Source organism: Schistocerca serialis, chromosome 7 (assembly GCF_023864345.2).
Source record: "Schistocerca serialis cubense isolate TAMUIC-IGC-003099 chromosome 7, iqSchSeri2.2, whole genome shotgun sequence".
Lineage (NCBI taxonomy): Eukaryota > Metazoa > Arthropoda > Insecta > Orthoptera > Acrididae > Schistocerca > Schistocerca serialis.
The window spans coordinates 375,817,991-376,394,706 of NC_064644.1; the positions used below are offsets into that span (position 1 = coordinate 375,817,991).

Below are 576,716 nucleotides of genomic sequence, written 5' to 3' on the forward strand. Positions count from 1 at the left end.
CGACCGGAAAATATAAAGTTAGTAACCTCTCAGTATCTCCACATTAGTTATAACCTCCCTACATAAGTATCAAGCATTTAACGTGATTTGTTTGCTTAGTACCCAGAGACAGCATTATAGCATTATTTGGCACTTAACAATATTTTGTTCTTGATGTTATGCTACCACATGAGATACTTAACGTCCCCATAATATTAAGTTAAGGTAAACTGTCATATTTTTCAGTGTTTCAGTATACAGTGGTGATGATAGTGATGGAAGCAACCAGTTGGCGTTCTGTCAAACACAGGCTGTTCCAAACACTGAGGATCCCAAACCAAGTGTTTTGAGATATGGAAGTGTTTTGAGATACGGAACCAATGGTAATATTTCAAGCAAAGTGAGAGCTTGAATGAATAATGCACGTGATTTACACGGTTCTGCACAGATGTTGCGATTTGTGTATTGTGTTTGCAGTCATGTTTTGCGTCACTGGATGCATGAACTTGCTTTTGAATGAAACTCTAGCATAAACTGAAGATTAAGTGATGTGTTCCAGTGTTGCAATTGTTGAGAGACGGGCGTTACTGTGCGCACTAGCAATGGACTTACGTTATTACAAGAGGTATGTTTTTAAATCAATAATGTAAAAATGCCATACACCATTAGTTCCTTATAACTATGAACTATGAACTATAACAATACATATGATATTCACGAGGTATATTTCTGTAACCCCCAGGAAGTCACGTAAAGTATAAATCATAAGATAATTGTATATCGATAAGAATGTTACTGCTGTAATGAATGTAAATTTCCGTCTCATTTTATGTGTGAAAGTCTTTGTGTTTTTAACGCCAACCTTGGCGAGAGACTATACAAAAGTACCAAGATTACTGAAATGATTCAAATCAATGCAAGCTATAGTAAAAATAAGCGAAAAAACTTACTTCAGTCATTCTCGCTATAATAAGGTGCTGTTACGTCGTCTAGTTGTTTAGCGTAAAAATATATCAGGTTACCTTCTATTTGGAATGCGGTTGCACTCAGTGACTGTTACATTGACTTTTGAATTATAGATTGCAGCAATCAGTCGTCCTTTTTATATTTTATTATGCAGATCTAGATTTCGACTAGAAGCTAGCCATTCTCAATGCTAAGAATACAAGAAATACATAATCAGATTATGTCATAAAATGTTACCACTATTATTTTCGCTCAAAGCATGTAAGCCCCTGTTCATCGTACTTCACCCTCAGTTCATTGAATATTACTGTTTGCGAAAGGCAGGCTGTATGGGAATACATCGGTTGGTTACATGTTGCCACCTACATGAACTACGTATATAAACTTCAAGGGAAGTAAACCACCTCAAATTTGCATGTTGTTGTTGTTGTGGTCTTCAGTCGAGAGACTGGTTTGATGCAGGTCTCCATGCTGATCTATCCTGTGCTAGCTTCTTCATCTCCCAGTACCTACTGCAACCTACTTCCATCTGAATCTGCTTAGTGTATTTATCTCTTGCTCTCCCTCTAAGATTTTTACCTCCATGCTGCCCTCCAATACTAAATTGGTGATCTCTTGATTCCTCAGAACATGTCCTACCAACCGATCCCTTCTTCTAGTCAAGTTGTGCCACAAACTTCTCTTCTCCCCAATTCTATTCAATACCTCCTCATTAGCTATGTGGTCTACCCACCTAATTTTCAGCGTTGTTCTGTAGCACCACATTTCGAAAGCTTCTATTCTCTTCTTGCCTAAACTATTTATCGTCCATGTTTCACTTCCATACATGGCTACGCTCCACACAAATAATTTCAGAAACGACTTCCTGATATTTAAATCTATACTCGATGTTAACTAATTCCTGTTCTTCAGAAATGCTTTCCTTGCCAGTCTACTTTTATATCCTCTCTTCTTCGACCATCATTAGTTATTTAGCTCCCCAAGTAGCAAAATTCATTTACTACTTTAAGTGTCTCATTTCCTAATCTAATTCCCACAGCATCGCCTCATTTAATTCGACTACATTCCATTATCCTCGTTCTGATTTTGTTGATGTTCATTTTATATCCTCCTTTTAAGATACTGTCCATTCCGTTCAACTGCTCTTCCAGGTCCTTTGCTGTCTCTGACTGAATTACAATGTCATCGGCAAACCTCAAAGTTTTTATTTCTTCTCCATGGATTTAATTCCTACTCCGAATTTTTCTTTTTTTCCTTTACTGCTCGCTCAATATACAGATTAAATAACATTGAGGATAGGCTACAACCCTGTCTCACTCCCTTCCCAACCACTGCTTCCCTTTCATGCCTCTCGAGTCTTATAACTGCCATCTGGTTTGTGTACAAATTGTAAATAGCCTTTCGCTCCATGTATTTTACCCCTACCACCTTCAGAATTGGAAAGAGAGTATTCCAGTCAACACTGTCAAAAGCTTTCTATAAGTCTACAAATGCTAGAAACGTAGGTTTGCCTATCCTTAATCTATTTTCCAGGATAAGTCGTAGGGTCAGTATTACCTCGCGTGTGCCAACATTTCTACGGAATCCAAACTGATCTCCCCGAGGTCGGCTTCTACCAGTTTTTCTATTGGTCTATAAAGAATTCGTGTCCGTATTTTAAACTGATAGTTCGGTAATTTTCACATCAGTCAACACCTTCTTTCTTTGGGATTGGAATTATCATATTCTTCTTGAAGTCTGAGGGTATTTCGCCTGTCTTACATATCTTGTTCACCCATTGGTAGAGTTTTATCAGGGCTGGCTCTCCCTAGGATATCAGTAGTTCTAATGGAATGTTGTCTACTCCCAGAACCTTGTTTCGACGTAGATCTTTCAGTGCTATGTCAAACTCCTCACGCAGTATCGTATCTCCCATTTCATCTTCATCTACATGCTCCTCCATTTCCATAACATTGTCCTCAAATACATGGCCCTTGTATAGACTCTCTATGTACTCCGTCCACCTTTCCACTTTCTCTTCTTTGCTTATAACTGGGTTTCCATCTGAGCTCTTGATATTCATACAGGTGGTTATTTTTTCTCCAAAAGTCTCTTTAATTTTCCTGTAGGCACTATCTACCTTACACCTAGTGATATTTGCTTATATATCCTTACATTTGTCCTCTAGCCATCGCTGCTTAGCCATTTTACACTTCCTATCGATCTCATTCTTGAGACGTTCGTATTCCTTTTTGCCTGCTTCATTTACTGCATTTTTATATTTTCCTTTTCATCAATTAAATTTCTTTATTTATTGAGTTACTCAAGGATTTCTACTAGCCCTCGTCTTTTTACCTACTTGATCCTCTACTGCCTTCACTATTTCATGTCTCAAAGCTACCCATTGTTCATCTTCTGTATTTCTTTCCCCCATTCTTGTCAATCGTTCCCTAATGCTTTTACCGAAGCTCTCTACAACCTCTGGTTCTTTCTGATTAGCCGGCCGCGGTGGTCTAGCGGTTCTAGGCGCTCAGTCCGCAACCGCGGGACTGCGGTTCGAATCCTGCCTCGGGCATGGATGTGTGTGATGTCCTTAGGTTAGTTAAGTTTAAGTAGTTCTAAGTTCTAGGGACTGATGCCCACAGATGTTAAGTCCCATAGTGCTCAGAGCCATTTGAACCATTTTTTTTCTTTCTGATTATTCAGGTCCCATCTCCTTGGTCAGAGTCCACATCCGCCCCTAGAAATGTCTTATAATTTAAAACCTGGTTCCTAAATCTCTGTTCTAAGATTATACAATCTATCTGAAACCTTCCAGTTTCTCCAGGCCTCTTCCTCGTATAAAACCTTCTTTCGTGATTCTTGAACCAAATGTTAGCTATGATTAGGTTATGCTCCAAGCAAAACTCTACCAGGCGGCTTCCTCTTTCATTCCTTCCCTCATTCCATATTCACCAACTACGTTTCCTTCACCTCCTTCTCCTACTATCGAATTCCTGTCACCAATGACTATTAAATTTTCGTCTCCCTTCAGTATCCGAATAATTTCTTTTGTCTCATCATACATTTCATCAATTTCTTCGTCGTCGGCAGAGCCAGTTGGCATATAAACTTGTACTACTGTGGTAGCCGTGGGCTTCGTGTCTATCTTGGCCACAACAATGCGTTCACTATGCTTACCCGCACTCCTATTTTTTTATTCATTATTAAAGCTACTCCTCCATTACCCCTATTTGATTTTGTATTTATAACCCTGTAGTCACCTGACCGGGAGTCTCGGTCCTCCTGCCTCCAATCTTCACTAATCCCCACTATTTCTAACTTTAATCTATGCATTCCTCTTTTTAAATTTTCTAACCTGCCTGCCCGATTAAGGGATCTGACATTCCACGCTCCGATTCGTAGAACGCCAGTTTTCTTTCTACTGATAACGACGTCGTCCTGAGTAGTACCCGCCCGGAGATCCGAAAGGGGGACTCTATTACCTCCAGAATATTTTCCCCAAGAGGACGCCATCATCATGTAACCATACAGTAGAGCTGCATGCCCTCGGAAAAAATTACACCTGTAGTTTCACCTTGCTTTCATCCGTTCGCAGTGCCAGCACGGCAAGGACGTGTTGATTAGTATTCCAAGGCCAGATCAGTCAGTCATCCAGAGTTGCCCCTGCAACTACTGAAAAGAGTGCTGCCCCTCTTCAGGGACCACACGTTTGTCTGGCTTCTCAACAGATACCCCTCCATTGTGGTTGCATGTACGGTACGGCTGTCTTCATCGCTGAGGCACGCAAGCCTCTCCGCCAACGGCAAGGTCCGTGGTTCATGGGGGGGAAGAAAATTGCACGTAAGTAAAATTCTTTACATTGTAGACCGGCTTATTACAGTTTTACCGGTAAATAATGAAATTTACACGCTAACTCCATGTGAGTTCGTTATTATTATTAAAACATGTAAACTACGTCAGATCGGTAAAACTTTTTAAATTTTTGAAAATTTATGAAACCCAAGGAGACACGTGCCTATTAGTTGAAACGGCTGAATTATTCTTACATGTATATTATATCTCCCTTCATTAAAACATAATAAGTATATTGTTCATCATATTTAATAAATAGTTCATAGATGGCGCTAAATGTCAATAGGATGCATGGTTGGAGCAGTTTGGCTATTCCGCTATAGATATAGAGTGTAGTAACCTCATATCCCTTAAAACAGATTTTCCTTGTAAATGCAAAACGACCAATATACAGAATTGCTGTTAATAATACTGTGTATGCATCTGCGCTAATGTATCATGGAAAAAGTTCTGTTGGTTCAGAATTATAATCATCATACTCGTACAGCATTTTGCAAATGGTTGCTGCATATTGGCAAACACGGCAGGTGTTATCTCGTTCCCCCTGACATTTTGCGCCATCTATGATTTAGTAAATATGATGAACAATATACTTATTATGTTTGAATAAAGGGAGATATAGTATAAAGATAAACATATTTAAGCCATATAAACTAATAAGAGTATACAGCATTTGTCTTCTTGTGTCTTATAAAATTTTAAAGAATTTAAAAAGTTTACCCATCTGACGTAATTCAGATGTTTTAACAATAATAACTAACTCACAAGTAGTGAACATGGAAATTGTATTATCTGCCGGAAAATATGAAATAAGTGAGACTATAATGTAAAGAATTTTACTTATGTTTCATTTTATGTAATTCTCATGCAAATTTGAAGTGGTTTACTTCCCTTGAATTTTGTATGAGTAGTTCATGTAGATGGCACCATGCAGCCAACCGATGTGTTTCCATATAGCCTGCATTCCGCAAACAGTAGTATTCAATGAACTGTGGGTGAAGCCCGATCAATAGGGACTTAACATGCTTTGAGCGAATTAATAGTGGTATGTAACATACAAATCATATGAGTTAAGCCATTATTTGTAACACTTTATGACAACACGTGACTATGTATTTCTTGTATTCTTACCACTGAGAATGGCTAGCTTCTAGCTGAAATCCAGATCTACATAATAAAATTTAAAAAGGACGACTGATTGCTGGAATCTATAATTTACAAGTTAACATATATGTTTCATGTACTCTCCTTTTTGTGTAAATAGAGAGTATTGTTGCTACCGTACATATTTAATTTCTTCAGTAATATTGAACCTGGTAAGCTCTATGTTAATAATCGCAGTTTGGTCTGTTTTCTAAGATTTTTCTAAGATTTCTTTACAGGGGCTCTAATGAAAATTTTGGTGACGAATTGTTCGAAGGTATAACGAAAAAAAGCTTCTAGTGTTCTTTCGTTATTCATGTCGTGACGCTAAGCAGAACCTCTCTGAGGTCGAGTTGCTGTTTATCTCTCTCGGCTCCTTACGTGAGAATTTTTTTCAATTTGATTGGCCAATTATCTTAGAACATTGGTGTAGGCAATTGCTTTACTGGCTTGATGTATCGTGCCTCATCAGAATCAACAGATGGCAATCTGAAATGCTATGTGAATGCGTAACTGTCATCTTTTAATAGCGATCATTAGTGACATTTATCTAGAATCTTTGGATCAGGTTCGCCGTCTTTGGACGTTTCTCTCAGTAGTCGCTGAATTACATTACAATCAGTACTTTAATAATCATATTATATTCTTTGCGTGACCTGCTGGGAAAATTTTCGTTTAAAAATACCTCAGGCTTTTTGTTGTATTGTATTTAAGATGTAAGTGAGTGTCTTACTGGATTTTGAGTGTGTTGGTGGGGTGGAAAGTTTTATTACACTTGATATCATTGCATACCGTACTTTCAGTGTTGGTGAAGCTTTTAGTAAGGACACTGTTATGCCTTATTATTATTCGACGATGCCTTTTGTAGCGAGTATCCGTGGACATCGTAAGGCTGATCAAGAAGGGCGCTGTTTATGCTTGGTGTAAAGGATCTGGTGTACGTGAAAATGTAAAACTCACTGGTGATTTGACTGCATATTATCATAAATACAGAATCCTGACTCCTCCCCTCCTCCCCCTCCCCTTCCACCAAAAAACAAAGGAAACTACCTGTTAGGGGCACACTGGGATGCTCTCTGTGTGAAGCACCCCTGTGTCTCTCTCTGAGTCGCAGCTCGATTGCATAGTGCAAATACAGAGCTGTATGTCTCCTGTAGTGTGGGACACAGAATTTATTCCAAAGGTTTACTGGCCGCTGAGAACAACAAAAGAAAGGCTTCCACATCCAGAGTTCATGCTCTACTATTTGACTATCAAATGTTTAAGTCCTTGCTCTCCTTGAGCGGAGCACATTGGAACAGATTAACACTATAATTACGGTCTTTACTAATTTACAGTTTCTACAGTCTTTCCAACTGAGTATGACAAAATATCAACAGGCCATCGAGCTGGTTCCGAGATCCCCTGGCGGCGACGGCGGTGTGCGGTCGGCGGTGCTGGATCCGGAGCAGACTTCCTGTCTTAGCTGGCTGCGTTGTGACTGCCGTGATCATTTTTTTTTTCTTTATTGTATTTAAATTCCCCATCGGGGCTGGCTGGCAGCAGCATAGGCGCTGCTCTTCAGCCGAAAGACATAGAACAAAACAATAGACGACATTTAAAAAACAGCAAAGGAGCCGTGATCATCGCGGACATGGTCCTAAATACCCACACAGCGGAGGTACACTTCTTCCTGATTCGCTGCAGTTGACATTGGCAGATGCAGAAAACGGTTCGTATTACGAGCGACCTCTCTTGCTGATTTACACGCCCTCTGTACTGTGATCCGGCGTACGCGTAGGCCATCTACAGGTCGCGATGCAAATGACGGGCACATCGGGTAGTCACAGGGGTTCAGTTGGCAACCAACGCGACGGTGGTGTGTTGCCGTGTGGCGTCGGCACTTGGCGGCTTTTGTGACACGACATTCCTCTTCCCCCTCCCAGCATCACAGCGACGAGGCGAAGACAGGTGTTGAAGTCCTTGACGAGATCACTTGTGACATCATGGGTTGGTGGGGGAGGTGCAGGCACAGTAGGATTGACTTCCATCAGGGTGTCAGGCTGTAACATTGGTTGCCTCCATCTCACTGAAGAGAAGCATCGAGGTCGGCATGTCCAGGGAATCTGTCGTCATGCTGAGTGTTTGGAACAGAACTTTGAGATGAGTTTTCAGGCAATGGAAGGGAGCTACACCATGGTCGGATCTGACTGATGTGTATGCAACCACAGGAATCATCTTGGAGTGTAACATGCACTGCATGGCCAATGATGCTGGACACTTTAGCAGGGAGCCAGCAGGGTTGACCGCAAGCAAAGTGCTTGATCCACACTGGGTTCTGCAAGGAGGAGTAGTGCTCTCTGGGTAGCTCTGCTGTTCTTGGTTGTGAAGGACGGAAAGAGAGGAGCAATATGTTCGACCATGTAAGTGTTTGACTGGGGAGGTCCTCTCCTGCAGAGCGCCCTACATGATACCAAAAACTGAACGATTGCATCATTGAAGGAGTGGTGAAGACATGGTTTTGCCTTTTGGATCTTAAATGTGCGGGTAAACCATTCAGTTATGCCACTGAATGCTGGATGGAATGGAGCCATAAGAGTGGAGAAATGTTATTCATGGCAGAAAATGAAGAGAACTCTGTGGAGGTATACTGTGACCCATCGTCTATGACAATGATTTCAGGGAGAAATTCTAAGGCAAAAGTGGGTGTGAGAACTTCGATTGTCTCTGTGGCAGAGGTGGAGGTCATCTTAATTAGAAAGGGAAACCGTGTGCCAGTATCAACGATGGCGAGCCAGGATGCTCCGAGGAAGGGACTCGCATAATCGAGATGGCTGTAGGACCAGGGTGTGATCGTAGTGGGCTAGGAGTAGTATCAAAGCTGGAGCAGCTTGCATGCTCTGGCATGTGTGGCAGGCAGCGACCGTGTTGATGACTGCAGCATCCTTGCCCCTCCAATAGATGTGGTGCTGCTGCGCCCCCCCCCCCCCCCACCCAGTGGCCTTCGTGGAGAAGGAAGATGGTTAAGGACGCACATGTGTAGCCATGGAAGAGAATGACACCTTGCACTGCAGACAGAACGCCTGGAAGTCCGGATGTGGCAGCATCTTATGGTCTGAATGCCAGAGCAGGTTGATGTAGTGGAGAACTTCTCAGAGGATTGGAACTCCGGCTGTTTCTTGTCTGACAAGTCTGACACCCAGTGGACGTTGAGTGACTGCCACCTCTGCAGCCACATCAATGTGGAAATGTGGAAACACACCTCTAGATCCATTCAAACGTTGGGTCTTATCCAATGGGAAACCTGGAGAGTAAGTCTGCATTAGCGTCATGTGCCATTGAGTGGAACCTATCTCATAAGTGTACCTCGATAGAAAGAGGGTCCTGCATTGTACGTATCATTAGGTTAGGTTAGGGAAGGATGGGGAAGGAAATCGGCCGTGCCCTATCAAAGGAACCATCCCAGCATTTGCCTGAAACGATTTAGGGAAATCACGGAAAACCTAAATCAGGATGGCTGGAGACGGAATTGAACAGTCGTCCTCCCGAATGCGAGTCCAGTGTGCTAACCACTGCACCCCCTCGCTCGGTGTGTACGTATCATGATGTCTTGTTTGGGACTTGGGCACTGGATTGGAGCAGTGGAATTAGTGGCTTATAGTCAGTGAGAAGCGTGACCTGTCGACTATCAATGTAGATCTGAAACTTCTTAGTTCCAAAGATAATCGCTACAGCCTCCTTTTCGATCTGGCTGTAGTTGCACTGCACAGAATTCAAGCTCTCCAAAACAAAAACAGTAGATCGGTCCATGGTATGAAAGGACTGCCCCCACAACACAATCCGATGCATCATTCACCAAGATGAGAGGTTGGGCTGGGTTGTATGGGGTCAGGCAGGTGGTGGGTTGCAGGAGTGCATGCTGTGGTGTGCAAAACGCTCTGTCACACGGTGGTGACCAGATCTACAGTACGTTTCCGTGGAGCAGCTGATGTAGGGGATCGGCAAGTGCTGCAGCATGTGGTATAAACCGCCTGTAGTAACTGAGTTTTCCTAGCAGTGACTTATATTGAGATTTATGTGTGGGCAACCATTGAATATCCTCTATGTACTGAGGAGTAGGGCGAATTTCAGAAGCACTAAGCTGATATCCCAAATATTCCACTTGTCGAACAAGGAAGATACATTTGTTCTCATTACACTGCAACTGAACTTTATCAAAGAGGGAAGAAAATCATCCACGTTGGATGCCAGATCGTCAACAGATGTGCTAGAGACCAGGATGTCATCCAGGTAATTGGTAGTACCTCTCACATCATGGATTAGCTGTTCAAGGTAGGTTTGAAAAATGGTGGGTGCGCTCATGATGCCAAATGGCAGCTGATTATACTGAAACAACCGCAAAGGCATGTTGAGTACAAGCACTTCCTAAGAAGCTGTGTCCAGTGGAGGCTGTAGGTAGGCCTCCTGTAGATCAGTCTTGGGAAACACGTTACCACCACCAAGTATAGGATGTCATCCAATATACGGTATGAGTCTATCATTGATTGGGAATTGACTGTAGCACTAAAATCACCATAGACCTGGAGAGAACCACTCAGCTTCTCCACAACCACTATGTGTGTAGCTTATCTGCTGTTGGAAACCAGTGTAAGTATTTCCTCGCCCTGAAGCCATTGCAATTCCTGGCGGAGCCTGTCTCACAGAGCAAATGGTATGGAACAGGTCTTGTAGAACTTTGGAACCGCCGAGGGCAAAAGGGTGACGTGTGCTTCAAAACTGTTTACCCTAGAGAAAGGTTCTCAGAAAACCCTTTGCACATAATCCACAACACTAATGGAGGAGTCTGGGTTGCAGATATGTAAGTCCGAGGCGTGAAAGAGGTCCAACCCCAGGAGGAGTGCCAAAATTTTGGCAACGGGGCTGCTCCCAGGTTTCTGTATATACGCCAGTCCATAACTGTTGTGGAGGAACTGGCGTCTATATGCAGGTCCACCTGTACTTCAATAATAAACACAGAAATAGACCTCAGCTTTTTGGTAGGTGTAATACTGGACAGTACCAAAGAGACCGCAATGGGCGCGGCAGCATCGTCTGTCCATCACTAATTGTGGGTGACTCAACCTGCATTCAGTCCATGTGCATCATCCTTGAAGACGGGCAAACTTCCGCTTTGTGGCCCGACTTTCCACAGGTGGCGCATTTCCCTCGGTAGAGACACTGTTGGCACTGGTGGCTGACAAGGTACTGGCTGCAGCAATCTGTCTAGATCGATGCGGCCCCGACGGCATCGTGTCTGACTTCCAGGAGAGGTGAGAAGTAGACGGTGTACCACCAGATAGGCGGGAGGCAAATACCAATGGCGGATCTTGCAAGGTCGCGGCGTCAGTATGACTCAGTTTATGACGACCAAAAGTTTGTGGCATGCTGCCGGTGCGTCGGTACGTGTACCTGGGAATCGAAGTAGTCAAGGGGACTGGAACGTAACGGGGCGTAAGAGGAGGGGAGGGGAGTATGGGGCTCTACCTCAGGGTGAAGCTGCTGTATCAGTTGATAAATTGATGGAATGGAGTTGGGCGGGAGGAAAGCACGTTGTTGTGTCTCCCCGGTGATGCTATTCATCACAAAATTCTGTCCCACCCGTGCAGTGTAGGGCGACCAAGGTTCTACCATACGATCGAATTCCCAGAAAGGCGATGACAGCGGCGAGTCTTTGTTGATGGAGGCGTTAAGTTGCGCTGACTGTCCAGAAACCTCAGGTATCAACTGGACGAGAACAACGAGTTAGTACTCCAGTAGTTCGTTGGTGTGTTGCATATTTTGCAACAGAATGATACTGGGTGGATCATGTCCACAGGTCCCGCGCCAGTTGCCATGGCGAAAGTGTACGGACACAGGCAATACCTGCAACTGTTACATAGAAAGTTCGTTTAAATCCTCGTCTACAGCTGAAGTATCCCGACTTTGAAAACTTCTACAAGAGACACGAGAGCATATAGTTCATTTTCTATATTTAGAAACACAATGAATTCAACAAAAATGGTCTTAGTTGACCGTCAAAGGAAACTAGGAACCAACTTTTTAACTACATCCTAACAGGGAAATAAATTCACAACTAAACGCAAGTACTTGAACGATAAAAGGAAGAATATCACAGTTAGAATTCGTGCTCTACTATTTGACTACTAAATGTTTAAAGCCCTCGCTCTCCTTGAGCGAAACATATTGGAACAGATTAACACGATAGTTATGGACTGTCTGAGTTCACAGTTTCTACACTCTTTCCAACTGAGTTTGGCAGAATATACAGGCCCTCGAGCTGTTTCCGAGGTCCATTGGCAGCAACGGAGGTGTGAAGTCGGTGGCGCTGGATCCGGAGCAGACTTTCTGTCTTGGCTGGCTGCGTCGTAACTGCCGTTATCGTCACAGACGCGGTCCTAAGGACCCGCACGGCAGAGGTACACTACTTCCTGATTGGCTGCCCGTGACATTGGCTCATACAGCCAAGGTTCGTGGTATGAGCGACCTCTCTTGCTGATTTACACGCCCTCGGTGCTGTGGTCCGGTAAACGCGGATGCCCTCTGCAGGTCGCGCTGCAAGTGACGGAGTCAGAGCGTTATGTAGTTGCAGGGGCTGAGCTGACAGGCAGCCCGACAGTGGTGTGTTGCCATGTGGCGTCGGCGTTTGACTGTTTTCGCGACATGCCAGCAATCTTGAAATCTCATGAAGTATGCTTCTAAATCTTCGCATTTATCCTCCAGCCATTCCTGTTTTGCCACCTTGCACCTCCTGTCAGTGTCACTTTCTCCATTTACTGCATTTTTATACTTTCTCCATTCATCAGTTAAATTCAATATCTCCTCTGTTATACAAGGTTATCTACTACGTCTTGTCTGCTCACCTATTTGATCCTCAGCTACCTTTACTACACTACTGGACATTAAAATTGCTACACCACGAAGAAGACGTGCTGCAGACGCGAAATTTAACCGACACGAAGAAGATGCTGTGATATGCAAATGATTAGCTTTTCAGAGCATTCACACAAGGTTGGCACCGGTGGCGACACCTACAATGTGATGACATCAGGAAAGTTTCCAACCGATTTCTCATACACAAACAGTAGTTGACCGGCGTTGCCTGGTGAAACGATGTTGTGATGCCTCGTGTAAGGAGGAGAAATGCCTACCATCACGTTCCCGACTTTGATAAAGGTCGGATTGTAGCCTATCCCGATTACGGTTTGTGGTATCGCGACATTGCTGCTCGCGTTGGTCGAGATCCAATGACTGTTAGCAGAAGAATATGGAATCCGTGGGTTCAGGAGGGTAATACGGAACGCCTTGCTGGATCCCAACGGCTCCGTATCACTACCAGTCGAGATGACAGACATCTTTTCCGCACGGCTGTAACGGATCGTGCAGCCACGTCTCGATCCCTGAGTCAACAGATGGGGACGTTTACAACACAACAACTATCTGCACGAACAGTTCGACGACGTTTGCAGCTCGGAGACCATGGCTGCGGTTACCCTTGACGCTGCATCACAGACAGGAGCGGTTGCGATGGTGTACGAATCGAAAACGTCATTTTTTCGGATGAATCCAGGTTCTGTTTACAGCATCATGATGGTCGCATCCGTGTTTGGCGACATCGCGGTGAGCGCACATTGGAAACGTCTAATCGTCATCGCCATACTGGCGTATCACCCGACGTAATGGCATGGGATGCCATTGGTTACACGTCTCGGTCACCTCTTGTTCGCATTGACGGCACTTTGAACAATGGACGTTACATTTCAGATGTGTTACGACCCGTGACTCTACCCTTCATTCGATCCCTGCGAAACCCTAGAATTCAGCAGGATAATGCACGACCGCATGTTGCAGGTCCTGTACGGGCCTTTCTGGATGAAGAATTTGTTCGACTGCTGCCCTGGCCAGCACATTCTCCAGATCTCTCACCAATTGAAAATGTCTGGTCAATGTTGGCCGAGCAACTGCCTCGTCACAATACGCCCGTCACTACTCTTAATGATGTGTGGTATCGTGTTGAAGCTGCATGGCATCGAAGCTCTGTTTGACTCAATGCCCAGGAGTATCAAGGCCGTTATTACGGACAGAGGTGGTTGTTCTGGGTACTGACTTCTCAGGGCCATGCACCCAAATTGCGTGAAAATGTAATCACATGTCAGTTCTAGTCTCCTAACGCTGCCTCTGAAACCCTCAAGAACCTCTCGTTCTTCCACCTCAACTGGTTCCCTTCTCCTTAATTTCCTATCTTTCTGCGATGTCTTTAGTTGTAATCTACAGTTCACAACCAATAAATTGCGGTCAGGATACACAACTGCTCCTGGATAAGTCTTACAATTAAAAAATGTAGTTCCTAAATCTATGTCTCACCATTGTACAATGAATCTGAAACGTTTCGGTGTCGACAGGTCTGTTCAGTTATGTACAATATTCTTATACGATTCTTAAACCAAATGTCAGAGACGATTACATTAGGCTCTGTGCAAATTTCTCCCAGGCAGCTTTGTCCTCCATTCCTTTCCCCCAGTGTGTAGTCATCTACAATTTTTCCTGCTCTTCCAGTTGGTACTTTAGAATTCCAGTCCCCACGCACAATAAAATTCTTGTCTCCCTTAACCATCTGAATAAAATTATTTTATCTCATCATAAATTTCATCACTCTATTCATCAGCGTCGGAGATAGTTGGCATATAATCTTGTACTGTTGTGATGGGTACTGGTGTAGTGTGTATATGGCTATGTTGTTCACTGTAGCTTATCTGCATTGCTACTTTCTTATTCACTATTAAACCTCCTCTTCCATTATCTCGATTTGATTTTGTATTTGTAATGTTGTATTCAAATGACAAATATCCAGTTCCTCTGACTGTCGAGCTCAACTAATTCCCACAATATCCAACATGATCCTATCTATTTCACTTTTTACATTATCTGTCCGATGAAGAGATCCCACATTACATGCTCTGATCTGTAGAATGACAGTTTTGTTTCTCCTGGTGTCGACATCGTCCTAAGCAGTCCCCAACCGGAAATGTGAATGGGGGACTATTTTATCTCTGGAATGTACACGAAAACGCCAGAGAAACTGGTATAGGTATTCTTGTTCAAATACGGAGATGTGCATATGGGCAGAATACGGCGCTGCGGTAGGCAATGCCTGTATAACAAGTGTCTGACGCAGTTGTTAGATCGGCTGCTGCTGCCACAATGGCAGTTTATCAAGATTTAAGTGAGTTTGAACGTGGTGTTACAGTCGGCGCACGTGCGATGGGACACAACATCTCCAAGGTAGCGATGAAGTGGGGATTTTTCCCGTACGACCATTTCATGAGTGTAGAATGAATATCAGGACTCCGGTAAAACACCAAATCTCCAACATCGCAGCGCCCGGAAAATGATTCTACAAGAACGGGACCAATGACAATTCAAGAGAATCGTTCAACATGACAGAAGTAAAACCCTTCAGAACCCTGCAGATTTCGATGATTAGCCATCAACAAGTGTCTACGTGCGAACCATTCGAGGACACATCATCGATATGGGCTTTCGTAGCCGAAGGCCGACTCATGTACCCTTAATGACTGCACGACACAAATCATTATGCTTCGCCTGGGACCATCACTCTGATATTTGACTCTTGATGACTGGAAACATGTTGCCTGGTAGGACGAGTCTTGTTTAAAATTGTCGCGAGCGGATGGGCTTGTATGCGTATGGAAACAACGTAATGAATCCATGGACCCTGCATGTGAGCAGCGGGCTGTTCAAGCTGGCGGAGGCTCTGTAATGGTGTGGGGCGTATGCAGCTCGAGACATATGAGACCTCTGGTACGTCTAGATACAACACTGATAAGTGACACGTACATAAGCATCCGGTCTGATCAGCTTGAATCCATTCATGTCCATTGTGCATTCCGACGGACTTGGGCAATTCTAGCAGCACAATGCGATATCCCACACGTCCAGGATTGGTACAGAGTGGCTAGAGGAACACTCTTCTGGGTTTAAACACTTCCGCTGCCCACTAAAATCCTCATACATGAACATTACTGTGCATATTTGGGGTGCCTTATAACATGCTGTTCAGGAGAGATCTCCACCCCCTCGTACTCATTCGGATTTATGGACAGCCCTAAAGGACTCATGGTGTCAGTTCCCTCTTGCACTACTTCAGTTATTAGTCGAGTCCGTGCCACGTCGTGTTGCGGAACTTCTGCGTCTTCTTGGAGGGCCTACACGATATTAGGCAGATGTACCAGTTTCTCTGGCTCTTCAGCGTATTACCCAAGAGGATGCAATCATTATTTATCCCTGCTGTAGGGCAGCATGCACTCTGGCAAAGCTGCAACTGCAATTTTGTCCTTGATTTCAAGGTTTTTCCCTTGTCCTTGTGACCATTACATTGTGTGATTTCACTATTTATGTATGCCTCTGACTGTTTTGTCCTCTGTGGTTACCTTGTTATCACTGATGATATTTCTATTCTGATAACCTGCCTGATTCCCATTGCTATTAAGTATCTGGTTTGCTCTGCATTTAAATTGCCTGTATCTTTCCTTTCTTCATGTTCTATTATATATTCACTTTCTGTAACGATTTTTTAATGTTCTTTGGGAGACATGTATATGTGGATTGAGTTCCGGTCCCATCTGGAGTAAATCCTTGTCCTCACATTAAGAAGTTTATTTAGTTGAATTAGCAACTCTTTCACAGACTGTATGTTTTGTGTGCAATGTTTGTTGTTTCTATTATGTGGGCTCGTGTTAAAAACTTTGTTTAGTTCCTCACCTGACTTCTCAAGCTTCCTTTCTATTTTCGTTTGTATGTGATATGTCACCAGATCGATAATGTCATTAAGTACTGCAGACTGTTTAATGTGATTAGCTAGTTGTAAGTGTATTTTATATAGTTTGATGGTGAGCAGTCGCTTCTTCGAATTCAGTTCTTGTATTTCCTTTGTGTTTCTTTTTGCATATTGTGAAGCAAATTATATGTTTTTTGTATTAACATTGGCATGTTTAGGAATAACGTTGTTAGATAAGCCTATTTTGTTAAACCGTTTTTGTGATGTGCTTTCGTTTTTTGCTGTTTTGCTGTTTGCGTGCAAACTTCGAATCTGTTTCATTAGTTTTACTTCTGTGTTTGTGTGTATGTTTGTATGTGTGTGTGTGTGTGTGTGTGTGTGTGTGTGTGTGTGTGTGTGTGTGTGTGTGTGCGTGTGTGTGTTTGGGTGTGTGTGTTTGTTTGCTTGTTTTCTATCGCTACACACAAGATAAATATAATCAGACAGACTGCTGCAGAAAATGGTTACAAAATAAGCATTGTTGACCATAAAAACACAAGTGACACATAACACACAGAACAGTATCACAACATAACACACCAGCAACAGCCACAACAGAGAACACACAAGACACAGAAGGCAAAGAAACCATAAACAACAAAACGTGGTGCACCCTGACATTTGACAACAAAATAACTCATAAAATAGAAAATACTATGAGAAAACTATGTATACATATCGCATATAAAACAAACAACACTGCAGGGGAGATTCAAAACACTCTAGACTGCTCTAGATAAATTCAACGGAACAGGTATAAACGAGATAACCTGCCAAGATTATGGCTCAATAAGCATCAGACAGACATGTAACAGTTTCAAGACAGGATATCCAGAACATTTAAGAACACTGAAAAGTGGCAGTGCACATAGCACATTTGCAGACCACCTCATCGAAAACAACCACCCTACTGTTCCATAAACCACAACCACCCTACTAATAGCATAAAAAAAGACCTTCAAATCCTAAAACATAGTAACCAACTGAACCAGTTTTTATCAATAGAAGAAAATTACCACATCCAAAATACACATAGGGCAAAGTAGCTATCAACGACCAGACATAACCGCAGAGATGCCTGGTGTGCTTGAAATCGGGAGTTATCTGCGTCAGTAGGACTGCTTAGTTACGTCAATACCTACATCGCTTTGTGATTTACCTGGTCATTGTGCAGCATAGACCACCACACGCGGAAAGAATCCGTTTGTGCGTTGTAACTGTGAAGTGATCATAACTAGGTGCTGGCAATCTCCGTTGTCGATTTCTTTTTGTATCGTTCGCGAGAAGGCTAGCAGTGAACTACAATATAATATAAAGAATGACCACTCTCTAACTGGTTGTGGACAACAGGATCTACGTAATAAGTGTATCAGAATAACATCTCCACGGTTTTAGCGTAGCAGTCTATTTGCTAATCTATAAACTACTGCCATTCTGCGAAACTGTCCATAAATCAACATAAAATGTTGTCTATCTTCCTGCTACATATGCAAGACAGTCGGCTGCGTAGGCGGGCGTGGTATCTTCAGAAACCTTGCAACTTGAATTGAAGTGTGATGATTTGAAATGTTTCTACCGAAAAAGATTTAACGTTATTATTTCTTTCTCTTCTTAACAATAAAACTGTTTGACAGAATGGGAGTTCTACTTAAATATTTTCATTTCCAAGTTGGATATTCCGTTGTCAACTTACAATGGAGTTTGATGAGAAGGCCATTACAGTTCGAAATTTATTTCGGGGTCAAAGTATTTAACGACTGACTTTGCGTGATATGTCTACAATACGTGAACTTTGCTCTATTTCTCCCAATTTTACTGTATTTTTTACACATAGTGAAGAACGGTCAACACGTGCCGATAACTCTTGATACAAAAAACACCTGTCGCCGTTATAGACGAGACTGAGAACTGACCAGAAAGTGGTTTAGTCTAGTTGGGCTTTCTGTTCGAACTTAGTGAACGGAAAAAATGTGTGTCACATATGGCTACCTGGAACGGGAGAGAACTTTCCCGCTGACGGGACCATATATTATTGTCTTGGGTAGAATTTCCTTTCCACAGCTGAGTATGGTAGTGTGCACAACAGAGATGATCTTTCGATTGAATAGCAACATGAAGCTCTGTGGCCTCCGAGATACTAAGTCAGACGACGAGGCTTCGTGCTGGGACCATTTTTTTAACCCCCGCACATCTCCCATGGCCTTCATGTTTTCACAAACACTTCGTTACACATTCACATTCTCGTCAAAATTATCTGAAACAGTAACTGACTATATAAGATAAGTAATCAGCCAATAGTACCATCCAAGCCTTATTGTTGCCTAGCTAATTTCCATGTGCGAACGTTTTCTTTTATTCAGAAATTATGGATACACTGGGTTGGTTTTCTGTCTTAACACCTGTGTGATGTAATGGAAAAATTAGCATGTTGTCTGCCTGTGTCAGAAATATACTAAAAAGAAAAACAATGTTATTTGTTCGTTAGTTTCTTATTGGCGCCGCTCCGAGAACCCTCCGTATTATTTTTAGGTGTTTGTAAATGCAATATTATCACATCTCAATTACCAAAGACTGAATTCCGTTGGCGATTAGTTCGTTGATAAGGTAGTCGATATGAGTTTGGTTGATAATGTCCAGGTCTCCTGTAGGCAAGGTACGTGGCCAGGAAATCGAAAGTCGATACGCATCCACCTGTTTAATCACAATGTATTAACAGATGTGACGAAAAGATTGTGGATTTATGGCTGATATTTGATAGTTAATGTATTATGTTAATGCTGAACTCGAATAAGACAGATTTAAAATTGTAACAAACTGATTATCAGCTCAGTGCAAGATAGCTGATGAAGTATTACTCATGTAAAGACAACGAACGAAAATAGCCCCAACTTTGTGAATATTCTTTGAGTATGATAAATAATTTATTTTTTCTCTGTTTCCATAAATGTGTAAAATGATATGAAACTTCTTGTAAGCGAAAGATTTAACTGTGTGTTAACGATTCATCTTTGAAAAGCAATGATGTGTAACTAATTTTTGCACTCTACGGAACAAAAGGTCTGAGTCCTTTTACCATAAGTGAAAAGTGAATGTTATTCACTGTCTCTTTCTAACCGTCGTAGCAGTTTTATCTCATGTATCTCGTTAAGTGTCACTCATTTCCTTGTATTTTAAATTATAATTACGGTGGTATTATGCTGAGTAGCCCTGTCACACTTTCGAAGCCGCTTCCTAGTCCATTCTTCTAAAACTGGATTCTTGTCATGTATTTCTTAAACTAATGTTTCAGGCCTCATTGGAGAGACGTTACGGGAACATTTCTTGATGGCCATGGACGAACAATACTGATAGACTTCATTGATAGCTTACTCCATCATTTCAAACCCACACGTACCTGAGATAATTTTTTGGATCTTTTATTTTCGCTATCCTGGCTATGTTTACACGTGAATGGCGTAATGCTTCAGATTGGACTTAGCCACCTAACAACGAAGCCGTGGAACAAAGTTCGTTGGTGTGATGCAATGATACAGCTGGACTGTAGAAACCGTCAAAATTAAATAAGGCAGCAAGACAATCACGAAAATTTACCTTTTTCATCTTCAGTATTTTAAACATAGCTGCGCAACAGCAACGGTTCCACGTAATAAGATTAAAAACAGCCGACCAGTTGCAAAGGATAAAGTAATCTTTACCTAGGTTTCGATAGATTTAAATCTATCTTCTTCTGAAGGCGGTCTGAGAACAATGAACATCGTAATTTATATTAAAAGGTATGAAACATAAGTCAAGAATAGAGTTTAACATACATTAGGAGAATCTTGTATTACAAAATATGAGAAGGATTCCTGGTACTTACAGTATTACATTAACATGGAGTGATATGTCATTGTCGTTTTTACAAACATCTGCAAAACTCCATTAGTCCAAATAAAATATAGCCCTGAGAATAGGGTTTGTCAGACAAATAAAAATAAGTACATGGAAGTTGGAGAGCGCATAAGCGACTGAGTAAAATCGACCAGCGTAGTAGCACTGCAGCCAGGGCAGCTGGCGCTCAGGTCGCGAACTATGTGCCGATTGGCGTACTGAAGCAACATGTAAAATATCAATATTAATTGCGTCCTTAGATAGAGTGACAATAAATAAATGGAAAGCATTTAACACTCCCGTTATGTCATTGTGGGAGTCTTAGGAACAATAACGTAGATACATACATCAAAAAGGCAGGTGGCGCTTACGCCGTAAGTTTCCTGCAGTGGCATATGCAGCCAGAATATGAAAGTTATATTACCATATTAGTGAAGCACATAGAACGTATATAAATCAAAACTTTAAGAATAATCAGTAATGGCTCTTAAGACATAAATTACGAAACCTGGTCAACAATCCAGTTAATATACATTCTCATGGAGCCAAGGTTTTAGAATAAGAGAAAATTACATGAGGGCCGATGTAGTGGCAGCCATACATCGTGAGAAAACCACATTACATAAAAGGTAGTGAGCTTAAAGATTTGGAAGTGCATTATAGCTTCCTGAGGAAACAGACTACTGAGGTTACCAACATTAAGGTTATATATTAAACAGTATGGGTTTAAAGCCTTCAAAAAATTGTCTACAGGCAAGGTTCAACTGATCGTTCAGTATATTACCGTCTTTGAGCTCTAGATGTTTAAAAATAAATAACTCTTCCCACAGATCTAGTCTCCGTCCTTTGACTTGTCTGTGTAGGATAACCGTCTCTTCTAACTGTTTGGGCGTATGGCCGGCTATCAAGAGGTGTTCAGCAAAAGTAGAGTTGTGAATATTCGCTCGTTTTTTACCTAATAGATGTTCTTTATATCGTGTTTTCACAGATCTGCATGTTTGACCAATATAGTATGAGGGGCAGTTATTACAGGTTAGTTTGTAAATACCTGAATTAGAAAACCAATCGCTGGCAATCTCTACTGACTGTACAAGATTTCTTTTTAAACTGTTATCTGTAGAGAAGGAGACGTTACAGTTATATTTTTTATTTAGAAAGACGTTTAATCCTGTATGATATGTTACCCAAGAAAGGGATGGAAATAATTTTTTTAGTTTCTGTGGTATCTGTGGGGAGGTTATTGTTCAAAGTCAAACAATTTTGGGAAATTTTCTTATTGAGCAGGTAATCGATCATATTCTGGTTGTACCCATTATTAACAGCGATTGCTTTGATGACATTCAATTCCTTTTGTTGATCAGCAGGCGATAAAGGAGTGGTTACCATTCGGTGAATGGCGGAATGAAAAACGCCAGTTTATGAGATTTTGGATGAGTTGAGTCAGCAGGAATGACATTATCTGAATATGTTTCTTTGCGGAAGATATTGAAATGGAAGGTATTATCTTGTGTAGCAATTGTTAAATCGAGAAAATTAAGTTCACGTTTATCATTTTGAAGTTCTTTTGTGAAGGAAATTTTTTCATGTAAACCGTTGAAAGTATTGAAGAGCTGCTCTAACTCATGATCAGTGCCATCAAAACAATGAAAATGTCGTCAACATAACGTGCAGAATAGCGGATTTTGTGGCGTAATTCTGAACTGGAATTGAAGAATGTTGTTTCCAGGGCGTTGACGAAAACCTCTGCTAGAACACCGGCGAGGGGACTACCCATTGCTAGACCATCTGGCTGTACATACATCTTCCCGTTAAATGTGAAATAATTGTATTTTAAAATGACCTTAAGCAAACCAATGAGTTCCGCAATCTGAGTTTCACTTAGTTTTTTATGCTTAAGAAGATTCTCTTCTACAAGGTCTATGGTTTCATCAACAGGGACATTTGTATAATGGCTGACGATGTCGAAGGACACCAGTCTAGTGTCAGGTGTACAACTTACAGATTGAATATTGTTAATTAATTCCTTACTGTTTTTTACAGAAAAGTTATTTTCAAATGTGAAAGCATCTTTAATTTTAAAATGGAGGCGCCTAGCAGAAGTAGAGCCTCCAGCGAAGCATTACATTAAGTTAGGACGTTTCTTGTTCAACCACTTCTAGTTCATACTAGTATTTTCAAAATATAATACAATTTCCATTAAATCAGTAAAAAGAACACTATATTTGGCGCCCAACGTGGAGCACGCACAAAATTTGCTTGTTTGTAGCTAATGTTTGTATTTTTCTGTTTCATGAATCGACATCATTACTGCAGTGGAAATGCAAACTGATGCTTGCCACCACTAAACGAAACGCCAGCTGTAACAAAATAATTGCTGCATCGGGAGATGCAAGAGAAAGCTGACACACAACAAAGCGTAGCTTCGCTGATTCATGGAATTTAGTTTTACCTGTTTTACAAAGTTGTAGCAATATGGCGGCCTTTGTGCTATGGTCACACAAGACGACACATAGTGCTTGTGTGCTGTTTTGAAATTGAGCGCCCATCTTGTCGTCATCCTGCAATAGTTTTACTCTATTTAAATTATGTAGGTCATTTATTATATACTGCAGAATTAAGTCATTTCAAAGGTATTTCCTTTGGGTATCATGACAAAGGAAAATAGGAAAATACGGATTCAGAGACTAATGATAGTGCTGAGACAAATGTCGTTGACGCCAGCAACGCCGATCCGACAGTGGCGAATGTTCGCACACCCATTTCGCTAAAGGATTCCAATGTGCAATTACAATTTGATGAGAGCGCTTATCAGATCCCTCAGGCAGTAGATCCTTTTGCTTATCTGTAAAATAAAATTTCTGCTTTGATGGGCGCGCAGTGTCAGCAATTAACTGATCGGCTTAATGAGCGTGATAAAGAGGTTGTCGCTCAAGTAAATAATATTCTTGTTCAGAGGGACGAGTAATTACCCAATAGGATAAACAATAGTTTGTCTACAATGGCCACAGAAATTTCTAGTCTGAGAGAGGCGTAGAACGGCATTTCGGAAGCTGTTCCCCATTATCCAAAGTTGTGCAATCCCTGCAGACAGCAAAGAAACTACTGAGGCCACGGCGTTGCAGTTAACCCAAAGAGTCGAAAATTTAACCATAGAACCCGAAAGAGTTTTGCAAGAGCGATTAGACAAACACGGAAAGGGAATAGCTAACAAATTTACAAAATGGCTGATAACGAATTTTAATGACAAAATAAATTCCGACTGGAAGGGCGTGGTACAACCCGCAGGAGGAGGAAGAGTTCCGGAACTCGGCACTGCAGGGTAAACCATCCGTGCAGGAATAGATGGCATAAAAGGTGTTTTAGAAAACGAACTATCAGAATGGCGCTATGCGGTTACGATATAGGTCAAAGAAGTGCGTTGCACTGTCGAAACAATTCAGCAGCCACAGAGCGACGCCCCGTCACTGGTTACCCGCAAGCACGATGTATAACAAAGAGTTGCGCCCTGTCCCGGACCATATTACAGTGAGTTTAACCATGGCAGCCCCGCAGTAAAGCATCCGAATGAATCGCTGGGGGCACCTCCAATCTCAAACGGAATTTTGTTGGATGAGAGTACGTTAAAATACCACCAGTTTCAGGCATTCACTCCGAAGAAAAAGCACGTCCACCCGGCAGTGTTTATCCATTTAGAAATGCGTTGCTACGATCGTGGAACAAGGTACACAGCTTTCAGTTTGTGGGAAGACACATTGAGGAAACGGTGGCCCATGGATGACCGACGTAGTGGAAAATTGCACGACCTACAACCAAGTGGAAAGAGCATTCCTGGTCAAATATTGGTCCGTAGGAATACAACAGCGCTTGCACAAACAAGTATTCAGCTTCGAGATGTACAATCCTGAACACGGTGGATTACGCAAGTACTTTGAAAAGTACGTTAGCATATTCGCTTCTGGGAGGAGCCCGTAGCACACAAAGACGTGCGTCGCAAACTGAAGGCAAAGTTGCCTGTGAACAGGAGAGAAAAATTAATTACCATAGCCGACAATGATTTAGAGGATTTCCTGTAGGTACTGGATACGACCCACCTGATATATAAAGATGCGAAAAGTACTGCCGACAATGCTGCACCGCCTTCCATAAACCAAACCGGACACGGCAACAAGACAAGCCACAACGGCGGTTCACGAGGCAACAGTGACGCGGCAAGCCGGACAAGCACAACAGATCTATAATGGAAGTCCACAAAACGGAAAACCATTTTATCAGAGACCACATCGCAATAACAACCGGTATGATCCAGAATATCAAGCTAACCGGAACGGGAATTCGAACGGGCACTGACAACAGAGCCATAGGCACCATTCTCTACAGGACTACAACAGTAAGCGATCGCAGAATGCACACTGTCAGTCACCACCGATCCACAAACAATGACGCACCTCCACCGAACTGGACACGAAACGCTGTTTTCTGTTCATCATAAGAATAAACCTGATATGAAAATTACGCCTTGTATTCTTCTGCGTTTGCTTGAATCTCATTGGATTTAGTTTCACATGGAGCGGAAGCCCAGCAGTGACGAGTAAAATCCAGTACGATCATAAGGATACGTTTTATTCTGTGTAACACGCACATAGAGTGCAAAGAAATAATATTCGGAGAAATTCCAGCAATACCGAGCTTCTTAGGTGACCAGACGGAAAGCATAACATGCACTCGTTCACACCTGAAATAGTATTCTAACTACAAACAAGAGTGACGAAAATTTCTACCTTAAACATATGGTAATTTTTCTGAGTGAGCTGTGTGTAATGAAAAAGCATACTGCAGCGATTTCACCGTACTGTTGAATACTGATGCCACTGAAGGTATTAATTACAGTGAGTCGTCTGGTAATCCCTCCTTCCCCGAATCCGTGAAATCCATTTCAGTTCTGGAAGTGTCACCTGCTACGTTGATAACGAGCCTATCAACAACAGAATCCACGAAGCCAACCAGGCGCCGCATTTTCTCTTCTTTTAAATGACGAGCCGTTCTAAACATCGCCAGCGTTCGGCAGCGACATGTGAAAAAGCTGCGTCCTTTAGTTTCAGTATGTCTGGCAGCTTCAGTCTTCTTATCTCTCGGGCCCAATCCCGCAACTCGGTTCCAGTCAACTCTATTGGGTTCATATTGTAATGGGAAATGGAAGTGAGCGTTTGGCGTCATTGGCCGGGAGGCCCCTTGCGGGGCAGGACCGGCCGCCTTGGTGCAGGTCTTATTGCATTCAACGCAACATTGTGCGACCTGCGCGCCGGATGGGGATGAAATGATGATGAAGACAGCACAACACCCAGTCCCTGAGCGGAGAAAATCCCCGACTCAGCCGGGAATCGAACCCGGGCCCGTGGGACGGCAGTCCTTCACGCTGACCACTCAGCTATGCCGGCACGGTAGCTCAGCGTGTTCGGTCAGAGGGTTTAGCTACCCTCTGTAATAAAAAAAACTGAGTGAACGGATCAACGAACAACCTGAACGGGTCTCATCGGACGTCCGCCACGAACATATTCAACGAACAATGTAGAACAAAATGAGATTAAAAAAAAAAAAAAGTATCGGGCGGACGTAATGGGAGGTAATGGAAGGTTTCATTCATTTCAGAGTATGCTGACACAATTGCTATATACTTGGAAACCATCTCCAGCCACTCTTTCGACAAAAGATCCATGCCTAAAGACTGGGAAGTTGCTCAGGTCACACCAATACTCAAAAAAGAGAAATGGCAGTTATCCGCCGAATTACGAACCTATATCAATGACTTCTATTTTCGGTTGGTTTTTGGAACATATACTGTGCTTGAACATTATGAATTACCTTGAAGGAGATAATCTATCGATAAATATCATGAACTCAGAAATTATCGTTATTATGTAGCACAATTAGGTCTTCACCCACATGAAATAATGAGTGTTATCGACAGTGGATCTCAAACTGATTCCGTATTTCTGGATTTCCTAAAAGACTTTGTGATATAGCAGACTATTCGAGCTATAATTCTTTGCAGTAAAGTGAAATAAATCCTAGAGCCAGCAGCATGCAGTGGCGAGTTGTGAGGAGGTTGGAAGCCAAGTGCAATTGGCAGCAGTGGAATGCGCGATGACCTGTAAACTGTAACAACACTTTGAGAACTGTGAGAGCTAGGCGGCCGGATTCGCAGTATCATCTCTCCGTGCTGTCGCTGGAAAGAAGGAGCTGAGTAGTGTTTTGTTTCGCAGGGTATGTGAGTGTGTAAAGAAATGTAAACATGGAGGGAAACAGTAATTCTGTAATATCTGAAGAGAATGTGGGGGTAGATATGGAAGAGACAATACTTGTAAATGATAGTATGGGCGATGAATTTAAGTCTGATTTGTCATAATCAAATAATATTTGCTGTCTAAATTCGAAGTCGTCTAGTAATGGATCGGTAAATGAACAAGACATAGTGGAAGCTGATGTGTTTGTATTATTGCTTATGAAGTAAATAAAAGGGGAGCTGGTATGTGAAGTTGATGATAAATTTACACAATTTCAAGTTAGATAGATAAAGAGGGAGCCAAAGTTCGAAGTTGATGTTAAGTTTACATGAAATACTCTTCCAGAGATAAAAAGAGAGGCAATATTTGAGAATGTTGAAAAATTTGTATCCTCTATTGTGACAGAAACAAAAAATGAGTCAGTTTGAGAGTTTCATGGCCACAAAGATGGTATTTCAATAATATTTGTGAGTGTTATTAAGTACATTTGAGACATTAATCGTAAAATGAATAGATTGGGTTCTGATATTAATGGCACAATGATTGGACTGAGTTCTGATATTGATAGAAAAATGAATGTAATGGTTTTGATATTAGTATTAAAATGAATGGATGGTTTCTGAATTTAACCAAGTGTTTAATAAATTATGTGCATAATTTGAGGCTAAGTTAAAGATTTAAAGTTAAATTACTGCAGGAAGTGAAAAATAGCTTCTAGCTTAAGGGAATCATTGAAGAATGTTATGTTATTTCTTAATGATAGCTTGAAAGGACAAGTTTTTCAAATAAAGTGAATGAAGTGATGCAGCTGTAATAGTGAAAAGTTTCTTAACAGATCGTATGCAGCAAGTTGATGAAGAGAAAGAAAAGTATTTTTGTATAGTTAAGTGCTTACTAAAGCACAGAAACGAGTAAATAACTTTGAAAAACCATGTGAGAATGTGTATAATATTTTGGATTGTGAAATTAAGGTGTTGGAGGATAAGTGTGAACAGACTGGTTTACAAGTGTCTGCCAGAATCAAGAACTTGGAAACTGACATAATACAGTGTAGTACAAATGTATCCAAGAACCTGCACGAAGATGATTATAGACTAAAAATACTAAAGCAAAATTTAACTAATGGTAATGCGCATGTGATACATCGAGGTGTTGCAGGATATCTGACAGTGAATTTTTAATGTATAGACAACTTTTAAGATTTGAAACCAGTCAAAGTTGGCACCCAAAGCAATTATGAGTGATTTCCGAGAATATATTGCCCAAATCATGGAACAACAAACAGAAAACTCGTTTTCTAGCGTAATACTTCATGGCACACACTTGCATATCAAAAAATTTAACAACAGATAAATATGATTATATAAGAAGTTTAAAACAGGCTTTCTGTGAGGAGCATTAGAGAAGAAGAAGAAGTGGACGAGCTGAATAATTTTTGTTCAGGTGCAAAATGACACACAGAAGAGGATTCTATAAAGAGGTTTACGCAAAACTGTGTAACAACTTTGGTCCTAATTGAGAAACAAAATAGATACTTACCAGATTGTTATGGAAATGGGATATAGGTTGTCTTTGTATTGTTGAAACCAAATAATTTCTATACCCAAGTATGATATCAGTACGTTCATTCTTCATCTGGAGAGAGAAGAGAATTAAGGAATACCGATTACCGACAACAGTAATCAGTTGAATGGAAGAACAATCTTCTAGACAGCGTGTAGAACAAATCATCAGTGTTAATGACATGGTAGAAGATGAAAAAATTATTATCGATCTGTACGTCAGTTAGCATTTGCATCCTGCACACATACAGGTTAAGTCCAGTATCAAAATCATTTGTGAATGGACAACGAACAAACAATCATAATCTGGCATTGTAATAAGAAATATAAAAGAAGAGAAGGATTAGATCAGGGTATGTACTTTCACAGAAACGTCGTATAATTTAGTGAGAGGAAAAATAATAACAGTAATTTTAGGAACCAAGATGAGAACGAACAGAAGTTATATAATGAAGTTTTAGAGCAAGTTTATAGTTTAAATTAACAGTGCAGTGCTAATGAGAATCCTGTATGGAATTGCGGAGAAAGCACTGTTAATGGGGAAGAGTAAGATAGACAGGCAGAGGAGGCTTTACATAAAATGAAAAAAATGTTTTTCAACAGTAGCAAAGCAGTCATGGAAGTCGAACAAGCTGGAAGTTATTTTGAAAATTTTGTCAACTTAGAAGAAACAGTTGCTGAATCTAATAGCATTAGAGAGAGAGAACATGTTTGGAGCGATGTTTCGACTTGTCACTAACAGATGATTAACTAATGCTGGCAGTGAAGAAGGAAGAATATACCATTAATATGTGTGCTACTTCCCAGAAATGGGTTGGATTCGACGGGCTTTAAATAGTGGAAGACTTGCTAGAATGATTTGATCCTGAAACTAGAGAAGATATAGGAGGACAGCCTACAAGCGTAGCTACGATTTTTGATGAAAAAGTTTGCATTATATATGGTGTTGCAAATTTTCTTGATTGCTATTCCTTGTTGTTGTTGTTGTTGTGGTCTTCAGTCCTGAGACTGGTTTGATGCAGCTCTCCATGCTACTCTATCCTGTGCAAGCTTCTTCATCTCCCAGTACGTACTGCAGCCTACATCCTTATGAATCTGCATAATATATTCATCTCTTGCTGTCCCTCTACGATGTTTACCCTCCACGCTGCCCTCCAGTACTAAATTGGTGATCCCTTGATGCCTCAGAACATGTCCTACTAACCGATCCCTTCTTCTAGTCAAGTTGTGCCACAAGCTCCTCTTCTCCCCAATCCTATTCAATACCTCCTCATTAGTTATGTGATCTACCCATCTAATCTTCAGCATTCTTCTGTAGCACCACATTTCGAAAGCTTCTATTCTCTTCTTGTCCAAACTGTTTATCGTCCATGTTACACTTCCATACATGGCTACTCTCCATACGAATACTTTCAGAACGACTTCCTGACACTTAAATCTATACTCGGTGCTACCAAATTTCTCTTCTTCAGAAACGCTTTCTCAGAAACTACTTCCTGACACTTAAATCTATACTCGGTGTTACCAAATTTCTCTTCTTCAGAAACGCTTTCCTTGCCATTGCCAGTCTACATTTTATATCCTCTCTACTTCGACCATCATCAGTTATTTTGCTCCCCAAATAGCAAAGTTTTTTACTACTTTAAGTGTCTCATTTCCTAATCAAATTCCGTTAGCATCACCCGACTTAATTTGACTACATTCCATTATCCTCGTTTTGCTTTTGTTGATGTTCATCCTATATCCTCCCTTCATGACATTGTCCATTCCGTTCAGCTGCTCTTCCAAGTCCTTTGCTGTCTCTGACAGAATTACAATGTCATCGGCAAACCTCAAGGTTTTTATTTCTTCTCCATAAATTTTAATACCTACTCCGAACTTTTCTTATGTTTCCTTTACTGCTTGCTCAATATACAGATTGAATAGCATCGGGGAGAGGCTAAAACCCTGTCTCACTCCCTTCCCAACCACTGCTTCCCTTTCATGTCGCTCGACTCTTATCACTGCCATGTGGTTTCTGAACAAATTGTAAATAGCCATTCGCTCCCTGTATTTTAACCCTGCCAGCTTTATAATTTGAAAGAGAGTATTCCAGTCAACATTGTCAAAAGCTTTCTCCAAGTCTACAAATGCTAGAAACGTAGGTTTGCCTTTTCTTAGTCTAGCTTCTAAGTTAAGTCGTAGGGTCAGTATTCCCTCACGTATTCCCATATTTCTACGGAATCCAAACTGATCTTCACCGAGGTCGGCTTCTACCAGTTTTTCCATTCGTCTGTAAAGAATTCGCGTTAGTATTTTGCAGCCGTGACTTATTAAACTGATAGTTCGGTAATTTTCACATCTGTCAACGCCTGCTTCCTTTGTGATTGGAATTATTATATTCTTCTTGAATTCTGAGGGTATTTCGCCTGTCTCATACATTTTGCTCACCAGATGGTAGAGTTTTGTTAGGACTGGCTCTCCCAAGGCCGTCAGTAGTTCTAATGGAATGTTGTCTACTCCTGGGGCCTTGTTTCGACTCAGGTCTTTCAGTGCTCTGTCAAACTCTTCACACAGAATCGTATTTCCCATTTCATCTTCATCTACATTCTCATCCCTTTCAATAACATTGCCCTCAAGTACATCGCCTTTGTATAGTCCCCCTATATGATATTCATACAAGTGGTTCTCTTTTCCCCATGGTCTCTTTAAGTTTCCTGGAGGCAGTGTCTATCTTACCCCTAGTGAGATAAGTCTCTACATCTTTACATTTGTCCTCTAGCCATGCCTGCTTAGCCATTTTGCACTTCCTGTCGATCTCATTTTTGAGACGTTTGTATTCCTTTTTGCCTGCTTCATTTACTATATTTTTGTATTTTCTCCTTTCATCAATTAAATTCAATATTTCTTCTGTTACCCAAGGGTTTCTACTCGTCCTCGTCATTTTACCGATTTGATCCTCCGCTGCCTTCGCTATTTCATCCCTCAAAGCTACTCATTCTTCTTCTACTGTATTTCCTTCCCCCATTCCTGTTAGTTGTTCCCTTATGCTCTCCCTGAAACCCTGTACAACCTCTGGTTTAGTTAGTCTATCCAGGTCCCATCTCCTTAAATTCGCACCTTTTTGCAGTTTCTTCAGTTTTAATCTAGTGCTATTCCTTATAGAAAAAAATGGTTACCATGCCAGTTCCTCGAATAAACATCACTGTAACCAGAGTAGAAAGTAAGAAAGCAGCAGTGCAAGAAGTTACGTTACCTCTGAAGATTCAGGATGCACAGCTGTCCGAGATTTTGCTTATAATGCCAGGTTTGAGTACGGAAATATCAGTAGGAGCGAAATTTTTTGCAAAAACGCAAAGGAAATGACTTTGGACTTAATGAGACTGTCATTGTAGTGGAATACAATTTTATAAGATTTTCTTTTCCAGGTTGAAATCGTTATACTTAAGAGGAGCAATGAGACAACCCTATATGCTACTGCAGAAAGAAAGCGAATGTAGTGGCGTGTAGTGAATATGGATATATTAGGAACTAACACACCTCAGGACTGACACTCTTCACATCATCCGGTGTTTGACAGGCATCAGGCCCCTTAATTGTTATTCGGTCTTGGTTTCATATTGTCGACCTATTTCTTCATTCAGAACTTTCCACTGTTGTCTTTCGTTCTTGCCTTTGTTGTGTAGCTAATGTAGATAATGTTTAAAATATATAATAGTTAATGGAAACTGTTCCCAATAAAATGTAAATCACAGATAGGACACATAAGGAGAGTAATATTTTGTGGAGTTAAGTACATATGTGTTTAATTAACTATTGTAGTGTATCGACTGTATTTGGTCAGAACGTATACCAAAATGGGAGTGGGTTCCAACAAGGCCAGCTGTAGACAGCTGTGAGGGTTATGCATTGCAAAACTAAGCATGGTCGACAGGCATTTCAAAGCAGATCCAGCTGAGTGCAGTACAGCAACCGCCGATGCTGATATATGTCACCAAAAGCATGGAAACTTTGCCCACTTACCACCACATAAGTGTCAGCATATGTGCCTTAAACCCTAAATAAATATAGTGTGGAGCAAATAAGTACTCAGCGATTTGTGTACTAAAATATTTTCTTCTCAGTATTGTAGCCTACACCACAGGCCTTTGACACTAGGAGCGACATCACAGAGTGCGATAACTGAGCCATTGTTGAACCAAGGGTTTTAGCAGCCTGCCTTGAGGGCAGCAGCTGCTGGAGCAGAGAGTCGCCCACTCACTGCAGGGTGGTCCCGCCTCCACAGTATCTTCAGCTGCACTGCCATGCTTTCATTACAATCCGAGATGGAGACATTACTGACAGCAGCATTCGAGTGATTCTATGGTTGGCCTTGCTCTTCTCACTGTCAGAAATGTCAGACGTCTGTTGCTTTGCATGAGAGGCAACTGGACACCTCCACCGAGCTGTTCCTGATTTTCTGTGTACGAAGGCCAGAATAAAGAAGTCAGCTGAACAAACCTACTGTCGTTTTGGCGTCTCATTTCACTCTGCTATGGTGGCAATCCATGGGTCATTCAACAATGGTGGCAGATCACAGACATTGCTTTCTTTGAGATGTGTCTGAACCTACAGCGTTGGTATTGTGAGTACAAAAATTTTTAACGGTGTTTTAGTCATGGAGAAAATGTTTGACAGTCAAGCATTCTGTAAAGTAGATTTTATTGTTAGTAGAGAACCAGTGGATATGTCTAATGTTAGAGGTAATGGAAGTCACGATTAGTTAGTACCCGTTAGATGTGCACCGTGTAACCTTGAGAGGCACTCAGCACCATTTACAGAATAAGTTACAGTAAAATGTTATTACATGTAACTGATATTGATGTACGGCTAGGTAATGTCGGGAGTCGAGATGACTCATGATCAGACTAATAATTAATTAAGTTAACGTATTTTTTTGTGTCTTGTGAATATTAGCTGCGAAAATGAGTGTTGTCAAGGACAAAGCTACGACAGAACCAGAAACAGAAGGTGTGTTACAGTTGAAAGCAGTATGCAAATTGTTAGAAAAGGTAGCACAATTAACAGCAGATAAAACTGCGTGGGTTGGTGGAATCGTAATCGTTACAACAGGGTGGAGATTTAACAGTCGCAAGTCAAATTGCTCCTTTTGCTTCATATAACGTGCATTCATTCACAATTAATGTAACAATATTGAAATATTTAAGATAGCTTCTTTAGTTTTCAGTAAAAACAAAATACCAAATTTTTTAGCTTCTTCTGTTTACCATTTCTTTACACATTGTGAATTGACAATTCATGTTTCTCAGAACATCATTGCATCTGCTCTCAGAAGTTAGAACTGAATATACAGCAGCATATTATACTACATTCTCTTTGCCACTGATATATTCTGGAACACCCCTCACATTTACATATCTGTCTCTCAAGATTCATCCATGTGTTTGTGGCCTCAAATGACCCATGGATTGTCACCCAAGGAGAGTGAAATGAGATGCCAAGATGACAGAAAGTTTGTTTAATTAATTTCTTTATTCCAGCCCTTGGCCGTAATACATCGGTAACAGCTTGGTGGAAGCGTGCAGTGACCTCTCATGTAAAAAATAGGCATCCAGAATTGCTGACAGTGCAAAGAGTGTGGCCAGGCATGGTGTCACTCGAATGCCACTATCAGCAAAGTGTGTGGCTGTGGCTGTGACGACATCACAGCTGACGATACTGCAGATGTATAACATTAAAACTGAATCAAACATCTGTCGTGTAACGTCATTACTGGATATAAAATACTTGCTAATTAAATTGTTTTCTGCATAGTAATTGAATAGTAATAACTAACCATCGAATTGTCTTTGTAGCCAGTACTCATTATGAAGAATATAAGTACCCACCATTAGTACCTTTAAGTAAAATAGTGAAGTAATTGGTACATGTCAGTACAGTGGGATGCTTGTAGTAGGATAAAGTTTTTAAGAATTTAAAGGCAATCTGTTTGTTAAAAATAGTTTCGTTTTTGAGAAGAACAAATGGGAATTTTATAGAAAAAATGATTTTGGTAAGAAGTTGTAAAATGATTACGATCTATTGCCATGAATTAAAGATATTAGAATTTTGATATTGTAGTGTAACAGAGTTTAATATTTTGTTATTATTTCGATTATCGACAAACTTTTTGGTCTAGCATACGTATAGCAGACGCTGTGCACTTGAGCACCGAACCAGCATCTCATACGGTCCAAACGTATGTGTATCCTTCCAGTCAATGTAAAGGAAATATTTTTATTTTTATCCAATTTATTTCACACCTCTTGTACAGTCTGGTGTTGCTATAAAAACTGTAAATTAAAATGGCAGACTATTATATACAGTACTTAAGGAGATATAAAAGTTTCCTAAAAATTACAGTAACTTCTCATTGTTGGAGGACATACGTGATGTCTGAATGTTTTACTTTATTAAAAACAGTATAGAAGTATGTGTGGGTAAGTATTGTGCAACCGTGAGGCATGTGACACACGTCCAGTGTGCATTTGTATAAAAGCAGTCACAATGAAGATTTGGAGTTTAAGGAATTAATGTTTAATTTCTAGTAATAGTTCGGATCTCGTTTGGCTTTTGTTGATATAACGTTTCGTAAATTTAGAAGCTCTTTCATGTTTACTTTCGTAATCCTATTGTATATGTTAGGGATTACCGCCGATATTTGAGATCAGAATGTTTTCTGATTGGTCGTTCATATCATCAGCTAATAAGAATTAAGCATTTTCAGCAAATAGTGAGAGGATATGAGCTGCATTTGAGTCGAGGAGCAGCTCAATAGACTTCTTACTGAGGAGAACATGTGGAACACTGCCAAACAAATTCCAGTTCCTTTACCGTGATTCTGAAGCGACTGCAGTATTAAAACACCCAGGGAAGTTTCTCAGTGAATTAGTTGGGAAGTTAAATAATTTGCACGTGAAATTTCTGTTTGGTTCAAATGGCTCTGAGCACTATGCGACTTAACTTCTGAGGTCATCAGTCGCCTAGAACTCAGAACTAATGAAACCTAACCAACCTCAGGATATCACACACATCCATTCTCGAGGCAGGATTCAAACCTGCGACCGTAGCGGTCACTCGGTTGCAGACTGCAGCGCCTAGAACCGCACGGCCACTCCGGCCGGCGAAATTTCTGTTTGATTAACAACTCCATGTGGTGTATTTGTGAACTTTAGGGAGTATCACGGCGAGTACTTCTTTTAAAGAAGACCACTGAACGACGTGACGCAGTAACTAGCAAATAGCTGAGAGGCAGTGAGTCTTTAGAATCAGGAGTTTACGACCAGTGGCTTGTGGGCCGTATGCGGCTTGAAGCAAGTACTAATGCGGCTCAAAAAGTGAGCATCTTTCAGGAAAAAAGTTCCATAAAAATCTGCTTCTGTAAAATCATGATAAACCGAAACACAATACTAAAGACGGAATGGCATACGCAGCCATACTTCTCGATCTGTTGCAAGTATTTCAAAATAAATTTAAGGATTTTCGAAAAAAATTGAAACTTTTGTTTTCATGTGAAAACTTTTACAAATCCCTAGCAGAGACACCATCATCATTGAAACTAACGATCCTCATTTCGATTCATACCTCTTCATAATTATATCCTGTTTCTGAGGAAATAATACCATTAAGACTATTAGAAATCATCCGCCTACATAACACCAGTCTACCATGCAACCACAACGTTCACAGCAGTGATCCAGATGGTTAACTTACACAAACTAAGAGATCGAAGATGAACTAAACTCCTAAATCAGAAATCCATGTGCGCGACGCTAGCGCATTCAATGTGATAATGGTCCTCACTTCTTGTAGCAGCATCTCTATCCCCTACATAAACGTGGAAACATCAGCGATGCCGCCAGTACACTGACACCTGACGCAAAATTCCAGGAAGCCAGACACTTTACTTACTGCTTGTAAAATCACCTCTACAGACAACGCCTAAACGTACTCCCCACCCACCTGCACCACCTGCGACCTACCTCACCCCGTCTGTTCCCACAAATGCAAATCCAGATCCTCCGCCCTAAAGACTGAACCCACTGTTCCCATATGCACAGTTGATGCACCAATCCACACGAACAATTTCCTCCATCCTTCACCCACCGTTGAGGGTGTAATCCGTTTCGTAACATTAATTCTGCGAAGCATGCAGAATTTTGAAAGACATGATATCCTACAACACCCACATACACCATCTCCTATCTCAATATATACGCTACATATTCGAAAAATCGAGCCTATTTCATTTTTTATTGTCTCGAAGCGCTAGTCTAAACCTACTCTTCAAGCACCTCCTTGTTTTTCTAAAAATGACACAACAGATGTACAACATCCTATAACAAAATATCCATCCGCTGCACTACACTAAATATCCAACTACACTAAGTCCATGTCCCCCTCTTCAACGCTGCTTTTCTCCAAGCTCACCGTTCCATATGCATATCTCTTTACTGCCTACATTGCGCTGATAACCACAGTCCTATTGTCCATGATCGAGCAGCCATCTCTCATCTCTGAAATATTACTTCTACCCCCCACCCACTAGTAAATGATCCAACTGAGCACCCCATCCTTATCATCTTTCTCCCAAAACTCACATTAACCCTTGCTGCCATCTACATCCTGTACAATTTACTAAACCATGTAGACCAAACTTTTACCAAGTACATAATCACAGACTACCTTAATTTCACTCTCGCACACCGGCCGAAAAACATCCTCAATGGCCACAAAAACCATATCCCTGTCCACAGCCATCCTGACGCAGATGCCACTATTATTTCTTCTAACCTCTTGAGAAGTACCACAGTAGAAGTCCTACATACAACTGGGTGTGATCACCCAGCTGTCCTCCAGATCTCATACCATGTACCAAACCCGCCCCACATCTAGTAATTGACCCCAACATATCCAGGATTACTACTGTACACTCTGGAACGCATTTGTGGCCCAGTTCATACCATGAACGGAAACCGTGACTTCAAAATCTTGATGTCATACAACGTGAGGCTAACTTCCGACAACACACAATCTTGGATGCAAATTCCAATCATATTTCACTCTAAACTATCTACCAGGACCGGTCTGCTCTCCCTCCACATTCTCTTGTCATGCTCTAAAATCCTGTTGTTTAAAAAGAGAAATCCTTCGTAATAATGACTGGGACACACTCACAAGCCACCAACACCTCCAACGACGTGTCTGGAGCTACAAACAATTCCACTCCCATCTGTCCATCCTACATCCATATCCAGACAAACCTCACGAAAGTTTACCATTTTGCATCCTACCTGGAAGACATATTCACCACCCCACATGATGCCAGCTTTGATTATTTGACGGACCCCTATGTGTATGAACGTATCAACACAACTACCCCACCTCTCTCAGTCAGTGAACAGAACTAAGTACGCCATTAACAGCTGACGACGTTGTATAAACGATCGCAACAAAGCGAAACACTACACCCAGGCATGATACAATATTACCCACCCTGCCTCAAGGAACGTTCTAGAGCATATCAAAAAACTAATGCCATTCTTTGAGTACTATCCTGTACACATGTTATCACCCAGCGTGAGCGAAAAACGTCCAAAGACCTCCTCTTCCTGAAACCTGATAAAACATCCTCACAGATTCCATCATATCATTAACCTCCTGACAGTTTTCAGCAAAATCTTTGAAAGTATTCGTACTTGAATAACACATCAGCACCTGCAACCCACGCACCAATCCTCAATACCAAGTGCGATTTTCGTCACAACTATTCTTTCGACGAACAGCAACTTCATCCTACCCACATAATCTCTCCTTAACTTAATAAATGGAAATCCACTATAGTTGTCTCTCTTGATAGCTAAATAGACTGACCAGGTATTGCATTCTGGATTGCTCTTCAAGCTACAAATCTAAGCACTACCGTCAACTTTATCTGCTTTATAGCATCTTCCTTCAGCACTGTGCTGTACATGTCACAATCAACCACCCCTGGTCCCATATCATCACCCCACAGCAGGTGTGCCTCAAGTCTCTGTTCTTTCGCCCCCCCCCCCCTTCCCCTTTACATCCTGGAGATAGTAGACATTCCCAAACCGCACTCCGAACATACCTCCTTCAATATGCTGATGATACTCCCTATTTACCCACTGAAGACATCCTTCAACTCTTTCAAGCCTTCCTTCAACGCCACATGAATCTCCTGGTGGAGTTTTGTAATACATAGAAACTTCAAATAATCCACAGGAAAGCCAACCCGCGTCTTTGGTCTCACCTCTCAGCATTTCCGTCGTCCAGATTTCCATCTGTCTATCTACAATCAACCAGTCCCTCTGATTAACACAGTAAAATATTCATGACTATCTCTCGATTGGAAACTAATAAGGAATGCACATCACGAAGACCAAAACTCAGTAAAACTACTAAAGCTACCGACAAGCCACACCAGGAGTCTACATGTTTCTACCATTATCCTCACCTATAACTCCATCATCTGCCACCTCCTAACCTAATTTCTGTATGTCCCATGGTATCTTGAAAAGACATGCACAGGGCCTCGCCTTCCATATCCGCTAAACTTCCCCAATTCCTATCCACTTTTCACACCTTATTTTCTTCCTAGAGCACCCTCGACTCCGATACTTTAATCGCAGAACCCAGTCCCAGCACCCAGTTTTGCACCCACTAATAAGCAATCCAAGGACCTTGTTGCGCCAGCTATATCCATATTCCAGTTTCCACGCACCTTCATGCCTTAAGCATCCTCTCCTGTCAGATTTTTAACCTAAAAACAATGCCCCACCTCATACCATCCTTCAATTCTTTCCCTTCCCCTTCATTCATCCTGTTGGCTTCTAGTAGCTAAATGTAGTTCTGCAGGGAGACACAGTCACAATCATTACAGTTCTTTCCATGTATCAATTAGCATCACCATTTACCATTGCATCATTCATGTTCACCAGTGATTATAATTTAACTATGATATAAAGTCGTCAAACGAGTTTTGACAACAATCAATATTTTCCATCTATGTGTATTTTACGAAAACCTCGTTTATTGACACTTGTTTTTATGTAAAAATTCTGAATATTGTCTGCCAATGCGTTTTTACAAAATCATCTGTTATTGTCGCCTTTCTATGTATTTTAACCAACTTTTACATAGGGTTTATTTAACATTTAGCTGAAGAGCGTTTTTATCCACTGTCAACGCGATCCCTTTTGGAGGAATTGAAATAACAATAGAGAGGCAATTGGCCAGCCCCTGCAGTAAGTCGCTTTTACGCCTGACGAATATAGCGGAGGTAGGCATCGAATACGTGAGAATTTTATTCGAACTGACACAGCTCGAAAACCGAGGAGATTTTATTCAGACATGTCACTACGGAAGACTACAAGTAGATGTGCTCTGAACACAGAATATGCTACTTACATTTCGCTATGCCTGTCAGTATACATTCGGTTCCATACTGATTAATAATTATTTGCCTCTTTTGTCAGTCAAAATTTCTTTTTTTTCTTACGTTTATCAGTTTTGGTAAAGAATGTTATTGTTTCCTCTTGCCAATAACTGTGAGGCACTTGCCGCAAGATATTATTCTTCCATTATTCAGTTGTAAACTTTCTTGAAGGCATGGTAATGCGATAACTCCATGTTGCATACTTTTGCTAGCTGTGCGGGTGTTTTATAGATCTTACAACACCACAACACCTTGCCTCACCATTATTACGTTATATATTCAGCCATCTTGACATTATTTCTGAAAATATTATTATTTTCTTAGTAATCATTCGCAACTGAAGAATTGTAATGGGTATTTGTGATGAACTATTTAGAAAGAAAACTTCAAAATACTCTAATATACTGAAGTGTGTGTGCATTGTAATCTTACGTGAACTGTATTCAACATCTTGTTACATGAAAGAAAGTGGATATATTACGTTATTTGTCTAACCCCAGTTTCGTTTATTTAGTTATTTTTTAATTTTTGGAATGGAGAATTACATATTTTCTGTGGGGACATACAATAATGTCTGTAGTATGATGTATCATGCAGCGTAACTTGCTGTGACAGTGCGAGAGAGAGACAAAGATATTGTTTATTACTCTGTGGCGGACAGCGCTCACATAATTATTCTTAGGATATAGTTTTGGTTTGTTGTTGTTAAGAGTAATTTTAGTAGAGGAGAGCCATTCTTGTGATGTAAAAAATCGACGCCATTGCGAGTTTTTGATTCACATTGTAAAATATAAGTGCATATGGAAGGAAATCAGTTAATAGAATAATAAAATATTGTTCATTTCAAGAAGGTACGTCTTATTATACACCCAGCGATGTACTGCTATTGTGATTTACTAATAAACACCAGTTGAGAACAGTTCCGACGGGAGCGTTCAGTTCTAGTGAAATAGTTCGATGTTTTCTTCGGAAAAGAAGTCACTTAATGGATCATTCAAATCCACAATAGTAACTGGACATTTCTCAGAACTGAAAGCAATCTGATTGCTATGCAACAGACCCCCGAAGAATATTTCTCCGTATTTTGGTTACCACTTTCAGCTCAACACGGTATCTGCAGCATCTGGAGCAGATTTCTACAACAGCAGAAGCGTGTAATCGCCATCAGTTTCACACACCGCCCTGTGTACGCTGTATGTATTTACCCACAACAGTGAACATACAGTTACTCACACAAATAGAAAGACAATACTAGGTGGTGTGGGGAAACATTTCAGTATAATGGCCCTGTAGAGCTAAACAGTAATTAGCCTAGTAAGAAAAGGAGTCGTTATAAATGTCTACCGTTAGACAGGACACGATCCTGATACAACACTCATAGTGAGCCTGCAATACAAATATGTTAGTAATTTAGTAAGTAATGTTTCATTGTGTGTATATATGTCTAGTCTTATAGAGTAACTACATTATGGTCCTTTGTATGTTTCATGCTAACGCTAACGTGCAGGAGTATCTTGTGAAGAGAACGAGTGCGCCATCCCAGCAGCCGAGCAGAAACTTCAAAAAGGCCAGAACATTTGAATTACTAGCTTTCTTGAGCATTTATGCATTGTAGTGACCCCTCATGTAGAAATTTTCTAAGTATAAATAGAGTTGCTATATTACTTTTACTAGAATTCCAGTATTTCAGTAGATATAGTAAGACAACATTTTATGTGTTATCTATGCATTGTTTTTGTGTCACATTGTTAAGTGTACATTAACAGCATTAGGACTTATTTAGAGGAGAAACTGTCAATTGCTCATTTACATGGTGATAACTAGATCTATGTTCAAAGCCAATAAGCAAGCACGCATCACAACGCCACAAATGAATTTAATAGTGTGAATGCATCGTCAACTAGTGCCACAGAATTTAATACCGCCATAGTTAGCGATATGTCGATTACGGATGAGCAACCAGCAATAATTAATGCACTCATGCCGTCGACACAAACGGTTGCTAGTTCCGACATTCATATGTCGAAAGTAGTCCAGAGAAATATGCAGCAACCAACAAACAACATGAATTTCATCTCTGACACAGACGCGTGCGAAAACGAAATGACTGTACCGAAAATTGTGTCGGTACAATCCTCATTAAGCCCAGTGCAATCGCCAATTGCTGAGAATACCGATTTGTTATCCCAGCTGATGTCAAGTTTGACTGTCATAACACAAGGGATTAAAGCATTGGAAACCACGCAATCTAATCTTGCAACGGCACAATCCACGTTTGCAAACGACATGAATCGTAGATTCCAGGCATTGGAGAGTGCGCAATTTAATTTGGCTCAGGAGCAATCTAATAAACTAAAAGAAATAAATGATAAGATTACTAAAAAATTCCAGAGTTTGGAAACAAGTACGCTGTATGTATTTACCCACAACAGTGAACATACAGTTACTCACACAAATAGAAAGACAATACTAGGTGGTGTGGGGAAACATTTCAGTATAATGGCCCTGTAGAGCTAAACAGTAATTAGCCTAGTAAGAAAAGGAGTCGTTATAGTAGGAATCTACAGTACATTTGTGAGCACTTGGTTGTACTTTGAGATTTCAATGAAGTGCTAATTCTTATCAATAGTTTGCACTTGCCAAGTACACTCTTTTGGGGAAAGTTATAAACTGGTCAGGTGAGTCATTCCATGCTATTCGTTATATGCATTCTACTGTTTCTGTTGTTGGCTACGTTTGCAGTAACACTTAGTGGTGGTGGATAAATGCAATATACTTCGTATACATTTACTGGAAAATGTCAGGGTGATCTGTGTTAGTAAAAAGAATGTTCTGCTAATGTAAGTGGCTTTAAATCTCGCTTTAGGGATTGCTCAAAATGTTTCGGCTTATCAGTGTGGATTGACATGTGGATTAATGGTTTATATTAGTACAGTGAAATTTCTATGTGTATCATACACCTCCATATTTCTACTATTTGATGACAAAATGGAGGTACTGACCGGACAAGGAACACTTACATTCCGTAGTGTTCTAAGTAGTCAAGCGCTCACTAGAAAATGAGTTGGAATGAAAGGCCAACTACGTACAGCAATGTATCGCGTGCGTTGCCACTCGAAACGTTGGTTTTATACAGAGAGAGATAACGCTGTGGGTCTCTAGGCAGCGACACTTCACGCAAGATTTGGGAGTGTTCTCCTCGTACGTAATTTGGCTGCGATAAAAAGTTCTGAAATATCCGTCTGGTAAATATCGTACAGATAGATGGAACGAGGGCAAGGTTCGATCATATGAAGCACTGATGCAACACCGAACGATAACCACGGCCACAGCAGTACATCTACCTCAATTGTCTTAACTTCTGCACCAACAAAAGCCAAGGTGTGTAACGAACGTTAGTGCCATGGCGATCGACCTGGATGAAGGCCTTGGGAACACTTCTAGAAGAACACAGATCAATTATCAGTATCTAGCGGATGGAGTGGTGACACAAAATAAAACAATCAAAATGATAGCACACGGCAAAATCAACAGATACCGGTGCACTCAAGATACAGCACGTACAGGGGTGGACGAAAACATGGAAACATAAACAATATAACACATTAAATTGCCCCATAACGTGTAGGAACACAGTTGACACCCAGAACCATTTCCAGTCGTCTCAGAATGGATAAATGCAGGTCTTTCGTGTTTCTCAAGAGAAACCTATGCCATTCTTCCTGTAAAACTGTGGCAGTATCAGGTAATAGTGATGGAGGTAGATAGCGATCAGGAACTTTTCTCTCCCAAGCGGACCATAATAGTCTAATAATATTCAGATCTGGGTACTGCGGTGGCCAGGGGATATGCGACAATTCATAATCACTCCAAAATGCGTCCTGGATTGTGCGAGTTGTGTGAACAGGGGCCTAGTCGTTTTGGAACAGGTCATCACTTTTGATGAATAAACATTGTATGATACATGGGCCTGATCAGACAAACTGGCTACATAACCTTTAGTAGTAGTGTGACCTTGTAGAGTAACCATGGAGACCATTGAATACCACTATATGGCTGCCCAAATCGTCACCGAAGCCTCGTCATGCTTGTTATTGGAACGTAAACTCGACCACAAGTTGGAAACCGTGTGAAACAGGACTCATCGCACCAAATGGCATTTTTCCATTGCTCCATAGTCCAGGTTTTGTGACTTTGGACCTACGATTTCCTGTTTGAGCCATCTGCATCACTGATGAGCGGCTTTAGAAATTCCAGCTCGCCCTGCTTAAAATGTTACATCTTAATTTATGAGACATATTATATGCAATTTCTTACAGATATGAAGATGAACATAGTCTGCTGAAACCGGTTGTCTTAAAGTATAGTAAAAAATATTTTCTGCGGCCTTGGCTGCTGAATTGTTTTCAACGACAGATGGGCCTTCAGTTCTCTCAAAACAAGAAAATTCGATCCCATAGTTTCATTGCCTTTTTTGATTTACAGTTGTAATAACCTCATCTGAAAATATCACATGGAGTAATAGTTTTTAATGCCTTGCTCCGTTACAGTCCTTTGTATTGACTTCTTTCACAATGTTGAATGCAGATTAATATCTTCTTTTTAACGTCTGTAACTCTAAATTCGATATACCACATCAAAGTATATATTTATTTTGATGTTAAGAGGAAGGACACCATGTTATTTCTATATTCTTGTTGCTGTAGTGTTCGGATAGAGCAAAGAACATTTGTAATTTTTTAGGTATTCATACTTTGTATGGGTTTCAACTTCACCTCTTTGACAGTCACATGGTATTTGTACCTTTAACACACATAATGCATCAATGAGTGGACTTACCGCCAAATGTGCACATATGTAATTGTGACGAGGCACAGAGTGTCCATATAGACTGTGTTAAGACAAAGTATTATGATAATTGATATGTAACTGTCAACATGTATAAATTTGTACCGTCATATAGGACGGAAATGTGTGGCTGTTCGTTTGAGGCACAATGTGTAGGTATTTTGGTTAAAAATGACCTTTCAATTCCTCCATTTGCAATGATACTGGTGTATATTCTATAGATATTTTTTGTAGTTATGGTTTTCTCCTTCAAGATAAATATACAAATAGATGGAACAAATACGCTTTTTCTAAACATTTTATTATTGTAGGGTTATTGTCAGTTTTTTTTTGCTGTTGTTTCTAATTTCTACTTGTCGTTAGTTACTCGTTTCGAAAGGAGGGAGGAATGATGGACGATTCCTTTTCTCAGATAGCGATTTCGGAGGACATCCTGGGTAGGCCACAGTCCATCGTGCGTGAAGCACAACTCTTAACTGTCTTTCAACTGTTGGAATCAGGTGGGTTGCTCTCTAGGAAATCGGATGTCTTGTGTACGAGACATCAGTGGACACTAGAATCAACAATAATGAGCTAAGAAATTATGAGTGAATTTCGGAGATGGATGTTTTTTCGGAACTGTATAAAGAGGCAGAGGGAAGTAACGCTTTTAGACATGCGCAAGAGGAGTACCAAGAAATGCAGCTTACCTATGGTAAATTAAGTGCGCAATTATCACTACTTGTGGCTTGTACCACGAACGGTAGTTCGGAGGAAAAGTGATTGGTTAATGTGAGAGGTAAATTCCTAACAACGGTGTTTGGGACAGTGAATGAGGAGCATGTTTGGAAATTAAATTATATACTTGGTCAGATCCAGCAAATGGCAAGTTCTACAAAAGTTGCCATAGAAAGACATTCAGCCCGACTGTTTAGTTACAAGTCGGCTGTGTCAAACAGTACGAGGTTAGTGCGGGAGCTAACTATGGATTTACCTTGCTATACCAGTGATACAAAAATATGTGTTGAATAATGATGTGTGGAAGATAGAGGTGCAGTTAAGTTTCTTGGATAACAAGTTGACCATTGTCAGGTTACTCCATGCATTGGCAGATCGCCTGGGACTGATGCAGGGAGTGAGGTGACCAATATAGCATACGATAAACTTAAGGCTCAGTCCGGTGTTGATCCCAACACGAAACTTTACGTTGTGATTATAACTGGCAGAGAAGCAGTTCCTAGCAGAATTAAGGCACATAGTTAAATTACCAAGACGAAATTTAGCATTATTTCTTTTTCGTATTGCTAGGGTAAGTGTAAGAACGGATGGAGCAAGGGCATACGAGTATATAACGCTTCACTTACCTGCAGCAGAGTTTGGTTCGAATTTACAGTGTTACACTATTAACCCACATGCAGTGAAATGAGGGGAGGGGGGGAGGTAATGAGCAAATGGATACGAATAAGGATGTAGGGGATATTGTTGATTTTGGTAGTAAGGAAGCTCATGTAGTTATGTCGTTAGTGGCTTTCGAGAAGTGAACTCAAGTGGATATTGCTCTCTTTTCAGTCAGACTAGTAAATATTGATATACAAACATTGAGGCAAGTATGTTTTTAGGGAAAAAATGGCATGAGTTGTGGAAGGGGAATCTTGCCCACGCAATCTTACTTCCAGAGGGTGTACTAGGACTTCTCGCCAGAAATTGTGTTGGCAAATTCTTATGAAAAAAACGAAACTTGAGGAGCTGAGAAAATAGAGTTGCAGGAGAGTGATATTATCATTAGTAGTACAGCTTGTGAGACAGTCTGGAAGAACTTCTGCCAACAGGGTACAGTCGTTGGTACAACTGTCATGACATTGAAGCGGAACACGTTTTGTTAGCCCAAAGGGTCACTATGGGTATTCCACATGCCACCCACAACGCTGACCTCATTCGTCCATTAGACAAATTTCTTGAGTCACGGCATGGAAAAATTTCAATGGAGCAGATGTTACGACGTGTTCAAAATTCTAAAGATAGTCGTCAGCACTAGATTATATCGATAAGCCTTTTAGCTATCAGTTGTGGCGTGTTCCTATTGGGAATTTTTATATTTTATTTGTGTAATGAACCCAGACGTGCACAACCTTTAGATCCAGCGATTCATCAGTTTCTAATCGAGTGGTTAGCCGACATAGAATGAGGGAACAGTTGATGACATTAAAACCTCTGTATTAAGTAGTACAAGCGTAAGTAGTATACGCATGGGACTTTATTGTAATATGTCCCTGGAGACCACACTTTGAGATTAAGTTCATGTTAGAAGTGGATAAGGGAGAACTCGGTATGGGACAGGTCATGGTTGGGGCTGGGTGTTGCCATCGGCATGGTATGGCGTTTATTTCTGTGTTTAGAGTAATCTAGAAGTTTCGACACGAATCCCTCGAATGGGTGAGGCGTCCTACACCCCTGAATAGTTTTTGCAAGAATTGCGAATTTTTAAAATTTTGTTGCTACCATGACCAGGTAGTAGAAGCCAGCCCCACTGCTGTGCTAGTTGAGTAAGCTGTAGGATGGTATTATTGACATTACACCAAAAGACTTGGAGGAGACAGGAATTTCAGACACCAGTCAATGGTCGAGCTCATGGATCAGCTAACCAGCTAACACGATGTGACCAGGGGTGAATTAATATTTTGTAGCTAGGGGCAATTGCATGCTACTGAGAAACTCACACTTTGCAAATTTAAATGGACTTAGCTATCCGAGCGCGGGGCAGAGCGAGCTGGGACAAGCAGACAAGGCAAGTAATAGGATCAAGATTACTCATTCTCCTGCATTAGAACTATGTCAGAACGATAGAAGGCTATAAATAACCCAATTTTGCGGATCAAAGAGTTCAGTCGTGCCGCCATTCTGTCTGCGTCCTGAAGTGGACAGAATGATAGGCTTTCTATGTTTAAGAGAAATCACTGCCGACACTTGGTGATGAAGATTCACTCTCACAGTTCCGGCAAGGCGTGCCTACCTGTGGGGTAGCACCAGCAGGACTTGGGAGACTTCACTGATGCAGGGAGCCAGGCCAGCGCGTGCATCCGTCCTCTGAGGGACATCGACTAACTGTAAGCTATCTACGATCCGGCTGGGGTAGGTGCACCCACGCGGACTCCTAGTCACCTAGACGTCATCAGCCATCGTCTTGTTGCCTGTTCGATCCATGGGGGAGGAGACTGGAGCAATGCCGTACGGCAACGGATTTCTGATGTGAGCTACTGTATTGAAGCGCACGACAGTGCGAGTAAGAATGACGATGTGTTGCCAGCAGGTCTCTGGAAGACCTTGACGAGCCGCGTTCGTTTTTCACCGTTGAAGGCACGCTGGGCGTCACCTGCTATCTGATCTACTCGCGGTAAGTGCCACCCATCACCCAGCACAATGGACGTCATAGGCGGATTAGAGTGCCAGCACATCCTGTGATCGGCTGCTCTTACAAGCGTACAATGCGGCCGTGAGGACGGCTGCAATATTGTAAAAGGCTGCTTGAATAGATACCTGCCAATATTATCAAGGTCTGACAGTATGCCCCTCGTAAATCTGCCTCTCCCACACCATTTCTGTCATTGATACTGAAAAGTAGTGGCCCAGAAGGGGCCATGTCGTTAAAAGAGAAAGATGAACATGTTACATACACTTATTCATAAATTATTCATAAGTAACTAGGATAAACGAGTAACTAGTTGCTATACATATTACAATATAAATACACTTGTTACAGTGAGATAAGAAATGTGTAACGACCACTGTAATATCAGGTTACGTCTATGGAGCAGAAATGGTGGCGATTGCCACGGTCCAATAGATAGTTAAACGTAGTTTGATAAGGACAATGGAACCTAGGAACGAACCAATGAATCAGTCTTCCATCAGCTATAAAAATTAAATGATAAGTTAACATGTGTATAGAACTTTTCTGAAATGTTTATACGATGAAACAAAATCTGTCGTGTTTACAGCCTACAGACCTGGATTGATAAGTAATGTTGTGGAAAATACTCATGAAAGTAGAAGCTTAACTGTGCTGAATATTGAGATAAGTATGTGTGGTTTAGCCTGAAGGTTTTAAGATAAGCTGTAATGTGAAAGTATTCTTCTTATACAATGTAAGCGAACGTAATCTTCCCACAACTAGTGTCACGGTGGGGAATGGTCGTAGTGTTTTGTCTCATCAGTGTATATTTAAAAAGTGATATTTTGCTCCTCGTTGGAGTATATGAAAACATCTGTACACACTGTCTTAACAAACTAGATCCTGCCTATAATGTGACCTCATCTGGATGGGTGTGGTACGCGTTGCTGAAAACCATTAAAGAAAAACTACAGCTTATTATTCATATTGAGCAACTTCATTACGTTTCACGCGTGGTCTGAGGGTAGCGTCTTTGATTCATTATGGAAACATTTTCGGTTCCAGGTTCGAATCCCGGCGCTGCTTAAATTCTGATTAACAATCAGAATTGGTGGCCGAAGCCTTCCGGCATAAGAAGCCACCCTCATTCAGCCAATGGCGTTGTCAAAGAGGGCGAAAGAGCGGACAGAGGTCCTGGGCACTCTCTTGTCCTAGGGGTGGGAAACTGCCCCTAAAGGTGGAAGAATCAGCAATGATCAACTGTATGAGGATGCAGAAGTCAATGGAAACCACTTCATTAAAGACATGTAACTTGTATTCACAGGACATGTGGCCTGTAATAGAAGTGTCATGATGATCTCTCCATTGGCAAAAGGTTAAGGAACAGTGGAATAGTCCCCCATTCGGATCTCCAGGAGGGGACTGCCAAGAGGGAAGTTAAAACAAGAAAAATATTGAATAATCAACGAAAGGATAACGGTCTACGAGTCGTGGCGTCGAATGTTAGAAGCTTGAACGTGGTAGGGAAACTAGAAAATCTGGAAATGGAAATGCAAAGGCTCCATCTAGGTACAGTAGGCGTCAGTGAAGTGAAATGGAACGAATACAAGGCTTTCTCGTCAGATGAGTATAGGGTAATATCAACAGCAAAAAAAAAAAAAAAAAAAAAAAAAAAAAAAAAAAATGGTATAACGTTAGTAGGACTCGTTATGAATAGGAAGGTAGGGCAAGGAGTGTGTTACTGTGAACAATTCAGTGACTATGTTGTTCTTACCTGAATAGTCAGCAAACCAGCACCGACGACGATAGTTCAGGCATACAAGCCGACGTCGCAATATGAAGATGAAGACGAAGAGAGAGAGAAAGTGTATAAGGATTTTGAAAGGGTAATACAGTATGTAAAGGGGACGAAAATCTAATGGTAATGGGGGATTGGAATGCAGTTGTAGGGGAAGGAGTAGAAGAAAAGGTAACAGGAGAATATGGGCTTGAAAACAGAAATGAGAGAGGAGAAAGACCAATTGAGTGCTGTAACAAGCTTCAGTTAGTACTAGCGAATACTCTGTCCAAGAATCACAAGAGGAGGAGGTATACTTCTAAAAGGCCAGGTGATACAAGGAGATTTCAGGTATATTACACCATTGTCAGACAAAGATGCTGAAATCAGATACTGGATTGTAAGACGTACCTAGGACCAAATGTAGACTGAGATCACAATATAGTAGATATGAAGAGTAGGGTGAAGCTTAAGACATTAGTGAGGAAGAATCGATACGTGAAGAAGCGTATACGCAATTACTAAGGAATGACGAGATAAGATTGAAGTTTTCTAAGGCTATAGATACAGCAGTACGGAAGAGCTCAGTAGGCAGTAAAAAATGGTTCAAATGGCTCTGAGCACTATGGGACTTAACATCTGAGGTCAGCAGTCCTCTAGACCATAGTACTACTTAAACCTAACTAACCATCCATGCTCGAAGCAGGATTCCAACCTGGGACCGTAGCAGTCGTGCGGTTCCGGACTGAAGCGCCTAGAACCGCTCGGCCACAGCGGCCGGCAGTAGGCAGTACAGTTTATTACTAGTTTCACATTTGTGCATTCATAGGCGGATAGTTAACGTTGAAATTTAACAATCTCTTGGTTCTTTCAAATAACTTAAATGTATAATGAAGTGTGTTTTATCAATGATAATTAAACGTCGGCTTGGCAATATTTAACCATTTTCTGCTAATAGAGACAGTCTTGTGTTCATAGCTAACGCCGGGAAAGAATTCAGTAAATATTAAAAAAAAAAAACACTGCATTTAGAAAATGTGTGCCAAGGCCGAATTATGTAAAATATATAATTCTCAACTAAATATTCTTAATCAGTTAATATGAATTTATCAGCATGAGAGGGTTGACTAAGTTCACGTTATTTTAAATGTACTTAATTGTGTCTAAATGGATTTTTATTACCACACGTAAATAAGAGGTTCTACAACAAAGTACGTACTGAAAGAAAAATAACTAATAACAAAAAAAATTAAAAAAGTAACTATTTATTTTTTAATTTAATTTAATTTCATTAAATTGGAGCCCAACGTGGGGCTCGAATATGCAGTGGCCACAAAATACCCATGAGATAACTAAGAAATTATTGTAGTCGAACTTTGTTGGAGAACAATTAATAATTTTTTTCATGTATTGTATGTATTGCCTAACCAATATTGTGTGGTAATACCTGTATATGATTTTTTGCATGAGAACACTATATACCCAGAGGCAAGCTGAAGAAGAGAGCTCCTTAAATCGAAAAATTAATTACCTACCTCAGTACCAGGGGGCAGCTGCACCCAAGATAGATCACCAAAAGGTAAAGCTACAGTGTAGTTGTCCTGTGGGTAGTAAAGTAGCCTCAGTGCAGTGTTCTCGGATCATTAGTGGTGTGCTTGTTGTTAGTGGTTTTTTTTTTTAAATAACAGGACATTTGAGTAGTTAGTCATCGTAGTATGTAATATGTGTGTTTCAACAAATGACCATTTCTTGTGTGATTATGTCAGCGAAACCTGAGTGTTAGGATATTTAGTTCAGATTTTGTTTCTTTTGTTGACTATGGTTAGATTGCGTAGTCAGAAAGATATAAACATGGATAATGAACAACAGTTAGCAAGCAGTGATACCGAGCTAGAAAGTGGGGCACAAAGTAATGTTAGTGGCGTAGTTCATGAAGTACAATGTGAGAATCTGGGGGCAGAAGGGCATGAAATGTTGCCACTGCCAGCCAGTGGTTCAGTTGATAGTAGAAATACTGTACCACCCACAAACACTAGACACGGACCAGAGAGTGGTGAGGTGTCAGAAGTGCAGTCATTAAGGGTTATGTTCGAGCGCATGCTCAATTTCCAAGGTGAATTTGCACGTATGCAAGCAGAACGTGATAGAGAACGTGATGCTAAACAAGCAGAGCGTGATCGACTCCAGCATGAGAGAGATTTGCAGTTAATGCAATCTTTGGAAGCTATGCAAAGTGAGATTGTTTGAGACAAAACTATGAAACCATACCAAAAGCGGTGCAAGAACTGATCAAAAGAGTAGATAATATTCAAGTGGCTAACGCCAGTATCGTGAGTGAAATCAGTGTAGTGGCTAACAGGATGGAACAATTAGAAATTGACACAAGTCAAGTAATTGAGCAAAAAATGTTCGAATAAGTGCACAAAATTGAAAACCTCTTTATAAAAAAAATAGACGAGATGGTGAACGCCGCGATTGAGGCCAAAGACTTTGGCTCCAACGCGGAAATGGAGGACCTAAGAAAGGCGGTGCACACTGACATTCCGCTGAGGCAGTGGAATGTCAACAGTCGTCTTGCGGAGCTGGAAAACAGCTGGCTGCATGGCGACGCACAGGCGTGGGTCACACCAGCCAGGGCCAACAATGATAGGCATATAAGTACAGCAGTAAAAAATTGCGACTGCGAGACAGAACAGGCATCCAATGTTAGCGAAACAAACAAATGTCACTCCAAAATAGTGATTGAAGGAAGCCTGATTAAAAACCGACAGTTTCAGACCATTACAACGGAGAAGAAATCTGTTCACCCTGTAGTATTTATCAAGGGATTTAGAAACATTTTGCCTAGCGTTTCGAGTCATACACAGAAAATACAGTTCGTTATGTCTTACATACAAGGAGATGCTGCATTATGGGCAACCGAAGCAGCTGACAGTTGCGACACATATGAGCAATTTGAAAAGGCATTCTTGGCCAAATATTGCCGGCCGAAGTGGCCGTGCGGTTAAAGGCGCTACAGTCTGGAACCGCAAGACCGCTACGGTCGCAGGTTCGAATCCTGCCTCGGGCATGGATGTTTGTGATGTCCTTAGGTTAGTTAGGTTTAACTAGTTCTAAGTTCTAGGGGACTAATGACCTCAGCAGTTGAGTCCCATAGTGCTCAGAGCCATTTGAACCATTTTGGCCAAATACTGGTCAACAAGTATTCAGGAGAGATTACGGAAAGAGGTATATAACCCAGAGCCGTATTCTCCACGATTAGGCAATTTGCGAAAATATTTTGAGAAATACATTAATAAGACCCGTTACTGGGACGAGCAGATTTCATCCCGGGATTTGATCAGACTTTTGAAATCACACTTGCCGATACACGTAAAGGAAAAACTTATACACGTACCGGAGAACGACATGGAACATTTCTTGTCTGTTCTGGACTCAATTAACCTGATTCAGGAGGATGTTAAGGCACCCTCTGAACAGGTTAGAAGTAACGGAAACGGTTACAGAAATGGTCGAAAATACACGCCTCCACCAAATAATGGAAACGGTGGAGGTAGCAATAGGAGACAAGATTATGTACAAAACGGGAAAAGAGGTAGAGACCGGAACGGCAATAGTCCGCCGGTGAATAATGACCTGAAAAGGAGGTCTGATGACAGATTTGAAACAGGCCCACCAAGCAATAGTAGATGGAAAAATGCCAGGGGGCCGTGGAACGCTAATACCTATAACGATGCAAACTGAACTTGGCCACAGAACCAGAGGCCCGGTCCGGACCGGCAAAACAGTGAAAGATATGACAATAACCGACCGCCACCACAAAATGCGCCAATTGCGCAACCGTGGCGGCCGACGCAACACAACTTACACATAGTGGAGGTCAGCGACACAGAGCAGCCACACTCATCCACCAGTAATAATACAACAAACTAGATTCAGCCGAGGTATGCTCTCCATCGTCGGCTGAGGTTTGGAGTGAGAGCAGCCCGACACAGAACAAAACATCGAGAATCTGTATCCTCAGGTATAATGACGGGGTACAGATGGGACATGAATTACAAGCGATAATAGAGATCAAAATTAACAATATTGATGTGCAAGCAATCGTAGATACAGGTGCTACTGTCAGTGTCATGAGTATGGACTTATTCAGAGTACTGGGGAAAGAAAAGCGTATGGTTAGGTTAGGTTAGGTTAGTGTTTAACGTCCCGTCGACAATGAGGTCATTAGAGACGGAGCGCAAGCTCGGGTTAGGGAAGGATTGGGAAGGAAATCGGCCGTGCCCTTTCAAAGGCACCATCCCGGCATTTGCCTGAAATGATTTAGGGAAATCACGGAAAACCTAAATCAGGATGGCTGGAGACAGGATTGAACCGTCGTCCTCCCGAATGCGAGTCCAGTGTGCTACCAATGCGCCACCTCGCTCGGTGTATGCTGACTTTTCCTGTGAACAATTGCAAAGTCACTGGAGCCATCAGTGCACAGCGAAAAATAATTAAACTCCAAGTGCGGGTAGAGATGTATATAGGGGGAGAAGCCATAGCGTGCTCATTCCTGGTAGTAAAGGGTTTAAAGGTAGCCTGCATTTTGGGGGTAGATTTTTTGAGAGAAGGGGACGCAGTAATCGACCTTTCTCGGGGAAAATTAAGTTTGATGAACGCGGGTAGGAGGATGGAATTGTCCATGCTCAGATCTGAAGAGGTACCTGTGCCTAATTGTAATGCTATTAACATAAAATGTAGGAATCAGTGGATACTACATTTAGACAATCATTCTCTAGGACAAAATCTCTATTATCCAGATGTACAAAGTGGTCAATTAAAAGCAAATGTGGACGCACTTGTGAACAAAGTATCACAGTCCGAAAATCTGAACTCAATGCAACAGCAGGATTTGGTACAGTTATTATCTAACTATGCAGATGTATTTTCAGAATTGTTAAGGGATATCAATACAATATCGAGGTGAAGCCTCACAAAACCTACTGTCGAGCCTCATACTCCATTCCTTAGTCCAAGAAGGAAATAGTAGCTATCTCTTAGCAGATCCCCACGCAGGAAGAGTACGGGGACTGTATCCGTGTAACGATGTGAAAATATTCCTACAGTAAATGACTAATAATCCTATGTGTTATGTGTAAAAAAGGGTACACCATTATTTTGAAAATGAATGAACATTAATGGTGTGTGATCTGTAGAGATAATGTACTAGTGTGGAAGTATTTAGTTATAAGAATATGAATGACTTTCTCTTTTGTTTATGAATATTTGTGTTATGTCTATTTTTAATTAGTGTTAGCTTAAACATGCTCTAAATGTCTGCACAAATAACTTGTTTAGTGCAATTATTTATAGTGTAAATTGTGACAGAGATCAGTCAGGAGGAACATTTTAGTAGTGATTAGTTTGTGTACTGCATAATATTCTATATGTGTGTCACACTTGAAATATTTCTTGGTACAATCTTTTCTATTATATATATATATATATATATATATATATATATATATATATATATGTGTGTGTGTGTGTGTGTGTGTGTGTGTGTGTGTGTGTGTGTGTAGCTGTCAGATTGACAGATTTGAACCCAGAATAATATCAATAATATGAGACCCTGAGAACACTATTTTCAAACCAGTGTTATCAAAGAGAATAATGCACCCAGTAGTGACACGAGGGCACCACGGGAGGCAAACTTATTGCAAATTTAAGTAACGCAAAGTTAATGCACAAAGAAGCTTCAATTGAAGCATGTGCAGATCCAATCAGTAAAAAAGAGCTAGCCCGATACAGTCCAAGTCAATTTTAGCCTACAGAGACTACACTGTAATTATGTAGGACCTTGCAAAGAAAGTGAGACATAAATTCAAAGGAGTTATTGAACAATATGCCTGAATCCGGCTGGAATGCACAAATAAAATCTACTCGAACATAAATACGGATGATTTTTGGGCAAACTAATACGAAATTTTAATATTTGTTACCATGTACGCAATTATCAGACACCTTGGTAAAGAGCGAACAAAGAAATTACGAATGTGCTGTTACAAAAAATTGTACAACGGACATTGTAACTGAAAAAAACTTAAACAAAAGTGTAGTATTGTGTGGCAGAGACAGACAGTGACTGTTAAACCTGCAGCAATACGTCACGAGGTTGTTTTGAACAAGCAATAAGAAACTGTATCATCGCCGTGTGTGCAAGTGGACAAGAAACTAGCACGACACGAACAGTGAGCCGATAACAGACGGTGGACCAAGTTAGTGTCAAACTATAACTCTTTGTGTGTCAAGGGACGCCAGAAAAGCGCACTGACTACAGAGATACATTTTGTCCTAAGTCATGACATGGTGAAAAAATATTGTGTGCCCATCAAACGTGTTACTCTGACAACGAAACATTGTGAAAACCAGACTAGTGAAGGCCTACTGAATAATAACTACCAATAACTGTGTGCGTTCTTTCTTACAGCAGGAAAAATGACCATAAGGATAGTACAATGTTTGTGAACTTGTTGCATGTTTGCTGGAGCATGGCAAGAAGATGTCTCACGGGCGAGCTGATATACAACGCGCATCCAGCTACCTCAGCCATGCAGCAGCCGTAGCAAGCCGTAGCAGACCAGACAGCCACACGCCTCTCCGCGCCGTAGCTGTCAACACCGGTGGCGGTGACCTACGCGGAGACGAAGCGCCGCGCCGAGCGCCGCTCAACAATCACTCCACACCGCTCACCAACCACAGCATTATTGACATATTCCAAAATATTTACACAAACTGCATAACATGTCAATGAACTCGATTTTTGATAAACAGTGAACATTTGTTATGTAAACCCGTAAATTGACAAGGGAAAATGAACACTAACGAGAGTTGTAACACATAGGTAGTGGGAACATTATGAAAAGTGATGTTGTGCTAAATGATTTCAAAAAACTAAGTGACATATTCTAGGAGAAGTGACCTTGCAGTATATCGCAAAAATAATAATTACAAGTTGTAAATCACACACAACAAACTTTCTTGAGCTGTATGTGACTGTGATATTATGTCACCGTTGATGACAAACTGCTAAATCAATTCATAAGAATGACTGTTAAAGAGACAAGATTAATCATGAACCACCTGGGATGGCTGGGCTCCGGCACAGTTTTGCCCAAGTTTCCTGTCTGCCTTCACCCAAATGGGGGAGCCATGAACATATATAACCCTGGGACTAATTAAAAGAGCCATTCCATAAAAAATACTGAATTGTAAAGAACGTTACTGGCACCATTGTGTCAAAGTGTAGAAACTCTTTGCCAAATGCTGCCAGGGGGCAATGTAACGTTCCCTGGCCGCACACACACTATTAATAAACTAAAATTTAATTGTACTATATACGCCGCTATGAAGCAATTTGTATATACTGTAATTATTTAACAAAAAATATTATTTAATTTTGTATAAAGGATATTCGTTATTATTGTAATATTTTCTGTAATAATATTATCGATATATTTATGATTGTAATATTTCTATACTCATAATGTAATTACAAAATGTGTCAATATCTGCGATAAGAAAAATGTAAAATACAGCTGCAGATTGCAAAGAGACAATAACGGTTGATAGTCGTATAAATAGGAATACATGGTGTGCATTCTTTGTCGTTTTCCTCGAGAGCTGAGAGAGAGAGGAACCTGTGACGTAGCATTTTATGAATGGGTAGACTTCATCTGTCTGTATCTAGAGTTAGCCGCCATTAGAGGAGAAATCACAAACTAATGTAAGTTGAATTATTGTTGTGGTCTAAATACATTATAATTTATCAAAAGTGTGTATTACTAATGTAAATTAGCTTGCCCATGTCATCTATAATATTTCTTTAAAGAATTTTCAGCATTTTTAGCAATTATCGCTATCGCTGGTGTTGCTGGGCTATGCCGCGACCGAACGATTTGCAGCGGCGGCACATTTAAAAAATTGTTCCGCTAAGAAGAATTAACCAAACCCGTAAATCGGGAGCAGATAAAAATTAGCAGTGAATTAAGAAAATGTTTTTCTTTTACAGCGATCCTGAGACTGACGGAATTTATTACTAGTTTCACATTTGTGCATTCATAGGCGGATAGTTAACGTTGAAATTTAACAATCTCTTGGTTCTTTCAAATAACTTAAATGTATAGTGAAGTGTGTTTTATCAATGATAATTAAACGTCGGCTTGGCAATATTTAACCATTTTCTGCTAATAGAGACAGTCTTGTGTTCATAGCTAATGCTGGGAAAGAATTCAGTAAATATTTAAAAAAAACACTGCATTTAGAAAATGTGTGCCAAGGCCGAATTATGTAAAAGATGTAATTCTCAACTAAATATTCTTAATCAGTCAATATGAATTTATCAGCATGACAGGGTTGACTAAGTTCACGTTATTTTAAATGTACTTAATTGTGTCTAAATGGATTTTTATTACCACACGTAAATAAGAGGTTCTACAACAAAGTTCGTACGTACAGAAAGAAAGAAAGGAAAATTAACTAAAAACAAATTTAAAAAAGGTAACTATTTATTTTTTTGTATTTATTTAACTTCACTAAAAGTTGAAGAGGAATGCACTTCTCTAAAAAGGGCCATCACAAAAATTGGAAAGGAACACATAGGTACAATGAAGGTAACTGCAAAGAAACCAGGGGTAGGAGAAGAAATACTTCAACTGATCGGTAGAAAGAGGAAATACAAAATAGTTCCAGGAAACTAAGGAATACAGAATACGAGTCCAAGTCCCTGAGGAATGTAATAAATAGGAAGTGCTGGGAAGGTAAGACGAAATGGCAGCAGGAAAATTGTGAAGACATCGAAAAAGAAATGACTGTTGGAAGGACAGACTCAGCATACAGGAAAGTGAAAACAACCTACAGTGACATTAAAAACAAGAGTGGTAACATTAAGAGTGGAACGGGAAATCCACTGTTAATTGCAGAGGATAGAGTGGATAGGTGGAAAGAATATATTGAAAGTCTCTATCTAATGGAGAAGTTTTGTGTGATGTGATTTAGAAGAGATCCAGTAATAGAATGGGAATTTAAAAGAGCATTGGAGGACTTAAGATCAAATAAGGCAGAAGGGATAGATGATATTCCATCAGAATTTCTAAAATCATTTAGGGAAAGGAAGTGGCAACAAAATGACTATTCACATCGGTGTGTAAAATGTATTACTCTGGCTATGTGCCATCTGACTTTTAGAAAAGCATTATCCACGTAAGAGGATGGCAAGGGCTGGCCAGTGGGAGAAGTATTGCACAATCAGCGTAACAGATCACGCTTCCAAGTTGCTTACAAGAGTAAAATACAGAAGAATGCAAAACTGAGGATGCGCTAGATGATGGTCAGTTTGGCTTTGGGAAAGGTAAAGGCACATGGCAACCAATTCTGACATTGTGGTTAATAATGGAAGCAATCTTGAGTGAAAGTGAAAAAGTATTACATAATCTGCTGAATGGAATGAACAACCTAAAAAGTACAGAGTATGGATTGAAAGTAAATCGAAGACAGGTGAAGGTAATGAGAAGTAGTAGAAATAATAACACTGAGAAACTTAACATCAGGATTGTTGGTCATGAAGTAGATGAAGTTAAGGAATTCTGTTACCTGGCAGAAAACAAAATGATGGACATAGCAAGGACATCAAACGCAGACTAGATATGGCCAAGAAAGGCATTCTTGGCCAAGAGTTGTCTACTGAACTATATAAATTGCGGAATAAATTTCTGAGAATATACATCTGAAGTAGAAGAAATATATTGAATATAAGTTTCATTTAATTGATGAAAGGACAAAATACAAAAATGCAGTAAATGATGCTGGCAAAATGGAATACAAACGTCTCAAAAATGATGTCGACAGGATGTGCAAAATGGCTAAGCTGGGATGGCTAGAGGACAAATGTTAGGATGTAGAGGCGCATATCACTAGGCCTACGATACTGCCGACAGGAAAATTAAACAGACCTATGGAGAAAAGAGAACGACATGCAGGAATATCAAGAGCTCAGATGCAAACCCAGTACACATTAAAGAAGGGAAAGCAGAAAGGTGGAAGGAATATATAGAGGGTTTATAGAAGGGCGTTGTTCTTGAGAACAATATTATAGAAATAGAAGAGAATGTAGATGATGATGAAATAGGAGATATGATGCTGCGTGAACAGTTTGACAAGGCACTGAAAGACCTAAGTCGAAACAAGGCCCCGGTAGTAGACAACATCCCATTAGAACTAATGACAGCCTAATAAAACTCTACCATGTAGTGAGCAAGATGTATGTGACAGACTTCAAGAAAAATATAATAATTCCAATCCCAAAGAAAACAGGTGTTGACAGAAGTGAAAATTAGCGAACTATTATTTTAACAAGCCATGGCTGCCAAATACTAACACGAATTCTTTACAGACGAATGGAAAAACTGGTAGAAGCTGACCTCGGGGAAGATCAGTTTGGATTCCATAGAAATATTGGGAAACGTGAGGCAATACTGACCCTACGACTTATCTTAGGAAATAGATTAAGGGTAGAAAAACCTACGTTTCCAGCATTTGTAGACTTAGAGAAAGCTTTTGACAATGTTGACTGGAATATTCTCTTTCAAATTCTGAAGGTGGGAGGGGTAAAATACATGGAGCAGAAGCTGTTTACAATTTGTACAGAATCCAGATGGCAGTTATAAGAGTCGAGAGGCATGAAAGGGAAGCAGTGGTTGGGAAGGGAGTGAGACAGGGTTGTAGCCTATCCCCAATGTTATTAAATCTGTATATTGAGCAACCAGTAAAGGAAATAAAAGAAAAATTCATATTAGGAATTAAAATCCATGGAGAAGAAATAAAAACTTTGAGGTTTGCCGACGACATTGTAATTCTGTCAGAGACAGCAAAGGACCTGGAAGAACAGCTGAAAGGAAAGGATAGTGTCTTGAAAGGAGGATATAAGATGTACATCAACAAAAACAAAACGAGGAGAAAGGAATGTAGTCGAATAAAATCGGGTGATGCTGCCGGAATTAGGAAATGCGACACTTAAAGTAGTAAAGGAGTTTTGCTATTTGGGGAGCAAATTAACTGATGATGGTCGAAGTAGAGAGGATATAAAATGTAAACTGGCAATGGCAAGGAAAGCGTTTCTGAAGAAGAGAAATTTGTTAACATCAATTATAGATTTAAGTGTCAGGAAGTCGTTTCTGAAAGTATTTGTATGGAGTGTAGCGATGTATGGAAGTGAAACGCGGACGATAAATAGTTTAGACAAGAAGAGAATAGAAGCTTTCGAAATGTGGTGCTACAGAACAATGCTGAAGATTAGATGGATAGATCACATAACTAATGAGGAGGTATTGAATAGAATTGGAGAGAAGAGAAATTTGTGGCACAACTTGACTGGAAGAAGTGATCGGCTGATGGGGCATATTCTGAGGCATCAAGGGTTCACCAATTTAGTATTGGAGTGCAGTGTGGAGGGTAAAAATCGTAGAGGGAGACCAAGAGATGAATACACTAAACAGATTCAGAAGGATGTAGGTTGCAGTAGGTACTGGGAGATGAAGATGCTTGCACAGGATAGAGTAGCATGGAGAGCTGCATCAAACCAGTCTCTGGACTGAAGACCACAATAACAACAGCGTCTGAAGTACAACATTATATGGTAGTGAAACATGGACTGTGGGAATACCAGAACAGAAGAAAATCGAAGCATTTGAGATGTGGTGCTACAGACGCATTTTGAAAATTAGATGGACTGATAAGGAATGAAGAGGTTCTTTGCAGAATCGGAGAGGAAAGGAATATGTGGAAAACACTGAAAAGGAAATGGGATAAGATGATAGGACATCTGTTACGACATCAGGAAATGACTTCCATGCTACTAGAGGATGCTGTAGAGGGTGAAAACTGTAGAGGAAGACAGAGATCGAAATACATCCACAAAATAAGTGAAGACATAGGTTGCAAGTGCTTCTCTGAGATGAAGAGGTTAGCATAGAAGAGAAATTCGTGGCGGGCCACATCAAACCAGTCATATGACTGATGACCAAAAAAACATGTTGAGCACGGCATCAGAGGTGACATTGTTATTTGTCCCACAGACATGCAATTGCAAAGAATAGGTACATTTATTTTTATATTTACAGTCCATGGAATAACAGGCTTAGTATTAGCAAATTCGTCAAAAATGTTTCAAATGGCTCTGAGCACTCTGGGACTTAACATCTGTGGTCATCAGTCCCCTAGAACTTAGAACTACTTAAACCTAAGTAACCTAAGGACATCATAGACATCCATGCCCGAGGCACGATTCAAACCTGCGGCCGTAGTGGTCACACAGTTCCAGAATGAAGCGCCTAGAACCACGTGGCCACGCCGGCCGGCAGCAAATTCATCCCTTGAGATTGTACTACATATTACATAATAGCCCTCTTCCACTATGTATTATCTATAGGAGCAGTATTTGCAATCATAGCGGGTGTTACCCTCTTTTTACAGAGCTAACCATGAACAATATACGATGAAAAATTCAGTTAACAATTATGTTTATGGAGTAAACCTGACCTTCTTCCCTGAACACTTCCTAGGATTAACAGGAATACCACGATGACATTCTGACCACCCAGACGAATACACATCATGAAATGTAGTGTAAAAAATTGGATAAATAATTTCTACTGTAGTAATCGTTGTATTTATTGTAATTATATGAGAAAGATTGGTTACAAATCGAGCAGTCATATTTAGAGCTAATATAAGTAGATCAACAGAATGGTTACAAAATAATCCACCTGCAGAACATATTTGCTCAGAATTACCATTAATTTCTAGAATTTAATGTGGCAGATTAGTGCAGTAGATTTAAGCTTTACAAATAAAGGTTTTACCTTTTATTAAAAATTTTCCATGGTGACATAGTCCGATTTATCACTTTAAGATTGATATTCACCATTACTGGAGCTATTATCATTCTTCAATGATCTTACTATAGTTGTACTATTACTAATTACAGTAATTGTAGGCTACACCCTAAGATATACACTATTTATTGCTTATATAAACCGAAATATACTTCATGGACACTTTATTGTTGCTTTCCTCACCACAACTATTATATTTTCGTGACGACTTAGTAGACCCTATAATCACAATTAAAACAATAGGATGACAATGATACTGATGATATGAGTACTTAGGCTTTATAGATGTAGAATTTGACACATACATAACACCAGAAAAAGATCTAGAAAACGATAGATTTCGACTACTAGATGTAGATAATCGGACAGTTCTATCTAAAAATACAGATGTGCAAGTATTAACAGGATCTTCAGATGTTTTACACTCATGAGAGCACCTACTCTAAGAGTTAAATTGATGCCATCCTGGATCGCCTGTTTCAAGGAACATTTACAGTAAATCTACCTGCACTATGTTTCGATCAATGCTCAGAAATTTGTGGAGCAAATGACAGATTTATACTAATTGCAATTGAAATAACTTCAGTAAATTTATTTATCAAGTGATTATCTAGGATAAATTAAGGAGTTAGTTAAAATATATAACATTAGAGTGTCAATCTAAAATAATTAAATAATTAGTTCACCTTGAAACACCAGATGACTGAAAGTAAGTAATAGTCTCTTAAACCAAATAACAATAAATTAACGCCTACTTATGCATGCATGCCCTCAAATATTTCTGCTCATACGATTCTCTCTATTTGTTATATATTCAACCACTTTAATTCTATTTAATGAAAAAAATTTTCTCCTTTAAGTCTAATCTTATTCAAAGAGCAGAAAAAAGAACAATTGAGATTAAAATCTAACCTGAAAATGATAACAAACCTATTCTCAACATTTGATCATTCTACTAAAATCTTTAATTTAATATTAAATTGAACTAGATCATTTCTAGGGTTATTATTAATCCCATCAATATTTTGGCTTACACATTTATAAATTAATATTATTTGAAATAAGCTACATTTAACCTTACATAACGAATTTAAAATATTATTAGGATCAAAATCCTTCATTGGGACAACATTAATCTTTATTTCAATTTTCATTATAATATTATTCAATAATTTCATAGGATTATTGCCTTATATTTTTTAAGAACAAGACATTTAGCATCAACATTCACAATCACTTTACCTGTATGATTAAGATTTCTACTCTATGGATGACTTAATCACACTAATCATATAATAAGACTCCTTCAAGGTACCCCATATGCACTAATATTATTTATAGTACTAATTGAAACAATTGTAAATGTTATCTGACCAGGTACATTAGCAGTACAACTAGCAGAATTTATGGTTGCTGGACACTTATTATTAACCTTATTAGGAAATACAGGGCCATCCTTAGCAATAAATTTAATTTTATCATTAACTATTGGACAAATACTATAATTAATCCTAGAATCAGCAGTAGCTATATAGCAGGCTTACGTTTTCTTAATTTCAAGGACATTATTTTCTAGAGAAGTGTACTAAACTTAAATCAGAAACACAAATCACACATTCCACTTAGTAGATTATAGACCTAGGCCATTACCAGAACCAACTGGAGCAGTAGTTCTAGTATCAGGATTAGCAAAATGATTCCATCTATTTAATATCAGCCTATTCATAATTGGATTTGGAATTACTTTATTAACAGTAATTCAATGATGATGAGATGTAGTTTGAGAAGGAACATATCAAGGATTGCATACAGGATTTGTATCCTTTGGATTATGATAGGGAATAGTTTTATTCATTGCATCACAAGTTTTGTTCTTTGTATCATTCTTCTAAGCTATTTTAAGCAGTAGACTAGTGCCAACCATTTAATTTACGAATACTATGACCCCCAATAGCAATTCAACCTTTCAATTGAATACAAATTCCATTACTTAATATAGTTATTCATTTAGCCTCTTTGGCAACAGTAACATGTGCCCACCACAGTGAAATAGAATCTAATGATACACAAGCACTAAAAGGTTTATTCTTCACAGCACTATTAGGATTATATTATAGAATAATTAAAGCATGTGTATATTGAGGGGCCCCTTTTACCATTGGAGATGCAGTAAATGGATCAACATTCTTTCTTGCAATAGGATTCCACATACTTCATGTAATTATTAGAACAACCTTTTTAACAACATTCTTACTTCGACATTCGATGGGTCAATTCCCACCAAGATATCACTTTGGATTTGAAGCAGCAGCATGGTATTGACACTTCATAGATATACTATGATTATGCCTATATATAGCAGTTATATATGAGGTAGATAATAGTTTTTCTAGTATAAATAGTATATTTGTCTTCCAAACAAAAATAATGATATAAAACAAGAAAACAATCCTATTCCTACCTACAAGAAATTTTATTAGATTTATTATTTCGATAATCATAATAATCCTCACAAGAGCACTACGTAGAAAAAAGATCACCATTTGAATGTTGATTCGATCGGAAAAGATCAGCATGAATACCATTCTCCCTCCAACTCCTCTTAATTGCTGTAATTTTCCTAATCTTTGATGTAGAAATTACAGTAATTCTGCCAATTGTAATTATTTTAAAAACAACAGACATTATAATCTGAATAGTATCAACAATAATCTTCATTTTACTCCTATTAGGAGGCCTATATCACGAATGAAATAAAGGAGCTCTACAGTAAGCAGAATAAAGGGTTGTAGATAACTGTATAATTTAGGTTGCATTGAAAATGTTTTGATATAATCAATCAACCTCAAAAAGAACAAGCATCGAAATATTGCAGTCAGTTTCGACTTGAAAGGTTGGCAAATAATGTACCCTTCTTGTTCTTTAATTGAAACCTAAAAGAGGCATAGTACTGTTAATAACATAATTAACTATAAAGTTTCTATTAAGGAAATGTAAAGACAATGTGAAAGCTGCTAATTTTTTATATTATTGGTTAAACTCCATTAACAGTTCTAACATTTATATAGTTTAAATAAAAGATTATATTTTCACTGTAAAAATAGTATAAATTATATTCATAAATACCTAAAAATTAAAATATTTCCTTGACCTCTTCTTTGTCATGCTCTAATTATATGGTATTTAGTTACAAGAAATAGATTACCACTAAAATAAATATTTAAAACATAATACGAAATAAATTGTAAAATTTGAGTCATATCAAATTGTATATAATTACTTAAATAAAAAAGTACTCTACACTATTAATTCACCCAGCCATAATCAAAAGACTTTGGTGAATAATAATCCAACTATCAGGGTGTATATCTAACAAACTTAGTTGGAAGAAAAGTATAAATTATATAGAGCCGGCAAATCTAACAAAAGTCAGAATTTTCAACGAAAACGATTACAAAAAAAAATCAAACTTAGAAATAAAGTAAACCAAATAATCACATAAAAACAACATTAATTGTTCAAAATTGCAATTAATGAGGTAAAGCAATCATATGCAGAATAAGAAAAATTAATCAAGACAAAAGGCTTTCTCCAAAAACAGCTTCAAATAATAAACTAAGTATATCAAATGAAACATAATAATCCTTATCATCAAACGAAAACATCGAGCAAAAATTATTATCCCCAGATATTGAATAATAAAATAAACGAAAATTATGAGAAGCAGTTAAACTCACAGACAAAATTAAAGAATTAATTCATCCTAAACAAATCATCTCAAGAATTAAATTCTTTGAATAAAACTCAACCAAAAAAGCTATACCACATAAAGATAAACTACAAACCTTAAAACAACGAGAAGTTAAATGTATAATATTAACAATAGAACATACAAAACGAATATCCTGAGAATCCTTGCAAGTATGAGTTATGGAACTTCCACACATACATAATAACACTTTAAAGCATGAGGCAACAAATGAAATAATGCAAGCTTTGGATAACCTATAACCTAAGTTTTCATTAATATACCAAGTTGCCTCAATGTAGAAAGAGCTACAATCTTCTTTAAATCAAACTCAAAAATTTGCTCCCAATCAGACCATAAACATAGTTACACAAAACATTTAAAGTAAAAATCAAACACAGTTTAAGTCTCTAATATTAGTCTAAAACGAATTAATAAATAAACCCAAGCAGTAACAAGAGAAGACAAATGGACTAACGCAGAAACAGGAGTAGGTGCTCCTACGGCAGCAGAAAGTCAAGAAAAGAAAGGAATCTGAGTTCTCTTAGTGTACCAGCTAAAACAATTAATATAGTAATAAGCCTTATTTCAAAGTAACTCAAAATAAAGTAATAATAATAGATATAGTTCCAACCACCGAAATATGACATTCAAGAAGCAGAAATTAAAATAGCAGCATCACCAATCCGATTGGACAAAGCAGTTAATACAGCAGTATTACAAGACTTTACATTTTGATAATAAATAACTAAAAAAAAGAAACCACCCCAAACCATATCAACCCAGAAAAATTCTAATCAAATTAGGACCAATCATCAAAAATCCTATTGAAAGGATAATTATTAAAACAATAACAATAAAACGATTTATGTTTTTCTCACCTGATATATAATCCTCTCTGTAATTAGTTACCAAAGAAGCAATATAAATCACAAAAGACATAAAAATAAGAGATATTCAAACCAAAACTGAAGTTGTCACAACCATAGAACCATTTAAATTAAAAAGTTCTCACTCAACAAAAATTCTATAATTAATTAGTAAATAATAAATACCCAAAATAAAAATTAGAGTTCAAAAAAATTAAAAAACTTACAGAACAAATTGAAGATAAATACACATTGAAAAACTTCATATCATTGATCCCACAAAACAATATTTTTAATTAAAATACTTAAGCTTTTTAAACAAAGAAATGTGCACCCCTGAAACAAAAAATATTTAAAGGGAATCAATGTAAAAGGCAAAGATGAATCTCCCAAAACTAACGATTAGTATAAACCCCAGAATAATAAATACCATACTGAGAATAAGAATATATTCTTTCATTAAAAAATAGAATCAAAAACCTAAAATAGGATCAAGACATAATTCTACTTCATAATCTCAATTAAGATACCAAATTTAACGAAAGAGGAGTAGTCATAATTGATGATTGTAAAAGAAATGACCACAAAGCCACCCTAGGTGTTAAATTAATTATACCCTTGTTAATTAATAATCTCTATCTACCTAAGCACTCATAAATAGTACAAAAGAAACCAGAAGAACATAAACCTTGGCCAATCATTAAAGAATGTGAACCTATACGACCTCATCAATTTATAGTTAATAATCCATCAATAAGCATTCTTATATGAGCAACAGAAGAAACAGCAATTAAGGACTTTAAATCAACTTGCCAAAACAGATAAATCTAATAATATCTCCACCAGATTAGCCTAAGGATAATTAGAAATAATTAAAGTGACTACCCCAAATAAGAAATAACCTTCATCACATGGAAAATACCTAACTTCAACAAAACACAAGCAAGAATCGTTGTACGACAAATAGAGGCGTTTGCATGGGCCTTACGTAGCCAACGGTGAACCAAAAACATAGGCATCTTAAGTAAAAAAGCATAAATTATGGAAAAACGTAAAGTAATAAGAACCAAAATCAATCAACAAAGGAAAATATATATTATTTTCAAAATCCTAAACCTTAAATGAAGCTAACAGTAAAGGTAATCTAACAACTAAAGTATAAAAAATTAAATAAACACCAGCCTGTAAGTGCTCAGGTCGATAACCTCAACCTAAAATTAAAAGTTATGTAATAACCAATATAGCCTCATAAAATATACAAAGAATGAAGGCTTAATCTGGCAAATGAACAGTAAAGCATAATTATTAAAATTAAAACATTAAAAACTAAAATAATAGAATTATATGAAGTTAAATAAACTGAACTCGTAGCAGTAATTATTAATGAACGTATTCAACAACTCAACAAAATCAAACTAAAAGAAAAATGATCAATACCAAAATAATATCTTATCTTATTTAAGTGAGTATAAGAATACACACAAATTATAAAAAACAAAACTTGACAGGAGCATTAAAGAATGGACCAACCATCAACAATTATTTAGTAAACAAAGAAGGATCAAAAAAAGTCATAAATAAATATTTTTACATAAAGACATTTCAAAAGAATTTAAAAAATCATTACCATGAGATCGAATTATTGGAACCTGGGTAGAAAGTCATAAAGCTCCCTCACAAATAGAAAAAAAACTAAAAAACAGGAAAAAAATAGTCATAAACAAATTAATTAAGCAAAATATTAATTAGTACAAATAAAGAAAGAACAATATATTTCAATCTCAAATGCGCCATTAATAAGTCTTTACATTTAGAAGAAAAAACATAACCACCAGTAAGATAAAACAAAAAAGTAGTAAAAGCAATGACTTTAAAGATTATTTTTAATAGATTGTAAACCAGAAATAAGTCTAGATCCCGATTTTAAAACTTTTCATCATCGGTCCCCAAAACCGATATTTTATTGAAGTATCACCTGAAATGATAAAAATAATAATTACACCACTATCAAATGTAATAAATATTAAATTTATTAAATTATTACACCCAATATCAATAATACTCTTCAATATCCTTCAAAACTTTTCTTGTTGGAATACTAACAGGAACAATAATGGAAAGTTATTGATTGTCGTATACTCTATTTCTCATATTTCTTGGTGGAATGTTAGTCCTACTTATTTTTACCACAATAATTGCATCAAATGAAATATTTCAGCTTAAATCTATTACTATAACTCTTACTTTAATAATATGAATCTTCATTATGTCAACATTAATTATTTTAGGCATAATAATCTTTATAAACTTCTTCAAATATACCAAAGCTATAAATCATAATAATTCGATCAATTATCAAGAAGCAGCAATAGCTTTAGAAAAATTATATAATAGACCAAGATTTATTATTGCAGTAATAATTATTATTTATTCATTTTTTCCATTATTAGCAGTAGTTAAAGTCTCTAATATTAACCAAGGACCTATTCATAAAATAAGATAATTTTACTAATGAATAAACCTATACAATTAAGACATCCTTTCATTCAAATTTTAAATAATTCCCTCATTCATCTACCTACACCAACAAATACTTCATTTTGATTTAATTTTTCGCATTTATAAGGATTATGTTTATTAACTCAAATCGTGACTGGACTGTTTTTAGCTATATATTATACATCAAACATTGAAATAGCATTCAGTAGTGTTGTCCTCATCTGTGAGGACTTAAATAAGGGTTGAATCAATCGAACTTTACATGCAAATGTAGCATCTATATTTTTCTTTTGCACATATTTTAACCATTTGGTCCTTTCGCACTAATATGGATAAAGAATCTTAGGATATAAATCGACCTGGTTCACGTCGGTCTGAATTCAGATCATGTAAGAATTTGAAGGTTGAACAGGAAATAAGGATGAATATAAGGATGAGTCTTAAATATCTTGCTTATAAAAGGCTGTTTACCTGGACCAAGATAAAGCACCTACCATAATCTATCACAGATGCCTGTTAAGAATTTAGATGTATGAGCTTACCCAGTTATTCAAACGTGAGCTATATCCTAGTAGTAGTATATAGTTGCCTGAATATATACATGGTCTCCCCTATGTTTTGCCTTTATGTGTGGAGAAAACTGTGCAACCAACTACCATGAACATATCAGGCATTCAAAAGAAATTCAGTCCAACCTAGTACAATGAGAAAGATTACGTGATTCATTATAGAAACTTAAAGCAGTGTCTAAAGAATAACATTATTCTCCGCTAAATTCACCATACATTATCATTTTGTGGGTTAGGCTGAGTTGGGTATTAATATTAATGTTGAGAAGCATATGAGTTCAAATGTGTAATTCGGAAAAATAGTTTTTGATGAACAACAGCTTTTTCAGCAAAACTATTTGGCATATATGAAAAATGAGCGACTTGAAAATGGTAGCGTGTTGGAAGGGAGATATGCTGCTCTTGCTCTACTCGTAAGATGTTAATTCTAGTGCAACATTGTACTTAACGAAAATGTAGTTGATACTGAAATGAGCAGATTCAGCGATATTTTCGACAAGTATCTGGCCATGGAAATGGGCAGTCTAGATGTTTCCGAAACGCTGCTGTATATTTTCGTTTTTACTAAAAAGTGAAAAAAATTGACCAAAAAAAATTAGTATATGGTTTAGGGGTGCCGATAGCCTGAAATGTAATGTAAACATATCGTATATTTGTGATATAATTAAAACAATGTGCTCAAATGATGCGATATGTTGGCAAACCCTGAGAACAACATTTATAGCATCCCCCTCAGTAAACAAAAAAGAAAGTTGGTCTAATGACAGGTGAATTGTCAGGAGAGAAATTCCTGACTTCTTGCGACTGAGAGCAAAAATCCACACTGTGGAAGCTGACACCCAATGCGTAATGCATAGAACAAGAGATGTGAAACATCCATTGGTAGAAGAACTTACTGATTGCTTGACTGTTACAGTGGTTTTTAGGTAATGACAATGAAAAATTGACTGTGCTGTACATAATTCAATCCCAAAAGCACCTTGTGTTTGATACTTGGTAACTCTGTCAGTGCCCATGACAAGGTCACTACCCTATGTCAAATAATGATTGTAAATAAAAAATAATCTGCAAAACCATAAATAGACGTAATTTCTTATTTTAGATGAGATCACCTTTCTCTGATTGAAAACTTAATCATCTGCAGTAATTTGGTTTCATTGCAAATAATGGACACTGTAGGATGTAACCTTTTTCTGATTGAAAAATTCAGTGACCCATCTTTATTTGACTTTATTATAAATAAGGTACACTATAGATTGTAACTAGAGATATGTTCCACATTATCTGATTGAAAAATTTAGCTATCCGTCTTAATTAGATTTTATTTTTAAGAACGTAAATATTTGTGAAATGGAAAGAATATAACGTGTTTACTGTAAATACCTTACGAAAAAAATTTTGGATAGCAGCTCTCTCTCTGCCTCGCAACAGCAGGTGATAATCTGAGGCAATGCTCTATGGTGTGTGTAATGACTAACGAAAAAGCTTAAATGCTCAGAATATTTCTGTTTCTCGAAAAGAAGTTATGATTTGTTTATTTGATAACGAGATATAGGTTGAATGATGTGCACAAACAGATGTGTATTTCCGAAAGCGCAGGTTGCGTAAGTTTTTTAATGCACATCAGGCACTGTTTTTAAGCCTGATTGATTGGGAAGAAGAGGAGGAGGTAATATGTAGTATACAATTGGTCTGAACATAAATAATGTAACTTGACACCACTTTTGTGTTGGAATTAATGAATATTTTTCACTTTCAAGGAAATAAAGAGACTTGAGTTATATAACCTTCACTATATACCTAACTCTGTTTTCTAATACAACCATCTGATTGATTGGAAAAAGAGGAAACGAAAGGGGTACAAAGCGCAAAATTAGTCTTTTTCCACAAGAGGAAAGGAAAGCATTAAATTTTCTACTGGCACAATTGCGGCACGTTTGCCTTCTTGGACCTTTTGCACTATGATTGGCTACACATAAGTAGTACTACTCCTGATTGGTTTGAGATAGAGGGGGAAGTGGAGGGAGTTTTTTAATTTTCCATTAATGTAATTGAATTACTGGAATTTTAATATTGCACTGTGACTCGCTGGAGATCCGAGGGGTGGGGAGCGTGGCTTCCCACTGGTAAAGATAACAATGTCAATGATTACAGCATGAAATCAAGGTAATTTATGGTGTCACTTGATGTCGCTGATGAGGATGGTGATATCATTGAGAAGGATGAAGACATCACAGATAAAGGTGATGGCATCACCGATAAGGATGATGACATCACTGGTACGGATGATGATATTGCTGATGACATCACAACATTCTGTCAGGCGCTAGTAGAATGGATCTGTTGCAGAATGCTCACAGCAAACCTACTCATATGTTTCATTATTGTGGCCACTGTCACTATACAGTATTCTCATCTTACTAGTAAAATACTTTAAAGAAGGTAGGACCTTGTCTTCTGTAAGTTTTATTCTCTGAGGAGTGTTGGGCAAGTTACACGAGCTCCCAGTGCTTGCACTTTCAGATAAGACACACTGAAAATTCTCAGAAATTACCACTCTAAAGGTTATAATATTGGTGTGGATAAGTTCTATGAGCAGCAAAAATACATAACGTTCAATCTAGTGACTGGCTAGCAATCGCTACGTAGTGAACCCTCATTCAGAGAATCGTATGGCAGTGCTGCGTAGAGTGACTCATTAATAATTCAAATTAGCTTTTAGGAGAGAGAAATTGTAGCTAACGATAGAGAGAAGAAAAAAAAAGAATTTAATACAAGATAGTATTAAAAAGCTGTGGCGAATTCAGACGGTGCTTGACATGTGATTAGCTGGCGTTTCTCATGAAGAGATGACTTATCAGAATGCGATATCTCCTCGGAATTCTCTCACACTTCTCAGGGAGATGAGATAAATTTCATAACTGGCGGAGTCTTGGTGGATCGGACTTTTCATGAAGGCTTGGTGGAGTGCAGATGATATAGTGCTTTACTACCTTGGGAATTGGTGCACTGAAACTAGTCGTGCCAGGCACACTTCACATTTATGCTTCTGTTGCAGCTGTGAACTTACTGGATAGATTTAGTCATGTTGAAAGCAACAGTGGATTAGACACATTTGCATTTGCAATGAAATGCTAATTCTTCTCTAGAAGCGTTGGTAATCTACATGTAATAAAGTCCAGTGTAGATGATAAGTTGTTTTATTAGAATACAGCACATTCAAAATAAGGGCTTTATTGTAACAGTTATTTCTCATCAGTTTTCTCTCGTTATTCGCTGTAAGTGGATGCACTTTGGAGTTTCTCATACAGGCCACTGCATAAACTTCTATTGTAAGATTATTAAATTTTATGTCTCTACATTTTCTGTATATTTGCTTTAGTCGGTATGGGGAGAAATGGATCTAAATTTCCCTATATATATATTTCGATTTTCAAAAAAAACCTGAAAAAAATATGTGCAGGCTAAAACGTATGTGAAGATTCTTTTATATGCAATCTTTCCTATGATTTGTATTACACTATCACAGTTATGACGCTGTAGATATCACAAAGGATGAAGATACAGTATTATCATAACATATACATTCTAGATATAAAAACTATCTGTTCTGTAAAAAGTGAGAGCAAAAATGTCCAGCACAAAATGCTCTTAAGCGAAATTTACAACAGAACACAGTTTGTAAACATTGCATGCAAATTAAGATTGTAATTTTAAATATGTTATATCATGATTTTGTTCTTTACTACAACAGTTGTACATCTCACAACTGATGTTGTTAATGCTTATGATGGTGATCATGATCTTGCAGAATACATTTAAAACTCTACTGAACATTACAGCGAATGTTTATAAAAATTATATAAGTATGATTTCCGATTTACCGTATGATAAACAAAGAATGCAATGTCAAAATTTTGTAATGTTCATGCAGTAGAATTTACATCTGGAGTATTTTTGTTTGATTGGTCGTTTTTTACCTTCTTCTCTGTAATATACTATGGAAAAAAAATTTACTGTTTATTCCTTATTGTGACGAAATTCCACTCTCGTTGCTGAATTCCTAGCAATCACCATGCAGGTTGAAATAGCTGATGAAAGGCGTTAACCTGCACTCAAAACTTGTCTTACGTGCATAGTTTAAAGAAAGGAATGTACGATATTCATGAAGCCAATTTAGCTGATATGATTATATATTCAAAAGTAATTCAGGTTATAAATATTTCTTAAAAGTATTTTATAAGGGCTCCAAGTATCCAAGGGATGGTCTAAAGTCTACAAAGAACTGAGATGACAGAAGCATTCACAAAAATATATTCATGTGAGAAGCTAATGTAAAGATGGAAGATTAATCACTATGCATCGTTACTTACATTCGAAGTCTCAGTTGGGGAGTATTTGAATAAAATAATATGTTTGACGTTCCACAGAGCAAGGTTCTTCCAAATGGATTAATTGATATGGTGCAAGATCTAGCAAGTGAGTACAAGCACACATAATGTAAACCATTTAATGTGTCACTGGTTGATGTCAGATAATACACTTTTGTCTGAAGTGTGTAGTAAGATCAAGACTATAGATCCACAAATGACTAAATTCATATGCAGCTATTTTGATAGAATTAGCAAACACAATTTTCAAGAAATGCCTCACCAGAAACTGATATACCGAGACATTCAAAATTCGAGCAGTTCTGGACATACATCCAAGAATCTATCTGCTGAAAGAATTCATATTATGACTTGCAGCAAGAGTTTTCTTCAGCACAGGACTACGAGAGAATGAACACCCATCCACATATGACGGGATCAGAAGCAAAGGGATGCATATGAAATATCCCACAAAAATGAGATATGTGCATGTAACGCTTGGTAGGACGTGTACGATTGTTGTGGCAAATGGATGCAAATGAAATTCCACTTTGTACTGCTCCATGGTAAACAAATAAAAAACTAGTTACAGGAAGTTAGGGAACAGTTTCATTCTTGGAGAGTTATTCTGACTTTTTACGTTGTACATTACCTACGTAAACTATTTATGATGCATGTCATGTCATAGATGTCTTATGCTAATACAAAAGAGACGATTGCGTTGCGACGATCCAGAATCACATTAAAATACATGCACAATAGTTTAACAGTACTTTTGGTCTCTGTGAAAATTATGTTAAGACCTTGACACAGAAAAGGAAGGGACGTCATTAACCGAAACTTCCCTCAGTCTCAACCAAAGCCGAAATTCGCTCTTTCCGGATATACTTAAGTTTTTATTCACGACACAAGTCAACATAGTTGTTTTTATGACCAGTTTGAAACATCTTAAAACTTAAGAAACTGCAAAGCGTTGGGAATTTAAGGATATGGGACATGGATGAACTGACTAAACCACAGGTCTTACAGAGTTTCAGGGAGAGCATAAGGGAACAATTGACAGGAATGGGGGAAAGAAATACAGTAGAAGAAGAATGCGTAGCTCTGAGGGATGAAGTAGTGAAGGCAGTAGAGGATCAAGTAGGTAAAGAGACGAGGGCTAGTAGAAATCCTTGGGTAACAGATGAAATATTGAATTTAAATGATGGAAGGAGAATATATAAAAATGCAGTAAACGAAGCTGGCAAAAAAGAATACAAACGTCTCGAGAATGAGATCGACACGAAGTGCAGAATGGCTAAGCAGGGATGGCTGGAGGACAAATGTATGTATGTAGAAGCTTACTAGGGGTAAGATAGATACTGCCTACAGAAAAATTAAAGAGGCCTTTGGAGAAAAGAGAACTACTTGTATGAATATCAAAAGCGCAGATGGAAACCCAGTTCTAAGCAAAGAAGGGAAAACAGAAAGGTGGAAGGAGTATGTAGAGGGTCTGTACAAGGGCGATGTTCTTGAGGACAATATTATGGAAATGGAAGAGGATGTAGATGAAGATGAAATGGGAGATATGATACTGCGTGAAGAGTTTGACAGAGCGCTGAAAGACCTGAGTCGAAACAAGGCCCTGGGAGTAGACAACATCCCATTAGAACTACTGACGGCCTTGGAAGAGCCATTGCTGACAAAGATGTATGAGACAGGCGAAATATCCTCAGACTTCAAGAAGAATATAATAATTCCAATCCCAAAGAAAGCAGGTGTTGACAGATGTGAAACTTACCGAACTATCAGTTTCATAATCACAGCTGCAAAATACTAACACGAATTCTGTACAGACGAATGGAAAAACTGGCAGAAGCCAACCTCGAGGAAAATCAGTTTCGATTCTGTAGAAATATTGGAACACGCGAGGCAATACTGACCCTACGACTTATCTTACAAGATAGATTAAGGAAAGGCAAACCTACGTTGCTAGCATTTCTAGACTTAGAGAAAGCTTTTGACAATGTTGACTGGAATACTCTCTTTCAAATTCTAAAGGTGTCACAAGTAAAATACAGGGAGAAAAATGCTATTTACAATTTGTTTAGGAACCAGACGGCAGTTATAAGAGTTGAGGGACATGATAAGGAAGCAGTGGTTGGGAAGGGAGTGAGACAGGTTTTTAGCCTCTCCCCAGTGTTATTCATTTTGTATATTGAGCAAGCAGTAAAGGAAACAAAAGAAAAATTCGGAGTAGGAATAAAAATCCATGGAGAAGAAATAAAAAGTTTGAGGTTCACCGATGACATTGTAATTTCGTCAGATATAGCAAAGGACTTGGAATTGCAGTTGAACAGAATGGACAGTGTCTTGAAAGGAGTTTATAAGATGAACATCAACTAAACAAAACGAGGAGAATGGAATGTAGTCGAATTAAGTCGGGTGATGCTGAGGGAATCAGATTAGGAAATGAGACACTTAAAGTACTAAAGATGTTTTGCTATTTGGGGAACAAAATAACTGATGATGATCGAAGTAGAGAGGATATAAAATGTAGACTGGCAATGGCAAGGAAAGCGTTTCTGAAGAAGAGAAATTTGTTAACATCGAGTATAGATTTAAGTGTGAGGAAGTCGTTTCTGAAAGTATTTGTATGGAGTGTAGCCATGTATGGAAGTGAAACATGGACGATAAATAGTTTGGACAAGAAGAGAATAGAAGCTTTCTAAATGTGGTGCTACAAAGAATGCTGAAGGTTAGATGGGTGGATCACATAACTAATGAAGAGGTATTGAATAGAATTGGGGTGAAGTGGAGTTTGTGGCGCAACTTGACAAGATGAAGGGACCGACTGGTAGGACATGTTCTGAGGCATCAAGGGGTCACAAATTTGGCATTGGAGGGCAGCGTGGAGGGTAAAAATCGTAGAGGGAGACCAAGAGATGAATACACTAAGCAGATTCAGAAGGATATAGGTTGCAGTAAGTACTGGGAGATGAAGAAGTTTACACGGGATAGAGTAGCTTGGAGAGCTCATTCAAACCAGTCTCGGGACTGAAGACCAAAACAACAACAACATGATGCATGAGAAGAGGAAAGTGACACAGGTGGCGCAAAGTATTTTCATTAATGGGGTAATGCATTAACAGTATTCTTTCTTATTTAGTTTCACCATTGTAGTCCAAAAAGGCATGGGATTTAGCATTACATGAATGTGTTTTTATAGCTCTAAAAATGTAGTAATAAAGTTTTATACTGAAAACATAAATCACATTCCTCTTGATTGCGCAAGTTCTGTAAAAAATGGGATAGAAGTAATACAGACATTTGCGAATTCTGTTTCAAACCTGATCATTTGTATTAACTTTTATTCCAAAGTCCAATCACAAAACGATAGAAGTTATTTTTATGGCTAATATAGAGAAAAAATCGGAAATTTCATTTTACAATTTCTAGATAATTCTGTGTCCTTGTGAACCTTGACTTCAGCTTTCTCAGAACTAGGAGAAGTATAATTATACCCCTTCGTTTCTAACCCCCGTCCATCTAACTGAAATAATTGTGTGAAGAAAATGAAAAAGGTCATTGTAAAAGGCTAGGTTTTCATAAAGCATACAATTAATGAATTAATTTGGTAAAATATTGGATGTGTAAGGTTTTGGCTGATAGATGTGTTACATTTTGTGATCAAGGTAAGATCAATATAAAATCTTAATATTCAAAAGAGCACTACTACACCTACAGACGTGTATACTGTAGTTATGATTGTGCCTATTGCACTGATACAGTGCTCGCATCTAGCTGTTAAGGTACATTAAAAAAGTGAGGAAACTGGTTTGTGTGAGTGTTGCGTTCTCAAGCTGGGCTGGCGATGACTCCAATGCCACATGCAGATCAGTGATACCATAAAATCTCGGAAATCGTCATCGTAAAGGCCATAATTTGGATGCAGGTATGTTTCTGTGTGCAACAAGGACATCTAACAGACCTTCCAGTAGTTGGGTAGCAATTATTACGTACGAAATACCGTCTCCTCAAATCAGATGACATACCTAATCAGCCTAATACACTAATAATTAAAATCAAGAATTAGAAGAGAGAAATAGGAGCTAACTATAGTGATGAGCCTGGATCAACAGAGAAACCACAAGTTAATGGAAGCATATATTTAAAAGTAGTCATAGAAGTAGAGTGAGTGGGGGAATGCACATGTGACTGGTTGGCACTTCTTAACTTCTGCCTAGCAGAAAGTACTGTCTGTCGAGGATTGTTTCTCAATTCTCTGATAAACATGGAAAACTTCACAGCTAGTTTAGAGTTGGTGGCCTTTACTTTTCATGTAGGCGGGTTGAGCTGAAGATGGCGAATTGGGGTGCATTGTTGCTAGTCGGTCTGTTGAAACTCGTTTCTGCCCAATAAACGTAAGACATACATATGTTCGTCACAGCTGTGAGACTTTTGTGGATAGGGGTATTATGAGTGTTAAAATAAAGAACTTATGAGATGCGGTGAGGTTTGCAACAATATACTAAGTCTTTCCTTAAAACTTTGGTAATCTTTGATGTATTTAACCCCATGTTTTATTGGCATGTGTTCCAGTCATAAAACGAATTAATTTATAATGGTCATATTTTCAACCAGATTCCTCTCATTACCAGACGCGAGTCAACCTACACCTAATGGAAATATCAAAAACAAAACACATTACTATGGTCAATACGGTCTCGAAATGGATGGAAATAGATACTGTATGGTTTTCAAGGGTACTTTGTACCATTCTTCCTGCAAATTATTGACCAGATCAGGTAACGATGATGGGAGCGGATAACTATCACAACTTTCTAACTTCAGTAGAGCCATGGGCTCAATATTACTGAGAGCTTTTGCCATGTAACCTCGGTCAGATGTAGGAGACAGAATGAGGCAAGACTCATCAGACCAAATGAATTTTTTCTTTTGCTACATAGCCCACGTTTTATAGCTTTGGGGCCACGTTTTCCTGTTACGGGAATTTATCAAAGTATAAGTCAACGGGGAAGTAATACAGCCCACCTACTGCAAATAATTTTTAAAACGTTGACCTAGATTTCTAAACCTCTAAGGATGCCTTCATGGAGATAAAAATTTAAACAACCGTAATGCTTCATTTCAAGCAGGCAACACTCAAAATTACATGCTCAAGTCAGGAATTAAAAGTTAAAAATTTTCCAGCTTTTGGTACCGTACGTATTCTTTGTAATGGACAACGTTAGACCGGTAGGCTGTGTTACTTCTCCGTTGAAACTTACGTACGGTTGGTGAGAGACAGACATGTTCAAAACAGCAAAGTACAATTGCTCATTTTCAGAAATTTATTTACATAGACAGTGGTTGAAAAATATCTACATTCAGTAGTTGCAGACAATACAATTATTCCTTCGTCTAACTCTACTGTATTCGGCAAGAGATCATATTAAACACTGTGTTGACATCCTCATGTATGTCTTCTGTGGTGAACACGGAACATCTTACTCGTTGTACTGGCTGGGCAACTGCTTGCTGCTAAAGACTTCTGCCATGAAGGAGGCCGATGCCTTCGGCGTCCTCGTTCTGTTTGGACTGCTGAAATCCACCTCGTACAGCCCAGACTTAAGTCTGCATAGTAAACATGAGAGTGTTTATTTAAAAAGTCACGATCCACATATGCACGTCTGATATGCACTATCACTAATATTGGATGAGAGTATGAGAACATTTACAGAAATGAGCAGATATTAAAACTAGGTACTTTGTACTAAACTGGAAAGTATCTAGGAATATTATAGGGTTCAATATCTACCCCGGGTTTCAGTTTACGTATTTCACACATTGAAACACTACAGAGGAGTAACAAATAATGAGTGTCCTGAGTTCAGCTTGGTAACGTGTTAGGTTAGAAATTTCTTACTTTGTTATTGTGGGTAGCTTGTTACAGAGATGTGTACGAGCGTATATAGTTTCACACTGAATCGCACATTGTCATACAAATTGGAAATTTAAATTTTTCTGAATTTAATATCTAGGTTGCGAGCATCAGAGTTTAAGTGGCCACATTTATTACTAGAAGTACCGTTATACGATTTTGTAATCATGCCGAAGTCCTTGAAGCGTTTAGTATCAAATTCATTGCAAACTTACAGTAGAAGTCGGTAGGGATACTACCTTATTCCAAGAGACTGAACCATTAGATAAGCAGTAAATCTGCGAAGAATACGTTAGGAAAGAAGACTGGTTAAGTTTAGGGTCGAGTCTGAAACGACTAGTTAATTGTAGATTGACCAGAAGGGGAGACTGTACAAGAATGGGAGATGAATCCGTCAGGGACTTATTTATGGCTGGATTGCAACATTAACGTCGACCAATTAAGGGACACTCCGAAATTAAACTGGGATCCTCCACCCCCTCCACGCCCACCCCCTCCCAAAATGCCACGAAGTGTCTGTCGACGACAATGCTTCAGAGGTGGAGTAATGTGCTGGAGACATGACAATACTAATCATCAAGGTTAGTATAATACGTAGAAAACAAGCTGAAACACAAAATTTGCTCCTCTGGTTTACATTAAACTCATTTTCTCATTATTGTAAATGAAGATGCCGTGCTATTCAGGAGAAATTTATTCAGATTCCGAACATTTCGTATTAATTGAAATTATCGATAAAAGAAAGCGATAACCTACAAGAGAATGTTTTGTGATATTGCATGCTTTTGTTTTGCTTGTATTCCAACACAATAATATCAATACAGTGAGACAGAACAGTTTCTGAAGTTACATAGTTTATACTGTTGTATAATATACAGCGCCCCCTAGATGTATAAACGGGATTGCCTGTTACCGGCTGTTGGTGCATTCTAAAACACAACGGGTAATGTTAATCCTTAGTAAATTGAGCCCTAATACTATCTTCTGCCGATCCCTTTAATTACACAATGTATAATTTTAATTAATTTTTTCCGTTTCTTCAGTAGATTAAGGTATTCTCTTCCGGGTAAGTTGACTCTTTCCAATTTCTTTTTTCTGCCTAATAAGTCAGAGTTCACGTCTTTGATACGTTTGCTTGTGTGATAAGGAGACACTTCGGAAAAAATATAAATAGTGTTGATAATTTATTTAGGAGTCAGCCTCGTTTGAGATCGCTGTAGCTTAGTTTTGGTTTGTACTTGTGGTGACTTATTTTAGTAAGGTGTTACGTTTCCTGTCATGGAGGTAAGGCTCGTCTCGTGAATACACTACACATTTAACAGCGTGACACTATGACTCTTATGGTGACTGTTTTCGGAACGCCCTTCTTATGGACCGTCTGCAGTTAATCTAGTACCAAAACGCAACACAAGTAGCCATTTCTCAATCATCTGGTCTAGGTGTACTGGGTTATAACTGCTTTAATTTTGAATAAAATCGCCAGCAATGACAGCAGAAGACTCCCGGCATAAGCAGATATCCACAGGACATGGGGCATGTAGCTCAAAAATTGTCATGATGATTTCTCCTATGGCAAAAGATTTCGGATTAGTTCCACATTCGTATTTCCGAGAGATGACTGAGCAGGGGAAGGCAAACATGATAAAGTTATTCATTAACCAAAGAATGGATAACCTTCCACGTGTCGGAACGTGGAAATTCAGAAGGATAGCTAGGACATCTGAAAAAGCAAATGCAAAGGCTCTATTTAGATAAGGCGGGGGTTAATAAAGAGATAAGAGTATAAGGATTTCCGGTACGACGAATATAGGGTAACATCAAAAGCAGCGGAGATATCAAGCTGAAATTTATATTAAATACTGAAGTCTACGGTTCGTTAGAGATGTAAATAATTTAAGATTACGGCCACAGAAGCCAAATTTTTACATCTACAAACTTATTTTTAAAACCTGCAAATGAACGTTTTATATGCATGCTAATCCTGGTGATCCAATAGTAAAGCATGAGACAGGAAAACAAGAGATGGCGGGATTGAGTCTTGGTCAGACTACACATTTTTCTGTCTCTTTCAATCTTCGTTCTAACTCAGCCTTCACTTCTCAACGATGTGACGAGTCACGAAAAACAACCCGTGTTTCTAATTCCACGTTAAACTGCAAGTCCCATTCCCTGGATGGATAACTAGCGTAGGTTAGGAACACCCAAGTCGTCAGAGCGGAGTCCAGTAGAAACACCCGCACCAGGCCACCGAACCACATGAAGCTGTTATAATTATTCATAACTGAGTTTGTATGGCACTTTCAGGGCATGATTCCTATTCACATATACCCAGTTTTTTGATCGTAACCTCTAGTAGAATAAAAGAAAATGCAATAAAGAGCAATATTAGCTAATCAAAACAATCGATTATAAATTTCAAAGGTAGAACTTGATGCATTTTCTTCTTCCTCCCTAAATTCATGCTTGGTGAAGTGACGCAGGTGTTCGTAGTCTGATCTTTCTACCATGGCTAACACAGCCTCAAGTTGCCTGCGATCAAAATGCCGATATTGAACACGTCGTCAAAAGTGCTATATTTTTCTATGGCATGTTTTGCTAAATTGTCGGAAAACATGATGTTGGTGTACTGAATACCTGTGGGATATAACTGCATGATTAAATATCAAGAACTTATTAAGAAGAGAACATTAGTTATATTTATATAGTGTAGAACATGATCCATTATCTTCTTGTCCCTGAAATGGTGCTTATTCAGATACTCTTATTCAGGCCGAGGATGAAGTTACCTGATTACTTAGCATGCTACGTTTGTAGAGTTATAGATCAGCTAAGATGTGGAGTTGGCATTGTGCAAAATTAATTTGAGAGTTTACAGTCATGGCATAAGTTAAAAATTAATTTCATTCTATCAGGAGCTGGCAGTAATTCGGATTGTCTGATTGTTTGTGTCAGCTATCACTGCTTATCTGTTTATTTTAATATTTTTACCAATGTGCGATGTGTACAATTATAGGCTTTATAACAATTTAGAAGTGGAAACAGCATTGGGCACTTAATCTAAGAGTCCATAGTCATGTTTCAGGTATCAGATTTGACAGTTACGAGTATGTGTGTGTGTGGAGAAATAACATTGTGATACTTGATAAGGGTAAGATGCTTTATACAGTAGTCGAGATGTGGAAATATTTAATTTGAACGTCCATTGTGCCTTAAATCAAGAGTGGTACTGACACTGGACTACATACGTTAACAAGAGGTGCTTAACTTGCAAGAGAGAGAGAGAGAGAGTGAGAAAGACGGGTTCTGAAAAGAGGGAAGGAGGGATGGTGGGCGGGAGAGAGGGGGAGAGATGGAAAGAGAGAGGGGGGAATGAACTGCATCAATTTTATCAAGTCAGTTAAAGCGTACGTAATTCGTAAATGGTACAATATAGGCAAGTTCGATATTTGTTTAACATGGTGTCATTTACCATAATTCAGGTGCAGGTTACATATCTCGTTTTATAAAAAAGTGGTACTATTTATTCAGAGTGACCATGGTGGGTACATACTGAGTGGCTGTTTCATCCACATTTGTATCAAAAGTTTCCATCTTCTGCATGATCTCATAGAAAGAATGGTGTAGCTTATGACACTGGTCAAATCGCACTGTTCAAAACTGCTTTTAAGTCAAAGTGGCTAGTTTATTGGTGGCTAATTTATTGGACTGTGTTGTCAATCGTGCTGCAAAGTTCAGTTCCATGTTTAAGTGCTATGTAGCAGAAATTTCATTGATAAATTTAAAATCCGAGTACCTCTTGGTGGTATTATGATACATTTGGTACATCTTCGATTAATATTGGTTTTCAACGTTTCAGTTATTTTGAAAGTATCTCTTAGATACCTGTGTTAACAACATCAATAACTTTTCCTCGAATATTTCTTCGAGATTGATTGTCAATTTACACAAATGTTAATTACCGGCACTATGTGTGTTTCAAAATTAAGTGTAGACATTGTCCTTCAGTTACAAGCTGCAGCTGAGAAAGGCCACGGGCCCAACAGGTTGCCATTCTGTCGGGAAGCGGGGATAAGTGGAAAGATGGAAAACAAGCAGTTCTAAAATTGGAGGGGAAGAAACCGAAAACAAACTTAAATCGGTTGCTAATGTAAATTAACTACCTGGTGAAGACTCGAAGATGGGGACCACCTACATGGAAATTTGGAAAAATGTTCAGAAATAATTACCATCTCACCGAACTTAATCATGGACAAGAAAATTTAGATAGATCAAGGAGAAGATGACAAAATCATAGACAGATGACAGCTCTCACATGTTTCCTTGAAGGACTTCCAAATTTATCGTTTTGTATCTTCATGGGTGTTGTAATGGTTGTCACTGAGCAGTGACTTGCACGCCTTAAATTTCCAGTGTTTCTACATATGGCTAGGTAATTATCAACGACAATCCCACTAAAATCAATACATTTATCGAACACACTGTACATAGAGTTTGACTCGCATAAAGAGCTCGAATGTGACTTGCAGAATTTCCCAAATTGTCTCATTGATGCAAAGTCCAAATGACACAGTTAAGCGAGATCTTTGGATACAACTCAAAATTAGGAGTGTTAAATGATGGTTTAACTGCAAAGTCCCAATTAAGAGGGGCAAATAATTACTTAGATACAAAGTCCAAATTAAGTAACATAAATGAATACTTGGATGGCCAGTCCACAACAACTACTTCAGACAGATTTGGATGTCATATAAACGGCTCCCTAATTAACGTAGCTTGGTGGCTTATAGAACTAGAAAGTAACTCGAAGTAGTAGAGGGAAACCGAAACTACCTGGCTCTGAGGTGTGTGGCACCATAAATACCGGATGTGCGGTAGGTTAGAGGTCTCGCTTGCTCACAGACACGTGATCGGCGTAGGAAAGTATTGCGTCGTCGGTGCTTTCCTGAAGCCAGCCGGTAAACACGTTGTTCTTTTTCTAATGTCAACGTCTGCCACGGTAGGCAATCGTCAGCCCTGGCCTGCGATAGAGCCTGAAGCCTAGGGTACATTAATGGTACTTCTTCGGCGATTGATTACTTAATGTGCTAGTAACGTATATAGCCTCAAGGTGTGATCTGATATCATGAAGCTAGTCGTACTCCTGTAAACAAAAAACTTTATTTGCGGTTTATGTCTGGAACATGGATTATTTAAATAGTCATTTCCCTCAACAGAAAACTATTTGTAACTTCTTTTTACATGCTGCACCATCTTCTTCCCCACTGGGCATTGTCAGTGGATGCACAATATTTCATACAATCGTGTTTAGTCTAGTCGGGGTGTGTGCACCGTTGACGACGTTTATAATCTGTATCTACTCTGTGTTGTTTACCTCTCGATTATGTGAACAGGCCAGTAAGTAATCGGAACACAATTTGAGGGTAAATTCATCTGAGGCAGTTCAAATAAGACGGTGACCAAAGTTAAGATAGTGTGAGGTAAATGCTTGTGGGGTGCACTCAGCCTAGTGATGCCAATTGAGGAGCTACTCGACCGAATAGTAGCGGCTTCGGTCAAAAATACCATCATTACGATCGGGAGAGCGGTGTGCTGACCCCACGCCCCTCCTATCCGCACCGGCCGGAGTAGCCGAGTGGTTCTAGGCGCTGCAGTCTGGAACCGCGTAACCACTACGGTCGCAGGTTCGAATCCTGCTTCGGGCATGGATGTGTGTGGTGTCCTTAGGTTAGTTAGGTTTAAGTAGTTCTAAGTTCTAGGGGACTGATGACCTCAGAAGTTAAGTCCCATACTGTTCAGCGCCATTTGAACCTCCTATCCGCATCCTCCACTGAGGATGACATGGCAGTCGGATGATCCCGGTAGGCTACTCGTGGCCTAACGACGGAGTGAGTAAATGTTGGTAAATGAGTCATAGTAATATCACAATACACGTTATGTCTATGGAGTCAACATATTGAGATCAAATTAGTTTTATACTATTCCACTGTCATTAAAACTAATCTAAGTTCAAACTGTCGTTTTGATGGGTTAAGCAGCAATCAGGTGGTTTTCTTTTCTTTTGTATACCCTGTTGATCAGGTATGTTGTCTACACAGTGAATGATCGTCGCGAGAAATTCATTTATAACTACGTACTGTCATGGAGGGAGCGGAGCAGATGGGCCTGTCTCAAGGCTGGGATGTTGTCAGGGCTGGTGACAGACGAAAGAAGGTTGAGTAACACGCCAGATATCATCGATTTCATAATACGTAATTAATCGAACATGACACACTGAACACTTGATCTCTTAGAGTTGGCTGTCTCTGGGCTTTCAAGTGCCACAGTGTCAAGGGTAAACCGTGAAGAGCTCGATAAGAGGAGAAAACACCGCCACCAGATTGGACTGTAGTAGGTAACGACGTATTTATAGCCTGACTGGTCGCCGACTACTGCACACTACAACAGAGAAGAGACGGGACTTCTACTCATCACATGTAAAGCCACGCCTTCAATGTTGTGTGCAGCTAATATTGCCCTCACACATGACAAGACACAGATATCATCAGGAACGCATCAATCTATTTACAGAACGCACGAAGAATGGAAAGTAATCACTTACACTAGTGTAATAGTGCCGTTATACAGCACACATAAGGGGTCTAGTGAACAACAGCAGAAGATCCTAGACGTGGTTTGCTGACGAAGCTGTTGTCTTTAGAAGGGTTGCAATACCAGAAAACGACAGTGAAATGCAAGAAGACCTCCAAAGGATTAATGGTTGAAGCAGCTACACTAGTTCACTTCAATTCAAATATATTTAACATACTACGCACAAATGCACAAATAGGCATAGACATCCATTACAGTTAGGTTACGCTACTGAAGATAAATTACTGAGAACAGCAAGAACCGTTACATTCCAAGAGTAACCATTTGTCGCGATACAAAATGGAACACACATTAAAACTAGTTGTTGGAAAAGTACAGGCCTGGCTGGAATCAATTGGACGCATCGCAAGGAAATGTATTACTCCAGGAAAGAAGCCGCTTGCACGACAGTTGTTCCATCGGTTGTAGAGTATCGTTCGAGCGTCAATCCTCACCAAGTTGGATTAGAAGGTTACATTCAAGAGGTGCAAAACAAAGAGCAAGTCTTTGCGTCACGTGAGCGTCTTAGTAAACCATAGTGTGAGATCCTTCAAATGGTTCAAATGGCTCTGAGCACTATGGGACTTAACGTCTGAGGTCATCAGTCCCCTAGAACCTAGAACTACTTAAGCCGAACTAACCTAACGACACCACACCCATCCATTCCCGAGACAGGATTCGAACCTGCGACCGTAACGGTCGCGCGGTTCCGGACTGAAGCGCCTAGAACCGCTGGGCCACACCGGCCGGCTGGGAGATGCTATGAGAGAGGTGGTGTTCATCACGGGGAGCTATACTTCTGAAATTCCAATAGCGTACGATTGTAGAAGAATCGTGCAAGAGATTAACTCCTCCCAAACGCATTGTGCGTAACGATCATTACAAGAAAATCATAGAAATTAGAACTCATATGACAGTTTATCATCGGTAGTAATTTCGACATATCATTCATGAAGGGAACGAATTCGATTCTGAGTGTGTGAAAGAACTTACCCTCTTCTATCGGCAGTGTACAGTAGTTCTTTGTGGGGACGAAGTGGTTCTAATGGTTGGAATAAACCACAGGTCATTCCCATTCCCAAAAAGGCTCGTCGAACAGACACACAAAACTGTAGGTCCATATTTCTGACTTGAATCAATTGCACAGTTTTGCAACATGTTTGATGTTCACATACTGTGACATATCTGGAGGCTGAAAATCTCTTCTGTAGGAACCACCATGGCTTCTGATAACAACTGTCGCGTAAAACCCAGCTCACTGTGTTTGTCCACGAGACCCAGAAAGCACTAGGTACAGGCATCCAGGTAGACGCCGTGTCCCGTAATTTCCGGAATCCTTTCCATACCGTTACATACTGCCGCCTAACGAACAAACTACTAGCGTACGGAATATCAGATCAACTGCGTGAATGGACTGATGAGTTACCAGCAAAGAGAACACAGAATGTCTTTCCGAACAGAAGTAATAGTAAATTTGAGCATGCGTCACTGGAGTGGTATAGGACTGTTACTTTTCACAGCATGTATTAATGACTTAGTAGATAACGTCGAAAGTTCCATGAGGCTTTTCACGGATGATGCTGTTGCATGTAAAGAAATCGTGACTAGGAAATTGTAGCGAAATTCAGAGGATCGATGCTTGGTGCAGGAGGTGGCAACTGTCAACACAACCAAATACAACGCATTGCGAACACATAGACAGAAGGACCCTTTATTACACAATTGCCGAACAATCACTGGAAGCAGTTACTTCCATAAAACGTCTATGAGTCTGCGTACCGAGTGATCTGAAGCACAGCGCCAACAAAAAATTAATCGCGAGTAAGCCAGATACCAAACTAAGATTCATTGGAATAGTCCTCCGGAAACGTCACCCATCAACAAAGAAAGTAGCTTACAAAACACTCCTGCCACCAATACCTAAACATTGCCTGTCTGTCTGGGATCCATGCCATGCCCGCACTGATAGAGAAAATAGAGCAGATCCACATAAGAGCAGCACGTTTCGTTAGCAGCACGTTTCGTTACAGGTTCATATATTAAGCACGAAGGAGTCACAGAGATGAGCAACCAACTCCAGTGGCATACTCTGCAAGAGAGACGTCCAGCATCACGATGTCGTTTATTGTTAAAGTTCCAGGGGTGTACTTTCCTAGAAGCGTCAACGAATACAATACTTCCTCCTGCGTATATCTTGAGAAAAGGCCATGAAGATACAATAAGAGAGATGCGAACCCACCAGAGTTCTTACACACAATCGTTCTTCTCCGGAACAATTAGCGACTGGAACAAGAAGTGACAGAAGCACATAAAGTACCCTCCGTCATACAACGCAAAGTGGCTTGCAGAATGTAGGTTTCTTCAGAGCATAGCTGTAGAGTTTCGGTGCACGTTGGTATATACCGTTGGAGCACATCGGGAGTTGGACGAGGCGATACATCCCGCATGTCAACTAGGCTCGTTTCAGGTAGGTGACGGAGGTACTGCTACATAAAAACATTTGAGTACAAGCAGTTAAATGTACTGCCTGATAGACCTGCCGTGTTCTCTCGCTGGAGAATCATACTGGATTTGTACCACAGTCCATTGTCGTGTTTGTATTTCCAATGATACCGGTTTAGTTCATGGTCTCAGCATTTTCAGATTTTTAAAACAAATAAAAGAAATCAGAAGTGGGATCCTGCCTAACTAATCTCAAACACGCTTACCATAAACGTAATAGTTACTGCGATACCACCTGTAGCAGCAGAGTAGCGAGCAAAATGTTTGTTCTGTGCAGAGTCCCGAATTTATATACATTATGGAAATAAGATCACTATCACCAAGGGATAAAACAGCCAACGCCCACTCTGAAGGAAGGGTATTTCGTATAATGGCCCATAAATGAAAATAAACTTCCTCAGTGACATAGCAACAAGAAAAGGATAATTTTACACTAATTCATTGATTACAATAAGAAATTAAAACAATAATAAAGAATAAAAAAGCAATTCTTATGAAAAATTTGTTTTATAAAATTAACAACGAACAATGTTAAAACGCACTAACGCATACACACACACACACACACACACACACGCACACGCACACACACACACACACAAACACACACACACACACACACACACACACACACACACAGGGAATGCCTCTGTCCCAACCGCAATACACCACTCCACTCTCACCCTCTACAGCAGACATGGCGAAATAGCGCTCCGCGGTCGCTAATGCTCCGGCCACGCCCCTGCCTAGCGCTCATAGCGTAGTGGTCAGTGGTGCTGAGGGGAGAGGAGGAAGGTGAAATGGAAGACAGCTACCGGAAGCCACTCGAGCAAGAGAGTCGCCTTGCCACACGCCAAGCAGTGTGATAACAATACTACTATTGTTAAGTTAGAATACTATGACCTGTGCGCATATGTAGAAAAATAGAAAACGTGGAGAACTGCTTTACTTTTCTATAGTTCTATGGCCATGCAAAGTGCTTAATAAACCGTCACACTGTTACGAGCTACAGAAATGATCATTTGAACGACATTATTAGATGAGCTACAAAGACGATACGAATGTAGCCACAACTAAAGGCGACCATTTGGGGAAAATCTGAGTTGAGCGTAAGTAGCGTAGTGACAAAATCTTTTATAGTTTACATCACTAATTATTTAAAGTCTTAAATGTCTTAATGCAAACAGACTATCATTTGATATTAGATGTTATAAAACAAAAATTAACGCTATGGAACGATCAGCTTCAACTTAGTACCCGGGAATATTTTTAAGAACCCAAGGCGGTCATTTGTTGGCCAGACATGAATGATTATGTTTCTGTAGTTGAAACATTTCTTCATGACTTCTTAAAGAGATTCCAAGACATTACTCGGCTGAAGACTGTTTTCCTTTGTCAGATTCAACGATGTGAGAATGGGAGTAGAGTCATTACAAGTAGCAAAATTTCCATGGCGTAGACAGATAACTGAGTTCGGTGTTATTACCTCCACAAAAGTTCTTGATATGGGTGAATCTAGCGGGGAGTGAATTTCCTGCGGAACTATGTCTCCGAAAAGAACTTGGCGATATTTTACCATACAGGAAATGTGGAACTGGGTAAGGACAGATCAAAGTTGAACGTAATGGTCCAAAGACCCCAAGGACCAGTGGCAGAAATTCTCCCCTATCCAGTAAGATGTGGTATAATGAGTAAAGGGGTATACTTAAAGACGTCACAGCTGTTAATAGTTTCTCAGCATGAGAAGCTTATGCTCATATGCCACTCGGGTACCTACAGGAGTGTCCAAAAGAAAACAATCATTTGTAAAGCCGAGAAGTGTAGACTGACGTACAGACACGCGAAGCGTAACTACTTCCAGGGAAATCAGAAGCAACGGAATGCCAGAAGAAAGTAGTGGCTATACAATCTCGTTCTCAGAAAGTGTGAGCACATTGGATCTACTCAATTTTTACACCGAGACCATCATCGAAACCATCATCGTAAATTACTATCAGGAGGGGGAAACCCAAAGGTAAATTTCGAATTATGTGATAATGTACAGACTGAAGATATATCACATGTACATATAAAGAAAAAATGGAAGATAAATATTTAAGACACATAGGAATTCACGACATTAGCTGCCAATAGGCACTGACGAAATCAAATGAGAAAGCTGAAAACTTGGGCCGGACCGGGGTTTCCTGCTTACTAGGCAGGCACATGCGCTTGTCTGTGCGCCATCCGAACACAGTGGTAAGGACAACTACACGGACCTCTTGCACGCCTTCCGTCATACCGAAATTCTCAACTTCTCTACACATTACTAATGCAGTGCCCCTTGCTCATTATCCCCAGTACTCGCTGCATTTCGCCGGTCCCACTAAGAGTTCGAGAATGTTGTGCAACCACAATGAAGCGATCATTGATCGTGTTCGCCTTAATTATGTGTGTGTTGTCCGTTCTTTCGGGCATGTCCGAAAGAAGACACCATTTTGAACATACAGCCACCATGAATCAAGACTCAAAGGAATTAAGAACAGTAACTCCCTGGCGCCATTGATGAAATCGTTGATGACGAGGTTGTTGCAAACGGAGAAGAAGTTCCGACTGTGCAAGGATGGGAGGGAAACTGGGTGGCCTTCTGAAAGAAACCACCCCGGCAATCGATTCGAGAAGACTCGTGGAAGCTACTCGAAACCTATATTTCTATAACTGGACGGAGGAATGCTCACCTTAAGAATGCAAATCAGGGGTCGTAACAGCTGCACCAATTCGCTTGTTAATAGGTCTATGGAAAACTGCAACCCAAAGGAGCAATACTTACGTTTTACATGACACAGGATTGAAGTAATTAATTTGGTAGAGTATGTAGGTGAGGATAGAAAAAAAGATTGTCGAGACCGGATCACGCACTCCTGAGGCAAATGAAGACCACTGACTACGACGAGTATAAAAACGGAACACAAACGAATCGGGAGGTGTTCTAGAGACGATGCGGGTCACAGATGTGGAAATCCACTGACTTAAGTGACTTCTATGAAGGGCATATACACTCCTGGAAATTGAAATAAGAACACCGTGAATTCATTGTCCCAGGAAGGGGAAACTTTATTGACACATTCCTGGGGTCAGATACATCACATGATCACATTGACAGAACCACAGGCACATAGACACAGGCAACAGAGCATGCACAGTGTCGGCACTAGTACAGTGTATACCACCTTTCGCAGCAATGCAGGCTGCTATTCTCCCATGGAGACGATCGTAGAGATGCTGGATGTAGTCCTGTGGAACGACTTGCCATGCCATTTCCACCTGGCGCCTCAGTTAGACCAGCGTTCGTGCTGGACGTGCAGACCGCGTGAGACGACGCTTCATCCAGTCCCAAACATGCTCAATGGGGGACAGATCCGGAGATCTTGCTGGCCAGGGTAGTTGACTTACACCTTCTAGAGCACGTTGGGTGGCACGGGATACATGCGGACGTGCATTGTCCTGTTGGAACAGCAAGTTCCCTTGCCGGTCTAGGAATGGTAGAACGATGGGTTCGATGACGGTTTGGATGTACCGTGCACTATTCAGTGTCCCCTCGACGATCACCAGTGGTGTACGGCCAGTGTAGGAGATCGCACCCCACACCATGATGCCGGGTGTTGGCCCTGTGTGCCTCGGTCGTATGCAGTCCTGATTGTGGCGTTCACCTGCACGGCGCCAAACACGCATACGACCATCATTGGCACCAAGGCAGAAGCGACTCTCATCGCTGAAGACGACACGTCTCCATTCGTCCCTCCATTCACGCCTGTCGCGACACCACTGGAGGCGGGCTGCACGACGTTGGGGCGTGAGCGGAAGACGGCCTAACGGTGTGCGGGACCGTAGCCCAGCTTCATGGAGACGGTTGCGAATGGTCCTCGCCGATACCCCAGGAGCAACAGTGTCCCTAATTTGCTGGGAAGTGGCGGTGCGGTCCCCTACGGCACTGCGTAGGATCCTACGGTCTTGGCGTGCATCCGTGCGTCGCTGCGGTCCGGTCCCAGGTCGACGGGCACGTGCACCTTCCGCCGACCACTGGCGACAACATCGATGTACTGTGGAGACCTCACGCCCCACGTGTTGAGCAATTCGGCGGTACGTCCACCCGGCCTCCCGCATGCCCACTATACGCCCTCGCTCAAAGTCCGTCAACTGCACATACGGTTCACGTCCACGCTGTCGCGGCATGCTACCAGTGTTAAAGACTGCGATGGAGCTCCGTATGCCACGGCAAACCGGCTGACACTGACGGCGGCGGTGCACAAATGCTGAGCAGCTAGCGCCATTCGACGGCCAACACCGCGGTTCCTGGTGTGTCCGCTGTGCCGTGCGTGTGATCATTGCTTGTACAGCCCTCTCGCAGTGTCCGGAGCAAGTATGGTGGGTCTGACACACCGGTGTCAATGTGTTCTTTTTTCCATTTCCAGGAGTGTAGTTACGGCCCAGCGGCTGAAAACAAGCGGTTGGTCGACTGTTCGCATGCTACTGTCTTGATAATCTATGGAAAGTGGTTGAAGGACAGTAAAACCACCAGTACGGGACTTTTTTTCGACTATGCGTCACCGCAGAACGAAGAGGTAGGAGGAATTCACGCTCTGTAGAGGAGGAAAGGTGGCGTGGCAAATCTGACGCCACAGATCTCACGCCACAGGACAGTTCTGGTATTTTTGAGCGTATAGTTTGGTGCAAACTGTTGAACTTGGGGTTCTGCAACAGACTATCCCCGTGTTTTCCCATGTAGGCCCAGCAGCATCGTCATATTACGATTGTAGTGGATACGGAATCATCGAGATTGGAGTGCTGATCAGGAGTAATGTGTCGCCTGCTACACCAGATCGATGGTGGTGCCTGGGTACGCCGTCAACAAGGCAAACGACTGCTCCAAACACGCACCACACCGCGAAGTAAGCTGGTGAATGCAGTATTGTGCCACGGGAGACATCCACCTAGTCTGCCATGTGACCTGTGATAGTAATCGAAGACAACAATATAGCCGTCGACTAGCTGTATATTACTGAAGGCCATCTGCCTCCCTTGATGTTCAGGAAAATAACCGTTCCATAGGGCCAGAACCGTGCTACATCTGAGAGTCATTACAGTGAACATAAACCGATGCCTTGGCCACCAAATTAGCCTCATCTGTACCCGACGGAACAGATACGGTGCGCAATTTCGTGCCAACTCGGCCCCTACAATTCACTGGCGCGTAATTTAGGGGATTTGTGTTAACTGTGCGTAGACGCCTTGTGCCACCTACGAATGCCTTGTCGAAATCATACCACGCACAGTCGCTCCTCAGTTGTTTTCCAAAGATGAACCGGCTTGCTGGGAAGTGGGTGATACTAGTGCTTTGGCTCGTCAATGTATAAATCAGATTCTTGTAAGATGGTGATTAGACGATATGAAAAATGTTACAGAACAGAAGTAAATAAACACTGACATCCGAAATTTGTTAGAAAAGAAGAAAGAAGGTCTAATACAATGTTCTAAACGATCAGGTGTTTCATACGGGTTGATTCCTTGCAGATGTTACAAACTTTCTTGGAAGATGGAGAAGGGTAAATGAACCAGTGTGAGGCAGGGACCCTATTCTGGAAAAGACCGAGCAGAAAGGTATAAGCGAAAGTTGATTCATGTTCCCTTTGCAAATCCGCGCAGTGCTCAAACTGAGTGTCCCGGCTAACGAATCCTGATGATGAGATACAGAATTCCCGATCAGTTGGACTTGTAACAGCGCACGTCACTTGATGTTGGAGAGACCGATAATCATTCACCGGTACAAATTTTGCAAGCTGCTACATTTACAACAGATGCTCAAAATAGTGTGCTGCCGCATCAGTGCAAGCATGGTATCGTCGCAGAAAGTGTTCTTGTACCAGTTCTAATATTTCCGATGTAGTGTGACTAGTGTCTCAGACGGCGATAATTCTTGACAAGAGATCTATTTTAGTCACTTTAGGCCTCTCGTACCCGATACTTTTTACATGGATCCACAACAAAAAATCCTTTTCAGTAAAATCAGTTTAAAGTTTTGGCCACGAAATATGACTTCCACTGCCTACCCACTTTTCAGGGAATGTCGGATAAAGGTGTTCTTCAGTCCGAAGTGAAGTGGAGCTCCATCACATTTGGGACCATATACTTTGACAAATAGCAAGTGGGATATGTTCCAGGAACTTCGATAGCATGATACTGATGAACACTTTGTTCAATTGAGCATTAAAGGTGGGAGGACGGAGAAACGGGTCTAGTATATAATCATTGACAGTCTCTGCTCAAACGTTGACTGATGATCTGTGTTTATGGTGGACGAGGAAGAGGAGATTAGTTTCCAACATCTTGTAGACAACGTGGTTATTAGAGGCGGAAGACAAGGTCGGATTAGGGAGAGATGGAGAAGTAAAACTGCGTGCCCTTTAGAAACCCTCCTACCATTTGTCTTAAGCGATTTCGGGAAATCACAGAAAACCTGAATCAGGATGGTCGGACGTGGGTTTGAACTGTCGTCCTCCTGAATGCGAGTCCAGTGTGGTAACCACTGCGCTACGCCGCTCGGCCTGTTGGTTGCTCTTCACGATTGTCGCGAGGGGATTCTCATCGACTACATGACTATTGTATTTAGCATTCCACCTCTGATAAAACAGGTTCGGAACGTGATCACGGTATCACCCTGTTTATCACAGATGCTCCCAATATCGACTTTGACTCTGTAATCAGATACACTTACACGAGTGTTGTCACTTCGAATAAAACCCTTTTGGCTGTTCTGCCGAACAATTTTCAAAAATTAAGACCGTTATACAACGAAGGTTTCGACCAGTTTGGTAGCCGTCCTCGTTTGGGAGAAAGAAAAACTGCTCGAACAGAGAAGGTTCACTGCTTGTAAGGTCGAATAGTCGGTTTTTATAGTTTTTTTAATGTTGTATATTACGCGTCCTAACACCCAAATAACCTTCGTCTGACATAGAGAAGATATTTTTCGCTTTGTATAGACGTAAACGTTATGATATTGGATGGTAAATTAGTAAATGTACCAACACATGGCAATACAAGCAGTCATGTTGAGCAAACGTTGCTCCTGTCTGTGTTTACATTCCTCTATTATGTAACACTATGGAAGTGGCTTGTTTTATGAGATATGGTGAAATAGTCGACCTTACACTACGTTGTACTAAGCTCATAGGAAGCCGCAGGGTTTTATCGATAGGTAAATGTGTTTGTGTTTTTTCTGTATTATTTGTTTTAACACATAAAAATATCATAATTACTCACGTGAATCCCGAGTTAAATTCCAGGTTGTCCATGAGACCATAAGCCGTGTATCCGATAATCGGAACACCGTCGATGCTTATCGCCTCCAGCACAGCTCCGAGGTATCCCTAGTTACAATACAGCATACTGCAGGTAGAGAAATGAATTTGGGAAGATGAAAATAGCTGCTACATTACTGTAGAAATTTCTACTTACATTAAAGTATTCGATGCGGTCTGTGTCGTTTCGTCCTCCGGAATTGTAGAGACCGTTCTCTGTTATAATTATTGGATATCCTGGGTATTCGTTGGCGATCCAGTTCAGCTGACTCCGAAACCCCCAAGGAAGGTGCTGAAAGGTAAGATATGTATTACAGACATTATTTCTGTCCCCACCTGCTTCTTCAAAATGGACGCGCAGGTATAAAATGAAGTTTGTTGGCAGTTTTATCTCTTCATTAGTTACAACCCGGGATTACCCAGTTACATACAATTATTCATATCTTCTATTCGAAATTACAAGATCCAGTCACATTAATGTGACAACTAGATATGTTCGACGTCAACGTGCAGGAGACAGCATTAGGGTCTATAAACGGTGGGGTCTATAAAGCGTGTCGGGCAACGCGGAAAACAGTGCAGTCCTTGCCATAATGCGGAAATAGAGTCATTGTTATCCGCATTCGAAACGGGCGTGATAAATGCCCTACGGGTCGAGGTAGCAAGCGTTTCCGGAACGGATAAGTTTATAAACTGTTCCTGTGCCGCTGTGGTTAAGGTATATCGCGTTTGGTAAAAGGGCGTGGAAATATATATGGAAGAACAGGCATGATACTGTTGAGCAACGGGTGAATTACGGAGCACTAACAGTGTCTCCTGAACGAACGTTCAGTGAAACTTGCGGCGTATGTGTCTCTGCAGCAGGCGCCAGTTTCATGCACCGGTGTTGATTACTCTTCATTGGGGACGAAGGCAACCGAACGACCACTGATTGCCGACAGGTGTCCTTTTCAGATGAATCACCTTTTAGGGTCCATTGGATATATGACCGTAGGTGTGTACATCCCTGCAAAACTCGTCTGGATCGGAGAGGGAGTGTTATTGTCTGAGAAATGTTTTCGTGGCATTCTCTGGGTGATCTCGTCATTTTGGACGACACAATGGATCTACACAAGTAAACGTTTATCCTTTGGGACATAACCAGCTTCACATGCGACTTTTTATTTTCCTCGTAACAATGACATTTACCAGCAGGACAATACAACGTGCCACACAGTCCGCAGTGAGCGTGTGTGGGTTGAAGAGCACCAGGATGAGTTTACCATATTCCCTTGGTCACAAAACTACCTGGTCTAAACCCAACAGAGAGTCTATGGACCACCTTGATCGAGCTATTTGCACCATAGATCCTCAGCCGACAAAGCTAACGCATCCGGTCATGGCACTGGAGTCAGCAAGACTCCACATCTCTGTCGGTACCTTCCAGAACTTCACTGACTCCTTTTCTGCCGCCTTGCAGCTGTCCACTCTGCAAAAGGTGGTTATTCAGGCTTTTGAGAGGTGGTGACGTTAATTTGACTAGACCGTGTGAAAGGACCAAAATCTGTCTACAGTGTAAAACCTAGATAAATCATGATTAGCATGTCCTTATAGGTATTAACACAGTGTACTAATTACAACACCTTTCCTTCGCCAATGCCCCTCCCTCCCCCTTCCACCGATGAATATGTCTACGGTGAATTCTTAGAACAACAATTCAAAATTATTCATTTACTAAGGAAAAAGGCTTTGGAACAGATCCGAGAATCCCACCATATTCTCTCCGACCACAAGACTCTAGGGAGTGAACTGGAATATAACCCATTACATTGTCGCAATGTCTGCTGATCAGAAACTTAACGCCACCATATGTAACAAACAAACCGTTTTCAGATTATATGGACCTTTATTTACAGGAACTCGACTGGCCTCACGGTATCGGATCACATTCTCAGATGTACATTTGAACAAAATAAAAAAGTGATGACCCAACACTTGATGCCTATAGTCATTATATAAGCCATATAATAGAAAATACACATCAGTAAAACATGAAACTCTCAATATGAGGAAGAGAGGGACATAGGCTTCCCAAAATAAAATGCAGTTACATCCAATAAGAACGGTGTTACAGTTCTCTTCCTCTTGGTAGCCTAATATTGGCCGTCAGTAATTCTTGACTCGCGAAGACTCTAATAAGAACACCACAGCATATACCTATGTTATCACTCTCAAATACTGACTTAGTTTCTCAGAATATAATGTTTCATAAGTTCTAAAGATTCTGATAGATTCTATTTCTTTTTCACATTCCTCTAGACGGCTTTGCATTCTACTTGTTCTATCTGACTGAACCTGGAAATTATTAAACTTGCAAATTGTGAGCATCTGGGTCGCAAATGTGCCCATCAACTCTGAAAACTTTCAATTCGATACTGTTATCCATCGTTTTGAATTATTTTTGTATATTCCCCTTTTTCTCACCATCCTTATTGCAGCACGTAAAAAATTGTGTAAGATAGTGGTGTGTGAAAATTTGGACGTAAATGTTTTTTTTTTTCTTTTTAACGAAACACATCTAGCCATCTTTTGTGCCACACCAATAACACGACTGACTTCTTTTCTTTTCTTGTTAAATTTTTCTTATCTTTTTATGTTTATAATCTACATGATAGTACGTAAGACACTAATATTCCTAGATTCTGCGTTCAAATTATTGCTGGATCTGTTGTTATGTACCTTCCGTATGTACACAAATAACTTGTACAACTGTTATACAGTTCATTGGTTACAGTTACTAGTATCTTAATACTACATTCACATGGTACTGACTGTATTGTGTCTCCCTCGTTACTCTCTGTTTTCGCTGTGAATTGGTTCTTCCAGGTACTTAATACACGCTGCTCTCAACCTTTGACTGTTGTTCTTCTTTGTTTCACTGTGCGAATATTTGTTGATGAAAACAGCCATTTAGTGTAATCTGTAAACTGATGCTGCTGTCAAATTTCATGTTAATAACATTACTAGAATCAGATAATTCTCTTACATACTTCACTTTGTATAGTGGGTTTTATAATGTTATCACAAATTCATGTTGCATACTTGCTTGTTTTCGAGTTCCTAATTTACAGTATATTATTGTTTCTTTTAGATTTATCAGGCATTAAAAGTCAGCACAAATGATTGACATTCCATGGCAAGTTCTCAGGCTTTCCTTACCAGTAACTTATATTACCTATTTAAAACTTGCCTACAGAAGTGTTCCGGTTTTGTAAATTACTTCTTCTAGTAATTGACCAGTAATTCCTTTTTGTAAAAATTATACTGATTTATAAACAGTTCTTTAAGTGACTGCAGGTACACAATGTGGTACTCATAGTAGTGAAGTGTATTTGAATAATTTATTAAGGGTGAACCAGTCACAGAAAGGGAAATGGTTTATTTACGAATATATCTGAGATATTACTAGTGCCAAAATATAAATCTCTTAAAGTAAATTTCATATACATAATAGAAGTAGCGAAAAATTTCTTACACTCTTCAGTAGTACCATTAGTGAAATTTTTGAATTTCCTATTCTATGTTATTAATCCCCATTATATGTGCAGCAGTATTTATTTTATATTGCATAATCGTTGAATGTGAAATGACGTTTGATCACTCATTCTTGTGGCAAAATCAGAAGGTACACTGATGCTCAAAGCATTTTCTGTAATGGGGAATATTACCATTCACAAATATGAGATTAGATAATAGGTAAATTCAATTTTACAGCACCAAAGGCACACAAATCGTTGTCCATTGACAATGTATGGTCAAATATTACAATATAAAAAGATGAAAAGATTGACTTAGTGGTCAGTGGGCCAAAACATAACTTTACATTATCCAGTTGATGGATGAATTTATTTTTAATTTAACTAATTTATTAAGTATATTTATTGAAAGAGGATCACAAACACAAATTAAATATGTTGTAAATTGTCTTTCAGATGATAATAATAACAGTACGAACAGTTACGTTTGACCCCACCAGATTTGTAACTGCAAGCTGGGTTTCACTTTCTTACCTCCCACAGTGAATTCGCAAAATAGAAAAAATTTAGTATAAATAATTGAAAGTTAATTCTGTGGAACACATTTTATTTGCATATATAGTGACAAGACTACTTGCCTTTTATGTTTTCTATATCTTTGAAAATGCATATAGCTTTCATGAATCGGGGGGAGATCTGTACCTGTCACCAGTCTTGAATGACTTGATGGCATGTAGCACACTCATTTGCGATCGCGCGTGTCAGTGATAAAGACAGAATGAAATCTCTACAACATTTCTCATATTCCACAAACGATTTGAGATCCCAAAATCAGGTTTTGGTAGATGATAACATGCAAAGAAGAGAGTATTTTGCCATAGGCTTACATAAAATTTCATCATTTACAGTGTTATTCTATTGACTATAGACTTTTTCGACGGCAGAATGTAATTTTTAAGGCCATCGATTGCTGGTGAAACGAGAAATGCTGTAGGTTTTGGAACAATGTAATTGAAGACTTTACACGTTTATTTTTATACTGAGGACGTGCTTTTTCATAGGCTATTCACCTTACTCTGCCTCAGTTCCTCAGTTAATAAAATTAATAAACCACTGCACATTTTAGTGGGGTGACACTGTGTAAACTCCGCTATGTTTTGACAAAAGAAGCAAATTTTACCATGGAAAAAAGGCAAATGCAGGATTTACTCGAAATTCGCCATTCATAATGTTGCTCTGTAAGTTACAAATGGTTATCAAGCCATGCAAAAATAAAACTGTGCTTTTGTTGCATTTTCATTGTAGTTCTTCCTAGGTGCTAATCAAAGCAGAGGTAACAGTAGATCTTTTTGAATGGTCACCATGCAATTGGAGGGATCTACTTAATATATTTTTAGAAAAAATGCGCTATGTAATTTTCAGTTTAGAACGGACCCATAACCGCTCGTCATTTTCCCTATAGCACCTGCCGACAAGCTCCAAAACTACTGCCCTCCACAGGCGTGTCCTTCCGACTGTGCATCTACCGGCCACCAAGAGGGCGAAAAACGTGGAGTACCTTGGATAATGGATCTCGGATGACCTCAGTAAAACGGTATATCTCGATCAAAGGAAAAGTCAAACTAGGTAGGGCACATTGTAATATCAGGAATACCGCAAAACGTCAACCAGTGAATATCAAACTAAGACAGAACAACAGAGTAGCCAGACCCGCCACGTCTCTAGACAGTAGAGTGCTGTTCTTACTCATGAAGACACCAGTAACACTCCTAGAACTATGAGAAAGAAAATTCCTTCCAAAGATAGTACGACCACGGATCCTACCAGATGGGAGATCTAATTGTGAACTCTGTAATCAGTAAGAAAACAGCGTCGGTGCCATCAGAAGAAGACGAATAGCTTTCTAAGATAACCTGTACAGAATGGACCACCATATACTGTACTACGAGGTTTTCAAAGTAGCCAACAAGGAAAAGCCACCGGATACTTGTGGTTCAAAACAACACAGAAAGCTGAGAGAATGCAGAGTCTCGCGGCAGTAATAATAAATGGTTCTCGGGTTTCCAGCAGCGCCAAGTGACTAAAATTACACAAGATTTCGGCCACGCACTCCTTGGCCATTGTAAAGTGGTATGACTGCCAGTTTGCTGCTGGTGCGCCCTTACATTCTCCAGATTCCGGCTATGACGTCACTGGTGCTCGCAGCATCCTCATATAGAGGCATACGCTGACTCGGCGTGTGATGTGCCCGTTTTGCCATAGCTATAGCTGGATCCTACACCGCGCTGATCTGCAGACCACGGTCTCTGTTTGGGGTGTTATCGGTAATTTTTATTTCGATGGCTTCTTTAATTACACAGTCCGAGAAGTTGCTAATGCGAGCCGCGATGGAAGATTCGTCAAATTTTATCATCACCCAGTATAGAAGCGCACTGTGTGGTGCATCATGTAATAATGGCAGACGCTAATAAGTGGCCCCATGAGCTGGGCAACCTACGCAAGGTTTTCAGCAACAACCCCTGTAACGTTCATCAAGTAAACGAAGTTATTTCAAGCAAAAATCAGAATGAGCAGCCTAAGATACTTACTATCTGGCCTTCCTCTGACTTCATATCAGGTAAGACAAGGCAGCTGTTGAAAAGACACAAGATCAACTGTATCTTCAGTCCTCGGACAAAAGTCCGTCAATTTCTGAGACAGTTTAAAGACACAGCAACTCTTAGAACACGTGGGGTCTACAAGATACCTTGCGAGTGTGGCCAATCTTACATCGGACAAACTGTACGCACTGTGGAACAACAAAGGAAGGAGGATGAGAGTTTCTGTCGCCTGTGTTACGTCGAGCCTTTTTAGTTGAGCATGACTTAAAAACGGCCACCGGGTAAAATTTGACGAAACCTCTCTCTCGGCTTACACTAACGGGTTCTGGGACACTGAGATTGAAGAAACCATCGAATAAAAATAACAGAAAACATCGTAAATGGAGAAGGTGTCCAGCAGATGAGTGCGGCGTGGGGTCCAGCGATAGCGCCGCCAAAACGGGCACATCGAACGCCGAGTCAAAGTCAGGGCACCATTGTCGTTACAGCCGGTAGTTAGTATACGTAAGGGCGTACCAGTCGCTCAATAGCAGTCATAACACTTGACGATGGCCAAAGCGAGCTTCGCCTAAAGCTCCTGTAATTTTAATTACTTGATGCGGCTGGAAACCTGAGAACTTTTTATGCAATAGGGAGAGGTGTTGCAGAATTTTTTAATGTGCAAGACATAATAAACAACAGGCGCGACTACCATTTAACTGTAGAAACCAAAGCATTCCTAATACCTCGTACTAGCCACAGAAATATCAAGAAGTTCTCCGAAGAACGCAAGATAGAGCTGAGCAGGAAAGTAAAGGGATACCGGGCTAACAGAAAAGTTTAAGGTAATAAAAAGAAAATAGCTACTTAGCTTCACCACGAAGACCAGAAGTCTCAGACGACAACAGAAAAGCTAAAACACAAGCATCATGGACAGATGGCAGGAACGTGTTGAAATAACTAATGCTACTTTTTAATTTGGTACTCTGTTGGTGACTGAGGCTGTTTACTATTATGTAGCTTTGAATAAAATCCCATTATGAAAGGATTCTGCCAACCGTAGCTCTCGGGGAAAGAAACATATAGTGTAGTTATGAATTTTTCTGTAATGAAAAAGATAAGTCGGTATTACGCAGGTTAGAGAATCGGAACAGGAATTTTTATCGCTGCTAAGAAGTCGCCATTCGCCTTCGAAAATGTTAAAAGTACTCCATATCCCCAGGTCTCTTCTCCTCCAACCCTAGAAAATGTCGTATGGGAGCCGTTGAAAGAGGTTACCTAACTGCAACAATAATACACTCCTGGAAATTGAAATAAGAACACCGTGAATTCATTGTCCCAGGAAGGGGAAACTTTATTGACACATTCCTGGGGTCAGATACATCACATGATCACACTGACAGAACCACAGGCACATAGACACAGGCAACAGAGCATGCACAATGTCGGCACTAGTACAGTGTATATCCACCTTTCGCAGCAATGCAGGCTGCTATTCTCCCATGGAGACGATCGTAGAGATGCTGGATGTAGTCCTGTGGAACGGCTTGCCATGCCATTTCCACCTGGCGCCTCAGTTGGACCAGCGTTCGTGCTGGACGTGCAGACCGCGTGAGACGACGCTTAATCCAGTCCCAAACATGCTCAATGGGGGACAGATCCGGAGATCTTGCTGGCCAGGGTAGTTGACTTACACCTTCTAGAGCACGTTGGGTGGCACGGGATACATGCGGACGTGCATTGTCCTGTTGGAACAGCAAGTTCCCTTGCCGGTCTAGGAATGGTAGAACGATGGGTTCGATGACGGTTTGGATGTACCGTGCACTATTCAGTGTCCCCTCGACGATCACCAGTGGTGTACGGCCAGTGTAGGAGATCGCTCCCCACACCATGATGCCGGGTGTTGGCCCTGTGTGCCTCGGTCGTATGCAGTCCTGATTGTGGCGCTCACCTGCACGGCGCCAAACACGCATACGACCATCATTGGCACCAAGGCAGAAGCGACTCTCATCGCTGAAGACGACACGTCTCCATTCGTCCCTCCATTCACGCCTGTCACGACACCACTGGAGGCGGGCTGCACGATGTTGGGGCGTGAGCGGAAGACGGCCTAACGGTGTGCGGGACCGTAGCCCAGCTTCATGGAGACGGTTGCGAATGGTCCTCGCCGATACTCCAGGAGCAACAGTGTCCCTAATTTGCTGGGAAGTGGCGGTGCGGTCCCCTACGGCACTGCGTAGGATCCTACGGTCTTGGCGTGCATCCGTGCGTCGCTGCGGTCCGGTCCCAGGTCGACGGGCACGTGCACCTTCCGCCGACCACTGGCGACAACATCGATGTACTGTGGAGACCTCACGCCCCACGTGTTGAACAATTCGGCGGTACGTCCACCAGGCCTCCCGCATGCCCACTATACGCCCTCGCTCAAAGTCCGTCAACTGCACATACGGTTCACGTCCACGCTGTCGCAGCATGCTACCAGTATTAAAGACTGCGATGGAGCTCCGTATGCCACGGCAAACTGGCTGACACTGACGGCGCCGGTGCACAAATGCTGCGCAGCTAGCGCCATTCGACGGCCAACACCGCGGTTCCTGGTGTGTCCGCTGTGCCGTGCGTGTGATCATTGCTTGTACAGCCCTCTCGCAGTGTCCGGAGCAAGTATGGTGGGTCAGACACACCGGTTCCATTTCCAGGAGTGTAGTTGAAGGGATGGAGGCTGTATTTGATTATCTGAGGCCAAAACGGAAGAACAGAATTAGTTCACACTTTTAGTGGGCGTGATAAAACATGCTCCGTTTATGGTCAAGGGAAAGTGAAGTTTCGCAACATTATGGAGAAAATAATACCTAAACCCAACACATGGCACGTTCAGGAAACAAGACGCTACCAGCGAAGAATTGATAACATCTGGAGAACAATTTACTATCCCATTTTACAGTGAAGGTGCCAGTAGTTCCCAGATGACGATTTGCAGTGACAGCTACTAGCTAAATCTGAATGTTGCAAGGTTACAACCAGAAGAAGATGATGAGAAACAGCATTATCTACGTTGTTACCACCAAATCAAAAGCTGGATTGGAACCTGGGAACTTCCTGAGAAGTGGGGCTCATGGGAGGCACGGTCCGAGGCTTGTTGTAGGGAGGCAAGATCCAGCACCTGACTCAGTCCTTCACGATGTTTCGTGCTCATGTGAGCTGAGATGTGGCGAAGCGTGGTCCTGAAGGAAAGCAGATTTGAAATATTCTTCCACTGGCAGTAGCTACAGGGTAGTCAACTGTTACAACTGTTACAGAATTTTTATATGACGAAAGTGAAGGAGACTTATATTTTACGGAAATTATTGAGGAAACAGACGGCGAAATTAACAAAATGGAAGAGGCTGTCTCAGTGTTCCTAGGATTCATCTCACTGCAGATGAAGTAATTGTTATCAGAAACTGATATGTTCATTTCCAGTTTGAAATATGATGCTAATACGTTTGTACTTTATAAGCAGAAACAGCAGTTGTAGTACTCAGAAACAACGTATCTCTCCATTTTGCACAAAATTTGAAAAACTGATATTCTTTGACGAACTGCAAGGCCATTGGTGTTGAGTGCCGAAACAAGTTGTAGTAGTGGAATTTGTAGAGAACCTTGTGCTCGCTTAAAAAGGGCGTAGACGTCAAAACGCTCGGAGCACGAGAAACTGAGATTTTTAGAAAAAAGCTGAAAGAAGTCCGATATGTTTCTTGCCATGATAAAGTTTAGGCAATATAAATTTTATTGGAAAATCTTGGACTTTAGTTTTACCAACAACATGCCTCAGTTAAAGAAAAAACTGTCACCCCCAACTTTTGGAAGATGTATGTGCTATTTGACATCAGGAAGTGCAAGAACTTCAGTACCCTATCCATGAGTGAAAAATGGCGTTCGGTGAAAGCTCGCTTTGTTAATTCAGAATTTCAGTAAGGTGTGCTTCTAGTAGTTATGGATCTTAAGTTCCTCCAGAGGGTTCGGTAGGCGGCCCTTTGCCGCAGTATGTACAAGACTGATATTGTTATCCATGTAGGTTACAGTATACTTATGTTCAGTAACGTGCAGTCCAGACGCATTTCTGTCCTGCGAATGTGCCTGTTCCCTAACTCCAACATTAAACTATCTAACCGTCTTTCCAATACAAAACTATATTTGTCACCTATCTTGTGTCTAAGCCGAATTTTCATTGTATCATTTATGTGAAGAGCGTATTTGACACTTGTGTTTTGAAGCGGTTTCTCTAGCTGTTAAGACTCTCTTCCATAGTATGTCATCCGGGCAAAATTTTTCTTACTTTGCATGCCTCTTGTGCTCTTAAATGAATGTGTACCCGTTTTCCACGTCTATTTCTTTTAGATTTTATTGGCCATCTAATGGCAAGCAAGTAAGTCGATGTGGCATTGCAGTAAAAAATTCTCCGTTATGGAGCTGTGAGTGATAGGATTTGACATGAATAATATTGTATGTACCCTTTCGTCCAAGTTCTGAACTTACCTGTATTGTTTGTTTTAGTGATCGTCAGATGCAAATAGTTAATCGAGTTATTTCCCTTTATTTTGGTGGTAAGATAAATTTTTGTTGTTTATACGACACAGCCGACGTGCGAAAACAGCGATATCGTTTGCGCCACCTTTTGGCATAACCATGATATTGTATACATAACGTTTATAGTGAATGACGTGATGTTTGCGGTTTGAGAATTAACCTAAAAAAATTGTTGGCAAGACATTAATAAATATATCAGCCTATGTTCCATCTAAGCTGTCTCCCTTGGAAGGCCTTGTTTTTGACAACATATTGTGTTATTAAAAGTAGTTGTAGGAGAGAAAGAGTTCAAGCTCGACTATTTCTGCTTTGATAATTTTCCAGTGACACATCAGATTATCAAACATTCGATCGTGTTTACCGTCAAGGTGATCATGTCACTCCTCATCAATTTATGAACATTTGCCTGCCTCAAATGTTTTTCCACTAAACTTACCTCGCCAGAAGTTGTAATTACAGCCATGTCACGTTTTTTGGAAGGTGAATCGCCTGTGATTCCCGGCGTCACGAAAGTCGTTGAGTAGTGGTTTATTGAAAAGAAGTCTGCTGACCCTGTAACAAGGTATAATCCCTCTATTTCAGTCACCTGGTAAATCGAATCGACAGCGTTAACATTAAGAACAAAGTTCTGCTGCTTTGTTCGCATTTCTCTCATGTAATGTATTGTTCCACCGTGCAGAAACGACGCTGCGGAAACCGAATACGAGTAATGATTCACATGCATGTTTGTTATAAAGACAGATACACTGGGAAGGGACCAATGACGTGTTAAAGATTTTAGTCGGAGCTTGAGGTCAACTCGGAGAGCGTGACTGGTACTTCACTACGTGCTAATAAAATGGGGATAAAATAACACTGTGTCTTAATGCTTTATACTAGTGACACAGCTGTGTTACAAGAAACGCTTGCTGAAGGACATATATAGAGTGCTAAGGAACACTACTATTGCAAATGTCGATAGTTTCGTGTTACAACATGGTTTAAAAATTTGGTGTGCAGGGTGGATTTCCAATGGTTCAGTTCAACCAGGACTTTTTTCCCCTTGGAATCGCATTACTTCAGTTTCTGGACAGCCATTGCTTTTGGTTCTAAAGATAGGAGTCATGTTTCAAGTAGCGTGTGTTTCTACAATGCTACTATTACAATGTTTAACATCGGAGATGGTCTTCCATTTCGTTGCAAAGCACTGTTTGTATAGTTTGTTTCCGTTTTTCACGGTGAAAGGTGGAAAGTTATTTTGTTGTTTTGAACCAACAGATGTGCAGCGGAAACGATGCAACACTTTACATCGAAGGAGTCTTGGGCGAGGTTTTGAGAAATCCTGTCTACGTAACTTGCTTGGTCCTGTAGGACTAATGATTGAACGGGCTTTGCTTTGTGTGCAGAGTATTGTCAACGTTGTATAAAATGTGTTCGATTTCTACCTGTTGCTACTTGTGACAAACAAGCACCTTCCAAATTGTTACCTTATACGTTAGTGTTTAAGTTTCCTTTGACAATAACTCGTGGTCAGAGGAAATACAACACTGTCGCCACTTACATCTGATGTAAGTGAAACATCAAGTACCGGCTCAAAACAGTTTTGTATTCCTCCCAAGAGCATGTGCTTCACGTTTCCCTTAGGGCGTTATCCGCTTTGCCCCCACTGTTGTCATTGCTACTACTGCTAAACTGCTTGTTAAACGGAGAAGAAAAGAGGCAAACGAAACACCTCTGCTAGGCTGCGCGGTTGAGTGTTTGCAGTTTTGTACACAAAAAATTTTTCCTAAAATTAGATCTTAGATGTTGATCCTTTCTTCTATTCCTGTGTCAGTTGCTACAGCAGAAAGATCTTTCTCGACACTCAAACTCATTAATTGGTTGAGAAACTGTTATAGGCAATGCCGCTTAAGAAGGCTTGCTTTGTTGTGTGTCCATAGATGAATCATTATTACCAAAGAAAAACTATAGACTTTGTATATTGAGAAGGGCGGAAAGAATAGAAAACTATGTTCTCTTAAGTACAGATAACATTTAACATAGTGACAGTTGTTCTTCTGTGATGTAAAACGATAGAGTAATTAGCAATCACACAAATTACAGTTTTGTATAAAACTTGAAAAAAGTGTGAATCAGATGCTAATAGGCATAAAGCATTTCAAATATACACTGTATGTATAGAGCAGTAGGACGAAAAATATAAGCATGATTATAGTTTGTAAAATGATCTTCTTTGCCAGATTTGAATTATTCAGTGTATCAAAGAAACTCAATATTACATTCAAAACTATGGCATTATGTACCTGCAAGTAAGGTTTGAGCTACTGTAACGTTGTAATATCATTGGCAGTATTCACATTGTATTTCTTTGGAGGTATTAGTCTTAAATACATAGTTTTGATGATATAGTAAACGTGAATTTTGCATTTTTATTCCCACTATGTTTGTTTAAAAACGAGTATCATTGTGAATTGTACTTATTGTATTGAAAATAATAATTAGAGAAAAATATTTCAGTATCTATTGAAGACCTCGCAATTTATATTTGGCAAAAATATAACCATGAAGAAATTAATCATTTCAGTTTCAAAAGTATTTCATTGTAATTTTAGTTTATTTGTTCTTAATTTACTTATCAACTCTATCCCAACAAAAGAATTATGAGCTAGTTACGTTGTGTTAACAGTCATATAAAAGACGTTACCTAGAAAAAGTTTGTGAATGCTACACATTTCAAGAAATTAAAAACATTTTTGTCGAAAATAAAACACATTTTTGATACTGTTTGGTATTTTAAGTATCAAAACAGTTTAAAACAGTTTTTGAAGGTTTCCTTCTTAACTTTCAAGAGGAAGATTCCTGGGTCTTCTTTCTCATCTAAGCAACCTCCCTCAACTACAAAACTTCATTAATCCACTCCTGATTCCTGCTTTCACAGGGATGTGAAAATAAATTATAGTGATAGTAGTTTTATTAACCCGTAGATCTCATTTTCTGGGACATTTTACGTGTCTTGGTATTAAAATTTAAGAGCATCAAAATATTACATAAAGCATCTCTACGGGCATTTACATACTTACAGTCTGGTGTGACAAGGATCGGACAGGTAGTCGGTCGTTCCCTTCTAGCAGATACCACCCTGGCATTTGTCTGAAGTAATTTCGGCAAACCACGGAAAACCTAAATCAGGGTGACCGGATAAAGACTGGAGCCTCCAACTTCCCGAATGCAAGGACAGGCTGTTTAAAACAGTAAACAGTGCTACCTCCTTCTGTTTGTCCTTTGTACAGAATACCGTATTACAAAGGAGTTATTTAATAATGTAAAAGGCTCTTACTACACTAGTCATTCATTTCTCACTCTCAGCCACTGCTCTCACACGTTGTTTCATAATGTAGCACTACACACACTACCAGCTGGTGTCATTACCATAGCGACTATGTTTGGTTTCACATTTTGAACACAGCAGCTGCCCATTCCCTAGTCTGCAAAACTCACTCAGAATCCCCCTATTTCGGCTGAGATATTGAGTTCAGAAAGAGGATAAGATGTTAGTATTCTACATGGCATAGCTTTGGGAGTAATTTTTTTTTCAGGAAAAGAGCAGAAAGAAACATAATGTGAAAGTATTGTCGGAAAAGACGTACAGGATGTTCCGAAACTATTCGATCCAAATGACACAGGGGTATAGAATATCAAAACAAATATATTTAGTTGTGGCACATATGGTCCCCGACGATAATTGCTGATGGCAGGGACGCTTTACACAGAAGGTAATTTAGCATGATAAATGCTGCACTGGTATTCACGGGAACTGCTCCAGTGGGGAGACCATTGGCCTGTACGCATGCAGGACATCGTTGGACCATTGGTGGTCGTGACCATTCGAAGATTCCAGGCATGTCTGTAATGGCACCAACAGCGACGGCAATTCTAGCGACGAGGTCCTCTGATTCCACAACGTTTTCATACGTCAGCTGCTTCCAAAACCCCAAGAGATGTGTGAGAGCACGCCTCATAGATTTGTGAGGTAAGGAGAGAAGTCTTGACTGTCAGTATACATTCCCAGTCAACGACACCGACACAGCAGATTACATCAGTACCACTAACAAAATATTTTCTGCCATTAGAAGTTGACTTCAGCGACCACATGTCGCTTATCGAAATCTTATTTATTTAATCGTGTCAGAAGCACCGTATCTCAAGACATTATGTCGCTCTACTGTGATGCTTCTGGTGTGAGAGAATCTGCAGGCTTAGAGCCGTTGCCCAAGGGACGCCAGAAAGTTTTATTAATGACACATCCTTCGCGGAGGCTTCTCTTGTGTCCCCCTTATCGAAATGTGTTTTGATGTAGTCTATCTCAGGTACTAATTTAAACGAATTGTTTAGGGGCATTTTGTATGGCCGGCCGGTGGACCGAGCGGTTCTAGGTGCTTCAATCCGGAACCGCGTGACTGCTACGGTCGCAGGTTAGAATCCTGCCTCTGGCATGGATGTGTGTGATGTCCTATGACACTTTTTAGTACCCGCTGTTATAAATTTATTTGTGTGAGATGTCGATAATGACAGGAAATGATATTGAGAATTTAGAGAATTTTGGATTTGCATCGGTTTCTCTATACACTTAATCCCTTTCTTGATTACCTGGTTCTCTTGAAAATCTTGTCTTTCGATTATTGAAAAATGCCTTTTGTATTCCTACAATTTAGGGAATTCTTACAAAACCATTTTTATTGTTTTTCAGAAATGGTCTGATAGCCCAAGATATTTTACAGCTACCTCACAACGTTTTCCTGTCCATATCTGTCGCCACATGGTTGATGCAGTTATTGGTAATCCTTGTTGATCAACGAGGGCAATCATAATGATAATTGTGACTATGCCACTAGTTTCAAGTATGTTGTATATGTTTATATGTGAACATGCAGTTTAGTTGGCTTTTGTAATTGAGACTTTATCTGGAATTTCTGTTAGTTTATTGAAAATAGTTTCCATTCCGGTTCCGGGTGATTGATACAAACACTAAATAATTAATTTCTTGCTTCCATGTGGAACGCCACATTAATCTGTCTCAGAGCACATAAACTGGTGGCCGATCACGACGCCTGAACATGTCGATGAGCCATATGGATGCTGTCGTGATGACGACACGTAATTTCAAGGATGGGGGACAAGGGCATATGGCAAGACATTGAAATGGAATGTTAACAAGGACCAAGGGAGAGTGTCTCGCAGAAATACTGTCTACGAATGTGCAGTTAATCGGAGGGAAGTCTAATGCTAACTTATTAACCTAGGCTACGACCACTCACAAGTTCACTTATAACCTGCTGTAGTTTGGGGATTCTCATCGGCATATACCTACCTACTGCGACTATTGAGCATACAGCATCCGGTGAAACAGCCTTCATCCGAGATAAGAACAAAAACAGGGAAGTGAAAGTGCACCGCATTGTCTTGTAGGACCCATCGGCTCTACACGACGAGATGTTCGATCGCTGTACATAAATGTGGTATTTTTCTGAGGTTGATAGAATTTTGCTGTCATTCACGCATTACTTGTCTCGCAGTGCTGAGGGCAATTTCCATTTTTTGTGCAACTTATAGTGTTGATTCGCTTCCTCAACCACATGAACGATTTTTTTTTCTTTCGAATCCATAATCCTTACATTTCCTCATCATCTGACACTATGGCTGCACAGTCAGATTAAGACGGAACAGATGAAAAGGTGTGGCATAATATTTTTTATCGCGTATTCGGGTTCGAATAAAGTTTTAATTATCATGTTAAACTATAGAAGTGTCAAATTAATTTTGAACTTGAACGTAATCCTTCTTGCTCAGTGTCACTTTAACATAAATCTCGTTCGTGGGTAAGATAACATCAGGACCACTCTCAGTGAACGAAAAGAGGCCCTCACGGCTTCTGTAATAATTCTAATAGATGTACGTGCCCTTATCAACAAACGACATGCGTTTTTTCTACCCTTTTCTGGAGCCCGAGGAGATTGTTTAACTTACAAAATCAACATATGGTAAATGCTTAGCCGTCGTTGCAAATTTTTTCACCTTTTCCTAGAAGAGATGAAGCTGATAGGTCCAAAGCGTTCTCTGTGAAGCCGATCACAGAACGGCAAGATGTTATATTAAGCTCCAACACACGAAGACGTTCGAACTTAGACCAGTGCCGGGCAGTTGCAGAAGGAAATTCCTAGTCAGACTGCGACCAAGAAGCAAAGACCAGATAAGTATTGCATTGCCAGATTGTATAACCCCCCTGAGAATTAGTGCTATCCATAACTTTGGAACAACATTATGATGTCAACACAGTAACATAAACGAAAGAACACTTTGCAATATGAGTCTACGACAGCCAAGTCTTCTGCAAGTAACAATACATTTCCTCCTTGTAGAAGTTTCTTCCGGCATGTCAAACGTTCGAACAACTTACTGCAATGCTCCCGGGTGTCATCTTTGAAAAGCGCCGACATTTCTTCGGGTGCACAGACTGTCATTTTCAAGGCACAAATGTAACATGAGAAAAAGCAAGTTTTTATCTTCAGTATGATAGTTGTCACCATCCAACTCAGCGTGAAGTGCTACTTCATTTCCTGGTTATATGGTCAACATTGTTATCAGATGCTGAAAGTTTGTCTGCTGAATTACCTCAACTCGGAGTAGCCTTTCGCCAGAACCGTCGTAGATCACTCAACTGTCAATCGAATGGGTGACGAAATGAACGAAGTGGCAGCAAAGGCTATGACCATTTTGTCCTACGTTGGTACTATTACTCACAAGATTGGACATATACGGCAAAAACATTTTGCTTTTTGACCAGCATCTAAGATTAGAGCCTTTTAAAATCTCTAAAGGATGAGCTTGGCTTGTGTAATGCGGGTGTCTACCGTACCTCTTGCCGGTGTGGTACGTCCTATATTGGTCAGACCATTAGGATATCGGAGGATTCTTGTGCTGAGCATATGTGTCACATATGCTTCCAATAGCCGAAAAAAGGTGCTGTAGATGGAGATTGCCTTGATACCGGTATTCCTATGGAATACAACATTACGGAGATTCTGCCATGCAATTCCAGCTATTGGAATAGAGTTATTAAGGAAACAGTTGAGACTGAATTATCAAGATTTTTTTTTGAGTCAGTGATCTTCTGACTGGATTGATGCCGCCCGCCATAATTCCTTTCCTGTGCCAGCTTCTTCACTTCTTCATCTCTGAGTAGCACTTGTAATCTACGTCCTTAGTTAATTGCTGGGTGTATTCTAATCTCTGTCTTCCTGTATGCTTTTGACCCTCCACATCTTCCTCTAGTACCATTTCAATCATTCTCTTACGTCTTAACAGATGTCCTATCGCCCTGTCCCTTCTTCTTGTCAGTGTTTTCCACATATTGCTTCCCTCTTCGATTCTGCGAAGAATCACCTTATTCCTTACCTTATCAGTCAACCTAATTTTAAACATTCGTCTGTAACATCTCATCTCAAACGTTTCTTTCCTCTTCTGGCTTTCCCACAGTCCATGTTTCCCCTCCATATAAGGCTGTGCTTCGAAGGTACGTTCTCAGAAATTTCTTCCTCAAATTGAGGACTATTATCTGATACCAGCAGACTTCTCTTGACCAGGAATACCCTATCTGCCAGCGCTAGTCAGTGTTCTATGTCCTCCTTGCTCCGTCCACTATGGTACATCTTGCTGCCTATTACCAGAATTACTTCATGTCGTCTATTTTGTGAATCCCACCTCCAATGTTAATTTTCTCGCCGTTCTCATTTCTGCTATCATTAGCTTCGTCTTTCTTCGATTTTCTCTCAGCGCATTTTCTGTACCTATTAGACGCTTCATTCCATGCAATACATCCTATAATTCGTTTCACTTTCACTCAGGACATCAGTCTTATCAGCAAATTCTTCTACTGATATACTTTCACCTTAAATTTTAACCCACTCCTGAAACTTTCTTTTATTTCTCTCAGTGCTTCTTCGACGTACAGATAGAACAGTAAGGCCGAAAGACTACATGTACCATTTTTTAAAGACATTAAAATACACAGACAAACGTCCTTGTTGGTACTTCACATTTGATGTTTGTTCTGTGCGCCGGTAAGGTTTCGAATCGTTCTGGCAGATGGTCGATCCGTAGCCCATCGTCAAAATGACTTCTACATACGACTTAGATTACAAGCAGCGGGCTGTTATTGAATTCTTGTGTGCCGAATAAGAAACCGTGGTGGACATCCATAGACGTTTGCGTGCCGTGTATGGCGATGATGCCAGTTGATAGGAGTACAGTTGAGCGGTGGTTAAAGGAAGTTACAGCATCAGGAAATGCAGAAACAGAGCTCAATGATCGGCCACGCTCTGGACGACCTGTCATAGCTACTGCTTCAGACATGCTCAATCGTGCGGATGCCATTATTCGTGTCGACCGGCGCATCACAACTCGATAATTGGTTTTATAGTTGCCGTTCAGCATTTGAAGTGCGTCTGCAATGATCGAGACTATGTTGTTGTTGTTGTTGTGGTCTTCAGTCCTGAGACTGGTTTGATGCAGCTCTCCATGCTACTCTATCCTGTGCAAGCTTTTTCATCTCCCAGTACCTACTGCAACCTACATCCTTCTGAATCTGTTTAGTGTATTCATCTCTTGGTCTTCCTCTACGATTTTTACCCTCCACGCTGCCCTCCAATACTAAATTGGTGATCCCTTGATGCCTCAGAACATGTCCTACCAACCGATCCCTTCTTCTGGTCAAGTTGTGCCACAAACTTCTCTTCTCCCCAATCCTATTCAATACTTCCTCATTAGTTATGTGATGTACCCATCTAATCTTCAGCATTCTTCTGTAGCACCACATTTCGAAAGCTTCTATTCTCTTCTTGTCCAAACTATTTATCGTCCATGTTTCACTTCCATACATGGCTACACTCCATACGAATACTTTCAGAAATGACTTCCTGACACTTAAATCAATACTGGATGTTAACAAATTTCTCTTCTTCAGAAACGCTTTCCTTGCCATTGCCAGCCTACATTTTATATCCTCTCTACTTCGACCATCATCAGTTATTTTGCTCCCCAAATAGCAAAACTCCTTTACTACTTTAAGTGCCTCATTTCCTAATCTAATTCCCTCAGCATCACCTGACTTAATTAGACTACATTCCATTATCCTTGTTTTGCTTTTGTTGATGTTCATCTTATATCCTCCTTTCAAGACACTGTCCATTCCATTCAACTGCTCTTCCAAGTCCTTTGCTGACTCTGACAGAATTACAATGTCATCGGCGAACCTCAAAGTTTTTATTTCTTCTCCATGAATTTTAATACCTACTCCGAATTTTTCTTTTGTTTCCTTTACTGCTTGCTCAATATACAGATTGAACAACATCGGGGAGAGGCTACAACCCTGTCTTACTCCCTTCCCAACCACTGCTTCCCTTTCATGTCCCTCGACTCTTATAACTGCCATCCGGTTTCTGTACAAATTGTAAATAGCCTTTCGCTCCCTGTATTTTACCCCTGCCACCTTTAGAATTTGAAAGAGAGTATTCCAGTCAACATTGTCAAAAGCTTTCTCTAAGTCTACAAATGCTAGAAACGTAGGTTTGCCTTTCCTTAATCGTTCTTCTAAGATAAGTCGTAAGGTCAGTATTCCCTCACGTGTTCCAGTGTTTCTACGGAATCCAAACTGATCTTCCCCGAGGTTGGCTTCTACTAGTTTTTCCATTCGTCTGTAAAGAATTCGTGTTAGTATTTTGCAGCTATGTCTTATTAAGCTGATAGTTCGGTAATTTTCACATCTGTCAACACCTGCTTTCTTTGGGATTGGAATTATTATATTCTTCTTGAAGTCTGAGGGTATTTCGCCTGTTTCATACATCTTGCTCACCAGATGGTAGAGTTTTGTCAGGACTGGCTCTCCCACGGTCGTCAGTAGTTCCAATGGAATATTGTCTACTCCGGGGGCCTTGTTTCGACTCAGGTCTTTCAGTGCTCTGTCAAACTCTTCACGCAGTATCATATCTCCCATTTCATCTTCATCTACATCCTCTTCCATTTCCATAATATTGTCCTCAAGTACATCGCCCTTGTATAGACCCTCTATATACTCCTTCCACCTTTCTGCTTTCCCTTCTTTGCTTAGAACTGGGTTTCCATTTGAGCTCTTGATATTCATACAAGTCGTTCTCTTATCTCCAAAGGTCTCTTTAATTTTCCTGTAGGCGGTATCTATCTTACCCCTAGTGAGATAGGCCTCTACATCCTTACATTTGTCCTCTAGCCATCCCTGCTTAGCCATTTTGCACTTCCTGTCGATCTCATTTTTGAGACGTTTGTATTCCTTTTTGCCTGTTTCACTTACTGCATTTTTATATTTTCTCCTTTCATCAATTAAATTCAATATTTCCTCTGTTACCCAAGGATTTCTACTAGCCCTCGTCTTTTTACCTACTTGATCCTCTGCTGCCTTCACTACTTCATCCCTCAAAGCTACCCATTCTTCTTCTACTGTATTTATTTCCCCCATTCCTGTCAATTGCTCCCTTATGCTCTCCCTGAATCTCTGTACAACCTCTGGTTCTTTTAGTTTATCCAGGTCCCATCTCCTTAAATTCCCACCTTTTAGCAGTTTCTTCAGTTTTAATCTACAGGTCATAACCAATAGATTGTGGTCAGAGTCCACATCTGCCCCTGGAAATGTCTTACAATTTAAAACCTGGTTCCTAAATCTCTGTCTTACCATTATATAATCTATCTGATACCTTTTAGTATCTCCAGGGTTCTTCCATGTACACAACCTTCTTTCATGATTCTTAAACCAAGTGTTAGTTATGATTATGTTGTGCTCTGTGCAAAATTCGACCAGGCGGCTTCCTCTTTCATTTCTGTCCCCCAATCCATATTCACCTACTATGTTTCCTTCTTTCCCTTTTCCTACACTCGAATTCCAGTCACCCATGACTATTAAATTTTCGTCTCCCTTCACAATCTGAATAATTTCTTTTATTTCATCATACATTTCTTCAATTTCTTCGTCATCTGCAGAGCTAGTTGGCATATAAACTTGTACTACTGTAGTAGGCGTGGGCTTCGTATCTATCTTGGCCACAATAATGCGTTCACTATGCTGTTTGTAGTAGCTTACCCGCATTCCTATTTTCCTATTCATTATTAAACCTACTCCTGCATTACCCCTATTTGATTTTGTGTTTATAACCCTGTAGTCACCTGACCAGAAGTCTTGTTCCTCCTGCCACCGAACTTCACTAATTCCCACTATATCTAACTTTAACCTATCCATTTCCCTTTTTAAATTTTCTAACCTACCTGCCCGATTAAGGGATCTGACATTCCACGCTCCGATCCGTAGAACGCCAGTTTTCTTTCTCCTGATAACGACATCCTCCTGAGTAGTCCCCGCCCGGAGATCCGAATGGGGGACTATTTTACCTCCGGAATATTTTACCCAAGAGGACGCCATCATCATGTAATCATACAGTAAAGCTGCATGCCCTCGGGAAAAATTACGGCTGTAGTTTCCCCTTGCTTTCAGCCGTTCGCAGTACCAGCACAGCAAGGTCGTTTTGGTTATTGTTACAAGGCCAGATCAGTCAATCATCCAGACTGTTGCCCTTGCAACTACTGAAAAGGCTGCTGCCCCTCTTCAGGAACCACACGTTTGTCTGGCCTCTCAACAGATACCCCTCCGTTGTGGTTGCACCTACGGTACGGCTATCTGTATCGCTGAGGCACGCAAGCCTCCCCACCAGCGGCAAGGTCCATGGTTCATGGGGGGGGGGGGGGGGGGGGAGACTATAGGATATCCAAAAAGGTGCTCCTGATATGTTCCACGACTGCTCACAGCGGACCGCAAGATTCAAAGAACTTGTAAGTAGGCTGTTTATGTTTTCTTATTGGCAACGTTACGTAGCGCTCTGTATGAAAATCACTGGCTGTGCTGTGTGCAGTCTGTGGCTAGTTTGCTTTGTTGTCTGCCATTGAAATGTTGGGCAGCGGCAGCTGGATGTGAACAGCGCGTAGCTTTGTGCAGTTGGAGGTGAGCCGCCAGCAGTGGTGGATGTGGGGAGAGAAATGGCGGAGTTTTGAAATTTGTAAGACTGGATGTCATGAACTGCTATAGATATATTATGACTATTAAGGTAAATACATTGTTTGTTCTCTATTAAAATCTTTCATTTGCTAACTATGCCTATCATTAGTTAGTGCCTTCCATAGTTTGAATCTTTTATTTAGCTGGCAGTAGTGGCGCTCGCTGTTTTGCAGTAGTTCGAGTAACGAAGATTTTTGTGAGGTAAGTGATTTGTGAAACATATATGTTAATGTTAGTCAGGGCCATTCTTTTGTAGGTATTACTGAAAGTGAGATTGCGTTGAGCCAAAAATATTGTGTGTCAGTTTAAGCACAGTCTTGTACAATTTTTCTAAGGGGACGTTTCAAACTCCCATTTCTTTTGAATTATTGGAGCGTTTTCAGACCGACGGAGAGGCCTTTCTATCATGGATCGTTACAGGGAACGGAAGCTGGGTTCACCACTTTGGACGGGAAACAAAAAGGCAGTCATGAAGTGGCATCATCCTCATTGACCACAAAAGAAAAAATTCAAGACCACCCTCGTCTGCCGGAAAAGTCATGCTGATAGTCTTCTGGGATCGTGATGGCTTCATTCTCGAGGATGTGATGCCAAGAAAGTTAACCATCAATTGAGAGGCATACGTGAAGACTGAATAAACTTCTCAAGCGTTTCCGACGTGTTCAAATGGACGAAAATCCAGCAGTAATCTTGCTCCAACACGATAAAGCACGTCCACACACGAGTCTGAGAACCCGGGAACACATCGCCAAATTGGGTTGGACATCATTGCCTCATCCACCATACAGTCCAGGCCTGGCAACCTCCGACTTGCAACTCGTTGGGCGGCTTAAATATTTTCTACGGGTGATCATACTTTGAGGAAGACGAAAGTGTCAGCCATGCAGTGAAAACTTGGTTCCGCCTACAGAAGAAGAGCTTTTACCAGCAGGGAATACACGCTCTTCCACAACGTTGGCGTACGGCCACCGTAGAAAAATAGGACATGGACAAGACATGTTGATGTATATTGTCACCAAAGTCTGACTCTTAACAATAAATATGTTCTGAGAAAAAAATGTTGGGCGTCACTTATTGAACGACCCTCGTACATTTCCTGTAGCTTATCCATATTCTTCCCAGAATTTCGAACATCTTGATCCATTTCACACTGTCGAACGCCTTTCCCAGATCGACAAATCCCATGAAAGGTTTTGATTTTCCGTCAGTCTTGCTTCCATTACAGCTGTAACCTCCGAACTGCCTTTGACGTGCCTTCGCCATTCCTGAAGTCAAACTGATCGTCATGTGCTACATCCTGAATTGCCTTTTCCGCTCTTCTGTATACTATTCATCTCAGTAACATGTATACATGAGCTGTTAAGCTGACTGAGACATAATTCTCGCATTTTTCGTCTTTTGCTGTCTTCGGAATTGTGTGGATGACGTTTTTCCGAAGGTCTTGTGGTATATCGCCAGTCTCATACAGTCTACACATGAACGTGAACAGTCGTTTTGTTGCCACTTGCCCAAATGATGTTAGGAACTGAGATGGAATATATATATCCTTTATTATTTATCAGACTTAAGTCGTCAAAAGTTCTTTTACACGCCGATTATAATAATGTATCTCCAATCCCATCCCTATCGAGTACTGTTTCTTCTTCTATCACCCCATAAGTCCCCACCCTCATAGAGGTTTCACTGTAGTCTTTCCAACTATCTGCTCTGTCCTTTGCATTTAAATGGTATTGCCATTACACTCTTGATGTTGCCACACTTGCTTTTAATTTCACCAAACATTGTTTTGACTTTTCTACATGCCAATCAGTCCTTCTGGCAAACAATTATTTTTCTTCACATTTTTCCGGCAGCCATTTCTCCTTAACGTCTATGAACTTCCTATTTATCTCTTTCCTAAGTGACTTGTATTTCCATATTCCTGGATTTCCTGTACATTTCCGTAATTCCATCTTTCGTCGAACTGCTGTAACATTTATTTTGTTTTTCATGGTACTTAGCAGTTGCCTTCCTTAAACCTGATTCTTTCCAACTTCGGTGATTGGCCTTTTTAGAAATTTCCATTCCTCTTCACGTGAACTGCCTGCTGAATTACGCTGTAATTCTTCCTGACTGATCTCTTAAACTTCAGTCTAATGTTCATCATTACTAAATTGAAATCTGATTCATTATCTGCTCATAAACATCTTACAATCCAATATCTGTTTTAATAATCAGTGCCTGAAAATGACGTAATCTAACTGAAATCTTCCCTTCTCTCCCGGCCTTTTCCAAGTGTACCTCCTTCACTTTTGATTCTTGAACTGAGTATCGCTATTACTAACTGATTTTATTGCAGATGTCAATTAGTATTTTATAATATTAAAAACCAATATCACTAGATCTGAAAGAGCTCGTTTCATGACCCGTTTCGATAATAACTAGTTGTCATCCTTAGACGTACAGTTTACGGAGAAAATAACGTAAATCTAGTAATATGCGTGATCGTACAACAATTATACACTAGGAGTCATATTATCTGAATACCAAAAATTACACACCTCCAAGGAATATAATTACACACCAGTTTCGTCGACATACTGATAACTTGTTCCAATCATAAGAATACAGCACCACACTGGTTTGTAAAATACATATAAAACTTGCTAAATAAAAAATCTGTAGCACAAACAAGGAGAAAATACAAGTATATCAGTTAAGAAGAAGCGTCGACGACAACTCAGGATGGCTGAGCTGATGCGCTTCAACGCCCATGTTAGGCGATTTCAAGCTCGGTCGCCAGACGGGCCACCGCACTAAGGCAACGTTGTGTACGAGATTACTTCGAAGGTTGTATTACATACTAACCAACTAGTTACATAAAAAATTAACCGATGTTACGCAACAAAACTTTAGATAGGAACGTAGTTCCAACTGGGCAATAAACACTACCACGGCATACAGCAAAAAGCAAGTGTAGAACCAGGCGTAGAAATGAAGTGAAATGATCGTGTGGCATTATTGGCCAGGAAGCCACATCCGCGTAAGTTCAGCCGCCGTGTTGCAAGTCGTATTTCAGGTGCCGCCACACTGGTCGATTTCCCGGTCGGTGATGATGAGGATAACATAACACGCACTTCACGATTGGAGAAAATCCCCTACCCGGGCGCGAATCGAAACCGGGCTCACTGAAGTGTATGCAAGCACGTCACCACTGTACTAAGCAGGCGGGCACCAGATATACAATCGAGCAGATAGAATGTAATACACGTTGGGCGATTTCGCTAGCACTCTGGTCGGAATCCTGTTACATGCTCACCCGTTGTTAAATAATATTCAACATCGGTAACTTCAGAGGTTGTTCACCTTTTGTTGTGTAGTGGTGCTCGTGTTTACCGCCCTCGTGTGTTGTCTTTCTGCATGTGCCCTGCATACCGATGTTTTGAACTTCCCTGCTAAGCGTTCTCTCGTTGTATTTGTGCCTTGAGAATCATTGGGTGTTCAACTGTCAAAATATCCGCAGTTATTGAAGGCATCGAACGGTTACCTTCCCGAACGTTATTTGGAGACATTTTAATAGTTCATCTCTTGAATCTTACTTGACACTTAATATTTAATTGGGAATATATTCTTACCGTACAGCTTCACGCTATGAAACAGATTAATTAAACTGATAATTGTTCGAAAGTTTTACTGAGTAATCCGTATATCGGTATCAAAGTTGCCGATGACTTCTGAGAAGTTCCAGAGTCTCGGAAAGCAGCAGCTGTTACCGTACATTTTCGGATGTGACATTATTCACTCAGAAAATGTCGCTGGTATTAATGATCTAAGATGAAGAACATGTGAGAACAATTTATTTCAGAATCATTTCCGGACAGTGCTGGATAACGTTAATCAATCTCGATTGTCTTCAACTGCTATGTATTTCGATACTCACCCCTGATGTACTCTACCTCTTCCTGTGTGAAGGTTGGCAGCCTTGATCGGGGTCGTCCTTCAGCCTCACTGTTGCCATCCACTTGCTGTCGCACCACTGCCGGATAATCACCACTCTGAGTGTAGATAGGGTGTCCGTAGAGACCCAGCTGCAGAGCAAATTACACATTAACTTTCCTAACAGACATCACTTTTATATTTATAGGCCATATAAGTGAAGTGATTAGTATCTTTTGCACTGTCTAAGAGACTAGCAACAGACTGAAAAGTTGCAGGAGCTCCAAATGCTAGACAGCAGAGGTGCAGTACCCACCTGAAACTGTCGTGCTCTTTCACTAGCCTCTATGTCCTCTGTCGCGTTCGTCATTGGCTCAAGCCCATTCATATTAAGTGTAATTCCCACACTACCTGTAAAACACATCGAAACAGTAACATACATAATACAGGTACTCTATCAACTATAACTTTAATGTATTCGGAGTTCTCGAATAAGACGCCAGATTTTGCTCTACATTTCCAACGTGGGAATAACTTAGTCTGGTGTGTTTCTTGACATAAATAGGAAAAAATTAATGTTGTTCTGTGAAAGTATTATGTGGTAAGACAAAAAAGTACCATAATAAATAATATACTCAGAATTTTTATTCTTCACCTGTAAGCTCACGAGAGATTATTTACTTGCTTGCTATCGGTTCATACTTTAGAACAAGAGATTACTCTACCATTGCCATTTATGCGCATCACTACATAATTCAAGATGTACTGGAAAAAATTTAGATTGTAGAATGAAAGGAACTTAAAATGTTCTGTTTACTTAAAATGTCAAGTACATAATAATATTTCACTTCTTCTTGAATTCCTTGACTAAAACTCGATGCAGCATGTTCTATTCCAGATAAGCAACAACTTATTCTTGGTAATCTACTGAGGGTTCGTTAAAGTATTTGCAGCACGATTCTCATTTGGGAATGAGACTTGTTTCATGTGCAAATATAATTAAAAGATATAATTACGACCCCACGACATCCTGATTTTTGCAACATTCCGCTCAAGTTGTGAGTTCTTCCATAGTTATCGAGGACTGCCTTATGCTTCTAGATTGCTGGAAGTTTGATGAACCAATGCGGAACTTTTTCCCTAGTTCTAAAACACCCAACATACGCAAAATATAAGATGAAAATTTTTCAATCAAATAAGATATCTACTGCCCTCTGCTCAGTAAGTAGATCAAACAGCAAAGAAAATTCAGTATTGTCTGAGGATGATTACTTTAAGAATAGAGCCAGCAAATCCGACCCAAAATATAAACTTTATGATTACCAAGGCAAACTCTTAAATAACACTGGTTCAGTAAAAATTGTCATGTAGTTGTCTCTTCAATTGGTGATTTTAAGAACTATTATTTTGTGTACAAGTGCTCGAGTATACTAGAATATGATGCGAAGGTGTTCCCAAGTCAGTCACTTGATATTTCATTACATCTTTGAGGATGAGACCATACTCGATATTAGAAAGAAAGTTTGAAGTACACCAAGATAACTAGGCATATAAAAAGTACTAAGCCGATGCTTGCTGTTTTCTGTGGAGTACACGACTGTCTTTCTAACTTCGTTCACGGAGAAATAATCATCCTCGCCATTTTTTCTTCATGTATAGATTTCAGTTTCTTACCCTACGTTCATCTATTTGGAAAAATCCTGCCCTTTTGCGTTAATTGTAAAAGTTCTTGCTGTTCTTTTGATATTTTGATTTGCCAGCAGCTACGTTCCAAACAACAAAACTCAAACACTCACAAAAAATGAGATAGAGATACCTTATCTTTTGGAGAAAGATCTCTCCTTTGCCACGACAGTTGGAATACGTTAGCATGACTGCGACATCGTGAAATTTTGTACAGGCCTATAGCGGATTAGCAGAGCGCAATGTGCAACATTCAGGCTTCATTGCCGTTTACCATCACTATGTTGTGGTTGTCCGATTTTCAGATTGGGAGAGTACTTTGTTTTTCACGTCTTACTTTGTGTAGCACCTTAATTCGATGCAAATTACCATCAGATGTTCATTTCTGTGGGCACCAAGTTGTTGATGACATGGGTCGTCATAGTTTCTACCAAACTGACAGACCATATAGTAGGCCTAAAGTACTGCAATGCTGCAACCCACTCGCAGATTCAGTGATGGACGCCTCAGTTGGTGGGTAGCCACACCATCCCAACATACTTCCTGTCTGATGGATGCTTCACAGCAAAGGCGAAGAAATGCCACTGGTGTTTATATTGTTCAAATGTTCAATTGTGTGTGAATCTTATGCGACTTAACTGCTAATGTCATCAGTCCCTAAGCTTACGCACTACTTAACATAAATTATCCTAAGGACAAACACACACACTCATGGCCGAGGGAGGACTCGAACCTTCGCCGGGACCAGCCGCACAGCCCATGACTGCAGCGCCTGAGACCGCTCGGCTAATCCCGCGCGGCGGTGTTTATATTCTAAGTCAAATATGACAGTAGTGATGAGTTGCACTACACCTTTGCTACAGGATAACGACATGACATGGATTCGTTTAGACAAGTTAGGGCAATAAATGCCAAACTCTGAGGCACGGTATTCGCCTGATACGAATGTCAACATACCTTAAATATTGGCCCAGATACTTAAGATAACAGGAACTGAGCAAAAGATCGTTTACGTTTCAGAGAACACTTCTCATCGAGTCAAGTGAATGCTCCATCCCATCACACCAGATTTTGGTTATAATTGTGTGAGGAACGCTACACACACTAGGCTGCTATTGTAGGACTAAAATTGCCTGTTAATTGACTCTTCACATGTGAGAAGTTGGTTCCTCCAATCACTGATCACAATAGAGTGACGGTTCACTCTCTGTCTTCTAGTAGAGCAGAGGCTATTACAGAGTCGCAATCGAGAAAGATGTCTGTGCCACTGACCATCCCCCGACAATTCTTCTTGGCGTAAGGGGAAAGAACGAGCAATAATGGAACAGTGTTGCTCCCCATCACTTAGCATATTCTCGAGGAGGCCATGTGCCACGATGCCACCGTTGTCAGTACGAGAAACATCTGTGTAAACGACTCTTATTCTAATGGCGATAGGTGCACTTAGGTGTTCTTTGAGAACTGTCATGGAGTGTAAAATATGGCTTCCTACCATATTTTACATGGACCTAATGATGCAATACATTAAAGCCTCCTGCTTAACAGCGTGTTTATTAAACTTTGGAACGCAACACAACATCGATTCTGCATCGATTCGGCAAATCCTTGGAAGGTTTCTCGAGGAATTTATCACTAGAGGTCTACGCACACGTCACTAAGTTTCTCTATGTTATCGGTTGGTAGTTTGTGGCAGCTAAGCTGTCACCTGATAGAATCCCACATGTTTTCCATCAGATTAAGATCAGACAAATTCAGCGACCAACACACCAATGTGAGTTCGCTATCATGTCCCTCAAACCTCTGTAGCACAACTATGGCTCCATTTAATGAACACTTGTCCTATGGAAGATACCAACGCCATCAGGGAAAACATTAATAATGAATAGTCGCAGGCGATCGTCAAGAATGTTCACGTAGTCGAATGCTGTCACTTGCATTAGTTTACTACCTCATGTCCCATGGAAAGCCAGATGAATCCCCCGCCGTCAATGGCAGAATGCTATGCCCAGCAGGCTGCATCAATGGCGTGTCGATGATGGCTTACCTGGACAGTCCATCGACCTGGTGTGACAAGACATGTGATTCATTCTACCAGCTGAATAGTTTCAATTGAACCATGGCTCATTCTCGATTATCCCGTACCAACTGCGATCGTAACTGACGAAGTCGTGGGTAAGTATGAGAACTCATATGAGTCGTCTGCCTAAGAGACCGATTTACAACGATGTGCACCGTTCTTCAGTATTCTCCAAAAGACTTATCCCTATCCAGTATTGTATTCTGTAAGGAACCTGTTAGAGATGGCACCTTCTACTACTTTTTATTCTCACGATACCAGATGCAAACAGCTGACCACCTTCACTGTTCCAAGATGATTGTTGCTAGGTGCTCAGCCATAACAATCTTCAATTCGTCACAGTTACTAATGTCAATGTATGTTCCCATCTGCGGTTTTTATCGTCGCTAGAATAGTTTCTCGATTGTCCCTACTTCGCTTATATACTACCGTTGTTGCATCATTTCCGCAACCTAACCACGAACATTCAATTTCACAACGAGCAGTGGTCACAAAGTTTTGATTATTGGTGTATCGTAACTGAAGATGTCTTGGTTAAGCATGGGAATCTACAAATTTTTGTAATCAGTGCTAAGTGGCGTTGGAGGTGTATAGAGACTTACGCCACTAGACTCTCGATGATCGAAAACTAGTGATTTTCAGTAATAAATCGCTGTAAGCAGCGGCAGTCCAATGCAGGGGTTTGGGTTTGGTGAATACTTGAAGAACGTTAGATGTAAATGTGTGAAGTGGTAGAAGTGAGCTTTGAAGGGACTAGCGTCACAGTACGCTTATACAGGGTGAGTCACCTCACATTACCGCTGGATATATTTCGTAAACCACATCAAATACTGACGAATCGATTACACAGACCGAACGTGAGTAGAGGGGCTAGTGTAATTGGTTAATGCAAACCATAAAAAAATGCGCGGAAGAATGTTTTTTAACACAAACCTATGTTTTTTTAAATGGAACCCCGTTAGTTTTGTTAGCACATCTGAACATATAAACAAATACGTAATCAGTGCCGTTTGTTGCACTGTAAAATGTTGATTACATCCGGAGATATTGTAACCTAAAGTTGACGCTTGAGTACCACTCCTCCGCTGTTCGATTGTGTGTATCGGAGAGCACCGAATCACGTAGGGATCCAAAGGGAACGGTGATGGACCTTAGGTACAGAAGAGACTGGAACAGCACATTACGTCCACATGCTAACACCTTTTTATTGGTCTTTTTCACTGACGCTCATGTACATTACCGTGAGGGGTGAGGTACACGTACACTTGTGGTTTCCGTTTTCAATTACGGAGTGGAATAGAGTGTGTCCCGACATGTCAGGCCAATAGATGTTCAATGTGGTGGCCATCATTTGCTGCACACAATTGCAATCTCTGGCGTAATGAATGTCGTACTCGCCGCAGTACATCTGGTGTAATGTCGCCGCAGGCTGCCACAATACGTTGTTTCATATCCTCTGGGGTTGTAGGCACATCACGGTACACATTCCCCTTTAACGTACCCCACAGAAAGAAGTCCAGAGGTGTAAGATCAGGAGAAAGGGCTGGACAATTTATGCGTCCTCCATGTCCTATGAAACGCCCGTCGAACATCCTGTCAAGGGTCAGTTTAGTGTTAATTGCGGAATGTGCAGGTGCACCATCATGCTGATACCACATACGTCGACGCGTTTCCAGTGGGACATATTCGAGCAACGTTGGCAGATCATTCTGTAGAAACGCGATGTATGTGGCAGCTGTTTGGGCCCCTGCAATGAAGTGAGGGCCAATGAGGTGGTCGCCAATGATTCCGCACCATACATTTACAGTCCACGGTCGCTGTCGCTCTACCAGTCTGCGCCAGAGAGGATTGTCTACGGACCAGCAATGCATGTTCCGTAGATTCACTGCCCCGTTGTTTGTGAAACCCGCTTCATCGGTAAAAAGGCAGAGCTGCAACGCATTCTCTGTTAATGCCCATTGACAGAATTGCACTCGATGATTAAAGTCATCACCGTGTAATTGCGACACATGAAACGGGTGAAAGCGGTGACGGTGCAGTATGCGCATGACTCTACTTTGACTCAGTCCACCGGCTCTCGCAATGTCCCGTGTACTCATGTGTGGGTTCATGGCAACAGCAGCTAACACACCAACTGCACCCGCTTCTCCTGTGACGGGCCTGTTACGGACCCGTTTGCGTGCTACGACCATACCTGTTGCATACAGTTGGCGGTAGATGTTTTGCAATGTGCGGCACGTTGGATGCTTTCTGTCCGGGTACCGTTCTGCATACACCCTGCAGGCTTCAGCTGCATTTCGTCGACACTCGCCGTAGATGAGTATCATCTCCGCCTTTTCAGAGTTCGAATACACCATGGTCACAGTTCCTACAACACTACACTATCACAGACGTCTGGTAACACGGTGCACTACAGTTGGTCTGCGTGCGGAGACGAATGCAGAATAATAATAGCAGCAAGCGCTACATGCGGACACTGCGACAGCTAGACCAAACCACAACAGTGCACTACAGACACACTCATAAACACGGCCGTCATCGTAAACATGTCCCTGCAGATGCTACTCGCCGACCGTAGCTCGTGTTTGTTACAACACTCAACTGAACGTCGGAGGTTTCAAGCGTCAACTTTAGGTTACAATATCTCCGGATGTAATTTAACATTTTACAATGCAACAAACGGCTCTGATTACGTATTTGTTTATATGTTCAGATTTGCTAACAAAACTAACATGGTTCCGTTTAAAAGAACGTAGGTTTGTGTTAAAAAACATACTTCCGTGCATTTTTGTATGGTTTGTATTAAACAATTACACTAGCCCCTCTCCTCACGTTCGGTTTGTGGAATCGGTTCGTCAGTATTTGTTGTGGTTTACGAAATATATCCAGCGGTAACGTTAGGTGGCTCACCCTGTATTTTTCGTGGTTATGGCGCAGTCCCCTTAATACCACTTAATAAATCGTCGTATCTGACAAGAACACCGTCGCAATACACTGTAGTATCGTCTTTCTATTTCTGAATGGGCACGAACCAAATGCAAATAAATTGAAAAAAAAAGAAATGAAATCAGCGGATGAAATCGTTCATGAGCTCTAAACTGCTACCAGCAGTCAACCTAGCGCTTTGGTTGTGTCTATGGAGGTTAAAGAATGGCCTACGATGCTCAAGTAACTCCTCATAAGCCATAAATTTTTGTAATAAGTGCTAAGTGGCGATGGAGGTGTGTAAAGACCTACGCCACTTGACTCTCGATGATCGAAAACTAGTGATTTGCAGTAATGAATCGCTGTAAGGAGCGGCAATCCAATGCAAGGGTTTGGATTTGGTGAATAATTGAAGAACGTTAACTGTAGATGTGTGAGGTGAGAAAGGTGAGCTTCGATGGGACTAGTGTTAGGGTACAGGGATATTTTTGGTGGTTATGGTCCAGTCCCCTTAATATCGCTTAGTAAAACGCCGAGTGGGACGAGATACACTATGTGATCAAAAGTATCCGGATACCTGGCTGAAAATGACTTACTAGTTTGTGGTACCCTCTATCGGTAAGGCTGGAATTCATTATAGTGTTGGCCCACTCTTATCCTTAATGACAGTTTCCACTCTGGCAGACATACGATCAGTCACGTGCTGGAAGGTTCTTGGGGTATGACAGCCCATTCTCACAGAGTACTGCATTGTGGAGCCTGTGCAGACCAGTCCATTACAGCGATGTTATTGTCGTGCAACCACTTCGCCTCAGGCCGTGCATTATGAACAGGTACTCGATCGTGTTGAAAGATGTAATCGCCATCCCCGAATTGCTCTTCAACAGCCAGCCGGCTTGGCTGAGAGGTTCTAGACGCTTCAGTCTGAAACTGCGCTACCGCTACGGTCAAAGGTTCGAATCCTGCCTCGGGTATGGATGTGTGTGATGTCCTTAGGTTAGTTAGGTTTAAGTAGTTCTAAGTTCTAGGGGACTGATGACCTCAGATGTTAAGTCCCATAGTGCTCAGAGCCATTTTTTTGCTCTTTAATAGTGGGAAGCTGTGACAGTGCTACACACAACAACAAGGGGTGCAAGCCCCCTCCATGAAAACCACGACCACACCATAACACCACAGCCTCCGAATTTTACTGTTGGCACTACATACGCTGACAGATGAAGTTCACCGGGCATTCGCCATACCCACACCATGCCATCGGATCGCCACATTGTATACAGTGGTTCTTCGCTGCACACAACATTTTTCACCTGTTCAATCGTTCAGTGTTTACGCTCCTTACACCAAGCGAGGTGTCGTTTGACATTTACCGGCGTGATGTGTGGCTTACGAGTAGCCGCTCGACCATGAAATCCAAGTTTTCTCACCTCCCGCTTAATTGTCGTAGTACTTTCAGTGGATCCTGATGCAGTTTGGAATTCCTGTCTCATGGTGTGGATAGATGTCTGCCTATTAAACATTACGACTCTCATCAACTGTCGGAGGTCGCTGTCAGTCAACAGACGAGGTTGGGCCGTATGCTTTTGTACTGTACGTGTCCCTTCACATCGAAAAACAGTGGAGCTAGGGATGTTTAGGAGTGTGTAAATCTCACGAACAGACTTATGACACAAGTGGCACCCAATCACCTGACCACGTTCGAAGTCCGTGAGTTCCGCGGAGCGCCCCATTCTGCTCTCTCACGTTGTCTAATGATTACTGAGGTCGCCGATATGGAGTACCTGGCAGTATGTGGCAGCACACGGCACCATTATTGAATACGTATGTTTTTGGAGGTGTCAGGATATTTTGATCACATAGTGTATGAAGCCAGTTTACTGCATTGCGTATTGCATACAGTACAGAAATAGTTCAGAAACGATGACTGTAGCAGCGTGACAGGTCTCCCTGTTATAAATCAGCATCTGTATGGTGATGGTTTGTGGCCGATAACATTCATGGAATGGCCTGGCCTTCGCAGTTTTGTCCTGAATCCTTTTGAATAATTCAGAATGTCGGCTTCAGTCCATAGTCTAGTGTCCACCATCACTATCGTATCTGGTTTCGACTTTTGGGGATGGGCTATCAAGCCACCAGAGACATTCACAGATCTCATTAAACGTGTCGACAGGAGAGTTCAGTCATGACAAAGGCAAAGAGTAGGCCCGCTTATATTTATGTCTACTTTTGATCAGATAATGTAATGGTTATATGTATCAGGTGACATCACATTTACCTTGAGGCACTAACCATTTTGAGAGGCTCTGAACTGCTCATCGTAGAGGTGCCAGACGCGCGCGTGGGCTTTGATGATGGTATGTGCCGCCAGGTAGTCGCCGATGCCTTTGGCGGGTTGAGAGGGGGCCATCCTCACATCTGTGTTGCCATGCACGAAGGTAGCTGGCTCGTTGAATGTAACCCACCATTTCACCTGTGAAACCATACAGTACCATCAAGCTCCTAGACGAAGTGAACGTGTTGTTAGCCTATAAACACTCTGAAATTCTTACTTACCCTATCTCCGAAGTTTTCAAACAGTACCCTGGCGTATTCAACGAAGTAGTCTGCCAGCAACTCGTTGGGCCAGCCTCCGATATACTGCAGTGCTTGGGGCAGGTCCCAGTGGTACATAGTCACCTGTAGACGACATACTAGAGCGTGAAACGTATGATGTAGCGTTAATAAAATTCACAATTTTTTTGTCAAGTAATGAGAAACCTGCCCACTAACCACAGACATTGCCGAGATGGGTTGGCTTCCATGCCTCAGCGATACATATAGCTGTACCATAGGATCGACCACAATGAAGGGGTATCTGTGGAGAGGGCAGAAAAGCATGTGATTCCTGAAGAGGGACAGCAGTCATTTCAGTAGCTGCAGGGACATCAGATGAATGAGTGATCTGAACTTGTAACATCATCCAACACGGCCTTGCTGCACAGGTACTGCAAATGGCTGAAGGCAGGTACAAACTTCAGACGCTACCTTTCCCGAGAACATGTTCCTTTAATGTGTGGTTAAATGATGATGGAATTCTGTTGGGTAAAATATTTCGAACGTAAAACAGTATCCCATTCAGACCTTCGGTTGGTGTCTACTCAGGAGAATGACGTCATCAGGAAGAAGAATGATGAAGACTGGATGAGGAGGTCGCGGAAATTACTGGGAGACCGAGTGTTGAACTGGGGAGGAAAGAAATTTGGGGCATAACTTGACTCACAGAAGGGATCGGTTGATAGGGCACATTCTCAGACACCAAGGATTCGTCATTTTAGTATTGGAGGGAAGTGTGGATGATTAAAAATGCCGAGGGACACCAAGAAATGGCCAAAGTAAGCAGGCCCAAATAGATGTGGCTTGAAGTAATTATTCGGAAATGAAGATGATTGCTAGAATTCATCAAACCAGTTTTCGAGATGAAGACCGCAACAACGACAACAGCAACAAAGATAATCACATAAGTATGCCTGAAGTGTTGCGGGATTCTGCAACAGTAACTCAGGCTGGTAGTTTGTTATTGGTTTTTGTATCCTTTTTTTCTTAACTTGTGTTTCAGAGATTTGTGATAAATCTTAACGTATATTATAATAAAAAAGAGAGTAATGACTTCGACGAGAAACGGGTGTATAATCATTTAAACCTTGAGGTTAGTAATGTTAGTGAAGGGCCGTTGCAAAATGTAATCTTGTTTGCAGAGATGAGGGTTAGCAGGAACAGTCAATGGATGCTAACAGTGCAGTAAATGGTGGACAAATATTGTGCGGACACATTTCATTGCGTAGCTTTTACCATCTATTATGTATGTTGTGCAAAGGCAAAAGAGAATTCCAAATACCAAACTGATGGACATCTAAACAGTGGGAATGACACCAAACAGAATGGAAGAAAGACAGTCCGAGAGCGGGACTCTTGGTCATTCGGAGAAAGGATAGGGACTGAAATCGGTCGTGGTCTTATCAAAGAAAATCTTGCAGCATTCGCAGCTGATTCATGTAATTATAGGAGTGCGCACAGGAGTTTGGTGCACTGATTCCCAGTTGTGCTTCAAACAACTAGTTGTGGTTCTAATAACTTGAACTGCTTGAAAAGATGTCAAACATACACGAGTTCGGAAAATTACTTTGCTATTTACCTCAGTGGGTTTCCTGGTCTCCCCTACTTTCGGATTTGTCTGGTGAGTACATAGCACAGATCACTGCACGTAGGTATGAATTTGTTGACCGTGGCACCTGTGTGCTGACGCTAAATGGGTGTCGACGACATCAGCGGCTGATATTTTCTTGTGTTGTTCGCTCGAAGGCTGGCAATGCATTGGAAAACAATATATAAAATGACCATTGGTTTTGGACAAATAGATCTACGAAATAGTTACGTCTGGATGACATTTACATGATTTCATTGAATATAGCTGGTTCAGCACTTCTCGATGTGAAAGAAATGTCTGTTCATCTATAAACTGCAAACAGACTGCGTAAATGTGCATAAATCAACATAAAATCTTGTGATCTTTCTGCAACACACCCAGATAGTCTGTTACGCCTACAGTGATGGCTGTGGTACCATTAACAAGTTTCACAATTTGAGCTCAAGCCATTGCCAGTCTGAAAACTTCCTACCAGAAAACGATTTAATCATAGCATGTATATTTGTCTTCTCAATACTAAAATCTTGTGCTAGACTGGGAATGTACTTACATCTTTACATTTCCCAGATGGTTTTCCCTTTATGATCTAGAATATTGTTTGACAAGTGTGGCGCCATATGAAGAGCGGGGCCCCACAGCAAGGTTAACAACCAAGGAAAAGTTTAATCGCTGCATGCTGCAAATGATAAATGAGAAACAACGTCGTAGCCACATCTGTTAGGGCTTCGCTACGCCGACATATCCGATGGTCTACTTATGGTTCGGCCAAGTTCGCAGTCAACGATCAACACGGCAGCATCGTCTTGGACAGGCCATCTGTATATTAAACGTCTTAGGAAGAATTTTATATGAACATTAGCTCGGTCTTTCTTCCACTGGAGACTGTGAAACTCAGTGTATCAAGTGACGTTTTCTGTTCAGAGATAATTGTAAATACTCATAACATTGCTGTAGAAGTGGAACATACGAAGTTAAGTAAATCTTCACATCTATATTGTAATTAAGTGAGCTAACACTTTGTACGCTACAGCTCCACTTCATCTCCTTCTGGAGCAAATGAAAGCAACAACCATTGTGCCAGAGAGTGTACTTTCGATACGACATAACAACAAGAATGTCATTTCAGTGCATAATATATTTCAAGGTCAGTGGTTAATATTGCGGGGTATATCCGAAATGCGTAACCTTTGCTCACTTTCTCCTACTTTTAGCACACTTTTTGTACATGTTCCGTTAATGTGAAGAGGATTAACAAGTGCTGAGAATTCCTGGTACGGAAATAGGCTGTCGCCTCCATAACAGAGACAGAGAGCGAACTAGTGTGCCGTATAGTCGAACTGCAATATCTGTTCGAATTCAGCCGGTGAAGGAAACTAGTACCACCTACAGTTCGCCTGAACAGTAGAAGAACTGTTGGTGTAGAGTTCCTGTTGACTAGATTATGTGTTAATGTTTTTGGTTCAACCTCCTTTCCACAATGGGGTACATATACGGTGCACAGCTTACATGATCTGTTGATTGGAAAGCGATGGTTATATGCAGGACGCTTTGTGTTGGAGTTATATTTAGCACTCTGTTCTCTAATTGCCTTATGCAACACAAAGTCTTCGTTAAACAAACACGTTTTCGTCAAAACAGCATCATCTGAACTTGTGACTGACGAAACATGACATGAAAGTACCATACGCGAGTTCATTTCCTTATGCTGCTACATTCAGTCATTCTGTGGTTGTCGAAACACTAGGTTCGTAAATTACGCAAAACTAAAAAGGCTATCACAGTTACTGAGAATATGAAATATTGAGCTACTTATTTATACTTATACCACTGCCCCATTTTCTATCCGTATAAGATTATACAATGAAGAGCCAAAGAACTGATACATCTGCCTAATATCGTGTGGGGGCCACACTAGCATGCAAAAGCGCCGCAACATGATATGTCATGGACTCGACTAATGCCTGAAGTGGTGCTGGAGGGAACTGGCACCATGAATCCTGCAGGATTGTCCATAAATTCGTAAGGGTACTAGGGGGTGGAGTCCTCTTCTGAGCAGCACGTTGCAAGGTATCCGAGGTATGCTCAATAATGCTTCATGTCTGGGGAGTTTGATGATCATTGGAAGTATTTAAACTCGGAAGAATGTTCCTGTAGCCACTCTGTACCAGTTCTGGGCGTGTGGGGTGTCGCATTGGCCTCCTGGAATTGCGAAATTCCGTTGGAATGCACAATTGACATGAATGTATGCATGTGATCAGACACAATGCCTACGTACGTGTCACCTGTCAGAGTCGTATCTAGAGATATCAGGGGTCCCAAATCACTCCAACTGCAAACGCCTCACATCACTACAGAGCATCCACCAGCTTGGACAGTCCCTCGCTGACATGCAGAGTCCTTGGATACATGAGGCTGTCTCCATACCCGTACATATCCAATTTGAAACGGGACTCGTCCGCCCAGGCATTATATTTCCAGTCATTAATAGTCCAATGTCGGTGTTGAAGGGCCCAGGCGAGGTGTAAAGCTTTGTGGCGTGTAGTAATAATGGTTCGCACACTGACACTTGTTGATGGCCCAGCACTGTAATCTACAGCAATTTGCGGAAGAGTTGCCCTTCTGTTACGTTAAACAATTATCTTCAATCGTTCTTGGTTCCGTTATTGCAGGATATTTTTCGAGCTGCCGCGATATCGGAAATTTGATGTTTTACCGGATTCTTCATATTCATGGTACACTCATGAAATGGTCGTTCGGGAAAATCCCCGCTGCGTTGCTACCTTAGAGATACTATGTCCCATCGCTCGTGCGTCGGCTATAACACCACTTTCAAACTCACTTGAATCTTGATAACCTGCCATTCTAGCAGTAGTAAGCGATCTAACAACTGCTCCAGACACTTGATGTCTTATATAGGCGTTGCCGACCGCAGCGCCGTGTTCTACCTGTTTACGTATCTCTGTATATCTATTGCAGTTTCTTTGGCACTTCGGTGTATAAGAGTACATAATCCCTTCATTTTCCGCCCATTAATTTTTACTGCTGATACAGAGCGACTATTGACCTCTCATCCAACTATCTATTAATATTTCTTGTACTATAAACAATACCATGATACTCACCGTGAGTGAAGGATCATTGCTTATGATATTGGATTCAGGTTTAGAAGACAGAGGATCTACACTCTGTCTCGTAATCCAATTAAGTTTTCCGTAAATCGACTGCGGCGATTGTTTCCACTATTCCCAACCCTTCCTCATTTCATTTGGGTGTCATATCTGTACGCATCTCGTCGACGGCAATTCTTAATCTATTACTTTCCTTCAGTTTTACTTCGTCTCATTTGTTTGCTAATTGTGATAACCGTTTGCTAGTGGAAATAATGTGTACGCATTTTCATTCTTGTTTTCTTATCCTGTGGAGTAGTGCTGAGTCTAATAATCCAGTCAGCAACTATGTTTACTTGGATTCCTTTGGCATCATACTGCAAGTCAGTGTCGTTCCTCTGTACCCTAAGAAATATCAGCTGTCACATTTCTGATACCACTCTCACTAACACAGTGGACTAGCTAGTTACCGTTTTGTTCGATGATTGCCAAGTTCGTGTGCTTTCTGTTCATCTTCGTATACTGTTGACTTACAGAGAAGGTAACACAATCGCATGGTGTGAAACTACTGTGATTTTCCTGGTCTCTCTGTACACTAACGCCTGCCATACTGTTAAAGATGCCCAGAATTAACTTGTTTGTCAGAGTATTTTCGGGAACATTCAGCCCTAATTCCATCCATGACCCAGTAAACGCTTGTGGGATGTGCTGTGCAGGAGGTATAGTCCGAAGTGCCTAAAGCGTCACAATCAAATGTGTAGTATGTCAGTTGTTTTATTTAAAAGAAATGAGTTGCTTATGAGCCATGCCCAGTTGGACAGTGAATTACATAACCCGACAGCATGAGGGATTTCAGTGTTGTTACGTTTGTGAGGTAAGGGAAAATTTCAGATATCGGGAGTGGTCTATAGAATTTGTCACAGCTGTTCAAAAGCTGTGTCATTTTTATTCATATTTTCATTACGGTACTACAGTAACTGCAGGTGTTGCAATAGGCAAGAGAGGTTTATTGTACTACATTAAGTTTGTGGATAATATTACTTCTTACTTACCATCGGCTGAATTCCGTTGGCGAGAAGCTCGTTGATGAGGTTGTTGTAATAGTCGATGCCAGGCTGGTTGATAACATCAACGTCCCCAGTAGGCAACACTCGTGCCCAAGAGATCGAAAATCGGTATACGTTCGCCTGTTCAAGCACAATGTATTAATATCTTCGAAAAATGATTGTCAATTAATAGCTGATATTTGATTGTAAGTTCATATATTAATGCTGAACTTCGGACTAAGGCTTTAAGTACCTGCTTAACCAATAATGGAGAAGATAGCTTGATTGTACAGGAAACTATAGATCACCGAGCTTAGTCAAGAGTGAAAAATATATTTACATTTTATCTAACAGATATTTAAAAACAAAATATTTAAGATAATAACAACTTTTATGTGTTGTATATATGGTAATATGAGATGAAATTACCCTGCAAAACTGTTTACCACTCTGAAAAGCTGTGTGTACTATGAACAGTGATTTAGAAATACGCGGTGATAGAAACGAAAAAAGTTACAGGTAAAGTTCTGTAATACACAACAAGGGCACCCTGTAATGATCAAATAGATGATTGGATACGACAGTGAATATTACAAACTTAAGAACCAAACACGCATCTTACGTGTCACTGGGTGCGTAATAACATTTCAGTCGGTACAAACTGACAAGGAATTTCAGTAGAGAACTACCTACCATTTTGACTAACAAGATCCATGGCTATTAGCGGACAAGAACTGAGTAAGACGAAAGGCTATTATGCAATTGAGCAAAGTAATGACTATGCCTCTCGTGCTGTATGGAAGTCAGATTTTGGCTCTAAGTAATGGAAAAGGAAGGAGTGATAGGCTGAAGACATATTCCAAGGATTATTTTGCACGTTAAATCGTAATGATGTGGAATGAGTTATTTTACATTCGCATTGCAAATTAATTTGTAAATGTGGCTACCGAATGAAGATTTATAAGGTTTCTTTTTTCATTTTTAAATATACATACGTGGATTAGGAATTTCTACCACACCATGTTTTACTTGTTATAGCAATAAAAATTCTACTACGGAACTGAAGAAGTTGTCAAGGAGAGACTTAATGACTTTGATTTCAAATTTTACTTTACTCCCTGTGAGGCATTTCGTGTCACTGGGTAAGTGATCAAAAATTTAGTTGCATCATTGGGCAGCACTTTTTATGGTAAGACAACCTTAATGCCGACTAATGAATGTCATTGTACCCTCTGGTGTTGTAATTATGTACATCATTGTTGCTTTAGACCTGTAGGGGATTATTTGCAACAAACTTCATGAGGGAATAAATACACTGTTAAACAGTAGCCAGAATGCCCAACTCCTTAAGCTGATGTTTACAAATTGGTTGTGGTTGAGTACCACACATTATTCTTACAGGACGTTTATGAACAATGAAGACTTTCTTTCTTAAAGATGAGCTACCCCAAACATTATTCTACATGACGTTATTGAATAAAAACATGCAAAGTATCGCAACTTAATGATTTGTCTCTCTCCTCGATTTGCAATGATTCTAAGTGAAACCGTTGCTGATCTAGGTTGTTTTACGAGCTCAAAAATGTAATTTTCTCAGTTTAAATGCTTATCAGCACGGATACCTAAGAAGTTCGAAGCTTCGACCCTATTTATTATTTTCTTGCCATTGTCATAGTGAAGTATCGCTAGTTATGCAGAACTGAATATGTTTTGTCCTTTTAATACTGAGGATGGGATCATTCGTAGAAAACTAGTCAATGATACTTTTAAGTACATTGTTTACCATTCATTCTGTTTCTGTTCCTGTTTTTTTGCTTGGTATGATGACAATATTAGTGTCATCTGCAATGGGAACGAATTCTAATTACTGTATATTAGACATACATGAGGAACAACAGTGAACCTATGGGTTCATAAGTGAGTTCTTCGGAGTCAGAACTACGTCCCCGGACTAAATTGGTTCAAATACAATCACAAAAATAATAATACACATATAGAACCACGGAAGAAAATCAAGAGATTATTTATGTCAGGAACATCACCCTCGTGATCTGAAAAAGAAATATACCTGTATTTCAAGGGAATGAAGGCTAATAGAACGGGCAAAGTTAAAAGGAACTGCGACACAATATGAGTGTCAAATTGTGTGGAGCTACAAAAAATAATTTGTAAGAAGAAAACGCAGAAAAGAAAAGGGGGGAAAACCTTATTTGGTAGGTATTAGATGTAAGTTGCACTTCCAGTTTGAAGACCTTCTAAATAGACATGAAAATAATAGTGAATAACACTAACTATAATTCCATTGTCTTTTCATCTGATTACTAGACTTATTAGAATATAGAGACTGCGATGACAGCTTGAAATTAATAGTAAATTTATTAATTTAAGAATCAACTGAATCACAGAAAATTATATATGCAGTTTGAATTTTCGCTGCTGTCACCCCCAGTTCGGCACTTAGCTTTTTATGTATGTTATTCCAGATAAATAATAGACATCAGTTTTTCAGTCCCATTCAGCAGCTAATGTGTGACTGGACCTACAAGTTTCTCTTCACGACAACGATTCACTTTGTTATTTTAAACATTATTTCTCTCTCCCCAACTTCTCCATCGAAATTAGGTGCTCGAACACTTTCCCAATATGAATGGTTCACTGTAATTCGTTTCGAGTGGAACCATTACTTTTAACTTTTCGAGTATCTGTCGTTTGAACCCTCACGGCCGACGATAATCTCACGGAGACGTTAAACCTCCTAGTCTCTGTCGACAATATGGAGTAGGAGGAGTCTGTGTGATAGCATTGCGTTCCCTCGACTGTCATTTCTTCATTTTCATAATCGACCGTAGTACACCATAAAACACTCATAATACACTCAACAAGCCCTCATCACTAACACGGCCCAAGCACACACGAGACCCGGTCTAAGGCGCTGCAGTCATGGACTGTGCGGCTGGTCCCGGCGGAGGTTCGAGTGCTCCCTCGGGCATGGGTGTGTGTGTGTTTGTCCTTAGGATAATTTAGGTTAAGTAGTATGTAAGCTTAGGGACTGATGACCTTAGCAGTTAAGTCCCATAAGATTTCGCTACCTTTGAACATTTGAACACACGAGACCTACTGAGGAATGGGGAAGGACAGTACTTCCGTATTTCTGGACTTTACGTAACCATCAATATTGGAACACGTGAGGCAATACTGACCTTACGACTTATCTTAGAAGGAAGATTAAGGAAAGGCAAACCTACGTTTCTAGCATTTGTAGACGTAGAGAAAGCTTTTGACAATGTTGACTGGAATACTCTCTTCAAAATTCTAAAGGTGGCAGGGATAAAATACAGGGAGCGAAAGGCTATTTACAATTTGAACAGAAACCAGATGGCAGTTATAAGAGTCGAGGGACATGAAAGGGAAGCAGTGGTTTGGAAGGGAGTGAGACAGGGTTGTAGCCTCTCCCCAATCTTATTCAATCTGTATATTGAGCAAGCAGTAATGGAAACAAAAGAAAAATTCGGAGTACGTATTAAAATCCATGGAGAGGAAATAAAAACTTTGAGGTTGACATTGTAATTGTCAGAGATAGCAAAGGTCTTGGAAGAGCAGTTGAATGGAATGGATAGCGTCTTGAAAGGAGGATATAAGATGAACCTCAACAAAAGCAAAACGAGGATAATGGAATGTAGTCGAAATAAGTCGGGTGTTGCTGAGGGAATTAGATTAGGAAAAGAGACACTTAAAGTAGTAAAGGAGTTTCGCTATTTGGGGAGCAAAATAACTGATGATGGTCGAAGTAGAGAAGATATAAAATGTAGACTGGCAATGGCAACGAAAGCGTTTCAGAAGAAGAGAAATTTGTTATCATCGAGTATAGATTTAAGTGTCAGGAAGTCGTTTCTGAAAGTATTTGTATGGAGTGTAGCCATGTATGGAAGTGAAACATGGACGATAAATAGTTTGGACAGGAAGAGAATAGAAGCTTTCGAAATGTGGGGCTACAGAAGAATGCTGAAGGTTAGATGGGTAGATCACATAACTAATGAGGAGGTATTGAATAGAATTGGGGAGAAGAGGAGTTTGTGGCACAACTTGACGAGAAGAAGGGACCGGTTGGTAGGACATGTTCTCAGGCATCAAGGGATCACAAATTTAGCACTGGAGGGCAGCGTGGAGGGTAAAAATCGTAGAGGGAGACCAAGAGATGAATACACTAAGCAGATTCAGAAGGATGTAGGTTGCAGTAGGTACTGGGAGATGAAGAAACTTGCACAGGATATAGTAGCATGGAGAGCTGCATCAAACCAGTCTCAGGACTGAAGACCACAACAACAACAACGTAACCATCTATGAAAATGGGTCCGAAGTTCCGAAAGAAAGGGATTGTGGCACACTGGTTAAAGCACTGACTCGAATATATGAGTAGCGGGGTTCAGATACCCTTTTCAGAACGACTATGTTTTCAGAGTTTCGCCAAATCTATCAACTCGAATTTTGGAATGGTTTCTTTAGAAAGAACACAGCAGGTTTGCTTCAACATTCTTAACCATTTCTGGACTTAATTCCAAATATAGTAATCTCCCTATATTGTACCGTAAACATACGATCCTTTGGTTTCTGTATTACCGAGTTTCTTTTACTTTGTTCTTCATTGTCTGTTGCAGTATAAAATTGGGAACTGCTGCTGAAATGTTGCTTGTACTTTATTTGCTTCATCTAACTCCTGGAGAATACGGAGGCATTATTTCCCCTGTAGCTCGAGAGAATGCTACATCAGTCCGAAACTGTGGTGCCTCTTGATATTAGACTTTCTGAGATTCAACTAGTTTCCGCATAATTGAAGTTCACCATTTAGTTCGCCCCTAGATGTTTACTCAAAGGAGCTTATATCTGAAAATGAAACAGCATTCGTTTTCGAGAAAAACTGCCCTTTTATACAGCTATAGAACTGTTTCTGCGACACATAAGGAGAATAAACATATCACCAACTTTTTGCAGTGAAGAATGAATTGATGACAAATGAAGAGAGACGGGTTGCGATCGGGAAATGCAGAAGATGGTCGTCTTCGCTTTGAAAGTGTACTCACATTGAGGGCCTTGAGCATCTGCACGTCCTCCTTGTACTTATGGTAAGAATCGCAGGCAACGTCCCCTGTATCTCCTGCAGTATATTCAGGATGGTTGTGGAAGAGGTAGTCCTGAATGTTTTCTCCCTTCCCTGTACAGATATGCCAGAACAGTTCAGTAAGTAATATTTCACAATAAATACTTTCATGAAAATTTAGTATTGACCAATTGCCTTTGCCTAGAAACAACTTGGAACATATTGACCCCACACGTTATTGTAAACATAATTAAACATTTATATGGTAGAACCATTTTAAGCATTCAACGTAGGCTGCCAAAGTCTTTATACAAGGTGACCTTTATTGCATCATGTACTAAATTACATTTGCTGGGCAGTTCCGGTGTGTGGAAACGTTCAAATTCAGTTGCGTCGATGATACTCGTATATGTGTCAAATTTCAAAACTATTTTACCTACGTGAGAAAAGAAACTTGTTCCTCCTCTTCCTTCATACACACACACACACACACACACACACACACACACACACACAGACCCGTACTGGCTTCATACTAGACAATCTTTAAATATGCAGCTGCATTAAAAAAAAAATGTACGGGCCGAAACTGCCTGATAATGTAACATGAAACATCATACAATGAATTTAATATTGCATAAGGAATTTTTGCAGCCTAAGGCGGATGCTTAAAATTGTTTTAACACTTAAAAGTTGCGTCGAGGCTGTGAATCCACATGCGCGGAAATTAATGATGGAATGTTTTCTTACACAAAGTTTCTTTCGTTCTCGTTACATTGCTGCTGAATACATTAGTCGTTCTGAACTCACCATCTTCATTCCAGGCTCCTTCGATCTGATACGCTGCTGTTGCAGCTCCGAACATGAAGTCATCTGGGAATCTGTCAGCTGCTGTCTGTGCCGCAGCAACGGCCAACGCAGCCGCAAAGGCGATCAGGAACTTCATGATTGGCAATGTCCAATGCCTCTATGTGACCTTCTCCAGGTCTCTATATATACTGTAGCTACGCTGCAGTTTCGTAAGATGTTTACAAAAACTCAATAAATTAAATTAGATAATTGTTTGTTATCATCAGTTAATCAATACGTATCGTTAGAGATAGCCTCTGCTGTAACATACAAGTGCTTCTCAGCGATATTATCGGAGGTGTGCGGAGGGAACGTCATGAGTAGGTGAGTGTTATACAATGGTTTCAGTACAGACTTTCTTATCAATTACGCTTCAGGGACTGATCTACAAATTACTGCAAGTTCTACCAAGACGAGAAACTATGTATCTAATATCCAGCATCTTTAGTGAAAGGCAATTTGAAGTGTTTCTACGCAGCTTTAAAAGCCACAAACGGAAAACAAATAATGGACTACTACAGGGACATGTTTTATCCCCATCATTATTCAATTTATACATTAATGATTTACCAACCACAACATCAACTAAATTCATCTATGCTGATGACATCGCACTGGTAGCATAGAGCAGTAATTTAGAAGATGGTGAACGAATTCTTACGGAGGATCTGGAGAAGATGTTAACTTCCTTTAAAGTCCTGAGATTGATCCCAAGCACATGAAAATCTGAAGTCTCTTGTTTCCATCTAGCGAATCATGCTGCGAAATACAAACCAAGAGTTCTGCTCAATAGACAAACGTTGAAGGTACAATCCTTTCCCAAAATATCTCGGAGTCACTCTAGATAGAACCCTGAGCTACAAAGAGCACATCATCAAGCGTTCTCATAAACTTGCTGCGAGGAACAACGTACTATATAAGCTCAGTGGTACCACCTGAGGAACCTCTGCTGAGTGTCTGCGTTTAACTGGCATCAGTCTTGTGTACTCTGCTACCGAATACTGTGGTTGGAAAATATACATGTGAAGAAGGTAAACACAAAGCTGAACGACTCAATGCGCTGCATTACCGGTTCCATCAAATGAACCCCATGCCACTCGTTACCTGTATTGAGTTACATCCCTCCACCTCATTTAAGGCGGAAACAAGCTCTACTGAGGGAAGCCAAGAAAATCTATGCGTCACCCTCTCTACCACTGCTCCAGGAATTCTGTCATCCGCCACAGTAACGATTGCGATCAAGAAGATAGCAAGTGTTACTGCAGGTCAACTCATCGCACATGATTTTAATCTAAATGAAAGCTGGAAGCATGAATGGTCGAAAAAAAACAACATTGGGAACTAGAGACCATCACCTTGATCCCACAAAGAAGCGAAAAGGCTTTGACCTACCGATGAACCTCTGGTGCCGCCTCAACAGGTTAAGGATTGGACATGGTTGTTGTAGTTACTTCAGGTACAAATGGGGCTGGATCAGTTCACTAATGAGTGAATGTAATGAAGAAGAGCGGGCAATTGAATATCTAGTCCAACGCTGTCCACTTCATTCGTACCCTGGAATTGCCAACGACTTGTTCACTCTCACACCCAGCTTAATTAATTGCTTGAAAAACACAGACTTTAAGGTTTAATCTTGTCTTATATCATATGTATATTGTATAAAATCACTTGTCTTATATCAACTGTATATTGTATAAAGTCACCATACGATTAAATAAATTGGATAGAAGTATTTTAATAGCAATTTACTCGTTCAACGAATGTTTAGTGTTACAATACATACAGCGAGAATAACAAAATTGTTGAAGTAACGCATTTCCTCCACCCAGTCACAAGCGAATATGATGCAGTGTCTGCATAATTCGTAGGTAGTGCATGACATTCTCATGGTACCAGCATTTTGTATAATTGTCTTAAGCCTTTTTGCAGCTTTTAGACATGAAATACTGCAGTTGCTAAGAAATTGCTACACACAGTCGCAATAGAAATTCTATTCGTATGAATGATTCAGCATATTACGGTATGTGCCGTGTCTCAAGCTGTTTCAAAATGATGTACAAAAAACTCGGGTTATTAACTGTGCATAAAAACAGAGGAGCCAAATCAGCAGTTTTCATTCAAGAACGTCACAGAGCATTGTAAATACGGTAAAGACCACGTTAGTTGCCTGTCCTAAATTTTGACACCATAGTACAAATACTGAATAATTCGATCTTCTGCACTTTTGAGGTAGCTATATGACTCTCACTCTTTCAGTGATACAACTGAATATGCATCAGAATTTACTATTGGGGCACAAGTATTATTATATGAAACCGTGATGTCCATTCTTTCGGACATGTCTCTGGTTCAAGTCCCGGGCCAGCAAACATTTTCTCTCGTTGTCGCTGATTCTCATCAATTCCCGATGCAGCTGACATCATTTGTTCCTTTCCTTCTCTTTCAATTCTCCCCCCCTCCCCCTCCCCTCCCCCCGCCAACCCACATCCACCTTCAATTTACATAGTAAGTATCGTAACTGAGGATTTCACGTGGTATCCGTTCACACAGATATTTCCGATAGAACAGACAATACACATTCATGTAACTGATTTATCTCGATGGCCAATTACAGCACAACCTTCAGTGTAGATGCACATTTACGTTCGACCTACAGCGGAAATCTAAAATTAGCGAGCAAGCAGAACATCGAAGGTAAATGAAGATTAATGGAGCTACGTGGGAATGTGATGTGGTCAGGGAGCGAGCCGAGATAGTCCGCTCATTTGTGATAAACACTGTGTCCGGGTGGTGCAGTGGTTAATGCAAATTCCCAGTAAGCAGGAGCTCCCACGTTCGAGTCCCGTTCACGCACAAACTTTCACTCGTCGCCGCTTATTCCGCATGAAGTCCCTATGCAGCTGATTCAATTTCTTCCCTTTCCTTTCTCCACCACTCCACCCTCAATCTACCTAATAGTAAGTACTAGCTTAGCGCCCACTGTTTCGATCTCGTAGACTGTAAGGTCTGCATAGATATTTTTGTTGAATGGGATTTCATGTTGTTACAGTCGTTGCTAAAGTGTAAATTTCAGCGCTATAAAAGGGTTAGCTTACGCTTTACATCGCTGTCACTCGTTCCACTGTTGAATTTCTCCAGTGGGTTCAATATAATTTCATATAGCGTGTTAAGAGACAAAGTGGAAAAGCCGTTCTATAGTTGCTACAGCCACACTTACAACCGGCGATGATTTTTCTCGTCTCAAACGGATGGAGAGACGTCTACAAACGTTAAAGTAACCTCTGGCGTGCCACAGGAGTGTTTTATGGGACCAGTGCTTTTTACAATATATATAAATGACCTAGTAGATAGTGTCGGAAGTTCCGTGCGGCTTTTCGCGGATGATGCTGTAGTACACAGAGAAGTTGCACCATTAGAAAATTGCAGCGAAATGCAGGAAGATCTGCTGCGGATAGGCACTTGGTGCAGGGAGTGGAAACTGACCATTAACATAGAAAAATGTAATGTATTGCGAATACGTAGAAAGAAGGATCCTTTATTGAATGATTATGTGATAGCGGAACAACCACTGGTAGCATTTACTTCTGTAAAATATCTGGGAGTATGCGTACGGAACGATTTGAAGTGGAATTATCATATAAAATTAATTGTTGGTAAGGCGGGTGCCAGGTTGAGATTCATTGGGAGAGTCCTTAGAAAATGTAGTCCGACAACAAAAGAGGTGGCTTACAAAACACTCGTTCGACCTATACTTAAGTATTGCTCATCAGTGTGCGATGCGTACCAGGTCAGGTTGACAGAGGAGATAGAGAAGATCCAAAGAAGAGTGGCGCGTTTCGTCACAGGATTATTTGGTAACCGTGATAGCGTTGCGGAGATGGTTAGCAGACTCAAGTGTCAGACTCTGCAAGAAAGGTGCTCTGCATCGCGGTGTAGCTTGCTGTCCAGGTTTCGAGAGGTTGCGTTTCTGGATGAGGTATCGAATATATTGCTTCCCCCTACTTATACCTCCCGAGGAGATCACGAATGTAAAATTAGAGAGATTCGAGCGAGCACGGAGGCTTTCCGGCAGTCGTTCTTCCCGCGAACCATACGCGACTGGAACAGGAAAGGTGGCACGTAAAGTGCCCTCCGCCACACACCGTTGGATGGCTTGCGGCGTATAAATGTAGATGTAGATGTAGATATTGCTGTACAGGTAATCATATATAATCATTGGATCCATTTTGTGATCGGTAAAGATCAGTTTGCATGACAGTTACAAGAAAAATAATTTTATATACATATATTACGCCCAGTGAAAATTAATATATTTAATAACAATTTCTTTTCCTATAGAGTTCTGACAGACATGACCTGTTGTGATGATTGTTAAATAGCTAATTGTGCCTTCGCTCACAGATTGTAAACATCTAACTTTTCACGCGAATGAAGGCAATAAAAGCATGGTCTTTTCCGAATATAATTTGACCAAAAAAGGATTCTGTTTTCATGGTGAAGCATTTTAATAATTTCATAAAATATATTTTAAATAAAACACATATAAATGTAATAAATTTTATCACCTTAGATGTTGAGTTTCCAAAAACATGGAACAAGTATTTTATTTTTCATTTTTAAGGAAGATACCAAATACTGCGTCAATTTTCATAGATGTAGCTTTAAAAACGCTTCAGTACTCTTTATTAATGATTTATTTCCGAAAAAATCTGTCATCCACTATTTGACTCCCGTAGGGGTTGAATTTCCAAAACTTCTGCAGCACATTTTCTTTTTCTGACCAAGAAACTAAATAGTAATTTTCCTAGCTCTAGTTTCAAAATTGCCTGCCGAGCAACATTTCTTAAAAAAAACTTTCCATCCACTTTTCACCCCCTTAGGTGTGGAATTTCGAAAAATACCTTTTTAAACTATGCCTAAAATGTTAGATCTAACTTGTCCAAATTCACGTACGTGTCCTAAGTGGTTTTGGCTGGGCAATGATGCGTCATTCAGTGAGTTCTTTTACACTGTACACATACATTAAACGGGGGGATATTTTTGTGCTGCACATACTAGTGCGTGCTGAAACACAATGCCGCCGAATTTTTTATGTGAAAACTCACAAATGCCTTTTAAAAAATCGTTATTAACTTTCTAGATTGATGTTCTTCATGCCTACATATTTATTCCTGAATATAGTCAACCTGGGGGCGAACACGTTTCTCCCAACGAGAGACTAGTTTGTTGATACCGTCCCTGTAGACCGTTTGACTTTGTTGTCGAGTAACAATCTCAACTCTGCTTGCATCGCTTTATCACTATCAAATAGAAGTTCACGAAGGTATTCTGTAAGTGTTGAAAACAGATGAAAATCAGATGGGGCCAAGTCAGCACTTGGATGACTGATGACAGTGGACTCAAATCGCCGGATTATTGCAGATACAGCAGCGTTCGTGTGTTGTCAGACATTGTCATGTTGATGGATCTACTGTATCCCCTGGGGTGGTCATAAATTTGAAATTTATAAATGACATGTAGTGATAATTATTGTATGAATATCTGGCGATGTACACCAAAGAGTAAATAATTGCATTGTGTTGCAATACAATCCACGGACATTCGAGATTCTGTAACTAGCTTTCTTTTTTTTTTGGTCTTCTGTTCTTGGTTCAAAATGGTTCAAATGGCTCTGAGCACTACGGGACTTAACATCTGAGGTCATCAGTCCCCTATAACTTAGAACTACTTAAACCTAACTTACCTAAGGACATCACATACATCCATGCCCGAGGCAGGATTCGAACATGCGATCACGCAGACGCGCGGTTCCGTACTGAAGCGCCTAGAACCGCTCGGCCACCGGGGCCTGCTCTGTTCTTGGACTCGAAGAGGAAAGAACGATTGTCTGAGGTTCACCTTGCTATAACAGTCTATGTAAGTTGTAAACGAATCTAAAATATAGGTTATCATGACTTAAAATTTGTGTACGGTGCATAATTATTTGTATTTCTAAACCTTACTTGTCCTGAGTAGACGTGGCCTTAGCGGGACGTTGACCATTGTTAGGCGCCATACTAGAAAATAAATATTAATTTTCTTTCAGCTCATCTTCGAGAAGTGTCGCGAGTTAGGACACGAAATTTTCTTTCAGATTCCACGAGCTATGCGGCCGCTACGAATAATTTAATGTATTTCACATTCAGATTTTCTCAAGGTTGCGAGATAACATCGCAGGCAGAAAGGCCTGGTCACAGGATCCTGGTTCAAGTATAAGATTTCATCTGCAAAGGATTATGCTATAATTGTATCGAGATGAGACCACGATCTGGAGTTAAGGGATTTATTACTTCACATTGAACAGCCATACGAAATATTATCTGGTGCTATAAGCACATGATTTTTAACTAAACTTTTTATACATATTGAAGAATATCTGTGATGATTCAAGAGACAGACAATTAATTATTTATAATCTCGTAATAATGCTGAGTAGTGAGCTAGTTTGCTGATTGCTGATCCACGTCGGTGTAAATTAAATTACTTTACACTGTTCGTAGTATTATCAGAGTTATTTCTGTTTTGTTTTGACGTCACTTTATTAAATCCTATCAAAGCATATATCAATTAAATTAAATTACTTTACACTTGGACCTAACGTGGGGCCGAAAACGAAACTATAATCCGTTGCCGGAACTGCACTTCGCCCACGTCGACTTTAACCGTTCATCATAAGAATAAACAGGATGAAAACAAACACAAACGCGATGATAGGACACAAGGCGTATCGCACGTGCCCCGGTGTTGTTACGGTCTTGGAAGTAAGTCCTACTTACGTATTAGTTATCTTATTTGTAAGTGACGTTAAATGAAACTTTAAGATATTCAAATTTATTAACAGCCATCAACGTTTTTCTTATTGACGCTTTAGGTACAGAGTTTTTATTTCAAAAATCGTGTGCAGTCACAGTCTCTGCAGTATTGTGCTCTGATTGTCGCGCTGTTAATGCGGAGTATAAAAATGACTGAAGCTGCTTTTTGTTCTGTAGTGAAACACACGCGTAGAACACGGTTAAAAAGTGCCGAAAAAGGGCTGTTCTTAATGTTTTTCATAAATTTACAGAGATAATCGGCTTTGAAGTTTCCCCAGTGTTGTATGTAATACAGTCGATAAACGAACTCCTCATTAACGTGTAGCACAGTTGGTAGCGTAATTGAAACTGAGTAAATTGTGTTCATTCGTACTTTGCTTCATATCTCCCCATTATCATTTTTTCCTCGTTCAATTTGAAATACGTACATTTCGGAATTATAAAACTCATCATAATTCTTTATGAATAATGCACATCTTCTTCTTTCTAATTACATATTGGACGCGAAATTCCTGTTTCCATTTCACATATAAATTCCTAATCATCGATGTTTTATGAAAGACTATTCAAAAAAGTGGTTTAAATTAAGGAAACATAACAATTTATCTTTTTGAGCCAAAAATGCTAATCCTCTTTATTTGGACTATGTCCATCATTTTATACCACAGAGGGAGATAAGTACGTACAAACATGAAAAACATTAATTTTCAGCCCATCGGGCACATATACGAATGTTGCATTTTTACATTTGCTACTGTACCATTACAATATCAACCCGACAGAGCTGATCTTGAGTCAAGCTGCGGGATTTGGTCCGAGAACCAACAAGACTGTTAAGGTGCCGGTCATATTGTAACTAAGGCATGAAGCTTTTTCACGTAACTGCCGAATGCTGGCCGCATATAGAACGGCTCGTCATAAAAGAAGATGGGAAAATTCGGCGCCTGATTGGCTTCGTGGATTCTGTTGTTGATAGGCTCGTTATCAACGTAGCAGCTGACACTTCCAGAACTGAATTGTATTTCTCCGATTCGGATAAGGAAGGAGGTAAGAGATTACCAGACTACAGACTGTTAGTAATTCTTTCAGTGGCTTCAGTATTTAACTATATGGTGAAATTCTTTAATACTCTCTTATGTTACACACAGCTTATGCAAGAAAATTACCCCGTGATTAAGTCAGGAATTTTCATAATTCTTGTTTGTAATTACAATAGTACGTTAGCTAAAAACGGTAATGTGTTGCGGTTTTCATCTAATCGTCTAAGGAGTGTATTGTGGGAGATTTGCTATGTATTACACCATTCATATTCGCCACTAAATATGAACCATAATCAACTGAAGAGTCACGAAGAAGGGCGAGAGTTCTATTTTCAAGTATTTAAAGCCAGCTAATGCTAGAGAAGTAGAACAGCAGCCAATGAAAAGGGCACCTGAAGATGACATTACAGATGCCTCAGCCCTCTAAACTAGAATTCAGAATTCGTAGAAGAAACACATTCAAGAAAAAGCAGCACTAGAACAAAATTAAAATGTTCAGACCAATGGGCAGCAAATATTTCCAAAATCAAACAGCAGTCCGGTACATCCTACCTTTCGTCCAAGGAAGTGCATGTACCAGGAGTATGCAAGAGAGAGCCATGTCGAAAGAACTGAAGATTGGAGTGTTAAAGAATTTAGAAATTGAGAAAGGCTGAATCATTTTGAAAGATTTATACATTACTTAAAGCGGAAAAGGAGACTTTTCCACTGAAACACAGAAAAGATATGTGTAAAGACTAGCGCAAGAGTGGATTCAAAAAGAAACTTCTCAATTATCTTCTAGTTGTCAGAAAGGAGAGCACAAATGTAACTTAGTAAGAACACGATTTTGAATCCACTTGGAATCCATAAAAGTATAGTGGATATAGCGATGAAGGAAACAACTGCCGAAAACACAAGTGTAGTAGAGGATAGTCTGAGGAAAAATGGTTCAAATGGCTCTGAGCACTATGGGACTCAACTGCTGACGTCATTAGTCCCCTAGAACTTAGAACTAGTTAAACCTAACTAACCTAAGGACATCACAAACATCCATGCCCGAAGCAGGATTCGAACCTGCGACCGTAGCGGTCTTGCGGTTCCAGACTGCAGCGCCTTTAACCGCACGGCCACTTCGGCCGGCGGGATAGTCTGAGGAATCAGACGCAAGTTTATGGTTGTTGAATCTCATTTCTGTCACTCTGCGACAAGAAGAAAATTCATAAGCCCTTCACATAATACCACATTCATTACTTCCTGTAATAACATCGAATCTTTGTACATGTCAGTCCTGTCTATAAGAAAGGAAACGCAATAAAAGTCACTTCAAGTCAGTGTTCCTGCACTAGGATTGAAATATCGGCTATTCTGAGAACACTTTCCATATCAAGGAGATCCAGAAGGATGTTTATTATCTTCTGCAGATTTGGTGAGTGAGTTCTAAATATGAGAATTGTTTTTCACATTTTTTGTTTTGTTTCAAGGTGTAACAGTGAATGAATAACTTTATTTTCTGAGCATTCGACATCAAATGTGTGATTAAAACACTTGCAACATATTTCAACATTACTGCATATTTCTTAAAAAATCAATACGCCTATGATTAGCAGTTGCTTTATTTTGAAAATCACATGTAGTTAACTAGGCATCTGAACTAGTGAAACAAGTGGATAACTCCTTTTTCAGTAAAAAGAATTCAGTTTTGAAATGAAAATAGGAACTGACCTAAAAGCTTTTCTTAAGTTACCTTGATGTTACACTAAATTGACGATTTGATAACCTTCTTTCTCTCTGGACGTCATGAAAGTGCGTTTGACAACTTATTGTACAGGAAACATGCGGTACTGTTTGTTGTTTATATTGTAGCAGACATATTGAAACGAATGCAGCAACCGATTGTACTGTGCGTTATCTGTAAATTGGGAGATTTTAGGGAGTGATGGAAGCAGGCCCAGAAACCACATGGACCATCATGAGATGAGGAAGGCTCAACCTGCCTCCTGCAGCCGTGCTTCATCATTCCTTTACGTCATAAATCACAAACGGAGGTTCAAATCGCTTAAATGGTGTTCATAATCGAACCTGAAATTGTATTATGCATTGAAATGTTGAATGAAGATCATAACTGCCAAAATTACGTACACTTGTCAAAAGGATAGGCACCTGAAAGTAGTAGAGATAAGAACAAAACAGTATCACAGCAGACATCAATGAGTACCTCACACAGTACTGTCAGCGCATTGGCTGAAAATTGAAGCAAACGACTACTGGCCATAGACGTTCGACTTGGTGAAACATCCACAAATTCAGATCTAGCCGTTTTGCTGCTGTTAAGGTGTACATGCGGCCTGCTGAACCGTTGCCCAGGTGCTGTGGAAGTGTATAACGAGCAGATCTACAGACATCCATATGCGTCTTGAGCCACCAATCTCCCACTGCTGCAGGCGAGTTACTTCCTGGTCTCGGCACGAAAGTTTCGAGAGGCACGGCAGGTAAACTAAAAAATACGAGAATGGAAATGCTAAGGTTCAGTCTGGATATAGTGGGGGGGTCAGTGAAGTGAAATGGACAGGATACAAGGATATCTGATCAGATAAGTATAGGCTAACATCAATAGCAGCAGAAAATGTTATAATGGGATTATGATTCGTTTTGAATAGGAAGGTAGGATTAAGAGTGAGTTACGGCAACAGTTCAGTGATACGGTTGTCCTCAGAATCGACAGCAGAACAACACAGACAACAATAGCTCAGGTATACACGCTGTCATCGGAAGCCGATGATGAAGAAACAGAGAAAGTACATGAGGATACCGAACGGGTATTTCAGTACGTAAAGGGAGATGAGAACCTAAGAGTCATGGGGGACTGAAGTGTGGTTGTAGGGGAAGGAATAGAAAAAAGAGTTAGAGGAGAATATGGGCTTGGTAGTGGGTATGTTAGAGGAAAAACACTGAGCTCTGTAATAAATTTCAGCTAGTAATAGCGAATACTCTGTTCAAGAATCACAAGAGGAGGTATACTTGGAAACGCTAGGGCGATAAAAGTGTATTTTGGTTAGATTACGTCAAACTCAGGCAGAGATTTTGGATCAGGTAGCAGATTGTAAGGCGTACACAGAAGCAGATACAGACTCAGCACAATTTAGAAGTGATGAAGCGTAGACTGAAGTTTAAGAGACTGGTCAGGAAGAATCAATACGCAAAGAACTGGGGTACGGAAGTGTTAAGGAATAAAGAGGTATACTTATAGTTCTCTGAAGCTGTAGATACTCCAATAAGGAGTAGCTCAGAAGACAATTAAGTTGAAGCTGAATGGAAAACTCTAAAAAGGGAAATCACAAGATTTGGAAAGATAAACATGGGTACAGAGAACGTAACTGTGAAGAAACCATGAGTTAGAGAGGAAATACTGCAGGTGATGATGAAAGAAAGAAGTACAAAAATGTTAAGAGAAATTCAGAAATACAAAGATACTAGTTGCTGAGAAATCAAAGAAGAAGTAGCTGCATAAGAAATGTGAGGAAACCGAAAAAGAAATGGTTGACGGAAGAAATGAGTCAGCATATAGGAAAGTCGAAACAACTTTTTGTGAAATTCAAAGCAAGGGTGTTAAGAGCCCAATGGAGATTCCACTGTTATATGCAGAGTAAAGAGCGGATAGGTGGAACGAATACACTGAAGGCCTCTATGAGAGGGAATACTTGGCTGACGACGTGATAAGAGAAGAGAGATGAGTCGATATAGAAGAGATGGAGGACCCAACAATAGAATCAGATTTTAAAAGAGCTTTGGGAGATTAACGACCGAATAACGCGGGATAGATAACATTCCAGCGGAATTTCTGAAAGCACTGAGGGAAGTGGCAACAAAACGACAATTCACGTTGGTGTGCTGAATGTATGACACTGGCAATACACCATTTCACTTTTGGAGAAACATCATGCATATAATTCTGGAGAGTGCAAGAGCCGACAAGTGCGAGAATTATCGCACAATCAGCGTATCAGCTCATGCATCCAAGTTGTTGACAAGAATAATATGAAGAAGACCGGAAAAGATGACGACGTCTTCAGGAAAAATAAAGATACCGGATAAGCAATTATGAAGTTGAGGTTTATGATGGTAGCAAGACTGAAAAAAATCAAGATACATTCGAGTTTCGACCTGGAGAAAGCATTCGACATGTTAAAATGGTGCAACTTGTTCTAAGCACTGGGAAAAGTAGGGGAAACCATAGGGAAAGAGGAGCTGTACACAATACGTCCAAGAACCAAGAGGGAACAATAAAAGCGGGAGAGGAAGAACGAATTGTTTCGATTAAAATGGTGTAATACAGGGATGTAGTCGTTCACCCCTACTGTTGAATCTATACATGGAAGAAGCAATTACGGAAATATAAGAAGCTTCAACAATGGAAGTAAAATTCAAGAGGAAAGGATATCAGTAGTAAGATTCGCTGAAGGTCAAGAAAATTTACCGGATCCGCTGAATGGAACGAACATTCTAATGAGTACAGAGTCTGGATTGAAAGTAAATCGAAGAAAAATGAAAGCAGTGAGAAGTAGCAAAAATGAAAACAGCGAGAAACTTAACTTCCTAACAGTAGATGACGTTAGAGAATTCTTCTGCTTAGGCTGCAAAATAACTCATGATGGTGGAAGCTAGGATGACATAGAAAACAGACTAGCAATAGGAAAATGGCATTCCTGTTCAAGAGAAGCCTACTGGTATCAATTACAGGCCTTAATTTGAGGAAGTAATTCTGAGATGTGCATTTGGAGCATGACATTATATGACAGTGAAACATGGCCTGTGGGGAACCTGGAACAGACGAGAACAAATGCATTTGAGATCTGGTGCTACAGAATAATGTTGAAAATTGGATGGACGGGTAATATGAGGAGTGAGGAAGTGATCAGGAGAATCAGCGAGGAAAGCAATATATATGGTAAACGCTGCCAAGAAGAAGAGACAGGATGGTAGGACTTCTGTTAGAACATCTTGGAATAACTCACAAGGTACTGTAAAGAGCTGTAGACGGTACAAATCGTATAAGAAAACATAGATTAGAATACTGCTAGCAAATAACTGAGAACGTAGGTTACAAGTGCTATTCTGATAAGAAGACGTTCGCACAGGAGAGGAATTCGTTGCGCTCGCTTCACATCAGTCACAAGACTGATAACTAAAAAATAAAAAATAAAAAATCATGCAATGTATGTTTCTCACTGCCTAGTATCGGTGGCGATAAACCTCTTTTCGATATCTTGAATCGTTTATGAAACAAGACGGTTGTTATGACCACATGACCGCATGGGGCACAGACAAGGAGTCTCGCGAAGTTCTTCTGAACATGTTTCCCAAAGTCTGTCTTGAGCAGCTAATTCGACTGCCACGACAGTGTCAGTATAGAGACAGCGATTAGTGAGCATGATGTCATCATAACGAGTTTGGTTACTAAACTTAATAAACCACTCAAGAACTCAGGGAGCAGCTAGAAAGAGCAGACAAAGAGTTGTTAGCATCCCACTTAGACAATGAACTAATGTTATTTAGTTCCAGTACTATCGACGCAGAGGAATTACTGGCAAATTTTAAAAGGATAGTGAATCATACTGTGTTGCAGTATGTTGCCGAGTAACTGTATTAAGGACAGAAAAGACCAACCAGGGATTAAAAACGAAATTCGAAAAATGCTGAAGAAGCAAAGGCTATTGCATCTCGGTTCAAAAGAGAGACTGCAAATGACGACAGGCAGAAGTTAATAGAAATTCGTGCGTCTCTAAAAATTTCTATACGTGAGGCTTACAACTACCACCGCCATATCGTAGCAATAGGTCCTCCCAAGAACCCGAAAAAAATTCTGGCCCCATGTAAACGCGCTAAGTGGATCTAAAGCTTCTGTCCGGTCACTCATTGACTAGTCTGGAGTGGCAGTAGAAGTTATGAAAAGTAAAGGCGAATTTTTAAACTTCCCAGTTAATAAGTTGTTTGCGCAAGAGATTCGCACAAGCATACTGTCTTTTAACAATAGCACGAACTCTACGGCACTCTGCGCCACTGGCCTCTTGCGTAGCTTACCTTTATCTCTAATCTCTCGTCCAGCGCAAAGTCCCAAGCGACTAGAAAGAAGCGCAGGTCCGTCCTGCATATAAGAAGGATAAAAAACGGACCAACAAAGTTATAGACCAACATTTTTAACATCAGTGTGCAGCAAAACTCATTCTCAGTCCGAAAATAGTAAACTGTCTTGAAAGGAGACGATTCTGTGCACAAATCAGCACTGTTTTGGAGGCATCGCTATTGCGAAACCTCTCCAGGGGGTAGCCGCGTGGTCTCGGGCGTCTTGTCACGGTTCGCGTGGCTCCCACCATCGAAGGTTCGAGTCCTCCCTCGGGCATGCGTGTGTGTGTCTTCCTTAGCGTAAGTTAGATTGAATAGTGTGTAAGCTTAAGGACCGATGACATTAGCAGTTTGGTCCCATAAGACCTTACCACAAATTTCCAAATTTTTTCTTGGGAAACTGAACTTGCCCTCTTGTCACAGGAGATTCTATGAACCGTGATAAAGGTAACAGGTTGATTCCTAGATTTCCGTGAAGCTGTTGACACATTGCCACACTACTGACTGTTAACGAAGGCACTGAAAGTTTGCTTTAACAAATATTTTCGTTTGATTTTGCATTCGTACTGGCACTCTTAGTTGGTTGTAACTTTACTGTTGTTTAGCTTTGGGCGACTTTGTGCATTTGAAACTGCGAGAGAAACCAATTATATCTGCCTGCGAGAATACAACATGAATTTGGCCAAGTCAAGCTGCGTGAGAAACACGTTGTTTGGCAATATCTTTTAATACAGAAGACACAAAGTCCCCAAACGCATCTTGCTGAACGTAAAGAAGTCTGAAGTTTCACTGACAAAACTGTGTGGAAGAAGTCGTTTGAGAATTAGTAAGAGATATTGATAAAGTGTCAGCGACTACATTTTGGGTGCCTGGAACATGGATGACTGTGAAATTGAATTCTTGTAGACGAAGTTTCCATCGTCGCAGACACTTATACGAAAACTTAGCGAATATGAGAAACTGAACTGCGCGGTGATTCGTACAGACTTTTGTATGTTTACTATATAAGAAATAGCAAAATTTTGCAAAAGTCCAGACGATTAATAACGTTTCAAGTTCTGTAATGGAATAATTTCTTTCTACTGGGGAAAGTACAAGACTGGCAAAGGCAATAATCTTCTACACGATGACGCCATTGTCTTCTATTTCCTAGAACAGATGAACACCAAGAGCCGTTTTGAAATTGTCTGTTGCATTACTAAAATCTTTTGAAAGGTTCTAGTGCGATCATAAAGGGGCGTTCAGTAAAGAATGCTTGAAATTAAGAAATTCAGTTAACGCCTGATCATTCGAGAACCAATTTCAGTTTTTACCACTTAGCTAACAAAGTCTTGGTATATCTAAATCTGTATTCTGAATGAAACACCTAAAAATTGATGAGGTCAAGAAAACATCATAGTTCTTTTTCATTTGTGGGAACATTGATGTCTCGGATAGCTTGAAATTTACCTGAGTCAGGACTAATTCCGACAACAGTGATGATGTGGCCTAAAATGTCAATAGATGTTTTTCCAATCTATGGTTTCCGTAGACTGTCTCTAATACCCTGACGTGAGAGTGCATCCAGTGGTACTACTGCGTTTATGCCAAGGTGCTTTCGCAAAAAATATGTCACCGACATACGATGTGATCCTTTCTTTTATATCAGATGGAAGAATAGTATTCATACCTCGAATGAAAGTTTCTGATGATATGCTAAGGCCAAAAGGTAATTTGCAGAACTGATATCAATTACCGAAGCATATGAAGGCGACGTATTAACTACAATTAGGGTGAAGTTATGTTTGCTAAAATCCAGGCTGTAAATCTAACGTCGAAAATACTGTCACTCCATGAAACTATTGTGGCAATTCATCAAGTGTCTGTGGTCTGTCTGTATCTGCAGCTACACTGTCATTAACCTGTCGTGAATCTAACACAAGCCTCAACGATCCGTCTTTTTTGGGAACTATGTGTAATGGGCCGATATACGGACTTGCCAACAGTTCAATAATTCCTTGTGTGGGTATAGGTTCTAATTCTTGTTTCACTTTGTCTCTACAAATAAAAGGTACTGAGTTATGCTTTCAAGCAAAAGTCTTACAATGTTTCACTTGGAGTTCATACACAAATCCTCGCATATTCTTTTCACAATATATATAAATGACCTAGTAGATAGTGTCGGAAGTTCCATGCGGCTTTTGGCGGATGATGCTGTAGTATACAGAGAAGTTGCAGCATTAGAAAATTGTAGCGAAAATGCAGGAAGATCTGCAGCGGATAGGCACTTGGTGCAGGGAGTGGCAACTGACCCTTAACATAGACAAATGTAATGTATTGCGAATACATAGAAAGAAGGATCCTTTATTGTATGATTATATGATAGCGGAACAAACACTGGTAGCAGTTACTTCTGTAAAATATCTGGGAGTATGCCTGCGGAACGATTTGAAGTGGAATGATCATATAAAATTAATTGTTGGTAAGGCGGGTACCAGGTTGAGATTCATTGGGAGAGTCCTTAGAAAATGTAGTCCATCAACAAAGGAGGTGGCTTACAAAACACTCGTTCGACCTATACTTGAGTATTGCTCATCAGTGTGGGATCCGTACCAGATCGGGTTGACGGAGGAGATAGAGAAGATCCAAAGAAGAGCGGCGCGTTTCGTCGCAGGGTTATTTGGTAACAATGATAGATGTTTAACAAACTCAAGTGGCAGACTCTGCAAGAGAGGCGCTATGCATCGCGGTGTAGCTTGCTGTCCAGGATTCGAGAGGGTGCGTTTCTGGATGAGGTATCGAATATATTGCTTGCCCCTACTTATACCTCGCGGGGAGACCACGAATGTAAAATTAGAGAGATTAGAGCGCGCACGGAGGCTTTCAGACAGTCGTTCTTCCCGCGAACCATACGCGACTGGAACAGGAAAGGGAGGTAATGACAGTGGCACGTAAAGTGCTCTCCGCCACACACCGCTGGGTGGCTTGCGGAGTATAAATGTAGATGTAGATGTAGATAGTACATTACGAATTGTCAAAAACATGCGAATGTGATTGCAAAAGTTCTTGTAAATATTGTCTGTCTTAGTCTGTTACTGCTTCACAATTGTCTACGTTGGCTTGATTGACTGAAAAACGTCGAAATTAGAGTGTTTATCTGCATTGTCGGTGTCAGTGAAAAATCTATATCATTGTTTACTCTTTCTGTATGAAAAAGGCTCTTTTCTGTTAATGTCCTGTTCCAAAATTGAAATGCTCTGCTGAAACTATAACCCAACTTGCTAGTTACTGTTACGTAGGACATTACACACATCCATGCCCGAGGCAGGATTCGAACCTGCAACCGTAGCAGCCGCATGGTTCCGGACTGAAGCGCTTGGAACCGCTCGGCAATAACTGCCAGCCAGGAACGGATCTGCTCCATCGGCTTATGATAAGGGGAATTTCATGGCCAAGGCATTAGCCTGAGTTCACTACCGCCCTTCTCAAACTGTTGTAGAGAGTGTCTGGCCTTGTGATACGAGCAGTTCTCCTTCCGTCAGATGCTGTCATCGTGGGGGAAGGCATGCAATATAACGGAATACGGGTAGTCCGGACATTGCTCACTAGTTCACAGAAGCCTAGGCGAATGTGCCACATAGCATAACACGAACCTTGCTGGCGTGCACCCGTAGCACGGCACATGTTTCAGACATCCGTTCAACCGGATGACGGCGTGCCTGAACACGACCATCAACCTGGCGTAGCAAGAAACTTTATTAATCTGACGAGGCGACACGACTCGATTGATTCAGAATCCAATCTCAATGATGCCACGCTCACTGCAATCAAAATTGACGAAGTCGTTCGATCAGTACAGGAAATGACGTTAAGTCGTCTGTTGTGGAGTCACATATTCAACAATGTGCACGGAACGGCACACTGTCAAACACTTCTGCACGCAACAGCACTGTCTTCTATTGTCAGATCTGCCACAGATCGTACCCTGTCCTTCTCTGCATAACGGAAAAGCCTCCGCCCTTTAACGTTTTTTAACGGTGTGAGGACGTGCAACATGTTGTAGCCTCCTAGTGGTGTCACCGTACTTCAGCCACTTTATACAGAGCACAGCTACTGCTGCCCAACTTCGCTGTTTCCTATGCTCTCGTTCCCAGGTGGCACGCCATAACAATCTGCCCTACGTCCAAAACGCTTGTTTAAGTGAATATCGCCATTTTCGGCACGCATCGTCGCTAGAATGATTCCCCACTCGTCTCCGCTCCGGTTACACTACTGGACATTAATACCGCTACACCACAAAGATGACGTGCTACAGACGCGAAGTTTAACAGACAGGAAGAAGATGCTGTGATATGCACATGACTAGCTTTTCAGAGCATTCACACAAGGTTGGTGCCGGTGGCGACACCTACAACATGCTAACATGAGGAAAGTTTCCAACCCATTTCGCAAACACAAACAGCAGTCGACCGGCGCTGCCTGGTGAAACGTTGTTGTGATGCCTCGTGTAAGGAGGAGAAATGCGTACCATCACGTTTACAAGTTTGATAAAGGTCGGATTGTAGCCTATCGCGATTTCGGTTAATCATATCGCACATTGCTGCTCGCATTGGTCAAGATCCAGTGACTGTTAGCAGAATATGGAATCGGTGGGTTCAAGAGGGTAATAGGAACGCCGTGCTGGATCCCAACGGCCTCGTATCACTAGCAGTAGAGATGACTGGCATCTTATCCGCATGATTGTAACGGATCGTGCAGCCACGTATCGATTCCTGAGTCAAGAGATGGGGGCTTTTGCAAGACAACAACCATCTGCACGAACAGTTCGACGACGTTTGCAGCAGCATGGACTATCAGCTCGGAGACCATGGCTGCGGTTACCCTTGACGCTGCATCACAGACAGGAGCGCCTGCGATGGTGTACTCAACGACGAACCTGAGTGCACGAATGGCAAAACGTCATTTTTTCGGATGAATCCAGGTTCTGTTTACGGCATCATGATGGTTGCATCCGTATTTGGCGTCATCGCGGTGAACGCACATTGTAAGCGTGTATTCGTCATTACCATACTGGCGTATCAAACGGGGTGATGGTATGGGGTGTAATTGGTTACACCTCTCGGTCACCTCTTGTTCGCATTGACGGCACTTTGAACAGTGGACGTTATATTTCAGATGTGTTACGGCCCGTGGCTCTGCCCTTCATTCGATCCCTGCGAAACCCTACATTTCAGCAGGATAATGCACGACCACATGTTGCAGGTCCTGTACGCGCCTTTCTGGATACAGAAAATGTACGACTGCTGCCCTGGCCAGCACATTCTCCAGATCTCTTACCAATTGAACATGTCTGGTCAATGGTGGCCGAGCAACTGGCTCGTCACAATGCGGCAGTCACTACTCTTGATGAATTGTGGTATTGTGTTGAAGCTGAATGGGCAGCTGAACCTGTACACGCCATCCAAGCTCTGTTTGACTCAATGCCCAGGCGTATCAAGGCCGTTATTACGGTCAGAGGTGGTTGTTCTGGGTACTGATTTCTCAGGATCTATGCACCGAAACTGCGTGAAAATATAATCACATGTCAGTTCTAGTATAATATATTTGTCCATTGAATACCCGTTTATCATCTGCATTTCCTCTTGGTGTAGCAATTTTAATGGCCAGTAGTGTATATACACGGTGTTACAATTAAACTTTCGCTACTCGTGCCGCTGTAGACGGAAAGCTATTTACAGTTTGGGCATCGTACTTTATAGGAATGATGTTCAGACCGTACGCTGCAGGATTTGCGTTGGTAGTAGTGTTAGTGTCATGAGTCGCCGTTAGGAGCTGGTAACGATACGTCAACGTAGATCTGAAACACCAGCTCTTCGCGAGTATCGACGCATTAAAGCAATACAGAGAGGTCCTCTTTCCGCATGTGGATTGAAAAACATTACTTGGAAGTAGGAATTAATTGTCGACACAAATTGTTGAAGAAGTTCCTCTTGTCATGGATGAGAATGTTGGACGCAATGTGCGATCTTCAAGATGTGTTCGAGGTGTGTTACGACAGCTGAGCATTCCGTAGTCCACTCTTCGGGAAGCACAGCGAAGGGTGGTGAAATGGTGTCCGTACAAACTTTACATTACCCACATGCTGTGGCAATGTGACGCAGACATTCGAGTAGACGTTCCTCTCGTGTTTGTTGCAAGGCTGGAGTGAACGACATCGTATGTTACAAGTGTTGACGTCGACGACATTTGGCTCTGAAACATTTTGTTGAGTCATAAAGCACACTTTCCGCTCACTGAAGCAGTGAACACTCAGAGTTGTCGCATTTTGGTATCGTCACTGCCAAAGAACTTTCATGAAATTCCCTTGGTTCTCTGTGTGATGTTGCGTCACGGCAGGCCCAGTTCATGACTGGTCCATTATTCCTTGAGGAACTCGGACCCCAAGGACCATAGACATGCAGTATGGACGGCATACGTTACTGTGATCTGCTTCACCAACATGTCATCCCTGTTCTGTGAAAGAGAGGTGCTTTGTACTCAGTTGTTTTAAACCACAATGAAGCTCCATATCACATTGCTCGTGAGGCCAGACAACTACTCTGGACACTCTTTCCAAATCGCGTGGCCATTAAGATCACCAGATGTGAACCAGTGTGATTTCTGGTTGTGCGGTTACCTGACGGACAGGGTTTATCAAAGGGACATTAACACACGTTGGAGGGTGAGGTCGAGCGTAGCGAGGGAGGCAACCCACATCCCAGCAGAGATGTTTCGGGTAGCGGTAGAGCAGTCTCTAGTGCGGTTCCAGGCTGTCGTGGATGCAGACGGTCGTTCCAATTAGCGTTTGTACTTCGAACGTATACATGATACACAATTAGCAAATTTTATCCTCTGATGTGGAAACTGAATTGTTTTCTTTCTATTTCTTATTCGTTGTTTCTCTTCCGTATGTCCTTACAAACGTTTTATAAAGTTTCATTGTACAATGATCACTTTTGTTCACAGGGTCCTCTGGGTACCGAAAGTTTAGCTACCGCTACCCTGTACTGCACTTGTCGCTTCATTTTCCGCAATACGACCAGGTGGCTTTGAGAATCGCAATGAACAGTGGTCATAATGTTCTGGTTTATCAGTGTGTAAAGACATTGTTAATATCGATACGGTAGAATAAGGTGTATGCGCTGTTGTCCGTAACTCTACGACTTGAACGCAAAACGAATGCACTGACTGCAGAAACGGAACTAACGGTCTAAAGCTAGGGAACTAAGATGTCAGGAAAAAATGCCTTCATTACACGGCGTAATGTAGGGTTGAGATTGAAATAGTGGCCGGCCCAGTACTATTATTTCCCTTGTCTGTTGGCACCCGATACGCTAACTTTACACAAAGGTTAATAACGCTGTAGGTACTCAAGAGAGTTACTGCCCCACCAGACTTCAAGTGTTCTCCTTGCATAGATAATCGAAAGCGATAAAGTTCATTGAAGACGCATCATGGATATCTCTGAGAGTTGCAGTTTCAGTGGCGAAGAAAAATTCGTTAGCGTAGTTCATTCATGAACATGCAAACTTGATTGTTCTTAACGGAGAGAATTTCTCAGAGGTCATGACACGACTATTACATTTCACAATGGACCTAAAGCACCATGTGGGTTGTTGTGGGCTGGCAGGAGAGCCAACCCGTATAAATAGAGGAAGCCGAAAGGCACGCGTTTAAGCTCACGCAGGCTGGCGTGACGTCTGGAACAGGACAAGGATATTAGAACTTAGAAAAACGGACGCAAATGGTGGAATACGTAACTTTAATCCATTAATGTTGAACGTAGCTCTTGTCTGTACATTATTTACAATATCAATAGCAACTGATAATGGCGCCTAGCTAGGTCGTAGCAAATGACGTAGCTGAAGGCTATGCTAACTATCGTCTCGGCAAATGAGAACGTATTTTGTCAGTGAACCATCGCTAGCAAAGTCGGTTGTACAACTGGGGCGAGTGCTAGGAAATCTCTCTAGACCTGCCGTGTGGCGGCGCTCGGTCTGCAATCACTGATAGTGGCGACACGCGGGTCCGACGTATACTAACGGACCGCGGCCGGTTTAAAGGCTACCACCTAGCAAGTGTGGTGTCTGGCAGTGACACGACATGGGTAACTACGGAAGCTCTGTGAGGCTGGCCGCGGTTGGTGTTGTATGCAGAGGAGTCGCTATGATAGAAAATTATAGTGAAATACGGGAATAGTTGCAGAGGAACGAAGCTTGGCGCATGGATTGGCAGTTGACAAATGTAACGTAATGAGTACGAACAGGGAGAAGGACACACCATTGTGTGGTTACATGATTACAGAACAATCACTGAAAGCAGTCACATCCATTAAATTCCTAAGAGCGAAGATCGACTTAAAGTGGAAAATGTGCCTAAAACATCACAGTTACGGTAGATGTCAGACTGAGATTCATTGATGAATTCCCAGGAAGTGAAGTCCACCAACGAGGGAGGTACCTGACGAAACTCTATTTCGACCAGTAATTCAATATTATTCGTTAGCCTGGGATCTGCTACAAACGGGAATGATAGGGGAAATAGAGAAGACCCGTCGAAGAGCAGCACGTTTCATCAGAAGTTCGTTCAGCAAGCGCAAAAGCGTCACGGAGTTCTCATCGAACTCTAGTGGCAGAGACTGCAAGACAGAGGTTCTCACTCTGTAATTTACTGTTGTAATTCCGGAAACGTACTTACCTAGAAGAGTCAGTCAGTATATTGCTTCTTCCCAAGTACCTCTCACAAAAAGAACAGGTGGGAAAAATTCGAGATTCGAGCTAACACGGAGACTTGCCATCAATCGCGGTTCACACGAACTATTCTCGACTGGAACAGGAGAGCCTCCACTACACACTTTCGGATGGCTTGAGGAGAGACGGCGTAGAGATATCTTAACAGGCCGGAGGAGAGGAATAGCAAACCAACTGCAGTAAGACACTGCCCCATATAGCTTCGGCTGCAGTGATCGCTAACAGACTTTGATTTCGGTCGGTGAATCGTATGCACAAACTGTATGTAGTCTCAAAAATTCCAATTTATGTTCGTGTTCACGAGATAGATTGAAGTAGACGAAACATAAGCATTTTATTTGAAGCCATTGGGAATAGGCAACTGTCAAGCAAAATCACATATCTCTTCAACTTTTGACTTGAAAGTAGCACATGTCCGAACTGCGAATATCTTTGTAACAAATGAAAGAAATTGAAAGAAATTGATTACATACTCAGGCGAAACACGAAACACGGGAGAAACTGCGATCGGTACACTCCTCAGAGGCACTAAATTAAACTGACAAAAAATGATCATCTGCGCTAAATGTAGGTAGTACCGCACACATAGACTACTTGCCAGCAAACTAAAATCCAAGAAATGTACTCCACATTTCTATACTTGCAATATTGTTGCCCACATTGTTTTGAACAGTAAATCAAGGTTGCACACTTAGAACAGAGATGGAATTTTTAGAATTTCCTGCAATTTTTCTGTCAAATTATGCACATTTCTGTTAGAAAAGACTATAATTACAAGACTGAATGAACTAGAAATGAGTAGGAGACCAGGAACAAAATATACCAGATTTTATCAAGATGCTGTGAAGGAATGGCATTCTTATGATGTCAAGTGCGATGTTCTCCAAATGGCAATTACAAGCAGTAAAATAACATTACCCGAAATTCTGGCTACCAACTATCCTGAATTAATCCTTAATGATAAAATACAGTTCTATTACTCATCATTGTTACAGTAGCAGCAAGTAGTTAACGTTTTCTCCATCGTAAGATAACGGTAATATGCCTGTTGTGAACAGCATAACTGTACACCACTCTCATCCCATTGACTCCTTCCTCATCCTTCCTCTCCCAACTTTTTACCCCAACTGTACGCAGTGCACAATGTTGTAAAATGCGTTCATATCCTTCCGCACCTACCATTATCTGAAGCACGATAAGGGGATCACACCCTGGCAACTAAAAAACACCCCCAAACCCTAATTTTCACATAACCTCCAGCGTCGCTTAACATTGCGTATAGAAATGCATGGGGTATGAGCCGGCTGGGGTGGCCGAGCCTTTCTAGACGCTACAGTTTGGAACCGCGCGTCCGCTACGGTCGCAGGTTCGAATCCTGCCTCGGGCATGGATGTGTGCGATGTCCTTAGGTTAGTTAGGTTTAAGTAGTTCGAAGTTCTAGGGGACTGATGACCTCAGAACTTAAGTCCCATAGTGCTCAGAGCCATTTTCTTTTTATGGGATATGAGGAATTGCTCGAACATTGTACCTCATTGTTTTTAATTCCCTACATAAAGACATTGTGTTACCTGGACCACTGGTAGCAATTTAGAACTCATGAGTGATTTCTTCCGCTGACTTCATGCGACTGTTTGCAACAACTCTCCGCAATGCTCGACGCTCAGTGTTCGCCAGTGGATGATGTGCTCTTGCTTTAACTGTGGTTGTTCGTTCGCCCTTACACTTCATAATCACATCAGAAACAGTCCACCTGTGCAGTTTTACGATTGATCGATTTGTTTTACACAGGCACTCAAGTGACATCCAGTGAAGTCACTGTACTCTGCTAATGCGGTTCTTACCGCTTTCGTACTGACAATGCGATACTCTCCGCCTTCTTCTTTCGGTCTGTTCTACCTCACAAGACATCTAGCGCTCAATTTCACATTACGTTCGGGTGTCCAGATACTTTTGATTCGTTACTGTATTAGTATACCGGTTTGTATCTTCTTTCTGTATTTGTGTTTTTCGTGTTTATATATACTCATAGAAGGTTACGTGCCTTTGGAAAAACAATCTTTGTACTTCATACAATGTAAGCTTTCACGGCCGGTATTGTCTTCACTTAAAACTTCCGGGCTGATAGTCCTTACAGAACAACATTTTGGGAGGTTCAGTTGAGGACAATTCTCGAACTGTTATTAACCTGTCTGATAAAGATTTGTCAAAAGTTGAAATTTCTGTACTAGAGAAAGGAGGCAATTTTGCTGTAACGCCCCAAAACGTACCCACAGAGGATATTGTAGCAAATATTGAGGCCGGTATCCGTCAGCTTCCACAGCTGTCCGCTGACGTAATTAGAATGGAAACGGCTAGGATTTTACGTACATGTAAGCCACCTAAAAGTAATTTGTCTGAGTCTCAAAGGAAGACGCTGAGGAATATAAATGCAGATAGAAACATTATTGTTCTTAATGCAGATAAGGCTAATGCCACCGTCATTCTGAACAGTAAGGACTATCATGGAAAAATCAATGATATTTTGGTTCCCTCCAATTACAAAAAACTCCAGAAAGATCCGACTGTGAAGATTTTAAGAACGAGAAATTGACTGGTGAAAGCGTCGTCATTTGGCACCGACGATAAGAAGCTGCTTTGTAAAACAGAAGCATATCCACCTAGACTTTATGGCTTACCCAAAGTTCATAAACCTGGGATTCCGTTGAGGCCAATTGTCAGCGCTATAGGTGGACCAACACAAGAGTTAACTTGACATCTTGCCTCAGTGCTGCAGCCTTATGTTGGTAGAACGGACAGTCATATTAAAAATTCAGCTCATTTCATTGACAAGTTAAAAGAAATGAGCGTGGGCCCGGATGATATCCTCTTCAGTTTTGACGTTGTGTCGTTATTTACCATGACTCCGGTAAACGAAGCTATCTTATGTATAGCGGATATTTTTCCTACCGATATTGTGGCATTATTCCGACACTGCCTCACCACAACCTACTTTCAATACAATAATGACTTTTATGAGCAGATTGACGGGGTGGCTATGAGCAGTCCTCTCAGTCGTGCTGTGGCTAATTTATTGATGGAGACTTTTGAACGACAGGCGTTGCAGACTGCCAGTAAGAGACCAGCCAGATGGTATCGCTATGTCGATGACACGTTCGTAGTATGGACACATGGAGCAGAGGAGTTGGATGCCTTCCTGACACATTTAAACAGCATTAATCCGAATATCCAATTCACTATGGAGACGGAAAGGAATGGGCAATTGAATTTCCTGGATGTGTCTGTGATTAAACGACGGGATGGAACGTTGGGCCATAAGGTCTATAGAAAGCCCACACATACTGATCGTTATCTACATAAAGATTCAAACCACCACCATAGACAAAAAAGAGGTGTAATGAAAACTTTGGTAGACAGGGCGTACAAACTTTGTGAACCTGTTTATTTAAAAGATGAGATTGAACATCTACGGTCAACTTTCGTGAAGAATGGCTGTTCTAGCAAGGATATAGATCGACCACTTCGCTCCAGGCAGAGAATCAGGAGCAACGACGAACAACAGTCGCCCAAGGGTAAAGTTTTTCTTCTGTTCATTAGTAAGGTCACAGATCGCATTGGGATAGTTTTAGGCAAGTTTAGGGTGGAAACTACTTTCAGACCCACTAGGAAAATAAAAGAATTTTTAAGGTCGGCAAAATATGCACGACACCCTTTGGCTGCACCGGGGTATATAAAATTCCTTGTAGTTGTGGACAGGTTTACATCGGTACCACAAAGAGAAGTGTGAACACCCGTCTTGTTGAACATAAGAGGAATTGCCGCCTGGATCACACGGATAAACCGGCCGTAGCGGAACATGTTTACCAGGAAGGTGATCACGAAATAAAATTCAGCGAGACAAGCGTCATATCAAAAACCTCGCATTATTATGCACGCTTGTATAGAGAGGCAATCGAGATTGATAAACATCGTAATAATTTTAACAGGAAAGACGAAGGTGTTAAACTGGATAAAATTTGGATGTCAGCATTGCACCGCAAGCGTGACGATCGAGTACTTTCAATCGAGAATGTTGGCATTACCAGAGACAGTCTCACAGCCGACGCCACGTGATCGACTGTGGCGCCCTCTGTACTGCTTATATAATCAGCGCTTCCTCGAGTTCTCTTCGCAGTTCGCCGCTTTACCTCCGAGGATGTCTCCCGCAGTCGGAGACGAAACGTCAGGAGAGAGTTTTATACTTCGACCACGGCCTATCAGCCCGGAAGTTTTAAGTGAAGAATCTTTGTACTGCTGTAAAATCTCCTTGATGTTGTGTGGACTATCTTTTTAATAATACGTTGTCTGAGGTTGACTAGGAAGCCGAAAGTCGGTTCTAAGCTCTAGAGTAAATATCAGTGTTGAACATCACAATATGTCCAATTTTAATAGGATTTTCCATTATGATTACACTGGTCCTTGTTCAAATCGAATAAGCTCGTCCAGTGAAATCGAAACTTATTTGAATTTTTTTCCCAACTGTGCAGCTGCAAGAGTTTTTTGGAGCTATAGTCAAGATTACGGTAGGTAACGTACGAGAAACTATCGAATGAGAAGAAACAGTAAGAAATCGACCAAGTACCTCATTGGACCATTGGTTAGTGTAACTACAATACGCTTTACTTAATTAACACACTAACATTGAAACTCTACGAACACCTTACGTGACGAGACGTCTTCGACGATGCTACACAGTATTTATTCTTCTGTTCCTGATTTCCTTTCTTGAATCTGTCACTATGTTTTTCCACTAGCTACTTGCGTTTCAGTTACTGAAATATTATGGTGCAATACTCAGGACAATAAGAAAGGTTGGTACGCGTGTGTGGGCTGAAAGGCGTAGACTACTCTCGTAGGTAGTGACAGATAAGCCCCGATACTTTGAAGATACTCAGAATGTTTCCTGCCTCCCCATTTGTGTATGCACAAATATACGTACCACCTGGCAGAACAAACTATATCACGCGACCTGACTCGAGAAATTAATAGAAAATAGTCATTCAACAGACACTTTCGTAAAAAATAAATGAAATTGGGCCGTGCAAGCAGCACAAAATGAGTAGGTTTACATTGCAATACTTTAAACATATTTTAGCTCTCGACTTGCAGCGGCCAGCTCTGAAATGGTGCTGTCTCCCCTTTTGAGTATGCAAGAATTCCAAAAGCAGTGAATAGTTAATTATCAGAGCGCTCATTTGAAATTTGAATTCCCTACGCACATCCCACTGCCCTATCTGAGTGAGGTGATGCAGCGCAAAGCCTCGTAGCAGCAGTGAGCAGTTCCACACAAGATGACCTATGTTTATCAGCATCTGGAAGCTAATTACCATTTGTCATTCTCAGTGCCAGCTTTGTAATCGATTGCCCATTCGTCAGAGTGGCTGCGACTCGTGTAGTTAATTTAACAACAAGGCGAGCAGCCAGCGTAGCGCTGCCAACGATACAAAGCAATATGCGACACAACAAGCAGCTGCCAAACCGCCAGTGACAGCAAGCTTTGCCCTACTAGCCTGCTCGGAAACACGCGGTGGGATACTTACGTACGGAGTAACACAACCAAGCGTTCCCAAACTAACTTCGGGATTAGAAACCAACGTTCATCAAATTAAATAGATTGATTTGGTGTCCCCCGATTCCTTACGCATTACAATGTCTGATCGACAGTGTGGACCTCCACGAGACGAAAAGCAGCTTCTTCACAAACAACAGAACACAGCAGGAAGCGTCTATTCGACTTTACCATACAAAGTCTGAACAGCTGACCAAGTATGAACAACATTCAGTCACATGCCTCACAATCACCAAGAAATTGGTCAAGAGCAAACTAACTCGCCAAGACATTAGTTTGTCACAGCGATCAAGAAAGGAGGCTGCTAAATAATTTGTATCGTTGTACTGAAACTGGCTGTGGCTGAACAAGAGTTGTATCATTTAAGAGATACAGAGGCGAGTGAATGTGCCGGGACCATAGACTTACTAAATAAAAACTAGACCGCGCATTGGCACTAGCGTCGCGTCCCCACATTGAACGTGATAGAAGCCGCCATTTGCAGGCCAACAGTGCGTAAACATAGTTCGTTCGTGTGCTGCTTTTAATTGTAACAGTATAATGGAAACAATGACGAAGACGGAAACAATGTTACATTTCACAGGTCAGTCATTTCTGGTTGTTTGTTACTTTCTATTACTTGTATATAGTATTTTCATTGAGAAATAACACATCATGAGCGTTTGATTTGTTTATGTTTCCCCTTACAAATGATTTTCTAAATCGAAAATGAATAGTTGCTACTCGGAGAGAGAACTTCCAACCGACAGCATATTATTTGCTGTGCTCTCTTCATTTTGAAGAGAATTGTTACATGGAAAATTATGTAAATAGATGTCAACTGAAGGACGATGCTATACCGACAGTATTTGGATTTCCAACTCATTTGAAAAAGTTATAGTGTCCTGGAAACCGTGCAATATAGTGAAACGTCCCCTTTGAAAAATTGTACAAGACTGTGCTTAACCTGACACACAATATTTCTTAGCGCAACGCAATCTGACTTTCAGAAATCCCTACAAAAGAATGGCCCTGACTAACATTAACCTATACGTTTCCATTTCACTGCACACGTTTCTGTTGGTCATAGTATATGGACAATACGTGAGAAGTAGGGACTGTTAGTGTTTGCACGTGTGTTAATAATTCAGCAAGGGACTGGATAACAGCATTGCTGATTCTAAGGACAATTCCAAAAACTTTGTGAGTGCACAAGTGGTGGTTATGGACTTGCTACATTATCCGCAAGACTCTTCAATGGTGATTGTGTACCTGCACAGTTGCAACAGATGGCTGCTGGCCGTCTCTACAAGGACTGCAGTGGGTCTGCATCTTTGATGACCCACCAGTACCATTATCTCTACAAGGACTGCAGTGGGTCTGCACCTCTGGTAGCCCAGCAATACCATAATCTCTACCAGGACTACAGTGGGTCTGCTCTGTGATGACCTACCCACCAATACTCTTCAAAACTTCGACTGACTCCGCTGTGGGTTTACTCTGTTGTGGCCCATGACCTGTCTGCATGTCGAGAGTCAGCACTGTCTTTCCATTGGAAGGACAACACTACTTCTTCAAGACTGCATGAAAATCCACTACTTCCGTGTGCATTGTCTTTTACTGCTAAGACTTTGAGAAAAGAAACGGTAGTTTTACTGTGATGAACGATTAGGACTGTCTTTATGGACTGTCAGAAAGTTCAGCTTTTGACCAACATTGTATCAATAAGTGTGTGCATTTGATATCTTTGTTATTGTAATTATGAAAAATTTTATCAAATCATTATTGGCCACTGCCCAAAACAATTTGTTAAATTTTTTGTGGGGAGCATGGGGGCTATGTAAGTAGGCTGTTTAGGTTTTTTTATTGGTAACGCCACCTCTGTATGAAAATCACTGGCTGTGCTGTGTGCAGTCTGTGGCTGCTTTGCATTGTTGTAATACTCGCCATTGTAGTGTTAGGCAGCTGGATGTGAACAGCGCGTAGCGTTTCGCAGTTGGAGGTGAGCCGCCAGCAGTGGTCGATGTGGGGAGAGAGATGGCGGAGTTTTGTAATTTGTCATGAACTGCTGTATATATTATGACTATTAAGGTAAATACAGTGTTTGTTCTCTATTAAAATCTTTCATTTGCTAACTATGCCTATTAGTAGTTAGTGCCTTCAGTAGTTTGAATCTTTTATTTAGCTGGCAGTAGTGGCGCTCGCTGTATTGCAGTAGCTTGAGTAGCGAAGATTTTTGTGAGGTAAGTGATTTGTGAAACGTATAGGTTAATGTTAGTCAGGGCCATTCTTTTGTAGGGATTTCTGAAAGTCAGATTGCGTTGCGCTAAAAAATATTGTGTGTCAGGTTAAGCACAGTCTTGTACAATTTTTCAAAGGGGACGTTTCAATAGGCATAGGTTAAATAGTGTGGAAATACTGCCTGTGTGTATAATTTTGAACGTTCGTTTTCCAGGTTGCCAAGGCAATCAAATATATATTAAGTCTGAATCAGAGGTAGGTCGAATAACTGCGTTTAGATACTTAACATGTGTTCTCAGGTGGTGATTATACTTCGTCAATGGTCAAATGTTGCAAACTCAACCACTTTCAGAGATGCTATCAGTGTTAAAAACTAATGTGCGAATGAAATTCCTACGGTCTTTAAAGTGATATGGGTTATTACAATTAATCATGCCAAAATTCGACTGTAGACAATACTGAGCTAAACAAAAGTAAGCGTGCAAAATGTGCACAGTAATCGGTAAAAAGCAAACAGGACCCGACAGGAAAATTACGTGAATTAAATTATAATCGTACTGTCTGCTAATTTCAAAGTTTCATGTAATTATCAAATGCAAATAACTCGATGCAAACTCGCTCTACCTTGTCAGGAAAGGGCCTTACATTCTTCAATTTCGCGTCTCTATGCAGACGTATTTCGGAAATTAGGAAACTTCATTCTATTAAGTATACTTTTAAAATACACTCGAATACTCAGTACTTTTTTAAACAAACATGTGTTTAATTTGTGCTTCAATTTGCTCTTGTTGCGTCTCATGTACATCAAATCACAACTCCATTACTAAGGATTCATCCCTGCAAATGGCGGCGATCAGCTGCGTCAATTGTGGGACAGTTGCCTCGCTTACCCCAGTTCGCCGCGCGGGATTAGCCAAGCGGTCAGGGGCGCTGCAGACATGGACTGTGCGGCTGGTCCCGGCGGAGGTTCGAGTCCTTCCTCGGGCATGGGTGTGTGTGTTTGTCCTTAGGATAATTTAGGTTAAGTAGTGTGTAAGCTTAGGGACTGATGACTTTAGCAGTTAAGTCCCATAAGATTTCACACTTTTTTTTTTACCCCAGTTCAATACTAGCGCCACGTCATCATAACGCGTCTGTGTGTAGCATACAAGTATTGCACCATAATTTAAGAATGAAATTAAAAATTAAACAAGCTTTCCGAACTTTGTCACCATATGCTACAGTATATCAATGTTTAAATTGTCAAATCTCTGAGTGATCAGATGATTATCTTTTCCTAAATGCATCGTTTTAAGAAAAAATAAGTGGAATTAAATAATAAAGCTAGGATGCCAAAAATTGGCCGGAATGTGCAAATGCATGTCAAAATCAACTGCTACAACTCTCAACTTGGCTGGAATTGTATTTTGGTCAACACCGGCGTTCTAACGTAAGACTAAGGACGCTAAACATGAGACACAGAGATAGGAAAATTCGTATGAAGCATCTTTTCAATATAAAAACATTAAATACGGGACTGCATTAAGCTACCTCTAATAGTTTTCGAGCAATTTAGTAAGAACTAAATGTGGAACAAAAACACCCTTATTTGTAATAGACTAAGTATCGTTTATACTAACGATAGAAAGTTTTGATTAAAGCACGTGATGAAACCCATTACATAATAGAGCTATTTCAAGACTTTGACGCAAATACCAATCAATACAAATACTCTTAAAGATGTAGTTCAGAGGTCACGTTCTACAGTCAGCTGAGATATAAAAATTATAGAGGGCAAAGTTTAAATGCAGTCGAACTGAAACTTTTTCTGAGATTAAAGTCAACGTTACTCCATTCAAATAAAAATTACGAAGATTTTAAATTGAATTATGACAGGATTATAAAATAATATGTGTCCGAGAAAGCGGGCATTTAGAAGTGGCTACCTGGGCATACAACCGATGAGGGCAGGTGTTCCCTTCGGTCGTCCGATGCGCCGTATATAAATACGGCAGGAGAGGCAGTGGCGACACTTCGCACCCAGCTATCAATCGGTCCGCTTCAGTCGAAAGCCGGCTTACGCGCTGCCTCGGATGACGTCACAGCCAGGCTGCAACTATACGCATTACTATGGCACAAATACGAGTTAAATTCGCGAGGACTGTACACCATCCTAGATCGCTTAGATTTCGCGGAAGTAGCAGTTTGTGTGCCGCCCGTAATGTTAACGAAACCGCGTGGCAAGTGGTGACATTTTTTTCCGCTTTTGTGGTCAGCAATTAACTTTATTAGAAGTCAGGGCAAAAATTCGTTGAAAGGGAACTTACCGTAGAGGAGCCTCTGGACTGCTCATAGTGCTGTTTATGATAGAGACACCATTTTTTATTACTATCAGAAATATTACTACGTTGTTCGTGTGAAATTCTCTTGGATGTAACTGAATCAGTAAGAACTCATATCCATTTCTTTCAGTGAATCAAAGAAGAATGTCGATTTGCAGACTGAAAACTATTGTCAACGTGTTCTCCATCGCTTTCTGGCTGACCACAAGACATTTTCAGGCTATCGTAGGAACACGGCGCTGTCGCCTCAAGTGGTGAGAACAAGATCTCATAGATTATACAAGTGTAAGAACCGCGATACACATAAAGTCAAAGCATAACATGAGGAAGTGAAATTGGTGAGGAACAGGAAACTTTGAAGTTGTTGCAAGCGAGTATTGACGGTTAACTTAAAAAAAGTTTCATTATGGATCCAAAGATCCATCAAGTAACAGGCCGATGTAGGATTGTCTTGTTGTCATTCATAGGCGAAAACAAGAATGAATTTATCTGCATCAGTGTGATTTAACCAGAAATTGTATTACAGAATCCTATAGCATGTATTGATCTGCGACTGGCACATGATTTTCCTTTGACAAATAAGGAGTCTTATAACTCATAGATTGTGGTGATTAATGCACTACAGAATGAATGCAGGTTTTTGACTTGTTTTTGGTAACTGTGCTGTGCGAGCATAACTGTCAATTGGGCCCAGCTGGATATCGATACTTCGCGCCCATACTCTTCGATTTGGCTGGGCCGGGTCTACGACTGTGGCAGCCGATGAGAAGCGGTTTTTGAGGCTATCTGAGCACACTTCCCGTCCAACTCAAATGCTCACCTTGTTGCACACTACACATGTAGTTCCCACGGTCCATTAGACTCATTGCTTGTAAATTCACCTGATTTCCGCAAGGGTGCATACATAACGTGCGTCCGCACTGAAGATATTATTTGCCGTCAGGAACTTGCATCATTCCATGTTTACTGTCTCTTATTTCGCACATGTGTGTAAGAACAAACACCAATCTTGTTCATAGGCCACGTATATACATGATGTAAGAAAAACTCAGATTTGAGCAGCAATCGAGCATTGAAATCAATGGCGACAAACGAAAATTTTTATCCAGACCGGTACTCGAATCCGGATTTTCCGCTTCACACTAGTAGTTGTCTTACCAACTTCGGCTACCCAAACAGTCTTCCCATTCTTTCCAAGTTCTCAACTTGTCGCATGTTACATATTGCTCGCAGCTTCACCTGATTCCTGCAGGAGTTCAGATGCAATGTGCATCCGTACACATCAGGAACATCGCCATCAGGAGCATGTACTATTATATTTATGGTATCTCAATCAAAGATGGTGTCTGTTCTTTCGGACATGTCTGAAAGAACAGGCAAAACACATAGAAGATAATTTTTTCCTCCGTGTACGAACTCTAGGGATTGATCGATGAGAGGATACCCAACAAAAAAGGTCTAATGAACATATGTTCGGAAATATATGGTTTCCGTGCTAGAGATTATTTATCCAATCATACATTGTTACAGAGACTGCGGTCTAATACGCGCTGTACCATGCAGCCACCGTTACATTATGCATGTTTTCCTCCTAGAGGGTGGTACTGTTCCTCATACGTCATGCCCTAGCGCTTCTCTTGCTGTAGTAATTGTCTGGTTCACTTCTCTTGCTGACTCACCTCGTAGTGGATGTGATACAACGCTGTACACAATGGTTCCATATTCGAATCGAGAGCTTGCCCAGATGGTGTTTACTTATTGAAAGGCAAATGGCAACGGGCGGCAGTCAGCAAATTTGTACCAGGAGACCCCGCCTGCAACAACCGCAGAATTCAACATTAGCAACAGTGTTTCGACGTTTGTCTGAGACATGGCCGTTTCAGGAAGCAGGACATCAACTACGATGTATCCGAAATTTTCAGACACCAGACGTGGAGGAAAATGTGATTAATACTGTGGAAGGCGACTGCCGTGTCAATACCAGGCAGTTGCCACGCCAGTACAGGGTTAGCCCGACGACCATGTGGAACATTCTCCATGAAATTGTTACTACTCTTACCTCTTACATCGTGTGCAGAGCATACTAGCCACAGATGTTCCACTTAGGGAGCAGTTTTGTCACTGGTTTCTTCACCACGCAACCCCAATTCCGGGATATGTGTCCTCTATTCCACACACAGATTAGGCCACCTTTATGCGGAGTGGTACCTTCAACTTTCATAAAAGTCATCTGTGCAATAGTATGAAGAACCCCATGGTATGATGACAGCGAATCATCAGCAACGGTGCATCCGGAATGTGTGGGCAGGGATAATTGGCGATCGTATGTTGGGACCAGTCTTCCTTCCACGTCACGGAACAGGCCCGAAACATCGGCGTTTGTTGCAGGTGAATTTTCCACCCCTGCTGGTAGAAGTGCCATTGATGATTCGAAGGGTTATGTGGCTGCTACATGATGGTGCTCCAGCGCATTTAGCCGTCAACGTGCGGAGGCATCTCAATTGAGTCTTTCCTGGTCGATGGATTGGGCGAGGGAGATGCACGGCTTGCTCGTTCACCGAATCTCAACCTGTGCGATTACTGGTTGTGGGGCCATCGCAAAAGTATCGTGTATGCAGAGCCCATTCCAGATGTGGAGACGCTGGAACAGCGTATTCATGCTGCCTTTGAGACTGTTCGGATGCAGCCTGGCCGATGGGAACGGTGAGACAGAACATGCTACGGCGTGTACAGGCATGCGTTGAGGCACATGGAAACCATTTTCAACACATACTTCAACTGATGTTGCATGGTATAGCGCGTATTAGACCACAATCTCTGTAACAATGTATGATTGAATAAGTGCTCCCTAATATGGGAACCATGCATTTCCGGACGTCATTAGACCTTTTTGTTCGGTATCCTGTTATCGATCAGTCCCTAGAGTTTGTACAAAGAGTTTGTGGAGAAAATCACCCTGTGCAATAATACTTCAAATAACTCGATTTAGCTTCCCCGTGTTTCAAGACAACGATGTATTTGGCAGAATACATTTGAGACCACTACATCGTTGGCTAAGTGGTGAGGATGGTGAGTAATATGGCTACCAATTATGTGGCGCACTGTGATCTTCATTTGACTTTCAGGGTCATCAAGTGCCTATTATATGATCATGAATGTCTTATATGTGCCCATCAGATGCGCGGATAATGTCATTATCTTGAGTACGTGATGATATCAAGGTGGCATATATTGGGGGGAAGTTTACAAAACTGCAAATGGTGCTGACAGGAACTTTGAAAAATGCGAGATAGCAATGGAGGGAAAATTTAAAGATGCAAAATGATAGTGGCAGGAAATTACGAATAAAAGGTAGGTGGCAGGAAACCTGAAGAAAAAATGCAAGATTGAGATGGCAAGAATTTAAAAATAAATGCAATATGGTGATGGTGGGAAAACTTAAAAATGCATATGCCGCTGGGGGAGATTAAGAAAATTACATTCGTTCAAAAGAAACCGCCATTAATAGCACAAAACTGTTTTTAACTAAAACGGAACAGACTGACCACTATATACAGCCCTCTAAGTTCAGAGATGACCAGGTATACAACAGTATTTCAAGGAAGTTATGTAAGCCTTACCTGAATTGTTACCAAGTTGAAAAATTTCCGATTTTTACATCAGGCACGCCATCATGTCTCTGATATGTATATTTCTGTAAATACTATAGTACCTAGTCATGAAATTTCATGTCAGATGTATGTACACAACATCAAGAAATTGTATAAAGTATTACCATACCTGTCTCTTCACCATACCTCCAATTTTCACACCAAAACAGATTTCCTGCCTGTCTCTGTTTACACCTTTTCCTAATCATTAAATTTTAGTTCACATGTGTGCACTCAGTATTAAAGGATTTGTGTACAATATTTCCATGTGAGCCTCATTATCATCAACATCATCTCCCTGATTTACATCAGATTATATATCGTAACATTCTTTCCACTCTGCCTCATCGTTAAATTCGATCTTATATGAATGCGAGACAACCAAAAAATTGCGTACAATATTACTTCATCATCAACATCATCATCAACGTTCTTTTCTCCGTAATGCTTACTTTGAGGCAATAACTTTATAACACAGGTGGGGTGAGAGGAAGCGCACAAAACAATAAATACTATTTACATAAATATTATTATAATTTTTTTACATTTATGCAATAATTCAAAATGAACTTAGCCTTATAGTCCCAATCGTTTTACACCTTGTGCAATCATAAACACTGAAATATGAGTATTCAAGCCCTTTACCTTAAAAAATTTCCTTCATCATCATCATAATCATCACTGTCTTCTGTTGCGAGATCTCTAACTGTTAAAGTAATGAACAAAAATAGAAGTTAATTTCCTGAAAAATCACGATCTTACTTCGGAAGTAAATATAAAATCTGAGATATTTTTAATTTCAAGAAAGATTTACTTACTCTCATCGCTTCACCTCGCTTTCTCATTACACTTTTGTGTCGGCACTGTTTCGTGATCGTCATCATCACCATCATCAGTTTCCTCTGTTGTGAGGTCTATAATTGTTAAAGATCAAAAATCATGAGATAATCTATTAACAATTAGATCTTAACTGAACTACAATGATAAGGAAATGTTGAATCTTAAATTTCACTAAAGATACTATTATGCTCAGTATTTCTCCCAGCAGCAGGTGAAATCACGATCGTTGCTGCTCAACACTTTAGGATTCTTGTCAACAGACGGGCAGATTAAAAGAAATATAGGAGGTATTTACTTGAAAGTATGTCGATTTTTTATACCACAGCTTTCCCTCCACGAATCGATGTTAAAGAATCCACTTTGCAGAAACTTCATTGAATAAATGGGCACTAAAGAGAATAAAAATTGATGACAATAACATTTAAAAAGGCATCTTGTGTGTATGTAGCTATCTACACCTGCATAGTTGAGCCAAAAATTCTGTTCTGAATACTCTTTACTGCGTCGCAGATGGTATGCCATAGACAGCATATCATTTGATATAGTGGTGATACACATGTAGTCTGTAAGAGCAGTACTGATATGTCATGCAAGCTGGATCTTGCGTGCACTGCGACAGCTAACGCGTTGTCTTCCGTGCAGTCTCTGCTTGCCTGTAGATGCAGTCAGATCTACATAGATACATAACAGACCCTTAAGTATGGTGTTTCCACAAGTAATTGCAAAAATTGTTGACAAATTAATCACACTGTGAGAAAAGATGGTCAGTGTCTACCTGCAAAAATGTTTACTGTTGCCTGAAGAACAATGACCATACCTATACGTGCACCTCTTGATCTACAGCAAATAGACGTCCGCGAATATCCATTTTTACGGATCCAAAGATATGAAAATCGTCCCAAGGATGTGTAAGGGCTTCCGTGCGAAACTTTTGCAGTATAGTCGAAACATGTGGAAATATTTATCCTGAAACGCAGTGAGGCCATTCATCAACATTCCTTAGCGTTTAGATTCAGTTTTCGAAAGGTGTCCATGTACCCCTATTCGTTAACTGTAACACCGTATCCCAGAAAGTCAGTGAGCAGCTGGTCCTTCGGCAGTAAAAAAACGTGATAGTCAACCTAAATAATAGAAGAAAAAAGATCAACTACCCCAAGTGCATGCCTCAGCACCAACTCTTTGATCCAACAAGTTAAATGTATATCCTGGAAAGACTGGACTCCTGTGGAACAACAACGAATTTCCAGAGAATGTTCTAGATGATTTTTTCGAAGTCGGCTGCTTGGAAAACAGGATGCCTTCCGCCTAAAGCGACCACAGACCATAGAGCAGCCTCACACCACTGTGCCTTCAGTACAATGCATCCCCACAGGCATGAGTCTGGGCAGTCAGCGTTATCGACGCCAACAAAAGCTACACATACAATAGAGCGCGACGCTGGCGTCCCTCAGAACAAAACCATGATAGATGAAGGCTATCAAGTCTCTGGTTGCTTGACTAAAGGATAGACATGACCTGTTATGGAACTCAGTCACCACGCCGCTAGTAGCCTAGCCAGTAAGTGCTCTTACAACGAAATAAGGCGCAGTCCATCTTCTTTTTGTTTTATGAGCAAAATAGATATAGTTTTTAATTTTAACTGCAGGATAAAATTCGCATCTCATTATTTTGCGACGTCGAACGGAGTACGCTGCAGCCCATTACAGAGGATCATCAGAGAAATGTACACCCTGTGTAAAATGCGGAAAGTAACTTCCACTATTTCGTTGCGAGAATTACCGATCACTGTAGAATGTCCTCATTATTTCGAAATCATCATTGGAGTAAAGAAGAAGTGAGAATTTAAACTCCAAAGGAAATACATCTATGTTAAGCAATTTCTTTCAGCTTGATTGACAAATTATAAGACCTGAGAGTGTCTCTCACATTCAAATCAATCTCTGTAAATAAACAGCCATGCAAATGTGTATTACAAACGTTTCAGGCTCATATGTAATTTTAGAGAATATAATCTTTCACCCAATTGGCTCACATGTTGGAAAAATCACAATAATTTTACACGAGACAACAACAAGCTATAATTCAAGAGGACTAGCTGTTTTGTACACTATGGCAGGTCCCGTTTTAGCAATGCGATGCTATATCACATTAGCATTTACGAAACAAATCGTGAAAGCCTCTCTCGCCCTGTGTAGGTGGGAGATTTAAATTTCGTTAAAAGATATGGGCGCAACGAAAAGAAAAGGAACGCCTGTCAAGAATCATTCCATGGTGCCGTAGCCATCTCTTGTACCTACCACATAGCACGTCATTGATATCAAATTAATAGGATAATTAATTCAGTTGATCATGAGAGTCACTTTGCATGGTGAGTAATATTTTTTTAATATTCGGATTACACTCACCAGGTAAGTCAAATGGGAATCCATGGAGGGAAGATGATGTTCTTTTCGAGGGACACTGTTGAGAACTGACATTTGAAGCTGACCACAGATGGATTCTGCCACCCACAACATACATTTCACGTAAGGACTGTTCAATAATTCTTAAATTTGAAGAACCTCTCTCACACCGGCCTGATTTAGCTTCACTGATCAGGATAGTAAAAACATGCGTATATTAAGGGAATTTTCATTGACATAGCAGACTTATCGCATTCACACAGTTCAATACTGTTCTGTCCTGATTAAATTAAGCTTAACTTAAATTCCATAAGGCAGTGAAGCAATTTCGAAGTCTCGGTGCGACGAAAATTGTCAGTCGATCTCCTGGAAACATTTGTAATAATTATTAACTTTCGGTGATCACATGGGGAAGACCGGAGATCTGCTGGTAAGACCGTGTTAGCCTATTTCTTTGAAGTAACTGGATATCTTGAGCATTCAAAACGGCAGGTTCGTCCAGTGTAAATCATATGAATGCAATATAACAATAAACAAATCCAACTGGAAAATGACACATTATTATAAATTCAATGAAGACCTTTCTTATTAACTCTAATTTTATAAACACACACTAAGCTGGTTAATTAAATTGTCTTGAATAGAATTTAGCTTGCGCCAAAAAAAAAAAAAAAAAAAAAAAAAAAAAAAAAAAAAAAAAAAAGCAGCGAGTCTTTATATCTGTGGGCAGTAGCAATCGATTCTAATTTCTAATTTCCTAACGCGGTTCATTTGTTCTCCTGTGAACTGTCAGTTTACAAACACTAACTGCACACGCAAGCACCGTATTCGATCATATAGTTTCAGTAAACTTATTCTCACTGGAGATTAACACTCCCTGAATGTATATTATTTCACATGCACAAGCTTCTTTGGTGATCATCGTGTAGACAGATAAACCGTAAGTCTTCACAGCAGCAATAGCTACAGTTCCACTTACTTTTCTTAATATTCCTATACTGTCACAGAAGCAATCGCTTACTGTTCATTGAACTATCACAGATGCTTGGCATGCTGTCATTTAACCTATCACAGTAGCTGAGGCATACTGTCCTTCGCACTTCATTTTTAACACCCAAATACTTCATACAGACTTTTCATTTAATTTGGAACACTTTCCTTAAAAGTACCTCTTTAGGTCTACATGGGGATATAATCCTTTTATTCTTCCAGAATCCGGATATGCTAATAAATACGCACCAGGATTCGGTATATCAACTATTATATATGGACCTGTATAAATTAAATTCCATTTTCTGATGGTCTTCTTCAACCTTGATGACTTGATGTGTCTTCTTAAAAGAATTTTTTTGTCCGATATTGAAAGTCTGAATCCGTTTGATGTTTCTGTCATGGATTTCCTTTCGCTGTCTTGCTTTCTCCGTAATATTAATGAGAGCATTGCGAATTTTTTCTTCCCATGACAGTTTGGTGTCCTCGAGTTTAGGCAAGTTATCTACCCAAAAGTTTCTTTCGTTATCCCTGAACATCAGTTCATCTGGGGTAAAGTTTGTAGAACTATGAGGTAAATTATTATAAATCTGCTCAAACTCGGTCAAATAGTTTATCCAGGTAGTTTGTTTATCATGACAGTATGTTCTCATGAATCTGTTTAGTTCTCGAAAAACCCTTTCAATTATATTCCCTTGTGGATGATAGCAAGATGTAAATATCTGTTTTATTCCTAGTTGTGATACTAATTTTCTCCATAAATATCCAGTAAATATCTTCGCATTGTCGGAGATTATAGATTTTGGAATCCTTGCATGAGGAATGTAGTCATTTACAAACTTTACTGCGGCAGCTCTTGCAGTTGCTGATTTTATAGGATATAGTTTAACATATTTTGTAAACACATCACAGAATCCAATAATGTACTTAACACCACCTCTGGCTCTAGGAAGTGGTCCACAAATATCACATGATATAAGTGATCTTGGTGCTTCAGGTATTATTGAGTGAAGCGCAATTTTATTTCCCTTGTTGTCCGGCTTAGCCTTTTGACAGAGAATACATTTCTGGATGACTTTGTGCACTTTTCGCCTTATATTTGGGAAGTAACAATAATATCTAATCTTGTTAGCACACTTAACAACACCAACATGACCCCAGGTCAAATGTGTGAACCAAATTAATCGTTCTTCATATTCTTCGGGTATGCAGATACACCACTTTGGATTCTCAGCCTTCCCAGATTTAAAAAATAAAATATTATTCACCAGCCGGTAGTATTCGAAATTGACCATAGGATTTTGTTGATTGAATTGTCGTATTATAGCATTCCATCGTCGATTCTCCTTCTGAAGCTGAGCCATTGTCTTACATAAATGAATATAATATAACTTGTAATTATTTTCTTGAAGAAGAAGCACTGGAAATTGTGCCTTATTATTTACATCCAGTTCAGGTGTTATTCCTTCTGGAGATCCTGACAACACGTCAGCTATAATATTTTCTTTTCCGGCTACATGAATAATTTGAAACTGATATTCTTGCACCGCCAGCGTCCACCTTGACAAGTGAGGATGCAGCAACTTACAAGTTTGTAAAAAGGTTAATGATTGGTGGTCACAATAAACGGCTATCCTTGAGCCATATACATAATAATTAAACCTTTTCAAAGACCAAATAACTGCTAAAGCTTCTAATTCCGTAGTGGTATATGCTCTTTCACAGGTGGATAAAACTCTGCTAGCAAATGCAATTGGACAAAAGGTTTTTACACCATCGATGTACCTAATTTGAAATAAACAAGATCCTAATCCGACATCTGATGAATCAGTGGATAAACAGAATCCGACATTCATATCAGGGTGGTATAATAACGGAGCATTTATCAGTTGATCCTTAATTTCACAAAAAGCCTTTTCACAATCATTAGACCATTGCCATGGTACATCTTCCCTCAGGAGCCGGTTTAGTGCTTCAGAGTTCATTGCTTGAGTTTTAATAAATCGACGAAAAAATGAAGCCAAACCTATAAAGCCTTTCAGTTGTCTTCTGTTTCTTGGAGTTGGAAAATTTTTTATCGCACTAATCTTCATTTCTGTTGGAAGAATGCCTTTTGCATTAATCATATGTCCTAAGAATTTAATTCTCTGTAAAGAAAATTGGGATTTTTTTAGATTTGCAGTTATACCAGTTTGTTTGAACACAGCAAAAATCCTCCTAATGAGTTGTACATGTTCCTCCCAAGATTTAGAGGCAATTTATAGATCGTCCACAAAAACCGTTATTCGACTACGTAGTTCTGGTCCTAGGGCATAGTCCAACGCAGAAATAAAAACTCCAGAGCTGATATTTAGACCAAACGGAACGACCTTGCACTGATAGCTTCTCCCTCCATATATAAAAGCAGTATACTTTCTTGAGTCCTTGTCTAACTGGACTTGCCAGAACGAACTTCTCAAATCAATACTGGTTAAATAGGATACATCTTGAAATTTCTGTATTAACTCATCGATGTTCTCCGGATGTGTGCGCACAGGTACTATAATTTTGTTAATTTCCCTTGCATCTAATACCAATCGAACTTTTCCTCCTGGCTTTGGTACAACAAGCAACGGAGAACAATATGGGCTGTTCGACGGTTCAATAAGATTCCAGTTTAACATTTTCTGTATCTCTTCCTGAACTGGTTGTTTTAATCGACAGGGAATGGGATAGTGTGTGCGGCAAAATGTCTTATGGGGGTTAATCTGTAATGTACAAACATATCCTCTAATAATTCCGGGCCTTTCATCGAAAACTGACTCATATTCTGTTAATATATTGAATAATTGTTCCCTCCGACTATCCGTTAGGCAATCTGACTCAGCAATCTTCTGTTCGACTGTTTGTCTGAAATCCTCTTCTTGAATTGACTTGATCGGTAGTCGGCACATATTATTACTTTCAGCACAAATCAACTGCACAGCAGCACCACGGAAATATCGCTCATACACTGCCTCCTTTCTCAGTAAGATCAGTGTAACAAATTGATGTTTGATTTTAAAATGCACCTTCCCTTCTACCAAGTCCAACTTACAATTGCAGGCTTGCAAAGTTCCAATGCCAAGAATACAATTTACTAACAACTTCTCCACTACAAGGAATGTGCATTGTTTAGCTACATTTCCCAATTTTATCTCTATAAGCGTTTGTATCTTGACGTTCCTGGATTTTGCTCCCACTGCACCTACAACTCGGCAATTTTGTACTGGTAGGACAGGGATTTTCTTAATTTTACTAATTCTGCGAAACAAAGTTCCGGATACTACGTCTGTAGATGAAGCTGTGTCCAATACAACATTGGTTAAAATTCCTCCCACTTCTGTGATGATCTCAGACACAGGAACCCTTTTATCTTCGACTACACAGGCCTCTAAGTCTCTTGTCAATTCATCTGTCATTAATTCGCCTTCATTGTATCTCAACATTGCCACGGAATTAATTTCGTTTCAAACAGGTTTGCCCCTTTTGTATTCCCCGGCCGACTTTACGGAGCATAAAGCGGCCCTCTTCAGTTTAAATGTCGATTATTATTTCCTCTTGAATCATCCACTACTTCTGTTATGACTGGTTGTTGTTGATGACTGGTTGTGTTATTTGCTTCAAATCGAGTGTCAGAATTTCTGTACGCATTATTATTATTATTTGAAAACTGCTGGTTCTGATAATCTCTTGCATTTCCAAACATTGGGTTGTATCTGCGACCTGTTCGATTGTCTCTGAATCTGCCCCTCGCAGCACTGTTATTGAAATTTCCATTTCCGTTGCAATTGTTTCCGTTGAATCTCTGACTATTCCTAGTATAATAATTATTAAATCCGTTTCCATTCCGGTTTGCATTTGGCGCCTCAATCGCTCTCCTCTGCATAATCGGTTGTCTTAGCCGATGTTCATCTTCCTCGATCATATCTATAGTGTCAAGCGTAGTCATGAAAGAGTCAAGGTCATGCTCATTAATATACAGCATTCTATTTCTGATGCTGGCCGGAAGTCGAGATTTTAATATGCCAATCACGTCTTGTAGAGGCATAGGCTTATCCCAATACTGCGATTTGTTTATATATTTCTCAAAGTATTTCTTTAAAGACCCACGTGAAAAAGAAAAAGGTTCCGGGTATAATACCTCCTGCCTTAAACGTTCTTGTACTCCTTCGGACCAGTATTTGGATAAAAATGCTCGTTCAAAATCTTCATATGTGTCCCAAGTTGATATCATATCAGGTGCCCATATAGCTCCTGACCCCTGATATAACCGGTCACGAAACTAACCTTTTGCCACTCACTCCAAATTTTTGGCAATACTCCCCTAAAACTTCTTATAAACACTACGGGATGAACATTTTTCTTGTCTGGGTTGTAGATCTTGAATTGACGTTGTTTCAGCATTTTCTCCTCAGTATTGCTTTTACAATTACAGGCATTATGACTACCCTCATAGTGTTGTGATTGATGTTGATTGAAAAAACGAACGTGTGCATTAATGTCTCTCAGTGTTTTCTTTCCATTGTTCAAGTTCAAGTTCTTCGCCTAGTTGTCCTCTGGCTTCTCGAAAACCTTTATTAAATGAATTTTCTTCAGAACCCTGGGTCATAGATGAGCGTGTGCATTAATGTCTCTCAATGTTTTCTTCCCATTGTTCAAGTTCTTTGCCTAGTTGTTCTTTGGCTTCTCGAAAACCTTTATTAAATGAATTTTCTTCAGAACCCTGGGTCATAGATTGTATAGCTGCTCTGACCGTATGTTCAATATTGTCTGAAGAAATGCTTTTCCTTTCTAAACTTAACTGCGAGAATTTTCCCGCGAGAATGTTTACCTTATGATCAACCTCGTCTTGTCTCTCCTTTATGTTATTTATGGATTTATCCAAATTTTGGATGTCCTTCGGGATGTTGTCTTGTGATTGTCTCAAATCCTGCATATCTGCTGACATCTCGTTTACTGGTTGCTTTAACTCATCTTGAACTTCAACTAATACCGGAATTACCGCGATAGAACATTGCATCTGTTCTTGTGCTTGAACTATCTGTGGGATTGACTCGACCTGCTCTTTAATAGTATCAAGCTTAGTAGCAACATACTCAGTTAGCTCTAGGCGTAACTTCTTCGCATTTTCATTACACTGCTGAGTGACTTGCTCAATTTGAGCAGCTAATTTTAATTCTGTCTTTTCATTCTGAATTTTCAATTCTTCCGCAGTTTTATTTAATTTATCATCAAGTTTCTGAAAACTCTCTTCTAATTTATTATTTAATTCCGCTTGATTAGCTTCTAATTGCTCTTGGACTTTCACTTGATTGGCTGCTAATTGTTCATTTATTTCCCTTTTAGTCTCTATTTGCGCTTTAGTTAATTCCCTTTTAGTCTCTATTTGCGCTTTAGTTAATTCCCTTTTAGTCTCTATTTGCGCTTTAGTTAAGTCTGTTACATTTTTGGCTAACAGTGTTAACTGCTGCATGATTACAGTCAATGGGTTTATTTCGTCCTGCTCAGATGACATCGAAACACTTAAGCTTTGTTGTGGGGCCTGACTAATGCTGCCGCTAGGCACTACTTCAGTTAAGCTAGCGTCTAATGTTTCACTAACCTCAGAAACAGCTGAGGGCTGTTGTGATTCGCTCTGCTGTTGCATTGCCATTCTATAAGCCGCCCTAGTAAGAACCATTAATACACAGAACAACAAACATATAAAGTCACTCGCATCTGAGTTAATAATGTCACTGACCTAAACTTTGCATAATACTCACTTCTATTAAACACTTCCTATCTAAAGTTCAACCCGATAGACATTTAAATAGTTATTCTAAATTTCTATCTACAAAAATTTAATTGTATATTGTCTGGCCTGAACGACGTTCTCGTAGGTTGTGGCGAAATTGTGACTTCTGGAACAGGCCTCGTCTTCTTTGCTCTCGTGCACATGCAACATAAAATTCACACAATGTTTAAGTAATGCTCAAAAATGAGTCCTGTCACAGTGAAGCCAAATTTAATATTTCTTAAATTTAAAGAACCGCTCTCACACCGGCCTGATTTAGTTTCACTGATCAGGACAGTAAAAACATGCGTATATTAAGGGAATTTTCATTGAAAAAGCAGACTTATCACATTCACACAGTTCAATACTGTTCTGTCCTGATTAAGTTAAGCTTAACTTAAATTCCATACGGCAGTGAAGCAATTTCGAAGTCTCGGTGCGACGAAAATTGTCAGTCGATCTCCTGGAAACATTTGTAATCATTATTAACTTTCGGTGATCACGTGGGGAAGACCGGAGATCTGCTGGTAAGACCGTTTTAGCCTATTTATTTGAAGTAACTGGATATCTTGAGCATTCAAAACGGCAGGTTCGTCCAGTGTAAATCAGACGTTCCCCACTGATCCCGTGCAACACAGCGTAGTAAGCAGACACTGTCAATGATAATAATCCGTTAAATAATACGCGAACACACTTACTTTAGTTTAGTTCATGTATTAAACTCCTTCCCTTAGAGAATCTCATCAAGATGGCGACTCGCTCAACAATACACACATATAGATCCTTCTTTTACGACTAATCGGCAAGAAGTTTTTATTCTTTTCATGAGAGAAAACATAGATAGCAGAGAAGCTATTCCATGGAGTAAATGGACGCTCCAAGGAATAATTGGGCTTGAAACTACTTTGCATTGATAATCGGTAAGATAAGAAGAGATATTTCGAGATATGTACTGAGTTATATAATTTATAAAATTTCTGAAAATATCGTGGAGAGACCGCTGCAAGAGACATTACAACTGCACTATTAAAAACATCATCATAACGACTATGTTACTGTCACGGGTTTACAGGCACATACAAGTGTCGCCACTGCTATATCCAATCATTTATTTGATAATTGCAAGGTATTCTTGTTGTGTATTGCAGAACTTCATCCATCACATTTTTCATTTCTGGCACTGCGTATTTTTAAATCGCTATATGTACTATGCGAGAACGGTATCTACTCACATTACAAGCAGCAGCTTACCATGGGATAAACAAATAATTGAGTTCAGTGTTTATTACCGCGACAACAATTTTTGACATGGTTGCATGTAGTAGAAGATAATTTTCTACGGAACTACGTGACGTCACGGAAAAGAACTTGCATATATTTTACCACATAGATATTTTGTAACTGAGTACGGACAGATCAAAGTATATTCAATGACCCACTTACCTGTGGCAGGTATTCACCCTTATCCAGTAAGACTAGGGACAACGAGTACAGGGATACAAGTTAAGGCGCGAGATGTATAAACAGTTTCTGAGCATGGAAAAGCTCCTTCTCTTATGTCACTCGGGGACGTACAGAAGTGTCTAAGAGAAAACAGTCATTTGCCCAGCCAGAGAAGACTGATGCACAAACATGCGAAGTGCTACTATTTCCAGGGAAAGCGGAAGCAACGAAATCCCAGGAGGAAGTAGTGACACAGAAACCCCAGAAGGTGTCTTCCCAAGCAGCCCCTGATCCACTCAGTTTTTGCACCAGAAGCCATGATGATAAATTGCCATGAGAAAGTGATTCTGTACAGACTGAAAATAAATCACATCCATGTGGATAGAAAAAATGCAAATATTTAAGACACGAAGGAGTTAAAGAAATTAGCTGCCAGCTTGCACTGACGGAATCAATGCGTAAAGTAGAAAATTTGTGCCAGATCCGGATTCTAACCAGAATCTCCTGGTTACTAGGCACATGCACTGACCAATGCGCCAGCTAAACTCAGTGGTCATCGCAACTATGTAGACTACCATAGCAGGCCTCCAGTCAGACCCAAACTGCCAGCTTACACATACAAACTAGTAATGTAGGGCCCATTGCCCATTATCCTCATTACTAGCTGCATTTCGCCCATCCCCGTAAGAATTAGAGCACGGTCTGCGTCCACACTGAGGTGATCGTTAGTCTTACTCGTTTTAATTATGTATGTGGTGTACGTCCTCTCTGGCATGTACGAAAGGACAGACACCATTTGGTCCTGCAGCCACTATGAATCAGAAACAAAGGAATTAAATACATTAGTTCCCAGTAAGCTTTGATGAAATCAATCTCTAATTGATGATGAGGTTGTTACAGATGGAGAACAAGCTCCGACTGTGCAAGTATGGAAAGGAAAGGGAACATGGGTCTGTGAAAGATACCATCACGGCACTCGATTTACGAGTAAAAAAACTCAGGGAAGCTGTTAGAAACCAAAATCTGCATACGCACACGACTTTTTAAAGACTGTTCCTCACCGCTGAACGAGGAGATCGAAAGATTTGCTGCTCTGTAGAGCAGGAAAGGAGGTGGTCTATGGCAAGTCTGACACCACAGCACAGTTCTGATATTTTTGAGCGGATCTTGTGGTGCAACCTATTGAACATGGGACTCTGCAACAGATTGTCCCGACGTCTTCCCATGCTGCACCTGAGCCTTGTGCCTCACCTTCCTTCGAATTCTGGTGTCAGTCTGTCCTTTGTATGTTGGCTTATGAGATGTTCTTGTTGTGGTGGAGGCGCTGGCATGGCGGCAGCTGCTCGATTTAAGGGACAGTGGATGCGAGAGGGCGCGATCGGCAGTACGGTGGCTGGAGTGATCGATGCAAGGCAGTCGGTGGAGGGGCTCTGACAGGAGGCTCCATGGGTTTTCAGAACGAAAGGGCCACAGGTATTTGCGTTCTTCTGGAGTGGATCATCGTTCGCTCTGGTCGTTTTTCGACTACTTAGTGACCGACTTTGACTTCTGGTATTCGTGCGTGAACTACAGGGTGAAAGGTGTTTTCCCTAAACTCTGCCTCGCCGTTCCACGTTTCCTTGGCCTAGTTTCTAAAATTGTTATTACGTTTTGATTGACCATATCAGGCAGGCAGAATTGTCAAATTACGATTGTAGTGCGTACTAAATCATCGAGATTGAAATGTCGATGAGAAGTAATGCGTTGCCTGGTCACCTTTCTTGCTACACCGGATCGACGGTCGTGTTCAGGTACGGTCTCAGCCAGCCAACGACTGCTCGAAACATGCACCACGCCACGGAGCAAGCTGGCGACAGCAGGACTATGCCACAGGGACATCCACTTGGACTATCATGTGACCTGTCGTAATAATCGAAGCCACCAATGCAGCTGTCAACTCCCTTAACATTACTGAGGGGCATCTGTATCAATTGGTATTTGATGCTTTCCCTGGCGGCGATGGCATCTTTTAGAAAGATAACTGTTTGTTTGATAGGGCCAGAATCATGCTACAGTTGTTTTACAATTATTGCAATGAACTGAAACCGATGTCTTGGTCACAAAATTCTCCTGATCTAAACACGATGGAAGACGTCTGGGATGCAGTTTTTTGCCAACTCGTCCCTATAAACCATCGGTGTGTAATTTAGGGGATTGTCGTTAAATGAACTAGACAGCTTGTGCTATCTACTAATGCCTTCTCGAAATCATATAAAGAAAATCGCTGCTCTATTTTCTTCCAAAGGTGAACTAACATGCTAGGTGGTCATAATTCTTTGGCTCAGCAGTGTATAAATGAGACTGCTCTGATTAGAGGATACTAAAAAGTTAAAGAAAAGAAGTAAATAAATAGTGATATCAAAAACTCGTAAAAAAAGAAATAAACACTAACGAAATGTTCTAAACTATCAGGTATAATCTACAGGTTGATGCCTTGAAGTTGTTACAAACTGTCATTGAAGATGGGTGAATGAACCAACGAGAGATAAGGCACCCCAGTCTAGAAAAGGCAGGCTGGAAATGTATAAACGAAAATCTACTCAGGTTAAAAATGCGTGGCGCTCAAACTAAGGGCCCCGCCTTCCGATCCCTGTTCACGACATACAGAATTTCCACTCAGTACTCCCCAATACCCACAGGTAACATCCCCTGTTGCACTAGTAACAGCGCACGTCACTTGATGTCCGACGGACTGAAAATTATTTAACTGTACAAGTTTCACAAACTGCTACTTCTACAAAAGTTGTTCAAAATGGTGTCCCGCAGCATCAGTGTAAGCATGGCATCGTCGCACAAAGCTCTGTTTCACCAGTTCTAATATCCCCGACGTAGCATGAATAGTGCCACAGGCAGTGAGAATGTTTGACAGTCACTATAAGCCTCTCGTACCCAAGACTCTTTATATGCATCCAAAGGAGAAATCCATTCGAGCGAGATCACGTTAACGTACTGGCCACGAAACGGTACCTCCTCTGCTTATCCACTTTTCAGGAATTTCAGATAAAGCTGTCCTTCAAAGTGAAGTGGGGTTTCGTCATATTGGGACCACATCCGTTGACGAATAACAAGTGGAACATGTTCAGAGAACATAGATAGTATTACATTGATAAATATTCTGTTCACTGGAGCATTTAAGCTGGATGGAAGGGGAAACGTGTCTATTATGTATTCATTAACGACACCTGTACCCACGTTGGTTAATGATCTGAGTGAATGTAGGAGGAGGAAGGGGAGATTAGCGTTTAACGTCCCGTTGACAATGAGGTCTTTAGAGACGAAACAAAAACTCGGATTAGGGAAGGATGGAGAAGGAAAGCGGCAGTCCCATTTCGAAGGAAACATCACAGAAAAGCTAAAACAGGATGGCGGGACGCGGATTTGAAACTTAGTCCTCCCGAATGTGAGACTAGTGTGCTAACCATTGCGCTAACCCTCGCTCGGTCTGTGTTGCCTTTTCACAATTGTAGCGTAAGGATTCTCTTCGACTCAGATATGACTACAGCCTTTTGCATTCCATCTCTGGTGAAACAGGCTTAATCAGTGAAGAATGGGTACGCTGGAACGTGAAAAGCGAGTGTAAAGCACGGCGTGAGCCATCGTCCGAACATGACACGACGTTCGAAGATAGCCGGAGTCAAAGTACGCAATTTCTCTAGTGGTGGTGGTGGTAGTTAGTGTTTAACGTCCCTTCGACAACGAGGTCATTAGAGACGGAGCGCAAGCTCGGGTTAGGGAAAGATTGGGAAGGAAATCGGCCGTGCCCTTTCAATGGAACCATCCCGGCATTTGCCTGAAACGATTTAGGGAATTCACGGAAAATCTAAATCAGGATGGCTGGAGACGGGATTGAACCGTCGTCCTCCCGAATGCGAGTCCAGTGTGCTAATCACTGCGGCACCTCGCTCGGTAATTTCTCTAGTGGTTTAGCTGTATTTCTGGTAATACTCACCTCTCACTTCTCTACAGTCATTTCACGTGCCACTGTGGACAGTTGATTGGAGGCGTCTCATCCACTCGAACAAGCACTGCATTTTCTAACTCGGGAGACTGTTTTGTTCGTCGTCTTCCGCAGTCGTTGAAAAGTGGTACCAATCGCTGAGTTTAACTTAATGGTGGGAATAGTCCTGTAAATATGGTGTGAGTAGGATGTCTTCTCCGCGGATAATTGGTCCAGCACATTTCCGCTTCCCTACTGCTTCCAATTGATAGCCCATATAAGAAAATAATGTTGTCAAGATCCGCCATCGGGTACAACTCCCTATGGCTAGAGCTGATAGACGTTAGTACATATTTTTTCGCAGACTGCAAGCTACTACACTCAATTACAGGTGCTGTATAGCAGGACTCTCTTGTCAGTACAGAGCATGCCGTTTGCATTGGATTAGTCGAGTTGTTATTCCAACATCTACAGCTAAGTGTTCGACAGGATAGCTTACCGCACAATCTTAGCTTCAACGGCAGCTGCATACATTTAACACTGTCAGAGGTACCAAAACTATTGTTGCTTATTACTTTCGATTTGGTCCTTTACATACGATGGACCCATACCTGACACAGACACGTTTACCGTTCGCCAACATCCCTAAAAGTTTGGAACAACAACACGGAATCACCCTGTGTATTGCAGTTGCTCCAAATATCGGCTTCTGTAATCAGGTACATTTACAAAGCTGGTGTCAATTCGAATATAACGGTTTTGGCTGTCCGGCTGACCAATTTTCAAAGATTGAAACGGTTATATAACGAACGTTTCGACCGTTTTCGTAGCTGCGTATTCGGGAGAAGAAACTGCTTGAACAGAGGGGGACCGCTGTTCGTATGGTCGAAAAGTCGGTTTTATAGTAGTTTTATTGTATTATTATGACCCGTCCTATCACCCACATAGGTTTGGCGTAATCTACGGAAGATTTTCATTAGCTCTGTAGACACGTAAACTTCATGATATTGGATGGCAATTAAACCAGTATACCAACTCAAGGCAATACAAGCAGCCATGTTGAGCAGATGTCGCTGCTTTTCATTTTCTTGTCTCTGTTACCAGTTCTCTATCATCTCTCATCGACGAATTGACGTGTTTTATGGTGGAATAATCATCTTTACACAATGTTGTACTGAGCTCACAGGAAGGGCTTTATTGATAAATAAATATGTTTGAACCTTGTCTGTTTTTCTTTCTTTTTTTTTAGTCATAGGTCTTCTTACTGGTTTCAGCCAGCCACAAACCCACCTCCTATGCCACGAAGCACTTGCAACCTACGTCCTCAATTATCTGCTGGATGTATTCCAATCTCTGTCTTCCTCTACAGTTTTTGCCCTCTACAGCCCCTCTAGTACCATGGAGGTCAGTCCCTGATGTCTTAACAGATGTCTATTCATCCTGTCCCTTCTCTTTCTCAGTGTTTTCTACAAGTTCCTTTCCTCTCCGATTCTGTGCAGAGCCTCTTCATTCCTTATTTGATCAGTCCACCTAATTCTCAACATTCGTCAAGAGCACCGCATCTCAAGTGCTTCTATTCTCTTCTGTTCCGGTTTTCTCACAATCCATATTTCACTACCATACAATACTGTGCTCCAAACGTATGTTCTCAGAAATTTCTTCCTCAAATTAAGGCCTATGTTTGATACTAGTAGAATTCTCTTGGCCAGAAATGCCCTTTTTGCCAGTACTAGTACGCTTTTGATCTCCTTCCTCCATCCGTCACTGGTTAGTTTGCTGCCTAGGTAGCGGAGTTCCCTAACTTCATATACCTCGTGACCATCCATCTTGATGTTAAGTTTCTCACTTTTCTCATTTCTGCGACTTGTCATTACTTTCGTCTTTCTTCGATTTACTCGTAATCCATATTCTGTACTCATTAGACTGTTCAAGCCATTCAGCAGATCACGTAAATTTCTTCACTTTCACTCAGGATAGCAATGTCATCAGCCAATCGTATCATTAATATCTTTTAACCATAAATTTTAATCCCCCCACTGAGCATTTCCTTTATTTCCATCATTGCTTCTTTGATATAAAGACTGAACAGCAGGAGTGAAAGACTACATCCCTGTCTTACACCCTTTTTAATCCGAAATCTTCCTTCTTGCTCGTCCACTCTTATTATTAATTCCCTCTCGGCTCTTGAACATCTTGTATATTATTCATCTTTCCCTGTTGTTTACCCATATTTTTCGCAGAATTTCGAACATTTGCACCGTTTTACATTGTCGAACGCATTTTACACGTCGCCAAAGCCTATTAATGTGTCTTGATTTTTCGCTAGTCCTTCTTTCATTGCCAGTCGCAACGTCAGAATTTCTTCTGTTCTGGCTTTACTTTATCCTGTTGCCAATTTTCTTTATATTATTGATGTCAGCAACATGGATGCATTAGCTGTTAAGCATATTGTCGATAATTCTCGCATTTTTCAGCTCTTGCAGTCTTCCTAATTGTTGTATATGATATACGTACTAAACACCAACGTGAATAGTTTTTTTTTGTAGCCACTACCCCAACGATTTTAGAAATTCCGATGGAATGTTATCATTTCCTTCTGCGCAATTTGGTCTTAAGTCCTCAGAAGTTCTCTTCTCTGTCGACTCCTGTTCCAGACAAATCTTTCCCTGTTATATGCCTTCAATATACTCTTTCCACCAAACGGCGGACTCCTCTGCATTCAACAGTTGAATTCCCGTTGCACTCTTAATGTCACCTCCCTCACATTCCTTAATTTCACCAAAGGTTGTTTCGAATTCCCTATTTGCTGAGTCAATCCTTCCGACTATCATTTCTTTTTCGATTTCTTCACATTTTTCATGCAGCGACTTCTTCTTAGCTTCCCTGCGCATCATATTTGTTTTATTCCTCAGCGACTAGTATTTCTGTATTCCTGAATATCCCTGAACATTTTTTTTTGTACTTCCTTCTTTCGTTGATCAACGGAAGTATTTCTTCTGTTACCCAAGTTTTCTTTGCAGTTACCTTCTTTGTTCGTATGTCTTCCTTTCCAGTGCCTGTGACTACACTTTTCAGAGATGTCCGTCCGTTCCTCTTCAACTGTACTGCACACTGAGATATTCTGACTGCCCTACCTTAATATCCTACTCCTTTTATACCATTTTCTGCTACTGTTGACATTAGCCTATACTGGTCTGACCGGAATCCTTGTCTTCATTGCATTTCACCTCACTGACCCCTACTATATCTAGATTGAGCCTCTGCACTTCCCTTTTCAGATTTTCTATCCTCCCTACCACGATCTACTTCCCGCCTGGTAGACCGTTAGTCCTCGTTGGTTATTCGTTTTTTTTTTATCCTCATGGTCACCTCCTCCTTTGCAGCGTCGTCCTGCATATCCCAATGGGGGGCTATTCCGCTATCTTTTGCCAATGGAGAGATCATCATGACACTTGTTCTATTACAGGCCACCTGTAATGTGGATACACGTTATGTGTCTTTGATACAGTGGTTTTCATTGCCCCCTGCATCCTCATGCCGTTGATCACTGTTGATTCTCCGCCTTTAGGGGGAGTTTCCCACCCCTATGGTCAAGACACTGCTATGAACCTCTGTGCACTCTTCCGCCGTCTTTGACAAGGCCGTTGGCAGAACGAGAATGGCTTCTTATGCCGGTAGCCTTCGGCCGCCAATTCTGATTATTAATGAAACCGAAAGCAGTGTCGAGTTCCGAACCAGGGAATCAGAACGTTTTAATTACTAAACACAGACGCTATCCCCTGACCACGTATTGTCTATGTTGTTTCTTTTAACACGCGAAAATATTATAATTACTCACGTGACTCCCAAGTTAAATTCCAGGCTACCCATGAGACAATAGGCTGTGTATCCGATAATCGGAACACCGTCAATGTGTATCGCCTCCAATACAGCTCCAAGGTATCCATAGAAATACTGCAGCACATTGTATGCACAGAAATCACTTTCTGAAGACGAAAATATCTGCTGTATTACTGTAGAAATTTCTACTTACATGAAAGTATTCGATGCAGTGAGTGTCGTTTCGTCCTCCGGAATTGTAGAGACCGTTCTCTGTTATCGTGATTTGATGTCCTAGGTATTCGTTTTCAATGCAGTTTAGTTGACTCTAAAATGCCCTTGGAAAGTGCTGAAAGATGAAATACGTGTTATAGACGTTACTTATATCCCCACCTGCTTCTTCAAAACGGTGGCGCGGATGTAATGTTAAGCTGGTAAGAAGTTTTATCTCTTCATTAGTTACAACCTGGCATTGCCCTATCTTCTATTCGTAACACACGGTCCAGTCACCTCAATGTGACAACTGCATATGTTCGTCAACGTACAATAAACACTGACAGATGCCAGGTGGCAGCATAAGGATCGATAAAACCTATCGGGGTACTCGAAAAACAGCGCAATCGTTGTCATAATGCGGAAAGAAAGCCATTATTATCCAAACTCCAAGCGGGCGTGATAAATGGCCTTCAGGCCAAGGTTGCAAGCGTTTCCGAAGCGGCCAAATTTATAATCTGTTGACGTACCGCTATGGTTAAGGTATATCATGCATGGCAAAAGGGTGCTATCCAAAAGTGGCCCTGCAGCATCTGTGGTGCACTATGGGCCATAGGTGATGTCTGCTAACAATGGCTGCGGAAGTTTGTGTGAGTGAATAGAGGTGCAATTGTTGAGCAACTGACCCACCTGATGAACCACAGGGGTACCAACAGTGTTGCCACGTATGTGCCTGTGCAGCAGGCCCCTGGTTCATGCACCTGTGCTGACTGCTGTTCATTGGCGACAGAGGCTGGAATTAACACTTCAATGAAGTCCACTGATTGGCAACAGGTGACCTTGTGAGATGAATCACTTTTAAAGGCTTCATTGGAGAGATGGCCATCGGCGTGTACGTCACTGCAAAATTCGTGCAGATCGGAGGGGGAACTGTTATGGTCTGAGGAATGCTTTCATGGCATTAACCCGGTTCATCTCATCATTCTGGAAGACACAGTAGATGCACACCGGTATACGTCTATCCTTGGGGTCGATATCCACCCTTACATGCAGTTTTTTATATCCCATCTGAGGATGACGTCTACCAGCAGGACAATACAATGTGACACACGGTTCACAGTGAGCGTGTGTGGTTCAATGAGTACCAGGATGAGTTTAGCATATTTCCCTGGCCACCAAGCTACCGGGTCCATGCCAAATGTAGAATCTATGGGACCATCTTCATCGGGCTCTTTTGCACCATACATCTTCAACCGAGAAATCTAACGCACCTGGTCACGACAAGAATCAGTGTGGCTCCACAACCCTGATGTACCTTCCAGAACTTCATTGACTCCCTTCCGGCCACCTTGCTGCAGTCCGCTCTGCAAAAGGTGATTATTCAGGCTATTGGCAGGTGGTGACGTTAATGTGACTAGACCGTTTAAAAGGACCGAAATCTCACCACAGTGTAAAATCCAAGTAATTTTTTGCATTTTCTTTTATGTGTTAACACAGTGTACTAATTGCAGCATCTTTCTTCCCTAAAACCTCACCCTCGATGAATCGCCGGCCCCTGTGGCCGAGCGGTTCTAGGCACTTCAGTCTGGAACCGCGCGACTGTTACGGTCGCAGGTTCGAATCCTGCCTCGGGCGTGGATGTGTGTAATGTTTTTTGGTTAGTTAGGTTTAAGTGGTTCTAAGTTGTAGGGGACTGATGACCTCAGATAAAAAGTCCCATAGTTCTCAGAGCAATTTGAAGCATTCTGAAGAATCGATGTGTTGTGGCGTAGATTAACAGGCGTTAACTCACGCAGGCTAGAGATAGGTCTGAAACAGGATACGTAATGAATGCTATAAAGAAAAGTACGTAGCTGCTGGAATACTTAACTTTAATCCATCCTTGTTGTACATCGCTATTGACGATACAAGTGAGACTCTGTAGATTCAGGCAATAAACTACTAATGGCGCCTTGCTAGGTCGTAGGAGTTAGCTGAAGGCTATTCTATCTGCTCTGCAAATGAGCGAGGCTTCGTCAGTGTGCATTGCTAGCTACGTCGTTCGTACAACTGGGGCGAGTGCTAGTCCGTATCTCGAGACCTGCCTTGTGGTGGCGCTCGGTCTGCGATCACTGACAGTGGCGACACGCGGGTCCGACATGTACTAATGGACCGCGGACGATTTAAAGCTACCACCTAGCAAGTGTGGTGTCTGGCGGTGACACCACACGATGAATATGTCCTGAGGAATTTCTTAGAACAAGGGTTCAAAATTAGTCTCTTCCTAAGGAAATAAGATTTTGGAACAGTTCCGAGAATCCCACGTTCCTGAGAAATATTCTAGTGGAGTAGTTCTGCCAATCTTTCTTATGACCTGTTACAGAGCATCAATCGTCGTATGCATGACAGTGATGAGTGCTTGTGCAGTGTAATGGTGTGTTTTGTTTTTCTGGTTGAAAGAAATGGAGAAGGTGAAACCTACGCCGAACACAACCTGCTGGACTTGAATATCAACAAGTGGCTGTCGAACTAGATTTCTGCATCCGACAGACGGATCTGCATCAGGTGTGCCATATTCTCTCCCATCACGAGACCCTGGTGAGGGAGTTGGACTTCAACCCATTACATTGGCGCAATGTCTGCTGATGAGGAACTTTACGCCACCATCTGTGAAAGGCAAACCGTTCTCTGATGAATAGGAGCCTGTATTTACAGGAACACGACCGATATCATGATATCAGGATAAATACTCAGATGTACATCTGAATAAGATACAAAATATACAGCCGACTTTATGATTCAAACCGGACGACTATCGTCATAATCTAAGCCATATGACAACCAATATGTAATACACGCCAGTGAAACATTAAACCCGTAAAATATGAAAGAGGGTAACTCACCCTTCTCAAAATCAATTGCAGTTACTCCCAAAAAGGACGGCGTCACTGTGCTCTTTCTCCTGGAAGCCTCATACTGGGTGTCAAAAATTTCTTATACCGCAAAGTGTCGAACTTTCTGCTTTTGAGTAGAGCACCACTGAACATACCTGTGTTGCCACTCTCAGACACTAAAGGATTTTGTTAGAATTTCAGGCTCCAAAAAGTCTAAAGATTCTGAAAACTTATATTTTTTGACAAGCTTCAAGAATATTTTAGATTCTACGTGTTCTGTTTGACTCAAGTAGGAATTACGGGTTACTGGGTCACAAATGTGTCCGCAAACTGTGAAAACTTTCAGTTCCACACTATTATCGATCGTTTAGAGTTACAATGGTGTCCAAAATTAAAGCAACAAAAGGAAATTTGCCACGTTGCGTTTATTTTGCCTCTAAACAGTACAAACAGGTAATAATAAAGTAGGAACAAACTAAACAATGCAGAACTCAAACGACTACAACACCCATAACGGTAGACAAAGCTGTTCTCTGTTTTCCCAACTTGACGGATTTGCACACACATCCCGACAACTGGTCAATGTGCTCAGTATGGTTGTGACAACCTCTGGCAGCAGTACAGGCATGACAACGTCAAGACATGCTGTGAACCATGTCATCTGTCTCATGGTGAGACAGTAACACCCATTTTTCCTGCAAAGCTGCTTGCAGACTTGGAGGGTGGATGGTGGATGCTGACATGATTCAAGGCATCTCCCTAGTACATCCCAGACATGGTCTATGGGATTCAGATCGGGAGATCGAGCAGGTCACGTATTGCGTGCGACATCTTCCATTTCCAAGTAAATGTCAACCAACCGTGCTCCATGAGGTCGAGCATTATGGTCAGTCAATACGATGTCTCAACAACCACAAATGCGGTTCGGAGGACTCGTCACCATACCTGAGAGCAGTTAAACCTTGCCGATTCACCCATAAAATTTCATGAAGAGTGGTTGGAGTGATAAAAATAATCCCTGCCAACACCAATAGAGATCTTCCTTGGTCTCTGTCTCTCTCCACAACGTTTAGACCCCGAAATCGTGTTCCATGTTCCCTCCAGATGCGAACCCATCGAGAGTCGCTCTCCAGACTAAATAGGGACTCATCTGTGAAAACAACATTGCCCAACAGTTCGACCGTCCAGATGGCATGGTGATGACTCACACTAGACGTTCCCTTCTGTGAAGACTCGTCAGAGGTAGACATACGTCATGTCGCCGACAGTAAATCCCATTCTTCCGAAGCCTTCTGCACACCGTTTGCCTCAACGCAACAGGTCCAGTGGATGCAACGACCTCACATGCCAGGGATCTGGCAGTACTTCAGTGGTAATACGTGCCCATACAGCCAAATTGTGGTGTCACCGCCAGACACCACACTTGCTAGGTGGTAGCCTTTAAATCGGCCGCGGTCCGTTAGTATACGTCGGACCCGCGTGTCGCCACTGTCAGTGATTGCAGACCGAGCGCCGCCACACGGGAGGTCTAGAGAGACTTCCTGGCACTCGCCCCAGTTGTACAGCCGACTTTGCTAGCGAAGCTACACTGACAAATACGCTCTCATTTGCCGAGACGATAGTTAGCATAGCCTTCACCTACGTCATTTGCTACAACCTAGCAAGGCGCCATTACCAGTTATATTGTGTAGCATGTACAGTCAAGAGCGATGTACACCAATTATAGATTAAAGTTAAGTATTCCAAGAACTGCGTTTTTTTTCTTTATAGGGTAATTACTTTACCTTGTTCCAGACCTCACGCCAATCTGCGTGAGCTTAAAAGCGTGCATTTCGGCCTCCTCTAGCAAAACGGTGTTGGCTCTTCTGCCAACACTTCACAAATGTCCTCGCTTCTGTAGCCACACATGATTGGCCCTCGGTCTCCATAAACTGACCCTACATCTGAGAAACAACTGAACTATTCGCATTAAGATTAGGCCGGGTCGATAAAAGAGAAACATGAACATATTACAGAATGTTGTTCTCATTATTATTAATACGTAACCGTGATAAAATAGTAAATAGTTGCTGTGAATCAATAGGAATGCGCTTGTTATGGTGAGAGAAGAAATTTCTAACGACCACTGTAATATTAGGTTAGCCTATGTAAGGGAAATTGATACGATTGCCACGGTACTAACAGCTACTTCAATGCAGTTTGCTAAGTACGTTGTAACCTAGGAAATGAATTGGCTTTTCGGGAGGAGTATATTTATTTACTTATTTACATTTTTATCATTTGTTTGGTGGCTTTAAAAACAGGCGTAAATGTAACTGTGTCGTCAAATAAGCCAAAATTGTTGATTGATTTTTACTTGAAATATATCATTCAAAGAGTCTTAAATACACACTTTGATATTTGACTAACTCGCAACTCAGTAGTAGAATCATTCAACATAATGGACTGATTAACTTACAAGTAATCGAAAATGGAAATGTAACAGTATTATAATTAGCTTCGGCGTATTTGTACTTCAGGAACATGGACTCAGATATTGATATTATCGTGGACCTACACAAAACTCGAAGAATTCTCCTCTTACCATCATATTCAGGCTCTGGTGGTCGAATCCTGGCTCTCTGCGTAAGCTGAAGAGCAAAATCTGAAAACTAATGTTGCTCTCCGCTGTGGCTCATTGCTCTGAAGAAATGTTTGTTAAATGTTAAAACGGGCGATCTCTGCGAATCTGCTATGATTTCGCCGTATACGACGACGCCAAATGGCGTCCGTTGATGCAGCCGCCGCTAAAATTGGGGTGCTGTAAACGTCTTAAGAAAAATTAACTCCATGCAAGGAAAATGAGAGAGGGGTCACATAAAAATGATTCACATATAAACTTTTGACGTACTATATTATCGTAGTTAACAGTACTAATGCTTACATTATTTTCGTGGTACAATATGTCTGCTTGATGTTAACTTGAAACAAGCGAAGAGAGGGGAAGCGAAGAACAATCCAGGAGCGTTCTTCTCCCTTATTACTGGCATAGAAGTTATTACATTTAAGGAGTTTACTCCTTGATACTAAGACTAAATTTATTATTTAGTGTAAAATGGGAAAATTTTACGCCACCTATACGGTCGGTGAAACACATAAGGTATTTCGTGGCGATATATACTTCTCGTTCCAAGTTTATTTTTTATTTTTTTAAATGTCCTTACAGCACAATTGTCGCTGGGACGGCACAAAAGGGACCAATAAATCAATTTTCCACCAGGTATGGAATTTAAACGATAGATAAGTAGACAGGTATTTATAAATTCTGTGAAATTTTTATGGGATAAAACAAATTCTGTCTTGTGTAGAAGCCCGTAATTAGTTCACATGAACTCAAGGGTAAATAATAGCATTCTCAAAGACCTGGACAAATAATTAATATTGTGGCAAACACTCATGAAAGCGTGAGGTTAACTGAGGTGATTGCTGAGATAAGTACGTGTACTTTGGCCTGAAGGTTTCAGTGAGCCGTAATGTGAAAGTATTCTTCCTATACAATGTAAGGGATTGTAATGTCCCCACATCATAATTATAGCAGTAAGTAACCATGTTCATTTGAAGTTATCTAACTGATTAACTACAGTCTGATAAATCGCTTGGTACACGTAATATAATGTGATGTAACTATGGAAGTATTTACAAAAAGCGATGACTATTTTGCTATCTTTTCATGTAGATTATGCTATCATAAATTAACTATGTTGACAATACATAAATTTTAATAGACGGAGTAATAAAAAGAAAATAGGAAAAGGATGTGATCACTGAAAACAGCTGTTCTCAGTGAAAGGAAACAGTAAGATGGTAGTAAAAACCTAAAATGATAATCTATTCATGGAAAACCATAGCTGTCTAATAATCTGATACATTAATATTTATGCTGAATGACTGATACAGCATGTAATCTAATAAACAATTGCTAATAGGGGTTTTCTTCGTTAGTGTTAATTATCAAATATCAACATTACTCTTGATGTGCTAAAAATGTTCCACTAGCTAGAAATTTTGGAACTTACAGAATAATCTAAGTCCTGATAATACGGCTCCAAGGATTTAAATGGAGATGCACAATTAGAGAAGAACATCATATTTACATTTCTCTTTTCTGTAAATCTGTGAATAAGTATATATATATTTGTAGGTAGTAAGTAAATGATATCTCACCTGAATAATTACTAATAAAAAAGGTGCTATCTTTGTAATTGCAGAAAAAGTTTCTTGCTCAGAAACATTAGCTGATAATTGCCAGTTAAAGTATTTTCATTGTGGTATTCTACTTCTTATATATTATAAAGTTACTAAGAAAGAGATATTGTGGAATTGTATGTAAGATTCTCAAATAAATAGATTTTTACCCTTTAAATTTCGCGGTGAGGGCTTTCTTTTCTGTCTTCTTTCTTTGAGAATAGTATCTGTGCGTAGTGGTGCTTGTAATGTGCTGTTTCGTATATTCAGAGTTGCTAAATTACTCCTTAGTAACTGAGTGAGTTACATTGCCTGGCTGTGTATAGCTGACGAGGATTCAATATAGACTATATAACATAAAAACGCTAGGTATTACTTCTTTGTTAATCGTACATTCTCACGGCACAAGAGAAGAAAATTATAAATATTTAAATAGTTGTTTTTCTATTTAGAGACACTATGTGAATTTTTAGTCAATTAATATTAAACTACATGTGAGTGTTGCTTGACCATGTACAAAATATTTTATAAAGAAAGAGAAGAGAGGTATCAATATTTTTAACTGTGCTGTGCACGTTCAGAACTCTTAGTGAAGATGAATGAAATGTGAAACGGTAGTAGGTGGTGGTGCGAAGTAAACAGTCGCCTACTGGGAAACGTAGTGACAATGAAAGCGTGTTGTACTTGTTAGTGTTGGAAAACTGCGGAGATGGACTGTGACTGAGGTCAGAAAAGGTATTCGCTTCTTCCTGTGGATAGCACCAAATGTTGCGAAATCGCTGATGACACACAAACTTGTCCATAACTTTAAGAAAAGTAACACGAACTATGCATGTATCGGCAAGGATGGCAGCTAGGCGCAAGCTGAACTCTTATGCCGTCCAGTGCGATGGTTTAAATTCAGTTGTAGTAGGCATTCTGATGCAAACGTCAATATTCTTGAGGTTAAGCGAACAAAAACAGAGAGTTTACAAACTAAGAAAACTTAACACAGTGACACAGCATGCTATGCCAGTGGCTGTTTACCTCTAGATTGACCATTCAGTAATGAAGACATTTTAAAACTGACTACATGTTTACGGTAAATTGGTTATGTTAATGCTGCAGCTGTCATGCTCATCAAGTGATATTCCTGCCTCACGTGAAACTCAGGAGAATTCTTTATGAATTTCGAAGCAAAGTCATGTTCATTAGCAACATTTACAGAAAACAAAGTAACTGTACCTTCCAATGAACTTTTCTTAATCAATCCGAATGTTTCTTGTGTTTGCAGCTTTTCCATTTCACTCCTATGTATTTTTTCATGTGATTCGCCAAATGTGGGAAACATAACTTCCTGGAACCCTGTTCTAAGCAGGCTCTAGATACCCTCTCCACTGATCCCGAAAGCTTTACTAGGATTTTCATGGCTCCAGACGATGGGTTCTATGACGTCATGCAAGCGTGCCTACAGTCCTCCGTTGTCGGCAACGCAGTCATCACCGTCAGTTCCAGTTGAAACTTCCATTTGAATTGACATAAATGACAGGCCTTATTTATCCAAAACCTTTTTTAAGGAAGAAAATGTCATAAGGGCCATATAATTTATACCCTTTCGTCATGTAATAAGTGATCATAGAAACTGAACGGCTAACATAACTTTTAGTTGTGGTACCTATGTGACTGAGGCATGTACTGAAAATTTACGATTTTTTGGTGTAAGTTGGATGTTTGTCTAAGTATATAGATATACAGTTAGAGTTTAACAAATGATAAAGCAAAATTCTTAGTTTCAGGCCATAGTGAGTATTTGTATGAATCTAATAATGTCTGAAAGTCCTGCTACAGTTTTTACCCTCGGTATTTTTATGCTGGCTTCAGCTGAATGGAGTACAATAATCAATTAAGCCCGTGAATGTAATATGTTGTTATGGACCTGTAGGTGGAGAAATTTAACATTGGTAACGATGAAAATTTTGTAATCCATCTATTCTGCTAAATATTTATGATCCATGGGCACTTTAATTTAGTGAAAGGTATCTACAGTTGATTTCACCAAGTAAACAAAATCATTTTCGTGCCTTCGTGCCGCAATGAAAGGGGCTGTGAAGATAGAGTAAATTTTTTTTTAATTATTTTACATGGACATTTGTAATGATTTGTTCGATCATTAGGTTTTTTTATTATAAGACGGAGACTCACATAATACATGAACTTGAAATATTAATCACTCTGAGTTGAAAACTATGAAAAGGAAATATCTCTGCCAAATATATTTTTTGTCTTTCTTCCTTCTGGTGATAGTGCTTTACTTGATTTCCTACTAGCCTCTATCTGTACAGACGTATGCAGATGTGTAAGTCACTCATGGTAATAATAATTACCATCAAATAGAGACATTGAAGTGTACTTTTGACTTTTTCTAACGCTGATACCATCATTTGGAAGTGTCAGTGTACTTTGCTTTATGCTGACTTGGGCGAGCTCCGTTTGGTCGTCATTACGCTTATATCGTTGAAACAACTACTAATTGTAGTAATCATACAGAGCCTGCTTGCTATATTACTTGTGAAGTCAGATTCGCCAATACACGCTTGAGATATTTAAAACTCACGGTCACACAATAATCAACCAAGCCAGTTACTTCTAAACCGCATTATTTCGTGTTCCCAATATATGTACTGAATTACCACTGAATCGTGTGTCATGAAAAACGCGTTTGCATTACGTAATTATCGGCGAGCCACTCAAAAAGCGTTTTAAGAACAGTGACAACTGTCTAAAATTGGTCTGCAAGGATTTGGCTTTTACAACTCAAACATGTAGGGACGTAACTGTCACTCATGTTCCTAGAGAAATTCTTGTCATTTGTTTCCCGCTATTCTCAAAGTGCTGTGGCTGAACTTGTTAGTTAAGTCAGGTGAGACTAAGGAAATGTATATGAACACCAAGAACATGTCACTTTTGCCAACTAATGACATGATTGAATGTCACCCATCTGATGTCAGGGAGCGACTATTACAACAGCTGGAAATTTATAAAGTTCGCGATTCCTGGTGGGCATTGAAAGAAATCATGAAATTTTGCTTTGACATTGCCGTAAACAGAAAATTTCATGCAGGAGTAGACTTAAAACTCCATAAAATAATTACAGATAAAAATGCAGTCATAAACATGAAGTCAAAGGACAATGGTCCAATGTAGCAGAATTATATCATGTAATTAACAAGGCCCAATTAGAGTCGAAATACCAATCAAATGTAAGGAAATTAAATTTTTCGTACAATTTCAACACCCAGTGAACTGAACCATGTGGTAATACTTGAGAAAAACGATAGCTGTTGAGTGTAGCATACAGTAAACTGAGCAAGAGTGGATGGTTATAGGAGGAGCAGAAAAAAAAACAAGAAGAAAAAATGTCAGTTGGTTCAACTGCATGTGTCGAGACATTTTAACCATGACAGGAATGTGAATTTCGTATTGCCGCCTGTTTAAAACTCACAAAATTACCATTTCTGCTACATTAAACACCTTTCGAGATCAGCACGAGGCAACATCATCGCTTGTCATAGCTCCTTGTAGTGGGTTAACACTGTTTGTGGTTCCTCCATTCTAAACAGAAGTTGGCAGCGTGTTTACTTGACTGCTCACTATTCAGAGCTGATGTATGATGCCAAAAGTAGACAAACGTGTCATTAAATTCGAGTGATATAACAAAAAATTGAAATTACTGATTTTAACTATGCAGACATAGAATGCCTATCGCAGCCAGAAGTTGATAACGCAATTCATGCTCATAGACAGTATATTATAGCTTTCTAAGTGCACTGCAGTTACATAGTTGAGATGCAGACAGGTTACCAATCATCTGTATCAGATTGCTGAGCGAAAAAAAAAATACTTGTTGTAGAACAAGCCCATGATTATTAGCACCGAGGAGGAAGAAGCATTTCTAACGGCAGAAATTTCTGACAGGTGAAAAAAACACTTCACGAATACAGATGTGACACTGCCATTTTACAGGCATATTTGGTGGTGCCGCGTATTTTATAGATCTAAGTTTATAGTGACTGTTGTGTTTCACTATATAACAAATCAGAACGCACATTTCATAATCATGAACGTCTGCAAACAACTAAAAGGAAAAGGTAAGATGAATTCAGGCCACGTTTCTATGATTGCAGAATGTATGGAAAAAAATCAAAACAGTCGCTAAGTCTCTATGAGATAGAGCAGCGACATAAAACTTAACTTTATAGATTTCTTCAACTTCTAGGTCCCTTGGAATAATTCGTCTCAAATTTAATGCCCGAAGAGTTAAAGATAACAAGTGAACGTTTCCCCAACAGCGAGCAGTTCAGCTGAATCAACAAGAAAGCTGTCTTTCCCTACGAGCACATAACTGCTGAAAACGTGTCGATGGAGAAACCGAATGAGACCTTCTAAAGCTTGCTGAGCAGTGAGCTATCGATGACTGCAACACCTGTGGAGAATACACACAGATACACTGATGAACCAAAACATAATGACCACATGCTTAATAGATTCTTTGTCCGTCTTTCGAATGAAATACATCATTTATTCTGCGTGCCAAGGATCGAAAAGTTCGTAGGTAAGTTTGTGGAAGTACGTCGCATTAGACGTCTACACATATACCATGTAATTCGCGCAAATAACAGGCCGCTGATTTGCGTACGCGATGATGAGGTAGACAGCGACCCAGATAGGTTCCACAGGGTTTACATGAGACGAATTTGGTTCCCGAGTCATCAACGTGAGATCACTATACTGCACCTCAAACTACTGTATCAGCATGGTTCTGGCTCCGAGACACGGACAATTGTACTGCTGAAAGATGACATCGTCGTCGGTGAATACATCAAGCAGGAAGGGATGCAGGTAGTTCGCAGTTGTCAGCGTGTCTTCGGTTACTACCACAGGTACCACGCAAGCGCAGGAGAATGTATCCTGTAGCATACATAATACTGCTCCCATCAGCCTGCGTCCGTGGCGGGCTGTACGTTTCGAGCGGCCGTTCGCTTCGATGATGGCGTTTGTGGAGACGGCCATCGGCTTAATGTCGCAAAAATGTGATTCACCCGAAGAGGCGACACGTTTGTATTGACCCTCGACCCATCGGTCCCGCGCCTTATGGAATCATAATTGACTGTCTCGTTGGGACAACATATGAACATGTAAGGGTGGTCTACTGCGGAGCTGTGTGTTCAAAAATGTACTACGAACTGAGGCCCTCAGGAACACTTGTGGTGTACCAGCATTGTAGTGTTTCGGCAGAGATGCCAAAGATCAGCACTATCCTACATTACAGAGCAGAAAAACCTCCGAACACCACGTGGTGTGAAGACTCGTGGACCTCTAAACTCTTAGCGTCTAGTGTTAGTTCCACTGCCCTACCTCTATCCGTAGATGCTCACCACAGTAGCACGTAAACATTCGACCATCTTCGCCTTTCTGGAGATACTCATTCACAGGCACTGCGTAAGAATAATCTGACCTTCGTCGATTATCTCAAAGGATTTCCCCATTTGCAGCCCATATCGTCTCTAGGATGATACCTAGTCCGTGTCTGCTCCGCTTAGGTAGTTCTGTTACAACGTCACGTGCCCACAACGCCATAATGTTGCATCCGCCGTCACGGTGTGGAGTGGTCATAACGTTTTGTATCATCGGTATATATTTAAAAAGCGATATTTTGTCTGTAGCTGATGTGTATGAATACATCCGTACACATTATATTAACGAACTAGGTTTTGCCTACTATGTGACCTCATCTGACTGGGCGTGGGACCTGTTGCTGAAAACAACTAAAGAAAATCTGCAACTTATTATACATATTGAGCAACGGTAATACGTTGAGTGTGTCATCGGTGGTGATATTCTTAAGCTCCCATAGACATGCAGTTGCGAACAATAGGTACATGGCTAACTACGAACAATATAAAGATGACTCTTATATATCTTGGTGATAACAGGCTGTGTACTGGGGCCATGATACACCACCTACCTTAATCTGAGTTTTCATAGATGTCTGTTAAGAGTTTTGATGAATGAACGTACTCAATTATTCAATCACGGACTACATCCTAGAAGTTGATCTATAGTTTCCTGAAAATATACATGATCTCCCCTATGATCTACCTTTATGTGTGAATAAATCTGTTCCACGTTGCAAACAGCACGTCAGGTATTCCAAAGAAATTCAATACCATCTTGTACAATAAAACAGGATTATGTGGTTCAACATAGAAACTTAAAGCAGTACCTTAAGAAAAAAGTTCTTCTCCACTAAATTCACTGTGTATTGTCATTTCGTTAGTTAGGCTGAGTGAAACAGTATGTAGGTATTAACATCAACGCTGAAACGCATATGAGTGCAAAGATGTCATAAGAAAAAAGTACTTGATGAACAATGGCGTTATCAAACCTGTTGAATATATGTGGAAAACGCAGGACTTGAAAATGGTAATGCGTTGGAAGGGAGACACTGAGTTCTTGCTCTCCTCGCAGACATAATATGTAGTACACCATCGTATTCAAAGAAAACGTAGTTGGTATTGAAATAAGCAAATTCAACATTGTTATCTACAAGCATCTAGCCATGGAAATGGTTAGTCTAGATATTTTGAAACCAATACTTGTAGATTTTTTTTATTAGTATAAGCTGAAGAAATTTCATCCAAAAAATTATAATATGGTTCACCCATACAGGTAGCCTAATACATCATGTAAGAGTATCAAATATTTATGATACAACTGTGTGCTCTAGTGATTATATATATCAGTATACCCTTAGAACAACATTTATGGCATCCCCCATGTAAACAAAAAAGATAGTTGGTATAACAGATGGTGAATTGTCAGGAGAGTAATTAATGGCTTCATGAGACTGAGAGCAAAAATGTAGGCTGTAGAAGCTGATACATAACGCATAATGTAGAGAATAAGAGTTGTGAAACGTTCATAGGCAAAATGACTTATTGATTACATGATTGTTACTGCGTTTTTCATGAAATGACAATGAAAAATCGACTCTGCTGGGCACAATTTAATCCAAAAATCATCTTGTTTATACTATTGGGGAACACAAACTTCCTTTTTCTGTACAAGATGATTATTGGTTGATACTTGCTGACTTATCCAGTATAGTGACCGGGTAATTACCCTATGTGATTATAAATAAAACAAAAACCTGTAGAAACATAAATGGATGTAAATCGTAATTTTATGTGAGTACACTTTTTTCTGATTGAAACATTTAGTCAACCACTGTAATTCAGTGTCATTGTAAATAATATAAATTTTAGATGGTCATTTGAGGTGGTTAGTATCTTTTATTGACTGCAAAATTTGGTGATCCACAGCAATTTGATTTTATTGTATTGAATGTAAACTGTAGATTGCAACTAGAGGTGTGTACCACCTTTTCCTGATGGAAAATTTAGTTATGTATCTCAACTAGATTTTATATTTAAAAAGTAAAGACTTGTGAAATATATGTAATTACTTTAAAGAATGTAACACGAATATTTTAAATAATGTGTGAAAAAAGTTTTCTTTTCAAGAAAAAGTTGAGAGGTGTGATGCCATGACTAATAAATACATATACTTTTCTTCCTTTCCTGTACTACTTTGTACTTCATAGATCTATTTCTAATCACATAGAATATTTTTGATTTGGTTATGAAGTGTAGAATATAAGTGTGTGTGATTATGTTTACTGTGCCATTTTCTACACAAGTTCCTTATGTAAGGACTTGGACTTCATTTCTGATTAGCTTTCAGATAGTTCTCTTAATTGTATTGTGTGAAACAGAATGCCTTAGGCAGAAGGATTGTCAGAACTGAGGAGCGAGGGAGGTATGAATAGTTGTCGGGTCTATCAGTGATGCAGACAGTCGCGGATGGCGCATGAGCGTGGTGGTACGAAAGCAAGTACTGTGCGTTTAATGCGAAATTAATACTGGACATTCGTGTGTTAGCCCGGTTCGAAATTGGACTTTATGATAGATATTCTAAACGGAAATTGTATTATGCAAGCGCTGTTGGTTTTTGCAGAATGATGCTTGTGGAAGTGACAATGCACTCGTGAACAGACAGTACTGTCGTTGGTTTAGAATTGAGCTGCGTTACATAAACTGTGAATTTAATATTGCTCACTTTCCTGACTACAATGTATGACGTATGGTGAAATACTAACTGCCAATGTGGGAACTGTGAACTGTGTTGCTGCGTAAGTGACTTTTTTCACGGGGACAGTGTTATCGTGAACTATGAGTATTAACTGTAGATGGAGTGTCTAACTTCGAATTGGCAAATTATAGCAAACGGAATGTTAATTTAAACACTTCACCTGGACTGGGCCAAACTATCGTGTGTGAATGTTGCAGCTGAACTAATACGTCCTTCAGGTGCTGCATAGACAGTTATTTTGTTCCAGCCTATGACAAATGGATGCTACACATCTTATTACCACCGCCAGTGGAAACAGGATGTAAGAAAAAAAAAGAGGATATATTAATGTCAGGGACACGACTGAACGATCTTACAGGATTCATATTAGCAACTTCAAACTGCTTCCACCACCGTCGCCGCATCGCACCGACCCAGAACGGGTAAGACTCAAAACCATGCCTCTCTTCAAGAAGCACCATTGTAACCAATTTAATTTCTTTCTGCTTTGTAATAGACTGTCTCTTAATGTTTCTCTCTGTAGATAAAAGTAGTATATTGTAAAGACTGTCCACCTGTTGAGCCCACCACTAACAGTTGTTATTGCCATCATTTTCTTGTATTTGCTTCTCAGTGTATTTGTATTAGTCGTTTCCGGCGTTGTACAGGTCTTTTGGAAGGTGTGCTTTGATGTGTATATACAGTATTTAGGCAGGAGAATTTATGTGCTGTACTGTGAAACATGGCTGACTGGCTGGCTCTGAGCACTATGGGACTTAACTGCTCAGGTCATCAGTCCCCTAGAACTTAGAACTCCTTAAACCTAACTAACCTAAGGACATCACACACATCCATGGCCGAGGCAGGATTCGAACCTGCGACCGTAGTGGTCGCGCGGTTCCAGGTAGCGCCTTAGAACCGCTCGGCCACTCCGGCCGGCTGAAACATGGCCATATGTGTAAGATGAGGCATCCGCCATTGAAGTTATTTACACAGACCAGTTACAAAGAAGTAACTTATTCGCTATTGGTTAAAGTTAGCGTATTAGAGGAAAATTTGAATCTGACAGCCGTCAAAGTAAGCGATCTTTGTTTAGATAACACTTAACGACGTATTTCCATTCATTCATGTTTAGATGCAAATTTATCTGGGTTTTGCAGTTAATTGCAAGCAAAATTACAGTATATTGTGTCATTGCTTATCAAATTAGCTTCAGTGTATTTTACTGTTTTCCACTATCAAAGGATTTTATTACCAGAATTTTAACAGGATTGGTTCAAAATGGCTCTCAGGACTATGGGACTTAAGTTCTGAGGTCATGAGTCCCCTAGAACTTAGAACTACTTAAACCTAACTAACCAAAGGACATCACACAGTTCCATGCCCGAGGCAGGATTCGAACCTGCGACCGTAGCGGTCGCACGGTCCAGACTGTAGCACCTAGAACCGTTCGGCCACACTTGCTGGCAACAGGATTGGGAAACTTCTCATATAGAGGTTTGCTTTTGAAGTTTCCTAAAGTTAAATGGGTTCTTGAGGTGTACAATATTGATCTACTTCGTGCAGTTTTTCTTTAAATATTATCTCATCTCAAATGTATGGATCATAGTAAATCTCAAGGATCCTTTCTCTTCACAGAGATTAGATTTAATGACGATATATAGGTGGAAAGATGGGTACAATCAGATGTGTGAGACGTCGGTGCAGCCTAGATTAGTTTCCTACTTTTTATTTTACATCTGGCACTATTTTTAACTCTGATTGCTTGGGAATAGGAGGAGACATGGTATACAGTACACAACTGGTCTGAACGTAAATATTGTAAATAGTCACCACTTTTCAATTGTAAATAATGAATATTTTTGACTTTCAAGAAAATAAAGAGACTTTTAAGTTGAGGTTTACTATAAATCTGACACCATTTTCTAATACAACCCTCTGACTGATTGGAAAGAAAGAGGGAACGGAGGTTGTACAAAGCTCGCAATCAATCTGTGTCCATAAGAAAAATTTATGGTATTGTATTTCCGATTGACACTAATGGAGTACATCCGCCATCTTGGATCCTTTGCTCTATGATTGGCTAGACGTAAGTAGTACTGCACTGTGGCTGTTTGGAGATTGGTGGGGATGGGAAGGTTTATTTTTAATCTTTCCACTAATGTAATTGGATTTTCCCCCATCTTAGAATTTTGAATACTGCACTGTGATCTTCTAGCTTCCCACCGATAAGGATGATGATTTCAATGATTACATCTTGAATTCAAGGTAACTGATGATGTCACTGTTGATGTCACATATAGGGACAGTGACATCATTGAGAGGCATGATGACATCACAGATAAGGATGACGAAATTACTGATGATATCATAACATCCCTTCAGGCACTAGTCACATGGATTTGTCGCAGAATCTCTAGAGTAAAGTTGCTTATACTTTTAATTACTCTGTGTGCTGCAACAGTACATTAGTCTCGTCTACTTGCTGAAATGCATTAAGGAGGTAGGCACTTGGCTTCCGTCCGTTGGATTCTCTGTGGAGGGCTGGGCAAGTTAAGTGGGCTCCCACTGGCTGCATTTTCAGATGAAAGATCCTGAAAATCTCAGAAATCACCACCTTAAAGGATATAATATTGGCGTGAGTGAGTTTCTAGAAGCAGCAAAAACACCTAACGTTCGTTCCAGTAAGTTGCTAGCAATCGCTACATAGCGAACGTATTTCAGAAAATCGCATCGCAGTGCCACATAGAGCGACTCATTAATAATTAAAATTAGCTTTCAGGAGAGAGAACTAGAAGCTAGAGATAGGGTCAACGCTGTCTGAAGGACCAACAAAGGAATTTAATGCAAGACAGTGTTAAAAAGTAGTGGCGATGCCAGACAGAGTGCGAGATCTTAACCTGTGATTGGATGGCGTTTCTTAAGAATTGTTGCCTAGAGGAACGTCATACCTGCTGGAATTCTCTTTCACTTTCCTGGGTGGCTGATAAATTTCTCAGCTAGTGGAGACTTGGTGGATTTGACTTTTCACGTAGGCTTGGCGGACTGCATAACATGGAGTAGTATACCACTTTGGTGGCTGCTGTGTTGAAACTCGTGTGCCCAGCAGACTTCACGTTTATGTTTCATGTACAACTGTGAACTTAGCGGATAGAATTGCAATGAATCACTGTTAAAGCAACAGCGTATGAGACGTGCTGAGTTATGCAATGATATGCTTATTCTTCTCTAAAAACATTGTTTATGTAGAATTAATAAATTACATGCATGTGATAACTCTTTTCGTTGGAATACAGTAATGTCCCCACACTTTATTTACATTTGCTTTAGCCATTACAGGAAGAAATGGATCTACATTTTAGTATTTACTTCGATTTTCATAAAAAAACCTGAAAAAATATGTGCAGGCTAAAATGTGTGTGGAGATTGGCCTATTTGTAACCATTCCTACGATTTGTATCATATAGTAATAAATGCATTGTAGATATCAAATACTACGCATTCTGTAAAGAGAGAGATAATAAGTGACCAGCACAAGTTCCTCTTAATCGAAATTAATAATGGAACACCGTTTGTAAACATTAAATATGACGGAATATTGTTATTTTAAATACATTGTATCGTGATTTTTTCTGTACTATATCAGTTATAGTGTTCAACAACTGATGTTAATGATTATAACGATGATCATGATCTTGTAGATTGCATTTCATAGGCTAGAGAACATAGGAATGAATTTTTATAAAAATTGTGTATGTATAATTTCAGAATTATCGTGTATCAGCAAAGAATTAAATGTCAAAACGTTGTGGTGTTGATGCAGTAAATTTATATCTAGAGTATTTTTGTTTGTTTGGTCGGTTTTTACCTTCCTCTCTGTGATATATAAAGAAAAAATTTTACTGCAGATTCCGCAGTTTGACAAAGTTTCGCTCTTGTTGCTGACTTCATTGTAATCAGCATGCATGTTCAGGTACCTGAAGGAGTGTATTGATGGGCACTCAGAACTTGCGTAGTTTAAGGAAAGAAATTCACGACTTTCGTCAGGCCGTTATAGTTCATGTGATTCATATCCAAAGTTCTATAAAGTTTCAACCGCTTCTTAACAGTATTTTACATATACTCCAAATAACCTTGTGTCATTGCTCTAAAGTCAAAACTGGAACTGGGATCGAAGAAGCAGAAAAATATACAGAAGAAAAAGCACCTTCCTGAATTATTAATCACCTGTCTTAGGTAATGAATTTCAAGTCATTTACTTAACCAGCTAATGTGAAGATGTTACCTGTGCATCGTTATCTATTTTTAAAACCTCAGTTGACAGTAGTTCAATAAAATAATATTTTTTAACGATTCGCTGAGTAAGGTTCTTCCAGATAGATTGATATGGTGCAAGATCTAAGTGAATACAACCACACATAATGTAGAATATTTAATAAGAGACTGGTTGATGTCAAATATAATAGATTTTTGTCTAAAGTGTGTACTAACATCAAGATTACAGATCTACAAAGGACTAAATTCATAACCCACAATTTTGATAGATTTAGGAAACACTGTTTTCAAGGAATGTCTCACTGGAACTGATGTATTGAGACAAGCAAAATGCGAGCAGCACTGGAAACATAATCAAGAATGTACTTTCTGGAAAAATTCATATTGTAACCTGTAGCAAGAGCTTTCTTCAGCACAGAACTACGAGAAACTGAACACCCATCCACATAGAAGGGGATCGGAAGCAAAAGAATACATGTGAAATTTCCCATAAAAATGAGATAAGTGCATCTAATGCATGTTAAGACGAGTAAAATAGTTCTTCCAAAGGGATAAAAGTGATCTCGCACTCTGTACTGCTCTGTGGTGAACGAACAGAAAACCAGTTACCATAAGTCATGAGACAGTTACATTCTGGCAGGTTATATTGATTTTTTTATGCTGTATATTACCTACATAGACTTCTTATGATGCATTGGAAGAGGGAAGTGACACAGGTGGCCCAAAATATTTTCAATATTGGGGTATGTATTAACAGTATTCTTTGTCGTTTAGTTGCACTATTGTAAGCCACAATAGCCTTGAGGTTCATGTAGCTCTAAATAGAACTTTTATGATAAATTAATTGATAAAAGCAGTAATAAAGCTCTGTAATGAAAACATAAATCACATTCTTCTTGACTTACAGTATTCTGGAAGCAGTATGGTAGAAGTAATACAGACATTTATGAATTCGGATTTATAACCGATCACTTACATTGAACTTTTAGTCCAATGTGCGAACACAAAACGAAAAAAAGTATTTTTATGTCTAACATACACAAATATTTAGAGATTCCAATTTTGAATCTCAAGAGAATTCTGAAACTTTCTGAACCTTGACTTCAGTTTTCTCAAAACTAGAAGAATTCTTATACCCCTTTGCTTCTCATCCCCTCACATCCAACTGCAGTAATCGTGTGAAGAAAAGGAAAAAGATCATTGTAAAATGACTATGTTTTCGTAAAACACAAAATTGCTAAATTATTTTGTAAAATGTTGCATGTGTAAGGTGTTGGCTGATATATGTATTACATTTCATGCACTAAGTAACATCAAAATAAAGTCTCAATATTCAAAGGAGCACTACTACAGTTAAAGACATGCCTATTGTAATGGTACAGTGCTCGCCTGTCTAACTATTAAGATACGTTACAGAAGTTAGGTAACTAGTTTCTGCGTTCTTTTTCCTATCTGGGCCAGTACTGTATTTTACAGGTACAACAAGCTCAAGATAAAGTGGGCGGTCACCATCCAGCATACAGCATTTGACAAAATGTGCATTTCTAAGAAGCTCACGCCGAGATATCTACATCCACAGTTCAATAACAAGAATACAAACAGTGAAATGGCAAGATGTAGGAGGAAATGTGAAGTAGTTATAATGAAAAATGAGATCAAGTTCCTGTTTGTAAAAAACAAGTGATCAGTGATAGTTTATACAGATTACATTTTGAACTCGCTAGTGTACTTTCACCTGTAACTTTCGATTCAGTGCTACATGGTTTGAGGAACATAGTGGATATCTAGCACAGCAAATACATCATAATAAAATTCTGAGTATAGAAAATAGGGCAACAGCGAGTAATAACGAATATGTGTCAAATTTTAACTTCTTCCCAAGAGTGTTGAATTTAACGAACATTGTTTTTGATCAGAGTGAAACTGACATGCTTAGTAAGGGTATGAAGCATAACATAAATGAGAAAGTGGATCGTAAGGCTATAAAAGACACGCTAGTCCACGCTAAGTATGCGATTGACTTACTGAAATACCAAAACTTGATCAGAATAAGATCTGTTTAGCGATTAACAAGATTATTACTAATGAGGTTAATAAAGCTATCCTCATTCTATAATAGAGAAGAGAGTCGTTGAAAGTATAAATTTCAAGGTTTCAGAAAATGACGCCATAGTAACTAAGGCAGCTAAAGTGGGAACAATTGTGATCGTTGCTAAAGACGTCTATATTGCCAAAATTTTAAAAATTACTTGAAGGTAATAAGATTAAGAAACTCGATAAGATGTGTATTAGAGATTGCTAGATCAGAAGAAATTCCTAGATCACTTAAAAACTTGCTGTGAGATAATATCATCAAGGGAGGCATCGAGGCTAAAAGTTATGAACACTATGGCACCCATGCTTAGAGCTCAAATAAAGCTATACAAAGTTATCCGATACGCCCGGTGGTAGATGGTAATAGTAGTCCTTTCTATAACGTAGCTGGCTCATTATAAATTCTATAAACAATTTACAAACAAAAACAGTCTCGAACTTACAGATAAAATTAGAAAAACACGAATAATAGATGAAATGAAGTTTGTTTCTCTAGATATCGTCAACTTATGCACAAATATACCTACTGACAAAACCGTGCAAATTATTCAGCGTAATTTAATGGAACAAAACAAGCTTTCTGTGAGGGAAGAAGATGAATTCATTTGGCTACTTACCATAATTTTGAAGTTTGGCTACTTTAAATTTAATGGGAGCATTTATTCCCAACAAGATGGTCTTATTATGGGGAGCTCAATATCGGGAATGCTTGCAGACATCTTCATTAATTATCTAGAAAACAGATTCTTCAATGAAAATGCTTTGTTAGCGGACAAAATTGTGTACTGGTTAAGGTACGTAGACGACACACTGCTGCTAATACAGGGTAACGATTACATCATCAACATCATAGTAGCCAAATTTTATAATTTGCTTGAGACAATTAAATTTACTTGTGAGACTGAAATAAATAAATCTATTAATTTTCTAGGTCTATCAATTCGAAATGAAAATAGCAGGTACACATTTGTATGTTTCGTAAAGAGACTTGTACCAATGTCATTGTCGATTTTACTTCAGACCACCCAGTTCAACATAGAAAGGCGTTTTTCAATTTTGGTATCAATCAGATGGTTAAAATTCTGTAGTCAAAAGACGAACACGATGAGGAAATGGCAACAATAAGGCACATTGCAAAAGTAAATAACTATCCACGTGACTTTGTAGGTACTAAATATAAGAACATAGCTAATAAATACAAAAATAGGATGATGCTTTCCAATAATAATACAGCTTCTAAAGAACATACGAAGTTTGTCAGCTTACCTTACTACGGAAAAATGAGCACTAGGATTACAACTATCCTTATAAAGTTCAATATGATAGTGTCTTTCGGTATCAAAAATAGCTTAGGATGTATTTTGCAACGCTCTGTATATGTAAAAATATATTTCATGTTTCTGGAGTTTACAAAATTGATTGCCCAGACTGTAGTGCCTGTTACGGTGTCCAAACAGGAAGGAGGCTGGAAATCAGGTTTTTGGAACACGTAGCATTGGGAAGAAAAGATACCACAGAGAAATCGAATATGGGTGCCCATTTACCTACAACAAAACATAAGGTGCCGACTTTGCCATCCAATGTGAGGTTGCTGCATAAGATCGAAAAGGGCAGGTTCCTCGACCTCCTAGAAGAGCTTGAGATCTTCTGCCATCACAAAAATACCGAGAGCAACCTCATTATTGATCAGGTTGTTATGAAAAATGCACAGTTCTGGAAATTGTTAGAAGATTTGTGGCTGGGAAACAGTGTAGGGTCTGACCTAGGGGGAACGAGGTAACTTTCTGCCATCTTGCCAATATGTAGCAGCCATTTGAACAATACTGTATGAGTACAATGATTATAATTCTGAACCAAAAGTTCTACTTTCATGATACGTTAGGTCAGATGCATATATAGTATTAATAACAGCAATTCAATATATTGGTTGTTTTGCATTTACCCTCTATAACTATAACGCAATAGCCAAATTGCACCAACCATGAATCTGAATGAAATTTGGCGCCATATATGAACTATTTAGTAAATATGGTGAACAATATACTTATTATGTTTTAATAAATGGAGATATAATATAAAGATAAATATATTTAAGTCATATCAACTAATAGGTGTATACAGCATGTGTCTTCTTGTATGTTATAAATTTTTAAAGAATTTAAAAACTTTTACCCATCTGACGCAATTTAGATGTTTTAATAATAATAACGTGCTCACAAGGAGTGAACATGGAAATTCTATTACTTGCTTGCAAATATGGAACATGTCAGACTACAATGTAAAGAATTTTGCGACATATGGAAGACTTCCCGAATCCTTATGTTTCCCAAGCCTGCTAAACCCCCTTCTGATACCTCCTCCTATCGCCTATTAGTCTCACATCGGTCTTCTACAAGGTCCTGGAGTCCTCCTTACCCGCTGCATTCACCACCACCTCCACCAGCACCACCTCCTTCCCTTGACCCAATGTGGTTTCCAACTGTCCTTCTCTGCCGATGATTACCTCCTCCACCTGACACACCTCCTTTCCACTCACCACAATTCCCATAGGTCTGCCATCTTTGTGTACCTTGACTTTGAATGCACCGATGACTGTGTATGGCATTCCGGCCTCCTGCTCGAACTCCAGACTTACGCCCTCCACATCAACTATGTTCGCCTGATAGCCTCCTTCCTCTCCCACCACCCCTCCTATGTTACCATCCACAACTCCAACTCCTATGCCTTCTATCCCTCTGCAGATGTACGCCAAGGCTCTGTCCTTTCCCCTCTCCTCTACCTCTTATACACAGCAGACATGCCTTGGCCCCCACATCCTGTCCATCTCCTGCAATATGCTGATGACACCGCCTGCCTTGCTATTGCCCCCTCCCTACAACGTTCCCAGCTTCTCCTCCAGTCCAACCTTGACCTGTTCACTGCCTGGTGCAAGCAATGGCTCCTTAAGATCAATCCCTCCAAGATCCAGACAATCATCGTAGTCCACAACACCCCTTCCTTCCGCCTCCTAGATTTCTACCTTACCATCTATGGCTGCCCCATTGCCCTCACTCCCACCCTCAAGTACCTTGACATCACCCTCGACTGCCACCTTTCCTGGACCACCACAGTCCAAGCCAAGGCACATAACTGTCTCCATCTCCTCAAACTCCTCTCCGGTCGAACATGAGGATTAGACTCTTCCACTATCCTACATACCTATTAGTCCCTCATCAGCCCCATACTATGTTATGCGTACCCCACTTGGATCTCCACCCTCCCCACATACTACAAATCCCTCTCAATCCTTGAGCGCCATGCACTCCACCTTGCTTATCGCATCCATCTCCCAATCCCCACATGGATCCTTTATGATCTAACTCCCTTCCCCCATCTCCTCCTGTTCCTTGAACGACTACGCATCCTATATGGATCCTACAAACTGGACCCCCCCCATCCTCTGGTTTCCCTCATCCTCTCCCACCCTAGCCCACTGCCACACCTGTACCACAGTGCCCCACCTGGTCTGCATTTCCACACACTCCATACCCTCGCCCCAGGTGGTTTCTGCCAACTCCCCATCCTGGATGTTGATGATGTCCTTATACCTTCCATCTACCCCCCCCCCCCCCTACCAAATCTAGTCCCTCCTTTTTCGACCCCCCCTCCTCAGGGCTCCCTGTCTCCCTTCATCTCCCCCTTCCCTTCTTCCTCCTTTTTCCCTGCCACATACTTTTTTCTCCTTTTCACCCCCATCACAGAATTCCGGATCCTTTCCTTCTCCCCTCCACTGACCCCCTCCTACACACTTCCTGGGTTCCCCCTAATGTCTTTCCCCCTTCCTTTTCTTCCCCTCTCCTCCCTTCACCTGGTGGTAGGCCCCCTTCGGTACAGTGATTTTTAATGTTTTTCGTTGTGGTGTCAGGGTTTCTTCAGTGTCGTGTGCAGTGCCACGTTCCACCAGCACCAACAGTGTCTCCAGCATCTTTCATTTGTGTTCCCACTATAGGGTTTTCTTTGTTTTCGTGTCGACTCACAGTGTTTATTCTCCGCCTGTGTGTGTGTGTGTGTGTGTGTGTGTGTGGCTCTCGTCTAAGTTGTTTTTAAATGTACCATTTACACTCATCTATTTTTGTTCTTGCTTATTCATCACTTTATACCATTCTATGTTATGTGTTCTTATCTTATTTGACTACGTTTTTTCTGTAACTCTCTTAGCTGAAGGACAGCGTATTGTGCTGCTGCCAGCCAGCCCCATTTGGGGAGTGAAATAACAATTTTACTTATGTTTCATTTTATGTGATTCTCATGAAAATTTGAAGTGGTTGACTTCCCTTGAATTATATGTACACAGTTCATGTAGATGGCGCCATGTAACCAACCGATATGTTCTCCACACAGCCTGCCTTCCGCAAACAGTAGTATTCATTGAACTGTGGGTGAAGCCCAATCAACAGGGACTTAAATGCTTTGAGCGAAAATAATAGTAGTATTTAATATACAAACCATATGAGTTAAGCCATTTCTATTAACTTGTTATGACATCATGTGACTATGTACTGCTTGTATTCTTAGCATTGAGAATGGCTAGCTTCTAGCCGAAGTCTAGATCTGCAAAATAAAATTTTAAAAAAGGACGACTGATTGCTGCAATCTATAGTTTACAAGTCAATATAACAGTCGATGAGTGCAACCGCTTTCCGAATGGAAGGTAACCTGAAAGTTATGGTTCTTTTTGCTGAGCTAGGCGATGACACCAGCTATCAACAGTGCCACATTCAGATCAAAGGTACCGTACATTCTTAGAAATGGTCGTTCTAAAAGCCATCATTTCGATGCAGGTAGGTTTCCGAGTGCAGCAAGGACACCTATCAATCCTTCCAGTAGTAAGCTTGCAGTCGCTACGTACCAAATACTGTCTCACAAAATCAGATGACAGACCTAATCAGGGTAGTTCACTAATAGTTAAAATTAACAGAAGAGAGAAATAGTAGCTGATTAGAGTCACGAGTGTGGCTCAGCAGAGAAATCAGAAGTTAATATAAGCATTTTTAAAAAGCAGTCTCAAAAGTTTCGAAACTGTGTTACTGCCCATGCGACTGATTGGCGCTCTTAACCTCCACCTAGCAGAATGTAGCATCTGTCCATGAATCTTTCTCACTTCTGTGATAGACGTGGTAAAGTTAACAGCTAGTTGAGACTTGGTGGCCTATGCTTTTCATGTAAGCGGGTTGAGATGTAGATGGCGAATTGGTACGCCTTCTTGGTAGTTGGTGTTCTGAAACCTGTTTCTGCCCAATAAACACAAGACACCCATATGTTCCTTTTAGAACTGTGAGATTTTTGTGGACAGAGGTATTACGCGTCAAGTGTCAAAATCAGCAGCGTATTAGATGTGCTAATATTTGTAACAATATACTAAAATTTTCCTACAATAGTTGGTAATGTTAATGTAATAAACTTAGGTCTATTTAATCACATGTTTTAATGGAATGTGTTCTGGTCATAAAACGAATTTTTCTGTAATCATCATATTTTCAGCCACTTACCTCTCGTTACCTGTCGGACATTTCCTACACGAGCCAATCCAAACAGAATAGAAATATAAAAAAAAAACACATTACTATGGTCAATACGTTCTCGGAATGGATGAAAATAGGTACTGTATGATTTTCAAAGGTATTTTATACCATTCGTCCTGCAACATAGTGGCCAGATCAGGTAATGATGATGGAAGCGGATAATGATCACCCACCCTTCTCACGAAAGTAGACCTACAGATTCAATATTATTGAGAATTTGTGATTGTCGTACCTAGGGGAGATGCGACAATTCATTGTCTTTCTCACAAAGCCAATCGTGGATGATGAAAGCTGGGTGGAAAAGAGCCCTGTTGTCTTGGAACCATCAGCGATTGGGAACTAGCATTGTACTGTGGAATTAACCGAATCAGTTAAAATGGTAACGTAATCCTTGTCACTGATGCAACCTTGGTAACTACGCACGGATCCCATGGAACACGATGATATGTCTGCTGAAATCCTCACGAACACATCCTATGTTTCACTTTTGGCACGTAATCTCGGTTAGAGTTTGGAAACAGTGTCAGACAAGACTCATCCGACCAAATGACTTTCTTCTATTTCTCCACAGTCCCCGTTTTATTGCTTCGGCACCACATTTTCTTCTTATGGGCACTTGTATGAGTGATGAATGGTTTTGGAATTCCAGCACGCCCTGGAATTCCTTGCTTATGGAGTGCCCTTCGTGTTGTTTTGGTGCTTTCTAGGTTCGCGTGTGCGACATTCAGTTCTGCCGTGTCTTACACAGTTGTCATCTCTGATTTTTCTTCACAATCCTCTTCACCAACTGCCTATCACGATCACTCAACACGCATTTTCGATCGCGTTGTGATATAGCGGACGACGTTTTCCTGGGCCTCTTGTATGCGAAATAAATCTTCAGTCTACCTTGCTTACGGGAACACCTACCATACGAGCACAGATAGTTTGTCCACGTCCGGATTCACTTTGCTGCAACATAATGCAGTCGCAGCACTATACAAAACACTGGTTGAACCCCGACAGACACATGCAACGTATCGAAGACGTTGCATAGCTGCCGTTCGTGGTCAAATAGAACAGGAAAACCGGCAGGCCTGGCTAACATCTGCATTTATACTCAAATATGCGTTCTTCGCCGTGTTCCCATATTTTTTTATAGATTACGATTTTTGTAAGAGTGTGAAAAAATAAGGGCAAATGAAACTGTGTGTACACATTTTCTGCATGTAACCACTCTGCGACTGGTTAAACATTTTTCTCTTTTCCCCAATTTTATACTTCAAGTGGGGTGCAGCTTTTGTCAGCTCTTGATGCTCCACGCCGCACCTAGCAAAGTGGAAGGAAGAAAGAGATCAAAGTACAGCTCAGCGGAGAAATAACACAGCCAACAGGCTGCAAATAATTTTTAATACATTAACGTAGGTTTCGTCACCTCGAACGATGTCTTCATCTGAATGAAATTTTAACAACTGTGAAGTTAGATTGCGAGTGGGCATGCATGCATGCTCCAGTCAAAAATTAAAAATTAAAAGTGTTCCAGCGTTTGGTATGTATACCTTCTAATGAAGAACTTCAGACGGTTGACTGTGTTATTTCTCCGTTAAGACGTAGATATGGTTGCTGAGAGACAGCCATGTCCGAAACTGCAAGGTACAACTGCTCATTTGGAGAAATTTATTTACATAGACAGTGCTTGGAAATATATATGTTCAATAGTTGCTGACAATTCATTTATTACTTCATATAACAGTACTGTATTTGACAAGAGATCATATTAAACAGTCCGTTGATATGATGGCTTATCAGTCTCGCTTTTCGAGCGCGGAACCTCCTACAGGTTGTACGGGTCGGGCAGCTGCTTGCTGCTAAAGACTTCTGCCATGAAGAAGGCCGATGCCTTGGGCGTCCTTGTCCGGTTTGGACTGCTGAAATCCACCTCGTACAGCCCAGTCTTACGTCTGCATAGTAAACAAGAAAGTGTTCACCTAAACAAATGTCACGATCCATAGATGCATACCTAAAATGTGCTATCACAAACATTGGATGAAAGTATGAGTACAATTACACAGACCAGAAGCTATCAAAACTAAGTATGTTTTACTGATTGAAACTATCTAGGAATAGTGTAGGGATCGTTATCAACCTCGGGATAGTATTTCGTATTTCACATATTCAGACACTAGGCACATCCAAACACTAAACTAATAACGAGTGCTCAAACTTCAGTCTAGTAACAAGTTGAGTTTAAAATTTCTTACGTTACTAGTGCCAATATCTTGTTAAATAGTTTTACACGAGTGTATATAGTTTCACACTGAATCCCACTCTATGATGCAGACTGCAAACAGAAATTTTTCTGAATGTAATATCTAGGTTGCGTGCATCAGAGTTTAAGTGGTAACATTTATTACTAGGTGTTTCGCAGTATGAATTTGTTATCGTGCCTAAATCCTTGAACAGTTAAATGTCATGTTCATTTTGGTAGGGATACTGCAGTATGCCAAGAGACAGAACCATCAGACAGGTAGTACATGCGCAAAGAATATGTTAAAAGAACTGGTTGAGTTAAGAACCACATCTGAAACGACTAGTTAGTTGTAGATAGACAGCAAGATGAGACTGTACAAGAATGTGACAGGCACCCAGCTTGTACTTACTTCCAGCAGCACTGCAACAATAACTTTGATCATATTACAGACACTGTGAAATGGCGAAATAAAATTATGCCCCTTCCCTCCGATACTCCACGCGGTGTATGACAGCCACAATGCTTCAGAGCTAGGGGAATATGCTGGAGACACGTCAGTAGTAATTAACAAGGTGAGTAAAAAACGTAGGAAGCAAGTTGAGATACAAAATTTGCTCGTTGTTTAACACTTAACTCATTTTCCGTTAGCGTACATCAAGATGCCATGGTATTCACGGGAAATTTATTCAGATTTCGAGCTTTCCTTATTAACCAAAGGCGGGTAAAAGAAGGGATAACTCACAAGAGAACGACAGGAGTGGGGGGAACTGCGTGAACCGTCGCAAGGCGCATAGACCGCACGGCTACACCGCGTGGCACAAGAGAATGTTTTGTGGTATTGCATGCCTTATGTTTGGTTCAATTCCAAGACATAAATATCAATACGCCGAGACAGATAGTTCAAAATGGTTCAAATGGTTCTGAGCACTATGCGACTTAACTTCTGAGGTCATCAGTCGCCTAGAACTTAGAACTAATTAAACCTAACTAACCTAAGGACATCACACACATCCATGCCCGAGGCAGGATTCGAACCTGCGACTGTAGCGGTCGCTCGGCTGCAGATTGTAGCGCCTAGAAACGCACGGCCACTCCGGCCGCCGAGACAGAACAGTTTATAAAAATGCATAGTTTTTACAGCTGAATAATATACCGTTTCCTAGCTGCATATACAAGACTACTTGTTACCGGCTTTTGGTGCATTCTAAAACACAATAGGTAAAGTTATCAGTATAATTCTGTGTAAATTAAGACTTATGACTTCCTTCAGGCGACCCATTCATTTACGCAATGTGCTATTTGAATTAATATTTTCCTTTTCTTCAGTAAATTAATACTTTCTCTTTGGAGTAAGTTGACTCGTTTTAATTTCTTTTTCCTGTCTAATAAGACAGAGTTATTGTCTTTGGTAAGTTTGCTTGTATGGTAATGGGGCACTTCGGAAAAAATATAAATGGAGGAACGCTCGTTTGTTATCGCTGTAGCTCAGTTTTGGTTTATTCTTATGGTGACTTATTCTAATAAGATTTGCCATTTACTGTTATGGAGGTACAACTCAACTCGTGGACACACTATGCTTTTAGTAGCGTGACTGGTTTCGAAATGCCCTTCTTGTGGACCGTCTGCAGTTAACGTACTATCAGAACTTAACACAGTCAATCATTTCTCAAACAATGACCTGGTATAGGCGTACCGTCTTCACTTGTAACCTAATTACCCTTGATCCGGGATTAGAATCCAGGCAAAGTTTAATTTTGATTAAAACCGTCAGAAATTGCATCCAAAGACTCCTCATACAAGGATATACTCACATTCATTGTCAGACAAGGTAGAAGGGTGCACTGAGTTTCAGGGCAATCTCTTGTCCTCATGAGGAAGCAAAAGGCAATGCAAACCACTGCTTTAAAGACACTCTTTTTATATCCACAAGACACGTGGCTTGTGATTGAAAAACTATCGTGATCTTTCCATAAAATTTCTGGCGTGCAGCCGCATCAATTCAGCTTCTTCTTTCAATATTTCGGCTGAATACCGTCTAGCCTTATTCGGAATGAGGTTAGGTGACTAAAGCTCCAGAACTTGCTCTGTCCTTACAAACCCACAGACCGCACCACTGCGCATGCAGCCAAAGATACACAAGGCGCTAGAGACGTTGATAGGCGGCAACGAGGTGTAACATAAGCATGCGCAGTCGATCCACACGGTGATATCGATGTGTCACGGAGAGCTGCACCGTAGCGATGTCTTTGTGATTTAAATGCAGAAATTGCCGTGTTCCATGATTTGTCCAAGCTGAGGCCGCTATCTCTATTAATTAAATTCGTCGCCAACAGAATTTCAATTGCTTCTTTCACTACTGAGTCTCAGGAAGATGAAATCGAGTCTAAAATTTCGACATTACCGTGCACCATAGAGTGCGCAGTGTCAATTCAGTGCTCCACCAGCGCAGAATTTTTGGTAGTATGAGACGGGTGTAGCTGCGGTGCCCTGTGCATCTCTCCTGGACTGTACGTGTCGTCTGTCCGATGTATGAACGGCCGCACTCACAGGGGATCTTATAAACCCCAGGCTTTCGAAACACCAAACCATCTTTAATGGAACCCGGCAGAGCTGCAGTCTTTGGTGGAGGGCGAAAAATCACTTTCACTTTGTGTTTCCTGAGCATCCGTCCTATATTTGAGGAAAGGCTTCCCACATATCGCAGAAAGGCCATGGATTTAAAACTTTCAGTGTCTTCTTCCGCTTTTCTTGTGACCACTGTTGATTTCATTTGTACTTACTTGCTTATCTATTGTGGTCAGTACCCGTTGCCTTCAAAAACTCTTCTTAGGTGTAGAAGCTCGTCCTCCAGACTGCTCTCGGCAGCAATGACGTGTGCTCTGTGTACTGGAGTTCTGAGTGTACTCATCGTCTGCGGAAGACGTGAATATAAATCCGTATGGGTCCGTTTTCGGTACACTGCATATCCTAAAGTGTCGTCATCCTTGCGCCGTACCAACACGTCCAAAAATGGAAGGCATCCTCCTTTTTCGATTTCCATCGTAAACTGAATTTGTCTATGGATAGAATTCAGATGATTTATAAATTCTTTTAGCTTTTCTTCACCCTGGGGCCGCACTACAAACGTGTCATGAACATACCTCCCAAACACTGTGGGTTTCAAGATATCAGATTCCAGCGCTTTCTTCTTGATGTGTTCCATGAAAACGTTGGCCACCAAGGGCGACAAAGGACTACCCATGGCGACAACGTCAGTCTGTTCATAAAATTTGTTATTGAATAATAAATATGTCGAGGTCAAAACCTGTTTAAATAAAGCTGAAATATTTTTATCGAAAGTATTTCCACTGAGAGACAATGATTCCGGAAGAGGAACCTTTGTGAACAACGACACTACATCGAAATCGACTAACATATCAAATTTGATCAGTTTGAGTGATTTCAGTTTGTCAGTGAAGTCCACAGAGTTACTTATGTGTTGAGCGCATTTTCCCACCAGAGGCCTTAATAACGACGTTAAGTGTTTGGCACAGTCACAGGCTGAAGATCTGATGTTACTCACTATCGGACATAGAGGACCACCAGTCTTGTGGATCTTTGGAAATCCATAAAGCCTTGGAGGAACGGCACCATTTGGTTGCGATCTTCGTACAGCTTCTGGTGGAAGGGGAGAGGCGTGCAGAAGGAAAGCAGTCTTGCTTACCACCTGGTTGGAGTCTTTACTGATCTTCTGGTATGAAATGTCACTCAGCATAATTTTCATTTTTGGCCACATACGCAGTGGTTCGGTCCTCGAGATCAAAAGGACGGAACATGTGCTGGAGCGTTAGTCACCTCGGCTCACTCTGAAGATGGCTGGACGGTATTCAGCTGAAATATTAGAAGAAGAAGCTAAATTTACGCGACTTCACTCTCGAAATTTTATGGAACAGTCTTTACGCTACGAAAACAATGAAGATACACAATTATCGTGATGATATCTCCATTGGCGAAAGATTCCGTAATCCTCGATTCGTATCTCCGGAAGACGACTGACCAGTGGGAGGTGTACCTGAGAAATGGATAAGTTTCTAAAGGCGGGACTTGGAAGTCTGAACGTGGTAGGGCATCTAGGTCGTCTGGAAAGACAAATGCAAAGACCCTATTTAGATAAAGTGGGGATTAGTGAAGTGATGAGAGGATAACCATTTCCGGTAGGACGAATACAGGGTAACATCAAAAGCAGCAGAGGCAATACTTTGAAATTTATATCACTTACTGAAGTCTATGGTTAATTAGTCATGTAAATAATTTAAGATTCTAAGTAAATGCAGTCAAATATACGGCCATATATGCCGCGTTGCTTTATACCCACAAAGTCACTTGCAAAAACCTATCGATCTACATGTCAATCCTGATGGTCTAGGAGTGAAGCGTGTGGCAGGAAAACGAGGGGTCGCGGGATCTGGTCGTGGTAGGACTACGAATTTTTCGATCTCAACGATGTGAGGAGTCACCACAAACAACACGTGGTTCAGATTCGACATTGCACTACAAGTCGCCTTACCTTAACTAGATAACTGCGGTAGGTTAATAACATCCAAGTCGCCAAAGGGGAGCCCAATAGAAAGACTCGCACCAAGCAATTGAGCCACAAGAAGTTGTTATTATTATTACTCATAACTGAGTATGAAACCCTCAGACCATACGTCCTGTCCACAGTTCCAAAGTTTTTTGTTCTTAACCTTTAGTAGGCGAAAATAAAATCTAATAAGAAGCAATCCTAGCCCGCCAATATGATTGACTATAATTTTTTAGGCCAGAACATGATGCATTACCTTCTTCCTCCCTAAATTCATGCTTGGTGACGTGATGCATTATCTAAAATCTTAGAAAAAGTCAGGTGTTCATAGTCTGGTCTTTATAGCATGTGTAATATTGTCTCAAGGTGCCTACGATCGAAATGCCAATATTCACCACATCGTCAAAAGTGCAATATTTTTAAACGATGTGTTGTGCTGAAGTTCCGAAAAACGTGTTGTAGGTTTGTTGAATACCAGTGGAACATCAATGCATGTAGATTTAAAATGGTTCAAATGGCTCTGAGCACTGTGGGACTCAACTGCTGAGGTCATTAGTCCCCTAGAACTTAGAACTAGTTAAACCTAACTAACCTAAGGACATCACAAAAATCCATTCCCGAGGCAGGATTCGAACCTGCGACCGTAGCGGTCTTGCGGTTCCAGACTGCAGCGCCTTGAACTGCACGGCCACTTCGGCCGGCATGTAGATTTAAGATCCATTTATATTTCTCTAGTGTAGAACATGACGCATTACCTTCTTACCTCTGAAATGGTGCATATTCAGGCACTGTCATTCAGGCCTGGGATGAAATGTTACCTAGTTACTTAGCTTGCTTGATGTGTACGGTTATAGAAGAATTTAGACAGGAATTGGCATTGTGGAAATTAATATTAGATTACAAAATCATGCCATAAGTTATAAATTAATTACACTCTACCAGGAGCTGACGGTAATCCGGAATGTCTTATTGTATGTCAGCTATAACTGTGCCCATCATAGTATTTTAACCAACAAGCAGTTACAGGCCTTATAGCAATTTACGCATGGAAATACCATTGAGGCATTTAATATAAGAGTTCACAGTCATATTTCAAATATCAATCTTGACAGTTAAGTGTGTGGGGGGAAGTAGCATTGTGATATTTGGTAAGCGTAAGATGTTTCATTCAGTAGCTGAGATGTTGAAATATGTAATTTGAACGTCCATTGTGTCTTACTTCAATCGCGGTACGAACACTGGAGTGTAGGTGTTAACAAGAGCTGCATGAGAAAGAGTTTTTTTGGGGGGGGGGGGGGCTGAAGGGATTGATGTAGGAAGGGAGAGAAAGCGGGGAAGTTAGAGAGAGTTAAAGCTTATGTATTTCGGAAATACTACAATATAGGCAAATACCACGGACTGCGCTGCCCCTCCCGCCGGAGGTTCGAGTCGTCCATCGAGCATGAGTGTGTGTGTTGTTCTTAGCATATGTTAGTTTAAGTAGTGTATAAGTTTAGGGAGCGATGACCTCAGCAGTTTGGTTCCTTAGGAATGCACACACATATGAACATTTGAACAATACAGCAAGTTTCTTTTTTTAAAATATGGTGTCATTTTTCACAACTGTTCAGGTATCTTGTTCTTTAAAAAAATCATACTATTTATTCAGACTGAACATGGCGGGTACATTGCGATTGGCTGTTTCATCCACATTTGTATTTCCCACCAACATAAAAGAAACTCCGTCATCAGGCCACAAGTGACCCCTCGGGACCATCCAACCGCCGTGTCATCCTCAGCTGAGGATGCGGATAGGTAGGGCGTGTGTTCAGCACACTGCTCTCCCGGTTGGTACGATGGTTTTCTTTGACCGGAGCCGCTACTATTCGGTCGAGTAGCTCCTCAATCTGAATCACGAGGCTGAGTGCACCCCCCAAAAATGGCAACAGCGCTTGGCGGCCCGGGTGGTCACCCTTCCAAGTACCGGCCATGCCCATCAGCGCTTAACTGCGGTGATCTGACGGGAACCGGTGTATCCACTGCGGCTAGGCCGTTGCCCCCCTCCAACATAATATACAAAGAATGGTGTGGTTTATGACCCTGGTTATGTGGCACAGTTCAAAATAGCTTTTAAGTCATAGTGGCTAATGAATTGTGATGTCAGTGGTACTGCAAAGTTCAGTTCCATGTTTAAGTGTATTTTCATAGATAAATCGAAAATCCGAGTAACGTTTGCCGTTATTCTGATATATTTGGTATATCTTCTATTAATATTGGCTTTCAAGGTTTCAGTTATTTTGAAAGTATCTCTTAGATAGATGCCTGTGTTAACTACATCAGCAACGATTCCACGAATATTTATTCGAAAGTGATTGTCCATTTACACAAATGTTGGTTGCAAATAACTTCAGGATGTGTGGTTCAAACTTATGGGTAAACATCGCCCCTTCATTTACAAGCTGCAGCTGAGGAAGGCTACAGGTCCGTCAGGTTACCACTCTGTCGTACGACGGGGGTAGGTTGGAAGGTGGAAAGGAAATAGTTCTACAATTGGTGGGGAATATACGGAAGCAACTGAAATCTGTTGCTACAGCAAATTAATTCACTGGTGAAAGCTCGAAAATGACTGCCATCTATTTTGACGTTTGGAAAAATGAGCAGAAATAATTATTATGTCATTGAAGTAAGTCGTACAAGCAAATTTATAGGTAGATGATGGTACTCACAAACTCCTTTGAGGTATATCCAAATATTTGCTTCTTGACGGGTTTGTGATGGTTGTTAATGAGTAGTGGATTGCACTCCTTAAATTTCCACTGTTTCTACAGGTAGCTATGTAATTAGCAATGGCAGTCCTATCAAAACTAACAAACAGTGTATACAGTTTGCTCACATGAAGAACCGAAGTGTGAGTTACACAACGTCCCAAATTATCACGTAGATGCAAACTCCAAATTATACAGTCAAGCGAGCACTTTTAATACAAGTCCAAATTAGGAGAGTTAAATGATCGTTTAACTGCCAAGTCTCAACTAACAGGAGTAAATAATTATGTAGAATGCAAAGTCCAAATAAAGTAACTTAAATGACCACTCGGGAGGAAAGTCTAAACTATGAAAATTAAATGATCAGTTGGGCCCCAGTCCAACATAAATATTTCAGAGAGATTAAGATGTTCGGTAAATGGCTTCCTGGTGACCATAGCTTGGTGACTGTGCGGCGTCAGTAGCAGCCGTGCAGAAGGTTGGAGACCTCGCTCATTTACGGACACGAGACCTGCGTAGGAATATAGTGCATCGTCAAACATGGTGTTCTTTTCAGAATGTGATTTTCACTCTGTAGCGGAGAGTGCGCTGATATGAAACTTCCTGGCAGATTAAAACTGTGTGCCAGACCGAGACTCGAACTCGGGAGCTTTGCCTTTCGCTGGCAAGTGCTCTACCAACTTGCCCGCGAAAGGCAAATGTCCCCAGCTCGAATCTCGGTCCAGCACACAGTTCTAATTTGCCAGGAAGTTTCATGGTGTTCGTTTCCTACTATCAACGTCTGACAGGCTAGGAAACAGTCAGCTCTGGCTATATTGCAATAAGGCGTGAGCACTAGGATATAGTAATCGTAATACTTTTGAGATAGACTGTTTAATGTTTTACTGACGCATGTTCTCCTGAAAATGTGATTTGATATCACGAATCTGGTCATACTCCAGTAAACATAAAGCATCATATACAGCTGAAAGAGGTTTATCTCTGAACCATGGATTACTTCAGCTGCCGTAGAACTCAACAGATAACTATTTGCAACTTCAGTGAGTTACTGCACCCTCTTCTTCCCATTTGACACTACCAGTATTGTCAGTGGATGCACAATCGTGTTTAGTATTGTAGGGGTGTGTGCACCGTTGACGACGTTCATAATCTGTGTCTCCACTGTGTTGTTTAGTTTTCGATTATGTGAACAACCGGGTGACTAATCGAAACACAATTCGACGGTAAATTTCTATGATGCAGTTCGCATAAGAAAATGACACAAGATAACCTAATGTGACACAAATGCCGATAAATGAGTCGCAGTACTGTTACAAACAAGTTATACCTAATGATTTAACATATTGAGTTCAAATAAGTTCTGTATTATTCTATCGTCATTTAAATAAACCTAAGTTCAAACAGTCGTTTTGATGGATTGAGTAGTCATCTGGTCGTCTTCTTTACTTTTGTATACCCTGTTGATCCGGGTTGTAGACTACATAGTAAAGGGCCATCATGAGAAACAGATATAGAGTTACGTGCTTTGTAGGAGAAGGTGGATCAGATGGGCGTGTCATGTGGTTGAGATGTTGTCAGGACTGGAAACAGACGAGAGAAGATTGGACAAGAAGCTAGATATCATCGGTTTGATAATATCTAATTAATGGGAACGTGACGCACGGAACTCTTCATCTCTTAAGAGTTGGCCGTCTCTAGCTTTTCAAGTGCCACAGTGTCAAGGGCAAACCGTGAACAGCTCGATAAGAGGAGGAAGCAGCGACTCCAGAGTGGACTGTGTGTGGTAGGCAACGACGTGTTGATAGGATAGTTGTACGCCGACTACTGCAGACTGTAACAGACAACACATGGAACATCTAGTCATCACATGCAGAACCACACCCTCAATATTGCGTGAAGCTGTTATCGCCCACACACGCGACAAGCCACAGAGATTTTCGGGAACGAATGAATCCTATGAAGAACGTTCGAGGAGTGGAAAATATCTCTTTTACGGATGCGTGTTATAGGGGCGTTACACAATACGCGTAAAGGGCCTAGCGAATAAGGTCGGAAGCTCCCAGAGGCTGATTGGCGACGTAGCTGCTGTCTGTAGATTGGTTGCAATACCAGAAAACTGTAGCGAAAAGCAAAATGACTTCCGGAGCACTGACCATTGAAGCAACTACTCATAGTTCCCCTGAATTTGAATAAATTTAACGTACTGCGCACAAATAGACATAGAGGTTCTTCACTATTAGATTATGCCACTGAAGATAAATTACTGAGCACAGCAAGAAAAGTGGAAGACAATGTAAAACTACTTGTAGGAAAACCAGAGGGCATGCTGGAATTAATTGGACGCATCATAGGGAAATGTGTTGCACCAGGAAAGAAGCCGCTTGCATAGCAGTTGTTCCATCGGTTGTAGAGTACTGCTCGTACGTCTGCGATCCTCAAGATGGATTAATAGAATATATACTGGAGATGCAACAAATAGCAACACTTTATGTCACGTGAACGTCTCACGTCTGTAAACCGTAGTATCAGACGCTTCAATAGAGGTGTAGTCTATCATGGAGAGCTACATTCTGAAAATCTAAGAGCGAACGATTCTAGAGGAATGGGACAAGGGTATTAATTCCTCCCAAGTGCATCGCGCGTAATGACCACGACGAGAAAATCATATAATTTATATCTCATATGGCAGTTTATCAACAACCGTTATTTGGACGTATCATTCATGAAGGGAACGTATACGATGCTGCACCGAGTGTGCAAAAGAACTTGCCCCTCTTCTAACAGCAGTGTACAGTAGGTCTTTGTAGGAACGGAGTGTTCCTGATGGTTGGAAGAAACCACAGGTCCAAGACGGGTCGTCGTACACACAAAACTACAAGCATGTAGTGTTCTGGTGCTCACGTACTGTGACATTTCTAAACTTCGTCCGAATAGGCCTCGTAAGGCCCAAAAGTCGTCACCGATCGCCGTTTCACCCACAGCCGAAGACGTCACTGGATGTGGCTATGTAGCCAGCACACCGCTCTCCGAGTCGTTGTCAGCTTTTGTGACCGGAGCCGCTACATCTCAGTCTAGTAGCTCTTCAATTGGCCTCATAAGGGATGAGTGCACCCCTCTTGCCTCCAGCGCTCGGCGGACGTGAACGGTCACCCATCCAAGTGCTACCCAAGCCTAACACTGCGTAACTTCTGTGACCTGACAGGAACCGGTGTTGATACTGCGGCAAGACCGTTGGCACTGTGACATTTCTGGAGGCCAGAAATCTCGTCTATAGGCACCATCATGGTTTCTGGAAACAACTTTCGCGTAAACCCCAGTTAAATCTGTCAGTTCACGAGACCCAGAAAGCTGTAGCTACAGCGTCCAGGTGGTAAACTAATTCCTTGACTCCAAGAATCCTTTGGATACATTTCCATACTGCCACCTAGTGAGCAAAATACGGGCGTGCGGAATAGCGGACCAACTGTATGATTGGGTTGAAGTGTTACCAGCAAAAAGAGCACAAAATGTAGTTCCGAACGGACAGAAGGCTTCAGACATAAACGTAACTGCTAGGAAGCTCCAGGAAACTGATATAGGACCATTACCTTTCACAATGTATGTAAATCACATCACAGATAATGTCGAAAATTGTATGAGACGCGCACGAATGATCACTAGAAGTTGGACGAGGGAATACTTTAAGTAGGCAGTTTAGGTTCTTATGTTGGTAACGTCACGTAGTGCTCTGTATGAAGATTACTGCCTGTGCTGTGTGCAGTCTGTGGCTGTTTGGACTCATTGTTGGAATATTCGCTTGTGTAGTGTTGGGCAATTCGATGTGAACAGCGTGTAGCATTGTGCACTTGGAGGTGAACCGCCAGCAGTGGTGGATGTGGAGAGAAGGATGCCAGAGGTTTGAGAGGTTGCTATAAGCGGACGATCTGGATGTGTGCCCGCCAGAAAAAGGAAATTTGTAAAGATGGATGTCATGAATTGATAGATATGTATATATGATGACTTTTGAACATTATTAAGGTAAATAAATTGTTTGTTCCTGATCAAAATTTTTGATTTGCTAACCATGCCTATCCGTATGTAGTGTCTTCAGTTGTTTGAACCTTTTATTTAGCTGGCAGTATTGGCGCTCGCTGTATTGCAGTAATTCGAGTAACGAAGATTTTTGTATTGTAGGCCTAAGTGATTCATGAAAGGTATAGGTTATTGTTAGTCAGGGCCATTCTTTTGTAGGGATTTTTGAAAGTCAGATTGCGTTGCGCTCAAGATATTGTGTATCAGTTTAGTGATGATCAGAAGGAGGAAAGAGAGAACTGTCTGAGTACGTTCACTTTTACTCAGCTGTCTTTGTATCAAATAACGAAGAAGTTTACTAGGACAGTCATTCTTAATTTTTCTAAGGGGACGTTTCATATTTCAAAATTCTTCTAAGGGCATGTTTCAATACAACCCACACGTAAACTAGGCGCCTTTCAGGTAGGTGGCGGAGGTCTTGTTATGTGAAAATATTTGAGCACAAAGAATTAAATATACCGCCCGACCGACCAGCTGTGCTGGAGAATAAGATAGGATTCTAATAGTTTAGTTAGTTCATGCACTCAGTATCATCAGATTTTTGAAGCATGTAAAGGAAATAAAAATTGCGATCTTTCGTAACTAATCTCAAACACACATATCACAAACCTAGTAGTTTATACGGTATCAACTATAGTAACAGAGTAGTCAGTAAATTTCTTATTCTGTGCAGAGTGCGGAATGTATATAAATTATGTAAATAAAATCACGATCACCAAGGAATTAAACAGTCTCTGATCACTCTGGAGGAGGGATATTTCACATAACGACCCATAAATAAAAATAAACGTTCTCAGTGACATAAAATGCAACAAGAAAGGGGTAATTTTGCACTATTTCGTAGCTTCCCATAAAAAACAGTAACAATAAATAATAAAAATAAAATTCTTAGGAAAAAAATATTTTATAAAACTAAAGACGACGATGATGCCCGTAGTCTAGGGGTAGGTTCTTTGATTCATAATCAAAACTTTCTCAGTCCCGGTTCTCAAATCCGCCACCGCTTAATTTTTCCTTCATAATCAGCATCCACTGAAGGATAAAGTTCTACGAGTCGGCGTGTGGAATGTTAGAAGCTTGAATTTGGTAGGGAAGCTAGAAAATCTGGAAGATAAATGCAAAGCCTCAGTCTAGTTATAGTAAAAGTCAGTGAAGCGAAATGGAAAGAAGACAAGGATCTGTGGTCAGATCAGTATACGGAGATAAAAACAGTAGCAAAAAAAGGTATAATGGGTCTAGGATTCGTCATGAATAAAAAGCTAGGGAAGAGAGTCTGTTACTGTGAAAAGTTCAGGGATAGGTTTGTTCTCGTTAGAATCGACAGCAACCCAACACCAACAACGATAGTTCAGGTATACATGCCGACGTCGCAAGATGAAGATGAAAAAATAGAGAACGAACATAAGGGTACTGAAAGGGTAATACAGTACTCAAAGAGAAATGAAAATGTAATAGTCATGGGGGACTGGAATGCAGTTGTAGGGGAAGGAGTAGAAGAAAAGCTGACAGGAGAATATGGGCTTGGGACAAGGAATTGGAGAGTACAAAGACTAATTGAGTTCTGTTATAATTTAGGGGATCGCCAGGCATCTTGTGCCACATACTAAGGCCTTGTCGAAGCCATACGACACAAAATCACTGCTCTGTTGTTTTCCAAAGTTGAAATAATTTGCTAGGAAGCAGGTGGTCGTAATGCTTTGACTCACCAGTGTATATATGAGACTGTTATGATTAGAGGATACGAGAAATGTTACGGAACATAAGTAAATAAATAGAGACATCCGAAGTATGTTTAAAAAAATGTATAAGCAATAAAGAAATGTTACAAGCCATCAGGTATAATACACAGGTTGATTCCTCGAAGATGTTACATACTTTCATGGAAGAGGGGTGAATGTATCAACGAGAGGTAAGGCACTCCAGCCTGGAAAGACCGACTAGACAAGTATTTGCGAAAATCTACTCAGGTTCCCCCTTAAAGCTGCATAGCGCACAAACTAAAGGCCTAGCTTTACGTTCCCTTATCATGACATACAAAATATCTGAGCAGAAATCACCAGTACCCGCAGTTAACATTCCGTGTTGGACTAGTAACAGCACACGTCAATTTATGTCGGAGGTACTGAAAATCATTTACCTGTACAAGTTTCAAAAACTGCTAGATTTATAACAGGTGTTCCCGCAGCGTCAGTGTAATCATGGAAACGATGCGCAGGTTGTGTTGTACCACTTCTAATATCCTCTATGTAGTGTTAACAGCGTCAAAGAAAGCGAGAATTCTTGGTAGGAGATGCTTTTTAGTCACTATAGGCCTCTCGTACTCAAGACTTTCCACATTGATCCTTAAGAATAAATCTATTTCATTGAGGTTAACGTGCTGGCCACGAAACAGGACCTCTTCTGCCTCTCCACTTTCCAGGGAATGTCGGACAAAGGTGTTCTTCAGTCCAAAGTGAAGTGGGGCTCTATCATATGGGGACCACATCCATTGAACAATAGCAAGTAGGATATGTTCCTGGAATCTCGATGGTATGACCCTGATAAACACTCTATTCACTGGAGCATTTCAGCGGGGAGGAAGGGGAAACGTTTCTATTATGTAATCATTGACAACGCCTGCACACACGTTGGATGATGATCCCTGTTAATGTAGGAGGAGGAGGAAGAGGACATAAGAAAAATGGTTCGAATGGTTCTGAGTACTATGGGACTTAACTTCTGAGGTCATCAGTCCCATAGAACTTAGAACTACTTAAACCTAACTAACCTAAGGACAGCACACACATCCATGCCAGAGGCAAAATTCGAACCTGCAACCGTAGCGGTTGCGCGGTTACAGACTGTAATGCCTAGAACCGATCGGCCACCCCGGCCGGCAACGATTTAGGGAAATCACAGAAAACGTAAATCAGGATGGCCGGACGCGCATTTGAATCGTCGTGCTCCCGAATGCGAGTCTAGTGTCCTAACCACTGCGCTACCCCGCTCGGTCTCTGTTGGCTGTTCCCAACTCTAGCGCGGGGACCCTTATTGATTCAGATATGACTAATGCCTTTTGGATTCTATCTCCGATAAAATAGGCTTCATCAATGAAGAATACATACCCTGGAACGTGAGAATCGTCTGTAAAGCAGTGCGTGAGCTATCGGCTAAACACGACACGACGTCCGAAGCTGCAAGGAGTCAAAGTACGCACTTTCTGTGGATGCTGGGATATAGCTGCATTTCCGGTAATACTCACCTCACACTTCTCTACAGTCATTTCACGTGCAACTAGCGACATTACGTTGGAGGCGCCTCATCCACTCGAACAGGCACTGCATTTTCTAACTCCGTGTTGTTCGTCGTCTTTCGTGGTCGTTGGACAGTGGTACCAACTGATGAGAACAGTACTACAAATATGGTATGAGCGGGATGTCTTCTAAGCGCTTGGTTGGTCCTGCTTCTCTAATGCTTCCGTTTGATAGCCATATACAAATATAATTTTTCCAAAATTCGTCATTTTGTACAACTCCACATGGTTAGAGTTAATAGACATTAGTACAACTTTCATACACAGACTGCAAGTACTACGCTGCAGACACTGTATAGCTTACAGACAAGTATAGCAGAACTGCTCATGTCGGTACACAACACGCCATCTGCATTCGATTAGTCGAGTTATTATCCCAAAATCTAAGTGCTCAAGGGGTTGCCTGCCTCACAGTCTTAGCAATAACAGTACCTGCATATATTTTCCACTGTCAGATACATCAAAACTATTTTTGCTTATTACTTTTGATTTGGTCCTTTACAGACCACGGGCCCTTACCTGAGACAGACACGTTTACGGTTCGCCAACATCCCTAAAAGTTTGGAACGTGTTCTCGGAATCTCCCTGCATGTCACAGCTAGTCCAAATATAGACTTTATTTCTGCAATCAGGTACACTTACACGTCTCGTGACAATTCGAATAAAACCCTTTTGGCTGTTCGGCCGACAAGTTTTCAAAAGTTAGATTATTCATACAACGAAAGTCTTGGCCTTTTTGGTAGGAGCCCCCGTCCGGGAGAAAATCTTCTGCAACAGAGGATGATCTCTGTTCACATGGTCGAAATGTCGGTTTCATAGTCGTTTTATTGTATTACTATAACCCGTCCTAACTCCCTAGTGGCTTTCACATAATCCACGGAAGATATTTTATTGACGTTGTAGTGGCGTAAACGTTATGATATTGGATGCTAAATTAGTTAATACACCAACACATGCCAATGCAATCAATCATGTAGAGCAGGTCACTCTTTTTCACTTCGTGTGATTCTGTGCCCAATCTTCTATCATCTCCCACTAACGAAGTGACCTTTTTAATAAGAAATGGTGGAATAATCGACTTTACACTATGTTGTACTGAGCTCACAGGAAGCCCCAGTACTTTATTGATAAGTAAATATGCTTCAATTTTTCTGTTTTACTTTTTTTTGGATCATGTCTTCTGACTGGTTCAATGTGGCCCGAAACGAATTCATCTCCTATGTCAGCCTCTTCATCACAGAGAAGCACTTCAAACCTATGTCCTCAATTTGATGGATGTATTCCAATCTACATCATTCTCCGCGGTTTTACTCCTCTACAGCCCCGCTACTACCATGGAAGTCATTCCCTGAGGACGTAACATATGTCCTAACATCCTGTCCCTTCTTCTTGTTCGTCGCCGGCCGGGGTGGCCTAGCGGTTCTAGGCGCTACAGTCTGGAACCGCGCAACCGCTACGATCGCAGGTTCAAATCCTGCCTCGCGCATGGATGTGTGTGATGTCCTTAGGTTTAAGTAGTTCTAAGTTCTATGGGACTGATGACCTCAGAAGTTAAGTCCCATAGTGCTCAAAGCCATTTGAACCATTTTTCTTTTTGTCCGTGTTTTCCACATGTTGCATATCTCTCCTATTCTGCGCAGAACCACCTCATTCCTTACCCTGTCAGTACACCTAATCTTCAACATTCGTGAAGACCACCACATCTCAAATCCTTCGATTCTCTTCTGTTCCAATTTTCCCACAGACCATGTTTCGCTACCATACAATGCTGTGCTCCAGACATACATTGTTCGAAATTTCATCCTCAAAATAAGGCCTATATTTGATACTAGTAGAATTCTCTTGACCAGAAGGTCCTTTTTACCAAAGCTAGTCTGCTTTTGATGTCCTTGCTGCGTCCATCACTGGCTATTTTGCTGCCTAGGTATCAGAAATCCTTTACTTCATCTACTTATTGACCATCAATGCTGAAATTACGTTTCTCGTTGTTATCATTTCTGCTGCTTTCTATTACTTCCTTGACTTATTCGCAATCCGTATTCTGTATTCACTAGACTGCTCTATCCATTCAGCAGATCATGTAATCTTTCTTCACTTGCACTCAGGATAGAAATGTCATTAGGGAATCGTATCACTGATATCCTTTCACCCTGCATTTTAATCCCACTCCTGCATGTTTCTTTTATTTCCACAATTGTTTCTTTCATATACAGATTGAACAGCAGGTGTGAAAGACTACATCCTCGACACCATTTTAATCCAAGAAAATCGTTCTTAGTCGTCCACTCTTATTAATCCCTCTTGCCTCTTGTACATATTGTATATTACCCGTATCTGCCTATAGCGTACCCCTAGTTTTCGTAGAGTTTCGAACATTTGCACCATTTTTCATTGTTGAACGCATTTCACACGTCGAAAAAACCTATCGCTGCATCTGGATTATTCTTTTGTCTTATTTCCATTGTCAACCGCTGAACTGCTGCGTTTACCTTTCCTAAAGCCAAACTGATCGTCATCTACCACATCCTCGATTTTGTTTTCCATTCTTCTGTATATTATTCTTTCCAGCAACTTTGATGCATGAATTGTGAAGCTGATTGTACGATAATTCTCGCTCTTGTCAGCTCTTGCAGTCATCGGAATTTTGTGGATAATATTTTTTAAAAAGTCAGGTGGTATGTCGTCAGACTCATACATTATACAGACCAACTTTAATAGTCGTTTTGTTGCCACCTCACTCAATGATTTTAGAAATTCTGATGGAATGTTATCTATTCCTTCTGTGTTGTTTGATCTTAAGCCCTCCAAAGCTCTCTTAAATTCTAATATTGGGTCTCCTGTTTCTTCTTCTATCACATCAGATTAAGGAGCGCCCGGCTGGCCGCGCGGTGTAAAGCGCTGCTTGCCCGGCGAGAAGGTGTGCCGGTCTCCGGCATGAATCCGCCCGGCGGGTTAGTGTCGAGATCCGGTGTATCGGACAGCCTGTGGATGGTTTTTAAGTCGGTTTTCCATCTACCTCGGCGAATGCGGGCTGGTTCCCCTTATTCTGCCTCAGCTACACTGTGTCAGCGATTGCTGCGCAAACACCGTTTCCACGTACACATAAGGGAGGAAGGGGAGGGGGTTCCACTGGGGCCAAACCGCACAGTAACTCTGGATACGGTGTAGAGCGGCGGTGGGGTAGGTGGACTGCTCTGCCCTGTTCTGGGTTGTGAACCATGGAGGGCTACGTCTTTTCTAGGTCCAGGCTTTAACACAGTACAATAAAATACATCAGACAAATCCTCCCTCTCGTAGAGGCCCTTAATGTACGCTTTCCACCTATCCGCACTCTCTTCTGCATTTAACCGCGTAATTCCCATTGCACTCTTAATGTTACCACCTTTGCTTTTTATAATTTAACCAAAGGTTGATTTGGCTTTCCTATATGCTAAGTACATGTTTCCGGCTATCATTTTTCTTCGATTTCTTCCATTTTTCATGCAGCGATTTCGTCTTATCTTCCCTGCACTTCCTATTTATTTCATTCCTCAGCGACTTGTATTTCTGTATTCCTGAATTTCCGTGAACATTTTTTTGTACTTCCTTCTTTCGTCGATCAACTGAAGTATTTGTTCTGTTACTCAAGGTTTCTTTGCATTTGAATTCTTTGTTCGTACGTTTCTCTTTCCAACTTCTGTGGCTGCCCATATTAGAGATGTTCACTCTTCTTCAACTGTAGAGCATACTTAGCTATTCTCTCTACTCTCCTACCTACTCATAACGAATCGTACTCCCGTTATACCATTTTCTGTTACTGTTCATATTACCCTACAATCGCCTTACCATAAATCCTTGTCTTTCCATTTCACTTCATTGACCCCTACTGCATCGAGATGGAGCCTCTGCATTCCTCTTATCAGATTTTTTGTCAGCTATCGCACATTGAGATGCATCTGTAGATCTAGCCATGATTTCATTACACTTAGCAGGTGTCTCATCAATTCCGGGTGCAGTAAACTTTATTACAACAGCAATTAATATAAGATTAGAAAGTATAACCTTAGACCTAACACAGTTCCCTGTCACGTTAAAGCTTTTGACATGCATTCCTGACTAGTAAAACATTAGCCTTCGTTGGTTATTCGATCTTTTTCTCATGGTCACCTTTCCTTTGCCAGTGTCCTCCGAATGATCCGAATGGGGAACTATTCCGGAATCTTTTGTCAATGGAGAGTTCGTCATGACACATTTTCAGTTACAGGTCACATGCCCTGTGGATACACGTTATGTGTCTTTAATAAAGTGGTTTCCATTGCCCTCTGCATCCCCATGCCGTTGATCTTTGATGATTTTTCCGCCTGTAGGGGCAGTTTCCCACCACAAGGACAAGAGAGTGCTCTGAACCTCTGTCCGCTCTTCCCCTCTCTTTGATAATGGCTTCTTATGCCGGAAAGCTTCAGCCACCAACGCTGATCATTAATCAATACTGAAGCAAAGACGAGTGTCGAACCAGGGCACGAAAACATTTAGATTACTAAACACAGACGCTACTCACAGACCACGTATAGTCTATGTTCTTTCTTTTAGCATATAAAAATATTGTAATTGCTCACGTGAATCCCATGTTAAATTCCAGGTTGTCCATGAGACCATAAGCTGTGTATCCGATAATCGGAACACCGTCAATGTGTATCGCCTCCAGTACAGCTCCAAGGTATGCCTAGAAATAATGCAGCACATTATAGGTAGAGAAATGAATCTCTGAAGACGAAAATGGCTGCTATATTACTGTAGCAATTTCTACTTACATGAAAGTATGCGATGCGACCAGTGTCGTTCCTTCCTCCGTTATTGTAGAGCCCATTCTCTGTTATCATGATTTGATATCCTGGGTATTCGTTGGCAATCCAGTTTAGTTGACTCCGAAATCCCCAAGGTAATCGCTGAAAGGAGAGAGACATCTTCAAAATGGACGCGCAGATATAATATTAAGCTTGTTGTAAGCTTTATCTCCTGATTAGTTACAACCTGACATTGCCCAGTTACTTACATACAATAATTCCTGTCTTTTCTTTGAAAGTACAAGGTCCAGTCGCACTATTGTGACAACTGCATATGCTCGACATCAACGTGCAATAACGATTCCTAGAAGACCAATGGCAGCACTAGGGTATATAAAGCGTGTCGGGAGAGGCGGGAAACAGTGCAGTCGTTGCTGTAATGTGGAAAGTAAGCCATTATTATCCGAAGTCCGAGTGGGTGTGATAAATGACCTTCAAGGCAAGGTTGCAAGCGTTCCCAAACGGCTAAGTCTATAAACTGTTCACATCCCACTGTGGCATAGGTACGTCATGCATGGCAAAAGGACACTGTCCAAAACCGGCACAGTGGCAAATGTGGTGCACCATGGACCATAGATGACATGGGTTCACTATGGTGCGGAAATATGTGTGGGTGAATAGAGGTGCAACTGTTGAGCAACTGACCGCCCAGATGAACTATGGGGATACCAACAGTGTTGCCACGTATGTGCCTTTGTAACAGGCGCCCGGTTCACGCACCCACCCTGACTGACACACGTGATCGGCCCCTGCCCTGGTCGTCAGAATATAGTTTCTGTGGTGTCACCGCCAGACACCACACTTGCTAGGTGGTAGCTTAAATCGACCGCGGTCCATTTAGTACATGTCGGACCCGCGTGTCGCCACTGTGTGATCGCAGACCTAGCGCCACCACAAGGCAGGTCTCGAGAGACGATATAGCACTCGCCCCAGTTGTACGAGGAGATTGCTAGCGACCATACGGACGAAGCCTTCCTCTCATTTGCCGAGAGCCAGTTAGAATAGCCTTCTGCTAAGTCCATGGCTACGACCTAGCAAGGCGCCATTAGCCTTACCTACTTTGAGAGTTATAGTATAAATGTCTCAAGAAGAATGCTGTAGTCATCAAATAATAAAGTTAAGTATAAAGCAGCTACGTACTTTTCTTGCTACCATTCAATAGTTATCCTGTTCCAGAATTGACGCCCGTCGGCGTGAGTGTGTACGCGTGCCTTTCTATCGGCTACCCGTCACTGTGGACTGGCTGCCTTGTCAGTCCACTTCATTGGCGACGAGTCTACAAAGGATCTTGTGTTTTGCTTTGCCCTAATTTATTTGTGTCATGGCTTCGCCAGATGTACTGTCCGAATTTTATCGCTTGCAGAATCAGCAGACGCAGGCATTATCGGATGCCCTTGGACAGCTCGTCCAGGGTCAACGTGTGCTGCACACCGATGCGGCCGCCGCCGCTTCACCGCTACCGCAGCCACAACCTGCCGTTGCACCGCCTTTTAGGCACTACGACCCGAACCAGGAGACGTGGCAGGAATGGTCCCGACAGTTCGCCTTCCACCTCGCTGCCTACAGAATTCAAGGTAATGAGTGGCAGCCGTTTTTGCTTTCTTGTGTCGGTGTGTCCACCTACCGTGTGATAGTGAAATTGTTTCCCCGACGAGACGTAGCAACTCTGTCCTACGAGGAAATTTTGTCTGCATTAGATGTCTATTTCAAAGAAACAGTTAATGTGGTTGCAAAACGGTATACGTTTTTTCGTACAAAACGTACGGCCGGTCAAACTAATAGGGAGTGGGTAGCAACATTGCAAGGACTTACTAGGGACTGTGCCTTTGAATGTGACTGTGGTCTTTCTTATTCAGATACAATGGTGCGTGATGCAATTGCACAGAACGCTTCTGATGTTCGCATACGGGAGCAAATTTTGAAACTAGTTAATCCCTCCCTTCAACAAGTGATAGACATATTGGATAGACAGGACACACTTGACTGTGCTCAGGAATCTTTTGAAACTTCGCCAGCTGTGTGTAACATTAACCGGCCCGCCGGGCGCTCTCGAGCTGCGCGGCCCAGTCAACTGCCCTCGCATACGTCCGCACAGCTGCCACCGCGCGCTAAGCCAGGTGTGCCGCGCCAGCACACAAATGCAGTGAAATCATGCCCGCGGTGTGCTACTAGACATTCGCGTGAACATTGCCCGTCACGCCAAGCTATTTGCTTTTTCTGCAATAAGAAAGGACATGTTCAAAGTGTTTGCCAGAAAAAGCTCCGTTCAGACAATCACAACCATTCCAGGCCCTTTGCTTCGCGCCGGAATCGAACCAAGGACACTCAGGCTCGTGGACCTTCGCCCATGGACATTCATGTCGTTAATTCCACTTCGTCCAGTGACACTTTCTCTAACAGTGCCTGTGTTCGTCCCACAAAAAGAGTGCGTCGACGTCGCCGGAAATCACGTCAATTAGCAAGTGATTCTGTACCAGTGTCTGTTCAAATTGCACAAAACAGTCGCTCTTGTCGTCAGCAGAACAATAAACTTTTTGTGGACTTAGACTTTGAAGGCAAAGTGATACCATTCCAGCTCGATACCGGAGCTGCAGTTTCATTGCTCAATCACGACACGTACAAACAACTGGGCAAACCTCCGTTGCGTTCCGCAAATGTTAAGCTAACCACATATTCAGGACAGACAATACCTGTGTTAGGACAGTGCAGCCGCCGCCGCCGCCGCCGCCTGTTCTCCCGCCGGCGCCGCCCGCATTAGACGCTTCGCTGCAGCCGCCGAGCGCCTCCCAGGGTCACGCGCCGCCGATCGCTTCCCGTGACCAGCTGTCCTCCGCCATGGAACTCCCGACCGCTCCGGACCACATGACGTCATCGCGCGTCGGCTACCCCGACGCAATGGAGTTCGACACTTCGGCCCCTCATGTTTCTTTACGGGCGCATACACCGCATGTTGACGTGCACCCTGGACTAGCTTTTCAGGCGTTTCCTAGCTCCCCTCAGACCGAATGGCCGGGTGCGGGTGGCACAGCCTCGCCTGTTGTTAGCCTCCCCACCTCGTCGCATACGTCAAAATAGGGTCCTCCCCACGGCGGGCGGAAGCCTTATCTCACGACCGTTCGCCGATTTGCGGGGGAGGAATGTGGTGTCACCGCCAGACACCACACTTGCTAGGTCGTAGCTTAAATCGGCCGCGGTCCATTTAGTACATGTCGGACCCGCGTGTCGCCACTGTGTGATCGCAGACCTAGCGCCACCACAAGGCAGGTCTCGAGAGACGATATAGCACTCGCCCCAGTTGTACGAGGAGATTGCTAGCGACCATACGGACGAAGCCTTCCTCTCATTTGCCGAGAGCCAGTTAGAATAGCCTTCTGCTAAGTCCATGGCTACGACCTAGCAAGGCGCCATTAGCCTTACCTACTTTGAGAGTTATAGTATAAATGTCTCAAGAAGAATGCTGTAGTCATCAAATAATAAAGTTAAGTATAAAGCAGCTACGTACTTTTCTTGCTACCATTCAATAGTTATCCTGTTCCAGAATTGACGCCCGTCGGCGTGAGTGTGTACGCGTGCCTTTCTATCGGCTACCCGTCACTGTGGACTGGCTGCCTTGTCAGTCCACTTCATTGGCGACGAGTCTACAAAGGATCTTGTGTTTTGCTTTGCCCTAATTTATTTGTGTCATGGCTTCGCCAGATGTACTGTCCGAATTTTATCGCTTGCAGAATCAGCAGACGCAGGCGTTATCGGATGCCCTTGGACAGCTCGTCCAGGGTCAACGTGTGCTGCACACCGATGCGGCCGCCGCCGCTTCACCGCTACCGCAGCCACAACCTGCCGTTGCACCGCCTTTTAGGCACTACGACCCGAACCAGGAGACGTGGCAGGAATGGTCCCGACAGTTCGCCTTCCACCTCGCTGCCTACAGAATTCAAGGTAATGAGTGGCAGCCGTTTTTGCTTTCTTGTGTCGGTGTGTCCACCTACCGTGTGATAGTGAAATTGTTTCCCCGACGAGACGTAGCAACTCTGTCCTACGAGGAAATTTTGTCTGCATTAGATGTCTATTTCAAAGAAACAGTTAATGTGGTTGCAAAACGGTATACGTTTTTTCGTACAAAACGTACGGCCGGTCAAACTAATAGGGAGTGGGTAGCAACATTGCAAGGACTTACTAGGGACTGTGCCTTTGAATGTGACTGTGGTCTTTCTTATTCAGATACAATGGTGCGTGATGCAATTGCACAGAACGCTTCTGATGTTCGCATACGGGAGCAAATTTTGAAACTAGTTAATCCCTCCCTTCAACAAGTGATAGACATATTGGATAGACAGGACACACTTGACTGTGCTCAGGAATCTTTTGAAACTTCGCCAGCTGTGTGTAACATTAACTGGCCCGCCGGGCGCTCTCGAGCTGCGCGGCCCGGTCAACTGCCCTCGCATACGTCCGCACAGCTGCCACCGCGCGCTAAGCCAGGTGTGCCGCGCCAGCACACAAATGCAGTGAAATCATGCCCGCGGTGTGCTACTAGACATTCGCGTGAACATTGCCCGTCACGCCAAGCTATTTGCTTTTTCTGCAATAAGAAAGGACATGTTCAAAGTGTTTGCCAGAAAAAGCTCCGTTCAGACAATCACAACCATTCCAGGCCCTTTGCTTCGCGCCGGAATCGAACCAAGGACACTCAGGCTCGTGGACCTTCGCCCATGGACATTCATGTCGTTAATTCCACTTCGTCCAGTGACACTTTCTCTAACAGTGCCTGTGTTCGTCCCACAAAAAGAGTGCGTCGACGTCGCCGGAAATCACGTCAATTAGCAAGTGATTCTGTACCAGTGTCTGTTCAAATTGCACAAAACAGTCGCTCTTGTCGTCAGCAGAACAATAAACTTTTTGTGGACTTAGACTTTGAAGGCAAAGTGATACCATTCCAGCTCGATACCGGAGCTGCAGTTTCATTGCTCAATCACGACACGTACAAACAACTGGGCAAACCTCCGTTGCGTTCCGCAAATGTTAAGCTAACCACATATTCAGGACAGACAATACCTGTGTTAGGACAGTGCAGCCGCCGCCGCCGCCGCCGCCTGTTCTCCCGCCGGCGCCGCCCGCATTAGACGCTTCGCTGCAGCCGCCGAGCGCCTCCCAGGGTCACGCGCCGCCGATCGCTTCCCGTGACCAGCTGTCCTCCGCCATGGAACTCCCGACCGCTCCGGACCACATGACGTCATCGCGCGTCGGCTACCCCGACGCAATGGAGTTCGACACTTCGGCCCCTCATGTTTCTTTACGGGCGCATACACCGCATGTTGACGTGCACCCTGGACTAGCTTTTCAGGCGTTTCCTAGCTCCCCTCAGACCGAATGGCCGGGTGCGGGTGGCACAGCCTCGCCTGTTGTTAGCCTCCCCACCTCGTCGCATACGTCAACATGGGGTCCTCCCCACGGCGGGCGGAAGCCTTATCTCACGACCGTTCGCCGATTTGCGGGGGAGGAATGTGGTGTCACCGCCAGACACCACACTTGCTAGGTGGTAGCTTAAATCGGCCGCGGTCCATTTAGTACATGTCGGACCCGCGTGTCGCCACTGTGTGATCGCAGACCTAGCGCCACCACAAGGCAGGTCTCGAGAGACGATATAGCACTCGCCCCAGTTGTACGAGGAGATTGCTAGCGACCATACGGACGAAGCCTTCCTCTCATTTGCCGAGAGCCAGTTAGAATAGCCTTCTGCTAAGTCCATGGCTACGACCTAGCAAGGCGCCATTAGCCTTACCTACTTTGAGAGTTATAGTATAAATGTCTCAAGAAGAATGCTGTAGTCATCAAATAATAAAGTTAAGTATAAAGCAGCTACGTACTTTTCTTGCTACCATTCAATAGTTATCCTGTTCCAGAATTGACGCCCGTCGGCGTGAGTGTGTACGCGTGCCTTTCTATCGGCTACCCGTCACTGTGGACTGGCTGCCTTGTCAGTCCACTTCAGTTTCTGTCTCTATAAACTGTCGCCAAATCCGAGGAACAACAGAACGATCCATATTAAGCCACTGGGCCAAATCAGTCGGCCGGCTGCTGTGGAAGAGCGGTTCTAGGGGCTTCAGTCCGGAACCGCGCTGCTGCTACGGTCGCAGCTTCGAATTCTGCCGCGGGCATGGATGTTTGTGCTGTCCTTAGGTTAGTCAGGTTTAAGTAGTTCTAAGTGTAGGGGACTGATGACCGCAGATGTTAAGTCCCATGGTGCTTAGAGCCGATTGAACCAAATCAGTTTGCTATTGCTCTGCTTCCATTCTCCCTATGGCTCTCAACTGCAGAGAGTCTGGTAAGTATAGTCTATGTGCCATACTGTATTGTCTGTGCCTGTGTACACAGAGATTATGGATGTGGAGCTACCCAGAAAAAACTACCTCGTTTCATAGTAGTCCTGACGTCATCGTTGTCATGGTTATCCGTTGACTTGAATGCCATCTTCCATGCAGAACGCGATTGTACGGACATCTGGTAGACAGTTTGTATGGTTATATCGTGATTTAGACACAGGACGGGGAAACAGAGGTTTTTGCTTTAATTCTGCATAACAGTCAGTTTTTGTATATTCCAATTTTTTCCATCCCCATTACTCCCCATTCTTATTGGAGCACATAACAAAATCTGTAAGATATTTGTGTTTGCAAATCTGAACGTAATTGTGGCTATCATTTTTGAGGAAACACATCTGTCCATCTCTTGTGCTCCACCAATAACATGAATGACTTCTTTTCTTTCCTCGTTAATTTTTTTTATTGTTATATCTGTAATCTTCACATTACTATGTAAGACATAAATAATCCTAGCCTTCATGCAAAAATTTTTGCTGAGTCTGTTATTATATATCTTTCTTATGTACAAAGGCAACATTTAAAAAATTTTATGCAGTTCATTGGTCACATTTATTAGTGTCTTCATGTTACTTTTATATGACACTGGCTGTGTTATATCTCCTACATTAGTCTCCGTTTTCTCTGTGAAATTGTTCATCCTGGTACTTAAGGCACACTGCACACAATATTTGAATGTTGTAGTTGTTAGTTTCACTGAGTACATAGCGTAATCTTTTGATGAAAAATCATTTAAATTAATCCATAAATTGATGTTGTTGTTAAATGACGTGTTACAATTATTACGAGAGTTAGGTAATTCTCTTATGTACTTTATTTTGTGCAATGGATATTACGATGTTGTGACGAATTTATGTTATATACATGTTTGTTTCGAAGCTCGTAACTTAGAGTATAAAATTATTTCATATTTACAAGGCAATAAAAGCCAACAAAAATAATTAATTTTCAAGGGCAAATACTGAAGTTTTCCATATCAGTTACTTATATTACCCATTTAAAACTTGCCAACAGGAGGGTTTTGGTTTTGTAAATCACTTCTTCTACTAATTCGTCAGTAATTCACCTTTTGTAAAACTTACACAGATTTTCAAACATTTCTTCAATTGACTATGGACAGCACTATTGCATTCATGGTAATGAAGTAAATTCGAGTAATTCATTAATAGTTAACCAGTCAGAGACAAGGAATAGGTTTATTTGCGAAAATAGCCAAATTTTACAAGTCCCAAAATATAACTATCTTAATATACATTTCGCTTATATAATAACATTATCGAGAAAATTTCATACACTATTCGGTAATATGATTTGTGCAGCTCCTGAATTTCCTCTATCTATGTTATTAATCCATATTATATTTTGGACAGTCTTTATTTTTTATTGCATATTTGTTAAATATGCAATGATCTTAGATCACTGTCAATTACGGGAAAATCAGAAGGCTACATGGATATGGAATATTAACATTCACAGTGGCTATGAAATTAAATGAGAGTTAAATACAACCTTAAAGCATCAGAGGCACACAAATCGATCTACGTTGCCAATGTGTGGTCGTATATTATAATATAAAAGGATGAAGAGATTGAATCAGTGGTCAGTGGGCCTAAATATATGTGTATATCATCTAGAAGATGGGTGAATTTATTCTTAGATTAACCTGTTTATGAGATATACTTATTATAAGAGGATCATATAGACAAAATTAAACAGTTTGTCAGCTGTCTTACCACAGCTGTTTTACCCCAACAGATATATAATTGCAAGTTTAAATTCTGTTTCTTACCTACAACAGTGAATTTGCAAAGTAGTAAAAATGCGAATATAAATATTAAAAACGGAATTCTATTAATCATATTTTATTTGCATATGCAATGAAAAAACTACTTGCATATTTTCTATGTGTTTGAAAATGCATATAGCTTTGATTATTTATTATTTTTATAAGTCTTCTAAATCACTGCTGATGATGAACATACACTCGATATCATCCTGGTAAATTAAAAAAATATAAGCCATGCAGCCTTGTCATTATATAAAGTACATATATGAAAGTCTTCAATGAAGTATATAAAGAGTGCAAAATATTTTGAATATAAAACAGAGTTGTTAGAGAATCCACCAATTCCAACACCGACCACATTCTTCCTCTGACATACAAGGAAGTCAAAGAGATGGTAAATCCCCTCACAAACAAGAATAAAGTTTCTGTACAAGTATGGACAGTGGCAGAAATGTGGAGAAAACAGACATAGTGGCACAAGCACACAGTAACAATGGACGTAAAGTGTAGTGAGAAGATGACTGATGACTGTACCTCAGCTGCTATCCAGCAAATTCTCAAAAAATTGGCCAAGTGCGACTATGGTCTCTCGCATTTAGGGTTCTATACTAACTACGTTATGTGTGTAGATAGTTCAGGCATCCTGGGAATCGAGACTGTCGGGGTTTATGCCTGTTATCGATGTCGATTCCACGGAGGTATCGATCCTGGTAATTCCAAGACTTTCGAGAATGTTTTAATTATTAGGGTGCTTAACAAATAAAAAAAAACAATTTTTTTCGCTTGATATCATCACAAAAATATTTTCGAAATTTTTCATTTACTTATACTGTGATACCTCGCTTTTTTTCAAATATTTTAGGTCAACGTGTAGTACCCAGCAGTTTTGATGAGATAATTAGGGAGTATGAAAATATATGTCATAAATGGCCATAGTTATTGATTGCATTGATTTAAAAGCTTTATTTTTGTACAGCACCAACAGACGGTAGAGTTTAGTATGTAGAATAAATTTCAACTTATTGCGTCTACCTATTCCTACGAAAATGGGTTCTCAACAGTCGGACATATGGACAGAAAAATGATCAACAATGTCATCCTAAAAGGTTTCTGTTTTTACCGACTGAGGTACTTAATCCTAAAATGGAAGGAAACAGACTCCGTTAACTATAGTGAAATATTGCTCCTTGCAGTTATAAAATATTTTCCAACACTCTGGAACGAAACGAAACAAGACAGGAAGACAATGAGTTAAGGGAACATCAAGGATATTTCAGAGCATCGTGGTGCCTCACTGAACAATAACAAGACCTCAAGTTTATGCATCAATACAGGAACAAATAAGCTGTTCGAAGATATGAATAGAACCACTCCCTTTCCAATATTAACAGACTAGGACGTAGTAAACAATTTTCGTCTGAAGTGCTAGGCGAGTTCATTCCTTTGTTGAGAAGGTAAGGCCGAAATAGTTTGCCAGCTTTCGGTTGGTCTGCGGCACGTTGAGATGACAGAATCGAGACGCATGCCTTGTAGTCTTTCTCATGCGATTTTACAGAAACTACTCTTTAAAAAAATCATGTTCGTATTGCTTTAAACTTTGTACGTCAGTTTCATGATGATGTATCCATCATTTCGTTAAAAGTCACAGTTATTGTAATATTTACGCTGAACCTATGACACTACGCAAAATTCGAAAAGGTTTGCAAGGAAAAATAGGACTCACTATGTTTTTGCATTTTGCATTTGGTGCATATTACATAAAATATTGCTGCATATGAAATTTAGCTAACAGATTGTATTTTTCTTCAGTGTTGGTTGGAGACCTGTAACTGCCGCCAATCTTGAGAAACTTAATTTAATGCAGCACACTCATTCGCGATCGCGAATTTTAGAGTTAAAATCAGAATGAAATATCTACAACATTCCCCACATTTCAAAAACGATTTGTGAGATCGAAATGAGGTTTTGACAAGTGATAACATGCAGAGAGGAGAATATTTTGCCGCGTGGTCACGCAAAACTTCATTATCTAACATGTTATTACATTAACCACAGACTTCTTCGATAAAAGAATGTAATCTTTAAGGGCCATCGATTGCTGGTGAAACGAGAGATGGTGTGGGTTTTGGAACAACGTAAATGAAGTCATTACGCGTTAATTTTTATACTGAGGACGGTCCTTTTATAAGCTATTCACCTTACTCTTCCTACGTTCCTCACTTAATAAAATCAATAAATCACTGCACAACATGTTAATAAGCTGACATTGTGTAAAATGCACTGTGTTTCGCTAAAAGAAGCAAATTTTAATATGTAAGAAAGAGAAATGCAGGTTGTACTCAAAATTCGCTACTCAAAATGTTGCTCTGTAAATTACAAATGGCTAACAAACCTTGCGAAATTAAATTCCTGTCGTTGTTGCATTTTTAGTGGAATTATTTGTAGATACTAATGAAAGCAGAGGTGACAGTAGATATTTTTTAATGGTCATCACGCAAGTGCGGGCATCGAGGGTTCCACTTAATATATATTACAAAAATGTACTTTGTATTCTTCAATTTAGAATGGGACTTCCCGTCGAGCGCTCGTCATATCCCCCCAGTACTACTGCCCTCCCCAGACGTACCCTGCCAACTGTCTATTTGCCAGCCGCGTTATTCTGTGTGAACTCTTCCTCTGGTTTAGCTCGGTGCATCGTTTTAGAGCAACCATCGCCCGCTGGCAGTACGTTCTGATATAGTCACTTTTGTTGCTTTGGGTGCGCTCGAGGTACTGCTGAGTCTCAGTTCAATACTCAACGTGTGTGTGAGTCGTCACTGGTCGAATGCGCTTGCCAAAGGCGCTCGCGTCAGACGAGCGTTTTTAGAATAACAGCTTCAGTACACTTATCCACGCCGCCTTGTGACGATCTTTAGCTTTCAGTTTGAAGCGATTAATGTCGCATGGTGGCACGCGGAATGTTACTCAAACTGAATATGGTTAAATCACTTGAAATGAGTTATGATTTGGGTAACAAACTGTGCAATCCGTGATTCGCTAATATCTATTCTGACTCTAACCCGTCAATGTTAGCTTCCTAGAAGCTAACAGCAAAAGTGAATACATCATTAGCTTCTTGGAGTGGAGAGATTGAGCTTTAACGTTGACTGTAGCATCACTGCCGGTCGTGTTATAAACGGACCAGATTTCTAACAGCAAACACTGACTCAGCCACGAAGATCCAATTCCTATCTCTTGCTGATGACCTGCCCTTACTGGTAAATGACATGCAAAGATCTGCCATGCACAGCCTTTCACAGCAGAGAAAACAGGTCTATTGATTAACGTCAGAAAAACTAAATTCGTTGTCAATATAAGAGTGTTACTAGATGCACATCAAGGGACTAAGAGCGTCAGTTATCTTGGCAAATGGATCTCAGTAAATTGGTAGATCTCAATCAAAGGAATGTTCAAAGTAGACAGTTTTTTTTCTTTTTTTTTTTTGTCTTCAGTCTTCTGACTGGTTTGATGCGGCCCGCCACGAATTCAACTATACTGCCTACTCAGCTTTTCCTCATAGCTGCATATAAAGCCTTGGAAAACTTCAAGTGTGTCTCGTCATTCCTTAGTAACTCCGTATCGCACTTCTTTGCTTATTGATTCTTCATGACTGATATCTTAAACTTCAGTCTTCTCTTCATCACTACTAAATTGTGACCTAACCCTGCATCTGTTCCTGGGTAAGCCTTACAATCCAGTATCTGATTTCGGAGTCTCTGTCTGACCTTGATGTATTTGTAATCTAACTGAAATCTTGAACAGAGTTTTCGCTTTTACTAGCCTAGTGGAAACTTGTTACAGAGCTCAGTTATTCTCTCTCCTGTCTTGTTCCTTGTCCCATGTCCATATTCTCCTGTAAAATTTTCTTCTACTACTTCCCCTACAGCTGCATTCCAACCTTCCATAACTATTAGACTGTGGTCTCACTTTACGTTCCGTATTACCCTTTCAATATCCTCATATTTTCTCTACCTCTTCATCTTCAGCTTGCGATGTCGGTATATACAGGGTGTTAGAAAAAGGTAAGGCCAAACTTTCAGGAAACATTCCTCACACACAAATAAAAAAAAATGTTATGTGGACATGTGTCCGGAAACGCTTACTTTCCATGTTAGAGCTCATTTTATTACTTCTCTTCAAATTACATTAATCATGGAATGGAAACACACAGCAACAGAACGTACCAGCATGACTTCAAACACTTTGTTACAGGAAATGTTCAAAATGTCCTCCGTTAGCGAGGATACATGCATCCATCCTCCGTCGCATGGAATCCCTGATGCGCTGATGCAGCCCTGGAGAATGGCGTATTGTATCACAGCCGTCCACAATATGAGCACGAAGAGTCTCTACATTTGGTACCGGGGTTGCGTAGACAAGAGCTTTGAAATGCCCCCATAAATGAAGTCAAAAGGGTTTAGGTCAGGAGAGCGTGGAGGCCATGGAATTGGTCCGCCTCTACCAATCCATCGGTCACCGAATCTGTTGTTGAGAAGCGTACGAACACTTCGACTGAAATGTGCAGGAGCTCCATCGTGCATGAACCACATGTTGCGTCGTACTTGTAAAGGCACATGTTCTAGTAGCACAGGTAGAGTATCCCGTATGAAATCATGATAACGTGCTCCATTGAGCGTAGGTGGAAGAACATGGTGCCCAATCAAGACATCACCAACAATGCCTGCCCAAACGTTCACAGAAAATCTGTGTTGATGACGTGATTGCACAATTGCGTGCGGATTCTTGTCAGCCCACACATGTTGATTGTGAAAATTTACAATTTGATCACGTTGGAATGAAGCCTCATCCGTAAAGAGAACATTTGCACTGAAATGAGAATTGACACATTGTTGGATGAACCATTCGCAGAAGTGTACCCGTGGAGGCCAATCAGCTGCTGATAGTGCCTGCATAAGCTGTACATGGTACGGAAACAACTGGTTCTCCCGTACCACTCTCCATACAGTGACGTGGTCAACGTTACCTTGTACAGCAGCAACTTCTCTGACGCTGACATTAGGGTTATCGTCAACTGCACGAAGAATTGCCTCGTCCATTGCAGGTGTCCTCGTCGTTCTAGGTCTTCCCCAGTCGCGAGTCATACACTGGAATGTTCCGTGCTCCCTAAGACGCCGATCAATTGTTTCGAACGTCTTCCTGTTGGGACACCTTCGTTCCGGAAATTTGTCTCGATACAAACGTGCCGCGCCACGGCTATTGCCCTGTGCTAATCCATACATCAAATGGGCATCTGCGAACTCCGCATTTGTAAACATTGCACTGACTGCAAAACCACGCTCGTGATGAACACTAACCTGTTGATGCTGCGTACTGTACTGTAGAACAATGAGTCGCATGTCAACACAAGCACCGAAGTCAACATTACCTTCCTTCAATTGGGCCAACTGGCGGTGAATCGAGGAAGGGCAGTACATACTGACGAAACTAAAATGAGCTCTAACATGGGAATTAAGCGTTTCCGGACACATGTCCACATAACATGTTTTCTTTATTTGTGTGTGAGGAATGTTTCCTGAAAGTTTGGTCGTACCTTTTTTAACACGCTGTATACCTGAGCTATCGTTGTCGGGCTTGGTTTGATGTCGAATCTGATAAGAACAACTCTATCACTGAACTGTTTATAATAACATACTCTCTGTCCTACCGTCCTATTCATAACGAATCCTACTCCCGTTATGCCACTTTCTGCTGCTGTTGATATTACTCTATACTCATACGACCAGAGATCCTGTCTTCTTGCCATTTCACTTCACTGACCCCTACTATAACTAGATTCAGCCCTTCCATTTCCCTTTTCTGATTTTATAGTTTCCCTACTACGTTGAAGCTTTTGCCATTGCACCCCTATCGATAGAACATTATCCCTTAGCTGATTATTCAATCTTTTTCTCACGGTCACTCCCCCCCCCCCCCCCCTTGGCACTCCCCTCCCGGAGATCCGAATCGTGGACTTTTCCGGAATCATTTGCCAGTGGAGAGATCATCATGACACATCTTCAATTACAGACCATATCTCCTGTCGGTACTCGTTACGTGTCTTTAATGCAGTGGTTTCCATTGCCTTCTGCATCCTCATGCCGTTGATAACTGTAGAGTCTTCCGCCTTTAGGGGCAGTTTCCCACCCCTAGGGCAAGGGAGTGCCCTGAACCTCTGTCCGCTCCTTCGCCCTTTTTGACAAGGTCATTGGCAGAACGAGGGTGACTTCTAATACCGGAAGGCTTTGGCCGCCAATGCTGATTATTAATCCAAATTAAATACATGGTGGGATCCGAACCCGGTACTGAGGATGTTTTGATTATTAATCAGTGACGCTACCCATAGACCACTGGTGCAAATCTACAGGGCTTAATGTGATATATACCAAAAAAACATCTACCAATGAATATCGAGGTATGACAGAATATCACAGTAGTCAGACCCATCTTCTATGCAGGAGAGTGCCTGTCCTTAACCAGGAACACTTCACCAAGAATCCTAGAGTTACAAGAAAGAAAACATCTTCGAAAGATAGTGCGACGTAGGATCCTATCAGACGGGAGACAAATATATAAACCTAATTGTGAACTCTATGGGCACCAAGAAAAAAAAGTCACCGATGCCGTCAAAAGAAGACGTATAGCTTTCTATGGACATCTGTGGAGAATGGACAATCATAGACTGTCCTACAATATCTTCAAAGTAGTCGACAACGTAAAGTCACTGGATCCTTCTGGATCACACCAACAGAGAAAGATATAAGAATGCAGAGACTCGTAGCTGTAAAACTGAAAAAATGGTTCTTGTGTTTCCAGTAGCGCCAAGTGATTAAAATTGCACGGTGTTTTGGAAAAGTACTCCTCGACATGACTGTCAGGTGGCTGCTGGCACACCCTTACATACTCCAAATGCCGCCTTTTACGTCACTGGTGTTCGCGGCATCACCTTATATGTGTACACGTTGACTCGACGTTAGATGCGCCCGTTTTGACCACGCGATTTCTGGATCACACACCGCGCAGAGCTGTGGGCCACGGTCTCTATTTTGGGTGCTATCGGAGATTTTTATTTCGACGGCTCCTTTAATTACACAAAACGAGACGTTGCTAGTGCGAGCCGCGATTGGATATTCGTGAAATTTTTCGTGAATTTTGCAAACATTGGTGCGTTATGTAAAAATGGTATCAGAGGTTGATAACCTGCCCCACGAGCTGAGCAACCTACCCAAGGTCTTGAGCAAATACTCCTGTAACTCTCAACAAGTAAACGAAGTTACTTCAAGCAAGAACCTGAATGAGACAACAAGGAAAAGCACGAAAAGAAACTGGTTTTTTGCCTGTCTCAGACTACGTATCGGGCAAGATAAGCAGCTGTTGAGATGACACAAGATCAAATGGATCTTCAGGCCGCTGGAAAAAACCCGTCAGTTACTGAGACCAGTTAAAGAAACAGCAGGTCTCACAGCACCTGGGGTCTACAGCACAAGAAGGAGCAAGAGAGTTTGTTTCGCTTATGCGACCTCGAGAAATCCGCTTTAGTTAAGCACGATTTAGAAAACGGCCACTGGGTAGAATCTGGCGAAACCTTGCGCACCTCGGTCCCTGTACTTGAAGAAGTCATCGAAATAAAAATCACTCAAAACACCCTAAATAGAGACGTTGGCCAGCAGATCAGTGCGACTTGAGATCCGGCGATAGCACGGTCAAAACGGGCACATCGAATGCCGAGCCAGCGCTATCCTATATATGGCGATGCTGCAGGCACCAGACGGCAGTTAGTGTATGTAAGGGCGTAACAGGAACACAATAGCAGTCATATCACTTGACAATGCGCAAAGCGTGATTCTTTGAAAGCTGGTGTAATTCACTTGATGCAGTTGGAAATTTCAGAACTTCTTGTGCAATAGGGAGAGGTGTTGCAGAATTTTTTAATAAGCAAGATATAATAAACAACAGATGGGACTACCACTTAACTGTACAAACCAGACCATTTGTATTATTTCATACAAAAGATAACCACAGTAAGATCAAGAAGTGCACCGAAGAATGCAAAACAGAACTGAGCAGGAAAATTAAGCAATACTGGGCTAACAGAAAAGTTTAAGGTAATAACAAGGAAATAGTTACTAAATTTCACAACAAAAAAGTGTGAGAAGACACTTGATGCAGCTGGAAATTTCAGAAATTCTTGTGCAATAGGGAGAGGTGTTGCAGAATTTTTTAATCAGCAAGATATAATAAACAACAGATGGGACTACCACTTAACTGTACAAACCAGACCATTTGTATAATTTCATACAAAAGATAACCACAGTAAGATCAAGAAGTGCACCGAAGAATGCAAAACAGAACTGAGCAGGAAAATTAAGCAATACTGGGCTAACAGAAAAGTTTAAGGTAATAACAAGGAAATAACAGAAGACAACAGAAAAGGTAAAACACGAGCACTAGCCTATACGTGTGGATGGAACGATTTAAAATAATTAAATGTACTTCTACATTTTTAATTAGGTACACTGTAGCTGACTGAGGGCAGTTTATTGTTACGTAGACGTCGACGAAATCCAGTGATGAAAGGCTGCAACCAAAGTTGAGACAATTGCCTATCGAAAAATGATAACTTTCTTAATTACATAGAATGAAATGACAATATGTCATCATAATCATATGCTTCAGGGATTGAGACCAGTTCTATTCTAGTTCATAACCCATGTCTTTCTCTGCCGTCCTACAATGTTTCAACGCAACAACCTCTTTTTGTATTTCAAAACTTGTTAACAAGAGAGTATGCCAACAGATGAAAGTAAGAAAGAGAATGGTACATCTGAAGACGGCTGAAGCTGTGATTAATAACAAATGTGCTATCACAATTTTCTTGTTTCTTTGAACGTGAAAACCAAAACAGTCTTTGTTCACAAATTAGTTTATTCTGCCGTATAACCGGTTCCCGTCATTACGATCATCCTCGGAGTGGTATAAATGGAGTGTATGTGCACATTTATGAGTAAGAGTATTGCGAGTAAGAGAAAAATTTGAACAGAAACACTAATTAATATTACTATCGACTGCAAACTCTTAAGACAATGATTGTTTATGTGGCCTTCAGCCGATTGTTAAATTCACGGAATGGACACTGAAGCATTTCATACCTCAAAAAGTTCTGATCGCATTTGGTTGAGGAGGAGCGAAATATGATATTTTTTATTATGTTACACTTAGGTTGTAAATCAAGTATGCATACTAGCAGTGCGCCATTTTACTAAACGTAGTAACATTGTTTGTTCGGTAGCAATCTGTTGCACTCTGCGAATTTGATTTCCATACTGTGTCCTATAGTTTCTATTCTTTATCGACAATAATCTCGTAATACCATTATCATTTATTCTGATTTTGTAGAAGAGACACAAATGTAACTGGATTTAGCGTTATCGATGCCATTGTCTTTGTAGGAAATTTTTTAATATTATGGCGGAAGATTGATTAACAAATTTCTCTCCGAACACATGGTGAGGCTAAACGAGATTCCTCGAGCCCCTTTATTATTTCTCAGATCTTCGTTTAAGATTTCAGAAAAATATTTTGTTGTGGAGAAATTGGGAGTCTGATAAGCCTGCGAGCAAGCTTGCGAAATGCTATTAATTAATTTTACAAACCTTGCATCAAAGTGGTCGAACTCTGCAATGAGCGAACATTACACCGAGCCCAACCGTGTACCAGTCAATACTTTCCTTACAGGAATCTTAATTTTTACTTCTTATATTTTATTGGAATTTGTGGACGGTTTCATATCTAATTGGAATTCAGAACTCCAAAGATAGTTAAAAACCTAAATAAAGATATGAGATCAGACTTGCAGGCTTCAAAGCTAGGTCAATAATTGATGAGACTAAACAGGCAAGTATTGGAAATCAAGTTTTGTCAACAAAATTTATGTTAAGAACTTTCAGCATTGCAGCGCGCAAGCAATCGTAAGTATCGAAATAATTATGAAGAATCCGCCTCGATTGCACAAACTACCTGGTGTTTACCTAGGTTTCAGCGTGGGTATCAACACCTTCTTCAGAACAAATATAAAACAGTTTCCCAAAATAGGCATAGTCAACGGCTAAAATCAACACCTACAGTGGCAAGACCCCATGGAAATTTTTACAATTAAAATTCATGTTGGTTGAAGTTCCTATTGTCCAAAAATTTTGAAAATGTCTAACTTTTTTATAGTTGTTTCGAGAAAACTCTGGCCCATGAGCACCTAGGGCTTCAGCGTCTAATTCCTTTTTGAAAGTGCACAAAATTCTAAACAAATTTGATTGCTACAACTGTTTCTCTACATCCAATACCAATGGCTTTACAGTTCGTCACAAAACTATAATTTTTAAAATTTTGTGCAGAATCGTAAAAATACCAAGTTGATAGCACTTTTATTTCACCTTCTGTTTATATAGTGAAGTATATTGTACGTTGTGTTGTACACTACAACTGGACTTTCGTGCACGGACAGTATATATAGCATCGCGCAGATTACTGTCAGTGCCTACACAGTAATACAGTCAGGTAGGGATTGCGTGAATTCCTTTTTTTTCTTGTTTGCATATAAGAGTGCTTACGGGTGTCATAAATGATCTACCAAACAATGACGTTAATGATCAGTAATAACACAAAGTGTGTAGGAACTTTTATTTAGCGGACAACATTGCACTATTCCTTGGCGCGCCTAGCGCAATTTTCTGTAATTTTTACATCACACTCAGAGCTATTGGCACAAAATAATAAGGTACGTGGATTAATGTAACTGATTACATTCGGTATATTTTAGTGACACTGTGATGCTGAAAGTGAGTCCGTATACCGAGAATTCACGTTTATTAGTTAAAAAAATATGATGAGTGATGAATCTGTTATGATAAAGAAAGGACTGAGAACACTAATGGATAATAGTGTTAAACGCAGCAAGGAATTTGCATACACATGCTATTGAAAAGGATTAGTAAAGTGACAAAGCATGAATTATGCTATAAAAAGTACGTTCATGGGGGAATTATAGCAACTAGCATTCGGCATCCTAAGGAACCAACAGGCGTGTCACGTCGGTGGCAGGGAAAACGGAAGTTCAAAGACCAGTGCATCTTATTTGCAAAAGAAAAGCCTGATGACTTTTTAACAAAGTAATTTAAATTGCCGCATGCCAAGTGAAATTTTGTTAAGAAAGGAATGACATTGCAGCTTCAATCTACAATACCAAAATAAGCTAAACGACTTGGTGATGAACTTGGCAACAAGAGGTGGATTAAATTCAAAACGTGAGTGACTTGGTAGCTGCGGGTGGGTAGTATCACATATTTTGCTGCAGAAGTGTATTTCAACGTAGTTCAACTACTTGAGAGAAAGAAGGGAAGGACACCCATACTCATGGGGTTAGGGGGCGGCGGTGTCAGCGGAGGCGTGGGGGGGGGGGGGGGGGTTGCGGTGCGGGTTGGGGGTAGAGGCGTCCCTAGCTTTCAGGGAAAGAAAAATATGTGTAGTCAAGTACTTTTCTGTCACGAAAATGATTTAAAAGTCACAATTAATCTGGTTAGTGGATCGGAACTAGAATTTTTATGGCTACTTAAAAGTCGCCATTCGTCTTCCAAAATATTAAAAATACTCCATACCCCAAGGTCTAGCGCCCTCTCCAAACCCTACAAACTACCGTATTAAGGTCACTCAACTTGGGTACCTACCTGCAACAGAAATAGATGAAGGGATGGAGGCAATAATTACCTACTTGTAGACCAATTCGGAAGATAGATTTTGTCCAATCACGCTGTTAGTGGATGTATAGAACATCCTCTGCTTTCGTTTAAGAAAAAGTGAAGTTTTGGAATATTATGGAGGAAAATAACACCTAAACTCAGCACATGGCACGTTGAAGAAAGCAGACTCTACGAGCGAAGAATTAATAACAGCTGGAGGACAATTTTTTATCCCATTGTAAAGTGGAGCTGTCAGCAATTCCCACATACTTGACGTCTTGCAGTAACAGCTATTGGCTAAGTTTGTCACAAAGAGCGAACTGAATCTTCGCACCCACAGAAGATGTTGAGAAATATAATTCTTTACGGAATTACCAGAAATTCAAAAATTGGATAGGAAACTGGAAGCCTCTTGATGGTCCGAGCGTCATAACGCGGCAAGATTCAGCACCTGAGTGAGTTCTTCACGTTGTTGCGTGCTCATGTAAGTTGAGATGAGGCGGAGCGTGGTCCTGCAGAAAAGCAGATTTGAAATTTGCGTCCATTGGCAACAACTACAGTCTAGTTTACCGCGAAAACGTACCAGAGTATTTTAAATGACGAAAGTGAAGTATATTTTATGGAAATTATTGAGGAAATGGTTGGCGATGTTACAAACTGGAAGAAGCTGTCTCACCGTTCCTAGGATTCACCCCGTTGCAGACGAAGTAATTGTAATCAGAAACTGAAATGTTCATTTCCAATCTGAAACGTAGTATGTAATACATTTCTACTTTATAAACAGAAACGGAAATAGGAGTACTCAGAAACTACGTATTTCGCCATTTTTCACAAAATTTGAAGAACTGTAGCGCCGTTGGTGTTGGGTGCAGATAAACGTTCTAGTAATGGAATCTCTGTAGAATCTTGCGCTCTTTTTTCAAAAGTACATAGCTCTTTTTTCAAAAGGACATAGCTCTCAAAGCTCTCGGAGCACGAGACACTGAGATTCTGAGAAAAAAGTTGGAAGAAGTCCGACATTATTAATGTTTCTTGCATTCAGAAAGTTTAGGCAACATAAGACTTGTTGGCAGATCTTGGTTTTTTCTTTTTCCCAACTACATGAACGAATTAAAAGAACCTTTCACTCCATCTTTATAAAGATATATTTACTATTTGAGTGGGCTAAGTTTCAGAACATTAGGAGTTGCAAGAACTGCAGTAGCCTGTCCTGAAGTGACAAACAGCGTCCGGTGACTATTCGATTTGTTAATTTAGAATTTTAGTACGGTGTCGCCTTTAGTAGCTGTAGACCTTTAGTTCTTCCAGAGTGTTCCATAGGCCCCCCCTTTGCCGGAGTGTGTAAAACACTCATATTGATATCTATGTCCAGATGCAGTTCTGTTCTGCGGATGTCCATTTCCCCTAACTCTGATATTGAAAAACCTAACTGTCTTTCTAATACAAAATTAGATTTGTTACCCATCTTGTACCTAAGCAGAATTGTTAGAGTATTATTTATTTGAAAGGCGCATCTGATGGTTCTGTTTTGAAGCTGTTTCTCCAGCTGTTGAAACGCTTTTTTCCATGGTATCTCATCGGGGCAAATTTTTGTTGCTTTTAATGCTTCTTGTGCTCTTAAATGGTTATGCTCCTATTCTTTATCTTATTGTACGGTCTCAAGACAAAGATGAATGTGTACTCGTTTTCCACGGCTATATCTTTTGGTGTATCATAGAGGCAAAAAGTTCTCCTATATGACGCAGTCAGCGATAGGACTTGGCATTAATAATATTACAAGTGCACTTACGTCTCCCTATAAGTTCTGACTTACGTGTATTGTTAGTTTAAGAGATCGTCAGGTCCAAATAGTTAATAGAGTTATTTTCCTTTGTTTCAGTGGTACGATAAATTTTTGGTGTTTATACGACACAGCTGTCGTGCAAAGGCATCGATATAGTTTGGGCTACCTTTTGACATAACCAACATAACACCTACATAACTTTTATAGTAAATTACGTGATGTTTACGGTTTTAGAATTTATTTTAAAAAAATTTTTTCACGTCATTAATAAATATATCAGGCTACGTTCCAGCTAACCCATTTCCTATTGGAAGACCTTGTTTTCGGCAACATATTGTGTTATTAAAAGTGAAGAGTTATAGGACAGCACGAGTTCAAGCTCGATGATTTCAGCTATGACAATTTTCCAGTGAAATATCTGATTATCAAACATTCGATCTATTTTACCTCCGAGGTGAACATGTCACTCCTCACCAATTTATGAACACTTGCCTGCCTCAAACGTTTTTCCACTAAACTTACCTGACCCTCTGATCTATTTACAGCCATGTCACGCAGTTTGGAAGGTGAATCGCCCGTGAGTCCTGGCGTCACGAAAGTCGTGTTGTAGTGGTTTATTGAAAAGAAATCCGCTGAACCTGTAACAAGGTATAATTTGTCTATTTCAGTTTCCTGATAAACTGAGACGACAGCTCTAACATTAACAACAAAGTTCTGCAGTTTTGTCTGACTTTCCCTCATGTTACGCATTCTTCCATGCCTCAGCAACGGCGCTGTGGAAACCGAATATGAATAATAATTTACGTGTATTATAAAGACAGGTACATTACGAAGGAACCAATGACGTGTTAAAGATTATAGTAGGTGCTTGAGGTCGAAGCGGAGATCGTATCTTGTAGTTCACTACGCGCTAAATTAACACCAAATGGAAGTGGATGAAATTACTCTTTCTCTTAACGCTTTGTACGGGTAAAGGACATGCACAGAGTGCTACAGAACACAACTATTGCAATGGTTGATAGTTACGTGCTATACCAAGATTAAGGAATGTGAAGTGCAGATCAGATTTCTAATAGTTTGTATTATCAGGTTTTTAAAATTTTTTATTATTATTATTTTTTTTTTAATCGCATCACTTCAATTTCTGGACGGCCATTGTTCTTACTTCCAAATAGAAGTCATGTTTAAAGGAGCGTGTGTGTCTACAACGCTGCTGTAACAATGTTTAACGTCGGAGAAAGACCTTCTACTTACAGGATGACAACTGTTGAACTATATGAAATACAATCGCCATAATTTCTGAACGGTTTGCGTTAGGACATTCAAACTGCACCGAGGGAGGGCATGATTGGAATTAATATGCATGCATGGTCTGGTTTATCGAACAAGCCCACTTTCATTTACATGCGTTCATCAATAAGCAAAAGTGGCCCATTTTGGGGACTGAGAATCCGGATTTCGTGATCGAGAAGTCTCTTCACCATCAACGGGTGACTGTGTGGTGAGTAATGTCCAGTCGCGGAATAATCGGTGCGATATTCCTTGATGGCACGGTGACTACCGAACGGTACGTGAAGGTTTTGGAAGACGTTTTCATACCCCTTATCCAAAGCCACACTGTCGCAAGATGTGGTTCGTGCAAGATGGAGCTAGACCCCATTGATGCAGGAGAGTGTTTGAAGTCCTGATATAGCACTTTGGGGACCGCATTCTGGCTCTGGGGTAACCAGAGACATTGGCCTTTATTGGCCACGATATTCTTCAGATTTCAAAAAATGGGACTCCTTTTAGTGAGTCTATGTCAAAACCGAGGTGTACAGCAATAACCCCAATATCATCTCTGAGCTGAAACCAGCAATTCAGGAGGTCATCGACAGCATCGACATTCTCACGCTTTAGCGGGTCATGCTGAATTTCGCTATTCGTGTGCACCACATCATCGCCAATGACGGCAGGCATATAGAACATTTCGTAACTTACATCCGAATACCTGTAGTGACGTTTACACGTTGAATAAAGTATGTCTACGCCGTAGTTTGTAAATAATTTACGTTATTTTACATGTAGTTCAATAATTGTTACCGTGTGGATGTAAAGCATTGTTTTCTGAGTTTGTTTATGTTCTTAATGATGAAAGGTGGAAAGTTGTTGTGTTGATTTGGGCGAATAGATGTGTAGGGCAACCGACTCCAAAGCAATCTTAGTCAAGATTTTGAGAAATCTTCTCTATGTAATTTGCTTGATTGTCACGATAATATAAAATCAGTTCGTTTCCAACTGTTACCACTTCTGCAAACATGCACTTTTTAATTTTTTTCTTTGTAAACATTTGTTGAATTTTTCCTTGACAACTGGTGGTCAGAGAAAATACAAGGCAACGTCATTGTCGCCACCCACACTCTCTTGTAACTGACACATGACGTACCGAAACTTACCGTCCTCTCAAAACAGTTTTTTATTCCTGCCTTCACAGAGGTGTGATAATGTCTTGTAGTAATAGTAGTTTTATTCATCCATAGATCTCGTTTCCTAGCATATTGTAAATGTCTTGTTACTGCAATTTAAGAACAACAAAAAATAACGTTATGCATACTTACAGACTGGTGTGACAAGGTAGTCGATCGTTCCCTTATAGGAGATGCCGCCCTGGCGTTTGTCTGAAGTAATTTTGGCAAATCACAGAAAACCTGAACCAGAATGGCCGGATGCATGTCGGAGCCTCCAACCTCCCGAATACAAGCACAGTCTGTTTACAACACCGCTACCTCAGTCTGTGTATCCCTTGTGTACAATGCTGTTTTACAATGGAGTTATTTAATAATGTAAAATGCTTGTACTACACTATTCATTCATTTTTCATTCCCACCCACTCTTCTCACACATGGCTTTATAATGTAGAACTACACACACTACCAACTGATGTCATTACCATAGCATCGATGTTTTGTTACATATTTTCCACACAACAACTTCCCATTTCCTAGCGTCCAAAATTGAGTCAGCATCCCTCTATAACAAGTGAGATGTTGAGCACAGAAAGAGAAGAAAGTGTTAGCATTTTACATTGCATAGCTTTTGGAGTAACTTTCTTCTCAGAAAAAAATACACTCCAAGAAATTGAAATAAGAACACCGTGAATTCATTGTCCCAGGAAGGGGAAACTTTATTGACACATTCCTGGGGTCAGATACATCACATGATCACACTGACAGAACCACAGGCACATAGACACAGGCAACAGAGCATGCACAATGTCGGCACTAGTACAGTGTATATCCACCTTTCGCAGCAATGCAGGCTGCTATTCTCCCATGGAGACGATCGTAGAGATGCTGGATGTAGTCCTGTGGAACGGCTTGCCATGCCATTTCCACCTGGCGCCTCAGTTGGACCAGCGTTCGTGCTGGACGTGCAGACCGCGTGAGACGACGCTTCATCCAGTCCCAAACATGCTCAATGGGGGACAGATCCGGAGATCTTGCTGGCCAGGGTAGTTGACTTACACCTTCTAGAGCACGTTGGGTGGCACGGGATACATGCGGACGTGCATTGTCCTGTTGGAACAGCAAGTTCCCTTGCCGGTCTAGGAATGGTAGAACGATGGGTTCGATGACGGTTTGAATGTACCGTGCACTATTCAGTGTCCCCTCGACGATCACCAGTGGTGTACGGCCAGTGTAGGAGATGGCTCCCCACACCATGATGCCGGGTGTTGGCACTGTGTTCCTCGGTCGTATGCAGTCCTGATTGTGGCGCTCACCTGCACGGCGCCAAACACGCATACGACCATCATTGGCACCAAGGCAGAAGCGACTCTCATCGCTGAAGACGACACGTCTCCATTCGTCCCTCCATTCACGCCTGTCGCGACACCACTGGAGGCGGGCTGCACGATGTTGGGACGTGAGCGGAAGACGGCCTAACGGTGTGCGGGACCGTAGCCCAGCTTCATGGAGACGGTTGCGAATGGTCCTCGCCGATACCCCAGGAGCAACAGTGTCCCTAATTTGCTGGGAAGTGGCGGTGCGGTCCCCTACGGCACTGCGTAGGATCCAACGGTCTTGGCGTGCATCCGTGCGTCGCTGCGGTCCGGTCCCAGGTCAAAGGGCACGTGCACCTTCCGCCGACCACTGGCGACAACATCGATGTACTGTGGAGACCTCACGCCCCACGTGTTGAGCAATTCGGCGGTACGTCCACCCGGCCTCCCGCATGCCCACTATACGCCCTCGCTCAAAGTCCGTCAACTGCACATACGGTTCACGTCCACGCTGTCGCGGCATGCTACCAGTGTTAAAGACTGCGATGGAGCTCCGTATGCCACGGCAAACTGGCTGACACTGACGGCGGCGGTGCACAAATGCTGCGCAGCTAGCGCCATTCGACGGCCAACACCGCGGTTCCTGGTGTGTCCGCTGTGCCGTGCGTGTGATCATTGCTTGTACAGCCCTCTCGCAGTGTCCGGAGCAAGTATGGTGGGTCAGACACACCGGTGTCAATGTGTTCTTTTTTCCATATCCAGGAGTGTACATTGAGGATGGAGGAATTCAAGTAACTGTAGGAAATACGTGGTTTAAAGGGTGAAAGAGAATAAGGGTCTACTTCTACCGCGTCTGCCCCCGTCTTGAGGATAGTACGAGTAATTGGTTGCCCCATTTACTTTTAAACCAGGGAAATACGTCTTAGCCTTCTGTGATGTTTTGCATACAGCCGCAAGCTTAGAGAACTGGAGTAGCAAACAGTTGTTAAAATTGTAGCTCGCTTGAATTCCGCAGAAGGTACTTGATCATATGTAATGTGCAATGATAATTTGCGGGATGATCATTCCTTCATCGACATTCAGAAAGGCTTAGTTTATCGGTAAAGAAAAGCGGATCCCCCTAGATATTACGGTGAACAACTTAGTGGTATATTTCAGAAGCACTCTGAAGTAAGTAAGGCCGAACTCTTCAAAAAGATAGCAGCACACTTTCTGTTGTCAGCACCAAAACCTGTTGTTATTTGCACTAGCCGTAAGAAAAGTTATTTATACGGCATATAGCGAACAGAGCTGCAGGGAAAAGGGCTGCTGACAAACTGGTACATGTGACACTTCAGGATCTTCTTTCCCGTTAGCTGTCACTGTCACTGGAACCATAGCCCTAAACATCAACTACTCTTTATCTACCTGCCAGGCCCACCCTTCGAGATCATAACGAAACAAAAACTAACTTCCACCCTGTACTCCACATTTCTTGCTTCACTGGATCAGATGATAGCTGTACTAAATGGTCATGTGACGCCGCAACACCTGCTCGACCATGTTAAAAAATATTGGACTGGAGATCGCCACTATAGGAACATCCACGTCTGCTGCCTGTGTCATGTTGAAGTAATGATGCGCTACCACCTCAAACGAAGAGTTGCCCGTATCCCACATTTACGTTCCTTCAACCAACAAGTCCGCAGTACTTGTGTCGGCAACAACGAAGAAGTCATTCAGTCTCAGTCAGTGACGTAGAGTTGTGCGAAAAGAAGGAACTCCGTGCTTGAGCATTGTAAGAGTGAAACAGTGGCCATAATATAATATAAGAATGGTAGGAAGACATGAAGAGGAAATGTTAGACAAGAACTGTTTACTGGGAATTTATGCAGGTGAATGTAAAAATGTTGTAACAGTGATTGATACACCAGTGCCTCTGTTGTAGCTAGATGCTTACACTACAGTCCAACGGGCAGGAAATATAACGATATGTTACTCCGTCACATTCAAAAGGCATAACCAGCAGCAGCAACCGGACTCCTGTCGAAACAACAACCCTTCACTGTTGGCTCAGTGTCAATTCGACCTCTTTCTAAATGACGACACATCAGTGGCCTGTCGATGATGACGATGGCAATGAAAAATTCTTGTGGGCACACGACAGCATGGTCTTAAGCGCGAGGGCTTTTGAAACGACGCAGAGGTATTGAAATCCCCCAGGAAAGCACATCGGAGAATTATATAGTAATATGACGTCGTGTATGTGCCGGCCAGCGTTGTACTAATGACGCAGACACCACGGCTGTTTCCAGAACGTGAACTTCGTGACTGCCTGGAATCCCGGCAGCAAGCCGCTTTGCCACGGCCAAGTGGCTTGAGACGATCAGTGAGGTCCAGCCAATTTGGCAGAGCCGCTTCCCGAAGTGTGAGACCTATGTTCAACACCCGGAGCAGTCCTGCTTGTCCAAGCCTTCCTATCTTTCAGTACCCGTCGCTGGTCTGCCGTCCCAATGTAGCCAGCACCGACAGCCACAGAGCAGTGGGAGCATAAAGCCGTTCGCTTCCCGCCTCGAAAAACGCCTGTGTCGGCGCTTCCGCGGAGCGCGCTTGGGTCCGAGGGTCACTGCCCACGACCTGCTGTCTGCCTGTTGCGAACACACTGCTCTAAATTTGTTTACAATTGTTGATAAAAGGTTTCAACACGAAGTTGCCTGTCTTCATCGTTTACATATCCACCCACCTCCGGCACGGATCCACATACCCACACCATCCTATCAACGCCCCTTAATTCCTTCTAACTTCTATAGTAGAATCCTATGGTCAACAGTATCAAATGCCTCTGAAACATCTAAAACTGTGCCTGCGACGAACTCATCTTTGTCAGCAGGATGAAATACCACTTTTGTGAATGCTATAACTGCTGATTGAGTACTTCTACGATTTTCGAAACCATTACATTTAAGAGCTTGTATTTGTTCAAGTAATTCATTGCTCTGTTTTTCGTAACTGAGGTTATCATTTTTGAGCAGTACCTACGTCTTCTGCGTTATCAGTCTGTAGCAGAGGTAAAAGCCTTGCCTATTTTAAATATTCTGGAAATTTTGCTGATATGACTAATTCATTTATTACGACTGTTAAGGATGTTTGTGTATATATTACTTCAGCATATGCAATAGTATCTCATCTAAGCCCCGCCCCTCGTAAAGGTATCCTCATCTGTGAACAGGATGAATGACAGAAATCCCCGCACCGTTCTGGTCTGTGCGACGAACCAGCGACAAAACATCACCATAAAGGCAAGCCTCTGGGTAAAAAGGCCTACACGCGCTGTAAGTGATAAGGATAGTGGCAGTCGACGAGGATAATTTCCGCAAAGCCGTCTGCTTAACGCCACGCTTGTTATGACTGCCCGTCGTCTCGCAACGCAGCACTATACGATACACGTTCACGCCAGAGTGAATTAGCAACAGATGCCCCTTAGTGCTCATCTGTTAGCGCGTCGCCATCATGGAGAACATCACTGCTCTACTGAACTTGGGGCGAAAACACTAGTTGAGACGAAGTATTCCCACATGCCTGGCGCCTTCTCATGTGTGTTATCAATCATGGAAATCTACACTGTCAAAAAACTCCATCTTCAAGTGTACGTACCTCCATTCTAATGCACTCGCGGTCATACATTCATGTGACCTTTTATACTTTTATCGTTTATGGACCGCTCCCAACAGTTTACACCCATTTAGCAAAATTGTCCTGTATACAAAACTTTTCTCTCTATATATTAGTCAAATAATGGCAGAGAGTCACCGATTGCCTCTTATTTCTAAACTATTTGATTTGCAACCCTAATAATCGAAAAAATTATCTATGATCAGTTACACAGTTACATTTTCTTCAGAGAGCCTATCCTTATACTGACATATATCCCTCCTTCTCAGGACGACATATTTTATCACGTACCGGCGGTCTTCAAATTCCAGCTCCTGTAGAAATTCACTCTCCGTACATAAGCATATTATACATCCATACTTCCTGGTTACCGTCAGGAGTGCCACACGGATCCGTGATAGAATCTTTATTATTTTCTATATCCGCCCCCAGTTGCTGAGTGGTCAGCGCGACGGTATATCGTACCAGCAGGCCCGGGTTCCAGAAGCATACCCCGTAGTCTTTCTCATACGATTTTACAGAAACTATTCGGTAAAATAAATTATTTTTGTATTGCTTTATACTTTGTATGTCAGCTTCATGACGATGCGCCCATCATTTTGTTAATAGTCATAATTATTGTAATATTTACACTTATGTATGACACTGCGCAAAATTCGTAAAGGTTTGGAAAGAAGAATAGGACTCGCTATGATTTTGCATTTAGTGCGTATTACGTAAAATGGTGCTGCATATGAAATTTAGCTAACAGATTGAATTTTTCTTTAGTCTTGGGTGGAGATCTCTATCTGCCACCAATCTTGAGAAACTTAATGTGAAGCAGTACACTCATTCGCGATCGCGCATGCCAGAGATAAAGCCAGAATGAAATATCTACGTTTATTTGTTAATAAAAGGTTTCAACATAAAGTTGCCTGTCTTCATCGTTTACATATTCACCCACCTCCGGCACGGATCCACATACCCACGCCATCCTATCAACGCCCCTTAATTCCTTCTAACTTCTATAGTAGAATCATATGGTCAACAGCATCAAATGCCTTTGAAACATCTAAAACTGTGCTGCGACCAACTCATCTTTGTCAGGAGGATGAAATACCACACTAGTTGAGACGAAGTTGGTGCGTTCTCATGTGTGTTTTCAGTCATGGAAACTTACACTGTGAAAAAACTTCATCTTCAAGTGCACGTACCTCCATTCGAATGCACTCGCGGCCATACATTCATGTGATCTATTATACTTCTTAACGTTTATGGACTGTTCCCAACAGCTTATACCTATTTAGCAAAATTGTCCTGTATACAAAATTTTCGTCTCTGTATGTTAGTCAAATAATGGCAGAGCGTCACCAATTGCCTCTTATTTCTAAAATATTTGATTTGCAATCCTAATAATCGAAAAATTCATCTATGATCAGTTCCTCAGTTAAATTTTCTTCATAGAACCTATCCTTATACTGACATACAGTCCCCGTCTCGGGGCGACATATTTTATGACGTACCGGCGGTCTTGAAAATCCAGCTCCTGTAGAAACTCACCCTCCGTACACAAGCATATTATACATCCAGAATTTCTGGTTATCGGCAGGATTGCCCCACGGAACTGTGATAGATTCTCTATTATTTTCTACGTCCGCCCCCGGTTGAAGAGTGGTCAGCGCGACGGCATATCGTACCAGCGGGCCCGGGTTCGATTCCCGGCTGGGTCGGAGATTTTCTCTGCGCAGGGACTGGGTGTTGTGTTGTCATCATCATCATCATCATCATCTCATCCACTTCGACACATAAGTCGCCGAAGTGGCGTCAACTCGAAAGACTTGCACCAGGCGATCCGTGTACCCGACGGGAGGCCCTAGGCGCACGGAATTTCCATATTATTTTCTGTATACGTAAAAGTTCTGGCAGACACGGTGGGCAACAATCTTCGGTTATCTGCTGATGATTCTATGGTGTTCGGGAAGGATTGGAAGTTCAGTGACTGTAGGATTGTGTAAGATGGCTTAGACAAAATTTGCAGTTCATGTGATGAATGGCAGCTAGCTCTAAAATGTGGAAAAATCTGAGTTGATGAGGATGAGTAGGAAAAATTAAATCGTAATTTTCGGGCACAAGTCATTTCGTTAAATTATCGGGGCGTATCGCTGCAAAGCGATATGGAATGGAACACAAATGCGAATGGTCGGGTTTGGTTTATTAGAATACTTTTGGGAAACTGTGGTTCATTATAAAGGAGACCGCATACAGGACACCGCATACAGGACGCTAGTCCGATCTATTCTTGATTATTGTTCGAATGTTTTAGACCCGTACCTGGTCGGACTAACCAAAGACATCGAAGCAGCTCGGGGGTGGGCTGCTAGATTTGTTACTGGTAGGTTCGAACAACACATGGAAATCTCTGGAGGGACGACGAGTTCTTTTCGAGGAGACGTGTTGAAAAAATTTAGACAACCGGCGTTCCAAGCTGGCTACAGAACTATTCCAGCTAAATACATTTCGCGTAAGGACCCCGAAGATAAGCTACCAGAAATTAGGGCTCATACAGAGGCACACAGAGAGTCGTTTTTCCTTCCTTCTATTTGCGAGTGGCACAGGAAAGGAAATGATTAGCAGTGGAACAGGGAACCTACCGCCACGCAACGTACCGTAGCTTGCGGCGTGTGTACGTAAATGTAGGTGTAGAGTTTACCTTCCTCAATGAGGCTAACTGCTACTAAAGTTATTTTGCACAATGACTGAAATTAGAAAAAAATATGTATGGGATACATACCTAATATCCCAAGAAGAACGATAATGTTGGAAATATGAGGCCATTATTACCATCATGGTGACAGACTCCAAAAAGTTTTATATCATCCTGGAAGTTGATAGACTGCAAGAACATAATGCTCATATTTTTTAAAGTGGAAGTTGAATTTCTTCCCTGTCATTTTCAAGGCACAGATGGAATAAGAGAGAGTTGGAAAAGGAATTTTGAAACCTCGGTATGTGGGGACACTAACGCCACCACACAATTGAAGATGACACACGTCGGATGTTATCAACAGTCGCTATTAGTCCCCAACGGGTGAGCAAGTAGCATTCATATCCGTCCCCCTGTTGCTTCTGCAACAGAAGACGTAATCGAGTATTATAAGTGTGTGTGGCGCTTATGTTCAATTCACAATTCTTACATTGTCCTGAAGGTCTGACCAGTGTACGACATAAACTGCAACGGATGTGGTAGATGCCCGCCTTATGCAAAGTAAGATCACGAGATCATAAAAGGTCCCTAAACTTAGATGGTGGTCAAAGCACAATTAACATCATGTGCCAGCAGAATATGGCCAGTCCTGTAGGAAAGTCTGTGCGTGAAGCAAAAATGGTTCAAAAATGGCTCTGAGCACTATGGGACTTAACATCTATGGTAATCAGTCCCCTAGAACTTAGAACTACTTAAACCTAACTAACCTAAGGACAGCACACAACAGAACCAAAAATGCCTCCGATCTGTTGTCTCCTCGTTATTGTTTTCGTTCTGCCACTTCACGATTGGCCGATAGTACAAAGTGCTCCTGATCTGTCACTATAACCATTATGGTGAAAGGTGACTTAGAGATAGTGTATCTCATATGGCTTTTAGAAACTGAGATGAAGATGGCCGTGTGGATCAAGGTACCAAGTACCCTCTTACGCTGAAGCAGCTGGTGACAACACCCAGCCTGAAGATAAAAAAAATGTGAGTTGTCTTCCTGTGTACAGCACGACCCAAGATAACGTCAGCATTTCTCATTACCAAGACATCCATCTCCATCGCGAAGTGAATTTCGTGTGGATTAAATTCAGATGCTCCCAAAGGTAGTGTAAAATCGCGGTTCCATGATACCAAACAACTAAAATATTGCCCTCGTATTTTAGAAAACACACATGTGTTAGTGCTACCGGCTTAAGAGCACGTTCCTCGATTTTCTTAGATTGGTAATAATAGGAGACAAAGTGCTCCCCATTGCATCTCTAATTGTCTGTTCATAGCACTGGTCAATGAACAAAAATTGGGCAAGTGCACTGAGAGTTCCGTACAAACTTAATTATTTGTAGAGGCAGTTTATCCATTCAGAAAATTCAGAATATTCATGATATGATACTGGCAAGATAGCGGTCCCACGGATACATAGACTTCTGAGAATATTGCAATTTCCGGTCTGAAGTCGAATAACAAATGACAACAAAAATTTTTTTTTTCGTGTGATATAATTAAAAATTAACAATTTTGGAGCTTTTCTTGACTTGTACTGCGAAATCTTGCTTCTTGCCAAATTTCTTAATTCTAGATCAACGGAAAGTACCATACGGGCTTTGATGAATGAGTTTTCGACTATCAAAATACATGGCATAAAGGGCTGTATCATTTGACTGAACTGATTTAGAAGTTTACAATTATCACAGCGCGAAGAGGCCAAGACCTTAACATGAGACATAAATATGAACTTGATACGCCAATCTGTTCCAGAGTAAAATGGTCTTAACTGGCGAAAAAACAAACAGACATAAACCATGACAAAATTTTTTTTCGTGTTATGTGATTAGAAATTAACAATTTCGGATTTTTTCCTATACTTGTAATGTGGATCCCAGATTCATGTGTAATTTTATGATTCTAGGTCAACGAGAAATACGCAACAGATTTTGATGAGTAAGTTTTCGAGTATTAAAAAATTATTTTGATTGCACTGACTTAGAAGCATACAATTTTTAAATCGCCAAGGGACCATTAACCTTAGTAACTGACGTAAACCTGAGCTTGACACACAAAATTGTTCCAGATAAAGAAGGGTCCCAACAGACCGACAAAAAAACACAGACGGATTAAAAAACCGACAAAAATATTTTTTCTGTTATATACTTATAAATTAACAATTATGTGATTTTTCATTTTTTGTACTGTGGAGCATTGCTTCTCCCAAAATTTCATAATTATAGGTCAACGGGAAGTACCCTATAGAGTTTGATGGGTGAGTTATCGAGTATCAAATTTTGTGACATAAATGGCCGTATGTTTTGATTGACTTAAATTCTTAAATTTTTTCCTCCGCCAAGGGGCCATCGATCTTAATGTGGGACATAAATGTGAACTTGATGCGGCTGCTCGTTCCTGAGAAAAAAGGGATTTTAGAGTCGGACAGACAAGACGACAGACAGACTCACAACAAAGCGATGCTGTAAGGGATGCGTTTTTGTAAACTGAGGCACCAAACCCCTAAAGGTAAGTGGAAGCCAACACGTGTCGATGTAGGATCGTTAATTCAACACGAAACGTAACCTCAGTTAGCTGTCAGCCCCTGGCAGCTGAGTGGCCAGTGTGACGGAATGTCATACCTAACGGCCCGGCCTCGATTCCCGGCTGGGTCGGAGATTTCCTCCGCTCAGGGACTGGGTATTGTGTTGTCCTTATCATCATCATTTCATCCCCATCGACACGCAAGTCGCTGAAGTGGTGTCAAATCGAAAGACTTGCACCAGGTGAACTGTCTACCCAACGGGAGGCCCTAGCCACACAGCATTTTACCTCAGTTAGCTGTAACGAATCAAACAGAGGAACCGGAGTGAAAAGAGATCCACATCGAAACATATGAAAATATCAGCTTCATTCATAAGCAATTCGTCTAATCGACCGAAGAAATCCTCCGAGTTCTTGACGTGATGCACACACTGCGCTACTAGGAGAACTCAACAGATTAACAAGGTGTTTTGCAACACGGTATATTGCAGAACCAGTGTAACTGAGAATAGAGCTAAAAATAACCAGTTGCTCCTTGATCTCCACGCGGGTGCATGGTCTGGCGGGGAAAAGCACAATAACAGTGAAGACTTCGGATAGTGTCTCGCGACAAGGATCTTTTCTTCAGGAGGCTGTTAGTCTTCCTCCTATTTTGTTGGGTCTGCACAAGCCGGCGATTCACTGGATTAGAGAGTAAAGACTGCGTCACCTGACTGTAACCCTTCTTGTTCAGTGCCACTGTAGAATAGCTCTCGTTCGAGGGCAAGATAATATCAGGACCACCGTCAGTGAAGAAAAGGAAGCCCTCTCAGGTGTTGCTGTAATACTCATGGACGAACGTGCTCTTATCAACAAATGACATACTTCTCTTTTACCCTCCATTGGAGCCTGAGGAGATCGTTTAAAAAGCGTCTGGTAAACGATTAGCGACCGTTGCAAATTTTTACACCTCTCCCTGGTACGGATAAAGATGACTCGTCCAAAGTGTTCTCTGTGAGGCTGATTACAGTACGTCAAGATGTATTAAACTCCGAGACATGGAAACGTTCAAACGTAGACCAATGCCAGGCACTTACAGAACGGAATTCCCAGTCACACTAGGACCAAGAAACAAAGTCCAAATAATCCATGGAAAATGCCGCAGTTTTCTCACCGAAGTAGTTCCTTTTTTTTAAAGCAACTACTCCGGTGAGACAGAGAGAGAGAGACTCTCGGCCAGCATAATGGATCCTATTACGAACAAGACCTGACCGAACGCGTTGCTTGATGCTATTAGCGCCGGGATGATTAGTGTTATGCACAACTTTGGAACAACATTGAGGTCGCGATAAGGTAACATAACTGATGAACACCTTGCAATATCAGTCTAGTACAGCCAATTCTTCCTCAAGCGACAATACATTTCCTCCTTGTAGAGGATTCTTCCGGCGTGAGAAATATTCGGACAACTTACTGGAACGCTCACCGGCGTCATAATCGAAAAACGCCGACATTTCGTCTCATGCACACACTGTCCTTTTCAAGGCACAGATGCAATAAGAGAATGTGGAAATTTTGTACTTCAGCATGATATTTGTCCCCACCCAGATCATCGTGATGTGAAACTTTGTCTCTTGGGTCATAAGGCCGACATTCTGAAGAAGAGAAATTTATTAACAACGAGTATAGATTTAAGTGTCTGGAAGTCTTTTCTTAAAGTATTTGTATGGAGTGCAGCCATGTATGGAAGTGAAACATGGACGATAAATAGTTTAGGCAAGAAGAGAATGGAAGCATTAGAAATGTGGTGCTACAGAAGAATGCTGAATATTAGATGGGTAGATCACATAAGTAATGAGAAGGTACTGAATAGAAATGGGGAGATGAGGAATTTGTGGCACAACTTGACTAGAAGAAGGGATTGGTTGTTAGGACATGTTCTGAGGCATCAAGTGATCACCAAGTTAGTATTGCAGGGCAGCGTGGAGGGTAAAAATCGTACAGGGAGACCAAGAGATGAATACACTGAGCAGTACTTACTTAGAGATGAAGAAACTTGCCCGGGATAGATTAGCTTGGAGAGCTGCATCAAACCAGTCTCGAGACTGAAGACCACTAAAGCAACAAGGCCGACATTGTCTCAGACGCTGAAAGTTTGTCTGTTGAATTATCTCATCTAGAAGTCACCTTTCGCCAGAACGGTCGTAGACTGCTTTCACAGCCAACAGTCAGTCGAATGGGTGACGAAATGAACGAGGTGGCAGCAAAACCTATGGCAATTTTGTCTTACGTAGCTACTTGCAGTTGTGGTACGTCATATATTGGTCGGACCATCAGGATAGCGGAGGACTGGGGTGCTTAGCATGTGTGTCACATGCGCTAACAACAGCCGAAAAATATGTCCTGTTGATGATTATTTCCTTGACACTGGTATTCCTATGGAATACAACAGTACAGAGATTGTAAAATGCAGTTCCAGCTACTGGCATAGAATTATTAAGGAAACCGTTGAGACGGAATTATCAAGATCCTTTTTTTTGTGTCATCGGTCTTCTGGCTGGTTTGATGCCACCCGCCAAGATTCCTCTTGTGTGCCAACTTCTTCACTTCTTCGTTTCAGGGTATCACTTGCAATTTACGCCTTTGCTGTTTATATTCTAATCTCTGTCTTCCTTTACGCCTTTTACCCTCTACATCACCCACCAGTACCACGACAGTTTACCCTGATGTCTGAACAGAATGTATCATAATTATTATTAAATTATTTATAGAAATGAGATGTTAATCATTTCCCAAGATATCTAGTTTCTTAAGAAAAAATTTAATTTTTTGAAGTTAATTGTTTTTATTTAATTTTTTTAAGTATCTGTCATCCCGCCCCCTGTTTCTGTAAGTGTTTTCCATAATTTCCTTTCCTCGCCGACTCTGCGAAGAACGTCCTCAAGCCTTGCCTTATCAGTTACCGAATTTTCAACATTCGTTTACAACAGCGCATCTTAGATACTTCGACTCTCTCCTGCTCCGGTTTTCCCGCAATCCATGTGTAACTACCATAAAATGCTGTACTCGAAACGTAAATTCTCAGAAACCCTCAAATTAAGGCCTATGTGTGATACTAATAGAATTCTCATCACCAGGAATACCTTTTTTTCCAGTGCTAGTCAACGTTTTATGTCCTCCTTGCTCCGTCCATCATGGGTTATTTTGCTGCCTATCACAAGAACTCCTTTACCCAACTCTAATCTTACGTTTCTCACTGTTCTCATTTCTGCTTCCTCTTATTATCTTCGCCTTTCTTCGATTTACTCTCAATACTCTGTACTTATTAGACGGTTCGTTCCATTGAATAGATCATGGCATTTTTTTCACTTTCACTCATGATTCATCAGCGAATCGTATTACTGAAATCCTTTAAATTTTAACACACTCGTGAAAATTAAGACAACATCCCTGCCTTGCGCCGTTTTTAATCCGAGCACTTCTTTGTTGGTTTTTCAGTGTTATTGCTCCTTCTTGGTTCTTGTACATATTTTACATTATCTGGTTTCCCTATAGCTTATCTGCATTTTTTCCAGAATTTCGAACATCTTGAAGCATTTTACACTGTAGAACGATTTTCCTAGAAGGACAAATCCTATGAAAGGTCTTGATTTTCCTTCAGTCTGTCTTCCATTACAGCTGCAACGTCAGAACTGCCTTTGAGGTTCTTTTTCCTTTCGGATTTTGCTGTATATTATTCATGGCAGTAAATTAAATACATGAGCTGTTTAGCTGACTGTGCCATAATTCTCGCATTTGTCGGTTCTTGCTGTCTACGGAATTGTGTGGATGATGCTTTTCCGAAGGTCTTGTGGTCTCGTACAGTCTACACGTCAACGTGAATAGTCGTTTTGTTGCCACTTGCCCAAATGATTTTAGAAATTGAGATGGACTGTTATGTATCCCGTTTTCCTTATTTAATCTTAAGTCATCCAAAATTCTTTTACACTCTGATTATAGTACTGGATCTTCGATCTCATCCCTATCGACTACTGCTTCTTCGTCTATTACCATATAAGATAAGTCCTACCCCTGATAGAGGGCTTCAATCTAGTCCTTCCAACTATCCGCTTCCTCCCCCCCCCCTCCCCCTCCATTTTGCATTTAAGCGGAATTCCCTTGGCGCTCTTAATGTTGCCATCTTTGCTTTTAATTTCAGCAAATGTTGTTCTGACTTTTCTATATGCCAGTCAGTCTTTCCGACCATCACTTCTTTCTCTTCACATTTTTCAGGCAGCCATTCTACCTTAACGCTTCTGCACTTCCTAATTAGTTCGTTAATAAGTGACTTACATTTCCTTATTCCTGGATTTCCCTATAGATTTCCGTACTTCTTTCTTTCGTCGATCAGCTGAAGTATTTCTTTTGGTTTACATGCTTCTTCGCTGTTGCCTTCCTTATACCTGTGTTCTTCCTTCCAACTCTTATGATTACCTTTTTCAGGGATATCCATTCCTCTTCAACTGAACTGCCTACTGTGCTTTTCCTTATCCCAGTATATAAAGCCTTAGAGAAACTCAAGCGTATCTCTCTGTTCCTTACTACTTCTATATCTCTGTTGTTTACAGGTAAATTCTTCCTGACTAATCTCTTAAACTTCAGTCTACCCATCATCATTACTAAATTGAGATCTGAGTCATTATCTGCTCTGTGACATCTTACTGTCCAGTATCTGTTTCAATAATCACTGTCTGACTACGACGTAATCTAATTTAAATATTGCCATAACTCCCGGCCTTTTCCAAGTCTACCTCCTCCACTTGTGATTCTTGAACAGTGTTCGCTATTACTCACTGATATTTATTGAAGAAGTCAGTCTTTTATACTATTAGAAACCAAGATCGCTTGATATCAAAAAGTTTATTTCATGACTAGTTTTGATAGTAACTAGCTGCCGTCATCAGATCTATATTGTAAGGATAGAATATCGTTCATATAGTAATCTGCGTGATCGTACAACAATTATATACAAGAAGTAGTATTATCTGAATAATAAAAATTACACACTTCCCAAAAATATAACACACCAATTTCATCGACATACTGTTAACCTGTTCCAATCATAATAATGCGTCTCCACACTGTGAAGCGATAGTGTGAGTACTCTTCATGAATAACACAGCTAAAGGACATTTAGGAGGTAAAAAGTGGTTCAAATGGCTGTGAGCACTATGGGACTTAACAGCTGTGGTCATCAGTCCCCTAGAACTTAGAACTACTTAAACCTAACTAACCTAAGGACATCACACACATCCATGCCCGAGGCAGGATTCGAACCTGCGACCGTAGCAGTCGCGCGGTTCCGGACTGCGCGCCTAGAACCGCGAGACCACCGTGGCCGGCATTTAGGAGGTAACTAAATATTTTTATTTCAAGTGCTTTTCAATGTGTCACATTTCCTCGTCTTCCTGTATCTTTCCAGTACGTATGAGGGCATGCTGTGTGAATGTGTTGGGCTTAGAAAGGTGAAGGGATGTTTAAAAGGATTGTCAGCAGATGCAGAACGCTTCTCAAAAGAGGAACTAAGGAAGTTAAACACAGGGATTGCTTGAGGCACTTCGGAAAGATCGATTCTGAGGAGTGCAGAGGGCAGAGGCTGGCGATCACCCGATAGGAACGTGGCAGTTCGAACAACGATCAGTATGGTCGGACGGTAGCGTGTCGGGTAGAAAGTAGCTGGGATGTGCTGAGGACAGGACGCAGTGCGTTGACGCTACGTCTGGAAGGTGGTAACATGTGAAATGCTGTATATCGTACTAGATACAGTTCGCGAACCAAACTTCACCTCTTTCGCTCGTCTCACGAGCGTACTTGAAAATTACGTGCTCAAGCAACTCTATGGTTAGCTTCACAGCTCTGTGCCGTCGCGCTTGTGCATTAATTTGTGTAGCAGCGTCATTTCGCGTTGTGCATCCCGGTGTACTTCAGCGTGGCGATGAATGGAAGGGCTGTGCCCTGGTCTGTCATAATGAATTCCCTTCAGCCTCCCTATACTGTGAAACCTGATCGGCTGATAATACGAGAGCTATTAGCTGCTTCGATACTTGTCAGTATCGATAATAGTATGGACCAGTGATACCAGATTATGTTCAATAATAAGATCAAAATTTGTAGTAAAATTTCAGTCACACAATTACCTGTCGTCTCAAAAGCTCAGATCCATAATTGTAAGAGTAAGAACCCCCTTATTATCTTAGTAAGTAATAACAAATCAACTAGCTTCCATTCTTTTGATAACTCATTAGGGATATGGTCGCAGGCCTGAAAAAAGCTAGCAGTTACTGAGTGTGTTGGTCCTGTGTGTGTATCTTGTCATCTGTTGCGTGCGCTAGTGTTCCATCAACAAATAAAAATCAGGATCGCAATCACACGAAATGTTATCACGCACATTCAACCACATCATTCAGTAGGGAAGATAAGAATACTGTGTCATACTATTGTATGAGCACCAAGAACCAAGCAGGCCAGCAGGACAGGGCAAAGACGCAAACAAGAAAGACGGTTATCACACAACTCGTCTGTCAAATATATATAAAACGTGCAAAATAAAAAATCCATAGCACCAATAAGGAGCAGATACAAGTCGATCAATAAAGAAGATGCGTCAACGACAACTCAGGACGGCTGAGCCGGTTCGCTTTAGCGCCCATGTAGGGTGATTTCAGTCTTGGTCATCAGGCGGCGCCACTGCACAAAGGCAACGATGTGTACGTGATTCTTTAGAAGACTATACTAAATACTAACCAACTATTCACTAATAAAAAATAAAAATAAAATGTTTTACGCAACAAAACTGTAGACAGAAACGTTATTCCAACTGGACAATAAACAGTGACACGTCTCACAGCACAAAACGAGAGGCACAGAGTCGATAGAGATAGAATTTAATAGACATGGGCGATTCCGTTATCATTTTGCTGGGAATCCCGCTACTTGCTCTCCCGCAGTTAAGAAATATTCAATATCGATAGCTTCACTGTAGTTCCTGTTTGTTGTATTACTGCATACGCCCCGCATACCGATGTCTTTAACTTCCCTGCTCAGCTCCCTCTATTAGTATTTGTGCCCTGAGGATCACGAGGTCTTCACCTGTCAAAATATCGGCACTTATTGATGGTGTCGAACGGCTACTTTCCCGAAAGCTGTTTGGAGACATTTTAAAAGTCCTTCTCTTTACCTTTAACTTGACACTTCAAATTTATTAAGAATACTTTCTCATCATACAGTTTCAAACTGTGAAACAAATTCCTTTAATTGATTATTGTTCGAAGTTTTAACGAATAATCTATTGTTATTCTCTTCGGACGTGGTTCTACTCAGTATATTGGTATCAAAGATGCCTATGAGTTCTGAGAAGTTCCAGAGTTTCGGAAAGCAGTAGCTGTTACCGTACATTTTCGGATGTGACATTATTCACTCAGAAAATGTCGCTGGTACTAATGATCTAAGATGAAGAACATGTGAGAACAATTTATTGGAGAATCATTTCTGGACAGTGCGGGATAACATTTATCGATCTCGATTCTCATCAAGTGCTATGTATTTCGATACTCACCCCTAATGTACTCCACCTCTTCCTGTGTGAAGGTTGGCAGCCTTGACCGGGGTCGTCCTTCAGCCTCACTGTTGCCATCCACTTGCTGTCGCACCGCTGCCGGATAATCACCACTCTGAGTGTAGATAGGGTGTCCGTAGAGACCCAGCTGCAGAACAAATTACACATTAACTTTCCTAACAGACATCATTATTTTATTTATAGGCCATGTATGTGAAGTGATTAGTATCTTTTGCAACCTCTAAGCGGCTAGCAACACACTGAAAAGTTGCAAATGCTTGACGGCAGAGTTGCAGTACCCACCTGAAACTGTCGTGCTCTTTCACTAGCTTCTACATCCTCTGTCGAGTTTGTCATTGGCTCAAGCCCATCCATATTAAGCGTAATTCCCACGTTACCTGTTAAACATATCGAGACAATGACTTATATAGCTATCAGATTATATTACTATAGACCATAATGTATAGTCATTGACATGATGCACAAAATAGTACAGCTAGTCTATCAAATATAACTTTTATGTATTCAGAGTTCTCGAATAAGACACCGTGTGTGTTTCTTGGCATGATTACAATATATATATATATACACTCCTGGAAATGGAAAAAAGAACACATTGACACCGGTGTGTCAGACCCACCATACTTGCTCTGGACACTGCGAGAGGGCTGTACAAGCAATGATCACACGCACGGCACAGTGGACACACCAGGAACCGCGGTGTTGGCCGTCGAATGGCTCTAGCTGCGCAGCATTTGTGCACCGCCGCCGTCAGTGTCAGCCAGTTTGCCGTGGCATACGGACATCCATCGCAGTCTTTAACACTGGTAGCATGCCGCGACAGCGTGGACGTGAACCGTATGTGCAGTTGACGGACTTTGAGCGAGGGCGTATAGTGGGCATGCGGGAGGCCGGGTGGACGTACCGCCGAATTGCTCAACACGTGGGGCGTGAGGTCTCCACAGTACATCGATGTTGTCGCCAGTGGTCGGCGGAAGGTGCACGTGCCCGTCGACCTGGGACCGGACAGCAGCGACGCACGGATGCACGCCAAGACCGTAGGATCCTACGCAGTGCCGTAGGGGACCGCACCGCCACTTCCCAGCAAATTAGGGACACTGTTGCTCCTGGGGTATCGGCGAGGACCATTCGCAACCGTCTCCATGAAGCTGGGCTACAGTCCCGCTCACCGTTAGGCCGTCTTCCGCTCACGCCCCAACATCGTGCAGCCCGCCTCCAGTGGTGTCGCGACAGGCATGAATGGAGGGACGAATGGAGACGTGTCGTCTTCAGCGATGAGAGTCGCATCTGCCTTGCTGCCAATGATGGTCGTATGCGTGTTTGGTGCCGTGCAGGTGAGCGCCACAATCAGGACTGCATACGACCGAGGCACACAGGGCCAACACCCGGCATCATGGTGTGGGGAGCGATCTCCTACACTGGCCATACACCACTGGTGATCGTCGAGGGGACACTGAATAGTGCACGGTACATCCAAACCGTCATCGAACCCATCGTTCTACCATTCCTAGACCGGAAAGGGAACTTGCTGTTCCAACAGGACAATGCACGTCCGCATGTATCCCGTGCCACCCAACGTGCTCTAGAAGGTGTAAGTCAACTACCCTGGCCAGCAAGATCTCCGGATCTGTCCCCCATTGAGCATGTTTGGGACTGGATGAAGCGTCGTCTCACGCGGTCTGCACGTCCAGCACGAACGCTGGTCCAACTGAGGCGCCAGGTGGAAATGGCATGGCAAGCCGTTCCACAGGTCTACATCCAGCATCTCTACGATCGTCTCCATGGGAGAATAGTAGCCTGCATTGCTGCGAAAGGTGGATATACACTGTACTAGTGCCGACATTGTGCATGCTTTGTTGCCTGTGTCTATGTGCCTGTGGTTCTGTCAGTGTGATCATGTGATGTATCTGACCCCAGGAATGTGTCAATAAAGTTTCCCCTTCCTGGGACAATGAATTCACGGTGTTCTTATTTCAATTTCCAGGAGTGTATATATATATATTGTAATCATGCCAAGAAACACACACGGTGTTTTATATATATATATATATATATATATATATATATATATATATATATATATATATATATATATATATATATATTGTTGCGTATAAGTATTATGGGGTACTTCAAAAAAGTGCCTTAACAAATAATTTACTCAGAACATTTATGCTTCATTTGTAAGCTCAACAGAGATTACTTACTTCCTATCGGTTCATACTTTAGAAGAAGACATTATTCTATGATTGACATTTCTGCCCATTACTATATAATGCAAGATGTTTCGTAAAAATTTATATTTTACACCGAAAGTAACTTAAAATGTTCTGTTTACTTAAAACTCTTAGTACTTACTAACATTTCACTTTTTCTAGAATTCATTGACTGAAACTGATCCAACATGTTCTATTCCAAATAATTAACTACTTACTACAGTACTAGTTAAATTATTTGCTGTGCGACTGTCATCTATGAGAACGAAACTTGTTTCATGTACAAAAAGAAATAATAGATGTAATCATGAGCCTGAAATTCCAGTGAGATTCAGAGCTCTTCCACATTTATTGAGCACTACCTTCTGTTTCCAGATTGCTAGATATCTGATGAACCACTGGGGGACCTTTCCCTGGTTCTAAAGTATCCAACATACGCATAAGATAAGATGAACATTTTAACCCTGCTGTTCTTTTACTACACAAAGATACTTTTCAGATCAGTATGACGCGACATAATAAAATGGTGAAAAAAATCCTACTCATGCTTATTTTTAGAACATTTGTGAGCCATAATCAACGTGTATTTTGCATAATGTTTATCACCATTTCCATACAACATGTTCATTTTATTGTCACTGCCTGAAGGACGGAACATACAGCGTGCACTTTTAGTAGAGTTTCTTGTTGACATTTATTCAGCCACACATGCCACTCCTTCAGGATCTTGGATCCTTCTGACCATTATCAATCGAAGTCCACAAGAGATATGCTTTATAAGCAGTAACAGCAAGAATATTGTAGAAAACTGTCATAGGCCATCCATTATATTTTCTTTTACATATATATGTACCTCTTAGCTGATCGAACTTGTCTACAGCCCCTTTTGTTGAATTATAATCTAAAATCATTCTTGGCTTCTTATCAGCCCTGCGCTTATTTCCCCAATACGGTGGAGAGTGGTCAGTAGCACAGCATTCTTATTTCTCTTAAGGATATAACTGACCATCGTAGCGTCATTTGCGAGTTAAAATGAGAAGATATGAACCTCCTTGTCGGTCATATTTTGTGGAGTCTCTGGCTTGCTTTTACGTATGGTTTATAAAATTGTCAGTTTCCTTTTCGGGAGCAGCTGTTCCAAATTGTACAACGTAAAAAAATTGTCACGTGTTACATTCTGACCTCACGAATCACAGGTAAGATCAGCAACTTCTTTCATTCCCTGATTTTTTTCTGGTGGCACTCCACTCTCCTTTGGGCTTTTAGTATATGTGAAGATTTGTCGCTACACAGAGTTCACATCTTGACCCCATATTTTGCCGGTTTGCATGGGATGTACTGCTAGAATGGACAGCGGCTTCTAAATGCTACAAGCTGGTCGTCGACGCTGTCATTTTCCCCTGGATTATACTGTGTAGGAAGAACTTCTAACCAATTCTTCCAGATGCTTCAAATTGCGGTGAGTTTATCAGTATGTCGTCTTTCCTCTCTCGTGGATTTCCTATCAATTCGCAAGGCGAACGATATCTTACAGAATGTTCCTAGGGACACTGTTGCTCGACATATATTCCACCCAGTATTCTTATTTCACAAACTTTTTGTAGATTCCTCATGTGAGGGATACAGATCAGCAAGGAACAGGAGCTAAGTATGCGTGAAAAAGATAATCATCAATGTTTGTCCATTGTTCACAATAACTCGTTGCTGCTTAGTATTTGACATCTCTATTATTACATTGTGATGTGCTGTAGAAAATAATACTCCAAATTAACTTCTTACGTCACTTATTCTGCTGCTGACATACTTGATAACTCCCGGGGTACTCCCGACGAAGTTCGAAGCAAGCAGACGGCTGTATTGTGCTGGTGGTTGCAACTGCCATTACGGGTTCCAGTTTTTAAAAACAGAAGTCTGTACACTACTTTGAACAAGCTGAGGCCTGTCGTCAATGTCATCGGAACAAGCACTTTGTGATGCATTGCTGACATAATCTTCGAACTCGGAAAGTTGTCTTTCGTCTGTTGAGATATTTATCGATTTTTCCAACTCAGCGTCAGTAACTGATGTAATCGCTATTATGTCACAATTCAGACTCATTGCAAATTATGGAGAACATGTCTTTCGTCTGTTGAGATATTTATCGATTCTTCCAACTCAGCGCCAGTAACTGATGTAATCGCTATTATGTCACAATTCAGACTCATTGCAAATTATGGAGAATACAAACTGAGTAGAGAAAACGGATAATTCGAACAGTTGACAAGTCGTAATGACACTTCCATTGTTGTAAACGCAGTGCCTTTGTTGACTTGTTGAATGTTGAGAGTTTGTATGAACAATGAAAGTCATTACTACTATAAAATAAGAGACAACCAGAAAGTATTTGAATTTAGAGTAATCACATTAACGTCGAGTCACATTGACCCGAACAGTTTGAGTGCAACTCTCGAGGTTTATGACCAGATGGCTTAAAATGCTTTAAAACTTTTTTAACCACATACTGCCATTGCATTTTCAGAAAAAGTTACAAAATTTCACAAGGTTATTTGGATATTTAAATAATAATAAGAAGCGAAAATTATAACCATTTCGGGTCATATAGATCCGAACGGAATAGCTGGGTTAAATCAAATAAGGTACTTACTGGCCTCTGCTTATTGTTTAGCCCAGCAAGCAGTTCAAACTGGAGAGGATGATTACTTTACGAATACAGCCCGGATATCTTACACAAATTATAAGCTTGAAGATTACCCAGTGAAACTTTTAAATAACCCAGGTTCAATAAAAATTGTCTTGTAATTGTCTCTTCTATTATCATTTTCACGAACTATTATTTTGCGTAAAAGTGTTCGAATACACTAGAATATGATGCGACAGTGTTCCCAAGTCACTTGATATTTCATTATATCTTTGAGAATGACTCCATACTCGATATTCCACTCAGGAGCCAAAGAAACTGGTACTGGTACAGGGCCCCCGTGGGCAAGCAGAGGTAGCGCTACACGACTTGGCATGGACCCGACTAATGTCTGAAGTAGTGCTGAGGGAACTGACAACATGAATCCTGCAGGGCTGTCGATAAATTCTTAAGAGTACGAGGGGGCATCGCAGATATGCTCAATAATGTACATATCAGAGGAGTCTGATAGACAGCGAAAGTGTTTAAAATCGGAAGCCTGTTCCTGGAAAAACTCTGTAGCAATTCTGGATATGTTGGTGGTCGCATTGTCCTGCTGGAATACCCCAGGTCCCTCGGAATGCACAAAGGACATGAATGGATGCAGGTGATCAGACAAGATGCTTACGTACGTGTCACCAGTATCACGGGTCCCATATCACTCCAACTGCACACGTTCTACATCAATATAGAGCCTCCACGAACTTGAACAGTACCCCGCTGACAAGCAAGGTCCAAGGATTCATGAGGTTGTCTCCATACCCGTGCACTTCCATCCGCTTGATACAATTTGAAACGAGACTCGTGCGACCATGTAACAGGTTTCCAGTCATCAACAGTCCGTTGTCGGTGTTAACGGGCCCAGGAAAGGCGTAAAGCTTTGTGTTGTGCAGTCACCAAGGGTACGCGAGTGGGCCTTCATCTCCGAAAGCCCATATCGATGTTTCTTTGAATATTCGCGCACTGACACGAGCTGATGGAGCGGCATTGAAATCTGCAGCAATTTACGGAAGGGTTGCACTTCTGTCAAGTTGAACGATTCTCTACAGTCGTCGTTGGTCCCGTTCTTGCAGGATCTTTTTTCGGCCGCAGCGATGTTGGAGATTTGATGTTTAACCGGATTCCTGATCTTCACGGTACGCTCGTGAAATGGTCGTGCGGGAAAAACCCTACTTCATCGCTACCTCAGAAATGTACTTCATCGTTAAACCGGAGATGCTGTGTCCCACCGTTCGTGCATCGACTATAACACCATGTTCAAACTCACTTAAATCTTGATAACTTGTCATTGCAGCAGGAGTAACCGATCTAACAACAGCGCCAGACACTTGTTGTCTTGCCGACCGCAGCGCCGTATTACGGGTAGTTACATAACTCTGTATTTGAATACGCATGCCTATACCAATTTCTTTGGCGCTTCAGTATAGAAAGAAACTTGTAAAGTACACAGATGGAGGAATGGGAGCACACTAAGGTAACTACGAGCATAAAAAGTACCAAGCCCATGCATGTTATTCTCCGTGGAGCATATGCCTAACTGACCTGAACTTTATTCACGGAGAAATGATATTCATCGCCATTTTTTTTCTTTAAATGTAGATTTCACTTTCTTTAATCCATTGCAAAAAATCCTGGCCTTTTGCATTAATTATAACACCTTCTTGCTATTCGTTTGATATTTAGACTTAATAAAAATTAGATAGAGATATTTTCTCGTTTGTAAAAAGATGTCTCCTTTGCCACGACAGTTGGAATATGTTAGCATGACGTCGACAGCGTGATACTTCGTACACTCCTATGTCGTCTTAGTGGCGCGCAGAATGTGCCACATGCCGACATCAGTGAAATTTACGAGCGCCATTCCGTGGTTGTCCGATCTTCGAGACTGGGCGGTTAGTATCTGTTCCACGTGTTACTTTATCTAGCAGATACTGTCAGTGCCTTAATTCGAAGCAAATTGCCATCAGATGTTGATTTCTGAGGGCACGAAGTTGTTGATGACATGCGTCGTCATTGTTTCTAGCGAAATGAAACACCGTATAGACGGCTTCAAGTGCTGCAACACACTCTAAGATTTAGTGATGGAAACCAGCAGTTGGTGGGTAGCCGTACTGTCCCAACATACTTTCTGTCTGATGGATGCTTGACAGTAAGAGCAAATGCCACCGTTGTTTATACTCAGTGGTGACTGTAGTGATGAGTTGCACTACACGTTTGCTACAAGACAACTTTATGATATGGGTTCGTCTAGCTAAAGTAGGGCAATAAATACCAAACTCACATCGTTCTGGCAGCTAACTGAGGCACCGTATTCGCCTGGTAGGAATGTTAACGTACCGTAAATATTGGTCCATATACGTTTCTTCACTGTGTCAAGTGGTTGCTCCATCCCCTCATACAAGATTTTAGTTATAATTCTGTGAGGAAAGCTACACAAACACTAGGTTGCTACAATAGGACTAAAAGTAACTGATAATTAACTCTTCACACCACAGAAATGGGTTCCTCCAATCACTGCTCACAGTGGGGTGTCAATTCACTCCTTGTCATCGAGTAGTGCAGTTTACACACGACATCGATTAAAAGTACTGTCCGGCAACCCATTTAAATGTGAGCAGGTCAGATGGCAAAACAGCATGCTGGCTACCATCTCCATCTTAAATGAGACTTCACTGAGGCATGACTGACATATGTGGAAAGATTGTAATGATACAAGTAGTTTTACCTTCAGTGCAGTAGGGGCTTCTATAGAGACTCATTCGAGCAAGATGTCTGTGCCACTGACCAGGCCCCGTCAAATCTCCTCGACGTAAGGGGAACGATCGAACAATAATGGAACGATATGGCTACCCATCACTTAACATTTTCTCGAGCAGGCCACGTGCCACGATGCCACTGTTGTCAGCACGAAACACTTCAGTATAAACGACTCTAATTTTACCGGCGACGGAGCACGTGAGTATTCTTTAACAACAATCAAGCAGGGTACATTCTCGTATGACTCTTCCTTCCACGATTTGCACGGCTCTGACGAGGCTATACATTATAACCATCTGCTTAATAGCGTGTCTATTTAAGTTTGGAACGCAACAGAGCACCGTTTCTGCATATCATGGATTCGGATAAAGAGAAGTTGCAGGTGATCGTCAAGAACGTTCACGTAGTCCACTAGTATCACTGTAACGTAATTTACTGTCATGTACTGGATGGAAACCCAGCCCCCCCCCCATAATGATAGAAAACTATGACTCTGAGCACTATGGGACTCAACATCTGAGGTCATCAGTCCCCTAGACTTAGAACTACTTAAACCTAAGGACATCACACACATCCATGCCCGCCCGGCCGGAGTGGCCGAGCGGTTCTAGGCGCTACAGTCTGGAACGGCGCGACCGCTACGGTCGCAGGTTCGAATCCTGCCTCGGGCATGGATGTGTGTCATCTCCTTAGGTTAGTTGGGTTTAAGTAGTTCTAAGATCTAGGGGACTGATGACCTCAAAAGTTAAGTCCCATAGTGCTCAGAGCCATTTGAACCATTTTTGAAATCAGGGGATGCTAAACGATGGCCCCCTGGCCCGTTTATCAGCCAAGTCGGATATTTTCTCTGATCGGACACTGGTTGTTCCATTGTCCTAATGTTCGTATCGCTGTACCTGACCAAAACTTCGTTTCCAATACGCTGTCGTACCGTCTTTCTCATTCTGAAATGGCTCAACAGGCACGAACGGAATGCAAATAAATTGAAATAAAAAAGAAAAGAAATCAGCGGATGTAATCACTCCAGACTGCTACCATCAGTCCATCTAGGACCATGACTGCAGAGAGAGTTAAAAAGCGTGGTCTGCAATGGCAAAGTAGGTCCTAATAATCCACAATTCTTTGTGAAAGCAAGTGATTTGCAGTGATGAATCGCTGTAAGCAGCGACAATCTGATGGAAGAGTTTGGGTTTGGTGAATACCTGAGGAAACTTAAATATAAATATGTGTGGTTCTAAAAGTGAACTATGGAGGGGATATTGTTAGCGTACAGGAATATTTTTTGTGGTTTTGGTGCAGTCCAATTAATATCACTTAATAAAATGCCAACCGCGGAGAGATATGAACAAATTTTACTGTATTGTGTTCTGCATGCAGTAGAGAAATAGTTCAGAGACGATGAGTGTATCAGCTTGACAGTGCACCATGTCATAACGCAGCATCTCTGTGGGAATGGTTTATGGCCGATAACATTCGTGCAATGGATTAGCCCACCAAGAGTTTTGTCCTCAACTCTTTTGGATGAGTCAGAATGTGGGCTTCACTTCATAACCTAATGTTCACCACCACTACCTTATCAGGTTTTGTCTATTGCGATATGTTACTGTAATACCATAGACACTCACAGATCTCATTTAAAGTGACCATAGCATAGTTGAAGCCCTCATGAAGATGAAGAGTTGACCCACTTATATTTATGTCTGCTAATAGGTTGCTTTTGATGAGATAATGTAATCTTTAAGAGCCTCAAGCGATATTACAATTGTCTTCAGGTACTGACCATTCTGCGAAGCTCTAAACTGCTCATCATACAGGTGCCAGACGCGAGCGTGGGCTTTGATGATGGTGTGTGCCGCCAGGTAGTCGCCAATTCCTTTGGCGGGCTGAGAAGGGGCCATCCTCAAAGTTGTGTAGCCGTGCACAAAGGTAGCTGGCTCGTTGAACGTGACCCACCATTTCACCTAAGGATCCGTACACTACCATTATGCTCATAGGCGAAGTAAATGTGAGACTAGCACATAAACGTTTTGAAACATTTTACTTACCCTGTCTCCGAAGTTTTCAAACAGTACCCTGGCGTATTCAACGAAGTAGTCTGCCAGCAACTCGTTAGGCCAGCCTCCGATGTACTGCAGCGGTTGAGGAAGATCCCAATGGTACATAGTCACCTGTAGATGGCATACTGCAGTGTGAAATTTGTGAAATGCTGTATGGTAAGTAATGATGGAAACCTTTAGGGTAAAATATTCCGAAGGTAAAATAGTAACCTCATTCACATCTCGGGTCGGTGATTACTCAGGAGAATGACGTCATTAGGAAAAAGAATGAGGAAGATTTGAGGAGTAGATCGCGGAAATTACGAGCAGACGCTGAGCACAACTGGGGAGAAATTTGTACCAGTACCAGTTGTTTGGGGAAGGACACCAGACAGCGAGGTCATCGGTCTCATCGGATTAGGGAAGGATGGGGAAGGAAGTCGGCCGTGCTCTTTCAAAGGAACCATCCCGGCATTTACCTGGAGCGATTTAGGGAAATCACGGAAAACCTAAATCAGGATGGCCGGACGTGTCCTCCCGAATGCGAGTCCAGTGTCTAACCACTGCGCCACCTCGCTCGGTGGAGAAATTTGTAACGTAACTTGAGTAACAGAAGGCATCGATTGATATGACAGATTCTGAGACGTTAAGGATGGATTCGTCAGTTTACTACAGGAGGGCAGTGTGAAGGCTTGGAACTGCAGAGGGAGGCCGAAAGATGAGTACAATAAGCAGGTTCAAACAGATGTGGGTTGAAGTAATTATTCGGAAATGATGAGGCTTGCATGGGATGGACTAGAATTCATCACACCAGTTTTCGTGCGGATGACCACAACAAAAATAATAACAACAACAGCAGCAGCAATAAGAATCATGTAATTATGCCTGAAGTGTTGGGGATTCTGGAGAAGTGACTAAGGCTGGTAGTTTGTTGATGGATTTTATGTCTTTTTCTTCGTAAGTTGTGTTTCAGAGATTTGGGATGATTCTTAACGGATGTTATAATAACAACGAGGATACTGACTTCGATAAGGAGGGGCATATAATGATTTGAAACATGAGGTTAGTAATGGCAGTTAAGGGAATTTTTCTAAATATAAATTCGTAATCGTTGCAGAACGTAGTCTTGTGTGCAAAGATGACAGGTAACCAGAACGATCAATGGAGTTTAACAGCGCAATGAATGGTGGACAAATATTGTGCGGACACATTTCACTATGTAGCTTTCATCATCCATTATGTACTTGTGCACAAAAAGATCTACGAAATATCTCCGTCTTGATGCCATTTATATAACTGTATTGAATTCGGAGGGTGTAGCTCTTCTCGATGGAAAAAAGTCTGCTCACCTATAAACTGCTCACAGTCTGCGTAAATGTGCGTAAATGAACACTAAATCTCGTCGATCATTCTGTAATGCATCCATATAGTCGGTTACGTTCCCGATGCCTACACAGATGGGCGTGGTATCATTAAAAAATTTCACAGCTCAAGTTATTATCAGCCTGGAATGTTTCTACGAGAAAAAGATTTTACCATAGCACGTATATTTACCTACTCAATAATAAAATCTTGTGCTAGACTGGAAATCATCTTACATCTTTACTTTTCCCAGATGTACCTCCCTTTATGGACCAGAATCTTGTTTGACAGGTGTGGTGTCGTCTGAAGAGCGGTGTGCTAAAGCAAGGTTGGCAACCACAGAAATGTATAATTGCTGCATGCCGCATGACGCATGAGAAATACAGTCGGACGTACGTCTGTTAGGGCTTCGCTAGGCCGACGTAATCGATGGTCTACTTATGGCTCGGCCAAGTTAGCAGTCAACGATCAAGACGACAGCTTCGTCTTAGACATGCCATCTGTGTATTAAATGTCTCAGGACGAATTTTGCGTAATCATTAGGTCGTTCATTCTTCCAGTGAAGAGACTTGTAAAAGTGAGCGTATCAAGAGATTCTTTACAGTTCAGAGACAATTGTAAATAGTCAGAACGTTCCCATAGAAATGAATTATACATGTTAGGTAGATCTTCACATCTATATTGTAATTAAGTGAACTAAAATTTTACAGTTCCACTTCATGTCCTCCTAAAGCAAACCAAAGTAACCACCGTTGTCCCAGTGAGTGTACTTTCGGTAGGGTACGATGTAAGAATGTCATTTCAGTGCGTAATATGTCTCAGGGTCAGTGGTTAACATTACGGGGTATATCCTAAATCCGTAACCTTGGCTCATTTTCTGATACTTTTAGTGTACTTGTTGCCCAAGTTCCAATACTGGGAAGAGAGGGTAACAAGTGTTGAGAAAACCTGGTAAAGAAATAGGTTGTCGCCCCTTTAACAGAGTCGGACTGGGGTATCTGTTCAAATTTAGCCTGTCAAGAAAATTAGTGCCACAAATAGTTCACTTGAACAGGAGAAGAATTGTTGGTGTACAGGTCCTGTTGACCAGATTATGTGCTACTTTTTGGTTCAATCTCCTCTCTACAACGGGGTATGTACATAGCGCAGAGCTGAGATGATCTGTTGATTGGAAAGCAACGTTAGGCTCCTGCTGTGCAGGACGCTTTGTCTTAGAGCTATATTCTATCCGCGCTATTGTCTGACTCCCCGCCCCCCCCCCCCCCCGCCAAGAACCATGAACCTTGCCGTTGGTGGGGAGGCTTGCGTGCCTCAGCGATACAGATAGCCGTACTGTAGGTGCAACCACAACGGAGGGGTATCTGTTGAGAGGCCAGACAAACGTGTGGTTCCTGAAGAGGGGCAGCAGCCTTTTCAGTAGTTGCAGGGGCAACAGTCTGGATGATTGACTGATCTGGCCTTGTAACACTAACCAAAACGGCCTTAGTTTGCTGGTATTGCGAACGGCTGAGAGGAAGAGGAAACTACAGCCGTAATTTTTCCCGAGGGCATGCAGCTTTACTGTATGGTTAAATGATGATGGCATCCTCTTGGGTAAAATATTCCAGAGGTAAAATAGTCCCCCATTCGGATCTCCGGGCGGGGACTACTCAGAAGGACGTCGTTATCAGGAGAAAGAAAACTGGCGTTCTACGGATCGGAGCGTGGAATATCAGATCCCTTAATCGAGCAGGTAGGTTAGAAAATTTAAAAAGGGAAATGGATAGGTTAAAGTTAGATGTAGTAGGAATTAGTGAAGTTCGCTGGCAGGAGGAACAAGACTTTTGGTCAGGTGAATACAGGGTTATAAATACAAATTCAAACAGGGGTAATGCAGGAGTCGGTTTAATACTGAATAAAATAATAGGAGTGCGGGTAAGCTACTACAAACAGCATAGTGAAAGCATTATTGTGGCCAAGATAGACACGAAGCCCACGCCTACTACAGTAGTACAAGTTTATATGCCAACTAGCTCTGCAGATAACGAAGAAATTGAAGAAATGTATGATGAAATAAAATAAATTATTCAGATAATGAAGGGAGACAAAAATTTAATAGTCATGGGTGACTGGAATTCGGTAGTAGGAAAAGGGAGAGAAGGAATCGTAGTAAGTGAATATGGATTGGAGTTAAGAAATGAAAGAGGAAGCCGCCTGAGAGAATTTTGCACAGAGCACAACTTAATCAACACTTGGTTCAAGAATCATAAAAGAAGGTTGTATACATGGAAGAAGCCTGGAGATACTGACAGGTTTCAGATAGATTATATAATGGTAAGACAGAGATTTAGGAACTAGGTTTTAAATTGTAAGACATTTCCAGGGGCAGATGTGGACGCTGACCACAATCTATTGGTTATGAACTGTAGATTAAAACTGAAGAAATTGCAAAAAGGTGGGTATTTAAGGAGATGGGACCTGGACAAAGTGAAAGAACCAGAGGTGGTACAGAGTTTCAGGGAGATCATAAGGGAACAATTGACAGGAATGGGGGAAAGAAATACAGTAGAAGAAGAATGGGTAGCTTTGAGAGATGAAGTAGTGAAGGCAGCAGAGGATCTAGTAGGTAAAAAGACGAGGGCTAGTAGAAATCCTTGGGTAACAGAAGAAATATAATTGCTGAGAGGAGTAAATATAAAAATGCAGTAAGTGAAGCAGGCAAAAAGGAATACAAACGTCTCAAAAATGGCTAGGCAAGGATGGCTAGAGGACAAATGTAAGAATGTAGAGGCTTATCACACTAGGGGTAAGGTAGATACAGCCTACAGGAAAATTAAAGTGACCTTTGGAGAAAAGAGAACCATTGTATGAATATCAAGAGCTCAGGTGGAAACCCAGTTCTAAGAAAAGAAGGGAAAGCAGAAAGGTGGAAGGAGTATATAGAGAGTCTATACAAGGGCAATGTACTTGAGGACAATATTATGGAAATGGAAGAGGATGTAGATGAAGATGAAATGGGAGATACAATACCGTGTGAAGAGTTTGACAGAGTACTGAAAGACCTGAGTCGAAACAAGGCCCCCGGAGTAGACAACATTCCATTACAACTACTGACAGCCTTGGGAGAGCCAGTACTGACAAAACTCTACCATCTGGTGAGCAAGATGTATGAGACAGGCGAAATACCCTCAGACTTCAAGAAGAATATAATAATTCCTATCCCAAAGAAAGCAGGTGCTGAAAGACGTGAAAATTACCGAACTATCAGTTTAATAAGTCACGGATGCAAAATACTAACGCGAATTATTTACAGACGAATGATAAAACTAGTAGATGCCGACCTCGGGGAAGATTAGTTTGGATTCCGTAGAAATGTTGAAACACGTGAGGCAATACTGACCCTACGACTTATCTTAGAAGCTAAATTAAGGAAAGTCAAACCTACGTTTCTAGCATTTGTAGACTTAGAGAAAGTTTTTGACAATGTTGACTGGAATACTCTCTTTCAAATTCTGAAGGTGGCAGGGGTAAAATACAGGGAGCGAATGGCTATTTACAATTTGTACAGAAACCAGATGGCAGGTATAAGAGTCGAGGGACATGAAAGGGAAGCAGTGGTTGTGAAGGGAGTGAGACAGGGTTGTAGCTTATCCTCGATGTTATTCAATCTGTATATTGAGCAAGCAGTGAAGGAAACAATTGAAAAATTCGGAGTAGGTATTAAAATCCATGGAGAAGAAATAAAAACTTTGAGGTTCGCCAATGATATTAAAATTCTGTCAGACAGCAAAGGCCTTGGAAGAGCTGTTGAACGGAATAGATAGTGCCTTGAAAGGAGGGTAAAAGGTGAATATCAACAAAAGCAAAACGAGGATAATGGAATGTAGTCGAATTAAGTCGGGTGATTCTGCGGGAATTAGATTAGGAAATGGGGCACTTAAAGTAGTAAAGGAGTTTTGCTATTTAGGGACCAAAATAACTGATGATGGTCGAAGTAGAGAGGATATAGAACGTAGACTGGCAATGGAAAGGAAAGCGTTTCTGATGAAGAGAAATTTGTTAACATCGAGTATAGATTTAAGTGTCAGGAAGTCGTTTCTGAAAGTATTTGTATGGAGCGTAGCCCTGTATGGAAGTGAAACATGGACGATAACTAGTTTGGACAGGAAGAGAATAGAAGCTTTCGAAATGTGGTGCTACAGAAGAATGCTGAAGATTAGATGGGTAGATCATATAACTAATGAGGAGGTGTTGAATAGGATTGGGGAGAACAGAAGTTTGTGGCACAGCTTGATTAGAAGAAGGGATCGGTTGGTAGGACATGTTCTGAGGCATCAAGGGATCACCAATTTAGGATCGTAGAGGGAGACCAAGAGATGAATACACTAAACAGATTCAGAAGGATGTAGGTTGCAGTAGGTACTGGGAGATGAAGAATCTTGCACAGGATAGAGTAGCATGGAGAGCTGCATCAAACCAGTCTCAGGACTGAAGACCACAACAACAACAAACATTCTCTGACTGACTTCTGCAACACAAAGCCTTCATTAAGCAAACACGTTTTCGTCAAAACACCTCATCTGAAACAGTCACTGACGATACATTACATGAAAGTACCATAGTCAAAATATGAACTAAAATCACGTGAAACCATTTTCTCTTCTTCTGAGGATGTCCACACACTAGATTCGTAAATTACGCAAAATTAAAATAGCTCTCACAGTTATTGGGAATATGAAATGTTGTGTTACTTATCTATACTTACACATCTGCCCATTTCTTATTCGTATAAGATTGTATAAGGCTAATTAATCCCATCATTTTCCGCACATTAATTATTACTCCTTGTTAGACCCGACAATTAAGGAATCTGTTTGCTGCTGTTACAAGACTACTACGGACCTCTTGTCCCACTACCTAACTATTAACACTACAATGACACTCGTCATGGGCGAAGGATCATTGATTAAGATATTGGATTCAGGATTAGGATAGACTTCGTTAAATTTCCCAGCGTTTCCGTAAATCTACTGCAGCGATTATTTCAATCGTTCCCAATGCCTCCTTATTTCATTTTGGTGTCATATCTGTACACGGCTCGTCGACGACTATGCTTAATCTATTATTTTCCTTCAATTTTACTCCATCTCATTTGTTTGTTAATTGTGCCATCCGTTTGATAGTGGAACTAATGCGTACACATTTTTCTTTGCTGTTTTCTATACTCTAGAACAGTTTTGAGAATAATCCCTTCAGCAATTGAATTCGGTTCGATTCATCGAGCACAGTACTGGAAGTCAGTGTCATTCAACTTTACCCCACGAAATAACAGAAACTACATTTCTGATATCACTCTCACTAATGCGATGGACTATCCAGTACCGTTTTCTTCTATGGTTGCCAAGATTGATTACTTTCTGTTCACATTGGTATATTGTTGACTTGCTTAGAAGGTAACATACATCCACATGGTTTGAAACGCTTGTGATTTTCTTGGTACTGTCAAAGACGCGCAGAAGTAATTTGTTTCTGAGAGTATTTTTGGGAACAGTCGCCCCTAATTTTGACCATGACCCTGTGAACTCTTGTAGGATGTGCTGTTCTAGACGTGTGGTCCGAAGCGTCTTAAGTGTCACAATCATATCCATAGTTTGTCAGTCTTTTATTTAAAAGAAATGAGTTACATATGTGTTATGCCCAAATGTCCGCCGCTCGTAGTCTCGCGGTAGCGTTCACGCTTTCCGAGTACGGGGTCCCGGGTTTGATTGCCGGCGGGGTCAGGGATTTTCACCTACCCCGAGGTAAATGTGTGTTGTTGCGTCGTCTTCATCGTCATCATTCATCCCCTTTACGGTCGGAGGAAGGCAATGGCAAACCCCCTCCAATAGGACGTTGCCTAGTACGGCGGTGCTGGTCTCCCGCATCGTCCCCCTACGCTCTGTCAAGAAGCATGGGGCTTCATTTCCACTATGCCCAATTAGATAGTGAACTAGATAATCTGACAGAATGACGAATTTTAGCCTTAATACCTGTCTGAGCGAAGGGAAAATTCAGCTGTCGGCAATGGCTTATAGATTTTGTGATACACTACTGGCCATTAAAATTGCTGCACAACGAAGATGACGTGCCACAGGCGCGAAATTTAACCAGCAGGAAGAAGATGTCGCAATATGCAAATGATTGGCTTTTCAGAGCATATATGCAAGGTTGGCGGCGGTGGCGACTCCTACAATGTGCTGACATGAGGAAAGTTTCCAACCGATTTCTCATACACAAACAGCGGTTGACCGGGGTTACCTAGTGAAACGTTGTTGTGATGCCTCGTGTAAGGAGGCGAAATGCGTACCATCACTTTTCCGACTTCGATAAAGGTCGGATCGTAGCCTATCGCGATTTCGGTTTATCGTATTGCGACACTGCTGCTCGCGTTGGTCGAGAACCAATGACTGTTAGCAGAACATGAAATCGGTGGGTTCAGGAGGGTAATACGGAACTCCGTTCTGGATCCCAACGGCCTCGTATCACTAGGAGTCGAGATGACAGGCTGACAGGCATCTTATCCGCATGGCTGTAACGGATTGTGCAGCCACGTCTCGATCCCTGAGACAAAAGATGGGAACGTCTTCAGGACAACAACCATCTGCACGAACAGTTCGACGACGTGTGCAGCAGCATGGACTATCTGCCCGGAGACCATGGCTGCGGTTACCCTTGACGCTGCATGACAAACAGGAGCGCCTGCGATGGTGTACTCAACGACGAACCTGGGTGCATGAATGGGAAAACGTCATTTTTTCGGATGAATCCAGGTTCTGTTTACAGCATCATGATGGTGGCATCAATGTTTAGCGACATCGCGGTGAACGCACATTGGAAGCGTGTATTCGTCATCGCCATACTGGCGTATCACCCGGCGTGATGGTATGGGGTGCCATTGGTTACACGTCTCGGTCACCTCTTGTTCCCATTGACGGAACTTTGAACAGTGGATGTTACATTTCAGATGTGTTACGACTCGTGGCTCTACCCTTCATTCGATCCCTGCGAAACCCTACATTTCAGCAGGATAATGCACGACCGCATGTTGCAGGTCCTGTACGGGCCTTTATGGATACAGAAAATGTTCGACTGCTGTCCTGGCGAGCACATTCTCCAGATCTCTCACCAATTGAAAACGTCTGGTCAATGGTGGCCGAGCAACTGGCTCGTCACAATACGCCAGTCACTACTCTTGATGAACTGTGGTATCATGTTGAAGCTGCTTGGGCAGCTGTACCTGTATACCCCATCCAAGCTGTGTTTGACTCAATGCCCAGGCGTATCAAGGCCGTTATTACGGCCAGAGGTGGTTGTTCTGGGTACTGATTTCTCAGGATCTATGCACCGAAACTGCGTGCAAATGTAATCACGTGTCAGTTCTAGTATAATATATTTGTCCAATGAATACCCGTTTATCATCTGCATTTCTTCTTGGTGTAGCAATTTTAGTGACCAGTAGTGTAGGTCTTTAAAAACTGTCACTTTATTCGTAGTTTCATCGATTCCAAGTACCAATTACATTATAGTGTTTGGAAGTGTTTGCATGCACAACAGAGGTTTATTCTACGACATTAACTTTGTGTAAAATATTATTTATTACGTACCATTGGCTGAATTCCGTTGGCAAGCAGCTCGTTGATGAGGTTGTTGTAATAGTCGATACCAGGCTGGTTGATAACGTCAACGTCCCCGGTAGGCAACACTCGTGACCAGGAAATCGAAAAGCGGTATACGTTCGCCTGTTCAATCACAATGTATTATCAGCTTCAAAGAAAGGTTATCTATTAATAGCTAGTATTTGATCGTTAGTTTATACATGAATGTTAAACTACGGAATGAGAATAATGTAAGATTGTAACAGTTTAACCAGTATTGGAGAAAGCAGCTTCATAGTACAATAAACTGAATTCACAGAACTTGGTCAGGCGTGAAAAATATTTTAACATTTTCTCTTAGAAACGCAAAAATATCCAGAACATTTAAGATAAATCCAGCTTTTATTTTTGTATATCTGGTAATATGCGATGAAATGACCTCAAAAAACTGATTGTCATTGTGGAAAGCTATATTTACTATGAACAGTAATTTAGAAATACACGGCGATAAAAACGAAAAATGTGAGAGGTTGAGCTGTGTAATATACAAGAAGGGTACCTTGTAAATATCAAATTGGTTTGTGGATACGGAAGTGAACATTACAAAATTAATAACGAAGCACGCAGCTTAGGTGACACTGTATGCGTAATAAGTTATCACTCGGTACATGTTCAGGGGGAACTTTTGCAGAGAACTAGGTACCATTCTGACTAACGCAACCAAATGCATCGCTGTTAGCGAATGATAACTAAGGAAGAAGAAAGGCTATTATGAAATTGAACAAAGTAATGACTATGCCTGTCGTGCTGTGTGGAAGTCACGTTTTGGCTCTAAGAAACGACAAAGGAAGGCGTGACAGGTGGAAGAAACATACAAAGACAGGAATAGTTAGTTAGATGCATGTCCCGTGATAACGCGTAATGATTTGGAACGACTCATTTTACAGTCACAGTGTTATTTGCAAATATGGCTGTACGACGAACATTTATGACACTTCTTTTTCTTATTTTTTTAAATATACAGACGTGGATTGGTAATTAATACCCACAATATTTTACAATTACAACAGCAGTTCTTCTGCAGAATGAAAGAAGCTGTCGATGAGGAGCAATTTATGTGGAATACATTACAATCACGACCTGAAAAAAGAAATGTATCTATCCTTAACGTGAATGAAGGTCAATAGAACGGACGAAGTTAAAAACACTTACAGCACAATAGCAATTTCAGGTTGTGTGGAGCTTCATAAAATAATGTGGAAGAATGAAACGGAGAAAAGAAAATGTTGAAGGCAACCATATTATTTGGTAGATAATGGATGTAAGTTACATTTCCAGTTTGCCGACCCACTAAACAAACGTGGAAATAATGGTGAATAACGCTAATTGTAATTCCATTGTGTTTTCATCTGGGAACGACATTCAGTAGAAGACATAGGCTTCGATGGCAGCTTCAAAATGATATTGGATTTGTTACTGTAAGAATGAAATGAATCACAGAAAATCAGATATGCAGTTCGAATTTCCGCTGCTGTCATTTCTATGTCTGCACATGGGCATTTTACGTTGTTCCCAATAAATAACAGTTCTCATTTTTTAAGCCCTATTCACAAGAATAGTTGAGATTTGTTGTGTATAAGATAATCTCTTCGCGAAAACCGTTTACTTTGTTATCTTGAAGATTATTTTCGCCCCCCCCCTCCCCTAAATATTCCAGCGACAATATGTGCTCGAAATTCTTCCTAATTTCAATTGTTCACTGCAATTCGTTTCGTGTTTAAGCATTCTTTTTAACTTTTGAAGTATCTGCCATTTGAACGTTCACGGTCGACGACATTCTCACAGAGACGTTGAAGCTCCTAGTCTCCATCGGCAATATGGAATAGGAATAGGCTGTGAGACAGTATTTGATCTACTCGATTATCATTTCTTCATTATCATAATCGACCGTAGTAACAGGAAAAACCAAGGCAATTTACAAGCCCTCATCACTGTCACTTATAGGGCAGAAACACACACTCGACGCAGTGAGGAATGCAGAAGCACTGTACTTCCATTTTTGTAGATTTAATGCGACCACCTATGAAGATGAGTACGAAGTTCCGGAAGAAAGGGATTGTGACACACTGTCTGAAGCTCTGACTCGTATGTACAAGTAGCGGGATTCAAATACCCTTTTCTGCGGAACTACGTTTTCCATGTTTCCCCAAATCGATCAATTAGTGCTTTACAATGGTTTCTTTAGAAAGAACGCGGTAGTTTTGCTTCAGCATCCTTCACCGTTTCTGGATTTACCACGAAGTATAATAAACTCGTCGCTGACGGGACATATCATAAACCTCCGTCCTTTCGTTTTTGTATTACCGATTTTTTTACTTTGTTGTTCATTGTCTAGTTTATAAAATTGGAAACTGCTGCTGGAATGTTGCTTGTATTTCATTTTATTCGTCTAACCCCTGGATAATATTATCCAGGGGTCTTTCTCATGTAGCTCTAGAGAACACACATCACTCCTCAACTGTAGTCCCTCTTCATATTAGACTTTCTTAGATTCAACTAGTTTCCACATAACTGAGGTTCAGCACTTATTTCGCCGTTAGATGTTTACTCAAAGGAACTTTACCTGAAAATTAACTGACCTCCGTTTTCCAGAAAAACTGCCCTGTTATACAGCTACAGAACACTTTCTGTGGCACATAAGGAGAGTGAATAAATCACCAGTTTTTCGTAATCCAGAAGATAGTTTTCTTTGTTTTGGAAAGTATACTTACATTGATGGCCTTCAGCATCTGCACGTCCTCCTTGTACTTGTGGTAAGAATCGCAAGCGACGTCCCCTGTGTCTCCTGTTGTATATTCTGGGTGGTTGTGGAAAAGGTAGTCTTGAATGTTCTCTCCCTTCCCTGAACAGATATGCCAGAACAGTACAGTATGTAACAGAACACGATGACTTGTTTAACTGAACGTTTACATGGTAAAAATCATTTTAAGCATTCAGCGTAGGCTGCCAAATTCTTTACACAAGGTAACCTTTGTTGCATCGTGTATTACTTTCATTCGCTGGTTAGTTCCGGCGTGTGACCACTTTCAAAGGCACTAGCGTCCGTGATACTCGCATATGTTTCAAGTTTCAAAACTATTTTTTTCTACATGAGAAGAGAAGCTTGTTCCTGCCCACTCCTTCAGACACACACACACTAACACACACACACAGACGCGTACTAGTGTCGCACTAGACAGGACCTGCATTTCAAAATAGGTACGGGCCAAAACTGGCTAATAATGTAATGTAATATACGGTACAATAAATATCATACAGTATAAGGAAATTTGCAGCCTTTGGTAGATGCTTAAAATTGTTTTAACATTCAACAATTGCGTCGAGGCTGTGAATCCATAACAGGAAAATAATAATTGTAACACACAGTTTCTTTGTTCTTCGTTACTTTGCTGAGGAATACTGTTAGTCGTTCTGAACTCACCATCTTCATTCCAGGCTCCTTCGATCTGATAAGCGGCTGTCGCAGCTCCAAACATGAAGTCATCTGGGAATCTGTCAGCTGCTGTCTGTGCCGAAGCAACGACGAGCACAGCCGCAAAGACGATCAGCAACCTCATGACTGGCAATGTCCAATGCCTCTATGTGACCTGTTCCAGACTTACATCTATATATAATGTAGTTTCATAAGATGTTTACAAAACCTCAAAAAAATTAAGTTAGATTATCTTCTGTTATCATCAGTTAATCAATAGATTTCATTAGGGATAGCCTCTGTTCTATCGTACAAGTGCTACTCAACGATATTATCGGAGATTTAAGGAGGCAAACTTCGTGAGTATGTGCGTTTTATACAATGGTATCAGTAGAGACTTTCTTATCCATTGCGTTTCGATACTCTCGCCTGTTCCACTCGAAAACTGCTGTAAACGCTTGAGTCGGATGTTTAGCAACGTTGGTTCTGATGAAAAGGATAGTTGTCAGCGACTGCAACGCTATATGTTACTCATCGCTTAGCTAAATACTCTAAATTACAAAGAGAATAATGCTAAAAGAATGATTGGTATAGGCTTATAAATCAATATAATTCCATGGACAGCCAGTTCTCATTTTAAAAAAATCACTGCTTTATTTAAACTGGCTCTGTTAGATAGTAGTATTTTTGGAGCAGTTTTCTCGTCCAAGGAAGATTTATTGTAAAGTACAGACAGTGAGAGTAACAAAATTGCTGTAGTAATGCATTTCCTCCAACCAATAACAACCGAAATAGATGCAAAGTTGTGCTAATTCGAAGGCAGTGCATGACATTTCTCATGGTACCAGCATTCTGTATAATTATATTTAGCCTTTTTGCAGATTTTACACATGTAATACCGCAGTTGCTAAGAGATCGCTACGCACAGTCGAATTAAAATTTCTATTCGGATGAATGTTTCAGAATACAACGGTATGTGGTGCGGGTGAATCTGTTTCAAAAGGGTGTACAAAGCACTCGAGGAATAACTGGGCAAAGAGACAGAGGAGCCAAGACAGCAAATTTCTTTCAAGGAGATTACAGAGCATCAGAAATACAGCAAAGGCACGTTAATCGTCTGACCCAAATTTTGCCACTTTAGTACAAATACTAAATGACTCGATGCTTTGCGCTTTTGAGGTAGGTATACGACTCTCGCCTTCTAGATGTGCTCTATTCAGAGCTATGTTTACTATTGGGGCACAATATACATTACAAAAGAAATGTATATATTATTATATCAAAGCGTGGTGTCTGTTGTTTCTGACATTCCCAGGTTCGAGTCTGAGCCGGCAAACATTTTCACTCGTCGCCACTGATTCCTCATCATTTGTTCCTTTCCTATTCTTTCATTTCTCCGCCCTCTGCCTTCAGTTTACACAGTATGTATCACAACTGAGGATTTCACGTGGTATCTGTTCTTTCAGACATGTCGGGAAGAACAGACGCCACATTTTGGTATAACTGATTCATCTCGATGGGCAATGACAGCACAAACTTCAGTGGAGATGCATATTGACGTTCGACCACCAACGGAAATCTAAAATTGGCAAACATGCAGAATTTCCAATGGGACTGAAGATTGGTGGAGTTTGGTGGGTACGTGTGGTTGTCGGGGAGTGTGCCGAGATAGTCGGCACATTTTTGATGGGTGGTTCAGTGGTTAACGCAAATGCCCAGTAAGCAGGAGATTCCTGGTTCGAGACTCGGGCCGGCCGAAACTTTTCACTCGTTGCTGCTTATTCCGCATGAAGCCCCTATCCAGCTGATTCATTTCGTTTCCTCTCCTTTGTATCCCCTTCCACCTTCAATTTAAATAACAATAAGTTTATCTCAGCGCTCACTGTTTCGATCGCATAGACTGTATGTTCTGCCCAGATATTTTTGTTTCTCTTTAATTGAATGTGTATGTTGTTACAGCCATTGCTCAAGCTCAGATCTGCACATTATAAAAGAGTCACGTACCCTTTACATCGCTACCATTTGTTCCACAGTTTAAGTGCTCCAGTAGGATTAATTTAATTTCATATTGCGTGTTAAGAGACAAATTGCATAAGACGTTCTGTAGTTACAAGAACCAGTCTTACACCCGGCGATGATATCTCTCATCTCAAACGGATATTGGTGTACGTGTAATAGTATTTAATCGTTGTATCCATTTTGTCATCGGTAGCGGTTAGTTAGCACGACAATAACGACAAAAATAATTTTACGGACTTATGCAGGGTTATTTGCTACAGAAGAATGCTGAAGATTAGATGGGTAGATCACATAACTAATGAGGAGGTATTGAACAGAATTTGGGAGAAGAGGAATTTGTGCCACAACTTGACTAGAAGAACGGATCGCTTGGCAGGACGTATTCTGAGGCATCAAGGGATCACCAATTTATTATTGGAGGACAGCGTGGAGGGTAAAAATCGTTGAAGGAGAGACCAAGAGATCAATACACTAAACAGATTCAGATGGATGTAGGTTGCAGTAGGTACTGGGAGATGAAGAAGCTTGCACAGGATAGAGTAGCATGGAGAGCTGCATCAAACCAGTCTGAGGACTGAAGGCCACAACAACAACAACAACAGGGTTATTCATGAAGATATTCAGATATTTTGATATGTTATTCTACAAGCTAAACTAAAGAGAAAGTTCCCATAAACATAGGTCTGCAAAGTTTTAGTTACAGAGTTACGGCTAATAAAATGTTTTACCTGAAACTTAGCAACTTCACTAATATCAAGCCATCGCAAAACTGTAGGAAGTCAAAACTAAAGCACGATTTCCATTATTTAGTTGTTATTAGTCTGGTGAATCTAATAAAACATGTCCCAGTCGTCTATCTGCAGTAGTTTTCCAGAACATCCAGAGAAGCAAGGATTATTATGCAGGTAAAATTTGTTTACTTTCCATTAAGAATGTAGAAACGTTCATGTCATTGTTGGCAACCAATAGTGAATTCTTTCAGTCGTTTCCGAATCACGAAACGAATTAGTGTTCTGTATTGTTCAGTTAAAGAACATAATAACAACGATGTATTTAAGTGAAAGCACATAGTTACTTTTGTAGTTGTACATTATTTATGAAATGGGAATGACTTTCAAATTTACGACAGAGGAATAAGCCGATATGGTGTTTATTTATGGCAAATGTGGTGATAATACTACGGCTGTAGTTAACGACTATCGCGTACGTTATACAACTCGGAGGATTCCGAATGCACGAACCATTAGTTGAGTATTTCGAATGTTATGGGAGACAGGTTCTCTACCTAGCGTTCATAATCAATACTAACGCTCGTTACGTGAAGACTGTTGTGGGTTCGCAGGAGAGCCAACACCGGGTTACAAGAGGAAGCCGAAAGGCACGCGTTTTAGCTCACGTAGGCTGGCGTGAGGTCTGGAACAGGACAAGGAAATTAGAATTTAGAAAAAACGGACATAGCTGGTGGAATACTTAACTTTAATCCATAAATGGTGAACGTCGCTCTAGACGGTACATTATTCATAATATCAATAGTAACTGCACCCCCATGAACCATGGACCTTGCCGTTGGTGGGGAGGCTTGCGTGCCTCAGCGATACAGATAGCCGTACCGTAGGTGCAACAACAACGGAGGGGTATCTGTTGAGAGGCCAGACAAACGTGTGGTTCCTGAAGAGGGGCAGCAGCCTTTTCAGTAGTTGCAAGGGCAACAGTCTGGATGATTGACTGATCTGGCCTTGTAACAATAACCAAAACGGCCTTGCTGTGCTGGTACTGCGAACGGCTGAAAGCAAGGGGAAACTACAGCCATAATTTTTCCCGAGGGCATGCAGCTTTACTGTATGATTACATGATGATGGCGTCCTCTTGGGTAAAATATTCCGGAGGTAAAATAATCCCCCATTCGGATCTCCGGGCGGGGACTACTCAAGAGGATGTCGTTATCAGGAGAAAGAAAACTGGCGTTCTACGGATCGGAGCGTGGAATGTCAGATCCCTTAATCGGGCAGGTAGGTTAGAAAATTTAAAAAGGGAAATGGATAGGTTGAAGTTAGATATAGTGGGAATTAGTGAAGTTCGGTGGCAGGAGGAACAAGACTTCTGGTCAGGTGACTACAGGGTTATAAATACAAAATCAAATAGGGGTAATGCAGGAGTAGGTTTAATAATGAATAGGACAATAGGAATGCGGGTAAGCTACTACAAACAGCATAGTGAACGCATTATTGTGGCCAAGATAGATACGAAGCCCACGCCTACTACAATAGTACAAGTTTATATGCCAACTAGCTCTGCAGATGACGAAGAAATTGAAGAAATGTATGATGAAATAAAAGAAATTATTCAGATTGTGAAGGGAGACGAAAATTTAATAGTCATGGGTGACTGGAATTCGAGTGTAGGAAAAGGGAGAGAAGGAAACATAGTAGGTGAATATGGATTGGGGGACCGAAATGAAAGAGGAAGCCGCCTGGTCGAATTTTCCACAGAGCACAACATAATCATAACTAACACTTGGTTTAAGAATCATGAAAGAAGGTTGTATACATGGAAGAACCCTGGAGATACTAAAAGGTATCAGATAGATTATATAATGGTAAGACAGAGATTTAGGAACCAGGTTTTAAATTGTAAGACATTTCCAGGGGCAGATGTGGACTCTGACCACAATCTATTGGTTATGACCTGTAGATTAAAACTGAAGAAACTGCAAAAAGGTGGGAATTTAAGGAGATGGGACCTGGATAAACTAAAAGAACCAGAGGTTGTACAGAGATTCAGGGAGAGCATAAGGGAGCAATTGACAGGAATGGGGGAAATAAATACAGTAGAAGAAGAATGGGTAGCTTTGAGGGATGAAGTAGTGAAGACAGCAGAGGATCAAGTAGGTAAAAAGACGAGGGCTAGTAGAAATCCTTGGGTAACAGAAGAAATATTGAATTTAATTGATGAAAGGAGAAAATATAAAAATGCAGTAAGTGAAACAGGCAAAAAGGAATACAAACGTCTCAAAAATGAGATCGACAGGAAGTGCAAAATGGCTAAGCAGGGATGGCTAGAGGACAAATGTAAGGATGTAGAGGCCTATCTCACTAGGGGTAAGATAGATACCGCCTACAGGAAAATTAAAGAGACCTTTGGAGATAAGAGAACGACTTGTATGAATATCAAGAGCTCAGATGGAAACCCAGTTCTAAGCAAAGAAGGGAAAGCAGAAAGGTGGAAGGAGTATATAGAGGGTCTATACAAGGGCGATGTACTTGAGGACAATATTATGGAAATGGAAGAGGATGTAGATGAAGATGAAATGGGAGATATGATACTGCGTGAAGAGTTTGACAGAGCACTGAAAGACGTGAGTCGAAACAAGGCCCCCGGAGTAGACAATATTCCATTGGAACTACTGACGGCCGTGGGAGAGCCAGTCCTGACAAAACTCTACCATCTGGTGAGCAAGATGTATGAAACAGGCGAAATACCCTCAGACTTCAAGAAGAATATAATAATTCCAATCCCAAAGAAAGCAGGTGTTGACAGATGTGAAAATTACCGAACTATCAGCTTAATAAGTCACAGCTGCAAAATACTAACACGAATTCTTTACAGACGAATGGAAAAACTAGTAGAAGCCAACCTCGGGGAAGATCAGTTTGGATTCCGTAGAAACACTGGAACACGTGAGGCAATACTGACCTTACGACTTATCTTAGAAGAAAGATTAAGGAAAGGCAAACCTACGTTTCTAGCATTTGTAGACTTAGAGAAAGCTTTTGACAATGTTGACTGGAATTCTCTCTTTCAAATTCTAAAGGTGGCAGGGGTAAAATACAGGGAGCGAAAGGCTATTTACAATTTGTACAGAAACCAGATGGCAGTTATAAGAGTCGAGGGACATGAAGGGGAAGCAGTGGTTGGGAAGGGAGTAAGTCAGGGTTGTAGCCTCTCCCCGATGTTGTTCAATCTGTATATTGAGCAAGCAGTAAAGGAAACAAAAGAAAAATTCGGAGTAGGTATTAAAATTCATGGAGAAGAAATAAAAACTTTGAGGTTCGCCGATGACATTGTAATTCTGTCAGAGACAGCAAAGGACTTGGAAGAGCAGTTGAATGGAATGGACAGTGTCTTGAAAGGAGGATATAAGATGAACATCAACAAAAGCAAAACAAGGATAATGGAATGTAGTCTAATTAAGTCGGGTGATGCTGAGGGAATTAGATTAGGAAATGAGGCACTTAAAGTAGTAAAGGAGTTTTGCTATTTGGGGAGCAAAATAACTGATGATGGTCGAAGTAGAGAGGATATAAAATGTAGGCTGGCAATGGCAAGGAAAGCGTTTCTGAAGAAGAGAAATTTGTTAACATCCAGTATAGATTTAAGTGTCAGGAAGTCATTTCTGAAAGTATTCGTATGGAGTGTAGCCATGTATGGAAGTGAAACATGGACGATAAATAGTTTGGACAAGAAGAGAATAGAAGCTTTCGAAACGTGGTGCTACAGAAGAATGCTGAAGATTAGATGGGTAGATCACATAACTAATGAGGAAGTATTGAATAGGATTGGGGAGAAGAGAAGTTTGTGGCACAACTTGACCAGAAGAAGGGATCGGTTGGTAGGACATGTTCTGAGGCATCAAGGGATCACCAATTTAGTATTGGAGGGCAGCGTGGAGGGTAAAAATCGTAGAGGGAGACCAAGAGATGAATACACTAAGCAGATTCAGAAGGATGTAGGTTGCAGTAGGTACTGGGAGATGAAAAAGCTTGCACAGGATAGAGTAGCATGGAGAGCTGCATCAAACCAGTTTCAGGACTGAAGACCACAACGACAACAATAGTAACTGGTAATGGCGCCTTGCTAGGTCGTAGCAAATGACGTAGCTGAAGGCTATGCTGACTATCGTCTCGGCAAATGAGAGCGTATTTTGTCAGTGAACCATTGCTAGCAAAGTCGGTTGTACAACTGGGGCGAGTGCTAGGATGTCTCTCTAGACCAGCCGTGTGGCGGCGCTCGGTCTGCAATCACTGATAGTGGTGACACGCGGGTCCGACCTATACTAACGGACCGCGGCCGATTTAAAGGCTACCACCTAGCAAGTGTGGTGTCTGGCGGTGACACCACAAAGACGATATTGTGGACGTTGTTTAACGTAGCCCGGGTACCAGTACAAGATGTATCAACGATTGGGCATTTCACAATCTAAGGTATGGCGTACACTGAAGTACATTAATCTGTATCCTTAGCATAAACAAAATGTGCATTATTTACATCCAGCAGATCCTGCCCTTCGCTTGGAAATGTGCAACTGGTTAAATACTAATCGACAGTTACACAAATACATTTTACTTACTGATGAGGCACAGTTTACTCGAGAGACATAAACAATTTACATAACGAGCACATATGGTGTTAAGCAAACCCACATGGCAACAGTGCAACGCAATTTTCAGCAGTGATTTAACATAAATGTGTGGAGTGGTGTAATTAGCACACACTTTATTGGACCATTCATTTTCCCAGGACGTCTATCTGGCGAGAGGTACTTACGATTCTTTCAAGAAGAAATGACCCACTTGCTCGAAGATGTTCCACTCGCTACGTGATGGCAAAAGTATTTTCAACATGACGGTGCTCCTCCACATTTCACCAACGCCGTTACTACACATTTAATTACTTTTCCCCCATTGGTCATGGTGCTACACGCCTGTGGCTACACACCAATGGATTTTTGTGTATGGGGATGGATGAATGATATAGTTTATGAGAATGAAGTCAATACACGTGAGGCATTACTTGCTGGCATTATGAATGTAGCATACGAAATTAAGAAAACCCTGTGAAATTGAAACGAGCATCTAAATCTGTTCATACACATGTAACTAAATGCACTGAACTCGGTGGAACCATTTTTGAACAATTACTGTGAATGTATTTTCACAATGATCTGCCCTAATAATGTTGTTGTGAAATGGTCCCTGTGCGTTTATCATTTTCGTAGCAACCTGATCCTGAAACGAAAATTTCTTATCTCGTAATTTAATCACTTGGAAACGCGATGCTTGCTGCTTTCTGTGCGTCAGATGCAAATTTCTAACTACAGTTGCTGAGAGCTTAGTGCAACGCTCTAGAAAACAACCATTTTATGCATGCCACTAAGAAAGAGAGTAATTCAATCACTTGGAAACGCGATGTTTGCTGCTCTCTGTGCGTCAGATGCAAATTTTTAACTACAGTTGCTGAGAGCTTAGTGCAATGCTCTAGGAAACAACTATTTTATACATACCACTAAGAAAGAGAGTTTTTAAATAAAAATTACTTGGATCGAGGATGTAGGCGACGCTAGGGGTAAAATATTTATTTAACAAACTGCTATTAAGTTATCTGATATATTATTACTAGTCTGAAATTCATGTTGCAGCACTCATTATCACTGACAAAGGGCAACATTGATCAAACTCTTTGTCTCACAAATGTTAGACAAACAATTAATAAACGTGAGAAATACCTTACAGTGAAAATTGCGCAATTCTGAACGAAAAATCTGAAGGTCCCTGATATGGATCTCTCAGTCAACGACGATTCCCAACTACGTGCGACTGAGATGCAACTAAATAAAAAAATATTCCCTTCATTCCTCTTCACATGCTTTTCTAATCTCATTACGTCTGATTTCATTCTAAAGCACTAATTGAATCTTTCTCCTCTGTTTCACAATATTAAGACACAGATCTTTTAACTTAAACACAGATGTGTTATGTTAACGTCTACATTGCAACGAGTCCTCTGCTCGGCGCATATCTTACTACTCCTCTAACGACAGAACTCCCACGCTCCTCGCTACCGAACAGCGATGACAAAAGAAGCGCATCTTCCAGTGACGTAGCTACTCTGACCATAGACTGCGCGAATAATAAGCAACTCAACAATTTCGTGTAGCGTTTAAGATTTCGAAAGCATGCACAGATTACAGAAATGCAAGTAACAAACTCCCAATAGACCTGTTTCGCTATCCGACGGCCTCTCTGGCCATAATTTTGCAAGATGAATTTTGCATATGGCAAAGATTATGTAGTGCCCTATTTCTGACAATCGATCCCTACAAGTGTACAGTGCTTCATAAATATTCCGTGAAGTGTAAATTACGTGCAGTGATATAGTTACTTTTGACTTAGCTTTTGTTAGTTATTCCGTGCTGTTCATGTCTGCACAATTCATTCATATGTCTAGTGTTAAGTTAGTGCTAAATATATGTGGGAATAAAGGAATTGTTTTCTCCAACAGCTACAATTATACTGAAAAATTCAACTACATAATATTACACAAAAGTAGTACCGGTAGTAATCTAGGAAGTATTACAATACATCGTAGATAAACATGAGAAGATTAGGGAATATACTATATTGGTATGTGTGTGTGTGTGTGTGTGTGTGTGTGTGTGTGTGTGCGTGCGTGTTTGTGTGACATGCATCTACGCACTGTAAAGAAGTCATGAAAAATGCTTTTGTTTTGTAAGTAGTGGTGCTCAGTCGCACATCAATTGTTATGCAAAAAGCTTTGTACATTTCGTGTTCAGCTGCACTCCAAGGAAAGTTGCAAATGTTGTTTACATTGGTAACCAGGCGCATTCGAAGTGATCAGTTGCGGAAAAATGATATTTTAGGGTTGTTATTTCTGTAGTTATTCGCACAAAAGTTTGTGACACTGGCTGTGATTACATTGTCTTTTAGTCGTAGCAAATGTGTATGGAAACATTGTCTTTTCGTGGATCTCGTACACGAAGCTGTACCTAGCATGTGTTGAAGTGTCTTTTAGCACTTTATCATAGGTTATCAAGTGAAAGCCTTGAATAATGACAGTTTGTGAGGCGACCAAGAGCAGACTCAGTGGATGCAGTGCTTGTCCATAATAAACTCAGACCCAACCCACCCACAAAAGACAAGGTATTGTCATTACCACCAAATATCTGTCAAGGAATCTAAAATAATGATAAGAGATGTGGTATGTCGTGGTAATTAAAACATTCATAACACGTCGGACTTTCTCACAGTGCAGAGAGTAACTCTAAGTGAATCCATAAATGTGTTGTTCTTGCAGAACACACATGTTCTGTTACAGTACAGTGAAAGAAAATGAAGCTGAGAGATTTATCTAAAATTACGTATGGGAAACTATCAAATCACGTGACAAAGAATAACCAACATTTCTTAAGAACATCGACATTACATTTTATACAGATGTGTCGGTAGTGACATCTAAAAGAAGATAATCACAATCTAAATCTCTTTTAACGTGTGAGAGGATAGAAACATTAAAATATAGTAACCAGTACATGTACAATGCATTGTGAAAGTATTAATAGGCAAACAATGTCACAAGTCTTCTTACTTAATAGCAATTTCTACCCAATTTTTTTTTTGTATAAAAAGTCGCTGGTACATGAGACTAAGCGTGTACAGTCCTTCATGTAGCTATTTACAGAGAAAAAATGTATATTTTTGAAACAAAGTATTTATCTTCCTGTAAATTTATAGACTTGTATTATCGTTTTATGACACCTTGTCGCAAACCATTAGAAATACTACCCATCAGAGAAACACACCAAACCACAATCAATAAAGGCATTACCTGAAGGTAAAATCATTACATAATCCCTAACAATACCTGACTTCAATATTCCATACTTCATATTATAAATCAATAGTGTCTGGATGACGATCATAAAAAGTTAGCTGTCCTCTGTTCTTATGGTCTCAAGATAACCTCGTAATAAAAATCCATAAATCACCGCTTCACATACTTCAAGCATAATAAATCCTAAAGTCTTCACTTCAGATACAACACCTATAACAAATTTTTACTGTCAATGAAGAAACCATGATCAGAGCTCAATTTTAGAATATCTCAGTATGAGATGATGAAATTAAAAATCTATTCCGAATACTCACAGTACATGTTAGTAGTAGGGAGATGGGGGTAGCAGCGCAATTTTGATATCAGACTGATATACAAATTAATTAAATTGATCAGTCAGTAACCTTCATCCACTCCCACCCACCCCCGCCGGCCCCCGCACCAAACCAAGAACTTCCTTACTCCCCTATGACGTCATGTGTTTTTCTTAGCCTGAACTTGGGCTCCAGACACCTCTTTCCCCTCTCCACCCTCCCCATCTGCTAACCTATGCTATAGGGGGAAATTTTGAATCGGGAATTGGCGGAAAATTAAAATTGGTGGTTCCCTTTCTGGGAATGGAACCCCAGTCCTACTAAATGGAAAGTCCAAGTGCACCCCCTTAACACAATTAAACCGTCAGAGGCGCTTGGAATTAATGAGAAATTAAATATGGAAGTGCCATTTCTGGGACTCGAACCCTTGTCCTCCTGGACGGAAAGTCCAAGTGCACACCTCAACATATGGAAACTGTCCAGATCCAGGAGAGGAAGGTTAGGTTAGTGTACTTTATTGAAGCAAAGATCGAGCCTAATTACGTAATTAATCATAAATATCGGGTCTAATTACACAACTATATGATAGGGCTACACAATTACGGCAGAAAATCGCAATAAAACTCAAAAACTGACGATGCAATAGAACTGGTGTTATCATGAAGGGAAAAAATCTTACCACACCACACGAAACTAGTGACAGACACACTCACGCTATAGCCTACACCCACAAGCTGTCAGGATAAAGGTAGTGATGTAAGGTACTACCTTTATTATTAATGGTGGGAATTACGTTCAACTGATGAGATGCTGGCGTTGTACAGAGAAGAACTATTACCTGTAAGCATACAGTATCTACTGCTGTTGAACATCAGAGTTCCCTATAGATGTCTGCTCAAAAGCCACACTGTAGCCCACGCAATGGAAGCCAATACACACTACCACAACTGATGGACAAAAAGGGTAACAGTTCTAATAACACTTCGGAATTGTCATGGAAAACCCAGCACTCGTAATGAACGGGCCATAATGCAGCATATGTACTGGGGAAAATGTATGTCCTAAAAGACTGCAGAGGGAGCGGAGGTTGGACGTCTGATCTCCTCAATCTACAATCACAAACTTCCGAAAACCAAGGCCCTCTCACTTCCCTTCACGCCTCCCCGCCCCACTGCCACCCTCCATCCATCCATCTGCAGGGAAGACACATTCGTCTTTAAACGGCCAGCTGCTCCGCCGAACGCCTCGCGGCACAGGCAGGCCACTGTCCGCCCCTTGCTGTTTCTCTGCCAACTCCTCTACGGCTGCAGACCTCACCAGTCCCTCCGCGGTCACTCTCGACATGTGGCATGCCTTGAGATGGCATTCCTTAGCACAAAAGGGAAATTGACCGGCATGAGCCTGCTCATATGGTGAATGGTCAAGCAGCAATCGGATTTCCACCATCTGGCCGCCGCCTAAAGGCGTCACACCTACGCCAACGGAACAGCATGTATAGTCAACTAAACAATAGGAGATAAAGGGGTGGCCACCTAAAGTGCAACTTCTCTCTCTACATTGTGGTGACACGGCCGCCCCTAATGATTAGGGAGCGCAGCTGTGGTAGCCCCAAATGCCTCCAATAGGCTTCTTGTTCTGCGATGTAAAACACTGTATGCCTGCCTCGAGCGGTTCTAGGCGGTACAGCTGGAACCGCGGGACCGCTACGGTCGCAGGTTCGAATCCTGCCTCGGGCATGGATGTGTGTGATGTCCTTAGGGTAGTTAGGTTTATGTAGTTCTATGTCTAGGGGACTGATGACCTCAGAAGTTAAGTTCCATAGTGCTCAGAGCCATTTGAACCATTTTTTGAAAACACTTTTATTTCACGTCGATGTATCTATAATCAAGCATGTATTGAAAAAAGGTAAATACATTTACGACGATAATAAATGTACAGTTTCCATGAAAGTCCATTTTCTTTTAGCTTTATGAGCAAAGTTGGTATAGTTCTTACGTTCGGCTGCAGGATACTATTTGCATCTCATTATTTTTTGACGTCCAACGAAGTGCACCACCACAGATCACAAACGATCAGCAGAGACATTTCCAACATGTGTATAATCAGGATAAAAAACTTCGACTGTTTTGCCGCGAAAATTACCGACCACCGCAGAATGTTTTCGTTATCTCGAAATCATCATTGGAGTAAAGGAAAAGCGAGAATATAATCTCCAAAAAAAAAAATCTATGTTGGGCAACATCTTTCAGCTTGAACAAATTACATGACCTGAGAGCGTCTCTCACTTTAAGTGTCTGTAAATAACCTGCCGTGCAGGTGTTTATTACAAACATTTCAGACAAACTTTCGCACCATTGGCTCACATGTCGGGAAAAAAGTGGTTCAAATGGCTCTGAGCACTATGGGACTTAGCATCTGAGGTCAATAGTCCCCTTGAACTTAGAACTACTTAAACCTAGCTAACCTAAGAACGTCACACATGCCCGAGGCAGTAGCGGTCGCTCGGTTCCAGACTGAAGCGCCTAGAACCGCTCGGCCACATTGGCCGTCAAAAATACACATTAATTTTAAGTTTTATAACATCAAGCAGTAATTCAAGGGAACATAGCAGATTTATACACTATGACAGGTTCCCTTTTACCTGTGAGATGCTGTATCATACTAGCATTTATGAAACAAATCGTGAGAGCCTGTCTCACCCTGTGTAGATTGCAGATTGAAATTTCGTTGTAAGATATCATCGCAACTAAAAAAAAAAAAAAAAAGAAACGCCTTTCAAGAATCATTCCTTCGAGCGACAGCCATCTTCTCCACACCTGAGCCGTCTAAGGAGCTGCAGTCATGGACTGTGCGAGTCCTCCCTCGGGCATGGTTGTGTGTGTTTGTCCTTAATATAATTTAGGTTAAGTAGTATGTAACCTTAGGGACTGATGACCTTAGCAGTTAAGTCCCATAAGATTTCACACACATCTGAACATTTTTTTTCTCCACACGCAAGGCGGTAAGTCATTGATATCAATTTGATGCGCAAAGTTATTAAATTGATCATGAGAGGCATTTTGCATGCCGAATTATATTTTTCTTTTTTCTGCAGTAGTCGGATTACAATCACTTGGTAGGTCAAAAGGGAATCCGTGGAGGGAAGACGATGTTACTTTTGAGGAACACTACTGAAAACCGACATTGCTGACCGCAGAGGGATTCTACGGCCCACACGATCCATTTCGCGTAAGATCTGCGGTATTAAAAACATGATTGTAGCGACTTTTTTTACCGTCACCCTGCATAAAAAGCGGTCTTGAGTCTGCAGGCACACACAAGAGTCGCTGATAGTTTTACGCTTTTGGGTAGAAATGCTGTCTGCGATTTGGAATCCAATCTATCCATTCTACCACATACTTGCGGTTAATGATGTAGAGACACCTTTTAATAATTACAGCCATTGGTGAATCACATTCGTGCCACTCTCAACGAGTCACGATTACGAAACTATCTGCTAGGGTTCCCATACAGCAAAAACTCCAGTGTTACTTTTCTGGAAAGTCCCTCTGAGACATCTTGGTTGTAATCGAACTCACTTCCACAGACCAGTGTTGTTTCCTCACCTGTACTGTAGGATGACCTACCATTATCCGTGTCAGCTGCTGATACACTGACATTAACAGGTTTCGATCATCTGGCTCTCACACAAAGCTTAACATTGCATGGCTTAAACTGTGTAGCTACCATGATACAGGCTGGTAGAAATAAAACACACAGGCGATGATTCTCATTGAAAAAAATGTGGAATACATAGCAACATTTGAATACTGGAATAGTTTGTGGTACTGTAGAGCGCTTGACGATGATGATCTGTACAGTTAATCTCATCTTCCCTATCGATAAGGTAGCGGATGTCTAGGTGGTCCATTTCGAAATGCACTATCCCTTCATTTGTTAGTCATGTACATCATTACTGTTCCTTTGTTGACCATCACCAGAAGGGTGTTGTTCACATCACACATGAGGTAGTACAAGTAAAGAATTGCTGTCACCTTATTGGTGGAAAAAAAATAGAAACATGTGGAGGATATCGCAGCATATGGAAATAGGACCAGTCTGTAGCACTGAGGAACGCTACCAAACAACAGTATGCAGGTGCTGACCTCTACATTTGATCCTGTGCTCCACAGTGACAAGTATCATATACCCGGTGTTCCACCAAGGCTCCCACCATCTCAGCCCAGTGGTGTCAGCCAATCATATGTGGTTATATTAGTGTATCCAGTGGCCAGTCGAGATGAGTAAGAGACCGTTGATAAGAATGATGTACTGTAATACACACTGCAGTTGATAGCGAGATTAATTTTACCCAGAAGTCGGAGAGAGCTGTATCTACGACATTCTGCAACATGTGTAGAAACAGAGTGAGGTGAGTTAAAGCTATAAAACTGTCTTTTTACCACTCGGTGGAAATAGGAACGTGTTGTGATAGGTCCGCCACCCTTGTACGATGTGCAAGCTCAGCTCCAAACGAAACCAGCTCCTGCAACACGACGTAGTATAAAAGACAGTATGTGCAGTTACGTTGGTGTTTCTTATCGGGAAAATTACATACAGTTACCGCAGTCTGTAGCAGATCCGTGTCCCTCAGGATCCATTCACGTCTATCACCCAAACATTCTATCATCGTTGTTCTTTATCATCCAACAGAGAAAACTTACGAAATTTAAGGGCTCCGCCAACTCCATCTGATAGATTTTTACCGCATCTCTCTCTTCCGATACATCGAAAACGAATACCATCTATGTGCCAGCATCGAGTATATGTGGCGATCCTTTTAAATATACAAGTGGCCAGTGATCGACGTCGCTTGCAAGATAAAGACAAACAAAAAGCAGAGCAAATGTGCTGTAATTGTAGAATATGCTGTTGGAGATGACTGGTTGCGTTTGAGTACAGTGCTATACTACGCCCCCGGCCAAAGAAATAGTACATTTGCGCTAGGTGTTCGCAGCTGTACTATATTTACAAGCAATTTTAGAATAGAGAACGAGAAATGATGTCATGATCGCGTGGATAGAAGTGATATAAAATCTATAAAAGAACGGAAAATACGTAGAAATTGCGGGAAAATACTCCGAAATGTGGGGAAATTCAGGGAGTACTTCAAAGTCTTCTGATTGGTGCAGAACAATTCTTGTACATTGGAACGAGTATACGACAACGAGAGGAATACTGTAAAACGTTGAGATGGGAACAATGTGAACCAGGGAAACAATCACATATTTTTTGTCGAGGCAACATTCTACTGTAAGTGTATTGATGTAATAGTGACACGCACGAGCTGAGTTACGGCAAGATGTTCCCATTTTCACCGAGTGATCGGAACACAGTCCTACAGCGTTAACTCAGCTCATTTTGTTTCTACACAGGTTGCAGAATGTGGTAAATATAGCTCTCTACGTCTTCTGGGTAAAATTGATCTCGTTATCAACTGCGGTGTGTATTACAGTACATCGTTCCATATCAGAGGTGGCTTTCCCATCTCTACTAGCTGATGATTACCGTATGATGACTGACTGACACCATTCGGCTGAGATGGAGGGAGCCTTGGTGGAACGCCGGATTTATGATACTTGTCACTGTGGAGCATGAGATCAAATGTAGAGGTCAGTACCTGCAAACTGTTGTTTGGTAGCGTTCCTCAATGCTACAAACTGGTCCTATTTTCATATGCTGCGATGCACCCCGTATGTTTTTGTTTTTCCACCACTAATGTGATAGTACCTCTTTGCTTGTAGTACCCCATGCGTGTTGTGAACAGCACCTTCTATAATCGTGTCTATGACTGCCAATTGAAGGAACAATGCTTTTCGAATTGGAACTCCAAGACATCCGCTAACCTGTCGATGGTGAAGATGACATTATCTGTGCAGGTCATCATCTTCAAACAGCTGTTGGAAGCGCTCTTGAGCACCGCAGAGACGGCCCGGGTGGCCGAGCGGTTCTAGGCGCTACAGTCTGGAACAGCGTGACCGCTGCGGTCGCAGGTTCGAATCCTGCCTCGGGCATGGATGTGTGTGATGTCCTTAGGTTAGTTACGTTTAAGTAGTTTTGAGTTCTAGGGGACTGATGACCTCAGGTGTTGAGTCCCATAGTACTAGATCCATTTGAACCATTTGAATACCGCAGACTCTTCCAGTTTCTATGTGTTGCCATGTCTTCCACATTTTTAGCAATGAGAATCACCGCCCATGTGCTTTACTTCTGCCAGCCTGTGTTGTGGTAGATGCACAGTTTATGCCATGCGATGTTCAGCTTTCTGTGAGAGCCAGAGGATCCAAAAGTGTTAATGTCGATTTTGGAGCAGCTGTCACGGATCTCTAAGTCATGATAGGTCATGCTACAGAACAGGTGATGACACTTTATACTGGTCTGTGGAAACGAGTATTATCACGACCAAGACGCAGAGGGACTGTCTAAAAATAGCGCTGGAGTTTTTGCTGAATGCGATCCTTAGCAGATAGGTTCAAAAAAGAGAATCGTTGCGAGATATGAGAGTGGCACGAATATTATTCACCAGTGGCTGTAATCATTAAAAGATGTCTCTGCCAGATACAATGCAAATGCATGGAAGGATGGATAAGCTTGATTTCAAATTACAGACAGCGTTTCTACCCAAAAGCGTAGCACTATCAGCGACTCTTGTGTGTGCCTGTAGAGTCAAGACTGCTTTTTATGCAGGGAGACTGTAACGTAGTCACTGCGACAGAGTTTTTAATAGTTCAGTTCTTATGCTAAATGTATGGTGTGGGATGTAGAATCCCTCTGTGGTCAGCAGCAAATGTTGGTTCTCAATAGTTGTAGCCTCCCCACAAAATTTTGAAAACACAATAATTGAATAGAATTGCAAATAGTGCCAAATCTTAGTTTCCCACAGTAATAAAACTCAATGATAATAAAAATGTGCAAAAATGTTAAGTCCCCACAAAATTAACGTTAAGGTGAACCTAATAAATTTTATAAGGGCAGCTGCGCTGACCTTAGGCCCTGTGCAATAATTAATCTGATAAATTGATTCTGGGAGGAAAAGCATAGGAAATATTTTTTCAATTGGAATGATTCTTTTCTTAAAAAACAAAATTATTATTGGGGCATTTCTTGAACGAATTAATTACAATTAACATACATTACATTATCAGATGTGCGCAATGCTACTTCATTACCTTATTTAACAATATACCTCGTCCTGAACCTTGACCACAGACGCATGTCGACGCCCGCCGACTCCTCACACACTACTCCGACTGAGTACAACTCGCAACTGCACTCTCGCGCGATCAAGCGCAGACTAGCAACGATAAATAACTCTCTGGTCAGAGATTCTGTCATGCCTCGCCATCGCTGGTACTGAATACATACGCGTTTCATAACCCTCCACTGAGGGGGGGGGGGGGGGGGAGGTGGCAAAAATTTGGCAGCGATGGTGAGTCATTTGGACTTGCCATGAGCAACAAATTTTTTCTTGACTAATTAACTTTACATTCACAGAATATACAGATGTAAAACATGAAGTAAATGTGGTGCACATGCACCGAGTGCAAAACATATTAGGCAATAACAAAATGTATATATAATGAGTACAAAACATTAACAAATGACATAAGTGCACACGCACAGAAAAACTCTTTACCATTTTCACAACAAATAAACGTAATGGCAAAAAATCATGTTGACAAGTGACATAAGTGCACATGCACTGCAGTTCAGAACATATCAGCAAATCAAAATGTACATACAATGAGTAGTAATCATGCTAGAAAATGACAAAAGTGCAATCGCACTGTAGTTCAGAATATATCAGCAAATCGAAAAAATGTATAGGCCATGAATATAAATCATGTTAGCAAAAATGCTTTTCACTGTGTTACAAAAATTAGGATAGGAAAGGGAAGGATTGCATCATGGTTGTAGCACTTCAGGTTGCACGCAGCTGCACTGAAAGTCCATATCTTTCCACAGAAGTACAACACCAAGTGAGACAATCGGAAGTTCTCTTCCCAGAAGTATTTATCATCGTAGCCAAGACACTGAAATGTCGTAGTAATATTCCATGGCATCATTTTGCCAGTACATCAGGTACACCAAACAGTGGGACCATAATAATGTCTCCATCGCTCACGGTGGTGGACAGCATGTCCTGTCAACACCACGCTCTTGTAAGGTACACCAACGTAGAATTAGTGCAAAAACCAAATATAGTGCTCCATGATCAGGAGGATATACAGGACAAATGGATATTGCAGTAATTCAAGGTAGTTAAGTCAGAAGGTGAAGGACATTAAGTCACATACTAGTCTTCAATGAGAATTACATTAGTAATTTGCGGCAGTCCTAGCCCAGTTATTGAACATTTCTGTACCATGTATATAGTATTACAGAAAAATGTTCATAAATTGATTTACAGAGAACATTGGCATTCATTGCCTAATTACAAATCATCAGTAGTCATTCGTTTTACAGAGAACATTGAAATTCATTGCCTGATTGCAAATCATCCGAAGTCACTCGTTTTACAGAGAACATTGAAATTCGTTGCCTAATTACAAATCATCAGAAGTCGTTACTTAAAACAGGAGGTAGTCAATAACATAGTATTACAGAATAATGTTGATAATTAATCATTGGTCATCCCAATACAGTAATCAGTAGCATTCGTTTCCCAGTTACAAAGCATTATTAATTAATCATTGGTCATCTCAATACAGTAATCAGTAGCATTCATTTCCCAGTTACAAAGCATTATTAATTAATCATTGGTCATCCCAATACAGTAATCAGTAGCATTCATTTCCCAGTTACAAAGCATTATTAATCATTGGTCATCTCAATAGAGTAATTAAATTATGCGCATAGTATTTATGCATTCATTATTCAAGTGACATACTATTCAGAGCAAATCAGAATTACTCAGAACTCTCGTAAACTAGTATCATTATTTGGGACTGGTAATACATTTTTTGTTAGCAATGCATTGCTTTGGGTAATTATAGGGGAAAGCAAAAAAAAAAAAAAATTGCTTCTGGGTTGTTCCTGTAAATGAAAATGTGTAACGTCATTCGTCATGAGTCAGCTGTAGCAAGGTTATGAAACAAATAGAGTATATGTAATCACATTCATAAATGACATAGATTTAATGAATAACTGCTTATAGCACATTAATTTCATAAATAATTTCTCCTGCAAAAATATACAAAAAAATGGATTATTAATCTGAAGGAAGAAACGCATTTTATGCTGAAACGTAGTGACCTCGAATTAACAGGCTGTGAAATGTGTATAAAATGTGTTCCATAGCTGTCCATTCCAAAACCTTCATTCATCCTACTATGTAATAAAACGCATACTGTCAAAACGAACTGCAACAAATACTTAAATAACTACATAGCATAAATACATAATTTCAACATTATCCTCATCTGTAAAGAAAAAACTTCATTATCCATCACTTCATAATCCATATTATCATAACTCCATTATTATCATCACCTGTAAAGAAAAACTTCGTTATCCATAGCAGCATATTTTTCATCATTATTCATCAGTATTCATTATCATCTGCAAAAAATCACTTCATTATTCATTATACAACTATTCCTTATTTCTATCATATTTCATCATTAAAACTAAGATGTGTAGTTCTGTCTGACCGCCTGCATCAATCGCCTCGTATTCTGAAAGAAAAAATTAGTTAAGACTGCTATTCTACGATGTGTATAGTATATTCTTGTTAATGCTTGTTAATCCTGATCCATTTACTCTTCCTCACGAGGTTTCCATCTTCTTTCGATCATTCCGAAGGTGAAATTCCCATTTATGTTTAATTTATTTCTTTCACGCATCATTTCTTTCTGAAACTGAAGAACAGAGATTAATGTCTTGCATTTAAATCGTATACTCACTAAATAATGATTGGTTTATGGTAACATAATTAAGCATACAGCATAACATGACAGAAAACGTAATATGTGAATAACTTATATAGTGTTCAGAGGCAAAAATGTACTCAGTGTAACACAATGTAGCAGTAAAGTAGTCACGATGTTGAGATATCTTAAGGCAAAATGTCAAAGTCCACTGGTGTTTGCTATATCTTAACTATTTCATAGTGCATACAAACAAAACATGAAACATTCGTATATACCTAAGAAAGACAAAAAATGTGACGTTCGTTGTGTTCAGCTTGTATGTTGTGTAGTTAATAGCGGCGAGAATTAAAGACTTTAATGGAGAGAAAATTTAATAAAATTAATATGTTACTAGATAGCATTGCATAGTTATTCATAAGATACGTAAGTTTCTCTGGAAAAAAAAGTGCACAGTCTGGTATGTAACGACAAGAAGAGCGACCTGATAACCTTACCTTGGCGGGCATTTGCCAAGAAAAAATACGATAATCATCAATAAGTAGTCACATAAATATAATTACATAAGTGGTCATAAAATGTGTAAATTCATCTGGAAAAATACGCACGGTCTGATGCGTAACGACAAGAAGAGCGATCTGCTAACCCTACCTTGCCGGGCACTTGCCAGGAAAAAATACGATAATCATCAATAAGTAGTCATGCGAATATAATTGCATAAGTGATCATAAAAGTAGCAAAATGGCATTATAGCATGTTAAATTATAAAGTGTCTTCATTCAATAAAAGGTTTGATGTTTGACCAATGGTGGTTGCCTTTGGATTTTATGGTTCTCAAAGTTTCGACGTGTACAACATTGGGGTGAGGAATGCTGCGAATCCGATATGGACTTGCGTATAAAAGTTCAAATTTACTGCACCTACCTTTTCCTTTCCGGATAAATAGTGTGTACGTACTAATATTTTCTGTCCAATGTGAAAGTCACGGCGTGTACAAACCTGTTTTTGCTGTCTTCTCCGGCGCTCTGCGGCACGTTTGATGTTGTTCAGTGCAATGTCAATTATTTCATGGTGTCGTGATCGACGAGATGTAGGAAAGTTTACTAATTCTGTAATTTTGTTAGGTGGTTCTACATTTTTCAGTATAACACACGGAGATAGCATAGTGGATTCATTTGGTATGGAATTAATTACATCTTGGAATGAGAATATGTGTGTGTCCCAATCAATATGTCTTTTGTGGCAGTATATTCTACACAGTTTACCAATTTCTTTCATTAACCGTTCACAAGGGTTCGAAGAAGCATGGTACTTGGATATATAGATCGGAGAAATGTTTGTAGCTCGTAACATGCGTGTCCATATAGCAGAACGAAATTGTGATCCATTATCGGAAATTACTTTCAGCACATGCACTACATGAAATAGAAAATGTTTTACAAATGCTTTCGAAACAGTTTTAGCAGTAGCTTTGCGTAACGGAGTGAAGGTAACAAATTTTGAAGTGTGTTCAACAGCGACAAAGATGTAGCAAAAACCTCTATTGGTTCTGGGAATTGGACCAAAAATGTCTACAGCGGCCATATGTCTTAATTTAACAGGTACAATGGGATATAATGGAGGATGATGTGAAGTTGTGTCTGACTTAGCTTTCTGGCAGATTTTACATGACGCTAAAACTCGTCGTATACGTTTCTCCATGTTGGCAAAATAACAGTTCTGTCTCAGTATAAGAAAACATTATCTAGGTCCGTAATGTGCGTAACTTAAATGAGTATACCAGATTAATTTGTTAACAAGCTCGTCAGGAATGATTAATAACCAATTGTTGCTGTCAGGATGAGAGCGGCGAAATAGAATGTCATTGCGTACAGTGTAATGGTTTCTAATCGTAACATTATTGCTATCTTGCCAGAGGTGTTTAATCTCTTTCCATATGTTGTCTTTACTCTGCTCTTTAGCTATGTTCTGTAATGACGACGAAATGAAATTTTCAAATGCACTTGTTGAATGTACATAACGCTGAAATTTGCTTTGCAGAAGTTGGTTGCGATTTCTTGCTGATTGTTGCTGAGAGAACGAGATAGTGCGTCTGCTATAAAATTTTGTGTGCCCGGAATGTGAACGATTGTGAAATTAAATTCCTGTAAATAAAGCTTCCATCTGTTTAATCTATCGTGTGTGAATTTAGCTGAAAGTAAAAATTGTGTCGCTCTGTGGTCTGTGTATACGGTGGTATGTCTGCCATAAAGAAAGTGCCTAAATCTCGTAAAAGCCCATACTACACATAGTGTTTCCAGTTCTGTAACAGAATAATTTCGTTCAGCAGGTGACAGAATGCGACTTGCAAATGAGATGTTTTCAATTACTGTTGAGCCATCTTCTTCAATTTCCTGAAAAATATGTACGCCTAAAGCGGTGTTAGAACTATCGGTGGCAATGGAAAAATTTCTGGTAAGATCTGGGTGCGATAAAAGTGGTGCATTCAACAAAGCATGTTTCAGGTTCATAAATTCAGAATGTGCTTGCTTATCCCAGGACCAAATAGTGTGTTTACCTGTCAATTGCAAAATCTAGGTGTGTCTAAAGCAGAGTGATGAATAAATTTACGAAAAAAGTTAATTAAGCCCAAAAAATTGCGTAGTTGCTTCTTCGTTGTAGGAACAGTAATGTCACGTAAAGCTTAAAGTTTTTCCGGATCAGGCGCAATGCCTTCTGCTGAAATCACATGTCCAAGAAATTTTATAGAAGTTTTACCAAAGTGCGATTTACTGAGATTAACTGTGAGTCCTTGTGCACGAAAAGTTTGTAACAGTCGTTCAAGAATCATATTGTGTTCAGACCAGTTAGCTTCTGCAATAAGAATGTCATCTACGTACGTCGTGATTCTGTCTTTAAGTTCTGTCGGAAGTATTGTGTTCAAACCGCGAATAAAATCTGCAGAAGAAATAGTTAAACCGAATGGTAGTTTGCAAAATTGATAACAGTCACCAAAACAGAGAAAAACTGTATACTTTCTGCAATTCTGATGGAGCTGAATTTGCCAAAATCCCGATTTCAAATCTAGTGTGGAATAAATAGCCGTACCGTGAAATTTCTGTAGAAGTTCCTGTAATGCCTGTGGTCGACCTGTTTCATTAATAATTATGTCATTGATGCGACGCGAATCAAGTACGAGGCGAAGTGAGCCATCTTTTTTCTTAACAATATGTAGCGGGTTTATGTACGGACTAACTGCCGGTTCTATAATTCCTTGGTCGAGCATATCTTGCAACTCTTTTTTAACTTGTTCTCTGTGGATACATGGAATGGGATAATCCTTTGCTTTAAATGTGTCGTGCTGTTTGACTTGAAATTCATACATAAAACCAGACATAGTACCAGGAATGTTGTCGAAAACTGGAGCGTGCTGTAAAAGAATTTTGTGTAGTTGCGTGCGTTCGTCGTCTGTATTTGCACTGCTTTGTTTAACTTTATCAGAAATCATCTGCATTACGTCGTGGTCAGCTTCGTCTGGAGTGTTACAGTTATGTACGTACGTGTCCGTGAACAATGTGGAATTACAGTCTATGCCACGAGATACGGAAATGACCTCTGTACAATTAATTGTTTGTTCTTCCGCAGATAGTGAGTGCTGAAATTCAATAGCAAATTGTATATTTTCATCCTTCAACATTAAATAGGAATTCTGAAAATCGATAACTGCGTCGTATTGTACCAGAAAATTCGTACCTAAAATAACGTCTGTTGTCAATAAAGGAACAGTCCAAAAATTTGAGTGAGAAGTATGACCGGCAATACAAAATGATAAATGCGTCTGTAATTTAACGTCTACTCCTTTACTCGATACTGCTCCTTTCACTTTTTTTTTGCCTAATGGTAATGTAGGATAGGTATTCTCTTTGTTACACTCGTTGAAAGTTTCTTCATTTATTACTGACATAGGTGACCCGGAATCGATTACTGCTGAAAATTTCGATGAACCGATTTTAATTTCGATGACTGGATGTGAAATGGTTTTTTGAACAACTGATCTTTCCTGCAAAAGAGTGTCTCTGATGTCGTCAAAAGTAATAAAATTTCCGTGAACAACATTCTGCGTGTCAAAGGTAGTGCTTGTGTTACTGGAAGATGCGACCTGTACTGTATTTAGTCAAATTCTATCTGAAGTGTTATTATTATCAGGAGGATTCTGTGGCATTCAACTATTTGAACTGTTCTGTTATTTCTACTAGACGTATTACGTTCTGGATGATATCTACTGTCTGGTTCATTCATGAGAATATGTTCTTGCGGATGATTTTGCTGTTGGTAAGACCGACTGTTATTATATGTACGCTGAAAATTTTGCTCATTGTTTTTACGTCTGTCGTGATAGTCATTCCTATACGGTGCATTGCGATAGGAATTGAAGTACTGTGTTTTCTGCATGTAGTTATTTCCTTGCTGGCGTGCGTTACTATTTGTTGTAGGTGGGACTATACGTGCACGCGGTGAAACATTAAAGCTTGGTTGACCTTGTGTACTGAATTGTTGGTTAGGTATGCTAACCGGCTGGTTTTGTTGTTGTTGTTGTGAAAAACCTCTATTGTTATTAAATTATGGTTCCTGTTGCTGATAATTTTGACGATATTTATTAGTAAAACTGTGTCTGTTATTAAAGTTCTGGTGGTTGTCGTTCCTAAAGCGTCTATTACCTTTGCTATTGAAATTACGTGGCTGATCGTAATTACTGTATATTTGTTGGCCTTGGTTGTTATATGAAAAATTTTTGTTTACCAAGGAATAATCTGATTGCTGCACTTCTAAAAGCTGCAACAGATCCTTGAATGCCGAAATATTTTCTTTTTTCTGACCCGTTAAAAGTGACACTCTTAATGATCGTGGCAATTTAGAAATACATAATTGAATGAGTGCAGATTCACTATATGGTTCACTTAAGTACTGGTTTTGTTGCACCATGTGCTCAAAAAATTGCGTGACACTGGGAAAATTCGAGTTCTCATAATTCGGTAAATTAATTAGTTGATCTTTAATTCCGCGCTGTGTCGTCTTCGACCAATACGCTGACAGAAAAGCATTCTGAAATTCTTCAACTGAATAACATTGTCTCGCGATCGGTCTCATACGAGTTTCCGGTTTGCCTTCCAAAAAACTACAAATAAATTCAAGTTTATGTCTTACAGGCCAAGTCGGTGGATAAGCAAAGCTTAATTGTTGTATTCAATCCAGAGGGTGAATCTGTGTTCTGTCATTCTTAAATACTTTAAATTTTCACACTGATAGAAAATGTTTGTAATCAAAAGTATCATCTCTGTATGACGGAATAGGTTCAGGATTGTAAGAGAATCTATTTGTCTGTGTCTGTTCGGAATCAGTCCCGTACTCTCTGTAGATTACCCAAATTATACGCGCTGCGTGAGTCTGACAAATGTTCGCGAAGTGGCGTCTGCTGTGATGTGTTATTAACTGAAATATTTTTTATCTCTGTTACCTCTTGCTGTAAACTTGACAATTTTCTACGTAATGTGTTATTAGACGAATCGATATCATTGATTGTCTGCTGTAAATTTTGGAATTCAGGTGTTTGGTTAAACAAAATCGGTGCAGTATCGTCTGATTTGCTGTCATTATTACTTTCGATAACATCAATACGACTGGCCAATTCATCATATTTTTCAGTCAGTATTTTTGCCTGATCATCGTTTTTACTGTCAGAAGCATTAATCTGTTTTTGTAATTTACGTATGGTTTCGTTCAATTTTTTAACGTCAGCTTTGACGACATCGGAATCCTGTGTTAGTTCTAATTGTTTGAATCTGTCTGTCACTGTCTGAATATCTGCTGTGTGTGTATCTGTTTTTGATTTAAGATCAGAAATTTCAACACGTAATTCGGCGTTCAACTGTTCGATGGTATTAATTTTGTCCGATACTGTAGCAATATTGTTGTCTACGTATGTTTTTGCCTTCGCAAACATTTTACGTTTGTCTTCTTGTCTCTGTGCAGTGATTGTTTCCATGACTTGACATTTTACTTTATTTTGATCCTGTATAAATTTGCGGAAACGCGTATCACTGTTTTGTATGTGGTGATTAAAACGTTCGTCAATCTGAGTGTTCTGTTGGTCGAATTTCGCGTCTATCTTTGTATCCATTCTGCGCGAAAGTTCTGCTGTAATTAGTTTAAAATCGTCGCGTAACTGTATTGCCTTTTCAGAGCATTGCTTACCGACTCCGCTAATTTCCTCTCTAAGTGTTTCTGTTGTGGCTGTTTGCATATCCCTTAATTCCTGAGCAACAGACCTAATTTCTTCGCTACTTTTCCTAGCACAAGCCTCAATTTCTTCGCGTAACTGTTCCTTAGTATCATGACGTTGCACGGCAACTGCTGAAATCTGTTCACTAAGCTGTCTGGAATTGTTGTCTAATTTTTCATTAAGTTTGTCACGTTTTTCATTAAGTTGTATGAAATTTTCACTAAGTTGCTTGTGATTGTCGTCTTGTCTTTCAATCTGTTGTTTGGAATTTTCATTAAGCTGTTGTTTGAGATCTTTTTTAAGTTGTTTGTGATCCTCACTCAGTTGTTTAAGATTGTTCTCGTTAAGTTGTATCATTAATGCTATGATTCGATCCAAGTCAAAATTCGCTACTGTATTCTTTGTGCTGTTTAATGGCGTACCTGCAATTGTCACGTTTTCTGTAACCATTTGGTTATTTAGTGATTCTTGAAAATGTGTGCTAATCAGATGTGCATTGTTAGTCACTGCACCGGAATTAAATACACAACTGGAAATGGAAAAAAGAACACATTGACACCGGTGTGTCAGACCCACCATACTTGCTCCGGACACTGCGAGAGGGCTGTACAAGCAATGATCACACGCACGGCACAGCGGACACACCAGGAACCGCGGTGTTGGCCGTCGAATGGCGCTAGCTGCGCAGCATTTGTGCACCGCCGCCGTCAGTGTCAGCCAGTTTGCCGTGGCATACGGAGCTCCATCACAGTCTTTAACACTGGTAGCATGCCGCGACAGCGTGGACGTGAACCGTATGTGCAGTTGACGGACTTTGAGCGAGGGCGTATAGTGGGCATGCGGGAGGCCGGGTGGACGTACCGCCGAATTGCTCAACACGTGGCGCGTGAGGTCTCCACAGTACATCGATGTTGTCGCCAGTGGTCGGCGGAAGGTGCACGTGCCCGTCGACCTGGGACCGGACCGCAGCGACGCACGGATGCACGCCAAGACCGTAGGATCCTACGCAGTGCCGTAGGGGACCGCACCGCCACATCCCAGCAAATTAGGGACACTGTTGCTCCTGGGGTATCGGCGAGGACCATTCGCAACCGTCTCCATGAAGCTGGCCTACGGTCCCGCACACCGTTAGGCCGTCTTCCGCTCACGTCCCAACATCGTGCAGCTCGCCTCCAGTGGTGTCGCGACAGGCGTGAATGGAGGGACGAATGGAGACGTATCGTCTTCAGCGATGAGAGTCGCTTCTGCCTTGGTGCCAATGATGGTCGTATGCGTGTTTGGCGCCGTGCAGGTGAGCGCCACAATCAGGACTGCATACGACCGAGGCACACAGGGCCAACACCCGGCATCATGGTGTGGGGAGCGATCTCCTACACTGGCCGTACACCACTGGTGATCGTCGAGGGGACACTGAATAGTGCACGGTACATCCAAACCGTCATCGAACCCATCGTTTTACCATTCCTAGACCGGCAAGGGAACTTGCTGTTCCAACAGGACAATGCACGTCCGCATGTATCCCGTGCCACCCAACATGCTCTAAAAGGTGTAAGTCAACTATCCTGGCCAGCAAGATCTCCGGATCTGTCCCCCATTGAGCATGTTTGGGACTGGATGAAGCGTCGTCTCACGCGGTCTGCACGTCCAGCACGAACGCTGGTCCAACTGAGGCGCCTGGTGGAAATGGCATGGCAAGCCGTTCCACAGGACTACATCCAGCATGTCTACGATCGTCTCCATGGGAGAATAGCAGCCTGCATTGCTGCGAAAGGTGGATATACACTGTACTAGTGCCGACATTGTGCATGCTCTGTTGCCTGTGTCTATGTGCCTGTGGTTCTGTCAGTGTGATCGTGTGATGTATCTGACCCCAGGAATGTGTCAATAAAGTTTCCCCTTCCTGGGACAATGAATTCACGGTGTTCTTATTTCAATTTCCAGGAGTGTAGATCTGTCGTACTCTGATTACACTGTTCATTTTCATTAAACAAATTTGTCTGTTCATTACTTAAATTTTGCAAACCGGTTGCATTAAGGTGGGCTGCGCTCATTGCAACAGAACGCCCCGCGTCATCAATTGTCGTCAAATTAACAGAGGACACAATTGAATTCGTCTGTTCATCACTAAGATCAAAATCATTATTAGTGGTCGGTACGTACTGATTGTCATTAAATGGAAGATTGTCATCATTACATTGCGTGTCACAATTACCATCGGTCAAGTTGTTTAATTCGGTTATTTCACTCATTATACTTCGCGATGCACTATTCACAGTCTTTCGCAACATTTTTACAATAGTCACAATTATTCACAAATGAAATAAGCACAATTCAAAAAGCAACAAACACAAATACAACAAAAAATGGCTCAAATGGCTCTGAGCACTATGGGACTCAACTGCTGAGGTCATTAGTCCCCTAGAACTTAGAACTAGTTAAACCTAACTAACCTAAGGACATCACAAACATCCATGCCCGAGGCAGGATTCGAACCTGCGACCGTAGTGGTCTTGCGGTTCCAGACTGCAGCGCCTTTAACCGCACGGCCACTGCGGCCGGCACAAATACAACAGAGAGCAACGAATTGCCGATGTTCTGTGGAAGAAAGTCACAAAATTAGTAAAAGGGTTGCGCCAAATGCTAATTATATTAAGTAAATAAGAGCAGATATCTGACTGTTTCTTAGAAGATTCACAAAGAAATACGATCCTGGCCGGATGTCGCCAAGTGTAACCTCCCCACAAAATTTTGAAAAGACAATAATTGAATAGAATTGCAAATAGTGCCAAATGTTAGCTTCCCACAGTAATAAAACTCAATGATAATAAAAATGTGCAAAAATGTTAAGTCCCCACAAAATTAACGTTAAGGTGAACCTGATAAATTTTATAAGGGCAGCTGCGCTGACCTTAGGCCCTGTGCAATAATTAATCTGATAAATTGATTCTGGGAGGAAAAGCATAGCAAATATTGTTTCAATTGGAATGATTCTTTTCTTAAAAACGATTGCTTTGAAAACAAAATTATTATTGGGGCATTTCTTTAACAAATTAATTACAATTAACATACATTACATTATCAGATGTGCGCAATGCTGCTTCATTACCTTATTTAACAATATACCTCGTCCCGAACCTTGACCACAGACGCATGTCGACGCCCGCCGACTCCTCACACACTACTCCGACTGAGTACAACTCGCAACTGCACTCTCGCGCGCTCAAGCGCAGACTAGCAACGATAAATAACTCTCTGGTCAGAGATTCTGTCATGCCTCGCCATCGCTGGTACTGAATATATACGCGTTTCGTAGTGTTCCTCGAAAGGGACATCGTCTTCCTTCCATGGATTCCCATTTGACCTACCTGGTGAGTGTAACCCGACTACCGCAAAAAATAAATGAAAAAAATTACTGCCCATGCAAATTGACTCTCATTATCAATTTAAGTACTTAGCCAATCATATGAGGTGCTGCCTGGTGTGTGGAGTTGATGGCTAGGGGGCCACAGGATGATTCTTGATAGGCGTTTCTTTTTTTTCCGTTGCAGCGATATTAGCGAAATTTGAATCCGTCATCTACAAAGGGCGAGACAGGGTCTCACAATTTGTTTCATCAATTCCATTATGATACAGAATCGCATTGGTAAAAGGAGACCTGTCGCAGTGTACAAAACAGCTTCATTCCTTGGAATTATAGCTCGATGTTGTCAAATGTAAAAAGAATATTTTTCTCCGATATGTGAGCCAATGGCGCGAAAGAAAAAAAAAAAAAGACTTAATCTAGCAAATGAACAATGGAGCATAATTATTAAAATTAAAACCATAAAAACAAAAAAATTAGAATGATAAGAATTTAAATACGTTGAACCTCTGAAAGTGAGAGACGCTCTCAGGTCATGTAATATGTTCAACAAGCTGAAAGAAATTGCTTAATATAGATTCATTTCTTTGGGGTTTATATTCTCGCTTTTCTTTACTCCAATGACGGTTTCGAGATAAAGAAAACATTCTGCGATGATCGGTAATTTTCGCAGCAAAATAGTCAGTTTTTCTCCTGATTTTACACATGTTGGAAATATCTCTGCTGATCACTTGTGATCGGTAGTGGTGCACGTTGTTGGACGTCAAAAAATAATGAATGCAAATGGTATCCTTCAGTCGAACGTAAAAACTATACCAGTTTCGCTCATAAAACTACAAGAAAATGGACTTTCATGGAAACTGTACATTTATTGTCATAATAAATGTGTTTACCTTTTTTTAATACATGCTTGATTACGCATACGTTGACGCCGAATGAAAGTTTTTTCCTTAGCAGAGTGAGAGGCTTATTGGAGGCGTCGGGGGCCTGCTTAGTCTGTGACAGTTCGCCGTCACAGGTGCGTTCCCTAACCGTTTGGGGCATCTGTGTCACTATACTTTAGACGAACCAGTTGGACTTAAGGCGGCCGTCCCTTTGTCTCCTATTGTTTAGCTGACTATACACGCTACGGCGTATGTGTGTCGCCTGAAGGCAGCGGCCAGATGGTGGGAAGCCGAGTGCTGTGAACCATCTGGACCGTTCTTCGGATAGTTGGAATTATGTCCGTAAATTTCCCTTTTGTGCTAATGGGCGCCGCCTCAAGGCATGCCGTGTGTGTCTCATTAAGTTGTGTTCTGAGTCCTTGGGTATACGCACACATCAGTTAGAGCCATTTGGACGTGGACGATACAATAAAATATCTTGATGTGTCTATAACGGCTAGACAGTGGATGATTATGTTGATTATTCAGCAAGGTCCATGACTTTTGCAAATTTGCCGTGGTTTTACACAAAACAGTGTAGTATTCGTAATATTGTTTATCCTGCCTAGTATTCTATACTAGTTCTAATTTTCTAGATCAGTGTTGCTGTCATTCAAACCTTGTGGAAGTCGAGACAAAGAGTCAGCAATGATGTCGTCCTTTCCCTTAATATGAACAAACTCAAACGAGTAATTCTACAACGACAAAGCCCACCATTATAATCTGGGATGAACCAACTTACAGGTTAATAAAAATGTCAGGGCTTGGTGATCAGTATAGATTTTTACGTATTTGCCGTTTACATATTGATCTAAGTTTTTAAAAGCCGAGACAATTGAAATGGTTTCTAAATCAGATCTTAAATATGTTCATTCAGATTCGCATAAGGTTCGGCTTGCGATTATAATGATCCTTACCTTTTCCTGTTCCCCGTCCTTAACCACCTGAAATAGGCAAGATCCTATGCCACTGCATGACGCATCACATGTCATATAAAAATCTAGACTTAAATCTGGATGGTTCAAAATGTTTAAAATTACTAATGAATGTTTTATGTTTTGAAGATCTTGCTGGCACTCCTGTGTCCAGATCCATACATGATTTTTCTTAAGTAAGGCTAGAAGATACTAAGTGTTTAGTATTTGTTGTGGAAGGAAACGTTGGAAGAAAAAACAGAGTTCTACAAACAACGCCGGTTGTTTTTTAATACTTGGACTATGACAATTTTTAATGGCATCTAACTTACGTGGATCAGGACGTATGGCTTGAGCATTAATTATGTGCCCTAGATACCGTATCTCACTACACGAAAATTTATATTTTTTAAGGTTTGGTGTTACAACAGGTTGTGCAGATTTGTACAGATGTATTTCAAGTATTTAGTGATGTTCTTACCACCTCTTTGTGGCCATCAGAATGTCATCTACCTAATGATTCACACTTTCTACTAATTCATCTCCAAGCACTGATTCAAAGCATTTATGAATACACCAGAACTGACGTTCATTCCGAAAGGTAGAACGCAAGATTGATATATTTGCCCCCCGCCCCTTCCCCACCCTAATATAGAAGCTCTACATTTCTTGGAATCAGGAATGATTGCCACTTGCCAAAACGCTGGAATAGTACTTAGCATCTAAAAGCTTTTGCAATTTTTCCTTAAAGTTTGTGCGCTTGTAATACAATCTCATTTATAGCTCCGGCCTTTGACACCAGTGTAATGTTTCCGTCAGACTTCAATGCAACAAGAAACGTAGTACAGAAACGAGATGTAGAACATTCTACACTGAAGAGCCAAAGAAACTGGTACATCTACCCAATATCGTGTAGGACCCCGCGAGCACACGGAAGTGCCGCAACACGACGTGGTCTGGACTAGACTAACGTCTGAAGTAGTGTTGGAGGGATTTAACATCATGAATCTTGCAAGGCAGTCCATAAATCCGTAGGAGTACGAGGGGGTGGAGATCTATTATGGACAACTCGTTGTATGGCATCCCAAATGCTCAATAATGTTCATGTCTGGGAAGTTTGGTGGCCAGTGGAAGTGTTTGAACTCAGAAGAGTGTTCTGTAACAATCCTGGACGTGTTGGGTGCCGCACTGTCCTGCTGGAATTGACAAAGTATGTCGGAATGTACAATGGAAATGAATGGATGCAGGTAATCAGACAGGATGCTTACATACGTGTCACCTGTCAAGAGTCGTATATAGACGTATCAGGAGCCCCATATCACTCCAGCTGTACACGCCCCACACTATTACAGAGCCCCCAATAGCTTGAACAGTCCCTGCTGACGTGCAGCGTCCAGAAATTAATGAGGTTGTCTCCATAGCCGTACACATCCACCTGCTGGATAGAACGTGAAGCGAGACTCGTCCGAGCAAGTAACATGCTTCCTGTCATCGACAGTCCAATGTCGCTTTCGACAGGCCCAGGCGAGGTGTAAGTAAAGCTTTGTGTCGTGCAGTCTTCAAGGGTACACGTGTGGGACTTCGATGATGTTTTGTTGAATGATTCGCATGCTGACAGTTGTTGTTAGCCCAGTATTGGAATCTGCAGAAATTTGCTGAAGGTTTGCATTTCTGTCACGTTGAACGATTCTCTTAAGTCGTCGTTGGTCCCGTTCTTGCAGAATCTTTTTCCGGCCACAGAGATGTCGGAAATTTGATGTTTCTCCGGATTCCTGATATTCACGATACACTCGTGAAATGATGATACGGGAAAATCCGCACTTCATCGGAGATGCTGTCCCATCGCTCGTGCGCCAACTATAACACCACGTTCAAACTCACTTAGAACGTGATAACCTGCCACTGTAGCAGCAATAACAGATCTAACAGCTGCGCCAGACAATTGCCGTCTATACTGCGGCGGCCGATGGCTACACCGTATTCTGTCTGTTTACGTATCTCTGTATTTGAATATGCGTGTCTGTAATGGTGTGGAGCGTGTACAGTTGGAGTGATATGGGGCTCCTGATACGTCTAGGTACGACTCTTGACAGGTGACACGTACGTAAGCATCCTGTCTGATTACCTGCATCCATTCATTTCCACTGTGCATTCCGACATACTTTGTCAATTCCAGCAGGACAGTGCGTGCCTGTATCAGTTTCTTTGAGGTGTAATCTTCCATTGGAACATGTGTTTGATATCACGCCAAATCGTCGGTCACTGAGAGAAAGGTACATTGTAAGATTTATTAAAGAAAACCATCAGATGATTGACTTCAGTTTTGTATATACACGTCTTAATGACACCCAGCCGTTTTCTGAAAATCTGCACATAGATAGTAGTTCAAAGAGCTCATTACGTTCACTATCGGTAAGGGCCATTGTTTCTTCTAACTTATGACTAATCAATGTTCTTAAATATTTACACCCTTCACCTCATACTAGTGTCTCTATGTTTGTTTCGTCACCTTCTTGTATTTGTTGGATTTTGTATCCACCGCAATACTGTCTTTCTCACATAACATGTATAAATCTACAAAACTATTAGCAACTAGATTTTGGACCACGAGGAAAGGTCGTTATACCATTCCGTTACCTAACTTAATGGTAACGAAAACTTGTTTCGTAACTTTAATTGACTCATTTCTTATGGCAGTCGAAATTTGATATTTCAGTACAGAAAATTCGGGCTCTGATTCAAATTCTGTCTTTTCTTATAAAAGTTGAGCGATATAACATTCACAGCAGCTCCTGCAACTAAGACAATACTGGTTGGAGTACCACCTACTATGCCAGCAGCTGTAGCTGAAACTATTTCATTGGCCAATGAACGACACTGGATAAATTATCATTGTGATTGTAGCGTATGAAAAATAGTGGTTGTTGCTTAAAATTATTTACAATATCGTTTCTGTGTTCTTCCTTTGCGGGCGTATTAAACAATGATTCAATACCGATTCGCCCCCATACTTTCATCAGCCATGACCCAGGGCTCACTAGGGCTCAGTGGTGACTGTCATTAATTTACCGACGTTGTACTCTGTGCAGGTGAAGGTGGTGTTTCAACCTAAACAAACTTACGCTAAAGACGACGTACTCACACACCCATGCCCGAGGGAGGAGTCGAACCTCAGACGGGGGGAGCCGCGCAGACCGTGACAAGACGCCTGAGATCGCGCGGCGTTGTTGTTGTTGTTGTTGTTGTTGTCCTGTGATGGTGGACCGGTGTTTTGGTACACATTTTCATAATTAGTATCCGAGTTTTTCTATTGGCTGTGCCTAGGCTGATAGTTGTTTTTGTTCACATTTCAGTTCCAATAGTCTCCGTTCCTGTTGTTACCATTACTGTTTCAGCGCCTCTTGTTTGGTTTACCGCCTATCCTGTATGTGATATTGTGATTATCGTTCATGTTACAATGTGTCTGCTCTTTTTGGTAAGTAAACTGGTTTGCAGAAGCAGTCTGTGGATTTTGCTGCACTACGTGACCGAACGCTGCTGGCGAGCCAGCATACTTGTGTGCCCTGCATACCACTCATGTAAACATCGCGGTTGCTGTTTTGCCGCCATCACCGTTGATCTTCATATACCACATCAACTGAAACCAGCACTGTCAAACAATATTCGGGAATGTGCAGTAGTTTCTCTTTGACATACACTCCTGGAAATTGAAATAAGAACACCGTGAATTCATTGTCCCAGGAAGGGGAAACTTTATTGACACATTCCTGGCGTCAGATACATCACATGATCACAATGACAGAACCACAGGCACATAGACACAGGCAACAGAGCATGCACAATGTCGGCACTAGTACAGTGTATATCCACTTTTCGCAGCAATGCAGGCTGCTATTCTCCCATGGAGACGATCGTAGACATGCTGGATGTAGTCCTGTGGAACGGCTTGCCATGCCATTTCCACCTGGCGCCTCAGTTGGACCAGCGTTCGTGCTGGACGTGCAGACCGCGTGAGACGACGCTTCATCCAGTCCCAAACATGCTCAATGGGGGACAGATCCGGAGATCTTGCTGGCCAGGGTAGTTGACTTACACCTTCTAGAGCACGTTGGGTGGCACGGGATACATGCGGACGTGCATTGTCCTGTTGGAACAGCAAGTTCCCTTGCCGGTCTAGGAATGGTAGAACGATGGGTTAGATGACGGTTTGGACGTACCGTGCACTATTCAGTGTCCCCTCGACGATCACCAGTGGTGTACAGCCAGTGTAGGAGATCGCTCCCCACACCATGATGCCGGGTGTTGGCCCTGTGCCTCGGTCGTATGCAGTCCTGATTGTGGCGCTCACCTGCACGGCGCCAAACACGCATGCGACCATCATTGGCACCAAGGCAGAAGCGACTCTCATCGCTGAAGACGACACGTCTCCATTCGTCCCTCCATTCACGCCTGTCGCGAGACCATTGGAGGCGGGCTGCACGATGTTGGGGCGTGAGCGGAAGACGGCCTAACGGTGTGCGGGACCGTAGCCCAGCTTCATGGAGACGGTTGCGAATGGTCCTCGCCGATACCCCAGGAGCAACAGTGTCCCTAATTTGCTGGGAAGTGACGGTGCGGTCCCCTACAGCACTGCGTAGGATCCTACGGTCTTGGCGTGCATCCGTGCGTCGCTGCGGTCCGGTCCCAGGTCGACGGGCACGTGCACCTTCCGCCGACCACTGGCGACAACATCGATGTACTGTGGAGACCTCACGCGCCACGTGTTGAGCAATTCGGCGGTACGTCCACCCGGCCTCCCGCATGCCCACTATACGCCCTCGCTCAAAGTCCGTCAACTGCACATACGGTTCACGTCCACGCTGTCGCGGCATGCTACCAGTGTTAAAGACTGCGATGGAGCTCCGTATGCCACGGCAAACTGGCTGACACTGACGGCGGCGGTGCACAAATGCTGCGCAGCTAGCGCCATTCGACGGCCAACACCGTGGTTCCTGGTGTGTCCGCTGTGCCGTGCGTGTGATCATTGCTTGTACAGCCCTCTCGCAGTGTCCGGAGCAAGTATGGTGGGTCTGACACACCGGTGTCAATGTGTTCTTTTTTCCATTTCCAGGAGTGTAGAATGGAATGGTAGTCTAGCTTTTAGTGCGTGGAGTATACCAGGCATCGCAACGGGTTCGTTTAGAAATGTGTCATATTGAGGTATTTCTGCATCTGCATGGATACTCTGCAAATCACATCTAAGTGCCTGGTAGAGTCTTCATCGAACCACGTTCACAATAATTCTTTATTATTTCAATCTCGTACAGTGCGTGGAAAAAACGAACACTTATATCGTTCCGGCGAGCTTTGATTTCTCTTATTTTATTATGATGATTGTTTCTCCCTATGTAGGTCGCAAACATTAAAATAGTTTCGAATTCAGAGGAGAAAATTGGTGATTGAAACTTCGTAAGAAGGTGCTGGCGCAACGAGGAAAGCTTTTTTTTTCTTTTTTTCTTTTTTTATAATGATGGCCACCCTAAATGCTGTATCATTTCAGTTACACTCTCTCCCCTATTTCGCGATGGTACAAAATGTGCTGCCTTTCTTTGAACTTTCTCGATGTAGTCTGTCAATCGTATCTGATAAGGCTCCCACATCGCGCAGCAGTATTCTAAAAGAGGACTGACAAGTGTAGAGTAGGCAGTCTCATATTAGATCTGTTAGATTTTCTAAGTGTACTGCCAATAAAACGTAGTCTTTGGTTGGCCTTCCCCACAACATTTTGTATGTGTTCCTTCCAATTTAAATTGTTCGCATTTGTAATTCATAGATATTTAGTTGAATTTACGGCCTTTATATTTTACTGATTTATCGTGTAACCTAAGTTTAACGGATTTTTTTAGGCCTCCTGTGGATGACCTCACACTTTTCATCATTTAGGGTCAATTGCCAATTTTTGCATCATACAGACATTTTTTCTAAATCGTTTCGCAGTTTGTTTTGATCTTCTGATGACTTTACTTGTCGATAAACGGCAGCACCATCTACATGCAACCTAAGACGGCTGCTCAGATTGTCTCCTAAATCGCTTATATAGACAAGGAACAGCAAAGGGCCTGAACACGATATTGGGGAACGCCAGAAATCACATTTGCTTTACTCGATGACTTACTGTCAATTACTACAAACTGTGCTCTCTCTGACAGGAAATCACGAGTCCAGTCTCATAACTGAGACGATATTCTATAACGACTCAATTTCACTCCCTTGTGTGGTACAGTGTCAAAAGCCTTTTGTAAGTCTAGAAATACAGCATCAATTGGAAATCCCTTGTCAATAGCACTCAGCACTCTGTGTGAGTAAAGAGCTAGCTGAGTTTGCAAGAACGATGTTTTCTCAATCCGTCTTGACCGTTTTCTTCGAGGTAACTCATAATGTTCGAAAACAATACATGTTTCAAAATCCTGCTACATATCGACGTTAATGATACGGGCCTCTAATTTAGTCGATTATTCCTACTACCTTTCTTGAATATTGGTGTGGCCTGGGCAACTTTCCAGTCTTTGCATACAGATTATTCGTCGAGCGAACGGTTGTTTATGATTGTTAAGTATGGAGCTATTGTATCAGCATACTCTGAAACGAGGTTAACTGGTATACAGTCTGGACCGGAAGACTGGCTGTTCTAAGTCATTTAAGTTGCTTCACTGGCCCGGGATATCTACTTCGACGTTACTCATTCTGGCAACTGTTCTTCGTTCGAACTCTGGAATATTTAGTTCGTCTTCCTTGGCGAAGGAATTTCGGAAGCCTAGCTCTGCTTTGGCGGCACTGTCATCTGTGGTATTTCTATTGCTATCGCGCGGAGAAGGCACTGATTGTGTCTTGCCGCTAGCATACTTCACATACGACCATAATCTCTTTGGATTTTCTAGCAGGTTTCGAGACAAAGTTTCGTTGTGGAATCTATTATAAGCATTTGTATTGAAGTCCGGGCTGAATTTCGAGCTTCTGTAAAACATCGCACAATCTTGGAGATTTTGTGTCTGTTTAAATTTGGCATCTTCTTTTCGTTGTTTCTGCAACAGTGTTCTGACCCGTTTCATGTACCAAGGATGATCAGCTCCGTCACTTGTTAATTTGTTAGGTATAAATCTCTCAATTGCAGCCGATACTATTTCTTTGAATTCAAGCCACATCTGGTCTACACTTACACCGTTAATTTGAAAGCAGTGGAGATGGTCTTTCAGGAAGAGCTCAAGCGAATTTTTATGTGCTTTCTTGAGTAGGTATATTTTTGGTTTATTTTTGGAGGATTTGGGGGTTACAATATTTAACCTCGCTTCGAAAACCCTGTGTTCACTAATCACTGCATCCGTTTTGATTCTAGTTATTAGCTCAGCACTATTTGTTGCTAAGAGATCAAGTGTGCTTTCAGATCCGTTTACTATTCGCTTTGGCTCTTGAACTATCTGCCTGAACCAATTTTCAGAGAAAGAATTTAGCACAATTTCGGATGATGTTTTATGCGTACTTCCGAATTTAAAAATGTAGTTTCATCAACATGTCGAGAGTAAATTAAAGTCACCGCTAATTGTCACCATATTGTATGAGTCGGGTACGTGTTTGAAACGAAACTCAACTTTTTCTTGAACGTTCCATCAATTGTATCATCTGAATTGGGAGATCGGTTAAAGGATCCGATTATCATTTTATTCTGGTTGCCAAGAATGACTGCGCATACTAACTACTTCTATTTCGCGACGAGATAAACTACTTCTAACAACAACAAACAGAACAGGCCACCGCCGACTGTGTTTAGCCTATTCTTTCGGGACACTGTTAGTTTTACGCAAAAGTTTCGACTGAACTTATCTCCAGATTTAGCCAGCTTTCAGTGAGTTTAACGATTTGAGTATCAGTGCTTTCTGTTAGCGCTTGGAGTTCTGGTACTTTCCGAACACAGCTGCTATACCGATGGTTCCTGCGTCTAGGTTGTTCCTGTGTTCGGCCTGCACCCTTTGAGACTAAGGCACTTTTTGTTTTTTCACGAGATCAAAAAGGTTCAAACGGCATTAACCACTATGGGGCCTAACATCTGAGGTCATCAGTCCACTAGACTTAGAACTACTTAAACCTAAATAACCTAAGAACATCACACATATCCATCTCCAAGGCAGGATTCGAATTTGACCGCTCTACTTATAGAGAGAGTGTTAACTGCAAATTCTTACTTATTGTTTGAATTGGTTCGATCTCAAAAGTTTTTTAACTCTTTTTTGAGATTTATAAAAAACCTATGAAAGCGTGCAATATACTGAATGCAACTGATTTTTATTTGTTCCAAAATAAATGTTTCCCACGTTGCGCCACATTTCACACAGTTGTCATTGCTTATCTCAAGTATTTCATAATGATGTGTTTATTTTTAATTGTCAATACTGTTATAAGCATTACAGTGAGAATGGACGATGTCAGACTGATGGTCTGTCTCCTCTTAAACTGAACTGTAGAGGATGTAAAGGGAAATGGAAATTGCAGATGAAATAGAGTAAATAAACTTAGTGTATTATGTGTTCCTCTTCTTCTTTTGATTATAGAAAAAACGCACTGCTGTCAATGGTACATATATAGTCTAAAGATTCTACATGACACCAGTTCCCATCACGTGACCATGACATCACTTCTGCTTAAGCGCTCCTAAATTTGATTGTAAGCTAATACAGCTGTAAACTCCACCCTTCTTGCACTGCCCCAGTGGCGATGGCGATCCTGGCAGTCCCTAGCAATTCCAGTCCCCAAGGAATCCCACGATTGTTGTCGCTAATAAATGAAACCCCCGTTTGGGGTTGCTATTCCCCCATCGGACGACAGAAGCTCACTACATATAGTGAGTACCGAGGAAATGAAATACTCGAGTAGGACCAAAACTAGCATCATACTAGCCAGGGGCAGGTCAAGAGCCGTAGAGGAGGCAACGCCTCTAGGAGTGGCATCCGAACAAAATGCCCTGTTCCTTGAGGTTGGCGGTTGTGCAGAGGGTTACCTCCCGACTCACAAAAATATTATCTGGGTCAGGACGCTCTACATAAGCCTCGAAATCAGTAATGTTTCAACTGGAATCGAAAACGGCAACGGACAACGGATTCCTCTTTTGGAACATGGAATGTCTGGAGCCTGGAAACACCAGGAAGTGTGCAGAATTTGACCAAAGAGGTAGAGAAATACCAGCTAAAAGTAGTAGCCCTCCAGGAGATTAGATGGAAGTGTACAGGATAAATCAAGATGAATGCAGGAAGTATACCGTATGGAGACTGTGGCGAGCACCATGAATTAGGTAATGGTTTCTATGTACATGACTCAATAATGAAAGCAGTGAACGAATTTAAATCTATTAACAACAGAATCTCCTACATAACATTCGCAGAGTGAAGTAGTCATATATCCTTTATTAATGCACATGCGCCTTGCAGGGACAAGGATGACTACATTAAGAAGGAATTTTATACCGATTTAGACAATGTATGTAACTCACTGCCAAATCACAATGTCACAATAATATTGGGCGATTTTAATGCCAAATTGGGTCAAGAAAAATCTATAAACCGGTGATAGGTAATGGAAGAATGCATCAGGAAACCAGTAACAATGGCATCGACTTCATCAGTTTAGCAATTGACAGCAATCTATGCATCGTGAGTACAAGGTTCCATATTAAGGACATTCATAAAGGAACATGGATGGCATCAGGTGGGCATAAAGTAAACAAGATAGGCCATGTATGCATTCAGAAGCGTTATGCAAACAGTATCAAAGCTACGCGAACCTATAGAGGAGCAGACTGTGACTCTGATCACTTCCTGGTTGTAAGTAAAATGAACATTAAATATAAGAAAGTGTGCAAAATATCTATGAAGACTGTACCTTATAACACAAATAGGTTAAAAGAAACAGAGATAAGAAGAAACTATGAGTCAACAGTAACAGAAAGTATAACGAGTTGTGATGAGTTGGAAACTGCCAGAGATGTGGACAATGACTAGTCTCAGATTAAGGAGACAGTAAACAGCGCAGCCTCTAAGATACTGAGTAAACGGAAAAAGTCCGATAAAGTGTGGTTCAACCAACTGTGCCAGAAAAAAACTGAAGGCTAGGAAGATGTGGTTAGAAAATCCAAGAGATTACGATCTCAGAGACAAGTGCACCAGAATAAGAAAGGAAACAGCCACTACACTTAGGCAGGAGAAACGGAAGGACTACAAGGAACTAATAAAAGAGGCAGAAGAGGATTTTATTTATCACAGGACAAGACAGATATACCAAAAAGTAAAGAAAGTAACACAAAAATATAAATAGAGAGAAACATTTATTAAAGACATCCAGGGAAAAATCCTCACAAGTGATGTTGAAGTAGAACAGCGCTGGGCAGACTACTCCGCTAATTTACTAAACTGCGAAGACCCCACCGAACCTCTTTTATGTGATGTGCCAGACACAGTATACATCAAAGTAGAGCCACCCAGTGAAGAAGAAATGCAGGAAATACTAAAAAATTTTAAAACTAATAACCCTTCAGGTTAAGATAAAATTGTGGGTAAACTAATAAAGAATGGAGAGTCAGAATTTGTAAAAAGGATTGCGGAATTGGTAAGGAAAGTGTGGGAATATGAGAAAATGCTGACGACTGGTAAACGGCCATAATCTGCCCTATATTAAAAAAGAATGACCTTATGGATTGTGATAATTATACAGGAATTTCACTCCTTAATGTATCCTACAAAATCCTATCACAGTATCTACTCAAGAGAGAAAGTATGGGGGACTATCAGTGCGGTTTTAGGAGACACAGGTCAACTAGTGCTCACCTCTTTACACTCCGACAGATAACTGAGAATGCATGGGATCATAACGTTGACATCCACATGGTGTTTGTTGATTTCAAAAAAGCTTACGACAGCATACACAGGAGCATAATAACCAGTGTTCTCAAAGAGTTTCAGTTTCCTGGAAAGTTAATACGCCTAGTACATATGTGCTTGGAGGAAACCTGTTGCAAAGTAAAGACTAATACAGAAGTGTCAAAGGAGTTTGAAGTCAGAACAGGCCTTAGACAAGGAGATGCTTTATCTCCAATACTTTTCAATCTGGTTTTAGAAAAGATACATAGAGGACACCAAATTGAAACCCAGTTGGAGTAAAGATGGGTAGGAATAAAATAAATCGTCTTGCTTATGCTTACGATATTGTCCTAATAAGTGGAAACAAAGAAGAACTAAAAGTAATGACAAGCTCCTACAGAAACATTGCAAGGAAAGCAGGATTTCACTTTTAAATAGTAGACACCTTCAAATATTTGGGAAGCATCGTCAATGAACAGAATAAAATGGAAACTGAAATGAAAGCGAGGATAGCAGCAGCGAATAAAGCTTATTATGGCCTACGAGATATGTTATTCAGTAAAGTTGTTTCCAGAAGCTTCAAACTTAGGCTACATCAGACTGTAATTCTGCCAGCAGCTCTATATGAGTCAGAAAGCTTCACATTTAGAAAAACAGATGAACTAAAATTATTTGTTTTTGAAAGGAAAATATTAAGGCAAATTTTTGAACTCCAAGAGAGACCCAGAAACACAGGAGTGGAGAATACTTAAAAACCAGGAACTGAAGGAGCTATATCAACATGCTGATACTAGGCAAAGTATGAAGAGGAGGAGACTGATGTGGGCCGGACGTCTAATTAGGCTGGCGGAGGAATAACTACCTAAAGTAGCATTCTTTGGATCCATAGGGGGCAGAAGGAAGTGAGGAGGGCCGCAGACAAGATGGAAGGATGCGATCGACAAGGACGCGGTGATAATGGGCCTGAGTAATGGACTACGAAAGCAAGGAACAGAGAGCACCGGAAGAGGAATGTAGAGAACGCGTATGGTTTCCAAGGCCCAAGCAACAGTTAAGAATAAGAAGAGAGAATAAATAAAACCATTCTTATAGAATCAGTGGCAATGGCTCCTCTGGGATGGATGAAATTGTTTAAGCAAAATATGTTACTGGGCTATACGGTTTTAAACTTTCTCCAGTTGGGCTTCGGGGGGGGGGGGGGGGGGGAGGAAACTGTTTTTAATTTCTTATTATTTTACACTCAGGACAAGTGGTGTCAATTTCACTGGCACCAATGCAAGTACTGCTGTGACATCAGGGAAATTCCTGTATTTTAAAATTTCGTGCCGTTTTAAACAGAGTGAGAGCTTACTTCCACCACTGTCGATTGTCCTATAAGAGGGTCGAGAGAGGAGTAGGAGTCAAATCTGACAACATTGCTTGTTATCACAGGAGATAATATGTCATAGGAAATTTGACAACAATCCATGTCTATGAACTATTGATAATCCTGCTCATGTGGTATATGAAGCGGAGTGTGCGTCTCTTCATCTCCACCTAGCGTACATTACTTTGGTGTAGATATCGAGACACCAAAAAAGGGCCTTAGACTCTTTGTAATGTGAAACAACGTTAGAAACGCCCGCTGAAAATAGACATTCATAGTGAAGAGTTACGTACTAAAACTGGTCGGTGAACAGTGCCTAACGTACGAATTTTCACTAATGTGGTTTTAGATATTGGTAAATATCATTTGGGTCATAGATTTCTGAAAACCAAGTGTAGCCCTGAGAAAGAGGTCGTGGTGTCAGTTTTAAATCTGTTCTTCATGAACTTTTATAGCTCCTTCACTTTAACTGTGGCATAAAACTGCAAGCACTGTTAACAGAAATGACAGGTGCCATATTATTGTCCACACTATCTTTTCCGCTATCTTGTATCGTTTGTAAAGCCTGCAGATAAGTTTCCGCCCATGCATTGGCAGTTGCTATAATGTCGGGCAATGTGTAAATGTTGGACCGTGCGTTTGTCCTGCAGCAGTGTTTAGCTCAATTCACCATCTAGTAAGGGATCGCTCAGAATAAGGCACTGGCTTTCTTCTATCTTATTCCTATGCAGATCGACTGAGTATAATAGTTAATGACCTAAGTTGAACTATACCTACCTCTTTCTCTGACTGAGAAGTCTCTTTGTTGCGGCCTGCAAACTACAAAAGAGATTATTACCACTGATGATAAATACCAAATGCCTCGGTAATAAACAGTGTGAGTACAACAATACCAAGTATCCTGTATCGCATTGCTAATTTTTTATGAGAATTTTATGTTATATGTGATATAAATGTTTGTTATAATGTTCTGTACGATTCCTATGTAATTTGTGTAATACAAAATGCTCTGGTCAAAATGGAGAAATGTTCTCTTCGTAAATTTTTTATTAAGACGGAAGCGACAATTGAAAATGACTTAGTTGACGATGTAATGTATTATTCTATAGACATGTCAGACTTTTAGTGCAAAATAAGTTTTATTTAGTGTAAGAAAGATGATTTGTGGGTGATAAGAAAGGGAGTTCATGTCAGGAAGAGACCTTGAAGCATTCACAAGCAGACATTTGATACTGGGTGTCTGTAATGTAATGATGGCCAGAGGGGGGATCACTCGTAGTCGAAATGAGCGATACTTTTGCAGAACGAAGGCAGTTTAATTTGTGGTTGAAGTCGTGTAGAAGCCAATTATAGTACTGAGTTGGAGAAAGCAATTTAATTGTGCTGAAAGCAGTGTACAACTCCCTCCTTGCATTACAAGAGAAGGCCCCGCCATTGTTTGTAACACAGCAACTGTGAACGTGATGTTGTCTTTGGAGATGCGTAAATCCGTCTAACTTCGCAGTTTTTGTGAAAGCCACGAAACTCTCCTCCGCAGATATGTCCCTATCGCTGGAGTTCTCGAGTTTGGCCGTGGGCTCATGCAGATGTGGTGTATGTTTCGCTGTAATGCTGATAACTCGAGGAAATCCTTAATGACTTGACTTCCAGTAAAGAGTACACTGATTAACTTTTTCTGTGGGTATAAGTTATTGATTCTTATGTTTTTAATCACACCACAACTTTCTGTACATGTTGTATGTTGCACAATACATTTGGCATTCACACAAATCTGCAGTTTTGTGCATATTATACTTGATTAAATTCCAACTCATGTATGTGAGCACACTATAGAATGACCCACAATCATAAACAACATTTTACTTGCTAATTCTCATCAATTGTCATGGGTTTCCACTCATACAGAATCCATCGTGGTCTCTGCCGCGTGACTCTCCATTACCCTCGTGAAACAAGTGCCTGCCTGAACAAGAGAGTTTCCACATCGCTCATTTCAGCCAATCCCAGGCACAGAAATTTTGTATTAGTATGTACACTGGAGCTGTGCTCAGTCAATAAAAAGCTGTTGATGGGGGTGATGTCGTAATGCCAGGACACATCAGCAAGGTGTTGCGCTGCATCTTCCACTGCCATTCTGCCACCTCATCCTCCGTATATGCAGTCAGTAAGCTTTGCCCAGTGATGCTGCAACATCTTATGAGGTCTTAGATACTTGTGATATACACTACTGGCCATTAAAATTGCTACACCGTGTAGGTGGCGTGCTACAGACGCGAATTTGAACCGTAGGAAGAAGAAGCTGTGATATGCAAACGATTAGCTTTTCAGACCATTCACTCAAGGTTGGCTCCGATGGCGACAACTACAACGTGCTGACATGAAGAGAGTTTCCAACAGATTTCTCATACACAAGCAGCAGTTGACCGGCGTTGCCTGGTGAAACGTTGTTGTGATGCCTCGTGTAAGGAGGAGAAATGCGTATCGTCACTTTTCCGACTTTGATAAAGGTCGGATTGTAGCCTATCGCGATTGCGGTTTATCATATAGCGACATTTCTGCTCGCGTTGGTCGAGATCAAATGACTGTTAGCAGAGTATGGAAACGGTGGGTTCAGGAGGGTAATACGGAACGCCGTGCTGGATTCCAACGCACTCGTATCACTAGCAGTCGAGATGACAGGCATCTTATCCGCATGGCTGTAACGGATCGTGCAGCCACGTCTCGATCCCTGAGTCAGCAGATGGGGACGTTTGCAAGACAACAGCCATCTACACGAACAGTTCGACGACGTTTGCAGCAGCATGGACTATCAGCTCGGAGACCACGGCTGCGGATACCATTGACGCTGCATCACAGACAGGAGCGCCACCGATGGTGTACTCAACGACGAACCTGGGTGCACCAATGGCAAACCGTCATTTTTTCGGATGAATCCAGGTTCTGTTTACAGCATCATGATGGTCGCATCCGTGTTTGACGACATCAATGTGAACGCACATTAAAGCGTGTATTCGTCATCGTCATACTGGCGTAACACCCGGCGTGATGGTATGGGATGCCATTGGTTACATGTATCGGTCACCTCTTGTTCGCACTGACGGCACTTTGAACAGTGGACGTTACATTTCAGATGTGTTACGACCCGTGGCTCTACCCTTCATTCGATCCCGGCGAAACCCTACATTTCCGCAGGACAATGCACGACCGCATGTTGCAGGTCCTGTACGGGCCTTTCTGGATCTGCTGCCCTGGCTAGCACATTCTCCAGATCTCTCGCAAAGTGAAAACGTCTGGTCAATGGGGGCCGAGCAACTGGCTCGTCACAATACGCCAGTCACTGCTCTTGATGAAATGTGGTATCGTGTTGAAGCTGCATGGGCAGATGTACCTGTACACGCTCTGTTTGTCTCAATGCCCAGGCGTATCAAGGCCGTTATTAAGGCCAGATTTGGTTGTTCTGGGCACTGATTTCTGAGGATCTATGCACCCAAATTGCGTGCAAGTGTAATCACATGTCAGTTCTATTATAATTTATTTGTCCAATGAATACTCATTTATCATCTGCATTACTTCTTGGTGCAGCAATTTTAATGGCCAGTAGTGTAACTTGAAATTTGTATATCCAGAAATTTGTCAGGGAAAATGAGAAGGTGTAAACCGCAAGAATGAAGAAAGAAAATCTATTACTCATTTGTCTACCTTTCAGTTTGGAACTTTCTTAAACCATAATAATAGTTTTTTAGTAACAGTGCTGAGTCAGTGTTTAGACTATATTTATTGATGTTTCTTTAATTTCTATGTGTACTTTTCTTTACAATTTGTGTTAAATTTTTAGTAATTTGTATTCTAATACTTGAAATATTCTTTCTTAAATTCACTGCATAATATTGAATGTCCATTACTCAGCACATTGCTTTCTCTGTTAACAACATTTAGCAGTACCAGCATTTCTCCATCAATAAATACTTATTTCTTTTAATTTGACATATTTCAACGTTGCATTCATATTTTGGCACTTTTCCTCCTTTTCATTTCAGTAAACAGTGCTAACGGAAGGCAGAAGATGGTTACTTGCTGTCGTGGCATACTGATCTTAAGATTTTTCGCTCAATCGTTGTCTTATTGCAGTAAGGCACCTTTTTTGCGTTCTCTACATTCCCCCATTCTGCATATCAATTAGGTAACTACGTGTCGCAGAAGATATGAAGAGTTGTTGGATGTAAGAAATTTTATCCTAATCCTGCAAGAGAAATATATATTCGTGAAAGCTTCAGATTGAGGTCCATTAGTATCATTAAACGCGAAAGCATAGATTGGTACATTTATGTGTCATTAACCTCCAGTATCTTGTCTTTCTCCATTCTGGAAGAAAGCAGTTATAGCACTCATGTAATTTTTTGTGCATATCGCCTGGCGAGTTCGCCTATATGGCGTCTGGACTAGGACAACTGCTATGAAACCCCTTACTTGAAGTCACTGTGCCCGTGTCCCACCAAAACCCATTATCTCACCTTACATCGATCTGTCCAATATAGCAATTGCTAACACTGTCAGTTTACTTTTGCATGTTCACCTAAAATATTAGGTGTCCTTCATCACACTCACTGTAACATAACGTATGCACTGCATTAATCTTAGTTCAGTTAGAAGGAAGTCAACTTTTTAGCCAAGACTGAGTTTGTAAAATTTTTATTGACAATGGCCAGATTCTGTAAAACGGAGTTACCATCATCTGATCTGCGAATAGTCCACATAGAGTGGAAAATTTTAAATGATGAAAAACAGTAATGTCACCATACAGTACATAGAGTGACTTCTAATTAAATACACCTCAGTAATGGTTAATGTATGAAGCCAGTTAGAGCTATAAATGTATCTACACCATAATTAGCTGGATAGTAGACATAATCTACACTGTCACGTTAAAGTTAGGACCAGTTACTCTACATTTTATTTGGAATGCAAGGCTTCTGTCTCATATCGGAAAAAAAATTCTTTTTAATGTCCTATGGTATTAAGTGATATTCGCTAAGTAGCCTTTTATTACTGTATTCAAAGACTGAAAGACTCTTCTCTCTTTGTTTTTAATATATAATTGAGAACTTGCTGATAGGGGACGTTTCTCTAGTCTTCTCATCATGAAAGTGACAATCAGCTTTCATGCTGTGTTAGTTAGGTTTTGTTAGGTACTTACATCTGCTTCTTCATGTCTACACAGTCTTCATGTTATTACGCTGACTCGTCGTGGTTATGTTTCTCGAAGTATCTTTCAGTACACCTGCCTTGAAAAGTTTAATATTACGTTCCTACCTCAGTACTTACCAGCCCACTTTTTGCGTAATTATTAAGGCAGATTGCTGCAGCAACTCAGCTACTTACTAAAGTAAGTGTGGCCTCTTGTCAGCTGTCTACATTATTCAGTCACCTCTACCTTAATAATCTGTGGCCCATTACACGTTACCTACAGTATTTGATTTTCTCTCACTTTTACCATACCTGATTATTGTGGGTTATCTACTCCAGTTGGTTTCGTGTCAGAACTTACCTTTCCTTGAATTATTAATGCAAGTATCAACTTACATTCAGAATTTTAATCACTTACCTGTTCTTTTTACTTATAACTTTTATCATGAAGCCTCACTTTTTTTATTCGTTCAAGCAACGTTTAGCGATGTCTGTATAGCATAAAAATGAATTTGTAGTAGTTGTGTTGTCGACAATGTAAAGATTACTTTGTTTGAATCTGTGATGCACCCTGCTGGGACATATTACTTTGGAATTACACATTCCTGCACGTAAAATTTAGTATTGTGTTTTATAACTGTTGTGTACATATTTCCGCGTAGTCAGCGCGTACACAACTTTCCCAATAGATCGCGCCCCGCTAAGCACAACAGCACAGGCGCAGCGCTCGTCCGTCTCCGCACTACGAGATGGCGCTGTCTTAGAGACAGACCAAATTCTGCTTCCGCCGATCCGCGTATTAATATGTCACGCAGCCAATGAGATTGCTGCTAACGTAGGACCTTTTCTCCTCGCGGATCACACTCGCGCAGTGATACCTGAACGCTCGAGGTATTATAACGAGTGTACAGACCTCCGATTAGTCAGTCTGCATTAGTCTGCATCAGTCTGCATTAGTCTGCATTTGTCTGTACCAGTCTATAGTCAAGTTTCAGTCTGCGCCTAATAAGATTATCATATTCCTGTACATAGCCATGAAGAGAAATGTATAGACACTTTGTCAAGTATCAGAGATATGTGAGAATAAGATTAACGTACCAAGACCAAAGGAACTTCAGATTGTCAATTGTAAACAGCATCCAGAATCAAGTTACGTAATATCTATGATTTTTATTATTTTAATAAATGCGTGTGAAAATTAATCAAGTTCTGTTTAAAGTTGGTCACTGTCAATTTGCTACTCTAAGCGTGCAAGTGGCATTTCTATCGTCTGACCTAACGGCAGAACATAAACACGCCACAATAAGACCACGAGACATATTGCTGACACTCGCCTACTTCGTTAGAGCGACAAGTCAAATAATCTGATGGTGTGTGTACCGAAGGTCTTATAGTACGCACACCACAATAACCTCTTCCATGTTGGTAATTTCCAAATTTCTAAATGTTTTACATCATTGCTGTAAGAGACAGTTCACGAAAGATTCTGCTTTTCATAAAATTCGTAGACCCAATGTTTTGTGGTAGAGTAATTATGGTGTACGTATACTTGGAGACAGTGTTTGCACAGCAATCGCCGACATAGTGTAACTGAAGTGGAACAAAGGGGACCAGCCTGCATTCGCCGAGGAAGACGGAAAACCGCGTTAAAAACCATCCACAGACTGGCCGGCACACCGGACTTCGGCACTAATCCGCCGGGTGGATTCCTGCCGGGGACAGGCACGCCTTCCCATTCGGAAAGCAGTGCGTTATACCACGCTGCTAGCCGGGCATGCAGGTTTCCATTGTACAAGCTCAATATTCAGATTGAATAACATCAGGGATACGCTAAAACCCTGTTTCATTCCCTTCTCAAGCACAGTTCTCATTTCGTGCCCGTAGAATCTTACAACTCATATCAGGTTTCTATAAAAATTGTAAGCAGCCTTTCGCTCCCTTCGTTGCCTCCTACCTTCATAAGATCAAAGAGTGTATTCCAGTAGTCAACGTTTTCAAAATCTTTCTTAAAGACGGCAAATGCCATAAAAGTAGGTTTACCTTTGCTTAACCTATCTTGTAGGAGCAGTCATAGGTTGTTTCTGCATTTCTCTGGAATCTAAAGTGATTTCCCCCTGGTCGGCTTCTAACACTTCCTTTCATTGTTCTATATAGAATTCGTGTAGGTATTTTGCAATTACGATTTGTTAAACTGATAGTTCTGAAATAGTCACACCTGACAGGAACTTCTGTATTTGGTATTGTAATTATTACATTATTCTCGAAGTATGACGATACGTAGCCTGTTTAGTACATACTGCACAGCAGATGGGATAATTCAGCCATCGCTGGCTCTTCCAAGAGTATCAGAAATTCTGACGGAATGTCGGCTATTCCAGCGGTCTGGTTTCCATTTAAGTATTTCAGTGCTTTTGAAATGCTGCTCGCAGTATCATATCTCTCATCTCATCTTCATCTTCGTCCTGTTCCCTTTCTACGATACTGCCTTGAAGTTAATTTCCGTTATACAGACCCTGTATATACTCCTTCAACTTTTCAACTTTCTCATCATTCCGTAGCATTGGTTTTCCATCTAAGACATTCCTGCTTAGCCATTTTGCGCTTCCTGTCAATCTCATTGTTTAGACGCTTATACTCTCTTTCGCATGCTTCATTTGCTGCATTTCTATCTCTTCTCCTTTCATCAACTACATTCAATCTCACGTGTGGTATCTAGGGATTTATGCTACTCCTTTTCTCTTTACGTATATGATCCTTTGCTGCAATCACTATTTCATTTTATAAATGCCACTGAAAGATACCCAAAGCTACCTAAGTAAGATCTGTATGACGTTTAAATGTCCTAAGCAGCAATATTAAGCCTAAAGACGTGTATGATACGGATAATGGTTGTGTCTATTGTATGACGATGGAATATCCACGCCCATCTATTGAGATACATTAATGTAGGCAGGCACTTGACTTGTAAGTGCGTTAGTTTTTCTGGTCTGGATTGAACGAGTACAACGAGCGACCAGCGGCGCCACTTGCAGATCAAAGACAAGAGAGATCTGAGAAATGACCACCCTGAAGTCCATAACTATGGTGCAGATGGGTTTCTGCGGACAGCAATGACAGCAGGGTGGCTAGCAATCGCTGCTCGCCAAATGTTGTCACAGCAAATCACAGGGCAGAGTTAACTGGAGTAACACACTAATAATTAAAATTAACTTTTAGTTAATTTTAGTTGATTAGTAATTTCGTATAGAGACAAATCTGACTGAGACAAGAAAACCTGAATTTAATATATTTAAAAGTAATAGCGAACGTAGATAGTGTTGGGGTTTATACACGCCTTGTGATTGGCTTGTGCTTCATAAGAAGTGCTGACCAAACAGAACATGCTATCTGCCCAGGATTCACTCTCACTTACCTGGGAGTCGCGATAAAGGCACAGCTAGCAGAGGCCAGGTATGCTGTGACCTTCTCATGTTAATTTGGTGGAGTGAAGAAGACAGAATGGTAAAGCGGTGTTACAGTTCGTTATTGCCTGCTAAACTTGAGACACATTTGAGTTCTTTTTAAAGTTGCGACATTGTTTGTGAATAGAATTACTATGTCACGTGTTAAAACCAGTAGCAAATTACATGTACTGTTGTTTGCAACGCTTTGCTAGTGTCTTCCTAAAGGCGTTGATAATGTAGATGTAATTAACTTCACTGTACGGAAACATATGTACTACTAGATTGCGGCCTGGTAATAACACGAATTTTAATGTAGGTGTCATATTTCCGCTGTTGGCCCCTACACGTCTCGGGTGTTGTGCACTGGGGCCAGCCTTGATACACAGTCCAGTCACATTAATGTCGAGAGGGATAAGCACTCACAGACGGCTGGTGGAAGACGTATCATTGGAGAGTATATAAAGTACATCGGCGGGACACGGAAAACAGTGCAGTCGATGTCATGATGTGGAAATAGACCGATTTATTTCATTTCCAGAAAGGCTTGATCGTTGACTTCGCGTCAAGGTTGGAATCATTTCCGAAGCGGCTATATTTGTAAACTGTGTGTAGCAAAACGGTGCTAACCAAACCCGATGCCGACGCAACCGGTCTGAACTGCGGCCACAGATGACAGAAGACAAAGACGGAGACTACTAGGGAGATGTTTATGGGTAAATAGAAGTGCAACAGTTGGGCAAGTGACCCCCAGATGAACCAAGGGACCACCAAGAGCGTCTCCTCTGCTACAGTTCAGTGGTTTCAGCAGCAGGCACCTGATTCATGCACCCAGATTGACGGCTGCTCATCGGCGACGAAGGCTGGAATTTTTTCGACAGCACGACAACTGCACGTCCACTAAGTGGCGACGGGTGGCATTTTCAGATGAATCTCGTTTTATGCTCTATTGGCGTGAAAATCTGAAATCAACAATCGTCGGAAGAGTACAGGCCGGACGAGAACGGTTCAAATGGTTCAAATGGCTCTGAGCGCTATGGGACTTGACATCTGAGGTCATCAGTCCCCTAGAACTTAGAACTACTTAAACCTAACTAACCTAAGAACATCACACACATCCATGCCCGAGGCAGGATTCGAACCTACGACCGTAGCGGTCGCGCGGTTCCAGACTGAAGCGCCTAGAACCGCTCAGCCACAAGGGCCGGCGGACGAAAAAGTGTTAAGGCCCAGGGAATATGTTCGATGCATTTCCTTCTGTGATCTTGTCATTCTGAAAGGCACAAAGAATCAATACAAGTATGTATCTGTCCCTGGCGTCCACGTCCACCCCTAGATGCAGTTCGTTTCCCTTCGGCATAATGGAACCTACCAGTAGGACAACGCAATGAGTCACGCAGGTCGCAGTGTTCATGCGTGGTTCGAAGAGCGCGGGGACGCATTTACGGTACTCCCCCGACCACCAAACTCCAGGGTTTTACACCAAGTCGAGAGTCTGTGGACCAACTCGAGCGTGGTGTTCGCTGCATGGATCCTCAGTCGAGAAACCTAGCGTAGCTGTGGTACGGAGCAGAAGTCGGCATGGCTCCACATCCCTCTCGGTGACGTCCAGAACTTCACTGACTCCATTCCTACACGTCTCACAGCATCCGCACTGCCAAAGATGCTCAGTGAGGCTCTGAACAGGTGTTCACAATAATGTCCCCCGGCAGTGTATAAGCAAGTATACTAAGTGTTTTCCCATACAGATCACTTTATTTCGTTTCGTACTCTAAGCACTACGTGGGATCATTAAATAGCTCTGGCTTTCTTGTTCTTCTCACCTTCGTAAAACTTTCCCATACTCTAATTTGGGCTTGTCTTATTCGTTGCGTCCATACGTTTCAAAGTTTCAAATTCTTTCCTGGTTCTGCAGTATGAATTTATTGATTTTCTGACTGTATGCAGCCGGTACAGTGGCAAGTGGGTCAATACTCATCTCTGTGAGATCACTTTTGGTGTGTATGATTTTCTTGGTTAAGCGGCAGTCGTCCATTCATGCTGTATGGCTGTAAAACTGCATACGTCTTTTCCGTGTAAGGGAGGTGGACCGTTCAGTCAGAGAGTACATTTCTTCTGACAAGGAACCCCTTGAGTGCAAGGTCATCCGTTCAGTCTTTAGTAAGGCACATTTGAAAACATTATGTTAATAATTATGACAGGAGAAAAATATAAGCTAGTAACGTCACACCATGTACATCAGGAGGTCCAGGAAATGAGTGTCTGAGAGGTGTAGCGATCAACCTTCTATGGGATGTATGTATTACACTTCACAGAATGGACGTCGTCGAGATTCAATAAATATTCAAAACAAACCATTAACGAGCCCCATGAATGCCGAATGAAAAATGGGCGCTACAGTGATGACAAAGGTTTGCACCATCATGATCTAAGGCGAACTCTTTGGGAGTCACAAACCGTACACTACGTTTAGCTAGATGTCCACTCTTAAAGAATTCGTGTAGAATATATTAGTTTACACTGTAGAGGAGAACAGGCATTGGAATACACCCAGCAAATTTTTGAGGACGTAGGTTGCAAGTGCTACTCTTAGATGAAGAGGTTAGAACAGGAGAGGAATTCCTCGCGGACCGCATCAAAGCAGTCAGAAGACCGATGACATCTGAAAGTTCTGAGTTAACAACCGTGACAGGAAAAATATTACCTACTAATGGCTCAACATGTGCATCAGGAGGGCGACAGGAAATGAGCGTCCGGGAGGTGCAGAGGTCAACCTTCTATGAGACTCAGGTGCTAGGCTCCACCAAATGGATATCATCGACTGTCAAAAAATGTTCAAAACAAATCATTAACTCGTACCATGAACACCAAATGGTAACTGGCGCACCACAGTGATCACAAAGGGTCGCACCATTAAGATCTAAGGCGAATACCTGAGACTTTCAAACCATGAAGGACGCTCAGCTAGGTATCCGCTGTTAAACAATGTGTGTAGAATCATATTGACGTATGGCAGTGATGAAAATTTATGGACTGTGATGGAATGCAACGAATGCGAAACAGTCTGTCTTGGAGCTTATCGTCAACGAGCTATACGTTAAGGCGTAGCTGCTGACAGTATGATAAAATGTTTTATAAGCAAGGAAAATAAACATCCAGAGGCTGAATTTGTCCAGTTGTTCCAGGTGGCATGAACTGCAGTTCAGGAGGGATAGTTTGCTCTAAGAGCGTATGACTTTTATACACAGACCAGAAATCAAGCAACAGCAAGCTGTCTTGACCAACTATTGGGCAAAAGCAGTGCTTATATCAGAGCTGTAGTTCTCGTACACCCATTTCCTTACTCTTGGTTACTGTGACGTAAATATCCCTACTGCCCTGGCAAGATCAAGCGCACGAGAAAGAATCGTAGGGGGCAGAGCACCTCCAGTATTTCGCAGGAGAATAAATAACTTTCCAGCCAATTAACGATCCAGATTAACAGTTGGCCTAATTGTACACGAATGTTTAAAATCATTGATGTCAATTGGCCTTGATATAACTCCCTTGGTACCTCTAATTCCCACCGTTTTTTTCATACACATTTCCTATTCAAACTCCTGTTAGTCGGAGAAGAAAGCGAATTCCTTGCTCAACAATGGGATAAGTTTGTTTCTCTCAGTTAGACAGTTTTGAGTCGATTCTACAGTTCGCTGTGCATCGTCAAGTTGGTGCTTTGTTTGAGGTTCCAAATCTGTAGCACTGTTTGAAGTTGGGCAACCATCCACTACTTCCCTTGTAATCACTTTAATCTATGTAGTGCGCAATTTGATGTGAAGAATGTAGTAGATCACAATAATGCACATTCTGTAAATACTTTCGAGAATCCTTGAAACGCGAAACACCAGTTACTGTAAATTGTGGGCCCCGTCCTCCCTCGAATATCCGTAGTTTTCCTTACACACTGGATTGTCATATTGGTGCAGACTTCTTCGAAATCTTTATATGTATTTTTTCTTGGTGGTCTTCCCGCTACGTAATTGTGTTTAGTACCCGTTTCTTGGGCAGCGATTCTTCTTTACTTAGTTCCGCTGGACACGGGATTTGTGGCTCCTTATCTGACAAGGATCATGAACTACGTAGCTAGACACCTGTTTCAATGTCACTTAATGAGCACATATCGTCATCGTTGTACTCCTCATGCACATTGTCCACACGGTCAATCGTATATGACAACACATCATGCAGACACGCTAAAATATCATCTGCCACTTAATCCTCGCTCTTCGTAATCTCTTGGGTTCCTTTGTGACGAAATGTCAACATCAGCAACTAATGTTGTAAATACAATGAAATATTCGTATTGTTTATCATTGTCATTGCTATGGTTTCTATCAAAGCCGCTAATACTGCAGCACTGTTGCGTGTTATTCATCGACTAATTTCAACTATGCTCCATAGCCTTATGCTGTGCTCACCATTGGATACCTCCACTCTCGCCCCCTGTCGTCATTGACAGTCAGTGGTTGTTGCATGGTAGACAGTATGTAGGGAGTCGAATGCCATAAATATTACTGATCTTTTGTGACCTCGCACTCAAGTGGTTTCTTGTGAGCTGTTGCGCATCCGGATACCAACTTTGATATGGGTCCAAATATTTTTCTCAGTATGTGTTTTTCTATTTTCTCGACATCTTTGACGTTGGTGCTTACTGATGACCTCTTCCATGGGTAGTAGAGTGCCCCTGTTAGAACAACTGTGCAATAGTGACAGAGTTTGGCTCGGATAGACAGCGATTTTTTGTTACACATATTTAAGGTAATTTAGTAGATTTAACGCAGTTTTGTTAGCTACACTCTCGTTGTTAGTGTTTCAAGCAAGGTCACCCACGTAGTTCAAGCGTTTAACTTGTGTGCTATCGCTAAAAGTGGTGCCAATTGATGCTGTATTCCGTATTTTTGTAAGGGATTTAAATTCTGGTCTCGATGGCGGTCAGATTCTCGGCGGCGTGGTTGACTTCGTCTACATCTACAGCTACACCGACATCTACGTGATTAATCTGCTATTCACAATAAAGTGCGTGGCAGAGTGTTCAATGAACCACCTTCAAGCTGTCTCTCTACCGTTCCACTCTCGAACGGCTCGCGGGAGAAACGAGCCTTGATTTCTCTATTGTATCGTAATATCATTTCTCCCTAGGTAGGTTGGTGCCAACAGAATGTTTTCGCAACCGGAGGAGAAAACTGGTGATTGCAATTTCATGGGAAGATCCCGTCGCAACGAAAAATGCCTTTGTTTTAATGATTGCCACTCCAATTCACGTATCATGTCTGTGGCACTGTCTCCCCTATCTCGCTTTACTACAAAAAGAGCCGCCATTCATTGAACTTTTGTGATGTCATCCGTCAGTCCCACCTGATGTGTATCCCACACGGCGCAGCAATATTCCAGACTAGTATGGTGTAAGCAATCTCTTTAGTAGACCTGTTGCACCTTCTAAGTGTTCTGCCAATGATTTGCAGCCTTTGGTTTGATCTACTCACAATATTATCTATGCAGTCGTTCCAATTTAGGTTAATTGTAATTGTAATTCCTGAGTATTTGGTTGAATTTACAGTCTTAAGATATGTGTGACTTTTCGCTTAATCGAAGTTTAGTGGATTCCTTTCAGTACTCGTCTGAATAACTTCACACTTTTCTTTATTCAGAGTCAAATGCAATTTTTGGCATCATACAGATATCTAAATCATTTTGAAATTCATTTTAGTCATCTGATGACTTTACAAGACGGTAAATGACAGCATCATCTGGAAACAATCTAATAGGGCTATGTCGTTAAAACAGATCAGGGACAATAGAGGGCCTATAACACTTCCTTGGGGAATGACGGATATTACATCTGTTTTACTATACGACTTTCCGTCTATTACTACGATCTGTGACCTTTGTGATAGGAAATCACGAACCCAGTCGCAGAACTGAGGCGATATTCCACAGGCACTCAGTTTGGTTGTAAGACGCTTGTGAGGAACTGTATCGACAGCCTTCTGCAAATCTAAAAATATGAATTAAATTGACATCCCCTGTTGATAGCATTACTTCATGCGTGTAATGAGCTAGTTGTGTTTCACAAGAACGATGTTTTCTGAATCCGTGCTGACTATGTGTCAATAAATCGTTTTCTTCGAAGTAATTCATAATGTTCAAACACGGTATATGTTACAAAGCCCTACGGAAAATGGACGTTAGTGATATGGCCGTGTAACTCAGCGGATTACTCCAATTTCACTTTTTGGGTATTGGTGTGACCTGAGAAATTTTCCAGTCGTTAGATACGCAACTTACTGTGAGCAAGAGTACGGGTAATTGTTGTTAGGTCCTCAGCAGGAGCAAGGCACTTTGCTTTGATTCATTTACCTTTCGTTCCCGTATTTACTCCATGTATATCTGTCTCTCGACTTCTGGGGGTCATATCGAGTACTATGTTGAACAGCAGTTTTCCATTTACTTTACTCTATAAAAGAGAAATGGCCCGCATTTTTGTATACATTTCGACTTTTGTGTAAACCTTGCTGCAGACTAGAATATATGTGTTCGATATTCTTTACGTGACCAGTCTTCCGAAAGCAATGATGGTCACTCCCAGTTTTCTTACTTCGTTCAGCAAGTGAGGCTGTGAGACTATTATAATGCAGCTTTCGCATGCTCTTTCTACTCACTCCCGTAACTTCTGTAATTAATAGGAACAAGAGATCAAAGTACAAAGTTTATTTTGGGAATTTTGGTTACATAGGAAGTATGTTGACATATTTACATTCAATACTTGCTGAAAATACATCTGTTTCGTCATTTAACTGCACTGCGTTTTTTAAATGGTTTAATAAAACAATGCGTTGACAAACTAATATATGCCTCGTGTGGTAAGCGCGGAACCTCCTACTGTTTGTACTGGTTGGGCAGCTGCTTGGTGCGGAAGACTTCTGCCATAAAGCCAACCGATTCCTTGGGTGTCCTCGTCCTGTTTGGACTGCTAGTATCCACCTCGTACAGCCCGAACGTAATCCTGCGTAGAGAAATACGAAAGTGTTCATTCACACAAATGTCACGATGCGGCGATGCATATGTCAAAGTATGGGACAATCACTTATGTGGGATGAGACAGAGACTAAATTACCCTCAGAGTATCAGCTGCTACATCTGGCTATGTTGTACTGCACAAGACATTAACTACGAATATTGCGTTTCGGTAATCCAAGCATTCGCACACTAAGTAGGACTGGCGAATAATGCGTTGTCTCAATTAATTTTAGTTTTGTTTTGGGTTTCAAAATTCTCACCTTACCAAACAATACTGGTAGGTTGTTGAAGATATCTGCAATAATATATGTATTCATACTAAATCCCACATTACCACGCAAGGTACACAAGGAAATATTTCTGAAACTGATTGCTAAGTTGCGTGAATTGTAGGTTAAGTCTACACAACTATTTCTAACTACTGATGTTACCGCAAACATATAATGCGAAAGGGATATTGCGTTAGTCCAACAGCCTAGACGCCGCTTCCCATGATGTGGTAAACTTTTAATAACGAAAGACTGTAACTCATAAAGAAATGAGCTGCTGGATGAAATTCTTTATCAGTGCAGATTAAAGCGGCTATCTCCGTGTTCAGCTGCACTACCATCTATAAATCCGCAGGTAACAAGATGCACTTTTCCTTCACAATCAACACGAAATAAAACAAAGGAAAGAAAAGGGAAACAGTTCGTGAGGAAACCAACAAAAAGAAATCAGAGACGGCATTTATATCAAGGTATTCTGATTTCAATGAAATTCAGTTAGTGTTAAGAAGACAAACATTCCGCAATAACATAAGTCAATGTCAACTTGATCTGCGGTGTAGTATCCTCTACGGAACGTTCCAGACTAGCAGTATTGCGTTCATATGGATGAATTGGAATGATGTTCCACCATAATCGATATTAATCTTTACCACCAACATAAGAACATTAAAAAATGTCAAATATTTGTAATGAATATGATATATCATTTGAACAACAACGAATTCATTATCTACGTTAAATCACGGTCGTACACTTCTTGAATACTGTGAGGAAGGAAGACGCCGGAAACTGTAAGAACAAATAAAAAGGTGTGTGTATTATGATACCGCAAGATTGGCGGTTAACATCGGGAAATATCCCACGATATTGGTGTACCCGAGTACGGTATATTTTAAATGAATAGTTAATTGTAGGGCGCTGCATGCAAATGACAAATTGTGAATACTCTGATAAAAAGGCGACTCCCCTGCATTTTGTTTGTTACACATGTCATTCTGAAGTTCTTTCCCCTTGAAATATAATGTCTGTGATAATTTGCACGTCTGACACTCCTTAATTCAGGTAGCAATGCGTCGCTATAGCACTCCGCTGGATGTTACAGCCAGTGATGGATGTAAAACCGCGATAATCACTTAGCTGCTGCACACACCGTCATACCTACTAATCAGGCAGGTGTATCTAGAAATATTGTACCCGGAGTTTAGTGGCCTGCTTCAGCAAAAGAAGAAAACTAGACTCATTGACCCAGAAGCGAGGTACTGATGTAGACTGTTGAGTCTAAAAAATCGACAACAGTCGCGGTAATAACGTCTTAGCTTAAGTGCAAGAAACAATTAAGAGACATTTCTATTTCTCTAACATGTCTCAAGAAACTGGGACATTTAGTTATGCGAAAGCAATGTTATTTCGTACATCGTAGATCTGGGTTGACATGTATCGATGACTATGAGTGTTTTTGTGAGGTGAAAGGTAGTGTTGTAGCATATCATGAGAGTATTAGCATGATTTGGTCCAACGCTGCTCTGTTCACACACACGTTATTGTTTTCTAATTTTAAATTTTGCAAGTCAATTCCCATATTTGTAACACTTCCCCTGCGTTAAGATGCAGTTTCCTGTGTCGAACAATCATCTAAGGAAGTGAAAAAGGAAGTTCGAGCCTCAAGGGAACAGAAAATTGAGTTCCTGAGCCCGGTTGTTTGTTGGTGAACGGTAAGAGCGGTAGAGACGACACGATTAGCTCGCAGAATTAGGAGACGGTAGATGACATGAGTGCTAGTCATGGATCAGCGATCACAGATCTTGTACTACAGATCGCGTAATGAAGACATGGAGCATCCTGACACCACTGATGAAAACTATTTTCATTAAAAGTAATCTGTCGTAATGAAATGTAGATGCAGAATGCAGGAAAAGAGTCCAGAAACGCATGGGTTTGGAGGAAGTGATACCTAAACGGCAGCAGTATTAGAAAGTAAGAAGTAATGTTATTCATTGGATACACAATGTCCCGCCTTCAGTAGTCTGTGTGTAGGTTGAAGATAAATCGCACATGTATGAAATGAAAAGAAGGAAGATAAGCATTTAACTTTCGTTGATGTCGGAGAAAAAGCTCCGACTGTGGAAGTTTCGGAAGGAAACACCTTGTCCTTCTAAACGAAACTATGTTGGTACTCGACTTAAACAGCTTAGGGGGCTACTGGAAACCTAAATCTGATGGTTCGACGGAGATTGGAACTGATTCTCTCAAGAATGCGAACTAAGTGTTGTAGTAACTGTGCCACTTCGTTCGGTAGCAGGCCTGTGGAAAAAGGTAACTTATACGCGACAAAATAACAGTAGTCAATTAAGTAGCTGTCGGAGGTGAGGGTGAAGGAAATAAAAAAATTAAAGAAAAAGATGGCCAAGATCTGATTGCCCACTGAAGACCGGAAGACCGGAACATTGTGACCACTGCCCACTACCAGCACAAAACCGAGAAAGAAAGGGGGAATGGTTCTAGCAACGACACGCGTTGCAAATCAGGAGATTCATTGACATAATCAACTTCGACATGGGGTGTATTGCTGGGGTTCGGCTAATGCGAACGAGCAGCTGGCCGCCTGTTCGCGTGCTACTGCCGTGATCAAATGTAGAAAGTGGCTGAATGAGAGTGAAGCCACGAGGTGGCGACAAGGTGTTGGACGGCCATATCTCTGGAGCGTAGAGAAAATTCTGCTCTGTAAATCATGAACCATGGCAGTCTGTAATGGATTACAGTGCTTGTGCAAGCAGAAGTGTTTTTAAGCACACTCTACAGCGCACTCTGTCGAACAACAGTCTCTGCAAATGACCTCATTATCGTTCCATGTTGAACAATTCATCGTTATTTACGATTTCAGTGGTTACAGAATCATCGATACTGGACCCTAGATCAGTATGAACGTGTTACCTGGTCAGATGAATGTCTCTTCTTGTTACACCGTGTCGACGGTCATTTCTGATTACACCGTCTTATCGGGGAACGGCTAATCAAAACATCCACCACGCTGCGTACGCAGGCCAGTGTGCGCGGTATTACGCTATGGGGGGCTTTCATATAGGCCGCTACGGAACCTGTGGTGGTAACCGAAGGCCCCGTGACGGCTCTGGACTATCTAAACATATTTGAGGACCATCTATATCTTCTGATGTCAGATGTCTTCCCTGACGGCGATGCATATTCCCGCAAGATAACTGTCTGTGCCGCAAGGACAGAATCGTGCTGTAGTCGTTTTAGAACAGTGACAGAGAAGTGATCTTCATGTCCTGGACAACAAATTCGCGTCATGGGAACCCAGTGGAATACATCTGGAACACTATCGTCAGTCAACTCCGCGCCCGTAAACCACAGACCCGTAAGTTAAGGGAATTTCGTGTCGTGTGTGGCTCTACGTACTTCCATTAACATAGCGGAATCGCTACTCATTTGGAAAAAAGTGCTAATAAAGTGTCTGAGCAATTAGGTGTAATATGTGAATCTCAGTCTCTCAGTTATCTAGTTTGTTTCCACAAACGCTGCTAGAGAAATATGTTACCGAGATCGATGTAAGGCTGAATAAACGCCTTTCGGATAGCTCGCCCTATTGTCAAAATTAAAACAATTATACCAGCAACGTTTCGGACGTGTTTGCAGTGGTCCTCTTCGGAGCGAATAAAGTGGTCACCGGAGGAGGACAGCTGTATAGATTGTCGAAACGTCGGTTTTTTAGTTGTTTTAACTCTTCCTAATACCCAAACTATTTTATTTATAGTAATATAGCTACTCGATTCGCTTTGTAGAGACATAAAAGTGAATGTACCAGAACACGGCACTTTATCACAGTGTTGTAGAGCAGGTATCACACCTCTCCTTTTTCTCTCCTCTCTGCGTTATTAATTTATTTTTCTCCTTCTGCAATCTAAGTGAAGCCTTTCAGATAACATGGTAGAATAATCATTTCGGCACTGCTCTGTACTAAGCTTACAGAATGGTGCAGTGCTTTATTGATTAGTGCGTATTATAATGTTTTATCCGTATTATTTCATTTGGCACGTAAAAATACCACTATTACTCATGTGAAACCCCTGTTCCATTCCACGTTGTCCATGAGACTCCACGCCGTATAGCCGATAACTGGAACACCATCAGTGTATATCGCCTCTAAGACGGCTCCGAGGTATTCCTACAAGTAATACGGCACATTTCAGGCAATGAAATGAGTTCCGGAAGATAAAAAAGGTTACTATACTTGTGTGGAAATTACTACTTACAGTATAGTACTCGATGCGGTCAGTGTCGTTGCGTCCTCCGAGATTCAAGTGACCGTTCTCCGTTATAATGATCGGATATCCTGGATATTGAGTGGCAACCCAGTTAAGTTGTTTCCGAAGTCCCCAAGCATGAGACTGAAAATTAAGATACATGTTATATAACTTATTCTTATTTGCACCTGTTTGCTCAATATGGATGCTCAGGGGTTTTATGTACACATTAGTTAAAATGTGGTGGCCTTGTTGTTCACATCATTTTGTTCTAATACTCATTCTAATAGAAAAACGCCTTAATCTGTCCATAATTTAAAATAAAAGTAGATTTTGGCAGTTTCTTAAAGTTAATAACACAGTATATTAATTCCAACACCTTTCTTCTCTCGGTACTTCCCATGTCTATAGTGAACACTAATGTATGTGTGCAGGGATATTTCTCAGAAGAAAAAGTCAGCGTTAGTTCCATACTAAGATAAATTTGGGAGAAGAGTCACCACCATGGTACAATGTCCACTGATAGGAACTTTACGCCGCCACCTCTCTTCCTCTTAGTAACTGCTTCTTCAACCAGTATTCGAAGCGGTTACCTCTGATGTGAGTGCTACGACGCAGGCGTGCGTTGGCAGCCCCATAAACTGAGTGGGTTTCTCTGACTATCAGTTCGACACTACTATCGGTCGTTCCGAATAACTTGTTTTTTAAATTTCACTTATTTACACTGCCATTCCGTACCTTCCTGTGATGGATCACATGACGAATAATATTACGCATTAGATGTGTACAGAATGTAGACATAATTGTTAACAGTCCTTTGGTATAAGCTGTAAAATAAAGTTGGCATTAAATTACATTTTGCTGTGTACAAATAAGCTCTTTGTGCGGTGTATTTCATGTGTAGTGACAAATATTTTAAGTACAATGTTTATTTTCAAGTTCGTAATTTAGTGTAAAACACATTTTCTTTCAGATTTTAGGGACATTTGCGCGCCATTTAGCAAAGATAATTAATATTACACTGCAGACGCTGAAGACATTAATAACAAGTAAAGTATATTCTCCTTTTTAAAACGTATCTACACAAGTGCTTCGATGTAGTGAATAACTTCAACTAATTCCTCAGTTAATCGTTTTTTAAACATTATACTGATTTATAAACAGTTCTTTATATTGGCCAGCGTTACATTGTATTACACATATACTATTTAAATGTATTTGAACAGATTATTAGCTGGGAGCTATTCACATTAGTTCCAGAATATAGATGGTACTTTATTTATACACAGTCAGTACCACCAATGTTTTTTAAGTATTCCAGCGGTTCCGATGGGAACTGCAACCAGCGTAGCACAGGGCTGTGAACGCTGATCGAGAGTGGAAGAAAAGAACAAAACTGTCGGGAGCATCAGGGCTTTCAGTCGTCAGCGTCCATGATTACAGAATCAAATGGGAGTTTAAATGCCATGGCAGGCGGCTGGAATTGTATACCCCTAAGTACTTCGCCATAGGCCTGACGTGCGACGTTGCTTGGTTGCTAACGGTGTAAACACACAACACGCCACCATCCGCTCACTGGTAGTTTCTCGGACACAGCTGTTTACATGAACGATTCTCTTGAATTTCCTCATTTAATATCAAAACAAAAGAAAACAGACGAATGAAGATTGAAGTTTTACGTCCTGATTTCAAGTTAAGTTAATTGGAGATGGAGCTTTGATCAGATTTATTACTACTGGAGGGGAAGGAAGCGGCCAAGACCATGTGAAAGAAACATTCCAGAGCTTGCATGGATGACCGCACAAATCCGATGACTGGATGCCTGACCCAGGAACTGAACCAAGGTCTCTTGAATGTGAGTTCAAGGCCTTAGCCATTGCATCATCTGGGGTTTGCAGAACTGATTTTGTTATAGGCATTGCCATTTTATAGCTAAGTCGTCGCAAAATAAAGAGGGTGTTTAAAGAGAAGGGTGTTATCCGATATTGCCTGTAATTTTCGGAATGTGAATGCGTATATTGCTTATGCGCTGTTACAGCAGACATCAGACGCTTCTCTGTACCGTTCCCTTTCTTTGACGCTTTTATACAAAACTGTACACATGGAGCACTAACGCTGGTGTATTTTGTTTGGAGACTTTTATACAAATCTGCACAGAGAAAGCAAAAACGCCGATATGTTTAGTTTGAGGACGCGGATTTAATGAGCTTTGGAAACTCCTGAAATACACTCCTGGAAATTGAAATAAGAACACCGTGAATTCATTGTCCCAGGAAGGGGAAACTTTATTGACACATTCCTGGGGTCAGATACATCACATGATCACACTGACAGAACCACAGGCACATAGACACAGGCAACAGAGCATGCACAATGTCGGTACTAGTACAGTGTATATCCACCTTTCGCAGCAATGCAGGCTGCTATTCTCCCATGGAGACGATCGTAGAGATGCTGGATGTAGTCCTGTGGAACGGCTTGCCATGCCATTTCCACCTGGCGCCTCAGTTGGACCAGCGTTCGTGCTGGACGTGCAGACCGCGTGAGACGACGCTTCATCCAGTCCCAAACATGCTCAATGGGGGACAGATCCGGAGATCTTGCTGGCCAGGGTAGTTGACTTACACCTTCTAGAGCACGTTGGGTGGCACGGGATACATGCGGACGTGCATTGTCCTGTTGGAACAGCAAGTTCCCTTGCCGGTCTAGGAATGGTAGAACGATGGGTTCGATGACGGTTTGGATGTACCGTGCACTATTCAGTGTCCCCTCGACGATCACCAGTGGTGTACAGCCAGTGTAGGAGATCGCTCCCCACACCATGATGCCGGGTGTTGGCCCTGTGCCTCGGTCGTATGCAGTCCTGATTGTGGCGCTCACCTGCACGGCGCCAAACACACATGCGACCATCATTGGCACCAAGGCAGAAGCGACTCTCATCGCTGAAGACGACACGTCTCCATTCGTCTCTCCATTCACGCCTGTCGCGACACCACTGGAGGCGGGTTGCACGATGTTGGGGCGTGAGCGGAAGACGGCCTAACGGTGTGCGGGACCGTAGCCCAGCTTCATGGAGACGGTTGCGAATGGTCCTCGCCGATACCCCAGGAGCAACAGTGTCCCTAATTTGCTGGGATGTGGCGGTGCGGTCCCCTACGGCACTGCGTAGGATCCTACGGTCTTGGCATGCATCCGTGCGTCGCTGCGGTCCGGTCCCAGGTCGACGGGCACGTGCACCTTCCGCCGACCACTGGCGACAACATCGATGTACTGTGGAGACCTCACGCCCCACGTGTTGAGCAATTCGGCGGTACGTCCACCCGGCCTCCCGCATGCCCACTATACGCCCTCGCTCATAGTCCGTCAACTGCACATACGGTTCACGTCCACGCTGTCGCGGCATGCTACCAGTGTTAAAGACTGCGATGGAGCTCCGTAAGCCACGGCAAACTGGCTGAAACTGACGGCGGCGGTGCACAAATGCTGCGCAGCTAGCGCCATTCGACGGCCAACACCGCGGTTCCTGGTGTGTCCACTGTGCCGTGCGTGTGATCATTGCTTGTACAGCCCTCTCGCAGTGTCCGGAGCAAGTATGGTGGGTCTGACACACCGGTGTCAATGTGTTCTTTTTTCCATTTCCAGGAGTGTATAATGAGAAATGTTTAGATGACTGCAACGACTGAGCATGTCTTGATTTGTTAATATTATATTGCCTATTAATTTTCTCAAAACTACCTATTTCTGGCGGATAATCACTAACAATGGAGGCAGAAAAAAATCTCCAACAACTGAGGCTCAGTTGTACAATTAAAATTTAAGTCAGTAGTTTCCCAGTGTGTCAAAATGCATCTAACGATGGCTCAGAATTTTTGTGACAATGTAAGGAAACTCACTGAAGAAGGGATATATTAATGTGGAACCCAAGATACCGTGGCGACTGCGAAAGCTCGGCCACGCCAAGCCACGGAGTGTGTATGTGGACAGTACCATGTAAATTCCTACTTCCTACTTACAACCACGTTGGTGGCATCAAGCTCTACCCATGGCACTGCTGCGTCACTTACATGTGTAAATCCACCTTTTATCAGTGACTGTGTGTTGTATCGTAGGGTTGTGTCTGCTGTTAGTTACTACTACCCCACGTGAATACAGATGCTTAATTTCGGTCGGAAAGAAGCAGGGAATTGATGAAACAACTGCCACACCAGATTCTGTGAGTAGTGAAATTGTCAGTGTCCAGTTCAAGTAGCAGCGAAACACCAAAGAAGACTGAAGCATATTTTCGTAAATATAGCTCCGATTTTTCAAAACTCTGGATTGTGTATTCTGGTACTGAGATACAGCCTAATTCTCAGTGTGCGATTCGTTTCGAAACGCTACAAAACGTACGTATCATATTATCGAAACTTGTAACGCATCTATCAACTAAACATCCTGAATCTATAAGAAAACCTCTCGATCTTTTTCAAGCTATGAAAAGAAATTCTTTATCACTAAATCCACCGTTTAAAAGTCTTCAAAGTGGAGCGTACTAAGTACCAGAGCATTTTATTACATACCTCTCTTAATTGCAACTAAGGGGTCACCTCACACAGTGCGAGAAGAACTTAGTATTACTGCAAGAAAAGGTATATGTATGCTTTGTTTGATGAAGAATGTACCCAAAGAAATAAATGAAATGCCTTTATCAGATACCACTGTGAAAAGAACTGATGATGTGTCTCAATATACGAAAGAAGCCATCTCTACTGCCTTGAAAGAAAGCGAATATTTTTCGCTGCTTCTTGAAGAAAGTGCAGGCTTTCCTGGTCAGGATAATTTCTTAAGTTTTGGTCGACATGAGTCGAATGGCAATGCTGAAGCAGAACAGCTGTTTCGGCAATCTTTTCCGACAGAATAAGCTGGTGAATAGCTTTTCTAATCGGTTGACAAATCTGTGAAAGAAAATGAAGTATATTAGAAAGAATGTGGGTTTGACAGCTGATGGGCGCGAGTTACGTCGCATTCAAACTAGCATAGTCGACAAAGTTAGCATCGAGAGGCTACTGTAGATATCGGTTTGGACGAATGTCTCGTAAAGATCTTGGCGATGCTGTAGAAATCTTCAACTTTATTTAACCAATTTCAGTGGCTGCCGAGACGTGAAATGTTGTCAGGATTTTATTTATTGGTGGAGATTGTGATGGAAAACATGCAAGTTCCTTCTTAGCGTTCGTGATCGATGAAAACTAGTTTAGGCGGTTTCCATATCTGTCGGTGTCCTCGACGTTCTGGAGGGCAACGACTTTTATAAGTTTTTTGTGGAACTAGAAGTAATTATAATGAAACTTTAGCGATGTGCTTAAAAAGTGGAACAAGATTCCTTGGACGTTTTTCCAGTCTTATTTCTGGGAAACAACGAAATGAAAATCAATAAAACGACAGCTAAAATCATAAGAGATCAGCTAAAATCTCTGACATCCAGCCTCAAGTAATTTAAAATGATGTGTTTTCATGCTTATTATGCAAATATTTTTAATAGGTCTAACTGTAAACATTAATTTCCCTTCAACAGAAATTTCATTGAAAACAGTTAATTTCCCAAATACTACATTTTGTATAACTAATACTAATGCACTTTAGTCATTTGTCTTATACCATAATTACATATATTCTTATTCATTCGTAAGTGTGTGAAACCCCTTAATTATACTTACTAGAGCAGTATTTAAGCCTTTTAATGTTTATTTTCGGAACTACTTCCCTAAAACCGAGGCTGGAATACGATGCATCAGAAATCTCTTTGAAGAATGGTACCAATAAATAATTGAAAATGTCATCATGTAAAGAAGACTCGTTAATTAAAATAAGACGTGACAAGTGTGTAAAATCAATTTCTGAAGCAACACCATTCCTCTCGTTCTGGATAAGTGCTTGGCAATAGTATGCAGCAATTGCCAAAATTGTACTGAGACGATGACTGGCTTTTCACCAACCTGTTTACATGAACGATTCTTTTCAGCTTAATCTTTTGAAAAAAATCGGTACAGAAATCGACTAAATGTGGAAGGTGATTTGAGGCTAAAATTAACGGTAGTAATCTAGATACTGATTGTGAACGATGTAAGAAATCCCAATGATTTGTTTTAACGTTGACCACTCGACTTTGAGTTTATATACTGTAGTGACAGTTAAGTGAAGACAATAAAAACCTTGCCTTTATAAAAGAAAAATATTTTTCAATGCTTTTGGGGGATGTACAGTATCATTTAATAATTATGCTTATTGACATAGTGAATATGATTCATATACGAGGAGTGACCTAAATACACAATGAATAATTTTATTAATAACAAAATTAATAATTTTATATGGAATTTTATTAAATCTTTTTTAAAGTACTGTTGGATCAATATTGAATATGGAAGCATTTCTTGAAGATTTATTTTAGAAGGGCGTTCAGCTACTCTGTCGTTACCCTCTCAATGTCTGAGTCGGTCTCAAAACGTTTTCTTTTAAGCACGTTTTTATTTTTGGGAAGAGCCAGAAGTCGCATGGTGCTAAATGTGGCGAGTAAGGCGGATGTGGACCAACAGAAACGCGTTTTCCGGCCAAAAAGTCGGGAATCAAAAGCGAGATGTGGCATGACACACTGTCCAGATGAAGAAGGAAGCTATTAGACAATGTTTCTGGTCTTTTCCTTCGTATATCGTTTCCCAGACTTTGCACTACGCGTTTACAGTTGTCCCCCGTGGAGCGAACGCTCATACAACTATGCCCTCAACATAGGAAAAAAATGAGCATGCCTTTGAGATTAGATTGTAACAGCCGTACCTTTTTAGAGTGAGAAGATACACTATTTTTCCATTGGTAACTCTAAATTTTTGTCTAAGGGTCATATTCAAGGACCCAAATTTAATATCCAGTAACAGTTTTGACATGAAGACCGGATCTGAATGAAGACGAACCTTCAATTCCGTGCAAACGGACACACGACTTCCCTTGTGTTCATCATTCAAAAGTATGGGAACATTATTTGCACTCACTTACTTGACATGTTAGAATGCTTTTCACGGACCTGCATGAATTGCTATAATTTTCAGTAAGCGCTAGAATCGTTATTCGCCTGTTGGAATGGACAATTTTTGCGACTTGATGCACGTTGTCTTCTGTTGTTGTGGTTAATGGACTTCCTTAACGTTGCACGATCGACTCTTTTCCTCTTTTAACTCGCTCATATCACTTGCAAACAATCTTCAGCGTTAGAGTATTATCTTCGTACGCCAACTGAAACATTTCGTGAGTATCTTTGGCACATTTTTGCAATTAATGTTCACGTGTTGTTCGAAATCCATGATGCGCAACGGACACCATAAACATACCACACTCTACCGTCTCTAGACGCAGATTGACGACTCAGAACGTGTTCCACGTTCACGCTGCTTGTCTCAACGGATCACGCTTTCGGCCAAATTACATCAAATGGTTGTAGCGTCAGTCAGGTCACGGTATTGTTTGACCACACCTTATCTGTATCTGTCGGTTGTATATCTGTATACTTGTATATTTAGTTACTGGGCCTCTAAGATTTTTTTATTAAGTAAGTGGTCTGCAAAGCTAAAACGTTTAGAGACTGCTGAACTATTCATTAACATCATTTCTGCTCCTTCCTTTGAATTTTTAGTTCTGTATTAACAGTTTATGTTATATGTGCGTCAGTCTTAATTTTTCATTGTGTATTCGTTAATTCTGAAATGGGTATAGATTATTGCTTCTTCTGGGAATATCATGACGTTACATTGGGGTTCAGCGTTATTCATCTCTGAGTATGAGTCAGTGGTCAGTAAATTATATTTGCAAGCTATACATGTTCATACCATCTTTTGTGACTGTAATAAAAGTCTAACTACGACCTTGATTACAATCGCAAAAGACAGCATTGGGTTACACAATTTGTATAGCTGCGACTGTGGAAAAAGAGGCTGGAAAACAAAGAAGACAACATATAAATATATATTCAATCATTAAATTCAAGGATGACTTTATTGTTAAGTTTATCAGCTTTTGAAATGTACTTACAGTACAATGCTGAATTGCACAAAACTAATTAGGCTTGTTAGTTATCTTGGAGGTAATAATAATAATAATTATTATTATTATTAACTTTTCAAAAAAATTATAAATAACTGCAGGCTTAAATTAATAGAGGGATTCGCAAAATAGTAAAACTGTAGGAAAAAATAAATTAAAGCTGATTCTGATTCTGTGTCACATAATATGCACTATTTATTATATACTATTTGGAAAGACATTGTAGATGAAAAACAGTTATGATAATCTACTATCGAAATTAGGAATAGTTTCAACCGGTAATATAGATTTTTTGATTAATGAGAACGAAACTACAATGTTTCATCACGATTATTAGCTTCAGGGATTAAGAAATGTTCCGTTCCATGTCTTTCTATACTGAAGGGCCAGGGAAACTGGTAGACATACATAATACCGTGGAGGGCCCCAGCGAGCACGCAGAAGTGCCGCAACACGACGTGGTATGGACTCGACTAATGCCTGAAGTAGTGCTGGAGGGAACTGACTCTATGAATCCTGCACGTCTGTCCATGAATCCATAAGAGTACGAGCGGGTCGAGGTCTCTTCCGAATAGCACGTTGCAAGGCATCCCAGATTTACTCAATAATGTTTTTCTGGTGAGTTTAGTGCCCAGAGTAAGTGTTTAAACTCAGATGAGTGTTCCTGGAGCCACTCTGTAACAACTCTGAACGTGTGTTATCGCATTCACCTCCTGGAATTTCCCAAGTCATTCGGAATGCACAATGGACATGAATGGATGCAGGTGAACAGACAGGATTCTTACGTACGTGTCACCTGCCAGAGTCGTATCTAGACGTATCACAGGTCCCATATCATTCCAATGGCACACGCCCCACACCATCAAAGACTCTTCACCAGCTTGAACAGTCCCCTGCTGACACACACGGTCAATGGAATCCATCCGTTCGATACAATTTGAAACGAGACTCGTCCGACCAGGAGACATGATTAAGTCATCAACAGTCCAATGTCGGTGTCGACTGGCCAAGGTGAGGCGTAAACCTTTGTGTCGTCCTGTCATAAAGGATACACAAGTAGGCATTCGGCTCCGATTGCGCATATCGATGACGTTTCCGTTGATGAGGATCGCACGGTGACACTTGTTGATGGCCCAGCCTTGAAATCTGCAGCATTTTGCGAAAGGGTTCCACTTCTATCACGTTGAACGATTCTCTTCGGTGGTCGCTCGTCACGTTCTTGCAGGATCTTTTTCCCGTCTCAGCTATGTCTGAGATTTGATGTTTTACCGGGTTCCTGATATTCACGGTACACTCGTGAAATTGTCCAACGGGAAAATGCCCACTTTATCGCTGTCTCAGACATGCTGTGTCCCGTCGTTCGTGCACCGACTATAACTTCATGTTCAAACTCACTTAAATTTTGATAGCAGCGGAATCGATCTAACTACTGCATCAGACACTTTTTGTCTTACATTTGCATTTCGTATGTTTCTAAAAGATTATATGATCCAAGTATTGAAAACCACCAGCTTTCTGTGTTACAGGAAACGCTTTGTAAACGCCATGCATAAAATGGTACAGAACATTTCTATTACAAGAAACAGTTGTTATGTGTTGCTAGAAGATAGAATATTGTGACGTGCAGAATGGATCTGTAGTTGTTCAGTGTTTCCAGGAATATTTTGGAATCATATCACTTTAGTTTCTCGAACGACACTGCTATTACTTGTGAATCTACGCCGCCAACTAACATCGCGCGTAAGGATTACGGATGCGCACAGACAGTCGCTTTCCCCTCGCTCTATTTGCGAGTGAAACAGGAGGAGAAATGACAAGTAGTGGTACGGGGTACCTTCCGCCATGCACCGTACGGTGAGTCACGGAGTGTCTGTGTAGATGTAGACGTAGAAGGTATCCATAAAGTAGCGTTCTACTACTGCATTGGTTAACCTTTGTGTAGGCCTTCCACTATGTTCGAATGCACTAATTGTGGAATTATTTTCCGTTCTTCGTTATGAAAGATGGAAAACTGTTGTGGTGATGTGAGCAATCAAATGGAGTAAGCCTTGTTTTGTGCAAATCTGTTCGATTTCAAATTGTTACCATTTGTCGGAAACAAGCACTCTTAGTACCACCTCCACAAAATTCCACTGTCGCTACTCACATGCTAATGCGAGTGCCACATCATTTACTGGAACCCTGCAGCCCCCTCAAAACACAATGTGCTTTGAAAATTTTTTGTTGAGGGTGCTCCCTTGATGATTATGATGCATACCTACATGGATTGTGCATAAAGGGATATGGAACGAAGTTCAAGTGGGATATGTTAGACGAAAAAATCTCCGGGTGGGGGGGGGGGGGGGGGTAGGAGGGTATGTCTCCCATAAATTCAGTGTACTCACGAGTGACTGCACAGATTTAATGTAAATCATGCTCAGCAGTTATGCAATGCTCTAATGTGATGATTTTTAGCGGATGATACCTGAGTGCTGCGATTATAGGGCATATCATCTCTAGAGAAATAAGTTCCATCTGAGGTAAGTACAAAGGCGACAAAGAGCGAATCGCTCATACACAGCTGCGTAGTTCATTGACGCTACAGGACGAGAAGATCGAAGTCCCGAGTAGAAAAAACATGATGCTTTCTGTTACTGATAGGGATGAAGCTGCTGCTCTCACATTATTTGTTACAGAGTGCGTAATTCCCGGGAAACGAGTCACTTATAGTGTTGACTCTGTTGCCTAATCCTCTAAAACATTTACTGTTTCCTTAAAGACGAGATTCCTTATAGGTTCTCTTCGTCTTACACTTTCGGTTGCGTAGGCAGACGTAACACGGAATGGTTCAAATTATGTGGTGTAATATTTTTGTCACACACAGGGGGTGGTCATAAAACTGTAATTTTCTTCTCGAAAATAATCAAATTGCGACAATAGTTTCGCCTTTGTTTGCTGGTGTGGGTCTGTTGTCCAGGTAGACACTGTAATCACCGTGACAAAGGACAATAGCACGCCGCCGCAGAAGGCAAAACGAAATTTGGCAGCCCACTAATAAAGCGGAGCGTAGTGCGATGATACGTTTTCCACATTTGAAGGAAAACAGTGCTGGAACAATCCATGCCGAGTTGAATGAATTTTATAGCAATTATTCAAAAGCATACGACACAGCACCATTGTAACAGAGGCGCATGTAATACAGCGATAGAAGGCAAACATTAAATGCCTCTTGCATTTGTAGTTGAAGTAACATGTATTCGATTTTTCTATAAGTAACGAGATATCAGAGACCTACTGAAACATAGGCTCGTTAGTATTTGTGTATCTATTAGAAACTAAGGTGAAAGGATTTGTGTATATTAATCTTATGTTCGCAGACCATCAGTGATGTCAGTTATTTAGAAATTACTTTATTTGCTATCATATTCACAATTTTAACATTTACTTCTTCTTCAGATAGCTTATCCTTATAATCTCCTCGTGAAGTTAATGATACATTTAAGAATTTTATATTTCGTAAACGACCGGCAGCCTCAGAAGGCAACTGATATAGAGGTCCACTTTCAGTACAGGGAATGGTTCAACAAGCAAGAGTCCCTCCCTCCATCAGCATGAAGCGAACTGCAAAAAAGTGAAATAATGTAGACAAGTATCGTAGGAGATGTGGTTAACATTCCAGTAAGGATGATGGTGTTGGCAGTATATGGCCTTCACAATCAATACTTGTGTAGCGTCCAAAACTGTGGTATCACCATTGTGGTTGACAAATTGTTGGATTTCAAAGGAAGAAGTTTCAAAAATCTGTGTCTTGAGCCTTACTTGACATTTCACATGCAGTCAAGAATGCTTCCTTACATACAGCGTCACAGTATGAAACAAACTAATCTAAATGATGTTTAAATGGAAGTTTTCCCAGTAAACAGGTTTTTATTTCTTTCAAATGTATGATGTAACAAGATCATTGTTCTGCTCAATATGTCGGCAACAAAACTTGTTGATGTATGCCAAGAATTTCTAGTGGGACGCCACATCCATTGTCTATCACTTTCAAGTTGCGACATGACTCACTAGCAAAATACCGCTAGAATTACTGGATCTAAGGTTGAAAAACATATGAGAATAACTATTTACATCACAATCACGTGGGGCAGAAGTGGAAATCGTTGTGTCCTCACTTGTTGAACCCCAATGGTCTTCCACTGCTGTACATTTGGTTACTCACCCCTAATGTACTCGATCTCTTCCTGTGTGAAGGTTGGTAGCCTTGATCGGGGCCGTTCCTCAGCCTTGCTGTTGGCATCCACTTGCTGTCGAACAACAGCTGGGTAATCCCCATACTTACTGTAAATAGGATGACCAAACATACCCATCTGCAATACAGAATTACATGTCAGTTTTCTCACAATCATCAACGTCCTACATACACACCTTTAAAGTCACGTGAATACTATCTGCAACAATCTCTAACAAACTAACACTACACTTAAAAGTTACAGGAAATCCAACTGGTTGACGACAGAGCTACAGCACCCACCACAAACTGTCGTGCTCTTTCAGCTGCCTCTGCATCCTCTGTCGAGTTAGTCTCTGGTTCAGGCCAATCCATATTAAGCGTAATTCCCACGCTACCTGCGAAGTATGTCAGAGCAACCATAGGAGTATAAATTAGATTATGTTACATAGATCAGTGTCTGAAGTCATTAAATTGGTGCACATAATAATACTGATGGATCAGAAACTACAATTTCAGCTTATACAAAGTTCTCCAACATAAAACAGACTTTTATCTACATTTTTATTTTGTGTATTTCTTCACGTAGTTACAAAACATTTATTTCGTTGTATGAAATTATTATGGTGTAAGTACAAAGTGCTGTAATAAATAATATACTGATAGTTTTATTTCTAGATTTGTAAACCCAGTGAACATGGCTTATTTACCTTGATTTCGTGATTTAGAAGAGCAAATCGATTCCTCATTGATATTCATGCCCATCACTAAATGGTTCTGAAGGTCGTTTTAAAAATATAACTTCCAATCCTAAGGTATGTAATGCGTTCAGTTTCATTTACAACATTTGGTACACAAAAACATATATTATACGGCTTCATTACCGAAAGTGTAAGAACGAGTTCTAATGCAACAGTTAACTAGCTGTAGACTACTACAGATATTGCTAAATTATTTATAGTGCCATTTACGTCTTTAAAAACTAAACTTGCGTCATGCGCAGAAGACGAAAAAGTAGTAATCTCTTATATTTGGTCATTTGTTATTGATGTGTATTAAGGAAAATAAAAGTCTTAGAACTTGAACCTGTAGCATCCACGACCTTGCAAACTTGCGATAAGATTCAAACCTGTTACATATTTATACTGAAGACAGGTTTCTGCTTCACAGTTGCTAGATAATTAACGAGCCATTGTCGAACTTTTTTTCCTAATTCTAAAATATTCGAAGTTACCTTTTTTTGGGTCATCAGAATTCCTCTCCTGTACCAAACTCCTCATCCCATAGTAGCACTTGTAACCTATGCCCTCAATTATTTGCGGGTGTGTTCCAATCATTGCACTCCTCTACCGCTTTTATCCTCTACACCTCCCTCTAGTACCATGGAAGTTATTCCCTGATGTCTTGAAAATGTCCTACTACACTGTCCGTTCTTCGTGTGATTGATTTACATGTATTCTTTTCCTCGTTATTTTGGCAGAGAACCTCCTCATTCATTGCCTTTCAAGTCCACTTAATTTTCAATATTATCCCGTAGCACCACATCTCAAATGCTTTGATACCCTTCCGCTCCAGTTTTCACCCAGTCCATGTTTCAGTACCATACAACGCTGTGCTCCAAACGTTCAATCCCAGAAATCTCTTCCTGAAAATAAATCCCATCATTTCAACAGGCATCTCTTGGCCATGAATGCCATTTTAAAAAGTGCTAATTAGCTTTTGATGTCCTCCTTGCTCCATCCGTCATTGCTTATTTTGAAAAATAGGTAGCAGAATTCCTTAACATCACCTACTTCGTGATCACCAGGCCTAATGTTAAATTTCTTGCTGTTCTCATTTCTACTACTTCTCTTTGCTTTCATCTTTTCTCGATCTACTTTTAATCCATGCTCAGTACTCATTAGACTGTTGATTCCATTCGGTACACCTTGTATTTCACTACCACAGAGGATAGCAATGTCATCAGTAAATCTTAACGTTGATATCCTTTCGTAATTGCCTCTTCGGTGTAGAGATTGAACAGTAGGGAAGAAGGACTACAGCCCTGTCTTACGTCCTTTTTAATCTGAGCACATCGTTCTTAACCTTTGACTCTGATTGTTTACTCTTTGCTCTTGCACATATTGTATATTACCCTTCTTTCCCTACAGCTTACCCTTATTTTTCTCAGAATATCGAACATCTTGCACCATTTGATATTGTCAAACACTTTCTCCAGGTCGACAAATCCGAACAGAACATGAATATTGTTAAACCGAATAAGCTCCTAGTAGTACTCTGCTTATCGTTTAACTCCGCAAGTGACTCACACAGAAAAAAAATGGTCTGATCCTTCGTGAATACAATTTGCATTAATGGGATTAATTTTAAGCACTAAGATAGCCCTGTAAAGCTTTTAGATAAAACTGGTGACGATAAAAATGTAAATTTCCTGGCAGGTTAAAACTATGTGTTTGACCGAGACTCGAGCTCGGAACATTTGCCATTCAGTGGCAAGTGCTATATCGACTGAGCTACCCAAGTACAACTGATGTCCCGCCCTCACAACTTTACGCCCCCCTAGTACTTCGTCTCCTATCTTTCAAACTTCACAGAAGCTCTCCTGTGAACCTTACAGAACTGGATCTCCTGGAGGAAATGATATTGCGGAGACGTGGCTCAGCCTGAACGGAAATTTCGCTCTGCAGCGGAGCATGTAACTACGTTACAGCAGCTATTTTAGTTTTCATCAAATCGACACTTTCCTCCAACTTTTCCTATGGCACCAATGTCTACGCAACAGGCCACACAATTTCCGTTAATTATGAGTCGATGGTTTGTGTACGTACAGCTAGAACCAGATAGCATCAGAGATGAGTTTCACCTGGTCCGAATGAGTCTAGTTTTCTGCCCAAGGAATCAATGTGAATTTACTGTCATGCTTTACAAATAACTGTACCACGATACTGGTCTTGGAATTTAAAAAAAGTTTACTTAGTCCGCAACCTCCGTGGTGCCTTAATTTACCGTTAAGTGTGCGATGAAAGTCCAGGGGAAAGTCCTCCATAGCCTAATGCTTGCCCCAATGGCATATGAGCATGTGGTGCCTGGCTGACGGAATATTCAGGCACAACCGTAGACCAAGTGTAGCAAGAAACGTTATTCTACCGACCAGGAGACATGTTTCGATTACTGGAGGACCCACATTCAATCCTAATTGACGATGTCGGTAGGTTAACATGGGAACCCATCGGTTTCTTTCGATGCAGAGACTAATTTTCAACAATGTACACTAATCGTTGTGCACTGACACATCAGTATTTGCATCAGCGTTGCACTGTGTCATAAGCTCTGCCGCAGATCGCCGTCTATCCTAATATACACAACTGTTAAGCGTCTGACGTCAAAGTTCCGAAATGAAGCATGCACTTAAAATACCTTGTCACCTACTTAGTGTTTCGACGTCCTTCAGACATTGCCAGTGACGATTGCACAAAAACAGCCGTTTCCGAGATTCTTATTCCCATGAGACAGGCCATAACAATCAGTTCTTTCTCAAAGCCACTTTTCAGTGGACTTCTCCACTTGCAGGCAGTGTCGACGCTTGACCGATTCCTCGGTCATCGCTGCCTCGCCTACAAATCTGGTCAAAAGCATCTGAAGATTAAAATAGGTGGTATACACCCTTCAAGTTTATGACAGCTTGAACTCTCTTCTCTGGGGACACCTTCGTCGACGTACATAGATGACAGCTCATTCTTCCTCAGGAGCTGAATTAGAGTATGTAGCGATGTTGGATATTGGTTCTGGAGCGAAGTCGATGTTCTCATAGCAAAGGTGTTCCATTGTGTTCAGGTGGGGACTTAAGACAACGCAGAACATTTCGGGAATGTTATTGTCCACAAACCACAGATGTTGCCTTATGACGGGTTGCAATGTCATGCTGTTACAGTCATCGTCTTCGAACCATACTTTTAGTGTAAAGAGTACACAATGTTGTAAAATGTATTTATGTACCATTTACTGCTTTTTTACACACAATGTGGGGACCACATAAAAAGCTCAAAAATCATCCCCATCCTTCCTCGGTATACACTGTTGGCTCTGCAAATCATGGCAGGTAATGTTCTCCAGGTATTTTCCAAACACAATCCCCTTCCACCTGGCTGCACTATTTATCACTCGTAATCACTTGTTTACAATCATCCTCCACCCAGTGGCGTCACTCTCTACACCACTTCAAAAGGGGCGTAGTACTGGCTACGGAAATGCACGGTTCACGAGAAGGTGCTGTACAATTGTAAGCATTTTGAAGTTTTTATGCACAGGTACTGTGCCAGTTGAACTGCTAGCAGCACTTTGGAACCCATGAGTGATTTATTCCGCTGATTTCATCTAATTTTTTCAACCACCATCCTGTACTCTTGACGATCCCCGCCCGTCCGTACAAGATCTCTTGGTTTAGCAGTCGTTGATACTTCGCGTTTCCACTTCACAGTCACGTAGCCAATTGCTGTCTTGGGCAGCCTGAGAAGGGTTGAAATATTCCTGATATCTTTAGTACCCAGGTGATATTGTATGACAGCTCCACATCCGAAGTCACTGAGCTCTACTGATAGACCCACTCTGCTGTTACTGCTTCTCTACCGACCACACAGTATTGTTCGTTTCCTTTCACACAGGCACACCCACCTTTCAGGGCATGTAGTAGTGACCTATATTAGATAGGTGGATGTTTGTACGTACGTCACTTGTCACATTATTTAATGCAACACCATAAAGCAGCATTTAATTGGGCAGTGGTAATGATATGGTTCTCTATTGTATTTGTCTAATACAAGAGCTGTCAGTATCGAAACGGACATCCATGTTGTCGTGAGGCACTGACCGTTCTGTGTGGCTCTGTACTGCTCATCGTATAGGTGCGAGACCGAGCGTGAGCTTTGATGACGGTGTGTGTGGCCAGGTAGTCGCCGATTCCCGGAGCACGCTGACCTGGTGCACCCCACGGCACCGCGTAGCCATCCACGAACTGATGGGGCTCGTTCAATGTGATCCACCATTTGACCTGTGGAACCATAGATCGTCAATTATTTTGCCAGGTAAAGTGAGAGTGACATGAGGCTACAAGTACACTGGAACTTTTACTTACCCTATCTCCGAAGTTCTCGAAGAGTATCCTGGCGTATTCAACGAAGTAGTCGGTCAGCAACTCATTGGGCCAGCCTCCGACGTACTGCAGTGCTTGGGGGAGGTCCCAGTGGTACATTGTTACCTGCAGGCGGCATACAGTAGTGTCAAACTTCATAAAACGACGTATTTTTATCGCTTTCTCGCTCGGTTTTAGGAAACCAAGCGAAGAACACGTTTGGCGACACAGTCTCTGGGTGGTCGATTGAATTCGCGCGCAATGGCCTGACTGGCTAAATTCAATACTAATTAACTCGGAAGCGGCCCAACATATCGAAAATTTTTTTGAACAATAATTTCTTGGCACAATCTGCCGCGCATCATACTTAAAAGCTTTCCAGACTGTTTCTGTATATACGGAGTGTACTAGAATTGCACCAACAAAATTTCGGTGGTTTTTCAGGGATACTATGTGAGCAGTTTGGTATAAGATACCCACGGTCTCCGTTGGTACGTTATGAGGGGTGAACATTAATAGGACCGACAAATTGCAGGTACGTATTTGAGACTGGAAATGGAGGAAAAACGTCCTATGAACATGTATCCCGAAATGCACCGTTCCCATGGCACATGGCACTGAAGAATGAAAGTTCCTTTTTCTACGTGCCATGTGTTACTTATATGTTGCAGGGAAGTTCCTCTGACCACGGGGCGTGTGTCCCTTGTGTGCTGCAGGCGGTGTCATTAACGCAGCGTACTTAAGCAGCAAAAATCGTTCAAATGGCTCTGAGCACTATGGGACTTAGCTTTTGAGGTAGTCAGTTCCCTAGAACTTAGAACTACTTAAGCCGAACTAACCTGAGGACATCATACACATCCATGCCCGAGGCAGGATTCGAACCTGCGACCGTAACGGTCGCGGTTCCAGACTGTAGCGCCTAGAACCGCTCGATCACCCCGGCCGACCTTAAGCAGCAGACTTGTCCGGTTATACCAAAATAAGTACCCTCTCAGACACCAGCTATATCACACAACGTTCATCTGTCTGAATGGATCCATGATCAGACAAACGTGCAGAAAGGACTTGAAATATTGTGTAATGTCGTTGGTGTCAGTGAGCGTACTTGTTTTTGTACAGCTGTGCTGCCTTTCGACCGTTTCCATCTGCTTGGCCGTACCCAGACACCATGTCGGCTTGTTCCCTACATGAATACCGGTCCATTCTGCTGCTTAAGTACGCTGCGTTAACCATACCGCCTGCAACACACAAATAACAGACGCTTCGTAGGTAGAGGAACTTTCATTCGTCACAGACATCTGCCATTTGAACTGACCATTTCCTGACACATTTCATAAGATCTTTTTTCCTCCATTTCCAGTCAGTAGACCGTCCCTGTATTTTGAGGGTTTTACTAGCGTTCACCCCGTGCACCAATGAAATATTAATGATTTATCGTCCCTATTAGTTTCATTTATGGAAAAATATATTCACAGCGGTGAAACAAACTGTAATACGGCAACACAAAGCACAGAGTAATGCAATGAGGCAACAGCCTTGAAGCAGATGCAAAGTATCGTAATCGGGTTGCATTGAAAGGTAAATATCTCTACATGGCGTCGTTAGGACACTCTTCCACTGCATTCAGTGAACCCATATACGTACGAACTGCATTTCGGCAAACTCACGAACAGTAAACCTCTAGGTACTGCTGTGTATGAGTTCTAGCAAACAACAAATGCAGCCGAAAAAAATTAGTCACATTCGAGCCATAATAAATGCTACTTAAGGTAAAAGAGTGACTTGCGTTTCACCATTGCCAGCAAGTCAAAAACATGTATAATGTATCGTGAGTGACTGTAATAAGTGTTTTCTATCAAGACACAAAGTGCATGTCATCGACATTTGCAGTGTTACGGAGATATATTCAATGCAGTTGCGGTACAAACCAGTCAGAAGACAAAAAAATATATACAAAGGCAAATGACGGAGTTATTATTAGTCTGAATCTGTAACGACCTAGGTGTGGCCACCCGTCCCTTTAAACCAAAATACTCAGGAAATATCGCTGAACGGTTCCCGAAATTTTGTCGGTGGATTTTTGGCTCACCATGCATTTATTAGTGTTATGGATCGTCGTCGGCGAAATATCTATAGGCAGAAGACAAGATTGAAATAAGAAAGGACTTGGAAAAAAACCGATGTATACTTTTCAGTGGAAACAGTAATCAATTAAGGGAGACCACGGGAAACTAAATCTGGACTGGCAGGTGGAGAATTCAACAATCGTCTTTCAGACCCTAATACTTTATCTTAACCACTGTGGCGTCTCCCGTGGTGAGAGTCTAAGTATTATTAACTATAATGCAAGTATTATAAGCTTGATAATGAGAGAAGAGGTCAATAGCAGTTGTGCTATAGTAGCAAGTAAACTTCTCTAACAGTAGCGTATAAAGGCAATAATAATTAACGTACGGAAAAATTAATGTTGTTTTTGTGGTGCTCAGTCCTGTGACTGGTTTGATGCAGCTCTCCATGCTACTCTTTCCTGTGCAAGCTGCTTCATCTTCCAGTAAGTACTGCCACTTATATCCTTCTGAATCTGCTTAGTGTATTCATCTTTTGGTCTCCCTCTACGATTTTTACCTTCCACGCTGCCCTCCAATACTAAATTGGTGATCCGTTGATGCTTCTGAACATGTCCTGGCAACCGATTCCTCCTTCTAGTCAAGTTGTGCCACAAACTCCTCTTCTCCCCAGTTCTATTCAATATCTCCTCATTAGTTATGTGATCTACCCATCTAATCTTCAGCATTCTCCTGTATACGCAAAAAAAATGAGATTGTAAAGCCTTTATAAATTGTACATGTAATAGGCCAACTGTGCAGGAATAAACAAGTAAGCAAAAAATTCACGGTTTTTATATTTACAAAATATTCTGTACCTGTTTTTCATATAATTTACGAACTCATTTTACGGAAATATTCGGTGTAAGATAAAACAGCATCACGTTGAAATCAGACCGTATGGCTCATTGCAAATGCCAATAGTATGGTGTGTATTATACTTTCATGCCATGTATCATCGATCACTGTTTCAGATAAGGTTATTTTGAAGCAAAAGTGATTGTGTAATGAAGGGCTTGTGTTGTGAAAGGCAGTCAGAGAAACTGGTGGGTAAAATACGTCTCCACCAAGATGCCTAGTCGTCTTGCAAAAGCATCGTGGAGCAGATTGAGCGTAACGTTTCGATTCAACCGATGAATCGTCTCACCAGTGCAACATATTCCTTATTACACTGAGGAAAGAGAAATGAACCAAAGGCATCAGTACCTTGACGGGTCAAGAACAACTGTACACCAACACTACTTCTTCTCTTCCGGTCAACTGTAGGCGACAGTAGTTTCCTACAACGGCTAAGGTGGATACAAAACGACTTACAAGAAGTTATACTTCTTCTCGCGAATAGTAGCTTTCTCTAAATGTAGAAAAATGTGAATGTACCTCCTAATGTCGTGTCGGACTGGTACTCGGCGTAGTGCAGCAGATCAAAGTGTAAGGGACTCCTCATGGCATTGGAAGTTCCATTGAGAAATACTGGCGCATGCTGCCTCTGTAGCCGTCTATAATTGCAAAAGTACTGCCGACACAGGACTTTTTACGCGAATTGACCTCTCGTTTATGTCCCATAAATGTTGGATGGGTTTCAATGACGGACGCTGTGAGTGGCCAAACCATTCGCTTGACGTGTTCAGAATGTTCTTCAAACCTATCGCGAATGACTGTGGCCCGGTGACATGTCGCACTGTCGTTCATAAAAATTCCAGGCTTGTTTGTGTACATGAATGCTGAAAATGGTCTCCAAGCAGCGGAAAATTCAGGCGACCCAGTCTGTTGCACGCAAACACGGTCCATATCATTACTGAAGCACCACCAGCTTGAACAGTGACTTGTTGACAAGTTGGGTCCGCGACTTCTGGATCTGCGCCGCATTCTGACCCTACCATCAGGTGTCACCAAGTGAAATCGGGACTAATCTGACCAGGCCACCATTTTCAAGTTGCCTAGGATGCAGCCGATTTCGTCACCAGCCCGGAGATGTGCCGCAGGTGACGTCGTGTTGGTAGGAAAGGCATTCACGTCGGTCGTCTCCTGCCATAGTCCACTTAGATCTTTGCTGTTATTTCGTGCAGGCTTGCTTGTCTCTCTGGACTGACAGCTCTACGCAAACGTTGCTGCTCTCGGTCGTTAAGTGAAGACCATCGGCCACTGCGTTGTCCGTGGTGAGAGGTAATGCCTGTAAATTGGTATGCTGGGATCGCGGAATACTGAATTCCCTAAAGATTTCCGAAACTGAGTGAGCCATGCGTCCAGCACCAACTACCATCCGGCATTCAAAGTCTGTTACTTCCCATCGTGTGGCCATAATCACGTCTGAAAGCCTTCCACATGAATCACCTGAGTGCAAATGACAGCTCTGCCAATGCACTGCCTTTTTATACGTTGTGTACTCAATACTGCTACCGTCTGTATATGTGTGTTCGCTGTCCCATGACTTTGTCGCCTCATTGTGGTGCTATACTGCCTGGCAGAGACACAGTTTACAGGTATAATAGCAAAGAAGAAGACTGTTAGTGGTACGAGGTAGTTCCGCTATGCACTACGGGGTAGCTTATAGAGTATGTGGACAAATGTAGATGTAAATTAGAAAAGACATCCTAGTTCGACTACACTGAATATTAATTACTTCTCTACTTCGGCTCTGGAAGATCAGCTTAATTTCGTATATAGAGCTCTTGGGAAGCCCAACAGGGAAAGGTAAAAGATATAAATATCACATCCAGTCCAATAAACAGTTTTAGCGTTAAGAAGATTTTGATGTGCGTACTGTAAGACCTTCAGTACACACACCATCTGATTATTTGACTTGTCGCTCTAACGAAGTAGGCGAGTGTCAGCAATACGTCTCGTGGTCTTACCGTGGCGTTAGGTCAGACGATAGAAATGCCACTTGCACGCTTAGAGAAGCAGATTGACGGTGACCAACTTTAAACAGACAGTCTGAAGTTCCTTTGGTATTGGTACGTTAATCTTATTCTCACATATATCCGTGATACATGACAAAAGAGTCTATACATTTATCTTTATAGCTATGTACAGGAATAAGATAATCTTACCAGGCGCAGACTGAAACTTGACTATAGACTGGTACAGACCAATGTAGAACTCGTACAGACTGGAACAGATTAATGCAGACTGACTAATCGGAGGTCTGTACACTCGTTATAATACCTCGCGCGTTCATGTATCACTGCGCGAGTGTGATCTGCGAGGAGAAAAGGTTCTACGTTAGCAGCAATCTCATTGGCTGCGTTATATATTAATACGCGGATCGGCGGAAGCAGAATTTGGTCCGTCTCTATGGCAGCGCCATCTCATAGTGTGGAGACAGACGAGCGCTGCGCCTGTGCTGTGGTGCTTAGAGGGCGCGCTCTAGTGGGAAATTTGTGTACTCGCTGACTACATGGAACGATGTACACAACAAAGATAAAAAAGCGGTATCGTCAAACTTTTTTCCGGTAACGAAATTTTAGGTTGCTTTGTTAGAGCTGTAGTTGTGAAATGTCTTATGTAACCACACCCACCTCCGAAGGTCTAAGAAGTGTACCAGTCTATCTTGGTATTATTACAGGATGATCCACAAGCTTTTCCATTCATTTATGGGTAGTTATCCAGGCAGTCTGAAATTTATACATGAAGTAATTTTATTCTTGTAGATAAGAGCTAGACTCACTACATTTAACCAAGTTATGGAAACCGCATCCCAACGTAATTACTTTGTAGAGATTTTTGTTCAGAGCTAGTTAGAAAGCGGTCATACAGATATTATTATCCAGTGTACCGTTATCCATTGAGTGAACATCACAAGAAAAGATTAACAACTGAGACTTCAGACGCCCATTTAACTTCAATTGACATGTTCCACGCACAACAGATTACTTGCACGAGCACTGCTCCATGCTACGTATTCGCCAGGAAAGTTCTTAAATTGTGTAAGTGTGGGCCAGATATAGGTAGTACCAGCAGTCCCACCGAGGTAGATAGCAAAGTATGTTTCACATTACTGCCGATGGTAGTCTTCATTAGAAACATAACTGGGTGGCGTTTCGTACTTCCATGTATATATGTCCCTTGATTCCCGTAAACAAGCTCATGCGAAATCTGCAAGAATTTCTTTGGTAAGATCACGGACGCTGTTCGTCTTTAAACTTGTTCCCAATGACCAAGCGCTCCCTTCTCGTTGCCATGCTTTTACATCGGTCCCAGTATATATAAATTTTCAGCAGTTTAGTGTTTAGAACTACCGAGCAATGCTACTTTTTCCTTTCACTACGTACTTACCGTAATTTGAAAGCTGTACATTTAAGTCAGGGTACATTTCCGTTATCAATTTAGGCTTCAGACTGTTAGTGTAAGACTAACTGCTATTACGTTATGAAGCCACATTCGAAGCAGTGCAGTGCAAAATGATCATTCCTGCCTATTATGAATACCTCGCACGTATCTGACGACGATGCGAAGACGTGTTCCGGACGTCAACGTTAAGTACGTCCGCCATTCATTACACTCATAGCGTATTTGCTTGTTCACATTAGCATAGAGGTATACATTTCGCAGTAATTGTGGATATAGATTAATAGGAATCAGATAGGAATCAACAAATACCTCCGAAAAACCAGTTGTAATTTTTTTACAGAAACCGCGAAGAAACTCCAGTTCTGCCTCAGATGTGCAGAATTCCGCGGTATGTCCAGGCATAATTACGTGATGGTGATTACTCCACAAAAACATAATTTCCCTGTTAATTAACTCGGTAATGGCGCAAAGTAGTGCATTTTTCCTTAACAGTTATTTCTCAGCACAAACTACACTCCAACACCGTTACAGTTCTTTCAAACTGCTTCTGACCATCCTTTACACCACTGGGATTTTCTATATGTTTACATATTATAAATTAAAGTCCCCTCACGCGACTTCTGTTTGTATGTTCACGCTAATCACATGCACTACCGAAGGGATTTTAATGCAGCTTCCTCTAATACACAGACTGATGCACGAGGACGTTTTTGCATATAATTTATCTCTGCTACGTCAGACAAGTTATCCAGTCGTAGGTACTTGATGAAGCCCATGCGAATCGGAGGAGATCCCCAATAATGTATAATATTTTTGTTCCTAATTCACTGGTATGAATATTTACCAGCACATTCATCAAGCTACACTTTTAAAAAAACATAATAAATATGGCAAGTTTACTCAAATTTCTGAAGAGCATATACTGACAAGTAGTTCATGACCATTGTCTTGAAACTAATCCAGGCAACAGCAGTATTTATCTGGATTCGTTGGGCACAGTGGTACAACTCATTAGCATTCCACTGTATTGTACGAAGGTGTGCATCTTAAAAGAAATTATGTTAGTGATACTCTCTCACTTCTTCGATGGTTGCTAATGACAGTTGCTTTCTGTTTATCAGCATGGCCCGTTGACTTAGAGAGAAATCAACATACGGCTGCATGCCTGAATCTCTTGTTATGTCCCTTCTCCTCTCCTTGGACAGTACACCCGCCATACTGTGAAAGACATGCATTTCTGATTCGTTTCTCGGAGTATGTTTGTAAGCAGTTACCGTTAATTTTGACTATGAGCCAGTGCATGATTGTGAGGTGCGCTTTTCAATACGTATAATCCAAATGCCTCAAGTGTCTCAATCAAAATTATAGTTCATCAGTCATTTTATGCAAAACAGGTGACTGAATATGGTCTATGACCATTTACGTTGTGAGCTAGACATCCAGACAGGTCAAGCAGTGTCAGTCACACTACGCTTGCGAACAATTAGCATGTTGTTCCGTCTTAACTGTGGCATAGCTGTAAAGAAGATATGCTGTTTCTTTCTTTCGCATTGGGATCGGTTGTAATTACAATATATGCCTCTTATTAGTGTTTCTAAATGGAAGAGAGGGTTACTGCACGAGAAAGAGTATGCGAATACTATGATTCTCCACTTACCAGAGGCTGAATTCCGTTGGCGAGCAGTTCGTTGATAAGGTTGTTGTAGTAGTCGATACCAGCCTGGTTGATGACGTCGAGGTCCCCGTTAGGCAACACCCGTGGCCAGGATATGCAAAATCGATACACGTCCGCCTGTTCGACAACGATGTATTAATAGTCGTAACCAAAGGTCTGGGGACTGACAGCTGATATTTCATTATTACATCACGTATTGACGCTGAACCCACTGAATAAAACATATCTGAAATTGTAAACATCCGATTAACACATTATAATAGGAGAACAAACAATGTGCCTGATAATGGTTACTTATGAATAATATTTTAGTGCTTTGTGGATTAAACCAAAAAAGATTGAGAGAATTTAAGATTAAACCTCACTGCCTTTTGGTAATCTATGAGAATATTTAATGAAATGACCCTGAAAGTTATTTATCATTCTGAAAATCTATAAGAATCATAAACAGATATTTAGAAATAGGCAGTGATAGAAACGAATAATGCGATAGGGAAGCTTGTGTAATACACACCAATGCTACCTTGTAATAATTAAATGGATGATTGGATTCGACAGTGGAGACCGAAAATTAAGGACTAAACATACAACATACGTAGTACTATATTACTATACACTCCCATTTCTCTGTACTAATTGACGACAGATTTTTACAAAGAACCGGCGGTTACGGAACCGAAACTGATTTAATGAAATTTAGTCACTGGAAATAAACTTCCAAAAACGTAAATGCATTGAATTCATTAAAGTACAATTACATACTTTCCCGTATGAACGACTAATTGGAATTCGTTTCGAATGGAAGCATAATTTGATTCAGGTTCTGCCGCTAGAGCTCTTGCTGCGCACAAAATTCACAATGAAAGTTCGTAGCCGCTCTCGACAATAAGGAAACGCTTAGACTGCACGGCACCATTCGATTTCCTCAGTAATGCAGTAACACCAAAGTACTCCAGAAGTTCACATCGACACGTACACTCATGAGCCAGAACACTATGACCATCGACCTACTAGCGATAAAAGGCCGTCCAGGCGAGAGCAGATTCGCCTGACGGTGAATGACTGCTAGTCAGACCCACACTCGGTGCATCTACTATCAATGGGTGTGAGGCCATATGCAGAATGGGGGAAGGCGAGAGAACTGAGTTTCATCGAGGGCAGATTGTTATGTCCAGGAGGCTCGGCCCAGGCATTTCGGAAACTGCACGACTTGAGTGTTTGAGGAATGCTGTGGTGAGGGTCTTCAACACATGGCGAAAGAAACGTGAAAACACTTCCAGACGTCATGGGGTTCGGCAGCCACCTCTCAATACAGATGTCCGACGTCGTAGGCTAGGCAGACTAGTAAAACTGGATATGCGGTGAATTGTGGCGGAAGTAACATCAGACTTTAATGCGTTGCCGAGTGTAAGTGTGCTTGAACAGATCCCTGGACAGACAGTGCACCAAACACTAACGATGGGCCTCCACAGATGACTAATCATACATGTGACAACGTTAACACCACAACATCGGCAACTACGACTGAAACAGGCACGTGACCATCGGCACTAGACGTTTGCTCAGTGGCAGAACGTTGCATGGTCTGATGAATCCCGATACCTTCTTCATCATGCTGATGGGAGGGCGCGAATCCGTAGCCTTGCAGGTCAACAGTTTCTTTAAACCTGTAATGCAGAACTCAGACAAGCTGGCGGCGGCTCCATTATTCTCTTTGGAACATTCACGTGGGCATCTATGGGTCCGATGGAGCTCGTGCAAGGCACGATGATGGTCAAGACGTATCGTACACTGGTGGCAAACCACATTCTCCCCTTCATGGAGGTCATAATTCTCAACGGCAATGGCATTTTTCAACAAGATAATGCGACATGTCACAAGGCCAGGAGTGTGGTGCACGGATTCGAGGAAGACAGTGGCGAATTCCAGTTGATGTGCTGCCCCTCCAGCTTGCCAGGTGCCGTCTCCCTCCAGCCACCTACCAAGGTCTCACTGCTTACACGCCACGGCGCGTTCCAGAGGTGGATCTACCAGCTATTAGATAGGTCGGCATAATGTTCTGGATGATCGGTGTGCGTGTTCCATTGTGTATCACGACACTACGTCCATACCTATGAGAGTTTCGGAAGAAACGGAATATGGCACACTGGTTAAAGCGCTAACTCGTATATGTGACTAGTGCGCTCTGAGCACTATGGGACTTAACATCTATGGTCATCAGTCCCCTAGAACTTAGAACTACTTAAACCTAACTAACCTAAGGACATCACACAACACCCAGTCATCACGAGGCAGAGAAAATCCCTGACCCCACCGGGAATCGAACCCGGGAACCCGTGCGTGGGAAGCGAGAACGCTACCGCACGACCACGAGGTGCGGACTGTGACGAGTGGGGTTCGGATTCACTTTTCATCATTATTTTCCGTAGTTTGCCTAAGACGATTAAATGCAAGTTTAAAAGTTTTTGTTTGAAAAGGAACCAGCCGAATTCCTTTACGTTTACAGATTTATTTCCATGAATATTGGCGTCGTCCCTTGACGACAACCCTCCTTACATTCGTTTTTGTTTTAACGAAATTCTTTTATTTTTGTCCTACTTCGTCTGCTACATATTCATAATTTTGATTTGCATTTCTTTGTGTTGGCCGTGTTAGCAGTTAAATTTGTTGGATGTGAGGTCCGCCAGTTATGCAAAACACCGTTTTTTTTTCAGTACCCAAGCATGTTCCGGCACCAACATGCCATCATCACTGGGTTTTCGTTTTTATTTATTCTGCAATGTGAACATTTTTGTTAAATCATTATAAAAATACGTGCTTCTTTAGTTCAAAGAACAGATCGTTTCTTTTTGTAGTAATTAACACACAAATGATCTAGAAAATTCGTACACGCCTAATGTAAAGTTATTTACAAAAAGAAACGTTCCGTTGCTTGGACTAAAGACGCACATAATTTTATAATCATTTAACAAAAATGTTCACATTGCAGAATAAATAAAAACGAAAACCCACTGATGATGGCACAATGGTGCCGAAACATGTTTGGGTACTGAGAAAAAAAGGTGTTTTGCATAACTGGCGGACCTCACATCGAACAATTTTGTCTGCTACAGTTAAAAAGCGGTAACTGTTTCTCGAATGAACATAGTATTTTATTTGTTTAAACTAACTGCTTGCTGACTTCCCAACACGACGCTACATAAATCTGAAACGAATGTCGTTCCTGATTATAGATTTTCCTACGCATTGTTTTAATAATTTTGTAGATATTTCAGATTTACCATTAAGTTCGCCCATAGACGTTTACTCAAAGCAAATAATGTCTTAAAACGACCAGGTGCACTTTTTTTAAATCGTAGCTTCTAAGAAATATTGTGTATGGAGCTCATAGTGAACACATAAGTCACAAGTTTTTTTTAAATCGCTGCAAAAGAAGTTAGCATGCTTGCCGCTTTAATTGTACTTACGTTGAGCGCCTTCAGCATCTAAACATCTTCCTTGTACTTATGATAAGAATCGCAGGCAACGTCACCGTTCTGTTCTAGAATGAATACCGGAAGGTTGTGGAAGAAGTTGTCCTGGATGCTCTCTCTCGCTTGCGTGTAAATGCGAGCAAGAACATCGCAGTAAATAATACACCTATCAACTATTGTCATGGAAATACGTTATTGCCTTGGTTTCCCATAAGCAACAATAAGCAGTATACTGAACGCACACGCTATAAACGCTAAATCTAATGGCCCATGCTCGAATACATAGTTTTTTTCCCTCGTTGTCACTTTGCCTGCGGAATACACTTAATGCTTCTGAAGCCACCATCTTCATTCTAAGCTCCTTCGATCTGATATGCGGATGTTGCAACTCCAAACATGAAGTCATCCGGGAATCGATTAGAGGCTGTCTGCGCGGAAACAGCGGCTAACACAGCCGTAAAGGTGATCAGCAACCTCTTCGTTGGAAATCTCCGGCGAGTTTCAATGAGCAGCTGCAAGGTGTACATATAAATAGTGTAACTAGGCTATAATTTCGTAGGTTGTTTGAATATCCGGAAATAGATATCAGTTAATTTCCTTCTATCGTCCGTTAATCAGCATATTTCTATAGGGTTTTCCTATGTTCTTAGCGATATTATCGGAGAGGTACTGAAGGAACTTGTTGATCCGCGGATCACACAGCGATATCAGAAGAGGCTCTCTTATCAGTTCCGCTTATTGTACTCTCTGGGAATGTTGAAGTTTTCCGATCATTAGCAACGTTGATCCTGGGAAAAAGGATGTTTGTCAAGCATTACTTGGAAATAAATGACTGATCGCTTAGCTAAATAATAATTCAAAATTAAAAAGGCAACAACTAGCTAAAAGTTTTGGAACAATTGTGTGAGTCATGAAAATTCTATGAACAGACAGTTTCCTAAAAAATTAAGAGTCATTATATTTCATACATTGGGTGCCTGTGCAGTAATATTTTAGTTGCAATACCTTCTCCTAAAGAAATTTTAATCCACACATGTTATATAAATGGATATATGAGGGGTAGTCAAATGAAAACCAAACACAAGCCACAAGAGTACCATGGAACGCACTCAAAAGCAATCACCGTACATGTTAAGACATTGATTCCACTAGGAGACGAAACGATCAGTCCCTGTTTAGTAGAAAGAGTTTGGCCGCGGATATCCGAGTATTCGTATCACCCAGTATCGCTCTTACGCGTCCGCATGAAAACAACATCCAAGCATGTCTCTTCAGGTCGCCAAAGACCTAAAAATAACACGGTAAAGATCAGGGCTGTATGGAGGATACTGCAGTGTTTCTAAACCAAACCGCTGAGGCGTAGCCGTCGTCCGATTGACAATATGGGATGGGCGTAATGGTGCAACAGGATGTATTCCTGGGAGTTTCGACTTCATGGCGTGTCGTAGCTCCTGCAGAGTGTCTTCACAGTATTGCACATTCACTGTGGATTGACACTCGTCTAGATGGCCCTTATATTCCACAACGTCCGTTCTCACACCACCAGGTGAATGAAGGCCGCCCTTGAGCAGTTTGACTGTGAATCACTGCAGTATCGATTGAACAGCCTGGATCTTTCACCATGCGATGTTCACATCTTTGGAGACCTGAAGAAAGATACACGTGACCGTCGGTTTCAGCTGGAAATATGCAAGAGTGGGTGCGTATGTGGAACTGTCAGCGGTCAAACATCTTACACGAATACGGAATTGATCGGCTCTTCTCCCAGTGGGATAAAATTCCTAACGCATGTGATGATTACTTTTGAATGGAATCATTCCACGGTCACGTAGTGGCGGGTATTCGATTTTCATTTGACTGTCCATCGTACGTACTTTTATGTGTGTATGTGTTTATGTTTGTATGTTCCACATCTCTTCCTAAACAACTTGACCGATTTCAACGACACTTGGTGCACATATATCTTACTGTCAGGTACCAACTTCTGCAGAGTAATAAATAGATACTTATCATGTTTCAGGAGATGTGACTTCATAAAGAATGAGATGCGTCAAAAAGTGTTGCGTCATGCATCACGTTTAAATTTATTATTCATTTACCACTAGTTCTATTCGGAAAACGATTTGCAGACAGTATCTACATATTCAGTTAAATGCACCAACAAAATTCTATCGGTGTACCACAGGTGGTTCACGAGATGACGTTATACGCCCCCTGAGATGCGAAAAAAGCTAGCGCTTTCTGGATGCCCTTTATGTTTATCACTTCTTGGCTACTAACTCGGTTCAGAACATACACTCCTGGAAATTGAAATAAGAACACCGTGAATTCATTGTCCCAGGAAGGGGAACCTTTATTGACACATTTCTGGGGTCAGATACATCACATGATCACACTGACAGAACCACAGGCACATAGACACAGGCAACAGAGCATGCACAATGTCGGCACTAGTACAGTGTATATCCACCTTTCGCAGCAATGCAGGCTGCTATTCTCCCATGGAGACGATCGTAGAGATGCTGGATGTAGTCCTGTGGAACGGCTTGCCATGCCATTTCCACCTGGCGCCTCAGTTGGACCAGCGTTCGTGCTGGACGTGCAGACCGCGTGAGACGACGCTTCATCCAGTCCCAAACATGCTCAATGGGGGACAGATCCGGAGATCTTGCTGGCCAGGGTAGTAGACTTACACCTTCTAGAGCACGTTGGGTGACACGGGATACATGCGGACGTGAATTGTCCTGTTGGAACAGCAAGTTCCCTTGCCGGTCTAGGAATGGTAGAACGATGGGTTCGATGACGGTTTGGATGTACCGTGCACTATTCAGTGTCCCCTCGACGATCACCAGTGGTGTACGGCCAGTGTAGGAGATCGCTCCCCACACCATGATGCCGGGTGTTGGCCCTGTGTGCCTCGGTCGTATGCAGTCCTGATTGTGGCGCTCACCTGCACGGCGCCAAACACGCATACAACCATCATTGGCACCAAGGCAGAAGCGACTCTCATCGCTGAAGACGACACGTCTCCATTCGTCCCTCCATTCACGCCTGTCGCGACACCACTGGAGGCGGGCTGCACGATGTTGGGGCATGAGCGGAAGACGGCCTAACGGTGTGCGGGACCGTAGGCCAGCTTCATGGAGACGGTTGCGAATGGTCCTCGCCGATACCCCAGGAGCAACAGTGTCCCTAATTTGCTGGGAAGTGGCGGTGCGGTCCCCTACGGCACTGTGTAGGATCCTACGGTCTTGGCGTGCATCCGTGCGTCGCTGCGGTCCGGTCCCAGGTCGACGGGCACGTGCACCTTCCGCCGACCACTGGCGACAACATCGATGTACTGTGGAGACCTCACGCCCCACGTGTTGAGCAATTCGGCGGTACGTCCACCCGGCCTCCCGCATGCCCACTATACGCCCTCGCTCAAAGTCCGTCAACTGCACATACGGTTCACGTCCACGCTGTCGCGGCATGCTACCAGTGTTAAAGACTGCGATGGAGCTCCGTATGCCACGGCAAACTGGCTGACACTGACGGCGGCGGTGCACAAATGCTGCGCAGCTAGTGCCATTCGACGGCCAACACCGCGGTTCCTGGTGTGTCCGCTGTGCCGTGCGTGTGATCATTGCTTGTACAGCCCTCTCGCAGTGTCCGGAGTAAGTATGGTGGGTCTGACACACCGGTGTCAATGTGTTCTTTTTTCCATTTCCAGGAGTGTATTTTGCAGACAGTATCCACATATTCCATGCCTACACAAATATATCATTATACGACGCATAGTTGAAGAGATATGACGTCATAAATACCGAAATGAGTGAAAGATGCTACATCAAGGATGAAATTTTAATACATTTACTCTTTATTACTAAGGCATAGTGTGATGATACCTAAAGTCTATTGCTGGAATGTACTTGCTTTTCTAATTAGCTGTCCATACAAGCAAACCTGTATGGTATTTACCTGTGGTAAGGACTTTACCGTGGGCAACTGCGGCTCTGTTCAAAAAGAAGAGCTCGGTGTAGTCACAGGATCACGCCACACGACACACACATCTGCCTTCATCTCCCTAACTATTTCGATGCAAATACGAACCTGGTAGCTGTGACCCTGCAGTAACGTAGTTCATGTAGGCCTATCGGAGAGAATTGCGGGTTAATATAATATACAGAAGTACAAAATGGAAGTTAACTGAATAACATAATAACAACGGTTCTTTTTTAACGTCTGTAATCGATGTAGACGACAGGGAATTACGTTGAATAATGTGTATTCATGACAGGACATACCAAATAAAGGGAAAGTGCTCCTACGATATTTAGCTAAATGTAGACAGGAAACACGCTTATAAAATGCAGGAAAGTTATATTTAGAGAGTTACGAGAGTGGTAGCACAATCCCCTAACTGAATGGTCATCAAAGATACGTGAAAACTAAATCAGTTTCTCAATCACGTTAGACGAAATGCTCACCAGCTCAAAACAGTCCAGAGTTCGGTATGATGATTCAAGAAATACAAAGAAGAGGAAATCATACCCTGTCTGTCCTCAGTTGTGTAACACAAGCGGAAAAATTTAGAGTCCTACATTGGAGGACATTCAAACACTCGAAAAATAAGTCCCGTCACAAGTTAAAGTATGGTAGTGGCCATTCACTCTCAAGAGTCAATCACCTACATGATCAAATACCACTCATTACTACAGGCATGTCTGCCCCATTGAAGCAAACAGCGTAAAAGTGTGGAATGAATCACTTGAGTTCTTCATTCGAAAAAGTCCCAGCCTCCACTCGACTCCGTTAGTGTTCCAATACCACTTACTTTTCCATTGGCTAGAGTCCATTCCCACCAAACATACATTGTTCTTAAGTTCTGCAGGCATGATTTGTCTCAACTTGACCACTTACCAGGCTATACTAATGTATTGCCAGAATATTTAAAGAATAAAATGTTATAAACATTCAGTCACACTCAGACTATTCACAATAATTATAAATATAAGTTCGTTCGTAAATAGATCAGCCAGTTTTGTCGTGTAATTGTGCACACAATCAACGGCAGCAGACTATCGTTAAACATTGTTTAAGCAATTATTTAGACCTGTTTTTCAAATGAGTCTCTTGACACTCTTTTATAAAAGTGTTTTCAGGAAACACATGTGACTGACAGCGCCCTCATTTACCACGATTTTGTATTATCAGTTGTAACTAACATTTAATAAAGTTACAGGAAATTATAGTAAACGATTCATTAAGGAAATACACTGAAACGTCCCCTTAGAAAAATTATAAATGACTTTTCTTGAACTGACACATAATATTTTTAGCGCAACGCAATCTGACTTTCAAAAATCCCTACAAAAGAATGGCCTTGACTAACAATAACCTATACCTTTCATCAGTGACTTACCTCACTAAAATCTTCGTTACTCAAACTACTGCAAACGAGCGTGCGTCAATACTGCCAGCTGAATAAATGATTGTAACTACTGACAGGCATAGTTAGCAAATGAAAGACTTTGATAAAGAACAAACAATGTATTTACCTTAATAGTGTTCAAAAGTCATAATATATATATATATATATATATATATATATATATATATATATATATATATATATCACTTCATGATATCCAGTATTACAGAGTTACTGTCTCTGATGGACACGTCCAGAACATCTGCTCTCAAAACTCCGCCATCTCTCTCCCCACATCCACCACTGCTGGCTGCTCACCTCCAACTGCGCAACGCTATGCGCTGTTAATCAGCCAACTGCCCAACACCACAATAGCAAATTCCAACAATGCAAACCAGCCACAGACTGCACACAGCACAGTCAGTGATTTTCATACAGACCACTATGTGGCGTTACCAACATAAAAACCTAAACAGCCTACTTACATAGCCCCTGCACTCCCCACAAAAAAATTTTACAGATCGTTTTGGGCACTGGCGAATACAGAATAGAAAATTTTTTTCATAATTATAATAAAAAGATATCAAATGCACACACTTCTTGATACAATGTAGGTCAAAAGCTAAAATTTTCTCACAGTCCATAAAGACAGTCCTGGTCACTCAACACAGTAAAATTGCAGTGTTTTTTTTTTTTCAAAGTATGAGCAGTAAAAGGAAATGCACACGGAAGGAGTGGATTTCCATGCAGTCTTGAAGAAGTAGTGTTGTTCTTCCAACGGAAAGACAATGCTTACTCTTGACATGCAGACAGGTAATGGGCCACAACAGAGCAAACCTACAGCAGAGTCAGTCGAAGGTTTGAGGAATATTGATTTGTAGGTCATCACAGAGCAGACCACTGCAGTCCTGGTAGAGATTATAGTATTGGTAGGCCATCAAAGATGCAGACCCACTGTGGTCCTTGTAGAGACGGCCAGCAGCCATCTGTTGCGACTCTGCAGGTGCACAATCACCACCACAAAGTCTTGCGGACAATATAGCAAGTCCATTTGGAATGGTTCTTCGAACCAGCAACGCTGTTAACCAGTCCCTTGCTGAATTATTAACACACGTGCAAACGCCAACAGTCCCAACTTGTCACATATTGTGCATATACTATGACCAACAGAAATGTGTGCACTGAAATGAATGCTTACAAGTTACTTAATTTGATGAACTGGTGTCAATTACAATTTTAAATTTATGACATGAGAATACAATTACAAAGGTAAAAAATACATCTTTAAAGAACATAACAATACAGATAACATTTGTGGTAATACGGGCTTTACAAAAGAATCGAAATAACATATACATCAGTGCTACAGGAATTATAACATAAGTAAATACATAAAAAGTCAGAATAACTTTCGAAAAATCAACTTCACATGTGATCATTAAAACAAAACAGAATAAATAATGTCTAAACATCTTTACAAAGTAAATAACATATTATAAATGCAAATAATATTTGAGGATAACAGTATTCCTCAACATAGTAAATGTAGCTGAGTATTAGAAAAATTCTACAACATAAGTTTTATCAGATAAACACATAAAGACAGGAAGAACACAAATACACAAGGTACACAGACACATAGTGGAATAACGCAAAAGGACAGGTCAGGGATTGTTTTCGGTGTGACATTTGGTACTGCTGTCCAACCCAAAACTTCATTTCATAGATGTTTCCTCTTATTTCACTTTTTTTTATACCTTGTCAATGCATTTCTTCCACTTCATCACAACTCATTCTCTTATACAGCCTACCCCCTCTTAAGCTAATTTAAATCTACTGAGCTCAGTTATACATACTAAGGTATGAGGCAATGCAGCAGCACAAAACAATTAACACAAACAGCAATGACAAAAAATGGAAATTGGCAAAGCAAGCAGCAGTATATCCAAATTAGCAAAGCAAATGCAACATTACAGCTAATATGAGCCAATTAGCAGCAACAAAAAAAAAATAAATCAGTAGTAGAACTGGTGTAACAGAGTAATACTAAGTGAATTTCAGTAGCACTATGTCTGGCAAACAGCAGCAGCAAATGCAATAACTTATATCTGATCATGACGAACCCAGAAGCAGTAAAAATAGTACACTAAAGACAACTTTGCTGATAAGGGAAATGTCTATTCACATCTTAATGTCTATGTCATTAAAGTGGTGCACCACAACAACGTTTTGTAAAAAAAATATTACCAAGTACTTGAAAAGAAAATTATGTATGCAGTTACTGTTATTAGTCCCATCTTATTGTTCTTTCCTTTCCAAGTGCTCCTTTTTTGAAGAATGTGGATCATAAAATTATTATTTAACAGATCTGTTGACAGAAAGTGTTCACATTAGCAAATGCATTTAATTTCATTTAATAAAACCAATGCTGCAAAACAGCTGGAAACCAGATATCAAATAAAATAAGCAACTATGTAAAGCAAAGCATAAAAATATCATTCAGTAGTCATGTGGCATTTCATAAGTTAGTAGAAATTGTCTCAATTCTCGTAGAAAGACACTTGTCATAATCAGGTGTGCAGATGTAAGAATATTTCCCATTAATTCATAAGCATTTCAGTAAGTAGCATAGAGTATGTGCTCCACAGTATAATAATACGTTTCCAAGTAATAGCGTGTCATATTTGCGATGCTTTCTACAAAGGAATGTCAATAGCGAAGTTAATGGCCTCTTTTTCTTTCCACCTAATGGCTTTTTTTCCAGGCAGGTGGCACAGCTTTGCGCCCACAATGTATTATGTCAAGGTCACTTAGGTTTCTTACCGAAATATTTACGACAGCTGTTTGCGCTTCAGTGACAGTCTCATATAAAAAATGTCACAGGTCGAGAATTTGCGTTACAAATGTGTAGAAACAAAATCCTATACATATAACAGTGTCCAAAAAATTTTCGTCGGCATTGTGATACATTCACGCATTTACACATATTTCATAACTCTTAAAGTACGATTTTCACAAATCAGAGTCCTTAACCTCTACTCATTAGTCCTTACCTTATTACACATATACATATTCGTCGACACTTCTTCAATATTTCATCATTATAGATATGTATGATAATCAAATTCCTCAAATAGCATCACCTTATTGATCATAAACATACGTCAACAGCACAATACACGTTGTCATCGTAGTAATAACATCATAAAATCCAGCCAAATCTCAAAAACGTCGTAGTTTTCTGCAATAATTTCAAAACCTAAAAAAATTCTCTGCTCATTTCAATAGTGTCATCTACCCCCATCGTACTTTAAAATCATGATCCCATACAAAACACATCATTCGAAGCTCTCATAGTATCACAATGGCTCCGAAAAAATATGAACAGTACACAAAGTACAGACAAAATACAATTTCATAAGTGTGAACTTATCCAACTGCGTAATTACGTAAACATTTGTCACTGACGTAGTAAAAAAAATGTTTGTCTCTCTCAGGTAACTGATAAGATAGCTATGTAATTTGTGTGTCAGAGAAACATGTTACCGATGTGTAAATTTGTATAAGCAAATACCATATTAGCTAGGGCTCCTTGTACTTGCCAGACACATGGTACACAAAGTAAGCATGTACCCCCCTGAGGATTAATGTAATTTTACCCTCAGGTGTTACAGATTACAACAATGGGATGAAATGTATCACAGAAAACCTTTGTATCATTGTAATTCAAAAATTTTTAAAAATAAATGTTTTAACTACAAAATTAATCAATCAAATACATGTCCTTCAGCGCTAAACTGTGCTTCTTCTTATAAGATAATCTTTGTTATTACTGAAGGGTAAAAATGTGCCGAGTGTAGTAATTATCGTCGTCTGTAAGCAAAGTTCTGCAGAAGTCAATGTACTTACCTCGTAATAAACAAAAGCGAAATGTTATGTGTATAGAAATCGTAGTTATTACGCTTATTTCCGTGATGAAGTAAGTACTGCACTGTAACGTATTGTTGTGCTACGGAAAAGGCTGTCTCATTGTAGCTGTACCACAAAGTTACTACTAAAACATGTTTTACTTTCCAGAAGAATTCAGGAAAACTGTGCAGATGTAAAACAGATACAGCACAAAAGCAGCAATGTAAATTGTGTCACATATTAGTAGCGTCGTGATATAATCATGTAGCTGTCAAAGAAACCAAATACTAAGTCATCTTTAATCTTACAGAAAGTACTTCAAATAAAGAATGTCTTTTTAAGTAAACCAAAATGTTGCATTAAAATCTCATTAGCAGTATATGTTCTAAGTATGTAAGCCTTATAGTCGTTATGTAATCGTGCAACTAACATGCAAGAATGTACAAATAACAACACTGTGTCATCTGTTCACTATAACAATGCATTTGTAATTTTTGTTTAAATAAGTTCTCTTGGTTCTTGACTGGATATTTAACTTCAAATATTGTTAAGAGTCTCTAAGTCTGGCAAAGCATACTAGTAATGTGAAGTGAAAAGTTTTATGGCAAAGAAAAAGTTAAAAACCAGCTTATCTTTCAATAAACGGTTTTACACGTGAAATGTGGTGCAATCTTTTATCCTTTTTATTGTGCAGAATTTCAACTTCAAAGCAATTATCATGTTGTATACGTCGGTAAAGAATACTGGAATTTTTCTCAAGGTTAGCGTCTATGTTATTTTTCTCTGAGCCAGCCGGCGCACGTGGCTGCCTGGGGTGCGAATCATTGTCTGTCTCTTTGTTGACGTGCGTCTTTTTTGGGATAAGGAGACCTAATTTCTACAAATTCACCTTTTCGACAGGGCCCTGCCCTGTTTGAATCCCGACAGTTCTGATGAAATTCAGGTCTGTCGTTTTGTTGGTAGTTTACATAGTTTCTTTTTTTTTTGTGCTTAACTGACACACAATATTTTTAGTGCAACGCAATCTGACTTTCAAAAATCCCTACAAAAGAATGGCCCTGACTAACAATAACCTATACCTTTCATGAATGACTTACCTCACAAAAACCTTCGTTACTCAAACTACTGCAATACAGCGTGCGCCAGTACTGCCAGCTGAATAAAAGATTCTAACTACTGATGGGCATAGTTAGCAAATGAAAGGTTTTGATAAAGAACAAACAAGGTATTTACCTTAACAGTGTTCAAAAGTCATTATATATATATCAGTTCATGATATCCAGAATTACAAATTTACTGTCTCTGATGAACACACGTCCAGAACATCTGCTCTCAAAACTCTGCCATCTCTCTCCCCACATCCACAACTGCTGGCTGCTCACCTCCATCTGCGCAACGCTACATGCTGTTAATCAGCCAACTGCCCAACACTACAATAGCAAATTCCAACAATGCAAACCAGCCACAGACTGCACACTGCACAGTCAGTGATTTTCATACAGACCACTATGTGGTGTTACCAACATAAAAACCTAATCAGCTTACTTACAACACAAGTGTACTAAATATGAAGTATCAATGTTTATTCATTTGCTGAGTAATTGTGGAAGATATGATAGACTAACAGCATTTGCATAATGAAACATATAAATAAATCAAGAAATCAAATAGATACAGATTTGTAACTTTTGAGAAATTATAACTATAGTACAGCGCTATGGTCTGAAACATACTGCAAATGTGTGAAACGTTTGAAGGTTGTTAATTCAGAGATTAATTGTGATAATGTTTATTCGTTGTGAAATATTAACTTCAATAGTTTTGAATATACTGAAAATATTGTTCTTGCATTGGATGTGTCTAATTTATCTGAGGTCACCAATGTATTTATTTCCATTAATATCTGACTGTGAATTATTATCGAATCTCAAAGAGCTGTAACTTAGCTACCTTAAGGTTGTGCGATGCTCCGCCATTTCTTGGAGTATTGTCTGTCTTCTTAAAGGACCTACAGTCATCAAAATTCCACATAGTGGGATTTGCTCGACTCTTCACCTGGCTGACCCATGAAGGCTTACCCAGCCGCAGCACTTTGGCTAAGGTGGTCACGTCACTCCCTGAGGCCCTGGCCCATACAATCAAACTCACCCTACCCCCTGCCAATTGTGGACAGCCACGTCACTCTCTTACATACTCATAACGCTGCAGCTGCTACGGCTGAGTCAGCATAAGGATGTTCCCGACATCAGAATGCCCTTTTGGTAGCTTTCGACTGTGAAGTGCAAACGGCTGTAGGTGAACACAGTAGCCATGTATATAAACTACGAAGATGCGTTGCCGTAGAGGTGTTTACAAAATCGCCCTGTGTATGTGCGAAGCAGTTGCTGCCAGCGTATGGAAACTGTCTATGGTACTGTACTTATATATATTTGGCCAAGGTGTGTATTACATACATGAATAAGAATTTTTTTCGTTATTGCACTACAAATGCAGTTAACTTTTGTTTTCATTTCTAATAGAAAATTGGCAAAATGAATACCCAGACAATGTTGGGTTTGTGAGCCTATATTACAGCTGAGACCTTCACAATAACAAAATTGTTGGACAATGACAGAAGCTGCAGAAATACAACAGAGTTTGTACCCCGGCGAGGACATGAAGCCAGGCCTCCTGCTTACTAGGCAGAAGTGTTAGCCATTACACCATTGTAGAAGTACAGGTAGTTCAGCTGCACAAAGGACCCTAATCCAGTGGTCTCCCTAACACAAACTTTAGTTCATGCCTTCAGCCTACTTTCCCCTTCTTAAATCGTCATGATTGTCGAGGATCTTCGGTACTGGAATAGCCCCCAGTTTCTTACGTAATGGGTAAATACTGCCTCGGCAATACTAACCATTTAAGAAAGTGAAAATCGGCTTAAGGCGTGAATTGAAGTTATTCTTATGGAGGGCATTGGACTAACGCTGTCTGTGCAGATGTGTTATCTACACTGCGACGGTAGTGAAATGGCTAGCACATTTGCTAGAAAGCAGGAGAGCCGGGTTTAAGTCCGGCCACGGGCAAATTTTAATTTAATTCTTTAGCATAGTCGAGAGAACCGATTGTGGACCTCTGGTACAGAGCCGAGTGGAGGGTCCCAATCAGAGTCTCAGACGGTTCTGCGACCGTGTAGGCTGCAGATTCCACGACTTGTGCCAAAGGGTGTTTGGGTTTCTGGTTCCAATGAATAGGTCAGGTGTTCACTATACGCGGGAGACGGCTACACGGGTAGCAAGGAATGTGTGGCGTGGACTGGGGTTTTTTAGGTTAGAGAGTCTCGGGAAAACACAAGAAGGGCTTCACTCACAAAGGGTGCAGGCTGAACACATGAAGAACGTAGATAGAGGAACCATTGGTATGACAGTTGTAGATTGTCGTAACTGTGTTGGGAAAGTACCAGAGCTCCAAGCGCTAATAGAAAGCAGTGATGCTCAAATCGTCATAGGCACTGAAAGCTGGCTAAGGCCGGACATAAGCTCAGCCGAAATTTTTGCGAACAACCTAAAGGTGTTCCGAAAGGATAAGCTAAACACAGTTTGCGGAGGCGTGTTTGTTGCTGTGACAAGTAGTTTAACTAGTCACGAAATTGATGTAGATACTTCCTATGAGCTAGTATGAGCAGAGGTCATTGTTGGATACCGGAATAAAATAATAATAGGAGCCTTTTACCAACCTCCCAATTCAAATGATACAGTTGCTGAAAGGTTAAAAGAAAAGTTGAGTTGGATTTCAAACACATACCCAACTAATACGATAATAGTTGGTGGTGACTTTAGTTTACCCTCGACAAGTCGGCGAAAATACATGTTTAATTCGTGAGGTACGCATCAAATTTCATCCGAAACAGTGCTGAACGCATTCCCTGAAAATTATTTCGAGCAGTTAGTTCACGAGCCCACGGGAATAGTAAACGGTTGTGAAAACACACTTGACCTCTTAGCAACAAATAATTCTGAGTTAATTACGAGCATCAAAACCGATTCAGGGATTGGTGAACACAGGGTTGTCGTAGCGAGATTGAATATTGTAATCCCCAAATCCTCGAAAGTAAGCGAAAAATATACCTATTCAAAAAAAAAAACAGATAAAAATTAACATGACGCCTTCCTGAAGGACAATCTCCCCTCATTCCAAACTAATAATATAAGCATAGACCAGATGTGGCTTAAATTGAAAGAACTAGAATCGGTAGCAATTGAGAGATTTATAGCAAATAAATTAACAAACGACTGAGCTGAACCTCCTTGGTACAAAAAACGGGTTAGAACACTGTTTGTAATATTATTGGATTTCAGGTACGTTGCATTTGAGATATTAGTCATTAAAGGAAAAGACAGCAATCGAGTTGTAGTTCGTAAAGATGCTAAGCATTACAGAGCGAGAGTAAAGAGATGAAATATTTTTGTTTAATGTGCGCCTATACCAAAACGAGCGTCCACAGTTCAAGTACTCTAAATAAACACTATGATCCGCTGGGCGCAGATATTTAAAATCATTGCCACAGCGCTTGATATCAAGAAACTGCGAAACAGAAGAAAGAACATTGTTATTGCATTGTTACAAGTTGTATTTTGATTTTTTTGTAAAAACTATGTGAAACGACGAACAAACATTCCGGTAAATCGAGTGTGGATACAATGTACTTACGCACACGTAAGGACATTTAATTTTAAGAAGAAACGGACTGACAAAGCAGCGATTATTGGACTGCGCCAATTACAAAAGAAATATCAGATGTAAGTCATGCATTTATTGTGTATTTGTCAATGTGTAGAAGTTTAAAGCCAATTTGTTCAAAATATATTAATATTTTACTATTCAGTAATTTTCTTCTTATGCTTTTCTTTCACTAACCAAAAATGATGTTCAAATTGTATATGAACTCTTTATTGCGGTGTCTCGATTGTATTTGGGAGACAACTATTGTTTTCAACTTCCGATCTGTTAATCTTTCTCTTACGAAATTCCACTAATTTGGTTTCATTTCCATTTTTATATTCAAATGAATCCCTTAGGTATTTTCAGCGAAGATTCTGATTGCGTGAAGGCAAAGCGGGTCAAAAGGTCAATTATTCGCGTAATCAATCCGTACGTCTCCTAAACACAATGAAGAATCGACGCATCGGTGATCAATTAATTATCTGTCTCTCTCTTTTAAAGTCGTACTAAAAAGCAGCCTCACAGGATAGCCATAAGTACGCAATATAGCGTTAGGTTGCATTTTGTCAGCAAATATTACCAACCAACAGTTACAGCATCACTGTTATTAATAAGCAAGTTCCTAACGCTAGACGTGGCGCCCGAACAGGGACTTGACCAAAAACTAAACTGTCCTTTTTATTTTTCATGCAACCAACTGGGGGAGATTTGGAAGCGATTTCCAAAAAATCGGTAGAAGAAAAAAAATCGCAGTACGAAACCACAACAGCCGTAAATTGCAGAGCTCAAGAGAACGAAAAGTGAGTACGACTTTTCATTTCGTTTGAAGCTTTGCGTACGAAGTATTCAATCGTCTAATGAGAATTCGTTCTCTAACCTTTATTCCTATTGGTTTTGCTCTCTAAATTCCCAATTTCCGTTTTATTTTTCCAGTTAGAACAGTCTCTTTCACATCATTTCGCTTAAAATATTTAGAAATAGTTAGTCAGAATTTCCATTGTTGTATATTTTAGATTATCAAAATGGCCACTGTCTATACCAGTTTCAGTGGTTGTATCAGAGTTTTTGATTTATTTTATTTCCCCAGTTGCCGTATTGGCATCTTCGTGTGCTAGAGTTTCAGTTGTTCATAATGCGCAAGCAGCATATGAGAAATCAGGATGCGAAATCATAGGCGCGCCTGACAAGTGGAAATCATAATTATAAATTACCTTTTTTGGTTCGTATGCCAGGTATTAAAGATTGTGTGACAATTACAGAAACAAGTGGAAATGAAATAAAAATATCAAAAAGACTTATTTTGTGTAACCTTAAAGAAGCTTACAAATATTTTAAAGACAAGTTTCCTAGCATAAAAATAGGTTTCTTTAAATTTGCTGAGTTGAGACCAAAACATCATGTAATAGCTGGCCAGAGTGGCACACACACTATCTCCTTATGCACAACTCACCAAAACATAAAATTAATGATAGAAAATGCCAAACAAATACAGTAACAAACAGCAGCTTAAGGAATTATAAGCAGTGCATTGCAAAAATGCTTTGCAATCCATCATCAGTTGTTTGCAACATGGGAAACTGTAAATACTGCCCAGGAGATTCTGTCATACGTAAAATTTTAAAAGACTCTTTTCATGAAAACTTAATTGAACAAGTTCAGTTCCGACAGTGGATGTCAGTTGACTGATGTAATCTGGAAATTGTTTCGAAAACTTATGAAGAATTCATAGTTTTATTTTTTTTTTGTAGTAAGATGTCGACTTTGATTCGGCATGACTTCATTGCCAAGCAACAACGAACATTCCTTAACTCCACAAGAGGAAACCTTATGGAATCTGAATTTGTTGTCATATGTGATTTTTCAGAAAATTATAGTATAGTTCTACAGGATGAAGCTCAGACTTTTCACTGGACAAGACAACAGATTACCATTCATCCTTTTGTTATATATTACAAACAGGAAGACAAAATTGAGCATATGAGCTTTATCATTGTTTCTGATTGCCTGGAGCACACTACAACTACGGTTTACACCTTTCAAAAGAAGCTAATTTCATATCTAACAAATAAATTTCAAAAGATTCCAAAAAAGATATACTACTATTCTGACGGTTCTGCCGCTCAGTATAAAACTAAGAAAAACTTCCTGTACCTTTGCCTTCATGAGGAAGACTTCAACATAAAAGCTGAGTAGCACTTTTCAGCCACAGCACATGGGAAAGGGCCTTATGATGGAGTTGGGGGTTCTGTAAGGAGATTGGCTGCTCGTGCAAGTTTGCAAAGGCCATACCAAAATCAGATCCAAACTGCACGAGATCTATTTGAGTGGGCAGTAGATAATATCACAAATATTGAGTTTGCGTATTCCACTGAAGAAGACTACGCTGCTTCAAAAATATTCTTAAAAAGCCGACTTGAAAAGGCATTGACAATCAAAGGAACACAGCAATTTCACGGTTTCATTCCCAACACTACATCAAAATTAATAGTCAAATACTTCTCAGGTGATATGCAGAGTTTGGAGAGGGAAGTAACTACATCACCAGACAAACTGAAGTTACAAGATGTATCAGGCTATGCCACCACTGTATATGGCAGAAACTGGTGGCTTGGGTACATTTTAGAAAAAAATGAAGAACTTGATGAAGTGAAAATAACTTTTCTTCATCCATGGGGACCAGCAGAGTCATTCTCTTATCCTGCACATGCAGATGTCCTGTTGGTGTCAGTTGTGGACGTTCTCACAAAAGTGAATCCATTTACTCCGACAGGGAGAACATACATTCTTAATGAAAGTGATGTAAATCAAACCCAATCAGCTTTATTAAAATGTAATATGTGAAGTTCCAAGACAATTTATTGGGAAACTGCTTTCAACTCAAAACTTAATTTTTGTCTCAGGTTAGTGTTAATGCATATTTTATAGAAAGTTGTTTCAAAATTATTGTTAGTACCTATTGTGTTAAATTTAGCTATCTACAGATACCTGTTACTCAAAAAAAAAGCATTACGTATTTAATTTGTTTAATAGTCCCATTTCAAACATCATGGACCAGAACTATTATGTAAATACTTGTACTTATTCATACTTTATTTCTGTTTGTAGTTAAATGCTCAATTTCTTGTTTTTGTTATATTGGTTAATATAGTGTTAGTGAAGTTGTATGAAATTGAAATAAGCAATCAACTTAATTATAAAATATGGTGATTAGTTTTGGTTTAATAAGGTAATATTTTGATATTTCTAATAGTTTTCTTCCTTACCTTTCAGTATATTTTGAAGAAACTCCTGTTTGTTAAGGGTCTATTTGGTGAAACTAGGGCAATGAGTGAAAAACAAGAGTCCAGAATAATTTTTTTTAACAATGAACCCATGACCATCCCAAATTTATATTTTGCCATGTGATTTACAATAGTATGAACTAGCTATGGAAACAGTTTGAAAATATTCCATTAAGTGTATTTTGTAAAAAAATTAAAATTAAATCAAAATATTAATTAGTATTTTGAAAACGCTGTTAATTTGAAGCTGTGTTTTGTTGTATATCCCCGGAAAGAGCATGCAAAATGCTGCAAAATGACACCTTTCCCAGTTCTGTAGTTCAATTAGGGCAGTTCCTAGGACAATTTACAAAAAGTCCGTTCACACATTTTTGGCTGGTTTTCGTAAAGTTTATATAGCCATCTTTCAGGAATGGTTTGAGATAAAAAATTGAAATTTGGTATTGTTCTCAGTCTCAGTGCCCACTATAAGTATACCAACTTTCAGCAAAATGTAAGAGGGTGAGGTAAAATTGGTGTGTTGATTTGACATGGAATGACTCCATGAAGTCTTATCGTATCGTATAAATGAACGAGTGCTATTAAAGACCCACTTCAAACCATCTTTGATTCACCATAAGAATCGCAAGTGGCAGCACTTCGATTAAGGACCATTTATTATACTAAGAAAACCGCACACTGGTTGCGATGAAGGACCATTTATTATACTAAGAAAACCGCACACTGGTTGCTATCTATTAGCTGGCCCTGTATCTGAACGAATAAAAGGATTGTTTCATCACGCAGACTTAGAAAAATACCAAGTCAACCACTGAAAATATCTGCTAAGTTCAGCTGCTATATATATAATTTGTCATATTATGTGTGAAGTATAAGTGTATACAAGAATAACGTGCAGGAGTAACACCCTGTCGACCTGCCTCCACAAGAGAAGTAATTTATGTGAGCACCTGAAATAAAATACGTCTATTGGAAGAGAGCAAGATTTGCCTTAGATGTAAGTTAGTTTTAAGTTAATTGAACCATGAACGGCCACAGCAAAAGTGTAGTATATAGTTGGGACGTGCTAAGTGGCACCTGCTACCACTAGTTTTAAGTATAGCAAAACTCTCTCCTCTTGAAAGAAACAAATTAAAATTATCATTCGGACCAGAATGACTGCTCGTAAATAAAAGTTGATTACGGTATCTTATTCTTACGAGGTAAATGTTATGTAATGTATATGAAGTGTTTGGCAACAATTTTTATGAGACCACCTGTGAAAAGCAGCAGACAAAGGTAGCAGCTTAACATATAAAAATTAAGTAAATCATAAACAATCCAGGTAGCAGGAAAGAAGTGTGCAGCTCAATCATTTTTATTACAGTATGGAGAAAACCGTGTGTGTTCATAAGAATTTAACTGCACAGTGCAGTTGAAATACTTACTAATTTAGTACCAGAAGCAATTATTTCTGGTCCTCAAGATACGACGATTGTTTCCTTTTTTCTTTTCAGAACAAAAGACAGGTAACAGCCTCTGTTCGCTGCTAATGCATGGTATAAGTAATTTTAGATATGCATAGAGAAATGCTTGGAGAGCTGGATCAGACGATACTGATACTACTGTATCCATTCATTACGCTAACTACATGTCATGGAAAACTAAGGTGATAATGCACAATTTATGTTAGGCTCATCATTTCATATGTCTTTTATCTTCAGATCTCGTCACTCCATAAAAGTCTATTTTCTTCTAATCAGCATCCTTACCTCCCTACCCTACCCAGCAGAGAACTGAATTTTACAGACAGATTGCATGCTTGATACGTACAGACTGTACATATGGATGGTCGTGACACTTTCGTTCTTGACAGGCTCTTCTTATTCTCCAAGAACATTGAATTCAATTACGATTTGTTATGTGCTATTGCACGACAGATAACACCAAGCTTCCCAATTTCCCTGGTGGAAACTTGAACATGAACTGTTCATCACTACAATAAAGCCACATTGACAATGTCCTCAAACTAACGACGTAATTAACAGAGAGAAAATAAAAGAACTGAACTTTAGAAAAGAGTAATTATTGTACGAGGGCAGTTCAATAAGTAATGCAACACATTTTTTTTCTGAAACAGGGGTTGTTTTATTCAGCATTGAAATACACCAGGGTATTCCCCAATCTTTTAGCTACACAACACTATTTTTCAACGTAATCTCCATTCAATGCTACGGTCTTACGCCACCTTGAAATGAGGGCCTGTATTCCTGCACGGTACCATTCCACTGGTCAATGTCGGAGCCAACGTCGTACTGCATCAATAACTTCTTCATCATCCGCGTAGTGCCTCCCACGGATTGCGTCCTTCATTGGGCCAAACATATGGAAATCCAACGTTGCGAGATCGGGGCTGTAGGGTGCATGAGGAAGAACAATCCACTGAAGTTTTGTGAGCTCCTCTCGGGTGTGAAGACTTGTGTGGGGTCTTGCGTTGTCATGAAGAAGGAGAAGTTCGTTCAGATTTTTGTGCCTACGAACACGCTGATGTCGTTTCTTCAATTTCTGAAGAGTAGCACAATACACTTCAGAGTTGATCGTTTGACCATGGGGAAGGACATCGAACAGAATAACCCCTTCAGCGTCCCAGAAGACTGTAACCATGACTTTACCGGCTGAGGGTATGGCTTTAACCCTGCTGTTCTGTTCGGGTCTATATGACCCGAAACGAATATGAACGTTATTTTACATTATGTAAATACCAATATATATTTATGAAACTTTGTGACTTTGTCTGAAAATGGATGAGCAGCATGTGTTTTAAAAGGTTTTAAAAAAGTTTAAGAAGTTTGGGCTTCAACTGTAATAGTTGCATATGTAATGTTCGGGTCATAATGACCCGACACAAATATGTTTAGTGTAACTCGTATTTATTTCTAAAATCTGGAAATGGCGAAAATTATTTTTGTTGTGTTGTGTGGGAATAGTGACTGCATCATTCCAACTTACTCTCAACAATCACCTAAAGCTCCATGCGTTCACAACAATGGGCTTGTTTGTTGCTTTCCCCAGGAAATAATAATTGGCAGTTCTCAATAATTGGAATGCTTTGTTTCTGCCCAGTTTGACTTGTGACACCATGGCGATGAGACCATTGAATGATCGTGAGTTGGAAGAAATAGTAAATGCCTCACCAGATGAAGGATCACTTTCTGAGTTTGAAGATCACATCAGCAATGCATCTGAAAGCGAGTGTTCCGATGACAGTTACGACAGTCCACAGCCCATACAAAATAGTGTAGAGACTTTTCTTTCTAAAAATGGGAATATAGAATGGCAGTTGCATCCACCAGCACAACATGGTCGCCTACCAGCTTCGAACATCATCAAGAGTACCCCAGGAGTTACCAGGTATGCAGTCAGCAGAATATCTGATGTAAAATGTTCATTTGAAGCAGTATTTCACACAGCGCTTCAAAATGAAATAATAGAGATGACAAATATTGAAGGGCAGCGAGTTTATGGTGAACAGTGGACAGATATTGATGGTTCTGTTTTCCATGCATACTTAGGACTCTTACTCCTAGCGGGTGTATATCGATCTCATGGGGAGTCTACAAAAAGTTTGTGGGATAAAGATACTGGGCGAAACATATTTCGAGCAACCATGTCTCATGAAACATTCTGTAAGATATCACGTGTCCTGCGATTTGACAAGAAATCTACTAGAGAGGAAAGACGACGTACTGACAAACTTGCCGCAATTCGTAGTATTTGGGAGAAGTGGGTAGAGGTCCTTCCTAAACTGTATAATCCAGGAGAAAATGTTACTGTTGACGAGCAGTTAGTAGCATTTAGAGGTCGCTGTCCATTCAAGCAGTATATCCCAAGTAAACCGGCAAAATATGGGATCAAAATATGGACCATGTGTGACAGCAAAACTTCATACGTACTGAAAGCCCAAATTTATACAGGAAAGGTGAGTGGAGCGGCACCAGAAAGAAATCAGGGAATGAGGGTGGTATCTGATCTCACTTCTGAGTTACGTGGTCAGAATATCACGTGTGACAACTTTTTTACGTCGTACAATTTGGGGCAGCTGCTTCTGAAAAGGAAATTGACTATGTTGGGAACTATACGGAAAAATAAGCCGGAGCTTCCACACAAAATGACCAACAAGGAGGTACACAGCTCTTCATTTTACTTCACAAATGACACTACTGTGGTTAATTATATTCCTAAGAGACACAAGAATGTTGTACTTATGAGCACTCTCCACCATGATGCGGAAATCAGTGACAGGGCTGATAAGAAGCCAAAAATGATTTTGGACTATAATTCAACCAAAGGTGCTGTAGACACGCTTGATCAGTTATTAGGTACATATACATGCAAACGAAAAAGTAATAGGTGGCCAATGATAGTTTTCTACAATATTCTTGATGTTTCTGCTTATAATGCATACGTTTTGTGGATTTCGGTTGACCCTAATTGGAATGCAAGCAAATTGACTAGAAGGAGAATATTCTTGGAGGAACTTGGAAAGTCACTGATAAAAGAACATATTGCATCAAGAACGCATTTCCCAAGAACAGAAGATTCTTTGAGAATGGTCACAAGCATCCAAAACCCGAATGATGTGGGTGGTGTGTCAGAATCGGTAACAACAAGAAAATCTACAAAACGTGCACGCTGTAAGTTCTGTCCATCAAGTAATGACAATAAAACAAACATGGTGTGTGGAAAATGTAGTAAACATATTTGCAAGAAACATGTAACCTACTTGTGTCCACAGTGCAAGCAGTAAGAAAAGAACTGTAGTATTTTATAAGATGATTGTATTGAAAATTCTGTTGTTTCAAATTTATGTGAATACTTGTGCCTAAACTACAATCAGTAAGAAGAGAGGATTCTAAAGTTGTAGTGCTTTCTATGTTGGAATGTAATAAAAAAACTGTAGTGTGTTCTGTACTGTAGTGTGCTCTAAGATGAATATCTGTAATGACAACTGTCTGTTGTTAGAAAATGTCAATACTTACGTCTAAACTGTCAACAATAAGAATAGAAGTATGGAAAAACTGTAGTGCTTTCTAAGTTGAATGCCTGTAATGGAAACTGTCTGTTGTTTCAAATTTATGTGCATATTTAAATGAAAAATATCCCTCAATAAAGTTGTATGCATTGTTATTATTATTATTATTACCATTATTATTATTATTATTATTATTATTATTATTACTAACAAGGTACTGGAATAGAACAACAATGTCGATAGCTAAAACTGTACCAAAATTTATGTTTCTAAAGCATTTTGATATGTCGGGTCATATTGACCCGAACAGTATATATGTCAAGTAAAAGTGAACAGAACAGCAGGGTTAAACTGTTTCTTGGTAGGGGAGTGGGTGTGGCGCCACTCCATTGATTGCCGTTTTGTTTCAGGTTCGAAGTGATGAACCGATGTTACATCGCCTGTAACAATCTTTGACAAGAAATTGTCACCCTCAGCCACATGACGAGCAAGCAATTCCGCACAGATGGTTCTCCTTTGCTCTTTATGGTGTTCGGTTAGACAACGAGGGACCCAGCGGGAACAAACCTTTGAATATCCCAACTGGTGAACAATTGTGACAGCACTACCAACAGAGATGTCAAGTTTAGCCCTGAGTTGTTTGATTTCATTTTAAGAAGGAACAGCTTGACAAAGCAGCGATTATTGGACTGCGCCATTTACAAAAGAAATATCAGATAAAAGTCATGCATTTATTGTATATTTGTCAATGTGTAGAAGTTTAAAGTCAATTTGTTCTAAATATATTAATACGAGGGTCACCCCAAAAGAAGTGCACACTATGTTTGTAAAAATACCGTTTTCATTCTGCATGTGTGAAAGTTTTACAGTGTGTAGTTACATCGTTCGAGCTTGTTTTCAAACTTAGTTCTACCTGTTCCCGTGAGTAGCGCCATCACAGCATATCTTCAAGATGGCTGCTGCACTTGACGTTTGTCAGAACCAACGTGCTGTCATAGAATTACTTTGCTGTGAGAACGAGACAGTGGGAAACACCACAAGAGGTTGAAAAAGGTGTATGGAGATGCTGCTGTCGATCGCAGTCCAGTTAGTTGGTAGGCAAGCAGGATACATGATAAAAGCAGGCACGGCAATATTGAGGATTGTCCTCGCAGCGGCAGGCCTCGTACTGCAAACACTCCAGACAATGTGCAGAGAGTTAACGAATTAGTGACTGCTGACAGACGCATCATAGTGAACGAATTGTCACGCTACGTTGGGATAGGGGAAGGAAGTGTTTGCAGAATACTGAAAGTGTTGGTGTTATAAAAGGTTTGTGCCAGGTGGGTTCTGAGGATGTTGACAGTGGCTCACAAAGAAACAAGAAAATTGGTATGCAGCGAACTTTTGGAACAGTATGAGAATGGTGGAGATGAATTTCTTGGAGGAATTGTGACACGTGATGAAACATGGCTCCATCATTTTTCACCAGAGACGAAGAGGCAGTAAATGGAGTGGCAACATGCAAATTCACCCAAGAAAAAAAAAATTCCAAACCACACCTTCTGCTGGAAAAGTTATGGCTACAGTGTTTTTCAATTCCGAAGGACTCTTGCTTATAGACATCATAACAAGTGGAACCACCATAAATTCTGATGCATATGTGACGACACTGAAGAAACTGCAAGCTCGACTGAGTCGTGTTCGACCACATCGGCAAAAGCAGGATGTTTTGCTGTTGCACGACAATGCACGGCCACATATCAGTCAAAAAACCATGGAAGCGATCACAAAACCCGGATGGACAACACTGAAACACTCGCCTTATAGTCCTGAGCTGGCTCCGTGTGACTATCATCTCTTTGGGAAACTGAAAGACTCTCTTCGTGGAGCAAAGTTTGAAGATGATGACTTCCTGATGCACCCTGCCAAACAGTGGCTCCAACAGATTGGTCCAGAATTTTACGTTGCGGGTATACAGGCGCTGGTTCCAAGATGGCGTAAGGCAGTTGGGAGGGATGAAAATTACGTGGAGAAATAAAAATATTGTTCCTAAAGGACCTATCTACACACTGTAAAACTTTCAACATGTAGAATAAAACATAGATTTAAAAAAACAATTGTGTGCATTTCTTTTGGAGTGGCCCTCGTATTTAACGATGCAGTAATTTTCTTCTTATTCTTTTCTTTCACTAACCAAAAATTATGTTCAAATTGTATATGAGTTTTGTTACAAATTCGCCCTTTATCGCGGTGTCTCGATTGTATTTGGTAGACCCTAATGTGTTCAACTTCCGATCTGTTAATCTAACTCTTACAAAATTCCACTAATTTGCTTTCATACCATTTTTATATTCAAATAGGTCCCTTAGGTATGTTTATCGAAGATTCTGATTGCATGAAGGCAATCCAGGTCAAAAGCTCAATTATTCACGTAATCAATCCGTTCGTCGCCTGAACACAATCGAGAACCGACGCATCGGTGAACAATTAATAATCTCTCTCTGTCTTTTGAAGTCGTACTAAAAAACGGCCACACAGGATAGCAATAAGTACGCAATATAGCGTTATGTTGCATTTTGTCAGTAAATATTACCAACCAACAGTTACAAATTACTCTGAGCACTATGTGACTTAACTTCTGGGGTCATCAGTCGCCTAGGACTTAGAACTAATTAAACCTAACTGCCCTAAGAACATCACACACATCCATGCCCTAGGCAGGATTCGAACCTGCGACCGTAGCGGTCGCTCGGTTCCAGACTGTAGCGCCTAGAACCTCACGGCCACTCCGGCCGGCCAACCAACAGTTACAGCATCACAATTATTAATAAGCAAGTTCCTAACGCCAGATGTTGCAGAAACAACGAAACAAACATGCCAAATTTAAGCAGACGCAGAATCCCCAAGATTTACGATCTCTTACATAAGCTCGAAATTTAGCGCGGACTTCAATGCGAGATGCCTATAATAGTTTCCACAACGAAACTTTGTCTCGAAACCTGGCACAAAATCCACAGAGATTCTGGTCGTATGTGAAGTATGTTAGCGGCAATAAACAATTAATGCCTTCTCTGCGCGATAGCAATGGAGATACTATCGATGACAGTGCTACCAAAGCAGAGTTAATAAACACAGCCTTCCGAAATGCCTTCACAAAAGAAGACGAAGTAAATATTCCAGAATTAGAATCGAGAATCGCTGTAAACATGAGTAACGTAGAAGTAAATATCCTCGGAGTAGTGAAGCAACTTAAATCACTTATAAAAGCAAGTCTTCTGGTCCAGACTGTATACCAATTAGGTTTCTTTCGGAGTATGCTGATACATTAGATCCAAACTTAACAATCATATACAATCGTTCGTTCGACGAAAGATTCGTACCCCAAGACTAGAAAGTTGCACAGGTCACACCAATATTCAAGAAAGATGATAGGAGTTATCCACTAAATTACATGCCTATATCGTTAACGTCGATATGCTGCTGGATTTTGGAACATATTTTGTTCGAACATTATTAATTACCTCGAAGAAAACGGTCTACTGACACACAGTCAACATGGGTTTAGAAAACATCTTTTGTCTGAAACACAACTAGCTCTTTATTCACGTGAAGTGTTGAGTGCTATTGACAAGGGATTTCAAATCGATTCCTTATTTCTGGATTTCAGGAAGGCTTTTGACACTGTACCACACAAACGGCTCGTAGTGAAATTGTGTGCTTATGGAACATCATCTCAGTTACATGACTGGATCTGTGATTTCCTGTCACAGAGGTCACAGTTCGTAGTAACTGACGGAAAGTCATCGTCTAAAACAGAAGTGATTTCTGGCGTTTCCCAAGGTTGTGTTATAGGCTTTGCTGTTCCTTATGTATATAAACGATTTTGGAGACAATCTGAGTAACCGTCTTCTGTTGCTTGAAGATGACGCTGTCGTTTATCGACTAATAAAGTCATCATAAGATCAAAACAAACAGCAAAACGATTTAGAAGAGTTATCTGAATAGTGCTAAAAGTGGCGGTTGACCTTAAATAACGAGAAGTGCGAGGTCATGCACATGAGTGCTAAAAGGAACTCGTTAAACTTCTGTTACACGATAAATGAGTCTAATGTAAAAGTTGCAAATTCAACTAAATACCAATGTATTACAATTACGAACAACTTAAATTGGCAGGAACACATAGAGAATCTTGTGCGGAAGACTAACCAAAGACTGCGTTTTCTACAGGACATTTAGAAAATGTAACAGACCTACTAAGGAGACTGCCTACACTACGCTTGTTCGTCCGGTTTTAGAGTACTGCTGCACGGTGTGGGATCCTTACCAGATAGGACTGACAGAGTACATCGAAAAAGTTCAAAGAAAGGCAGCACGTTTTTTACTATCGCGAAGTAGGGCAGAGGGTGTCACTGAAATGATACAGTATTTAGGGTGGACATCATTAAAAAAAAAAAAAAAAAAAATAAAGAAAGGAGTTTCTCGTTGCGCAGAATCTTCTCATGAAATTTCAGTCACCAATTTTCTCCTCCGAATGCGAAAATATTTTATTGACAACGACCTACTTAGGGAGAAATGATCATCATAATAAAAGCTCGCACGGAAAGAAATAGGTGTTCAGCTCGCACGGAAAGAAATAGGTGTTCATTCTTTCTGCCCGCTATACGAGATTGAAATAATAGAGTATTGTGAAGGTGGTTCGATGAACCCTCTGCCAGGCATTTGAATGTGATTCGCAGAGTATCCATGTTGATGTAGATGTAGCTTCCGAAATTATCGTACCTGAATCTGAGATTCATATGTGGCTAGGAAAACGTAAATACACTCCTGGAAATTGAAATAAGAACACCGTGAATTCATTGTCCCAGGAAGGGGAAACTTTATTGACACATTCCTGGGGTCAGATACATCACATGATCACACTGACAGAACCACAGGCACATAGACACAGGCAACAGAGCATGCACAATGTCGGCACTAGTACAGTGTATATCCACCTTTCGCAGCAATGCAGGCTGCTATTCTCCCATGGAGACGATCGTAGAGATGCTGGATGTAGTCCTGTGGAACGGCTTGCCATGCCGTTTCCACCTGGCGCCTCAGTTGGACCAGCGTTCGTGCTGGACGTGCAGACCGCGTGAGACGACGCTTCATCCAGTCCCAAACATGCTCAATGGGGGACAGATCCGGAGATCTTGCTGGCCAGGGTAGTTGACTTACACCTTCTAGAGCACGTTGGGTGGCACGGGATACATGCGGACGTGCATTGTCCTGTTGGAACAGCAAGTTCCCTTGCCAGTCTAGGAATGGTAGAACGATGGGTTCGATGACGGTTTGGATGTACCGTGCACTATTCAGTGTCCCCTCGACGATCACCAGTGGTGTACGGCCAGTGCAGGAGATCGCTCCCCACACTATGATGCCGGGTGTTGGCCCTGTGTGCCTCGGTCGTATGCAGTCCTGATTGTGGCGCTCACCTGCACGGCGCCAAACACGCATACGACCATCATTGGCACCAAGGCAGAAGCGACTCTCATCGCTGAAGACGACAGGTCTCCATTCGTCCCTCCATTCACGCCTGTCACGACACCACTGGAGGCGGGCTGCACGATGTTGGGGCGTGAGCGGAAGACGGCCTAACGGTGTGCGGGACCGTAGCCCAGCTTCATGGAGACGGTTGCGAATGGTCCTCGCCGATACCCCAGGAGCAACAGTGTCCCTAATTTGCTGGGAAGTGGCGGTGCGGTCCCCTACGGCACTGCGTAGGATCCTACGGTCTTGGCGTGCATCCGTGCGTCGCTGCGGTCCGGTCCCAGGTCGATGGGCACGTGCACCTTCCGCCGACCACTGGCGACAACATCGATGTACTGTGGAGACCTCACGCCCCACGTGTTGAGCAATTCGGCGGTACGTCTACCCGGCCTCCCGCATGCCCACTATACGCCCTCGCTCAAAGTCCGTCAACTGCACATACGGTTCACGTCCACGCTGTCGTGGCATGCTACCAGTGTTAAAGACTGCGATGGAGCTCCGTATGCCACGGCAAACTGGCTGACACTGACGGCGGCGGTGCACAAATGCTGCGCAGCTTGCGCCATTCGACGGCCAACACCGCGGTTCCTGGTGTGTCCGCTGTGCCGTGCGTGTGATCATTGCTTGTACAGCCCTCTCGCAGTCTCCGGAGCAAGTATGGTGAGTCTGACACACCGGTGTCAATGTGTTCTTTTTTCCATTTCCAGGAGTGTATATAAGATCTATAGTATTGCTAGATTTATGCATTTACTCCACCCATGCACATGGGAGTTTAATTTAGTGTTGGGATAATTACAAGGCAATGCATGACATTTCGCATCATATGGTATTTCTGTATAATTAACTCTACTGCACGCAGCCTTTACACAATAAGTACTAAAGTTGTTACGAGACTGTTAGGTACAGAAAAGAAATTACTATTGTACGTGACATTTTACAGGCTGTTTCAGAATGGTGCAGGAAAACCTTAAGATATATAGTCGCCAAAGAAACTGAGACCACTGCCAGGAAATTTAATCCAAGGACACCACAGATGATTCAAAATACGAACACCAATTTCATCTCCTTTCTCTGAGTTCCTAGTCTTCTTTCTCTGGAGATATTTCTAAATTGTAGACTGTCACTAACTTTTCAGTGCGGCTATGGTGATAACTGTGTCCGAATGACATAGTGGTCAGTGCCCTTGCCTAGTCTATGTGGTCTCCGTAAATGCCTAAATGGACTGACATTATGTGACGGCAGTTTTCGCTGTACAGCATATGCAGACGATCTGGTTCTCGTGCTCCGCAATCGTGACGATGTAACCGGCGCACTAGAATGGATTACCACATAGGGTGTGGCTTCCAGCAGCTGTCTCGACGTCACCAAATCGATCGCCATGGCCATAGGAGACGCGTTGACCCCAGCTTGCGTCGGCCGCCTACAGCTCAGTGGCGCTACCAAATGTCTCGGAAGAGAGATTCACGGCGAGATACAGCGCGCTGCGGCCCTTAAGTACAGCCACTTACTACAACAAATTCAGGTTCAAATATCCAGACTTTGTCTGCGGACCCTCGACATTCTCGAAAAGACACACTTCGTCAATGTTTACCTCGCATCGCGCCTTTCACAGATAGCACGTGTCCTTACAATACCATTACTGATGCCTCGACGTCTACTAGCGGCATTCGGAGCCTACGTCAGTAGAGGCATGCTCTTCAAAGTCAGTTATGAGACGCTGACCCTTCCACCAGAAAGGGGAGGTCTTGGCCTTGCACATGTCCATGAAAGAGCGATAGCACTGTTTGTCAGATCGCACATCAAGCTGTGGCACCACCATTCGGATAGTTTGACAGATCCGTCCTCCCGTATGCCCTTACTGACGACACAAAACATACCCCCACTTTTCCACTACTAAGAGGAAAATTCACATTGAACACAGTTGCGTCCGTATCGCAGTACCACCAACGAAAGAGGGGTCGGCGCGGGATATGTATCACGTCTTACAACAGAGGCGCCCACCAAACATCGTGGAGGCCAAAAGCTCTTAGTTTAATTGCAAGGTGTTGTGGCGGACGGTAAAAGCGGTTATACTGGAAACAGGCGTCCGGTCCACATGGTGCATCACAGTCATCGGTAAATCTGTCACCTGATCACGCCTCCACAAGATAAATCTTGCGGACTCGCCTCTATGTGCAGATTGCGGTATACCGGACACGGACGAGCACCGTCTCACATGTGGCGCGGCAGAAGACGTATGGCGCTTGGTGCAACAAATTTAGAGGTATTTTCTACGACTGAATGCGGAACAAATCACACCTCGGCTTGTACTATTTACGGATGAACAGTACTTCCTGCTTACCAAAATCAACGCAGTCACGTGGGTCTGTGGGCACGCGGTACAATACTTATTTCACGATGGACCTAAAGATGTATTAGACTTTTCGAACAACCTACAAGAACGTCATTGCAAAATTGTACGGAACACAAAACATTGGATATATTTTTCTAATTATTGATGGAGTGCCCTACGCGACCCTCCAGGTAGCTGGATCATCAACAACTAGGAGAATATATCCATTGACTGAGCTGAGAAGAACATATCCGCTTATCGATGGAATAACATACGACATGTGTGAAGACGTACCTGGATGATCAAGCGTAAGGAAAGTAGTGACACACCCTTCTGCATCGTGTACGAAGCACATGTTTCGTTTCCCCCACATGTATTACCCCCGTGCTGGAAAGTACCGAGATTTTTATTTTGTTTACTCAGGGCACGGTGCGGTGCTAGGTACATTTATTTTCGTTGTCTTATAATGTAACTACAAATTACAAATTTATTAAATAAATAAATACATAGAAAATTCTCACAGTTAATTGCTTCCCACCATCCCTGATACCCCGACTGGCGAGCGGGAAATTGTGGCCAGGCCTCAGGTTAGGACCCCTGCCACTCTGCCCCCCTCCCCTCCCGCCGCCCTCGCTTCCATGCCACCCCTCTAAAAAATAAAAAGTAAACAGAAGACCTGAATTCGAGATCACGTCTGGCAAAAATTTTCTACTTGCTCCATTGACATAAATCAATGATCACTGGCAGCTAGTGTATTTCATTCCTTTGTGTCTTGTAGTCATATTGTCTGGTGCATCGTCGTTTACTGATATGTACCGAAATGGTTTCTTCTAATTCAATAAACTTTGTATGTATTTTCTACTCTATTGTTCTACTATTTGATTGCGAAATGCTGGCACCGATTGAAAAAAGAACACTTCAGGTCTTGTAATATTATTGGTATTTCCGTACTACGAAAGCTTTGAGTATTCTTTGAAAGACATTTGTTTTGTATAATTTACGTAACTGTAAAGATGCGCATCTAGCGCGGACGCTAATACATCGATTGCGCAGTCAAAGAAACATTTTAACAGAAGCTGAACTGTCGTTCCGCTTCGATCTAAATAAAAGATGACGGTAGAAAACGTTTGTAGATCTTCAGATTTTAATGTACTTCTGCTTGTGGTGTGAAAGCGTAAAGGAGGTCGACTTTAAGCTAAAAAAGTGAGCGGTCTTGCCAGCGTGCAGACAACATTATTAATTAATAACATTAAAGTAATTTATGTTCGAGACTGTAATTCAGCAAGTTATTGTTATCGGAGGTGTTGAACAGTGCAAGAATTATCTTCAACGAAGGAGAAAAGTGACTGTAATTTGTGACAAAAAACGCGAACATGGGAAACAGCACAGGACAGGCTGAAATCTGATCGCACCATACTATTAGAAAAGTAATTATGTAAGTTGTATTGTTTATAAATAAGCCCTAATTTTGCTAGTGAGAATTGTTTGAATATATTTAGTGTTTACCAGACTTCTTATTCTGTTCTTTTCCTTTATACTTTTTATCCTCCGTGCCATATTATTTTTATAAATGTCAAACAGCCTTTACTACAGCAGAGAATACTGCGGCATCCTGGTCGTGTACAGAAGGCCACCCCTTATCTTCTATACAACTCATAGCAGCCCCATTTATGAATGATTTCATTTGCAAATGCATTTATTTTTCACTGTTCATTGGTAAAGGTCCCTTAGGTAATTATAAAATTCATACTGATTACGTAAAGCAATCCGGGTTGTTCTTTTCCAAATAATAGAAGTCTTTGTGTAATCAAAAACTAGCCTCCTTCTGACAACGATCAGGAGCCGACCAGAAGACGGACGTCTTCGACCGCTTTCGTGTCTCCTGTGGCAAAGCTGTGCCAAACTGGGAACACGGCATTCTAGTATGAAATACAGATTTAAATTGATAGAATTGAGATATATTTAATAATAGTAATAATTTTTTTTTATCATACTAGATCTGGCGCCCGAACAGGGACCTGATAAAAAATTTTAATCTGTTCTGTTATTGTTTCATGACATCATCCGGTGGACATCGGGAAGCCGTAAAGGAAGTACTGAACGAAATCGAGGAAGTATAAAAAACAAAGAGAAAAACTCGAAAAATAACAGCAGTGCGCAAAACGACTGATGTAAGTACGGTTTTCATTACGCATAAAATCTCGCGTCTTGTATAATATAACTGATTTCCGGAATTTCTTTCCTTACTGCTTCATTTTATCCTATCGCTGTTATTTCCTTGCAGAGTTGCTTATTTACGTAGTTAGAATTCATTTCTGATCATCTCTTCATGCAAAGTATATTTGTTAGTATTATGAGCATCTTCATTGTTGCTACGGTTAAGAACACAAGATGGATGCCATAATAGCAGGATTCAGTGTCTAGTAGGTGTTTGTCACTTATTTTCAAAGTTAGGTGCCATCTTGTCTTCTACCCGGTATAGCTCTGCAATTGTCACCTACCGCGGTGTGACGTTTGACTATCAGCGCGCGCATCTGACAGTTGACGATCAGCGTACCGCGAAATATTTCTTTGAGCAGTTACGTCACAAACTTGAAAATAAACATGGCAGATGACAAAGGAAAGCCGACAAACAGTGTGGATGACGTTGATGACACTGTTGTCAAGTCATACCCACTACGTTCGCGAACGGTAACAGGCAGACCCGAATCGCGAACGGAGAGAACGGCAGATGATGATGGTGTGCGTGACGTATCGTCACAGCAATCATCGTCACAGCAAGCGGGAGAAAATTTGATGGTTGAAATGATGCGAATTTTTTTTCAAGAAAGAGAACAGGAGAAACGGGAAAGGGAAGCTTATAAATTACAAAAACAACGAGATAGACAAGAAAGGGAACAAAAAGAAAGGGAAAAGGAACGGGAGACAGAGCGAAAATGGTTTGACCTGAATACCATGATTGGTACAATGAAAAATAGGTTAGATAATATCGATGCCAACTTAGAGGAAAGAATAAGGACAGTCACGGTGGAATATATTTCGGAATTAAGTACTAAAGTTAATGAAAGGATAGAAGGTATTCTGCAGAAGGTAGATGCATGTGAGAGCACAGTAGGTAACGTGCACAAAGACATCAAAGTACAAATCGAAAGTTGCCAGGCAGTTACAACAGAAGTTTCAAAAAAGTCCGCTGAGGTCGGAGCTAAAGTAAACAAGCTTGCAGACAATGTCGTCACTCTGCAAGGCCAGGTCAATGACCTGACACAGGCGCTATCCGAAATAAACATTGAAAAGAGGGTGAATGATGCTGCAGCCAACCTACGTTCCACGATAGGAAAAGAATTTGTAGAATGGGTCGAGACTAAGGAACAGTACATAGAAAACAAGGTTCAACACGACTTAAAAGAAGCCGTTAAGTCAGCCACAGTTGAAGTTTTAGCTGCTCCAGGTACATCAGGAGATACGATTCTCACTGAATTAGGAGAGATTCGTAGAGTTTTTCACCGAGATCTTCCCGAGTGGAAACGACACCTCACTGAGGAAATCGAGCAGTTGAAACGACAAGTCAATGATTTTCCTAATGACAATAGAAGTGAGCATTCACACTTGCTTTCTTCAGAACATGAATACAATAATAGTCCCGTGTCTCGTGTACAATTCTCTCCACTTGTACATGGACACAGTAATAAGAATCCTTTAGTACGCAACCAGAATGATCAAGTAACTCTTATCGAGCTCATGAAAGAAGAAAGCGTTCTCAAGCACCGCGTATTCCAGCCTTTTCTGCCAGAGAAACGCAACATCCACCCAGTGGTTTTTCTGAAGTCATTTAATGGTGTTTTTCCTGAGAGCTGGGATGACAAGCAACGTATGCGCTTTATAGTAGGTTACATTCAAGGAGAGGGTTCTGTCTGGGGAACAGAAGTAATTGACAGATGTAATAATTACGCTGACTTCGAAAAGCAATTTCTGAACAAATTCTGGAGTTCAGGCATACAACAACGCCTTAGAAAGGAAGTATATAATGCTGAACCGTTTAACACGAGAAGTGCTGGTCTCCGTAGGTACTTCGAGAAATACCTGAAAAAAATACAATATTGGGACACGCCCATTTCCACGAAGGACGTAATTATGATCCCTAAGTCAAAGCTACCGGTATCAATCAGGGAGAAGTTAGTAAATGTCAGTGACGACGACACGGAGGCTTTTCTGTCAGTACTTGACAACCTTGACATGATTCAAGAAGACGTGCGTGCTAGTGCGCGGAGTAATTGTAATCTTGGCCCGCACACTACACAGCCGCACGGTGTAGGCGCAGACTCAGGTATGTCATACCAACCCAACAACAGTAAAGGACACGACGTTCCGTGCGATAATAACAACTACTATTGTCGTAACGGGAAGCAGAAACATAAATTCCAGGATCAAAATAGGTACCACCCCATATACCAGACAACACAACAGCAATACGGTAATTCACCAGTTAATTACAATGATCGCTATAATAATAATTTCAATGGAAAGGGACGTTGGATTAACACCAACGGTAAACAGCAGTATGGTAACCAGCCTAGATTCCAGCACTGTTCTCAAGGGAGAAATCCTCCAGATCCTTCCAAGCAATACAAACAACAGTATGCTCCAAACTTTAGGAATAGTCCTCCACCATTTACTAACTATCAAAGTCAAAATCATGAACCTCAAAATTCTCGCATCTATTTTGCCCAAGAAAACCAGCCAACACACACCATCTCGACTGAAATTCCGGCAAATAGGTCGCAACTTAGGTGGAATACGGAAGCAAACTTCGTACCGAGCGTACCGCCCGGTACTTCAAAAGTAGTGGTGGGCGAAATTCAATCTAATGAACATCCGGAAAACTAAAAACACACTTCGACTAGTTTCACACCTTCAGAACTAATCTCCAGCCAAAAGGAAAGCAATGAATGGACTGATCCCATTCCCAAGATAGAAGGTCCAGAAGTCAACCTAGATAATAAGTTAAGACAAGCCCTGATCTCTCTCACAACTCATGCCAATTTAAGAAAAAAGGCATTTGACAAGCATGTCAATAAAGTTCTGTCGTATCGCCGGAACGAGCGTGTTCTTCTGAGGACACACTTCAAACCATCTCTCATCTTACGTAAAAATCGTAAGTGGCAACACTTATACGAAGGACCGTTTGTTATAGTCAGGAAGCCACATATTGGTTGTTACGTGTTGGCAGATCCAGTTAGTGGACGAATAAAAGGACTTTACCACCATGTAGACCTGAAGAAGTACCATGAAAAACATTAAAAAAAAAATCATTTATTATGTTAAGCTGCAACTTGAAACAAGAGTGTGATCTGTTTAGAAAGTAAGTGAATCAACAGCATGTACATGTATTCTGCAGGTGACGTAATCATTTGAGTGAAGTGGTCATGAAGTAATGATGGAGCTTGAAAGATATGAAGTGATTGAAGAAGGTACTCTACGTATTTGGAAAATAAGATTTGCTTTAGTTTTAAGGTAGTTTTAAGTTTCTTGAGCACGAGAAGACTGCAGTCGTTGGATTGAGTAAGGGATGTGCCAAAGTGCCACCTGCTGCTTTAGTTTTAAGTTATGGCAAATCTCCTTTTTACCAAGTAGTAAAGGTTTTCTTTAAATCCCTCATTCAGACCAGAATGTCCGTATATGTGAAGTATTAACCTAAGTTAAGCCTTCAAAGGATTGATATTTTAAGTCGCTAGAACCATGTACGATGCAAAACTGATACATTGTAATCTGTAGATTACACCGAGTATAAGCAGCAACATATAGTTAATGTACAAAGAAATGAATAATGGTACTCGCAACTGGAGAGCAACTTTAATTTATTTATTACTATGAGTCAACCAGTTAAGAAATTTGTATTTATAATAAGAATTAGGTCCTGTATTGGAGAAACTTAGAGAGACTATTCCTATGTCACGAGTATTATACAGAAAACTTCGATATTAAGACACCTAGTTGAGGACTGAGATAATCTGCTTATATTCTTCTGCTATGTCCGCATGCCGTGATTTTGAGATATGTTTGAAGATGATTTGGAAGCGGATTTGTGCGACATTTTAATACTGAAGTCAAGTTATGCCACGTGGATGACACTAAAAACGATAGAGCCGAAGAATGAATTTGCCCAAATGATTATTTCACCTATTATCTATCTTCGTATCTTTCATTTCCTTGCACTATCCTATTGTAGTTTTCTTCTTTAGCATTCTTACCTTTCTACCCTACCCGGTAGGGGAAGAAATTTGGAAATTGGTTCAAAAGACTTGACGTGTGTATATTGTGTGTATTGACGATCGTGGCTCGTTGGTTAATGCGTACCTGCAGTTACTTATCGAAAGGTGATGTAAATCTGATTTGCTGTGAGCAAAAGCATCCCAGGAAATAGGAATAATTTTCCCGATTTCTGCTAGATGAAGTTTTGAACGTGAACTGTTCGGCACGCCAAAGTGGGTATATTTACTGATTATTGATGTAACCGAAAAAAAAAAAGGGCTGTTATAGAACAATAAGAAAAGGAAAAGAATCAGATTTAAAATATATATAAAATCTAACGTGCTTCAGAAGCACCATTCAGAATAGCAAACACGTTTTTCGTTAGGTCTAGGACAGTAATTAAAAAAAAAAAAAAACTATGTATATTTTGTAAATGATCCTTTCATGATAAGTAATTTTAGCATTACCTGTGCTACTCTGTGGTATAGAGAGACCTATATGGACACGTATGGATTGCTGCGTGTGACTCTGTGACAAAATGATGGACACGTGTGTAAAATAGTAATTTGACACATGTATGGGCACGAGAAACTAGTTATCTCTTGCGTGAATCAGAACTGTAATAAACTTATGGACACGAGTGATGTGCCGCGTGTGAAGTAGCATTACAAGTATTCTCACGTTGCAACGACGATACAGTGACTATCAGTCAAAGGATAGACAAGCTATTGTACTTACTGCAATAGGAGACAGTAGTCATTTTCATCGATGACTGTTCTTCGTCGCTGGTGCAGTCAATTTACCGTCCAGGTTGACCATGTCGCCTTGACGAGCTGCTCCAGTACCCACGATTCAACAAAATGCACAAGTTAAAAGAAAGGTTCGCAGCCACAGAACTATCTGCCTCGTGCAGGACGCGGACTGCCAACGCTGTTAAACCGCCAGTTCGTTACCACGTGACTGTGAAGCACTGTGGCAACATTCAATGACTGCTCGCCGGCCCGTACTCAACAATAAGCATTCCTCTCCATAACCGGCGCAAGCGTGCTCCAGATTTGAGATGAAAATGGACATAAAAATAATAAAACGTTGATAAACTACGCACGATTTTACTATATTTACATTTAAAGGACACTAATGATGACTTTTCCTTAACTATAAAAAATTGCTACGGCGATATTGCTAAATACATTGCTTAAGAAAGACCTGTACCAGATGAAACGTGTTTTGCTAATATTTGCTAACGAAAGAACATAAAACCTAGACACAAAATATGAATAATATATAATGTATATGTACATAGTCTATGTAGTAATTTTTATTGTCTTAAATTCTTACTCTATATTCCCTTAGATTAAGATGCTAGTTAATGAGCAAGTCCTAATACAGATTTTTTTTCTGTATTTTCATGTGCTGAAACATGAATTGGAATGAGATTAAGACAGCCACCAAACTGACTCATTCGTCATTGAACCAGTCATCAACTTTCCTGATTCCCGACATGACCCGGTGGATCGTCGAGTCAAGAAATATCACTTCCCCCTTCACATAGTGAAATTCCCAGTGTTTTTCCACCAGAATGTGAAAAGGTGATCCCCAGTTTTAGTGCAGTGAAAAGTGACAGGTGATGAAAGAATTCCCCTGTGAAAATCACCCGAGTTCATGGGAAATACTCCCAACTACAAAGTGAAGAGTGACGTCGCTACGAGAAAGACTGATAAAAGTTTTATGTTCTGTTCACAATTGGCGGAAATGCACCAATACTGTAATAGATTTTTTTTCTTATTGTCAATATTTATGTATTTTGTATCTGTATGTGTATTTAGTTTGTACTTGTATCTATGTTAGTATTTCAATGTTTCAATTGACTGAATGAGAGTAATTCTTGAGAACCTATGTTAAATCCTTGAACACTTATGATGACATCATGCCACAACCAAGTTTGTTAATGATCAAGCAACTGTGAGTAGCTTTGACGACTTAGTATGAAACGCATATAATTCTATGTGCCTTATGTTATGTCTGTTTTGCTCCCTACAAGGAGACATCCTTAAATACTTCATTCACTAAGTACGTGAATCCAATAATATTACGACTGCGCGTGAGTCGTAACGATCTTTCAGACTCATTACTCCTCAAGCGGGAAGCGATGTAATATTATTGGTATTTCCGTACTACGAAAGCTTTGAGTATTCTTTGAAAGACATTTGTTTTGTATAATTTACGTAACTGTAAAGATGCGCATCTAGCGCGGACGCTAATACATCGATTGCGCAGTCAAAGAAACATTTTAACAGAAGCTGAACTGTCGTTCCGCTTCGATCTAAATAAAAGATGACGGTAGAAAACGTTTGTAGATCTTCAGATTTTAATGTACTTCTGCTTGTGGTGTGAAAGCGTAAAGGAGGTCGACTTTAAGCTAAAAAAGTGAGCGGTCTGGCCAGCGTGCAGACAACATTATTAATTAATAACATTAAAGTAATTTATGTTCGAGACTGTAATTCAGCAAGTTATTGTTATCGGAGGTGTTGAACAGTGCAAGAATTATCTTCAACGAAGGAGAAAAGTGACTGTAATTTGTGACAAAAAACGCGAACATGGGAAACAGCACAGGACAGGCTGAAATCTGATCGCACCATACTGTTAGAAAAGTAATTATGTAAGTTGTATTGTTTATAAATAAGCCCTAATTTTGCTAGTGAGAATTGTTTGAATATATTTAGTGTTTACCAGACTTCTTATTCTGTTCTTTTCCTTTATACTTTTTATCCTCCGTGCCATATTATTTTTATAAATGTCAAACAGCCTTTACTACAGCAGAGAATACTGCGGCATCCTGGTCGTGTACAGAAGGCCACCCCTTATCTTCTATACAACTCATAGCAGCCCCATTTATGAATGATTTCATTTGCAAATGCATTTATTTTTCACTGTTCATTGGTAAAGGTCCCTTAGATAATTATAAAATTCATACTGATTACGTAAAGCAATCCGGGTTGTTCTTTTCCAAATAATAGAAGTCTTTGTGTAATCAAAAACTAGCCTCCTTCTGACAACGATCAGGAGCCGACCAGAAGACGGACGTCTTCGACCGCTTTCGTGTCTCCTGTGGCAAAGCTGTGCCAAACTGGGAACACGGCATTCTAGTATGAAATACAGATTTAAATTGATAGAATTGAGATATATTTAATAATAGTAATAATTTTTTTTATCATACTAGAGTCTGTAGTCTTCTCACTGTGTGATAGTCCACTAATGTACGGCTGACCAGTAGCCTTTCTGCTTTCCTCAAAGTAAGGAATAAATCTAAGGTGACGTGGAAAAATGTTGATGAACGTCAGAATTAAGATACAAGTGGAGGGTAAATCTCGTAGTAACCTTTTTGAAAAATGGTATAATAAATGACGCACCGCCACACAGTAATTCGAGTCATTGGTGAATGAAGTACCTGGTAGCCGCATTTTGCGTGGAGACGGCAGTGTCACACTGGGTATGAGGGCAAGGAGCGTCCAGGGGCCATCACCATTGAATGAACATTTGAGTTAAATTCTATAATACGCCTGTCTTTGATGTGTGCATGTAGCAGATTGACGTAATGGTTTTACTTAAGCTCGGCCAGTTTATTTGAATGAACGCTTTGTTAAAATTGTCTGAAATATTTAAAGGATAGCCATGAGTTAACAATGTGCAGTGCCTGTAATGTTTACTTCCCATTGAAGTATATTATTTCTGAATTACGACATTTTTCTTGGTGTTTTCAGAAAGTACGGGTCACTGCGTGAAACTTCAGTATATTAAATGCAGTACAGGATTATTATTGAAGTGACCGCTACGGTTGCAGGTTCGAGTCCTGCCTCGGGCATGGATGTGTGTGATGTCCTTAGGTTAGTTACGTTTAAGTAGTTCTAAGTTCTAGGGGACTGATGACCACAGATGTTAAGTCCCATAGTGCTCAGAGCCATTTGAACCATTTCTTCTCACAGTGTGATATTCCACTAATATCGGCTCACCAGTAGCCTTTCTGCTTTCCTCAAAGTAAGGAATAAATCTAGGGTGACGTGGAAAAATTCTGATGAACGTCAGAATTAAGATACAAGTGGAGGATAAATCTCGTAGTAACCATTTTGATAAATGGTATAATAAATGACGCACCGCCACAAAGTAATTACATTCACTATTGAATCAAGTATCTGGTAGGCGCATTTTGCGTGGAGACGGCAGTGTGACACTGGGTATATGGGCAAGGAGCGTCCAGGGGCCATCACCATTGAATGAACATATCAGTTAAATTCTATAATACGTCTGTCTTTGATGTGTGTATGTAGCAGATTGACGTAATGAATTTAGTTATGCTCGGCCAGCTTATTTGAATGAACGCCTTGTTAAAATTGTCTGAAATATTTAAAGGATAGCCAGGAGTTAACGAGGCGCAGTGCCTGTAATGTTTATTTCCTAAGGCTCTTTATTGAAGTACGTTATTTCAGCATTACGTCATTTTTCTTGGTGTTTTCAGAAAGTACGGGACACTGCCTGACTCTTCAGTATATTAAAGGCAGTGCACGACTATTATTGAAGTGAAGATTATTACGTGAATTTGGTGCCATGTAACTCCTACTTGGTTTGGTGAGGAAGAGCTTTATTTAGGATCCAGTCAGATGCACATTTATGGCCGTAATTAGATACTTTAGTCAACTACCAGCTGTTCACTTGATGGACATTTCACCTGCCTCAGAACCACATGTTTACTAAAGCGCTCAGAAACGGGGGTATGGAGCAGTCAGCAGTGGGATGCACTTCCCAGCAAATCCCATCAAATAACCGAACCGCCACACTTCCAGTACTAATAGTTGCGGATAGCAGGAACAAAATATTAAAGAAAAGTCTGTTCACTGTACTGCATAGTGAAGGACAGGATCTGAACTATCTTGTGCTATTAACCACCACTTCCGTCGGTTTTTCACGTAGAGAGTTGACACTGTAAGGAGGCTGCTACATTTCCTGTAATAATTGGGAGTTTTCTCCATTAATAGATAATTCGACCGTGATAAACAGTTCTGAGATATTGCCTCTGAAAAATTATTCGCGAGACACACGTGTGGCGCCAGTACCTACAAGGTTATGGAACGCGCATTTATCAACGAGCGATAACCATGCCCAGCGAAGTACTTTGTCCACAGAATTTCATTCTCTCTCATCCTCTTTGTGTAATTACAGTAACTTGCTGCTGTAGACAAAGTCTATACTTGATCCAGACAGAACTCTTTGCTTTGGAACACATTTAGCAGAAGAGACTTTCATCATAACATGTATCTAGCCGATTGGGTGGGGGGGGGGGACGTTCAAACGGCACTAAAAAAATCACACAATACACACTAAAGTCAATAGGTACAAATACCCTCAAGATGCAGCATTCACATCCATCGATGAAAAGAGGGGTGGGAGGGGTGAGGCGAATTAACTCATTATTAATTCAGAAAGAATCATAACGTATCAACGCTTAGTGCGCGGATTGGTAGTTGGCACTCGATATAAACAAGTGTTTCATACGGCGCATAAACAGTCAGAAAGCACCATTATTGTATGATTTTAAAATCGTAGAAAAACACTGGAAATAACTAGAGAGTAGCTAGCAGAATGAGTATGTGCGATTTAAAGGCTAACTACCATACAAAACGAGTCGCAAGTAAGATAGATTACAGATTTAGACACATTTGACGAATTCTCAGTAAGTGTGGCCCATCCACTAATGAGATAGCTAAGAAAACCATTGGTCGACCAATGTCTGATTAATGCTCGTAGGTCTGGGAACCATTCCAGAAAGAAAAGATACAAGAAATAGAGGAGATCCGAAGGAGAGTTGCTTGTTTCGTTACAGATTCAAGTAGTAAACGGGAAAGCGTTGCTGTTCTGCTCATCCAACTACCCTAGCAGACGTTATTGTTGAAATTCTGAGAGCATAACTTCTTAGAGGAGTCAAGCAGTTTATTGCTTCCACCTACATTTATTTCGCGTAAAGACTATTACGGTAATGTTAGACAGATTACATTTCGTACAACGATATCCCATCGATTGTTATACATGAGTGCCATTTGCGACTGGAGCAGGAAGTGGGGAACTGATATTCGTACACAAAATGTCTTAAGCCAAACACCGTAACAAGCTTGTGGAGTTTAGATGTAGATGTAAATATGTATGTGACATATTTTATTCATCTAAGCCAGCAGAATAAATTAGATTCATAGGTAACAGAGGTAGAACAGCATCTGAAGAGCAGATAGTCAACTTTAAAGACGTCAAGCAAATTACAGACATCGCCCCAGAGTACAGAAGCGTGCCGCACGCAGAAGACTTTTCCATAATCACTAACAAAGAAGACAAAAAAACTACTCTGTTGAAGTAAACACGGATGGAGGCAAATCAGGCGACAGAGCGCACTCAGGAATGCCAATACTTTTCAGCCTGAAGCTAAAGTTCGATAAGGAACGCTAAAACAACCAAACAGAACAGTTTACCATTATAAATGTGCTTGAGTCAATACGCACTCTAACGTTTACTGACAGAGATGCAGTAGTCCAAACCAAGGGCAGATTGACATTCGACTGGATACGTAATCCAAACTCTTTAACTGAAGGAATACGGTCCACAAGCAGAAGATTACAAAGTGCTAATGGCAGGTAGATTGAGGATGGTTTCGCACACATACAGTGGTAGGGGGCAGTGAATTACATGATAACAACACTAAGAGAATAGCTCTTTCACGGAAAACTGGCAGCTGCTGCAAACTTGCCATGTTGCATTAAGGAAAAAACTGAGAGAAGAAATTAGCATCTAACGGGAGATTGACTGAGAACTGACTGGGAACGAGGCATAGAGGAAATTTTATTTTCCCACGATCCACGGATATTTGACTGTTGAGCTACCACTGTCACCAATTGTTATGGCCATGTTAAACGATCACGGAAAACTACAAGTCCGTAGCAAACAGTTGCAAATAACTGAAGACACGTTGTACTGCATCTGGAGCAGCAATTTGAGTAGCCGTTGGCACCGAAAGTGAGGCAAAGAAGTGTTACAAATCCTTAGCCTGCTCTTCTTTCGACCGTGCATTCTCGTGACCACCGCTGCGAAGAATCATGTACAGTGCCGACATTCCTGACAAGTCCTTCTGCCATATCTCAGAAGCAACATCCAGCTTCTCGTAGCCCAATTACACGACCTCGTTCAAAATCAATGATTGTTGATAAATGGCGTATTTATCAACATTAGGCATCTCCAACTAACATCAACTCGCCACATCCAGTATCTACTGTAACCAAGTCTCATGACCGTAACGGCTTGTACTTAAAGCAAACCTGATTTGCATCCTCAAAGTGGCGCCATTACCGGCAATGTAATGCGGCTGACACCAAATTTTAGTAGACCTTATCTTTCAGACGTAGAAACACGACTGTCGTTCATGTCGCACAACTCCTCCTTCGCTTTGCGACTTTCTTCCGTCAATGCAAAACAAACGTTATTAACAGTCTACGTCTTTATTCTTCATGTCTAGATATTTATTTATTAATATAGTTACCATGGCCACGGGCACATTCCACCGAACGAGATGCCAATTTTTCGATAACGTCACTGCGGATATTCTGACATTTTTGACGAAGCCACAACCTCACATCTGCTTACACCGCTATCAAAATGTAGTCCTCGAAGGTTCTCATAGTCTTGTAAACAACGAAAACAGGATGGGGTCAAGTCGGGATTGGATGGAGGATAATCGATGGCAGTGAAGCCAAGGCGTCGGATTATTTCAGACGTCGTTGTGCTCGTGTGTGGTCAGGCATTGCCATTTTGAAGGAGAGGGATCTCGAAGTGTAGATGACTAGAATCTCAATAGCAACAAGTTATTTCTTTCGCTTCGACACAGTTGCGTTACACACCGGCATGTAACACGATGCAGTCTGGAACCCTCTAGCGGCAAACGACTGTGGAACGACTCTTGTGAAAAATGTATAAAATTTCGTTGTTTCTCTGTGCTGTGACGAATTAATCATGCCGTATGCGTGTGGTGTCTTGGAAAATATATGTAACGTTAATCAAAGTAGAGCAAACTCTAAACATAAATTCATGGACTGTGTATTCAAAAAACCAGCGAAGATTGTATGTAAATCTGATTTACTTTTTAAAACGAAGGTAGGAAGGATGGTATTCCTCTTCTGATATCGACTGCTTTTTTCCTTGTGCCGGACTCTGTGGCCAAGCGGTTCTAGGCGCTTCAGTCTGGAACCGTGCTGCTGCTACGGTCTCAGGTTCGAAGCCTGCCTCGGGCATGGATGCGTGAGATGTCTTTAGGTTAGTTAACGTTAAGCAGTTCTAAGACTAGGGGACTAAAGGCCTCAGATGTTAAGTCCCATAGTGCTTAGAGCCTTTTGAACCATATTTTCTTTGTGTTTCCTTAGCGAGCAGAAGTATGATTACTTGCTCTATGTAATTTGTAATTAATATTGAATAATTAGCTAATTTCTTACAAATGTGGCAGCAGTCACTTTTAGAGACCTTTGGAAATGCGTTAGTGTTTTAATATTTGAGAGCTTTGTATCATGATTGTGCACACATTGATTGGAAGCAAAACGGTCGGTGGCTTGCAGCCATCGGGTCATTTCACTATTTCATACGTATGAAGCCGAACTTTCGTATAATTTTTCTCCGAAGTCGGGTTTCACACTTTCTGCCACTTTGTGCATGGAACTCAATATAAAACGTTCTCACGGTCAATACTGGGACCTGACACATCGAGACGACATCAAAATATCGGGATGTAAGATGTAAGATATTAAATCTGATGTAAGTTAACCATGTAACAACATATTTGTGATGTGCGTTAATCTGTATCTTTTCTGAGGCAAACCTTTCATAACTGGAATGCATATGTTTTGGCAACAAATACGTATTTTTGAAATTTTATTCTTCAATTAGGGAGAGGTACATTACAACCGGCGACGCGCGAGTGGACTAGTCGTATTTACAAGGACTGCAAGTACTTTCTGTTTTAAATGGATTATTCTGGATATTACGCCTGAAGAAGGAAAAACACATAAACAAATCCCAGGACAAAGGTAAGAATAAAAGGAATTCTAAAGAGACAGCCATATGTCTGTATTGGAATTCAAAGGGGAGAATACCCAGTATTATGAAAACATACTACACCCATCGCAAGAACCAACAAAATTACCGAGTGAGGACGTCCTTGACTAGTCATTTGCTTTTTGACTTACCAGTCTTGAGATTCTACTGTAGAAGTATCATAACCCATCAAGAAATTTTTCAATGGGTAATTAAAACAAACTGAAGTTATACTTACTGTACGCTCAAGGTTCGTGGCACTAAGATGGGCGCCTTAGTAGCGCGTGGAGTTAAAATGTCGGTGCGTCTTTGATCTGTTTTGTAACGTGGCGCGCTTCTGTTGGAAAGTCCTGTGAAACATTTCATAAGTGATAACGGCATTCCTCATACCCACGTAAACATAGGTAGAGTTATTGAGAACAAAGTTTTGAATATATAGTTTTGTTATGATGAAAACTGGTATCATGGATAAAACAAGCACGTAGAGGAAATAGTAACTCAAAGAAATGTAGTAAACGGCCACATGGCGGAATCTAATGTCGAAATTACAGGAGTGGCAGCCGGTGAGACAGTGAGACAGAAACCATGTACATTTGCCCCCACCTGAAACAGTTCAACAACTGACTCCAGCAACAGTTCCGTTCATAATGTTATGAATGAGGTTAGAAAATATTATAAAGAGTAGTACTGAATCGTGACAAACAACAGGATGACCATATGAAAATTAATTTCGAACGTTTAACAAAACCTCTGGGTACGCATATGAAAGAGAAAATGATTCAAATGGCTCTGAGCACTATGGGACTTAACGTCTGAGGTCATCAGTCCCCTAGAACTTAGAACTACTTCAACCTAACAAACCTGAGGACATCACACACATCTATGCCCGAGGCAGGATTCGAACCTGCGACCGTAGCGGTAGCGCGGTTCCAGACTCTAGCGCCTAGAACCGCTCGGCGACACCGGCCGGCTATGAAAGAAAATTCTGGCCAGTTATCCAGAGGCTAGTGAGATCAGTTTAAATTAACATTAGACAAAGTAATCAAAAAATAGTTAAAGCAGATAAAATTTACTCGTGGTCAGGTAGAAAAAGAACATATACATCAGATTAACGGAAGTCTTACAGGAACGGGTTAGGCAAAACTTAGTTGAGTAAAATGCAGGAAACTACAGCATGAACAATGAAGCAATAGTCTAACGACGTCGGTGTGTTAAAGACAGCACAGTCCGCGATGTAAACGTCTGTGCAACAACTGTTAGACTTCTTTGAAGTTAGGAAGGTAGGAAACTAGGTAAGGTGGAAGAAAAGTTCTGAGGAGGAGTCGTGAGTCGTGGCTGTGTGGCTGCATTAGCAGAGCAATTGCTCCCGTCAGGCAAAGGTCCCGACTTCGAGCTTTCGCTTGACAATCAGTTTTTAATCCGTCAGGAAATTTCATATCAGTTAAACGCCGCTGCAGAGTGAAAATTTTGTCCTGTAACTGTCAGACAAATTCCGAAATTTCGTTGTGCAGAAGAGAAAGGTAATTGTAGAAATTTATGATAGACGATGCCGAGTGTTTGAAAACGAGTTTTCATCTAGACTGCTACATCAAGAGGAACACATAAGTGAGTCACTCACTAGTGGATTGCATGTAGCTGAGCAGGCTGAAAGCCAAGAAGGCGTGTATGATTGCAGCGCGTCGAATTATACCGTAAAGAAGGAATCAAAACTAATCAAAGTGTAACTGTAACAGAAATACAGTAATGTAAGGAAAAAGAAAATGCGTAGATTCGTCACCTGTAGCAAGAATTACCAACAGTCAGAAGCACCACAAAATGGTTCAAATGGCTCTGAGCACTATGGGACTTAAAGTCTGAGGTCATCAGTCCCCTAGAACTTAGAAATACTTAAATTTAACTAACCTAAGGACATCACACACATCCATGCACAAGGCAGGATTCACCACAACCACGTTAAGACCACCATCTGTATTGCAACTTTGCGCAACAGCACTGCGGGACTATAGAACACCAACAGAAATCCAAAGAACGCTCAGTACTATAACAAGAAGAGGAAGAGTGACCACAGTTTTAACGCTGGCTACAATTATTATCCGCACGATAGCGGAAACTCGAACAGGCACATTATAACAACTGGGCATACTGAGTAAATAATGCTGGTCCATCTCATGTAAATAATGTGAGAGCAGGAGCTAGATGAAACCACAATTTTGACAATAACATTAACTGGTCGCATCCTGTCTATCAAAACTTATCGCCACCTCAAAATAAAGATATTCGGATAGTGGAAGTGACGGATAGTTACGCGCCACAGGCCCCTAACTGGTCAACAAACTATAGTAGACGCGTAAGTTGATCCCTGACTGCTGCAGTGGGCTGGGCAATGCATCTTCGCTGGCATTCTTCAACCAATTAAGTAATGTGAGTCGCAGTGTTGTCACAGCTATGAAGACAGATACTGGTTGCGGCTGTAGTAGTTAGCGCTTCGCAATTGAAATCTGGGAACTGTGCTAGATGCAAGTTTTTAGGTATCACATTACACAATCTCACCTATAGAGGCAACTGTACCCGGCCGTCCGGTGCACGTTCCGGTATTGAGTGACAGCACCAAATGCAATAATAACAAACATACTATGGTAAAATGGCGGTTTAGACAGTAGAGAGGACTTATGTGGTGATATTGAGGCATGTAAGTAACTGCAACCTGAAGTTGTTCAAAGAAACGAAACAATAAATGTTTGAAAATACAGCTGAGGTGGTTTTCGTTGATAATTAACAGTGAGCATGGATTTGGTCTGTGACCTGCCACTACTTAATGACAGCATGCTGGTTTTTGCCATTGGACAGCTTCGCTTTTTGCCTCGGGGCCATGTATATACATATTTTTTGTTACAAGATACCACACTGTCGAAGAGCTCACGGTGAGAACACGATACAAGCAATCTATGCAGTCAACCACATGGTTTTAACTTTGGTCATCTGCCCACAGCTTTCCGGTTGATGAAGGTTTTCGTCAGCTGCACTTCCTGAGTAATGAAAGTTTGCGAAGTTTCAATTCACAAGTGGTCTAGGGTCATTCGAACACTAGATACCCGTTCGGAATTCAGCGTATCTCGTACACGCAGCACTGTATCCTCCAGCTTGTGGATGGGTGTCGTTCTCGAATTCCGTCTTCCACACTCTCTCAACCATCTTTGAAGCAATTGGTACCATTTCAGAATAGTAGCATCTGATTCACTTCCATTTCCGAACATTTGTCGGATCATTGCAAACGACTCCGGAGTATGTTTTCCGAGTCCTGCACGGAATTCGAAGGTTGCACTGATCGATACAACTCACCATTTTTGACCTTAGACCGAGCCTACAGGTTGGGGTACATTAAAACGACGCTCGTTGTCCCAAGGTGGCTTTTTATGCTGACATCATATTATGTACAGGGTAATTATAATTAAAGTTAAACTTTAAAACCACTGTTGAAATAACACCTCTGCTCAGAATGGCATCAAATTGCAACCGAATATTATCGGAGCAGGGGGACATCGCAAAACAGAAGAAAAATAAGTACTTACAAAATGTAACAATAGATATTTGAATATACAGCTGAGGTGGTTTTCCTTAATAATTAACAGTGAGCATGGATTTGATCTGTGACCTGCCACTATTTAATGATAGCATGCTGGTTTTTGCCATTGGACAGCTTCGCTTTTTGCCTCGTAATTTAATTGTGGTCGACTACAAATGACAAATGAATCATACAACAATCCCTTAGGCGTACGTTTGACGTTGAACAGATGGTACTACTGGGTGGACGTGTGTGATACTGGTAGTTACGTAAGCCTATCCACTGCGCAAAGTCATATCCCATCAGATTGGTAACATCGGTTTTTAACTGTCCTGAGGCCAAAAACTGCGTAAAAGGCATTACTCACATCCGTTTCTAAACGTCCTGAGGCCAAAAAGCGCATGAAAAGCATCAATCAAAATTAAATTGGATTATTAATTCCATGTGACTGGCGCAAAACATGTTCAATATGCTCTCCTCTGTTTCCTGCAGTAAGTTGAAATCGAGAAACAGCATGTTCCACAGCTGTTCGGAGTGTTTCCGGGTCACGTTCAGAATGTGTTACGAAATGTGTGCCTTCATTGCAGCTAAATTTCCAATGGAACACTGAGCACAACATCTTTCAGATAGCCCCACAGCCTGAAGTTACACGGATTAAGATCAGATGATCGGGACGGCCAGGCTGTAGGGAAATGGCTGCTGATGATTCTAACTTTTCCGAAATGGCGCTTCAACAGTTCCTTAACTGGGTTTGCAATGTGCGGAGGTGCGCTACCTTGCATAAAAATTATCCCATATATATATCCACGCTATTGGAGATCTGGAAGACATGGTTGTGCAAAAGACAGTCATAGCTCTTACCAGTGACAGTACAGATAACAGAACCGGCAGCAACTGTCTCTTCGAAAAAGCGTGGCCCTATGATAACTGATGGCATACGCCTGCACCAAGCAGTGACCTCTTCAGGATGAAGAGGTTCTGGTTGATATGCGTGTGCATTTTCCGTTGCCCATGTTAGAGAATTCTGTGTATTGACATATCCTGTCAGATGCAAGTGGGCTTCATCTGTGGACAAAATCTTCCATGGCCAGCCCTTGTCCATTTACATTGGAGCAAGAAATTCTAAAGAAAGGGTCTCTCTTGCTGGCAGGTCAACAGGAAGCAACTCGTGCACGTAGGTAATTTAGGATTTTTCGTAGGATTTTACGCACCGTCCTCACAGATATGTTCAATGCTCGGGAAATTCTCCGTGCACCACACGTTTGCCCACCACCACCCGTTTCCTCCCGCATTTCTGTGTCTACTGCTTCCACTGACGTCGAATCAATTCGTTTCCTCCCTCTACCAGGTTGACCACGAAAGGAATCCATATTTTCGAATTTCAGAATCATTTTCTCCAGAACCACGGCAGTCATTGGACCAACGCCGTTTTCCAAACCCTTCAGTGTCCGAACTTCTGAAGAGCGACCTGTGCACAGTCATCATTCTTGTAATACAGCTTTACAAGTGGAGCACGATCCTGCATTGAGACAGTCATGGCGATCGTCGCAGACGCGAAAAGAGGAAAAGCTGTGCAGATGGCGTATTTATACCGACATCAGTGGGTCGTGCGCATTACAGGTGTTTTTATTTACGTCTTCTGACACACAGAGCACCATCTATTGATTTATTTTCACACTATTTTATTCCTTGTGCCGTACGTTTTCCCCCTTGTCCGATAATATTCCATTTCAATTTGTCGTCATTCTTACCAGTGGTATTATTTCTATATCGTTTTGAAAGTTTAACCTTAATTTTAATCGCCCTGTATATTGGATTATAATTCATAGGTATGACTCTTCATATATTACATACCAGGCCTTATGGGACGTAAGCTGCTACGTGGAACATATGAAGAAGATGTGAGCCGAAACCTTCCTGTGATCTATGATTTGTGATATCGTATTAAAACCGAATGTCAGAAAATCTTTCCGTTTGACTGACAAACCGCAGAAGTACGATAAGAATTTTGGTACACAGTTCGGATATGTCTAGAGTTGAGTAATATTGTTTCTCCATAAGTTTAAATGCTGATTCATTTACGAATTCGTTTATTACTTTTCATGTGATACTCTATATTTTGCATAATTTAAGTTTGCCTCCTACTCCTGTAGACAAAAGGTGGAGAAAGGAGGAGTTGACACATTTGTTAAAAACAGTTTTAAATTTAAGAATACTGACAATAGTAAATTTTGCTTAGTGCAGCGATTAGAAGCATGTTCAACAGAGATAGAAGTCCATAATAGATCCTTTATAGTAGTAGCCATATACAGAGCACTTTCATGAAATTTCAACCTGTTTATAAACAGCCTTGAAGATTTATTATGTCATCTAAAATTAAAAAAACAAAGTACTAGTGGTTGCTATTGATTTTAATATAAATGTCCTGAAGAACACTGTCAGTGAGCTGTTACTGATATCAATTACATTGTCATTCAATTTAATTTCTACTGTAAATTTCCCAACTAGGTTATACAAATGTTCTATGACTGCCAATGATAATATATTTATAGACAATTCTAGGCAACTAAGCGACATTACAAAACCAGTAGTAAATGAGCGATCTGACCATGACATGCAACACCTAACATTAAATTTTGAAAATTGTCAGAGTAGAACATCTATCAGAACTGAGTACAGAACGCCAACAAAACAGTGAAAAACTGAGAAATTTAGGAGATTGCTCAAAGAAATTAATTGGATGGATGTTTACAGCATCCAAGACACAAATAGAAAATACAAAACATTCATTAATAAAGTTAGCACCTTATTTGAAAATTGTGATCCCCTGAAGGTAACTCAAATTAAGCAGAAGTCTAATAAGAAACCATGGATCACATAAGGTATAAAGATATAATGTGAGACAAAAAGGAAACTATATCTGATACATAGGGACATCTTTGATACTAGCATTATAGATCATTACAAAAATTACTGCAAAATATTGAAGAAAGTTATCCCGAAATCTAAACACCTGCATTATGTGAAGAAGATAAATACATCCAGTAATAAAATAAAAACAATATGGGTAATAGTTAAGTCAGAGACAGGTAGGACCAGAAATGAGGAGGAACAAATAGCTCTAAAAATAAATGAAACCCTGGTAACAAACGCATCTTGTGTTGCAAACCATTTAAACAAGTATTTTGTCTCTGTTACTTATAGCATGGGGTTGTTAGGTTTGGTAAATAATGAAATGGAACATCTGAGACCAGTGCACACAAGCAATCTCAGTAAAATGGAATTGACACATACTTCATCCAAAGAAATAGAACCCATCATAAAGTCCTTGAAATCAAACTATTCTTAGTGGTTATGATAACATATCAACAAAGTTAATAAAAGAGTGTTCATGTGAGCTTAGTCATATCTTAAGTTATTCGTGTAATCAATCACTTGTCACAGAAACATACCTGGACTGGCTTAAATATGCTGAAGTTATACCTCTCCACAAGAAAGGGGACAAAGAAATGCTGTCAAATTACCAACCAATCTCACTTTTGCCAGCTTTTTCAAAAATCTTTGAAAAGGTTATGTTCAAGTGTCTACTTAAGCATTTTAGTGAAAATAACAGTTTGGGTTTCTTAAAGGTTCTGATATTGAGAAAGCTATTTACACTTACAGCGAAAATGTCCTTAATTCATTGGACAACAAATTAGAGGCAACTGGCATATTCTGTGACCTGTCAAAGGCGTTTGACTGTGTGAATCACATCATTCTTTCAGTCATATCTTACTAATAGAAAACAAAGGGTGTCATTAGGTAATACTTCAACAGTAGGCAATCAGACATCATTTGACTGGGAAGAAATTACATGTGGTGTTCCCCAAGGTTCTATACTAGGTCCACTGCTGTTTCTTTTGTATACTAATGACCTGTCATCTGTTACATTACTAGATGCCAAGTTTGTCTTATTTGCAGATGATACAAACATTGCAATAAATGGTAAATCAAATATAAATTTAGAAAGGGCAGCTAATCAAATTTTTACTGACATTAATAAGTGGTTCATAGTCAATTCACTGTCATTGAACTTTGAAAAGACTCACTATATGCAGTTCAGAACTTCCAAGAGATTTCCTTCTGGTGTACGTATAAAATATGATGACATTGAAATAGGAGAAATTTGGAGTGTAAAATACTTGGTATTACAACTTGACAATAAATTCAGTTGGGAGCAACATACTAACGAACTGCAAAAGCACCTAAACAAGTCTATGTTAGCAATGCGAATGATGTCAGACATAGGAGATATAAATAGAAAAAAAGGGCATATTTTGCTTATTTTCACTCCTTTATGTCATATGGTATCATATTTTGGGGTAACTCCATAAAGAGAGAGAAAATGTTTAGAGTACAGAAGTGTATAATAAGAGTAATGAGTAATGTAAATCCAAGAACATCATGTCAAAACCTGTTCAAATAATTGGGCATATTAACCACAGCTTCTCATTATATTTATTCCTTAACGAAGTTTGTTGTAAATAATACATCTCTTTTTCCAACTAACTTCTTAGTACACAGAATCAATACTAGAAATAAGAACAATATACATAAAGATTTAAAAATCACTTACTCTTGCCCATAATGGAGTCCAATATTCAGCAACGCATCTTTTCAATAAGTTACCAACAACCATTAAGAGTTTAGTTTCAGACAAGGCACAATTGAAACATAATTTAAAAGAATATTTGGAGGTCAACTCCTTCTATTCCATCCATCAGTTTCTCAACAAGTGCATTAGACCATTTTAAAGAAAATTTATTATACTTTAATTTTTGACAGTACTTGGTTGTAACAGCCAAATAACTGCCCATCGTGTGAAAGATGGATGTATGGAAAGCAGATGGAAATCTTAAGTGTGTAAATAGTGGAAGTTTAACTTTAAATATTGTACATAATGTGACTTCTTAACTGAAGATCACTGAAATGAGTAATTTACTTTAGTTTTTTACAATACTTGGTTGTAAAAGCCAAAAAACTAGCAAATGTCTGAATGATGGATTTAATGAAAGCAGATGTAAGTATTAAACCTGTAAATATTAGAGGTTTAAATTTAATTCATGTACATAATTTTACTGTTTATTGACTTAGGATCATTAAAATTAATGTAACTCAACTTTTTCTAATTACTTTTTGTAATGTGTTTATCTGACATGTTCCACTATCAGGAGGATTCTCTCTTTTATGGGTCTATGGAATGAATAATTAATCTAATCTAATATAATCTAAGGAAATCCAGTCAGTGTGCGGGATACCATCATACTGAGACTGCTATTTCACACAGTGTTAGTATTTGTAACAATACATAAAGAGTAGTATATAGGGTGAAGTAATTAATTGCAGAAGCAACGCCTTCTTACTTTTGCTTTACTAAAAATGATGTTGCCAGTCTACACCAGGGTTGCGCATAAATTTCTCTTGTGGTTGTACGTCATGTCCACCATCTTCTGTCATAAATACATCATTAGAGTCATCTCTTTAGTGTTTGCATGTGTTATTCTTCTGTCCGAATAGTGGTCCTAATATTTACAGCGGTTGAGAAGTGTTCTAAATGCTATGTCCAGTAAATAGCCAAGAGTGTAACCTTGCCTTTTTTCAAGTAATGCCAGTTCCCCGTGGAGAGTTCAAGACTTGACTCTTAAGACTACTTTTCCATAAAAGCGAACTGAGACACATGCTGACAACTCCATTGCAAAATCGCAACTGAACTGATTACAGGTAGGTGTTCGAATTTACACCACTCCTCACAGGGATATGTATAATGTGTTACTAGATCTTAAATAGTATTCTAATACCAGAAGGATCTTTATTGGAGGGGTAAAATCGTACGCCTCGCTAATGTATTATAGTGTTGTTGCCTGCAGGCATTTTGCATTAGGGAGTACTTCCTCTGTAATACATTAAAATGTTGTTGCCTGGAGGCATAATGAGTTATGCGTGAAGCGTATTAGGTGCTACGTATTAGATGTTGATGGGTCTCAAAAAGTATTCTAACTCCAGATGGATGTCATATGTCGGAGGGAAATACTGGATTTCCTCTGTAAGATATTATAAGGTTACTGTCTGGTGGCGCAATCCAATTGCACCTAATTGTTAAGTTTTACTGTGTCTTACATAGAATCCTAATACCAAATGGATGTCATGACAGTTACTGGAGAGGGGAACGCACTATATTATAATATCACTGTCAGGGTGCGTTAGCATTATTTGGGAGACATAGGTGTTAGGCATTATATTTAGGTTTCATAATGCTGTATGTGTGTATGCGTGTGTGTGTCAGAGAGAGATACGACATTCTGCCATGTTTCATTAAAACTACAACCTCCCAATGCAAAAAAACACCTATTCAAATAGCAAATAAAAGTAACCCATAGAACAAAGTTCCAGGGAAAGGGAAAAAATAGCAGAGGAAAGGAAATACAGTACTAAACCGACTATTGTAGGTGTTGAAAATGAGCAACATTCATCCGTGGCACTTCTGGGCTATAGTCAGCAAGATGCTCCTGGAGAACTGAAGCTGGACTGCTGGAACTGTTGCACTCTCATCCGAAATGTTCTGCTGCAACCCTTGAAGACTGAGATGTTTGTTACGATACAGCATGTACCAGGGAGCTTCCCACGCTAAGTAATCGCACACAGACAGATCAAGTGACCAGGGTGGTGAACTAGCGCCACGACCAATGGACCTCTGCCAACAGCTCTGTCAGGCATGAAGATTGTGTAAACGTGCTCCAAGGTTCGGCCAGCTCTATGGGCAGCTGCTCCATGCAGTTGGAAATAGATTTACGACTATTCTTCCTCGGTTAATGTTGCCACATATTCATGTCCAGCCGTATCCATTCGTCTGAGCAACTTCTATTTGCCCCACACAGTATATAAAACATATTTAGTAGGTGTTATCTCCTCGTCATTGATAGCTATATATTTAATTAAAGCTGTAGGTAGGCAGAAAGAGGTTAATTTATAATCTTTTCTTGGTCGTGATTCTACACCAGCCAACTTCTGTGTGTTCTTATTACTGCTGAATGATAGTAGTGTGACGGTCAGTGAACAATGACAGTCAGTAATCATTTATGGATATTGACCACATTTGTCAAACTTCCGTGCTGAACGGCCGTGGCCGATGTATAGAACTTCTTCTTCCTGACGTTTCGTTGCCAACTACGGGCAACATCTTCCGAGGTGAGTCAACGACTGGCTGCCAGGTCGTGGAAGTGCAGTATATATAGAGCTCGTAGAAGGTACCAACATACATCGCGTGGGTCGACTGTAGGTCTATCTATGAGTAACGTCATTTTACCCGATTGCAGGTAATCCATTGTCAAAAAATGGTTCAAATGGCTCTGATCACTATGGGACTTAACTTCTAAGGTCATCAGTCCCATAGAACTTAGAACTACTTAAACCTAACTATCCTAAGGACATCACACACATCCACGCCCGAGGCAGGATTCGAATCTGCGACCGTAGCGGTCGCGCGGTTCCAGACAATCTATTGTCATATCGTTGGTACAAAGTCGACCGCCATATCTTATCTAACTTCCGCTTTTCAATTAAATTGATTGTGTGTTTCTGAATCTCTATAGCTTCTCCATACATGCGTGCGTAGCAATGCGATGTCATGGCTATCACGTTCGCCTGACTAAATTTTATTTCATGATCACCGTCTTCAGAAACATGTTCCGCTACAGTTGATTTGTCGATTTTTGCCAGTCGACAGTTCCTTTTGTGTTCGGTTAAGCGCGTATTGACACTTCTTTTCGTTGTTCCAATATAAGTCTTTCCACAGCTACATGGAATTTTATACACCCCATAAGTTGCTAAGGGATGTCAAGCGTCTTACGCTGATCTTAAACAGTCACAAATCTTCTTGGTGCTTCTAAAGATTGTTTCAACTTGAAACTGGGCCACAGCTGGCAGTTGTTGTTGCTGAATGTTGTCAGACACTTCTCTCCTGGGATGGACTGCTCGATCTCTCTCATTGTCGGCGTATCCATTTTTCTTAAAAGCCGTTCGCAAATGATTTAGTTAATCTAGCAAATAAACTGGCTCACAGATCTTATTATCTGGGTCCACCAATGTTTTAGTAACACCTATCTTCTGCCTGGGATGATGGTTCAAATCCTTATGGAGGTAATGATCACAGTGTGTGTCTTTACTATAGACTATATGCCCTAGACTACCATCTGCCCGTTTAATTACTGGTACGTCCAAAAAATTATGTTTTACATTACTCTCTTTCTCCATAGCAAATTGTATCTTTAGATGAATACTATTTAGGTGCACCAAAAGCCATACAATTCCGCTTTACCGTGATTCCATACCACGAAAGTGTCATCCACATACCAACACCAATTCAAATGGCTTTCTCTGTCAGACAACAGAGCCTGCTATTCTTAAAAAATTCTTGAATAGATTAGCAACAGCTTTACTCAGAAGCCTGCCCATGGCCTCTCCTTCGGTTTCTTCTTAAAACTCTTTATCAACTAGAAATAAATTGTGGACAGGCAAAGTGCGAAGTATCTGCTCAATCCAGACCTATGACGGATAGAAGTGCAAAATCCGACGAGAGTGCTCCCCCCCCCCCCCCCCCCCTCCGATCCACAAAAAAAACTATTATAGCCTCTGAACATAATTTATCCCCTCACACTGCCCTAATTCTTAATGTCGAATCAGAGCTACTGTATCAGTGGGAAACATATCAACTATGTGTGAAAAAGTTTCGACGACAGGAACCATGGTAAAAGGGGATAGTACATCAAAGCTGACAGAGACATCACCTGTGGTGATAGTAATCTGCCTCAATTTGTCGATAAAGTGCATACAATTTTTAATGTTAAAATCAGTTTTACCCATATGCGGTGGTAGTAAGGAGGCGAGAAGTCCAGCCAGCTCTTGAGTAGGCGATCCAATGGCACTCACTATAGGTGTCCATGGGACGTTAGGCTTACGTATCTTCTGTAGCGCATTTATGCTTCCGTTTGGCATAGATATTTTTTATCCTCAGTAGAAATGGAAGACATTTTGATTAGTCGATTGGTAGCTCCTAAAAATTTCCTTGTAGGATCCTTGTGAAGCTTTTTATAAGTGGTAGAAACCAAAACTTCACTTATCTTCCTATGGTAGGTCTCACTCTTCATCAAGACGGTAGCATTACCCTTATAAGTAGTAAGTACAATAATATTCTTGTCCGCATTAATCTCCCGTAACGCATTCCTTTCTCCTTGAGACAAATTGCTGCTAGGAGGCTTAGCTTGACTTAGTATCGCGGCTGTTTCCATCCTGATGTCATCAGCAGACTGTGGTGATAACTGACGAAACCCTGCCTCAGTATTAGCTACATTGGGAATCTTTGATGGAGTAATTGCAAAATTTCCTCCTTTCAAGAGAACAGAAAGTTTTCCTCAGATAATTCCCTTCCCGACAAATTAATAACCACATGGGAATCATCTGTAACTTGTGTGTCCTGTCTGCCCTTCCGTAAATTCTCAAACTTCTTCTTCTGCCTATTACAAGACCCTTCTGAGTTCAGTTCCATAGATATAAATGTTGGCCTGTCCACCTTATTCCAATCAAAAAACTGCCTTGCATTGCTAATAAATAAATTGAGATTTAACAGCTGCCTGCTAATTACCGCCAGTCCTCGACTTGTTTCATGAATCCGCTCGTGTAGCATCGCACCTTTCGTCCTTGAGTAGATACGCTTAGATTGCGCCAAGTGAAACAGTCTTCTCACCTTCAAAAACATTGATATTGTCCCAGTATCATGACAACGTAGCAAAAAAGTAAGCATACAAAGTTGTTGAGCTTTCTTTTTACGTAGACCCTCCAGTCGTCGTACCATAATCGACATTTCCCCCCTGTAGTGGCATCACTTCTTCTTGCTGACGTTTCGTTTCCAACTGCACGCAATATGTTACTACGTGAGTCAACGACTGGCTGCCAGGCCATTGAGGTCCCATTCATACACAGCGCGTAGAAGGCTCCACCATACGTTACGTGGGGCTGACTATAAGTCTATATCTGACTAACGCCATTATTGTCGATTGAAGGTAATCGACTGTCACAACGTTAGTGCAAAGTCGACCGCCATATCTTATCTAACTTTAATCCTTCCTCTTTTCTATTAACATTATTATGTGTTTCTGAATCTCAGGTTTTGGATGTATCAGTAATTAAAGCAGGCAGATGTGAGTCTAGGACATAAAGTGTACAGAAAATATACACACACCGACCGTTATCTCCATAACGATTCGATCCATCATCGCAAGCAGAAGATACGTGTCATTAGAACATTAGTGGACAGAGCTAATAAGATCTGTGAGCCAGTTTATTTGCAAGATGAACAAAATCATTTCCGAACAGCTTTTAAGAAAAACGGATACGCTGACAACGTGATAGATCGAGCAGGCCATCCTAGAAGAAAAGTGCCTGACAACATTCACCAACAACAACTGTCAGCTGGAAAAGTTTTTCTTCCAATTATTCGGAATATTACGGACCGTATTGGGAAGTTGTGGCCAAGTATCAAGTTGAAACAATCTTTAGACCCACCAAGAAGATTAATGAGTGTGCAAGATCGGCTAAAGACACCACTTAGCAAATTCTGAAGTGTATAAAATTCCGTGTAGCTGTGGAAAGGTTTAGACTGGAACAACGGAAAGAAATACACGCTTAGTCGAACACAAATGGAACTGTCTACTGGGACACACCGACAAATCAGCTGTAGCGGAACGTGTTTTTAAAGACGGTGATTATGAAATAAAATTTAGTGAGACGAGTGATCTAGTCACTATATCTCATTGTTACGCACGGATGTATAGAAAAGATGTAGACATTCAGAAACACACACTAATTGTAATAGCAAAGAGGAAGGCTTAGAGTTAGACAGGATATGGCGGTCAACTTTCCACCAACGATGTGACAATCGATTAGACTTCGACAGGGGCTCTATTTCTGTGTGTGGTTCTGTACCAGTTTACCATGAGAAATTCCAATGTGTAAACAAATTGTCGTTGTCAGGGATATTTTTGTCATATGTATGTATATACAGGGTGTCCCAGCTATCTTGTTCACCCAAAATATCTGTGGAACAATAACAGCTATTGGAAAACGACTTTCACTGGTATCAATGTAGGGCTGGGGCCCATGAATGTACTTATTTGGAAACATTCTAAAACGAAAGCATATGTGTTCTTTAACACAAACTTATGTTTTTTTAAATGGACCTCCTGTATTTTTTCTTCTGCAATCCATAGCATGACAAGGCACATACACAATGGCGTTGACTGCATCGCAATATTCGCATTACATCCCGAGATATTAAGACGCGAAGTTGACGCTTGACACACCCGACATGCGCTGCTAGCGCACGTCCTGAGGCTCAGGCGTGAACCCCATGCTGCCCGTAATCGCGATGTGATTGACATGTATAATCAAACCTCCATACATATCAAGAGGTCCGAAACGAATAAAACGGTCTGCTGCCTTCAACTCTCATAAGCACATAATGGTTTCCCTCTTGCACGTTTTACGTATCTACGTACACAATACGAACCAGTACCGATCGGTGTACACCCGTCAGGTTGTCTTATTTATCCTGCACACCCAAAATACGGTTTATCTAATGCGTTATATGACCCATTGTGCCTGTCACGCAGGGCCTGGCTCTACCTAGTCAAGTGTCCAACGTAGTTCCCACTACTGCCACAGTTACCACTTCGCCTTGTTTATGATTTACGACCTATGCAAACTCCTGTACTCCACCACCCTCCGAGCATCCCATTTGTTGTTGCTTTGGCGTGCCGTACACTGCTTGCCAGTGTTGTCGTGCATCAGAGGAATCTAGTGACGGCACGGAGGTAGTACACATTGTGATTAAACGTTGTGTTGTGGAACTTATACTGTACAGTATAATGTACACACATGAAGATATGGTAGAAATGCTGCTGATCTATGGAGAATGTACGTTGACGGGGAATACATTATGAGATTGCTTGTTTGTTGATAGTACTGTTAGCGAACATTATGATTATTAAGTTAATATGTCTGTTTTCTACCCTACTATACATACCCGTACTGTGCCCTGTTATAGGTGGACGAAATGCTGTTCAGGCAGAACGACTGTACAGAAGACGATTCCTTGACAAGCCATCGCCTTCGCGCCGGATGTTTGGTCATCTCACATCTCGTCCACGTGAAACGGGCAACTTAAATCGAAGACCTCGACATCGTCCTAGAACACGCACAGATGAACGTGCTGAAGTTGCTGTGCTCGCTACCATAGCTGTGAATCCTCAAATCAGCAAATTGAACTTAAAGTTGGTGTGTCGAAATCAAGTGCACAGCGTATTCTTAAACGTAAAAAATGTCATCCTTACCATGTTCATTTACACCAGGATCTTCATGGAAATGACTCCCGCAATAGGGTAACATTTTGTCGGTGGGCTCAGCAAAAATTTCTGACAAACCCAAATTTTATTGCAGATGTTCTCTATACCGACGAGGCATCATTCTCCAACAAAGGAATTGTCAATATGAGGAATATGCATTATCGGTCCGCAGACAATCCAAAATGGCTCTGTCAGGTACAGCATCAACGTCCGTGGAAAGTCAATGTTTGGTGTGGGATTATTGGAGATATCATTATCGGAGCTTTCTTTATAAATGGCATTCAAAATGGCAGACAATACTCCAGATTTATACGACACAATCTCCCTGTTCTCTTGGACACCGTACCTCTGAACCGGAGAATGGTCATGTGGTATCAGCATGACGGATGCCCTGCACATAACGCCTCACGAGCACGACGACTTCTGAACCGTAAGTTCCCTGGTAGGTGGATAGGACGAGGTGGTCCAGTTAGGTGGCCTGCCCGATCTCCGGACCTTACACCGCTGGATTATTTTCTTTGGGGAGCAGTGAAGGATGCTGTTTACCAACATGAACCAACAACACCAGAGGACATGAAGCAACGCATTATTGATGCTTGTACAGCCATCAAAGAGGAAACAGTAGCACGAAGTAGGGCATCCTTCATCCGCAGAGTGACCCTATGTATGCAAGCTAATGGGCATCTCTTTGAGCATGAGATGTGAACGCTATGTTTAGTATGTAGTGCTGGTATCACAGTGGAAGTTTCTACAAAGGCCCATTTTACCCAGTGATGTTAAGAAACATTTGTTTGCAACAATTTGTCATTTAACGCATTAGATAAACATAACATTGATAATTATGTGATAATAAAACTAATTGGTTAAACATGTTTACATTAATCTTCTATTCCCTACCTGAACTTCCCAATTCAAAACATTTGTACCTAAACAGCGGTAAAAATTTTAGTCCACTTGCTCGTTTCACTAAAACCATCAACATGAATTTTACTAATACGAGTGAATGATTGTCACTTGCGCTAGATCTACAGTAAAGTAAAGTTTTAACGTTGTACGTCATTACCTTTTTAGTAACGGATTAATGATAAGCGAAGTTAACTTCGTGACTAACGTTGCGATACACATATATGTTACAGAACCGCATCACCCCTAGCCTATGGGATAAATACCTGCTGGAATGTACGACGTTAATGCAGGATGGCAGCGGACCGTATTATTCGTTTCGGACCTCTTGATAAGTATGGAAGTGTGATTACGCATGTCAATCACATCGCGATTACGGGCAGCATGGGGTTCACGCCTGAGCCTCAGGACGTGCGCTAGCAGCGCATGTCGGTTGTTTCAAGCGTCAGCTTCGCGTCTTAATATGTCGGGATGTAATGCGAATATTGTGATGCAATCAACGCCATTGTGTATGTGCTTTGTCATGCTATGGATTGCAGAAGAAAATATATAGGAGGTCCATTTAAAAATACATAAGTTTGTGTTAAAAAACACATATGCTTTCGTTTTAGAATGTTTCCAAATATGCACATTTATGGGCCCCAGCCCTACATTGATACCGGTGAAAGTCGTTTTCCAATAGCTGTTATTATCCCACAGATATTTTGGGTGGACAAGATAGCTGGGACACCCTGTACACTCATGCTCATAAATTAAGGATAATGCTGATACATAGTGAAACAACGCTCTGGTAGGTTGTTTGCGAGTTTCAATCACCTAGTGGTATGGCCATGAGGCGGTGGCAGCAGTCCACATACGCAGAGGTGTGTTGGTGCACGTCAGAGTACGGTGCAGCGCGTAAGTCTGCAGACGTTTTCAGACGTGCTAATGGTGACTGTGTGTTGAAAATGGCTCAAAGAACATATATTGATGACGTCATGAGGGGTAGAATACTACGGCGACGGGAGGCTGGTCAAAAAACACAGGAGGTCGTAGCACTGCTCCTCCGTGTGCCACGAAGTGTGATCTCAAGATTATGACAACGATTCCAGCAGATAGGAAACGTGTCCAGGCGCTACAGTACGGGACGTCCACAGTGTACACCCGTAAAGCCTGGTGTCAAGAACACTGTACATGGTCACTGGAACAGTGGTCCCAGGTTATGTTCAAAGACGAGTCCGGGTACAGTCTGAACAGTGATTCCCGCCGGGTTTTCATCTGGCGTGCACCAGGAACCAGATACCAAGCCCCTAATGTCCTTAGAAGGGACCTGTATGGAGGTCGTGGTTTGATGGTGTGGGGTGGGATTATCATGCATTCATTCTGCAGTTATCCTTATTGTATGAGCACGAGTGTACAAATGTATATCTGCAATTCATGGCAAACACAGGGACGTTATAGAGAAATACGAGTATGTTATCGTATCCAGTAGTGAAGGAACGTGAAAATTTCTTGTTCAAAAGCCGGTGGGAAGAATCATACGTCATTGGGTTATTCCCCGTCACACTTATGTCATTAAGATCACCTGCAATACCTCAGTAACTCGAATGGCGACAGCCGGTCGCTGCCTCGGCAGTAAACCTTCACGCTTCCCAGAGGCAGGTGCATCGAGTTTACAACAGTGGCGTTAACCGTAATTTGTGTCAGTCTTAGCGAGTGTGTGTTTTGACTAACAGGTAACCGTCTCTGTCATATTTCCGAGCACAGCTTAACTTGCAAGTTACTGTGTTTAAACAGATTTAGCCTGGTACTGAAGGTAAATTGACTTCTTGGTTTTACATACCAGCGTTTCTCTAGTTCTCTAGTAATAATGTAGTACATGTGTATTACCGAAGAGGTATTTTTATATTTTCAGAAATTCCACGTCGTCGTGGATGTCAAAGTAAGCCAGACAACTTCTGCTATATCTGTGGGAAGTTCAACTTTGTCAGAAATAGGAAGAAAATTTCTACAGTCATAAAGAAAGAATATGAACATTACTTTGAAGTAGAGGTAGGAGACCAAGCTAAAGAATGGGCTCCACATTTCTGTTGTGCTACATGTTACTGCAAACTAATTCAGTGGTGGAAAGGTAACGTGTACGTGGCGTTGTTCACTGTGCCCATGGTGTGGAGACAGCCAAGGACCACGTCACTGATCGTTATTTCTGTCTAACAAAAATCAGGGTTTTACAAACTAAAAATCGAAGAGGCACATTGTTTACCCAGATCTTCCTTCACCAAGAATGCCAGTGCAGCATTCTGACAGCCGTCTAGTAGTTTAAAGACCTCCAGGTCAAATTCGCAGTGACAGTGAAGTAAGTAGTACTGAAGAAGTCACAGACAGTGGCGCTTTATATCACTGCACAAGTGAGTCAACGCAACATTAGTTAGCGCAAGCAGATTTAAATGATTTAGTATGTGATCTAGGACTATGTAAACAAAAGGCGCAGCTGCTTGGTTCAAGATTACAAGAGTATAGTCTACTGCACCAAACTACTCTGTTCAGGCACAGACAACATGCCTTTGTTTCCTATTTTGCAACTGACGGAGTACTGACATTTAGGAATGATGTTGCTTGTCTAACCTATATTTCACAGGAGTGGAGACTTTTCAGAGATGCGGCGAAAACAAGTCTCAATGGTGTTTTGCTCCATAATGCAAATAAAATAACCACTGTTCCAGTAGCTTACGCCAGCTTGGCCAAAGAGAATTACGAATTCGTACAAAGCATGTTAAATTGATTACAGTACAATGAATACAAATGGAAAATATGAACAGATTTCAAAGTAATTGCTGTGGTACTGGGAATGCAACAGGGCTAAAAGAAATATGCCTGTTTTCTTTGCGAGAGGGATAGTCGAGACAGAAATTCTCACTACAAGAAAAAGAAATGGCCTACGTGGAGATGGAAAGTGGGTGAAAAGAGAGTACAACTTGGAAGGCTGGTAGCTCCTGCAGATACACCGCTTCACATCACACTTGGCCTAATGAAACAATTCGTACGAGTAAAGGCCACGGATCCAACAGGTAGTGGGTTTGCATATCTAGCTACCAGATTCCTCCGTCTTTTCGAAAATAAAGGAATGTGTATTTGTGGGCCCAAAGGCAGCATGGGACTGTTTCAAGATGGGTCTAAAAACTTCCTGAGAAGAAGAAGAGCTTCAAACTAAAAAGCAAAGGTGAGTGACATGATCAAATCATATCAAGATGTGGGGTGCCATATACCTTTCAAGCTACGTATAAGAGACTCTCACCTGCAATACTTCACAGAGAGTTGTAGTGAAGTATCGGATGAACATGGCGAAAGATTCCATAAAGATATTTCTATCATAGAAAGGCGTTATGAAGGGAAGTGGGTACCTTGTATATTTTAGCATATTATTGCTGGACTATCATTCGAAAGACGAAAGATTCACAATACAAGAGAAGAAAGCAATGTGCAATACATCACAGTGGCTCACGTTTTGGCAATTTTCTGTGATTTCTCTTGTCAAATAAATGCTACAAATCGTAACACTAAGATTTCAGTGTAATGTGTTAGATCTCACTCTCCATTAATGTGATGAACTTATAACATCATAAAAACAAGAATCTGTTTATCGAATTTCACCTCATGTTTGCTGCACTATATCAGAATCAGAAAAGTGAAATAAAATTGCCATTACTCATAAACTAGCCCTGACAGAAAAAAACTAAGAACAGTTTAGAATTCAGCACCTAAAGTATAACTAAGATCACAAAGTATTTTCTCACAAATAGAAACTTTTTTTTCTTGTAGAACAGTGTTGCCTTCAATCGAGAATAGTGACGTTAGTCAGAGATAGACATACAGTCTTTCCCACGTGACATGTGGTGGTGACTACTACGCGCTCTGTATAAACGGGACCTCAAAGGCATGACAGCCATTAGTTGTCTCACCTCGGAAGATGTTGCCCGCAGTTGGTAACGAAATATCAGGAAGACGTAGTTTTACAGATCAACGTTTTAACTAATGGAGACCCTGGCATGAACGCCTACGTATGTTAGGACAGTGATAAGTGATTGTCAATGGTCGATCGCAATCAGTGATCAATCAAAATCAGTGATCAGTTTTAGTCACTGATCAATGACTGTTAGTCGTCAAATTTGATCAGTGGTGGCCAGTTATTAACGATGGACAGGGAATCAATGGCGGTTAATGATCAGTGATGATCTGTGATCGATGGGTGTAACGTGTTAAGTATCAGGTGTTAGGTTTTGTGAATTAGGTATTACGTGTTAACCATTTGGTATAAATTAATAAGCATTAGCCGTTTGGTGTTAGGTGTTAATGAATGGAAGCCTAGGGGTATAGTGAGCCTTTTTTGGTGAGGGGGGAGATGAACACCTAGAAGAGAAATGGTCTGACAGTTAAGATTTTTCTCCATCCAGTCGAACTGAGAGACGTGTTCGCAGCTGCAATGCTCAATAACATCTGTATCGATTTAATGCGAATGTGGTACATCATTTTAATACTACACTCTGATTGGTTGGAGACTGGAGAAATTAATGGGAAAGCGCACACAGCACATAATGTAGTCTGACGCTTTTTTACACGTGATCTAAATATTACTCCCTCATTGGTTGGAGATAGGGATGAGGGGGCTTTGGATATGAAAGACATTTGGTTTGTTTCCATCAACTTGGGAATTTTTAAGTACTCTGGTACGACTGACTGGTAGTAGGAACAGAGGAGGGTAAGGAAAGAGGAGATGGAGAGGGCTTATTTTTCATTTCCATTTACCATAGTTGGGCTTTTTTCTAATACTATGCTCTGACTGGGTGGAAAGAGGAGGGACGAAGGGGTCTAAAGGACGTAATTCGTCTGTTTCCATGATCTGTTGCATTTTTATAACTATTACGGAGACGAATTATTTTTAAAATTTTTCACTAACACAAGTGCGCCGTTTTTCTTCACAATGCACTATGGAAAGGTTTGAGATAAGCAGTACTGCATTATCATGATTTTCTTACTATCGCAACTGGACTACTACCGCCATCTTTAATTATTTTAATTCCACATTATGTTTGGCGGGAGGGGAAGAGGAGGGGGACAGGAGCTTGGCTGACCACTGATTTGAATGATGACGTCGCTGATAACGCGGTTGACGTCACTGATAAGTATGATGACCTCACTAGGTCAATGACCTCGATAGGCTAGAGTTGCTTACATAAAGTAGTTAAAGCAAATAATACACAGCTATACTACTGCAGTAGGTTGCTAAAGTAACCTTGTAGAACACAGTACAGGAAGGAGTTGATAAAAGTAGAGCATATCACAGCGAAGGAGGCACCTTGATACCAGGTCACTTCCACAAGTATATCCAAAAGCTGTCATCAATCAAGAATTGAATGCTGCAGGCTAGTACAAATTACGAAATACAACTCTGTGTTTGTTCCAAGCACTAGTGAAACAACAAATGAAGTTTAATTAGTGTAAAGGAACTGCAACAATGAAAGTGGAGATCAGCCCCAGGAGTGCTCACAAAATTGAAGTATGAGAACACAAAATATGTATAAACGGAAATATTTCAGGACTTCTGTTCCAGTCCACTTTCAAACACGATTTTTATGTCCGAATTCAACTGACAAGGGAACATTCCCAAGTGTTAATAAACCATCTTGCTGAAACTTGCCTATATGTAGAGGGGAAAAGTAGCCAATAGGTATTTTTTTGTTTTTTGCCCAGTTTTACTTTTAAGTGACAAACACACTGCGAAAGGTAATATGGCATTTCAGGTTTAGATGGAAAACCTTCGAAACGACCGTCCAAAAAAACGTATTTTGCAGAAAAGTTGATATGCAATTAGTGTTCTTGAAAACTTGAGAATCAACGGTTACAATAATTTGAAATTTTCCAAAATATCCCACTTCCATTAATGAAATCTGAAAAATGTACATTTTTGTTACAGCGTAAATTAAAGAGACCATCAACGCACGTACACCTCTTTGTAACGAAACCGGATCTGAAATACCATATTTAGAAAGTAAGCTGTACACAACCTGCCTAATTAAAATATCTAAGCATTCGTGACTACTGTAATTATTTATTTTACTTACACTTGTTTTATGTTTTCAGTTGTTATTTTACGTTTTACATTCATTCTTTTGTGTTTTTAGGTTTACCATTTCACATATGTGTATTCTGCTAGTACGAAACAATAAGGAACTCATTATTATGACTGAAAATAATGGACGTAATTACAGTCTCTAAACAAATGCTTAAAAAACAACGTTTTTTCACATCGTGCGCAGAAAGGAACGAAATTACTTCACATAATGTACACGACAATTTAAAACAAAATTCTCCAGTATTTCAAATTGTCACAGCTAATCCTCTAAGTATTCAGATCTGTATCAGGCACGTTTCAGTACATTGATAAGCCTGACTATATACTAATGACTGCAGATTGATTATATAGTTTCTCAAGTGAAGACTGACGTCATAATCATTCAATACAATTAGATCTTAATGGCTTCTCAAAAAAGTTCTTCCAACGTCGAAAACTGTATATGTCCGACAGATGTACCTGCGCCGACGATCCCTTTGGGATCGCCAGATGAACAAGTTTCTTTTCCTCAGGTACGATGCTCTCAACGGTTCTTTCACACTGGCCAACGCAGAAATCTAACAATAGTAAAGATATTTTTCCCTCACTGGGAACGAAAACAACTTTCAAATCTCTTCCTGCCTGGTCTGACGTTTGTTTACGAGATTTCGGTGTTGTCACAAGGACATTTCAGGCTTCAGATCGAGATTCTCGAATTCTCGATCCAAACTCAGCATTAGTTGGTTCAAATGGCTCTGAGCACTATGGGACTCAACTGCTGAGGTCATTAGTCCCCTAGAACTTAGAACTAGTTAAACCTAACTAACCTAAGGAGATCACACACATCCATGCCCGAGGCAGGATTCGAACCTGCGACCGTAGCGGTCTCGCGGTTCCAGACTGCAGCGCCAGAACCGCGCGGCCACTTCGGCCGGCTCAGCATTAGTTCCTTTAAAACAGTGAAAAGATCTGTGGTCAGAGTAAAAAGAAAACCCTTTTGTGCGTTTTACCCGAGGCGAAGAAATATTTGGTGATCCTAAAGAGCTCGATGGGACAGGAACAGCTGTGGACAGTTCCTTTTGTTCGATGAATCCTCTAAGAAGATTTTTCATTTCTAGCTCTGTTGATTGGTTATGATGTCACTATCCACATTAGAAACAATGCAGGCAAGCTGCAGTCTTTAGTACATAATCAGTTCTCTTCGCCAAGCTACCAATGTACTTTAAGACAACTGATACTGGTAAGGATATGTAGAGGATCACCCGTGACAATTTGAATCCTTACTGAATTTTGTTTTAAATTGTCTTCTCCGTCATGTGCATTAAGTGAAGAAATTTCGTTCATTACTACGCATGGTGTACGAAACGTTATTTTTAAGCATTTCCTTGGGGACTCTCATTATTGCAGTAATTTCTATCAGTGAGCTACTTGTTGTTACCGACTAACAAAATATCCGTATATGAAATGGTGTACTAAAAAATAAAAAAGCACATGAATGTAAAAAGTAAAATAACAACTGAAGTCTTAGCAAAATAAATAATTATAATAGTAATGAATGTTTAGATATTTTAATTAGGTATGTTGAAAATACTCTATCACATTGTGTACAGCTTATTTTCCAAAAACGGTATTTCAGAAACCAGTGTTGTTGCAAAGGGATGTATGTGGCTTGAAAGGATATTTATTATGTTGCAACAAAGTTTTTTATTTTTTATTGTTAAGTAATTGTGGTGAGATATTCTGTAAAGTTTCAAATTATTATAAAAATTGATTGCACAGTTTTCAAGAACGTTAATTACATATCAAGTTTTATATAAAAACATTTTTATACAGATCATCGTTTCGCAGATATTCCCACTAAACCTAAACAGCCAAATTACTTGCCTAGTGTGTTCTACTCCTTAAACGTGAAATTGGGACAAATAGAAAAATATATATCGCACTAATTTGCCCCGTCTACACATCTGCCTAGTTTTATCAAGACTGTTTTCCCTTGTATCCGAAGAATGTAATACCTGTCAACGTTCCATGTTTTGGACACTAATCGCCACAATAAATAACCCTGTGCCGATGTACCAACAGTTGGTGCATACCCTGTTCTGCACTGACCTACATTAGCAAGGGGCCAGCCGTTCGTGGTTCTAGGCGCTTCAGTCTGGAACCGCGCGACCGCTACTGTCGCAGGTTCGAATCCAGCCTCGGACATGGATGTGTGTGATGTCCTTAGGTTAGTTAGGTTTAAGTAGTTCTAAGTTCTAGGGGACCGATGACCTCAGATGTTAAGTCCCATAGTGCTCAGAGCCATTTGAACCATTAGCAAGGGAGGTCGATGAAAAGTATGAATGTGACAGCGATATCTATTTTGGATGGTAGCCACCTGACAGCATTATTTATCTCCCTTGAGGCGACCCAGTCATTGTTAGACTGCTAAGCTATGTTATGATAACCAGTCTGTCGGATGTAGTCATGAAGACAAACGTATTATCATGCTCAAACGTATCCGAGCAACCTGAATCGTGTTGCGCCTGATTCGCACGTAGCCCACATAATGTAACTGTCTAGCTTGTTCCCTAGTCTCTCTTCCGCAGAGTCGTTTGACAACGCAAAATTACTACCGGAATTAACAGGTAGAGAACACTACGACATACTTAATATCTGCAGATGTACATTGAAACAACATTACTACAAATATGAGACAACAGCTTATAAGAGATGACACAAGTCTGAAGGCTGGTAAAATCAAATTTATTGTAATTACAGAAATTTCTAAAATGTTGTCACTCTCATCAGTAACTGAGGCAACTAATTACCGTAACTTAACCGCAGAAACAAATCCGTTATCGTGTACAAAAGCTAAATGTTTTTGCAACGAAGAGATTTTTCTTTAATATCTGGACTGTCACATGTCGATAGTAAATCGGTATATTTTTGCTCTGAAAAAGGTTTTCCGACCACCTACTGACCGCCGTTTCCGTAAAGTGGTTGATGAACTAGCCCTTAGAAAACTGCGATTTGCAGCGTCAAGTTCTTTACGAAAACCTCGCCATTAGTGATGTATATCAGTAATTTCTCTTCATGATGGCACGTAGTTCTATTTGCAGATAGACCATCTATCGCTGCTGTTATTAACACAAAGTGACGGTAAAAACCAACAGCAGCTACTTGCGCATATACACGAAGTCAAAATGACATGACCAACTGCTTTATTCTAAATATGAAATCAAACCCAGTATTTGTAGCCAATGCAACAGATGTTCGTTGCCGACTAGGCGCAAAGAGACGTGACATACCTTATTTTTAACTAGTATCAGTAACTCTGGACTTCAGATTACATGACAAACATATTTTTACCTGAGGGAGAGTCCTATTCAGCAGTTTTTGTGTCTATTAACGACCCACGAAAGATGTTAAATATGGCTTCATTCACAACTTGAATTTATGACGCGTTCTGTGTTGGTCGTGGATAAAACCTGGAAAAATTCTAGCTCCCCAAATGGTTCTCCAATCACCTATGAAGTGTCGCTTTTAATGAATTAACCAGTTCCATAAGCGCTGTTCGCAGCATCAGTTACTCCACGGGGACCTCATCATCTACAACGTTTCCCTAGTAATTTCACAGTGTTCATGATGGCACATGGGTATGTGTGCAGTTCGAACGTCTCCTAGATAACACTAAGTGACATCAGTAGTCAAGAGCATCTACTTGTGAATAGCTCTGAAATTTAGAGGATATGAAAACCATTCCCGTTCTGAATATGGAGTCCAACCAAGTACAGACATTTGATCTCTTTTTTTTCTTTTTTTTTCAGCCGTCAGTCTTCTGACTGGTTTGATGTTCCTCTCCTATCTCAATCTCTATCTCAGAGTAGCCCCTGTGACCTACGTTGTATTACAACCTCTGTCTTCCTCTACTGTTTTTTCCTTCTACAGCTCCATCTAGTACCATAGAAGTCAGTCATTCCATGATGTCTTAACAGATATCCTGCCATCGGGTCCCTTATCTTTGTCAGTGTTTACCACATATTCCTTGATGCTCCTCTCCTATGTCAATCTCTGAGTAGCACCTGTGACCTACGTTGTATTAAAAAAAATGGCTCTGAGCCCTATGGGACTTAACTTCTGAGGTCATCAGTCCCCTATAACGTAGAACTACTTAAACCTAACTAACCTAAGGACGTCACCCACATCCATGCCCGAGGCAGGATGCGAACTTGCGACCGTAGCGGTCGCGCGGTTCCAGACTGTAGCACCTAGAACCGCTCGGCCACTCTGGCCGGCCGTTTTATTACAACCTCTTTCTTCCTCTACTGTTTTTGCCTTCTACAGCTCCATCTAGAACCATGGAAGTCAGTCATTCCATTATGTCTTAACAGATATCCTGCCATCGGGTCCCTTCCCTTTGTCAGTGTTTTCCACATATTCCTTTCCTTTCCGATTCTGCGCAGAACCTCCTCATTCATTACCTTACCAGGCCACCTAATTTTCAACATTCGTCCGTAGCACCACATCTCAAATGCTTGGATTCTCTTCTGTTCGGGTCTTCCCGCAGTCCGTGTTTAACTACTGTACAATGCTGTGCTCCAAACTTAAGTTCTGAAAAATTTCTTTCTCAAATTAAGGTCTATTTTAGATACTAGTAAACATGTCTTCGCCAGGAAAGCCCTTCTTGCCTGTGCTGGTTTTCTTCTGATGACCTCCTTGCTTCGTCCGTTATCGGTTACTTTCCTGCCTAGGTAGTGGAATTACTTATCATCATCTGCTTCGTTAGCACCAATTCTGATGTTAAGCATCTCGCAATTCTCATTTCTGCTACTTCGTATTACTTTCATCTTTCATCGATTTACTCTCAACCCATATTCTGTACTCATTAGACTGTTCATTCCATTTAGCATTCCATTCGCGATAATTCTTCTTCACTTTCACTCAGGATACGAATGTCATCGGCTAATCCTATCATTGATATCCTTTCACCTTGAAATTTAATCCCAGTCCTGAACTTTTCTTTTAGTTCCATCATTACCATTTCGATGTACAGACTGATCAGTAGGGGTGAAAGACCCCATCCTTGTTCTATACCTATTTAATCCGAATACTTAATTCTCGGTCGTCCACTTTTGTTATTCCCTCTTGGCTCTTGTACATACTGTATATTACCCACCTCTTCCTCTGACTGATCCCTATTTTTTTCAGTGTTTCGAACACCTTGCACCATTTTGCATTGTCAAACACCTTTTGCAGGTCGTCAAATCCTATATTGATGTCTTGATTTTTCTTTAATCTTGCTTCCATTATCAACCACAAATTCAGAGTTGCCTCTCAGGTCCCTTTATCTTTCCTAAATTCCTTTTCCATTTCCTTTTCTATTCTTCTGTACATTATTATTCTGATCAGCAAGTTGAATGCATGAGCTGTTAAGCAGATTGTGCGATAATTCTCGTACTTGTCGGCTCTTACACACTTCCGAATTGCGTGGATGGAGACCATTCGAAAATCAGATGGCGTATTGCCAGTCTCATATATTCTACAACCAACGTGAAGAGTGTTTTATTGCCAGTACCGCCAATTATTTTATAAATTCTAATGGAATGTTATCTATCCATTCTGCCTCATTTTATCTTAAGTTTTCCAAAACTCTTTTAATTCTGATCCTAATGGTGGATCCCCTGTCAGTTCCACATCCACTTCTGTCTCTTCTTCTATCACTTCTATCACGTCCTCCCCTCAAGGGGTCTTTCTGTGCATTTGTTCTACCTATAGGCTTCCTCCTCCGCATTTGACAGTGGCATTATCATTGCACTCTTAACGTTAACACTCTTACTTTTAACTTGATCGAAGATTATTTTCACTTTTCTACATGCTGAGCCAGCCATTCAGACAGTTATATATATTTCAAATTCTCCACATTTTTCATACAGCCATTTAGCCTTAGCTTCCTTGCACCTCCTATCTATTTCATTCCTAAGTGACATGAATTTCTCTATTCCTGTTTTTCTCTGAACATTTCTGTCCTTCTTTCTTTCATCTTTTGCTCAAATTATGATATAACTTTCTTGCCGTTTATTCCAGCTTAGCTTGATAGTGGTCATTTGACCGAAACTAGCAGCGAATTGCGCAAAGGATAGCCGAAGGTTTCACCATGAATTTTAACAATTATTTGGTGGGTGAATATCGCCACATGCAAACATACCTATGATCCCCTGAGGTATTTCTTCTGTTTCAAATGGTTTCTTCGCAGTTACTACTTTGAACTTCCCATTCTCTTTCCAACTTCCGTGGTTGCCCTTTTTAGAGAGTCCATTCCTCTTACACTGAACTGCCTGCTGAGCGTTTCCTCATCGCATTTCCATAGCCTGCAAAACTCCAAATATATCTCTTTATTCAGTAGTATGTCTGCATCCAACTTGTTTTCACACTGATTCTTCCTGACTAGTCTCTTAAACTTCAGCCTACTTTTCATCGTTACTATGAAGAGTAGGCTGAGGTGATCTGAATCTACATCTGCTCTTTCGTATGTCTTACAATCCAGTATCTGAGTGTGGAATCGTTGCCTGACCATAATGTAATCTAACTGAAATCTGTCGGCATTTCTTGGCATTTTCCAAGAATACTTCTTCCTCCTGTGATTCTTCAATACAGTATTCGCTGTTGCTAGGTGAAGTTTATTTCAGAACTCAATTAGTGTTTCTCCTCTCTCATTCCTAGTACAAAACCCATATTCTCCATAGTCCTTTCTTCTACTTTGAAGTAAAATTCCTCAAACGTACCTCTGTTTTTCTAAATATATACAACGATATTCCAATCCACCCTGAGTATTAGATTTTCATCTCCCTCTACGTACTGAATTATTCGTTCACTAGCCTCATACACTTTCTCTGTCTCTACGTTTTCAGCTTGGGACGTCGGCATATACAACTGAATTATCGATGTCTGTGTTGGTTTTGCTGTCGAATCTGATGAGAATATCCCTGTCACGCAGCTGTTCACAGTAACTCACTCCCTGCCCAGTTTCCTATTCATAACCCGAGACGAAGATCGTTTAAATAATTAATCATCGACGGTACATGTTCTTTTTTTATTTTGTTCGTTATTTTTCGTGGCACTTGGTCTACGTGGACATCGCACGATAACCGTTCAAGTTCATTGTTGCTTCCTTGACTCAGTTTTCTTATTACAGAGTTCGGCAAGCCCTTTGACCGAACACGCCGAGCTGCCGTGGCGACGACCCGTGGATCACAAGTGAATTCCACGAATCCTAGTTCTGAACAAATGTACTCAGCATCTCAGATTCAAAAGAAAATGGGATAAATATTCTGTGACGTTACATGGCGTCTGATCCAATAACTAAGATAAACGGAAAAGTATAATAAATTTCTACACTTCGGTCTCTGTTGCGGCCCTAACTAACCTTTAGCCGGTAGCGAAGTGTCATCAAATTTAATGTGAATTTGAAACTGCGACGCAATCTTACGTTGTCAGGTAGCCTTAGGCAAGGGTGATTCGAGTCTGTTTGTGCTTATTATAAGCTGTGTTACGGAACCCGATTTTTTCATAATTTAGTAAACCACTCCTCGTCTGTCTGCCAACAATATCAGTCTGTTGGAAACTCAGTGGTAAATTGATTCACTTTTGCTCCCTTCAGTAACAGCAAAACCTTAGAAAAACGTTTTTGAGAAAGAGCACGTGGTTGCCTGTCATGGCCAGAACAGTTTCTGCACCATCGTCATGTGGTAACCTGATGCCAGCCAGCATCAGCACAGATGGCCGCAATCAATCGCACATTGAGACTGTGATCTAGAATGGACGTTCCTGCGCTCACATTGCCTAGCATAAGATTATTTAACAACGTAGTTTGGATTTCAGTAAGGAAAATATTTGATAAACTCAGTGTACACCATGCAGTAACAATAACGTTTGACCTCATGCAGTATAGGACATGAGGAATACCAAGTACGTACTCTAAAATTGTGGGGAAAATTTATACAGATAATAAGAGACGATTATCTTTGGTGTACTGGTACAAAGGTTGTTGTAAGTATGCTTGTCATCTGTCACGTTTTATTTGAGAATCTAGTACTTTTCTGTCTTTAACATTGGAATATTACATATTTGAAATTTTTAAGTAGTGTTTTTTATGAGCTTGACAAGAAAAAATGTTAAACGTTATACAAACTGAGGGTGGAGTGAGGTGAAAGAGAAGAAACTGCTGGGGCTTAACGTGGAATTAGCGGCGACGAATGAAAATGTGTGCCTGTATGGGACTCGGACCGAGGAACTCTAGTCCTCTGGGCAGTTGCGTTACCCACTGGGCCACGAGGCCACAGTGGTTACCGCACTTGTGTGTTCTGTATCCACACGCCTCTCGTCCGACCCACGTTCCCATCTAGCGCCACCTATCTGCAGTCCTCGCCCATGTTCTTCATGCTCACTACTTTGAGATTCCCGCAGGATACCGAACCTAATTATGTATGCGCACGGAAGTGAATAATTCATCACACATCGAGCAGTATTAATTATATGAATGCGTGCTCTGTCCTTTCTGACATGTCCATAACTACAAATCCACACATTCTTATACAAAAGTTTAACGTTTGTGACATTTTTTTCCCTTCGGATTTAACAGAAGTTTGAAAGCAGTGGAGGAAACTTGAACATTGGTGCGCTGTATGGTGTGGGTTCCAGCGAAAAAACCACGTCGGGTAAAAGCCTTTTTCCTTCATATAGCCGGCAAGGGAGGCCGAGCGGTTCTAGGCGCTACAGTATGGAAGCGCGTGACCGCTACAGTCGCAGGTTCGAATCCTGTCTCGGGCATGGATGTGTGTGATGTCCTTCGGTTAGTTAGGTTTCAGTAGTTCCACGTTATAGGTGACTGATGACCATAGATGTTAAGTCCCATAGTGCTCAGAGCCATTTGAACCATTTCCTTCATATAGGAGAGCCTTAACATGACTCACTTGCCACATTCGGGAAGTTCAACGACCGCATTTCTGCGTGATTGTTAGATGTGACAACGCAAATGAAATTTGCTTAGAATATTTAATTGAAATATTTAAAAATATCAAATAGATTTAGTAGGATAGTTGTGTGTCACTCGAGGAAATAACCTATCACAGGGTTGTCATTAGACATGTTCTACGACGTTGCCAACCCAATCATCCTCTCAGCACGATGGAATATGCTTCTAAAGCCGATGTGTTTCTGGAACGGCCTAGTAATTCAGAAGTTCAAAGACGCAACGGAAACAGCTACCGAAGTAACATATACTTCTACAGGTGAGCAAATGTATATAAGCCAAGCGATGTACCATAAATTAAGAGCATGGGAAATTAATTGGATGGCGTTCCTCAATACGCCTGTCATTAATTTTTGTGTTATTCTCTAAACTATCAGAATAATTGGATGATATTTTTCTAGGTGTAATTGTTAGAGCTTTAAGCTACTGTTAGTGTAGATAAGAAAATAAATAATAGTTATAATGAGTGGCTAAAGGACAGCAACTCCATAAATAAAAATAGGTTAAAAAGAAATAACCGGAGGCGACGCTCAGCATCATCTAGGAATACGTAGGTGTGGTGGGCATATGGTGCTGGAATATGTTGAGACTGTCCAGATGCTGGTATTTCATGAGGTCCAACTACAAGAATTCATTAACAGTATTAGTTGACAACCAGATCATTATTGAAACTTCCCCAACAGTCTGTGAATGGAATCAACACTTTTTGTATGTCTCACGCAACAGAGCGCCATTGCGTGAGAGTTAGTACTGAACACGTCTGTATTTACTGCTTTATTCTATGGCTAATTAAGGTCTAAAATCTGTCTTTTCCTGTGTTTCAGCCTCGGCCCATCATCACATCAAATTAAATTCCATCCATAGTTTCCGACATCAGGAAGTTGCTGGCATAAATTAAATAATAAGTAAATAAATATATTAAGCTATCAAAATGTTTTTATTCACAAAACATGGTGTAGCTCATGTGATTTCAGTCTCCATTTAACACCAATCTTAAGAATGAAACCATCTTGCATGATACTACTTGGATTTCATCCTGCGACGTGAAGCTCTGATAATGGGCTGTGTGTGAATTGCATAAACTAATTGACTTTTTACAACAAGTGGCTTGTAGTTGCTAGCTACCTAATAAAGCAGAGAGAAACCATGAGCTCTGCATCCTCATAATGGTCGCAGAGTGTCTGTGTGTCTGTATGTCACAACTCATACTTATGATTGTTAATCACAAAAATGTGGCCTATGCTTACACCTTTCTATAGGCCAGAGGTTCCCAAACTTTCTGAGACAGTTACCACTGAACGAGATCAGATTCTATCCAATACTCTAAACAATATTTGGGACCTAATTAAACATTAGAGTGTAAGAAAGTTAGTATTCCCATATTTAGTGTGACAAATTGTTTACAGTACTTAGTTAATGTTCAAGTAAGGAATCATTTTACATTAAACGTAAAAATCATGGGTCATTGGGGTGGTTCTAATTATTTCCAACCGTAATTTTTGTTATTTTAATTGGTGTTCTCCATTGTCCTGCCATGTACCAAACTCATTCAGTTCTTCAATTTCGTTTGCATTGTAGTGACATCCTTAAGAGATCTGCCAGTAATAACAGGCCATTAGCTGTTTATAGTGATCTACCTTTGCGAAGAGCAAGAAATGGGACTTTCGCTCAAATCTCATTACCTGAAAATATTGCTTCATTATGTGAAACTGGTCTTAGAGCAAGGGCTCATTTTCCAAATCTGAAAAACTAGATACTAGTAGAATTTACAACTGATAGCGAATGATAACTACCACTGGGTGGACAGTAAAAGCAATAAATATAAGAGTAAAGCCGAACATGAGTGCTGTTTGTAAAATAAACGTATTTTGAAAATGAAGTATTTAGCGCTCATGAAACTGATTATTAACAAACAGTTCGTGTTAACAGTTCTGACTGATGACAGTGGTAAACTATATTTTCACGCCAAGACCATTCAAAGTTTGGAGATGGCTCATTCGCTGATGGTGAGATGCATATTGCAGGCTACTGGGGGAAACAGGAAAGCAAATAAATGGACTAGGGAACATATAACCACTGAAAACTTAACTATGATGCTGGTGAACAAAATTGAATTTTCGCTGGACCATAGATAGAATGATAGGTAGTAGACCGCCAAAGAAAGTTCTTTTCAGGATTTTAAGATATAAGAAAGGACCCTAGGGAAATAAGGCAGAAAACATTGGAATGTATGTAGGCGCAACATTTATTTGTACCGTTCAGGTTCACAGCGCATGGAAATATCTAGACGAAGCTTTGATCAAATGGCTGACGATTATGATTATATAGTGTTACGTAGCAGAGGTCACTGAAGTTTTGATAACAGACACTATATTTAATAAAATAGGGTCGTCACTGAATCTTCATCGAACTCATTTTGTTTATATTCCTCAGAAATTTCCATTTTATCTTTCGGGGATAATTACCCCACGCTGAGGACCACTGCTGTAGACGACATAGCATGTTCCACAGTTGAATAATCACGTTGTGTGGAGGTAAAAAATATCAGTAACAGGTTATTGCGTTGTATTGCACTCCACTAACGTATGTTCCAACTACTGTTCTCACAGCCTCTTCATCTCATTTGGTAACTTGACTTGTGGTCATGTGTGTCTATGAAGTCCTGGTGCATGCGTAGTCCCTCTCTTGCAATTTTTGAAGATTATCCAGATGCTGCCCATTATTGTTTCCAAACATTCAAGGTTTTTTTTTTTTAACAGTGGTACATACTGTTAGATCTTAGTTGCTACTCGAATTGAAGTACACAATTACTGTAAATCACACTACGCAAGACAGCCAGCTTGGAGCTTAGAGACAAACTGAACTTCACAAGTATTGTTTTTCATTTAAATAACGATTTATTTATTTGCACATTATGTACAAAATAATAATTTTTCATACAGAGTGATACAATTAAATGTTACTGACACTGTAGTTAAGTCCTTTACAGCAGTTTGCAAAGTACCACACAAGGTGAACTTCAAAGGACTCTTCTGAAAGCTAACTTCAGATTCAATAACCAGATTTAATGACTGTAATTCACAATTTTTGTCCTAATAATGGTATAAAATAACAACACAGTTCATTATTCTCATAAGCATGTAAATCTGTAAATACCTCTAGAAGCCATCGTAACTCTTCTATAAATTGAAATAAGAGTCATTATTCAGTTTTGTTAGGTACGATTACTTTAATAGCCTGTTCCTTGAATCAATTATTTTACTGTTCTGAATTTTACTGGCTAGCAGTTATTTCATTTGATAGCCAAAAGATATGCAAGTGACACTGAAAATACAAGCACATTTCAGGTGGCAAACTGACTCTCGGACCACTTTCTTGTAGCTGCAAAAATGAGGCAAAGTATTATTCCAGCACCGTCAACATCGTAGCGCGACAGTAATCGTTGGTTCATATATTTAAAAACTAAAAACTAAAAACCCGCCTCGATTGCGAAAAGCACCTAGTGTTAAGTGAGAGACCATTTGTAGCTGCAGTTTATGGCGGGTAATGGTCCATGGATCATATGCCGGTATGAGGTGGAGCGTACACCATTAAGTTAAGTAGTGGTTTTGACTTGGTACATATGTACTGTTTCTGTTTTCCTTTTCTTTTTCGTTTATAAATGTATAGCTATGGTCTTCTTTTAATCATTGACAAAGGTCTTCTTAGGCATTTGTGGGTTTTATTGTTGTTCTGAAGAAGGTGTAGTTATCTACGCCGAAACCTGGGTTAACACGTAACACTAGGTGCTTATTCCAAAGTTTTTTTTTTTTTGAGTCATCAGTCTTCAGACTAGTTTGATACGGCCCGCCACGATTTCCTCTCCTGTGCCAAACTCTTCATCTCAGAGCAGTACTTGCAACCTACGTCCCTAATTATTTGCTGGATGTATTTAAATCTCTGTCTTCTTCTACTGCTTTTGTTTTCTACAGCTCCCTCTAGTGCCATGGAAGACTTTCTCTGATGTATTAACAAGATGTCCCGTTATACTGTCCCATCTCCTTAACAGCTGACCGCGCGAGGTGGCGCAGTTGTTCGACACTGGACTCGCATTCGGGAGGACGACGGTTCAATCCCGCGTCCGGCCATCCGGTTTCAGGTTTTCCGTGATTTCCCTGAATCGCTCCAGGCAAATGTCAGGATGGTTCCTTTCAAAGGGCACGGCCGACTTCCTTTCCTGTCCTTCCCTAATCCGATGAGACCGATGACCTCACTGTCTGGTCTTCCCCAAAAACCGAGCGAGGTGGCGCAGTGGTTAGCACACTGGACTCGCATTCGGGAGGACGACGGTTCAATCCCGTCTCCAGCCATCCTGATTTAGGTTTTCCGTGATTTCCCTAAATCGTTTCAGGCAAATGCCGGGATGGTGCCTTTGAAAGGGCACGGCCGATTTCCTTCCCAATCCTTCCCTAACCCGAGCTTGCGCTCCGTCTCTAATGACCTCGTTGTCGACGGGACGTTAAACACTAACCACCACCACCACCATCTTCCCCAAAACAGCCATCCAACCAACCTTAACAGTTTCTTCCAAATATTCCTTCTCTCTCCGATTCTACGCAATACCCAATTTCTTACTTTATCAGTCCACCTAATTTTCAACATTTATCTCTAGCACCACATCTCAAATGTCTCGATTCTCTTCTGTTCTGGTTTTACTACAGTCCATGCTTTACTACCGTACAATCCTGTGCTCCAAAATTACGTTCTCAGAAATTTCTTCCTCAAATAAGGCCTATTATTAATACCTTCATGTAATTTGTGACCATCAATGCTGATGTTGGGTTTCTCGCTGTTCTCATTAAAGCTACTTTTCGTTACCTTCGTCTTTTTTCGATTTACTCTCATTCCATATTCTGTACTCATTAGACCAACTGTAGGGAATCAGCCTACTCACGCCGTATAAAATTCACATTAGTCTTCCCACTGCGTGCCAGCCTAGTCCGCTGTAACTAGCTCTGACGTCATAAATGTTGCGCAATACTTTAAAAATCAACTAAATAACCTGAAACGTTTCTAGCATGTCAGGAATAATACTAAATCAATATGTGTTGAATATCAGTTCAATAACTTTAATCATTTTCGAAATTTGGATGTTTTTCTGTAAAAATCATTGCCGCAACAGAAAAGAGCTAGAAACATAAAAATTTGTATTTAGATTCCTTTTGCATAATAATTTAGTAGAAACAGTATTCTGGATCTCACAAATTAAAATTTTAGTTGAAATTCATGATTTTCTGGTTTTTGTCTAAGAAATTAAAAAAGCAAGATAGATTAAGTAGAGGAATAAATAAGGCTAGGATGTTTAAATTTAGGTAGAAATGAGATCCGCTATAATCATACAGATGTGAGAAGCTTCAACTGAATAACTATAAAACTATAGCGATAGCGTATCTCCAAAGGGCAAGTTCAGAGCTCGTCTACTGCGTATAGTGTAATTAGATTAAGTCTCTCGCCCAAAATATTTGACTTAGCCACGTCAGACTTTTATTATAATTGCTTACCTGTGTGCTGAATGCACATTTAAATTGAGAGCTTCATCGGCCATCAGTAAAGGAAGCGATGATTTATTCTATAACTTAAAATGCTGCATTAGCCTAGCATTAGCCTAGCATTAGCCTAGCGGATAGTCGAGAGAGCGGAATTGATCAGGCGTTCTCTTAGCCGTCCGCACCGCGGCTTTTTATATAAGAACGCTGCGTGAGAGAAGAAGGCCCCAGTTCTCTCCAGACACTGAATAGCACACCACCTGTGCCGGGCGTCGCGTCGCGACGCGTCGGTATCATTGCTATAAACAGCCTCGGATGCCGTAATAAGTTACTCGGGATACGCGTAACCATGGAATCGTTTTCAAGTGAAGTGTTAATTCTGGGATGACTTTAATGATCTATCTTCAGTTTGCGTATGTCGTATTTTCACGTGCCGCCGCGGGACAGACATTCTACCATTATTTAGCGTGGTGTTTGATGAACATTATCATCAAATTATGGCGAGCATTCACTTAAACATTTAATTTGAACAGTTATAGTTGCATCACCGCGTTAGACTATGAATTGCTCTGTTAGTTGGATTGTGTGGATTCTTTTTGGTCTGTGACTTTCAGAATATAGTGAACATTTTTAGAGAATCGTTTTTGATTATGAATCCCAGACAATCTCCTAATTCCTCAGATCTATAAGCTGTAGCTATAAGTGTATTTCTCAGATGAAGTGGGCACTAGGAATTCTAATTACAGGCTTCACGTTTTGCTAATCACTTTCTGGTTGCCAATATTGTAGTTAGTGGACCAGTGTTGAGAACAGCAAAAGACTGCATAAATAATAGGAACATCAATGGAGTGGCGCCACACCCACTCCCCTACCAAGAAAAAGTTTAAAGCCATACCCTCAGCCGGTAAAGTCATGGTTACAGTCTTCTGGGACGCTGAAGGGGTTATTCTGTTCGATGTCCTTCCCCATGGTCAAACGATCAACTCTGAAGTGTATTGTGCTACTCTTCAGAAATTGAAGAAACGACTTCAGCGTGTTCGTAGGCACAAAAATCTGAACGAACTTCTCCTTCTTCGTGACAACGCAAGACTTCACACAAGTCTTCGCACCCGAGAGGAGCTCACAAAACTTCAGTGGACTGTTCTTCCTCATACACCCTACAGCCCCGATCTCGCACCGTCGGATTTCCATATGTTTAGCCCAATGAAGGACGCAATCCGTGGGAGGCACTACGCGGATGATGAAGAAGTTATTGATGCAGTACGACGTTGGCTCCGACATCGACCAGTGGAATGGTACCGTGCAGGCGTACAGGCCCTCATTTCAAGGTGGCGTAAGGCCGTAGCATTGAATGGAGATTACGTTGAAAAATAGTGTTGTGTAGCTGAAAGATTGGGGAATAACCTGGTGTATTTCAATGCTGAATAAAACAACCCCTGTTTCAGAAAAAAATGTGTTGCATTACTTATTGAACTGCCCTCGTATTCAAGGGAAAGACAATCTGGTAGCTGATGGTTGGTTGGTTGTTTGGGGAAGGAGACCAGACAGCGTAGTCATCAGTCTCATCGGATTAGGGAAGGATGGGGAAGGAAATCGGCCGTGCCCTTTCAGAGGAACCATCCCGGCATTTGCCTGGAGTGATTTAGGGAAATCACAGAAAACCTAAATCAGGATGGCCGGACGCGGGATTGAACCGTCGTCCTCCCGAATGCGAGTCCAGTGTCGAACCACTGCGCCACCTCGCTCGTTCAGATAGATGATAGATTATCTAGAAGTGCGGAGCTCTGTGATGACGCGGGAATCACAGCAACAGACCTAAGTGAAGTACGAATGTTTGCGTTTCACGAAGTAAAGGAAGAAAGTGCATTAAAGAGAGTGATTAAGAACCTGAGACGTGAGCAGAATGCTGACGACCAGCTGAAATTAGTGAAGAGCTATTTAGGAAATGCGAACTAACCTAAGGTTTCGCAATACTATTGTCTGCATAAAGGTATTCTGTTTAGGAGGAAAAAGGTAGTTGTTTCTGAGTGGAAGCTGTGCTTTCCCTCACAACATGTAGACTTACTAATCGACTATGTACACCTGAGGTATGGGCACTAAATACATTGCAAAATTAAAGGAGTAGGTTGTATTTGACAACATGTACCGCCGTGTTGTCAAGCGTCTAGCATCTTGTGTAGTGTACCAGAAAGTCCGTGCTGCTAACATCAGAATACAAGGGGATATGCATTCAGTAGAGCCAACTGAAACCCTAGATTTACTGGCTTGTGATTTGTTTGGCCCTCTTCCTGCTTCGAGAGGTGGGTGCACCCATGTTTTTGTTGTTGTGGATGGATTTAGTAAATATGTTAAGCTATACCCAACTAAAAGAGCAAATGCAAAAACGTTGGTAGAAAAGTTGGAAAAAGATTTCTTCGTGAACGTTGGCGATCCGAAGAATTTGCTGCCAGACAATGGGCCTCAATTTACTTCTGATAGATTTAAAGAATGTCTGGATAAGGCCGGAGTGAAACATCTGAAAATATCTGCGTATTTCCCCCAAGGAAATATGAGTGAACGTATTATGAGAGAATTGAATAGGCTTTGCAGGACTTATTATGCTCGGAAACACTCAAGTTGGGCAGAGCACATGAAGTATTTTGAGAATGTAATTAACAACTTAAGGCATGATGCAACTGGTTTTGCGCCTTGCGAATTGATATTTGGCCAAGAACCGCACAATGTGATTACAGATATGGTAGAATTCCCTATTCTAACGCAAATATCCACAGAAGAAAAGAAGTTAAAGGCTAGGGCAAATATAAGAAAAAGAGCATTGGAAAGGAAGAAGCGTCATGACGCAAAAGCTGTACCCACCAGTTTTGAAATAGGTCAGTTAGTCCTTGTCAAAACCAAGGAAAAGTAAAAGAAAATAAATGCACAAACAAAGAAATTCATGTTCGTATACCAAGGATCTTTCAGGATCATAGAAAAACCACATGCAAATGCATATAGGCTAGAGTACCTTAAGAGTAAAAAGCTATTAGGTCTCAGGAACGTGATCGACCTAAAGAAGTTCATAGGTAGTGAATGAATTCTGTAGGGAGGAGGTTGTTCTGTAACCTCTACACAGTGTGGCAGCTGGGCAGTCCCAGCTGTGTGAGATCTTCTTTCCTTTTCAGGTCTCACTCATTCTTTATCTTTCCTATTCACCAAAATTTCGGCCTCTTCTTTCCAACACATTAAATTTTCCGTTATGGTTATCAAGCCAATAATAAACTAATGAATTCTGTAGGGAAGAGGTTGTTCTGTAACTTCTATACAGTGAGGTAGCTGTGCAGTCCCAGCTGTGTGAGATCTTCTTTCCCATTTCAGGTCTCACTCATTCTTCATCTTTCCTATCCACCAAAGTTTCGACTCCTTCGTTGCAATACAAAAATTTTCCGTCATGATTATCAAGCCATGAGTTCTGTAACAATTTTATCCACCGATTAGTGAAAAAAAATACCTGCTGTGACAAACCTAACTGTGACATAAACAACAGAGAAGTATGATGAAATTAAGATACAAATGTATTCGAGTAACAAGTATGTAATAACCCTGGTAATATCGTAAGTACAAAGTGTTGTTTTATTGGAAATGGTCCCGCAATAATATTTAAAAGAGATATACAAATTCATGTACAAGCAGGATCTGAAGTGGCAGTGAAACCTATTGTATGCTGTAGAGCTAAGAGATTGCTTAGTGTTATGAAAAATGCAGATAAGTTGTAAGAATAAACTCACCTTGTGTAACAAGGAATGGCAGTGTAATAGAATTGAACAGTGTTTGTGGTTGAGACGTGAAGGACACGTCTTTGAAATATTTATAAGGTTTTAGCTGGCCGTTATTTGGTGTAGTGTGTGACAGGACACACCTACATGTATTGAGGTTATGTGTTGGAGGCGTGAATGCGACCATAGGTCCCCTTATGTTAGATGCGAAAGAGCCGCTCATGGTGTCCTATAGGTTTAAGGAATTTAGCATTACGCTCGTCCATAATTACTTAATGCACTTTAATGGTAGGTAGAGAGTCTACTTGTGGTTTCAGCGTCCGATCGAGTGGAAATGGATTGCCACGTGAGCAAACTGATCAGCTGCAATACACTATAGATATGAAATTAATGTACTATCCTATGCATTAAATGTTAATAGAGTGAGTGTTAAACAAGCACATACACTAGCAACATAATTGAGTAACATAATGACAGACGTGAAACATTATTTATAGCACAGCATAAATACACTTCGATGAAGTAAGTACATAATTGCTGATGTGGAACTGACACAGCAGAAGAGGACCAATAAGTGGATTTAGAAGTCAGCTAAACATAGTGTGTTTTGAACACTCAGAACTGTACTATTACCACAAGTTACTCACATGTACAAAGAGGCTGAGAAGACAACTACTAATCAAATATACTCATACTATCTCTAAGAATAAGGTAATCGAAGATGAGTCAGCTAAGTAAATAAAATACAAATGTATCAGGAATGTACCGAGCATGGGGTCAGTGTTCCGGCCCAGAAATAATAAACTGAAATTTAATAGGATTTATGATTGTATGCCTTGAGCATATATTTTCTCTAGTACATGACTAACGGCGTTTTGAGCCATTTGGTTATCGATTTTATGACAGTTAAGTAATCACGAGAGTAAAATTGAAAAAGTTCTGTTAACTTTGTTCCAGTAACATATTGAAAGATAAAATGTATGTACTGTATATACATTTCATTGTCACCCACCCTTAGATATTAAGTGAACAGAGTCTGAGGCACTCTTTTTGTTTGTTCTACAGGACAAACCAGATAATGGCAGCTTGGTAGCTGCGTGAAAGCGTGGAGTGACTTGGACACAACTCACAGTGACCCCTCCCCTTTCCCCATGTAATTTAAAGTGAATGTGAAGGACGCACACCATAGCAACTTCCCCTCCTCTTCCCTTGTGAATGGAAGTGTAGAACGCCAGCCAAAGCGGCTACAACCACGTGTGTAAAAATGAAATTGTCATGATTTGTGAAATTTTCTTTCAGGTTTAGAAAATACTGCTCAGATATAATGATCTGTTCATGTATCATGAATAACTATGTTATTTCCTTTGAATTTGTGTATGTAAAAATGTATTTAATGGAATTAAGATTTTGATAATTTTACATATTTTATGTGTTTGTCTGTCTAAGGCAATATGTATGCCAAAGTGTTTCATTAATTTTGCTTAAATTTTGAGTGATAATGTTGCTTAAGAGACAGTGAACATGCCAGCAATTTAAGTAACCGAAGTAGGTAATCAGTTTTATTTTAATATTTCTATACCTTTAAACTTAAATTTTAATTTTTCATAGGGAGTTAAGCTGTACTCTTGCTTCCCTTTTGTAATTAATTTTTTTTCTTCTTTTTCTTTTCCATTTACAATAAAAAAATTAAGTATAGGGTGATGTAGGGAAGCAGCCTACTCACGCCGTATAAAATTCACATCAGTCTTTCCATTGTGTGCCAGCCTAGTCCGCTGTAACTAGCTCTGACGTCATAAATGTTGCGCAATACTTTAAAAATCAACTAAATAACCTGAAACGTTTCTGGCATGTCAGGAGTAATACTTAATCAATATGTGTTGAATATCAGTTCAATAACTTTAATCATTTTCGAAATTTGGATGTTTTTCTGTAAAAATCATTGGCGCAACAGAAAAGAGCTAGAAACTGAAAAATTTGTATTTAGATTCCTTTTGCATAATAACTTAATAGAAACAGTATTCTGGATCTCACAAATTAAAATTTTAGTTGAAATTCATGATTTTCTGGTTTTTGTCTTAGAAATTAAAGAAACAAGATAAATTAAGTAGGGGAATAAATAAGGCTAGGATGTTTAAATATAAGTAGAAGGGAGATCTGCTATAATCATAAAGATGTGAGAATCTTCAACTGAATAACTATAAAACTATAGCGATAGCGTATCTCCAAAGGGCAAGTTCGTAGTTCGTCTACTGCATATAGTGTAATTAAATTAATTCTCTCGCCCAAGATATTTGACTTTGCCACGTCAGACTTTTATTATGATTACTTACCTGTGTGCTGAATGCACAATTAAATTGAGAGCTTCATCGGCCATCAGCAATGAAAGCGATGATTTATTCTATAACTTAAAGTGGTGCATTACTAGCCTAGCGGATAGTCGGGAGAGCGGAATTGATTAGGCGTTCCCTTAGCCGTCCGCACCGCAGCTTTATATATAAGAACGGTGCGCAAGAGAAGAACTCCCCAGTTCTCTCCAGACGCTGAATAGCACACCACCTGTGCCGGGCGTCGCGTCGCGTCGGTATCATTGCTATAAACAGTCTCGGACGCCGTAATAAGTTACTCGGGATACGGGTAACCATGAAATCGTTTTCGAGTGAAGTGTTAATTCTGGGATGACTTTAATGATCTATCTTCAGTTTGCGTATGTCGTATTTTCACGTGCCGCCGCGGGACAGACATTCTACTATTATTTAGCGTGGTGTTTGATGAATATTATCATCAAATTATGGCGAGCATTCACTTAAACATTTAATTTGAACAGTTATAGTTGCATCACCGCGTTAGACTCTGAACTGCTCTGTCAGTTGGATTGTGTGGATTCTTTTAGGTCTGTGACATTCTGAATATAGTGAACATATTTAGAGAATCGATTTTGATTATGAATCCCAGACAATCTCCTAATTCCTCAGAGCTATAAGCTGTAGCTATAAATGTATTTTTCAGATGAAGTTGGCACTAGGAATTCTAATTACAGGCTTCACGTTTTGCTAATCACTTTCTGGTTGCCAATATTGTAGTTATTGGACCAGTGTTGAGAACGGCAAAAGACTGCATAAATAATAGGAACATTTAACAACAATTAATTCCACCCACCGCCCCACATACGGTGCATCAGCCGTGAAAAACAAACAAAACATTATTGTTAACAACAATTAATATCCACACACTGCCATTTAATTCAGAAGGTCATGTAATTCCTCGTCACATCCACTCAGGATAGCAATGTAATCGGTGAATATTATCATTAATACTCTTTCACCTTGAATTTTGTTTCCACTCCCGAACCTTTCTTTTATTTCCATAATTGCTTCTTCGATGTACAGATTGAACACCAGGGGCGATAGACTACAGCCCTTTCTTACACCAATTTTAACATGAACACTTCCTTCTTCGTCATCCATTCTTATTGTTTGCTTTTGTCTCTTTTACGTATTGTATATTTCCCATCTCCCCCTATAGCTTACCCCTATTGTTATCAGAATTCAGAACATGTTGCGCCATTTTACATTGTGGAACGATTCTTCCAGGTCGAAAAATCCTATGCACATGTCTTTACTTTTCTTTAGTCTTCCTTCCATTATCAACCGCAATGTTAGAATTCCTTCTCTCGTGCCATTATCTTTCGTAAAGCCAAATTGATCGTCGTTTAATGCATCCTCGCTTTCCTGTATACTATTCTTGCCAGAATTGTGTGGATGATATTTTTCCAAAAGTCAGACGGTATGTAGCCAGACGTTATGTTGCCACTTCCTCCAACGATTTTAGAAATTCTAGTGGAATGTTATCTATCCCTTCTGCAGTATTTGTTCGTAAGTCCTCCAAAGCTCTCTTTAATTCTGATTCTAATACTGGATCCCCCATCTCATCTAAATCGACTCCTGTTTCTTCTTCTATCACATCAGACAAATCTTCTCCCTGATAGAGTTCTTGATCGTACTCTTTCCACCTATCTCCTCTCTCTTCTGAACTTAACAGTGGAATTCCTAATGCACTCTTAATGTTACTAGCTTTGCTTTTAATTTCACCGATGGTAATTTTGACTTTCCTATAAGCTGAGTCAGTAATTCTGACAATCACTTTTTTCTCTATTTCTTCACTTTTTCCATGCAGCCATTTCTCCTTAGCTTCCTTGCATACACTATTTATTTCCTGCCTCAGCGTCTTATATCTCAGTATTCCTAAATTTCTCAGAACACTTTTTTATTTCCTCTTTACCCTTTTCAACTGAAGTATTTCTTCTGTTACGCATGGTTTTTTCACAGTTACTTTCTTTGTAACTAAGTTTTTCTTTCCTACTTCGGTGACTTCCCTTTTTATAGATGTCCATTCCTGCCGATTGATCTATTCCTTAATGCCATGTCATACAGTGGTAAAATTACGAGAACGCTGAAACTGAATGTAGAAAAATTGGAAGATATACACCTTTTGAATATAAGAATAAAATGAAAGTGAAAGTATAGCACATTACGAAATATGATAGGGAGTGCAAATGTTGTATGAATAATTTTCTAATTGCAACAAAGGACGAAATAGAGGAGTCTAGAAAGCCTAGAAATAACGAGTTGTGAGAAAATGTCTGTAGACAAGTGGTGCAATTGAAGAAGGACGTGAGATTAAAATGTCATCAAGTAAATATGAATATTAACCAGGTTACATCTTATGAAAATACGACAGAAGTGGCAAGGATGTGCAGAAAAAAGAAATGAGAACCCTTAAAAAGGAGGACTGATGATATGAAAATGTATTATATTGAGCCATATGATGGATTACAGTTCTATTTCCTTTTCTAAATTAAGACTATTTATACATATAAGGCAATGCTGTTTCCACAATGCTCTTAATTTCGCCTTAGAAGAAATTATACGAACATTTCATATTGTAAGGTGTCAGGCAAATCCAACACCTTCCATGAAAACCCTGACATGATAAGCAAATCCAGTAGTATATCACATAGCTCAAAATAAATCGTGACATTAAATTAACCAAAGTAATATGAGTAACGAGTGAGCAAATGGAATACTACAGACAAACACAAGAATGCCTAAATGCATGTCATACCATCCCACCGTGAGACAGACGCAGTTTCGAAGGGAGAAACGAGAACAGAGGCCGAGAACAGAACCGAGTTAAGGTAGAAGATCCTACGATAAGGGACGGACAGCCACGTCGCCAGCTAATCGACAGGACCCCCCCGCCCCCAGCACATGTTAAAAGCTAGAGCCCTCCAGAAAACAGTAGATCTTATGGCAACACTAAAAGGGTCAGCCAGCCGGAGTGGCCGAGCGGTTAAAGGCGCTACAGTCTGGAACTGCACGACCACTACGGTCACAGGTTCGAATCCTGCCTCGGGCATGGCTGTGTGTGATGTCCTTAGGTTAGTTAGGTTTAAGTAGTTCTAAGTTCTAGGGGACTTATGACCACATCAGTTGAGTCCCATAGTGCTCAGAGCCATTTGAACAATTTTTGATCTAAAAGGGTCACACCAGCCGAAAGTTTTAGCGTGAGACTTTTTCGCGTCTCTGTTACGTTGCAAACGTTAAAAACATTGCCCCACCACGAAAAGTAACCGCTAGGACCATTCCTCAGCTCTTGTTATAAGATTGAGCCCTCCAGAAGAACAGTATAGAACTTATGATAACACTAAAAGGGCCACACCAGCGGCAAGATTTAGCATGAGACTTTTCGCGCCTCTGTTACATTGATAAACTTTGAAAACATTGCCCCACCACGAAAGGTATAACGTTTCTCATTGGATAGAAATAATTTTTGTAGGTGGAGCCTAAGGTTAACATTGAGACCGTGATTGGTCAGATGAAAACACTGCCAGATAGTTTTTTTAAACCAACTTTGGTAAATTCTAGTAACGAGAAGTTAGGGGAGATTTGCTTCGGAGACGGCGAGGTGGATAGAGCTGCTCCGGCCGCCGCCCCCTGACGAACATCGACAAGGTAATGAACGCACGCGATGCCGCATTTTTGAGCACATAAGGCTTCTATCAGAACTGCAGAAGTCTCATCTGTTACATCCCCAGTTTGCGTAATACTAGTGTCGATCGTCAATTAAAGCTCATGCTATTCACATTTGCTACGTAAGTTAAAATCTGAAACTCGATGATTTTTCTGTTATATAATTATTGAGAAGCCACATCAGCAACTGTAATTTACGACAAGTTAGATAAGTAATTAAAGATAATTTAGGGTCACTGTAGACCATTTTAATTGTTTTCTCTTTTGTGAAACTTAATTTAAACCTAGATTATAAATGTGATATGGCATATGTCATCCTTCGATCCATTGTAGAACTTGGAAAACCATTCAGGGAATATACGTTCACTTTTTTGTTGAACGCAGTTGGTTTTTATCATCCTGTATTAAAGTATTTCCTTTCATCAATAGTGCAGTTTGTAAACAATGTTTTGTGAGTAGAATAAAATTTGCAGTGGTAAACTTAACTGCTTTTTCGACGTTATTATACCAGCCTACTAAAAATAGGAAAGCCTTGAACCCCTTCCACTAAATTTAGTTAGTATTAAGATTCTTTAACAAGGAGTGTAGTGGAGCTGATGCTGAAAACATTTAGTATTTGCTTATATCACGGTAGTCTCACTGAACTCTTCTGAACTCTACATGTCATGTGTGGTCTGGCGTCTCCTTACCAGCAACAGGTCCCAGGTTCATACTAGTCAATTCCCTAAAAAACACGCTCAGAGTGTCGTTGTGCAAAACTGGTAGGGAGACACGACTTAGAACAACAGAAACCACACAGAAGGTTAGAGAGTGGCGACCCTGCCAGGATGGTAAAATACAATGATTGAAGGTCGACCACATGCCTAACTAGGTCAGAAAAATATCCTGTTAAAAAATTTTCGTAATAAAAAAATGTTTTTTGTAAGGCATAATTAGTTGAAAACAGTAGCTGCAGCGATAGGTAGTAATGAAGTATTCAATAGATAGTGAGACATTGTAGCAGAGACAATAGCATAATTAAGTTATGAATTTTAATATTGTTAGAATAAATTTTCTCTCCAATGCAAGTGCACAGGTGGCGGATACATCGTTGACAAGTTGCTTCTGACCCAACAAGTAAGTGAATGGATTGTCAGTCTTGGGTATAATAAGTGTCAATTCGTGTGAACAAAAAGTTTATGAAACGCGTGAGACCGTATGAGCGCATGTTGACGCGAAGTAGGGGGCGTGAATTGCTTTTAAAACAGAAAATAATGGATTCAGAAAGATTAGCAATGACAGATCGAGACCTTCACCGAATTGAGGTAGAGACCCAGCATGAGAATGGACAGAGAATAGAGGACAGTACAACAGACGATGCAGTATCGCGAGAAATAGGACATATAACGTACCATAACGAGGATAATGTATGTCAAGGCATAGAAAACGTAAGTCAGCATACGACAGAGGAGCAGGAAAGTAGAGAGACAGTCGATGAGGATTCTAACTTGCGTCTTGGATATGTAGAACCCATAGTACAAGTAATCAGAGCTCCCTCACCACAGAGTACAAGGAATGCGAGCAGAAACGTGTCACAGCACAGTTCAATGCAATCGGTTGCAAACTAACACTTGGGCGAAAACACAGAGCGTAGGACGTCGGAAGAAAACGCAATAGGACCCACCAATCTGGCAGAATTATTACAACAAATTACGGAAATCATGACAAGGCAAAATAAAGACATAGCGAATCAAATTCAAATTCAGAATGCAGAAACCACGAGACAAATGCGTGAGATTAAAGAACAAAACAAAAAAATTCAGTCACACCTAAGTCATATTGAAGACGAGGCAAATGAATCACGAGAAGTGATAGGAAACTTAATAACAGATCACAATCAATTGAGAACAGACATTGACAAGGTACAAGTGGACGTACAAACATTGCGTAATGATATTCAGGACAAGATCAAAACATTACATAACAACACCCAGGGAGAAGTCAAGAAACTAGAGAAACAGATAAACGAAATTACTAGACAAGCAGCAGGTACAGCGCGTGAAATTGTTGAAAACAGTGTGTTACACAAACGTATCACAAAAACAGCGCTGAAAAGATATGATAACCGCATGGTCAAAATAGAAGCGCAAACGAGGCGACAATTTCAGAAATTGCGAACAGAGTTGTTGCAAACCATTTAAGAGCGTAGTGAACAAGATCGAACAAGCACAGAGTCTGCAACCACATCCATATCTGTAACAGCACCGGAAAAACAAGCAATTAACCAAGATATCATGTATTTTCGATTCCAACCACAAGCGGAAAATAACATACGTGAAATCAGACAGACTGCACCGCGGGCACGCGAAAGTTACAGTGGACAATATCCAATGGATCTACGACAACCGGAAAGAACGACGGGAGAAATGAATAGGAACAAAAGTGGCGAAGAATCGCGAATTTCATATGGAACTATGACGAAGTACGACAACGATCATTTCCTCACAGTCAGAAAATTTCAACACTTTCGAGAAGGAAACTCATTACATCCACGAACTTTTATTGATCAATTCCGAGTAGATTTACCAGAACACTGAACGCCAGCACACAAATTAGACTTTATATGTGCACCCATGTCAGGAACAATCGCAGAAACCATGCAGAATTTTGCAGTGACATGCCGATCGTACGAAGATTTCAGATAGAAGTTTCTCTCACGATATTGGTCCAGCGAAGCACAGAACAGAGTGAAGTACGAATTATTACAGAACCCATATTTTGAAAATTCAGGAGGGAAGAGTCCCGTGAAATTTTTCGAATTAATGGCAAAGAAAAATCAGTGCTTAGATGTACCATACAGTGACGGAGAGTTGATTAAATTATGCGCGATGAAACTACGATTGAAATACCAGCAATCATTAGTAGGGCACGGAGGCAATGACGTCGAAGCATTTAAAGGTATTCTAAGGGAACTAGAGTTCATATTTTCGGCAGATGACGCAAGAAAAAGTCGAAGCGCACGTGAAAACGAAAGCAAAAAGCAGTGGAATCCACAAGACACAGTATGATGGCTCAAATGGCTCTGAGCACTATGGGACTTAACATATGAGGTCATCAGTCCCCTAGAACTTAGAACTATTTAAACCTAACTAACCTAAGGACACCACACACATCCATGCCCGAGGCAGGATTCGAACGTGCGACCGTAGCAGTCGCGCGGTTCCGGACTGAAGCGCCTAGAACCGCTCGGCCACCACGGCCGGCAAGACACAGTGCGAAGAAACAATAATTACAAACCACGTTATAACTTCGCACCAAGAAACGACAATAGATTTCAAGAAAGAACCGGATATGGATTTAGAAGAGAATATGGCAATAACTACAATTCAGCCAGGAACGGCAACAACTATTACAGAGGGAATAACGACAACCGGAACGGGTTCTGGAGAACCAATAGACCGACAAATTATCAACAAAGAAACCACTATCAACAAGCTGAACAAGAAAAGAGAATACAGATAGAAGAGGTGGAGGTAAGACCACCAAACCCCGATAAACGTTCGAATTGACAGCTAAGCGCCCATGCCAAAGAGAATGACGCACCGACCGAGGACAATTGCAGTACCCTGAACAGAGAAGTAAGTACCTTATCACGAGAAGAGAAGAAGGAAGAAACAAATTCGCAGGGACCAGATGAAAACGAAGACAGGGAAATGACAATATCGTGTTGGGAGGAAATTAATTGGGAGACTACTGATGAGGAAGATGAATTACCAGAGGCAAGCACAACGAATGTAGGAGGAAAGGACGAAGTAATGAGTATTGCAGAGCTATTTGAGATGGAAACCAGAGAAAGCGAATTCAATGAGGATAATGCGCAGTCCACAGAAGTTGAAAATAAGTTACGAGTGGGCACACAACCCAACGTATATAATGAAGGAACTTATGACGCGATAATTAGATCATTTAGATGCGATTATGTGGAAGTAGCAACGAAGAAGGAGAAGATAGACGAGGATGAGGAAAAAGTAGAGGATGTTGAAGAAAGCGTAAATGAAGAAAGAAATAGAGAAGAGGAAATAAAAGAGAGAGAACTAGCAGTCAAAGCTTATCCTACAGAAAGTTCGAATTCACGGGGGAAAGTCCTGAAAAGACTCATATATGATTCAGTGGAGGATTCATAGATGCAAGAAGAAGAAGAACAGAACCAACTCTTTCAAATTCAACCAATTGTGAAGGCAATGGTAAAGCATATCCCAGTCAATATTGTAATTGATAACGGAAGTGAACTGACTGCCATCTCAGAAAATTTATTCATGCAGTGTAATGCCAATCAGGAACTGCCAGTTCTGAAAACATGTAAGATTACAGTAAAAGGTCCTATTAGAGACAAAGCTGCGGAAGTTACCAGACAAACAAGGTTAACTCTTTCGTGCCAAGGTCAAAAGATCGAATCCAATTTCATGATTATACCTAAACTAACTGTAGAATTGATTATAGGTGCAAATTTTATAAATGAGAGACGAACGATAATAGATATGGGGAAAGGTAGTGTAACATTCGGGAATGTCACACTTCTCTTTGAGCAAATGCTAAAATTAGAAGAAATACCAGTTGTAAACAAACAATTAAGAATGATGCGAGATAAAGAGGATGAAGAATTAGAATAGTATACACAAAAGGGGGAATCGCCTCAACTCATGTTAGAAGTCCATAAAGAAATCGACGAAAAATTGCAAGAAGTTCAAGGTATTTCAGAACACAGTAAAAGAGAATTAGAGGGTATTTTACGAGATAAAGCAGAGGTATTTTTACCTAAGACTGGCAGTATTAAACACTTTCAGTCCAAGTTTGAAGATCAATTTTATTACTGGTAAGTAATCAGCACAAAATTTCAAGATTATGTTTCAGATAAGATCGTCAGGAGAAAGGAGAATGAAGAGAGAGGAAGGTGGGAAAAAGAAAGTAGTTTCAATAAAAATAAAAACAAAAATGACACCAATAGCACCATAGATTAAGGTGAAGGGGTAAAGCATAGATAGTCTAACAGCATGAAATACTAAAATGGTATACACTACGACACTACACAAAAATAAAAAACGAATTTGAGGATTCTTGTAGAAGTTAGGACTCAAAATATCTCAGAATTGTAACATGGAAAGCGCACTGAAATCTGTAAAGCATTTTAAGAAGGCGTAAGACAATGTAGGTACTAGACATATGTTAGATGATTGTAAATAAATCTTATTGTAAGAACCATTGTAAAAACTCCAGTAAAGATCGGATGGAACGACCCACAAGTTGCAACACGAGAAGTATCAAGAAAGAAATGGACGTAATTAGCAAGACACGATTCCTACAAGGCAGAAGCGTCGAGAGAAGGGAAAGGACAGTGAGACCAACAGAGGGCCCTTCTTGTAGCAGAAGTGGGCAGTAAATCTGTGAACCACAGGGTGGCGGAACCCTGCTGGGACGGAACACGGAACCACAGAGGGAGGGTCTTGGAATGCCCCGACTCAGCGGAGCGAGCAAAAAGGGCCCGACTAGAAGACGGCCACCACTGGCAAAAAAATATGTGTAAAAGTCACAATACTGCTATTAAACAGCACACTGATGCACGAAACTGAAGAAAACGTCGACAAAGTAGAAATGACATGTCCAAACATTTTATCAAACTGTTACTAAGAGGAGAACTTCAAAGCGACTAGTTATCAATAAATATTCCCATATCCTGCCCAGAGAAGAACCAAGAATGACGTAAGAAGCAGAGAAAAAGCAGGAAGAACAGAAGTTGAAGATTCGCAAGCTTGAGACCAAGAAACAAGATGGGTGAAGAGTAGACGACATACCTTCCCAAATCCCTATCCTATTGTAAACTAGTCGTCTGCGAAGTATTACAACAAAAAACGACCGATTTCAGCGACACATAACGATCACTTTAATGCATACAAAGCCAGTAAACCACGAGATTCTGCACTCACAGCTCCATTCCATTATGGGACCTCTACGACAGCAACACACTGTTACAAAGCCAACAAGGAATGACGAACAAAGCTGTACATCAAATACTTGCCCACATCCATCTCCCTCAAGTCCAACACCTTCGTGCAAAAACATTCGCCAACCTCATGCTTAAACATTCATAGGATTGTGTGAATGTGTGAAATCAAATTATGTGATGTAGGAATTGTGCAAAAGAAACATGTGAAAACCTAAGTAAGTTAAGCACACAAGACAGTTAATAAACTACAAAATAACAGTCATCGACTATGAACTTAAGTAAAAAATAGACTGTCGATAAAAATAAGTCAATAATTCTGACACAGACAGTATATAAAGAACAAAAGTAAGGCATAATAAACACTGAAACTATATGCCAGTTACTTCCTCCTCATAAAAATAAAAGAATAACTACATTTTACTTATTTTCTCCTTATAAAAACAAAGAATAAAAAATTATCTTGTTCGATGTTTTCCCTTTTTTTTAAGATTTGTACCATTTTTTCAGATAATATCTCAATACTTGTGTATGTATATTTCTTTGTCAAAGCAATTCATGGAAATAATTCTTATTTGTTAGAGTACCAATGTTGAAATCAGTGTCTAGAAACAAAAACATTTTACTTGTACATGATATTTAGGAAATGTGTTATGAATAGATTTTACTTAATTACTACATTTATAAAAAAAATATTTCTAAGAAAATCGATGTGAAAGACTCCTCACTTTCGATAACAAACTTCTTAAATAAAACAAATTTCACACTTAAATAAATAAAGAAAATAATTATTATAATAGAATAAAAATATGCTTCTCTTGTCAATATAAACTTATTTTTGAGAATAATATGGAAGAATTAAAAAATATAAATTTGTAATACAAACTAGCATAGAACCAGAATAACATAGCTCAAGAGTAAGCAACAAGAATTGGGTAAAGGAATAATTTCCAACTGATTTAGACAACGATTCAATCATTGCCTAAATTAAGTGCAAAAATTATGTTCATAGGGTGGTGATATGTAAGGTGTCAGGCAAATCGAACACCTTCCATGAAAACCCTGACATATAAGCAAATACAGTAGTATGTCACATAGCTCAAAATAAATCGTGACATTAAATTAACCAAAGTAATACGACTAATGAGTGAGCAAATGGAATACCACAGACAAACACAAGAATGCCTAAATGCATGTCACACCTTCCCACCATGAGACAGATGCAGTTCCGAAGGGAGAAACGAGAACAGAAGCCGAGAGCAGAACCGTGTTAAGCTAGAAGGCCTACGATAAGGGACCGACACCCACGTCGCCAGCTAACCGACACGACTGCCCCCAACCCACATTAAATGCTAGAGCCCTCCAGAAAACAGTATAGATCTTACGATAAGACTAAAAGGGTCACACCAGCCACAAGTTTTAGTGTGAGACTTTTTCGCGTCTCTGTTATGTTGCAAACGTTAAAAACATTGCCCCACCACTAAAAGTAACCGCTAGGACCACTCCTCAGCTCAAGTTATAAGACTGAGCCCTCCAGAAGAACAGTATAGAACTTATGATAACACTAAAAGGGCCACACCAGCGGCAAGTTTTAACGTGAGAATTTTTCGCGCCTCTGTTACATTGCAAAACTTTAAAAACATTACCCCACCACGAAAGGTATAACGTTTCTCATTGGATAGAAAGAATTTTTGTAGGTGGAGCTTAAGGTTAACATTGAGACCTTGATTGGTTAGATGAAAACACAGCCAGATAGTTTTTTTAAACCAACTTTGGTAAATTGTAGTAACGAGAAGTTAGGGGAGGGTCGCTTCGGAGACAGCAAGCTGGATGGAGCTGCTCCGGCCGCCGCCCCCTGACGAACACCGACAAGGTAATGAACGCACGCGATGCCGCATTTTTGAGCGCATAAGGCTTCACTCAGAACTGCAGGAGTCTCATCTGTTACATCCCCGTTTTGCGTAATACTAGTGTCGATCGTCAATTAAAGCTCATGCTATTCACATTTGCTATGTAAGTTAAAATCTGACACTCAATGATTTTTCTGTTATATAATTATTGAGAAGCCACATCAGCCACTGTAATTTACGACAAGTTAGATAAGTAGTTAAAGATGATTGAGGGTCACTGTAGACCATTCTGATAGTTTTCTCTTTTGTGAAACTTAATTTAAACCTAGATTATAGATGTGATATGGCATAGGTCATCCTTCGATCCATTGTAGAACTTGGAAACCCATTCAGGGAATATTCGTTCACATTTTTGTTGAACGCAGTTGGTTTTTATCATCCTGTATTAAAACATTTCCTTTTATCAATAGTGCAGTGTGTAAACTATGTTTTGTGAGTAGAATAAAATTTCCAATGGTAAACTTAACTGCTTTTTCGACGGTGTTTTACCAGCTAACTAAAAATAGGAAAGCCTTGAACCCCTTTCACTAAATTTAGTTAGTATTAAGAGTCTTTTACAGGGAGTGCAGTCGAGCTGACGCTGAAATCATGAAGTATTTGGTTATATCATCGCTAGTCTCACTGAACTCTCCTAAATTCTACATGTCATGTGTGGTCTGGCGTCTCCTTACCAGCAACAGGTCCCAGGTTCATATTAGTCATTTCCTTAAAAAGCACTCTCAGAGCGTCATTGCGCGAAAGTGGTAGGGAGACACGACTTAGAACAACAGAAACCACGCAGAATGTTAGAAAATATCTGGGCAAATAGATATTACGACCACACAGATGGCTGCTTATGCTTATGTCGTTGAAATTATTAGTAAACATAGGATACCATTGGACAGAGTAGCGGCGTAACTGTAAGTAGCCGCAGAGGGTGGGGGACTGGAAATTAACGAATCAGAAACTTTATATACGAATCTCTGTAGAACAACAACTACGATAACGACTCTGCAGTAGATTTTAGTTTTGAGCGTGTACACGGTTTTAAATACCTAGGTGCTGAAATTAATAAATTCTATGTCCACTGTAATGGAAGTCCACATTTTAAATGGTAACATTTAAGAATCTTATGCTATCGAAGATGTTAAATCGAAAGCTCAGAAAGACTGTATATTTAAGATTATGGTTAAGCCTGTGATTACAGATAGATGCAGACGCTAGTCAGAACTGATGAAGAACAACTATGAACATTTGAATGAACAGTACAAAAGACAGTTTATTTAGAATCGTAAATAGTGATAGTACTTGGAGAGCAAGGATCAATTATGAGCTGGTATCTTCTCATACAAGGGCTGAATTTGTAGGGCTTGTTACAAGTGAAAGAATAGCCTAGCTTGGGAGCGTCCTATGAATGGAGGACACACGAACTATAAAAAAACGTCATCCAGTGGAAACCACGGCATGAATAATACAAAGACGACAACTTAAGTGGTGGATAGACGACATGGAAGAAAACATCAGAGCTCTGGGAATCGGATGATGGAGGAGGAAAGTAAACGAAAGGGTTGAACTGAAGGAAACTCTCAAGGAGGCAGAGACAAAAGCATGGTAGTAAAGCCACTAGAGCAAGAGAAAGAAGAAGTACTTATTTGAATGTATTTTGATTTATGTTCGCTTCTGCTTAGGTTAGCGCCATCACAGTTCAACGACTGAGGAAAGGATGACATGAAGGTCCTGTTACACTTATGTCAAACGAAAATTATGCAAATGACCTATGTTGTGTCATAGGACAAAATATTGAGCCAGATGACAGATTACAGTTTTATTTCCTTTTCTAAATTAAGACTAGTTATATTTGGTCACTGTATGGTCTCAAAAACAAAAAACACAGTTTGTGCCCTTTGGCAGATTAACAATAATTGGTAATTTTGTCTATCTGATTCTACTAAAATGAAATTTTTTTATTGGCTGTAGCAAGATAGCAGCGGACAAACTTTGAATACCAACGTGGCTACAGCAACTGACACATTGGTGTTTACTTTTTACTGTTAGTTCGTACTGTATCAATTTTTCCAATAGTTCAATGTAGTTTTTCAGATCCTTTTCTGTCTGTGATACTCTTGCGATGCGCTGGCTCTACCTCACATGAAGCGTTTCTTGGCAAAGTACTGCAGAAAGCCGAGATGCTAGCCACTACCGGACCAAAAATTTTACGTAAAACAGTTACCAAGACGCACTTATATCTTCATTGCACAATTACGAATATAAAGACATAATAATACAGTTAAGTAAATCACTGGATGTTTTAATTAGATTAAGAAAGAATCTGTTGTATATTCAGATAATTGTGATTATCATATAAGAATGATGTATTATATTTTGTATCTGCGTTAATTTGAGCCTGTTCCAAGGTCTATCAAGATTTGGGTGGCAGCGACAGTATGAAATTTTGAGAGACACCTTAACTTGGAAAGGTTGGCAATTCGAAACTTCATAACGATGTTCGTCAAGTGTGTGTGTGTGTGTGTGTGTGTGTGTGTGTGTGTGTGTGTGTGTGTGTGTGTGTGGCTTTTTTTTGTAATTTTGACTAAATAATTTGAATAGCTTTTAGGTACTAAATAACACTGAGGAAATCTAATATTTCCTATGCAAGAAGGTAATTTTACTCGTAAACTACATTTACTTCTCCTCTTTCACTTTGTGAGCAATATGTTTTCCTTTCTGCATTAGCTGCTGCTACAGCACTGAAAGGAAAAAAATGTTCCTGACGTCGGCTTCTCGCCACCGTGTGATATCGGGCTCGTCTGCTGATGCGAATTTCACTGCTGCCACAATGCCGAGTACCGCTTTAAAAGTGTTGCATGTAGGTCAGTTTCTTTCTCCTTCTCTAACGCTGTTGAAAGACCCGGAATGAAATTCGGGAAAGCCATCTTAACGAAATCTCGGAGTTCGTACTAGATGTATTGTATAGACAGACCAGGTAACTTTTGATAATCCGCTGGATGATGGAATTCACCGAACTTCTTTAATTATTGCTGTTGTTATTTACACGTTCTTAGAAACTTTTATATCACTCATATTCACTCTATTTTTTTGAATGGTGAATTAGAAAGATCGAAGTAAGGGATGTTCGGTACACGCAATATTCCCATTTACCTTCGCTGTTCACTTAACTTTCCGAGTAAAAGGAAAACACCCAGCCAGAGAAGCTGATAACAGGGAGCCGGTACTCTAGATATAAACGATTTCTAACAATTTTTGGTCATATATCACTGTGACGACGGAGCAGTTCATGTCGGAGCATGTTACCAACAAAAGAATGTGTAATACACGTTGAAACTGCCAGAAAGCAACGAATGTGCGGTCTTAAGAAGCTTGGAATGGTTTTATGCTGTTTCGTCTATTTGCTTCATTGAATTAACCGAAAATGGTGGAAAACGTTTATTACACTGGCATCATGATGCATTTGTGCGGAAGTATGATAAATTTTGTAATACCAAGCATTTATTGCTTTTGGGTCCAAAGCCAACAGTATTCAGTTAATAGTTGCTGGTGTGGCGTATGATAAATTCCACTGCAACCATGATTTGGATTATTGTGTGAGTAGCCACAGTTGACTGTTTTTGGAATACCGACTAATCTTATTTCATCTACAAGTTAATAGGAAAGAGTTAGTAGAGGACGGATTCTTCCTGATTAATTTATTATTCGTAGTTAAAATCTGATTTCTCGTAATAACGGAACGAGCTCTGAGATTAAGGAAAAGATGCTACTTTTTCTCCTTCCCTCTAGTTGACGTGAGGGTTTCCCATGATTCAAGTCAACTTTTCCAACATTCATATTTAGGGCGTTTCCGGAGGTTTGTAGCGTAATGCTTTTAGGGGCAATGACACATGGGTGATACAAAATGCCTATAAAACTGTACCTAATACACTGATTTGCGTAAATTCATAGATCAAGACGAATCAAGAGGTCTTCTGAACTGGCAAAAATCTATCAATCGGTGGTTATACCTTGTCGACGTTGGAAAGAAGTCGTAGCGCCCAGAGAGACGCAGGATGTGTTACTTTCGGTAGGGTATCAGTCTCACAAGACAGAGACATCAGAACCTCACGGAACTTGCAAGATTATTTCGAGTGCAGAGAGACCACAAGACCTAAAGTTACATGTGTGGGAGTGTAATTTATGAGAAATTCACGTTGGAGTTTAAGCATGGGTGTTAGTATGTGGTGCATGACGGTTTGAAGGTTTGTTACTCCTTTTTAGCGCTTCCAAAATGAGGTGACTAATTGTTACGACGAAATTAACTCATCTACAAGAAGGTGTAAGAGAATGACATGTTCCTGCGAATAACTAGAACGTAATGGGGTTGTGCTTTGCGTGAGATATGACATGTTAACATCGTCAGAATGCTCCTTGTTTCCAAATGCACAGTAAGTGTGATGTACCTTCACTAACACCTAGAGATTAGTTTGCGCCTAATCCGAGGTGGTAGTGTCAGCAAGTAGAAATTCAGTCATCAGAGACCTGTCTTTTACTTTGAAATTTATTTTAGTTAATGAACCAAAAGCCATTGAATGTTACAGGACACTATTCAAGCCTTTAACTGAGCTGGAGATGTTGAGTATAATGGTTTTCATAAAATTAGGCTACATTGTCTATGGAGTGCAGCGATCTGGTGCTATATTTAGGTTAAAATCAAAACTCGACATCGCAATAATATTTGTTTATTTATCGGTTTCGGCTAACCAGTTCCATATCAGAATTTTAGATCAAAACAACAGAAGAAGCAGTGTAATCCATTTTCAACGGTGTGAAAGACAAACATGTCGTCCTTTTTGTGTTTTGTCGGTAAACGAATAAACTAGAGAATGGTAATTTTATGCACATACAGGTCACAGCGCCAGAAGTACACAGTCTATGTTATTATCGGTAGTGTATCAGTCTCACAAGTTACAGAATTTCCAAGCTTATTTCGAGTGCAGAAAGACAAGTCCTGACGACACTGCGTAGCAAATGTACAACGACGTGTATGTATTTTAATGGCCGTATCATTTACTGCAATTTTACCTGCTGTTATGTGTTTATGTAATATCTGTGTGTGCATATAATTACCGCTCTCTAGTTTATTCATTTTTGGGCAAAACATTAATAGGTGCGATGTGCATGTCTTTCACACCAGCGTCAATAGATTACACTGCTTCATCTGTTGTTTTGGCCAAAAATTCTGAAGATGGCTTTAAAGAAAGCCGAAACGGGTAAATAAACAAATATTATTGAAAATTTGGCTATTGATTTTAACCTAAATAAAGGTTCTCAGCTGGGATTCGAACTCAGATATTCCCTTTCGAAGGACTTGATCCCTTCGTGACAATACACTTTACAAAGTCTTTACCTGCTAAATGTCTCCACGTAATGTGCGTGTCTGGTTTCCAAACCTGGTCCAGAACAAAAACTTTTGGTGTCTTTTCAAAATCTAGGAAGAACACACATAAAATCTGATGGAAAATGTTTTACTTCTTTTTCATCCGTTCATTCGTTGTCAGTAATAACTAAATGGCACGGTTTAGAGTTCTAGTAAGACATGCAACCTTTAGTCGCATTATTTCAAGTTCATACATGCCACTCTTAGTTATTCGTGAAAACGAATTCAATAATTAACGTCGATTCGTTTGCAGCCAACGACGATAAATACAGGGTTCGATTCCCAATCAACACAGAACTTACAGTCATGTTATTTCAAGCTGAAACATACGCACAACTCTCTACTGGCGAAAGAAAACTATTTTCAACATCAATTTTTTCCCCAGAAAGAATCGTGGTAGGTGACGAGTCAGAATCTAGAAAGGACAAAAATTAATTATTCTTCTAGTCATTTCAAGTTCAAACATTTCATTGCAGCTGAAAAACAAAATGCAGTCCTAATAGTTGATCGTGCTTAGTTAACAACACGATTAGGTGCTGAGTTCAAACCACTGTCCGACACAAAACCTTACGTCAAGTCATTTCAAGTTCGTTACTTGTAAATGAAACCCTATTAAACATCTTTGTTGATTAGTAAACAGGAACAACAAGCTGCTGGGCACGTGCCCCACTCTAGTGCAAAGAAATTCCCCATGTAATTTCAAGTTGAGTTATACTGACTAATACTAATTAAAAAGTGATATATCACGTTTCTTTTGGTCTAGACAGCAATGAAGATCTGTGCTTAATTTGAGTCCCTTTTAGGGACGAAAGTTTTCCTTAGTTTCCATTACCTATAGCTACTGGATTGGAATCTATATCCACAACAAAAAAGGTGGTCATGTCTTTTAACGTTCAGACGTATTCACAACTAGGTGCTCTTTATTAATAATGTCAGTTCATGTTAGATAATCAGAGCGACAAGTGTCTTTATAACTGCACCTATATCTACGTGTCATCATGAATGCTATGAAATTATAAGTGACATGTTGTTGATGGTGAGGTTTCCTTAACACACCTGACGCGGTATGTAGCGTTTATGGAACTGGTTAGTTGTTAACCCGTTTGCGAAGGCGACAGTGGATAGGTGGTGGGACAATCTTTTAGCATACTATAGTATTTCCAGTTTATCATCATCGTAATTTGGAAATTTAGATATTCTTGAAAATGTTTTATTAGCAACCAAAATTAGATTTTTAAACGATAACGGAATGATTTATGTGGTAGAGTAGCATTAGCTGTCTGATGCTAAAGAGAGTGGCAACGTTCTCTAAATATCACTTACTGTAATTAATGTGAGCTTACAAGCGTTAAGGAATATATCGTTAATGCTAAGACCTTCCCTGGTATATGTTGTATCGTGGTATTAATTTACATCTGGAGCTATTACTTTACAGGGGAGTATTCTCTAGTGACCAGTTGTGATAACGATTTTGTTGTGCCAAATGTCTGTACCGAAAAGTAGATTAGAGAACGTGCAAGACAGATACGAAATTTGTATTATATGCAAACGAGGCAAAAAGTAATTCAGGTCGTTCGGATACTTTTTAGCATTACAGAGGAATGCATACTTATGCTTTACCTCAAAGAAATTACAATTTTTCAGTCAGCGTACTTAAAAAAAACATTGCATGTGAAAGGATCATTGAAAATGTTTTAATAGTCGTATATCTGTCAAGTCAGTCGGTAAAATACACAAAGCTGAGTAATTGTGAAATGTTGACTGAATGTATCTGAAGATTATTTGAGATGGTAATATGTGAACATGGCATCACACGATGTGAATTCCTGCGTAACCTGTCGATCAAACGATACGACTGCAATAAAGTAATCTGTTCTCAATAAAATTTACTTACGCTATGCCACTCTGTCACAAAAGACTTAGTGTTAAATGTCCCCTGCATATTGCGTATCTTTGTTATCCTGGAGAACAATTGCTGTACCGAAACTTTTATTGTAACTTCACAGTAAGTTCACTAGGATTAAAGCTCTGAGCTTACGCTGATATTATTCTCGTAAATGCACACTCAAAATCACCCTGAATGTGAAATGTGAACTACAATGATAATGACATTTATCGTTTTTCAGTGGACCGTTCGCCTGCGCTGGAACCTTGTTTTTTATAAGTTAGTAATCCGACTGTCAAAATTAAGTTTATTTCAACTTACTCGCGATGTGCGATGCGAGAGGGGATTTCATCAATACTCAAAATTGTTACTCAGCACACAGCTCCCTATTTGCAGTGTGACTGTTCAGTAAAATAAAACCATCAGTGCAAACGAAAAATCGGGTACTAGTCTCACCGACAAACAGATAACTGACTCGACACTTTAAATTGTAGCTGGGCTTCGTTAAGTCATAGCAGCAATATAGTTTTCCCAGCTCTCGCACATGCACTAATTCGCAAAACATCTCTTAAGCATTTCTCACTGAAGCGAAAGGCAGAAGCATTTAACTTCGGTACAAAAAATTCGCACAGAAATTCTGAAGCATAAGTACTGTTATAACAATCAGCATACTAAACAATTTCAACTATGACAAATCGCGTTTCCTTTAAATGTTACCCTTACTCATTCATACTATATTATAAGCCTTCTACTTAATGTCTCTCTTTAAAGTTCTTATTTAAAAAATTCCTCCAAATGACGATGCCTCCACTGCAGGGCTGGCCATCTTCCATCCATTTCAAACCTAGTACATTCCACAGAGATGCACTTACTATCCCATCACGAAGAAGAATATATGGACATGGCTGACAGGACATACTCTGAATTACCTAATTCAAGCCGAAGATGCGCCATCTTACTGGGGCTACAGAGTATATTTAGCCACACAAGCACAACTGCTGATGATGAATGACAAATACAGACAAAAGTTCGCGAACTATATACCAGCAATGAGAATAACGATACTATGAACGACAAAGACGATGGAAAAAAAACGAACAAGGAACGACGAAGTAGATGTATACACTGCGTCCGACTGTTAATAACATTGATGGCAGTTTTTTTTTTCACATCACAACTAGTGTGTGGCGTCCGGCAATTGGGCACTCAGGTGCTAAGAGAAGACAACTGCCGACATAGGTGATCACATAGAAATGGGGAAAAAGAAACAAGACCAAGCTATATGCTTGGGGTATACCATAATAGGCAGCCCTCGAGAAGACGAGCGTTGAGTGCCGTCAAAAAGCCGAGATGTCTCACGCAAAGAATAGTGGAAACAAACGATCAAAAAAAAAAACCTTTGTATATTAAAAAAATTAAAAAAAAACAAAAAAACGACAAAACAAGATGAAAATAAAAGTTTTGCAGCAACGAGTCATCAACAGGAATGAAACGTTTCCTTTGCTGCAGAAGCAACGCACCTTGAACTTTCCACTGCAGTGACAACACGTTTTCCTTTCTTGATGCAGAAGAAGCATCCTTTCTGTTAAACACATTAAAAAAAAAAGTGGATAACGCAACTGCCCAGTGAACTGCAGTTCCTGGGTCCGAGTCCCATGCAGGCACACATTTTCATTCGTCGCCCCTAATTTTACGTTAAGCCTCCAACAGTTTCTTTTCTTTCACCTCATTCCATTGTATAATGTTAAATATTTTTTCTTGTCAAGCTGCGGTTTCGGCTGGCTCTGAGCACTATGGGACTTAAAAGCTGCGGTCATCAGTCCCCTAGAACTTAGAACTACTTAAACCTAAGTAACCTAAGGACATCACACATATCCATGCCCGAGGCAGGATTCGAACCTGCGACCGTAGCAGTTGCGCGGTTCCGGACTGCGTGCCTAGAACCGCGAGACCACCGCGGCCGGCACTGCGGTTTCTCACTCATAAAAAGACACTACCTAAAAGTATCAAATATGTGACATTCAAAGTCAAAGAAAGAACAGTGCTATATTCTCATATAAAAGGTGACAGTTGATAAGTACACTTACAACAAACTGTGTACCGGTACACCAAACACAATCGTCTCGAATTAATGCAACAATCCCTTACTTTCTGTATACATTTTGCCCATGGTTGTAGACTACACACTTGCTATTTCTTATGTCCCACACTGCATTAGGTCAAAAGTTATTGTTACTGTGTGAATCGAATATATTAATGTGGAAATCCAAACCGCATTGTTAAATAATCTTATTCTAGGCAATGCGAGCGTAGGGGCATCAATTGTAGATCACAGTATCAATGTGCGATTCTTCGTGATCATCTGTGCTGATGCCGACTAGCATCTGGGGACCACATGACGATGGTGCACAAACTGTTCTGGCCAGGACAGGCAGCCTCGTACTCTTTCTCAAAAACGTTTTTCCAAGGTTGTGCCCTTACTGGAGGGTGCAAAAGTGAATCAATTTACTACTGAGTTTCCAACAGACTGATATTGTTGGCAGACAGACGAGGAGTGGATTACTAAATTATGAAAAAATCGGGTTCCGTAACATAGCTTATAATAAGCAAAAACAGACTCGAATCACCCTTGCCTAAGGCTACCTGACAACGTAAGATTGCGTCGCAGTTCCAAATTCACATTAAATTTGATGACACTTCGCTACCGGCTAAAGGTTAGTTAGGGCCGCAACAGAGACCGAAGCTTAGAAACTTATTATACTTATCCGTTTATCTTAGTTATTGGATCAGACGCCATGTAACGTCACAGAACATTTATCCCATTTTCTTTTGAATCTGAGATGCTGAGTATATTTGTTCAGAACTAGGATTCGTGGAATTCACTTGTGATCCACGGGTCGTCGGCACGGCAGCTCAGCGTGTTCGGTCAAAGGGCTTGCCGAACTCTGTAATAAGAAAACTGAGTCAAGGAAGCAACAATGAACTTGAACGGTTATTGTGCGATGTCCGCGTAGACCAAGTGCCATGAAAAATAACGAACAAAATTAAAAAAGGAGAGGTAGAATCGTTGTTTAATGATCTAAACGTTCCTGGTCTCAGGGTATGAATAGGAAGCTGGGCAGAGAGTGAGTTACTGTGAACACTTCCGTGACAGGGATATTCTCATCAGATTCGACAGCAAAACCAACACAGACATTGATAATTCAGTTGCACATGCCGACGTCGCAAGCTGAAAATGAAGAGACAGAGAAAGTGTATGAGGCTAGTGAAAGACTAATTGAGTCCGTAAAGGGAGATGAAAATCTAATAGACAGAGGCGATTGGAATATCATTGTACATATTCAGAAATACAGCGTTGCGTGTGAGGAATTACACTTCAAAAGTAGAAGAAAGTATTAAGGTAGAATATGGGATTAGTACTAGGAATGAGAGAGGAGGAACACTAATTGAGTTCTGCAATAAATTTCACCTAGTAACAGCGAATACTGTATTGAAGAATCATAGGAGGAGGAGGTATTCGTGGAAAATGCCAAGATATGCAGGTAGATTTCAGTTAGATTACATTATGGTCTGGCAAAGAATCCAAACTCAGATACTAGATTCTAAGACATACCAAACAGCAGACGTAGTTTCAGATCACTTCAACCTTCTCTTCGTAGTAACGATGAAGAGTAGGCTGAAGAGAGACTAGTCAGGAAGAATCAGTGTGAAAACAAGCGGGATACAGACATACTACCGAATAAAGGGACATGCTTGGAGTTCTCCGAGGCTATGGAAATGCGATGAGGAATCGCTCAGTAGGCAGTTCAGATTAAGAGCAATGGACTCTGTAAAAAGTGAAATCACGGAAGTTGGAAAGAAAAATAAAGGTTCAAAGAAGTAACTGCGAAGAAATCATTGGAAACAGAAGAAAAACTTCAGCTGAACATAAGTATGTTTGCATGTGGCGATATTCAGCTACCAAATAATTGTTAAAATTCATGGTGAAATCTTTGGCTATCCTTTGCGTAATTCGCTGCTAGTTTCGGTCAAATGACCATTATGAAGCTAAGATGGAATAAACGTCAGGAAAGTTATATCTCAATATCAACAAAAGATGAAAGAAGGAAGTACAGAAATGTTAAGAGAAAAACAGAAATAGAGAAATTCAGGTGTCACTTAGGAATGATATTGATTGTAGGTGCAAGGAAGCTAAGGCGAAATGGCTACATGAAAAATGTGAAGAAATTGAAAAACATCTGATTGTCAGAATGACTGACTCAGCATGTAGAAAGGTGAAAATAATCTTCCGTGAAATTAAAAGCAAAAGTGATAACGTTAGGTGTGCAGTGATAATTCCACTGTCAAATGCGGAGAAGGAAGCCTATTGGTGGAAGGAGTGTACAGAAGGACTCTTCGAGGGGACGACGCGATAGATGTGATAGAAGAAGAGACAGAAGTCGATGTAGAACGGGTAGGGGATCCACCAATAGAATCAGAATTAAAAGAGTTTTGGAAAACTTAAAACAAAGTAAGGCAGAATGGATATATAAAATTCCATTACAATTTATAAAATAGTTGGGGAAACTGGCAAAGAAACGCCTATTCATATTGGTTGTAGGATGTATGAGACTGCGATACACCATCTGATTTTCGAAAGGACATCATCCACGGAATTCCGAAGACTGAAAGAGCTGACAAGTACGACAATTATCACACAATCAGCTTAACAGCTCACGCATTTAACTTGCTGACAGGAACAATAATGTACAGAATATTGGAAAAGGGAATTGAGAATGTGTTACATGATGATTAGTTTGGCTTTAGCAAAGATAAAGGCACCAGAGAGGTAATTCTAAAGTTGCGGTTGATAATGGAAGGAAGACTAAAGAAAAATCAAGACATCCACATAGGCTTTGTCGACCTGCAAAAGGTGTTCGAGAATGTAAAATGCTGCAAGGTGTTCGAAACTCTGAGAAAGGTAGGGATGAGTCATAGGCAGAGGCGGGTAATATACAGAATGTGCAAGAGCCAAGAGAGAATAACAAGAGTGGACGACCAAGAACAAAATGCTCGGATTAAACGGGGGTAGAACAAGGATGTAGTCTTCAGGTTTTGACGACGCAAAGACTGTTTCGGGTGTGCAGCCACAAGAATTCTCCTTCTTCTTCTTCTTCTTCTTCTTCTTCTTCTAATATTTCGGCCCTGTAATGTTCAGCCATCTTCAGAGTGAGCCGCAACACTACCTTTCCAGTGATCGCTTCGTCCCTTTATACTCGTTACCGCGCAACTGCGCATGCGGCCACAGATGAAAAGGCTCCAGAGACGTTGGTCGGCGGCAGAGACGTGTACAATGCGCGTGTTACATCTATGACACCGCAGTCGATCTGTGTTGGCATGTCGATATATCATTGTAAGCTGCACTGTGACGGCGTCTTTGTGAGTTTATGACAGCAAGTGCCGGATTCCATGATTTATCAACATTGAAACCACTATCTCTATAAATTAAATTCGACGTCAAGCGGATTTCAATTGCCTCCTTGACTGTCAAGTCCCAAAAAGATGATGTAGTTGCCAAAATTTCGACGTTGTCATACAACATACTGAAACCAGTGTCAATACAGTGCTCTGCCACTGCTGACTTGTTAGGTTGTAAAAGTCGTGTGTACCTACAGTGTTGTGCACATCTTTCTTGGACAGTACGAGTTGTTTGTCCATTGTAAGAAAGGCCACATTCACACGGAATTTTGTAAACTACAGATTTTTGGAGCAGCAAATCATCTTTGACGGAGCCCACGATTGCCGCTGTCTTGGGTGGAGGACGAAAAATCACTTTTATTTTGTGTCTGCTGAGAATCCGTTCTGTTTTTGATGAGAGGCTACCCACACATGGCAGGAAGGCCATCGATTTAAAAAATTTCTTCGTCTTCTTCCACTTTCGTTGTGGCCTCTTTCGGTTTCATTTTCAGTACCTTCTATATTTGCTATGGGGAGTACCCATTGTCTTCAAACACTCTTTGTAAGTGGAAAAGTTCATTTTGCAGACTGCTTTCGTCGGAATTAATCAGCGCTCTGTGGGTCAAAGTTAGGAGAACACTCATCGTCTGGGCAGGATGGTGGCAGCTATTTGCACGTAAATACAAACCCTCGAAAGTTGTTTTCGGCGCATCTAAATCTGCTCGTGTTAACAAATATGGCGATGACTCACTTGTGTAGGGATTTTTTTCAGTACTAATTACTTCACTGTCACTTCGAATTTGACCTAGAGCTCTTTAAGCAACTGGGAGGATGTCAGAATGCTGCACTGGCGTTCTTGGTGAAGGCAGATCTGTGTAAACAATGTGCCTCTTCAATTTTATGTTTGTAAAACCCAGAATTTTTGTTACACAGAAATAAGAATCATTGACGTGATCCTCGGGTTCTCTCCACGCCATGGTCACAGCGAACAACGCCACATTCCCTTTACCTTTCCACCACTGAATTAGTTTGCAGTAACATGTAGCACAACAGAAATGTGGTGCTCATTCTTTGTTCTGGTCACCAGGCTAAATCTGTTTAAACACTGGAACTTATAAATTCAACTGTGCTCGAAAGTATGACAGAGACGGTTACTTGTAACACACACGGTTACGTGTAATACACACTCGCTCAGGTTGACACAACTTACGGCTAACACCATTGTTATAAACTCGATGCACCTACCTCTGGGAAGCGTGAAGGTTTACTGCCGAGGCCGCGACCGGCTGTCGCCGAGCGAGTTAATATGCTATTGAATGTTGTGTTAATGACATGGGTGTGGCGGGGGATAACGCAATGGAGTAAGATTCTTCCCACCTGCTGTTGACCAAGAAATTGTTCCGTTCCATCACTACTGGATGCGGCAGCATACCCTTATTTCTCTATTACGTCCCTGAGTTTGCCATGAATTATATATATACAGGGTGAGTCACCTAACATTACCGCTGGGTATATTTCGTAAACCACATCAAATACTGACGAATCGATTCCACAGACCGAACGTGAGGAGAGGGACTAGTGTAATTGGTTAATATAAACCATACAAAAATGCACGGAAGTATGTTTTTTAACACAAACCTACGTTTTTTAAATGGAACCCCGTTAGTTTTGTTAGCACATCTGAACATATAAACAAATACGTAATCAGTGCCGTTTGTTGCATTGTAAAATGTTAATTACATCCGGAGATATTGTAACCTAAAGTTGACGCTTGAGTACCACTCCTCCGCTGTTCGGTCGTGTGTATCGGAGAGCACCGAATTACGTAACGCTCCAAAGGGAACGGTGATGTACCTTAGGTACAGAAGAGACTGGAACAGCACATTACGTCCACATGCTAACACCTTTTCATTGGTCTATTTCACTGACGCACACGTACATTACCGTGAGGGGTGAGGTACACGTACACACGTGGTTTCCGTTTTCAATTACGGACTGGAATAGAGTGTGTCCCGACATGTCAGGCCAACAGATGTTCAATGTGGTGGCCATCATTTGCTGCACACAATTGCAATCTCTGGCGTAATGAATGTCGTACACGCCGCAGTACATCTGGTGTAATGTCGCGGCAGGCTGCCCCAATACGCTGTTTCATATCCTCTGGGGTTGTAGACACATCACGGTACACATTCTCCTTTAACGTATCCCACAGAAAGAAGTCCCGAGGTGTAAGATCAGGAGAACGGGCTGGCCAATTTATGCGTCCTCCACGTCCTATGAAACGCCCGTCGAACATCCTGTCAAGGGTAAGCCTAGTGTTAATTGCGGAATGTGCAGGTGCACCATCATGTTGATACCACATACGTCGACGCGTTTCCAGTGGAACATTTTCGAGCAACGTTGGCAGATCACTCTGTAGAAACGCGATGTATGTTGCAGCTGTTTGGGCCCCTTCAATAAAGTGAGGACCAATGAGGTGGTCACCAATGATTCCGCACCATACATTTACAGTCCACGGTCGCTGTCGCTCTACCTGTCTGAGCCAGCGAGGATCGTCCACGGACCAGTAATGCATGTTCCGTAGATTCACTGCCCCGTGGTTTGTGAAACACGCTTCACCGGTAAACAGGTAGAACTGCAACGCATTCTCTGTTAATGCCCATTGACAGAATTGCACTCGATGATTAAAATCATCACCATGTAATTGCTGATATAGCGACACATGAAACGGGTGAAAGCGGTGACGATGCAGTATGCGCATGACACTACATTGACTCAGTCCACCGGCTCTCGCAATGTCCCGTGTACTCATGTGTGGGTTCATGGCAGCAGCAGCTAACACACCAACTGCACCTGCTTCTCCTGTGACGGGCCTGTTACGGACCAGTTTGAGTGCTACGGCCATACCTGTTGCATACAGTTGGCGGTAGATGTTTTGCAGTGTGCGGCACGTTGGATGCTCTCTGTCCGGGTACCGTTCTGCATACACCCTGCAGGCTTCAGCTGCATTTCGTCGACACCCGCCATAGATATCATCTCCGCCGTTTCAGAGTTCGAATAGACCATGGTCACAGTTCCTACAACACTACACTATCACAGACGTCTGGTAACACGGTGTACTACAGTTGGTCTGCGTGCGGAGACGAATGCAGAGTAACGATAGCAGCAAGCGTTACATGCGGACACTGCGACACCTAGACCAAACCACAACAGTGTACTACAGCCACACTCGTAAACATGGTCGTCATCGTAAACATGTCCCTGCAGACGTTGCTCGCCGACCATGTCCCGTGTGTGTTACAACACGCAACTGAACGTCGGAGGTTTCAAGCGTCAACTTTAGGTTACAATATCTCCGGATGTAATTAACATTTTACAATGCAACAAACGGCACTGATTACGTATTTATTTATATGTTCAGATGTGCTAACAAAAATAACGGGGTTCCTTTTAAAAAAACGTAGATTTGTGTTAAAAAACATACTTCCGTGCATTTTTGTATGGTTTGTATTAAACAATTACACTAGCCCCTCTCCCCACGTTCGGTCTGTGGTATCGGTTCGTCAGTATTTGATGTGGTTTACGAAATATATCCAGCGGTAACTTTAGGTGACTCACCCTGTATATATATATATATATATATATATATATATATATATATATATATCGTTGTCAGGGATATATATATATATATATATATATATATATATATATATATATATATATCCCTGACAACGATATTAAACTGGTTTAGAAGCACACACAGAAATAGAACCCTTTTCGAACAGTGCAATCGATTGTCAGATTATTGGTGCAAAGTCTAATGCCAAGTCCTATCCAACTTCAAGCCTTCCTCTTTTTACTATTAAAATTATTGTGTGTTTCTAAATCTCTATACCTTCTCTATACATGCCTACATAATAATGAGATGTCCTGGCTAAGACGCTCGTGTCACTAAATTTTATTTCATGATCACCATTTTTAAAAACATTTTCAGCTACATATGATTTGTCGGTATTTCCCAGTCGACACTTCCTGTTGTGTTCGGTCAAGCGGGTATTGACACTTCTTGTCTTCGTTCCAGTATAAATCTTCCCATACCTACACGGAATTTTATACACCCCAGGAGTTGTTAAGGGGTGTCGAGCGTCTTTCGCCGGTCTTGCACACACGTTAATCTGCTTGGTGGGTCTAAAGTTTATTTCAACTTGAAACATGTCCGCAACTTTCCCATTCCGGTCCGTAATATTGCTAATAAATAGAAGAGAAACTTATCAGCTGACAGTTGTTGTTGCTGAATGTTGTCAGACGCTTTTCTTCTGGGATGGAATACTGCATATATAATGTTATCAGCGTATCCATTTTTCTTAAAAGCCGATTTAGTTCATCTTGCAAATAAACTAGCTCACAGATATTATTAGTTCTGTCCACTAATATTCTAATGACCCGTCTCTTCAGCCTGCGATGATGGATCGAATTGTTATGGAGGTAACGGTCTTTGTGTGTATATTTTCTATACACTTTATGCCCTAGATTCTCATCTGCCTGTATAATAACTTATACATCCAAAAATTGAGATTCAGAAAGACACAATAATATTAATATAAAAGAGGAAGGATTAAAGTTAGAGAAGATGTTCAAATGGTTCAAATGGCTCTGATCACTATGGGACTTAACTTCTAAGGTCATCAGTCCCCTAGAACTTAGAACTACTTAAAGCTAACTAACCTAAGGACATCACACACACCCATGCCCGAGACAGGATTCGAACCTGCGACCGTAGCGGTAGCGCGGTTCCAGACTGTAGCGCCTAGAACCGCTTGGCCACTCTGGTCGGCAGAGAAGATGTGGCGGTCGACATTGTACCAACGACATGAGTTTCGACTACCTTCAATCGAGAATGATGGCGTTAGTCAGAGACAGACTTACAGTGAGCCCCGCGTGACGTGTGGTGGAGCCTTCTACACGCTCTGTATGAACGGGACCTCAGTGGCCTGGCAGCCAGTCGTTGTCTCACGTAGTAACATATTGCGTGCAGTCGGCCACGAAACGTCAGCAAGAAGATGTGATGCCAGTACGGGGGGGAAATGTCGATTATGAGCCGGCCGGAGTGGCCGAGAGGTTAAAGGCGCTACAGTCTGGAACCGCACGACCGCTACGGTCGCAGGTTCGAATCCTGCCTCGGGCATGGATGTGTGTGATGTCCTTAGGTTAGTTAGGTTTAAGTAGTTCTAAGTTCTAGGGGACTTATGACCACAGCAGTTGAGTCCCATAGTGCTCAGAGCCATTTTGTCGATTATGATATGACGACTGGAGAGGCCACGTAAGAAGGAAGCTCAACAACTTTGTACGTTTACTTTTTTGCTACGTTGTTGTGACACCGGGACAATTTCGATGTTTTTGAAGGTGAGAAGACTGTTTCACTTGTCGCAGGCTAATCGTATCTACTCTCGCATGGAAGCTGCGCTGCTACACGAGCGGATTCATGGAACAAGTCGAGGACTGGTGGTAACTAGCAGTCTGTTGTTAAATCTCCATTTATTTATTAGCAATGCAATGCAGTTTTGTAACTGGAATAAGGTGGACACGCCAACATTTGTATCTATGGAACTGAATGGAGAAGCGTCTTGTAATAGGCATAAAAACTTCGATAATTTGCAAAAGGGCAGACAGGATACACCAGTTACAGATGATTCCCATGTGGTGATTAATTTGTCGGGAAGGGAATTATCTAAAGAAAAAATTTCTGTTCTCTTGAAAGGAGGAAATTTTGCAATTATTCCATCAAAGGTTCCCACGGAGGATATTGTAGCTAATACAGAGGCAGGGATTCGTCAGTTATCACCACAGTCTGCTGATGACATCTGGATGGAAACAGCCACGATACTACGCAAAGCTAAGCCACGTAGCAGCAATTTGTCTCAAGGAGAAAGGAATGCGTTACGGGAGATTAATGCCGACAAGAATATTATCGTACTTACTGCTAATAAGGGAAAAGCTACCGTCGTGAAGAAGAGTGAGACCTACCATAGGAAGATCAGTGACGTTTTGTTTTCTAACACTTATAAAAAACTTCAGAAGGATCCTACCATGAAATTCTTAGGAGCTACCAATCGATTAATAAAAATGTCATCCATTCCTACAGAGAATAAAAAAATATCTATGCAGAACGGAAGCATATATGCGCTACCGAAGATACGTAAGCCTAACGTCCCATTGAGACCGAGAGTGAGTGCCATTGGATCGCCTACTCAAGCGGTAAAACTGATAATCACATTAAAGTTGTATGCACTTTATCGAAAAATTGAAGATTGCTGTCACCCGGGTGAATGTGGAATCCCTTTTGACCATCGTTCCTGTCGACGAAGCCCTTTCATTCATTGTTGATACGTTTCCCACGGATACAGTAGCTCTGTTCCGACATTGTCTGTCCACGACTTATTTCCAGTATGATAATGAGTTTTCAGAACAAACTGAAGGAGTAGCCATGGCCAGGCCTCTGAGTACAGCTGTTAATAACCTATTAAAGAAGTTTTTTGAAATAGCAGGCGCTGCAGTCTGCCAGAGAAATCCCTTTGAAGTAGTATTGGTATGTGGATGACACTTTCATGGTATGGAATCAGGGTGAAGCGGAATTGTATGGTTTCTTGGGGCACCTAAATAGTGTTAATCCAAAGATACAATTTTCTATGGAGAAACAGAGTAATGGAAAACTTAATTTTTTGGATGTACCAGTAATTAAACGGGTTGATAGGAGATTAGGGCATAAAGTCTATAGAAAAGATACACACACTGATCATTACCTCCATAAGGATTCGAACCATTACCCCAGGCAGAAGACAGATGTTACTAAAACATTGGTGGACCCAGATAATATAATCTGTAAGATTTGCAAGATGAACTAAATCATTTGCGAACGGCTTTTAAGAAAAATGTGTACGCTGACAACGAGAGAGATCGAGCAGTCCTTCCAAGAGGAGAAGTGTCTGACAACATTCGGCAACATCAACTGGCAGCTGTGGCCAAGTTTCAGGTTGAAACAAGCTTTAGACGCACCAAGAAGATTTGTGAGTGTTTAAGATTGGCACAAGACGTTTGATACCCATTAGCAACTTCTAGGGTACATTAAATTCCGTGTAGCTGCGGAAAGGTTTATATTGGAAGAACGAAAAGAAGTGTCGATACCCGCTTAACCGAACACGAAAGGAACTGTCAACTGGAACATATCCAGAAATGAACTGAAATATGTTTTTAAAGACGGTGATCAAGAAATAAAATGTTGTGAGACGAACGTGATAGTCAGTACGTCGCATTGCTACGCACGCATGTATAGATAAGCTATAGAAATTCAGAACCAAACAATAATTTTAATAGAAAAGTGGAAGGCTTAAAGTTAGATAAAAAGTTAGATATGGCGGTCGACTTTGCACCAACGATGTGACAATGCAATCGAGTATAATGACGTTACTCAAAGACAGACTCACAGTCGGCCCCACGTGATATATGTTGGTGCTCTCTACGAGCTGAATATATACCTGGCAGCCAGTCGTTGACACACCTCGGAAGATGTTGCCCGTAGTTGGCAACGAAACGTCAGGAAGAAGAAGTTTTACATATCGGCCACGGCCACTCAGCCCGGAAGTTTTACTAATGCGATCACTATCGATACATGATCACTGACCATCATTGGTCATTGACCGTCACACTACTATCATTCTGCAGTAATAAGAACACACAGAAGTTGGCTGGTGTAGAAGTCACGACCAAGAAAAGGTTATAAAATAACCTATGTCTGCCTACCTACAGCTTTAGTTAAATATATAGCTATCAATGACGAGGAGATTAATATCTACTAAATATGTTATATATACTGTGTGTGGCAAATATAATTTGCTCAGACGAGTGGATACGACTGTACATTAATTTGTGGCAACATAAACGGAGGAGGAATTGTCGTAAATCTATTTCCAACAGCTTGGAGCAACTGCCCATAGAGCTGGCCGAACCTAAGAGCACATTTACACAATCTTCACGCCTGACAGAACTATTGGCAGAGGTCAATCTGGTCGTGGTGCTAGCTCGCTACCCAGGTCACTTGATCTGTCTGTGTGCGGTTACTTAGCGTGTGAAGCCCGCTAGTACATCGTGCATCGTAACAACCCTCTCAGTCTTCAAGGGTTGCAGCAGAGCATTTCGGATGAGAGTTTCAACAGTTCCAGCAGTCCAGCTTCAATCCTCCTGCAGCCACTTGCTGACTATGGACCAGAGATGCCACGGATGAATGTTCTCACTTTCAACATCTGCTATAGACAGTTTAGTACTGTATTTCCTTTCCCCTGTTATGTTTTCCCTTTCCCAGGAACTCTGTTCTATGGGTTACTTTTATTTGCTATTTTGACTAAGTGTTTTTATGCATTGGGAGGTTGTATTTTTAATGGAACATGAAAGAATCTCGTATCACACACGCACGAACATACACACACACACACACACACACACACACACACACACACACACACACACACACACACACACATAAACATACAGCATTACGAAACCTAAATATAATGCCTAACGCCTGTGTCTCACAAATAATGCATAACACCCCCTGACAATGATATTATAATATACTTTGTTCCCCTCTCCAGTAGGTGACATGACATCAATTTGGTGTTAGTATTCTATGTAAGATACAGTAACAATTAACAATTAGTGGCTAATGGATTAAGCCACCAGGCAGCAACCATATAATACCTTACAGAGGAAATACTGTATTTATTTCCGACATCTGACATCCACCTGGAGTTATAATACTATTTGAGACCCAATTACACCTAATGCTTAGCACCTAATACGCTTGAAACATAACTCATTATACCTCCTGGCTACAACATTTTAATATGTTACAGAGGAAGTAGTCCTTAAAGCAAAATGCCTGCAGGCAACAACACTCTAAAATATTAGCGAGGCGTACTATTTTCCCCCTCCAATAGAGATCCTTCTGGTATTAGAATAATATTTAAGACCCAGTAACACATACGTAATCCTGTGAAGAGTGGTGTAAATTCAAACACTTTCTTGTAATCAGTTCAGTTGCGATTTTGCATTGGAGTTGTCAGCATGTTTCTCAGTTAGATTGTATGGAAGAATAGTCTTAAGAGACGGGTCTTGATATCTCTACAGGGAACTGGCATTACTTGAAAAAAGGTAACTCTTGACTATTTACTGGAAGTAGCATGTAGAACTCTTATCATCCGCTGTAAAGATTAGAATCACTATTCGGACAGAAGAATAACACATGCAAACACTAAAGAGATGGCTCTAATGATGTATTTATGACAGCAGATGAAGAATATTATGGTGATGGAGATGAAGTACAACCACAAGAGAAAGTTATGCCGCAATCGTGATGTAGACTAGCAACAACATTTTCAGTAAATCAAAGGTAAGAAACTGTTGCTACTGCAATTAATTACTTCACCCTATTTACTACACTTTACTTATTGTTACAAATAGTTCATTGTGTGAAATAGAAGTCTCTGTATGATGGTATCTCGTGCACTGACTGGTTTTCCTATTATGGTGTAGAGTATCACATGAAAAGTAGTAAACATATTCGAAAATGAATCAGCATTTGAACTCCTGGGGGAAGGAAATTACTCAACTGTAGACGTATCCCAAGTGTGTACCGTAACTCTGATCGTACTTTTGCGGTTCTGACATTCGTGGTTGATGTCAGAAATCACAGATTACAGGAAGGTGATCATTCACATCTTTCGACTCACGTCTTCTTCATGTGCTCCACGTAGCAGCTTACGTCCCCTAAGACCTGGTATTTAATATATGAAGAGTCACACCAATGATTTGTATTCCAATACACAGGGCAATTACAATTAAGGTTAAACTTTCAAAACCATATAGAAATAACACCACTACTCAAAATGGCGTCAAATTGCAATGGAATATTATCAAAGAAGGGGGAAAATGTATGGCAGAAGGATAAAAATAATGTGGAAACTAATTAATAGATGGCGCTGAAAGTGTCAGAATACGTAAATAAAAACACTTGTCATGCTCACGACCCATTGAAGTAGGTATAAACAAACCGGCTGCACAGCTTTTCCTCCATTCGCGCCTGCGACGTTCACCATGACTGTATCAATGCAGGATCGCGCTATACTTGTAAAGGTGTATTACAAGAACGATGACTGAGGACAGGTCGCTCTACAGAAGTTCCGGACACTGATGGGCTTGAAAAAAGGCATGGTTCGATGACTGCCGTGGTTCTGAAGAAAATGATTCAGAAATTCGAAAAGATGGTTTTCTTTGGTGGAAACGAATTAATTCGATGTCAGTGGAAGCAGTGGACACAGAAATGCAGTAGGAAACGAGTGGTGGTGTGCAAACGTGTGGTGCACGGAGAATTGTCCGAACATTAAACATAGGCCTACCGGTGAGCACGGTCCGTAAAATTCTACGAAAAATCATTCTTTGCTATATATTCTATATTATCTATGTGCACGAGTTGCTTCATGTTGACCTTCCAGCAAGAGAGAGAGCTTATCTTTAGAATTTCTTGCTCGTATGGGAATGGACAAGGACTGGCCATAGAACATTTTGAGGACAGATGAAGCCCACTTCCATTTCCAGGATATGTCAATACACAGAATTCTCGAATACGGGCAACGGAAAATCCAAACGCAAATCAACCACTACCACTTCACCCTGAAGAGGTCACTGTGTGGTGCAGGCTTATGTCACCATTTATCATAGAGCCATGTTTTTTCGAAGAGACAGGTGCTTCCGGTCCTGTTACCTGTACCGTCACTGGTAAGCGCTATGAGTGTCTTTTGCACAACAACGTCATTCCAGCTCTCCAGTAGCGTAGATGTGTGGATGGGATCATTTTTATGCAAGGTAGTGCATCTCCGCACATTGTAAACACAGTTAAGGAGCTGTTGAAGCGCCATTTCGGAAACGGTAGAATCATTAGCCGCCATTTCCCTACAGCATGTCCGTCCCGATCATCAGATCTTAATCCATGTGACTTCTGGCTAGTGGGCTATCTGAAAGGTGTTGTGTTCAGTGTTCCGATTGCACACTTAGCTGCATTGAAGGCACACATTGCACAACACATTCTGAACCTGACCCAGAAACACTCCGATCAGTTGTGGAACATGATGTTTCACGATTTCAACTTGTTGCAGAAAACGGTGGACAGCATATTGAACATGCTTTTCGCCAGTCACACGGAACCAATAATAGAATTTAATTTTGATGGATGCTTTTTATGTTGTTTTTGGTCTCAGGACATTTAAAAACCGATATGATTTATGTAATTTACGCTGTTTTTGGCCTCAGGACATTTAAAAACAGATGTGAGTAATGCTTTTCATGCGCCTTTTGGCCTCAGAACAATTAAAAACCGATTTTTCACATCTGATGTGATATGACCTTGCCGTAGTGGATATGCATACGTAACTACCAGTACCACACCTGTCCGCCTATGCACACTGAATGGCACTGTTTGTTTAACGTCAAACGTGTGCCTTAGGGATTGTAGTATGATTCAATTGTCATTTGTTCAAAAATGGTTCAAATGGCTCTGAGCACTATTGGACTCAACTGCTGAGGTCATTAGTCCCCTAGAACTTAGAACTAGTTAAACCTAACTAACCTAAGGACATCACAAACACCCATGCCCGAGGCAGGATTCGAACCTGCGACCGTAGCAGTCGAAATGACAGGCATCTTATCCGCATGGCCATCTAAGTGCCACGAAACTTGAGCGTACAGTAAGTACAATTTAAGTTTCTTTAATTACCCATTGAAAAATTTCTTGATGGGTTATGATACGTCTACAGTAGAATCTCAAGACAGGTAACTCAAAAAGCAAGTGACTAATCAAGGATGCCCTCACTTGGTATTTTTGTTGGTTGTTGCGATGGCTGCAATTTCCAATACAGGCATATGTTTGTCTCTTTGGAATTATTTTTATTCTTACCTTTCCCCTGGGATTTGTTTGTATGTTTTTCCTTCTTCAGGCGTCGTATCCAGCGTAATACATTTAAAAGAGAAAGTATTTGCAATACTTGTACATACAATTAGTGCACTCGCGAGTTTACGGTTGTAATGTAGCTCCCTCTGATTGAAGAAAAAAATTTTCAAGAATACGTAGTTATTACCAAAATCAATACATTCCAGTTACGGAAGACTTGCCTCAGAAAATGCACTTCACAACTACGATGGCACGTTGCGGTTAACAGTTTAACGCATATCGGAAATATGCCTTATTTGGTTAACTTACATCAGATTTAGTGTCTCACTTCTTACATCGGGCGGCCGGAGTGACCTTGCGGTTCTAGGCGCTGTAGTGTGGAACCGAGCGACCGCTACGGTCGCAGGTTCCAATCCTGCCTCGGGCACGGATGTGTGCGATGTCCTTAGGTTAGTTAGGTTTAATTAGTTCTAAGTTCTAGGCGACCGATGACCTCAGAAGTTAAGTCGCATATTGCTCAGAGCCATTTGAACCATTTATTTTCCTTACGTCCCGATTTCTTTGATGTCGTCTCGATGTATCAGGCCGCAGCATTCACCGTCAGAATATTTTATACTGAGTTCCATTCGGAAAATGGCAGAAAGTGTGAAACCTGACTTCGCAGAAAAATTATACAAAAGTTCGACTTCATACGTATGAAATCGTAAATTAACCCGATTGCTGTAAGCCACCTACCGTTTTGCTTCCAAACAATGTGTGCACAATCGTGATACAAAGCTCTCAAATGTTAAAGCTCTGAATCATTTCCAAAGGCCTCTAAAAATAACTGCTGACAAATTTGTAAGATATTAACTTATTAATTACTCACTATTAATTATTAATTACAAATTACATAGAGTAAGTAAACATACCTCTGCTCGCTAAGGAAACACAAGGAAAAAAGTAGTCCATATCAGAAGAGGAATACCATTCTCCCTACCTTCGTTTCAAAAAGAATATACATTTAGATACAAACTTCACTGGTTTTTGGAATACGCAGTCCAGAAATTAATGTTTGGAGTTTTCTCTACTTTGATTACCATTACATATATCATCCAAGACACGACACGCATATGGCATGATTAATTCGTCCCAACACAGAGAAACAACGAAATTTAATGCATTTTTCGCAAGAGTCGTTGCACAGTCATTTTCCGATAGAGGACTCCGAATTCCATCGTGTAACATGGCGGTGTACAACGCAACTGTGTCGATGTGAAAGAAATAGCTTGTTGTAATCGAGTTTCTAGTCATCTACACTTGGAGCTCCATCCTATTCAACATGACAATGCCAGACAACACACGAGCACTGCGAAATCTGAAACAATCCGACGCCTTGGCTTCACTACCATCGATTAACTTCCACCCAATCTCGACTTGACTCCATCCTGTTTTCGTCGTTTCCAAGACTTAAAGAACCTACGAGGACTACATTTTGATAGCGGTGCAAGCAGATGTGAGGTTGTGGCTTCGTCAATAATGTCAGACATTCCGCAGTGACGGTATCCAAAAATTGGTATGTCGTTCGGTGGTATATGCTCGTCACCATGATCACTATCTGAAGAAATAAATTTCTAGACATGAATAATAAAGACGTAGATTGTTAATAACGTTTGTTTTGCACTGACGGAAGAAAGTCGCAAACCGAAGGAGGAGTTGTGCGACCTGAATGACAGTCGGTAGGTGTATTTCTACGTATGAAAGATACTGTCTATTAAAATTTCGCGCCAGTCGCATTAGATTGCCGCTAATGGCGCCACTTTGAGGATGAAAATCAGGTTTGTTTTAAGTACAAGTTGCTACGGTCGTCAGACTTAGATACCATAGATACTCGATGTGATGAGTCAATGTTATTTAAGAATGCCTGATGTTGATAAATACGCCATTTATCAAGAACCATTGAGTTTGAACGAAGCCGTGTAGTTGGGTACGAGAAGCTGGACGTTTCTTCTGCGATATGGCAGGACTTGGCAGGAATGTGCCCACTGTACCTGATCCTTCCCAGCGGTGCTCACGAGAATGCACGGTCGAAAGAAGAGCGGGCTACGGATTTGTAACACTTTGTTGTGTCACTTTGGTGTCAACTGCTACTCAAACTGCTGCTCCAGATGGAGTGCAATGCGTCTTCAGTTATTTGAATCTGTTTGTAACAGGCTTTTAGTTTTCCGTGATCTTTCAACATGGCCGTAACAATTGGTGACAGTGTTGGCTTAATAGTCAAACGTCGGTGGATCGTAAAAAATACAATTTCCTGTTTCCCTCGTTCCCAGTCAGTTCTCAGACAATTTCCCGTTAGATTCTGATTTTTCTCTCAGTTTTTTCCTTATTGCAACATAGCATGTTTGCTGCAGCTGCCCGTTTCCCGTGATCGAGCAATTCTCTTAGTTAAATTATCATCTAATTCACTGCCCCAGCCACTGTATGTGTGTGAACCCGTCCTCAATCTACCTGCCATTAGCGGTTCGTAATCTTCTGCTAGTGGGCCGTATTCCTTCAGTCAAAAAGTTTGGCTTACGTATCCAGTCGAATGTCAATCTGCCCTCTGCCAGACTGCATCTGTGCCAGTAATCGTTATAGTGCGTATTGACGCAAGCGCATTTATAATGGTAAACTGTTCCGCTTGGTTGTTCGAGAGTTCATTATCGAACTTGAGCTTCAGGCTGAAAAGTATTGGCATTCCTCAGTTCGCTCTGTCGTCTGATTTGCCTCCATCCGTGTTTACTGCAAAACAATAGCTTTTTTTGTCTTCTTTGTTGGTGATTATGGAAAGGTCTTGTGCGTGCGGCACCCTTCTGTACTCTGGGACGATGTCTGTAGTTTGCTTGACGTCTTTAAAGTTGACTATGTGCTTTTCAGATACTCTCCGACCTCTGTTAACTATGAGTCTAATTTATTCTGCTGCCGTAGATGAATAATGAAAGTCACAAAGATATCGACATCTACGTTTAAACTCCACAAGCTTCTTATTGTGTTTGGCGGAAAGTGAAGTGGACTGACAAGGCAGCCAGTCCACAGTGACGGGTAGCCGATAGAAAGGCACGCGTACACACTCACGCCGACGGGCGTCAATTCTGGAACAGGATAACTATAGAATGGTAGCAAGAAAAGTACGTAGCTGCTTTATACTTAACTTTATTATTTGATGACTACAGCATTCTTCTTGAGACATTTATACTATAACTCTCAAAGTAGGTAAGGCTAATGGCGCCTTGCTAGGTCGTAGCCATGGACTTAGCAGAAGGCTATTCTAACTGGCTCTCGGCAAATGAGAGGAAGGCTTCGTCCGTATGGTCGCTAGCAATCTCCTCGTACAACTGGGGCGAGTGCTATATCGTCTCTCGAGACCTGCCTTGTGGTTGCGCTAGGTCTGCGATCACACAGTGGCGACACGCGGGTCCGACATGTACTAAATGGACCGCGGCCGATTTAAGCTACCACCTAGCAAGTGTGGTGTCTGGCGGTGACACCACATTCCTCCCCCGCAAATCGGCGAACGGTCGTGAGATAAGGCTTCCGCCCGCCGTGGGGAGGACCCCATGTTGACGTATGCGACGAGGTGGGGAGCCTAACAACAGGCGAGGCTGTGCCACCCGCACCCGGCCATTCGGTCCGAGGGGAGCTAGGAAACGCCTGAAAAGCTAGTCCAGGGTGCACGTCAACATGCGGTGTATTCGCCCGTAAAGAAACATGAGGGGCCGAACTGTCGAACTCCATTGCGTCGGGGTAGCCGACGCGCGATGACGTCATGTGGTCCGGAGTGGTCGGGAGTTCCATGGCGGAGGACAGCTGGTCACGGGAAGCGATCGGCGGCGCGTGACCCTGGGAGGCGCTTGGCGGCTGCAGCGAAGCGTCTAATGCGGGCGGCGCCGGCGGGAGAACAGGCGGCGGCGGCGGCGGCGGCGGCGGCTGCGGCTGCGGCTGCGGCGGCGCGTCGCCATGGGGCAAAAGGGAAGGCATCGTCGGTAACACCTGGGGATGAGGCGAGCCAGTAGATGGGTCCCCAGGGCGCTGACCGGACGGCACCGTCGCTGAAAGCAGACGGGGAGCGGCAGAACCCGTGCGGCGACAGAGGCGCAGCTGATTGAGATGCCGACGCACCTCACCAGAGGCCCCCAAAACCAAATACATCGCGCGGCCGAGGCAGCGAAGAATGCGCCCTGCGAGCCAACGCCGTGAACCGCGATAGTTGCGATAAAATACAACGTCGCCTGGAGCAAAAGCAGGAGTCTGCCGCTGCAAAGGAACCTGATGCGGCGGATGCAGCAAAGACATCAAGGTGCGATGAGGACGACCGTGAAGCAACTCAGCCGGCGAGCGACCATCTCGGGGCTGAGAGCGATACGAAGACAAAAAGAGCAACAATGCGTCCTCCCGAGAATGCGACTCTTTCAATTTCAACATCTGTGACTTGAAAGTCCGGACCAATCGTTCAGCGGCACCGTTTGACTGAGGCGAAAACGGCGCGGATGTCAGATGTTGAATACCATTGGCCTGGCAGAATGACTGAAATTCTGCGGACATGAATTGTGGGCCATTGTCGGAAACAATAGTCTGCGGAAGACCTTCAATGCAAAAGATAGCAGACAACGCTTGGATGGTGGCGGAGGACGTCGTGGAAGACATCCGGACAACAAAAGGAAAATTACTGAAGGCATCGACCAGAACCAACCATCGAGCATTCCAGAATGGACCAGCAAAATCAATGTGCAAGCGCTGCCAAGGGGAAGTGGCTTTTGGCCATGCAAAGACTTTCCGCGGCGGTGCGGATTGTTGTTCGGCACACGCCATGCAAGAAGAACACATATTCGTAATCGCAGCATCGATTCCGAACCAAGTACAGTGCTGACGAGCAAGTTGTTTCGTTCGCACTATACCCCAATGTCCTTGGTGGAGAAGCCGTAAAACAGAGGACTGTAACGAACTTGGGATCACGACTCTGGATTGATCATTATCAGAACGCAACAACAAAACACCACGTCGAACAAAAAGTCTCTCCTTGTGAGCAAAAAATCGGCGAACCAACGGATCGTCGATCCGAGACTTTGACAAAGGCCATTGCGTAGCAACAAAATGTAAAACAGTAGCAAGGACAGGGTCAGCAGCTGTGGCTGTAGCTACACGACGAAAATCAATCGGAAACGATTCGACCACTTCATCGGTTTCCGAATCAATGAACATGCAAGCAAGTTCGGAAGAATCGAATGCTTTATCCTCAGCAACAGGCAAACGGGACAACGCATCGGCGTTTCCGTGCTTAGCAGTGGACCGATACAAGATATCGTAGCGGTACTGCGAGAGGAAAATAGACCAGCGAATGAATTTCTGCGCTGTACGCGGAGGTACAGGCTTGTTCGGATGAAAAAGCGATGTCAAAGGTTTGTGGTCTGTGATGATGGTGAAGTGACGACCATACAAGAAATCATGGAACTTAGTAACACCAAACACGAGAGCCAAAGCTTCTTTCTCTATCTGTGAATAATTTCTTTGCGCAGACGAGAGCAATTTGGACGCAAAGGCAATAGGGCGATCATGGGAGCCAACTTTGTGCGCAAGCACAGCACCGATCCCGAAATCCGAGGCATCTACCATCAACAAAAGGGGTTTCCGGGGATCGAAAGGCGTGAGGCAAGTATTAGAAAGCAACGCCGATTTCAACTGGCGAAAGGCGCGTTTGCATTCCGTCGTCCAGACGAACGGAACACCTGTACGGCGTACGCGATGAAGCGGAGCTGAAAGAGAAGAGGCACTGCGCACATTCACGCACACCTTGTGACGCTAAATCGTTCAATGTTCTTGCGACCTCATCACGCAATGCGTGGGGAACATTGCGCGCTCTGAAAAATGTCGGTTGCGCACTTACTTTCAGTTCCAAATGTGCTTCATAGTTTTTAGCGCAACCTAAGCCCGGTGCAAAAATGTCTGCAAATTCGTCACATAGACTAGAAACACTGTCTGAAGGCACAGTCTGATTCACTGAGAGGACCTGATTTACAATAGACATGTTAAACAACTGAAATAAATCTAAGCCAAACAACTTCCCTGCCGTAGAAGAACGAAGAACGTAAAATGACACAATTGTTTGTCGTTTATATGTTGCAAGAAGGCTGCACTGTCCTAACACAGGTATTGTCTGTCCGGAATAACTTTTTAACTGAACATTTGCGGCACGCAACGGAGGTGCGCCCAGTTGTTTGTACGTGTCGTGATTGAGCAATGAAACTGCAGCTCCGGTATCGAGCTGGAATGGTATCACTTTGCCTTCAAAGTCTAAGTCCACAAAAAGTTTATTGTTTTGCTGACGACAAGAGCGACTGTTTTGTGCAATTTGAACAGACACTGGTACAGAATCACTTGCTAATGGACGTGATTTCCGGCGACGTTGACGCACTCTTTTTGTGGGACGAACACAGTCACTGTTAGAGAAAGTGTCACTGGACGAAGCGGAATTAACGACATGAATGTCCATGGGCGAAGGTCCACGAGCCTGAGTGTCCTTGGTTCGATTCCGGCGCGAAGCAAAGGGCCTGGAATGGTTGTGATTGTCTGAACGGAGCTTTTTCTGGCAAACACTTTGAACATGTCCTTTCTTATTGCAGAAAAAGCAAATAGCTTGGCGTGACGGGCAATGTTCATGCGAATGTCTAGTAGCACACCGCGGGCATGATTTCACTGCATTTGTGTGCTGGCGCGGCACACCTGGCTTAGCGCGCGGCGGCAGCTGTACGGACGTATGCGAGGGCAGTTGACCGGGCCGCGCAGCTCGAGAGCGCCCGGCGGGCGGGTTAATGTTACACACAGCTGGCGAAGTTTCAAAAGATTCCTGAGCACAGTCAAGTGTGTCCTGTCTATCCAATATGTCTATCACTTGTTGAAGGGAGGGATTAACTAGTTTCAAAATTTGCTCCCGTATGCGAACATCAGAAACGTTCTGTGCAATTGCATCCCGCACCATTGTATCTGAATAAGAAAGACCACAGTCACATTCAAAGGCACAGTCCCTAGTAAGTCCTTGCAATGTTGCTACCCACTCCCTATTAGTTTGACCGGCCATACGTTTTGTACGAAAAAACGTATACCGTTTTGCAACCACATTAACTGTTTCTTTGAAATAGACATCTAATGCAGACAAAATTTCCTCGTAGGACAGAGTTGCTACGTCTTGTCGGGGAAACAATTTCACTATCACACGGTAGGTGGACACACCGACACAAGAAAGCAAAAACGGCTGCCGCTCATTACCTTGAATTCTGTAGGCAGCGAGGTGGAAGGCGAACTGTCGGGACCATTCCTGCCAGGTCTCTTGGTTCGGGTCGTAGTGCCTAAAAGGCGGTGCAACGGCAGGTTGTGGCGGCGGTAGCGGTGAAGCGGCGGCGGCCGCATCAGTGTGCAGCGCACGTTGACCCTGGACGAGCTGTCCAAGGGCATCCAATAACGCCTGCGTCTGCTGATTCTGCAAGCGATAAAATTCGGACAGTACATCTGGCGAAGCCATGACACAAATAAATTAGGGCAAAGCAAAACACAAGATCCTTTGTAGACTCGTCGCCAATGAAGTGGACTGACAAGGCAGCCAGTCCACAGTGACGGGTAGCCGATAGAAAGGCACGCGTACACACTCACGCCGACGGGCGTCAATTCTGGAACAGGATAACTATAGAATGGTAGCAAGAAAAGTACGTAGCTGCTTTATACTTAACTTTATTATTTGATGACTACAGCATTCTTCTTGAGACATTTATACTATAACTCTCAAAGTAGGTAAGGCTAATGGCGCCTTGCTAGGTCGTAGCCATGGACTTAGCAGAAGGCTATTCTAACTGGCTCTCGGCAAATGAGAGGAAGGCTTCGTCCGTATGGTCGCTAGCAATCTCCTCGTACAACTGGGGCGAGTGCTATATCGTCTCTCGAGACCTGCCTTGTGGTGGCACTAGGTCTGCGATCACACAGTGGCGACACGCGGGTCCGACATGTACTAAATGGACCGCGGCCGATTTAAGCTACCACCTAGCAAGTGTGGTGTCTGGCGGTGACACCACAGAAAGTATATTGTGTATGAATGTTAGTTGCTCACTTCCTGCTCCAGTAGCAAATGGCATGCATGTATAAAAATTGATGGGATATCGTTGTCCGAAATCTAATCTGTCCAACATTACCCTAATTTTCTTTATGCGAGATAAATGTAGTTGGAAGCAATATACCTCTTGACTCTTCTCGGAAGTTACGCTATCCTAATTTCAACGATAACGTCTGCCACTGTAGTTGGATAAGCGTAGCAGTAACGCTTTCCCGTATACCACTTGAACATGTAACGAGACAAGCAACTCTCCTTCGGATCCCCTCTATTCCTTGTATCTTTTCTTTTTGTAGTGGTTCCCGGACTGACGAGCAGTAATCAGGTATTGGTCGACCAATGGTTTTCGTAGCTATCTACTTCGTGGATAGACCACACTTACTGAGAATTCGTCAAATGCGTCTAAATCTGGAATCTGTCTCAGCTGCGTCTCATTTTGTGAGGTAGTTACACTTCAAATCGCACGTACTCTTTCCCCTAGCTGTTTTCTAGTTATTTCCAGCGTTCTTTCTACGAGTGTATAATCATACAGTAATGGGGCTTTCTAACTGTTTATGCGCCGTATGAAACACTTGTTTATGTCGAGTGTAAACTACGAATCCGAGCACCAGGCGTTGATTTGTTGCGAAACTTTCTGAATTAATAATGAGTTAAGTGCTCCCCCCCCCCCCCCCCCCGCCCTTTTTCATCGAATCTCGATTCTCACATTTGATGTGAATGCTGCAGCTTGAAGGTATTTGTAACTATTGACTATAGTATGTATTGTATGATTCTTTTAGTGCCGCTCGAATGTCCCCCCCCTCCCCAACCAGCATGATACTTATTATGATGAAAGTCTCTTCTGCTAAATGTGTTCGAAAGGGTCTTGTTTGGATCAAGTATAGACTTTGTCTACAGCGGCAAGTTACTGTCATTACACAAAGAGGATGAGAGGGAATGAAATTCTGTGGAAAAATGTTTCAAATGCCTCTGAGCACTATGTGACTTAACTTCTGAGGTCATCAGTCCCCTAGAACGTAGAACTACTTAAACCTAACTAACCTAAGTACATCACACACATCCATGCCCGAGGCAGGATTCGAACCTGCGACCGTAGCAGTTGCGCGGTTCTAGACTGTAGCGCCTAGAACCGCTCGGCCACTCCGGCGGGCGAAATTTTGTGGACAAAGTACTTCGCTGGGCCAGGTTATCGCTGGGTGTTTAATTCGTGTTACGTAACCTTGTAGGTACTGGCGAAAACTCTTGCACCACACGTATGTCTCGCTCATAATTTTTCAGAGGCAATATCTCAGAACTTTGTATCACGGTCGAATTATCTATTAATGGAGAGAACTCCCAAGTGTTGCAGGAAATGTAACAGCCTACTTACAGTGTTAACTCTCTACATGAAAAACGACGGAAGAGATAGGTAATAAATAACACACGATAGTTCAGACCCTGTCTTTCAGTATGCAGTACAGTGAACAGACTTTTCCGTAATATTTCTTCCTGCTGTCCGCAACTATTAGTACTGGAAGTGTGGCGGTTCGGTTATTTGATGGTATTTGCTGGGAAGTGCATCCGACTGCTGACTGCTCCATACCCTGTTTCTGAGCGCTTTAGTAAACATGTGGTTCTGAGGCAGGTGAAATGTCCATCAAATGAACAGCTGGTAGTTGACTAAAGTGTCTAATTACGGCATAAATGTGCATCTGACTGGATCCTAAATAAAGCTCTTCCTCACCAAACCAAGTAGGAGTTACATGGCACCAAATTCACGTAACAATCTTCACTTCAATAATAGTCGTGCACTGCCTTTAATATACTGAAGAGTCAGGCAGTGTCCCGTACTTTCTCAAAACACCAAGAAAAATGACGTAATGCTGAAATAACGTACTTCAATAAACAGCCTTAGGAAATAAACATTACAGGCACTGCGCCTCGTTAACTCCTGGCTATCCTTTAAATACACTCCTGGAAATGGAAAAAAGAACACATTGACACCGGTGTGTCAGACCCACCATACTTGCTCCGGACACTGCGAGAGGGCTGTACAAGCAATGATCACACGCACGGCACAGCGGACACACCAGGAACCGCGGTGTTGGCCGTCGAATGGCGCTAGCTGCGCAGCATTTGTGCACCGCCGCCGTCAGTGTCAGCCAGTTTGCCGTGGCATACGGAGCTCCATCGCAATCTTTAACACTGGTAGCATGCCACGACAGCGTGGACGTGAACCGTATGTGCAGTTGACGGACTTTGAGCGAGGGCGTATAGTGGGCATGCGGGAGGCCGGGTGGACGTACCGCCGAATTGCTCAACACGTGGGGCGTGAGGTCTCCACAGTACATCGATGTTATCGCCAGTGGTCGGCGGAAGGTGCACGTGCCCGTCGACCTGGGACCGGACCGCAGCGACGCACGGATGCACGCCAAGACCGTAGGATCTTACGCAGTGCCGTAGGGGACCGCACCGCCACTTCCCAGCAAATTAGGGACACTGTTGCTCCTGGGGTATCGGCGAGGACCATTCGCAACCGTCTCCATGAAGCTGGGCTACGGTCCCGCACACCGTTAGGTCGTCTTCCGCTCACGCTCCAACATCGTGCAGCCCGCCTCCAGTGGTGTCGCGACAGGCGTGAATGGAGGGACGAATGGAGACGTGTCGTCTTCAGCGATGAGAGTCGCTTCTTCCTTGGTGCCAATGATGGTCGTATGCGTGTTTGGCGCAGTGCAGGTGAGCGCCACAATCAGGACTGCATACGACCGAGGCACACAGGGCCAACACCCGGCATCATGGTGTGGGGAGCGATCTCCTACACTGGCCGTACACCACTGGTGATCGTCGAGGGGACACTGAATAGTGCACGGTACATCCGAAACGTCATCGAACCCATCGTTCTACCATTCCTAGACCGGCAAGGGAGCTTGCTGTTCCAACAGGACAATGCACGTCCGCATGTATCCCGTGCCACCCAACGTGCTCTAGAAGGTGTAAGTCAACTACCCTGGCCAGCAAGATCTCCGGATCTGTCCCCCATTGAGCATGTTTGGGACTGGATGAAGCGTCGTTTCACGCGGTCTGCACGTCCAGCACGAACACTGGTCCAACTGAGGCGTCAGGTGGAAATGGCATGGCAAGCCGTTCCACAGGACTACATCCAGCATCTCTACGATCGTCTCCATGGGAGAATAGCAGCCTGCATTGCTGCGAAAGGTGGATATACACTGTACTAGTGCCGACATTGTGCATGCTCTGTTGCCTGTGTCTATGTGCCTGTGGTTCTGTCAGTGTGATCATGTGATGTATCTGACCCCAGGAATGTGTGAATAAAGTTTCCCCTTCCTGGGACAATGAATTCACGGTGTTCTTATTTCAATTTCCAGGAGTGTATTTCAGACAATTTTAACAAGGCGTTCATTCAAATAAGCTGGCCGAGCATAACTAAATTCATTACGTCAATCTGCTACATACACACATCAAATACAGACGTATTATAGAATTTAACTGATATGTTCATTCAATGGTGATGGCCCCTGGACGCTCCTTGCCCTTATACCCAGTGTCACACTGCCGTCTCCACGCAAAATGCGCCTACCAGATACTTGATTCAATGTTGTTGTTGTTGTGGTCTTCAGTCCTGAGACTGGTTTGATGCAGCTCTCCATGCTACTCTATCCTGTGCAAGCTTTTTCATCTCCCAGTACCTACTGCAACCTACATCCTTCTGAATCTGCTTAGTGTATTCATCTCTTGGTCTCCCTCTACGATTTTTACCCTCCACGCTGCCCTCCAATACTAAATTGGTGATCCCTTGATGCCTCAGAACATGTCCTACCAACCGATCCCTTCTTCTGGTCAAGTTGTGCCACAAACTCCTCTTCTCCCCAATCCTATTCAATACTTCCTCATTAGTTATGTGATCTACCCATCTAATCTTCAGCATTCTTCTGTAGCACCACATTTCAAAAGCTTCTATTCTCTTCTTGTCCAAACTATTTATCGTCCATGTTTCACTTCCATACATGGCTACACTCCATACGAATACTTTCAGAAATGACTTCCTGACACTTAAATCTATACTGGATGTTAACAAATTTCTCTTCTTCAGAAACGCTTTCCTTGCCATTGCCAGCCTACATTTTATATCCTCTCTACTTCGACCATCATCAGTTATTTTGCTCCCCAAATAGCAAAACTCCTTTACTACTTTAAGTGCCTCATTTCCAAATCTAATTCCCTCAGCATCACCCGACTTAATTAGACTACATTCCATTATCCTTGTTTTGCTTTTGTTGATGTTCATCTTATATCCTCCTTTCAAGACACTGTCCATTCCATTCAACTGCTCTTCCAAGTCCTTTGCTGTCTCTGACAGAATTACAAAGTCATCGGCGAACCTCAAAGTTTTTATTTCTTCTCCATGAATTTTAATACCTACTCGGAATTTTTCTTTTGTTTCCTTTACTGCTTGCTCAATATACAGATTGAACAACATCGGGGAGAGGCTACAACCCTGTCTTACTCCCTTCCCAACCACTGCTTCCCTTTCATGTCCCTCGACTCTTATAACTGCAATCTGGTTTCTGTACAAATTGTAAATAGCCTTTCGCTCCCTGTATTTTACCCCTGCCACCTTTAGAATTTGAAAGAGAGTATTCCAGTCAACATTGTCAAAAGCTTTCTCTAAGTCTACAAATGCTAGAAACGTAGGTTTGCCTTTCCTTAATCTTTCTTCTAAGATAAGTCGTAAGGTCAGTATTGCCTCACGTGTTCCAGTGTTTCTACGGAATCCAAACTGATCTTCCCCGAGGTTGGCTTCTACTAGTTTTTCCATTCGTCTGTAAAGAATTCGTGTTAGTATTTTGCAGCTGTGACTTATTAAGCTGATAGTTCGGTAATTTTCACATCTGTCAACACCTGCTTTCTTTGGGATTGGAATTATTATATTCTTCTTGAAGTCTGAGGGTATTTCGCCTGTTTCATACATCTTGCTCACCAGATGGTAGAGTTTTGTCAGGACTGGCTCTCCCACGGCCGTCAGTAGTTCCAATGGAATATTGTCTACTCCGGGGGCCTTGTTTCGACTCAGGTCTTTCAGTGCTCTGTCAAACTCTTCACGCAGTATCATATCTCCCATTTCATCTTCATCTACATCCTCTTCCATTTCCATAATATTGTCCTCAAGTACATCGCCCTTGTATAGACCCTCTATATACTCCTTCCACCTTTCTGCTTTCCCTTCTTTGCTTAGAACTGGGTTTCCATCTGAGCTCTTGATATTCATAAAAGTCGTTCTCTTATCTCCAAAGGTCTCTTTAATTTTCCTGTAGGCGGTATCTATCTTACCCCTAGTGAGATAGGCCTCTACATCCTTACATTTGTCCTCTAGCCATCCCTGCTTAGCCATTTTGCACTTCCTGTCGATCTCATTTTTGAGACGTTTGTATTCCTTTTTGCCTGTTTCACTTACTGCATTTTTATATTTTCTCCTTTCATCAATTAAATTCAATATTTCTTCTGTTACCCAAGGATTTCTACTAGCCCTCGTCTTTTTACCTACTTGATCCTCTGCTGCCTTCACTACTTCATCCCTCAAAGCTACCCATTCTTCTTCTACTGTATTTATTTCCCCCATTCCTGTCAATTGCTCCCTTATGCTCTCCCTGAATCTCTGTACAACCTCTGGTTCTTTTAGTTTATCCAGGTCCCATCTCCTTAAATTCCCACCTTTTTGCAGTTTCTTCAGTTTTAATCTACAGGTCATAACCAATAGATTGTGGTCAGAGTCCACATCTGCCCCTGGAAACGTCTTACAATTTAAAACCTGGTTCCTAAATCTCTGTCTTACCATTATATAATCTATCTGATACCTTTTAGTATCTCCAGGGTTCTTCCATGTATACAACCTTCTTTCATGATTCTTAAACCAAGTGTTAGTTATGATTATGTTGTGCTCTGTGCAAAATTCGACCAGGCGGCTTCCTCTTTCATTTCTGTCCCCCAATCCATATTCACCTACTATGTTTCCTTCTCTCCCTTTTCCTACATTCGAATTCCAGTCACCCATGACTATTAAATTTTCGTCTCCCTTCACAATCTGAATAATTTCTTTTATTTCATCATACATTTCTTCAATTTCTTCGTCATCTGCAGAGCTAGTTGGCATATAAACTTGTACTACTGTAGTAGGCGTGGGCTTCGTATCTATCTTGGCCACAATAATGCGTTCACTATGCTGTTTGTAGTAGCTTACCCGCATTCCTATTTTCCTATTCATTATTAAACCTACTCCTGCATTACCCCTATTTGATTTTGTGTTTATAACCCTGTAGTCACCTGACCAGAAGTCTTGTTCCTCCTGCCACCGAACTTCACTAATTCCCACTATATCTAACTTCAACCTATCCATTTCCCTTTTTAAATTTTCTAACCTACCTGCCCGATTAAGGGATCTGACATTCCACGCTCCGATCCGTAGAACGCCAGTTTTCTTTCTCCTGATAACGACATCCTCTTGAGTAGTCCCCGCCCGGAGATCCGAATGGGGGACTATTTTACCTCCGGAATATTTTACCCAAGAGGACGCCATCATCATGTAATCATACAGTAAAGCTGCATGCCCTCGGGAAAAATTACGGCTGTAGTTTCCCCTTGCTTTCAGCCGTTCGCAGTACCAGCACAGCAAAGCCGTTTTGGTTATTGTTACAAGGCCAGATCAGTCAATCATCCAGACTGTTGCCCTTGCAACTACTGAAAAGGCTGCTGCCCCTCTTCAGGAACCACACGTTTGTCTGGCCTCTCAACAGATACCCCTCCGTTGTGGTTGCACCTACGGTACGGCTATCTGTATCGCTGAGGCACGCAAGCCTCCCCACCAACGGCAAGGTCCATGGTTCATGGGGGGGGACTTGATTCAATAGTGAATCTAATTACTTTGTGGCGGTGCGTCATTTATTACACCATTTATCAAAATGGTTACTACGAGATTTATCCTCCACTTGTATCTTAATTCTGACGTTCATCAGAATTTTTCCACGTCACCCTAGATTTATTCCTTACTTTGAGGAAAGCAGAAAGGCTACTGGTGAGCCGATATTAGTGGAATATCACACTGTGAGAAGAAATGGTTCAAATGGCTCTGAGCACTACGGGACTTAACATCTGTGGTCATCAGTCCCCTAGAACTTAGAACTACTTAAACCTAACTAACCTAAGGACATCATACACATCCATGCCCGACGCAGGACTCGAACCTGCGACCGTAGCGGTCATGCGGCTCCAGACTAAAGCGCCTAGGACCACACGGCCACACCGGCCGGCCACTGTGAGAAGAGAACAGATCTGAAGTGTTCTTTTTTCAATTGGTGCCAGCATTTCGCAGTCAAATAGTCGAACAATAGAGTAGAAAATACATACAAAGTTTATTCTATTAGAAGAAACCATTGCTGTACATATCAGTAAACGACGATGCACCAGACAGTATGACCACAAGACACAAAGGAATGAAATACACTAGCCGCCAGTGATAATTGATTTATATCGATGGGGCAAGTAGAAAATTTTTTCCAGACGTGGACTCGAACTCAGGTCTTCTGATTACTTTTTCTTTTTCAGAGGCGTGGCACGGAAGTGTGGGTGGCGGGAGGGGGGGGGGGGCAGAGTGACCAGGGGTCGTAACCTGAGGCCTGGCCACAATGTCCCGCTCGCCAGTCAGGGTATCAGGGATGGTGAGAAGAAATTAACTGTTGGAGTTTTCTACGTATTTATTTGTTTTAATGTACTTGTAATTTGTATTTACTTTATACCACAACGAAAATAAATGTACCTAGCACCGCACCGTGCTCTGAGTAAACAAAATAAATATCTCGGTACTTTCCTACCACCGAGGTAATATATGTGGGGACATGAAGAATATGCTTCGTGCACGATGCAGAAGGGTGTGTCGCTACCTTCCTTACGCTACATCATCCAGGTACGTCTTCACGCATGTTGTATGTTATTCCATCAATAAGCGGACATGTTCCTATCAGCTCAGTCAATGGGGCTATTTTCCTAGCTGTTGATGATCCAGCAGCGTGGAGGGTCGCGTAGGGCACTCCCTCAATAATTTAAAAAATATTGCCCATATTTGGGGTTCAGTGCAATTTTGCAATGACGTTCTTGTGGGTAGTTACAGAAGTCTAATACATCTTTACGGCTATCGTGAAATAAGAATTGTACCGCGTGCCCACGGACTGCATTGGCTTTGGTGCGCGGGAATTACTGTGCATCCGGAAATAGTAGAAGACGAAATGTGATGTGTTCCGGAGTCAGTCGTAGATAATACGACAAAATTTGTCGCACCAAGCGCGATACGTCTTCTGCCGCGCCACATGTGAGACGGTGCTCATATGTGTCCGGTATACCGTAATAGACTCATAGAGGCGGGTCCGCCAAATTTATTTGGTGGAGGCCAGATCAGGTGATCTATTTACCGATGACTGTGAGGTACCATGTGGATCGGACGCCTGTATTAAGTATAACCTCGTGTATCGTCCGCCACATAACCTTGCAATTAAACTGAGTGTTTTTGGCCTCCACCATGTTTGGTGGGCGCCTCTGCCGTAGGACGCGATATACATATCCCGCGCCGACGCCTGTTTTGTCGGTGGTATTGCGATACGGACGTAACTGATTTCAATGTAAAAGTTCCCCTTAGTAGTGGAAGGGTATGTCTTGCGTCGTCAGTGGGGGAATAAGCGAGGACGGATCAAAGGACTCCAGCAGCAAACCTGTCAAACATTCCTAGTGGTGGCGCCAGAGCTTGATGTGCGAGCTAACAAACAGGGTTATCGCTCTTTCATGGATATGGATAAGGCCAAGATCCCCTTTCAGGCGGAAGGGTTGGCGTCTCATAACTGACTTTGAAGAGCATGCCTCTACTGACGTAGGCTACTAATGCCGCTAATAAAAGTCGAGCCATCAGTAATGGTATTGCAAGGACGCACGCTTTGTGTAGAAGGTGCGATGCGAGGTAAACATTGACGAAGTGTGTCCTTTGTAGAATGTCGACGGTCCGCAGACGAAGGCTGGATATCTGGACCCGATTTTATTGTAATACCTGCCGGTACTTAAGCGCCTCAGTGCGCCGTATATCGCCATGAAACTGTGTTCCGAGACATTTGATAGTGCCACTGAGCTGTACGGGGTCGAAACAAGCTGGGGTCAACCGCTCTCCCATGGCCATGGCGATCGATTTGGTGACGTCGAGACAATTGCCGGAAACCACACCGTATGCGGTAATCGAATCTAGTACGCCGGTTAAATCGTCGCGATTGCGGAGCACGAGAACCAGATCGTCTGCATATGCTGTACAGCGAAAAGTGCCGTCACATAAGGTGAGTCCGGTGAGGTTTTGACGGTGACCGCGGAGACTAGGCAAGTGCGCTAACCACTACGCCATTCGGACACAGCGATCACCATAACCACACTGACAATATTAGCGCGCCTCCCTTCAGACCGAAATTTTCAAATTATTACACACGCCACTGAAATAGTGTCCCCGTTAATTAGCTCCATTACTCACGGCATCTCCCCAATTCTTGGTCTATGGGTAGCGTCTTTGATTCATTATCAAAACGTCTTCGGTCCCGGGTTCGATCCCCGCGACTGCCTAAATTTTGATAAATAATCAGCATTGGCGGCCGAAGACTTCCGGCATAAGAAGTCAGCCCCATTCTGCCAACGGCCTTGTCAAAGAGGGCGAAAGAGCGGATTGAGTTTCAGGGCACTCTCTTGTCTTAGGGGTGGGAAATTGCCCCTAAAGGCGGAAGAATCAGCAATGATCAACGACATGAGGAAGCAGAAGTCAATGGAAACCACTGCATTAAAGACACGTAACGTGTATCCACAGGACATGTGGCCTGTAATTGAAGAAGTGTCATGATGATCTCTCCATTTGCAAATGATTCCGGAATAGTCCCCCATTCGGATCTCCGGGAGGGGACTGCCAAGGGGGAGGTTACCATGAGAAAAAGATTGAATAATCTACGAAAGGATAACGTTCTACGAGTCGGGGCGTGGAATGTCAGAAGCTTGAACGTGGTAGGGAAACTAGAAAATCTGAAAAGGGAAATGCAAAGGCTCAATCTACATATAGTAGGGGTCGGTGAAGTGAAGTGGAAGGAAGACAAAGATTTCTGGTCAGATGAGTATCGGGTAATATCAACAGCAGCAGAAAATGGTATAACAGGTGTAGGATTCGTTATGAATAGGAAGGTAGGGCTGAGGGTGTGTTACTGTGATCAGTTCAGTGACCGGGTTGCGCTAATCAGAATCGACAGCAGATCAACACCGACAACGATGGTTCAGGTATACATGCCGACGTCGCAAGCTGAAGATCAACAGATAGAGAAAGTGTATGAGGATATTGAAAGGGTAATGCAGTATGTAAAGGGGGACGAAAATCTAATAGTCATGGGCGACTGGAATGCAGTTGTAGGGGAAGGAGTAGAAGAAAAGGTTACAGGAGAATATGGGCTTGGGACAAGGAATGAAAGAGGAGAAAGACTAATTGAGTTCTGTAACAAGTTTCAGCTAGTAATAGCGGATACCATGTTCAAGAATCACAAGAGGAGGAGGTATACTTGGAAAAGGCCGGGAGATACGGGAAGATTTCAGTTAGATTACATCATGGTCAGACAGAGATTCCGAAATCAGATACTGGATTGTAAGGCGTACCCATGAGCAGATATAGACTCAGATCACAATATATTAGTGATGAAGAGTAGGCTGAAGTTCAAGACATTAGTCAGGAAGAATCAATACGCAAAGAAGTGGGATACGGAAGTACTAAGGAATGACGAGATACGTTTGAAGTTCTCTAACGCTATAGATACAGCAATAAGGAATAGCGCAGTAGGCAGTACAGTTGAAGAGGAATGGACATCTCTAAAAAGGGCCATCACAGAAGTTGGGAAGGAAAACATAGGTACAAAGAAGGTAGCTGCGAAGAAACCATGGGTAACAGAAGAAATACTTCAGTTGATTGATGAAAGGAGGGAGTACAAACATGTTCCGGGAAAATCAGGAATACAGAAACACAAGTCGCTGAGGAATGAAATAAATAGGAAGTGCAGGGAAGCTAAGACGAAATGGCTGCAGGAAAAATGTGAAGACATCGAAAAAGATATGATTGTCGGAAGGACAGACTCAGCATACAGGAAAGTCAAAACAACCTTTGGTGACATTAAAAGCAACGGTGGTAACATTAAGAGTGCAACGGGAATTTCACTGTTAAATGCAGAGGAGAGAGCAGATAGGTGGAAAGAATACATTGAAAGCCTCTATGAGGGTGAAGATTTGTCTGATATGATAGAAGAAGAAACAGGAGTCGATTTAGAAGAGATAGGGGATCCAGTATTAGAATCGGAATTTAAAGGAGCTTTGGAGGACTTACGGTCAAATAAGGCAGAAGGGATAGATAACATTCCATCAGAATTTCTAAAATCGTTTGGGGGAGTTGGCAACAAAACGATGATTCACGTTGGTGTGTAGAATATATGAGTCTGGCGATATACCATCTGACTTTCGGAAAAGCATCATCCACACAATTCCGAAGACGGCAAGAGCTGACAAGTGCGAGAATTATCGCACAATCAGCTTAACAGCTCATGCATCGAAGCTGCTTACAACAATAATATACAGAAGAACGAAAAGACAATTGAGAATGCGCTAGGTGACGATCAGTTTGGCTTTAGGAAAAGTAAAGGGACGAGAGAGGCAATTCTGACGTTACGGCTAATAATGGAAGCAAGGCTATAGAAAAATCAAGACACTTTCATAGGATTTGTCGACATGGAAAAAGTGTTCGACAATATAAAATGGTGCAAGCTGTTCGAGATTCTGAAAAAAGTAGGGGTAAGCTATAGGGAGAGACGGGTCATATACAATATGTACAACAAGCAAGAGGGAATAATAAGAGTGGACGATCAAGAACGAAGTGCTCGTATTAAGAAGGGTGTAAGACAAGGCTGTAGCCTTTCGCCCCTACTCTTCAATCTGAACATCGAGGAAGCAATGATGGAAATAAAAGAAAGGTTCAGGAGTGGATTTAAAATACAAGGTGAAAGGATATCAATGATACGATTCGCTGATGACATTGCTATCCTCAGTGAAAGTGAAGAAGAATTAAATGATCTGCTGAACGGAATGAACAGTCTAATGAGTACACAGTATGGTTTGAGAGTGAATCGGAGAAAGACGAAGGTAATGAGAAGTAGTAGAAATGAGAACAGCGAGAAACTTAACATCAGGATTGATGGTCGCGAAGTCAATGAAGTTAAGGAATTCTGTTACCTAGGCAGTAAAATAACCAATGACGGACGGAGCAAGGAGGACACCAAAAGCAGACTCGCTATGGCAAAAAAGGCATTTCTGGCCAAGAGAAGTCTACTAATATCAAATACCGGCCTTAATTTGAGGAAGAAATTTCTGAGGATGTACGTCTGGAGTACAGCATTGTATGGTAGTGAAACATGGACTGTGGGAAAACCGGAACAGAAAAGAATCGAAGCATTTGAGATGTGGTGGTATAGACGAATGTTGAAAATTAGGTGGACTGATAAGGTAAGGAATGAGGAGGTTCTACGTAGAATCGGAGAGGAAAGGAATATGTGGAAAACACTGATAAGGAGAAGGGACAGGATGATAGGACATCTGCTAAGACATAAGGGGATGACTTCCATGGTACTAGAGGGAGCTGTAGATGACAAAAATTGTAGAGGAAGACAGTGATTGGAATACGTCAAGCAAATAATTGAGGACGTAGGTTGCAAGTGCTACTCTGAGATGAAGAGATTAGCACAGGAAAGGAATTCGTGGCGGGACGCATCAAACCAGTCAGTAGACTGATGACCAAAATAAAAAAAAAGCCTATTTAAGAAGCTGCAAAAATTTTATCCTAATATCTTAAGTAGTTTTCAGGAAAATATACCTAAAACTTGTAATTATAGCAAGGAAAATATTCAGCCTTCTGGGTCCCCTTAATGCAGTTACCTTTCCCTTACTCCGTTAATCCGTTTAAGCAGTAGAAATCACAAAATTAATCGATGAACAGAAGGTACAGTCCTCTGGGTTGTTATGCAGCGTCAAATTTTCCCTATACGATCGATGTTTCGATCCCTCTGCTTGGATGTTCATCAAGATCTTGCAGTGTGCACGGCTGATTATTCAGGAGATTCTACAGAAGAGACATAACGTTACCTAACAACCCAGGAGATTTTACCTTTAGTGTCAACGGTTACGGAAGTCTGTAGATTTACAATAGACGAACAGTTTACCGTTCTTATTAAGATGTTTTCGGCCCGTTCAAGGTCACAGCATTTGGCTTCTTTACCACTTAATATCCTATCCAAAGGAATTCAACTTCAGTAATATTGTGTGCAATCTGCGAGGAAGGGAGCCTGTGTGTTGGCTAATAAATGTCTCATTTTCTGCCACCTCCTCACAGGCTGCTAGGATGACGTTCCTGGGGCCATAACTGATTTTTGGAGAGGAGTGAAGCCGGTATTCTCACGTGACCCGACTCGTCTCAGCTCATATCTTTCCAAAAGTGTTTAAGTCTGTTGCAGATGTTGCAGAAGAAGGCCACTCGTGAAATCTCTTTCTGTGCTGCAAACCACTCTTCCACCGTCTCTGACATGTGTATAGGAGACTGGCCCTGCTGAAAAAGATTACACATTCGCTATATGGCTGTCGCAGTGATAGGACCACTAAATTAGTCGTAACATGGGTGTGCCGCTCAGCAGAAAGTCGACCATCTACCCTGTGATGCACTCCAGGTACACGGGGACGCTAGACTCCCAAATTCTCGCAGACACACATCTACTGTGTGATGACCTATGGATATATTTGTGGTCGAAACGGGCACCTTGCGGCTTGTATACTCGTTCTCGACCATCATTCCCTAATAACAATACCGATTCGACACAAAATATCACGTTCCACTACTTATGATTGTCATTGTCTTCGCAAAATGCTAATCGATAGAGTGACTGACGACAATCACGGAGCCTGTATTTGATGGCCGCACGTCTCCTATTTAGTCCAGCCTCCCGAAACCAACGCCGAACAGTATCCTCTGACCTGAGAAATGCAACAGTATGATTCAACTGCACAGCTCTTAAAAATTATTTTGCCTGACGTGTTGGTAAGTTCATTATCCTGGACAGATGTTTATAAACGTCATATCCAGTATCCAGGTCCCTACTAGAGTCTCTAGATTCACAAGTATCTCCCCAATGTTTCATCCATCGCCACACAGGGCGCTAAGGAACAACAACCGCGCCCCATTCTCCAACGTCGTCAAATTACCTTCCTTCACAAGACCAATGAAGCGGTCGCGAGTAACCTGTTGACGACGGGTCATGCCGCATGAATAATGTGACTCTACTGGAGGCGATGTGGAGTAGGAACATAACCTTGTTCGTGTTCTGCTATTGGCTACCATATTGTATGATATTATATTATACAGGGTGGTCCATTGATAGTCACCTGGCCAAATATCTCACGAAATAAGCGAAAGAACTACAAAGAACGAAACTCGTCTAGCTTGAGGGGGAAAACCAGATGGCGCTGTGGTTGGCATGCTAGATGGCGCTGCCGTAGGTCAAACGGATATCATCCGGGCTTTTTAAATATGAACCCCCATTTTTTATTACACATTCGTGTAGCACGTAAATAAATATGAATGTTTTAGTTGGACCACATTTTCGCTTTGTGAGTGATGGCGCTGTAATAGTCACAAACGTTTAAGTACGTGGTATTATCACGTAACATTCCGCCAGTGCGTACGGTATTTGCTTCTTGATACATAACCCGTGTTAAAATGGACCGTTTACCAATTGCGGAAAAGGTCGATATCGTGTTAATGTATGGCTATTGTGATCAAACTGCCCAACGGTCGTGTGCTATGTATGCTGCACGGTATCCTGGACGACATCGTCTAAGTGTCCAGGCCGTTTGCCGGATAGTTACGTTATTTAAGGAAGCAGGAATTGTTCAGCCACATCTGAAACGTCAACCACGACCTGAAACAAATGATGATGCCAAACTAGTGCTATATCATCATCGATAGCACCCGTACCATGTTTCTATGCACCAGGAATTGCATGGCGACGACTTTGAACGTCGTGTACAGTTCTGCCAGTGGGCACAAGAGAAATTACGGGCGATGACAGATTTTTTGCACGCGTTCTATTTAGCGATGAAGCGTCATTCACCAACAGCGGTAACGTAAACTTGCATAATATGCACTATTGGGCAACGGAAAAATCCACGATGGCTGCGTCTAGTGGAACATCAGCGACCTTGGCGGGTTAATATATGGCGCGGCATTATGGGAGGAAAGATAATTAGCCCCCATTTTACCGATCGAAATCTAAATGGTCCAATGTATGCTGATTACCTACGTAATGTTCTACCGATGTTGCTACAAGATGTTTCACTGCAGAATGGCGATGTACTTCCAACATGATGGATGTCAGGCACATAGCTTTCGTGCTGTTGAAGCGGTATTGAATAGCATATTTAATGACAGGTGGATTGGTCGTCCAAGCACCATACCATGGCCCGCACGTTCACCGGATCTGACGTCCCGGGATTTCTTTCTGCGGGGAAAGTTGAAGGATATTTCCTATCGTGAATCACCGACATCGCCTGACAACATGCGTCAGCGCATTGTCAATGGATGTGCGAACATTACGGAAGGCGAACTACTCGCTGTTGAGAGGAATGTCGTTACACGTATTGCCAAATGCATTGAGGTTGACGGACATCATTTAGAGCATTTATTGCATTAATGTGGTATTTACTGGTAATCACGGTGTAACAGCATGCGTTCTCAGAAATGATAAGTGCACAAAGGCACATGTATCACATTGGAACAACCGAAGTAAAATGTTCAAACGTACCTACGTTCTATATTTTAATTTAAAAAAACCCACCTGTTACCAACTGTTCATCTAAAATTGTGAACCATATGTTTGTGCCTATTACAGCGCCACCTATCACAAAGCGAAAGAACTGGTCCAACTAAAACATTCATTTTTTTTACTTACTACACGAATATGTAACAAAAAATGAGGGTTCCTATTTAAAAAATGGCAGTTAATATCCGTTTGACTTATGACAGCGCCATCTAGCGGGCCAACCAAGGCGCTATCTGGTTTCACCCTTCAAGTTAGAAAAGTTTCGTACTTTGTAGTTTTTTCGTTTGACGCCTATTTCGTGAGATATTTGGCCCGGTCACGATCAATCGACCACCCTGTATAAGGCACAGCATTCGTTAGGAACGGTAGTTCATTGTAATGCATAACTCCTTCGGTCCATATTACATCCACAGATCAGTCGAACAATTTACTAATCATGGAAAAATTCAATTTTTAAATGTTCGCACTTCATTGGAAACTTTGTAAGGTTTCTCCCTGATTTGAGGATTTGGTGAAAGTCATGTGAGCTCTCTTTTTGTTCGATACGTCATACTTCATATTTGCGCATTAGGTGTTTTTCAGACAGAAGTCTTGTGTAGTCGACATGTTGCGTAACAGAGCTCCTCAGTACAAGCAGAGTGATCATTGGTTATTAGTGGGAGGAGGTGGAGGGTGAGGGGACCAGTGTTTAACGGTTCACGTCCTATCGACAAAGAGGTCATTAGAGACGGAGCACAAGTCCTGATTAGGGAAAGATACAGAAGGAAAGTGGCCGAGCCCTCTCGAAAGAAATATCCTGGCGTTTGCCTTATGCGATTTAAGGAAATCACGGAAAAACTAAATCGGAATCGGCCATACGCAGATTTGAACCGTAGTCCTCCCGTATACGAGTCCAGTGTGTTGTCAGACGCATTTTCATTGCGAATAGAACATTCAGTGAGAAGTAAGAGAGAGAGTCAGGTGTTGGTCATGCTACTAAGTGGTCCGCAAATAACTAGCAGATAAGAGAGAGGCAAATGCAGAGGATGTTGCTTATTCGAAACTTGATTTTATAAAGAATGGTTTGAAAAGAGTGAAGACTTTCAGGTAATGCTGCCGCACCGTTGCTTGCTCGTGCATAATTTATCTTCAGTTTAAGAAAGTCATACTACTGACATGATCTTTCTTTATTGATTCGGATTAGTTAGTTTGATTGTCAAGACGTGATTAAACAAACTTATCTGCTCAGATGCCTTGCAGAATGAGGTATAAATTCACCTCTCCTTTACCATTCCATTAAATAATTTCGTGGCAGAATCATATTTTTTATAAGGAGTGATTTTTGTAAAGATATTAATTGTTACGGAATGGGGTTCCAAATATGTGTCTGAATGCTACTCTTTTCTCAGTCATTCGGTAAGTTTAGTTTCTTCCACCGTGTCCGGTCGAAAATTTTGTTATGCAATTGTGTGTCACTGTATTGTACTGTGCAGAACACCTTCACTCCAAGTAAAACATGATGTTTATGGGATAATTATTTTCACTTGCATTGAACCTAGCAAGGTTTTTGTTTAGCTAGTTTGCTGCTGCGCTGCATTTTAATTATGAGCACCTTCGAGCACTTCCAAATTTCCGTCCCTACAAAGTATGTTATGAAGGTTTGTTAGGGTCTGTTTAACGTTACAATCAGTATACTAATATTACCCCCCGTCCCCCTCACCCCCCCCCCCCCCCACCCCGCACACACACAACACCATTTACAGTTAGGCCTTTCATTTCAAAATTATCATCAGGTTCAATTCAGGAAGTTTTGTTCAGATGTTTGCAGTGTTGCCTATGTGTGTGTAATTTAGTGTTTGGAATTTTATTTAGTCAGTTTGAATGCACAAATTTATAGCACGTATTTACAGAATAGTTCATGAGATTTATTCTTTCAAAATTAAGTTTGTAATTTTATGTAGAATTTTTATTGTTAGTTTTGTGTGTTGGAACAGTAAGAGAATCACAGTGACGTCACACATTTTAGCACTCTTCTCTCTGCTGCAGGACACAAAATTTCCCAGCTTCACATTACGAAACACACATAAATAGAAGTTTAAGAATAGGAAACCAGTTTACATACACAGCAATAACACAAACAATAATAAAGTAAAACTGCTACAACTTTTCGCCTGAGCCTTATATTTACAAAGTTCTCACAATGACGTTGGTAATACATCTTCCCATAGTTTCCTGAATTGACACCAACATTTTTCTATTTCCAAGCTATTGTCTGATTTTTAGCATTGCTTTTTCGTAGTTCCAGGTGACGTAGTCTGTTCTTAAGGTGGAAAAATCACGAAGAGATTTGCTTTGTATCTTTCCAAGAACTACCAAAATTTTGGATGGTTCACTAAACCTAAGAGCATGTTGGCACTAAGGAAATACGTAGAAAGTTGTTAATGATGTATAAGATTGGCGGAAGTCTCCTAAGAGCGTCTGCCGTCGGGTTTCTCCATTTTCAATCTCCTGTACTGCGCCCACATATTGCCAAGGTTGTGTCGACTACGCTGCAGAAGATTCACTGGGATGTCCTTACACATCCTCCATACAGTTCCTATGTCTCCCAATGGGACTTAGTGATGTAAAGTAAGATATTCGTGACCGCCGATTTGCTTCGAAGAGGTGCACACATGGGGCTATACATGATTCCGTATGCAGCCGCACACTGACCGTCTTGTCAGTGCGATAAATGTAGTAAGCGTTAAGGCGAATACTTTTAAAACAATAATGAGTTTCTTGAGGGTATTTTTGTTCTGTCGTTGCAACTACAAAAATGTGTGATTTTTCTGACAAGATGCGTTTCGCTTTATTGAGGTAAAGCATCACAAGTGTTCTGTGATTTGCTTTTAGATCGAAAAACATTTCGTTAAGAGTAGGTTGATTTGTACTTACGGTGATTTTTCGACTGATTTATCGCTTACATCGGGAAATGCCGTCTGCTAGCACATCGTTGTTTTTCTGTGCTAGACACTTTTGGACTAATTTTTAGATGTTCTGGAGCACTATGCATTTGTTATGTTTTTCAGAACACACTCTTATGCACACCACTGCATTCTGTTTGTTTTTGTACTTCAAGTATGTGTTGTTGTTTGTGTTTTGCAGTGTTGCCAACATTACCTTTCCACTATTTTCTCTTTCACCTGCAACACTTCTTTTTAATTTAAATTAGATTATAGTATGTTCGTAAATGTATTTAATTATGATCGTGTGTACTTATGTACTGTGTGAGAGTAGAGAAGGAATAGTGATGGAGGGATGTTTCTCTTTTTTGTTTTGGGGGAGGGGGAAACAATGATGAGTGGACATAAGTATATAGCAGTGTGAGTTAGCGGAGAAGGTGAGGCTCGACAAGTGAAATGAAACTGTGATGGGGGGGGGGGGGGGGGGGCGTTTGGGAGAGCGCGCGAATGTAATTTCACCAATTATTCTATATAGATACTGGTTCCTAATATTTGTCCGGTCTTTGCGCAACTGTTTATTTTCCGTTAATGTCTTTTGCATGCGAAAATTTTCTTTGAAAGGGAGGAAGTGTCTGTCTTTACTGATTTTTATAATGTTCACATCGTTTTCAAAACTGATTGGTCTAGACCACAGTACATAAACACACAGAAACATAATTAAATAGAATTACACACATATTATAATCTAATTTAAATAAAAAAAGTGTTGCAGTTCAATGACAAAGTAGTGGAAAGGTTATGTTGCCGACACTACAAAACACAAATAACAACACATACTTGAAGTACAAAAACAAACAGAATGAAATGGTGTGCATAAAAGTGTGTTGTGAAAAACATAAGAAATGGGTAGTGCTGCATAACATTTAAAAATTAGACCAAAAATTATGATTGACTAACACAGAAAAACGACGATGTGCTAGCACAGGGCATTTCTCTATATAAACGAGAAATCAGTCGAAAAATCGCCATAGGTACAAATCAACCTACTCTAAACGAACTGTTTTTCGATCTAAAAGCAAATCAGAATGTAAATAACTTAATTACAGAACACTTGTGGTGCTTTACCTCAATAAAGCGAAACGCGTCTGGTGAGAAAAATCACGTATTTTTGTAGTTGCAACGACTAAACAAAAATACCCTCAATAATTGTAAAGCAACTACGGACACTATGGCCCCACATATGAAGAAAATAATGAGTTCACTTACTTTTATTCCATTTGTCTCCTTTTCATTTTAATTCTCCTTAATCAACTTTTAATTATTTCCTGCTCTATTATTACACCTACACGCCAAATATCACTCCAAACGTGATCTACGTGTGCCTTAAAAGTAATACATATCGAAACACTCGGTGACATTTGCTTCATGATGTTAAAGTTTTTATTGAAGTTAGTTGCATGAAATGCGTCCCTTTCAGCGCGAACAGCTCTTCTTCGAAAGTATCCTGGAAGATTAAGTGCTGCACAATAAATTTTTAATAATCTGTCCAATGCGGACAGTTCAGTGTGTTTTTTTTTTTTTCAGTTCATCTACAAATATATTTGAGGATGGGTTTAGAAAGATGACACGCTTGAGCTTGTTCGTGACTGAGGGAAAAGGCAACCATAAATAATGATTCTGTGTTATTTGATAGTTTTAAAAGTTTTCTGTTGGTGAACTTGTCAGTAACGCAAAGCAAAGAAGTTCTACAAAAAGCGAGTGCAGTACAACCGTTATGGGAGGAGGTTAATCCACAAATCACAGGAGCGTATTCCAGAATATCTTACATAAATATAAAAAAACTATTTTTTGCCTACGTCTGGCAGTGGTCAACAAAGATTGGAGAATATGAGGGTCAAACAGGTACATCTGCTACAGAATGCGTTGCTGTTGTTCGGCATTAATTGTGTGTTGGGTCTACCCGCAGTAAACTTGACACACTTTCATTCCTCCATAACACACAAATAATAAAAACTCAGTTATTTCTATGAAACCTGAAGGTCTTGGGCTCGACAGTGGTCGTTTGCGTCACATTTATACTGTATTTCGGACCACGTTGCTTATTTATGATGTAATTGTGTAAGAATTTCGCTTCAAGACCCACTCAGAAGTAAGACTTTAAATACACCGTATTTAAAATTTATGAATTAAAAGTCACGATGGAAGTACTCAGACAACTGTAAACAGATGGTGTCTATCTCCAAAGAGGGCCTGTCGAGTGTCATGTCGTACATGTCAAAAAAACGGCGTGCGCGCTATTTCAAAAAGGCTGAGCTCCTGCCGCTGACGTTTCTCTCTCGCCGATAGTATCGGATTTCAGTGCTTGACAGAAATTTCGATGTTTCCTGTAACCAGTGCTAACATAGTTATAACAAATTTTGAAAACAAAAATTGCGATTCTTGAAATTAAAAAAGTTTGCTTTATAGAATAATTTTATGTTGAACTTTGGTCTATCCTCCACGCTATATTATTGTTACCAATTTGTCTTAATGTAGCAGGACGGCACTTCTCAAGTTAAATCGGATGCTTCGTATGTAGTACATATTTGTATCTTTTAAGTCACCAAAGTCTGCAGCTTAGAACTTTAATTCCTGTTTTGCTTCTCATTGTTTTGCGTATTGAAACTCGGTCGGGATATGGTCGAATGGTGAACGTTAGGAGTACTTGAAAGATCTCAGGTGGTTGGATCAGTGGATTAAAGAGGAGGAGATGAATCGCGTTGTTGTAATATCACTTCAGTTGAATCTTGGAACATTGCAATGGTAGTAATCCATGCCATAACGATCGTAATAATCCAAAGATGCTCTGCGCGTGATTTTCGACCGTTCGTCAGTATTATTTTTCCCTCATTCCATTATAGAATAAAATGAAATAAAAGTGAAATAAATTAGAGAGAAACCATCGTCTTCTACCGGAAAAGGGAACAGATATACATACGACTAGCTCCTGTGTACGACATATTGTATTGAGAATTGCATTAATTTTATGTTTCATGGTCTAGTTTGTGTAGTGTAACATTTGTGTGTTTGTGTTACAATAAAGATAATAGAGACGCTGTTTATTGATTATCGATCAAATTATATTCAAGAAACTACACACTGGTGAGTTTTTTCAAAGCTTATTTCAGTTTTAACTCACGACGCAATTATTGATATTTCGTTTTTAGCGTTCCTGAGAAAGTTCACACAAGTATTTCCATTACAGTTGACTACTGTATGTGCAAGGACGTGTTATAAGTTATAGAAAATAAGTTGAAATAATAGTTATAAGAATTTAACGAAAGTAATAGTAATTACAGCTGTCGTTCCTTCTGTTTCATGCAAAATCACTCGGATGAAATGAGTTCACGACGATTACCCCAGAAATAATTGCAATCCTAAGGAAAACTAACCACATTAAAATATGTACGCCGAGAAGAATACACTTGCAACAATGGTGCGTGAACTTAAGTTGGCAAAATCTTACGTATGCCATGTTGCTTGCTACCAAGTTGCTCTTGCATTAGTTCTAAATTCAGCTTTATATTTTCAGGAAATTTCCGCACTAAAATATTAGCAAACTGGTGTCGAATTCACGTGGACCACAGGTGAAATCTCCGTCCGACCATCCAGATTAAGGTTTACCGAGGTTTCCCTAAATCGAGTAACCCTTTAAGTACTAGTGGTTTCTGCCTGCAAGACAAAGACACCCATCACATCTGGAATGTACTAATCTGTAGTGACTATTTAGCAACTCATTCGCTGAGCAACAGCTGGTGCAGACATGGAGCTACGTAGTTCTAGGACATAGTGACATGCTGTTTCTTGACAGTGGCCATATTGAGGAATTCACTGTCAGTGAAAGTAAGTATATATAATGTTATTGTAGCGTATATCTGAATATGTGGTACTGCAGTTATGAGTGGTTTCGAAATGAATTCCAAATTTGTTAAGTGTTACTCCTACTTTTGCTTGCTCTTTAGGAATAAACATTCGTTTACGCATTATGAGGCTATGGACGTTTCGTGATGTGGGACTGTGTCTAACGATACGGCCAATTTGCTTTCAAATTTATCACTTGGGTCATTGAAAACTGCATGACGTAGTAGTTCCCAAGTGGCACCGCCACCTTAAAAATTGATTATGTTCTTTTACCCTATTTCTCCTTGCACACATTGTTTATTGTTATAACAACGGTACAGTTTCGTGAAAAATGTCGAACTTATAAACCGAAATGAAAGCACCTCTTTATACAATCAAAGGCTTACTTTTTGCCAATTTATTCTTGTATTAGTTGCTTACTAGGATAAAGGTTATTTTCGTAGAAATTTTTAAAATTATGTTTGTTGTCATATTGTTGACACTCACAGCGTTAATGTAAATTCTGAGATGGTTTCTTGTAAATGGTGCAGCCGATTTCCTTCCTCGTCTTTGATTATCCCGAACATCTAATCTTTGTCTTATGCACAAGTTGTCGATGGGGTGTTAAATTCTAATCTTCCTTCATTCCTTTTGTGGTAAAGCAGTTATTGTAATTAGTGACCCTTGTGCATACAGTACATTGCTATTTTCACGCTGAACAAGCAGCATGAAAAACATGAACAAGTGCTGCAGGATTGTTCGTGTTTAGTTATTACGACTGAGTTTTTATTGTTGGCGGTTAGATAAAATAGTAATAAGACATTATATTTTTATTCTATTAGTGAAATAAAGAACTTTAAGTTTATTGTTCTAATTTTGAAGTTACTGTAAAAGGAAATAAGTAATGAAACATGAATCCTTCTGAGAATATTTATGTAGAATAAGGGAATCTACCGCTCAAGACTGTCAGTCAGACGATGGATTAATCGAATTATTTCCAAAATTTGATTTACAAAATTGCATACACAAAATTTGGCCGAGCCAAGCACCTATGACCGAAGAACAAACGGAAATTTCAGCAAAGCAAGACCTTAATGTCGAGAGAAATTCCGGAGAAACATTATGCTTTGTCGTTCGAAATTACTGATATACATATGAATGGAAAGAAGGATTTCGAAAAAAAATCTTCAAACTCACAAATAATAACTAATCAAAGTGTGCGATAAGTGCCTGATGTAAAGCTAGTAACGAGATGGGAATATAGATATGGAGGGGCTACTCTGACTGTAAGAGAGAATTTCAAGAGCAATACAGTATTTAACTATAATTCGGTTGCTACTGAACTGAGCAGACTTAACGAGTTACTTTTGTGAACAATGTTAGTATTATATTTGTTAAACAGGGTTTTCGATAAACCTATAGCTGTAAGAATGTCTTTTATGGTTTCTTCCAGGACGCTTCTTGCAGCTTTTCATTATGGCTATATGTTGAAGAAAATCCAGCCAAAAAATGTTACAACGTTTTATACAGACATCAGTAGCCTAATATAACGTGCTGTCAAGAAGTTTCCTTCTGAGAGCCTTGCTGAAGTGTATGTGCAACTTAGTACGACTCCGATGCGGGTATATAAACATCGACATGTAGTCAAGGGTTAAGTGTGGCTTCCATATCTTTCCGAGATGCATGAGTTAAATGCGCAAACGTAACCTTGGCGACGGCATTACCAAATGTGTCCATACAGCATCAACGTGCTGTTATTTTTTCTTTGGCTGCCGAATGACAGGCCAAGAATGTGTATGGGGCAGCATATCTGGTGTAAACCAACGTTGTGGAGTGGTGCACCAAGTCCCGTGCAGCTAATCGCAAATGCGATGGCCCAAACTTATACCACATCAAGTGGGAGAGACTCGAGCATCCGCCCTATAGTCCTGACTTCTTCGCCCCTCCCCCTTCCGCCCCTGCGAGTATCACTCCCTTGGTATCTTTAAAAAGGCTTGAATGGCCGACAGCTCTTCTCGGACGAGAAGGGGCAAGGCGCAAGCAGGCAGTTATGGACTTCTTGAGGCAGCAGAACACGGTATTTTTCCAAACAAGTTTCTACATCAGGATACGTCGATGGAGTGAATGCCTTAATGCCAACGGCAATTTTACCAGATTGGCATGCCGATTATGGACTGTACGGCCTTCGAACATAACCTTTTTGGTGGTCTCTTTTATAACAAGCAACCACCTCAATTATTTATGGTGTTATGCGTCTGTGCTTTCACAGTTTTCAGAAGTATGCAATAGATGTGTGACTCTTCATGACCCATGTATAATCAGTATAAAATTTGAATACTCCCAGTAGCACTACCATATTTAAAAATGTGTGTGTTATAGCTGACAGTAGTGTCTGTTGTAATGATACAGTCCTCCCGTCCAAGAATTATGTACGACATTATTGAGTCAAATATGCAAAATATGTCAGTAGGTTGATATGTTTGTTTCCAAGATTATCAAAATTAGCTAAACTTAACTGTTTGAGAAGCTCAGTAATAAGCTTCTTCCAGCGCATGTTTTCGTCAGTATGTCGGAGCTTTCTACCTACTTACTGACTCAAGGTCATGTGCTCCATCGGTTGTTGGTATGACTCTATTTGATGTACAGGACTGAACGGTGTGTTTCTGTTTCAAAATTTAGGGAGATTTCATTTTCAGAGAACGACTTAATAGTTCTTTGGAAAGTATTATCTAGCTCTTTTGTTGCTTTCTCTCTAATGAGATTTATTATACCTCTAGTATCAGTTACGCTTGTTGAACATCAAGTGGAAGATCATTCACATATATAACGAATAGGAGTGAACTGAAAGTTGAACCTTGTGGGACCGCCTTTGTATTAATATTTCTCCTCAGTAACTACAATTTTCTAGCTTTATGACGTTGTCTGAATTATGAAGTACAACCTTTTTCATTCTGTTTGGCAAATATGATTCAAACCAGCAGTATGTATAAAAGCCATCAATTCCATAGAACTTGAGTTTTTCTAAAAGAGTATAAAGATCTACACAGTCATAGCTCTTGGACAGATTAGAAAAAAAACAGCAAGTGATATATTATTGTCTAAGTCTTGTGTTTGATCAGCGAATGTATAAATAGCAATCTCATTTGAGCAACCTTTCTGGAAACGAAACTATGATATGTTAAGTAAATTGCTTCCACTTTATTTTGTTGCTCTTGAGTACATCACTTTTTCAAATATTTTGGTAAAAGATGTCAGTAAGGAATTTCGGCGATAATTGTTTAAGTCTGTCTTGTCACTTTGGTTCTGAGAAAGCTTAACAGCTGTGTGTTTTAATCTGTCCGGGAAAGTAATTTATGTCAGTGATGCACTGCATATATCACTAAGGAGATTAATTATTAAGTTGGAACAACTTTTCAGAATTCTATCTGAAATGCGATTAATCCCATAGCAGCTTTCGTTTTCTAAAATTTTTATAACTGTATAAATTTCAGTGAAGGATGTTGGTGCTATTTCTAGTTGCTTAAAGTTTTGCAAAAAGGCATGTTTAACATATTCTTTTGCATCTTTAACTGAACTATTTAATCCTTTACTTGCTGGTACGCTTAGAAAGTGCATGTTAAAGGTATTTGTGATTTGTGAAATGTCAGTCACAACACTGTCGTTTTGATTCATTGTTATGGAATCTTTTACACTGACCGGTTGTCCTGTCTCCCATTAGACAGTGTCCCATATAGTTTTAATGTTGTAACATTATTTATTTCCGTCAGGATACGTATAGTTCTGGACATTTTAATGATTTTCCTTAAAAAACTACAGCATTTTTTCGTACTATGAAAGTCATGTCATGTCTTGCCTTACTCTGGCCTTTAAATAAATATCCCTCTCCCTCTTATATGACATTTTAATTCCCATAATTATCCACAGCTTACTAATTTTTTAATGGATCTTTTGGATAAATCTTTAGGAAAGCAATTTCCAAGTACTAACACAAATTTACAACGGAATAAATTGATTTTGACATTAGCATCTTCCTCTGTATATACTTCATGCCATTCTAACTATTTTAGCTTACTCTTAAAACATTGTATCCTGTTCTCATTAATAAATCCTATTGCTATATAAGAATCTGCCTATCTGTTGCAGGGTGTCACACAATGATCAGATAGTCCATTAGCAATTGGATGCAGTTTAATTGTTTAAGCCTGAGCGCTGTCTATAAAAATACTGTCAGTCTCCTAATGTTTTGCTGTACATAAGTTGAAAAACTAACCACTGAAATTAGATTGGAACAGCCACATAATAAATTTATTTTTTCCAGTCCGTATCTTTTAAGAAATCTGCATTGAAATCTCCACAAACTGCTGTTTCCTCTTGCCTGACAGGTAGTTCAATAACGCATCTCAATTTTGATTAAACAGTTGAAAGTTTCCTAGCGGGGATTCGTAAAGCGTCGATTCTGCAGAAACAACTCATAAGCAAATGCTTCTTGGTTCTGATCAATACAAAAGTTATTTGTTTCAATCATTTTGACTCTGTGTCCAAGTTTCACATATGTTGAAAATTCTTCCTTTTTCTATGTTAACACTACATGAAAATAATATAAGTCTACAATCTCTGTTGTTTAAGTTCTCCATCCCTATGGGTGCATGGTCTTCAGATTGGGAACATCTGCCCCTTCAGAATTTTCCACATCTGGACATGCAATAAGCTTATCTACTTTGTCTTTCAACTATCTAATGTTCTGATGGAAAAAAATTAATTTTATTTTTCTGGAATTTGTTACACATATTACGGTATTGTACTGCTCTAATTTCTTTCAATACTTTCTGTCTGTAACGTGACTCCAAACTAAAAACGTGTCCTTTTCATTCCAGTAATCATAGGGACTTCGTTTTGTGTGCTAGTGATCCCCTACACTTTCTTAGAGGTGCTCCTCTAATCTTTCCTCAGTTATTCTAGATGCAGGCCATGATTAGTGTGTCCCCATCTCCCTATTGGAGGAACAGGGACGGCAGAGAATGAGACTTTGCTGGAGTCAAAAGTAACTCGGTCAGCTCTTTGTTCACACGGCATACAGCGGTTTTAACCCAGAGCTGGTCATGGCGCTGCAGAACTTCGACGAACCCTACACTAGTATGTGCTGTTGCTAATAATTCTGTGTTCTAAGTTGTTAGTCAGGCTGTTTCGTGCTGCTCGTACAATATGTAACTTATACTTGCCATCAAAATCTCTACCCAAGACCCCTGGCTAAGCTTGACGCTAAGTTTCACGATGCTTCGAACCTGGTATACTATATCTTTTCCTGCAGCAGTTGGCTTACATCTCTAATGTGACTGCTTCCTAGTAGTAATATATTTCTTTCTGCATGACATTTCTAGCGAAGCAGCCTTAAAATTGTTCCTACGAGTCTGCTGCACCTTGCTAAACTCAAAAACTGGTTTAGACTCTTCACCTCGCTCCTTCAGTCTTATTCAAACAGATACCCTAAGCACTGTTGCGTCACAACATGTACTCGTACACACATTATGTAATTCACGTACAGGTGAGAACAATTTTAATTGAATGTCACTGCCTGGTATCGCCGATTAAATACGATATGAAATGTTTCCTCAGATTGTATTCTTGTAGATGTCAGTAACTGGTTCACCTCTTCAAACGTTCTCTTACTTATGGATATCCTCCTCGTTATTGATCTGTACAATTTCCATTACATGCCATTAAACTTCCAAGGTGCAGAAAGAGTAGTTACATTCTTCGCATCTAGGAATATGCTAACAGGATCTTCCTACTTGCTTACTGTCATTACTTTTGTCAGTAACTGGTTCACCTCTTCAAACGTTCTCTTACTTATGGATATCCTCCTCGTTATTGATCTGTACAATTTCCATTACATGCCATTAAACTTCCAAGGTGCAGAAAGAGTAGTTACATTCTTCGCATCTAGGAATATGTTAACTGGATCTTCCTACTTGCTTACTGTCATTACTTTTGTATTTCCTATATCTATGTTCATTGCACACTTCTTGCCCCTTGACTTTTTTCCTGTAATTACAAGTCCTCTTGGATCGTCTCCGTTTTACCTATAAGTTCTTCTCATTACATGTTAAATAGTGATGTTGAGCATTCTTGCCTTACAGCTCTTCCATCGATAATCTCTTCAGTCTCCTCATATCCTACTCTAAACGTGCTTTGTGTACCTCTCCTTTATAACGTTGTATCTTTGCAATCTACACTCCTGGAAATGGAAAAAAGAACACATTGACACTGGTGTGTCAGACCCTCCATACTTGCTCCGGACACTGCGAGAGGGCTGTACAAGCAATGATCACACGCACGGCACAGCGGACACACCAGGAACCGCGGTGTTGGCCGCCGAATGGCGCTAGCTGCGCAGCATTTGTGCACCGCCGCCGTCAGTGTCAGCCAGTTTGCCGTGGCATACGGAGCTCCATCGCAGTCTTTAACACTGGTAGCATGCCGCGACAGCGTGGACGTGAACCGTATGTGCAGTTGACGGACTTTGAGCGAGGGCGTATAGTGGGCATGCGGGAGGCCGGGTGGACGTACCGCCGAATTGCTCAACACGTGGGGCGTGAGGTCTCCACAGTACATCGATGTTGTCGCCAGTGGTCGGCGGAAGGTGCACGTGCCCGTCGACCTGGGACCGGACCGCAGCGACGCACGGATGCACGCCAAGACCGTAGCATTCTACGCAGTGCCGTAGGGGACCGCACCGCCACTTCCCAGCAAATTAGGGACACTGTTGCTCCTGGGGTATCGGCGAGGACCATTCGCAACCGTCTCCATGAAGCTGGGCTACGGTCCCGCACACCGTTAGGCCGTCTTCCGCTCACGCCCCAACATCGTGCAGCCCGCCTCCAGTGGTGTCGCGACAGGCGTGAATGGAGGGACGAATGGAGACGTGTCGTCTTCAGCGATGAGAGTCGCTTCTGCCTTAGTGCCAATGATGGTCGTATGCGTGTTTGGCGCCGTGCAGGTGAGCGCCACAATCAGGACTGCATATGACCGAGGCACACAGGGCCAACACCCGGCATCATGGTGTGGGGAGCGATCTCCTACACTGGCCGTACACCACTGGTGATCGTCGAGGGGACACTGAATAGTGCGCGGTACATCCAAACCGTCATCGAACCCATCGTTCTACCATTCCTAGACCGGCAAGGAAACTTGCTGTTCCAACAGGACAACGCACGTCCGCATGTATCCCGTGCCACCCAACGTGCTCTAGAAGGTGTAAGTCAACTACCCTGGCCAGCAAGATCTCCGGATCTGTCCCCCATTGAGCATGTTTGGGACTGGATGAAGCGTCGTCTCACGCGGTCTGCACGTCCAGCACGAACGCTGGTCCAACTGAGGCGCCAGGTGGAAATGGCATGGCAAGCCGTTCCACAGGACTACATCCAGCATCTCTACGATCGTCTCCACGTGAGAACAGCAGCCTGCATTGCTGCGAAAGGTGGATATACACTGTACTAGTGCCGACATTGTGCATGCTCTGTTGCCTGAGTATATGTGCCTGTGGTTCTGTCAGTGTGATCATGTGATGTATCTGACCCCAGGAATGTGTCAATAAAGTTTCCCCTTCCTGGGACAATGAATTCATGGTGTTCTTATTTCAATTTCCAGGAGTGTATTTCCACCTCTTTTACTCCAGATGATTCCGTCAAAGCCTTCTTCCAGTCGATAAAACAAATATAAACCTCCTTATTAATTTCCACCATTGTTTCTCCAATCATCTTCACCTGTAAAATGTTTTGCTTCTTTATCCCTTCTGAACCCAAACTGGTCTTCCCCAGTATTTTCCTCAAATATATTTAAAATTTACCTTTAATAATATTTCCGCTCCAGATGTGAGTTAATCAATAAAAAAGCGACTAATGGAATTCATGGAAGCAGCAATATTATAAGGAAGACGAGACATTCTGATAAAGAAAAGAAATTAATAAGGAATTGTGTTTAAACATGAGCCAGCTGGTTTTCGTGGTCAGTCATTAATAGGGTGATGCCAGACCGTTTATTGAGTGTTTGAATCACCAGTGCTGGCGTGCATAAAAATGCGTTCAACGAATTGTAATCGGACTTCGTAATTCATGAAAAGATAATGGAGGGAGGCTCTATGACTGATCGTACAGCCACGCGGAGTGGCCGCGCAGTTAGAGGCACCATGTCACTGACTGCGCGGCCCCTCCCGCCGGAGGTTCGAGTCCTCCCTCGGGCATGGGTGTGTGTGTTGTCCTTAGCGTAAGTTAGTTTAAGTAGTGTATAAGTCTAGGGACCGATGACCTCAGAAATTTGGTCCCTGGTAAATTGACACATGCACGCACACACAAACTAATCGTACAAATTTACGTGTAGGCTGCTGTAATGATGGCCGATCTGTTGCATCATCTTATCAAGACTTCCACGTTGCCTCATCTCAGACTGGCACTGAAACAGATAAATATGGGTCATTTTAGATAAGACATTCTGTATCTTAACTGACATACAGCGTGAATATTAATAAAACCCACAAAATGTAGGGACGGATTCCCGACTGGAAACGGAGAAATAAAGGTCCTATGAACATGTGACCGGACTTGGACAGTGTGCGTGCAACACTAACGAATCGTTCCAGAAAATAGTACAGAGATGCATCGCATCCACGACACAACAGATGCTCAAAGTGGCCTCCATGGGATCACAGGTGATAGGGATAATAGTAGTTGTCATGCAGCATACACATAACAATGATTTGGCTTACACCATGTTATTAGGTAACTTTCCTGCAGCTTATACCAGAGCTCGTCTCAATATCCTGTATAACCCGGTCCTCCAAATCTCTGAAAAGACGCATGATCACACAAAATCCCAAATTGTGCTTAAAATTTTGTGTGACGTGGGTTGTGTTTTTGAGGGTGTTTGCTTTGATACAATCGTGTTGCCTTTAGACTTTTTCCATGTGCTTGGCCGTACACAAACATCGTCTCGGCTTGTACGCGACGTGAATAAATGGTTCAAATGGCTCTGATCACTATGGGACTTAACATCTGAGGTCATCAGTCCCCTAGATCTTAGAACTACTTAAACCTAACTAACCTAAGGACATCACACACATCCATGCCCGACGCAGGATTCGAACCTGCGACCGTAGCAGTCGCGCGGTGTCGCACTGAAGCGCCTAGAACCGCTCGGCCACGACGGCCGGCTCGACATAAATACTGGACCATTTTGCTGATTACGGTATGCTGCTTCAATCACACAGGCTGCAACACACAAGAAGCACACGGCAAGTGGTCAGGGGATCGGTCATTCGTCAGTACCATCTTCAGTGGCTATGATGCACTTTCGGATACATGTTCATGTTTGCTCCATTTCCAGTCAGGAATCCTTCCCTGCAATTTGTCGGTTTTATGTTCACCCTGTATTGTCACAAAATACGCATATATTAAAAATGCCACACCTCTTACCAAAGCGTAAGTCTGCGTAAGACAACTAACACAAAAGAAAGTGAGTGAGGGAGGCAAATCACGTCCCAACCGAGGCTGTTTCAACAGAAATTCATTCACATTTGAAGATTCATAGATTAGTTTAACATAAATGTTTTACTACGGTGCATCGCCCCATCTGTGGGTCCGTCAGTTGTCCAGTTAATTTAGAATAAGGGCCAACACATTTCACAACATGAATGATGAAACTAATCGTCAGGTAGTCTTTGAAGTTTTTGTGTGGCATTTTTTAGGTAACGGTACTAGACTGGTCGTAAGTAGATCTTGAGACTAGATTTTTGATTCATACATTCTACTTACTACATCAGTCGGTCTGGCTGTTGAGTTCAGACCTAAGACTTTCTTTGCCTCGGACGGTATTATGTCACCGCCCAGTGCTTTCTTTTCCCTAAGTTCCTGATTTGCTTTCACCGGTTTTAAAACATTAGGACCTCGGTCTTACTTATTTTTTTCCTTCCATCCTTTACATAATCTATCCGAAATTCCGTCTCCCCATCTATAAAGCCTGGCTTCTTCCCTCGTTTGTTTAACGTTCTTTGTTTGCTTTTCCCTACTTCTCTACTTGCTAAGGATTTTACTGCTTTGTACAGTTCTTCAATTACCATTTTTTCTTATTGATTTCCTCACGCTGTTTTCTCATCCAGTCCTCTCTAGTCAGATCAGTTTAGATTCCTAGTCAACTGTTCAGGTTTCAGTACTGTCATCATTTATCTATTTCCTGTGCTCCACGATTTTGTGAAACGTACTTCATGTCGTTAACCCATTCTAAATTCTTGTTCTTTTTTCTCCTATAATTTCTATCTTCACCCCATCGAACATTGTATTTCTAGTAGTATTCTACATCTATATCTTCATCTACTTGGATACCTGCAATTCACACTTAAGTGTCTGGCAGAGGGTTCATCCAACCATTTTCGTACTACCTCTCTAGCATTCCACTCCCGAATGGTGCGTGGGAAAAAGGAACGGCTAAATCTTTCCGTTCGAGCTCTGATTTCGCTTATTTTATTATTATGATCGTTTCTTCCTACGTAGGTGGGTGTCAACAAAATATTTTCGCATTCGAAAGAGAAAGTTAGTGATTGTAAATAGATCTCGCCGCAAAGAAAACCGCCTTTGTTTCAGTGACTGCCACCCCAACTCGCGTACCATATCAATGACACTCTCACCCCTATTGCGCGATAACACGAAACGAGCTGCCATTCTTTGCACTTTTTCGATGTCCTCCTTCAATTCTACCTGGTAAGGATCCCACACCGCGCAGCAGTATTCCAGCAGAGGATACACAAGTGTAATGCAGGCTGTCTCTTTAGTGGGTTTGTCGCATCTTCAAAATGTTCTGCCAACAGAGCGCAGTCTTTGTTTCACCTTCCCCACAATATCGTCTATGTGTTTCTTCCAATTTATGTTGCTCGTAATTGTAATTCCTAGGTATTTAGTCGAATTGACAGCCCTTAGATTTGTGCGATTTATCGTACACCCAAAATTTATCGGATTTCTTTTACTACCCATGTGGATTACCTCGCACTTTTCTTTGTTTAGTGCCAATTCCCACTTTTCGCACCATACAGAAATTCTCTATAGATCATTTTGTAACTGGAATTGATCGTCTGATGATTTTACTAGACGGCAAAATACAGCGTCATCTGCAAACAATCGAAGGGGGCTGCTCACATTATCACCTAGATCATTTATGTAAATCAGGAACAGCAGAGGGTCTATGACACCACCTTGCGGAACGCCAGATATCACTTCTGTTCTACTCGATGACTTAACGTCTATCACTACGAACTGCGACCTCTCTCTGAGGAAATCAGGAATCCAGTCACACAAGTGAGGCGATATTCTATACGAACGTAATTTAATTAGTAGTCGCTTGTGAGGAATGGCATTAAAAGCCTTCTGGAAATATAGGAATATGGAATCGATCTGAGATCCCTTGTCGACAGCACTCATTACTTCATGGGAATAAAGAGCTAGCTGTGTTGCACAAGAACGATATTTTCGGAATCCGTATTGATTATGTATCAATAAGTCATTTTCTTCAATGTGATTCATTATGTTCAAATGCAGAATATGCTCCAAAATCGTACTGCAAATTGAGGTCAGTGATATGGGTCTGTAATTCAATGGGCAACTCCTATTTTCTTTGTTGAATACTGGTGTGACCTGTTCTACTTTCCAGTCTTTAGGAACAGACCTTTCGTCAAGTGAGCGGTTGTATATGATTGCTGGGAAAGGCGCTATTGTGTCTGCATACTCTGAAAGGAACCTGATTGGTATACCATCTGGACTGGAAGACTTGCGTTTCTTAAGTGATTTGAGTTGTTTCGCAACACCTAAGATATCTACTTTTATGTCATTCATGCTAACAGCTGTTCTGGTTTCGAATTCTGGAATATTTACTTCGTGTTCTTTCGTGAAGGAATTACGAAAACTGTATTTAGAAACTCATCTATAGTGACACCATCATCGGTAACACTTCCATCGCTTTCGCGCAGTGATGGTATTGACTGTTTTTCGCCACTGGTGTACTTTATATACGACCAGAATCTCTTTTGGTTTTCTACCATACTTTGGGACAATGTTTCATTGTGGGAACTATTAAAAGCATCTCGCATTGACGTGCTCACCACATTTTGAGCTTCCGCGAAACTTAGCCAGTCTTGAGGATTTTGCGTTCTTCTGAATTTGGCATGCTTTTTTCGTTGCTTCTGCAACAGTGTTCCGACGTGTATTGTATACCATGGTGGATCATTCCCGTCTCTTATTAACTTACACGGTATGAATCTATCTATTGCTGTCGATACTGTATCTCCAGTGACACCTTCTCCTAACGTGTTCGCCGGCCGGAGTATCCGAGCGGTTCTAGGTGCTTCAGTCAGGAACCGTGCGACCGCTACGGTCGCAGGTTCGAATCCTGCCTTGGGCATGGATGTGTGTGACGTCCTTAGGTTAGTTAGGTTTAAGTAGTTCTAAGTTCCCCCTGATGACCTCAGCTGTTAAGTCCTGTACTGCTCAGAGCCATTTTTCCTAACGCGTTCCAATTTATTTTCCACATAGTTACTGTAATAATTCCTAAAGCTCTCATTATTCAATTTGCTGTTTTTATTAATATGCTCTAATCTTGGCGACGAATTAATTATTATGT

General features: G+C 40.9%; 2 protein-coding genes, 1 non-coding gene and 1 pseudogene across 3 annotated transcripts; 1 reads left to right on the plus strand and 3 right to left on the minus strand.

Moving 5' to 3' along the window:
• Window positions 1–80,431: 80,431 nt before the first annotated feature.
• On the minus strand, window positions 80,432–314,176 carry LOC126413103 (lactase/phlorizin hydrolase-like). The gene is made up of 23 exons (XM_050082997.1): window positions 314,041–314,176; window positions 313,331–313,461; window positions 310,569–310,703; window positions 301,594–301,716; window positions 301,329–301,509; window positions 292,181–292,275; window positions 291,878–292,025; window positions 272,159–272,274; window positions 249,893–250,027; window positions 249,698–249,804; window positions 230,022–230,144; window positions 191,387–191,450; window positions 144,936–145,020; window positions 144,109–144,239; window positions 139,037–139,171; window positions 133,248–133,370; window positions 132,984–133,164; window positions 124,329–124,423; window positions 124,017–124,164; window positions 108,425–108,540; window positions 97,486–97,620; window positions 97,291–97,397; window positions 80,432–80,558 (listed from the first exon to the last, which is right to left on the minus strand). The coding sequence occupies exons 1-23, from the start codon at window positions 314,174–314,176 to the stop codon at window positions 80,432–80,434; spliced, it is 2,877 nt and encodes a 958-aa protein (XP_049938954.1).
• LOC126413441 (5S ribosomal RNA) lies at window positions 236,915–237,032 on the minus strand (annotated as a pseudogene).
• A 16,785-nt stretch (window positions 314,177–330,961) lies between the features above and the next one.
• Window positions 330,962–331,045, plus strand: Trnas-gga (transfer RNA serine (anticodon GGA)). The gene is given in 2 exon segments: window positions 330,962–331,001; window positions 331,011–331,045. It is a non-coding gene; the product is annotated as a tRNA-Ser (tRNA).
• Window positions 331,046–378,624: 47,579 nt separating this feature from the next.
• LOC126413104 (myrosinase 1-like) lies at window positions 378,625–391,469 on the minus strand. Its single transcript, XM_050082998.1, has 5 exons — window positions 391,398–391,469; window positions 391,086–391,233; window positions 379,553–379,641; window positions 378,824–378,958; window positions 378,625–378,735 (listed from the first exon to the last, which is right to left on the minus strand). The coding sequence occupies exons 1-5, from the start codon at window positions 391,467–391,469 to the stop codon at window positions 378,625–378,627; spliced, it is 555 nt and encodes a 184-aa protein (XP_049938955.1).
• Window positions 391,470–576,716: the final 185,247 nt, after the last annotated feature.

Bases quoted from the DNA above. Each gene is read 5' to 3' on its own strand.
- LOC126413103 (XM_050082997.1), bottom strand. From the start codon at position 314,176: ATGAGGTTGCTGATCGTCTTTGCGGCTGTGCTCGTCGTTGCTTCGGCA. The intron at 313,462-314,040 runs GTGAGTTCAGAA...ATATCTGTTCAG, and splicing joins AGGAGCCTGGAATGAAGATG to GGAAGGGAGAGAACATTCAA. The intron at 292,276-301,328 runs GTCAGTACCTGA...TATGTTTAACAG, and splicing joins GTTTAGAGCTTCGCAGAATG to GTAACGTGGGAATTACGCTT.
- LOC126413104 (XM_050082998.1), bottom strand. From the start codon at position 391,469: ATGGATTGGCCTGAACCAGAGACTAACTCGACAGAGGATGCAGAGGCA. The intron at 391,234-391,397 runs GTGGGTGCTGTA...TCTGTATTGCAG, and splicing joins AAAGAGCACGACAGTTTGTG to ATGGGTATGTTTGGTCATCC. The intron at 378,959-379,552 runs GTACGGAATGGC...CTTAATTTTCAG, and splicing joins ATGTGATCCATCACAGGAAG to TCTCATGCTTGGGGACTTCG.